The sequence below is a fragment of the Saccopteryx bilineata genome, chromosome 5 (assembly GCF_036850765.1).
Source record: "Saccopteryx bilineata isolate mSacBil1 chromosome 5, mSacBil1_pri_phased_curated, whole genome shotgun sequence".
In the NCBI taxonomy this organism is placed as follows: domain Eukaryota; kingdom Metazoa; phylum Chordata; class Mammalia; order Chiroptera; family Emballonuridae; genus Saccopteryx; species Saccopteryx bilineata.
The window spans coordinates 1,675,499-2,246,371 of record NC_089494.1 but is presented as its reverse complement, the minus strand read 5'-3'; the positions used below and the strand labels follow the sequence as shown (position 1 = coordinate 2,246,371).

At 57.3% G+C, this 570,873-nt stretch overlaps 2 protein-coding genes across 11 annotated transcripts; one reads left to right on the top strand and one right to left on the bottom strand.

Moving 5' to 3' along the window:
• The first annotated feature begins 141,271 nt into the window (after positions 1-141,271).
• TWIST2 (twist family bHLH transcription factor 2) lies at positions 141,272-188,249 on the top strand. The gene is made up of 2 exons (XM_066280802.1): positions 141,272-141,889; positions 187,996-188,249. The coding sequence occupies exon 1, from the start codon at positions 141,372-141,374 to the stop codon at positions 141,852-141,854; it is 483 nt and encodes a 160-aa protein (XP_066136899.1). The 5' UTR covers positions 141,272-141,371; the 3' UTR covers positions 141,855-141,889; positions 187,996-188,249.
• A 97,719-nt stretch (positions 188,250-285,968) lies between these two features.
• Positions 285,969-562,667, bottom strand: HDAC4 (histone deacetylase 4). 10 transcript variants are annotated; one of them, XM_066233661.1, is made up of 27 exons: positions 562,370-562,656; positions 521,719-521,896; positions 413,341-413,412; positions 386,105-386,349; positions 368,211-368,361; positions 360,522-360,642; positions 355,037-355,158; positions 343,216-343,347; positions 341,555-341,667; positions 338,233-338,349; positions 337,951-338,149; positions 335,061-335,299; positions 330,936-331,193; positions 328,139-328,325; positions 326,447-326,580; positions 323,385-323,505; positions 318,397-318,443; positions 315,282-315,389; positions 313,360-313,415; positions 311,501-311,588; positions 309,621-309,740; positions 308,750-308,847; positions 302,216-302,334; positions 300,574-300,707; positions 291,981-292,065; positions 290,995-291,136; positions 285,969-290,593 (listed from the first exon to the last, which is right to left on the bottom strand). In XM_066233661.1, the coding sequence occupies exons 2-27, from the start codon at positions 521,738-521,740 to the stop codon at positions 290,554-290,556; spliced, it is 3,270 nt and encodes a 1,089-aa protein (XP_066089758.1). In that variant the 5' UTR covers positions 521,741-521,896; positions 562,370-562,656; the 3' UTR covers positions 285,969-290,553. The 10 variants fall into 10 exon arrangements, with proteins under 10 accessions (XP_066089758.1, XP_066089765.1, XP_066089762.1 ...); XM_066233668.1 differs by lacking the exons at positions 521,719-521,896; positions 562,370-562,656 and adding an exon at positions 562,663-562,667; XM_066233665.1 differs by lacking the exon at positions 562,370-562,656 and having other exon boundaries at positions 323,400-323,505; positions 521,719-521,909.
• Between the last annotated feature and the right edge of the window lie 8,206 nt (positions 562,668-570,873).

The following is a 570,873-nucleotide window of genomic DNA, read 5'->3' as shown; positions in this document are numbered from 1 at the left end:
ACGGGAGAGGGACAAGGGCGTCACTTGCCAGGCGGCTTAAGCGAGAAAAATGACATTTCCGTCTCTGCAGGCAGGCTGGGTACCCCCGACTCCCTTTCTCAAGAAAGTTCGAATTTATGAGCAATTCGAGACCGTGTCTGAACTACCCGGTTTTCCTTGCCCAAGACCTTTGGCAAATCTCCCTTTCAGGGTCATCTTTTCTCTGCTTGACCTCCCTGGAAAACAAGGGACGTGTCCTGCTTTCTGGGAAGTTCGAATGAGATCGTCGGATGTCACTGAGAACAGAAACAAAGCCTCTTTCCATCCTCAGAGTATCTGCCCCCAACAGCTCCCGACACCCTGGGTGGGTTCTGAGCACGAACGCCCCCCCCCCAACGCCGTGGTTCTCGTCAGCGCTGAGCTTCCCAGTCCCCCTTTACCTCGAGTCTGATGTTGGTGGGAAGACGCATCTCCGCCACCATCTAGAACTCAGTCGAAAGGCAAGAGGTCTTGAGGGGATCGGACTCCCCGCGCCGGACGCCTTTGAAGACGCGGGAAAGGGGAGCCCGGGGCGTCAACGTCTCAGGAGAAGGGGGCAAAGCGCGAGGAAGAGAGCTCACCTGGCGACGCTCTCTTCCTTCTTCCCGTGGGCGCCCAGGGAATGTGACTCTCGTGACAAAGTGGCAGGGACCGTGCCCGTCTGTGCAAATTGAGGCGGAGACGTGAGCGAAAATGTTTTGAACGGGGAAGCCGAAGAGAATGGCTTTGGGCAGCGTGACTTTGGCAGAAGAGTCTGCCAGCCCGGGTTGTGCTGTCCGCGGTGTGTCCCATGTGCGGTGACTCCTGGGGAGTAAAGTCAGCAGGGTCTGGGCTGACCGCCCCGAGCCGCGGACTGCCAGTCCAGGACGTGGAGCAGAATGCCGTTGGTTCCTGACTGGGCGGGCTCACTTTGGTGCTAATGACTGATTGGCTTAGGGTTCGGAACGGGAGCTGGGAAGGCACAGGGCTGACTCCCGGGGACCAGCTCCATCAGGCGGCCTTGCAGATGCCACCACCCCAACAAAGACACCGTGGAGATGGACGTTTCCGGAGAGCCAGGAAGCCCACCTCGCTCTTTTTTTTTTTTTTTGACAGAGACAGAGAGAGGGACAGATTGGGACAGACAGACAGAAAGGGAGAGAGATGAGAGGCATCAATTCTTCATTGCGGCACCTTAGTTGTTCATTGATTGTTTTCTCATATGTGCCTTGACTGGGCGGGGGGGGGGCTTCAGCAGAGTGAGTGACCTCTTGCTCAAGCCAGCAACTTTGGGCTTCAAGTCAGCAACCTTTGGGCTCAAGCCAGCGACCATGGGGTCCTGTCTATGATCCCACCCTTAAGCGAGTGACCCCGTGCTCAAGCCAAATGAGTCCGCACTCAAGCCAGTGACCTCAAGGTTTCAAACCTGGGTCCTGTTGTGTCCCAGGCCGATGCTCTGTCCACTGCACCACCGCCTGGTCAGGCCCACCTCACTCTTCACAGTCATCTTGGTTCTGGATCCAGGATCCATGATAAAAGTAAACAATTTCATCAACACGCCCACCAGTTGCATTCTCAGAAAACAAAGACACGTAGAACATCTCAGAAAATTCGTTGATTCGCCTCCCGTCCTCCTCCTTCCGTCCACGGGCACCACCCCCAGAGCCAGTCGTGAAGCAGCAAGCAAACAAACGCCATGTTGACACATCAACCAGCAGGAGACGGCTTTGGGGGGACTTTCAAACAAAACGTATTCAGATGTGTTTAAATTATGCTTTGGTGAAGACATTCAGAATTTCCATGACTGTAGCAACCATGATTGCTGTTTGTTTCTAAGGGCAACACACATGTTTCAAAGCTTTCTGTCTGGCTCTGTTTGTTTTCCTTCAAAGCGAGGCTTTGCAAGACAAACAGGGTTTATCCTTCAGAGATGTGGGGTTTAAAAACCTGCGAATGAAGTGCCAACTTCTCTCTCTCTCTCTCTCTCTCTCTCTCTCTCACACACACACACACACACACACACACGAATATATTTTCTTTCTGATTCTGTGATCATTCCTATCACAACGGAAAGGGTGCGTGAGACTGTTTGGCTTCCGGTGAGCTGACAGATCTTAAACAACGTCGTGATCGAGGGAATGGCGGTCTGGGGCACGCTCGGTACTTGAATTAAGAGAACTTCTAGTTCTGACTCCAGGGTCAACTGTTAACTAGCTGTCGACGTCAGGAACATCATTTTCTTCATTTGTAAAATGCTTAAAAAAAAATCACACCTGTCCCACGGGGTTATTGCTCTTTGAGATCCAATTCTGCAACTTACTGTGTCTTCCAACCGTGGCCACACCACGTCCAGGATCCTACAGTACCCTAAACTCTCTTTGAATCAGAAAGCAAAGAAGAAGGAGGAAGCCGGAGGAGGGTCCTTCTCCCTGCCCCCGGGAGGGCCGATGGCCAGTTCCATGTGCTCAGGCCCCCAAAGGGTGCCAACCGACAGCTGGGTTTCCAGTGTGACCTTTCCACAGGAATGCTTCCTACATGGGTGTGTATTCCTCCATCGCAGGTGCGCCCTACCTGGTGGTCTCTCTGGGAGGGTAGCAGGCGTGGATGACCATCACCCCCAGACCCAGCATTTCACGAGGGGCTGCCAGAGGGTCATGTCCTTACTCCGTGATTCCGTTCCGCTCTTACCCGGAGTATCTCCGTAAAGGGAAACTGCCCCTCAGTGACTTTAAGGAGTTTTCATAGGAAAAGCAAGATTAGTGTTCCATTCTTAACCCTTCTTTTTAGTTTAAAAAGCAATGTGTTGACTGACTAGCATCCCCCAGGGCTGAGTAAGGAGTTTTTAAAAAAAGTATGATTGTTGCCTGACCGGGCGGTGGCGCAGTGGATGGAGCGTCGAACTGGAATGCCGAGGACCCAGGTTTGAGGCCCCGAGGTCTCCAGCTTGAGTGCGGGCTCATCTGGTTTGAGCAAAAGCTCACCAGCTTGGACCCAAGGTTGCTGGCTCAAGCAAGGGGTCACTAGGTCTGTTGAAGGCCCGCGGTCAAGGCACATATGAGAAAGCAATCAATGAACAACTAAGGTGTCGCAACGAAAAACTGATGATTGATGCTTCTCATCTCTCTCCATTCCTGTCTGTCTGTCCCTATCTATCCCTCTCTCTGACTCTCTCTGTCTCTGAAAAAAAAAAGAAAAGGTGTGATTGTTAATGCATAGGTGTCAGTCTTCTCGGTGGGTCCAACTCACTGACCCTCTCCCTTATTGTCGCCCCACTGTCTAACCTTTGGAGGGTGGGGGTCTCTCCTGACCCCTTTAGACCCCACCCCACTGGTCTTCGACAGCTCCCTGCTTCTAGTTAGCAGAAGCTGTTCCAGGCTCATCCTACACATATAATTTTCTCCAGACCTAGAATCAGTCATTTTTCAAGTGGCCGTGGTCTGTTTGAGTGGAAACGGTATTTAGAGGTCCGTGTGCCCATGGAGTGCTCAGTGCTGTGGGGTGGTCTTTGTGTTTAGGGATTTTCAGCAGACAGCTACTCATTTTTTACGTTATTATTTCTTTGGAAGGTAAAACGTATCACGAGTTTATTTTGTTACTTCCAATTTAAATTCAGGGAGACTTCAGCGTGGCTTCCACAGAGGGAGCTCAGGTGGTTGTTTAGTAACATTCTTTTTAGGACCTTGGCCTTGATGGACACAAAGGAGATTGGTGAATAGTTTGCTCCTTGCTTTGATGTGACCTTGATCAGGCTTGGGAGGTAAGGTTACACTTGTTTAATGAAAAGACTTTGGTAGTTTTCTTTACTTTGTAGAATCTAGAATTATTTGTGTGGCAGTGGGGGGGGGGGTGATCTAGTCTTAAAAGGTTTGGTGGAACTCCCCTGTAAAACCATCTGGGCCTGTGCTTTCTGAGGGAGGAACACTGAACTTCTGTTTGTTCTACAATAACTGGCTTGGTTATGCTTCTGGCTCTACTGTGGTCAGTTTTGTTATATTGTCTTTTTTTTCTTTTTCTTTTTAAAATATTTTATTTATTGATTTTTAGAGAGAGAGAGGAGAGAGAGAGAGAGAGAGAGAGAGAGAGAGAAGGGGGAGGAGCAGGAAGCATCAACTCCCATATGTGCCTTGACCAAGCAAGCCCAAGGTTTCGAACCGGCAACCTCAGTGTTCCCGGTCGACACTTTATCCCACTGCGCCACCACAGGTCAGGCCTTGTCTTTTTTTTCCTAACAAAGTTCCTGATTTCAGCTAGGTTTTCCAATATATTTGCATGAACTTGCACATCGGTGCTCTGTTTCTCTTATATTTTTGCTCAATTAACATGGCTAGTGGTTTGGGTTTAGAAGGAGAGACAGCCTCTCTGTGGAAGCCTCTGTCCGAGCCCCCTGGCCAAGCCCTCCAATGCCACGTGGGGCTCGAGCCATCAGCTCCTGGTCCTGGTGGGTCTGTGTCCCGCTGAACCCGCTCGGGGGCAGGGTGGCCGGCAGGGTGCGCTGGCACCGCCACGAGGAGGGCGAGGGCCTGCAGGAGGGTGGGGATCCGTGCACAGTCCGCCTGCCTCTCAGGAGCAGGTTTCGTTCAAAGCATGAAGGACGGTGACACTGGGATCTGGGAGGACCTCGTGGGGACAGTGATGACATGTACGCGCTCACGGAGCCTTTCCAGGACATCGAAACGTTACAGAGAGCCTCAAAGGAAGACAGCGGGGCCAGTTGGGACGACCCGTTTCCTGTAGCTGGGCAGATCAGCTCCCGGGTCCTCTCAGAAGAGGCCTCCCTTCTGTGCGGGTGTCCGAAAGGAGTCCATGCGGTGGGCCAGCACTCCCTGCAGACGCAGCTCGGGGCCAGGGGCGCTGGGCAGGGCGCCTGGTCCCGTGGACTTGCATTGGACCAGGGGGGCGGGTCAGTACTTTCTCGGGCCCTCCCACCTGGCGGCCCCGCCCTCACCAGACCAGGAGGCCCGGTAGGAGTAGCCCTCTCACTGTTGCTCTGGCTCCGCGGTTGGAGCCCTGTTCGGTTTGGTCATCCTGCCATCCGGGGCCAGAGAGACTTAGTCACTCACCCGGTGGGGCTGGCCCTGTCTGCGGCCCTTTGGTGACAGTGGACTATGCACGGGCCTCTCTGGATGGGAGCGTGGCAGGTGGCACCACGGGCTTGGAGAGGTGGACACAGGCCCTACGAGGAGAGCCCTTCTTCACAGGCCGACAGGTGAAGGGTGCCTGGGTCCGAGCCGGGTCTCGAAAGGCCTAGGAACATCGGGGTGCCCCCACCCCGATTCTGCAGAGGGCTGCTACTTTCAGTGGGAAGTTCCTCTGACCAAGTTCACAGTCTCGGCTTTGGGACAAACATGCACATTCCTGTCAAGGGAAACAAGGTTTTATTTCTTTCTGAAATAGTTGTAGAAGAACAACATAGAGGCTTATTCCAGACTGCACTTCCCTTTCGATCTGGTTTGCTTCAGAACACACACACACACGCGCACACACACACACACACGCGCGCGCGCACACACACGCACTCACGCGCACACACACGTACACATGAGTCATGCGTTAAGCTTTCTGAAAGTCAAAGACGAGAAAATAAAACAGATGCCGCGGAGGAGAGGGGAAACGGACATTGCTTTAATCAGAGCTGCGAAGACAGAGGGAGAACAGAGAAACGCAAGGATTTAAGAGACAGAAATCTCAGTGGCAGGCCGTCCCGAGACCTTCCCGACCCTCTGCTCCCCGCCAGACGCGCGTCTTCGGCGTGAAGGGCGGGGCATCGGTAACCTCCGCACGGGGCTGCAAACACACGAGGGTCCGGACCGAGGGGCGGGGTCCGAACAGACGGAGCCCCAGAAGCACTTCTGAGAGCACGTGCATGTGAAGAGGGCTGGGAGGCTGTTCATCAAGATGCAAAATGATGTCTCTCGGTCGTGAAACAGATCATTTACATTTTCTTTATTTCCATTATATTGACGTCGCACTTATTTATATTACAGAATAGATCGACCACACACTGCTTGATTCGCCAGACACACTGTCATTATGAAAAGTAAACTAAGACTAGTTCATTGGCCTCAAGGGACCAAGGGGCATTGCAGACAGCCTGCCCCCCGGGTCACCCCACAGCTTCAGAGCAGAGCTGGGAAGCGGACCCCCCGGGGCCTGGAAGGGGCCAGTTGGAGGCTCTGAATGCTGAGTGGGACAGCATGCATCCTTGATACACCCCTCCCCCCTCCCCCAAACTGACGGGCCTTTGCAAGCCGGAGAGGAGAGAATTTTGAAATGATTCCACAGTTTGTGAACATGAAATGTGCGTAACACAGCCCTAACCGTTTTCAAAGTGAGCAGTCAGAGGCAGGAAGAACAGTCACCGTGTTGCCCGGCCTCCGCCTTCGCAACACCTGGAAATGTTACAGACCGTTCCCCTCCCCAGCTGAGCAAAACCCACTGTGCATTCAGAGCTGTCTCCCCTCTCCCCTCCCACACCACCCATCTGCACTCAGGGCATTCGATTTTATGTCTGTCTTTTTCGTTTTCGTTTTTTATGGAAAAAAATGTTACTTTCCTTTTGTAAAGTAACTTTGAAAAGTAATCGTGACTGCTGTAGAGGTTACTGTTCCACTGTCGTTCGAGAGTGAGATGGGATTGCTGGGTAACCTGTCCCTGTGTGCGCCCCCCACCTCCTTGGCTGGATTTCTGGCTGTCGGAGCCCAGAGCCCAGCCCCCACCTTCCAGGGGAAGCACAGCCGGAGGCTGGAGACCTCCCCCTTCCCAGCGGTCCAGTGGGGACTGGTGTCCAGTGTTCAGCACTGCAGTGAGTCCCAGTGTCCCAGGGCAGTGTGCTCCCGTTTCAGACTGTGGTGTGCGACGGACCGGGGACACTGACGACTTGGCAGCCCCCAGGACTCTGTCGTGTCCCCCCCGCGGGGCCCCAGCATGGACTATTTCGTGTCAGACTGGCTCCAAGGGAACGGTCACGTTTGACAGGTTTCTGAACCAACTCAGGGGCTTCAAAGGTGAAATTTCCTGACCGGCTTCAACTTCCGCTTCAAACACAAGCATCTTCAATGATTTAAAAATAATGGGACCTTATAAAGTTTTGCAACTGCCTTTGGGAGGAAGGAAAGGTGTCACAACCTCCTCCCGGCAGGTGAGGGAGAGGAGAGGAGGGGAGGGAGGCAGGGGTGAAGGTGATGGAAGAGGAAGGGGCAGGTGGAGGAGGTGTGACTGGCGGCCATGTGCAGCCTCCGGGGCTCCCGGGTGGCGGGTCACTTGTCTGTGTGGCCATGGCTGCCTTACACCGCCCCATCGCTTGAGCAGGGTGAGGACCGTCTTAGCTCTGTTTCAGGGATAAGAACCGAGGTTTAGGGCGGTTCCATGGCCCCTCCCACAACCTCCAAGGCAGTCTGCTTAGCAACGGCGAACCTGCTTGCCCATGCCCGGACTCCCACCCGCTGATCCTTCCAGGAGAACTTGACGGACAATTTCAGAATGCTTTCTGGAACCAAAACCTGAACACATTGTGTATTGTGTCCTCCTGTCCCCCAAATTCTCTCCCCTCTCAGGACCACCTCCTTGGCCAGGAAGGAGTTGCTGCTGAGGGCAGGACGTGTGGGTAGGCCGGTTCTTTCCATTGTCTGACGGACGATGAGACGGATGTCAAAAAGGGAGGGAAGACAACGCTGGACGATGACAACAGACTCCCTGTCTCCTCACTCTCCACTCTTCCTCTCTTCTGTAACGGGGGCAGACTCTGTGTGGCATTCCCTTGCTGGGGTGGCAGGAGCAACAGGACACCCAGCGGCGACCACGCCAGCAAGCCGCAGACCCTGGGACGGACCAGGCGCTCAGTGGTGCTGAAGCAGCAGTTTATTACCCTTCACTCCAGCCCAGCAACCAGCCGGAGCAGAGCAGGTGGCACTGGTCCCCGTGCCCTCAAAAACAGGGACCTCCGAGGACTGTGCACGTTGGCACCCAACCTGAGCACAGGGCCCACACCAGGGTGGGTGCACACCACACATGTAAGTTGAATGGATTTGAAAATGTCAGGGACACACAAGAGTTAATAGGGACAGATCTAGAGGCACACAAGAGCCAATGGTACAGACCCAGAGACACGTGAGAGCCAATGGGGACAGACCCAGAGACACGCAAGAGCCAATGGGGACAGATCTAGAGGCACACAAAAGCCAATGGGACAGACCCAGAGACACACAAGAGCCAATGGGGATAAATCTAGAGGCACACAAGAGCCAATGGGGACAGATCTAGAGGCATGCAAGAACCAACGGGGACACACCCAGAGACATGCAAGAGCCAATGGGGACAGACCTAGAGGCACAAAAAGCCAATGGAGACAGACCTAGAAGCATACAAAAGCCAATGGGACAGACCCAGAGACACACAAGAGCCAATGGGGACAGACCTAGAGGCACAAAAAAGCCAATGGGGACAGACCTAGAAGCACACAAAAGCCAATGGGACAGACCCAGAGACACACAAGAGCCAATGGGACAGACCCAGAGACACACAAGAGCCAATGGGGTCAGACTTTCCATAAAACTCATGGACAAAGAATTGAAAGGAGAGAAATGTTCTGGTGGGCTGACAAGGGGCAGGAAGAGCGTCTGCATTCATCTTTAGAACAGGTCTGGCCTGTCCCAGGGTGTCTGGGTGAGGTCCTGGCCGGCAGTGCGGGTGTGGGGAGGTGGTCACTCGTTTCCAGCTCAGAAAGGCCCTAGTCTGTGTTCGGGGTGCCAGTGCTTCACAATTAATGACCATTAGGTGGCATGCATAAAAAATTAAGGCCCCGGAGAAGCCCGTGTTTCTGGGTGTCATCGATTCAATACTTTGCTACGGAAGGGCATTTTATTACACATGGTTACTGTAATCTGGTAACCAGCATGGACTCAGGCAACGGAGTCAACATTAAAGTCTTCTGTTGATGAATCGGTTTTATTTTTAGCTGAAAAGTTGGCCGAGTAGGAGGCCACATGGAGGAGATTAGGGTTTAACAGGAATATCTCATCAGCCCGGAGCAGAAAGTGATTATGAATGCTGATAGGAATCCTGAGTGTGCCTTGGAGACGCGGGGCTTCCCCTGGAAGCGCTTGTGTCAGGGAGCGCGGCTCTTTGATCTCCATAATTTGGAAGAAACAAATGTGTCCTTCCATCCCCAGCCTTCGGCCAGCTCAACTCAGCCCGCGGGAGCCTCCTGAGAGCTTGCCACACCTCCTCGCCCTCCTCTCTCCGCTGCCTCGGAAATCCCCACTTTCTGGATTCCGTGTCATGCAGAATTCTTCCCACTGTGACCACAGAGCCTCCCATCCATGAGCCAAAGCCCCTTCCTGGGGAGAAGGGGGGCCCAGGCCCAGCTCGGTGGGCTGTAGGATCCCCGGGGCTCTCACCCCAGCCATCCCCCTCTGCGTGGCCCTGCTGCTAAACCACTTTTGTGGTCACACAAAAGACTCAATGTTTTAGGTCTCTTTCGATTAGCCCTTGACGGGGAGGTCCTGGAGCCGCCTCCATCCATCAGCCCACACGGCAGGGCAGGCCGGGCACTGAACAAACACCCCAGGCAGCCCCGGTCACGTGTCGGGTGCCCCGGAGACCTGTGCCGTGCAGCAGCCCTGTCCTCAGGGGGCAGTCGGGTCAACAGGACGACAGTTCATGCTTCTGATGCCGCCGGGAGACCCAGGACAAGTGAGCAGCACCCGCCAAGGCTTGGTCTGTCTCGGCTGAGTTGGTTTGGGCTCAGGCAAGGAGTGTGGCATCCCACAAGTGACAAGGGCAGAGTCTGAGCAGCACAACTTGATGTATGTGTCCCTGTGAAATGATTTCCACAGTCAGCTTAGTTCACACATCCCTCACCTCACATAGTCACTACTTTCTGTGTGTGTGTGGTGAGAATGCTTGAGATCTACTCTCTTAGCAAATGTCAAGCGTACAATGCAATGTTACTAACTATAGTCATCAGATGAACATTCGGTTCCCAGAACTTTGTTATCTTTTATTTTATTTTTTTGTATTTTTGTATTTTTCTGAAGTTAGAAGCGGGGAGGCAGTCAGACAGACTCCTACATGCGCCCGACCGGGATCCACCCGGCATGTCCACCAGGGGGCGATGCTGTGCCCAGCTGGGGCGTCACTCTGTTGCGACCAGAGCCATTCTAGCGCCTGAGGCAGAGGCCATGGAGCCAACCTCAGTGCCCAGACCAACTTTGCTCTAATGGGGCCTTGGCTGCGGGAGGGGAAGAGAGAGACAGAGAGGAAGGAGAGGGGGAGGGGTGGAGAAGCAGATGGGCGCTTCTCCTGTGTGCCCTGGCCGGGAATCGAACCCGGGACTTCCACACACCAGGCTGACCTATCTTTTAACTGAATGCTTGTACCCTTTGACTACCATCGTCCCAATGCCCCCACCCCCAGGCCCTGGTATCCACCATTCTGCTCTCTGTTTCTGTGACTTTGACTTTAAAATGTTTTAGCTTCCACAGAGAAGGGAGACCAGCCGGTACTTGTCTGGCTTACTTCACTTAGCATGGCTTCCAAGCTGATCTGTTTATCACAAACGGCAAGACTCCCTTCTTTCTCGTGGATGTGTAATATTCCATGAAACACACATGCCACTCTCTGTGTGTGGTCTTATCCACCCATTGATCCATCAGGGGACACTTAGGACTTAAGTTGTTTCAGTGAGTTGGCTATTGTGAATAATGCTGCGATGACCATGGGAGTGCAGATGTTTCTTCAAGATCCTTACTTTGTTTCCTTCGGATAACTACCCAGAAGGAGGATTCCTGACGCATCGGGTACCTTTGTTTTCAATACATTGCGGAACCCCCATCCCGTTTTCCGCAGTGGCTGCGCCAGTCTGCATTCCCACCAACAGGGCCCGAGGGTCCCCTTGTCTCCACAGCCTCTCCGGCACTTACCTCTGATCTTTTTTGGTAAAAGTCATCCTAACAAGTATGAGGTGATATCTCACTGTGATTCCGACTTGCGTTTCCTTGACTTGTCACTGACGTTGAACACGTTCTCCTGTGCCCGTTGGCGATTTGCATGTCTTCTTTGGGAAAATGTGTCTTCACATCCCCTGCCCACTTTCTGACTGGCGTATTTATCGCTGAGCTGTATGAGTTTCTTGGACACTTCGGTATGAACTCCTTTTCAGAGCTGTGCTTTGCAAACGTTTGCTCCCACTCTGTGGTTTGCCTTTTCTTTGTGTTGACTGTTTCCGTTGCTGGTCAGAAGCGGCTTCACTATTTTCCTTTTGTTTTCTGCCTTATCCTGTTTTGTTACCGCTGGGACGCCCGCATCATAAAAGGAGATAATTTTCCTTCCTTTTCTAGCTTTTGGAGTGTATTAATTGAAATAAGAGCTTCAGTAATTTCACTTTTTATAGGAAATTGTCCACCATCTGTACGATTTCAAATACATGAATCCAAAATTGTTTATTTTTGTATCTTAATCACTACATATCAGCAACTGTTACTTTTCACGTCTAATATTTATTCCTGCTTTTTTTTCTTGATTAATCAAGAAACAATAACTTTGTCTTTTTTGTCAGTCCTTTGTAAAGGGTCAGCTTTTGATTTTGTGTTTTGTCCTATTGCTTCTTTATTCACTCTTTCCACAATTATACCCTTATTACTTCCTTCTTTTATTTTTCGTTGGTTTCGCATTGATTGATATTATCTAAATTCTTAAACTGAAGTCTTCGCTCATTGTTGAAAATCTCTCATTATCTAAGATGTATATTTACTATTTTTAATTCCCAGGTGTACCCCCTTCATCTCTTTCCACAGATTATTTTTTGTGTCTCACTCTTCTATTCTCATTCATTCTCAGTATTTATAATCTCCATAACCACTCATGCCAGACCCAAGAATTATTTAAAAGTGTTATCCAGTTTCCAAATGCATGAGTACATTTTAGCTGACTTTAACATTTTATTTCTAAACTCATTGTGGCCATCCTGCTGTTAAGTCTTTGAAATTTTTCAAGAACTTCCTTTGTGATCCATTATGTATGTAGTCAATTAAAAAAAAACATTTTCTATGTTTGAAAGGAATGTGTCGTCTGTATTTGCGGGAGCCTGGGAGATTCCCCTCTTCCATCTCAATCTCCTTCTCCATTTCATCTCCTCCTCCAAATCCTTCTTCATCTCCTCCTCTTCCATCTCCACCTCTACCTCTCTCTCATCTATCTATATCCCATTGATCAATTACGGTGTTTCAATATTTTCTATTCTCACTCATTTGAAAGACTGGCTTATCAAGCTTAGAAAGTTAGTAAGGGAGTGCATTTTTTACTCTGATAATGGTTTTGTCAATTTCTTATCATTCTGTCAATTTTTTGCTTCGTGTATTTGAGACTCTCTGAATGTATGTGTGGGTATGGGGAAGATTATAATCTTTAATTATATATAATAATTATTAGTCTTGTCAGAGATTTGGTGCTTTTATCATGAAACACGATCCTTTTCTTCCTTAAAAAATCTACTTTGCCTTAAAAAATCTATAAGGTCTACCGGAAAGTTCTGTTCGTTTCTATCACAACAAGTTTCGACACGTAAGCACATGTTTATTTGGTGCATGTGTGCCTCTCTATTTTTATCACTTAATGTATACATACTGATGTAGCAAATTAACTAAAACAAAGTTTAGAAAAGAGGCCGGCGATGTTCAATAGGAAGAACATAACATCATACTGCATCATGATAATGCCAGGCCACATGCTGCTTTGGGGACTCGTCAAAAAATTGCAGAACTAGGCTGGGAAATTCTGTCCCATCCACCATATTCCCCGGACTTAGCACCCTCCGACTATCACTTGTTTTTGTCCTTACAAAATTTTTTGAAGGGCAAAAAAATTCAAAAATGAAGAAGATATCAAACAAGCACTGGTTTAATTTTTTGCATCAAAAGATAAAACATTTTTCAAAAATGGGATGTACAAATTGCCCTCACGCTGGCAAGAAATCATTAATAATAACGGCAATTATATTATTTAATAAAGTTGATTGACGGCAAGAAAAATTTGTATTTTGTTTTATTCCAAAAACGGACAGAACTTTCTGGTAGACCTTATACTTTGTCCAATATTCATAAAGCCATTCAAGATTTCTTGTGGAGCAATCGTCTGTGTGTCATTCCCTTTCTCTGTCCTTTCAGCCGCTCGGTGTCCGTGCGTTCTGGGGTGTTTCTTCATGGAGTGTATGTCGCTGAATATTGTGTCACTAACATCTGGGACAAACTGCTCACGCTGTAATCAAGCCAGGACTTTATTTTTGTTCTCTGTCTCTGTAAAGAGTGTTTACCGGTGGTCATCTTACACCGTCATGAGCTTTGGCCAGTCCCAGAATCACATCTGACGTTCAGGCTGCCACCAATCTCGGGGGGGGGGCGGGGGGGACACAGATGGCAGCATTTATGAAACTTTCGAGGTGATTCCAGTTTGTGGACACGTTTAGACACCACTGGTTCAGGCACAGAAACTCTCGTTCACTGTTTGTCTAACTATATAGAGAGCGGTGTACTTGAACACGGAATTCTAGGGTGATGACTACTTTAGCCAATAGGGGCTTGACACGTTATTAACTAGAGCAGCGGTTCTCCACCTGTGGGTTGCGACCCCAGTGGGGTCGCCTAAAGCCATCAGAAAATACATAATGCATATCAGGTGTTTACATTCCGAATCATAACTGTAGCAAAATTACAGTTATGAAGTAGCCACCAAAATTATTTTTTGGTTTGGGGTCACCACAACATGAGGAACTGTACTGCAGGGTCACGGCATTAGAAAGGTTGAGAACCACAACTACAGAGTATAGGTCTTTAAGGACAAAAGGAATGAGATAGCAAGCCTGGGGAGTTACTGTCAATCTCCACCAGACCTTTCTAGAAATGGCGGCCACCACGCTCTGGAGCGAGGCTCTAGGGGACGGGCTGCCGTCCCTCGCCGGGGGCTGCTCCGTACCTCACCCCCACTGTGCGGCCCACCCAGAGGACTGCAAGGGTGCAGGCAGAGCCTGCTCGCGCAGAAGGTCCTCCCGCAAGGGGCCAAGTGAAGACAGATGTTCTGTCTTTCTTCAAAACAGTAACACATGAGCATCTGCCTCATTTACGTCATTTTGCATTTCCATTAGCAACACCCTCTGCATGAAACCATAAGTGGGTTGGAGGCCTCTTAGGGTGGGCCCCTTGGCCCTGTTCCAGAGATCAGGGAGGTGGCCTCACTGTAGGGAGAGCGTCCCCCCCACCCACCCACTGGGGAATCAGGACCCTTGGGATGAGTCACTTACCAGCCGTGCGACGTTGACAGGCTCACCCCATCTCTCTCTGTCTCTTCTTTCTCTGTAAAACGAAGAGATGGTATCAGAGCATCCTCTTGGCACGCCTGGATCCGAGAGCGTTGTCTCAGAGAGACCAGACCAGCATTGTCAATTAGCAGGGCAGTGCACTTTGTAAATGATTCTGTCACCACCGTTTCCTCCTCAACTTTGGACACGGATTCAATTTTCTTTCCACAGCCTTTCTTGTAACGAGAGCAGCCTGACTCATGAGTTTAATATGGGTTTATTTGGGATGATTTTTTTTTTTTTTTTGTAGAAGGAAAACAAGTTCAAAGGATCGTTTGATAGGAAATGAAACCAGAAGTTATTTGCATATGCATGGCTCGCATATGGTTGGAAATAAAATTATAAGCTAAAAGGTATGACAAATTTCTCTTCTACCCAGTTGTTTCTTAATTAAAAGAAAAGAGAAAAAAAAAGAGACTTTGAAATAGAAGAGTTTGGGAATCTTCACATTTAGTGGCTGCATTTTTATTTCGTTAGTAACTGTCCTGGACCGTTTTTCATCTGGTCGAGCGACCTAACCAGGAAATAATCAGGAAAGCATTACCGAACATATTGCCAATAAATTAGAACATGGCAACTGAAGACATCTGAGTTTTGTTGGTCCTTGATCTTTTCATGGACCATTAGGAGTAATTTCCACAGGGTCCACGCAGGTGGAGGGAAAAGCCAGGAATGCTGGAAATCTGAGTCCGACCACGAAGCCAGAGTCAAGAATTGGTTATGCTTTCTGCCTGACCTCCCACCGCCTTTCCCAACGAGAGCCAAGTTCAAGTTCACCGCCGCGCGGCGGTCGAGGGAACCACCCTCCTGAGTTCGGGGGTCCTTCTCCCCGCTCATGCGGCTAATGAGGTGGCGTGAGGATCTCTGGAGGATGGGGTGGTGGGCAACATTCTAAGAGAGCCCCCCACCCCGATTCCACCTTGGCACGCACACCCTGTCTAATGTGTAGATATGGGAATAGAATGGATTTCGCTCTTCTTAAATTGTTAAATGGTACAGTTGACTCGAAGGAGAGTGTGGGTCTGACCTGTGCACACAGCCCTTGAAATCCGGGTCTAGAGGTCAGAGGTAGAGGATGTCAGGGAACAGAAGCGTGGAGAGGCATTCCGTGTGAGGGTGACTGCCCAAAGCTGGTGCAGACCACGTGCCCCTTCGAGGGAAAAGCAGCCCCTCGCGGATAGCCGGCAGGGAAGTGGGGACCCCCCTCCTCCAGCCACAAGGAACGGAGTTGTGCCCACAACTGGAACGGGCTTGGAAGTGGATTCTTCTCCAGTCCAGCCCCTAAGTGAGACCATGGCTTGGCCGCCCCCTGGATTTGAGTGTCTGGGACACTGTGATGAGAACCCAGTCACACGGCTCCTGGACGGTTCATCTACAGAACCGTGAGTTAACAGAGGGGGTGCTTCACGGCGGTAGGTTGGTGGTTATGTGTTACGCAGGAATAGACACTCCGAGGGCCACACACAGAGGCCTGACTGAACACAGTGGTGGCATCGGCCATACAAACGCCAGCCCTACAGGGATCCTCAGGGCGGGCAGCTCCCCCACACACCCGTTCCGTCCTGTCTGGCACAGTTTGTGTCCGCTCTGCCTCGGAGAGTGGGAGACAGCCCCAACCTGGAGATCGGGGGACACGGATTCTGCTGCTGTCTGCTGTACGATCCCCCGATGGCCTTGGAGCAAGTCACGTCACTTGGGGATCATCTGTGGAGAAGGCACTGAATCCACGTCACTTGGGATCATCTGTGGAGAAGGCACTGAATCCACGTCACTTGGGATCATCTGTAGAGAAGGCACTGAGTTCACGTCACTTAGAGAAGGCACTGAATTCACGACACTTGGGATCATCTGTAGAGAAGGCACTGAATTCACGACACTTGGGATCATCTGTGGAGAAGGCACTGAATCCACGTCACTTGGGATCATCTGTAGAGAAGGCACTGAGTTCACGTCACTTAGAGAAGGCACTGAATTCACGATACTTGGGATCATCTGTGGAGAAGGCACTGAATCCACGACACTTGGGATCATCTGTGGAGAAGGCACTGAATCCACGTCACTTGGGATCATCTGTGGAGAAGGCACTGAATCCACGTCATTTGGGATCATCTGTAGAGAAGGCACTGAATTCACGTCACTTGGGATCATCTGTGGAGAAGGCACTGAGTTCACGTCACTTGGGATCATCTGTGGAGAAGGCACTGAATCCACGTCACTTGGGATCATCTGTGGAGAAGGCACTGAATCCACGTCACTTGGGATCATCTGTGGAGAAGGCACTGAATCCACGTCATTTGGGATCATCTGTGGAGAAGGCACTGAATCCACGTCACTTGGGATCATCTGTGGAGAAGGCACTGAATCCACGTCACTTGGGATCATCTGTAGAGAAGGCACTGAATTCACGTCACTTGGGATCATCTGTGGAGAAGGCACTGAATCCACGTCACTTAGAGAAGGCACTGAATTCATGACACTTGGGATCATCTGTGGAGAAGGCACTGAATTCACGACACTTAGAGAAGGCACTGAATTCACGACACTTGGGATCATCTGTGGAGAAGGCACTGAATCCACGTCACTTGGGATCATCTGTAGAGAAGGCACTGAATTCACGTCACTTGGGATCATCTGTGGAGAAGGCACTGAATCCACGACACTTGGGATCATCTGTAGAGAAGGCACTGAATCCACGTCACTTGGGATCATCTGTGGAGAAGGCACTGAATCCACGTCACTTGGGATCATCTGTGGAGAAGGCACTGAGTTCACGTCACTTAGAGAAGGCACTGAATTCATGACACTTGGGATCATCTGTAGAGAAGGCACTGAATCCACGTCACTTGGGATCATCTGTAGAGAAGGCACTGAGTTCACGTCACTTAGAGAAGGCACTGAATTCATGACACTTGGGATCATCTGTAGAGAAGGCACTGAATTCACGTCATTTGGGATCATCTGTGGAGAAGGCACTGAATTCACGACACTTGGGATCATCTGTGGAGAAGGCACTGAATCCACGACACTTGGGATCATCTGTAGAGAAGGCACTGAATTCACGACACTTGGGATCATCTGTAGAGAAGGCACTGAATTCACGACACTTGGGATCATCTGTGGAGAAGGCACTGAATCCACGACACTTGGGATCATCTGTGGAGAAGGCACTGAATCCACGTCACTTGGGATCATCTGTGGAGAAGGCACTGAATCCACGTCACTTGGGATCATCTGTAGAGAAGGCACTGAATCCACGTCACTTGGGATCATCTGTGGAGAAGGCACTGAATCCACGTCACTTGGGATCATGTGTAGAGAAGGCACTGAATTCACGTCACTTGGGATCATCTGTAGAGAAGGCACTGAATCCACGTCACTTGGGATCATCTGTGGAGAAGGCACTGAATTCACGTCACTTGGGATCATCTGTGGAGAAGGCACTGAATCCACGTCACTTGGGATCATGTGTAGAGAAGGCACTGAATTCACGTCACTTGGGATCATCTGTAGAGAAGGCACTGAATCCACGTCATTTGGGATCATCTGTGGAGAAGGCACTGAATCCACGTCACTTGGGATCATCTGTGGAGAAGGCACTGAATCCACGTCACTTGGGATCATCTGTAGAGAAGGCACTGAATTCACGACACTTGGGATCATCTGTGGAGAAGGCACTGAATCCACGTCACTTGGGATCATCTGTGGAGAAGGCACTGAGTTCACGTCACTTAGAGAAGGCACTGAATTCATGACACTTGGGATCATCTGTAGAGAAGGCACTGAATCCACGTCACTTGGGATCATCTGTAGAGAAGGCACTGAGTTCACGTCACTTAGAGAAGGCACTGAATTCATGACACTTGGGATCATCTGTAGAGAAGGCACTGAATTCACGTCATTTGGGATCATCTGTGGAGAAGGCACTGAATCCACGTCACTTGGGATCATCTGTGGAGAAGGCACTGAATCCACGACACTTGGGATCATCTGTAGAGAAGGCACTGAATTCACGACACTTGGGATCATCTGTAGAGAAGGCACTGAATTCACGACACTTGGGATCATCTGTGGAGAAGGCACTGAATCCACGACACTTGGGATCATCTGTGGAGAAGGCACTGAATCCACGTCATTTGGGATCATCTGTGGAGAAGGCACTGAATCCACGTCACTTGGGATCATCTGTAGAGAAGGCACTGAATCCACGTCACTTGGGATCATCTGTGGAGAAGGCACTGAATCCACGTCACTTGGGATCATGTGTAGAGAAGGCACTGAATTCACGTCACTTGGGATCATCTGTAGAGAAGGCACTGAATCCACGTCACTTGGGATCATCTGTGGAGAAGGCACTGAATTCACGTCACTTGGGATCATCTGTGGAGAAGGCACTGAATCCACGTCACTTGGGATCATGTGTAGAGAAGGCACTGAATTCACGTCACTTGGGATCATCTGTAGAGAAGGCACTGAATCCACGTCATTTGGGATCATCTGTGGAGAAGGCACTGAATCCACGTCACTTGGGATCATCTGTGGAGAAGGCACTGAATCCACGTCACTTGGGATCATCTGTAGAGAAGGCACTGAATTCACGACACTTGGGATCATCTGTGGAGAAGGCACTGAATCCACGACACTTGGGATCATCTGTGGAGAAGGCACTGAATTCGACACTGTCTGAAGTCTGATGGGTCCACACCCGACGGGCACCTGGGGCCACAGTGTCCTGGCCCCCTCCACCTCTGACCGCCTATTCTCAGCTTGGTCATTCCACGTGTGGTGGCCACGTAGCGAGCACAAGCTGGCTGGCATCCTCGTTGGCATCCTGAGGATGTGCGTGAAGAGCGCGAAGTGAGAGGCAGGGTCCGCGCAGCGTGGGGAGCAGTGTCAGGCTCAGCCATTCCCACCAGGGCTGTTAGTGTCCTCGGCGAGTCCCCAGGGCGCGCTCACCCGTCAGCGGGCGGGGGTCTGCTCTGCACCGGGACCCTCGCTGCTGGCCGTGTGCGGAGCTGACCTCGGCCACCAAAGCTGCCATTATCGCCAGACACAAGGATGGCAATGGCTTCTTCTTCTCTCCCCCCTCCTCCTCCTCCTCCTCCTCCCCCTCCTCCTCCTCCCCTCCTCCTCCTCCTCCTCCCCCTCCTCCTCCTCCTCCCCCTCCTCCTCCTCCTCCCCCTCCTCCTCCTCCTCCCCCTCCTCCTCCTCCCCCTCCTCCTCCTCCTCCCCCTCCTCCTCCTCCTCCTCCTCCCCCTCCTCCTCCTCCTCCTCCTTCCCCTCCCCCTCCTCCTCCTCCTCCTCCTCCCCCTCCTCCTCCTCCTCCTCTTCCTCCTTCTCTTTCCTCCAATCTTCTTATTGTGGTCAAAGAGACACAGAACATAAAGTGTACCATCTGAACTGCTCTACGTGCACCACTCGGGGGCATGACGTCCGTTCCCGCGGTCGGGCAGCCGTCACCAGCGCAGCTCTTTTTCCTCTCACTGCACCAGCTTTCTGCTCCCCTCCCCCTCAGCCGTGGGCGGGCACCCGCCGTCCCACGTCCTGCCCTCCGTGTCTGAGATTCTGAGCGCTCCAGGCCCCGCACGTAAGTGGAACCATCCAGGCTTTGCCTTCGCCGTGTCTGGCTTATTTCACCAAGCGTAACATCTTCAATGTTCGCCCGTGGGGTAGCAGGTGTCGGGGTATCGGGGAGTCCTTCCTTTTAAGGGCCGAATGCTCTCCCGTCGTGTGGGGGGGCCACGCTTTGCTTCTCCACCCGGGTGGCTTCCATGTTTCAGCTCCGTGAATAGTGCTCCAAGGATGCACTCCTCTCCATTCTTATTAAACAATTTTTTTTTTTTTTTTTTTTTTTTTACAAAGTGCTCAAATAGCAGGCACACAGTCCAGAGAAGGATTTCACTCTTTGGGCTCCTGTGTATACATCCTGCTGCTGTGTCTACGCTGCTAAGAGGCCTTCCCAGTGGATGGGGCGAGGGGACATTAAATGTTCAAAAAGGCAAAATACTTCTTAGGTTAAAAAAAATGTCATTTCCAACTCAAATCTAGGACTATGACGTTTTACCAAAGTGTCCTTTCTCCAAAGTTAAAATCCTGGTTCTCCATGACACCGAAACAATCACTAACTTGCCTCATCTTGCTGTCTGCACAGAACTACCTCAGGGTAGCAATACCAGCCGGCAGCGACAGGATTCCTGGAAGTGGCGAGTGTGCGTGTGTGCGTGGATATGCGTGCGTGTGTGCATGCGTGTGTGCACATGTGTGTGCGTGTGTGCGTGGATATGCGTGCGTGTGTGCACATGTGTGTGCGTGTGTGCATGCATGTGTGCACATGTGTGTGCGTGTGTGTGCACATGTGTGTGCGTGTGTGTGTGTGTGCATGCGTGTGTGCGTGTATGTGTGTGTAAGTCATAGTCAAGAGCTGCTTTCTGTCTGATTGATTCGCAACTTGGTACCCAGCCAGGTTTATTGGCTTTATTTTACTTCAGACTTTTCAGAATTGCTTTTTTATTGATTATTTTGTGTGTGTGTGATCGTTATCTACATGGATTCCAAGTCTGACCTAGAAGACAATGTCCTACTCAGAGAAGTCCGTCTTCTAACCCCTGCACTCACTGCCCTGTCCCCTCCATCCCCGTTGGTAATTCTGTAGAAATTTGTGTGTGATCCTCTCATTGAAAAATACTTATATTTCTACCTTGTCCCATATTCTCAATTCACAACAACGTACCATACACGTCTCAGTCACACATCCACCCTGGTTTGTGCGCCGAGCAGTCTGTCCTGACTCAGAGCAGTCCTATGGAGATGGTCTCTGCTCCTTTTTCAGGGCTGTAGGCTACTCCCTCACATAACTATCCCATCTTTAGTCAGCCCAGTCCCCTTTCGATAACCTCCATGCTGTTCCCAGTCGTTTGCTATTTTACAAGGGTCCCAATGGCTAGTTTTGTGCATATATTTTTGTACATTTCTCCCCCCCCCCGTGCATTTCTTGGATATGTTTCTAGAGGTGGAATTGCTGGGTTGAAGGTTAAATGAATACACAATTTTGCTAGTTATCTTGAAATTCCCCTCCCTGGGAGAATGCATATTTCACATTCTCCTCTGCAGTGTCTGAGGGCGGCTCGCTCCTCGCAGCTTTGCCAAAAATATCTCACCAAGCTTTGGAAAACCCAAAGTATTTTTCAAATTCAACAGGCTGACCGTGGCGCTTTGGGAAAAAACCTAGAACGCTGGATCTGATGCACCTGCCGTGTCTGAAGGCGCAGACAGCTCGCCACTCGAACAAGCTCTCTGCCGTAGAAATTAACAAGCCAATTAGAAGGAAGGGGACTTACACCACAGACGTGGCCAGGACGACTTGCAGGTGCAATGTGGTCTCCGCCTCCCTGTTCCTCGCCGCGAGCCGCCCCTGCGAGGACTGTCCTGCTGCATTGCCAGCAGGCGCACCACCTCCTCTCACCGTTCCTCGGCCTCTTCACAGCTTCCCCGGCAGCTGCTGACACCGAGCACCTGGGAGCCTCGTTCCGCCCTGAGCGGGCCCACAATCACCTGGATCCGGGCATTGGGCTTGCACCTTCAGCTCCAGCGGTCCTCCTGTCTGACGACGGAAAGCCACGCTTCCCTGAACTCCCATCCCTCGGCCGCCATTCCCCCCCCCCTGTGCCATTTTGACCGTCACAGTGTCTGGGCGGTGGAGACACTCAGACCCTTGGTGTTCCCACAATCAAGGGCTTCATGTCAGAGCGAGGTGCTGTCTTACCTCTGTCTGCGGGTCCGCCCCTGCTGGATGGCTTTTCACCTTTACCTTACTTTATTTATTTATTTATTATTTTTTTGTATTTTTCTGAAGCTGGAAACGGGGAGAGACAGTCAGACAGACTCCCGCATGCGCCTGACTGGGATCCACCGGCACGCCCACCAGGGGCGATGCTCTGCCCACCAGGGGGCGATGCTCTGCCCCTCCGGGGCATCGCTCTGCCGCGACCAGAGCCACTCTAGTGCCTGGGGCAGAGGCCAAGGAGCCATCCCCAGCGCCCGGGCCATCTTTGCTCCAATGGAGCCTCGGCTGCGGGAGGGGAAGAGAGAGACAGAGAGGAAGGAGGGGGGGGGTGGAGAAGCAAATGGGCGCTTCTCCTATGTGCCCTGGCCGGGAATCGAACCCGGGTCCCCTGCACGCCAGGCCGATGCTCTACCGCTGAGCCAACCGGCCAGGGCCCCTTTACCTTACTTTAACCACCGACCATCCCCACTTGCAACATTGCCATTTGGAAGTCCGCTTACTCCCCCGCCGGGTGGCTCCGATGGTTGGCACGTTGTCCCGATGCGCCAGTGTTGGGGGGCTCCATCCCCAGGTGGGACGCGCGCAGGAAGCCGCCAGTGCCTGCTCGGGTGGGTGCTGTGATGGTCGGTGTCCCCCCCCCCCGAAGATCCACAAAAAGAAAAGAAAAAACCCACCACAGGTATCAAAGAGGACCCCTCTCCCCAAAAGTAGCTCATCAATAATTAAAGCCTGTTTACTTATGTTTTCCTTTTTACTTATTTCCAGAACCAATTTTTTTTTTTTTTTTTTTAGGACTGTGAAACAACTTTGTGTGCGTTGTAAAATGCTAGGAGAATAAAGGAAAGTCTAAAATGATGGAAAGAAATATACAAACGCAAGGTCCGGATGCGGCCGCCACGAACATCTTGGCCTGTTGACTTCTGAGTCTTCTCTGTGCTTTTAAAGATAATGGAGATCGAGTGTGTTTGCACATCCTTACTCTGATTATCTTTAAAATTATTTTTCTTTATTTATTCATTTTAGAGGAGAGAGAGAGAGAGATTGAGAGAGAGAGAAGGGGGGAGGAGCAGGAAGCTTCAACTCCCATATGTGCCTTGACCAGGCAAGCCCAAGGTTTCGAACCAGCAACCTCAGCATTCCAGGTCAACGCTTTATCCACTGTGCACCACAGGTCAGGCAATTACTCTGATTTTTTTGTGTGCCTATTGCTTTTTCTTCAGAGAACACACGGTTTGCCATTGGCAATGCTGTCTTTTGGAATGTCTTAATTTATCACTTATTTTTTGTTTTCTTTCTCTCTCTCTTCTCCATTTATTTATTTTTTTAGCAAGAGAGACAGACAGACAAGAAAGGAGAGAGATGGGAAGCATCAATTCTTCATTGCGGCACCTTAGTTGTTCACCTATTGCTTTCTCCTATGTGCCTTGACCGGGAGGGGGGGCTCCAGCCAAACCAGTGACCTTTGGCTCAAGACAGTGACCTTGGACTTCAAGCCAGCGACCTTCGGGTTCAAGCCAGTGACCATGGGGTCATGTCTATGATCCCACGCTCAAGCCGATGACCTTGGGGTTTTGACCTGGGTCCTCCCTCAGCATCTGTCCACTGCACCACCGCCTGGTCAGGCATCTCTTCTATTTTTTAATTGGAAACATTATGTCCCTTTCATAGCTGTTTTAGTTAAATACATAGGTGATTTATATTTATTATTTTTATTCAAAATGAATTTTCAGCTATTAGTTTTTCTTACCTCCAAAGTAAGAGAGTATCAAACTCAGAAAACACAGTGGGACAAGCCCATGAAAATCCCACTCAGTGAGAAAAGACTGTCAGTGGCTCTCAGAAGGGCTTTATGTTTACACCCTCCCCCCCCCCCCCCCCCCCCCGGCCCCAAAGCTTCATTACTCCTGACTTGCCCTCACGCATCTCCATCTCCGCGTGAACAGGTGCCGGGCTGCCACTTGTTTCAATGGCTGCACGCTGGCTCATCCTTCAGATGAAGGCGGCGGCTCATTTAATCACACCCAGGTTTCGAGGTGGTTACCTTGTTTCTATTCTAACTGACGAGTTGTTTCTATTCCAAGAGTTCGCTGGTTCTCCGAAGGCACTGTTTTGTCACAGATACCCTTTAAGATTGTTTCTGGAGAAGAGGAGTATCAAATTTCCGGCAGTAACGTTCGTAGGCAAAGGGCCTGCCTGTGTTTGGAGCTGGGCCCGCACACGCGCCTGTGGACAGTTTTCAGTTCCGACGAGTGAGATGAAGCTTCCCCTTTATCTCTCCTTCCAGGATTCGAGGTCCAGGTGCCAGAGGACAGGGGTCGGCGTTTCTTCCCCTACAATCTAACCACCCGAATGCTGCCTTTCTCAGGTGGCGTTCCCCAAAATAGCAGACCCTGAGGTGAGAATGCGGGGACAAGTCACTTACCGCGGAGGCCATTCCAGAAAGCATTTGTAGGTGGACGCGTAACGAGGCGTGCAAAGGCAGCTAACAGACGGAGTGTGGGGTGTCGGTGACCCCTGCGGGAGCTGGGCCCCCCCACATCGCTGGGACCTCTGGCCTCCTGGAGGACGTGTCTCCGCGCTGGTCCAGCCAGGCGGTCCGGGAGCCGGGCTGTTCACCTGCCGACTCTTGTCCTCGCTGATGGAGGGCTGTTCCCAGGGGCCCCCAGCTCCCTGGTGTCCACGCCGGCCTCTCCCCCACGGGAAGGCCTGAGACCTGCCGATGGAGGCTGGGGCGGGGCGTGGGGGTGGGCGCAGCTACAGAAAGGCGACCACCTCAAGCACCAAAGCTCACGAACCATCCCTGACTCACCGTTGTCCAGGTCGCACGGAAAACACCTGCACAGTGGGAGAATTCAGGGTGGGCTTTGCCATGGTGGCGTGTGTGTGTGTGTGTGTGTGTGTGGCGGGGGGTGTGAGGGTGGGGAGCAGCTGTCAGAAAAGCCTTTCCTCCACTGAGCCCACACATCACCCCCTGAAACTCCTGTATCGTTCCAGTGGTGCCTCCTGAAAAAAAGAAATGGAACAAAAAACATTCTGCAGAGGAGTTTGGGCAATTTCCCAGAAAGCCCGGGGGCTGCTCTCTCTCACGCACACAGGACACAGTGTGTCCGCCGCCTGGGACTGTCATCCGCCTCGTTCCCCCTGATGACAGAGCTGCCACAGGGGCCAACGGTGGGGTGCGGAGGGGGACCGTCGGCGCCTCAGCAGTGTGGGCAGAGGAAGGTCAGCTTACCCAGCAAGCACCTGGGCTGTGAGGTCAGCTGCTCCGGGGACTTGGGAGGAAATATCCCACCGGGTGACAAGGTCACGAGTCCGAGAAATGCCTCGTCTCATTTTCAGACTCTTAGAGCTCACAAATGCTTCCCTCCTAGGAGCAAACAATGTCATTTTTCGTTCTGGAAGACTGTAGACCGGCCAATTCCGGGATCCTTTTACTCTCTTGCCCCATGAGGACAGGGTACGTGCATCTAACTTCTCTTAGCAGAAGGTGGAGTCCCGTGACGAACTCTGACTGTGGCCCTTCTCCTGTCTCGCTCCGCAGGCAAGCCCCTGATAGAAACGGGTGGGGGGGTGGTGGTGGTGGCTGGGGCTCACTGCCACCCCGGAGCCACAGCCCCCAGCCCCGGCCAGTGACCCCGTAGGCAAACCCCTGATGGAAACAGATGAGGGGTGGTGGCTGGGGCTCACTGCCACCCCGGAGCCACAGCCCCCAGCCCCCAGCCCCAGCCAGTGACCCCGTAGGCAAACCCCCGATGGAAACAGATGAAGGGTGGTGGCTGGGGCTCACTGCCACCCCGGAACCACAGCCCCCAGCCCCAGCCCCAGCCCCAGCCCCAGCCCCCGGCCCCCAGCCCCCAGCCTCGGCCAGTGACCCTGCCGAGGAAGGGACTGATCCTTTGCGTGGACTGGCTTTTCTTCAACTATTCGGGCGGGGCACTGCAATCCCATACTCTCAGACAGGCCGAGTGATAGATGAGGTCATAAACTAAGGTCTCCTGTCATCGCTCCACAAAAGTGAAGCAGGATTAATTGCAGAGAGTCCCTGGGCTGGGAGCGGGCCTCGAGGTCAGGGGCAGAGTGCCAGGGCCTTCCCTTGCGTCAGACCCACTGCGGGTGCCAGCAGCTCTCTCGTTTCTGCCGCGTCGCCGGCTCCGGCCCCAGGTCAGCAGGGTGACCTGTGCCCGTGGGGCAGGGAGCCCACTCCCGACCCAGAGTCAGAGCCTGGCTGTGCGGACCCGCGGACGAGAGGCCCTAACCCACAGAGACGACCCCCTGCTCCCTGCCGCTGTGCCTGGAGTCCCCAGCCCCTGGGGCACGCGCTCCCCCATTCCTCCCCCACCAACCCGCGTTCCCTCGCCCCACGGCTGGACGCTGCCATTCTGGCTGGCTGCCCTGGGGCCTCAGGAGGCCGCCCGTGACCTTGGCTGCTGGTTCCGAGGTAGCCGAGACACAGAGGGGGCTCTCCAGCCCGGAAGGATGCATGCAGGTCTCGGCCAAGAAGGAAGGACAAGGGGCTCACGCGGTGGCCTGGGGCCGTCCCTGCAGCTGTTACTTGTCCGTCAAGATGGAACGCGGCCTGGCCCCTCCTCCACAATGAAACAAGGTGACGGGGTGGCGGGTTGGGGGGGGGGCGCACGGGGCCACGTCGTCCCGGGACTCACTGAACAGCCGTAGAGGCTGCACCTTCCTCTCGTGACCAACGTCCGCCCGCGGCGCTGGCATTGTGGGGACAGGGGTTGACACGAAGACGGAGGTTTCAGGAGGCCAAGAAGGAAAGGGGCTCTGCAGCAACCGGGCTGGCCCGGCTCGGAAATCTTTCTCATCGACGTCCAAAGCGGACAAAACATCAGTGACCTGAAGTTATATTCAAGAGCAGAGAGATGCTTCTGTGGAAGTTAACCTCCAGTCTCCAAGCGTATATGAGCGTAAGTTTCTGCAAACTTTGTTTTGACATTTCATCAGGCCAGGGCTGGTTTGAAAACCAAGGCAGCCCGCGGCATTTACGGCAGTGCCCTTGCCGGGGAGGGCTGGTGGGGGTTCTGAGAGAGGACGAGGCCCTCGTCTTGGGGTCCTGACTTCCCTTTGGGGCTTGGCCGTGACGTCGTCTGTGGTCAGAGGTGGTCCCCGGAGCCTACCCAGCTCCTGATTTCCTCACTGGCCCAGTAAGGTCAGTGATGGTTCTCACCCACCCCGACAACACACCTGGGCACAGGCACCACCCTCGAGTCCCTGGGCAGGTGGATTCCCAGGTGGGGCTTCTTTCAACACCTTTCCAAATGGTGGGCGTGGCCATGCTCTCCTCCCTTCAGACACCGAAGTCTTTCCGCAACATCGTCAGATTTATTCATTATCTGTTGTTTTTTTTTCTTATGTTGAAAGAATAGGAATTTCATTAACCCATAAAAACTGGATGACAATGCCCAGTGCCACATAATATTGGGGACAGGTGTTTCATCTTAATGCATGCATAAGCATAGTGCATTTTCCAGCAGTGTGGGGGCCAGACACTGCTCAGAGCCCTCGCCACGTGGCAGGTCCCCTCCTCACCCCCCACCCCACCCCACCCCCCGCACTCACTGACAGCTGGGCTTGCTGTCACAGAGCCCTGAGACTTCAAGGCCATTGGCAGCCTGGGCTCACCTCAACTCCCACCTTGATGCTGGTCACCAAGCGTGGTGTTCCATGAGGTCACAGGTCCCATCTCCTCCTCTCTGCTGACCCTTCTCCCTGCTCTGGTGTCCCGATGAAGGCTTTCCGTTAAGACCCAGCCACCTTCCTGGCTTCTGCCAAAGGGACAGGATGTGGGACAAGACAGACATCAGACTCAAGCCCTGGCTCCACCCTTCACTGCCTTTGTGAACCTGAACGAGCCACCTGCCTGTCCCCGAGCAGCGGGGACACAGACTATGTACGGAGATACATCGTTCCATTGTCACAGGTGAGGAACAGATTAAATAACCTAGGCAGACAGCTCCGCACCGCTGGGCACATGGCTGATACCCGGTGGGTGGGAAGAACAGCCGCGAGACCACTGGTGGACCACGGTGCAGCTGTTAAAGATGCAGTGAAGGGACCCCACCGAATTTAAGAAAACATCGGGAGGATGCTTTATTACCATTTTTTTAAATAAGCACACTTTATTGTTCACAGACTGCTTGAAAATCCGTCATTAAATTTCTCCCTTATAACCGCCCTCTGGGGCAGATAAGGCAGAAATGCAGGACTCAGAAGGCCCAGGTCACAGAGTAATAGGGCAGGGGGGGGGTGCATGCCTCCCGTCCTGCCTGCCTTCCTCCCCGGCACCCCCAGATCCCTCTGGAAGATGCTCCCACCTCAAGGCTCCATCCATCCACCTCCTGCATGTCCCCCTCCCCAGATACGTGAGGAGAAGTGATTCTCTAAGCCGCGGCCCCCTTGAGCTACACATTACAGCGTAAGGAGGGAAATGGATCAAGCGTTCGTATGATTTGGGGGCGGGAAAGGGCTAGCGCTGAACCAATAAAAGAAATGATGATGAAGCGAAATATTTAAGATGGCAAAATACTTCACGTGTGAGTTCTGGACAACACCTGCCGAGTGCCGGCCCCACTCTGCGTGGGAGTTACGTGTGGGCGAGTCTGCTGGGACTCCTGGCGACTCGGGGAATGAGTGACGTCCACAGGGTCCTGTCCTCACAGCCCTGCCCCGTTCCCGTAGGGGGGCGACCAGCTCCTCTGTGGTTGAGCGACTGGGGTCCAAGCACAGGAGGACAGTGGGGACGGCCCCGAGGTTCCCTTTGTTCTGCAGACTGCGGGCCACACGGAAGCCGCGGGAAGGTCACCTGAGGCATGCTGGCCTCAGAGAGCAGGCGCGGCACCGCCCGCCCGACCTCTGCTCTCGGAGAAGGCGCAGCCGGATGAGATGGACACTGTCGACCCAGGAATGAGGCTGACGACAAAGTCACCATCCAGAGGACGAGGAAACAGAAGCTACAATCCAAGAGACATTTTTTCCCCTCATTAGTTGAAGGTGGTCTAACTTATTGAAATATGATTAAGACAGATGGCTGATCGCAAGACAAAAATCTAGGAATCCATGATTTTCTAGACGTTCTGTGAATAGGCAAAACAAATATATATATATAAATTTTCCTGGGATGTTTTCATGTCCATGATGGATATTATGGATATTAAATATTGTCTACCTTTTATTTTTTATTTTTGGAAAAGAGACCTAAGTCAATGGTGTGTCTTCAAATCCGAGGTGTCTTTGAGGGAGTGGAATGTAGCTCCATTTTAAATACACATTTCATTGGCAAGAGTAACAGAGCGGTCAAGGGCAGAGCACTCACATGGAGACAGGTGGGAGGAAGGTGGTGACGGCCTCTTCAGAGTGGGACCGGCGAGACCGTCCTTGTCCCTAAAGACTGAACGTTGGGAGACACCGTTGCTCCCAGGGATGGCACTTTGCAGCCTGTGGATGAAACTCCAATTAAAATCCTCCAAAGTCGACTTACGGGGACAAAATTAAGTTGTTGAGGTCAGTCAGAAAAAAAAAAATGTGCAAGAATGACCAAGAACGCCTTGGAAATAACGGTGGGAAGTGACCCAGAGTGCCGAACACCGGGACACCGATACCTGAAACAGTCATGATGAAAACCGTGCAACCCTAATACTAACAGCGTCATGGCAGCAAACAGGACAGTTCAGGAACAACCCTACGTGCGCCAGGATGTCTCATATGAAATGGCGAATCAAAGTCAGCACAGAAAAGACGGGTCGTACAAAAAATGTTACCAGCATAGGTGGTTACAGTTTCCGGAAAAAGAAAGGGGGGGTTCGGGGTTGGATCCTTAGTGCACAATGAAATAAATTCCAGATGGTTAGAGAGATAAACATAGCTCAACTGAAATGGTAAAAGGGTTGAGGGAATAGGGGCGAATATTTTTACACTCTGGGGGGGGGGAGTGAAAAGGTGTTTCTGAGCATAAAACTGAAGGTAGAGAGCAGAACAGAAGCATCACATGACTATCGGAAACCGTGGAACTTCCGTATGTGTGTGTGTGTGTGTGTGTGGGGGAGACAAATGAGCCGCTGACGTCACTGCCCCGGGAGACAAAGAGGTTCTGGCTTTGATTTCTAGTCACACGGCCCTTGTCCCCCCCACTCCCCCTGACCCCCAACCTCCGGCCCAGCTCTGTCATCGGCCCCTACGTAGTCACAGCTGACAGCAGCCTGGCGAGGTGGGCTGGGATGGTCCTCGTTTCACAGACGGGCAGACTGAGGCATGAAGAATTGTTAGTGACGTGCTGAAGAATGTGTGTAAATAAGGTGACCAATCGTCCTCCTGTAGGGAGGACAGTCCTTCTTTTGTAAGCTCCGTCCTTCCTCGAAAAGTGTCCTTCTGCACGTCCTCCTTTTTGATACTGGGAGACTCATCCGTCAATGTCCGTATTCGATCGGTGCAGAGTGGATCCATTATATGTGATGTGACATATTGGTATCTAAATGAGCACTTTTTCTTACAATGATTATTAAAAGTTAATAGGCATGGAAGCATAATGACAATATAAAATATGTTTTTATCATGCATTTATCATATTCTAGTGTATTGTTGCAATGAATAAAATGTTTCTTTTATTTACAATATTGTTTTCTTCCATTTATTTTTGCCCTCCTTTTCATTGTATAAAAGTTGGTTACTGCCTCACCTGTGGTGGCGCAGTGGATAAAGCGTCGACCTGGAAATGCTGAGGTCGCCGGTTCGAAACCCTGGGCTTGCCTGGTCAAGGCACATATGGGAGTTGATGCTTCCAGCTCCTCCCCCCTTCTCTCTTTCTCTGTCTCTCTCCTCTCTAAAATGAATAAATAAAATAAAATAAAAAAAAAAAAAAAAAAAAAAAAAAAGTTGGTTACCTTAGTATGAATCAATTTTTATTTTATTTATTTTTTAAAATTATTTTTATTTATTTATTTATTCATTTTAGAGAAGAGAGATGAAGAGAGACATAGAGAGAGAGAGAAGGAGGGAGCAGCAGGAAGCATCAACTCCCGTATGTGCCTTGACCAGGCAAGCCCAGGGTTTTGAACCGGCGACCTCAGTGTTCCAGGTCGATGCTTGATCCACTGTGCCACCACAGGTCAGGCAGTATGAATCAATTTTTAAATGACAAACGTTATTTACAGAGATATCCGCCATGCACAGCAGAGGACGGGGAATGACAGATCAATTGGAGGGAGAATGAGTCCCGTTTCGGGGCAAAGACTGGACATGGAGACAGCAACCGAACACGGCTCAGCGGCATCGGGTTGATGGCTAAGAAGCGGTCAGGCATTGGTGAGGGGCAGGGCCGAGGCTGCCCTTGCCCTTGCCCGGGACCCTCGCAAAGAGAAGGGATGGCATGTGGGCAGAGTGGTCCGGCAGCCTCGGTCACAGTCGGACGGGTTGCTTAACCTCCTGGGCTCCGTGTCCTCGTCTCTGAAGTGGGGACGCAGGGGCACAGTCCAGGTGCCTGTCGTGGAAGCCCAGGACCCCACGTTCCAGCTCAAGCGTGCCAACCCTGGGCCCTCAGTGCCCCCATCTCTGGCTCATCTCAGAAGCCCAGGGGTCAGCAGGAGACGGGTGTCACAATTTCTTACACGTCAGTAGGCATGAAGTCCAGCCGACTGGGGATGGCAAAATGGAACAAACCACCAGTGTCTACAGAGTGTCTTCCTCTGCTCTGTGGGGGTTTGAGGGACTCTCTCAGCTCCTTAATGGAGACGAAGAGGAAGGAGGGGGATGAGGGAGGGAGGAGGGAGGTGGAGGGAGGGAGGAGGGGGATGGGGGAGGGAGGTGAAGGGAGGGACAGGGGGATGGAGGGAGGGAGGAGGGGGTGGAGGGAGGGAGGAGGGGTAGAAGGGGGAGGAAGGGGATGAGGAAGGGAGGTGAAGGGAGGAAGGAGGGGGAGGGATGGAGGGAGGGAGGTGGAGGGAGGGAGGAGGGGGAGGGAGGGAGGGAGGAGGGGGGTGGAGGGAGGGAGAAGGGGGTGGAGGGAGGGAGGAGAGGGGTGGAGGGAGGGAGGAGGGGGATGGGAGGAGGGAGGAGCAGGAAGGAGGGACGTATCCGAGCAGGGGCTCCAGGGCTCTGACTGCTGTGGGGCTCAGGTGGACGTGGGCTGAGCAGCACTGTGTCAGGGTGGGAACGGGCTTTTCGGGCATTTCTGTCAGCGCGGGCCTGGCCAGTACGATGGGACCCGGCCAGGAGGGCCAGGCAGGCCGGATGCCCAGCCGGGAGGGAGCAGGGCCAGCAGCCCTGACTGCTTCCTTCTGTCTCCCCGCCAGCCACCACTTCCCTGCCTCTGGCTTTTCCTTCCGCTGCGTGTTCTCAAGTCCGAGGAGCCGAGAGAAGAGCACACTTCCTGGGGGCTGGTTTTCATTTCCTGGGTCCACGCTGCCAGCTCGGCCCCCAACGCAGCTGGCCCCGGCCTGACTGCTGGCCGCTGGGCGCACGAGCCCAGGGTCCTCCCAGGCCGGCTCTGCCCTCTGGGTTAGGGCGGTGGTTCGCACCACCATGACTCTACTTGTCTCCCCAGGGACTAAGCCTGGGACCCTGCAGACAGAGGCTGGGACAGGGGCTCCCTGAACTCCTGAGGAGCCCTACGGCCTGAGTGCGGACAAGAGGGCAGAGGAGAGTCAATACAGAGACACATTATTTTTGTGGAAGCTGGTGCTTGACCCCACGGAGACCCTGGAGGGAGTGCCCACCCCTCCTGGGACAGGGTAGCCGTCTGGCATCAGCTGTCCACCCCACTTCCGGTCTGTGCACACAAGCTTCAGGCCGGGGGACGCTGGCAGACAGTGTGGGGCTGGCCAGCACCCCACCGTAGGAACTGCCCAGTGCAGCCGTGGCTGGAGGGCAGCTGGGCCCAAGCAGTCTGGACGTGTCACACTGGAGATGCCCCTTCCTGAAGAGCATGTCCGAGGACACCTCCCTCCTCCAGGCCGTCCAAGTCTTTTCTGCTAACTGACCTCGGCTATTTCTGCAGCGGGTCCTGACAGAGCCGTGAAGGGCTGGGGTGGGGGCGGGGGCCCGGGGGACGCACTAGCAGCTTTTGTTCGAGAGGTTTCACAGATTCGGTGGGTGCGCAGTGGATTGTGGCTGCCCAGAGGTGGTTATGAAATGAGTTGCATTAATAGAAGAATAGTCTCCACAATAGTGGAGGATATCATCCCAGCCCATCGGGTCCCCGTCAGACCCTTGCCAGAGGACCGAGTTCCTTCTCAACACGTGCTTTTGGAGGTGCTGGACGTGACCCCCCTTTTCTCTTGCTGTTCCTGAGGGATTTGGCCCTGAGAGATTCAGGCTGCAGGAGACCCCGAACCCCTGGGCGGAACCCTGGCTGGAACCTGGCTGCCTTCCTTGTTACTGAGAAACGTGATGTGAACCGTCTTCCAGGTGCCCTCACCTTTCTCCCTGAGGCTGACCCCCTGCCTGTGGCACCGGTCCTTCAGGGGGGCTGCAAGACCCTCAACAGCATGACACCCCCAACCCGAAGATAAAAGGCTGAGCCTGCAGGAGCCCACCGGCCTCGGAGGGGCAAGCCTTCCTGAGCTCGCTCTGCCAGAATTTCTGGTCTCCCCCAGTCCGGGGACAGCCAGCCTTCCTGTCTCCATCCGTCTAGATTTGAGATGAGGACGTCGGAGGTCTCGAGGTGACCCGCGCCCCCGGACTCATCCTGCAGCCTCCGGCCACTGGTTTGCCACCGTCTTGTTTCCCCAGCCCACCCTCCCCTGTGACCTTGAGCCCACCCTCCCCTGTGACCTTGAGCCCACCCTCCCACCCTCCCCTGTGACCTTGAGCACACCCTCCCACCCTCCCCTGTGACCTTGAGCACACCCTCCCGTGACCTTGAGCCCACCCTCCCCTGTGACCTTGAGCCCACCCCCCCTGTGACCTTGAGCCCACCCTCCCCTGTGACCTTGAGCCCACCCCCCTGTGACCTTGAGCCCACCCTCCCCTGTGACCTTGAGCCCACCCCCTGTGACCTTGAGCCCACCCTCCCCTGTGACCTTGAGCCCACCCTCCCACCCTCCCCTGTGACCTTGAGCACACCCTCCCACCCTCCCCTGTGACCTTGAGCCCATCCTCCCCTGTGACCTTGAGCACACCCTCCCCTGTGACCTTGAGCACACCCTCCCCTGTGACCTTGAGCCCACCCTCCCCTGTGACCTTAGCACACCCTCCCCTGTGACCTTGAGCCCACCCTCCCCTGTGACCTTGAGGCCAAGGGTGGAGACGTTAAAGGGAAGAAGCCCACAGGGAGGGCCCCGGGGTGGCGTGACCTCGACCCCCAGATGTGGCCACGGCATGAGGGACTCTCAGATCTGTGAGCTTCTGTCACTCAGGGGGTGGAAGCAGGAGGGAAGGAGGGGCCTTGGGCAGAGCTCGGGAGGCCCCTTCCCGGGGACGCGGGGGTGACTCCTGACACTCCGGGAGGTTCTAGTGGGGGTGGCATGGACACCAGAGTGTGGCGGGGGCTCTGGGGTGAGGGTGGGTGGCCGGCTCCATGGCCCTTTAGAAAAAAGTGGCTGCGAGTCTGCGAATAAAATTTCTTCTTGCAATTTCACCCAGACGCACGTTGGAATAGTCAGCCCAGCCTCTGAGCTCTGGGTCAGCTCAGGAGACCAGCGCCCCCAAACCCAGGTCCCGGCCCATAAAAACGAGACCGTGGGCAACATGGACCTTTCTCAGCCTCAGGGACGTGCCCTCCTGGAGGGCTTCCTGGGCGTCCGACATTTGGCCTGCACACGGGACGGTCAGGCCCAAGTGGAAACACGTGAGGAAGCGTGGGGGCCTCGGGCTGACTGCGGGTGGGGAAGTCAGGGTAGCTCCTGGAGCTGGAGTCGGTCATGTGCCTTTACCAGAGGGGGCTGATGGCCACCTGCCCGGGGTCCCAGCACCACCTGCCCGGGGTCCCAGGACACCAGCCCGAGGTCCCAGCGCCATCTGCCCGGGGTCCCAGCGCCACCTGCCCGGGGTCCCAGGACACCAGCCCGAGGTCCCAGTGCCACCTGCCCGGGATCCCAGTGCCACCTGCCCGGGGTCCTAGCGCCACCTGCCCGAGGTCCCAGTGACACCTGCCCGGGGTCCCAGTGCCTCCTGCCCGGGGTCCCAGCGCCACCTGCCCGGGATCCCAGCGCCACCTGCCCGGGGTCCCAGCGCCACCTGCCCGGGGTCCCAGCGCCAACTGCCCGGGGTCCCAGCGCCAACTGCCCGGGGTCCCAGCGCCTCCTGCCCGGGGTCCCAGCGACACCTGCCCGGGGTCTCAGCGCCACCTGCCCGGGGTCCCAGCGCCACCTGCCTAGCGCCACCTGCCCGGGGTCCCAGCGCCACCTGCCCGGGGTCCCAGCGCCTCCCTAAGATCTACTACGTCCAGACAGAAGACAGGGTCATCAGACAAGAGGGGAGATATTAAAAATGAACCTTTTTTCTTTTTAAGCAAGAGAGAGAGAGAGACAGATAGGGATAGACAGGAAGGGAGAGAGATGAGAAGCATCAATTCTTCATTGTGGCTCCTTAGTTGTTCATTGGTTGCTTTCTCATATGTGCCTTGATGGGGGGGGTTACATCAGAGCGAGTGACCCCTTGTTCAAACCAGCGACCTTTAGGCTCAAGCCAGTGACGATGGGGTCATGTCTACGAGCCCACGCTCAAGCCGGCCACCTCGGGGTTTCGAACCTGGGTCTTCTGAGTCCCAGGCTGATGCTCTCTCTGTCCATCGCACCACCGCCAGGTCAGGCTGAACTTCATTTTTAATTTTTAGAACAGTTAGATTTACAGGCAATTCATAGAGATACTTACTGCAGAGTTCCTGCGCGCCCTGCATCAAGGGCCGATTCCAGTCCCCTTCCCGTCCCCACTGAGTCCTGGCGGGCTCTCCCAGCAGGAGTCGCCTGTCCGGGTGGTCCCGGCGCTAGCCTGCTGGTGTTGGGGCTTTTCTGAGTGGTCACTTTTGAGGCCGCTGTGGTAACATTTCAGACATCACTTCCTCATCAGCACCTGTGAGGGGGCATGTGTGGCCCCCGGCCTGGATGGCACTGCGGTCCCCACGCTGAGGGCTGCCATGTGCTCACGCGGGCACCCTCAGGGGACCAAGGGGCACTCCCCACACCCAGGTGGCCGCATTGGCAGTTGCAAGGAGCTGGCCCTCCGGGGGCTGTGCGGGGCCAAGGACAGGGGGGACGTTCCCAGGGGCGCCCTCTGGTCCCGGGGGTGCCCTCTGGTCCTGGGGGCCCTCTGGTCCCTGCTGTGCACCTGCCTCAGGGCCCTCGGCCGTGGGCGGCTGCCTGTCCCTGTTGTGCAGCCGCTGAGTGTGGGCTCCTTGTGCAGAGAAGGCTCCATCAGGACAGGATGTGACATGCACCTGGGCGGCCCGTGTTCACTGACAGTGAATTTGCCCCATGGGGTCTCCCCTGCTTTGGAAGGGGCCCTCTCTGAAGGCTGAATAACACCCCCTGACCCCCCAAGATGTCTCCATCCTTATCCCTGGAACCTGGGAACGTTGCATTATGTGGAAAACGGGACTTTGCAGGTGTGATTAAGGATCTCGAGGTGGGGGGCTGTTCGGGGTCCTCCGTGGTGGGTCTCCATGTCCTCACGGGGCCTCGTGAGGTCACGGGAGAAGGTCTGAGGAGGAGAAGCTGCGTGGTGATGGGCACAGGGGAGAAAAGGTAACGTGACGTGGGCCCGTGAGCTCCTGGAAGAGGAGGGACCGGCCCTGCCCACAAGGCTCAGCTCAGTTTCTGACTTGCAGAACCGGGAGCGGAAGGACTTGAGTTCTTTTAGGCCCTTTTTAAAAGTTTGTGCAGCAGCAAGAAACTGATCCAGGCCCCACAGAGGTAAGATGAACTTACACTTTTTTAAAAAAAGAATTATGAACTACGTCCCACAAACAGAAGGACGCTTCCTAGGGCTCACATGGAATGTCGCGTGAGGCAGGCCCCGTCCGCTGGCAATCTTGCCAACCACTTGTGAGGTGGGTGGTGCCGTCCCCACTTTATGGATGAGGAAACTGAGGTACAGAGCGGTGGCGTGTCCCTCCCGAGGTCTCAGAACTTGTTCCAGCTCCTCCCCATCCGTGCTAAGGCGGAGAACCTCCCCGCTGCTGGAGGGCGTGTCCCTCCTAGGTGTGACCTGTCCTTCCAGGTGTGACCTGTCCCTCCCAGGGTGACCTGTCCCTCCCAGGGTGATCTGTCCCTCCCAGGCGTGACCTGTCCCTCCCAGGAGTGATCTGTCCCTCCCAGGGTGATCTGTCCCTCCCAGGAGTGATCTGTCCCTCCCAGGGTGATCTATCCCTCCCAGGTGTGACCTGTCTCTCACAGGCATGACCTTTCCCTCCCAGGTGTGACCTGTCCCTCCCAGGGTGATCTGTCCCTCCCAGGTGTGACCTGTCCCTCCCAGGAGTGACCTGTCTTCCCAGGTGTGACCTGTCTTCCCAGGTGTGACCTGTCCCTCCAGAACGAGGTTTCCACCAGTTTGCTTCTGAGGGCACACTTCCCTGGGAGAGGGCCACAGAGGGACTCAGAGGACAGGAGGGAGCACAGGGCGGACAGAGTGCTGCACAGGGAGTTCCTTGGAAGGTCTCACGTAGAGGAAGGTCGCTAATGTTACACTACCCGGTGTCAGCGTCCTCACAGGTTAAAGTGGACTCCACGTTTTGTGTGGGGGGGGGAGACACGCGAGGGGAGGGGACCGGTTGAGGACCAGCAGGCGGGGACGTGCAGTGTGGTCACAAGGCTGGTACTCTACGGCGGGCGGCGTTGGGGGTGTCGGCTTGGGATGCTTGGCCAGGTGTCCTTGTCTGTGCCTTCCTGCTGCTGCACTACTGGGCACCCCGCAGACATACGTCCCGCAGACACCGGGCGTCCCCGCAGACACTGGGCACCCCGCAGACACTGGACACCCCGCAGACACTGGGCACCCTGCAGACACTGGACACCCCGCAGACACCGGATGTCCCCGCAGACACCGGACACCCTGCAGACACCGGGCACCCCGCAGACACCGGGCACCCTGCAGACACCGGGCACCCCGCAGACACGTGTCCCAGCAGACACCGGGCACCCCGCAGACACGTGTCCCAGCAGACACCGGGCGTCCCCGCAGATACCGGGCGTCCCACAGACACGTGTCCCCGCAGACACTGGCACCCACGAGGAACAATGGACACTAGCAGGACGCCGTATTACCAGGCACACCAGGCGCAGGCGGATGAGCTCAACACTGCTAGCAGCTCCCGCGCAGTTCTCGGGGTGTGGGCGGGGCCGGCGCCCAGGTTCTTTCTGGGGCCCCCACCTCGCTCCCATTTCCTCCACTCGCTCTGCCCCCACCATGGGGGATAGGCCAGCAAAACAACCAAGGCACCCAGGAGAATTACTTGAAAAATACTGAGGGAGGACCCTCCAAACGCCCCAGGTCTCACTGCGGCAGTTTTGCAGCTTGTGGTCTGTGTCTGATCAGGGTGGGGGCTCAAGGGCACTCTCTCCGGAGCCTCCGCCCCCCCACGCCCTCCCCTCCGCTCCGGAGCCCCCGCCCCCCCCACGCCCTCCCCTCTGCTCCGGAGCCTCCGCCCCCCCCCCCACGCCCTCCCCTCCGCTCCGGAGCCTCTGCCCCCCCCACGCCCTCCCCTCCGCTCAGAAGCCCCCGCCCCCCCCCACGCCCTCCCCTCTGCTCCGGAGCCTCCGCCCCCCCCCACGCCCTCCCTTCTGCTCCGGAGCCTCCGCCCCCCCCACGCCCTCCCCTCCGCTCCGGAGCCTCCGCCCCCCCCACGCCCTCCCCCACGCCCTCCCCTCCGCTCCGGAGCCTCCGCCCCCCCACGCCCTCCCCTCCGCTCCGGAGCAGGCACGGAAGTCAGTTCCATGGAGCCGTCAGGACCACCGACAGATGTGTTTGAGGAACATGAGGTGGGGGCAGGAAAGCAGAAACATCAGCCTTTAAAGATAATCCCTGTTCTCATGGCTGCTGCTTTATTTGTTGTGTTTCCAGCATTTATCTGGGGGCACTTCACAGCGAAACAATCCCATGTCTTCCTTCATTCCGAGAGAGCATGGGCCAAGGTCCCCCCGCTCTTCTTGTGGTCAGAGGGGATTTCTTCCGAAAGCTACAGCTCTCCCCATAGCTCCCTACCTCCCCTGAGGACAGAGGACATGTCTTCTTGCTCAAAAGCTGTGTTTGATACAAGTCCATGTACCTGGAGTGAGGTCACCCCTGCTGGCCTGGCCATAGCACCCCCACCCTCATCGCCACGTCCCTGTTCTGAGAGCTGAGGACCCGAGTCCTTCAGTGCCCTGCACACGGCACACACAGCACAAGACACACAGCACGATGCACACGGCACACTTCATGATGCACACGGTGCACTGCACACAGCACACTGCATGATGCACATGACACACTGCATGTTGCACACGGCACACTGCACACAGTGTAGGCTCCGCCCAAAGCCTCCAGGCCCCTGTGCCCTTGCGTGCTCCTTTCTGAGTTGCATTTGTCAAGAGGTTTTTGGACTTTATTCTACATCCTAATCCTCTCTCCCTTCTCTTCCTCCATCCCCATCGCTCCAGATGGTGAATTTTGCAAGGTCTTAGCCACTGGCCGTCTTCCCCAACCACAGGTTCCAGGGCAGGGGCGCGATCTGGATGCTGAGGACCTGCCCTCACCCCCTTGCCCCAGGCTCCCTATTTCTGAGCCTGGCTGGCCTTCCCTCCCCTGCACCCCCACCGACACCGTCACGGCCGTTGGCTCGTGGCTGGTTTTGGCTGGATAAGGTAGCCTGGCTGAGAAACACAAACGCCTGAGTACATGGGGTCACACGCTTGCTGGGGTCGACCAGTCATACCCCATGCCCAGGACCTCAAACGTCCAGAAGCCTCCACGCACGGCAGTGAGGGCTTGACCCGAAGGGGCCCACATGGGTTAGGGTCCGTGTGGGGAGCCCAAAGCTGGGGTGCCTCTGCAGCTGACCAGCAGGGCTGATCTGGGGGTCTCTGCCCTTGTGCCCTTGCAGGGGCTGGGGATACATCTGAGACCCTCGTCCACGTCTGGCACGAAAGCAGCCCTTCCCCCTTTCACACGCATGCACTAGTGACCACGGCGTTTCTATGGGAAACAGCCGTGACGGTGTCGGTGGGGGTGCAGGGGAGGGAAGTCCGGCCAGGCTCAGAAATAGGGAGCCTGGGGCAATGGGGTGAGGGCTGGTCCTCAGCTGGCCCCTGGCTCAGAAACGCACCTCCGGGGAGAACGCCCTTTGGACACACATCACACTTTCTCCATCGCTGTTGGAACCTGCAGAGGACACGTCTTGGCCCCGTTTGGCCATGAATCCTCCAGTGACCGGGCTCTCCGGAGCTGCCACGCATGTCCTGCTGACGTGGCCCAGCCTGCTGGCAGAGACGCTTGCTGTACTAAGATTGACTTCAAGGGAAAAAACAAAACCCTTGAAGCCTCCTAAGCTGACCTGTGTGGAAACCACCGTGGAGCACCCTGTGGCTTTATTTCCTCTCTGATTGTCACCCCTCGAGAACAAGAACAGCCCGGCCCTGCCGGGCACACGGGGGTCGGGCCTCTGTCATTTTGGAGGCGAAACATTTGGGATTTTGTGAGTGGTGCAAGGGACAACAAAAATATAACCGAGAAGGAAATCTCTTTTCTACCCCCAACAAACACGGTCTCTCAAACTTGACAGATGATTCCAAAAGCTGGAAAAATAAAAATTACTTAACTCTCATAATAGATGCATTTGGAATAAACTGGAAGACTGAATCCAAACCTTTCTGCTCTGCGGGCCAAAGAGAAACATCTGTTCCGCGGTCTTGTTCCGAAATGCCGCGAGGCAGAGTGGGCGGCCCCTGGCAGTCCCGGAGACACGCACCCGGCTCCGACCAGAGCCATACAGGATGGAAACCGGAGGGTTTCTGAGGGTTGCTTCCCCAAGTGCTCCTTGGGCAGGAATAGGATCTCGCTGTTTATGGTCACGTTGGGTAGGAGAGCCCAGCAAGCACCTCAATTTGTTGTTCTAGAAACACCCATGAAGATGAAAGGGAGCGGCAGGGGTCTCCGGGCACCGCCACGAGGCGCGCGGGGGTCACCACGGCTACGTTTTGTACCTCCTTCTCCTTGCAGGAGGCCCGGCCCCTTCCCGGTGGGGTTGTGACGTCCCCTTGTCCAGTGACTTGGAAGGAGCCAGGCGGAAATACCTCACGGCTTTGCTACTGATAGTTCCGATTTAAATTCCGGGGCACGGGGTTCTTACTGCATCTTACTGATCTCCCTCTGTGAGTCCTCGTCCCCTCCAATCCGGTGCCTCAGTTTTACCTCGCCACCTGCGCCCACAGCCCCTGTCAGCCGCACCAACGCCGGTGGCGGCACCTGAGGGCTAAAAGGACCTTCAGGGTCTGCAGTTCTCTTTGTCCTCAGGGTCGATCCAAGGACAGCAGATTGTTCCGTGTGTTCCCAAGCCCACTTGGTGTCTTTCAGGAGAACTTTTAAGTTTCGCTCTGATGAGTTTTGAACGTCTTTGGTTACATTTTGCTAAGTTCTTTCTCTCTCTTTTCAGCATTACTGTCCTCTTCCCTTGCATTGCATACTCTGTCTCCCGTTTGTAAGATGTAGATTACTTCTGCTGGATACAGTGATGAATTCTTGGATTGTTTGTATCCGTTTTATCGTTTTTGCTCTTCAGCCTTTGGGGGAGACTCTGATCATCTACCAACAGAGGTAGTTTGTGACTTCTTTTCTGATTTGCCACGGTGGCGCTGGTCGTTTTTGCCTGGTTCTAGGGAAAAGGCGTCAGTCTTTATCCAGGAAGCAGGTTACAGGATTTGGGAGCTGACATTACCTTACTTCATTGGCGAGTTACAATATTATATTTTATATAAATAAATTAAATTAAAATTTTTTTCCTTTGGGGTGTGTGTGTTGTGTGTGTGTATGTGTGTGTGTTGTGTGTATGTGTGTGTGTGTCTGGAACAATTTAAATAGCCCGAGAATGGTCTGGCCTTGGTAAGTTCTGAGCCCCTGCAGGACCATCCAGGTGGGCCCGGGGTATTGGGGATTCGTTAGTGCTTTGATGACGGTCTATACCAGGGGTCCCTAAACTATGGTAGGTGGGCTGCATGCGGCCTCCTGAGGCCATTTATCTGCCCCCCCCCCCCTGCACTTCCGGAAGGGGCACCTCTTTCATTGGTGGTCAGTGCGGCATCGCTCACGTACAGTACTACTTCTGTTTTGTTTTTTTACTTTAAAATAAGATATGTGCAGTGTGCATAGGGATTTGTTCATAGTTTTTTTTATAGTCTGGCCCTCCAACGGTCTGAGGGACAGTGAATTGGCCCCCTGTGGAAAAAGTTTGGGGACCCTTGGTCTATACTTTACCTATCGAAAGGTCTCTTTAAACTTTTTATCTCTACAGGGGTTAATTTTGATAAATCACTTTTTTTTTTTTCTAGGAAGCTATCATGACTTTCAAGTTTTAAAATTTATGATAGTTTCATGTTTTTAACGATCCTTTTATTTTAATGGAGATTTCAACCTTGTTTCTTATTTTGTGTTTGTGTTTTCTCCCCTTTTCATTAGTAATTTAATTTGTGGTTTTTCTTTTTTCTTTCTTTCTTTTTTTTCAAATAACTGGCATTTTAATTTGTTTATGAGTTTGATTTTTTATTTTGCCAACTAAGTAATTTCAGCTTTTATCTTTATTATTTCCTTCTTTCTCTTTAGTTTTGGTTACTTTCTTTTTCGGTTGACTGGGTAAAATATTTAATCTATTTTTATTGTTTTTATTTTTTAGTAATTTAAGCATTAATTAATTAGCTTTCTTCTGATTGATGCTTTAATTTTACCCTATTGATTCTCCTGTGGGTTTTTTTTCATTATCTCTATTTTTAAAAGAAACTCTCCAATTTAAGTTTGTGTTTTAGCCTTTGACCCTAGAGTTTTTAATTGACAGGCATTTCTAATGGTCTAGTAGAAGGACCTATGTGTTACCAATTTTGAGTATTGTTTCAATATGATCAGAAAATAATGTTAGTATTAATTCTATTTATTTTTTGGGGGGGATTTACTGAACTTTGCTTTGTGGCCTGAAACAGTTCTTTATTTATTTATTTTGTGACAGAGACAGAGAGAGGGACCGATAGGGACAGACAGACAGGAAGGGAGAGAGATGAGAAAGCATCAGTTCTTTGTTGCGGCACCTTAGTTGTTCATTGATTGCTTTCTCATATGTGCCTGGACCAGGGACTCCAGCTGAGCCAGTGACCCCTTGCTCAAGCCAGCGACCTTGGGCTCAAGCTGGTGACCCAGGTGAGCCTGCGCTCAAGCTGGCGACCTCGGAGTTTCGAACACGGGTCCTACGGGTCCCAGTCCGACGCTCCATCCACTGCACCACCGCCTGATCAGGCCTGAAATAGTTAGTTTTCAAGAATGTTCTCACCTTCCATGCTTGCTCTACTATTGAGATCGGGGGTGTATGCCTGCTTCGTGGAGCCCACCGTCCAGGCTTTCTAGATCCATCTGGACCTGCTGTCCACTTGACCCGTCTTAGCTGAGACCAGCGTGCTCATGCCTCCAGCTATTGGCCTGTTTCCATCTCCTTCCTTCTCCCCGCCTTTGCTGCAGGGATCCCGTATGTGTTACACCCCTTGGAATGTAAGTATCAACGTTTTATCTTCACTCTACATTGTAGCCTTCAGCACTATCCACAGGGGTTCTTGTCTCCACACTTCTGGCCGGGATTCTACCTGGTCAGGAGCACAGCCCCTGCTTCCCTTTGGGGTCCCTGTCCTCTCTTCTCTCTCGCTTTTCCAAATCCCTGTCCTTTGGCTAAGACGCCCCTTATGTACAGCAGAGAACGGGCCTCGGCTTTCTGAATTAGTCTAATATATATATATATATATATAGTTTATAGTTTCCTTCTAATTAGTGAGCTTTGACCTTTTCACTTACTGCTCTGACCAAACTGTCAGCTACCCAACGTGGTCCTTTTATGTCCTGTGTATTTACCACATAAGATACGTTGTTTCCTTGAGCTATTTTACCATGATGTCGGTTTTATTGTTCACTTTTCCTGTTTGTTGTTCATGTGGCTATTAGGAAGGTTTGGGTTTTTCATATAATTTTTATAGACACTTTTAGTGTTAAGTGTTTATAGACTATTTGTATCTATACATACCTCTTCAGGTACTATCCGTATCCCCCTTCTTCATTTGCTTAGCCTGGTTCGCTATTTGGTTTGTCAGTCTTGATTCTCCTATCTTTTGACCCCATACCTCACCATTTATTACCTATAAATCAACGAGTGGTCTTATTCTATTTGTCTTCTTATCCTCTCAATCTTTTCTGCCATGTGAAAGCATTTAATTTTTTCATACTATTTTTTTTTTAACTCATATCTCCACTGGTTTTTGTTGTTGATGGTCTTAACTCCATCGGGTCTTTGTAAGTGTGGAAATGGAAATGATAGACTTTTGTTTTTACAGACTGAAGATGTCTTTGAAGACATTACACCCTTTGGGCTGTTTCTAGACTTCCCACAATAGTCCTGTGCAGTTCAGCACACCCTGTCCTCACTGAGTTCTGGCGTGATCTCTCTCTTTGTCCCCTCTGGGAACCCGGTTACACCTCAGATCTTGTTACCAAGGGCTACAAGTTTTTCTCTTCATTCTTCCTTTGTCTCTGCATTTCAGTGGGGATAATTTCTTTTGCTCTTACGCTCTCTAATTCTCTCTTCTTCTGTGTCTCTTCTATTAAACTCACCCATTGTGTCCTTGTTTTGATTACAGTTTATCATAATTTCCAGCTTTAAACATTTCAGGTTATTTGTAAAAAAAAAGAAGAAAGAAAGAAAGAAAGAAAGAAAGAAAGAAAGAAAGAAAGAAAATCCATCATGTCTTTTATTCACTTAAACATATCAGGGATATTTATTTTAAAGTTTGTGCCTGATCGCTCCGTGATCTGATGATCAGAATCCCCTGTGGGTCTGTTTCTTTTGTTTGTTGTTTCCCTTGGTTTTGATCTTTTTTTTTTCCTCTTTTTCCTCTTGTCCTTTCATAAGCCTGGTTATAATTTTTACTGAGTGACAGATACGATGTTTTAAAAAAACTGTAGAGATGATGGAAGGATGGGATCACATCATTGCTTCTCCAGAGGGGATCAACATTTATTTCTGAAAGATGGCTAGAGATAGAATGAATCCCAGACGACTTTAATCCCAGCTCGGAACTGGGACTTTAGAGGCTACTGGGTGCTGTCCTTGGAAGGATGATCTATTTTTGGCTCCCTCGTCATCTGTGATCTCCAGATATCCCGAGAACCCTCTCCTCCAAGGACTCCAGTTTGTTCTCTCATCTCCGTGACTTCAAAGCGCGGCTTGGCCCTCTCACCCTTCTGTTCTGAAATGGATACAGAGCTGGATGCAGAGCGCCTGGGCAAACCGGGCTCTCTTCAGTTTCTGCCTCCTCCCGGGTCTTGGCCTCGCAATGTTGCTTCGCTTCGTGGGCTGTGTGATGTCTTCCAACAGCCTGCGTTTTTCTGGTCCAGCCCCTGCATTTTATTTCTGTTTCCTTCGGCTGAAGTGTTGGCGGGAATGACCTCTTCTATCCTTCCTGGAAGCTGGACCTTCTCTGGATCACGTTCATCCTCCTCGGCCTTCTCCACAGTGTTCTGCAGTCAGCGTGGGTTTATTTTATAACGACAGACACGACGGTATTAAAAACAACAAATAGATGTAGGGGAGCGTCACGTGGGACGGTGGACGAGCATCTTTGATCACCGTGCTGTGCGTTTCATTGCAGCAGTGAAGGCGTTGATGGGCGGGAGGGTTCTAGTCTTCATCTCCCCTCCCCCCCCTCCTGTTCGCTTTGCGGGAAGAAAACAGAAGGACCGGGAGACTGAAATCATTGAAGGAATGGACGCTTGGCTCTTCTGCAAGCCAGATGTGTCTGTACTGCAGCTCTGAACGAGACCAAGGACCAAATGACTTTCTGAGAGATCAGCCCAGTGTTTGTAAACAGGAAAGTTACAACACGGACAGTGGAGTCACCTGAATTTTTTTTTTAAAGTAAATATAGCCAGCACTTCTTTTCATGTATCTTGAGCTTTCAACTCCTTTTTTTTTTTATTTGACTTACTTTCTTCTCCTTAGCTTCTTGGATCGGCTGAAAAGCCCATATAAGTTTACAACGTTAATAGCGTATAATGTTGTGATATTTTGCGACTCGAAGCCAAGTTAAACATATGGTCGCTTTAATGTTATTCTGTTGAAGACCTTTTTTTTTTGGAATGTCTTTTATTCACTTTTTAAGGCAGATCTAATTATAGACGGATTTCTCACTTGCATGTGAAGCACATGATTTGGTTTTGTCTGCATGAGAAAGAAGGGGCCTCCCCTCCCCCATGTGAGCAGGGTAGATCTTCGGTGGTTCTGGGATTTAAAAAAAAATACATTAAGTATTGTTTCAGTGATGTTAGTCGTAGAACTTCCAAACATCTTACTTATAACACATTTCTGGTATGATAGCAGTTCATCCGCATCGCCGAATGTGTACAATGAAGCTGACAATCTGATTGTCATGTTTATCAGCTGTTTGTTTTTAAGGGAGGCCGAGTTGCTTGTAGGATGTCCACACTTAGCCTCTGTCCCCGTGGGTCCCTGGGGACCTCTGTGACACCACCAAGCAATCCTTCGTTCCAGTGCCGAGTCCTCTGGAGGCCAGGAAGCTTGAATAAGCCTGCTCCTTGCAGCCCAGAGAGAAGAACAGGGTCATACGGGAGGGACAGCGCGGAAGCGGTGAGCCCAGGGTTCACAGAACGCTCTGTGCGGGTAGTTGGGCGCCCTGCGCTCTCTCTGCGGCAGCAGCTGTACTGTAGGGCTGTTTCGGGAGAGCAGTGAGGTAACACATGATAGTCAGCTTAGCTCATTGTCGGACTCTAACGGATCTCTGTGTCAGGTGTTGTGACTTCCCCCCCTGTGACGGAGGAGCAGGGACGCACACCTATTCTTTTTCTAAGTTCATTTCCTTCTGCATGTCCTCCCCCCTCCCCCTGTGGCTCTCCCCTCCCCCTCTTCCCTTCCTGTCTGCTATAACCATCTCTGTCCCACACTGGCCGGGCCTGGAAGGTGAGGAGGCTGAGGTGTCCCCGGTGTTCCCGGAGGAGAGCCTCGTGGGGAGAATGACACTGTGAGCTGCGTCCAGTGCAGGGCGAGAGTAACCGGGGAGGGGACTTTGGGGGCGGTGAGAGCGTGGCTCCTGGCGGGTTGGAGATGCCGCTGGCTGGCAAGGCTGGGTGCAGAGACGGCAGGGCTCCAACCAGAACAAGCGGCATGTGCGGGAGGCCCGTTGTGCCTCAGGGGGGAGGACACAGTTCTTTCTAGTTATGCTTAGGGGTCAATGCAGTTAGACTCATGAAGGTCATGGGTCTTTTTTTAGGGGGGGGGGAGAGTGTCCTTAAGAACTTAATTTTATTCCCAAACAATTTTTAAAAACCTGACGAAATTTTTTTTGGGGGGGAGGAGTTTCTATGTCTTCCAAACCTATCAGAGCTGACCATTTAAAAGCAAACCCAGTGGTCTGACTTTTAATGTTCTCCGATTGTGGAAGGGATTCTTGACCTTGCAGGGTTGGTATGATTTAAGCTCCCAGATTCCTACCGGCAATACGCACATGCAACATTGTTCCCAGCAATACGCACATGCAACATTGTTCCCAGCAATACGCACATGCAACATTGTTCCCAGCAATACGCACATGCAACATTGTTCCCAGTACCCTCCACATTTTCTGAGAGTTGCTACTCCTAAGCCAGTACCTACTGACGAATTGACACATTGCTACATTTGTTGCAGTGGGTCGGTTATTTCCTGAGGCTCCAAGGCTCTGCAGTTTGGGGAACAGGGGAAGGACCGAGTCTCCGGTTGCCAAGTCTCTGCAGTTCTAACCGGCAAGCTCTGTGGCTTAGGCTCAGTCATGCTAAAAAAAAAACAACTGAGTAAAACTACACAAAGCTAAAGTTACCGAACTTTAGCTAACTGTGGGAGAAATTGAACTTTCTGAGTGAGCCATTTTTTTCCCTTTCTACTTGTCATAAAGAAATGAGGCATCTTTTGTTTGAAGTTTGCCTGGGCTGCTGGCCCTGTCCCCTCTGGGAGTCCGTGTGTGGCTGAGGACAGGCAGGCAGAGGTGGGGGCTGGGGGCGGGAGAGGGTCACAGCAGGGAGGGGAGGAGAGAGGAACAGAGGCTGCCCCAGGGGGACCGCTCAGCCTCACCCTCACGCCCCCTGACCAGGCCGGCATCACCCTGGTGACTGCAGCGCGAGGCGGAGATCCCAACTTCCTGCCTCTCCCAACATTTGGAATCTCAGTCCTTTTGGGAAGAGATCGTCTTCGAGGCCACAGGAGATGTCCATGGCGGGAATCTTTCACGTGGTTTGCAGGAGGCTGTGGTTTAGGGAAAAAACCCTGAAGAAGGCGTCTGGGTTCCGGTTTGAAAAGTTAGGGGGCATTGGGCAAGCTCTCCCTGGTGATTGGACTTTGGTTTTCTCAACAAGGGCGAGAGGCCTGAGCCAGAGGGAAGCCACCGCAGCCCGAGGACAGTCTGAGGGACCAGACGCCAATTCCTGAGAGCTGGCGTCTGCGGCCACCTTACAAATTCTTCTAAGTGACAAACGAAGGGGAATACATCCAGGTTACCAAATCATGTGCCCCTGTCCCCCCCCTCCCAAATAAGACAGAAATTAGGTCTGAGAAGACCGGGGAACCCTGGGGGTCTCTAGAGATCGCTGCAGGCGAAGCCCATCTCAGGGCTGGGCGAGACTGAGCTGCTCATCGCCACGTGGGGCAGTCTTCCCTCTGCGGTGGTGCCTTGTCGCGGGCCAGGGGACAGGAAACAGTGAGCGTGAATGCAGACCGACGGCCCTGTCCCCACTGTGGGCTCCAAGCAACGGTGACCAAAGAGAAGGCGAGAGTCACCACCTGCTCGTGCACATTTCTGCCTTCCTCCACTTCCCCCTGCAGGGGACAGGACTCAGCCCAGAGGCGGATTTAACGGTGGGCGCGCACCCTGGGTCCCAACTTCTGAATGGCCCTGCAAAACCCCATCTTTAAACTTTTTTCCTAATGACAAGGGACCTAATATTTTCTTCTGTGCCCAAGGCCCCCACCGACCTTAATCTGCTCCTGCCTCTGCCGGGTGTTGTACAGGATGAAGAGCCCTCCTCAGTGGTGTCTCCCAGCTCATAGGGCAGTGGGCCCCTCCCAGAGGCAACAGGCTGAGCAGCAGGGGGCACATGGCCAGCGAGCAAGTGTAGGATCCCATCTTCTGCCTCTGTACCAACCATCCAAACCCCACATGATGCACCGGACTTTGTAGCACACTCAGAGTCAGGAACCCCCCCCCCCCAGCTGTGAGTGTCTTAAAGTCGCAGAAATACCTCTCACACACCGGAACCTACCAGGCCTGCGCACCGCAGCCTCCGTGCGGGAGAGCCACGGTGAGCCAGCCCTCGGGAAGGCAAAGCTTCTGCTGGCGCTCCGCCCGCCCTCGTTCCTGAGGACCACGCCACACTTCTCTGGACTACCAGACGATAAACGGATCAAGAGCCCCCAAATGGAAGGGCTAGTCCAGCACTGGAGGTGGGCACTGGTCGTTAAGAACTAGAGATGAACAGGAAAGAAAAAAAGGAAATGTAATTAGAAAATTGAATGACCGACATTCAAAACTCGACTTATAGACTGTCACATCCATGGCCGAAAAGAGAAACATCATCATATGACCATGATCCCTAGGTGCAGAAAAAACATCCTACAACAACGTTCGCCACCATTCCCGATAAAAACGCTCCGTAAAAGAGAACTATGTAGAAAGGAATTTCCTCAAGAAGAAACAGTGTATCCACAACAGTCCTACAGCTGATGTCATACTTACAGGCTAGAAATAAGAAGTTTTCCCACTAAGACCGGGAACACTTCTTTCAACATTGTGGTTGAAGCCCGAGTTAATGCGGTGAGACAGGGGAACTAAAGGCACACAGAGCGGGAAGGAAGGGATACAAGTGTCTGCAGACTGACGAGCTCACGAGTCCTGCAACTGCGTGGTTGCAACAGGGTTGCAGGGTGAAAATTGATACACATATAAAAGTCTGCAGCTTTCCCTGCACATGGGCAATGAACAGGTGGAATTTCAAATTAAAAACACAATATCATTTACATTAATTAGCACACTCCCTTCCCCACAAGGAAGTATACTTAGTTGCAAATCTGACAAGGTATCTATACAAGGAAAACTACAAAACTCTGATGGAGGAATTCAAAGTCTTATGGCACCAGCTGAGGACCCCCGATACATTGTTGAATAGGAGTTGAAAGAGGGGGTACCCTTGTCTTGTTCGTGTAGTCTTTGGGGGTAAAGTATGCAGCTTCTTACCCATTAACTCTTATCTAAGCTGTTGGATTTTTGTTGATGTCCTTTGTCAAACGGAGGAACTTCTCTTATAATTCTAGTTTCTAAAAGCTTTTTTTTCCTTTTTCTTTTTTTAATCATAAACGGATGGGTGTTGGTTGTTTTTAAGTGTTTTCTGCATCAGTTGGGTAAGACAGGTTCCTTCTTCCACACGTGTTGAGGTGGTGTGCTCATGAACTGACTTTGAGCGGTGAACCAGTTGGCAGCCACGGAGGAAGTCCAGGGTGGTGTGGTGCGCAGTTCTCTTTCAGCACCTGGAATTTGATTGGCTGCTAGTGTTTTGTGAGGATGTTAGCATCTGAGTAGAGGAGATATTGGTCTGTTGTGTTTCTTTCTTGTGTGTGTGTGTGTTTTTATCTGCTTGTGACATCGGGGAAATGTTGGCCTCACAGTGAGAATTAGAAAGCGTCCCCCTCTGCATCTGTCTCTGAAAGAGTGTGAAGAGAACTGGCAATGTGTTTTCCTTAAATGTTTGATAGAATTCACTGGTGAACCCTATTCTGGGTCTGTTGCTGTTGTTTTGGAAGATTATTGTTTATTGACTCATTTTATTTACTTATTTTTTAAGTTTTAAAATTTTCTTTTCTTTTTTTTTCCAATGAGGGGAGGGGAGATAGAGAGACAGACTCCTGCATGTCCCCAAGTGGGTTGGTTCATTTTTTTTTTTATTAGTTATAGGTCTAATTCATATTATCTACTGATTCTTGTGTGAGCTTGGAGGTTGTGTCTTTCAATGATATATGTGGGCACAGGGTTATTCATGATCTTCCTTTATCATTCTTTTAATGTATGTGAGGTCTGTAGACATGAACTCCTGCATTCATTTCTATTAGTAAGTTGTGACTTTTCTCTCTCTCTCCCTCCCTCTTTCTCTCTCTCCCTCTCCTCCTTCTCTCCCTCTCTTCCTCTCTCTCTCCCTCTCTCCCCCTCTCTCTCCCACCCTCTCTCTCTCCCTCCCTCTTTCTCTCTTCCTCTTTCTCTCCCTCCTTGCCCCCTCTCTCCCTCTCCCTCTCTCTCTATCTCTCTCTCCCTCTCTCTATCTCTCTCTCCCTCTCTCTATCTCTCTCCCTCTCCTCCCTCTCTCCCTTTCTCTCTTTCTCCTTCTACCTCCCTCTCTCTCTCCCTCTCCCACCTCCCTCTCCTTCTCTCTCTTTCTCCCTCTCCCTCTCCCTCTCTCTCACCTTCTCTCCCTCCCTCTCTCTTTCTCTTCCTCTCTCCCTCTCTCTCTCCCTCTCCCTCTCTCCCTCCCTCTCTCTCTCCCTCTCTTCCTCTCTCTCTCCCTCTTCCTCTCTCCCTCTCTCTCTCCCTCCCTCCCTCTCTCTCTCCCTCTCTCTCTTCCTCCTTCCCCCCTCTCTCTCCCTCCCTCTCTCTCTCCCTCTCCCTCTCTCCCTCCCTCTCTCACTCCCTCTCCTTCTCCCTCTCTCTCCCTCTCTTTCTCTCCTTCTCTCCCTCTCCCTCTTTCTCCCTCCCTCCCTCTCTCTCTCTCTCCCTCTCCCTCTCTCCCTCTCTCTCTCCCTCCCTCTCTCTCCCTCCCTCCTTCTCCCTCTCCCTCTCTCTCTCCCTCTCTTCCTCTCTCTCTCCCTCTTCCTCTCTCCCTCCCTCTCTCACTCCCTCTCTCTCTCCCTCCCTCCTTCTCTCTCTCTCTCTCTCTCTCTTTTCCTTTTTCCTTTAGTGAGCCTGGCTGCAGTCTTGCAGGTTTATTGGTCCTCTCAAAGAACCAGATTCTGGATTTGTCTGAGTTTTCTCCATTGATTTCCCATTTTCAGTTTCTTTAGTTTCCGCTCTAATTCTTAAAATGTCTTTTCTTCCCGATTGCCTTTGGCTTTAGGCTTAAAGACCAGACTCTTTCTGTGATTGTGGATCTCGGACGTCCTCAAGGGGTTCCTTCTTTCCTCGTTGATTTTCATTCTTGTCTTAAAGAACGTGACCTGAGGGCCGCAGTGTAGACAGCCGGCAGGAGTTGTCCTGACATAGCAGCTGGGCGCAGAGTCACAAGGTGATGGGATGTGGGGGGAGCACTTCCCCGGCCGGCCCGGTGGGCCTCTGCCCTGTTATCATTGGAGTTGAAAGTCCGAAGCCCAGCTGACCGCTGTGCGAGCCTCCAGAATACCCCCTCTGTCTGACGGTGTTTCCACAGGGTCCTTCCGTCACAGCGGGACCTCTCAGGGCGCAGACCCCGCTGGACTAAACACCCTATGGCATGTTCTCACCTCACCGCCATCCAGAGGGGAGCAGGGGAGCCTGGGTCAGAGCCACAGGGCCCACCCCTGCCCCGCCCCCTGCAGCTCAGACAGCTTCCTGTGTCACTTGGCAGTCAGGGGTGGCTGCACCGCAGACCCCTTGCTTTGCCATCCCTGCTGGAGGTCCCTGAAGGTGTCTGTTTCTTGGAGATCGCGGGGTGACTTGGAGGACAGCTCAGGACCATGAAAGGAGTCACTGTTCAAAACCTAATTAAGCGGCACTGCCATTTCCCCTCGGCAGACCTGTCTTTTCTAAATGCACAAGGTCGCCTGGCTTGCTGCGGGGAGCTCCCAGAACAAGTCGGGGTGTCAGGGGGTGTGCCCTGCGGGGGAAGCCACCTGTGCAGTCTCAGCCCATCCTGGGGGGGGCCCTCGGAGTGGGAGAAGGGCTGGGCCTTTCTGCTTTACCCCACCAGGGCTCATGGCACCCCGGACAGAGGGCACACGGGAGCACAGACAGTGGCAGCCGAGTCTCGTATCTGCGAATTCTTAATTTCTGTTCACACTAATTCCAAGAGTGTGCGTGGGAAGGCCTTGTGTCGAGGGAAAGGGCAGGGGGCTTTCTAGAAGCAGGCTGAGGGTCTGCTTTGTGTGCAGACAGGACAGCTGGGGGCCCCACCTCCCCTGGGTGGACTGCACCAGCCCAAGCGGAGAAGGAAGTGACACGGGACGGTGGACCCCAGGGGTGGCCGTAGATGTGCGGTTTCTACGGCATCTCACAACAGGTAGCATGAGTCAGAGTCACCCTAGGACATTCCTTTCCCTCCTAGATTTCTGTCTTCCCCGAACCGACCAAGTTTGCCATCAGTCACCTGTCCTTGAAATAAAGATCAAGGACGCTTCACACCCAAAGGCGACGATGTGTTGTGTGATTTCGTGTGGACGGCGTGCTGCAGCCCAGGAGGGGACATTTTGGGTGACAGAACTCTCCTGTCTTGAAGATGGTGGTGGGTACATGACTCGTGCCCCTGCCAAGACACACAGGGCTGTGTGCCGCAGAGCGACGTCTACTGCATGTTGTATTAGAATAGTTAGAGTGTGTTTGTGAAAGAAGAGCCTGGTGTGGTGTCAGAGGCCAGGACGATGTGGCTCTGGGTGCGGGCGGAGTCCGGGGGCAGACACGGGGGTCCTGCCGACGCCGTTGGGAATGCGGCCTGTGCTCACTGTGTGAAAATCCAGAAAGGGGCCCTCTACTTAGCGTGCGTTTTTGCACCGATGTTATCATTTAATAAAACATCACTGAGAGAGCACAGAAGAATCGTGTGATGTCTCAGAGTGTGTGAGCACTGCCCGGGACCCCCTCCACCTCCCGTCGACCCCGTGGCCATCGTTACCGCCTCCTGTGCATCTGAGATGCTGGAGGGGGTGGGGGGAGTCCGCGGTCACGCAGTGGGTTCCAGGGGGACCTGAGCTGAGGCCCGGTCTCTCCACGTCCAGCTCGGGGCTGTGTCTCACCCCACACTGGGGGAGGCGTCCCTGACGTGTCAACAGAGCAAGGGACTTTCCTGAGCTGGGGTGGGGGAGAGCAGGCCGGTGGCCATCACCTCCGTGCAGGCAAGCCCAGAGGAGGGGGACTGGGAGGGCGCTGAGCCCCGGGCGACCGAATCCTCCCCGCGAGCCCCACAGACTCAGGTGAAATCCCTCCGGCGGGTCCATCCCCAGCCTCTAGCCGATGCTTTGCGCTGACTCAGTGCTCAGAAACTACTCGCTGAGCGGAATGAACTGACGGGTCTGTGGAGCATCCCAGACCCCTAGAGGCCCCCATGCCCCGTCCCTGGTAAATAGAGGTCTCCGCCGAGGCCCGGCGAGGGCCAGGGGGAGACGCCCCTCCCACCCCTGACCTGCTCCATGTACTTTTCTTTCGCTGCTGCCTCTCCGAGGGGCTCTGGGACGAGAGTCCTGCTAACCAGAGGGGCCTGCGTCCTCGGCGGCTGGAGGTTCGGGCATCGTAAGACCTTTGCTCATGCAGATCTGAGCACCCGGATGCCGGATGCTGGGTAGCGAGGAGGCCGGAGGGGAGAAGTTCCAGAGAAGTGTGACCACAGCTCTGGACTCCACGCAGAACGAAAGAGAGGCTGGTGGGGTCTGAACTCACCGGAGAAGAAGGAGCCACGGAGACGTGAAGAGCCATGTAGTGGCGGTGTGTCTGTGGGGTTCACACGGACCCCCCTGGCGTCCTGAGCTGTGGGTTCCCACAGACCCCCCCACCCCGGGGAGGCTGGGGCTCACCTGGCTGGCTGCGCAACCAAGCCAGACTCCGAATACCCCGCAGGCCGCGGAGCAAAGCGACACTAGCCAGCCTTACAATTTCAGCAGCAGCCTGGGTCCCGCCAGCTGACAGAAGCCGGCGGCCACGTTCAGGCAGAAACGATAGGGAAGGAGGTGGGAGTCCCCACCTAACCGAGGAGAGCACCGGACTCTGCAGGGCCAGCCCGTCGGCCGGGAGCAGAGCCAGGCCAGAACCAGGCCTCCGATTGGGGTTTGCACCGCCGGACGGACACCCGCTCCCCAGACCAGCGCGATGCAAAACCGCGGGCCCAGCACTGGGCACAGGTGGCGCAGGGCACCTTCCTGCACGGCAACCCTCCTAAACCCCAGTGCCTTTGCACTCTCTCAACCCTCCTAAACCCCAGTGCCTTTGCACTCTCTCAACCCTCCTAAACCCCAGTGCCTTTGCACTCTCTCAACCCTCCTAAACCCCAGTGCCTTTGCACTCTCTCAACCCTCCTAAACCCCAGTGCCTTTGCACTCTCTCAACCCTCCTAAACCCCAGTGCCTTTGCACTCTCTCAACCCTCCTAAACCCCAGTGCCTTTGCACTCTCTCAACCCTCCTAAACCCCAGTGCCTTTGCACTCTCTCAACCCTCCTAAACCCCAGTGCCTTTGCACTCTCTCAACCCTCCTAAACCCCAGTGCCTTTGCACTCTCTCAACCCTCCTAAACCCCAGTGCCTTTGCACTCTCTCAACCCTCCTAAACCCCAGTGCCTTTGCACTCTCTCAACCCTCCTAAACCCCAGTGCCTTTGCACTCTCTCAACCCTCCTAAACCCCAGTGCCTTTGCACTCTCTCAACCCTCCTAAACCCCAGTGCCTTTGCACTCTCTCAACCCTCCTAAACCCCAGTGCCTTTGCATCCTCTCTCGCCGACCTGAGGGCCGAGGGCTCAGCTCTTACCTGGGAGGAACGGCTGCATTTGCAGTCAGGTGAAGACTGGGGCTTGAGTCACCTCACGGCTCAACGTGGCCGGAACCTCCCTGTGAGGTGCTCACGCAGGCTGTCCGCTGGGTGCTTCCTGGAGCTGACATGTGACCTTGCCATGTGACGTGGACCTCGGCAGCACGGTGGCTGTGTCCCAAGAGGAAATGCTGCCCAGACCGAGCGTTCTAGACCGCAGGAGGCAGGAGGGGCCGGGCAGCGAGGAGCCCCACCAGGCACCCCGTCTGCTGCACCCCGTGGTTAAAGCATCCCCGGAGGAGGCCCCGGTTCCGGGTGAGAGGAGCTGCCTCCTGACTCCTGACTGGGAGAGAGACCAGGTCAACGGCCTGAGAGCCCGGGGGACGGGGGACGCTGTTGTGGCCATCTTTAGGAAAATGGAGTCTGCCACGCTGGTTGTGGTGAACCAGCCCCGTCCAGCTGTTGGCCTGGGCCGGACTCCGAAGCCCCACCCACTGCCCCAAAGGGGTCAACCCAGGCCCACGTGCCCAGCCAGGCTGGTCGCCCTTGTGGTGCCGTGGACGGGCCTCGATCTGGGCCCAGGAGACCGGCTGGCAGTTGGCCACTTGCCCAACTCACTCTCGGGGCCTCAGCGTCTTGTCTGAGAGTGGGGACAGGACCCCGTGGAGAGCCTGGGGGCACTGAACGAGTCCGCCCCACCCGGAGGGCTACTTGCTGGTGCAGACCCAGCCCCCAGCTCTGAACGGCTGTCGAGGTGGCTTCCCAGCCACCGTCTTGCACGGGGACTGAAGGAGGCATGGAGCCTCTGACCAGAAGACCCCCTGGGTACATCCTGCGTCTGCTGCGGGAAGCGGAGGTGGGGGGAGAAGGGAGAGAAGGTGGGGGCCCCCGGGGAGCCGCTCCATCCCGGCTGCGCGGCTAATGTGCAAAGCAGAGAGCGCGGGCGCCCCCGGAGCGCGAGGTGTTAACGATTTCCTCGACCGCCGCGGGGGAGGCAGGGGGCTGAGGCCTGGGCCTCGCAGATAAATGGCTTGCGTGGTGTTAAGTCCTGTATTTAACAGACTGATTAATGGGCCGGAGGAGGGTGGCTCTGCTAATGAAATGTGCAGGTGGCTGTGGTTCAGGTGGGGGGGGGGACGGGGGTGTCCTAACGGCAACAATGGGCTCCGAGAAGCGGAAGAACGAGCAGGCGGGAAAAGCGCCCCCCCCCCCCCCCCCCCCCGGCCCGAGGAGGCCATTTGTGTTGCAGATCTGTTCGTTCTGGAGTGAAGACGTGGGTGAGCGTCCACACCGCGCCTTGCTTCCAGGGAGAGGGGACTGTCAGCCGGTACGGCGAGCTTGGGTCCCAGACGCCTGGAAGGTCACTGGCCGTCAAACTCAAAGCAGAAAACGCTGGGGAAAACTGCCTTTTGATTAGAAGTGCTTTTTCCAGATATGAACGGGAACTTCAGAGCACAGCGCAAGCCCGCACGTGGGGAGCGGGGGACCCCGTCTTCCAATCGGTGCAGTTTCCGGAGGCCCCTGATTACGGAGCCCCACGCAGGGCAGGCGTCCCCCTTCCCCGCAGCAGAGGGCTCACGTCTCACCCAGTGCTCCCCAAGCCGGTGTGTTCCCAGGGCTGTGACCTCAGGGCCCCTCCGAGCCACCGCTGCCCACACAGCCCATCAGCGGCCAAGGCCCCCGCCACTCCCCCGCCCTGGTCACGCTTGTCCCCTTTCCTCTTCTGCCACCACCTGCCACAGCTCTGGTCTCTGTCCCCAGCAAGGAAACGGCCCCCTTGGGCTCCCCGCCTCCCAAAGCTCCTCCAAGCGCACCGCTGCTCTCCACGCCTGTCTGATGGCACCCTGTGGTTCCCTGGCCACCAGCCTGTGAGCCCCGCCGGCTGGCATTGTCTCCCCCCCCCCCGGGCCCCCCTGTGTAGACTCTGAGCTCACTCGAACTCCCCTGCTTCTCACCCTGCGGTCCCCCATTCCCTCCACCATAGGGGCTGTGCACCCCGATGCCTTCTCCAAGGACAAGGACCGGGTCCGTCAGGGTCCCACCCACGCCCCTCCTCCCCGAACGCAGGTCTGACCCTCACAGCCGCAATCTGGGCTAAGCCTCGGCTAGGCGGGGGACACGGAATGCCGTCAGAGACCCTCGGTCGCTGCCCCTGTGAGCGAGGGTGGGGACGGGAGGCCGAAACCCCCCGGCTTGTCTGCTCGGACCCCACAGACGCCATCCAGGGTGTCCGGCTCCGCGGTGGTCTTCCCGAGCGATGAGGGCGGCGTGCCTGAGCGCCCCAGGACGTTCTGAAGGACCCGGGGCAGTGCCGGCGAGGGGGGCATCCCGATCCTGTCCTCACACTCATTCACGATGACGCAGGGACGCAGGCAGACCTCGGAGGTCCTGCAGGGTCGGTTCCAGCCCGCCGTACTGAAGTGAGCGTGATCTTTGTTTTGCTGGTGGACGGTCTTGCCTTCAGCTGGTTAAAAAAACAACGTCCACAAGGTGCAACGAAGAGACGGAGAATAAAGCGAGGTGTGCTGCGTGGTCTGGGGCGGGGCAGGACCGGTTCCGTCCTCGTTGACAGATGGTCCGACTGGGTCACAGGCATTGGTGGTGGCCTGTGCAGGCCGCACAGCTGGCACTCGATGGGGACCCTGTGGCTGGGCACCAAGATCCACGCTGGTAACCACCATGCTGGCGTCGAGGGGGCTGGACTGAGGGGGTCTGGGCTCTGCCTGTGTGTGGCCGGTCAGAGGGAGAGCGCTTACACCGTGCCCCTCACCCTCCATGCCCGCCCGCCTGGCATTCCCATCTCCCTCCTAAGTTACCCTCAGGCCCAAACAGGTCCTAACTGGTCCTGACTGGTTGCAAGTCCAGTCTGGCCCCTCCCACTCCAACCTGTGCCCTGCGCTCTGGTCTGACGATTCTTCTAAATACAGGACGGAGTCCCTCCAGCCTTCCCCACCCCGGCCCTTCCCCGTACCCTCACCAATGACCATGGTCCGGAGGCTCTGCGGACCCCTCCCACGGCCCCTGGCCTGGCCCTGCTCCAGCCAGGCTGACCCTGCTCCAGCCAGGCTGACCCCTCGCGTCCTCCCAAGTGATGCCCACATGCTGACCCACATGCTGAGCGACCCCCTCTGGCCTCTGGAGGCAGCTCTTCGTCCCTCAGACCCCAGGATGGTGACCACTTCCTCTGGGACCTGCCCTCATCCTCAGAGACAGGCTGGAGGGGTCTCTGCTCGTCCCCCCGCAGGGCCTGGGACTTCCCGGCCACAGCACACACCCATCAAGTGTCCCCCACCTGACTGTGAGCTCCCAAGGGCAGCAGCTGATGTCTCTGGAGAAGTCTGCTCAGGCCCCGCCCACTTCCAGTGAGGGGGCCCACGGCCCACGGATCCTTCGGGCTCCCGCCTGTCAGCGCGAGGCATGGCCTGTCCAGACAATGAGGGTCCTCGCTGACCCCAAGGGGCAGGGAGCTGAACCCGAAGGTGGCGAACACAGTGAGTGCCAGGGACATGACGAACACCCGGAGATCCACACGTCACCCTCCTTGATGTCTGCAGAGCATTATGATGTTGCACTGCCCCCCGACACCAAGAGCTCCCCAAAGCTGTGTTCTGAGCGGTTGTGGGGGGATTGACTCTACTAGGGTCTGCTTCATCTTCAGTGGGTGCCTCTGAGCCCCAGGAGGTCAGGGGAAACGGTATCTCAGGGTGCCTCAGGGTCTCCACCTGCAGACTGGGGGTGGGGGGCGGGTTCGGGTTCTGGCCCCGCAGGTGGTCTGAGGGTCACCGACACTGAGCATGCGGGTGCAGCAGCCCCCTGGGAGCAGCTGAGGCCACGGCCAGACGGCTGCGGGCAGGAGCCCTGACTGTGCCTCGGGAGGTCTGCAGCTGGGTGACGCTGTCCTGAGTTCTCGTGTGGTGCCCTGTGTGATCATGTCCTGGTCCCGTTTGTGACCCCTGCAAGCGTGCATCCCCCTCTTATATCGACACCTTAATTGTCTTTTGGTCCAGTCTACTAGAACGATTTTGCAAAGGTGGCCACGGCCGTAGGACCGAGAAGTGACATCCCCGCATCCCGCCTGCTGTCCCCCTGGAGCGGAGAGCTGGCCCCGCTGAGCGGACGGGCCCCAAGCGCACTCCCAGACACCCGCCAGGCCGCCGCTCTGGCTCACAGGCGGACATCTGCCACACCCCGTAAAGCAGCAGCGGTTGCAGTCACCCGGACGTCACTCCGTAAATCTGCGTGACAACTCGGTGAGTGGGGAGGGGCCGGCAGGTTTACGAGGTGCCGTCTCGGTGACGGATGGGGCCAGGGCCGTGCAGGAGGGGGGAGGAGGAGGGCGAGAGTACAGACAGGGAACAAACATGCGTGCGAGCGCACACACATGCACACACATGCAGGCACACAAGTATACACATCCAAACACATACACACACATGCAGGCACATGCACACACACAAGTATACACATCAAACACACACACACACACACACACAGGATTCCAGGCCTTGCTAGATTATACCAGGGCCACTGACTACATTTCCTTTGATAATTTACTCCATGGCCCGTGTCCACCCCAGGCTAGAATATAAAATCACAAGGTGGGAAAAACATAACTGGAAATCCAGATATTGACCTTGCGTGCATTAGATGTCCACAGTACAGGGTTTTCTCCATTTTGCAATTTTACTTTAGACATTTGGTCACTGAATTGATGCATTTAGTAAAAGGTGAAAGATTTATGCGATTTGAAGAGAAACCAGAGTATAAATTGATGCATTTAGAAAAAGTTTATTACGGCCCTGGCAGGTTGGCTCAGCGATAGAGTGTCGGCCAGGTGTGTGGATGTCCTGGGTTTGATTCCTGGTCAGGGCCCCCAGGAGAAGCGCCCATCTGCTTCTCCACCCCTCCCTCTCCCCTCCCCCTTCTCTCCCTCTCTCTCTTCCCCTCCTGCAGCCATGACTTGATTGGTTCCAGCACATCGGCCCCAGGTGCTGAGGACAGTTCCACGGAGCCTCCACTTCAGGCACTAAAAATAGCTCGGTTGTGAGCATGGCCTCAGAGGGGGGTCGCTGGATGGAACCCGATCGGGTCACATGTGAGACTCTGTCTCTCTGCCTCCCCTCTTCTCACGTAGGAAAGAAGAAAGAAACAAACCAAAGAAAGAAAACACTTATCACAGGTTGTTTGTAATAGGAAGGCAGAGGACATGGCAGGAAGCAGCTGTTCGGAGCCCCTGCCACGTGCCAGAGGCCCCCACTCCACACGGTCTGCCTCCGGTCTCACTGAAGCGTCACGGCTTCTCTTTGACGGGAGCACTGCTTTCCACTTGGTCCAGCGAAGGAAATGAGGTTGAATACGGCGTCCAAACTGATACAACAGGACAGTGCCCAGGCTGGGAGCCAAACCACGCTCGCGATGCCAGCATCGGGCTCGGTCTGATACCCCCTACGGCACGAACCACACGCTTGCTGAGCAGACGGGAGCCGGGGCGCCGTGATCAGGGTCCATGGAGGGTGTGCCCCGGGAACGGAACGACACGTCTCTGAGCAGCCCTTCCCGCGACAGCCTGTGGCTCTGCTTGGGGGTGCTGTCCGTGCACAGCCTCGGTGGGCATCCCCCCACTGCTGGAGCTCAGAGCCCGGAACCCAGGGAGCCTGCAGCTCAGGGCCCGGAACCCGGGGAGCCTGCAGCTCAGGGCCCGGAACCCGGGGAGCCTGCAGCTCGGGAGCACAGAACCCAGGGAGCCTGCAGCTCAGGGCCCGGAACCCGGGGAGCCTGCAGCTCAGGGCCCGGAACCCAGGGAGCCTGCAGCTCAGAGCCCGGAACCCAGGGAGCCTGCAGCTCAGAGCCCGGAACCCAGGGAGCCTGCAGCTCGGGAGCCCTCTCGAGCCCCGAGGCTGCACATCCTGGCTGCTCCTCAGAAGTGTGTCCATCAAAGATTGACGCGACGAGGGCCCAAGTGAGGGATGTGAAAAATTTTCCAACTTTATGGTTTAACAGGTGGGCGCATGCCTGTCAAATTCAAGGTCGTGTAGAAATGCACTGATGTGTGGGGCGAAGGACCCTCGCTCTGGCCTTCACCGCGGGTGAGACCGGTGGGCTCGGTGGCACCCGGGGGCCCTGCAGGGAGCGGCCGGTGTCTGACAGCCTGGCATCCGGGTGAGAGGCAGCAGCGCCCCGTCAGGAGGGCAGGTGCTGGCAGAGCAAGGGAGGCGGCGGGAGCCACGGGCTGGAGGTGGGAGGGGCCGGGAGGAGGCTTCGCCGCCCATCGGGTGCTGAGGCCCTGGCAGCAGAGACGGAGGGAGAGCGGGGGACAGGCAGGCGAGGAGACAGGCTCGGTACGACTGTGGCGCCAGTGTACGAGGGGGGTTCTAGGTCGGTGGGGGCGGTCAGCGAGCGGGGCCATCGTTCTTGGAGAGGGGGAGACACGAGGAAGGAGCGCGGCCGCAGAAAGAGAGAAGGAGAGGTGCTTAGACCGGAAAACAGCCCATGGCGCCTCTGCCGACCTAGGAGACGGTGCCCGGAGCCTCTGCCGACCTAGGAGACGGAGCCCCGGAGCCTCTGCCGACCTAGGAGACGGAGCCCCGGAGCCTCTGCCGACCTAGGAGACGGAGCCACGGAGCCTCTGCCGACCTAGGAGACGGTGCCCGGAGCCTCTGCCGACCTAGGAGACGGAGCCACGGAGCCTCTGCCGACCTAGGAGACGGAGCCCCGGAGCCTCTGCCGACCTAGGAGACGGAGCCCCGGAGCCTCTGCCGACCTAGGAGACGGAGCCCCGGAGCCTCTGCCGACCTAGGAGACGGAGCCCCGGAGCCTCTGCCGACCTAGGAGACGGTGCCTGGAGCCTCTGCCGACCTAGGAGACGGAGCCCCGGAGCCTCTGCCGACCTAGGAGACGGAGCCAGAGAGCCTCTGCCGACCTAGGAGACGGAGCCCCGGAGCCTCTGCCGACCTAGGAGATGGAGCCACAGCACCTCTGCCGATCTAGAAAGATGGAGCCATGGAGCCTCTGCCATCTAGGAAGATGGAGCCACGGAGCCTCTGCCGATCTAGGAAGATGGAGCCATGGAGCCGAGGGGCTTCTCTTCCCCCCATGTCTGGAGAAATCACCACTATGGGACGCCCCCAAACACTGGGTAACGCGTCACAACGGCAGCCTTTACATCCTGGTGAGGTTAGTGAGGAGGAGAGAAATCTGTCCGGAGAAGGGAGCCAGCCACTGGAAGGTCCTTTTCTGTGGGTACCTGCCCACCCCTGGTGGCTCACAGCCGGGATCTAACAAGCCACTTGTTCAGGGACAGAGCTTGGACGTGGGGGCTGCCCCAGAACAGGACCGGCTCTTTCAGTGAAGCAGGTTGTCCTGTTTGTCCCCCAAGCAGCCCACCTTAGGGGTTCTGGCTTCTCAATTCCACCAGAGGAACCCGTGAGAAACGGTCCACGGTGCGCACGGACCGTGGAGGAGCGATGCACTTGCACCTGGAGGACCAGAGGAACCCGTGAGAAACGGTCCACGGTGCGCACGGACCGTGGAGGAGCGATGCGCTTGCACCTGGAGGACCAGAGGAACCCGTGAGAAACAGTCCACGGTGCGCACGGACCGTGGAGGAGCGATGCGCTTGCACCTGGAGGACCAGAGGAACCCGTGAGAAACGGTCCACGGTGCGCACGGACCGTGGAGGAGCGATGCGCTTGCACCTGGAGGACCAGAGGAACCCGTGAGAAACGGTCCACGGTGCGCACGGACCGTGGAGGAGCGATGCACTTGCACCTGGAGGACCAGAGGAACCCGTGAGAAACGGTCCACGGTGCGCACGGACAGGTGGGTGAGCAGAACCGGGGAACTTAGGGCCACACCGTCTGCAGAGAGGATCTCGGCAAAGTAACATCAGCCAGTCGTTAAATTCGTGCTACAAACAGTGATTTTAATGGTTTTTATTTTATCTATTCTTTTTTTTTTTCTTTTAAAGAAAAGAGAGAGAGGGACAGACAGGGACAGACAGGAAGAGAGAGATGAGAAGCATCTATTCTTCGTTGCGGCACCTTAGCTGTTCACTGATTGCTTTCTCATATGTGCCTTAACCAGGGGGGCTACAGCAGACCGAGTGACCCCTTGCTCAAGCCAGTGACCTTGGGCTTCAAGCCAACAACCTTTGGGCTCAAACAAGCGACTCTGGGGTCGTGTCTATGATCCCACACTCAAGCCAGCAACCTCAGGGTTTCGAACCTGGGTCCTCTGTGTCCCAGGCCAATGCTCTATCCACTGTGCCACCGCCTGGTCAGGCTATCTGTTCTTATGATGCATATTTCTTTTCATTTTTTGCTCTATAGGAGCTATCATAAAAGACAAATTCTTTGGTTTATATTTATGATATTCAAATGACATAAAAATAATATAAGATAATATTGGCTATCCATACACATTTTTTTTTTTTTACAGAGAGAGGGATAGACAGGGACAGACAGACAGGAACAAAGAGAGATGAGAAGCATCAACCATTAGTTTTTCGTTGCGACACCTTAGTTGTTTATTGATTGATTTCTCATATGTGCCTGACCGTGGGGCTACAGCCGACTGAGTAACCCCTTGCTCGAGCCAGCAACCTTGGGTCCAAGCTGGTGAGCTTTGCTCAAACCAGATGAGCCCGTGCTCAAGCTGGCGACCTCAGGGTCTCGAACCTGGGTCCTCCGCATCCCAGTCCAATGCTCTATTCACTGTGCCACCACCTGGTTAGGCCTCATTTTTTTCTCTTAAATCTGTTTTTTTCAAGTTTGAGAAATCCTGGTTATTTTATCATTCTTTAACAAAAAATAATTTCATCTCTATACCATAACGCTAACGCACCATAGTATTTTGCTTTTTCCTTACAGATATATCTTTTTGTTTCCGCATTTAAAACTCTGCTTTTCATTATCAAAGAAGCTGGGCTGTTCTCTCCTCAGACCCGCGCTGTGAAGTAAGGAACATGACATTCCATTAAATTAGGCTTCGTAAAATGTTGCGGCAGCACCGTTTTTTAAGGGGATGATGAAAAATATGAAAACATCAATGGCTTTTTATTTTATTTTATCAGAGACAGTTCCTTCACCTCCAGAAAGAAAGGACTGGAATTAATTTGTGGAGCCCTGAAAAAGAGCAAAGGGGGAAGATGGAACGGGCCAAGTCCTTTTTTTAAAGAGTAAAACAAAGACACTTACAGGCGAATTTTTCTCATAGTTCCCATGCAGACGGAAGTCACCCTAGTGGGCCCACCCCATACTTTCCAACCTGGACAAGCCACACAGTGTGTCAGGTGAGTGGTAACTCGGGCTGGGGGCATTTAAAAACCATCTCATCCCCCCTCTCCCCCCGATCGAGCAGTTTTTACCGAGAAGTTGCTCCAGCTTTTCGAAAGGGGATTGTGTCCCTTTGAAATCCCCTCGCAGAAGAAATCCCACCTCTGCTTTCTATGATGCGATGGCATTGACTCTTCCATGTGGGTAGAAGGAAACCTATCTTGTTCCTTTACACAACAGGAAAGGGAAATGTCACCCTCACCGGTGCTTTCTCTTTTGCGGGGGGATCCGAGTGCATTCATACACTCGGGGCGCGGTCGTGCTTTGGGGGAGATGTGTGGGCTCCGATTAATATGAGCCCCTGAAGAAATAGGTTCAGAGTCTTCCGTCCGGTGTGTTCCAAACTGCCCACCCTCTTTCCGGGTTATCTTGATCCTCAGGGACAGAGGCCAGGGCTGCTGGGGTAGTTCTGTGTGGAATTATCTGGAAGGAGACACCGTGTAGCCAGGGGAGCTGCCACGGTCGAAGTCTCCGCCGGGGGACCCTGGCTGTTCCCGTCCAGCGAGTCCTGACGGCTGTGGTGGGCAGGAGGGGGACCTACCGAGGAAGCATCATTCTGTTCTGGCTTTTTGGGCTGAAAAGTTCTTACTGAGTCGATCCCGACGTCCCCGAGTGGTGGCTGAAGCCATCAGCGTGCGCTCTTGATTACTGTGACAAACGAAGCAAGAGCTTTTTGAATCAGAAACCTGGTTTTGGGTGGAAATCTCGGAGAGTGGCTGCACAGGGTAGCGGATGACCTCGTGTCACCCTCGGGTCGCTGTTCTACGCAGTGACGGTCTCGCGTCTGAGTGCGCGGCTTTCTGTGTATTTCAAGTTCCCAATCACGTGCGGCGCTGCTGTTACAGTTTCTAGAAATCCTTGTAGCGAACGTCCAAAGTGCCAAGCTAAGCCATCAGCGATGCAGTCTCTCATCAAGTACGTCGCTTATGATAGAAACAGGCGAACACGCGTCGTGACTTATTTTTCGAGAAATTCTGTCGGTATTATTTTAACAAGGAGTGTTGACGCGTGAGGCCCGTTATCCGAATCGCCCAGGGATGGGATTTCTGCAGTGGACTGAGCTTGACGGATGAAGGTCTTACTGTTGATCAGCTGAGCTGCGGAAAGTTATCGGGCAATGGCTTTCATTTACTCCGTGATCACAGTCCCGCTGAACAACTAGATTTTGGTATCGTTTCTGCCAGCCCTCCCTAGCAGAGAGCTCTGTGAAATGTCACAGTCCCACGCCAGAGCAGGGACAAGCCTGCCTCTGAATTCATCTCCATCTGATCTCTCTTCTCTTTTGTATTATTCAGCGGACAGTGGGGAGTGTCTGACTGACCAGCTTTACTCTCCTGTGCTGACCAGCAGGAGCCAAGCAATCTGCAGGCAAATCAGCAACATAGTCAGGTTTGTTGTTATTATATTATTATTAATTACAGATTTGATCAAATTTTTGAGAGAGTCTATGAAAAAATATAATTTTGAGAATAGAAGAGTACAATACCGGAAATAAATATTCCTCTGTATGGGTTGAACGGCAGACCAGAGTTGGCAGAATAAAGGTGGGTGAGTTTGAAGATGGACAAAGATTCGATCTGAAGAGTAAAGATAAAAAAAATAGAAAGGGGTGATCAGAGTCCAGGGGCCTGTGGGGTGTGACAAACCTGTGGGTGTCTTGTTCCGACGCACCCTGTCATCCTTTGGTGGCACGCCATGTTAAGTGACACTGTTCTCTCCCTCCTACCTGTCCACGAGCTCCGTCGAGGGGCCGGATACAGTTTCCTCTTGCACCCCCAACACCACACACAACACAGCTGCAGTCAACACTCAGCAAACGCACAGCCCGGGGATGGGTGGGTATCGTTTGCGGAATAACTGGGAAGCGTGAAGCAACCCACGTTTTCCAAAGCAGGAAGATGGTAAAGCACGTGCATCTGTATGATGGGGTAGATGGCACACGCTGAAAATGTTATTTTGAAAAATATTTAATGGCATGACAAAAGTCTCCTGAAAGGGTATTAAATGGCAACAGAAGGATATCTAATTTTTTTTAAATTTATTTTTCTGAAGCTGGAAACAGGGAGAGATAGTCAGACAGACTCCCGCACGCACCCGACCGGGATCCACCTGGCACGCCCACCAGGGGCGACGCTCTGCCCACCAGGGGGCGACGCTCTGCCCCTCCGGGGCATTGCTCTGCCGCGACCAGAGCCACTCTAGCGCCTGGGACAGAGGCCAAGGAGCCATCCCCAGCGCCTGGGCCATCTTTGCTCCAATGGAACCTCGCTGCGGGAGGGGAAGAGAGAGACAGAGAGGAAGGAGAGGGGGAGGGGTGGAGAAACAGATGGGCGCTTCTCCTGTGTGCCCTGGCCGGGAATCGAACCCGGGACTTCTGCACGCCAGGCCGACGCTCTACCACTGAGCCAACTGGCCAGGGCCTAAGATATCTAATTTTATATATAGTCACAATCTTGCTTTTTCTTACAGATTATATCATTCTATCCACTGATTCATTCAACAGACTTGTCATTGCTGAACATCTCGTTTGAGGTGCTGGCTGCCTGTTACGTGTGTGTATCTGGGTGTGTATGTCGGTGTGTGTGTGTGTGTGTGTGTGTGTGTGTCTGTGTGTATGAAACAGACTGTGTCCTCTGGGACTTTGTGTTCAAGACAGGGTAAACAGAAAACCCGAAAAATAAGTTGCATATGTAATTAGGTGACAGATACTCTCGGTAAAGACAAGACAGAGGAGGAATGTACGCAGTCCCCAGGGGAATGTCTGAATAGGGCTGCCAGGAGACTCATGCAAACACTGAACAAAGACTTGAAGGAGGTGAGAGACCAAGCCATATGGATTTCCAAAAGGTGGAACATTCCAGAAGGAATAGGAAGCTGACGGCTCTGAGGCAACAAAAGACAGGTGTGTTGAGGACCCACAAGGAGGCCCGCGTGGCCGCAGCAAAGAGATAGGGGCGGCAGGGGACCGGAGATGAAGTCAGAGAGGGCCCGAGGGTCCAGCTCAGGTGGGACCCTGCAGCTCAGCGCAGAGACTGTGCTTTTCACTCAGGTAAGATGGTTTTGAACAGAGAAGGGATACGATCTGACTTAAGTTTGCAAAGGATCGTTCTGGCTGCTGTGTTGAGAAAAGACCAAGACTGGAGAGAGAGAGAGAGAGTGTGTGTGTGTGTGTGTGTGTGTGTGCACGAGTGTGTGCACAAGTGTGCACACCTGCCACGTGAGACGAGGCCCATGGGGGAACTCAGCTTCAGGAGGAAGCGGCGTCTTCATCTCCTCAGTGAGTGTGGGAGCTCCGAGGGTTGTTCCGGAAGGGAACCGAGCACACCCGTGGCGAACGGTATAACAGTACCCACCAGAGGAGGCCCAGAGCGTCTGAAGTGTCACTGAAGGGTAGCTATCCTGATAGTCTGTGAAACATGAATTATTATTATTTTTTTAGTAATTTTCCTGAGATTGAGACTAGGTAATAGGGGAGAGGGTAGATGGGTTCACAGTGACCCTATTTTAGGATCCAAGCCACCCTCACATATACGGGACATGGTTCAGAGAACTGGTCAGACTCCTGACATGGTCCACTCCACATCACAGCGTTTCCTGTGGTTCCACACCAGGCAGTGTGTGGTTAAGACGTGAGAGTCCCCCAGTCTTTCAAATAGTGGGCGCTGGATACATCGTTATTCAGAACTGTAACCTTGTTGCCAGGGGGAACAGAATAAGGAAACATCTAACTGCCCTTCACATGGCTTTTCTAATCAGCTTGTTAGTTGCACATTTTCTCTTAGTGTAAACAAAATGTATCTGTTAGCATGCTGTGGCATTAAGAATGTAAAATTATGTGGGGTTTTTTTTTATTTCTCTTGCTCCACCTTAAACACTTGAACTTGTGAATAACTTCACAGCGTTCTTCTTGTGAATGTTAGCAGGAAATTAAACCTGATGACCAGGTTACAGGTTGATTAAAGCTCAGTCCACCCACCCTGTCCTCTGCCTTTCGTTGGTGACCAACACTGGTAGCACGAGGACCAGTGTGCCCTGAGTACAGGTGAGCGCCTCTGTGTAACCAGAACCCCTAGTGCTGAACAGCCCCAGACGAGGTAAGCATGTGTGCCTGTTGGTTTCACGGTGGTTTTGCCAGACACTAACTTGCTGATGCCACCTATGGTGACAGAGTCTCCCCAGGTAGATAGACATGTGGTTCACAGTCAGGAGAGCGGTCTCAGAGTCATTCCAGTAACACATTGTGGATGATCCACCTACAGCTTTGAACAAGAGCTCTCCCTTGACCTGAGTTTCTGGGGCCAGATTCACACCCCATACAGTGGCTGTACCAGGGGGACAGCTTTTCCTTAGACAGCCCGTCTGGCGTGGACCCTGGGCCTGCATCTGCCCACCTACCCTGAAAGTCGAGTTGCTTCCAGATCTGGGTGTCCAGGTCTTGCTGTTAGAGAGTTAGTGCTGAAGAGGACAGCTCCCCAGGGCCCTGAGCAGGACGACCGCCAAACCCTTGAGAAGTGTGGCACCTTCCAAGGTACAGAGGCAGCTGCCAAGGTCAGGGAGAGGCAGCCACAGCTCAGGGTCAGTTCTGCCTTCCATGACCCGGGGTGCCACGTTCCCGCCTTTCCTGTGAAGAACGGCCCTCTAAAGCCAACACTCTCTACCCGGCGACTGCCTGCTCTGCCTTAGTGACACCCACAGCTGGGGCTCCTGTCCCCGATCACCCCTGGATGGGGATGGGGATGCCACCTGGCGATTGAGCAGTGGGTGCACCGGCGTCTCAGGAGTGAGTGTGGTCCTGAAGCCGGTTGACAAGTGTCAGCCACACCTGTGAACAGAGGCGCTGCTGTGCGGAGACCTAACGATCAGACCAACCCTGGACAGGACACGCTTTTAGTGGCCTCTCAAAATAGTATGGGGGGAGGGGCTACCAGCAAATTGTATTGAATAAAAGTTCACATCAATGTGCTCTATACAGTACTAGAAAACCACTATAAGTCATTAATTTGAGGGCTGGGAAAAATATCCAGCATTTATCTTTGCTTTTTTATGGACCTCATTAATTTAGATATGTCAGCCTTTACAATTAAAACACAAAGTTGACGGGATATATACATATATATATATATATATATATCCCGTCAACTTTGTGTTTTAATACACACACACACACACATGATTTATCTATCTATATGTCTATATCTAATCTATGTATATTTATATATCTATATATCTATATCTATCTATATCTATATCTATATCTATATATATATCTCAGCGTAGAGAGTCTTGAGGACTGTATTCTTCAAATTTCCATCAGTTTAAATGGTGCCAAAATCTTTTAATATGAATTACATTCATCTGCCAAGAAGGTGTCAGAGCGGGTGCTGGCCACTCTGAGCTGAGTAACAGATAAAAATTCTCATTATAGGAGACATTATCTGGTGGTTATTCATTTGAAACACCATCTACGGAGCCACACAAAGTCATAACTCATTCATTAGATGACTTTGATTTAAAAGGGGGAAAAAAGAGAGGAAGCAAAGTCTGGGAAAGTTCAGGCCTCTCTTCAAGGAGTTGAGGTGAGAGCTACAACTCCTTCAGGAAAAGCAACATTGTACATGAACTCACAGGCTACTTGGGTTTGCCCGCAGGAGTTTTGTGATACTTTGTTTCATGTTCAAGGTCCCAGGGGCCCATACCTAGTGTTTGGTGCAAAGTTTCCAGCACCACAAACAGCGGCAGGAGCTGGTATCTCTCCAGCTGGACGTCAGTGGACGATTGTCTATGGCCGGTTCACATGGAGTTGCAATTCACACATGGACTTCTCGGGCTGGTGCTTTTCAGAGAAGTGCCCGACTGACCTGGACACGTCGGAACGAGCCACTTCTGGTTGCCGTTTAACTGAACTCCTATTCCGTCTCCCTTCCAAATCCCTTCGCTGTGCAGACCTGAGGGCTGCCTGTCTGTCCTGGATGAACTGGGATGAAAGGGACGGATAAAACAAGCTTGTGTGGCCAAGTGGCCACTGTCAGACTTGTCCGGCCGTTCCTGCGGCTTCCCCAGTGACGTCACCACAGCTCCCAGCCCAGCCCTTCTCCACCGGCAGGTGTCCAGACAGCCCGGAATCTCCATGTGTCCACGATAAGACCCTCCCTCCCCAGGCTCCACACACTAGTTCGTGGCAGGAATGAGGAGGGGGCCAGAGCTCTTTGAGCCCCTAGCCAGGCCCACCCACCATTGCTTCCCAGCATTGACCACCTCCATTGGCCCTGAGGCCACCAGGAGGAGCCCCAGGATGCTCTGCTCCCCTGTTTCCTCAGCTCCGGAGGAGCCCAGGATCCCAGGCCTCCTGGAGCCCCCACCCCCAATTCCCCACCGCTCTATGGAGAGCGAGACATGGAGCCCAGCACGCCCTGTCCCCTCGCCTGGCGTCATTTGCTACTAGCACTTAATCACCATTGACATGTGGTTGTCTGTTGACCCTCCTCGAATGTGAGCTCCATTAGGGCCAGGAATGGAGCTCCCTGCTGGGCCACGTTCCTCCCTGCTGTTTCCCGGTTCTCAGATCAGTGCCTGGCACGAGCTGGTGGTCTCAGCTTCACGATGAATGGACCAATGAGGCTCACTTTCCACCTGTCACCTGGCCTCCTGTTTCCTGAGAAAATAGAAACATCCAGATGAGAATGACCACGCCCCCCCACCGTGACACCGTGACCACCGCTCCCTCCACCCTGACTTCTCTCCTTCTGTGTCAAAAACCACCGCGTTTATCTGCTATGCCGGCTTCTTTGCTATTCTAAGGTTTCCGGGTGCACTGTGGTGTCATCTGGGGTGTGCGAGCCCACGGCAGGGGATGTCTGGGCCTGCTGGCTCGGCCGGTAGCATCACCGCATCTGCATCACTGTGACCCATGGCTCAGCGCCACCGGGCTCAGCGACGTGAAGACTTTGTAAGGCATTAAACTCAGTGGTGGGATTCAAATAATCCAATAACTGGTTCTCTGCTCTAATGACTGTTTTAAGTATTAAAAAAAATATATACCAAATGTAGTTTATTATTTCACGCATTTAATATTTAAATAAGAATAAAAGAGGTACACAAGACTAGATTATGTTATAAGAAAGTTTTAAAATTTTAATGAAAAAATATTAAATAATACCTGAAAAAAAAACAAAACAAAACAATAAAACTGTTTTATTAAGGTATTTCCACATTGCTTCTCGATGGGCGTCCTCACTTGCAATGTTTTTCACCTGTGGACGGAATGAACGTGACTATGGGTGCTGGGAACACGCTGTTGTGCAGATGAACGTTAACAGAGAATAGGAATGTCAGTGTGTGATGTCCACGTGGGGCGGCTGCCCAGGCGCCCACCTCAGAGAGAACCGTGAGGACAAGCGCCATTGTAATCACCGGTTCACCGGACTCAACAAAGAATTAGGTATCGGTTCTGCCGTACCGGGGCGAACCGGCTGAATTCTACCACTGATTAAACTACTAAGAAAAGAGAGTTTATACCAACTCATGGAGTTACCACAGGTACCAGCTGGACACTCCTCATTCCTTTTCGCAGGTTTTGATTTCTAGATGGTGCCATTTTTCTTCTACCTGAAAACCTCAGAAACTTTAAAAAAAAATGTCGAGTTAAAACTAGTCAGAAAAAAAAAAATTGTAAGTCAACATGCACGCTATGCTCATAAATAATTGTTGTGCGCCGGACTGCTAATATTTATAAAAACTAGTCTGTTAGCAATGAAACCAAACAGAGCAGTACAAGGACGTCGCACTTTTAATTAAAACGTCCATATGTACACCATACTCTCAGCGCTCCCCAATAAGAAAACGTCCAATTAAAAATAAGCTAAAGACCGTAACAGACACCTCACCAAAGAAGATCCGCACGTACGCATAGGACAGGGTGCTCCGCATCCCGTGTCACCAGGGAAACGCACATTAAAACGACAATGAGGTACCATTCCTTCACACACCTGTTAGAACGGCCTGCACCCAGAACTCCGGCATCACCGCAGGCCGGGGAGGGAGGGAGCCCCCCAGTCAGGGGAGGGTAGGAGCCCCCAGTCTCTGCTGGTGGGAGGGCAGCGGTGCTGCCCCCGTGGATGGCAGCGTGACGGCTCCTAGTCAACACACTCTCCCCTTACAATCCAGCAAGTGTGCTCCTTGGTGCTTACCCACAGGAGATGAAAACTCACATCCCCAGAGACACATGCTCACAGAGGTTTACAGATGTTTCATTGATAATCACCGAAGTTTGGAAGCAATCAAGACGTCCCTCAGTGGGTGACGGATAAATAAACGGGCACATTCTGACAGGGGGTTATTATTTGGCGCTAAAACGAAATGAGCTCGGCAGCCAGGGAAGGGGACACGAGGCACCTTGCATGAGAATGTGAAAAGGTTCTACATTGTAGCTATGATTCCCGCTACGGGACATTCTGGAAAAGGAAGGATTGTGGAGACGGCGGGCGAGAAGATGAGTTTTCCAGGTATGGGGGCGGGGTGGAGGGATGGGTAAGCAGAGCACAGAGGACCTAAATTTAGGGCAGTGAAAATACTCCATGCGATACCATGGTGATGGATGCCGTTACATATTGGACCCAACCCCAGCAGGTACAACACGCACGGGAGCCCTCACGTGACCTGTGGACCTTGGGGATGACGTGTCCAGGTGGGTTCACCATGGGCGAACACGCCTCATTTCAGTGAGGGTGATGGGGTTGGGGGGAGTGTCGGCGAGGGCAGGGGGTGTATACGAGCACTTTCTGTGCTGTCCTGTCAGTATCGCTGACAGCCTCAAACTGCTCTAAAAAAATAACAAATAAAAAGAAGACTTTTTTTTATATTTTTCTTAAGTTGGAAACGGGGAGGCAGTCAGACAGACTCCCATATGAGCCCAACTGGGATTCACCCAGCACGCCCACCAGGGGGCGATGCTCTGCCCCTCCGGGGCGTCGCTCTGTCGCGACCAGAGCCATTCTAGCGCCTGAGGCAGAGGCCACAGAGCCATCCCCAGCGCCCGGGCCATCTTTTGCTCCAATGGAGCCTTGGCTACTGGAGGGGAAGAGAGAGACAGAGAGGAAGGAGAGGGGGAAGGGTGGAGAAGCAGATGGGCGCTTCTCCTGTGTGCCCTGGCCGGGAATTGAACCCGGGACTTCCACATGCTGGGCTGATGCTCTATCGCTGAGACAACCGGCCAGGGCCAAAAAAGACTTTAAGTCAGAAATAGCTCATATAAATTGCCTAGTAACCATTGTCTAACATCAGGATGGTACAATTAAAGTGTCGATCAAGAATTACAGTGAGGATAACACGGAGCCGCCGCCGTGGAAGACAGCACAGAGCTTCTGAAACAATGAGACACAGAATTCATGAGGCCCAGCAATGCCACTTCCGGGTGTAAAGCAGGACAAAGTGACACCGGGGGCTGGGGAATGGATGTGTGCCACCCACGTGCGCAGCAGGATTACTGACCGACAGGGGCCGCCCAAGGGCCGTCGACGGAGGCGTAGATGAGCAAAGCGCAGCACAGACGTACGACGGGAGGTCCCGGACCGGAACAGGTGGCTGCTGTGACCCGTGCCACCGCAGGGGTGAGCTCGGAGGACATCGTGCTGAGTGAAGTAGCCTGTCACAGAACGACACACACTCCATGCCCCTACTTAGGTGAGGTCCCGAGTGTGGTCAAACCTCGGGACAGAAAGGAGGAGAAGTGTGGGGGCCGGGGCTGGGGTGGGGTGGGGGTGGGGGGTGGAGACTGAGTGTTTAATGAGGACAGAGTTCCCATCTCGGGAAAATGACAAAGTTCTGGGGAGGACGGTGGTGATGGTTGCACAGCAACGTGAGGACGTCATACTGCTCAACTGTGTGCTTCAAAGTGGTTAAGAAAGTAAGTAAATTGTGTTCTGTATGTTTAACCATAATTAACACTGGAAGAAAAACCCCACATAACTCAAAATTTATAAAAAAAGAAAGGAAAGAAAGCAATGATTTTCTGTTCCGTTCCTGAAGTTCATGGGCAAGGTGCCCCGCCCTGCCCGCCCGGCTTGTCCCCCTGGGCCCCGAGCCCAGGGCCGTCCGCCCAGCCAGGGCTGGTGCCCCGCTCCGGCACGGGTGGTGCGTGTGCCCTGCAGGCCACTGGCATCGAGAAGGCGGAGCTGGGGTCCCCGCCCAGACAGAGGCTTGTGGCGGGAACGCTTCCTGTTGGCTTTGACCTGTGTTCCCCTCCCTTGCAGTCTCAGGTGTGCCCGTTAGTGAAGGAAAGGCGTCCTGAGTCAGAAGCACCATTTCTTTTTGGCACATTAGTTTTGTTTTGTTTTGTAATAGGAAAGCTGAAGCCCTTCACTTTTCCTTGTGTGATGTCGTGTTGGAGCATTGTAAAGCCGGTAGCCACGGCCACCATCACAGCTGCCTGGCCCGAGCAGGTTTGCATTGGATTCAGACAGACGGTAATGAAACAATGGAGCCAAGAACTGGTGGGCCATTACCTTTAATACTAGCTCATACCTGGTGGGTGAGAAATACACACAGTGGGAAAAAACTTCTCTTTCCATTCAGCACTCCCAAAGCCACTGACTTATCCGAGTTTCCTAGAATCAATGTTTCTACCTCACCAGCCTTATTCACCTCTGTTCCTCATCTCCTTCTCTCTGCACAAACTCTGCACAAACTGGCTTCTCCTTCAGCACTCCACCATCTTGGCTGCCTCTCCTCTGCAACGCTGATGACAGGATCTGAGAGAGAGAGCCCCCTGCTCCATCTGCCTTATCTTATAGTGTAGAAATTAAAGCCTTTAAGCCAATATATAAACAAGGAAGTCTCTGATACAAAGTCACTCATCTGAGGCATAAATGGGATTCCTCATAAGAGTGCACCACCCCTCTCATGAAACAGTCAAGGGTGTGGGGAAAAGCTTAGTGTTGAGAAGACCTTAGTATTAAAAGGGTGGGAAAGGCTTAGTTTTAAAACTAAGCCTTAGGCTATAAGGACCCTGCCTGCTTACAGCCTGTCCCCACACCCAATGCAAACTATAAGCGAGCAAACATATACATCATATTTACAGACTTATCTGACCCACAGACAGAAAAGAGCCCAAGCCCACGTGGGGTTGTGGACACAGGGTCAGGAACCATGCTGGTCCCGGGGAGAAACGCCCAGACGTCTCAGTTCGTTCAGGCTCCGTCTGAGTCCACAGCGAGAAGGTGCTGCCAGGGAAAAGCTCACGGTGCCAGCAGAGGTGCGAGGTCCGACGGAAGGAATGACAGGTGCAGTGCTCTGTGTCCTTACTGGGAAGGGTCGTGGGCCCACAGGGAAGTCAGGGGACGTGGAGCAGGGGAGAGATGGGAGCCACGAGGGGTGTGGTGCTGGGAAGCAGGGCGTGGGGGCGGGGGCGCACAGACACATGGCTCTCGGGACAACTATTTTTGATTATAAACAGAGGACGACAGAGGGACGCACCGAGTGACCATGAAGAAGAGCCTTCTCCCCTTCAGAATGGGCCACGTGCCACGCAAGGGGCCTTCCCCACCACGGACGCGTTCCGAGGGAAACTGGGACCATCCGTGGGGTCCTGTCTCAGGGTGAGTCCACAGCCCAGAGGCCCTGGCTCACAGTGGCCGAAGCAAAGACCCTGGACACTCTTGCTGCCCAGAAGGACCTCCAGTCCAGTGGCAGAATGTATTGTAGACCTGCACTGAGCAGACTGGAAGGGGGAGGGGGGGAGGTGATGGCAGTGGGCTGGGGGGGCTTCGGGCACAGGGGAGGGGGGGAGGTGATGGCAGCGGGCTGGGGGGGCTTCGGGCACAGGGGAGGGGTGGGGGGAGGTGATGGCAGCGGGCTGGGGGGGCTTCGGGCACAGGGGAGGGGGCGGGGGGAGGTGATGGCAGCGGGCTGGGGGGGCTTCGGGCACAGGGGAGGGGAGGGGGGAGGTGATGGCAGCGGGCTGGGGGGGCTTCAGGCACAGGGAAGGGGGAGGGGGGAGGTGATGGCAGCGGGCTGGGGGGGCTTCGGGCACAGGGGAGGGGGGGAGGTGATGGCAGCGGGCTGGGGGGGCTTCGGGCACAGGGGAGGGGGGGAGGTGATGGCAGCGGGCTGGGGGGGCTTCGGGCACAGGGGAGGGGAGGGGGGGAGGTGATGGCAGCGGGCTGGGGGGGCTTCGGGCACAGGGGAGGGGGGGAGGTGATGGCAGCGGGCTGGGGGGGGCTTCGGGCACAGGGGAGGGGCGGGGGGAGGTGATGGCAGCGGGCTGGGGGGGCTTCGGGCACAGGGGAGGGGCGGGGGGAGGTGATGGCAGCGGGCTGGGGGGGCTTCGGGCACAGGGGAGGGGAGGGGGAGAGGTGATGGCAGCGGGTTGGGGGGCTTCGGGCACAGGGGAGGGGGAGGGGGGAGGTGATGGCAGCGGGCTGGGGGGGCTTCGGGCACAGGGGAGGGGAGGGGGGAGGTGATGGCAGCGGGCTGGGGGTCTTCGGGCACAGGGGAGGGGAGGGGGGGAGGTGATGGCAGTGGGCTGGGGGGGCTTCGGGCACAGGGGAGGGGGCGGGGGGAGGTGATGGCAGCGGGCTGGGGGGGCTTCGGGCACAGGGGAGGGGGGGAGGTGATGGCAGCGGGCTGGGGGGGCTTCAGGCACAGGGGAGGGGGTAGGGGGGAAGTGATGGCAGCGGGCTGGGGGGGCTTCGGGCACAGGGGAGGGGGGAGGTGATGGCAGCGGGCTGGGAGGGCTTCGGGCACAGGGGAGGGGGCGGGGGGAGGTGATGGCAGCGGGCTGGGGGGGCTTCGGGCACAGGGGAGGGGGTGGGGGGAGGTGATGGCAGCGGGCTGGGGGGGCTTTGGGCACAGGGGAGGGGGCGGGGGGGAGGTGATGGCAGCGGGCTGGGAGGGCTTCGGGCACAGGGGAGGGGGGGAGGTGATGGCAGCGGGCTGGGGGGGCTTCGGGCACAGGGGAGGGGGGGAGGTGATGGCAGCGGGCTGGGGGGGCTTTGGGCACAGGGGAGGGGGGGAGGTGATGGCAGCGGGCTGGGGGTCTTCAGGCACAGGGGAGGGGGTGGGGGGGAAGTGATGGCAGCGGGCTGGGGGGGCTTCGAGCACAGGGGAGGGGGGAGGGGATGGCAGTGGGCTGGGGGGTCTTCGGGCACAGGGGAGGGGCGAGGGGAGGTGATGGCAGCGGGCTGGGGGTCTTCGGGCACAGGGGAGGGGCGGGGGGAGGTGATGGCAGCGGGCTGGGGGTCTTCGGGCACAGGGGAGGGGGCGGGGGGAGGTGATGGCAGCGGGCTGGGGGTCTTCGGGCACAGGGGAGGGGGCGGGGGGGAGGTGATGGCAGCGGGCTGGGGGTCTTCGGGCACAGGGGAGGGGGTGGGGGGAGGTGATGGCAGCGGGCTGGGGGGCTTCGGGCACAGGGGAGGGGGTGGGGGGAGGTGATGGCAGCGGGCTGGGGGGCTTCGGGCACAGGGGAGGGGGCGGGGGGGAAGTGATGGCAGCGGGCTGGGGGGCTTTGGGCACAGGGGAGGGCAGGGGGGTGATGGCAGCGGGCTGAGGGGGGCTTCAGGCACAGGGGAGGGGGGGAGGTGATGGCAGTGGGCTGGGGGGGCTTGGGTGGATGGTCTGAGCTGGGGATAGAGACGGGGTGAAAGGGTGGGCTCCCCTGTAGGGCAGAGACCGGGCAGCCTGGGGGGAAGAGGAAACTGGGCTTTGGGGGTTTCGGTTGGGTCCGGACCACGCTGAGTCTGGATGAGAAAGCTCACAAGGCCACACACTTCCCCAGAAGGAAGCCGCCTCTTCACGGGGTCCTGCAGGAGCGGGTTTGAGACTGTCCTGTGACCGTGCAGCAGACGGCACTGGCCGTCAGAACACGGGGAAGGGGTGGAGGGCGTCATGGTGGCCCCATCAGACCGGCGTGGTGACATTGGGCTGACACAGTGGCCCAGGTGCGGCCAGCTTCCAGAGAGCAGAGATGGCAGGTGGCGAGGCTGACCTGGGCAGCTCAGGCGATGGAACCTCCCTCTCTGGGTTCGCCCCGTCCGTCAGACTGTGGCCCTGCTGGCCCCTCTGTTGCCCGGGGGAGGCGTGGCTGGGCCCCAGCGCTGAGGCTCCCAGTCCTCCAGGGCTCCGTCCTCGTGGGCTGGGGTGGCCACGGGGAACAGCTATCTCCCAGACCCGGCCCTCCCCCTCCCCCTCCCCCTCCTCCTCCTCCTTCCCCTCCTCCTCCTCCTCCTCCTCCTCCTCTTCCTCCTCCTTCTTCTTCTTTTCTGAAGCTGGAAATGGGGAGGCAGTCAGACAGACTCCCACATGCGCCCGACCGGGATCCACCCGGCATGCCGACCAGGGGACGATGCTCTGCCCCTCTGGGGCGTCACTCTGTTGCAACCAGAGCCATTCTAGCACCTGAGACAGAGGCCACAGAGCCGTCCTCAGTGCCCGGGCCAACTTTGCTCCAATGGAGCCTTGGCTGCGGGAGGGGAAGAGAGAGATAAAGAGAAAGGAGAGAGGGAACAGTGGAGAAGCAGATAGATGCCTCTCCTGTGTGCCCTGGCCAGGAATCGAGCCTGGGACTTCCACACGCCTGGCCGACGCTCTACCACTGAGCCAACCGGCCAGAACCTGCCTTAAGGTGTACTTCTGTCACTGATCTCTTTAAGGAAAGGATGGAGAGGGAGGCTTTCCCAGGCTTTCAAACTAGACCCCTTTGCCACAAGCCCCCGACCCCCTTCTGAGAGAGAGAGAGACAGCGCAGACCATGTGATCCGACCTCACACCTCCCCTTGGTGCCGGAAGGCGCAGAGCTGGCTGTCACCTGTGTGCCGTGTCCTTCCACACCCGCCATGCCTGCCCCTCCCTCGGGGACCCAGAGCCCCTGATCACTTTATTAGCGCTCATTATGGGAGCAAGTGGAATTAGACCTTTGGCCTTTAACTCCGCCCACCCCGGCTTTCACGCCCAATTCTAGTTTCAGCCCTGGAAACTGCTAAACGCTGCCAACAGGGAGTGCCGGGCCCGGGCCCCGGTACAATTATAAATGCTTCATAAAACCATACAGATACTTTCGGAAGAAGTCACCGCCCGTGCAGGGAGAGCCAGGGGAGCCCTCTGTCAGAGGATCCCACGGGATGGAGCCCCACTCTGAGCTCTGGTCCCCGGACGTGGCCGCCCGGCAGGACGCGGCATGTGGCCCCTACCCTCTGTGTCCTGGATGCTCCCCGACACCTGGGCGGGCTCAGACCCCAGGAGGAAGGGCTGTCACCACACAGAGGAAGACTGTCAGAAGTCACCCCACGTGAAGGTCCCTCACAGCAGCTGGGGGCTACGAGACGCGTGTCCGGTGGGAAATCACGGTCACGATTCTCCTGTTCCACTCATTTCTGAGAAGGCCACTTCCCGGCTGTGCCCGGTGGCTCCCGACTGCAGCACAACAACATCAGTGTCAGCGGCAGAGGCAGCCACCAGCCAGCCAGTCCCGAAGAGGCCGTCCCGGGAGCCGGGTCAGTCCAGGTCCCGAGCAGCACAGCGCCAGCCGTCGGTGTGGGGGCCTCGCCCTTTCTCTGGCCTCGCACGGGCTCGGTGCGTCTTCACAGCTGCGGTCCCGTGTCCGGGCGGGCGGGGGAGGGTGAGGTGGGCGGGGTGGGGGGTGAGGAGGGCGGGGGTGGGGGTGAGGTGGGCGGGCTACTTTCTCTCGGGGAAACTTGTTTCTCTTACAGCAACTCTCTGCAGAAGAGAGAAGGGGAAGATGCAGGAAGCCCCCCAGGTGGGAGATGGCGGGGATCTCCGCTCTGAACCCACCTCGGCCTCAGCGCGGCACAACCCGGTTAATGGGAAACACGCCTGGTGTTTCCGGCTAATTTGGTTTCCTGCCAAGACAAATTAGCCCGTCGCTGCCACTTCCCCGGGGCCGCAGGCTGACCCTTTGGTCTTCGAGAAGCTGTGAGCCCAGACCGGCCATTAGGGTCGTGGCACCCGGGGAAGGCTGGTCCCGCCACAGGGGCCACGCAGGGCGGGTCTCCTTTGATGATTAATTGGGCTCTTTGCTAAGTGAGTGGGAGGGAGAGAGGGGGTTCCTCCTTTTCAGCACCAGGCCTCTTGGCCCAGACTGGGCGCTCCCTCTGAAGCGCTCGGCCAGGAGGGCCCCAGAGAGAAGGGCGTCCTGCATTCGCACAACCCCGGGGGCCGGGGGGAGGCGTTCCATAGAAGACACTGTGGAGTGGAACGGGCCCTTGCTCTTCTCACCTGAGCTGAAGCCCCTCCCGCACCTTAGAGACTTAGAGACGGGTCCAGAACCCCGCCCTACCCTGCCCGGGGCCCCACCCTGCCCGGGGCCCCAACCGCCCAAACTCTCATGCACAGGACAGAGAGCAGAGGGAGGCCCATGTGCTCTGCTCCCTCAGGCAAGTCCTACGTTCCCATCAGGGGGTGCTCGAGAACGCCACCCCACCTGGCTCTGTCTGCCTGGCCGTGTGGTCCCTCCGGGGAGTCTGAGGACCCCTCACAGAACCACGTTCTGATTTCATGTTTAGTCCCAACCAACTCAGAGCCTCGTTCGCTTACAAACACAGACTGGGCACCTGCCCCCTGCGACTTCGGGGTGACAGAGCCAGTCCAATGGGTCTGAGAGTTAGGAGGCTGAGAATCGGTCCTGCCGTCTTCCATGGACTGGACGACCCCTGCCCGATGACCACGGGCCTTTCTGCGAAGGAACACCTGGAACTGAAGATGTCAGCTCAGGCTTCAGAGACAGACGGGCAGACGCCCCTGGCCTTGACCACCAGCCCAGCCCAGGCAGCTGTATGCCCGGCCCCAGCCCCGAGAGTCAGTCACACCTTTCAACATGTAGACCCAACTGCCAGCCGAGAGCTGTGAGGATAAACCCACCTGACTTCGAATTCCAGCCGCAGAGCCTGGAGGCCATCACCCACGGGGGACAGGAATCCAGGAGCGGAAACGCACCAGGTGTGCAGCCGGGGGTGTGGGGACGGTGAGACCCGCCGATGGTGCCAGCCGTGTGCTTCTCTCTGTGCCGGCCGGGAGGAGACAGATAGCAGGTGGTCAGCTCGGACCCGTCCGGCAGAACGGCCCGGCCATTGGCGCAGACAAGGTCGTGGTCCGAGCGCAAGTTCGGGACGGAACAGGGGACCGGAGGCATCGCCAGCCTGGGTCTGAGATGAACAGTCGCACCGAGGCAGGAGGAACATTTTATAATGATCAGCTATTCACCCCTTTGATTTTAGGGACTCGATTTTCCTGACTTGTATTGAGATCCTGCAGGTGTTGTTCTCCCAGAGTGAACGGTTTCCAAAGCCTGTTCCTTCACCACGCCCCGGGCAGTGCCCGCTCCTGTCTAGTGGCACATCCCTTCTGAGGTGCCACAGCCACGAAACCACAAAGCCTGATGGCTCTCCTCTGTGTCAGTCCTCTGGGGTCTCAAGGTGGAGGGCTGGTGGGCGCGCTGCCCGCCCCTCCGAAAATGCCGGTGCCCATTCACGTGTGGCCGCTCCAGGGTCTGACTCGTGTCAGCTGCTGTTCCCTTTCCAGACAGAGTGAGTGACACACCACACTCCCTACCCCACCGCTCAGGGTCCTGCCTGTCCAGCTGCTCCGGGGGGTGGCTGAGTTCATTTCTTCCGGGGCAGAGGAGTGTCCCCTTTCACCCCAGCTGTACTTGTGGCTGGGGGAGAATTCCCAGGTGATAATAACAGATTGTCTGTGTCTTTCAAGGAACCGGTCCATTTCACCTAAGCCATTGACTAGATGGGCATAAAGTTGTCCCTAACATTTCTTTATTTTTTACTATCTTTATTCAACAATTTTTTATGTATTGTTTGATTTGAGAGAGAGAGAGAAACATTGCTTTGTTGTTCTACTTATTTATGCATTCATTGATTGATGCTTTTTTATTGAGAGAGAGAGAGAGAGAGAGACAAATAGGGAGAGAGATGAGAAACATCAACTCACAGTTGTGGCACCTTAGTTGTTCATTGATTGCTTCTCAGATGTGCCTTGACCAGGGGCACTTCAGCTGAGCCCAGTGACTCCTTGCTCAAGCCAGGACCTTGGGCTCAAGCCAGCGACCATGGGGTCATGTCTATGATCCCACGCTCCAACCAGCAGCCCCACGCTCAAGCCAGTGACCTTGGGGTTTCAAAACTGGGTCCTCAGCATCCCAGATCGATGCTCTATTTTCTGTGCCACCTCCTGGTCAGGCTCATTGGTTGATGCTTGTATGATGATTATGTTCTCTTGATAAACGGACCCTTTTATCACAACGAAACAACCTTCTTCATCCTGGTGATATTCTTTGCTTTGAAAGTTACTGTGTCAGAAATTAACACGGCCACCTTAGCCTTACCTAAACTAGCACCAGCATCGCCTGGAATTTCTTTTTCTTTTTCATCCTTTACCTTTGACTTCTTTGAGTCTTGATATCTGAAGGAGGTTTTGCAAACAGCAGAGAATTCGGGTGTTGCTTTTTATCCAAAATGGCAACACTTGCCTTTTGATTGAGGTGTCTGGACCATTTGCGCTTAATGTGATTACTGATACGGTTCAGGTTAAGTCGATCATTTCGCTATTTTGCTGTTTGTCCCATTTGTCCTTTATTTCCCCATTTTCCTCTTTCTTTGGATTAACTGAATGGCTTGTATGATTCCATTTGACCCCCTGAGAAGGCTTATTAGCTACAATGGGGTTTACATTCTACATCTTTAAGCTGTCACCGTTTACCTTCAAATTGACACCAAGTATCAAACTTTATAGGTCGTGTGTATCAACCAACAGCCACACCCCCTCATTTCTCCACCCCAGGACTGATGCCAGTAGAGCCTCCTTTGACCTTGAACATATGTATAAACTCCAGAATACGTGGTTTTGGGTTTTGTTTTTTGTGGGTTTTTTGGGGGGTTTGTTTTATGCTCAAAGAGTGACTTTTATTTTGATGAGCTTTTTAGAATAAAACTATATTACTATATTTACTCCCGTAGTTACTGCTCTGGCCATTTCATTCCTTGGTATCGATTCTTCTTTCTTTCCGGTGTCGTTTTCCTGTCTGAAGGACTTCCTGGACAGTTTCTGACAGTGTGGGTCTGCGGTGGTCAGTTCACCCGGCTTCTGTGTTTGCCTTTGGTCTTGAAGGTGCTGCACTGGGAATAGGATTTTAGGGTGACTGTGTTCTCCCCTCCCCCGTGTGTGTAGCTCAGGCTGCTCCGCCGTCTTCCCACCTGTGTCGCCTCTGCCGGCAGCTCTGCTCTCTCTGTATCTTTGTCCCTCGGAAGGTAAAATGCCACTGTCCTACGGCCACTGTTAAGAAATTCCTCTCCATCGCTGGCTTCTCTCGGTTGGCCTGTAATGGGACTTGGTGGAGCTTTCTTCATATCCTTCCTGAGGGTTAAGGTTGGCTGAGCCTTGCGGGTCTCTTAGTTCATAGTTGTTGTTTTTTTTTTGCATCAAAATTTCGGAAGGTTTTGGCAGTTATTTGCATTTTCTTCAACTGTTTACATGCGGTCCATGTCTCTCCCGAAGGAACTTCTTGGACGTTGGGAATGCCGTTGTGAGGACCGTTTTAACTTCTTTGTCTGTCCGTCCTCACATTTGTGTCTGTTCTGGGGTTATTTAGGCTTATCAATTTTTCTCACTATAGGCCGTATTCATCTGTTACTTCACCTGACCGGGTTTTTTTGGATGGGATGTCAGCCATTGTAAACTTCTTGTTGGCCTCAGGGTGTTTGGTAATCCTGTAAATATCCTTGAGCTTGTTCTGGGATGCAGTGAGTTTCTTGAAAACAGTCTGGTTCTCTGGGTTTTGCTCTTGGCGGGAGGAGAGCCTCGGTAAAGCTTGCCACGTGTCCCTTGCTCCTGAGGGAGGTGCCGGGGTCCTGCCCCACGCCCCGGTGGCTCTCCGGGCGGGGCAGCTGGAACGGGGGCTGTGCCCAGACGTGCGTGCGTGCGTGCGTGCCAGGCCCAGTCCCTCTCACCCGTTCGTGGGAGTCTTCTGGCCTCGGGCAGGTTCCCCACTCGGGCCTGCTGCTCAGAAGCCGGCCAGTGCTTCCGACCGAGCCTCTCCAGACCTCGGGCATTCCCCTCTGGGACTCGGCCCTGCCATGTGTCATTGCTCGGATCTCCCCAGACTCTCAGCTTCCCACTCAGGGAGACTGCGGGCCATGCCCCGGCCCTGACCTGTATGGTGGCCTGAAACCTCAACACAGGCCAGTGGGTGGTTGTGGGACTCGCCTCATTTCCCGCCACCCCCCCCACCGGGGTCACTGTCCCGCATTTCTGGGTTTGGCCTGGGTTTTGTTCCAGGCGGAAGGAAGGGGCACGGTCTCCAGCTGTACCTCAGCTCCCTCTGTCCCCACTGGCCTCTCCCTCTGCAGCACCCGGCCCTCAGAGGGCGCCGAATGCATGTTGAAAACACGCGTGCTTGGGCCGATGGGTTCAACCAGGAGGTCACAAGGCCAGAGAAAGGCATGTGCCACCAGCTCCCAGAGTGCAGCCATGGCCGTGCACGCTTACTGGTAAACGACTCTTGTTTCTTCTCAACGCTACTTGATGTTGAACTTGTTCTTATAACACCCTTCAGACTTCGCAACTCTGTCCTGCCTACTGGAGGCCTTTAATGAATGTTCGCCTTAGGGATCCGTGAGCAGGAGACACCACGCCCGTGTACAAGCAGATCTGGGCCGAGCTACGGAGGTAACCGGTCTCTGTGTGAGCCCAGCCACTCTCTGCCCCACCCCTGGGCCGACAGTCCCCGCCCACAGGGGAGCCAGGATGAAGCGTGATTGGAAAGATGCAGCCATTCACCAGGACAGTGGCTTTCCCGTGTGGTGTCTGGGTCTTTGTAAGGTGTCCCCGTCATGATTGGCTGGGAAGAGGGAAGGACAGAAAGACATTAAGGCGTGCAGCCTCGCCTACGCTGAGATTTATTCACAGGAGAATTGATGATGTAAGTCACTGGGGGACAGAGGTGTGTCCTCACACGAGTGAAGCCTAGGACAGTGCCTGGGGGGGGGGAAGCAGTGCCTGGGGGGGGGGGAGCAGGTGCTAACAGCATCATCCTAACAGTCCTCTCTCCCTCGCTGTGATGCAGCTTTTCCGAAGGGACTTTGTCACTTCTGTGACGTTCTTGTATGCAGATGTGGCCGGAGGCTACAGGACCAGGCTGAGAGCAGGGGCCGTAAAGCTGTTTGCCTCTGAGGGCAGGTGTTGGCTTCGAAGGAGGGATCATGACCTATCAGCAGGACACAGGATGCATTCCCGAGCAGACAGTGACTGTGTCACTCAGTGTGGGGACTCACACAAATCAGCCCTCTGGCTGGACCAAAGCAGGGCTGTGAAGACAGGAGTGGACGGCTTGAAGAAAGAATTTTTTCCCCTTCCTTCTTTCCTTCTTTCCTTTCCTTCTTTCCTTTCCTTCTTTCCTTCCTTCCTTCCTTCCTTCCTTCCTTCCTTCCTTCCTTCCTTCTTCCCTCCCTCCCTCCCTCCCTCCCCTCCTTCTTTCCTTCCTTTCTTTTTTCTTTTTGGTGAACAATGAGGAAAGATGCTAAGGACCCACCACACTCCACCCTAACCTTGGCACGAGGTGATGCCCTCGAACTTAGACACCATCCAGCAGAAAGGTGAGAAAACCCCAAATTCCAGAGATTAACTTGCTGTCATTCTAGCGGACTGGGAGTTCAAAAAAAAAAAAAATCAACACAAAGTTGTTGTTATAAAAAACAAAAGAAACAAAACAAGACGATGTGTTGCACACTTGAGTTGATAAACAGAGATCCAGGCTCTAATAATAGCAAAGGCCACTGTTTATAAGAGCTGGACGTCCAGGGTCTTAATTCATCCCCTTACCTGAAGGGAAGTTAGATGAGGGAGCTTTTCAATGTTTCCCTCTTGCAGACTAATTTCACCTGCTCCCCATCTGGTAACAGAATCTGTCACCAGCACAGCACCGGGGTGCCAGCAAGCTCCTGGCTGTCCTCGGGGTGCCAGGCGGCCCTGGGCATGTGGCTACCCAGCCTGCCCCAACCCGTCCCAGTTTCTGAAGTCCGTCACCCCAGAGAAGCCAGGCTGCATGACATTTGTTTTCTAAACCCTGGGAGCTTCCTCACCTAGATTCCTTGGCCATGCCATCAATACCCGGCCCTAAACCATTTCATAGCTGGTTTTATTGTTAAATGGATTCTGTTTGGTGGTTACCAGCGGCTCTATTTTTGACTCTGCTCAGTTTTTCTGTGGACTTTGCATGTGTTCCCAGTGCCTTGGAGAGGCTGCGGGAGGCACTGAGCCCCCTCCCAAGGGACCCCAACTGGCAGGCGACAGGAAGGAACCGGCTCCGGCCACCACGTGGGGACAGTCCGCTGCTCGCACTGCCCTCTTGTGGCCAGACAGCGATGCGACACTTCAAGGCCGAGTCCAAGGAGACGTCTAGGTCCACTGTCTCCATCAGGAAGGGCTTCGCGGACCTTCTGTTTTCCGCGATGTGCGCGCACGCAGCCGTGAGCACGTGAGAAGTCACCTAGGGGTGGTTCCTCTCCGTCATAAGGAAATAGCGGGAACATCGGCTATTTTTTTATGTATTTATTTTTTAAAAAATTTTGGTCATTTTGGCTGTGTCCGAAATCACAGGATGTCCAAGCTGGGAAGAATGTCTGAGATGACCTTGTTTCAATTCGCCTTTTGTTTAAAAAATTCGGGAGATTAAAGCCCAGAGACAGAGTGGCTTACCTGAGATCACCCAGCGAACGGCGGGCAGTCTCGGGAGCAGCGTCCTAGGTACACGGCTCCGCCCAGCGCTGGGGTGGCTCCAGCCATCGGACACACAGCAGGAGATGGGAGGGCAGGGTGTCCAGTGACGAGGGTCACGCAGGGAGCCCTGAGAACTAGGCTTGGGAGCTGCGTTGGCTCTGAGTGGTCCCCTGGGCAGGTGGGTCGCTCCTCCTGTCTGTGTCCAGCCTTCTTCCTGACCTGGGACCCGCTCCTGCCCCATTCTTAAGTGTACAGTCTGTCCAGTGGCATCCGTGCATTCACACTGTCGTGGAGCCATCAGTGCCGTCACCCTCAGAACCTTTTCATCTTCCCAAGCAGGAGCTCTGTCCTCACCGAACACTGTCCCCCCCCTTCCCCAGCCCCGGGCACCCACCCTTCCACCCGTGACTTCGACTCCCAGGGACCCCTCCTGGAAGTAGCATCAATCAGGCAGCATTTGTCCTTTTGGGGGGCTGGTTATTTTCCCTCAATATCACGTCCTGGGGGTTCATCCACCTCGGAACCTGAGTCCGGGCCCCTCTCTTTTTAAAGCTGAGTCACATGTCACTGCGTGGCTGGACCACACTTTGCCCCTCCATCCCCCACGATGGACACGTGGGCTGTTGCCACAGCCCATGTGATTGCACTGGAGCCTGGCAGGAGGAGCCCGTCACACGGTGGTGAAGTCACAGAGAGGGAGGTGTGCCCTCCCCTACCCTCCCAGGGGGGGGGGGGCGGCAGGAGTCCAGGAGGCCCTCGCTGGCGGTCACAGGCCTCTCAGGCGGCCGGGATTCCTCCCTTCTGCCCGGAGCGCTCCTCCTGGGCAGCCTTGGCCGCTGCCGCGGTCAGATGCTTCTTTGAAGTTGGGAATTGGATGCAGAAGAAGCCAGAGCTGAAAAGAAATGTCCTTTCAGTTGACCTGAAAACACAGCGCACTGGCTGGCTTGCCGGGAAGGTAGTTAGTTCTCAGACGAGCAATTTCCAAATGCATCGGAGAGAAAAGGGTCGTTGCGGGGTGCGGGCAGTGCCGGCTCTGCTCCTGTGCAGCTCCATGCAGAGTCAGGGCTGGGGGGAGTGTGGCCGACCCTCAGGGTGTCCCCCTGCAGCCCGGCCTGTCCACTGTCCACCACGCTGCAGCTCCTTCCAGGCTATGCCGGCTCTGCTCCTGTGCAGCTCCATGCAGAGTCAGGGCTGGGGGGAGTGTGGTTGACCCTCAGGGTGTCCCCCTGCAGCCCAGCCTGTCCCCCTGCAGCCCAGCCTGTCCCCCTGCAGTCCAGCCTGTCCCCCTGCAGCCCAGCCTGTCCACTGTCCACGACGCTGCAGTTCCTTCCAGCAAGACCCGGTGCTGACGGGGCGTTCTCCGCCATCTCTGCTCGCCCCCGCGCCTGAACGTGACTGAGGAGGAAGGGACTTGTACAGGCCTGTCACACTGGTGTCCCCACGCCGCCTGTGTCCTTAGAGTCTCCCCTGGTCCCGCCAGGACTGTTTCCTGCACCCTCCCGCACACCCTCCGGGCCGCTGCCCCGGTCACGGCCGCCACCACGTCACGTCGCCCTGGGTCACCCTGGTCGCAGCTCCTTCACGACGTCCCTGCTCTCAGCCAGCCTCCTTTTTAAATCCCGCAGCAGGAGCTGCGCTTTCCCATGAAGACAGGCTGACGATTTCCTTCCGGGGCATTAGAGCTCGAAGGGCCATTGGTCAGTGCCGCCTTTTTTCATGGGGGGTGAGGGAGGGCGGGGTCGGAGGGTTTAATGAACACCCCGATCCAAACAGGAGCAAGAAGCCCGGGAAGGTGGGCACGGCCGGAAGGCTGGTGCTGAGAGAATGGGGGGGGGGGCGCCCGGACAGGAGCCGGGAGCAGGAGGACCGCCCCCCTCAGCCCCCGGCAGGAGCTGGGACCCTTGGCCCTCCCACCCCGTCCTGGGGGCAGTTCCAGGTCCCCGGGGTCCGCCAGGACAATCATTAGGGGGTGACGCAGAGTTCGCTCAAGCTCCTCGGAGAGCAAGCAAGTGCACTGAGAGAAAGTGACTGAAAGTCAAGAAAAACCCTCCAGGACGCCCTGGGAAGCTCTGGTCCTCTCCCTTTGAAAACGAAAGTGCCCTCACGAGAGATTTCCACTGGCATCTCGGGGCGTCCCGCGGTCACTCAGCAGCCTTCTGAGGAAGAAGCTCCTTCCACGACTTAAAGGTTTTGAAGCTGATGGAAGCCGCAGCCCTCGGTTAAACTGTGATTTAATTTTTAAGAACGAACTTCCCCGATGTTTCTACCTAAGGGATATTCCGCTTCACGCGTTTAAAACTGAACATGTGTTCCTGTAGCGGCTCCTTGATCTCTAATCAATTTAATACACACCATTTTGTAGCTAACGGATTTTTTTTTAAATTACTTTTTAATCTTCACTTCTATAAGCTCTTAGGAAATTGCAGGTTGTTCAGTGAAGGCTTAGATGAATTTCTTCTGTCTGACAGGTAAGAAGGTGCCCAGGCCTTACCAAACGGTTTCGCACTGAATTAAAAGAAAATCAAAACTGAGTTCACCTTACTCAGGGAGAGACTGAAGTCGCGCAGCTTTCTCTGCCGCTGTTGCTGCAGAGGGTTGACTCTTCTAGACTCTTGAATGCAACGATTAAAACAAAGCAAAACCTCTGAGAAGATCATGGGCACATCTGATGTCAGCCTAGGTGTCATTTGATTTTCATCATCTTGCTTTATCGAAAAAAAAAGTGTCTGGCTTTATTGAAGACTCTCTTGACACTTTGTATTTGGGTAGGTGGATGGCTCGTTCTGAGTGTGACTTCCTGCAAGGGGCTTCCTCCACGTAGGACCAGGGGACGGCTCTGATATTTTCGATGACAATGTCTACACGAAGCTTCTGGTGTGTTTTTTTCTTTCTTTTTCTTTTTTTTTTCTTTTTCCCCTGAATTTGTCTAGATAAAAGAGAAAGACAAAAATATTTTCCATCTGTAACTTTTTTTTTTAAAGTCGTAAGACATGTTACAAACCTGCATTACATTAGCAGTGGAAATAGTACTTACTGTCTGTCTCCAAAACCTTTCTGGGACTGAGAACTATTTCTTTAATCCAGAGTACGCATGATTCTTATACTATACTTCTGTCTGGGTCTGCACGTCAGGACCGAAACGTCCTTGCAGAGTGGGACGTTTTCTTAAAACACCTGCCTGCAGGGTTGAAAAAAAGAATAAGTGTATCGATCCCATCAACATATACAATAAAGGTTTTATTAAAAAAAAAATCCGGTTTGAGCCCTGGCCGGTTGGCTCAGCGGTAGAGCGTCGGCCTAGCGTGCGGAGGACCCGGGTTCGATTCCCGGCCAGGGCACACAGGAGAAGCGCCCATTTGCTTCTCCACCCCTCCGCCGCGCCTTCCTCTCTGTCTCTCTCTTCCCCTCCTGCAGCCAAGGCTCCATTGGAGCAAAGATGGCCCGGGCGCTGGGGATGGCTCTGTGGCCTCTGCCTCAGGCGCTAGAGTGGCTCTGGTCGCAACATGGCGACGCCCAGGATGGGCAGAGCATCGCCCCCTGGTGGGCAGAGCGTCGCCCCATGGTGGGCGTGCCGGGTGGATCCCGGTCGGGCGCATGTGGGAGTCTGTCTGGCTGTCTCTCCCTGTTTCCAGCTTCAGAAAAATGCAAAAAAAAAAAAAAAAAAAAAAACCAGTTTGGGATTATTGGTTCTTTACCGAGCCTTGTCTTGGATACTTCCCAGATATACTTCATCTTATCCTGAGAAAACAATCTAACAGAAGGGGAAAGTTTACTAAAGCTCCTTTGACGTACTCTTCCAATGGGCACACACTGTTTGGGGGTAAAAAGCAAATTCAATCACATGCAGCCTCAACTCCGCACTGCAGGAGTCCTAGGTGTTTGGAGGTGAAACCAACTGGCCCTCGGTCCAGGCACGAGAGACGAGAGAGCTCCGGCCGTGTGCCTGTTCCCACCACGGCAATTCTCCCCCCGAGCTGTCTCTCCGCGGCAGGCGGGCTCTGCGGTTCTCCATTTTATCACGCTAGTGGCTCCAGCAGATCTGTGGCAGGGGACACGTTTGCAGCCCCCCCCCCCAACGCACATCTAAAACCCTGCCGCGCTGCGGAGAGGAAACAGGTCTGTGTACTGTGTTCTGGATTCATTACCAGAGCGCACCGCCCAAGCTCAGGCCCGGGCGGCTCCCGCTTGTAAAACCCTGCAGGTGTGTCTGTCCGGTGTCGTTCCGTCTGGCGGCAGAAACCAGAGCCCAGTTGCCCAGGTTCTCAGCAGCGTTTCCTTCCTTCCCTTTCATCAGCTCCGAACGCCTGGCTGCTCAATGTCACGGCCAGCCCACTGACACACAGTGAAGGACGGACCCCTGAAGTCATAATCAAAACAAACAAACAAACAAAAAATCAACAGCACCAAAAACTCTGCTTAGCAACCAACATAAAATCCATTATTATCCAATACAGAGGGATCTTGTTTTATTGTTGCAAAACATCAGTTCTATTCCCGACCCCCCAGTTTTTTAATTTTGATGGCAGAAATTCTTTTTCCGACAGAGCAATTTCTCTGTGCAGAGAAACATTGTATCTTTTGTTTATTTTCACACACACACACACACCCATCTGAGCCAGGATAGGAAACAAATTTTGCACTACAGAGAGCAATTAGCTCTATCTCAGGAAATGGTTGAGAACACTGTTGACTTCCGGAAGACAATATGCCTTCAAAAATGATGAACCAGGAGGTCATAAAGATGATTTAGAGGTGATTTTCTCCTAGCCAAGCACCCTAATTTCCTTGAAATCTAGTTATTTTCTTCTGGGAGGATTGAAGGGCGCTCTAACATCCTCCATGGTCTGTAAAAGTCAGTGTTGGGGGCTTCACGACTGAATGACTGGGCCGCCGCTCTGCAATGCCTGCTGGTGCTAAAAGGTTAGCATGCCAAGGCACAGAACGGGCACCCAGCTCCCGCCGCACCGGCCTGGGCATTGACGACGGTCCTGGACTCCTTCAGGCTCCTGCATGCAACTCCGAGCTTGATTTCTTACAGCGGGTCAGGGAGAGAGGAGCTCCCCGCGTGTTTATTGATACAGAATGTTCGAGACTGACAGACAGGACTTTGCGTATGATCAAGCGACTTTCTGTGCAAATCTCGTGGAATGTGGCATTCCAGACTTTAAAGGGAAAAAGGGAAATCGTCATGGCAACAGCACAGAGGGCTGGAGACGGGGAAGGGGGGGTCCCCTTGGGAGCTCAAGGGCCAGCAGAATTTAAAGCATTTGCAACTTAAAAAAAAAAAGAAAGAAAAAAAAAAAAAAAGAAGAAAAGAAGAAGAGAACTCCACGACGCTGCCAGCTCTGTCTAAAGAGAGGAAAAACCGTTAGAGGATTCTTCAGAAAGATCCAAATAAACACAGCACAAGCCCGCCCTGCTTGACAGGCGCTGGAAGGGACAGTCCACAGGGACAGTCCCTGGCCTTTCCCACTAACGGGAGACGTGGCTGCCCCAGGTCCGAAGGGGCAAGTGGTCTCAGCTGGGGGCTGTTATCCCCCCCTTCCCACCCCCACTCTGCTCCCGACCACCCAGGGGGCTTCCTCTCTCCTGGCTGGAAAACGAGGCATCTCTGAAGATGGACAGGAGGCCCCGTCGGGCAGGGAGACCCGACCAGAGAGGTGCTGCCACCCGGCTGAGCACAGGGCGCAGAGACAGGCAGGGCCCGGCCACCCGCAGCCAGCGTCCATGCGTCTGTGACTCCCAGCCCCGTGGCGGGTCTGTGTCTGTAGGGACAGCTTCTATGAGCCCAGGAACCTCTTAGGATGGCAAATACTGAGCACACATGAGTGGAGGATAAAAGTGAGTGTAAACAAACGTGATTTGTGGTTGCCGTGTCTGCAAGGGGGGGGAGATTTATAAGTGGGGCTCATTCAAATACATCAGAACCGGAAGCCTACACTGCCCGTTCTAAGGGAAGACCGGGAGGACCACGGACGTGCAGAGCAGGGTCCAGCAGCAGCGGGTTAGCTGAGTGAGCGCGGCTGGAGGCAGAGGGCAGCCCTGGCCCCCGGCAGGAGTCCGCTCTCCGGCCAGGGGCCTCCATAGGGCTCCCAGGTGCAGGCTGAGGGGGTGGACCACTGTTCCAGGCTGGCAGGGTCCCCCATCTCTCCTGCTGGCTGGGTTCAGCCGCCTGGACACCAGCCACACGGTGGACCCTCTGGGTGAGGAAGTCACAGGGGCTTGTCTGATGTCTGCAGGGGACGCGTGCAGCCTGCTTCTCAGTGCGCGTGTGCGTGCGCACACGGCAGCAGCGCCCCAGACGTACCCACCTCCCGTGACTTCGCCACGCCTCTGCAGGGCACCCGCACCGGCCATGGAACACAAAACACGCCAGCCGGGACGGTGCGTGGGGGGCTCAGGGGGGCGGCCATCCCGGGAAGCCCCCGTCCTCGCTCCGTTCCGGCTCTCCCGCCTCGCTGGTGACCGCGGGTGACTTGTGTCTGCCTCCAGAGTCTTTGTTCTCTCGTCTGCATAATGGATCTGAAAGCACCTTTGCCAGGACTGGAGACAGCCACCAAGGAGAGTAAGGGCGGGCACAACGTGGGCGGGAGAGGGTTTCAGTAAATGACCTCATCCTCCCCGATGGTGCAAGTGCCCCACCTTGTCACGGACGTGTGTAGGAGAGTATGGAACAGTGCCGGGAGCTCACCAGTGATTCCTCCAGAGTCCGTGACACGCCCAGAGCGACCCATAACCTCCCTTCCTTCCCTCTCTCCCTCTGCCATCGGACGCATGGTACATGGTTCTTACGGTGATAAACTCCGTGTCACAAATGCACTCACCACTCCCTCGCCACCTTTTTTTTAATTAAAAAAATTGTGTGTGTGTGTGTGTGTGACAGAGACAGAGAGAGAAACAGATAGGGACAGACAGACAGGAAGGGAGAGAGATGAGAAGCATCAATTCTTCGTTGTGGCACCTTAGTCTCCTTAGTTGTTTATTGATTGCTTTCTCATATGTGCCTTGACCAGGGGGCTACAGTAGAGTGAGTGATCCCTTGCTCAAGCCAGCGACCTTGGGTTTCAAGCCAGCGACCTTTTGGGCTCAAGCCAGGTGAGCCTTGGGGGTCTCGAACCTGGGTCCTCCGCATCCCAGTCCAACGCTCCATCCACTGCACCACCGCCTGGTCAGGCTCCCTCCCCACTTTCAAGAGCACCATTTGGTGGCATTAAGCACATTCTCATTGTTCTGCAACCATCCCCGCCAGCCACTTCCGGAACTTTCTCGTCTTCCCAAATAAAGTCTGTCCCCAGGAAACAGTTGGTCCGCATCCTCCCCTCTCCCCAGCCCCTGGCAGCCACCATTCTAATTTCCCTCTCTATGAATTTGGCGACTCTAGGAACCTCAAAGAAAAGGAATCACACACTGTTTGTCCTTTGGGGACCTCTTCTAATTAGCATCCTGTTCTCAAGGTTCATCTATGTTGTTGCAGATGTGGAAATGTCCTTCTTCACAAAGGCTGAATAGCACCCCACTCTCTGGGTGGGCCACACTGTATTTATCCATTCACCTGTTGATGGACATTTGGGTTGTTTCAACCTCTTGGCTGTAGTGACTAATGTTGCCATGAGCATAGGTGTACACGTATCTGTTTAAATCCCTGTTTTAATTTTTTTGTTGCTGTTATAGATCCCTAAGTGGAGTTTCTGGATCACCTAAGAATTCTCATTTCTTTAGGAACTGCCACATTGTTTCCCACGGTGGCTGCACATTCCCACCAGCAACTCACCACGGTTTTAACTTATGCACTTTCTTGCCAACACTTGTATGAAGTTTTCTTTTCTTTCATTCGTTCTTTTTTTTTTAACGTACATATAACAGCCACCCGAATGGCTGTGAGGTGGCATCTCACAGTATCTCCTTGTGGTTTTGATTTGCATTTCCGTAGTCTCAGTGATGTCGGGCACCCTTTTGTGGACTTATTAGACAATGATCGATCTTCTTTGAAGAAACGTCTATTTAAGTCCTTTGTCACTTTTAAATTGGATTTGTGGTTGTTATGGTGGTTTGACTCACACGGATTTACAAGGGGTTTGTCTCACCTTATACACAGGGAACCTCTTTCCTTAAACATGAGTGAACATCTACATTTCTGCCTCCCTACCGCGCCCTCACCCTTGAAGGAGGTGGTCATGCAGTGGTGAAACACACAAGCCCTGGCTCAGACCCCACTATTCCCCTTACCCAGGGGTCCCCAAACTACGGCCCCCGCCGCACTTCCGGAAGGGGCACCTCTTTCATTGGTGGTCAGTGAGAGGAGCATAGTTCCCATTGAAATACCGGTCAGTTTGTTGCTTTAAATTTACTTGTTCTTTATTTTAAATATTGTATTTGTTCCTGTTTTGTTTTTTTACTTTAAAATAAGATATGTGCAGTGTGCATAGCGATTTGTTCATAGTTTTTTTTTTTTATAGTCTGGCCCTTCAACGGTCTGAGGGACAGTGAACTGGCCCCCTAGGTAAAAAGTTTGGGGACCCCTGCCTTTACCTGTCCATCAGTTTTCTCACCTGTAGTCACGCTTACCACAAACGTGGTAATAATAAAAGAGTCGATCTGTGTGAAATACGCAGAACCCCACTTGGGACACGAGAAAGGCCTCGGCAGAGTTAGCTGTGTTGTTGTTTGTTTGTTAGCTTTTTTTAAAAAAAATCTCCTCATTCCGTGCAGTTAAAGGACTGCAGAATTTCGGGGGGGAGGGGCGCTCCTGGGTGTGCTGACGGAGGAGAGCCTCTGACACCCACCCCACTAGCTGACAGGCGCTGACGGTGACCTGTGCCCCGCACTGCCTGCCGTCCTATTAACTCAGCATATCCTCACAGACACCCCATAGGAGGTCAACACGGTCGTTCCCATCTGGGGCTGGGAAAAGAGAAACCTTCAGAAGATCCAGTCACTTTACCCAAAGTCGCCGAGCTGCGGGACACAGCCAGCAAGGGGGCGCAGAGCCGCCGGATGTCAGAGCCACGTTCTCGGCTGGCCCTCCCGGGGAGGGTCTTGGTCCTGACCTGCGACGTCACGGCGTGCTTGCCAGAGCTTCTGTCCTGCTTGTGGTGGCGGTCACACGCAACTGTGTCCACTGGTCAAGAGTCACACGGATGAACTTTACTGAAGGCGAACCATGCCTTTATAAAAATGGGGACAACTCGTTGCACAACGTCCCTGAGTTTGCACGAACATTTTTGTTTGTTTGTTTTAGTTTGAGGGCATTTTATAGGGATATTTAATTCGCTGCTCCCTTGTTAAGGGACCCTCACCTTGCAGGCATGGTGACATCAGTCTGCTCAGCAACAGTGCCCGTCCTGGAAGCCAGGAGCCTGGCGGAGTCTCCATGTGATGGTGACACCGATTCCAGGCTGGGCGGTCCTGGGTCACCAGAGCCACCTCTGCAGGCCTGACTGCAGAGAGTGGTCACCTGTAGGCTCCTGCCTGGCTTAATGCTCTGCACCTTCCCTGAACCCTAAGGCCTGGGTCTCTTCTAGCTTTCAACACCATGGGCGTTGAGAATCAAGAGCGAAGGGCCTGACTCCGGCTCAGTGTAAACAAACTGAGCCTGAGGTGTCTGCTGCCGCCCTTGGTCTGCAAGCGTCTGTCCTTGCACCTGGGCAGAGAAGACTCACACCTGAGACCACGCGTGAGTGTAGGTGGAAAGAGGCCAAAGCAGGGCGGCAAAGAGCCCTCCCGGTGCCCGGCTTTCCTGAGAGAGGGCTCCCTGGGACACGCAGACCACCCACTCTGCCTGTGCAGCGGGCAGATCCCGGTCCCTCCCCCGGCCGTCACCGCGGCCCGCCACGCCCCAGCCTGCGCCTGCTCCTCGCTGGGCAGCTTCTGCCCTCGCTCCCAGCCTCCGATGCTCCGGTCAGCCCCAGGCTCACTCCTGCCAGCCCCGCCCCCTTACTCTCACTGCCCCCCCCCACCCCTCATCCCCATCCCCCACCCCCGCCCCCACCCCCGCCCCCACCCCCGCCCCCACGCCAGAACCTCTCCAACCGAGCCTACACCCCACCTGCTCCGCTGTTCTGGAAAGGGGCTCGCTGCTCAACCTGGGTGGGCGTGTCAAGGACGTGGGACCCTGAGCGCACACTGGCAGGGGAGAGACAGGACTCGGGTGGCTTCTGCAGGCAGTTCTGTTGAATGTGTCGCTGGCATTAAACACGTGCAGACGCACGCATGCACGTGCGCGCACACGCACATTCTCTCTGCCGTCCCCACACTCCCAGCAAATCCAATGTCGGTGCGACGGCGGGAACCGTAGGGGTCTCTTTATATGTTTTTACCATTTTAAAACTAAATCTCATTTTCGCATGAACCAATGGCTAAGTCTCTCGGCTCCAAAGAAAAGGAAAAAAAAAAAAAAGCGAGGAGTCTGGAGAGGTGACGGAAGTGTTTCGTGTCCTGGTTGCACGGGTGGGTTCCGCAGCGACGCGCCCACATCGCGGCGAGAAAGGCGGGATTTCCGGCCGGCAAACCACGCCTCGGTGAACAACAGAAAAGAAAATGATGGTTATAAAGCGAGGAAGTCACAGCACTCGACAGACATTCAGGCTGTGCGACACCAACAGCCCAGAGCGGAGTTGTTTTATTTATTTTTCCCATTTAACTGACTCAACGGTTATTCTGAAACTTGGAAAAGAACCAGCATTTAACTCTAGGCATCGGCCAGACCGTGGGGGGCGCTCTCTGCTGGCTTGTTGTCCTTCAGCCCCCTCCCCTCCCCTTCTAGGAGCCACCCGCTGGGGGTATCTCATCCTCCAGGACAACCGGTGGTCTAAGAGACTGATCCTCAGGGCAGGTCACCCTCAGGGCCATGGGGAGGGGAAGAGACCCAGCAGAGCCGGTCAGGGTGCGTCCCAGAGGCAGGAGGGACAGAGACCCAGCAGAGCCGGTCAGGGTGCGTCCCAGAGGCAGGAGGGACAGAGACCCAGCAGAGCCGGTCAGGGTGCGTCCCAGAGGCAGGAGGGGACAGAGACCCAGCAGAGCCGGTCAGGGTGCGTCCCAGAGGCAGGAGGAGAAGAGACCCAGCAGAGCCGGTCAGGGTGCGTCCCAGAGGCGGAGGGACAGAGACCCAGCAGAGCTGGTCAGGGTGCGTCCCAGAGGCAGGAGGAGAAGAGACCCAGCAGAGCTGGTCAGGGTGCGTCCCAGAGGCAGGAGGAGAAGAGACCCAGCAGAGCCGGTCAGGGTGCGTCCCAGAGGCGGAGGGACAGAGACCCAGCAGAGCTGGTCAGGGTGCGTCCCAGAGGCAGGAGGAGAAGAGACCCAGCAGAGCTGGTCAGGGTGCGTCCCAGAGGCGGAGGGACAGAGACCCAGCAGAGCTGGTCAGGGTGCGTCCCAGAGGCAGGAGGAGAAGAGACCCAGCAGAGCCGGTCAGGGTGCGTCCCAGAGGCAGGAGGAGAAGAGACCCAGCAGAGCCGGTCAGGGTGCGTCCCAGAGGCAGGAGGAGAAGAGACCCAGCAGAGCTGGTCAGGGTGCGTCCCAGAGGCAGGAGGAGAAGAGACCCAGCAGAGCTGGTCAGGGTGCGTCCCAGAGGCGGAGGGACAGAGACCCAGCAGAGCCGGTCAGGGTGCGTCCCAGAGGCAGGAGGAGAAGAGACCCAGCAGAGCCGGTCAGGGTGCGTCCCAGAGGCAGGAGGAGAAGAGACCCAGCAGAGCTGGTCAGGGTGCGTCCCAGAGGCAGGAGGAGAAGAGACCCAGCAGAGCCGGTCAGGGTGCGTCCCAGAGGCAGGAGGAGAAGAGACCCAGCAGAGCCGGTCAGGGTGCGTCCCAGAGGCAGGAGGGACAGAGACCCAGCAGAGCCGGTCAGGGTGCGTCCCAGAGGCAGGAGGGACAGAGACCCAGCAGAGCTGGTCAGGGTGCGTCCCAGAGGCAGGAGGAGAAGAGACCCAGCAGAGCCGGTCAGGGTGCGTCCCAGAGGCAGGAGGGGACAGAGACCCAGCAGAGCCGGTCAGGGTGCGTCCCAGAGGCAGGAGGGGACAGAGACCCAGCAGAGCCGGTCAGGGTGCGTCCCAGAGGCAGGAGGGACAGGTCTACGAGGAAAGGGCCGGCGGCAGTGGCCTTACCCTCTGCAAGAAGACGAGATGCCCTAGGAGGAGATGGAGCTCCTGGACCGGGTGCAGTGGTCCCAGCAGCGTCCCGCTCTGGGCCTGCCCAGTTCCCACTCAGGACCTCAGATCGGGGCCAGAACGTAGCTCTGCTCCATGGTGTCTGCCCTCGGGGGTTGTGCCGTCCCCTGACCCTCTCTGGAGCAGGAGGTCCTAAGTCACCAGCCCGTCCTCTCTGTTAGGAAAACCACAGACTTTGTCAAGTGTTCTTTCCAACTTGGCCTTAAAAACAACAACAACAACAATGACAAAAACATGCCATACACTTCCGCATGCACTTTAATTCAGCCATTTCCTCCTAAAACACAACCCTAAGGCACTGATTGTGAACACGTGCTAATATTCATTTGTTTAGAGTGACAGATTGGAAATACCCTGAGTGCCGAGGAGGAACGCCACGGCGCCCCGCACCAAGATGGCGCCGCAGCCGTGGGCACGGTGCCGGAGGAGAGCCCGTGGATCAAAGGGGTGGCAGTGTGGGTGGAGTTCGCTGAGCTGCGTCAGAGCGGCGAGCTTACCTTCCTGCCGCGCGGAAGCCACAGGTCAGGGAGAGGAAGGGGAGGGTGTGCTCAGGGATGTTGACGATGAACTCATGGCCAGTGAGGTCTGAAGGAGCCTTTAAAAAAATATATATATATACACATACACAGTTCCTGTATTTCGCACCGTGAACGTGTGTTACTTCTGTATTAAACAGAAGCAAGAAATTTGTCATTGAGAAAGTGAGTAAAAAATAAGAGTAATCGTTCTCTTTTCTGAAGATCTTACCATACAGAGAGAGACATCAGGCCCAACAGGGCAGAGTCTGGTCTGAGAGTGGACCGAGGCCAGGGAAGCCCCCCGCTGGGCAGCCTGGGATGGAGGTGATTGAGGCCCTGGGGTGCTCCCAGGAGACAGGGTTCTCGAGGTGACACTGTAGCTTTTGGGTCCCACTTAGAGAAGAGGGACCTGCATCGGAGGGATGGGCAGGTGTACAGACCTGATTACTGTCTGTCACCACTAAGGCCACCCAACGCGTGCCCGCCGTCTTTGCCACGTCCCGGGGTACAGCTCGGCAGCTGCACTCTGTAGTGCTCAGTGTCTGAGTCTCTGCTCCCCTACCTCCTGCCACCATGCCCTGTTAAAGTGAACCCTAAGTGTTTTCATTCTTGTTGATGCAGTAATGATGCAACCGTTCTCTTCACATCCTTTCTCGGACGGCTTGTTGTTAGCGACAAACAGACACCTGGTCTCCGCACGTTGACTGTACTCTGGAACTGAGGAATTAACCCCTTGTGTGTGTGTGTGCGTGTGTGTGTGTGCGTGTGTGTGTGTGCGTGTGTGTGTGCGCGTGTGTGTGTGGAATCTCCACGGAGAAGATGGCGGGCACGGGCAGGTGGGCATCAGCAGAGGGACACAGTCCAGCGGCGAGGGCGCTCAGGGAAGCCCGTGGAGGAAGTGCTGAGACTTAAAAGATACCTCAGCTTTGTGCTGTCTTCTGGACACCATGTGTGAGGTCGCCTCAGCCTGGCACTGTTCCCCGTGGGTCGTGGGTGCCCCGCGGGTCTGAGCGCCCGCAGGCGCTGTGCAGGGACAAAGGAATTAGGAGGAATGTCTGCAGCTCTGATGCTGGAGCAGCTGGACAGAGGGACAAGCGTGATCGGAGCAGCTTTCTCTCGGAAGAGAGCCGGTGGTGACCAGGAGGCTGGGAAGTTGTAGCGTCCCCCCTGCCGCTCTGTCCCTCCCCTCTCCCTGGTCTGCACCTGACACAGGGCAGCGGGGCCTCCGGAGGGGGTGCTGGGCATCGGACAGCGGCGGCGGTGAGCGTGGTGAGTGGGGTGAGCACGGTGAGGGCGCGGGGAGCACCACCCTAACGCTGCAGGTTCCGCAGTCCACGCGGGAGGGGGGAAGACTGACGTCACCTGCAGAGAATACAGTGTGCAGCGAAGAAGACAAACTTTTGAAACATCGTTTCGAAATGCAGATAAAAATAAGAAAATTCAGCCTGACCTGTGGTGGCGCAGTGGATAAAGTGTCGACCTGGAAATGCTGAGGTCGCCGGTTCGAAACCCTGGGTTTGCCTGATCAAGGCACATATGGGAGTTGATGCTTCCTGCTCCTCCCCCTTCTCTCTCTCTCTCTCTCTCTGTCTCTCTCTGTCTCTCTCTCTCCTCTCTCTCCCTCTCTGTCTCTCTCTCTCTCCTCTCTAAAAATGAATAAATAAAAAAAAGAAAAGAAAATTCGGATGGAGAAAATGGCAGACAAAGAAGACAGAGAGGGAAGACGCAACCTCTGAAGGGGAAACAGGAACCAGAAGGCAAACCAGTTACGATGGCGATCTCTCCTGGGTGACTTGGAACGGCTGAGCCAGGAGCACTCATCAGCTTGTTACCCAGGTGTTCACTCAGGCTACGAACATTTCAGGGAGGGGAGGGGAGGGGAGGGGAGGGGAGTTAGAAATAAAGAAAGGACACATAAAAATAAACAACAGAAGAATGCCATGAAGTTGAGAATCGATTATACCATGTTTCTACATAGAAAGATTAAATGTCATAAACCTATCAATTTCTCCTAAAGTAATTCAACGTCAAATGCCTACCAGATTTGTTTAACTTCACAAAATGTAGGAGTGTCTGGAAGAAGTCATGTGGAAAATATGGCTGACCTGTGGTGGCGCAGTGGATAAAGCGTCGACCTGGGATGCTGAGGTCGCCAGTTCAAAACCCTACACTTGCCTGGTCAAGGCACATATGGGAGTTGATACTTCCTGCTCCTCCCTCCCTCCCTTCTCCCTCTCTCTCTCTCTCTCTCTCTCTCTCTCTCTCCCTCTAAAATAAATAATTAAAAATTTAAAAAATTGAAGAAGAAAGGAAAGAATAGGAGGAAGAGAGAGGGGAGAGATGTTGTCTAACCAGATCTCACAGCAACTTTCAACCCACATGAACTGAGTGGATTCCTGGTCACTAGAAAGGACCCAGCTGTCATGAGATTTGTCTGTACTGTCTCCAAACACATGGAACTGCTGATGTCAGTGTAAAATAATGAGCCAAAACATCAAGCAGGAACGATGATCTCCAGTTCCCCGGAAGTATCAATAAGAAGGAAAATGTGAGCCCAGCAGGGAGCGAGCATCGGGCTGCAGGCTCCACAGGGGTGTGAGCGGGCTGCGGCCGTCCCAGCGGCCCCGGCTCCAGTGACCGTGCACAGCGGGACTCCGCAATGATTCTTCTCGTTGGGCTCCAGGGACAGGATGCCAGGAAGCCCTCCTCCACCCTACGTGCATAGGGAGCAGACACACCTCTGTGTCCCGGCCCCGACTCACGGTCCGGAGGAAGATTTCCCTTGGTGAGCTATGAAATGAGAAGAAAGCTCGCCCAGGCTGTGGGCAGGTGTGAGGCCGGTTCACAGGTCCCGTCCCGGGGTGTGGAAGCAAGTGCCCTGCTGAAAACCCAGCTCACACGCCCCTCCCCTAACCCCCCCCCCCTGGGGATTCACTCTCCTCTCCGCGAGCACAGGGTTAACTGGGGCAGATCGCAGCACCTGCGCCCCCAAACGGGAGAGCTCACAGTCAGAGAACTAGAGTTAATAGGATCATCTGAATGAAACGCTGAACCAAAAAATGCTTCAAAGACTCAAGGAGCCAGAGGAAGGGAAAGCATCTGTAAACCGAGGTCAGACCATGATGAAACAACAATAAATTTGGAAAAAACATAATCAAGGAGAAACCCTGGGTTAGGGAATTTTTATTATTTTTTTAAAGCTCCCAGAGTAGACCTGATACGGTCGAAGACAGAAACAGTCAACTGGAGACGGGTCTGGAAACTCAGTGGCACGCAGCAGAGAGAGAGGAAGAAGCAGGAACACCCGTGAGACATAAGAGACGGAACAAAGTTAGACGCTCGCACGGGCATCTAACGGGAGTGCTAGGAAGAGCACAGTGAGGCTTCGGAACGGGCCAGGCTGGTAGAGATCACGCCTGAGACCTTCGCAGGACTGAAGGAAGACGGGAAGGACTGCTGTGATTTAAAAATAACCTCAAGGACTAGGTGAGACGAATAAAAGCAAGTTTACGTGAAGACGGCCTGACCAGGTGGTGGCACAGTGGACAGAGCATTGGCCTGGGATGCTGGGGAACCAGGTTCAAAACCCTGAGGTCTCCAGCTTGAGCTCAGGATTGCTGGCTTCAGTGTGGGATCATGGACATGACCCTGTGGTCACTGACTTGAGCCCAAAGGTCTCTGGCTTGGAGCCCAAGGTCGCTGGCTTGAGCCGAGGTCGCTGGCTTGAGCCAAGCCAAGCTTACTGGCTTGAACAAGGGGTCACTGGACTCCCCCAGGTCAAAGCATGTATGAGAAGTAATCATTGAACAACTAAAGTGACACAACTGTGAGTTGATGCTTCTCATCTCTCTCCATTCCTGTCTGCCTCTCTCTCTTGCTAACAAACAAACAAACCAAACCAAAACAAACCAAAACAAAACGAATTCACATGAAGACAGGACACAGGCACTTGCCAAAAGAAAGAGGGGAAAAAAAAATCTCAAACCATCCAGGGATAAAAATATAGACAGGTAATGAAGAAATCACAGTGAGATGGGTGTCAGAACACACGACAGAGTGTCCACCAGCGTCACATGGTCCACACTGACCTAAGACAGACAGACCGATGGAACAGAATAAGCAAAGTCCCTGGAGAAGAGAGGCGAGTCTTTGACCAAGACTGGGAGAACTGGCCCATACATGGTGTCAGCTATTTAGATAAACACACGCTCTGTCTTCCTCCTACAGCCCTCCATCATTAAGACGAAAGGGTTAATTTTAAAAAATACCAATAGCACAAAATGTGGTATGAGTTAATTTAAAAATGTGTTTAACATTGCCGACGGTGAAAAAATGCAGATCCAAGCAATGAGTTATTATAAGCAGAGATTTTTTTTTCTTTTAATGCGAATGTTTAGTGCTGGAGGAGGAGGGGGGAGGTGGGTAGCCTCTCCTATTGGGGCAGGAGGAGGACACAAAGAGATGGGACCCTGGTGGGGAAGTGACTTGGAAAAAACGTAGTAAACACGGTCGAATGCCCACTGTCTTTGACCCCCATGATGACATCCTGAAACAGTCAAAGATGGAGACAGTGATTTGTGTTTGAAAATATGCCTCACCACTCCATCTGTAATCATGAAACCGGCAAACAACCAGGACGTCCCTCAGTGGAGACAACGTCTTCCAACAAGCGATGAAAGAAAAGTAAGCGATGAAATATTACGCAGCCAGTATAAACTATTTCCCCCCCCCCCCACGGGCCTCTACTCACAATGTCCACAGGAGCACATTCAGTGCAACAACACAGGTTAGGGTCCTGTGTGTGTGTGTGTGTGTGTGTGTGTGAAAAAAAAACGACAACCCACCACGGGGTCTTCCAAGAGCGGACGCTGCTGGCCATTGCCAGGGCTCACCTCTGAGCCGTGGATTTTTGGAAGACGCCCACTCTGCACGTCACAGTTTTCCTACACTTTCCAAGTGTTCTCTCTGACGTGTGGCTGCTTTATCAGCGGAACAGAATAGTGGAGTTTAGAAACTTTCAGAACCCCTGTTGGAGAGAGAGTCCCCGGTCTCCAGGTTACACTGGGTCTTCACGACCATAGTCACCCAGGTCCTGTGTCACTGGGAGTCTCAGATTTTTTGGGGGTGTGTGTATGTGGCTGGAGTGGGGAGAGGGAATGCTATGTGGAGCATGTGTGAGTGTGGCTTTGGGGACAAGCTTTGTTCTGAGACCAGCTGTTTGGTGAGAAGCTTCTAGAATCGTAACTGCCTTCTCCCTTTGTCTCTGCTCTGAGCTCTGCCGCCTGTCACCTTCTCCCCTTTCCTCAGAGGGCTCAGTCTCCACTCAGAGCCTCTCCACCATCACACGGAGGCTGCCAGGGGGGATGACCAATTAGCACAAAGTAAATATTCCTTCATCGGGAAAATGGATGGATGGGGGCCGCCAGCGCTCCGCGGGCGAGGGCAGCGCGCTCTCGTGCGCGCATGGGCACCAGGCTTCCTGCGCCCTGGCCCAGCGCAGCCAGAGATGATGACAGAGACAAGACAAAGTTCCCGCAGCCTCCTGGGCCGGGGCCCACAAGGCAATTAGTCCTCAGCATTTATTTATGGAGCTCCCTTTGCCTGCGTGGCTCCCATTTCCGCCTGCAGATAAAAAGCAGAGATAATCAGCCCGGCTGGCCCGGGATGCGGCGGCCTGACAGCAGCCAGCCGCATGCGCGCCCAGCGAACGATCACCGGGTGCCAGGCGGGTGGAGATGCGTCCTCTCTCTGCGCCTTCCTCCCCAGGCGCTGCAGGGCCTTAAGGAGCTGCCACCGCAGAGGGGGGCACGTGGGAAAGGAGAATCAAGCAGGAGGGTCGTGCTTGGCTGCTGAGAGCCCATGGTCACCACCACTCTGCTCTCTCCTGCCCCCCCTCCCCCGCCTTGAAGGCCTCCCGGGTCTCCACCGCACTGGGTCCTCCAGCCATGCTCCTGGCTTTGGTGTCTCCAAGATCATCAATGACTAATGACCAGATATACGCCCCTCCTCCTGCGGCACCCTCTCTCCAGCACACGTGGGTCTCTTCGCCAGAGTTCCTGAGACTGGGGGGGTGGGGGGTGGGGCTTTTCCCTGCACAGGCTGCCAGGTCATGTTTGGGGACCACGGGGGGGGGGGGGGACTCAGAAAACCTGATCTGCTCTCACAAAATGTCCTCACCTGTCTTTGGACCTGCCGTTATTAGCATTAGGGTAAATTTATTTTATTTTTTTTTTTAAAGGAAAATGCGCAGCTTAAAAACCAGTGGGGTAGCAGCCGGTGAGCCAAACAACTGTAAAATTAAACGATTTTTCAAGAAATTGAAAGAGAACGGACTACTTGTCCCCTTTGTTCCCCCGTTCCAGAAATAACTGCTGCCTCTTCAAACCCGAAATTAAAATACCAGAGAGAGAGAGAGAGAGAGAGAGAAATCGATGGCCCAATAGGTTTTAAGAGCGAACGTTAACTCTGTTATTTTAAGAATTTAGTGTTGGTTTATTTTTTTCTCCTGCTCCAAACAATCTCCGTGTCAGCTTCCTGGAGAAGTTTTTCAGGTCCCCCCCCCCCCTCGTACCCATCGCATTGCCTTCGTCAATTAGCGCGTGTTTGGAGGAAGCGGGATGATTAGTTAATTCAGACACACTCTATCCATCAGTGCCACGGCGAGGACGTTTCCCATTGATGGAAACGTGCCTCGTGGGACCGGGAGAAGCGGCCGCGGTTCTCCCGGCGTGGGATCAGATCCAATAGCTTGAGAAAATAAATACGGTAATTCTCCTGCAAAAACTTAAAAGCTGGTTCGTGTTAGCTTTGTTGCATTTAAAAAATAATAATAACATAAAATAATAAAATGAAAAAGGGACTTCAACGTACAGTCAGTATCCCAGCTGGGTAAAACAGGAAGAGAAATCTGAAGGTCCGGAAGAAGGCGTGAGAGTGGCAGGCCAGGAAAGATTTCATCTCCGTATCCAGGGGAAACCAGTCCCCTCGTTCAGGGGACGGCGATGGATAACCTTAGTGATGGGGTGTGCGTCGTCACTCACAAGACCAATACGCCAGACATGGAGGGGACACCCTTTTTCTTTACTTTTGCCGCATTTGCCTTCCATCGTGCGCACGGACGGCTAGGTCACATTCTGCGTCTTGGAGCAGTGGTAACCATTCCGTGGTGGTGATCGCTCCGGGCAGAGCCTTCCCTGCTGAAGGAATAAGAAGAATCGGCCACTGGAACACTTGCTGCTAATGTTTTGTAGAGAAGAGTCATTCCCCGCTGAAAGCATCCGGCTTGGGGGGGCGGGGGCTCTACCTTTGAGCATCTGCAAGCAGTCCTGGGAGGGTAGGTGTGTGAGTGGGTGTGGCCTCCCTACTCCCCGCCCACCAAGTGGCTTTGATTCTGCTGACCTGTAGAACCAAGAGGTCGGGGACCCTGGCTCTCCTGGGGTGCCCAGGTAGGGTGGGGACCCTGGGCTCTCCTGGGGTGCCCAGGTAGGGTCCCAGGAGCTGCGTGGAGGCAGAGGGGGCTGCTGGCATCAGGAGGACGGATGTCTTAACCTGCTTGTGGCTGCAGCCACACTGGAGCCCAGAGCTCTCCTCTGAGCCCGGGACAGAAAGGCAACCGGGAGGTGTCAACTTGGACAGATGATTACAAGACGTTTGTTCTGGAGCTCACACATTGGTGGCATATAAGACACTTCTATTCTGCTCACCCGCCCCAAAATAAGTTTCTAAGCCCAGCCCGCTTGTACCAATGAGAGAGCAGTGCTCGGGAGGTGATAAAGGTGACACCCACCTCTGGGTGGGTGGCAGTGCCACCTCAATCTCATGGCCAAGGCACGAAGTTGACCCCCAATCAGAAGTCAAGGGATCAAGCCAATAAGGGTCAGTGCTGCAGCTGGTCTGCCTTTATTTGAACCCCACACCACCCCAAGCTTTAAGATTTACATGCACGCTCCGGGGTTCATTGATACCAATAGATTTTAGGGGGTGCGACCCAGCTGCTGCTAGAGATGCTGCTTTGGGGGGGCATGCCTGGGCTCCTCCGTCCTCTCTCTACACACTCCAGCCACTGAAGGGGGCAGACAAGGTGGGGAGACTCCCCGTGGCACTCAGAGCAGGGCAGGGACCAGCTCAGAGAGAGAAAATGACCGGCAACCCTTCACCCCCACTCCTTGTTACTTCTTCCCTGGTGGGACTTAGCCACCTTCTTTTCCACAGCACCCCTCAACACTATGCCCCTGGTGGTGGGGGGGGAAACAGTCCTCGCTAACACAACGGTACCCAATCCGGGCACTTTGCTCAGCTAAAGTCAGCTACTTGGGAAAGCAACGCAGCAATTGTTTTGGGGGTAGAAGGGCGTGCTAAGTAATGGTTTTAAATAGAAGAGAAGATGGTTTGTATGCCAGCCCCTCTCCTCTGTGGTGCCCCCTTCCAGACCTGCCACCCCCCACACAGCCGCAGAAGTCGTCACGATCCTGACTCTTAGTAACACCGGTCGCCGTTGCTCTAGACTCGCTTCTGCGCTCTCTGTAAAAATGACGTCACGCAGCATGTGTTCTTCCGCATTTATTTTGTTTGGGGTTTCCTCAGCTTCTTGAATACGTGGCTTTAGGTGGGGTTTTTTTTTTGCCAAAGTTGGGGGATTTTTCCACAATTATTTCTTTGAATATGTTTCCAGGCCCCCTCCCTTTCTTCTCGTCTCCCGGGAGGGGGAGGGCGTGAGTGTCAGACCTGTCATGGCTGTCCCGCGGGGGGACCCACCTGCCTCTCCTTTCCAGCCTCTTTCCTCTCTGTTGTTCAGGTTGGTGGCTCCTACGGCCCCCTGCCCCGTTCACGGGCTCCCTCCTCTGCCTTCTCGGTGGTGCTGCTGTGGCCGCCCACTGAGTTTTCCTTGAGTGTTTCGGGGACTATAGTTTTCAAGCATCAGTTGACTTGGATCATATCTTTGTCTTAAATAGATGTCCTTGGATGTTTAACAGGTCTATTTCCCAGCATGCCTTTCTATCTCACTTTAAGAACCTCCCCCCCCGTGGTGGAAACGCTTTTAGGGATCACTGTGCACTTTTACTTTTTATATTTTGTAATTTTTATTTATTGATTTTAACTAGGGTGTGTGTGTGTGGGGAGAGAGAGAGAGAGAGAGAGAGAGAGAGAGAGAGGAACATCGATCTGTTCCGGTATGTGCCCCTGACCTGGGATCGAACCAGCAACCTCTGTGCTTTGGGATGATGCTCTAACCAACTGAGCCATCTGGCCAGGGCCGCTGCACTTTTACATGTACACAATCCAACCCCCCAAAATACTGTAAATTCAGAATGGGCTTGTCCGCTCTGCAGAGTTGAGGCCTCGTATCCAGCACTCGCCTGCGCTGTGGCTTCCACACAGGAGCCCTCAGAGCTTTGGCTAAGACACACAGATCTTTCTGCTGCAGAGCTTGGGGGGCTGCGTGGTGACTAGACAAGGCAGGAGGCCTTCTTTGCGCCTTCTGTTAGGGGTGGTCCTAACTTAAAGTTTCTAAACGTGGAGCTTGGAGTCCCCGGGAATACCTTTGGGGGCCTGGGTGCTTGGCTCTCCGCTGACAAGCAGCTCTGTGTAAAGAGACTCATTTCTTTGGCTGCGAGACCCCCTTTCATTCAAGGCAGTGGACTTGAGATAGAAGTGGCAGGTTGAGTCGAATGCAGGCTTTCGACTTCTGGCTCAAACAACTACATTTGAAATGCTAGCGTTCCGCTGACTTTTTGCTGTGTAGTTTTAAAGGGTCTATGGGTTATTTGTGCCTCAAAACAACCTACAAGGCTCATCCACTCTGGACAGGAATCCAGACCCAACTTCTGTGGCCCTAACCCTGACAAACCCACCCTCTGCTACCTGGGCAGTGGAGGCCACAGGCCCACCTGGTCTGGGTGGTGGATGTGGCCTTGGCTGAACCCCACTGAGGGGTGGACATCCATGCTGGTCCTTCCCCTCAGGCCAGCAGGACGGGGGGGATCGCACTGTCCTCCCTCCTCTCTGCGGGCACAGAGCCCTGGACCTGCCCGGAGTGAAGAGAGGTGGCTGTCTGTACCCCCTCTACGCCCCAGCCTCCCCCTGTCCCCCTCGGTGGGTCTCAGGAGCTGGAAGGTGCCCCACCATGCGCTCTGCCTGGTTTCTCTGCGCTCTCTGTGGAAGGCCTGTATTAAGTTCCCCGAAGCTGCTGCAACTCAGTCTCAAACTTGATGGCGTCAAACAACAGAGCTGTATTCTCTTGTCATTCCACGGGTCAGAAGTCCAAAGTCCAGGGGCCCAGTGGGGCCAGGCCCCCTCGGAAGGCTCTGTGGGAGCCTCCTCCTGCCTCCTCCTGGCTGTGGCCACGTCCCTGCAGCCTCCTCCTGGCTGTGGCCACATCCCTGCAGCCTCCTCCTGGCTGTGGCCACGTCCCTGCAGCCTCCTCCTGGCTGTGGCCCCGTCCCTGCAGCCTCGGTCCCCATCGTCACGGGTCTTCCCTTTTCTGTGCTGTCTCTCCTCTTCTGTTTCCTGTAGGGACTCTTCTCACTGGATTTGGGGCCCGGCTGACTCACCCAGGGTTATCTCATCGCGGGAGCCTTCACTTAATTACGTCTGCAATGTCCTCTTTTATTTGAAATAAGGTCACGTTCCCAGGTTCCAGTGTTTGGGACGTGGATCTATCTTTTTGGGAGGTCACCCTTCACCCCACTACCATGAGGCCCAGCGGTTCGGAAGGGCCAGCTGTGTTCCGAGTCTGTCTCTGGAGCCCCAATGTCCGTTCTCCATCAGCTCCTCGGAGGACTCTCGGTCTTCTCTGGCACATTCCGCGTTCCGTTCACAGTGTGGCTCGTTCCAGGCCAATTGCCGGGACTGCGCCGGCGCCCACAGGGTCCCTGGCACTTCCAACAGCACCTCCATCGGAGGAGGAAGTGTCCACCGTCTCCTACGGCTGATGTGATACGAGCCAATGGTAAAAATGTTGTTTGGGGTGTATTTTTTTTTTAATTTAAAAGAAGTCATCTGGAAATCAGAACAAGAGAGCCCCCCAGTCAGCTCTGCCACATCTGGGAGCCGGCGAGGCACGAAGCAGCCGCCTGGCTCTGGTCCTCATTTCAAAGGACGCTCTCCCAGCCCCGCGCAGGGTCCTCGTGAGTAAACGGCCGCTCGCTTCGCTCGGGGCTCGAGCTCCCCGCTGGAAAGCAGGGTAACATTTTCCACAGCCGTATCTTAGCACACGTTGGAGGGATTCACAAAACCCCCTATGTGCAAATCAGTTTCAGACCCACGGGTCTGCGAGTCGACGGGGCTGTTGTTTTATTGGCTAATTAAAACCATGTCCCTCCGACGTCGGCTGGCCTCCCTGATTTGCATAACAAAGAGGAGCAGAGATAGAGCTGCATCTGCTGGGTCTTCTCAAATATTTCTGAGCGCGGGGGTGCAGGGAACACGCCAGACCGCGCGAGCGTGGTGCCCAGACCCTGAGGAAGCCACGGACGGGCGTGCGGACGGGCAGATGGTTGAAAACGAGCGAGCACACACGTGTGGCCATTTCTGCCCTACAAAAAAAGTGGACCTGGGTCCACTCCTCTTCCCCTCTGACCGGACTGAATCCGCGTTCTCTGGCTCTACGTTCGTTTCTTTTTTTTTTTTAATATACCTTCTTCTTTCCCTCCATCCTCAACTTTAATTTCATACTCAAAAAAAAAAAAAAAATGTTGATTCCATTAGCATGCCCAAGGATCAAAAAGAAAAAGGAAACACATGGATGGACAGCGGACTCCCATTGAGTTAAAACGACACGAAACCTTAAATACTCGCGTTCTTGCCGAAGACAATGTTTAAAAGTTTTTCGTTTTAAACCCTGCGGCCTGTGATTCCAGATTGCCCAAAACGCCCATAAATGCACTTTTTTTTTTGCACTTTTTTTTCTTTAATTCACTTTTCATTTCAGCCATGGGGCATCCTAGACAGCAATGACCTTTCCGATCCTCTTCTCATGTCTTGAGCACGGCCGTGTCCGTCTGAATACAGAAAGAAAATACCCCAGATGGGAGAGCCAGCGCTGTTCTTCTGTTCTGACGGACACCTCTGCTGTGGTTTTGGTCCCAGGGACCACCTTGCTGGAGCCGAGAGACTCTGCTAAACAGCCCCAGACAGAGGGCTCCCGCTGCTAACATGTCGGGGTTGAAAGCGTGAGTAAGAGACATCCAAGTGGAGACCACTCCCTGGAGAGGCAGCCGTAGCCATTGGACGGGGTAGACCAGTTCTCCGGGCCCTTCAGCTGCAGGGGAATAGCCATTGGACGGGGTAGACCAGTTCTCCGGGCCCCTCAGCTGCAGGGAAGTAGCCATTGGACGGGGTAGACCAGTTCTCCGGGCCCTTCAGCTGCAGGGGAGTAGCCATTGGACGGGGTAGACCAGTTCTCCGGGCCCTTCAGCTGCAGGGGAATAGCCATTGGACAGGGTAGACCAGTTCTCTGGGCCCTTCAGCTGCAGGGGAATAGCCATTGGACGGGGTAGACCAGTTCTCCGGGCCCCTCAGCTGCAGGGGAGTAGCCATTGGACGGGGTAGACCAGTTCTCCGGGCCCTTCAGCTGCAGGGGAGTAGCCATTGGACGGGGTAGACCAGTTCTCCGGGCCCTTCAGCTGCAGGGGAGTAGCCATTGGACGGGGTAGACCAGTTCTCCGGGCCCTTCAGCTGCAGGGGAGTAGCCATTGGACAGGGTAGACCAGTTCTCCGGGCCCTTCAGCTGCAGGGGAGTAGCCATTGGATGGGGTAGACCAGTTCTCCAGGCCCTTCAGCTGCCGGGGAATAGGGGGGAATGGGGAATGTGGGGGAGATGAGGTGGGTGGCAGGGAGTGTGCTGATCTGCGGTGCCCAGAAGACCCTCTCCCTTCTTCCGGTGGCAGGAAGAAGCCACACCTCTCCTGCGCTCCTGCTGGCAATGTGGGTGAGATTGACCCCCCAGCTTGGTGTGTCTATGGTCTCACCCTCGGTTGCAATACACCTGGTGCATCTCACGTATCCATCCGTGAGTGTTTCAGCATGCCAGCCGCGTAGCTGCAGGTCCCACGGAAGCCTCCAGAGTGCTGGTGACAGCAGTCATCACGCCGCGTCATTTACAAGTCCCATGCCAGCTACTGTGCTGGGTTCTTTACCTATAGCTTCGCATAAAGCCCTGGCAACCCTCTGCAGGGTGGGATGATGAAGAGAATGACGGAGACGAGGATGAGGGAAAGGAGGGTGACGTCCCCATTTTAAAGGTGAGGAAACTGAGGCCTCCGGCCACTGGGTGGCTTGCGTTAGAGAGTCGGTGGGGACCAGGCTGTGGGCCGAGCCTCCCGCCTCTTTCCTCTGTGGCTCCTCAGCCGTCTCTCCCTTCCGCTGGGGGCTCCCGGTCTCCCGGAGGGAAACAGACCTTCCCCTGCCCCAGGCCCTCACAGCACCTTCCTGGCCATCAACTCGGTTCCCAGCACGTCCCAGTCTAAAGCCCTCCGTCCATCACCACCAAAAGCAATTCGTTCTTATAATTTTTAAGCTATCGAGCCCGAAAGCCTGAGGAAGGCGCCCCATGCCCCCCACCCAGTCGGACTTTTCCCCACATCTTGGCCCTTCCTCAGCTTCCAACACCAACCCTCCTGTCCGGGGAGATTATTCTACTCAGCGCCCCCAGGACAACCTCCTCCTCCCTGGGGTCGTGTGCATGGTCTCCTAGGAGACGCCACAGCCTGTGCCCAGTCCTGGAGGACTTTCCCGCGCCCCCTCCTCCTGCTCACACGCTGTCCACCCTGGGGGGGGGCAGTCCACACCCGCCCTGATCTTCCGGAACATGATTCACCCTCCTCGCTGCCGGGCGTTCATTCCAGGTGTCTGTTTCTCTCCATGGAGCCTGAGCGCTCGCTGAGGCCGGGGCGCATCCCCTCCTTCTGTCTCCCCATAGACATGTTGTTCTGTCTGGTCACCCCTCTGTCACCATTCTGCCCCCAGGGGCCTCAGCAAGGCAGCCGTGTCCCTCTCCTCGTTGGTGTCCTCCCTGAAGTGTACCCTGGTTTCTAGGACTTCTATCTCTCTTTCTCTCTATCCCAGGAACTCTGGACTGCCCGTGTTTCCAGAACCTTCTGTGTTCTCAGGAGGACAAATTCTCTGTCCTGAGCAGGACAGATGGGGGCCCATGCCGACGGGTGTCTGAGCCTCCACCCTTCATATCTTTCCAGTGTGGGGGGTCTTTTTTATTATTGATTTAAGAGAAAGAGAGAGAGAGAGAGAGAAAGGAAGAAAGAGAGAGACATCGATTTGTTGTTCCACTTATTTATGCGTTCATTGGTTGATGCTTGTGTGTGCCCTGACCGGGGATTGAACCCACAATGTGGGTGTCAATCGGGATGACATTCTAACCAACTGAGCTACCCGGCCAGGGCTGAGCAGGAGGCCTTATGCACTCTGTACCCTGGGCACTGGTCACCCTGTCTAGTTCCAGTCCTGGCTCTGCCTCCTCCTCTCGACGGGCCTGGCACACTGCTACCTCGTTCTCACCTGTGCCGTGGACAGAGCTCAGCCCTCCCTTGAGGGGGGTGGTGAGAATGAAGAGAGTCGGTGTCCAGGGAGCTGGAGCTTCAGGGGATGGACGAGCCGTGGGCGCTGGCCTTGGAACTACTGTTCCTTTTCCTCTTGGAGGGGCATGGTCTCCCGTGGGTCACAGCACGGCCTGGGCGGGAGTTCTGAGGGAGCTGCAGGCCAAGTCAGCGCACTTTCCCCTTCTCTGGGGCTCCCATGGGGTGCCCTGCCTCCCCCCCCCCCCCCCCAGCGAGGGGCAGTTGAGTGCTGACTCTGTGACTGCTGCACGAAGCTGGCTGCCCGCGCCCCCTCCTGCGCCCTGGCAGCCCCGGATCCCCCGTCCATTGAGGCCGCGGACTCCTGGCCCATCTCTCCAGCTCCGGCTTCAGCCTCCGTGTCTGGACCGCCATGGCGCCCAACCGCACGCCGGCTTCCCCTCCAAAGAGCTGAGCCAGACAGCTCCCTGCCTGCTCTGGGCACCAGGGCTGGAGATGGACGTCTGAGGTGGGCGGAGCAAGAGCCTGTGTCTGAGAGTGGCGCCTTTCTCGGGATTTCAAGAACAAGATGCAAGACTTCAGATAAACCTCGTCGGTGAAGTCAGCCAACCACCACGAAGTAGGAGGGTCTGAGCGAGCTCGGGGTACATAAGTGACAGCCGGTGGCGTGGAGCAGCGACCCACGGGGGAAGGGCTCCGAGGACGGTGGGGTCAGCAACGCAGGGGGCGGCGGGCGGGGGCGGGGCTAATCCCGGTCGGCCTGGTCGGTCCTGGCTGTCGTCTGCCTGTTCCCACTCATCCAGTTCCGTTTCCTGCAGAGACCTTCCGGACTCTCTTCTCTCACACACGTTCTGTTGAAACGTTTATTTCAGGAATCACGTGTGGGTACCGCTCTTTTAGTCTTTATTTTCCTAAGGGTTCACGTTTCAGTCTCTGTTCCTCTTTCAGATCCCCCTGCCCCTGTCTCACAGAGGAGAACGTCTCGCTCTGAAGGCACAAGCGACTTGTCAGGACGTTCTGTCCCCGCGGCGAGTCCCGTCTCTCCTGGGTGGCGCGCTCTGGCGTTCACCCCCGAGGTGGGGTTTCACGCCCTCTCTTCTCCTCCGCCCCGTGTCTCGATCTTCCCTGTAAAAAGGTTACGTTTAAAACCCGGGTCTTGGTTTTTGTGTTCCATACGTAACGGCAGTTAGGAGGAAAGTTTTAGTTGCTCTGTAACTGACTTATTTTCACCCAGTATGTACTTAATCTAGGCTTACGCGGTAAACTGAATTGGGTTGTTCTTGGGACTGGGTATTGATGGGACCGACGCGGGATTAATTATGCCGAATACCATTCATGCCGTCGTGTGGTTCTGTGCATAGGAGGAGTCCCCACCAGCATGGTCCTGCTCCCAGCTGCTCCCGACACACAGATGACGCACTCTCTCCCTCGGTCAGACCTGCTGGGGGCATTGGCGCTTCCCAGCTCGGACGTGCTGTGTGGCGGTGGACACGCCGTCCTGCGCAGCAGGGAGTCCGCCACGTGCCTGCCATGAGAACTCTGCTCTAACCAGTAAACCACCCTCCGAGGACAAACTGTGGCCCAGAGGGAGAAGCACAGGACAGGAGCTCTGTTGAGGAGACGGGGCAGGTGGTTTGTAACCCCAGGGTGCAAACGTTGGCTGAGTCAAAAGCTCAAGCTTTTTGGCGTATACTTTTTTTTCCACTCACAATTGTGGAAGAAGCTTGGTAGTTGGGAGACCTGGGCTGAACCTGATGTCTGCTCTTTACTGGCTACGTGAGCTTGGAGGAAGTAACTTCATCTCCCCAGGCTTCTCGATGAGAGGATCTAGACCAGGTACCCCAAACTACGGCCCACGGGCCGCAGGCGGCCCCCTGAGGCAGTTTATCCAGCCCCCCGCTGCACTTCCGGAAGGGGCACCTCTTTCACTGGTGGTCAGTGAGAGGGGCGCTGTATGTGGCGCCCTCCAATGGTCTGAGGGACAGTGAACTGGCCCTCTGTGTAAAACGTTTGGGGACCCCGATCTAGACCAGCCCGTCGGTTCATCACCCTGAGCGGTGACTTGGTCTGAGAGAAGGACGCTGGGCAGCGTGTCCACCCCGGCCGCCCAGGACTCTTGTATTCCCAGGAATCCAGTCTGTCTAAGAGGCAACCTGTTAGTAACCCGAACTCCCACAAAAAAAGGGGGCTTATCCCGGACGTGGACGAGGACGGCAAGGAGTGACGGCTTACTCCCGACCCCCCCCCCTCCTCCAGGGTCTACCGGCCTCACCGGGTCCTCCCAGCAGACTTCGAGGAGAACGGCTGTTCTGAGCGTCTTTATTTGCCCCAGATGGAAAGAACGGTCTCATCAGACCCATGGCTGCGGTCTCACTGCAGGTTCGGCAGGAGGAACACCCCGGCCTCTTGGTAACGACGCCCCGGGAACACACACGTGGTCAGACAGCCCGTGGAAGCTGGCGGAACAACCAGTGCCATTTCATTCCGCGTGAGCACGCTCTGTTCCGTGTCGCAGACTTCTACAGAAGGACCCTCACGGGACTCCATTTCGATTCAGAAAGGGGTTAATGAGCCTCTCCAGAGGGCGAGCGCATGGCTGCACGTTGTCTGAGTGTGGACATGTGGATAGATGTCTATGTATAGATGAGGTTTTTCCCTTCAGGGAGCCGACCACCTTGTTGCAGAGACAAACCAACCTCGTGCTTGGTCATCGAGAGTGGTCTTGTCAATCCTAATAATCCCCGTGGCCAACCCCCGCCATTTCTGTCCAGGGTCCTTTCCCGGAGTTCACGCCGTGCCTGGCACATGGGACTCAGTTGATACACGTCAGTCAGCATTCCGCCAGACTCCGCCCCTCTTGTGTGTGTCCCCGAAAGCGGCCAGTCCTGACTTGGCCAGTGCCTGAAAGACCTCCAGTCTCCTCCGGGCCCTGGGAGGGACTGGACAAGCAGCTCCAAAGCTGGGCCTGACTCAGCGCTCGTCTCAGACCTGTGTGACCGCCGTGGACGTGGAACTCCTTACCAGGGGACAGCCTGAGGATACTCCCAAGCCAACCTGGGCGGCTCAGAGAGAGAGCGGGCCATGCGCTGGGAGGCAGGAGGACCCCGGAGGAGGGGCACTGGCTTCCTAAGGGCCGGCACCGTGTGACGTCCGCGGTGAAGCAGCAGGGAGACCTGTCATCGCTGTGCGCCAGGGACTCTGGGTGAGGCTGGCCTCGTGCGCCAGGGACTCTGGGTGAGGCTGGTCTCGTGCGCCAGGGACTCTGGGTGAGGTTGGTCTCGTGCCCAGCTGGTCTCCATGATTATTCGCATTGGAGTGTCCATGTCTCCTGAGGTTAGCAAGGTTTACCGCTCCCTATTCCTTAATTTTACACGCTGGAAACAGCAACACCGGGTGTCAAAGCCAGAGCGATACAAAGCGATGTTTACACGAACTGTAAACTGGTCACATTTCTCTGTGGCCAAAGATGGCCCAGTTTCCTTCTGTCCCCGGGTCCCGAAGTGTCTTGTGACTGTTTCCCAGTTTATTTCACTCACGGTGCTGGGAGGATGCCACGTTTGGGAGGCGGGCTCTACAGAAGACAGGTCAGCATCCGTGGAAGGATGAGGAGTGGATTTCTTTGCAGCTCTCATGCCCAGCGGGACCCCTGCCCACACCGTGCAAGGGGGCTCTCGTGGGCCAGCTCAACCACATCTTTCTGGGGGTGGGCTTGAGAGTGGAAGTATCATGATTGATCCCAACGAGGTTTGACCACAGTTTGTCAAAACCATCATCATAGTTGGGCAGAGTCAGGTACGGAGCCCTGGGCAAGGTGACCCTTATGGGAAAATTCAGCAGATACAGCCCTTAAGCAAATCCAATGGCCTCTAAGGACAGGGGGCTCCACAGATCAGACTGTGGCCGGGAAAGCAAGCAGCATGCACGGGGCTATGAACTCTGAGCCACTCGGCCTCAGCATGGTGGACTCACCCTGGGCAACCGGTCCAGCAGGCAGCTCTGTCGGTCCCCCATCCCCGCTGTAGTGAATGACCACACGTGCAGAGGCTTAGGACACACGTGTGTGTCATCTTACACCCCCCATCCCCGTTGTAGTGAATGACCACACGTGCAGAGGCTTAGGACACACGTGTGTGTCATCTTACACCCCCCATCCCCGCTGTAGTGAATGACCACACGTGCAGAGGCTTAGAACACACGTGTGTGTCATCTTACACCCCCCATCCCCGCTGTAGTGAATGACTACACGTGCAGAGGCTTAGAACAGCACACGTGTGTGTCATCTTACACTCCCACCCCCGCTGTAGTGAATGACCACACGTGCAGAGGCTTAGAACAGCACATGTGTGTGTCATCTTACACCCCCATCCCCGCTGTAGTGAATGACCACACGTGCAGAGGCTTAGAACAGCACACGTGTGTGTCATCTTACACCCCCATCCCCGCTGTAGTGAATGACCACATGTGCAGAGGCTTAGGACACACGTGTGTGTCATCTTACACCCCCATCCCCGCTGTAGTGAATGACCACACGTGCAGATGCTTAGGACACACGTGTGTGTCATCTTACACCCCCCCACCCCTGCTGTAGTGAATGACCACACGTGCAGAGGCTTAGGACACACGTGTGTGTCATCTTACACCCCCATCCCCGCTGTAGTGAATGACCACACGTGCAGAGGCTTAGGACACACGTGTGTGTCATCTTACACCCCCCCACCCCCGCTGTAGTGAATGACCACACGTGCAGAGGCTTAGGACACACGTGTGTGTCATCTTACACCCCCATCCCCGCTGTAGTGAATGACCACACGTGCAGAGGCTTAGAACAGCACACGTGTGTGTCATCTTACACCCCCCCATCCCCGCTGTAGTGAATGACCACACGTGCAGAGGCTTAGGACACACGTGTGTGTCATCTTACACCCCCCCACCCCCGCTGTAGTGAATGACCACACGTGCAGAGGCTTAGAACAGCACACGTGTGTGTCATCTTACACCCCCCCATCCCCGCTGTAGTGAATGACCACACGTGCAGAGGCTTAGGACACACGTGTGTGTCATCTTACACCCCCCCACCCCCGCTGTAGTGAATGACCACACGTGCAGAGGCTTAGAACAGCACATGTGTGTGTCATCTTACACCCCCCATCCCCGCTGTAGTGAATGACCACACGTGCAGAGGCTTAGGACAACACACGTGTGTGTCATCTTGCACTCCTGGAAGGAAGAAGCGTGACGGGGGTCTCCCGGGACTAAACACCAAGGTGTCAGCAGGGCCGTGCCCCTGCTGGAGGCTTCCGGGGGCCGCCCGCATTCCTCGGCTTGGGGCCACCTCACAGCACCGACCTCGGCTTCTGTTGCCTCATCTCCCTCTGTTGCGACAGACTCTCTGCTTCCCGGGTCGACGGAGCCCAGCGATTCCGCTGGACGCACCCTTAGGATCCTGGCTGCTCTCCCCATCAGAACACCCTTAACGTCACCACATCTGCAAGCTTCTGTGTGCCAGAGGAGGTCATGGCAGGTTCTGGGAGTTAGGATCTGGGCATCTTGGGGGGGCACTCCTCTGCTTCTGTGGAAGCAGTGTTCTCCGTGGGGGACAAGGTCACCCCTTCTGGGAGGGGAACCAGGAGAAACGGAGTTCCGTGCTCGTCATGGGCTGGCTCTGGGACCGCTGGTGGGAAGGGAGGGGGCCGTGAAAGGGACAGCCGAGAGCACTTGAGGCGGGGTGTGCGCGCATCTCAGACCCCGACACAGGGCTTCCCTCTTTGCTCTTAATTTTCCTGAATCACTGTGACAGCGTATTGGGGTGCGTACCACCGTCATCCCAAACTTACTGAAAAGAAAGACCAAGTCAGTCAGAGAAAGGCTGAGTTCCTCGCTCCACAGCCCAAGTCTGGGCACAGCTGCCAGGGGGGAGGTCCGGGTACCAGTCGAGGTTCGAGAGCCCCTCTTTCTCTCTTGTGTTGAGTTTTATATTTCAAGTCCAAGAAAGCAGGGACCTCAGCTAAGGCGGCAGGGAAGGAGATGGGGTGAAAGGGACACACAGCCTCCTCTTACCCGACCACCCAGCACCCGAGCCCCTGGGGGTTTACCCGAGGAGCTGGGGACTCAGGCTCACGCCACCCAGCACACGAGCCCCGTGGGGTTTACCCGAGGAGCTGGGGACTCAGGCTCACGCCACCCAGCACACGAGCCCCGTGGGGTTTACCCGAGGAGCTGGGGACTCAGGCTCACGCCACCCAGCACACGAGCCCCGTGGGGTTTACCCGAGGAGCTGGGGACTCAGGCTCACGCCACCCAGCACACGAGCCCCGTGGGGTTTACCCGAGGAGCTGGGGACTCAGGCTCACGCAGAGACCTGCCCACACCACGTGTCCAGCAGCTCTATTCAAAAATCGGCAGCGCCCGAGACGTCCCTCTGCAGGTGATGGATCAACACACTGGGGTTCATCCACACGACAGAATATCATTCAGTGTTAAACAGAAATGAGCTCTCGAGCCAGGCAGTGCCGGGAAGGACACTTTACCGCCTGTTGCCCAGGGAAAGAAATCCACCTGATAGGAATACATACTGTGTCCTTCCAACTTACGGCGTTCTGGGAAGAGCAGAATGATGGAGACAAGAAAAACCAGTGGTGTCCAAGGGTGTGTGTGTGTGTGGGGTGAACAGGCAGAGGACACAGGATGGTCCCGGCGGGGACATGGCTCTGTGCGATGTCATAATGATGGATGACGTCATCATGTCTTATCCGTCAAGACCCACAGGACGCACGGCAGCAGGAGGGAAACGGCAGCAAAGTGCGACTCCGGGTGGCGACCGTGTCACAAGGTGGGTTCATCCGTCGTAACGAACGCGGCACCCTGATCCGGGAATGTGGGTGGTGGGAAGCTACGTGTGGCGCAGACGGGGGTAAGGGAACCTCTGTCCCCTCCTCTCAAACTGCTGTAAGAAAAGCCCCACAAAGCCTTAAAACTAGAAGAATCGCAAAGACGCCTTTTCCACAGAAAGGAGGCGTTTTCCATTCTCACAGAAAGGGTTGGGACCCCGCGACGCTGGAACAGGGGCGCTTCGCCCCGGAGGCGGAGACCTTCAGCCCCGGACTCGCGAGGCCCACCACTCCCTGCCGGTTCCTCCCGGTTTAAATCAATCTGGCATTCCCTGTCTCGCGTGCTTGTCAGACCCGGCCTCCGCACAGGGCCGCGCTCCATGATGTAAGCCCCAGACAATGCGAGCCTGCGAGGGATGATTAATGTGCCGTGTGTCAGCGGGGAGATCAAAGGTGGCGTGCGTGCTCTCACACGCGGGCCGCCTTCCCCGCAGGGAGCAGGAGGGGGAGACAGCAGAGCCGCGGAATAGATGGAGGAGCAGGCAGGGGGAAATTTACCCGGTGTGAACGACGCCCGTGATCGGAGAGATGAGGAACTCTGGGATGCGGGGAAGAGAGAAGGAGCAGGACCAGCGTGAGCCGCCCAGGGGCCAGCACCGGCCACTGCTCGCCCGTCCCCTGGAGGCAGCGGAGATGTCCAGTGTCTCCTGGGTCCGGACAGAGAGCTCCGACTCGGAAGGCGCCCTTCAGCGTCTTTGCACTTGACCCTGAACAGGACGGACTCAGGACAGATCCCCAAACGAGTGGGCCAGCTGCTGCTCCTGCCGCAGACTGGCTGGGAATGCTCTGGCCTCTGGTTTCTCTGTGGCAGTGCTGACCTGCCCAGGCCTGGGTCGAGGTGAAGCCCCAGGCTATGAGCCAGTACCAGGGTGGGGGTGGGGGTACCTGGAGATGGGGTCAGCCTAGTGGGAGACATCTCCCAGGCTGCTGTCGGCAGCAGAATCATGGCCAAGGACAGCGAGGCTCAGTGCCCAGGGACCTGAGTGGTCATTGCTCAGGGGGAGGGCGGGACCAAGCCAGTGGCCAGGGGTCAGGAGGACTCAGGAGCTGTTCAGGGGGTGAGACGCCCCATGCCTCGGGAAGCTGTGGCTGTGCGGGGGTGGGACACCTGTTCATTGTCCAAAAATGACACTTCTGAGAGTGAAGTGGGGTGCTGTCACCCTCACAGTGGGCTGCGAGTCACTCTCCGTGAGAGTTGCTAGCCCGCAAGGATGCTGTGAGGAAAGGGAGGAGCAGGGCATCACCGAGAGACCTGTGGATGTGCCTCCCTGTCCCGCGGCACAGGCCGGGTAGACACGACTCCCCACGTGGGTCCTGAGTCGTGGGCATGCTGCGCGGAGAGGGCGTGCATGGCGGTTCTGGGCTTTGCACGGGGCAGAGTTCACACTTGGAAAACCCCGGTCACCCCCACCTTTTAGCCTTTACAAATGAGTTCCCCCCCTATCCCTTGAAAGTCGAGCCTCAGAGCTTTGGTCATGAGCGAGCTACAGGCAATCCAAAAGCTTCTGCTTGACCGCAGACAGCCAGGGATGGATAAGGTGACCACGTCTCACCTCCTCATGTGCCTGGGACCGGGACCAGCAGGGGGACTGGCTGCAATGGGACGTCAGTGAGAAGGCTTTCCGGAGGCAGTCCGCGGAGTTCCGTCCCTGCTCAGGCTGGAGCGAGCCGCACGAGCACAGCGCTTCTACCGGAACCGTGAGAAGAAGCAGGCGTCTCTACCAGGTCATGGCTTTTCTGAAGTCCCGTAGAAAGCCAAAGTCACAAGGCAACAGATAGACTGAATTCTGAAGGTGACAGCCCCCTGGGACACATGGATCATGTCATGTTGGGTAGAACACAAGAAGAGGTAGCTGCCATCAAGTCGGGCAAAAGAGGAACAGCTGAAATCTAATGATTTCTCAAGTGCTGACTGGGGGTGTATGGGGCTGAACCCCCTGAAAGCTATGGCCCTGTCCTGATCCCTGGAACCTGTCACCTTCCTTGCAGAAAGGGTCTTCGCAGGTGTCATTAAGCATCTTAAGATGAGGGGACCCTAACTCCAATGGCAGATTTTCTTATGAGAGACACACGGAGGGGGAGAGAGAGACAGAGGCTAAGGTGACGTGAAGACAGAGACAGAGAGTGGAGCAATGCAGTTACAGGTCAAGGACATCAGCCACGGTGAGAGGCTGAAGGGACAGGGAGTAAAATGTCCCCCGGGGCCCCCTCGAGGCTGAAGGGACAGGGAGCGAAGTCTCCCCCGGGGCCCCCGAGGGGGTGTGGCCCTGCCGGCACCATGGCTCTGAACTTCCACCCTTGAGAACCCTGACAGAAGACATCTCTGTTGCCTTAGACCACCTCACCCCTCACCCCATAGAGCTGATGCAGATCTGCAGTCGTAACACCAGCGGGCACATCTCCGCGGAGATGCAGATTCTGAAACGTGCTTGGAAGCACAAAAGGTCTAGATCAGTGTTTCCCAACCTTTTTTGTGCCACGCCCCACCTTAACCTTTCTAAAATTTTTATGTCCCCCCCTATGTAACATACATAATTTTTAACATTAAAAAATTGATTTGTTCACTTAATAAACATAAATGATAGGTTCTAGGAAGAAATCACTATGAAATTGTTAACAAAACACAGTAAGTAAAATTTCAAAACATATAATGAAAAACATAAATTTAAATTCCAAATAATTTTAATACAGATTTTTCTATATTAATTTATTATTTTAATTTAGTGTGATTCCTTGCGCTTGATGCTCGCTGCGCAGAGATTTTATATTAGGTTCCAATTTGGTTAGCTTTAGTCTCAAGTCTCCATGTTGTGTTATATCCAGCCGATTTCTTTTTTTACCAGTAAATCATTTACAGCACCAAATCCACATTCAGCTAAAAATGAAGATGGAAACGGTAGCAATAGTTTTCTTGCATATTTGGTTGAATTTGGGTATTTGATTTCTATTTCCTCAGAAAGCCATGCCATCGCTCCTTTGATATTAAATAAAGCTTTAACTGACTCATCATTTTGCAATTCTGCGAGTTCTTCTTGATACTGCATATTTGATATATCAGACAAATCCACTAACATTGGCTGCATCATCCATGTTGGGAAATCAATTTGTTTTAAATCAGGAAATCTTTCTTTTAAATCAGCCGATAGAATATTCAAATGATTGACAATAACAAGTAAAGCAGTATCAGTTACTTCCCATTTTTGGAGCCAATGAAACTGTTTAAAGTTTTTGTTGTTAATATGTTTCTGACATAACTCAATATTGGTAATGAAACCAAATATCTTTGCTTTTGCATCGACAAGAGTTTTATTTGTTCCTTGAAGTTGCTTATTTAATATATTTAGTTTTTCAAAGATATCGGCTAAATAACTCACAAATGCTTTACCATCTATTGTTAACAGATACTTCATTTCAGGTTTGTCGCTTAAAAAATCACTAAGAGTATCAAACAGTTCCATAAATCTTTTCAAACAGTTTTCTTTAGATAGCCATCTTACTTCAGTGTGAAGTAAAAGTCTCACATGGTCTTCATTTGTTGTTCTTCACAAAATAGCTTGAAAAGACGCTCACATTTGGCACTAGCTTTAATAGCATTAACACACTTTATTACTGTATGTAATACTCCATTCAGAACAGGTGAGATGTTTTTAGCTACCAAGTTTTCCCTATGAATAACACAATGCACAAGAATCATTTCTGGATTCGCATCTTTCATAAATTTTATGCAGCCATTTTTCTTGCCCATCATATTGGGAGCACCATCTGCAGCACAAGATGTTATATTTTTCATTGGTATATCATTGACATCTAAGTAGTTTTTTAGCTTATTATATATATCTTTGGAGGTAGTGGTGCTTTCTAATCTTTTACAGAACAACATTTCTTCAGCAAAATGTCCTTTATCAATATATCTTACGTAAGTTATCAATACTGCCTCACTGTCTCTCAAAGTTGATTCATCCATTTGCAAGGAGAATTTTCTTGTTTTTAGCTTTTCAGTAAGTTGTTTTTCAATATCCTCACTCATTTCGTCTATTCTTCTGCTAACAGTATTGTCACTGAGTGGCATAGCTTTGACATCTTTGTCATCTTTTTCAAGAACCGTTTTAAGAAATGCTGATATTGACAGTCTTATTAAATTCTCTCCTATAGTGTGATTTTCTCCAGTTTTAGTGATGAATAAAGAAATTTGATAACTAGCCTCAAGAACACGATTATTAGTTGAAGTATGAGCAGTAAATAGAGACTTTAATGTTGTTCTTTTTTCAAAATTTTTCTTTAAAGTTTTAAAGTAACTCAAATCTGAATTAATATGAGCACTATGTTTCGCCTTCAAATGCGCCTAAAGACGACCTCATTTCATTGATTCATTGGTCAAGCATTGCTGGCATAAAAGACAAAAAGGAATCCACTCATCGTGAACAGCGGGTATGAACCCAAATTTTAAATATTCCTCCGAATATTGACGAGTTTTTTTCTTGCTTGCACCACTCATTTTACTATGGGCTATAAGAAATAAAAATAAGATCAATTAAAAACTAATATTAAAATATGTGTTAAAATATATTCAATGTGACATAGAGTAAACGTATACTAAAAATTCGTATTTATTTAAATGTATATAACACATTTACTACACTACCACTGCAAATCAAAAGGTATCTATATTTTTTCCACTTGACAAAATTTTCTGGAAAGTTATGCTTCTAAAATTAAAATTGTCGTGCATGCACTATATAGCCTCAATAATATTTATAAAATATTAGTGCTTTCTAGCCCCGATGCAAGAAGTACTTAATAAAGAGTTTAATATTGATAAAAATAAAATCAAATACTTACCAATTATATCTATACAATATATATATGTATATTTATTAAATCAACGAGCTTTTACAACAGTTTTGACTGACACTTATTTCAAATTAATACCAACTGAATGATGTGAAACACTACAGAAGTTGTGATGGGCCAATTAGGTGAGAATAACTGCGTTGTTTAGCGAGTTTTTAAAACATCGGGGTTCCACGCGGCAGACGGCACGCTCCGCGGTGAACCCAGGACGAAGTTTACTTGACGACGCCAATCACCCAGTTGATATTTTGGTCTTGTCAAATGAAATTATACTTAATAATTATTTACTGCAATTATTTAAGAATTGCATTTTTTGTTAAATTTGGCACCGATATCTAGCATTGCATTTAAATGGCCCGGGGCGAAAGAGTTAAAGTCGTGTCGAGTCCATTTTCAAATTGCCCCCCTTAACTATCGAATTGCCCCCCTGTGGGGCATGGGCCCCACGTTGGGAAACACTGGTCTAGATAGAGTAACCAGAACAATTCTGAAAGAGAAGAGCAACGTTGGGGGCTCCTGCCACCTTTTTTCAAGACTTACTGTGAAACTACAGCAATCAAGACAGCATGTGATTAATGCAAAGGCAGACATACAGACTAATGGAACATAGCGGGTGGTCCAGAGACAGTCTCGTACAATTTTGGTCAATTGATTTTTGACAAATTTGCAAGGAAAATTGAACTGGGGGAAAATATTCTTTCCAGTAGTTGGTGCTGAAATGACTGGACATCAATATGCAACAGAAACGAACCTCAGGCCCTGGCCGGTTGCCTCAGCAGTAGAGCGTCGGGCCCGGCATGTGAAAGTCCCAGGTTCGATTCCCGGTCAGAGCACATAGGAGAAGTAACCATCTGCTTCTCCACCCTCCTCCCTTCTCTCCTTTCTCTCTATCTCTCTCTTCCTATCCTGCAGTCATGACTTGATTGGAGCAAGTTGGCCCGGGTGCTGAGGATGGCTTTACGGCCTCTGCCTCAGGAGCTAGAATGGCTCCGGTTGCAACAGAGCAACGCCCCAGATGGGCAGAGCATTGCACCCTGGTGGGCGTGCTGGGTGGATCCTGGTCAGGGCGCATGTGGGAGTCTGTGTCTGCCTCCCCGCTTCTCACTGAATAAAAAAAAAGGATTGAGAAATGAAGCTCAACTATTACTTCATACAATGTACAAACAGTAACATAAATGTGTCACACACCTGAATACAGGAACTAAAACAACAAAAGTTCTAGAGGAATGTAAAGGTGAAGACCGTCAGACATTGAACTGGGCAAAGACTTCTCAGGGAGGGTATGAAAAGGGGTTGTGTCCGTCTTTTGACCACTGTGAATAACGTCACTGTGAACGTTTCTGTTTGATGACCCATTTTCCAATTCTTTTGGGTAGATTCCTCGGAGTGGAATTGCTGGGTCATGGGGTCGCTGTACGTTTAGCCTGTCATTCAGAGTAGCTGTGCCCTTGTACACTCCCACCACCCCCCGTGGGGGAGTGCCAGTGTCTCCACATCCTTGCCAACGCTTGTGACTTTCTGCTGCTGTTGTTGTCTGTTAAAAAAATCATAGCTATCTGCAGTTGAATTTTTATACATAGTTGGTGGGAATGCAAAAGGCTGTTTCTTCTAAAGTTACACCTATTCTCATACAGGACTCAGGGACTTCACTCCTTGGGCACTTACCTGAGAGAGAAGAAACCACATCTAAGCAATGACCTGAGTGCAGCTTTATTCATAATCTCCCCAAACTGAAAATAACCCCAATGTCCATCTGTAGATGGATAGATGGATGAATGGATAGATGGATAATGGATGGATGGATGGATAAATGGATGATGGATGGATGGATGGATGGATGATGGATGGATGATGGATGGATGATGGATGGATGGATGATGGATGGATGGATGGATGGATGATGGATGGATGGATGGATGATGGATGGATGGATGGATGGATGATGGATGGATGGATGGATGGATGGATGATGGATGGATGGATGGATGATGGATGGATGATGGATGGATGGATGGATGGATGGATGGATGATGGATGGATGGATGGATGATGGATGGATGGATGGATGGATGATGGATGGATGGATGGATGATGGATGGATGATGGATGGATGGATGGATGATGGATGGATGGATGATGGATGGATGGATGGATGGATGGATGGATGATGGATGAATTGTGGCGTCTCCACACCATGGAACTCTTGGCAATAAACAATAGACACCTGCAACAATGTGGGCGGGGCTTCAGAACATGACATGTGAAAAGCTCGACCCCAATGGCTCTGTCCTGTGTGACTCGATTTGTCAGACTTCCTGGGTAAAGCAAACCAGGAACATAAATGACATCAGCAATGGCTGGTGGCCGGGGAAGGGGAAGTGAGGGATTGCAGAGGGCACCAGAAACACGGTGCAGCGTTGGACACATCCTTGATCACAGAAGTAGTTTCACATTTGTGAAAAGGCATCAAAATTTAATCTCCAGACAGGTACCTATCAGACCTTTAAAAAATGGGCTGAGGCCCTGGCCGGTTGGCTCAGCAGTAGAGTGTAGGCCCAGTGTGTAGAGATCCTGGGTTTGATTCCCGGCCAGGGCACACAGGAGAAGCACCCACCTGCTTCTCCTCCCCTCCCTCTCCTTCCTCTCTGTCTTTCTCTTCCCCTCCCGCAGCCAGGGCTCCACTGGAACAAAGTTGGCTTGGGCGCTGAGAACAGCTCCGTGGTCTCTGCCTCAGGCGCTAGAGTGGCTCTAATTGCAACAGAGCAACACCCCAGATGGGCAGAGCATCGCCCCCTGGTGGGCGTGCTGGGGGGGTGTCCAGGTCGGGCACATGCGGGAGTCTCTGACTGCCTCCCCGCTTCTCACTTCAGAAAAATGCAATAAATAAATAAATAAAAATTAAAAAATTAAAAATGGGCTGATTAAAGAAAATGAGAAGGAGACGCAGTTTTCCATTGCGTGCTCAGATCCACTTTCCTGTAGGACAGGGACATGCACAGCTGCTGGCTGAGGACCCGGTGTCTCAAGACGGACAAAGAGGGAGTGAGGGGGGCGCCATCGTGTGGGGACGGGGCCAGGTCCCCACGGACGTCTGTGGCGGTTCTCTGGTTTTTCCTTGATGTTTTCTGTTCCTTCACCTCCTCCGTCTCCTCCTCCTCCCCATTCTTCACCGCGTTGACCATGTTCCTAAATTTGGGCGTAAAGACAATAGAGTGACTGGAAGATGGCCGCCATGCGTGCTGTCACTGATGACATTCCAGAACAGGACTCGGGAAGTTTTCCTAGGAGAAAACACCACGTCCCCGTGTTTCCTGCGCCGATAATTTAAAGAGTTGAAAACCCACGCACCGTGTTCTTCCTTCCCAGTGACACAGCGCGACGCCACCCAGGTGCCAGTGAACGAGGGGCAGGCTGCCTCGCCCCCGACTCGCCGCCACAGACTTCGGAACGGACGCAGGGGGTGGGCATGGGCACCTGGCGGGCAGCTTGAAGACGTCACATGATTCACACGCCCAGTGTCCCCTGCGGGACCCGGGGTTAATCAGGTGACCATTTCATCCTTGGATACGGGTGTTCATGAACTTTTCCTCAGGGAGGAAAAAAGATCCGTCGGAAAAATAAGAAATAATGAAGCTCGTTTTACTTTATTTCAGGGCTCCACCAGTGTCTCCGCGGGAGGCAGGGGGCCCTGTGGAGGAGGAGGAAGGGGAGCCTTTGGGGAGGGGGGACAGAAGAGGGAAGACAGAAGCAGAGGGAGGGGCCGGGGAACCCCTATTGGACTTCCAGTTGGAGGACGCCCAGCGCCTCCATGTTCACTGGTGAGGAGGGGGAGCTGGAGGAGGGGAGGGGTCCCTGGGTTGTTATTTTTTTCATCTTCTCTGTTAAGTGAAATAATGAAAAACCTTTCTAAAAAAATGTGTAGCCCGGAGAAGTTACAGCTTGCCCCCTATCCTTGCGTAAATGCCCAACGCTCAGAGATGTTGTCTTCTTTAAACAAAGACATCCAATGCTCCCCGTCCTGGCCTCTTGGGAGAGCCGGGCAGCCCCGCTCCCCGCTGCTCCGGTGACCCCCATAAAAGAGAAGCTTGCCACACACCCAGAAGCATTCCCCGGCAGACTTCTCCGAGGTACCCTCATACTCCAGATATCATCAGAGTTTTAATACATGAGTTTAATTCCAAGTTTGCTCCTTCAAACACTTTGGCTTAAACCTGTATGTTTATTTAAATAAGTGTTCAAGACTTTTTTTTTTTGTATTTTTCTGAAGTTGGAAACGGGGAGGCAGTCAGACAGACTCCCGCATGCGCCTGACCAGGATCCACCCGGCACGCCCACCAGGGGGCGATGCTCTGCCCACCAGGGGGCGATGTTCTGCCGCAATCGGAGCCATTCTAGCGCCTGAGGCAGAGGCCACAGAGCCATCCTCAGTGCCCGGGCCATCTTTGCTCCAGTGGAGCCTTGGCTGCGGGAGGGGAAGAGAGAGACAGAGAGGAAGGAGGGGGGGTGGAGAAGCAGATGGGCGCTTCTCCTGTGTGCCCTGGCCGGGAATCGAACCTGGGACTCCCGCACACCAGGCCGACACTCTACCACTGAGCTAACCAGCCAGGGCCTCAAGACTTTTTAAGTCACATTTTCAACTCACGGATTGAGAGTTTTTCCTAAAGCACATGCTCAAACACGCAGAGGGAACCCTTTTAATTTAAGATCGGCTAAAACTCAAAAGCATCCCTTAGGAGAGAGACCATCATCTCTAATGATAAAGTATCGGGGGGCGATAAATTCATGTGACCCTTCGGGAAAGTTTATGACCAGGCCACAACGGCACAGGGGACTTTACAAGGGGTCTGGGCATTGGATAGTCACCGAGGGCTGCCCTGCACATTATTTAGACCAGGCGTCCTCAAACTACGGCCCACAGGCCGCAATGCGGCCCCCTGAGGCCATTTATCCAGCCCCCACTGCACTTCTGGAAGGGGCACCTCTTTCATTGGTGGTCAGTGAAAGGACCACTATATTTGGCAGCCTTCCAATGGTCTGAGGGACAGTGAACTGGCCCCCTGTGTAAAAAGTTTGGAGATCCCTGATTTAGACAGATGAAACAAAGTCACACTCCTCAAGTCTTGACTGGACACCCCCCTACCCTCCACCCTTATTTCTAAAACACAGCAAAGCAATTTCAGTGCTGGAAATAGAACCCAGACATTGTCACGTTGAGGGAATTCTGGGGACCGTCCGCCCCGACCTGTTGTCCCGCACAGGGGAAACTGAGTCGCAGAGAGGACGGTCCCCGACCCGTTGTCCCCACAGGGGAAACTGAGTCCGCAGAGAGGATGGTCCCCGACCTGTTGTCCCGCACAGGGGAAACTGAGTCGCAGAGAGGACGGTCCCCGACCCGTTGTCCCGCACAGGGGAAACTGAGTCGCAGAGAGGACGGTCCCCGACCCGTTGTCCCGCACAGGGGAAACTGAGTCGCAGAGAGGACGGTCCCCGACCCATTGTCCCCACAGGGGAGACTGAGTCGCAGAGAGGACGGAGCAAGGTGTCATCTCCCGGTCAGTGGCCCCCACCACCCGGTCCTGTTTCCGCTTCTCTGCAAAGCTTGGTGCAGTGGCTGAGTTGCATTGATTCTTTTTTTTTTTCTTAACATGATAAAGCAGCATTTCAATTATATGTCTCTAACTAGTTAGTACTATATCTAAAAGCAGAAACGTAATATACACAAGAGGAGAGATGGGTGGACGTAACCTCCCCAGTTAAACCCAAGCCTAACCCCAGGGTTTCACAATCACGCGATGAGAAGTCAAGTCCTGCAGCTTCTCTCTCTCAAATCCCCCTCCACGACTTCCACTCGGTCCCTGCACCACTACCCAGCACTGCCCTCCCCGGTCCCTGGTCCCTGGTCCTCCTCGCTCTGATTCCTAGGTTCCCTGGTTCCCTGTCCAGCGGGCGGGTCTTTGAGACACTTCCTGAGACACCTCCTGTCTGTCATCTTCCAACTTTTCTCAACAGCAAAGTCGGTCGGTCACCGTGTCCTCCGTCAGCACCCTCCTGCTGCCTCCAGAAGGAAGCCCAAACTTGGTGCCTCGTCCTGCAAGAGCCCGACACCGGCCTTCCACCGTGCTGCCTCTGCACCCCGCAGCAGACACGCCTTCTTCACCAGACCGACATCTCTTCCAGGGGAAGCTGCCCACCCTCGGGGCCCCAGCCTGCTTTTGCGTTCCCACCCATCATGGGAAGCTACCGTCCATCACGGCTGGTTGATCGAGGGCCCCAAGCCCCAGATGGTGGGAGTGCAGCCTCTTAGCGTCCTGTGCTCAATTCTCTGCTGACCCGGCGTGATAGGAGGCCCCTTGCAGCCAGAGAGCGAGGGGGGCTCACACGTGGAAATGCAGTGACGAGGATGGGTAGGGAGGACACAGGAAGCCCCTGGACCCACCGGAGCTGAGGTCAGCCTGCGCTTGAGCTTCGCACGGAGCGAGCCAGCACGCTCCTTTTCTGTTCAGCAGAGTCGGTTTACAGCCAGGTCCCCCTGCCACCGAGAGCGTGCTGTTCTCTAAGCACCTGGGCTCCCAGGCCACGGGAACGACCACAGAAGGGACACTACTGATGCCCTTTCCATCCCTGTGGGTCTGGACACATTCCCATGTCCTCGTCGGAACGCTCCCCCTCCCTCCTCTGCTAGACCCTGGGGGGAGGTCTTCCCAGTGCCCCACACGGGTCTTCCTGCTGCCCTCCACGCCTTGGTCTGCCCCTCTGCCTGGGCTCCTAGCCCGCCTCGGCCCCCGCATGCTGCACGGGAAGCATCCGCGTGCTGCGCTTCTCAGCATCCACTTGACACGCAGCCGGCGATGATTGGTAAAAAGGTGCTGTGTTCATGAACGAGTCTCCCTCTCCGGTTCATTTCTCTCCCCCGTGTACGATGAAAGGCACGCTCTTCTCACGCTGGAAGGAGACGTCCACCCCGCGTCCTGTTATCTCTCCAGCAGCTGAGGCAGCAGGATCTGCTGGTCCCTGCAGAGCGGGCGGAGGCTGGGGTGGGCCGGAGAGGGCAGGAGACGGGCGGGACAGAGGTGAGGGTCACACACAAACCGGGCAGGCGGGCAGAACTATCTGAGCAAACGTCTGTGGAAATTATAGGACATCATGAAAGCGAGGTTTCCATTTAGGTAGTCAGGACGGGCGTTTTTTAAATTCATTCCTTGCCTTTCTCGCAAAGACGTGGTGGTGGTGGAGAGGGGAGCAGAGAAGCCTTCCCAGCTCGTGAATGATTGTGAAGCTACACCGGATGCAGCCGGCGAACAGCCCCGGACGGGACACAGCGAGGCCTTCCCAGCAGGACCCGGGCGTGGGCCTGTGGGGAGCCCGGGCCCATCCCCAGCGCGCATGAGAGCGGCTCTCAGGGGGCTAGAAAGGGGAGGGGCAGCCACCGCTCCCACAGACTGGGGTTTCCCAAGTCCCCTCGTGGGGTTTCCACTTGTGGCCCCAGCTCACGGCCGGCCACCAAGGTCTCCCACCTGGAGGGGTCAGGTCAGGAACGAGCCACTGCCCACCAGAGCTGTTCCGACAGAGGCGGTCACAGGGCATCCTGGTCCCCCGGTCCCCCTGGAGCCCCGCAGGGTCAGGAGAGAGAAGACCAAGCCACCTCCAGGGCCCGTGAGGTGTTTCAGCACCGGCCTGTTAGCTGCTGCTTCTTTTTTTAAAGGATGTTGTATTTTTTTTTTAATTTTTTGTTTATTTACTTATTCATTTTAGAGAGGAGATAGAGAAGGGGGAAGGAGCAGGAAGCATCAACTCCCATATGTGCCTTGACCAGGCAAGCCCAGGGTTTTGAACCGGCGACCTCAGCATTCCAGGTCGACGCGTTATCCACTGCACCACCACAGCACTTTCAAGAAACTTCCAGGGATGGCTGGGACACTGTTTCCTTCTGTGCTGCCCTGACATCCCTGTAGAACTGGGCCTGAAGGAACAGAAAAAGCGTCAACTCAGAGCTCAGGAGGAATGGGAGTCGACCGCAGACATACCGGGGAACGCGGCGTTGACGCTGAGGAGTGGTGACCGGCTTGTGGGACACAGCAGCTGGAGAGCACAGGACAGGGCTGGGGGGGCACCGGGAAGAGAGCCGGCTCTGTCCCCTCTGCGGAAGCACCCCCACCCCCCAGTCAATGTCGGCAGCAGTCCCTTCTCCGGCATTCTCCCGTCCCGCCCCAAGGGGCCAGGGGCCAAGCCCTCCCCCAACCAAGAAAGGAGCGAAGTGACTCTGGAGAGGGTTCAGAGGGGAGGCAGGGGTGGGTGTGGGGGGCCGGCAGCTCCGAGAGAAAGTGCCCAGGCTCTTCCCTGCCTTGGTGCCCAGGACCCTGGAACCCAGGCTGATCCCAGGACAGGAGGTGGAAGACTTCCTCTCTGGAGGGAGGAGCCGGCCACAGAGAAAGCAGAACCAATGCCCATGACGGAGTCGCCCCCTCTCCAGCTCTGACGGGGCGGCAGAGTGGGGAGCATCTTCTCCTCTCAATCGATGGGGTTGGTCGGGAAGGCCCCACGTCCCGGGGGCACCCCTGGGGCCTCTCATAAGCTTCCACACGGCGTGTCAGTGGGACAAGGGCGGCCGGCCACCGTCGCACTTTGACACAAAGGCTGCCAGTGTTGTGCGTCCAGGTGTGCACTCCGTCCTGCGGTTGGTGGCAGCCTGCAAACCACAGTGAGAGAGAGTGAAGGCTATCCTGCTGGAGAAGCGGGGGGGGGGGGGTTCCGAGACACCCCAGCTGACAGCCTTCTGACCACGGGCACCAGGGGGACCCCAGGCAGGATGTCACCACCTTGCTGATCCCATCCCAACCTGCTGGCCTACGCAGCGGTGAGCAGATGAAACGGGGGTTTGTGAAGTGGCAACAGAATCTGAGGCCCCGGCCGGTTGGCTCAGAGGATAGAGCTTCAGCCCCGGCATGTGAACGTTCTGAGTTCGATCCCCGGTCAGGGCACACGGGAGAAGTGACCATCTGCTCCTCTCCTCCTCCTTCTCTCCCATCTCTCTCTCTTCCCCTCTCACAGCCAGTGGCTCCACTGGTTTGAGTGTCGGCCCCGGGTGCTGAAGAAGGCTCGGTTGATTCAAGTATCGGCCCCAGATGGGAGTTGCCTGCTGGATCCCGGTCGGGGCGCATGCGGGAGTCTGTCTCACTATCTCCCCTCCTCTCACTTAAAAAAAAAAAAAAAAAAAAGAATCAGACAGACTTGAAGGGTGTGAGGAAGTTGCCCACCAGGTTATCCAGGAGGCAGAAAGTTCCAGGGAGGCTCTGGCAGGGGCTGCACCCTGTGTGGGGAGGAGCTGCTGGGAGGCCAGAGGCTCAGAGCCGGGGACAAGAGGCCAGACCTGGAAGGGGTTCTCATCACCAGATCGGGCGGGTCTTACAGATGCTGGTCAAGGCGGCCTTTCACACACGGACAGGTGAGCCCGTTCGGAGGAGGGCTCAGATACGACGGCGTCCTCATGACACCGTTTCACCTGTGCAAAGGGTGCGCACCCTGGGTCCCCTGGAGATGTCTGCCGGAGCCGGAGGTGAGGCGATGGGGCGGGAATCCTTCACCAGGGCCACCGGGGCTGTGCCTCCTGCTTTGTGGTCCAAGCGACCTGGTTGAGCTTGCAAAGCAGTGACGGGGCCACGCCCCCTTTCAGCCTCCACCGTTGGTCAGCTGGAGGCGTCCGTCTGTCCTGGAGCGAACACTCTCTCAGCAAGTCTCACGTCACTCTGGGGTATAGTTTGGTAAGGAGGGCTGGTCACGTGCTTGGTTCTTTACTTCCATTGACCGGTTTTCAGAATCCTAAGTCAGTTTCCTATTACTGGCTAAAGGTGACCAACAGTGCTTTATTTGCTGGACACGACGACGAACTGGTGGGATTTTACTGTCACCGACAGGTTCCACCCACTGCAGCTGTTCTTACCCCGATGCTCGTCTCCTGCCATCTCTGGCCTGTGGAGGCATCTTCAGGCTCATCCCTGAGTCTTTCTGACGGGACCCCCGGAGTCACCAACAGCTTTCTGGACTTCCTGCAGAATAAACAAACTGCTCCGGGCTTATGTTGTGTCTGTTTGTCCCAGACCGTAAGGCGGCCGTGTCTTCAAGGAGGAACCGCAATTGATCTGGACAACGCGGTGGTGTCACTGGGTGGCAGAACGTTTCTAGTCTTTTCAGTGGCCAGGGCCAGGAAATACATTGTTTCAGAGAGAACATATCATGAGTTCACACTTGATCTTTCAGACAAATTCAGAACGCCTAGGTCTCACCTAACTTCCTTCACTTTATGTATGTATCTCTTTTCTTTCAGGCTGGGAATCTTACTTGCTTTAACTGACAGTGTCAGAGTAACAAGAGCAACATTGTTACTAAAATGGGAATACATTTAATACAGTCTAAGCCATTTTTTGCTTTCTTTTTTTTTGTTTTTCCTTTAGACTATGTCCCACTAGGGATGTATAGTCAAATTATAGTGTGTGTGTGTGTGTGTGTGTGTGTGTGGTTTATTTTATTTAGGGCCCTGGCCTGTTGACTCAGAAGTAGAGCATCAGCCTGGCGTGTGGAAGTCCCAGGTTTGATTCCTGGTCGGGGCACACAGGAGAAATGACCATCTGCTTCTTCACCCCTTCCCCTTCCTATTCTCTCTCTCTCTCTCTCTCTCCCTCCCCCTCTCTTCTCCTCCCACAGCCATGGCTCGAATGGTTCAAGCAAGCTGGTCCCAGGTGCTGAGGATGGCTTCATGTCCTCTGCCTCAGGCACTAAAAATAACTGAGTTGCCAAGCAACGGAGCAGAGGCCTCAGATGGGCATAGCATCACCCCCATAGGGGGTTTGCCAGGTGGATCCACATATGGGAGTCTGTCTGTCTGCCAACCTGCCTCTTACTTAATAAAAAAAAATTATTTAGAAAATAAAATTTATGGGGTGACATTGACCAACAAGAGGACATAAGTCCCAGGTAAACCTCTTGATAGCATTTGAACTGTTGATTGCGTTGTGCGCCCATCCCCAAAGTCAGGTCATTTTCCGTCCCTGTATTTTCGTCTCTCTTTATGTAGTGTTTTAAAATTCTCTAAAATTATTCCTGTCTGCAAGGTTAAGCAACCAAAATGATACAAAATCAGTTGTATTTGTTTGATATTTGTGTGTGGGGGGGAGAGATTTCTATTTTGTTCATTTTGATTTAGTTTTTTATAGTTAATGGAAAACATTTCTATGACTCCAAATTCAAACCTCTATGTTCTCTACAGAGGAGCCAGGCTTCTGTCGTGGCCCCTACACCCTGCTCTCTCCCACCCCGTTTGTGTCACAGCTGAGCCCCCCACTGTTGTTTTACATTGAGATTTGGCATATATTTCAGCAGAAGAAGAATCATAATACGAGTCTGTCGCAAGCACAACTCTGATGAGATCTTAAAAGCGTTTATAAATGCGTGCGAAAGGTCGACTTGAGTTGCGTATCACAGGCGAGATCGTTAGCGATGTCCAGAAAACGGAGTGGGGGGGGCGCGGGGAGAGCCCTGGTCATCACCGTCCAGAGGGTGGGCGTCTCAGTCAGGGTTCCGCTGTGAAGAACAGGACCCGCGGTGGCTGGCCCAAGCAGGAAACAACTCATGAGAGGCCATGACAGAATTGCGCATTCACAGGCTCCGGGCAGAGAGTAGCTTTCGGACTGACTTCCAGACTGCGCTGTAGAACGCCGCCTGGCCTGGGGGGGGGGGGGACCCAGGGGCTGCTCCCGGCCCCCTGCCTGTGCCGCTCCTGCTGCGCCCCAGTCAGAACCCAGTGTTCACACCCTTCCTCCAGGACCCCACGGCCCCTTTCCTTCCACACCCACGACTGGGCATCTCACAGACCAGGGTGGCCAGTGTCCTGAGAAGGTCATTTCCAGCTCTCCCTCCCCTGTAGCTCAGGAGGCAACAGCAGAGGACAGGATGGGAATGAGGGTGATTGCACACCCACCTGCCAGACACACGGGGCGGAAGGAGTGTTGTAACATTGTCATACCTGCAGTGGCAGAACCATTGTAGTAATAAAAGCTTGTCATGCCTTCTCGGGCCTTTTTTTTTTTCCCCCAAGGGGGAAATTTTAAAAGGGGACTTAAAAAAGAGAACCTTGCTTATATGTGATGTGTGCCTTGGACATCAGGTGTCAGCCCTAAGTGTCCCTGCACTACACTGGTGTGATTGCTACACTTTAGGCGGGTGATGCGCTCTTAGATCTGACTTCCAGAAAGTGCTCTGATGTTCATCACCAACCAGTAGGAGAGACAGACGCAGTGGAGTGGAGCAGGCAGGCAGGCAGCGGCCACCTCTCCTCCCCGAATGCGGAATGCGTCCTGGTGGGTGGGGGAGGGACCTCACCAGGCTCATGGAAGCCGGGCCGGCAACCAGGGTCTGGGTCCTCCGACTCCCAGACTCAGTGGACACACGGAATGAGTAAAGGAGCTCCGAATCCCTGCGCCTGCTCCGAGCGCAGCAGCCTGGGAAAGGCGGTACAGAGAAGAAGGCGCAGGCCCATCCGGGTGCGCAAAGCCCAGGCCGGGCTGCGTCCCAGCGCGGGCAGGACCACAGGGGAGAAAACTCCTCTCGCCTTCTTTTTGTTTCTGAAATTTTCAATTTGGAATTTCAAATAAACGGATAGCCAGCCGACAGCGCTTCTGCTGCTCTGGATAAGCCGGGGCCTTTCCGGAGTGGGGGCAGGGGGTGGTCAGGCGAGGTGGGGCTGGGCACGGGGCTCCAGAGGCACCTCCAGCCGTCGGATGGTGAAGCGCGCGGGTCAGGGAGAAACTAGAAACAATGAGCTCTGTTGCGGAGCCACCTTGGTGTGAGGACCTGCTCTTCCCCGCCGACTGTGGGGGAAACGTCCCCTCGAGCGGCCCGGGGCTCGCGCAGGCCGCCCTTGAGCTTTCTAACGCGGCGGTCCTGCACTTGGGCCCGAGGAGCAGCCTAGGCCGAGCGCTCCGCCGCCCCGAGTTCAACTTCAATACAAGGGCCCGGGCCGCCCTTGATCACGCGGCTTGCCTGACAGCCCCGCGCAGGCCCGGGCCTAATTGAGCCCGGGTCACCTGGGAATAGGTTCAAAGGCATCGAAGCCGTAAACCACCTCCAGGCCCAGAGCCAGAGCGGCCTGGCGAACAAAGAGCCCCCCCCCCCCCCCCCCCGAACCACTTCAAACAGGCCCGCGCTCGGCATCCAGGTGGCGCGAGGCCGGGGTCCACGGCGTCGCCGGCGGAGGCCGGGCCCTGAGCTCCCGCCGCCCCGCGCCTGCCTGCCTGCCTGCGGCCGCCCGCGGGCGCCCAACGCAGGGGTGGCCGCGCAGTTGCCCAGAACGCTCTCGATCCGGTGCCGACTGGAGGAGACGCCGAGCCGGAGCGCAGCGGCCGGGGCCCTGCTGCACCGGCCTAGCGGCGCCCCTGCCCCGCACCCCGGGCAGGACCACGCGGGCGGGCGACGCGGGCACCGCCGCTCCCTGCAGAGGTCCGCTGTGCCGCTCAAGTTCTAAGACACTTAGGAGGAGGGTCCGAGAAGGGGTCAGAGCCACGGCTTCCCAACAAGCTGGGGTGAAAACAGCCCCACCCACACGGCCTGGGCAGAGCCAGCGGCGACTCCGGGAGTCCTTGCGGTGCGTACGTGGGGAGCGGCGTCTACGATGGCTCCCGGGTGTCCCCATGCCCGCCGTCTCGGCGCCGGGACCCCTGCCCGCGCGGGTCCCCAACCCCAGGTGGAGCCCGAGCCACGGTGTGTACTCGCCGCACGCCCATGGGCCCCGGTGACCCCGGGGGTTCCCCGCCGTGTCCTCACCTCCTGGGAGCGCATCGAGGGTAAGACTCGCCACCGGCACCCCTCGCGCCCCGCGGGAAGTCCCGCAGCCCGGCGGGGCCCGAACTCCACGTTAAGGAGCAGACAAAGCCAGGTCGGCTGAGCCCAGGGCGCGGGGCAGCCGGAGAGCAGCCAGAGCCCGCGGTGGAGGCGCTGGCGACCCGCGGGGGTCGGGCCTCAGCGGTGCCCGCCGCGGTCGGGGCCGAAGGGGGAGGCAAAACTGAAAGCGCCGCGCCGGGGGGCGGGGGCGGCGGGCGAAGGCCCCGGAGCTTGTCCGGCCCCCGGCCGCGGCGGCCAATCAGCGCGCCGCCCTCGCTCCTGACAACTATTTAGCAACCCAGCCCGGCTAGAGTTTCCAAAAAAGTTAGAATAACTTCCTCTCCCGGAGACCTCGGTTTTGCACTAACCGGCCTTGAAATCAGAGCCCTCTGGAGCAACCCCGAGAGCGTGTGCTCGGCCACCGCGGGCTCGGCCAGCGGCGCGCGCTCGGCGCCCGGCGCCCCCAGCCCCACGCGCGCCGGGCGGGCGCCATGGAGGAGGGCTCCAGCTCGCCCGTGTCCCCCGTGGACAGCCTGGGCACCAGCGAGGAGGAGCTCGAGCGGCAGCCCAAGCGCTTCGGCCGGAAGCGGCGCTACAGCAAGAAGTCCAGCGAAGATGGCAGCCCGACCCCGGGCAAGCGCGGCAAAAAGGGCAGCCCGAGCGCGCAGTCCTTCGAGGAGCTGCAGAGCCAGCGCATCCTCGCCAACGTGCGCGAGCGCCAGCGCACCCAGTCGCTCAACGAGGCCTTCGCCGCGCTGCGCAAGATCATCCCCACGCTGCCCTCCGACAAGCTCAGCAAGATCCAGACGCTGAAGCTGGCCGCCAGGTACATAGACTTCCTCTACCAGGTCCTGCAGAGCGACGAGATGGACAATAAGATGACCAGCTGCAGCTACGTGGCCCACGAGCGCCTCAGCTACGCCTTCTCCGTGTGGCGCATGGAAGGCGCGTGGTCCATGTCCGCCTCCCACTAGCGCCGCGCCACACACGTCCGGACCGGCGCGCCAGGGTAGGTGCTGCGCGCGCGATGGGCTCCCTCCCCCTTGGGGTGGTGGGGGCGGGTGGTCCGGTCCAGGCGTCCCTCCTGCGGAGACCCGCCTGGCCGCGGCGGCGTAGTGGGGGAGCATCTTCTCCTCGCAATCGATGGGGTTGGTCGGGAAGGCCCCACGTCCCGGGGGCACCCCTGGGGCCGGCCTTTCACAAGCTTCCACACGGTGTGTCAGTGGGACAAGGGCGGACTGACGACCCGTCGCGTTTTCCATTCTTATGTCGTGTGGGGGTCTGTGGGTGACTTTTGGGGGAGTGAGCACCAGAGGAATCGCCTGGGGCAGGCCAGGGGCAGAGAGATGGGGCCAGGGCCAGCTGCCTTTTGCGTCCCTCGTAGTAGTGGCGGCCCTGGAAGCTGCCCGAGTTGGGTCGTGCCGGGTGGTGGCTTTGCCCTCTCCTCCGGGAACGAACACCCCGTTCCGCCCGCGCGCCTGCAGGTTCGGTGGGCGCCAGGGTACGCACCGGCGGCGCCCAGGTTTGCCTGGAGAGGGTGGGAGGACACTGTCCGGTGCTGGCGGCTCCGTGGCCAACGCAACCCGGGACCCGGGGTGGCCCCTCGCCAGGAGCTCAGGGGACGAGGCCTAGGCTGATGCGCGCAGACCGCAGCGCGGGGGCTGGGGCAGGCACCACTGCTGGGAACCCCCGCTGCCCGCAGGCAGGTGGAGCGGACCCCGGCGCTAGCAGCCTGTCGTGTCAGCCTGGAACCTGGACAGTCTTGGCGGGGGGCGGGGGGAGCTCTGCGGGCATCGCGGTTCAGCGTCCAGCTCCGCTGGGAAGCGCCAGGGGTCCAGGCTGGGAAACAGGTTGGGGGGAATGGGAGCCGGTACTGGTCGGGTCCCGCGGGTGCAGGCAAAGGGGACAGAGCTGCTGAGAACCCTGGGAGTTGGGTTTCCTCTAGAAGAGTGTCCAGGGCGTCCCGCACCCGCTCCTTCTCATCAGACACCTTGGAGGTCCCTTCAGACTAACGCCAACCGGGGAGGCGCCATCCTTCCCAGAAGGCTGCGTGGGGCTAGTGGCTCCCGCGGGAAATTTCTGGAAGGGTGCACGATTTTTATTTTTATTTTTGGAGGGTGAGGGGATATGAAAAAAAAAATACTTCCTACACAGGATGTTTAGTTTCTTCCTCACCTTGCAATGTTTTCCTATAAAAGTCTCTACTTCGCACAGAAGGAATTTAGATCACTGAGGAGAGAGCAGCCCCCCACTCTCCCAAACAGACCTAGTTCTTTCCCTCTTTTTAAATGTGGTCTATAATATCTGCGAATGTTTTTGTTGTGCCTACAAAAAGCTGACCTCGCACAGCTGGGTTTTATTTATTTATTTTCGGTGCCACGGAAAATTATCCTGATGAAACAGCCCTGTAAAGGAATGATCGGCTTATAGGTCATTAACAAAGAGTTTTAGCAGAGGATAACTTATGGGAATCTTCTCCTATCTTTGTCAAAAGCAGATGGAAAGTGTCTCAATCACATATTTCTCCAGGAAAGAGGGTTTGGATTGGCTGGGTTCTGAAATGCTGCAGTAGAATAATACATTAATTCTGGGTTTTGCTGCCCAAATTATGAGCTTCCATTAGTCAATCGCATGTACCCTTTAGACATCCATAGTTTACAGCACATCTGAAGTAAGAACAAACAGATGAGGAATGTCATCTTTTAAAAATATACACATGTAGCTCTGTTGAAGGAAAATGCCAACAGAAGGATCGTTAAGATTTTCCTCGAGAAAATGGTTGAAAACACACACCAGGAGCTATATACCTTCATGCAGACTTTAGGGTTAAAGTTACCATTCATTACCAAGTAATCATATTCTTAAAACTGAGAGAAGCAGACATCGATCACAGTGGGAGATTATATACAAATAAAAGGCAGTACTTGTAATAAATAAATGGTAAGTGTTAAGAGTTTGTTTGGGAGGGAATCCTTAAAAAGTAACAAATAACACATTCAGCTAGAGAACAAATGATCTCTAGGGGGATCCATGTATTTTTATTTTTTAGGAAATTGAATCTAATTGACTGGTTCCAATAAACAGGTTTCTTTAAGGAGATAGATAGATACCCACCCTGCCCAGTAGGAGAAGGAAATACTGATGTTCTTGGTGTTTAGAATGATCTCAGCACACCCAGTGTTGACTTACAAGCATATTAGGCAAACACTTTCCATTCTTTGTGCTTTTAAAACTGTTAGTCTCGATGAGTAGAAATGCACTCTGCGTTGGGTTTGAGTTCCTGAAAATGTTGCTGAATGGCATTTGTTATTTATTTGTAACGTTTGAAAGAAACCTTCGCTACATGTAGCTCACCAGAGAATGTCTAGACCTTTCAGGGCGTGGTATGTGATTTTAATGTTTAGTTATGTGTTTTCACACACACATAAACACACACACACACAGAACTATATCTAGATGAGTGACAGCAATGACAAAAAGTCTAAGTCATCCCTTTGATACAAGGAGAAACACAGGAGCTTGTATGGCTGCTTATTGACATTTATCCTGACTGTATTTGGGGGCGGAGGTGCTGGTATATAAAACCGCAGACAATAAATCAGGTGTCTTTGGACAGTCAGCTGGGTTCAGCTGATGGAAAACTCTCAAAAAGGAGTTTTCAGTAGGTTCATGTTTGAACTGAAAATGCCTCAGTTTCAGGATCAGGGTCAGAGGCACCTGGTGTGGGGGGTGAGGGGGGAGGTCGACGATTACTTATTGGACACTTCCCCTTTCCTTCTGCTTTGTGATAGAAGAAAACATCTTCTCGAATGTCTGCAAAGCAGGCACAGATTTCCAGTGGGCTACCATATTCAACCAACGAACTTGTTTTGTTTTTTTTCCCTGAGAACTTGTATTAACTTTGGAGAACAGAGGACGACCCTCTCAGTATTTAATAAGTGTAAGCCTTGGCCTTCCTCCTGAAAATTCACTTCTTGGAGGTGCTGGCTAACTGTTTTAATCGGAATGCTAGCCGGTCTCAAAAGAAAATGAATTCCCCCTTGGAGAACGGAAATGCAGAATTTTAGCAGAGCTTTCGATTGGTCAGAAGAAACAGAATGCAAGACAGAGGGAGCTCCCTGAATTCTAAGCCGTGTTCTGTCATAAAAAGCCCCGTCGGTAAGATCCGATGGAAGGATGCCGGGAGCTGACCTCCGTTCTGTGGATATTGTTCCCTTAAATATCAGCAGAGAGTCTGGTGATCCATCATCAGGCCAGAGGCTGCAGGGGTGGGACTTTGAGAGTGGCTGTTTGAGGTCAATTAAAATATATAGTCCTGCACTGAGCTTTACTGAAAACTGCACTATTTTCAGACACGTCTTGAGAGACTGAAAAAACCTAGTTTTCGCCATCCTCGCTGCACTGTATTGTGGACAGATGGCACAGATGCCCGCTTCCGTCTGCCTGGCAGAAAGATCATGAAGTAAACTTCTTTGTGAGCAGAGCATTATAATTCATAGCTTTAGTTTAAATTTGGGTTGTTTTTTCTTTTTTTAAAAAAAAACACCCCGAAATATTTTAATAAGCCGATTTTAAAGGCTGAACTTTTATGACAAGTTTTTAAGCTTCATATATATATATATATATATATATATATATATATTAATCTATCCTCACTGGTGTCTTTAAAGCCCCCCGTGCTCGCACGCTGGAATGTCTGTTTATATTTGCGTCTTTTCATGGGAGAGGATAAATGCTCTGCAGGAGGCAAACCAAAGACAAAGCTTTCCACCGGCAGAGAGTTCACGGAGGAGGCAATAAAACTCCAAGACGAGGTGCGCGTGTTACTGTAGCCAAGAAACAGAGAAGCCATAAAGAAGAAATAGCGTGTCCGAGAGACAGACATGGATGAGTTCAAAGTAACACCGAGTTGAGACACTGGAAACAGAAACTGCCTAGAAAGATACCCCATGTGGCCACCTGAGTCCACGCACGTGATGGAATGGTATGGAGTGGAACACAGGCACACACACACGCACGCACACACACGCGCACACGCACACGCGCAGTGTATGTAGAGCAGGAGAAACTGGAACACACGGTCTGGAGATGGGGTCCACACCACTCTCCTGGCTGTGATGTCGTAGGGTAGTGGTGTAGGGGGTCCCCCCTGGGAGAAACTGAGTGATGAATATCACAGGCCCTCTCTGTATTATTCCTTATAACTCTTTGTAACCATTACCCCAAAATGTAAAGTTTAAAGAAAGAGTTCTTCCACAAGAATTTAAATTATGTTTCTGTCTTCAAGTGAGCAAATTATACGAGGAAGTATTATTATGCCATATCTCAGAATAATAAACTAAAAAAATACACTTTGAGCAAAAATCCATTTTCCCCCCTTGATGTCAGTTGTAGTATTCTTGTTCTTCTTTTTCAGAATACAAGGAATCTCAACCTGTTTCCAATATGTAATTAACCAGAGGTGGTTCTTTATAATTCCTAAAGAATAGACCTCCAGAAATCTGGGGGAAATACCAACTAATGCACTTATTCTTATACTAATAGAGAAAATATTCTTTCCAAGAAAATTTAGGAAATATTTATCTGAAACTGGGACTTTTGTTGTCAACCTAATCTGTGTTGACTTACATCACACACACACACACACACACACTCACACACATGCAGGGATACACTCTTCTAAAGGCAATAATTTATAAAAATTATTTACTAAGCAGTGTAGACTCTAAAGGTTGAGTATTTAGACTCAATTTTAGAGCCATACACAAAGGGAGCAGGGTGTGTGTGTGTGAGAGAGAGAGAGAGAGAGAGAAAGAGAGAGAGAGAGAGATCAAACCCTTAACTCAGTTGTGATTATTTTAAATTAATATTTGTTTGTCCTAAGAACATATTTTGTATTTGGTTGAGTAGTCAACCTTTGAAAGCAAGTGAGTTACATCAAGTGTGCCTTAACTTCATGTTAGTTTTGGAAGGAGACACAGTGACCTGTGATTGAAGAATGATGTTCCTTCTTCACGCTGATGTAAACCTGGGCACCGTGGGGATTTTTTTTTCCCTTCGGTGATTACTAATGGTTACAAGGAGACTTGAAGCAGACACTGGAAAAGCCAGCATGTAACTTCATCCTGACACGAGAGACATTTGCAGTGGTGAGTTGAAAATAGAGTCATTCTGAATCAAAACAGCGTTTTACATGCTCCGAATACCTATATTATTGTGTCCGCAGCTTGGCGGGGTAGAGTGCTGTGGTCCTGCGGTCATGGGTAAGGAAGCGTCCGGTGGAGAAAGTCGGAGTGTCCACTGTCTGTCGGGGCTCTGAGTGACCGCCCAGTTTCCCCTTGTTATATCCCTGCCTCTGTCACTTGACCAGGGGACAAGTTCAAGGGCCAGCGTCTCCTGTGTGTCTCCTGTCACACTGTCATTTTACTTCTCAGATCCTGAGAGCAATGCCTTTAGCCTCCGGTCGGTCCTTCCTTCCTTCCTTCCTTTGGGTCAGAATTTCTCCATCGATTAAATGAAAGGCCAGGCTTGAACCTGAAGCACTTTCAGTTTTCATATTCAGTGATTCTGAAAAAAAAAAATCCTCTTTCTTCTTAGCTCCCATTCAGCCTTAAAAAAAAACAAAATAGCCACCAGCATCTTTTTTTTTGGGGGGGGGGAGGGGGCGGAAAATGGTAAATTCACTTGTGTCGCCCTGGCATTGGGTTTGTCTTTCTGGCCGTGGGACGGCGGCTTCCCATTTGTTTTTCTGGCTGTGCAGGGTCTGGTGTGGTAACTGACAACTGACGGGAAAGATTTGGGCAAAAACCCTTGGTGTTTATATTAACCCTTTGATGGTGGCTGACCAGGAGACCCAGCCGCCTGCTGTGAGGTTTGTGGTGTGGTCACAGAGTCTTTGCAGAGCCCTCTGGGCAGAGGGCAGAGAGCAGGCATAGGGGACATCGGAGGGCTGGCTCTCAGCGTTGTGTGTGTGTGGGGGGGGGGACAGGGGGGGTAGGGAAGCGGAGAGGAGGAGGGAGCCTATATCTGACTTCCCCCGAGGAGAACAGATGCCCGGAACTTTCGCCGTTCATGCTGTCGCTCTGTGCTGTGCATATAAAAACGCCACTCTAGCCTTTCCGTGAAGGTCTCTCTGAGCGGTGTCCCCCTTCTTAAGCGATGATCTGAGAGATTTCTGCCTGCCTCCGAGGCCCAGGGGGGCTCCGGGAGGGAGACAGCTTGTAAAAGAGGCACATTCCCGGAAAGAAAGGAGGAAAGCACAGGCACGGCTCGGCTGGCCACCGCGGCCTGACCGGACTGCCCGCTCGCCTGCCTGCGGCCCTGGCCCGTTTCTTTGTGTGCTCTGCTTTGAGCCTCCCCTAAGCCACCGTGCTAGCGGGCAGGACCCTCTTTCCCTCCCGAGACCGGGAAGTAAATGTTGAGTTACTACGCCCTCCTCCTCGTCACCTCAGTGTTTCACGTAGCTTTGGTCTGCCGGGGTGCAGAGGGGTCAGACTTTCTGGTCCTGGGGGTGGGGGTGGGGTGCGAAGGTTCCTGTTACCTCGTCCTCCACGCCCCTAACTTTGACTTGGAGGAAGAAGGTAGCCAGGCAGGCCCGCCTTGCATGGTTCGCGAGGTCAGTACACGGTGTTGGGTCACTTCCAGAAAGCGTGTGCGGGTTTAAAATCCTTTCTTAACGAGATGCCCTTGGTAACGCACAGTAAAGGAATGTATGGGACCTTCAGGAAGTGCCTCAGCGACTGCAAATTGGGCAGGAGCGGAGACGTGGAGAGGCGTTCTTGATTTCCTCAAGCTGAGCATCATGCAATCGGGGTTTCCACTAGAGATGAATGCCTCCCAGACTGCACTGCCTACGCTGGGCTCCTGAGGGCCCTTTGGAATGCCCCCAGCCACCTGACTCTCCCCTTTTGTGCTACCTGGGTGGAGGAGGGACCCTCAGAGAGGAAGGTCTGATGCTTCGTGCCCCCTTTTTATTTTTCTGTCGGGCGAACATTTCACCTCCAGCCACACCCCTGCGCCCAGCGCCCAGCGCCCAGCACGCTCCTGCCTTTATTCTCCTCGCTGAGATCTCATTGTTGTTGTTGTTCACTGAGGTCCACGGGGGTTTTGCGTTCCAGTGAACAACAGAGGAGGAACAGATGGAGGGACCCTCACGGCACCAGGGGAGCAGACACGCCGCCAGGGTCCCCTGAGCCCAGCGTTCCTGGGAATTTGGGGATGGCTCTGGAAGAGACATGGTCCCTACCTCTGTGCTTGGTGACTCATGCCCCTTCGTTGCCCACATCACTGTTTTCTAAGAAAATCGTTCCACTGATACTAGACCAGAAGTGCCCCCATTGGGTACCTGTGCCCTAGGAAACCTGGAGTGCTGTGCTGGGTGTGTTTCTTTTATTATTATTGATTTCTCTTGTGCACAATGACCTGCTCGGATCACCCCAACACCACGCATGGCTCCAGGGGTGTCCAGGGCTGAGGCGGATTCTCCCCACCACACACACACACACACACTCACACACACTCACACACTCACACACACACACACACACTCACACACACTCACACACTCACACACACATACACACACACTCACACACTCACACTCACACACATACACACACTCACACACACATACACATACACACACTCACACTCACACACACATACACACACATACACACACACTCACACACATACACATACACACACTCACACACACACATACACACACATACACACACTCACACACACATACACACACACACTCACACACTCACACTCACACATACACACACACTCACACTCACACACACTCACACTCACACACACTCTCACACACAGACACAAACACACATACACACACTCACACACTTACACTCACACACATACACACACACTCACACACACATACACATACACACACTCACACACACACACACATACACACACATACACACACACTCACACACATACACATACACACACACACACACACTCACACACACACACACAGCACTTATCTCGAGGTCCCTCCGGCGTCATTGTGTAACAAAGGGTCGTATAATGAGGCCTTTTAAGAACAATATTCACCGAAGTCTGTTTTGCTGGATGTGAAATTTAGTGCCAATTCCAAAACTCTCCTTTTAGACTATTTTATTTTTGAAGGTGGAGATTTGCTTTCTGTGAAGTAATAAGCGGAAGGCAGGGACGACGAGTGTCGACTGGCTCGTTCCGGCTGCCGCTCTGCCCTCTGCCCGTCTTCTCTGCTCTTCAGAAGTGAACCACTCCGTCTAATTTTGTGGTCAAACAATTGAATCTCCCATGGGTGCCTTCAGTGACTCCGAATAGTAACCTATCATTTACAGTTTATAAAATAAAGAAGGTAATTTTCTCAGGAAGGACGAAGTTAAAAAACAAACAAACAAACACAAACACAAAGATTTGGGCGGGAACAAGGACGCGTGGAGAATTTCCCAAGGAATGGCGCAGTTGAGAGGACCGGGGACCGTGTGTGGGCTGTTTCTCGCTCTGCTGCTTGTCACAGAGACCACCCTACACCCTCCCTTGGGTCCCTTAGAAACCTGGGACAGACAGGTGCGTCAGGACAAGTGCCCTGTGTCCCTTTCCAGAAAAGTGACACTTCCTAAAAATTCCAATAGGGCCACCGCAGCCCTGCCACAATAAGGAGGAGGTCACAGGGACCCACAGTGCTTTTGCCTCTCATCTGTCACCCTGCAAGGGGCATCAGAGAGGCCCCAGAGGTGGCCCCTGCCGGGGCGGGGCAGGGGAGGGGGGAGCCTGCCAGCCACCAGGCACTTCAGGGTCACGGAAGGCAGAGGTCCCTGAGCGCAGGGCGGGCAGGGGGTGGCGGGGACTCTAGGAGAGGGGTGCTTGGCTAGCCGGGGCTGCCCAGTACCCCTGAGTGATTTGGAGGGACCCCCCCGGGTGGCGGAGGGAGGGAACCAGAGAGGAGACCCTGCCGGCTAGCCCCCCCCCCGCCGCCCTCTCGCTGCTGGGACCACCTCCGCGTGGACGGCCTTGGAGCTGCTCACCGGTCAGCCCTTAGGTCACACCACCGGACGTCTGAGCCCGAGCCCGGCCCGGCCCCGCGTGTGCCAAGGTTAATGACAGGAAGTGATAGCTCAGCATTTATTTCCTCCTCCTGGATTTCGGAGCCTCGGTTATTACCCTCCAGTCAAATTCCTCTTTCAAAGCTTTTGGCTCGCGTCAAGACGGCCGACTTGCAGGGGAAGATCACGCCGTCCACCCCGCGGCCCGCAGGGGGTGCGGACGTGCCTGGCTTGGCTGCTGAGAGGGGCCAGACTGCGGGGTCCGGCTTGGGAAGAAGCATCCTTCTGCCTGAGCGGTGACCCAGGGTGGCTTCTACTGGTGACAGACCAGCTTCGGCCGGCTCGTCCCTGAGAAGCGCGTCCACGCGGGGGGGACTGTGGACTGGGCTCTGCCCTTAGAGAGTCGGCTTGTGTTGTACACTTTTTTCCAAAGGGACAGCGGCCCTCGTTGAATGCTAATTCTGCAATGTCACTGTTTTTCCCAGCCAGAGAGAGGGGAGAGAGGGAGTGAGGAGCGACACTGGGTGTGGGCGGCGTGGGCACGGGGGCCCTCAGGCACCACGGCGCTGGGCCCCCCTCCGCGTGCAAGCGCCACTCATGGGTTCTGAGCGCTTTCAGAGGTCGTGACGACGTGTGGCCAGTGTGACTCTCCGCCATGGGGTTTTGCAACTTATTAAAGTCAGTGTTTCCAGAACACACCATATGTTATTCTTGTTTTCTACTAATAAGCATCTCTGACCGGGCATTTTCTATTTTGGGGTGATTTTAATTACGACAGAAACCGAAGGCTGCCGCCTCCGTCGGAGCACGCCGGGTGCCACACTCCGTCTGCCGGGCAGACCCCGCCGTCTCCTGTCGAGGCCCAGGGCATCCGTTCTGCAGAATAAGATCTCCCTGAACTTGGCCACGGCGCGGAGAACGCTTTCCGGCTCTCAGCCCCGTGAGTCTGTGTGGCCTAACGAGGCACGTCGAAGCCGCTCTGGGCCTCGGTTTCCCCGACTGACCTAGGAAACGACGTGTGACTTTCGGACAGCCTCCCCCCAGCTAGAAAGATTCTCGGGGCCTGTAGGCCCCAGCCATTCCCTCCCAGGTACGAACACCTCAAAACGGAAACCAGGTGCTCCCCACACCTGGGCCCTGGCGTTAGGGCACCGTTTTGGCACCGCTGCCCGAAGGGAGGACGGTCCGACCGCCTATCGGCGGCAGGATGGGTACGTAAGCCGTGGTTTCGCCCCAGGGGGGGCCTGGAAACCCACTAGGAACCTTGAAACCGTCGTGACAAGTTGAAGAAGCCAGACGCACAAGACCCAAGTGTTTGTGTGTTTCTGTTTAAATGGAAGATCCGGAACAGGCAAACTGTGAACTGGTGGTTGCCAGGGACTGGCGGGGGTGGCAGGGCGAGGGGGCACGATGGATGGGGCACGATTGCTCAACCGGCGTGGGGTTTCTGTCTGGGGCCACGGGAAGGTTCTGGGACTTAGATAGGGGTGGTGTTTGCACAACAGTGTGACTTAATTCCATGGACTTGCATACTTTGAAATGGTTAAAATGATAAATTTTATGTGATGGGTGTACTACCACCAAAGAAAATACACAAAAAGAAAAAAAAGAAAAAGTCCCCGTGACTCAGCGGCGGCCCCTCTGGTAACCGTAGGCGGGTTGTCGGCCTTCAACTTTCCTCCACTTCCCAGCCACGCTCTCCAGTGTTCCGCCCGGCTCAGCTTATCAGACCGTCCTCCTCTGTCCAGTGGTGTCTGAGGAAAAGCATGTTCCTTTCGAAACCTATTTCCTAACGCGCCCGTTGGGAAGAGGCGTGGTTCCCCAGGCCCCTCTGATAACACGCTTCCGCTGCTCCGGCGGATGCCAAGGGCCGGGCCGCGCTGATGGTGCCCGGAGCCCCTCGGGGGGGGGACTGAGTTCTCACAGTTCGGGGGGCGGTGCCGGGCACCGGGGAAGGGATGGCCCCGAAGTTCTGCGTTTTCTGTACCCGTGGCGGGGGGGTGGCCCGTGAGCATCCTCGTGACCCATCGCTCCCGGCCGTGGGCTCCCCAAAGCTGGGCCATTTTTGGCCGGTCCCCAGGCGCAGAGAGAGACTCTCTCGGAGGGCTAATGCCGCTACTGGGGATGGTTCCTGAGAAGCGGGGCTCTGGCTCTGGGCCGCTCTTCTGAGCACATCACCCTCCTGCCCCCCAGTTCTGAGCACATCACCCCCCTGTCCCCCAGTTCTGAGTACATCACCCCCTGCCCCCCAGTTCTGAGCACATCACCCTCTGCCCCCCAGTTCTGAGCATATCACCCCCCTGCCCCCCAGTTCTGAGTACATCACCCCCTGCCCCCCAGTTCTGAGCACATCACCCCCTGCCCCCCAGTCCCCGCTGTTCTAAGGCCTGCGAACAGCACAAAGCACGGTGACCGTGCGTGTGGGGGCTGCCCCCACAGAAAGGGACGCAGGGAGGAGGGGACACACAGAACAATCATTCAGGGCCATGGGGGGGGTTCTCTCCTTTACTCATCACCCCCCCCCACTTCCTGAGTCACCTGCGTCCCGGGACCTGCCCACAGGGAGGCCGGAGATGCCCGACCAGTGTTTCTGAGGCCAAGATTCAGCCCTTTCTTTGTAAAGCCCCATCGCCCTCCTGGTGTTGTGTGGTCAGCACTGGGGGACCCTTACAGAGACCCAGAGAGCATGCTGGGCTCACGGGATCCAGATGGAAGGGCCCAGCAGAACTCAGCACAGATCCCACAGACACGGACCCGGGAGAGCCAGTGGCCGAGAGCAGAAGGAGACGCTAAGGCCTGGGCCTCCGTCCCCGGCAGACAGACCCTCCAGGGAGGAGGGGTGGGGACAGACTCCCGGGAGCTGCTGCAAGGGCTCCCGATGGAGGCAGAGGATAGGACTCTGGGTGCTGCTGCTCCCATGGCCGGAACCTAGGTCACCCCACAAGCCAGACACAGCTTGGTGCCCCTTCATTATTGGTGCTGGTCCCCCTGCAGCCTGGATCCATTAGCTGTGCCCAGCACAGTGCTTTACCCGGGGACACTGCTGTCCTCTCCGGCCCCTCTGCTTCTTAGTAACTGAGCTGGGGCTTGTCCACATCCACATCTACATCCACAGCCCTGTGCCCGGGACCCTGCAGCCAGCATGCCACACGCAACCCGGTACAGAGAAGGGGAGCTCCATCCTTCAACTGCCCAACTGGCCTTCAGAAATGCCATCGAGGTGACGTTGAAGGTGACATGCTGGAGTGCACAGTGTGTGCCCCTCCCACTTACCCCCCCTGCCTGTCCTTCTCACGGTCCCTGAAGCGGGTTGGGCGTGGCATCGCCGTGGTCACCCACTCAACCTCTCCCTTAAAATATTTGCCGCCCAAACCAATGGGGGCAGGTTTCCTGGTGAATGCTGGGGGGGGGGGGAGGGCAGCCTCTGGGTTTTGTCCCAGGGGGGTCCCGTGACCTTGTGCGGTAGGAATCCAATCAAGGAATCCAAGAGTGTGCAGCCCCACCGAGGATGGAACGTAGATGGAGGCCCAGGTCACTGCCCCACGGAACCCGGTGAACAGTCAGGGAACTGCTGTGACATTCACTATGGTTCCTGCACAACTTCTGGTTCCTCCTCTTTCAAAGCATTGCAAGCACAAGTCAAAAAAATATACATAGAGAGATATACAATTCTCACTACAGTAAAAATTTAAACTTTGAAATGCCAAAAAAAAGCCTGATAATCAACATTTTAAACGAACCAGAAAGCAAGTGTTTTCAACTTGTTTTATAATGCATCAATACTGTGACTAGACAGAGAGCCCTTAAACATTTCAAAAGAAAAAGAGACAGTTCCACCGTAGAAAATAAGGGGAAAATATGAACTAACAACAGAAGAAGAAACTCAGTTGGCCAGTGAGTATTTGTAAGAAGTGTTGAATGTCAGCAACAACCAGGAGGTGGAAAGCGAACCAGGGTGGTATTCTTTTTTTATTCAACTGGAAAAAAGTGTCGCGATGGCCCCAGGACGGAGGAGGGTGTGAGGAACCAGGCCCTCTCGTCCCTGCCTGGGAGATTCTGAGAAGTGAGAGAAGATTTAACGAGAGGGGAGAGAGCCCTTGGAGTGAGCGATTCCGGTTTTCGGGAACGGTCTTGGGTGGAGAGCGGCAGACGTGCCCTGCGGTAGAGACAGGCACATCGGCTTTGCTGAACATCACTGGAACGCTGGCAAGGCCCCCAGGAAGTGGCTCGCATCAAGCGCGGTTGATGGCAGACACTGGAACACGAGGCAGCCAGCCGATCTGCTTGTGTCATCAACAAGCATCTAACACCGCGAAGGGGAAGGTGACGGATCTGGCAGGTCACGTGGTCCCGGGCGGAAAATTCGAAGTGTGTCCTCCCACGAGTGTGCTTTGTGTCCGAGAGGCGGGAGGGGAGTGTGTGGACCAGCGATTCTCCACCTTGTCCACCTCACGGCACCCGTGAGCTAGTTACTGAAATTCTGCAGCACACCAAGAACAAAAAAAGAAAATGTATTTTTTGCTGGTCCGACAAAAAACATAAAAATAAAAGGTAAAATGTTGATTCGTTCACACCGGACAGTTATTGTTGTGTTGGTTGCTGTCCCGTGTTGTAGCTGACCACCTCAGGGAAGAGAGGTCAGTGCCCCTGACTACAACGTCAGGGATTGCGTGGTTTCACGATTCTCAAGACACACCTGCTTGAAGATCGCTGATCTACAACACTTTGCCAACGAAGGACTTCCCTCCCCTTCTTACTGGTCTCGTGGCTTTCCTTTCTTTTCCAGATTTCCTGCAAGACTTTTGCAACGTGAGAAGACAAACCATTCTTTCTTTTTCTTTTTAGAGAGAGAGAGAGAGAGAGAGAGAGAGAGGAAGGGAGAGAGAGAGGTGAGAAGCATCAATTCATAGTTGCGACACCTTAGTTGTTCATTGATTGCTTTCTCCTATGTGCCTTGACTGGGGGGCTCCAGCAGAGCGAGTGACCCCTTGCTCAAGCCAGCGACCTTGGGCCTAAGCCAGCGACCTTTGGGTTCAAGCCAGCAACCAGAGGTTAATGTCAACGGTGCCATGCTCAAGCCAGCAATGCCACGCTCAAGCTGGCAACCTCGGGGTTTCAAACCAGGGACCTCAGCGTCCCAGGTCAACACTCTATCCCCCGCATCACCACCGGTCAGGCAACAAACCAGTGCTTTCTGAAGATGGAGTAGGGGGCACATCCCAGCCATCGCTTCCTCTGCTCTCTGGCTCCCTCCCACCCCTCCAGTCCCTCCCAGCCCCCAGTCCCTCTGCAGTAAAGTGATGAGCCGCGACCCCCACTCCAGAGAAATGCTTTCAGGGGAAACTGACCTCAGCGTTCGTTCCAACTTTGGTTCCTAAAGAAGTCGTATAAGAAAGTGGCCGCACAAGGTACAACCTGTGTCTTCCGCCCTCGACATTGCAGACCTGTTCATTATTTGAATACAGTGCCTCGGATGTTAGGCTGTTTCGATGCGTTCTTCCAGAATGTGTCACCGCAGCCCGCCTGGTCCCCGAGGGGCTCACGGGCTGGCCTCTGTGCACGGCGCTCAGTCACAGGACTTAGCTCATGCGCTCCCCGCCCTCCGGCCCCAGCACCCTTGTTTGTCTTTTTCCCCTGTTCTTTTCGATGTGTTCAAGGGGGGGGGGGTGTTCTTCAGGGTAACCCTCTTCTGATTGTTGGAAGCACAGTGAACTCACTAACTCTGCCACTCACCCACCCGGGGCAGGGGGGGCCGGGAAGACCCCACCTCCCAGCCTTCAGAAGTGTTTGTGTTCACCAGTCACTGAGGACAAATTAAAATCCCTCCTTCCTGGCTCCCGGCCTCCCAGGATTAACGGCGAGAGCTCAGGACTGCAGGAGAAGGTGGAGATGCCAGCAGCAGTGTCCAGCTCCCGTCCCCACAACCACGGCCAAGCCCTCCAGAACCCGGACCCCTCCTACGACGTCGGAACCACACTGGCACCCCCCTGGGCGCCCACCACGCCGTGTCCCCAGGCCGGGCCCGGGCTCTGAGTCTCACACGCCCTTTCCGATTCTCAGGAGTGTCATTCATGCCCAGCCTGTCCCCTTCCACGGCCTAGGCTGTCCTCGCAGTGTATGCTGGCTGGTCCTGGGGCCTGGCTGGCCAGCCGATGACCAAGTCCTCTTCAGAACAATGGCTGAGATATTTGTGAGGCTCCCTCAGCGCCGGTGAAGGGTTCCCAGGAGGGGGGCCCGGGGCCCGCACACCCCCTCCCCCCAGGCTGCGTCCCTTTCCTCTGTCCTTTCCCTGCGTGGCGGCGAGCACCCTGAGCGGCGAGCGGCGCGGTCATCCTCAGCCCCGGGCGCGGCTGCCCGCCGCTGTAGAGACACGGAAACCAAGAGGTTAAGGCCGGGCTGGCCCCCGCGTGGGCCTCCTGCATGAATCAGCGCGGGGAGCGCGGTGACTCAGAGCCGTGGCGTTTTGTCTTCTGGCTGCAAAGAGGCTGAGCCGGGCGGCTTTGATGGGAACGCCAGGACTCCTGGGCGGAGGCGGCTCCCGGCTCCTGAGGGGTCAGCTGAGGCGCAGGTGGCTGGGATCAGCCAGGACCGAGACTAGGTGGGCCAGGGCAGAGGGGCCGGTGCCCACAGTGGGCACAGCTGGGCTGAGAAGATTGGGTCCACGCTGACCCCCGGGCCCACCTGCCTGGGCCTTCACAGGCGTGTGAGGAGCACCGTCCCATGTCCTGCAGGCCACCCCCAGACAGATGTACCTGTGTGGTGCCTCCCCACAAGTTGTCACCTTTCTCTGAGCTCCTGTGCTCTCAGGAAGGGGGTCCCTGGGGTCTCCCCACCTCGAGACACTCTGCAAGGCCCAGAGTGTGCGGTGTGCGGCCGGACTGGCCCTCAGGGTCTGGGGAAGGGTGAAGGATCCCAACAGGCCCGCGGGGGAAGCCGGGGTGAGACCAGCCTGGCGGTGGCTCAGTGGGCTGCACCCCCCCCCCCCCCCCGCCAGGCCTGGCTGCAAGTGCTGTGAGGTGTCTCCTCCTTCCCCGTCAGACTGAAGGGCAGAGCAAGCGGCACAGTCACCCCGGCCGGGGACACACGAAGGGCAAAGCTGAGAGGAGACACTGACCACTGACGGCCGAGTCTGGACAGAGGGCCCCGCGAGGCTGCTCTTACGCCCATTTCCCAGGTGGGGAAACTGAGGGGCTGAGGCAGCTCGGGGAAGGGGGTCTCGTGAGCGGGCGCAGAGCCAGGGATTGGACCCAGGCTGTCTGTGCCTTGGGCGGATGGTGACAACGGGATTGCCCTCTCTGTCACGTGTGGCCGGCTCCTGCTCCCGGGATGTGTTGTCACACTGCGGAGCTCTGTTTCAGACGTGATGGTGATCTCCCTGGGCCCAGGGCCTTTCCCTGGAGAGAGTGCGAGAGTTGGGCCTGGGTCCTGGCTGGGCACCTGGGCATCTCCTACGCCCCCTGCCCGTGGCCTGCAGGGGGCCCAGCCAGGTCACCGCCAGGCGGAGGCTGGCCCTGCTGCCCCCTCTGTCCCACGGGCCTGTGCTTTTCTGTGTTGTTGGGATTCAGCGAGGCCGGCCGGCCACAGGCCACCCGGATACAAGGACTCTAGGTCTAGAAATGTCCTGGCATCTCTTGGCTCTGGTGGTCTGCCCACACCCCCGCAGATCAAGCCTTTGGATTTCGAGGGCTCCGGGGACAAGAGGCCCGTGGCGTGTGTAGTGTTCAGAGTCTGCTGGTTCGGAGCTTGTCTTCCTGCTGTGGAATCAGCAGCACATTCCTCGTCACCTTAGAGGGCCCCTCGCTACCTTCTAAATGTGTGCTGCAAATAATAAACGGAGCGAACGATCTCGCTCAGCAAGGGACCCGCCCCCGCCCGCACAGCGCCGCGCCCAGTGTGCGAGCGGACGGGATTCCCGGAAACGGAGCACCGCCCATCACCGCGCAGCGCCCCGTGGGGACAGAGGGGCCCCTTTCACTTGGGAACTGCAGCCCCCTTCTCTTGAGGCCATTCCTCTTTTAAAATTTTATTATTTTTTTAAATTCAGACTTCACTTTTTAGAGGAGGGTCAGGTCCGCAGCGGAGCTGAGGGGGCGGTGCAGAGATTCCCCGAGCGCTGCCCGCGCCCACGGCCCCGCCCACTATCCGTGCGCCCCGCCGAGGGAGGGGTCATCGTTCCAGCCCACGGACCCCACGAGCACGTCATCCTCCCCACGTGGGCCGTGTTGACATTGGGGTTCATTCGTGGCGTGTCGTCCTCTCTGTGGGTTGGGCACAGACTCGGTGACGTGTTTCCACCACGAGGTGCCCGATTTTCCTTTTTCCACGACGTCCTGTCGCTGGAGCCTTTTCAGATAGGCTTTCTCCGCTGAGCGACGTGGATTCAAGGTTCCGCCCTGTTTTGTTTTGTTTCGACGGCTTGCGAGCTCGTTTTCTTTTCTGGGCTGCGTACTATTCCACCGTGTGGCTGGACCACAGCTTGTTTACTCATCGCCTCCTGAGGGGCATCTCGGTTGCTTCTAAGTGTGGGGCAGTTAAGCATGCTGCTGCTGCTCTGAACACCTGTGCGCAGGTGTTTGGACCCGAGAGCCCCCCTCCTGTGGGTCAGCACCCACCCAGGGCTGTGTTTGCTGGATCGTGTGGTGAGGGCTGGGCTGCTGTCGTAGGAAGTCGGGGTGCTGTCTCCCCAGGTGTCCACACCCCCTCCCCCACGGTGCGCGAGACTCCTGTCCTCACCCTGGCACTGCCCCAGGTCCCTCTGTGCCTGCTCTTCCGGCCGAGCCACGGCCCTGATGCGTCTCCCCTACGCCCAGGGGCAGGGAGTGGGCCGTCCCTTTCACACTGTGCCCAGCAGGCAGCAGGGGTCGGCACAGAGCAGGTGCCCCATGAACACGGGGCGGGGGACGAGCAAATCCAATCCAAGCACTTCTCTCCCTCAGACGCCCGCGTCCCGTGCTCTGAGCCCTCTGCTGCTGTGTCTGCTAGCGCCCCACCCACCCCTTCCTCCCCCACCCACCCCTTCCTCCCCCACCCACCCCTTCCTAGGCAGGGTAGGGGCCTGTGCAGAGGTGGGTTAAGGTCAGTTGAGGCCCCGGGCGCAGAAGAAAATATTGGGCCCCTTAAAAAAGAGAGAGAGAGAGACAGGAAAAATAAAAATACATGTGAACCATATTTTTAAATCAATAAAAAATATCATGTACTATTAATGGTTAAAATCGCACATAGGAAACCAAACTTGGTGTCATTAGAAAAAAAGTGTCAAGCTGAGGTTTTGAGGGGCCCTGCCCTTCAGAAGTCGGGGCCCAGAGCGCCCACCGTGAAATCTGCCTCCGGGGCCTGTGGCATTTTGGTGACCCCTTCCTTGCGGCGGGCCTGGCGCTGTCGCTGTGTCCACGTCTTGGTCAAGTGCTCATCGTGTGGCCAGCCCACAGCCAGGCACGGGGTCTGTGCATAGGAAACGTTTGGATGATGCAGAGCCCCTCAAATGCAGGAGGACCCTGCTTCCCTAAGGACACACAGAACACAGGCTGCGTCTGTGACACAGAACTCACTCTCCTTGTGACAGGAGGGAGTACCTGTGATGTGTAAGTCCCCAGCTGCCTGCTGGGGGGACACTCCTGGCCACTTGGGGACCCTGCGTTTGCTGAGAACAGAGTCAGCTTATCTCTGGGGCCTTTTATGTTCTAGAAACCTGTGGCAGTGTGCAGAGGGGGGTGCAGTGAACGTGGAGGGAACAGCACCCCCGAACAGCTCTCTGCAGGAGAGAGAAGAAGACAGACAATGGCCACCGTACCTCCTAACCCGGGGGCAGGACCGTGCCTGATGGCCCGCCTGCCAGGACTGACCGGTGGTGGAGGGGGTGCGGACACAGTCCTGGGGGTGCCAGGTCACCCGGAGGAGGGAAGGCACCCGCCTGGCCGTTTGGGCTGTTTCCCGCAGGATGAGGCTGGAATGCCTGCGAAGCCCGCTCAAAAGTGCGCAGCGTGGCTTTGTGTGCACAGATCGGGGAAGCGTGTCGGGGGCGGCGAGGACTGCTCGGCAGGAGGAGGTCCCGGGGATCACTGGCTCCGGCCACCACGGCCACTCCTGTGCAGGTGGCTTCCTGCTGAGAAAGGACGTCTGGGCTCCCCCAGGGGACAAAGCAAACGCACACAAGGGGGGCGGCGGCGGACCCCAGAGGTCCGCGTCAGAGAGCACGGCGAGCAGAGCGCGGAGACCTGCTGGACGGGAGGAAGCGTCCGTAGCCGTGGGGCCGGGATGCGGCGAATACTCATCCTGGAGACGGGACCTCTGCGCTTCACAACGACAAAGGAAGTAGTCCGATTCAAAAACGGACAAAGGACTTGTCTAGACATCTCTCCTAAGATGATCCATCCGCAGACGGCCACACAGGCGAGAGAAGGTACTGAACACCGCTCACCGTAAGAACAGCGCAAATCAAAACCACCATGAGACGCCACCTCACACTTATTAAAACAAACAAACAAACAACCTCCCCCCCCCTGCAGTGTTGGAGGACCCGGGGAAGCTGGAGCCCCGGGCACTGCTGGTGGGAGTGGACGTGGAGTGGCCACAGCAGCGGGAAACAGCATGGCGGTCCCTCCACAGTTAAAGGGACAGTTAGCAAGCGAGCTAGCAGACCCACTTCTGGGCACAGACCAACAGGAGTCGTGAACAGAGTCTGTCAAGGACTTCTGGTGCGCCGTGTCCATAGCGGCATCGTTGACAACAGCCAAAAAGGGGGACACAGCCTCACCGGTCACCGAGGGTTGAACGGATCCATCCAATGTGGTCCATCCGCCCAAGGAATGGCGTTCCGCCTTCAGAAAGGAAGGACATTCGGACGCAGGCTACAACACGGACGAGCCCTGGGGACCTCGTGCGGAGTGACAGAAAGCCCGTCACAAGAGGACACACACTGCACGGTCCTGCGTGCGCGGGGTGGGGGTGGGGGACTAGAGAAGTCAGACCCAGGGAGACTGCGGTGGGGGTCGTTTCATGGCTACAAATGTCCGGTTGGGCAAGAAGAAAGGAGGTCAGCGCAGAGCAGTGTGGACGCTCACCCCACGGAACTGTGCTCCGCGGTAAACGAGTGCTGTGTGTTTCTTACGATGATTAGAAAGACTTTCAGGGGGCGTTCTGGAACCCCCTGACCTGGCTGGAAGAGGAACTACGTTTGCGCAGGGGGTCCCCAACCTGGGTCCTGTCAGCCCCCGGGCCTCCACAAGCTGGTGGTATCGCGTCCCCTTGAGGGTCCCTGGCCGGGGTCCTGGGCCAGTTCTGACAGTTCAGCGCTGACTTTTGGGTCCTAGGACTCAGAGGCTGGACAAGCCAATGGCCATTTTGGGGCGCTCATTTGACCGTGACCTCAAGAGGGCGGGAGTTCTGGCTGCCAGTCCGTCCGTTCCTACGGGACAGGGACCCGAGCTGTAGGGCCAGGACTCCAGCCGGGCCACCCTGGGGGGCCTGGCGGACCAGAGGCGTGGCCTTGCCCGCACAGGGCTCCCAACACCCGCTGACTGGAAGTGATGCTCACATGTTTCGGATGGAAGGCTGAGGCCAAGCGCTTGCCGAAATTGGAGCCTGTGAGTGTCTTCGTGCTTCTCCGTACTTAGATTTAGTAACTTTCTGGCCAGCCCTCAGGAGGGAAGGGTGAGACTCATTCCTGCCTGAAAACTGGGTTAAATGTCTATTAATGTGATACAGATAAGTGTCTTCAAAGGTCGTTCAGACAAAGGGCTTCGGGACTGTGCGTTTCGTTTGTGGAGCTGAATTGTGAAGCAGCGCACATCGGGGACAGGGGTTGGCCTAGCAGAACAGCAGGGTGCCTGGCCCCTGTGGCACCTGGGCGGCTTGCTGGGCAGACGGCCGGCGGTTTCCGCTCTGCAGATGGATGGTGTGGAGGCCCCGGACCTAGGCCCGCAACCCACGCTTTGCAGGGGTGAGGGGGTGAGTTCAGAGACACGGGTGTTCTGTCCGCTCTGGAAACCTGGGCTTGTCCTCCACCTGGTTGGCCACCTGTCTTCATCCTCAGACTCTTCCAGGGAACAGGGGTCCCGTGACCCCTGGTTCAGCACAGGCCGGAGACTCCCTCCAAACCTGCAGGTGTTTCTTCAAGGGGAAGTAGCGATTCGCCGGCATTCTGCATCGAGCTGACACGCAGTCCACCTCTTGGAGAAGTTAGGGACTCGTCTGGGAGACTCGGGGCCCGAGGCCGCATGGTGATGGGTGGGGGCCATCCTCCCAAATCAGGAGGTCCTGGGGCCAGTGACCCAGGGGGTTAGCAGCGTCTATTTTTTTTTTTCCGGGGAAAACATAGCAACTTGGGGAATACAACAGCCCAGACTCTTTCATTAAAATCTGTGTGTGATTAAGTCCAGAGAACGGAAACCTAATTTGCTGGAAAACCTCGACTTCCCTGCTGCGGTCATCCTAACGGCCCCCGCGGGACCCCTGCAGCCTCGTCCTGTCGGGGCTTAGGGTGTCCGACTGAGTCATCCGACGGTCTTCTTCGGCGAAAGAGTCGAAAATGTCAGGATGCAGGCCGAAGAGCTTCTCCGAGGAAGGGCGGAGCCTTCGCAGTGGTGTGTGCGGTGGGTGGACCGTGACCCCAGGGCTTCCGCCCTGCGGGGCTCCCGTCCTCACCAATCCCACCCAGGCCCAGGTCCAACAGCCAGGGCTATTTCTCTAAGGACCAACCTCGGCCCTCCTGTCCTGTCCTGAAGAAGCCACAGAGCCTCTCTCCCCAACGAGGTCAAGGTGAGCATCTTCTAAACGCACCCAGGCAGGAGTGCTGCCTGCCCTGGGCCCCCCCCCCCCATGACACCAGGAGCGAGTGAGCCCGCAGGAGTGGGACTCTCTCTCTCTCTCTCTCTCTCTCTCTTCCCTGCACACAGCGGACCCCTCCCTGTAGAGCACCCGTCCTCCCTGGTGGACAGCTCTGTCTAGAATCCCCAAAGGAGCAGAAATAAAAGAAGGACGGCAGCGTGGACCCAGAAGACTCACAAAACGAGGCAGAAGGTGTGGAAGGCATCGTGGGCTCTTTCCATCTCTTAAATGCTTGGACACCCTGGTCACGCCCTGGCTGGGAGCGGAGAGGCCACCTGGAGGCCGTCACTGTCTCGAGCTGCAGTGGACCAAGCTCTGTCGGTGCTCTGGGGTGGGACATGGTGAACACTTGGTCCCTCGCGGAGCCTTGATGACAGACGAGAGGGAAGGACCGGAGGCAGGTCTTAGCCAAGGATGGGAAGGCCACTTCTAAGATGCCCCGACAGCGTTACCCACTGCGACAGACCCCTTTCTAGTCCTCCAGTGGCCTCCTCCGTGTGTGGGAGGGGGAGTGTGTGTGGGGGAACTAATTTATCCAAAGAGCAAAGAAGAGAAAAATGAAGCCTCTGATCCGGCCCAGCACGCTAACGAGGCTGCGTCCCTGCCGCGCGCGTGCACGCGTCCTCTCCGCGTGCTTGGCACCCCTCTGTCGGGACACCCGCTGCGCACGCGCCCTCTCCGCGTGCTTGGCACCCCTCTGTCGGGACACCGGGCACCGCGCAGCACCTTGCAGCAGGGAGGGGCTGGCTCGCTGTGAGCTGGACACTCGCGGACACGGGAGAGCCAGGACAACGCCGTGAACTTCAGCTCCCCGACCAGGGTCACGGGAAGGCCGTAAACCGGGCCAGACACATTCCCCCGGCGTTAGTCACCCGGTCCAGACTCAGGGGGCTGCGAGGCGGCGGGAGGGGGCAGGTCACAGGTCTCCGAGGCTTTCTCCCCTGTCCCCAAAGTCCACCATATAAAGAAAGAGATGGGAAGGTGACCTCGCGGAGCCTTGGCAGGGACCCCGGGCACCTCACAGCTCCGTCCTGAGTGAGTGTTTACTTCAGAGAATTCTGATGCAACAGAGAAAAATAAGTAAAAGACCAGGGGACCAGTGTCTTGTGGGGCTTCCCCATCTGGCAGGGCTGGAGGGGGGCTCCAGGGGCAGGGGTGAAGCCCGAGAGCCGCAGGCCGGCCGGGGTGAACTTCCTCGCCCACCTGCCGCCTGTGGGCACGGGGGGGGCTGGCAGCTTGCCCCTGCCCCTGCCCCTGGGTGGGTGCAGGAGGCTGACCAGTGGCCGCTCAGGGGGCGCAGCTGAGCCCTTGCCCAATGGAAACCAAGCCAGGTACCCAGGCGACCTCTGCCGTGGGACCTGGGGGCTCTCGGTGGCTCGTAACTTTCCTTACTCGTCAGGATTTCGCAATCGGGAAGAGCAAAGCCTAGGAAAAAGTGACTTTCACGACCAGCCTCCGGGGGAGACGTCAGGCCACGTGCATCTCAGTCCGGTGACTCCCTTCTTCTTCCCAGGGCCCTTGGGGCAGCAGTCAGGCAGCCCTGCTGTGCCAGCTCCCTGCGGGGACTAAGGAAAAGCCCTCCCCCTCTCCCTTTGGGGACGGTCCCCAACACAAGGAAACTAGTTCACGGAAGGAAAAAAAAAAAAAGAAAAAACCTCTCAAAAGACTTGTCGTAATGACAAAACCAAACCTGTTGGAGTTAAAAAACAAACAAACAGACCCATTTCCTCAGGAACTTAGATCAAATTCTGGGGAAAGCATAAGGAAAATAAATTCAGCGATGTTTCCAAAGCTCAGAAGGCACATGCCAAGGAGGTTTCCGCCAGGGACTACCAGAGGAGCTGAGCGCTCAGGTGCCTTTGCCGGGGCTCAGACACACTCTGGTGACCTGTCAAAACCGTCAAAGTTATTCACAGTCGTCTGACCAGGCGGTGGCGCAGTGGATAGAGCGTCAGACTGGGATGCTGAGGACCCAGGTTCGAGACCCCCGAGGTCGCCAGCTTGAGCACAGGCTCATCTGGTTTGAGCAAAAAAGCTCACCAGCTTGAACCCAAGGTTGCTGGCTCGAGCAAGGTGTTACTCAAGGCACATATGAGAAAGCATCCAATGAACAACTAAGGCAGGGGTCCCCAAACTTTTTACACAGGGGGCCAGCTCACTGTCCCTCAGACCGTTGGAGGGCCGGACTATAAAAAAAAACTATGAACAAATCGCTATGCACACTGCACATATCTTATTTTAAAGTAAAAAAACAAAAGGGGAACAAATACAATATTTAAAATAAAGAACAAGTAAATTTAAATCAACAAACTGACCAGTATTTCAGTGGGAACTATGCTCCTCTCACTGACCACCAATGAAAGAGGTGCCCCTTACGGAAGTGCGGCGGGGGCCAGATAAATGGCCTCAGGGGGCCGCATGCGGCCCACGGGCCGTAGTTTGGGGACCCCTGAACTAAGGTGTCGCAACGAAAAACTGATGATTGATGCTTCTCATCTCTCTCTGTTCCTGTCTGTCTGTCCCTATCTGTCCCTCTCTCTGACACTCTCTCTCTGTCTCTATAAAAAAATTATTATTCACAGTCTTCTCCTGAATTATCACAACTCAGCTCAGCCACCGTCAACACACACACCATAAACAGGAGCGTCTCAGTAGATGCTGACAAGACCGTTGGGAACATGTAACATATTTCTGATCTGAGAATCTCTTTTATTTTTAATTTTTATTTTTTTGTACTTAAATCTGCAAACGCTGCCACAAGGATTCTTTGACACCTTGCTAGAAAGTATGTGTTTCAAAAGCTCCAGTCATCTGCATGGAGGTCCCGAGCTGTCCCCACCAGCACAGTGTGCTGTGACACTGCCTTGAGCTGTTTAAATGATTCTATAAAATAAGAGAAAGAAATCAGGAAGGGACTCAAGAAAGCAGAAAAAGATAAAAGCAAGGTGACGTGAAGAGGATACAGTCGCCTGCCGGGAACCTTGCCCCCCGACCCGGTCACCAAAATAAAAAAAAAAAGAAATTGATTCAAAACTGTCGGAACTAATAAGACCATTTAGAAAGGAGGTCAATAGCTAAGTCGAGGTCATTTTTTCAAAACACCCCCCTACACGCTAGTAATAACCAATTAGATCATACAATGAAGAGGAGAGATACCAGTGGGCAAAAACAGAAACAGATCGTAGCCACTTAATGAGAAAGGTCCTCGAAGGACTTCGAGAAGGAACGTCTCTTAACGGAGCGGAACCTGCAGACTCTTATTTTGAAGGGGGAGCTCCACGTCCTGTGGGCGAGGCTGCTTTGGAAACACGTAGTATTAATTGTGCGCGTGCCATTTCTCCCTCAGAGCAATCCATGGAGTTAATATAACTTTTAATTCAACAAAATCATGGTCAGGGGCCCACGGAAGACGGAAACAGCCGGCGAATCAGAGAAAAATGGCGTCAGGGAGGGTCGGGGAGGAGGGCGGGGGTAGCCAGACGCGGGTCTCAGAGCTCCAGGACTCGGGTCGCCGGGGCAGGTAGGGGGCTGGGGAAAAGTGGAATGGACTTAGAGCCCTAGAGGGCTGGAACAGCGGGCAGTGTGCCCCACTCGGACGCAGGCCAAGGGGACAGTTCCCGCGATGGAGAAACTATTCAGAGAATCGTTCCGGAACAGCTGAGGTCGGGCAGGTCTACGCCCCAGAGACTGTGAGGACCGAGATCTCCGAGTCACCAAGGCCCGAGCTGTGGCGGTGCCGTCCTGCCTGGCTGCTCCGGCCCTTGTCCACCAAACAGCAGTCCCATAGCCCACGCATGGGTCTCGGCCATCAGTGGGGCTCACGCAGGATGTCCGCTCCACACCTGGCCGCATCCCTTCCTCGGGACCCGCCGGCCACACCTGTAGACAGCCCACACTTGCCTTTCAGAATTACGGTCACACTCCCCCCCACCCCCCCGCCCCGATGGTCTAATCTAGAGTTGAGCGGTGGTTAGGCTACAATCTAACTCCAGAGCGTTGTGGAGAAAACGGAGTGGGGCTTCAGAGCTGGCTCAGCCGAGGGGGCCTCGTCGTAGCCCCCTCGGTCCGGCGGCCTGCTGGGGTCTCGGCCATTGTCAGAGATCGGCCTGAGGGGACGCGGGCGCCCGTGTCTCGGGCACTGGCACAGTGCAGGTGGCAGCGTCGGCTTGATCTGGTGTCCAGGTGAGGTCTCAGTGCCCGGGTGATGTGGAGTCCGTTCCTTCGGGAGAACGCACACCTTTCTCCGTGACAGGCTGAATGGTGCCCATGTCTGCGGCCGGCTGGCGCTGTGGGCAGGGGTAGAGGCGGGGATGGGCGTGGGGTGACCCGTCTCCGTGCTCAGCCAGAAACTCAGCTCTTCTCTCCTACAGCCACTGACCCCCTTGAGGACCTGACTTGCCTTTTTAACGTTTTGTTTACATGCTGATGTTGTCCTGGCCGGATGGCTCATTGGGTTAGCGCAGTGGTGGTCAACCTGGTCCCTACCGCCTCCTAGTGGTGGTCAACCTGGTCCCTACCGCCCCCTGGTGGTCGTCACCCTGGTCCCTACCGCCTCCTAGTGGTGGTCAACCTGGTCCCTACCGCCCCCTAGTGGTCGTCACCCTGGTCCCTACCGCCCCCTGGTGGTCGTCACCCTGGTCCCTACCGCCCCCTGGTGGTGGTCAACCTGGTCCCTACCGCCCCCTGGTGGTCGTCAACCTGGTCCCTACCGCCCCCTGGTGGTCGTCACCCTGGTCCCTACCGCCCCCTGGTGGTCGTCACCCTGGTCCCTACCGCCCCCTGGTGGTCGTCAACCTGGTCCCTACCGCCCCCTGGTGGTGGTCAGCCTGGTCCCTACCGCCCCCTAGTGGGCGCTCCGGCTTTCATGGTGGGCGGTAGCGGAGCAACCAAAGTATAAATAAAAAGATAGATTTCACTATAATAAGTTGTTTTATAAAGATTTATTCTGCCAAATAGCAAAAATCCAACATAAAGTACTTGGTAAGTGATTATTATTATATGCTTTAACTTGCTGTAACTCTGCTTTATAAATTTTATAAAGTTACTTCCCTACTTTATAAATCACCATTACTGTGGAACTGGTGGGCGGTTAGATAATGTTACTACTACCAGAGATACAAAAGCGGGCGGTAGGTATAAAAAGGTTGACCACCCCTGGGTTAGAGCGTCGTCCCGGAATACAGAGGTTGCTGGTTCGATCCTCGGTCAGGGCACATATGGGAACAGGTCAATGTTTCTGTCTCTCTTTCTTCCTTCCTCTCTCGTTAATATAATAAAAAACAAGCAAACAAACAAAGAGGTTTAAAAAAATAAATGCTGATGTCGGAGGTTCTGGTAAGAGTTTCCTACGAAACATGCCGAGTGAGAGTAGGTAATGGCCTGGAAGGGCTGAGACACCAGGTGATGAGAAGTGAGGATGTATTCAATAATTAAAACAGAATTCTCGTTGCAGAACATGAAGTTGCAACGTGTGCTCCATGCAGAGGAGGACCCGGCAGGCTCAGCAGGAGGGGCTTCGTCCTGGCCGGACCCACGTCCCTTCCAGCCCTCCTGCTGAGCCTGCCTGCCCCCGACCCGGAGCCCGGCCCCCTGGAGAGCGTGATGTTTCTGCCTCCTGATGGAACCAGCCGTCCGGGCTCGCTTGGACAGAGTGGGGGTGGAGGACAGAGCCTCAGAACTGGGATGCGGGTTTGTAAGGTGACTGTCTCTGCAGATGCCCAGAGCTGTCCGGCTTTATTCCTGTCCTCCAAGCCTGATGACCCACAGGGCCCCTCTCCCTCGAGAGCGAGCATCTCACTGTAGAGGCCGCGTCGTGTGGTCGTCCTGGGCAGCACGTGCAGGCACGCACACACACACGAGTACACACGTGCACCCCGGCCTTTCTCCAAGGCTCTGCTCTCTTGGGGAGGGTGGGGGAAGGGGTGCATTAGAAGTACTCCTGGGGTTTCCCTGTCCCTGCCCTGCTTACCCATCCCCACCCAACAAGCCCAGCTAGGGCAGCCGGTGCTGAGAACCATTCCCCGTGAGGCTGTTGTGCTGTTCCCCGAACCCGGGGCTGGGCATCAAGCCGTGGGCGTTGAGCAGGACCCACTCGCTGTCCTGGGTGTAAACATCACAGTCTTGCCGGCCTCGGCCCGCTCAGGCAGCGTCTGTGGGAAGCACACTGGACACAGAGAGGGGACGCAGGGCAGGAGGGCTTCCTGGAGCAGGCGGCGTCACCCGACCCCGCTCTGGAGGTGAGAGAGTGTCCCCCCAGAGGAAGGAGCAGTGGTCATCTTCCTTGCAGCTCTCGTTTGTGGAGGGCCTGCTAACAGCCAGGAGGCCTCTGTCTGGGAGATGAAGGGGGGGGACCCAGGGCCCCGGGGGGGGGGGGAGGAGTGAAGTCCCCAGGTAGGGTGTCTGCCCTGTGGGCAGAGAGGAACCTTGGACAGAGCCCTGGGGCCACCAGCATGTGAAGACGTAGGAAGAAAGGCGGTCATCAGTGTTGTTATTAATGTCATTATTATTGATGTCATTAGTGTTAATGTCATTATTATTGACCAAATGAGCAGGGGGCGCCCTAGTCAGGACTGGTGGGCCCGATGGTACCCCTCTCTCCTGCAAGTGCTGGCTGAGTGTGTTCATGGCACCTAATGGGGGGGTCATGGAGAACCGAGTGAGAGCCCCTTCCTGTAGGGCCCCTCCCAGCCCCTGCTCGCTTATGCACTCCTCTTTCATGCATGTCCTCAGCTGACCAGGCACGGAGACCGCGTCCCCAGCAGCGGGGAGAGTCCCTGGAAGGCTCCTGCTGGGCCAGGGTCTCTGCCCCCCCCCGGGCTGGGCCAGGACCACCTTTCCTGGTGCTGAGTTCTCACCCCCCCATCTTGGCTCAGTTCTTCCAAGTCCCGAGCTCAGCCCAGTTGGCCCACTCGGGCCAGTTCCAGGAAATCTGCATCTGTGCAGGGTCACGTGAGGGCGTGCTTCCTGGGGGCCTCTCAGCTCAGCTGGGAGCACAGGGCATTCTGGGAGCGGGCAGAAGAGGTGCCCACCCGCCACCTTCCCATCCGCGCGGGCCACGGACCTCACAGCAACTCCATGCGTGGGGGATTGGCCTCTACCTCCCTCTCCCTCTCTCTCTCTCTCTCTCACACACACACTCACACACACACAGACTCACACTCATATACACTCACCACACACACTCATACACTCACCACACTCACCACACACATACACACTCACACTCATACACTCACCACATATTCACACACATTCACACAAACACACTCATATACACTCACACTCATTACACATACACACAGACACATTTATATACACTCACCACACATTCACACATATACACAGTCTCACACTCATATACACTCACCACACACTAACACTCATACACTCACCACAGTTCACACACATTCATACTACACACTCATATACACTCACATACACTCATTACACACACACTCATATACACTCACCACACACATACAGTCACACACACATTCACACGCACACACTCATATACACTCACCACACACTCACATACACACACAAACTCACAGTCTTGCTCGGGGAACACACACCAAGTCAGGATCTGGGTCCAGGCCCTCGGCTCCGAGTCCTGGCTCACGCACCAAGCCTCAGCATGCCCCTTTCCATCCCAGCAGCTGCCCAGGCCCTGCCCCCGGGCTCCCCAGCCCTGTCTTGATGAGCCCCCCAGTTCGATGGTCCCCTGAGACTGACCCGGGCCTGGCTCCGGCCCTCCTGCCTCCGTGGCCTTCCCCGAGGGCCGTGGACCAAGATGGCAGCGGGTGGGTGGGCGCTCCGGGCTCCGTCCGCATCCGTGCCGCGGTCCGAGCGCACACGCAGCCGCCATGTGTCCTTCCCCGGCCCGGGTGCCCGCCCTGCCAAGCCACCGGTGCTCGAGGACCATGTGTGAATCTAATTTGGGCGCCGTTGACTCATGTTATTATAATTTCGGAGCGGCTCTGCCCAGACCCTGATGGGTCTTCTGAGACGGGAGCCACCAGCGCTCCGCTCGGCTTCCTTGCTGCCCGGCCGTGGAGTTAATGATCTGTGAAAACACTTAAATTCATGAGGAAAACTCCTTGAAAGGAGCAAATTAGTTTGTAACTCACACGTTCGTTTGGTCCCGTGGAGAGGGGAGCTGGCCGGGAATGTGTGTGCTCTGAGCCTCGGGGAGGCGGGACTCAGTCTTAGGGGTTCTCCGAGACCAAAGCTGCTTTTCACAAAACAGAAGGACACGTTCTGAGGAGCCCCGCCGACACCTGGGGGCGCCCTGGCCGCTCCGAGCAGCCGCTGAGGGACAGGTGGACTCGGTCCAGGGAGACTCAGCCCAGGTGTGCGCTCAGGCTGGGCAGGGCTCAGGTGGGAGCCAGGCTTCCCTGGTGACAGATGTCCGAACCCTGCTGGGCGTGGAGATGGCACCTGATGTCTCTGCCTCACGTTCGACTGGCCAGGAGCACTGGGCGGCTCGGTCTGTGTGGCCCAAGCAGCAGAGCCCAAGACGGTGTGAGCAGAGTGTCTGCCGGTGCCAGTGGTCATCCCATCCTGAGACCTGGAACCCCGAGGCTGTGCAGACAGGGCTGGACGACCCAGGGTCCGTGTGGCCCTGAGGGACTTGGGCAGGAGGGTCTTCAGGCGGCACGGATGGCGCTTCCACCACCCCCCCTCCCAGCCGCTGTTTTCCTGCAGAGGCTCCTGCGTTTCGGGACCTCTTTTTCCCGCCTGGTAGCTCCTGTGGTGCGGGAGACGCCTGCCCTGCCCGGCAGCACCGCGGGGGCGAGGGTCCTGTCCTCTTACAAGGATGGGGCTGCAGACAGACTCTCTTCTCTGACGTCGCCTCTCGTGGAGCCTGGGGCACGGGAGCACGGATTGGGGGGGGGGCGGCAGCAGAGCCTCGCCACAGCCGAGACCAGTGCCTTCACCGTGTTCCTCGTTTTAAATCTCTGTGCTGATCTAAAATCCACTCGTGCTCACTTCTGCAGCTGCTGGTCTCCGAGGAGCTGGGCCGGCTGACTTGACGTTAAATAGGAAAAATAAGGAGAGAAAAACGGCAAGCGGGGGGGGGGGGAAGGGACAGGGACGTCGGGAAGGCACGGACACGGAGGTGGCCAGCCTGTCCTCCGCCCCCACGCGCCTTCAGTTCCAGCGGAGGGAAGAGGAGGGAGGGTTTTGAAGACAGCTCAGGGAATGCATCCAGCACGTGGCAGTCTGGCCGGGGAGGAGCTCTGAGCCCACGGAGGGACGAGCGGGACCCCAGCTCCCGGGCGTCAGAGAGACCGGGGTGGACAGGGCGGCCCTGTGCCTGGTGGGGAGGGAGGCGGCCACGAGGGTGATGTCTGACTGTGTCCCAGCTGTAAGGCCTACAGGACAGTCCTTTCTGCTTCTGCAGTGCAAGGTTTCAGGAACTGACGGCCGAGAGAAGTCACACCGGTCCTTCCCACGGAGGCATTACACGAGCCCGCCCTCCCCTGGGGTTGGTCTGGGTCCCTTCCGCCTCCTCCTTCCCTCCAGAACTCTCTCCGTCCAGTCAGCCCCCCCACCCCCACGAGGGACTGTGAGCCATTGTGGTGCTGAGCCTCCTGGGGGAGGGGGTGGCAGGAGCTCACCTTTCACCAGGTACGGGAGGAGCTTTGTTAGGTGCCAGCTGTGCCCCCCCACCCCCAACGGAACGTGTGAGCGCGTGCTCCAGCATGAGATTCTAAAGAGCCATGAGACCCTCCCTGCAGGGTCCTGGGGACCCCTGAGCCAGGCCCCCCACAGCTACCTGGGAGAAGTGAGGTCCAGTTTGAGGACGAGAGCTCACCAAGATCACTCAGCTAGCAGGCGGGCTTAGCCTGGTCTGAGGGAACCTCCCACCACAAACAGCCCTGCAGCCGAGGGCAGGTTCTCAGCCTGGAGTCCCTGAAACTCGGTGGTGACAGCTGTCTCCCCGCCCTTGCCCAGCCACGCTGTAGGAGTCCAGATGGAAACCCCGGGCGATGGTGCAAACAGGGAGCAGGCTCGCACACTCCAGCAGGCGGGGCTGGGGGCAGGTAGAGCGAGCAGCGTCCTGGTCCCTGCCCGCCTGGGCGCTGAGCCGGGCATCACGGTTCAGGCCAATTGGGGCATGACCTTTGTTAGAGATAAAGGCTGAGATGGAGGGTCCTGGGCTCAAGCAGGTTTGCCCCAGTGCTGGCAGAGCTGGACCACGATGGGCCTCCCCACAGGGTCCCCTTGGACGGCGGCCTGGAAACACCTGCAGTTGGCATCTGCCCCTCGAGGAAGGTGCCAGGGCCCGTGCCCAGCACACTGCTTCCTCTTCCTAAGTTCACCAGCACAGGCCGGGCCAGCGCCCCTGGGTGGCCCGGTTCTGCGTCAGAGCAGGGACAAGAGCGTCATCCACCGGGCTTCCTGCCGTGGAGGAAGACGTCGCCCTGCAGATGCACGTGAGGACGTGTCACCTGAGAAGCTCAGAGCTCTGGGGTCCGTTGGGCCCATCAGAACCTTCCTCAGTTTCTGGGGTCTCTCCGCTCTCCACTTCCTCCAAACGGTGGACCTGGCAGGGACGTGTGTGTGCCCCGGCAGGACGCCCACGTCCCTGGTCTGCAGAGGGTGCAGATCTGGGCTGTCGTGTCCCCTCCTCTGGGCCGTGAGCCCCTCTGTTCCCCCCCCCCCAGTGCCCCGTGTGCTTGCCAAGGTCCGTTTTACTCAGTTCGGGTGAAGAGAGAGAAAAGAGAAAGCCGGCTTCTTTGGGTCTGTTGTGCACATCTGACCGAGGGCGAAGCACAGCTGGTAGACGTGATTTATGATCCAGCCACTGGGGCTTCTCTGGTGTCCCTAACATCCGCTCATCAGCCTGCGGCCCAGCAGGAGACCCGTAGATCCGGCCACTGTCTCTTCCCTGCCCTGGGTCTGGTGGGCAGGTGCCCGCGGAGCAGGTGAGATTCTGTTAGCTGGTTCCGAGGGTGGTGGTGAGAGTCCACCGTCAGGGTCTCCAGGAACCCTGCAACCCACGTCCGCAGGGCCGCGCCCAGGAGGCCCAGGGCCTGTCGCAGGGTCGTTCAGGGGGGTTCCCGAGAGGGAGCCAAAGGCGGCCTCCACCTTTCCAACGCGTGTTTGTGCGCCGAGCGGACGATCCAGGAGCGCTAACCATCCTCCCGCGAAGGCGTCAACTGTGCCGTGAACTTGACTCTAGACCCCGACAGAACAGCCCCCCTGTTTCCACTGCCTGCCGGGGGACCCGCCTCTGGGGCCAGAGTCTGGGGCCAGCTGCCGGCGGAAGGAGTTAACCCGTGCTCCCCCGTAAATCTCCAAGGTCACGGAGCGACTCGGTGTTAATGAGGCTTTCGGCTCGGCAGTTAGAATACCTGGCGCTCGAGCTGGGCCCGGGTGGGGGGGGGGGAAGTCGATCCTTTCCGCGTCCGCCGGCTCACCGCCCGTTTTCATTTACGGTTCCCCAGGCCCTCGTACAAGTCGGGGGGAGAATTCCAGGTCCCTCCGAGAACATGCCACGGGGTTGTCGGTGCTTTGAAAAGAAGCACACAGGGTAGATGGTAACCGGTCGTCCCCCCTGGGTCCACCTTGCTCCCGAGCCGGGGAACACGTGCTTCCGGGCTGTTCTCTGAGCCCGGGTGTTGGCACCCCGGCCGCCACCTTGGTGTGATACCCCTCGGTCCACAGGGGGCTCCGGGTGAGGCCGGTCGGAGGGAAGGCCGGACGGGTGTGGCCTTGGGGGGTCCTGTGTTGTCACCGAGAGACCTGTCCTCAGCCGATTGTCAGCAGCACGGAAGCTTCCCTGTGAGGGAGGGTTCAGGGGGTCCTCCCAGGACCACTGTGTCCTAAGTGAGTGAGTGCTGCAGCCACCACCCGGCCGGGACTCTGCCGGCCTCGAGCCCCCAGTGACTGTGGAGCGGAGCCCCCGCCCACCGGAACGTGCGCAGAGTGAAAGCGGAGGGAGCGCTTGCTGTGCTCGGGCGCCGAGCGGTGGGGCGTGTGTGTGGCTGCACCAACCTCGCCCGTCCCGACTGGAACAGGGAGGGAGAGGACGGAGTGACCGTGGCTCTGGCGCGGGTCACCCCGGGGTCTTCGACAGGCTCGCCGCGCTCTGTGGAACGGGCATTGGCTTAGGGAAGTCGTCTCACGCGAGTCAGTCACTCCAGACCCGTGTGCGAGGAGCTCAGTGTCACTGAAGTTTCTCGTGACCTGTGAGACTTTCCCGGGGTGTGACCGTGGCTTCATCTGCTGGTGGCCCGAGTGGCTCGCTGTGCACCAAGACGTCCTCGGAGTGACCTCGTCGAGGGCGAGACGTCCCCGTGAGCGTTGTTGAATTCTTAGCTCTGGTTCGAGGGGGCTTCGCTGGTTTTCAGAGTCCGCCCCCCCTTCGGTCTTCATGGAAACTTCCTTCTCTGCTGACGTTGCCGACAAGGTCGTGTTTTATTTTAAAGTGCATTTTGGCCTGAATTCTCTGAGACTGCGCAGAACATCCACGTCACGGCTGTTGACTGACGGAGCTTGAGGAAGGGAAGTTGGGAAAGGAAGGTGGGTCTCTGCGTCCAGGTGGAGAGTCGATGGCGGGACTCCCTGTGGACACGGGGGTTGACGCCACGGTCCGTATCCACGGAGTCTGTCTCAGCAGAAGAGGCCACTACGGGGTGAACAGCGATTCGGCGCGTTGAACACGGGCAGGGAAGGGTAGGGGGCTCCCCTTTGCGCAGCAGCAGCCCCTGGTTTCTGAGAAGCGCTGCAGCTGACGTGCGGAGACTCTGGCTGCTCGGCCGCTTTGATCTCGGCTCCGAGGTCCCGTTCCGAATCGCTGGCTCTTTGCTCTGCTCTCCTTCCCGTGGAAGGTCGCAGTTCCTGGTCCCAAACACAGGATCAGTGTCGCAACCAATGAAAAAGTACCCGGGGATATTTGGGGAAACACACCACGGTGCGTGATGCTCGTGCACCCGCGGTCCCCACAAGACTGTCCCGCCGGCCGATTCCACCAGAGGGAGAGACCGGAGCCCTCTGACACGTGGGCGGTCAGCCCTCTGACGCGTGGGCGGTCAGCCCTCTGACGCGTGGGCGGTCAGCCCTCTGACGCGTGGGCGGTCAGCCCTCTGACACGTGGGCGGTCAGCACCACTCTCTTAACAAGAGGCTCCCACGCCCGCCCTGGGCACACCCACCCAGCAGGTTCCGGGGCTCAGGCTTTTTTTTTCCCAGCTGCTGCTGGTCCTCGGACACTCCTGTGGTTTTTTAATTTTTCTATTGGAGTAAGCTATAATTTGTAAATGTGGGGTGTCAGACCAGGCACACTGAATTAAAAAAAAAAAAAACAAGCAGAAATGAACATCGTCTGTATCTCTTGGCTGAGGGAGCCGGTGGGCACGAGAGGGTTACTCTCTAAACTCTCCAATCGAGGTCACTGCCGGGGAAGCTCCCAGGGGACATCTGCTGCCCGAGGGGACCTGTCCTCGGACACAGCCCCTCACTCAGTCCAGTGGGGTTCTGGCCACGCCAGGACAGCGGCGTCCCTCTCAGGAGCAGCAGAGCGCACTCCCACACAGGGAAGGTGGCCCTCCCCCCCCCCAGGAGGGCCAGGCTGCAGGTGCCTCCTGGCTCAGGGTCTGTCTGCCGCCTCCGCTGACCCCGCAGACGCTCTGAGTTCAGTGCAGACAAAGGAAGCGTCCCACGTGCTCACGCTGGCGTTTCATGGAATCGGAAGTTCCGATCTGAAAAAGAAAGCGTTGGGAGTTTCAGGTTTTTTGTTGGAAAGGGTCCGAAGGACGTTCGTTTTGGGAGAAGCTTTCGGAAGACGTTTTCCGGAGGCAGCACCAGCCTGCCGAGTTCCGGTCAGCCGGGTCACGCCGACCGTGTCCGAGGGCTGGGGCTCCCGGGAGGTCCCCTTGGCCTACAGGGTCTGCCTGTTAACCCCACAGGGATGTGCTCCCACTGCAAGGTCCTGCCTGGTGACCGGCGGGGGCGTCCGGATGACGCTCTTCTCTCAGACACGCCCCGGGGCTCGCTGGCGTAGCTGTGGGACCCGCGGCCTCTTCGCCATGCGGGTCTGGGTGTCGGCCTTGACCTCCGTTTCTGTGTCTGCTGCCCCTGAGCCTCGTGGGCTCCCAGCTTTGAGGTCAGCTGCAGGATGAACCGGAAGGTGAGAGGCGCAGTCTGTCAAAGGGCGTTTTCCTGGCTGATTGACAGGACTGCCTCCCCCTGCCCGCCAGCGGGGAGGTCCAGAGATAAGAAAAGATGGAAGTTCAAAGGTCAGGGTCATCTTGCGGGCTGATGGCTCCTCGCTCTGGGAGGGGCTGGGGGCTGCATGCTTTACAGGTGGACTTGGCCAGCCGTTAGGGAAAAAAAAGAGTGTCTGATACAACAGATAGAGGTGTGATTATTTCTGTGAACCAGGTTGAACTGGAGAAGGAAGGCTCCTACGTCCTGAGGTTGAGCTTGGGGACGGATGCTGTCGCTGTGCCGAGCGGGTCCTCAGGGCTGAGTCGTGACAGGAGCAGCGGCACCTGCTCTGTCATCCTTCATGGGAAACAGTCTCAGAGACGTCCTTCCGGACTTTGCAGACGCTGGACCCCCTGTAAGAGCTGGGGCCACCTGTGGACAGCGGAGGGGGGGACCTGGGGTTAATTCCCATTTCTCTGTCCCCCCCCCCCGCTGTTGGCCCCAGCAGGTGGCCGCCTCTCCGGGGGGCTCAGTGTCTATGTGGAATGTGTGGGAAGGGAGGATGCCTCCTTCAGGGGGTTCTTGATGGCCTCCAGTGAGGTCCGAGTAAAATGCAGGGGGCGCCTGACCAGGTGGTGGCGCAGTGGATAGAGCGTTGGACTGAGATGCGGAGGACCCAGGTTTGAGACCCCGAGGTCGCCAGCTTGAGCACGGGCTCATCTGGTTTGAGCAAAGCTCACCAGCTTGGACCCAAGGTCGCTGGCTCAAGCAAGGGCTTACTCGGCCTGCTGAAGGCCCACGGTCAAGGCACATATGAGAAAGCAATCAATGAACAACTAAGGTGTCAAAACGAAAAACTGATGATTGATGCTTTTCATCTCTCTCCGTTCCTGTCTGTCCCTGTGTATCCCTCTCTCTGACTTTCTCTGTCTCTGTAAAAAATAAATAAAATAAAATAAAATAAAATAAAATGCAGGGGGCGTGGCCAATGGGGGTGGAGGCATCGGCCACCATCCCTCTGGTGCCTGGCACGCCCGCTGTCTCTGTGCCTGTGCAAAGACTGTTCCTAAGGAGCCCAGGCCACGCTGGACTGGACCTGCCTTCCCGAGGTGGCCTGGTGGCTCCTCATTGCCAAGTTCGGGTCGGGGCTGTCCCCGCTGAGGGTGGTCCTCCCTCCAGCAGGGGCACCGCCAGCCCCCCCCCCCCCATGCCCCTTACAGAGAGTTCACGTGCAGCCTCCCCAGCACACTCTCCCTCTGAGTCCCCAGTTCTGTGACAGACGGAGCGAGAGGAAGAGCCGTCAGCCGTCAGGGCTCACGTCAGCCTCCCTCATAAGCTGTGCCTGAAGCCCCCGTCCCTCTTCTGGGGCCCTTGCTGTCTATCTTGCTGAGTGAATTTAACCTCAGGGTGTCCCTAAAACACTTCAGCCTGGCCGCACCTGCATAGGTCTTTTTTATTTTAATTTTTTTTTTAAGTGAGAGGAAGGGAGGCAGAGACAGAGTCCCACATATGCCCTGACTAGGATCCACCCGGCAAGCCCACTAGGGGGCGATGCTTTGCCCATCTGGGGCATTGCTCTGTTGCTCAGCAACTGAGCTCTTTTTAGTGCCTGAGGCGGAGGCCGTGGAGCCATCCTCAGTGCCCGGGGCCAACTTGCTCCAATTTATCCATGACTGCAAGTGGGGAGGGAAAGAGAGAGAGAGAGAGAGAGAGAGAGAGAGAGAAGCAAGAGGAGGAGGGGTGGAGAAGCAGATGGGCGCTTCTCCTGTGTGCCCTGACCAGTAATCGAACCCAAGACATCCGCACTCCAGGCTGACACTCTGCCATGGAACTGATTGGCCGGGGCCAACACTGGTCTTATTATGTCCCCTAAGCACCTGCTCTCCTGTCCCTTTTCAGTTCCTGGGGTATTGACCCCTCTGTTGTCCCGGCCGGACCCCTTGGTCACTTCTGGCTGATCTTCCAGCACTGCCATTGTCTTCCTAAGGTCCTCTGCCCCCTTCCCCTGGACCACGGCAGGGTCCTGCCCTCCTAGCCCCCCATTAGCCCTCCCCCCCCCAGCAAGCTCTGAAGAGCAGATCGGCTCAGACCAGAGCCCCTCCCTCCTCTCACGGCCTCTGCTGCCTTGTGGGATCTCCCCGGTTTCTGACCCCTCCCCAGAGATGCGGCTGCCTCTTCCCCCCAGTCCTCACCATCCTCCGCCCTCCTCGCCTCTGCCCCAGCACCAGCCCCAGCCCCTGAGTCTGTGGAGAGCTCCCTCCAACCCCCGGGCACATAGTTGTCACCCCCTCTGGGCTTCTGTGATGTGCCTTTTTACACTTTTATGACGACGTGACATTTGTCTGTAATCCTTGACGTTGACGATATGTATTTATACTTTATAGTGAAAGGGTTGTAGCCATGATGTACTCTCTTCTTTTACTGTCTTTGCTTTATGTTCAGTTTATGGGGTGACATCGGTTAATAGGATCACGTCAGCGTCACGTGTGCATGTCTACGACACACGGCTGTCTGGTGCACGGTGTGCCCACCACCCAAAGCCAGACCGTCCTCCGTCCCCAGAGAGTTGGCCCCCTTGACCCCTCACTGCCTCCCCCCCCCATACTTAGGACGGGGACGGGGTCGTTCTGGGCACAGCATGGTGGCACCGAGCGCAGCCCCTGACTCAGCCGACCTCTGCTAGCATCCTCCCGAGCGGACGCTGCTGCTCCCAGGAACATCCTGTCTCTGGGTTCTCGTTTAGCAGCCGTGTGAAGACACCTGTTAGGTTCCCCCCCCCCCCCCGCTGTCACAGGACTCATGTGACAGGGACCGTGGGGGCAAAGTCAGTCGTTGGAGAGGAGGTGTTTCCGACCCAGGGAGAGCTGACCCGTCTTCTGGGTCAGTGACCTGCACCGGCCGGCCGGCCGGCCGAGGGACTTGGGGGACGTCACCGCCGACCCCCCCTCTGAAAGGACGTCGCGGGGTGGATGGTCTCTGAGGCACTTCCTGTGCCACCGGCCGCAGCGGACCCTGCGGGGAGACTGTTTATTATCCACCTTCTCCCACCGGCGAGCCTTATTTGGAAGCTGAGTCTGAGGACATCTGGAGAAGTCGTAACTCACCGGTCTCAGCAGTTCCAGAGTGTGTGTGTGGGGGGGTGGCCCATGTCCCGGGAAGAGGCTGTGCCCCTGTTATCTGCTCACTTAGGACGCCTGGCCTCACTATCTTAATTTAACACCGTGTGCAGCGTCCCCTGACTCATGGAGAAGTAATGGGAACGCCTCCCTCGGAGGAAGGCTGGACAGGGTCAGTCCTGAGCTGGACGGGGTCAGTCCTGAGCTGGACGGGGTCAGCCCTGAGCTGGACGGAATCAGTCCTGGCGGAAACACGGAGCTTCCTGCCGCAGCCCCCCACCCCAGGGATTGAGCGTCTAGCCTGGGCGCCTCGGGATGGGGTCGGGTCTGCAGGGCAGGTCTCTTCAAGGCGGTGACCTTGGGAGGCACCAAGGAGGAGACCTCTGGTCACCGGGGAGACAAGCCTGTCCCCCCCCCCCGAAGCCTGTCCTCCCCCCGGGCTGTTTTCAGCTGACTTCTCCTTGGCAGACCGGCCATTCGAGACGCAGTCAGCCTGAATCACCGACGCTGAGTTCAAGGAGAGAGAGGAGAGCGTGGCTTCCAAGTGGGCGTGGTGTTCTCTCTCCCGCGGAGGGCAAGACCGAGAGGCCGCTGCAAGCCACCAGGGAGCTGTTGAGAAGCAGCCTTGGCATCGTAAACACGGTCACTCCCAGCAGGAGCCCTTCTTCTCACGCACGGCAGGGGCCCGGGGTCACAGCCTCAGCTGTGGAGCTAGGAGAGAGGGACAGGCTGTCCTTGCCTGCCACCACCCTGCCCACTGACCCCGGGCCCCTAGACCCTGAGTGCAGGGCCCCCTGCAGGTGTGTCCGCGAGCGTGGGGCTGGCTGGTCTTAGAAGCAGCGAGGGTCCAGAGAGCACTGGTCACAGACGGACACGGCTCCTCCGGAGCACATGGCGGCCACCGGTCCTGGAAATCCACGTGGTCACCTCGCTGTGCAGGACAGGCAGAGCCTGGGCGTTTCTCTGCAGGGTTAGCAGGAGCTCGTCAACCCGCTGGGGGTTCTGGGAGCTTTGTGGGTGCGATGAGGGGAGCCCAGGAGAGCTAGACCCTCCAGAGGGCAGCGGGCCAGGCCCACCCCACAGGGAAGCGCCCGGGTCTGAGCTCTGACCCACTTTGCAGAGCACCGTGGGCAACACTGCGGACAGTTCCCTGAGCTGCGATGCTCACTGGCCTGAGACTTCCACGGCCGTGGCCTCTGTCTGACCCTTTGGAAAAGGGCACAGGGGCCCACAAAGAGAGACCAGAGTGGCCTGCCTGTACTGGCCACTGTTTGGTTCCGGGGCCACTCACAGGTTTAGGGACACCCCAGAGGACAGACGGACCTGGGACAAAGCGACCAGGGCACAGCTGTCCAGGGGCACCTTGTAAAAATGAAATAACCTTACAAGTCCAGTTGCTCCTTGACTCACGTTTCCCCGGGAGAGAACAGACTGTCTTTGTCCACCCCTCCTCAGCCCGCCCCTACCCTTAGACTTCTTTGAAAATCAAGTTGTCCTTAACAGAGTCTGACCTAGTGAGGGACAGCTCTGGTCCCCTCCTGCATTCTCAGTGTCAGACAAAGATTCTTACAGTCACTGGGAGGTCTGCTCTGTCGTTTGTCCTTGTGGTTTCTCTACCCTGCTCCCCCCTTCCCCCGCCTGGGCTCCGTACCTGGCTCAGGTACGGAGGTTGGCAGGGAGGGGAGCTTGCCTCACGTGACGATGTCCCACAGAGGGCTCCGTGTGCGGCCGTCACCGCACCCGGCACCCAGCGCCATGGCTGGACCTCCGTCTCTTCCATCTGCCTGGTGAGTGTGCACCTGCCCGCTGAGGGACGGTCCTGTGTGCAGCCCTGTTCCCCGGCAGGCTTGGACCTGGCTGCCGGCATATCCAGCCCGAGTGGTGGCTTCCCAGTCTCCCCTCTGGAAGGTAAACCCTCGTTTCCTCCCGTCTCTGGACAAGGCCTTGGTCACAGGGACAGCGGCTAGGCAAGGTGGCTCCGGGGGCAGTGAGGTTTGTGCCGGCCACCCAGAGGGAAGAAAACCCACTGAGTGGAGTGGGTGACCTCTTCTCGGATTCCCCGGGGCCTGTCCCTGGCACCACGACCGCCTGCCCACGCTGGTAGTGATCACCAAGGTTTGGCAAGACCAGCTGTGTCCCCTGCGTGTGTGTCCCCCTGCTCCCTGCCTGAGTCTGGCCCCGGGGGACCGGGCCCTGCGTGCCTGTGGCTCTCAGGCAGAAACGAGTCCATCCCCCAGCAGGGAGCAGCCTCAGGGTGTCCCAGCCTGGTCTCCAAGCCACAGTGTCCCTCCGAGAGGTTTCAGCCTCAGCTTTTCACGGGGCTGAGTGGCACAGGCCGGGCCCGAGCACCCAGCTTTCAGCTCGTCTTAGGCGAGCCGGGCCCTTGCAGCGTGCGGGGTTGACTCGGCGAGGCCCGCGCTCTGCACTCTTCTGGAGCCCCGTGTGAAGCCGGTGAGGCTGGCCAGTGCCCTCCCCGCTCGGTGACAGCCCACGGGTGTCCACCTCACCTCTTCGTTGTAGTCCTGCCTTGAACAGGGCATATGCTGAGCACCCACTGTGTGCCAGGCCCTGCGCTAGGCCCTGGGCACCAGCGAGGGAAGAAACAGCAACATGCCCTCTGGGGGCTCCATTCCCCCGGGGACCCGCGGGCTGACGAGCCAGGCGTTAGTGCGACCCACACGGTGCTGACACAGGAGGTCCTAAGACGGCTCCCAGGGGGTGTTTCTGCGGGTGGAGAACGGAGGGTCCTCCCGAGAGTGGCAGTGCTGGGACTCGGCGCGGGGCCAGCGCCAGGCCCTCCTCCCGGTATCTGTCCCACCAGGACCCACAGAGACCACACACAGACGGCACCCTGCCCCTCCGCGTGCCCAGGGCGGCACTCACGGCCCCTGGTGTACCCGACCTCCCTGTGTCTACTGTGAGCGTGACCGCAGTGAACCCAGCTCGGTGGCCTGGACTCGATCTTTTAAAGAAAGCATAGCGCGGTCTGACTTAGGCTCTTTGCTCCGAGAGTCACCGGTGGCAACGTACTGCCTTTTGGCTCTTACGCCATTTGGACGGTGTTTTACGGAAGAGGGGTGAACCGGCGGGAGGGGAGGGGGTTGGGGGGGACGTCGGCGCCTTCCTCTCAATTGTGCTCAGACCCTAAAATGGCTCTAAAGACGAAGTTTTTAAAAATAAATAACAAATAAAGATAAAATAGAATGGGAAGTGTTTCCTCATCTGAAAACCCCAGAATACAGTCGTAGGTGGTACAGTAGGAACGATCCACTCTAGGACATGCTCGCGAACGCTCTTAGCAACGATCTGGTCTCTTCCTCCTGCTGAGGGGGGCGGGGGGGGGACACGGATCTTTGATGGTTTCTGAGGATGGCGTCCCTGACACAGTCAGGTGTCCTGTTCTTTCTGGAGCAAGTGATAGGCTGGAGGGTACGTTGGACACACAGTGAGAGTTCCTTCCAGCCCGCAAGCCGCAGACCCGCCCGCTGCCCGTTCCTGGAGCCGCCCTCCCGGCTCACACTGCGGCTTTGTGCAGGGGGAGCTCGGGGTGCCCGGGGACCCTCACCTGTGCCGCCACTTGACCTTTGGACTCTGAGGCTCTTCCTTTGGCCCTTGTTTCCCTTGGCGTCCTGGTGTGTGTGTGCGTGTGCACGTGTGTGTGCACACGCTCTCTCTGTCTGAGCAGGGGAGACGTCTCATCTGCTCCCATCTCCCTCCGCCCTTCTTCCCACCCTGCTTGACAGTCCAACAAAGTCCAAGGTATTGTGTCCCTTCCCTTTCTGGTTGCATGGTCTCACCTGCACTTTTCTTAAATAAGTTGTCACTGTTTACCCCGTGTTCTAGTTGTGCACTGACATGTTTCTTCTCCATTGCGAGATTCCTCTGACTTGTGTCCGAGCTTTTTAAACAGTTAGTGGCATTTCTAGCACACAAGGCACATGATTGATGCTTAGTCCATGTTGGAAAGATGGGTTGATGGATGGTTAGTCGATTGGATAAATGGATGGATGGATGGATGGGATGATGGATGGATGATAAATGGATGATGATGATGATGATGGATGGATGATGGATGGATGGATGATGGATGGATGATGGGTGGATGGATGGATGGATGGATGGATGGATGGATGAGTGGATGGATGGATGATGGATGATTGGTGGATGATGGATGGATGATTGGTGGATGATGGATGGATGATGGATGGATGGATGATGGATGGATGGATGATGGATGGATGATGGGTGGATGGATGGATGGATGGATGGGTGATGGATGGATGATTATGATGATGGATGAATGATGGATGGATGGATGGATGGATGGATGGATGGATGAGTGGATGGATGGATGATGGATGGATGGATGGGTGATGGATGGATGAATGGATGATGGATGGATGGATGAGTGGATGGATGGATGATGGATGGATGGATGATGGATGGATGGATGAGTGGATGGATGGATGATGGATGATGGATGGATGATGATGATGATGATGGATGGATGATGGATGGATGGATGATGGATGGATGATGGGTGGATGAATGGATGAATGGGTAATGGATGGATGATTATGATGATGGATGAATGATGGATGGATGGATGATGAATGGATGGATGATAGATGGATGGATGAATGGATGATGGATGAATGATGGATAGATAGGTGGATGAATAGGTGGATAGATGGATGCTGGCTGGCTGGCTGGATGATGAGCGGATGGATGATGGATGGATGATAGATGGATGAATGAGTGTATGGATGGATAGGTGAGTGGATGGATGGATGGTGGATGAGTGGATGGATGGATGAGTGGATGGATGGATGATGGATGAATGGATGTATAGATAGGTGGATGTAGGGATGGATAGATGGATGCTGGCTGGCTAGATGGATGATGGGTGGATGGATGGATGGATGGTCGATGTAAAGGGTAGAAAAGAGGATTAGGAAATGGATGGAAAGCTGGGTGGCTTGTTGGACCAGTAGATGGGCAAATGGGAGCATAGATGGAAAGCCCCATGTTAAACCCTTTCCCAGTAAGCCCACCCCTGCCTCAGCTTATGGAGAATTGTTACTGATGTTTCATTCTCTGTGTTAGGTCCTAGCGATGCAGAGTTGAAGAAGACCCAATGGTCTGATGTGGGGGAGGGTCCAGGCTCCGGCTCCATCCAGGGCACCTCCCCCCCAGCTGTGAGGCTGACGTGGAGACTCACACACACATGGTTTCAAGTGGCTCTCATGTGCGGGGGCAGCCTGGACCCCAGATGGTTCACATTTGTTGCTGAGAGTGCCGTCCATGTCAGCAGACATGGCCGGGGTCAGGGTGACATCGAGGGGGTCAGGCCCGGGGCTCTTGGTCAAGAAGACTAATGAACCTGCCCGTGCCCCTGCCCGGGCGCCGCGCCCGCGAGGACGTGGAGCAGACCGGGAACCCCCCACTGCTCGGGGCCGGCCGTCATTTCCGGCTTTCTGTGGGTGAGCCCGCGTTTCCCTTGGCGGCTGGGGCAGCTCATTCATCAGAAACCACGGCGATGCCCCTCCCACCAAGGAAGGCTTCCATTTAGCCTCTCCAGCCCCCTATTAATTATCTAATTACAACCACATTCTCCAAGAGAGCAGCCTTGACTCTCTGCCCAGGGCCACTAAAAAGGGCTTCGTGTTTGGAGTGCCCTGAACTGGAAAGAAGGCAGCGTGTGTGTGAGTGTGTGTGTGAGTGTGTGTGTGAGTGTGTGTGCGCGTGTGTGTGCGTGTGTGTGTGTGCGTGCGTGTGTGTGTGTCCATGCACACGCGTTTTAGGGGAAGTGTGTTGGAGCTTCTTCAGATCTTGGTCTTAGTGCAGCAAAGGTTCTAGCGTTCTCTGAGGAGCGGAGCATCTGTGTGCAGCTTGGGGTCCCGTGGGAGGAGGCGCGTCCTGCCTGCTGCCATCTGCTGAGCACTGTTGGGGTCACACGCTCACACCGACACACTCACACTGACATACACTCACACAGACACACAGGCACGGATACACTCACCCTGACACATGCACTGCTGAGGAAGGAGGTCGCCCATCCCTGTATCCAAAATCCTGCCGCGTTTCCAGGCCTTTGCACATCTGGCTCCAGGACTTGGGGGCCCCTCCTTGACTTCTTCCTCTTCCCTCCACCCCCTCAGCAGGGAGACCAATGTCCTCACTCTCCCTCCCTGCCCAAGCCCCCGCCCCAGCCGCTGCTGCAGACCTGCCCTGTCTGTCTCAGCACTTAGTCGGTCTGCAGCCAGTCCCCACCACATGCACCTCTGGGGTGAAGGCATGTCCTCGTGGTTTGGGTCACCCCCGTGCCAGTGTGGCCCCATGCAGAGTGTCTCAAGGGATTCCCTGTGAACGGCCTTCCTCCTTTGGGGTCTGATGGTTGCGTGGTGGTTACGTGTGTCCCCGGGCACGGGAGTGAGGGCTGCGGCACCAACACCTCCGAGGGCATAGGCCCCGAGGACTCCCGGTCCAGGCCTGCAGGGTCCCTAATAAGCTCAGTTCTCCTAGGAGGGATGGTGCCACACAGCAGGGCTGGATGCAAGCTGGCTGGACTTGGCAGTCAGCTTGCTGTCCCCAAAGCGAGCCACAGGCTGTGGGTGACAGCCATCTCATTTCTCGGGGTCCTGACCTCCTGCCTCTCTTACTACACCCTTCAACTCCTGGCTCTGGGGGCCTGCAGAGCCCGCAGGGGAGAAACCTTTGGTGGGTGCAGGAGGCGGAAAATGGTGCTGGCCCGGGCTCCTGGGTGCAGGGAGCCCAGCTTGCCAATGCCTGGTGACCCTGACCAGAAGTCACCTGCCCAGTTTCTGCTGGGAAGATGGAGAGGAGGCCCCTGTCCTGTCCAGTCTGGACCCCTTGACGGGAGGCCAGGAACCCAGGGATGCCGATGGAGGCAGCAGTGTCTCATGCCCCCTCCCCCTTATATTCCAGACTCTCCCGTGGGGACCGAGGTGCACAAAGAGTGAGGCTGCCTCCACGTCGGTGACTCCCGAAACCTGGACGACCTCATGGAAGCCTCTCCGTCTTCTCTCCAGCGAGACCCAGGACGAGGGGACAGCGGCGGCCTCGGACGAAGACCCAGCTCAGCCTCCTCCTCCCCCAGGGACAGTCCCTGCAGAGGAAGCGGCACTCACGGTCCTTCTTGCCTGTGACATCTTCATTGTCATCTCGGCCTCTGTTTGGATTTTCTTTCTGGGTTTCATTTGTTGTTGTGGGGGGGGGGCGGGGACGGGGTGTATTTTTTTCTGAAAAACCGCTTGATTCAGGAACACATTTATGAGGATTTGGATCTTGGATTTGTTATTTCCCCTCTAAGTGCCTTTTTTTTAATGTATATTTTTTTAATAAATCAGATGCATTCCTGTACCTTCTGCGTAAACTGGACCAAGGCTCTCAGAAAAAGAACCTCCCCCCGCCCCGCCCCCTCTCGCCCCGCCCCTGCCCTTCTCGCCACGCCCCCTGTCTGCCCCGCCCCTCTCACGCTCTCTCGCCCCCGCCCCTTCCCATCTCCCCTGCTCACCCCACCCCTCCCTCTAGCCCCGCCCTCCCTCCCTCTCGCCCCGCCCCTGCCCCGCCCACCCTCCCCTAGCTCCGCCCTCTCGCCCTCCCACCCTCCCTCTCGCCCAGCCCCTCTCGCCCCGCACCCCGCATGGTTGTCTCACGTAAGCCTGGAGCCCTCCTCGCTCTCTGCTCCTCCTCTTTCTCCACGATTCGCTCTGCTAACCCTTTTTTATACCCCCGTTTCAGTGTATATGTGGCTTATTTGTTTTATTTATTACTGAGATGTTTGTACCGAGCTCGCTGGCTGCAGCGGGCCGTGTGCGCCGGCCGCCTCCCAGGAGCAATAAAGACGCCGAGCAGCCCCCGTCGTCCGTCTGTTCTCTACTGGGCCCCGCAGCTCGGACGCGACCCGCGAATTTCGGAACCGAAAGGGCTGTGGTTTCACTTCAAAGGGGACAAGAAAGGAGGTGGGGCTGTGGGTGTCCCCGTGCGCAGGGAGAGCTTCCCGGACACTTTCGTCTCTGTCGTGGCCAAGAGTGCTGGCCGACCCCGGCCGTGGCGAGCAGGGAAGGTTGGCCTCGGGCCCTCCCATGTGCCCACCTTCTCAGCCACCCGAGTGTCCCTGCTGTCCAGGGTCAGCGCCAGCTGGGGCCAGGTCCACAACGCCTCCCCTCCTGCCTACGCCTCGGCGGGATCGTGACTCCGGCTGTGACATCCACACCACTCCTTCCCACTTCTCCGGATGGGTCCCTGTCTGTTTTGAATATGTCCAGCCCCTTGTTCCGTGTGCATCCACCTGTAGCCAGCTGGCCCGCCCCGGCGCCTGCACACGCCCAGCGCTGTGAGGGTGAGGGGGGCACTTGTAAGTGCAGGTGTATCCAGGAGGGAGCCCCAGCCCAGAAACCCAGCAGGGCCACTGTCCCGCCAAGGGTCAAGGAAAAGCCCATGGCCGGGGTCTGGGGAAGGTGGTCTGGGGGAGGTGCAGACACATCGCCATGGGGAGTGGGAGTCCCTCATTCCACCTGCTGGCCTCGTGACTGTCTGTGGGTACCAGTGGGGTTGTGGTTGGTCCCCAGGGGGAGGGCTTCCAGCCGGGGGACTGCATGTCACCAGGTCACCGCCCTGAGCCACCAGAAACACGTATCTTGGGGAGCATCTCATTCCAGGGTCTGTTGGATAGAACCATGTGAGGACTAGAGGTCACGCAGACCCCACTCAGCTCCCAGAGGGGATACCGGACGGGGTGTCTCTGGCAGGACCGTGGTGGCTGTGACCCCTGTCCTTCCTGTTTCTACCCTTCCCCCTGACCCACGGAAAGGGAGGAGCTCCAGGAACACCAGCTGACCACAGCCCCTATCTCCTGGCTGCTCCTCAGAGTGACCTCGATGGGACACCGCTCCCTGGGGCTGGTGCCTCCCGGAGGGTTGCTCTGCGCCTGTCTGGGCCCAGTCCCTGTGGCATGAGCCTGGTCCCCACCGCACACAGCAAGCAGACACGCGGGGCACACACGTGCAATGCATGCTCACGCACACACCTTGGGGGACTGAGCCGGGCAGCGGTGGTCCAGGCAGTGAGGGGTCTGGCCCTGCCCTGTGCCGTCCCACAGGGTCCTGTCGAGACCTCTGTCTGCCGGGCTTCGAAGCAACATCAATACCAAATGGTTTCACATAAAGCTGACCGTCGCGGCGGCCGTACAGCACTTGTTTCTTGCCTTCCACATTGTAGAATTCATGCTCTTCCCCTCCCAGAGCTGAAGCCATCCCATCTGCAGTGGCCGGTCACTGCGGGTGACCCGGCTGTGAGCCGCCCACACCTAAGCCCAAGGCAGGCGGCTTGGCCAACCATGACCACAGCAGGGGACAAGGGATGAGGGGGACCCCACGTGGGAGTCAGGGGTGGAGTTCAATGGGGCCTCCGTCAAGGGACCTCCGAGGCTAGAGTTCACAGAGAGAACTGAGGTCCTCCTGGGGCCTGGGACCCCGATGCTTTGCCCGCAGGTCCGTTCCCCACCGGATGCTAGCACGCTCCCGGGAAGCCTCGCTCCCTTCGGGGCCCGGCGCTCCCAGGGAAAACCGCCGTGTTTAGCCGTGTGTTCGGTATCAGCTCCCTGCGTGGGTCACCGTGGCTTCCTTCCTGCTGTGCATCCCCCTCCCTCTACCGAGGCGGCTGTTTTCTTACTAGACATTAAAACCGCGCTCCAGGACGTGTACACAGAAAGAAGTCGGAATACATAGGTCATTGGGAGCATTTTCCAGAAGGCCCAACCATTTTCCATCTGGACCTCTGGACAAGGAAGGCGACAAGGTCAAGGTGACCATTCCAGAAGGTGAGCTGACCACACAGTGTAGAAGAGGCACTGTGACGAGGCGTGAGACACAGGAGAGAGGGACGAGGGTGGGGGACGCGGGGAGTGGAGGCGCCTGTGGAGAAGAGGGGAGAATGGCGGGGAGGGGGTGTTGAGGCTGAGAGGAAAGGGACAGAGTGTGGAGGGGGCCGAGGCCCTCGGTGTCTGGGGAGGAGCCGTGTTTGGATGTGGGCATACGTGAAGAACACAGCTCCCTCCATCAGCTTCTCAGAGTCCAGGGAAGAGCCGGAGTGCTTGGCCCTGGGCAGCTTCGTTATTTAGAGGAAGCCCCCGTGGTAGCGCCTGACCTGTGGTGGCACAGTGGATAAAGCATCGACCTGGAAATGCTGAGGTTGCCGGTTCGAAACCCTGGGCTTGCCTGGTCAAGGCACATATGGGAGTTGATGCTTCCAGCTCCTCCCCCCCTTCTCTCTCTCTGTCTCTCCCTCTCCTCTCTAAAAAAAAAATGAATAAATAAATTTTAAAAACTATAGAAAAGTATCAGGTAGCTCTGTACGTGCTGGCATATAGAGGAAGCCCCCATGGTACAGGGGTTTCCTGGAGACGAGGGCAGGGGCCTAGCTGGAGGCACACAGGGGACAGGGCCATGTCTACCCTGCGACTCCAGGGCGGCACAGAGGGGAAGCACAGGCCAGGCTGGGCCCAGAGAAGTGTTCTTGGGGAGCCCTCACCCCCCAAAAAAAAACCCCAGCCAAATGGGGAGACAAACAAGGTGTAAATGGCATTCAAAAGCAAAGAGACAAAGGTGTTAACAGTAATAACAAAGGTACAAACACAATAATCAAATAATATCTCTGTCCTGGGTTGATCTCTGCTCCCACCTTTCTCGACCTTGGTCTCCTTGTCTACCTACAATACCGAGACGAACAGCACCTTCCATCAGGATGGGGTGGGGGCCATGCGTGGACCACACCCAACACGGTTCCTGGCACCCAGTGAGGGTCCAGACGGGGCTGGTCACTCCCCCCCCCACATCAGTTTCTCCTGTAAAACTGGAAAGAGACACTCAAGTTCAAAATGGGTTGAATTGTGTCCCTTCCCCATCAAATTCTATGTTGGTGCCCCCACCCCACCCAGGACCTGAGAAAGTGACTTTATTTGGAGGGAGGGTCTTCACAGAAGTGATCGAGTTAAAGGAAGGCGTCAGGGCGGATTGTCACCCAATATGACAGGTGTCCTCGTAGGAAGAGACTAGGACATGGACACAGACTGCGGGATGGCCCGGGGGGGACGCAGGGAGCAGACGCTTGTGAACAGTTCTTGGGGACAGACCACCTGGGACAGTCTCTCCCCCATCGGCCTCAGAACGACCCTGCTCACACTCACAACCCTGACTGACCCCGGCTTCCCCTGTCCAGACCTGGGAGGCGATACATTTCTGCCCTTGAAGCTGCCCATGGGCTTGCTTTGTTGAGAATATAAAATCAGAGAGAGAAATGAGACCAGAAATGCGAGGAGCCCAGGGGTCAGCCCTACTCCCCCAAGACTGCAAATGCTCGGAGGACATAGAAAGCCATGAGTTCCGACCAGTCAGCCCGCGGCCCGGCTTTCTGGGTTGGAGAGAAGGCAGTGACCCACTGACGGTGCAGAGGAGGAGGACACAGATCAGACGATGACGTCCACGATGAGTGTCACAGATGACTGCATGGGGGTATTGTCTCCCGGTCCTCCTGAGGGTGCTGACCATAGAGTGGACGTGCCCAGGACGGCAGCACAGGCAGACAGCCCACCCCTCTGCCACCACCTGGCAGTGGGAGCGAAGGGGGGCCTCGCCCCCTCACTCTGAGCACGTCCACCTGCGGACAGCCATCCTCCACGGAGACCCGCGCAGAGAAAACAGGGCACTGGGCTGATGACGGCCCAGAGGGAGGCTCTCTTTCCCATCCACTTCAGCTGTCAGGAGCAAAATGACCAGCAAGAAACAACACAGACATAGGCAGGCATCCTCCTCAAGTGAGCTTCGGGTAAAACTGCGCTCGCGGGCGGCCAGCCGGCACCGCCCCTCCCCCACCACCAGCCCAGTCCCACCCCTGTAGGCTTCCCTACTTCACGAACCTTCTGGAAGGTTCCCTGTGGATCAGGAGTTCCCTCCTGGGGCGGCGAGTGTAATGAGCTGCCTGATCTTTCCCTGCTGTGTGTTCAGAGTCGCCAGGAAAGACTTCTGGCCTGAGTGGCTCCCGGCCCCGTCGGGTCAATTTAAATGTACTAAACTCAATGTCAAGGTTTGCTTTAAGAAGGAAAGCGTTCCGTTGCAGGGGCCACGGAAACTCAGTGCTCCCCACGGTGCCACACTCAGCACAAGCCAAAGTCACCACAGGCCTTGGCCACCAGACCCGAAACCTCTGCGGGGACTTTCACCCTCAAGACGGCCCGGCCGGAGGGAGACAGAGCGGGTGCCTGTCCTCGGTTGGTCACAAGATCAAAGGCACTCAGAGATTAATTTGCGGAAATCCACAAACCCCCCAATCAGAGGAGGGGGGAGGAGGTACAGGTTCCAGATGTCCCTGTGCCCCGTGTGGCCCTCTCTCCTCGTCTCGCTCGTCCCTGTGCGTGGACCCCGTGTGGGGAGGTGGTTTTCTCTGCGGCCCCTGCAGGCACGCGCCGGCCCCTTCGGGGTTTTGCCGGCTGGGAAGTGAGCCGTCGGCACCACGAGCCTTCTCCGGACGGCGTGCTGGAGGTCGCTTCCCGTCTTGAAGTCTGGTTCTTCCAATAAAAGCTTTCGAGGCTAAGAGGTCCCCGGAGCTAAGTCATGGCAGAGAGATGGCACGGTGTCCAGGACGGGCTGGGCTGGGTGCCCGTCCGAGGGTTTGGCTGCAGCTTCCGTCCTGACAGGGGGAAGAGAAAACACGGGGGCACCAGCCCCACCTCCACAGGTTGCTCTCACACGGCTCCCAGGCCTCGCTGTCCCCCACAGCCCCGCCTGAGCGCAGACTGGGGAGGCTCCACTCAGAGACACGCGGCGGGGCCCAGCTGGGGGTGGACCGGAACCGGCTCGGTAGCTCCTCGCTGGGCTCCTGGCGGCCGGGCAGAGCGCTGGTGTCCGGCCTCGGCCTGCGTTCTCCCCGCCCCCCCCCCCCCCCGCTGCTTTGACCAGGTGTTCAGGTCCTTGCCCGGCAACTCCGTGCAGCCCTGAGACCCGCTGGGGAGGACGCAGGGAGGCAGCAGGTGCGTGAGAGCCAGCGGAGCCCCGAGTCCCTCGGGAGAGGCGGCAGGGAGTCCCACGGGGCCTGTCACACGGGGATCCCCGATCTTTGCTGACCCGGGGGAGACAGAGACGTCTCTGTGCTCCCACCAGGCCCGACGGCCAAGGCCAAGGGTCACACTCCCGTGTCCGAGAGCCCCAGGGAATCAGAGCCCTGTTGTTCCAGGGCGGAGACTCAGACTGACCCAGCGCTGGTCACAGAGGCAACCATGGGGACAGCCGCTCCGGACGGCCCCGCGTGGGTCCGCCCCCTCCCGTGAGTGCTGCACACCGAGCCACAGGCCGTCGGGCCTGCTGGACGCGGGGCCTTCGGTCCTCACTGCACTGGCCAAGGCTGTCCACACTGTCCCTGCTGTGACACGGGGCCTTCGGTCCTCACTGCACTGGCCGAGGCTGTCCACACTGTCCCTGCTGGAACACGGGGCCTTCGGTCCTCACTGCACTGGCCGAGGCTGTCCACACTGTCCCTGCTGGAACACGGGGCCTTCGGTCCTCACTGCACTGGCCGAGGCTGTCCACGCTGTCCCTGCTGGAACGCGGGGCCTTCGGTCCTCACTGCACTGGCCGAGGCTGTCCACACTGTCCCTGCTGTGACATGAGGCCTTCGGTCCTCACTGCACTGGCCGAGGCTGTCCACACTGTCCCTGCTGGAACGCGGGGCCTTCGGTCCTCACTGCACTGGCCGGGGCTGTCCACACTGTCCCTGCTGGAACGCGGGGCCTTCGGTCCTCACTGCACTGGCCGAGGCTGTCCACACTGTCCCTGCTGTGACATGAGGCCTTCAGTCCTCACTGCACTGGCCGAGGCTGTCCACACTGTCCCTGCTGGAACACGGGGCCTTCGGTCCTCACTGCACTGGCCGAGGCTGTCCACGCTGTCCCTGCTGGAACGCGGGGCCTTCGGTCCTCACTGCACTGGCCGAGGCTGTCCACGCTGTCCCTGCTGGAACACGGGGCCTTCGGTCCTCACTGCACTGGCCGAGGCTGTCCACACTGTCCCTGCTGTGACATGAGGCCTTCGGTCCTCACTGCACTGGCCGAGGCTGTCCACACTGTCCCTGCTGTGACATGAGGCCTTCGGTCCTCACTGCACTGGCCGAGGCTGTCCACACTGTCCCTGCTGTGACATGAGGCCTTCGGTCCTCACTGCACTGGCCGAGGCTGTCCACACTGTCCCTGCTGGAACACGGGGCCTTCGGTCCTCACTGCACTGGCCGAGGCTGTCCACGCTGTCCCTGCTGGAACGCGGGGCCTTCGGTCCTCACTGCACTGGCCGAGGCTGTCCACGCTGTCCCTGCTGGAACGCGGGGCCTTCGGTCCTCACTGCACTGGCCGAGGCTGTCCACGCTGTCCCTGCTGGAACGCGAGGCCTTCGGTCCTCACTGCACTGGCCGAGGCTGTCCACACTGTCCCTGCTGGAACACGGGGCCTTCGGTCCTCACTGCACTGGCCGAGGCTGTCCACGCTGTCCCTGCTGGAACGCGGGGCCTTCGGTCCTCACTGCACTGGCCGGGGCTGTCCACACTGTCCCTGCTGTGACATGAGGCCTTCGGTCCTCACTGCACTGGCCGAGGCTGTCCACACTGTCCCTGCTGTGACATGAGGCCTTCGGTCCTCACTGCACTGGCCGAGGCTGTCCACGCTGTCCCTGCTGGAACGCGGGGCCTTTGGTCCTCACTGCACTGGCCGAGGCTGTCCACGCTGTCCCTGCTGGAACACGGGGCCTTCGGTCCTCACTGCACTGGCCGGGGCTGTCCACACTGTCCCTGCTGGAACACGGGGCCTTCGGTCCTCACTGCACTGGCCGAGGCTGTCCACGCTGTCCCTGCTGGAACGCGGGGCCTTCGGTCCTCACTGCACTGGCCGAGGCTGTCCACACTGTCCCTGCTGTGACATGAGGCCTTCGGTCCTCACTGCACTGGCCGGGGCTGTCCACGCTGTCCTTGCATGGGTCAGCCGTCTCCCTGGAGCATGCAGGGCCATCGCTGTGGGACTTCCTGTGGGGACTCGGCTTCCTCTGCTGCAAAGTGGGGGTGAACCTGTTCCACTTTGTTCGTGGACTCGTGACAATAAACAAGAGAATCTAAAAGCCCTTCGCACAGAGCCCTGTGACGGGGTTACTTGTCAATGCTGAGCACGCAGGACTCGACCCGCCTGACTCCCGGAAAGGTGTCGTCCAGCCTCTAGGTGACCCCCCCCCCTGGACTAACGTGTGACAGCTCTGGTCACAGTGCTGGGTGACTGGTGCGTTTGGGTGGCTGCTGAGTTTTCAGCCCGGTGACTGAGTTAAGGGCATAAGGACGGACCAAGCAGGAGGGAGAGAACCCGGCCCGGCCCCCTGACACAGCCCATCCCCACCCACGCGGGGAAGAGATCTGTGGGAAGTGCTTCTCCGACACACTCCCGCTCCAGAGCATTCTTACTTTCTGTTTCAACGACGAAGCGTGCTTTCAGCAGAAGCCAGTGTCCCAGGGCCCCACACGGGTACCAGTGACCTGTCTTCTGGGGAGAGGCAGGGCCAGCAGAGACAGCCAGACACCCTGCCCTGCCCTCTCTCTCTCTGCCTCCCCGACACCCACTCCTTCCTGGGACCCCTCCCCACATCCAGGAACCCCAAGCAGCCCCACAGAACCCCACCAAAATAGAGATTAGATCGTTCGCTAAAATTTGCCATGCTTGCAGAATTTCCTCAGGGAGAAAAAAAGAAACTTGCCCCCCTCTTTTTTTTTTTTTTTTGCTATATTGACATCATAATACCCCCACATCGAAATAGGACCTAGCAAGCCTGGTATAAGGTTCTGGGGACCCAGGTGAGCGGGGGGGGGGTCACTGAGAAGACCTGTGTGCCCTCCTGTTCCCAACTGTTGGAAGAAGAAAGAACAGAGTCAGTTTCCTGATCTGAGAAAACGCAGCACAGCACGCCCGCCATCCCCGCCAATAGCCTGTCTTCTTCACTTCCCTGCCCACGAGGAGGGGCTGGTGGCACCTGAGTCTGACCTGCGGAGCCCTCGGGGGGCGTGACCGGACCACACATGAGCAAGTCGCCTCTCGAGAGAGCCGTGAAGGGCAGCCCAGCTGTTTGCTGCCATTCCTGGGGGGCCGGGGTGACGCTTCCTGGCGCCCAGAGATGGCGAGAAACCTCAGGTGAGCGTTGGGAGCTCAGCCTGCCCCCGGTACCTGGACTTGAACGCCCTGAGTAAGGGCCGGGCTCTGACAGGTGAAATACACACTCCTCAGGGTGGAGGCCCCAAAACTTGTGCTCGAGGTTCTCCTGATCACAGGAGGTGACACCCCCACGGTCACAGCCCGTCGCTCCGCAGGGCGGGGACAGCAGGGTCCCCGACAATGTGGGCACCACGTGCCAAATCCTCGATCATGCGTCTGTCTGGAAACGCACAACTCCACGCGTGCAGATCGGAGGAAAGCTCTCAGCCCCCCAGCGACGTGGGGCGGGGGGGGGGGATCAGATACGTCCTCGGGGCACAGCGAGTGTGTGTCCCCGTGTGTGACATGTGTGTGTGTGTTTTCTTTAACAGACTTCCCACCAAACAGTATGTTACTATTGTACCTCGTCAGCCTTCGTTCTGTGAACTTTTTGCTTCTCTCATTCAGTTCAGATGTTGAAAGCACCTCCTTCGGGTGCCAAGATGAACAAAACCTGGCTCTTTACGATGCTGGGAATCAACTCAACAATTCACAAGATTTTTTTTTAAAATAATTTTTTTAAGAAGTCAAAGCTAATCAAATGGGAAAACATTGCGCATTCTGCCCGTTGATGGTTCCGCTGACCCAGCAGACCCAGTTCCTCCCACTGCCCGTAGGGGAGGGGGTGGGGCGGGGTGGAAGAATGAATAAAGACCAAACACGAGAGCTCCCTGCCTTCCTTTTTATATCCTGTGCGCTGAGCGTGCCTCCTGCCCACGGCCCTCCTGTGTCCACAGCTGTCTCTGCACAGCTGCCCGTTCCTCCCACCTAAGTGGCCGAGGGCCCGTGGCCTGGGTGGCCTGGGTCTGAGAGCTGCCCTGGGCCAGGCAGCGTCCTCTAGGGAGCTGGGAAGGTTGAAACCGATCTCACCGGGCGGGAGATGAAGCCAGAGGGATCCCCCCACCCCGCACAGCTGAGGCACTGCAGGGAGGGGGCGCGGTGACCTGGGGGCCCCGACAGGCAGAGAGAGTCAGAGCAGAATGTGGAGGACGCAGCGTGGGCCGGCCAGCCAGCCGACCAGCCAAGGAGTCCCGCACAGGAGGCGGACACGACCGCACAAGACCAGCCGTGTTTACAGTTTACAGCAATGAACTTGTAGACCAAACTTAGAAGGGCGAGACCATCTATAATTACCCCTCCCCCCCCCAAAATCAAATTTTGGAGTGTACATCAAACAAAACACGCACAGGACTTGTGTGTTGAACACGGTACGATGCTTCTGGTGAACGGAATCAAGGGATGTCTGTCTACACACCGTGGCGCGGGGGCAGGGATGCACTCAGAGAGGGGCATCCTCGGATGACTGTCCCTCAGACCGCTGGAGGGCCGGACTATAAAACACAAACTATGAACAAATCCCTATGCACACTGCACATATCTTATTTTAAAGTCAAAAACAAAACGGGAACAAATACAATTATTTAAAATAAAGATCAAGTAAATCTAAATCAACAAACTGACCAGTATCTCAATGGGAACTATGGGCTTGCTTTTGGCTGATGAGATGGTCAATGTGCTCCTCTCACTGACCACCAATGAAAGAGGTGCCCCTTCTGGAAGTGTGACGGGGGCCGGATAAATGGCCTCAGGGGGCCGCATGCGTTACAAATGAGAGTGTCTTTGACAAAGCGTCAGTTCTGCTTGGTTTTCAGAGCATCTGCCGTGTCTTACTGTTTCTTAAAGATAACCAGCCTCAAATAACCATCCTGCTTCTTTGCCCCTCATCAAGACACTGAGTATGTACCATGTTCATGGGTTGGAAGACTTAGTGTAGTAAGGATGCCAATTCTCCAAAAATTGTGACACAGTTTACGTACAATTACTATCAAAACCCCAGCAAGGTTTTGTGTGTAGATATAGACAAAATTCTTCCAAAATTCAGATGGGAAGGCAAAGTGACCCATAGCTAAAAACAATCTGCAAAAGAATAAAGTAGAGCCTGACCAGGCAGTGGCACAGTGGATAGAGCAGGGGTCAGGAAACTTTTTTGGCTGAGAGAGCCATGAACGCCACATATTTTAAAATGTAATTCTGTGAGAGCTATACAATGACCCATGTATGTTACGCATTATCCAATAAAAATTTGGTGTTGTCCCGGAGGACAGCTGTGATTGGCTCCAGCCACCCACAACCATGAACATGAGCGGTAGGCAATGAATGGATTGTAATACATGAGAATGTTTTATATTTTTAATGTTATTATTTTTTTTTTATTAAAGATTTGTCTGCAAGCCAGATGCAGCCATCAAAAGGGCCACATCTGGCTCGAGAGCCATAGGTTCCCGACCCCTGAGATAGAGCATAGGACTGGGATGCAGAGGACCCAGGTTCGAAGCCCTGAGGTCACTGGCTTGGGCACGGGCTCACTAGCTTGAGCATAGGGTCACTGGCTTGAGCGTGGGATCATAGACATGACCCCATGGTCGCTGGCTTGAGCCCAAGGTTGCTAGCTTGAGCCCAAGGTCGCTGGCTTGAGCAAGGGGTCACTCACTCTGCTGTAGCCCCCCTGTCAAGGCACATATGAGAAAGCAACCAATGAACAATTAAGGTGCTGCAACTATGAGTTGATGCTTCTCAACTCTCTCCCTTCCTGCCTGTCTGTCCCTCTCTCTGTCCCTCTCTCTGTCTCTCTCTCTGTCTTTGTCACAAGAAAAAAAAAAGAATGATGCAGAAGAAAACCATCCCACCCAACTTCAAAACTTGGGTTGCTGCCGTAATCAGGGTTGTGTGACATTGGCCAAGGGCAGACACAGATCAACGGAGCAGAAATCGACCCGCAAATAGGTCCAACTGATCTCAGATAAAAGAGCACGAGCGATTTAACGGAGGAAAGACGGGCTTTCGGTTCGGATGGCGCTGGAGTGATTGGACCTCAAAGGGCACAAAGTGAATCTCAGCTTCAGTGTCTCTGCTGATAAACAGCAACTCAGAATGGGTCACAGGCTCACATGGAAAACCTAGAACTGTGAACTTTCAGAAGAGAGAGAGAGAGAGAGAGCTCTTCCGATCCAGGGCTTGGCAAAGAGTTTTTGGCCTTGATACCAAAACACACAATCAATGAAAGGAAAATTTGACCTGCATCAGAATTTAATAACTTTTTCTGTGAAAAACTAAGAGGATTAAAAAACAAATTACATCCTAGGGAAAAAAAATGTATGCAAATTGTATATTTGCAGTGCTGGAATTCAAATAATTCAACAACCGGTTCTCTACCCCTAATGACTGTTTTACGTATATAAAAACTGATACACCAAAAAGTAGTTTATTATTTCATGCATTTAATAATTAAATAAGAACAGTAAAAGAGGTACACAAAACTAGATTATGGTATAAGAAAGAGTTTTAAAATATTAATGAAAAAGTATTAAATAATACATGACAAAAAACAATAAAACTGTTATTGAAGGTATTTCCATATAGCTTCCTGATTGACGTCCTCACTTGGAATTTTTTCACCTGTGGACGAAATGACCATGACTACGGGCGCTTAGACTACGCTGTTGCGCAGATGAACGTTAAAAAACATAAGGAATGTTAATTTGTGATGTCCGCACTGGGTGGCTGCCCAGGTGCCCACCTGAGAGAGAACCCTGATGACAAGTGACATTTTAACAACTGGTTCACCAAACTCAACACAAAATCAGGCATCGGTTCTGCTGCACCGGCTGAGTCCCACCCCCGCATTTATGACAAAGGATAGTACCTAGAATATATTAAGCAAAACAAAACAAAGCAAGACAAAAACAAATAAGAAAAATCCTCTCAGAACTGAACTGCGAAAGCATCAAGCAATTCGATTAGAAAGCGGGCAAAACATGACAGACATTTCCTTAAGGAGGACGCACGGGTCCCAAAGAAGCACATGAGAAATGCTCAACATCACAAGCCCCTAGAGAAATGCAGAGACTAAACCCCAAACGCGGCACAACGGCACAGCTGCCAAACAGCTAAAACAAGGATTTCTGAGGACACTAAACCCTGGTGAAGATGCGGAGACAGAACGGCTCCTCCTCACGTCGCTGGTGGCGGGAGTGCCGACAGCACAGCCCCTCCAGAACACAGTTTGGAGGTTTCTGAAAATACAAAACGTGCAACTACTCTGTGATTGATCCAGGGAAGTCCACGCCCGGGCTTGTCCCCAGAAAAATGGGAACACGGGTGAATACACAGAGCCCCGTACACGGACGTAGGTAGCGGCTTCCTGTGGGACAGCCCCCGTGGAAACAGCCCGGAGGGCCACACGCACCCCGGGCCACACGCACCCCGCGGGACACGGCTCAGCGGTGGTGGAAGGAGTGAGCTGTGGAGGCTCCCGGCCGCCCGGACGGCTCTCCTAAGACCTTCTGGGAACACAAACAGCCAATCCCACGGATTACGTGCCGTGTCATTTGCCACAGATTCTGGTAAATGACAAGCCTCGGGAGATGGGGGACAGAATAGGAACGTGCAAGTGACTCAGAAGAGGAGGAGGCAGTGGGGAGGTGAGAGGGGCAGTGTAGGGACAACAGCCGGACCCTCACGGTGACGGGACGAAACACGTGCGTTCCGACTGTTCCTGGCTGTGAGGTTGTACTGCAGTTTTGCAAAATGTTACCTTTGGTGGAAGCTCAAAATGTTACCTTCAGTGGAAACTCAAAATGTTACCTTCAGTGCAAACTAAGTAAAAGGCACATGGGATCATTCTATCGCTACAGTATTTCTAGTTAAGGTTCACTGATTTATTCATTGTATAATTGAGATCCAGTGACATGCACACATACTGCCTTTGATCCACTAGGTGAGTTTTAAGCAAATGCTTACATTGGGTAAACACACCCGGCCAGGATTTAGATACTGAAAATTTCTTCCTTCTCTCTCGTAGTCAAATGATGCCCCCCTCCCCGAAAAGAGACGATGATTGCTGGGACATTACAAAATCGGGGTTGCCTTCCTGCCCTCAAACTCGACAGAAGTGGAACCCCGTGGCCCGTACCCCCTCCCGCCTGGCTTCCCTCACACGCGTGTTTCTGAGATTCTTCTTGTGTCACGTGTGTCTGTTTCTTACAACTGCAGGTGAACCCGTGATTCTCTCAAAACGAAAGTGTGCATAGAGCAGACGTGTGAAGAGGCTGCTCTCCCGGGCGCAGAAGGTGCCCCTGCCTGGTGAGCGACAGTGGGCAGGGCAGGGACCGACACGGACGAGCTTGCGTCCCTTGTGTGTGATCCGAGCTGCAGCTTTACAAGGGTTTGTCCTCTGCTGGTCGCTGACTGACTCCGGGGCCCCCTTCCTAAGAGAGAGATGGAAGGCCTTGACATCTAAAAACCCTCCAGATGCACGTATTTCTATGTGGAAAGCACAGTTTAGGAAACGGTGCCTGTTGACGTCCCAGCAGGGTCTGTGATTGTGATGTCACTGCAGGGTCTGTGTCAGGGTCTGTGATTGTGACGTCCCAGCAGGGTCTGTGATTGTGATGTCACTGCAGGGTCTGTGATTGTGACATCACCGCAGGGTCTGTGTCAGGGTCTGTGATTGTGACGTCCCAGCAGGGTCTGTGATTGTGATGTCACTGCAGGGTCTGTGATTGTGATGTCACCACAGGGTCTGTGTCAGGGTCTTTCATCGTGACGTCCCAACAGGGTCTGTGATAGTGATGTCACTGCAGGGTCTGTGATTGTGACGTCACCTCAGGGTCTGTGTCAGGGTCTGTGATTGTGACGTCCCAGCAGGGTCTGTGATTGTGATGTCACCACAGGGTCTGTGTCAGGGTCTTTGATTGTGACGTCCCAGCAGGGTCTGCGGTTGTGACGTCACAGCAGGATCTGTGATTGTGATGTCACCACAGGGTCTGTGTCAGGGTCTTTGATTATGACATCACAGCAGGGTCTATGATTGTGATGTCACAGCAGGGTCTGTCAGGGTCTGTGGTTGTGATCACACACACACACACACACACACACACACACACACACACCCGCTGTTAGCCACCTTTCAGTCGTTCACAGGTTTGGAGGAGCACAGACTTCTGTCTGAAGAGCAAGCTGTGTCTTGGTGGACTCCAGCTGTCTCCTGTGCACCACGGGTGAGGACAGAGAGCCTCATGTGAGCAATCCGTTCACATCACCCACACGGAGGGCCGTGAGCCCTGTGCACACCAGCGAGCTACACCCTTGAGCGCAGCTGGAACGTCCGTGTGGGAGTGTGCTTCATAACACAGCGTGACCCACCCGCCCAGCTCTGGACGGGGCCAGTGCATGTGTGCGCCCTCGAAGGAGCCCAGGCTGCGGGTCCTCAGCGGCCCAGCCTGGTGGCCGTCAGCTCTGCAGCCGCGCTGTCCAGGCGTGGCTGGACCTGAAGCCACTGGGACAGAAAACCCACGTTCGGGTGTCCTCGTCTGATACACACGCCATCCCCGAGTCGGGCTGCTGGCGGTCTCTGCCCTCTCCACGTTTCCCCACCTCATCTCGGGAGCGAAGGACTCTCCTCCACCACCCAAGCTTTCAAACGAACGTCCCGTCAGCCAGCACGGCCTCATGTGGTCGGCCCTGCTGGATGAGGAGATGTCCGGCCCCCGGTGGCGGCTGAGTGGGGGGCCTGGCGGCTCCCTCGGCCCCGGCTTCCTCTGTCTTCCTGGGAATCTAAACCCCAGGGTGTCCGGCGGGTCCATCCATCTCCCACGGCATGACCCCACCAGAAAGCGTGCCTGCCAGATGTCCCTGCCGGTATTTCCTGGGAACACACACCCAGAGCTGTGCACGTGAGTGCACATGCACGCACGCTCACACGCTCTCTCTCTCTCTCTCTCACACACACACACACACACACACACACACGCACACACACACGCTCCCCCATTAATCACAGCCTGTCCGCATTATCTCCCTGACCTCGGCCGGAGCTGCCTCCATCGGGGCGATTCCCATCGCACGAGGACCACAGATGCCTTCCGAGGGCTGGGAGGCCCTTGCACAGCTGGGCGCTTTCCAGCATGAGTCACTGTCCGCCTCTTCTCCTTAACGAGCGCTCGGGGAGTTGCTGGTGTAGCTCTGGTGAGGTCCAGAGACATTCCTCAGAGTGCACCCTCCTCTTGCAACGCGGGACCACCATCTGGCCTGGTCCCCCAGCCCTGGCACAGGGGCCGCTCGAGTCTCCCTTCCTCTTTGCTCTCTTCTTTTCTTTCTTTAATTAGTTTGCCATTTTCCATGCTCAACGCTTGTCGGCCTCTCTCCCTCGATCCAGCCCTTTCCTCTTCGGTCTTTTGTTCTGGGAGCATTTTTTTTGTGTGTGTGTGTGTGTGTGTTTCTTTTTTTCATTGTTTTCCCAACCAGTGCAATTTCTCAATCCACTGCATACCATTCGTCTCAATAAAACGGTTCTCACGGAACAGGGGCCCTGGAGGACCTGGGCACACGCCTCTCCTGGCTCAGCCCCTGCCGCTGCCCCTGGACCTCTGACCCACAACCTGGAGCGGCCAGCTCAGAGTGGAGCTCATTGTCTACGGGCAGCAGCCGCCCAGGAAAAAACCCTGTGTCCACCATGACCAACCTTTGTCCACCATGACCAGCCCTTGTCCACTGTGACCAGCCCAGGGAGCTGGGTGCAGCCTACAAGTCAGACTTGCGTTTTCTTCCAAGTCAGACCTCTGTCTCTCCTAACAATTCAGGGAGTGAAACAATTGGCCCTAAACAACCAGGACTTGATTAGAAACTAACTTTCTCTAATAGTCTGTCCTCCTTTCCAACTTAGGACCAACCAGAGACAGCCAAACATGCACCCCAACCTGTCACATGGGACGCCCGTCGTCCGGCAAGCACCCCAGCTCCTCTAGCCCCCCGGCTCCATCAGACCACCCGAGCTCCCTCTGTCCACATGAAGCCCCCTCCTCCACCTTCCTTGAGTCTCTGCCCAGCACAGTGACAGTGGCCCAGCCCTTGAGCCTCTGCCCAGCACAGCGACAGTGGCCCAGCCCTTGAGTCTCTGCCCAGCACAGTGACAGTGGCCCAGCCCTTGAGCCTCTGCCCAGCACAGCGACAGTGGCCCAGCCCTTGAGTCTCTGCCCAGCACAGTGACAGTGGCCCAGCCCTTGAGCCTCTGCCCAGCACAGCGACAGTGGCCCAGCCCCTGAGTCTCTGCCCAGCACAGTGACAGTGGCCCAGCCCCTGAGTCTCTGCCCAGCACAGTGACAGTGGCCCAGCCCTTGAGTCTCTGCCCAGCACAGTGACAGTGGTCCAGCCCTTGAGTCTCTGCCCAGCACAGGGACAGTGGCCCAGCCCTTGAGTATCTGCCCAGCACAGTGACAGTGGCCCAGCCCTTGAGTCTCTGCCCAGCACAGCGACAGTGGTCGAGCCCTTGAGTCTCTGCCCAGCACAGGGACAGTGGTCGAGCCCTTGAGTCTCTGCCCAGCACAGGGACAGTGGTCGAGCCCTTGAGTCTCTGCCCAGCACAGTGACAGTGGTCGAGCCCTTGAGTCTCTGCCCAGCACAGTGACAGTGGCCCAGCCCTTGAGTCTCTGCCCAGCACAGGGACAGTGGCCCAGCCCTTGAGTCTCTGCCCAGAACAGGGACAGTGGCCCAGCCCCTGAGTCTCTGCCCAGCACAGTGACAGTGGCCCAGCCCTTGAGTCTCTGCCCAGAACAGTGACAGTGGCCCAGCCCTTGAGCCTCTGCCCAGCACAGTGACAGTGGTCCAGCCCTTGAGTCTCTGCCCAGCACTTGAGTCTCTGCCCAGCACAGTGACAGTGGCCCAGCCCTTGAGCCTCTGCCCAGCACAGCGACAGTGGCCCAGCCCTTGAGTCTCTGCCCAGCACAGTGACAGTGGCCCAGCCCTTGAGCCTCTGCCCAGCACAGCGACAGTGGCCCAGCCCTTGAGTCTCTGCCCAGCACAGTGACAGTGGCCCAGCCCCTGAGTCTCTGCCCAGCACAGTGACAGTGGCCCAGCCCTTGAGTCTCTGCCCAGCACAGTGACAGTGGTCCAGCCCTTGAGTCTCTGCCCAGCACAGGGACAGTGGCCCAGCCCTTGAGTCTCTGCCCAGCACAGTGACAGTGGCCCAGCCCTTGAGTCTCTGCCCAGCACAGCGACAGTGGTCGAGCCCTTGAGTCTCTGCCCAGCACAGGGACAGTGGTCCAGCCCTTGAGTCTCTGCCCAGCACAGGGACAGTGGTCCAGCCCTTGAGTCTCTGCCCAGCACAGTGACAGTGGTCGAGCCCTTGAGTCTCTGCCCAGCACAGTGACAGTGGCCCAGCCCTTGAGTCTCTGCCCAGCACAGTGACAGTGGCCCAGCCCTTGAGTCTCTGCCCAGCACAGTGACAGTGGCCCAGCCCCTGAGTCTCTGCCCAGCACAGTGACAGTGGCCCAGCCCTTGAGTCTCTGCCCAGCACAGTGACAGTGGTCCAGCCCTTGAGTCTCTGCCCAGCACAGGGACAGTGGCCCAGCCCTTGAGTATCTGCCCAGCACAGTGACAGTGGCCCAGCCCTTGAGTCTCTGCCCAGCACAGCGACAGTGGTCGAGCCCTTGAGTCTCTGCCCAGCACAGGGACAGTGGTCGAGCCCTTGAGTCTCTGCCCAGCACAGGGACAGTGGTCGAGCCCTTGAGTCTCTGCCCAGCACAGTGACAGTGGTCGAGCCCTTGAGTCTCTGCCCAGCACAGTGACAGTGGCCCAGCCCTTGAGTCTCTGCCCAGCACAGGGACAGTGGCCCAGCCCTTGAGTCTCTGCCCAGAACAGGGACAGTGGCCCAGCCCCTGAGTCTCTGCCCAGCACAGTGACAGTGGCCCAGCCCTTGAGTCTCTGCCCAGAACAGTGACAGTGGCCCAGCCCTTGAGCCTCTGCCCAGCACAGTGACAGTGGTCCAGCCCTTGAGTCTCTGCCCAGCACTTGAGTCTCTGCCCAGCACAGTGACAGTGGCCCAGCCCTTGAGCCTCTGCCCAGCACAGTGACAGTGGCCCAGCCCCTGAGTCTCTGCCCAGCACAGTGACATTGGCCCAGCCCTTGAGTCTCTGCCCAGCACAGTGACAGTGGCCGAGCCCTTGAGACTCTGCCCAGCACAGCGACAGTGGCCCAGCCCTTGAGTCTCTGCCCAGCACAGCGACAGTGGCCCAGCCCTTGAGTCTCTGCCCAGCACAGCGACAGTGGCCCAGCCCTTGAGACTCTGCCCAGCACAGTGACAGTGGCCCAGCCCTTGAGTCTCTGCCCAGCACAGCGACAGTGGCCCAGCCCTTGAGTCTCTGCCCAGCACAGTGACAGTGGCCCAGCCCTTGAGTCTCTGCCCAGCACAGCGACAGTGGTCGAGCCCTTGAGTCTCTGCCCAGCACAGTGACAGTGGTCCAGCCCTTGAGTCTCTGACCAGCACAGCGACAGTGGCCCAGCCCTTGAGTCTCTGCCCAGCACAGCGACAGTGGCCCAGCCCTTGAGTCTCTGCCCAGCACAGCGACAGTGGCCCAGCCCTTGAGTCTCTGCCCAGCACAGTGACAGTGGTCCAGCCCTTGAGTCTCTGACCAGCACAGTGACAGTGGTCCAGCCCTTGAGTCTCTGCCCAGCACTTGAGTCTCTGCCCAGCACAGTGACAGTGGCCCAGCCCTTGAGTCTCTGCCCAGCACAGTGACAGTGGTCCAGCCCTTGAGTCTCTGCCCAGCACAGGGACAGTGGCCCAGCCCTTGAGTCTCTGCCCAGCACAGTGACATTGGCCCAGCCCTTGAGTCTCTGCCCAGCACAGCGACAGTGGCCCAGCCCTTGAGTCTCTGCCCAGCACAGGGACAGTGGCCCAGCCCTTGAGTCTCTGCCCAGCACAGTGACATTGGCCCAGCCCTTGAGTCTCTGCCCAGCACAGCGACAGTGGCCCAGCCCTTGAGTCTCTGCCCAGCACAGTGACAGTGGTCCAGCCCTTGAGTCTCTGCCCAGCACAGTGACAGTGGTCCAGCCCTTGAGTCTCTGACCAGCACAGTGACAGTGGTCCAGCCCTTGAGTCTCTGCCCAGCACTTGAGTCTCTGCCCAGCACAGTGACAGTGGCCCAGCCCTTGAGTCTCTGCCCAGCACAGCAACAGTGGCCGAGCCCTTGCTCCAGCAGCTCTGAGTGAACAACCTCTGTCTTCTCGTCCGGCGACCTTTGTCCGTTTGCAAACACTTCACACCCGAATAAGTCTCGTTTCTTCAGACATACATGGCATGCCAGGCACCCCTCGGGGACACGGGGCTCTCAACGGTTCATGGTGTCCATCAGGAGCCTGAGCCCCTTCCAGGAGCCACTCTGCGTCTCAGGCTGGACTGCTCTTATGGACGGTGGGTCCCTGTAACTCAGCCCCTCGTGTTTTTGGAAGGTCACCTGTGACTTTCTAGGAGACCTTCCTTGGTGGCTTGAGGCCAGGAAAGTGGGGACTCAGGCCCCCTGGGCATCCCGTGGCCCCTGTGACCCCTGCTCCCCGTCTCCTTTCTCAGCTGGGCCCCTCCCACGCCCTGAGTGCCGTCACACCCTGCTCTCACCGTGATGTCCACCTTCGAGTCCCTCTAGTCCCCCTTCTGGGATGGCCTCCTGCCTTTGGCACCTGGCCACTTTCTACCCCTTCCGAGACATGGTGCCCACCCCCCACCCAAGCAGGAAGCCTGTCTGAGCTCTGGGGCTCCATGCCCGTGTGTGCCCACAGCCACTGCAACCTTCTGCGTGTGGGCACGGACCCCATGTTGAAGCCCTTCTCCCCATGAGGGCGAGCTCTCCCAGGCTGGGGTCACACCGTGCTGCCCACGCCTGAGTCCTCGGCCCCAGCAGTGCCCAAGCTCAGCTGGCATCCACACCCCGGGTGGCACTGGCTCGCCAGCCCGGTGAGACCTCGCAGCTCTTACACAGAAGTGTCCGCATGCAGCCTCCTGTGCACAAATGTAACTCCGGTGTCCTGCGGCCAGTGGAGGACGGAGCGGGGAGGATGTTAGAAGGAAAAACAGGCAGACTGACAGTGACCCCGGTAGCCCCAGGGGCCTGCCCGGAGTCCCCAAGGACCTGCCCCTGGCTGTGGAGTCTCTTTCAGAACACAGACTCCACTTGATCTTGAATTTCTACCCGAAATGGCCCTAACTGACATCAAGGGCTGGTTCTTGGAAGGGTCACCATGGCCAGCTGTCTCGAGAAGGATTCCCGCGGCCAGCCCCCTCCCGTGTGTACGCCGGATTGGTGGGAGTGAGCGTGGAGGACGGACACCGCGGGTCACTGGGACCGTGGAAGGGTGACAGTGATCACTTAGCGACAGCAGACTGAAATCGTGGGCACCCAGCTGTTTGGTCGCCTGAGGAACGGACGAGAGCTGCTCGCTGGGGAGTCGCATTCACGATGGGGACGGCTGGGAAAACCAGCTCTGGAAGGAGAGAGCTCGTCCTGGACGCTGCGGAGGCAGTTACACGAGAACGGGGACACGGACACTTACGTGGGAAGTGCTCCGGCCGCCGCCCAGCCCAGCCCAGCCCAGCCCAGCTCAGCAAGGTGCCTCCCTAGGAGGACCAGGTGAGCCTGCGCCCTCTGACGGACATCCTCTGAGGGAAGCCCAGGTCCCCAGGGCTCGTAGCCACTCATGCTGGGGGGTGGTGGTGTCTGCGGGAACTCAGCCTGGCTCTGTCACCGGGAGGCCGGGGGGTGTGGAGGCCCTCGGGCACAGGCACGGGAGCGCTGACTGTGGGCACTGTCAGCAAAAGCACCGCAGGTCCCAGCCAGGGGGAAGGAGGAGAGCGCCCTTGGAGGGGCCAGGGCAGAAGGGCACCACTGTGGCAGACAGACCCAGCAGCACCCGGACCAGGCAGGAAGCCTTGTGACCAGGCGGTCCTCCCCACAGCCCGGCTGCTGCCAGCGCGGAGTGCAGGGTCTCCTGCCGAGTGAGGCGAGTGTGGGAACCTGGTGTTTCGCTGACGAGACTCCGCTGAGACCCGGGCTGCTCTCCCCCGGCCACGTCTGGGTGACAGGTGCATAGCCTTTCCTCCAAAATACAGTCAACGTAGAGGGTGCTGCGTTTATCGGAGAGCCTGTGGTCGTTACTCGGTAAGGAGGAACCATGCCTTCCAGTTCTCCGCTCTCAAAGCTTCAGGCGTTTCCCCCATGGGGCTGGAGAAGGAAACGTTAATCCATCAGCCGGTCTCTGCTCCCTGATCGATCCATCCATCCAATATCTATCCCGAGCCTCGAATCCTGTTCGGGTTTCTTCAAGATGTGACGGGCGTCTCAGAGAGTCTTCGGAGACAAGCACTGCGCTATAAAAAGTGATGTGTCCCTTGAAGGGATGGATCGATCAGACCACCAGCCCATACAAGGCTCGGTAGGTTTCTGGCCTTTTTAAAAAAAATAAATTATTATTATTATTCTAGAGAAGTGGTTCCCAACCAGGGGCCATTCATTGTTTCCCGGGGACATTTGGCAACACCTGGACACATCTGTGGCTATCACATCTGGTGGTGGGGGTGGGGGTGTGACCAGTAGCAGAAGCCGGTGTGTGGGGGGACTGCCGGCCCCCCACCCCTGCAGCGCACAGGACGGGTGGGACGGGTAACCACAGAGGCTGTTCCGGCTCAGAGTCCAGGGGTGCGGAGGCTGAGACTCCCTGCTCCCCAGCTCGAGGTCAATCTCTGACCGCCCTCTAATCTGTTCTGTGTCGATGAGCCCTGGGCTTTTAGGGGCTGATTTCACCTTTTTCTATTTCGGCTCTTAACACAATCTGCGGCATTTCTGCTGATGGGGTCTCGGCCCATTTTTATGATTTCTCCCTCCGGTGTCCTTAGGCTTTCTCCTGAGGACTTGATGTGGCCATTCTCCCTTCCTTCCTTCCTTCCTTCCTTCCTTCCTTCCTTCCTTCCTTCCTTCCTTCCTTCCTTCCTTCCTTCCTCCCTTCTTTCCTTCCTTTCTTTCTTTCCTCCTTCCCTCCCTCCCTCCCACCCTCCCTTCCTTCTCTCTCTCTCTCTCTTTCTTTCTTCCTTCCTTCCTTCCTCCCTCCCTCCCCTCCCTTCTTCCCTCCCTCCCTTTCTTTCTTTCTTTCTTTCTTTCTTTCTTTCTTTCTTTCCTTCTTTCTTCCTCCCTCCCTCCCTCCCTCCTTTCTTTCTCTCTCTCTTTCTTTCTTTCCTTCTTTCTTCCTCCCTCCCTCCCTCCCTCTCTCCCTTCTTTCTCTCTCTCTCTTTCTTTCTTTCTTTCTTCCTCCCTCCTTCCCTCCCTTCCTCCCTCCCTCCTTCCCTCCTTTCTTCCCTCCCTCCTTCCCTCCCTCCTTCCTTCCCTCCCTTTCTTCCTTTCTTTCTTTCTTTCTTTCTTTCTTTCTTTCTTTCTTTCTTCCTTTTTTCTTTCTTTCAGGGAGTATTTCAAACCCTGAGCTTCCGCCTTCCCCCTCCAACATGCCACTGTGGCCACACCTCCCTCGATTCTTGTGTGTAATTTTTTCATCATCATCCGACTAAAGAACTGTTTTACTACACTCCTCATTTCCTGCCGGTCCACTTGTCACCAGGGAAGTGTCTTTCACCACCCGGCGGCCCTGGGCGCCTGGTTTACATTTTGGTTCCTGGGGTCTGTTTTGTGGCTCTGCGGCTGGTGTGGGGGAGGCCCACCTCCCCTGGACACGAAGCTTGGGAACTCACCCAGCGCCCGGTGTCTTTTTCCCTAAAAGTCTATTTATTCGCCTCCAGCAGTGATCCTGCTTTTTATATCTGAGGAGACTGGAGTGGGACGGGGACAGCGGGCTCCGGACCCTCTCTGGTCCCCACACGGGGGGCGACCTCACCAAGGCACCCACTGTGCCCGAGTCACGTCCATCATGCCACACACACACACCCCACCAAGGCACCCCCTGTGCCCGAGTCACATCCATCATGCCACACACACACCCCACCAAGGCACCCCCTGTGCCCGAGTCACGTCCATCATGCCACACACACACCTCACCAAGGCACCCCCTGTGCCCGAGTCACGTCCATCATGCCACACACACACCTCACCAAGGCACCCCCTGTGCCCGAGTCACGTCCACCATGCCACACACACACCTCACCAAGGCACCCACTGTGCCCGAGTCACATCCATCATGCCACACACACACCCCACCAAGGCACCCCCTGTGCCCGAGTCACGTCCATCATGCCACACACACACACCCCACCAAGGCACCCCCTGTGCCCGAGTCACGTCCATCATGCCACACCCACCCACCCCGGGACACACCGGCGGGCTAGACCTAGGTCATCCTGCCATTGTCACCTGGGTCAGGCGCCTGACCACAGCAGAGGACTGGAGCCCCGCGATGTATAGGGACAGTCGAGTCAGGGCATAGGAGAGCGAGGACGCTCTGTAGCCCCTGTTTAATGTTTCTGATGACTGGCTGGTCCACTCTTTCCGGCCTGGTGGGGACACAGCGGCCTGTGCCTTCTGAGACAACAGGGCCCACCTTTCACCTCCCCACCTGCTCACTGGAGCAGTAAGTCAAGTCAAGTCACAGTGTCCCTCTCCTGGGGCCGTGGAACTGGCTCGCATGTCCACAGGGGCCGGGAGGGCCTAAGGCAGCAGGAGGGTGGGGTGGTCAAGTCCACGCGGTCGTGCATTGGCGGAAGCACTCAGGAGGTGGAGAGACCTGGTCCACCGGTGTGCTGTGAGGAGGAGAGAGGCCCTGCTGACCGGTGGCAGTGGATCAAAAGGTTCAAAGGAGCCCGTGGCCGGCGAGGCACCAGGGTGCTGCATATGAACCAGGCGCCCAGGGGCTGGCCTCTCTCAGGGGAGGAGCTGGACAGACCTCTGACCTGAGGCGAGGACAGGGCCCCCTCCAGGCCAGGGCTGCCCCGGAAGACCCTCCCGGTGACTCAGCACCGATCACCCAGTGGCAACATCCTGGGGCACTTGACCCAACGTCCCTCACTCTGCCGTGGCCCTGTCCCTCCTGCCGTCCCGTTTGCAGGAAACCGGCTTCCTTCTGAGTCTGTGTGGCTACTCAGCGCTCCTGGAGAAACCTCAGACTTCAGGAGCATTGTCTGCGGCTGTGACGGGGTGATCTGCCTGGTGACCTCGGTGCGTCACCCCCCTCGGGACGCTGCAGGGCAGGGCTGTGTCCGCAGGTCCGTGGGGGATCGGCCAGCTTGCCATGGGGGCTGCGGTGATCTGGACGCAGGTGGTGCTGACCAGACAGAGGCCTTTCCCTCCAGGGACGCCCTCTGCAGGATGGGGAGCCCAGAGCCGGCCCCCAGCCCGCGCGGTGCCTGTGCAGGGCTGCGCCCCCGCTCCCCGCCCTCCACGCCAGCCTGACTCACTGTTTTCCTCCCCCCCCAGGTCAGCCCCGCAGCCGCTGAACTCCTGGCGGCCACGTCCCCCTCCGTCCTTTTCCTGTCGTAAAAGACATTCCTGTTCAGTACAAACTTTGTTTCTTTGTTCCAGCTGATGGTTCAAAAGAACACAATAAAAAAAGAAAAAGTACCTTCCTTTAAAAAAAAAAAATCAAGCCCAGAATCAGCACTAAGTCCCCCCCAGGGAGCGGGCTCTGAGCTCTTTCTAGAACATCATCTCCCTCTTGGGGCGCACAGACGACCCCTCCTCCGGGGGGCACTCCAGCTTAGAAACCCTGGCAGCGTGGTTTTCTGTGACTGGGTCCCCGGAGCCCCCCAAGGACCCTGGCCCGGCCTCGGGTCTGCAGTGGGGGTTGGGCTGCTCCAGGCTTCCACGGAGGGGGGGTGCTGAGTTCTGGGGTATTGGGGAGCATTGTCTGGCATGCTGCTGTCAGGTGGACCTGAGGAAATGGCCCCCAGGTTGCAGGTGCCACCTGAGGTCCCTGCAGCCAGTGCCCAAGGCCAAAGTTTCAGAGTCTGCCCCCCCCCACACACACACACTCTCGTCCTGCCTCCCCTTGGCCTTGAACCCGTCTGCCCGAATCACAGGGGAGGCCCTCCCCTTGGGCATTTTAGCCTTCGTGCCCTGAGGCACCCAGATGAGCGGCTGCGGGCCCCTCTGACTCACGTCCCCTGAGTGGTCTTGAAGCAGCTGGGGTCCCAGGAAGCAAGCTGGCCCATCCCATGGGCAGGCCTGCTGACCTTGGAGACAGGAAGCCACAGAGCACATACACAGGTTTCTCCACAGAGGAGCTCCCCACTCAGGACAAGCTCATTATACCTCTCCAACCCTCCAGTTTTTTCTTTTTAATCTGGGACACAGGGTAAAGCCCAGGTTTAACCTGGTGGGGGACCTTTCCTCCACTTCCCATTAAAAAAGGGACGAAAATTCACAAAATCCGGCCGCACAGGAAACTGTGTAGATGGTGTGGAGTCGGTAAGGGTGGAACTCGTGGCTTGTATCCAGTGTCCAATTGTCCCTGCCCCGTTGCTAAGAAAACTGTCCTTCCTTCCAAGGGATGATCTTGGGCTCTTGAAAATCAAGTGACCATATCGGCTTGAGTCTTCTCCTGGGTTCTCTTGCCTGTCCCGTGTGGGTGCGTGTGGCGTATCCTCACGCCGGTGTCACCGTCTGGGTCTTGGTTGAAATCAGGTGGTGGAGGCCCTCTAACTTTGTTCTTTCTACTTCTTTTTCCAAAAAAAATTAATAATTTTTTTTCTTTGCTATTGTAGGTCCTTTGTACTGTTTCTGTAAGTATAAAATCAGCCTTGTGATTGCTACCTGCCCCCCCCCCACACCCACACACACCAAAAAGCTGTTACAATGTTATTGAGATTGTATTAAATTGTAGCCAGTTCAACGTCTGAACAGTATTGGATCTTCTGATTACTGAACATGGTATATATAACCTTCCATTAAGATACATCTTCTTTCATTTCTATATATTTTGTGCTTTTTTGGTCTTGCGCATTTTTGTGAAATTTCACTTCACAGAATTTCATATTTTTATGCTGGTGTAAATATCATTTTTTTTAAAAAAAAATTTTTCCATTTCCATTTGATTCTTGTTCGTGTCTAGAAATACGACCGATGTGTGAGAACATCGACCGGCTGCTCTGTGACCTTGACAAACTCACCTAGGAGTTTCGGTGGCTTTTCAGAAACCTTTCAGGGTTTTCTATCGAGACCACCTTGTCACCTCTGCCTTTCGATGGCTTCTCTTCTTTTCTAATCTGTGTGGTTTCACTGTTCTTTTGTTACCTGATTGCCCTTAGTGTACATGGGAACCTTGTCTCCGCCTTGTCCCCGATCACAGGAGCGAGCATGTCATTTTCTTACCATACGTCGTGTCAGCCGTAGAGGTTTAGTGGACGTGATCTACAGCGTAGAAGAGTTCCTTGCTATTCCTCGTTCATTCTCTGGGATTTTTATTTATTGTCATAAACAGGCACTGGGTTTTTCCCAAATGCTGCCTCGGAGTCCTCTGAGCTGTGACGTCTCTCTGTCCGGTCACCCTCCGGGGACCAGCTGCCCTCCACCCCTCTCACAGCCTTCTCCCCACCCAGACTTGGCCGGAATGGTCTTTGTGATGTGGGGCAATTGTTTGACCTGTCAAAGCTGGACACGGGAAAAGGCCCGGATTTCCCAGTGGGCAGGCACCTGCCAAGGGACAAAGCTTCAAAACAGACTTGTCCCAACCAAAGACCCCAGCCCGGGGCCTGGTGGCCGAGGGCGGAGCTGGCACGGGCAGGGAAGAGATGCCGCCTTGGAGAAGGGAGCCCGGCTCCAACCCGAGACTAAGAGCCTGCACTCGAGGGAGGACAGAGCCTCCAGGCGGGAGGGACCCGTCTGGGACGTGCCTGAGCTCCCAGGAGCTGTTTTCCTTCGTCGCCATCACAGCCGGGTGCTCGTCCCTCCAGGGTGGGACGGTGTCCAGGCCCCTCCGCCAGGGTAGCCTGCTTCCACAGCTGACGGGAACCAGCAAGCCCTCGGGCGCTGAGCGTCTCCCAGACGGACACAGACCCTGTGACGGGCGGACGGAGATGGGCGTGCTCAGTCCCCACGACGACGACGGTGGCGGGAATCACGGCTTTTGTCTGCGTCCTGACCTTGCCTCTCTTGTCCCTCGATGCCACTATGAACATTAGATACTAAAAATAGCTCTGTTTGAGCAAAAGCATCTAGAATATGCCCTGAGCTGGTAAAAAACAGAAACAAGAGCCCAGCTGTGAGCCGCTGCTGGAGTGTGGACGAGACATGCTAATTCTTGCACATGGAACTGGGGTACCTACCTCCAGGGTGAGCAGGCCGCTGAGGCACATTTGTGGCAGGTCACGTCACCGACCCTCGCTGGCAGGCAGACCTCCTGATTCGCTTTGTCCAGCGGGGTGTGTACGAAGACCTGAACTACACCCAACAGGCTCCCACGAGCCCTCCTGACCCGCGTCTTCAGTCCAGAGCATGGAATGTCTCTGACAGAGGTCCCTTCAGCCTGAGTCCCCAGCTATGGAGACACAGAGCAGGGACCTGCCACTTGGAATGAGAACAAAGAAATGGGAGCACGGTGGCCCCGGGCACACTGTGTGTGTTTGTTACGGGGCCTAACCTGGCAAAAGCTGACTGTTACAATAGTGGGAATGCCCACGGATAAACATTTCCTATGCCTTTTTTTTTTAGATGGGGTGTTTATGACTTAAAGAGATAGTTAAAACAGTGTTCACGCCAAATGATTCAATATTTATTCTGACTTCGGTTCATCTACCTTATCCATTTTAGAAAATAGTTAAAACTTTTTATCTCATGTTAAAAAGAAAAGAAAAAATATCCAGCTGGTAGGCAACATATATCCTTCCTTTATTAAATGTCTAAAAAAAAAAAAAGTAGAATCTATAATAAATTGCTACCTTTGTGCTTAAAAATTATCTCTGTTTATAATATTTTTATCATTTTGATCATTAGGAACTAATATTAATGGCAATGTTATTTTAACCCAGAAGAAAATGTTTTAACATTTAGCGCTTCAGAGTCATTAGAAATAAATTTTAAAGTGTCAATCTATGTATTATCGTGTTGATAGAAATAACAGGGAACAAAACAATAGGGTGATCTGCCAGAGGCGCTCGTGCGTGGAAATACGTTATATTAAGATAAACGCTGGAGAGGCAGTGGATGGAATTAGAAGTGAAGGGAGAAAAAGGAAACATGCAGAATATCCGATAGGGAGAGCAAGGATGTGTTTCCCAGGTTGATGTTGGTAGGCTGCGTTCTAATAAGATCGTTCTATCCTATGGATACACTTAAAAGTGTGAGAGGCAACAGTGTTGCTTTTGAATCTATTCTTCCAATGTCCTGGCAATGAAAGGCTTTGCAATTTTTGAACAGGATTGAAGTTTCCAGATGTAAACTTCAGATGTCTGAGAAGCGCCTAGTTATTTTTCCCAGTTCTGTGGGAGAAAAGTTTGAGGACCCCCCACGCACACCCAAAGGTTGCCCGACTACGGCAGAAGGGAAGGACTCGGAGGCCACCTTTCACCCCGGGAGCCACAGTGGGCTCCTCGAACGTGGTCCGGAACCCTCGGAGGTGGAGTCACGTGCTGAGAGGTGGAGTCACGTGCTGAGAGGTGGAGTCACGTGCTGAGAGGTGGAGGGGGCACCCGGCAGAGCCCTCAGCATCCCTGCGACAGCCCCACCCCAGGTCTTCTCCTCTTTCCCATCCTCTCCTGGCGGCGGCTCTGACGGTATCGGCTCCAGGTTTAAAGCCCGTTTCCCTGGCCCTCCCGATGGAGAGGCACTCCGCAGCCTGGACAACAGCTCCTTCCCGCTGTCTCTGCTTGTCCTCTTGTCCCTAAAGCCTGTCCCCACTACCGCGCTTGCTGACGAGAGCACAGGCGTCAGCCCTGGCTGTGGAGGGAAGTCAAGACACACAGCCCCGAGCAGGAGGCCTGGGCTGATGGGGACACAGGGGCAGTGCGGGCTGAGAAGCAGGCTTGGGCCGCTGGGTGGAGGGCCGGAGAGTGAATGCTCTCCAGGGCTGCCGTCTCCAGAGCTACGCGGGCGCCCTGGCCCGCCTCGCGGCAGCCCGCCTGCGTGGCCCTGAGGGTCCCATGAGGTCTGGCGTCCTCACTCCCACACATCCTAAAACAGAACCCCCTGGTATGTGCTGGATGGGGAGTGGGCCCTTCTCAGAGCCGTTACCAGAGGTCTTCTCTCTTTCCTCCCAAACCCACTGGGACCTAAACTCAAACAGCAGGAAACCCTATAGTCAATTTGGAGAAAAACTTGATGTCCAGCACGGGGTCTTCAGTGAGGGCTGCGCCCCACGCCCCTCAGCTCTGCTCACGTCCCAGGGGCTCCCTGGAGAGTTCGGAGATGCCCTCCCCAGCGGTTTTGCCCATTTCTAATGATTTTTCTTCTGGGCTTTTTCTGTACATTGTGAACAGATTCTTTCTCTTTTTCTTTTTTTTACTTCTTTGACTAAATGACATGAACTAGGCGGATTTCCTCATATAAAGTCATCCTGAGTTTTTGTCGTAGAGCCTTCCTGCTAAGGACGTAATATTTGTGTAACACAGGAAGGGCTTGGTTTGCAAGGATTTTATTTCATAGTCTTGGACCTGTCTTCAGAGGCAACACCGTCCCCCCCCCCCCCCACTATTCTTTTCCATGTTTAGAATTAAGGTCACATAAACTTGTAAAGTATATCGGGACATGTTTAATCTTCTGTGTTTTCGATCATTGCGTGTAACGTGGGAATTTCGTGTCCCATTTTTGTTGAAAATCACCCGTCCCCAAAGCATCTAAACTTGGCACCTTTTTTGGGGGAGACGACAGGTTGCCGTGTTTTGCAGTTGCTAAGTTTTTGGTTTATTTAGATGTTTCCTGTTTCTGAAACCAGTGCTGTAATTTGTGTATTCTTTTCAAACTGTCTATTGCATTAAGATGTTAATGATTTCTGCATACAATTACCCACCGTTTTTTTATCCTACCTTGCTGTTTTCTCCATTCCTGGTTTTGTTTACCTTGTTTTATTTTATTTTTTTTCTCTCTTTTTAAAAGTAGGACCAACCAGGGATGGGTCAGTTGTATTGACCTTGGTTTAAACACACACGCGCGCGCGCGCGCACACACACACACACACACTCACCTCTTGAATTTTATCAATCAATATCTACTTTTTTTCTATTTAAAATTTCTATATTTTTTTCTTTTCCTTTTCCTGTGTTGCCTATGTGTGAATTTTTTTTTTCCTGGTTAGCTCAATGTTTGGTGTCTTTATACCATGTCTTGTTTATCTCATGTGCAAAGTATTTAACTTCACGCGCCCAGGAGTGAGTTGGAGGGGGCAGGGTCCTGACTGGCTCGTTTATACAGCACACCCAAGCGATTGTGTGCGGCGCACGCACTTCCTGAGTCTTTACTCAGCCTGGGGAGGAGCCCTCTCTTGGTCTCAAGAGAGAATCCATCATTTCTTCACCCGGATGCCCAGAGTGATGTCCACGGGACCATGAGAATGCTTCTCCCATGCCTGTCCTTCCCCGCTAAACTCAAAAACTCTAGCTGCGCATTCCGGTCATTACTGAACCTTAAACCCTGAACACGGTGCCTGGCGTATCTGCAGCACCAGCCGTGCCGGCCTCCGCGAGGGGCCTGCCGGGCGGGGTGCTCAGACCCCTGCAGCCTCTCTCACTTCATCTCGAGAGCTGCCCGAGACGTCAGCAGTCTCGTGGCCCCTTGTACAGATGAGCAGAACGAGGCTCCGAGCGGGTGAGCGAGAGGTGGACAGTTGGGGTTCAGACCCCGGTGGAGGGGTCGCGCTTGCTTACCCTCCGCCCGCTGCGATGTGTGTGGGATCGGGAAACAGGTGTGCAGGCGGCGGTCCCTTGCTTGGCGCGGGGTGCTCGAAGGAGAAGATGCTGTTTCGTCATTCTGCTCGCATAACGGACTCTCCCCCCCGTGACACGGAAAGGACACAGTCACCCGCGTTGTCCAAACGGCTGGACGGAAGAGGATACAAGTCCGGGTCTGTCTTCTCCTCGTCCCAGGTTCAAATACGACCTTTGAAAGTTCTTGCCCAGTGCTGCTTTGCCGCCTGTAACCTTCCCAGCAGTCTCCTTTCATGTTTCCTCTTCTTCTTCTTTGTATTTTTCTGAACTGAGAAGCCGGGAGGCAGAGAGACAGACTCCCGCATGCACCTGACCAGGATCCACCCGGCACGCCCACCAGGGAGTGATGCTCTGCCCATCTGGGGCATTGCTCTGTTGCATCCAGAGCCACTCTAGCGCCTGAGACAGAGGTCACGGAGCCATCCCCAGCGCCCGGGCCATCTTTGCTCCAATGGAACCTTGGCTGCGGGAGGGGAAGAGAGAGACAGAGAGGAAGGAGAGGGGGAGGGGTGGAGAAGCAGATGGGCGCTTCTCCTATGTGCCCTGGCCGGGAATCGAACCCGGGACTTCTACACACCGGGCTGACACTCTACCACTGAGCCATCTGGCTTCATGTTTCCTTTTCTTGCCATTAGGAAGCAGCTCTGCGCTTCCCCACACGCCACACGCCACACGCCACGTGCCAGAGTTGCTGCGGTGTCCACGTGTGAACCCCGGTACGCGTGAACGTGACCATGTTGGCAGAAAGGGTCTTCGTGGATGTGATTAAGTCCGGCATCGTGAGGTGAGATGCTGCCGGGTTAGCCGATGGGTCCTCTCCCCAAGGACGAGCGTCTGTGTAAGGAGAGAAGGAACAGAGGAGAGACCAGGGAGGAGGACGCGTGGAGATGAGGCGGAGACGGACCCGTTGTCTGTGAGGACCGACCGGAGAAAGAGCCGCCGCTGGACGGAGGAAAGGCAGCACTCCACCCCAGAGGCCTCCGCAGAGGTCACGGTCCTGCCCACGCTGATCCGACCCTCGGCCTCCGGAGCTGTGAGAAGATAAATACCTGTTGTTGTAAGCCACCCGGTTTGCTGTAATTTGTTACGGCAGCTCCAGAAGAGGGACACACAGGCCACGCCTCCATCTCTTGCCCAGTCACACTGACCACCTTCCTGCACCGTGTGGGGCCGGCCCCCGGCCCCGGGGTGGGCTGCTGCCCAGGCGTCCCTGCCCCCGACAGCTCTCACCAGCCTGCCCGTCTCCGCTCACGTCACCTTCCCGCTGCGGCCGGCCAGGTCGCCCTGCCCCACGCCCCCCTGGCCCTGGCCACCTTGAAACACACCCCATAGCTGACCGATGCTCCTTGTGTATCAGCGCCCGTGCCCACCCCCGGACCCCCGGACCCGGCCGAGTGTAAACTCCACCGGGCCGGGCATTGGGGTCTGTTTTAGCTTCTCCACGGACGTGTCCCGGCACCTGCGACCGAGGCTAGTCCTCAGTCGGTGCTCCGTCAATGCGGCTGAATGCTAAGTTCAAGGGCAAGGAGCAGGGTCCGTGGGCGCTGCCAGGGGGAGAGGCAGGGCTGCCCAGCGGTCAGGGTGGGTGGTGGGACAGGTCTCTCGGGCTCTCTGAGAGGAGTCGTCGCCCATCCCACCGCAGCGGAGGACAGGGACCCAGCCCACGGAGACCCCTGGAACCACAGACGCGGCTCAGGGTCCTGCAGGCAGGGAGGCAAGGCCGCCCACTCTCACGCCCCCTCCTCCGCGTGGACCGGTTTCGGGTACTAAGTGAGCCAGCAGACAGGAGGCAGGCGGTATTTTCTCAGTAAACACCGAGCCGGGCTGGGAGCGGCGTCTGTGCCAGCTGACCTGCCCGTGCAAGGCCCCGAGGGCGTCTTAGGGCCGGAATGAGGTGTTGTGACTGCTGGTGCTGCTGTGGGGGCGGGGTCTGGTGTAGGGGGCGGGGTCTGGCGTGGGGGGGCGGGGTCTGGCCCACGGGCTCCTCTCTGCGCCCACTACTCCGTTCAGTGCCGGAGCTGGCTCAGGACCCCTGCAAGGCGACTGCACTCACGCGGGGCGACCCCGAGGCACTCCGGACGGCGTTTTCTCATCCAGGGTGTCTGCCGTTAAAGCCAAGAGCGTCCCGGGAAGGGGAAGGCAGGGGACGCCTTGCGGTCCCCAGCTGCGCTCCTCTGAGCCAAGCTCTGTGCTCAGGGACCTGAGGGTAACCTGACCCTCCCCTTGGGGACCCAGGGAGGGGACCACCCCCCCCCCGACATAAAATACTGAGACAGAGGAACTTCTCGGTAAGTGGCCGTCCAGGGTGTGGTCCCACACCCCTGTGGTGACCACGACGGGCCCGCTTCTGCCAAGGGGGCTGCTCTTGGAGGCTCTAACCCCCAATCGGCCGCCAGCGACCCCCACTTGTCTCAGCCTCCGGGGTCTTCTGGGGCTGCCGCAGGGGAGGGCATAACCTCACCAGTGTCATCTGGGTCCTGAGTCCTGGGACTGGCAGGGGGTTGCCACGGGTCCTCGGTGACCAGGGTGATCTGGAAACCTGGCTCTTTGTTTAATTACGGGTTCCGGTGGCCACCCAGGATGCTGCCAGCCTCTGTCCGGAGGGTGCGGACCTGGAGCTGCGACTGCCGTGGGCAGACGGTTAGAAAGTGCCCCCAGGTCGGCGTGGCACCCGGCGTCCCCTGTTTAGACGGTGATTATGGCTGAACCCCTTGTTCTCACCTACACCCGGGGGAGTCGGCTCCTCGGACGCGGCCCACGTGGGTCTGCTGCACCGGGTTAGGGGAGCGTTGCTTCTCCACAACCGGGTTCTCTCGTTGACCGTCCCTGGTCTGTGGCCGCTGCCCCTCCCCCCCGCCTTGGCCTCTGCGTCTCCTCTGCCCCCCCCCCCCCCCGCACACTCAGAGCCACCCTCCTCTGTGGACTTCCTCACGACGGGCAGCGTCTTCTTGCATCCACACCTGTGTCGCTCACGTGTTGGTGTGGCCGCGGTTGGCGTGCTGAGCTGTGTGACGTTCACGGGAAGACGTTTGGTTCTCTGAGAACCTTGTCCGTGTCTCCCGACCCCGCAGGGAAGCTGAAACGGTGAGAGGGCCCCGCCCTTTGCAACCAGAGACGGCTGGACACTCACCGACCCTTGGACACGCCGAGCGGACTTACTCTTCCCACACACACACACACACGCACACACACACATGCACACATGCAGAGCCCGGGGAGTGTTTTTCTAAACCCTCTGACCCACCTTCTCCCATCACGTAGCCGTCCACACGGGAATGGCTCCGGGGAGAGCTCTGCCAACACAAACACAGCTTCTCACGGCACCGCTCTGCGCACGGCACTCGGCCAGGCCCGCCCACCCTTCCACTGCCGCCGCCCGCCACAGCCCAGGCAGGTTCAAGACCGGCCGGCTCAGGCGACACCTCCTCCGTGAGGCCCCTCTGGGTTCTCCCGGGCAGACGACTTCCTCGAGCCTGTGTTCCCCCACTTCTTCAGGGTCGAGCCATCTCCACACATATCTGGTGAACTTTATCTCTTTGGTGGAGCAGGTATAGAACGTGATAGCTTAGGGGGCAGGGAAAACACTGGAGAATGACCCAGGCCATGAAACCCTATCGCTGTCCCCTCCTGGAGAGAAGGTTCCAGAGCACAGTGAGTGGTCAAGGCAAGGTCCAGACCCCCACTGCAGAGGCAAACAAAAACATGCCGCTGAGCGTTAGGGGTCCGAGGAGGTCGTGGAGAGAGCCACGCCCGGCAGCCTCCTCAACCCTCTTCTGGATAATGAAGAGGCTGTGGGTCCCAGCAGCAGACACTCCCCTCCCCGTCTGAGCTCCGGCCGGCCGGCATCCCCTGTGGGGAAATGGCTATTAGAAGCTTTCAGTACTGCACACGAAGTCATGACCTCGGGGTGAGCATGACCCTGAGGACAGGCAGGTGGACACGGGACAGCTCCTCTCCCCGCCGAGGGCCTTGGGGAAGCTCCCGGCTCCGTGAAAGCCTCGTGCAGACGAGGAAGTCTCCTCGTGTGAGAGGGGTGTAGTCTCTCTGTTTCGTTCCCCGGGTGGGTGCTTGGGAGACGAGGTGAGATCATGACGGAGGGGATGCGTTGGAGCTGGGGAAGGGCGTACAAACACGGGGTTCCTCGCTTGTCCCCGCAGACCCGAGAGAGAAGGGCGGAGCTTCGAGGTCCTAGCGGCCCCTCCTTCCAGGTGTTTGCACATTCACGGGGACGGTGAAGACCCCGTCCAGCCCCGCCAACCTACAGCAGCAGTGGCCACACCCCTGCGTGGCATGGTCAGTCCTTTGCACAACGTGGCCGAGCCCTGCGTCCAGCCTGGGCTGCCCGGAGGAGCACAAGCTCGCAGATCCCGCAGGAGCGTGGCCCCATGGTCTGGGGAGGCCTTTGTCTCACCAGCGTCTGGCATCCAGACGAGCCGTCATCCACACCACCGTGAACGCAGGACATCTGACCCCCTCATTCCTTTTCCAAATAGTCCTGACGGCTCCCTGGATGAAAACGCAGTGGCACTGAAGTGACAATTTATGTGACAAGACTTTCCAGGAAAGAGCAGGGGCCGTGAGGGTTTGTTTAAAAGAGAACTCGTCAAGTGGGGGGCCTGCCCAGTCACCTCTGCTGACCCGGCCCTAACGAGGGGGAGGACAGAGCTGTGACAGGTCACAGCGGGAAGCCCAGCGGCTCAGGTTACCCCAGAGCAGAGGGGAGAGCCTCTCCAGGCACCTGACCACTAGGTGTTCCCGGTGGAGCCATCGGACCCGGCTCCCTCGCTGCCCCTGCCCCCCACTCCTCGGACCTCGCCTCCCAGACCTGCCCCTCACAAGGCATGTCCTCCTGGGGCGTGTCCTGCCCAGAGGGCCCCTGCCTGGCCGGGGCGGGCTGACCAGGACCAGGGGTGTTCCTGGTGGGTTGGTGCCGCCTCCACCTTGTTACCGAGAGCTTCGCGGGAGCGGTCAGGGTGCTCCCGAAGTCCGTGACCTTCCCGGAGGAGACCGAGAAGCACGCCCCGCCCGTCTGTCCTGCGTTTGGACCCAGCACACGGTGTGGCCGCGCCGACCGCTGCTGGGGACACGGGGACGCTCAGCCTGGACGGAAGCGTGCTGGCGGGATTGGCGCTTTGCCCCTGCGGGAGCCGCAACTTCTCCAGTCAAGTTAACCCTGGCCGCTGAGCTGCCTGCAGTGACATGGAGGGTCGGGAAAGCAGTGCGCAGGATCCGAGGGCCCCGAGCATGGTGGCGTGGGATGTGGACACCCTGGCAGGAGGGTCCCTGTCCCTGGGACCTCACCTGTGATGGGGGGGGCAGCAGCACCTTCCCGCGAGGGGATCACGAGCATCAAATGTGATGATATCAGAGGGCTCTGAAGGGGTGACCGACACCCGGCCCACAGACCCTGGCTCCCACGCTACACCGCAATACAGCGGTCAGGTTCCAGAACCCCCCGCCCCCCATAGGCGAAAATCCGCGTCGCAGTGACCCTATATGTATTTTATTATTTGTATATGTGTTAAAGCTTTATAAACCCTACCCACACTCTTACAAACCTTCCCCACACCGTTATTAACCTCTCCCACACTTATTTTGCTTATTTTACCGCAAAAATAGTTAAAATAATAAATATCTATATACCGCAAAATCACGCGATATAAATCCACAATACAAAATTAGATGTATACAATTTAAAAATTCGCGATACAGTGAGACCGGGAAAAGTGAACCGCAATGTGGTGAGGGACGACTGTTTATTTTATTATTATTATTGTTATTATTATTATTATTAATACCTTCAAGCCATGGTCGGTCACTGTCATATCCTGAGGTGCAGGGCGATGACACCCCACTCTGTGCTGACACCCCTCAACTGCGTGCTGACCTTCACCTCGCAGTGACCTCCCACCTGCACAGGGACTATTCCTAAATCTCAAGGCCAATGGCAAGTCCTTCCCGCTGACCCCAACCTGAGGGTCCACAGACCCTTCCAGTGCAAATGCACTGAGGTGGAATCGTCCTCTTCCCGCAGACCTGATCTGCGTCCGTGCCCGAGAGGAGCAGGTGGGACCAGGGAGCAGGTACCCCTGGGCGGGGTGCACAGGCAGAGGTCCCACCTGGTCAGGGGCTGGCCAGCGTCCACGCGGGTCTGCCGCCGGGGAGAGGGACCTGATAGACTGTCGCCCAGGAAGGGGCTGGCGGGCAGGGGGGTCTGGGTGGAGGGCGAGTGCTGGGTCTCCAGCCCCACCGCTCTGCAGCCTGGGGCTCGGCTGGGCTCTCGCCCGGCGTGCACGGGGCTGAGCTAGGTGCCAGGTGCCTGGGGTCCTTGCTGCTCTTCCCTACTGGCTAGCCCTTAGCCACCTTTCCACACTGGGCATAGCAGCCCCTGCCATGTGGGGGGCCAGCCCCACCCTTGACCCCATCCATACACAGGTCACTGGCCTGAGGAGACCCCAGGCAGAGGTGTGGCTTCGGGGGAAGGGCTCCCCACATCCTCCTGTCCAGCAAGGAGGACACTCACCACCTGTTGCCTGTTCTGGACTCTCCCGTGCCACCTGGTGGCTGCCACTGGCAACTGCAACAGGCCTTGCTCTTGGTCCAAGGGGCTGACCATCTGGCCACTTTCGTGTCCATAAGGCCAGCCCGGGGGCTTCCCTGATCCCCCTGGGGTGGGCAGTTTTGCCAACCCTCACCAGCTGCCAGCAGAGGCTGGAGTCCTCTTCTGTGACTAGGGCTGAGCCCCGGGTTTGGTTGGGGGACAAGGGACGTCTCTTGTTCTTGATGCAAACACTGTCCTTCTCTCTTTCCAGAAAGCAGCCTGCTCCTGTTCAGCCCTCGGGTGCCCTGTGCCACTCAGAGTCCTCCCCATGAACCAAGGGGAGGCCATTCCTGGGGCTCCTTGAGTGCCCCCGCCCAGTGCACGTCCTGAGCTGACCCCTCCAGACAACTGCCCCTGCCCAGTGCACATCCTGAGCTGACCCCTTGAGTGCCCCTGCCCAGTGCACGTCCTGAGCTGACCCCTTGAGTGCCCCTGCCCAGCGCACGTCCTGAGCTGACCCCTTGAGTGCCCCTGCCCAGCGCACGTCCTGAGCTGACCCCTTGAGTGCCCCTGCCCAGCGCACGTCCTGAGCTGACCCCTTGAGTGCCCCTGCCCAGCGCACATCCTGAGCTGACCCCTTGAGTGCCCCTGCCCAGTGCACGTCCTGAGCTGACCCCTTGAGTGCCCCTGCCCAGTGCACGTCCTGAGCTGACCCCTTGAGTGCCCCTGCCCAGCGCACGTCCTGAGCTGACCCCTTGAGTGCCCCTGCCCAGTGCACGTCCTGAGCTGACCCCTCCAGACAACTGCCCCCGGCCCCAGAGCCAGACAGCACTCAAGCTGCTGGGAGGGTTCAGAGAGACAGAGTGATGGTCACCCCAACTCTATTTAAGAGCTTTAGTCTCAGCCAGCTGCCCTGATGCCACCACACCGTCCTGCGAGGCCCATTGAGTCCCGGCAAACAGAACCCCCGACCCGAGTCCCCCCAGCCGCCGGCCTTCTGCGGCCTTTGCCGCATGACCATGTGTTTCAGGGACTTGCGGGCTGTGCCTTGCACACCCCTCGGGGCCCCGGGGCCTGGCACAGCCCCTGGATACAAGTGAGTCACCACGTCCAGCCCCCCCCCCCCCCAGCCTCCTCTCCCCAGACCTCCTCCCCAGGCCTCCTCCCCGGCAGCAGATGTCCCTGGCCCCTTAGCAGGGGCTGGGGCAGGCTCCAGGGGGTCCCAGCAGGTGCACACGGCCTTCCCACACAGCCAGAGGCCGATGGGGAGATGCCCACCTCCTGCGTAGAGGCCAGGGCCTCTATGGCGATGACCTATACTCACCCATAGCTGGCTGTCCCCTGTCCCCACAGGCCAGACCAGAATGCCCAAGCCCCTAGAATGGGCTCCCTCCCCAAGGTCATGGGGCTTGTGTGAGACTGTCACCTGACTCATGGCTTCATGGCTTCCAGCGACACCCCCCATCTCTGACCGTAAATTCGGCAGAGGAGCATGCAGTCCCAGGCCGAGGGCTTCCAGAGCCTTCCACAGCTCCCTCCCCGCCCCCCGCTGTGCGGTGTCGGGGAGCTGCGTGCAGGGACCCCCCCCCCCACGCCAACTGGGGGTTGATGAGCACTCGACACTGTCCTGGCATCGAGGTGAATGGCACCTCTCCGGGTCTGCCTGCTCTTACCAGGGGCTGGCCCCTCCCCGACAGGCTGGGTCCAGGGTCAGGACTCATACCTGGGCACCACAGACCTGGGGACATGCCCCATGGCGCACCCCGCTGGGCGTGGAGCAGAGAGGCCCCGTGGCCTCTGACAGCAGGACCCGGGAACACCTGCTAGAGGACCCCCCTGGCCGCTTGGCGGGTTTTCACTATTTCACTCCTGGGAAGAGAGGGCAGGACCTTGATTCCACCCCTGACGGAAAATGTCCACAGCCCACTCAGCCCAGCAGCCGTTAAGTTCCTCGGATCCATGTTTGTTGCTCTTTAATTAAAAATTTTTAAAAAGAGAGATTTTATGTCCTGTTACTCCAGAGACACCTGGCCTGGTGTGTGTTGGTGTAGATCTATGTTAGCACCTGGCCGTGTGTGTGTGTGTGTGTGTGTGTGTGTGTGGACCAGGTGGCACAGGAAGGCTCTGACAAGTCCTGTAGCTACTATATCTGATTTTTGTTCAATCCTGTATGCTGCCAATATACAGCATACAGTCCTGTGTGACTGCAGAACCATCTCCACAGAACACCTATCAGCGTCCCACTAAACTAGAGACTCATGGAAGTGGGTGACCCGGCCGTCCCAGGACTCTGCTGGGCTTTGCAGTGAACATTCTGGGCCTCCAGGAAACCCAGGCCCAGGCAAGCCGGGTACTTGTGCCTGCTTTGGGGAAACCGCTCTGACGAATTATTTCCAAAGCACATTCCACTTAATTCTTCCTTCCCGCTTTCGGATACTGTTGGTCAGATAAGTTTGTAAATATGATGTATATGTTTGCTCGCTTATAGTTTGTATTGGGTGTGGGGGGCAGGCTGTAAGCAGGCAGGGTCGTTATAGCCTAAGGCTTAGTTTTAAGACTAAGATTTCCCCCACACTCTTGACTGTTGCATGATGTGGGGTGGTGCAGTCTCATGAGGAATCCCATCATGCCTCAGATAAGTAACTTTGTATCAGAGACTTCCTTGTTTGTATATTGGATTAGAGGTTTTGATTTCTACACTATAAAGTGGGGGCAGAATAGGAGCTTGCTCTCTCTCAGTTCCTGAGATTAGCATTAGAGGAGAGAGCAGAGAAAGGCCACGTGGAGGAGAGGAGAAGCAGCCAAGATGGTGGATCGCATAGGGAGAAGCCAGTTAGTGCAGAGTTTGTGCAGAGAGAAGGAGATGGGGAACAGAGGTGAATAAGGCTGGTGAGGTAGAAACCTTTGATTCTAGGAAACTTGGATAAGTCAGTAGCTTTGTGAGCACTGAATGAGAGGGTTTTGGAGCCCAGTGTGTGTTTTTACTTGCCCACCAGGTGCAAGCTAGGATTAAAAGTAATGGCCCGCCAGTTCTTGGCTCCGTTGTTTCTTTAACGACTGTCCGAATCCAATGCGAACCTGCATGGGCCAGGCGGCTGTGATGGTGGCCGTGGCTACTGGCTTTATATTTGGCGTAGTCTGTGGCAGGATTCGATACAGATGAGTATGGAGCCACCACCTTTGAGCGGTGGAGTAGAGGACTGGCTGCTGTCCTTTTGGGGGCCGTAGGCTGGCTGACTTTTACAGCCATGCGTGAGGAAACCAAGAGCTCTGTAGAAGAGGCTGCCCAGGACCTGCAAACCGAGCAGTGGAAGGAGCTGGAGCAAACGTGGGAGAAACAGATGCTGACCCTGGAGCTGGAGGAAGTGCTGGAGAAGGAGGCTGACCAGGTTCGCGAGATTCGCCTGGAAATGGAGCAGCCACTGGAGAAGGAATCACAGGTTCGTGAGCTGCAGATCGCCCTGGACTTAGTGTAGAGCCAGCAGTGGCAGGAGGCCGGGGCTGAGGCTGGGGCTGGGGCTGCAAGGCCTGTGGAGCAGAAGGCGGCAGCGGCCCAGGGCTCAAGCCCGGCAGTGGGAGCTGGTGTTTTCAGTTCCTCTTTGGAGGATGAGGAGAATCCGTCTGGAGTTGCAATCCACAGTCTCCAGAAGGTGAGAGCCCAGCAGCAAGGAGTACCTGCTACACCCCTGGTAGGTCTGCGATTTTGGGACATAGGGGTGAATGCCATCATGCTCTCTGGAGCAGAGATGGAAACGCTGACTGCCATTGCCACGTGCTCCTTTTTGGGACAGTAAGACCTGCCAGGACGGCAGGAATGAGGGGAGTGGTTGAGGCCCCATGTGCGTGGACTTATTCCTGGACTATGACCGAGTGGGCACTGGCTCCTTTGTTGGATGGTGTAAAGCCAGGAGCCAAGGCCAGGGCCACTATCAGAGGAGCCCAGCCCATGCAGGTTCACATTGGATTCGGACAGTCGGCAAAGAAACAGCGGAGCCAAAAACTGGTGGGCCATCGTCTTTAATTCTAGCTTTGCACCCGGCGGGCAAGTAAAAATACACACTGGGCTCCAAAACCCAGTCACATTCAGTGCTCACAAAGCTACTGACTTATCCGAGTTTCCTAGAATCAAAGGTTTCTAGCTCACCAGACTTATTCACCTCTGTTCCCCATCTCCTTTCCTTATCCCAGATACAAACTCTACACAAACTGGCATCTCACTCAGCACTCCGCCATCTTGGCTGCTTCTCCTGGCCTCCTCCACGTGGCCTTACTCTGCTCTCCTCTGCTCTCTCTTCTAATCTCAGGAACCAAGAGCCAACTCTCGTTCCGCCCTCATTCTATATTGTAGCTTCACAACCTCCAATCCAATATACAAAGTAGGGAAGTCCCTAATACAAAATCACTTCTATGAGGCATGATAGGATTGTACCACCTCACGCCAAAAAGGGTGGGACAGGCTTAATCCCAAAACCAAGCCTCAGGCTACAACAATTCTCAACACACATTAATATCACCTGGGCAATGGCCTCTTTAACAAAGTGAGCATAATACATTTTATCTGCCCAACAGATGGACTTACGGATTTTGGACAATGTGAAATACCCTGATGGGGGTGGGGGGTGGCTTTGCTGGAAGCACTCCCCTGCCCCGGGAAGCTTTTGCCATGGCTAGAAAGAAGGCCGAGGACATTTTACACTTTTGGCAAAGTGCTCAGAGACTGGTGAAGTGTACCTTGTAATTGTTGAAATTGTATGATTTGTCATGTTGTTGTAATTTGTGTAATGTGCTTAATTTCCTTGTGCAGGAATACCTGTTCTTCAGATTGTAAGCGAGCTAAAGGGGTGGAATGTTGGTCAAATAAGTTTGTAAATATGATGTATATATTGGCTTTACAGACACCTAAAAGAAAGACAAACAAGCAAACAAGCAAAAAAAAAAAAAAAACAAGCAAAAAAAAAGCTAGAGAAGAAATCCAGGCTGGGAGCTGCTGAACTGTGGGGGCCAGAGGCCTCCAACTCAGGCAGAGGGGGCGGAGGGGGGCAGGGGTGGGGTGGGGAGGGGGCGCTTCATTACTGTCAGGAAGGGAGTGCCCCCCAGGGGAGACACGGGCATCCGTCACAGGGCTCCGTGACCCTGTCTGTCCGGACATTGAAAGATTCCTGGATCTCAAAAGGGCCAAATAATTCATGAGGCTTATATTTCATGGGAGACTTTACAGTTATTTACTGGAAAAACATCTTGTCTACCAGGAGGGAAAAGACAGGGCCTTTCTTCTCCTCCTCCTCCTCCTCCTCCTCCTCCTCCTCTTCCTCTTGGCAGGGAGCTACATTCCATCCTCAGCCCAGGTCCCCGGGTCCCTCCTCCGGGGCTGACAGGCAGCGATCTGGCCCCCAGGTCACACCACAAAGGAACCACCCCGGGCTCCCGCAGCCCCTGTCCCCGCGGTCCCTGGCCTGCGCCACCTCCAGCACACACAGGCCACAGGGAAATCATTCCTTCTCTCAGACGTGTTGACCTATTTTTTTTTAAACTTCAATTTATTGCACTCACAGCATAACAATAAAACGAAGAAGAAAAATCTCGTTGGAGCACGCCCACCATTCTTCTCCACCCTAACAAATTGCCTTCATTCTTTCCCTCCCCTGCTGGCTGGCAGACACGCACAGATATACTTGTCCCAGAGTTATAACCGGGGCGCAGAGGAGCTTGGGCTGTGCTTTTTTTTTTTTTTTTTTTTTTTTAATGAACACACCCTAAAAAAAAAAAAAGTGGTCCGTGCTTCCATGCGGTTTGTGGAATTATTTCGGAGAATGGGGGCGTGCCATTCTAGGGAGAAAAGGCAGAGTTAATTCACCTACCTGTTCCCGTCCCTAATACAGACGTGGGGATGGATTCTAGCTCTCTTCACTTCAGGACCAAAGGCTGTGAGGAGCATCTGTGCACAGGGCGCAGCCTCTTCCGCGCTCTGAGTCGCTCGCAGCCATCGGTCTCTGACGGTGAAATTCGGATCCGCTGTCCTAGGGGGCCTCCCAGGTTCCTCGGACCACTCTGAGGACAGAAGGACCCTGCTGAGAACCGCGCCTGGGCACAAGGAAGCACAGCACTGAATGTTTCCGTGGTTAATTTATAAACACAGACCGACTACCTAAACCGCGTGCAAAATGAAGACTAACGAACGGCTGGGTGGTTTCCGGGGGAACGCCAGGGAAAGGATGTCTGAAAACTGTCTAAATATAATGAGCAACTCTTGTAAAGTACCGCACCCCAGATTCTGAAAGGCACCGTACCCCACTTCAGCGGGTTTGCTCAGAGACACCCAGTCCAGATGAATTTTGAAGAGTTTTATTGAAGGAGGAGATTTGTTAAATATGCCGGCCGCATATGGCTGACACGGGGCACAGCAGACCCAAATCCTGCATGCCGAGTATATTTCAGGGGCTGGTTATATACCCTTTGACCACATACAGGTTGGGGGGCATGACACAATCATTAACAAGATTATAACATCTGTCCAGGGGATTTACAAAGAACGTTAAAACTTTCAAGGTAATACAATCAAAGACATTGACAAATCCTTTCAGTATCTCTCTCTCCTCCTGTGCCTAGAGGTACACGTTAATCTCAGATTCCAGGAAGGGAGGGAGAGCTAAAATCAGTGTAGGGTGGTACGTTAATTTTGTCTCTTATTGAAGGAGAAAGGGATTTCCTCAGATAACCTTAATCCTTTCAGAGAACTTAAAACCAAATGACCCTACTTGTCCTTGTAAGTCAGGACACTTCTATATTCTTTTCCCTCCATTTTCCAAAGAAAGGACAGGAAAGCCTGGCCTTTTCCTCCTAAAATATTAATATTAATTGTAAAGCCAGTATCCAGGGCCACCATCACAGCCGCCTGGCCCATGCAGGTTCGCATAGGATTCGGACAGTCGGTAAAGAAACAACGGAGCCAAAAACTGGTGGATCATCATCTTTAATCCTAGCTTGCACCCGGTGGGCAAGTAAAAACACACACTGGGCTCCAAAACCCACTCACATTCAGTGCTCACAAAGCTACTGACTTATCCGAGTTTCCTAGAATCAAAGGTTTCTAGCTCACCAGACTTATTCACCTCTGTTCCCCATCTCCTTCCTTCTCCAGCGTCAAACTGCACAAACTGGCCTTTCACTCAATACTCCGCCATCTTGGCTGCTTCTCCTGGCCACATGGCCTCTTTCTGCTCTCTTCTCTCTGCTCTCTCCTCTAATGATAATCTCAGGAACCAAGAGGGCAAGCTCTCATTCTGCCCCCACTTTATAGTGTAGATTCCAAACCTTTAATCCAATATACAAAATAGGGAAGTCTCTAATACAAAGGCACTTCTCTGAGGCATGATAGGATTGTACCACCCCACATCAAAAAGGGTGGGAAAGGCTTAGTCCTAAAACCAAGCCCCAGGCTACAAGGATTCTGCCTGCCTTTAGCCCACAGAGACACACATTAATATCACCTGGGCGATGACCTCCTCGTAGGCAGCACCATCTTTAACAAAGTGAGCATATGTTGGGCAGATAAAATGTATTATGCTCACTTTGTTAAAGATAACAGGAGGAGGCTGTCACCCAGGTGATATTAATGTGTGTTTGGGTGGGCTAAAGGCAGGCAGAATCCTTTAGCCTGGGGCTTGGTTTTGGGATTAAGCCTTTCCTACCCTTTTTGATGTAGGGCGGTACAATCCTATCATGCCTCAGAGGCTGACTTTGTATTAGAGACTTCCTTGTTTTGTATATTGGATTAAGGGTTTGGATTTCTACACTATAAAATGGGGACGAAATGAGAGTTTGGGCTCTTGGTTCCTGAGGTTAGCATGAGAGAGCAGAGAGAATAGAGCCAGCAGCGGGAGGAGGCCCCGTGGAGGAGGCCAGGAGAAGCAGCCAAGATGGCGGAGTGCTGAGTGAGATGCCAGTTTGTGTAGAGTTTGTATCTGGGATAAGGAAGGAGATGGGGAACAGAGGTGAATAAATCTGGTGAGCTAGAGACCTTTGATTCTAGGAAACTCGGATAAGTCAGTAGCTTTGTGAGCACTGAATGTGACTGGGTTTTGGAGCCCAGTGTGTATTTTTACTTGCCCGCTGGGTGCAAAGCTAGAATTAAAGACTATGGCCCACCAGTTTTTGGCTCCGCTGTTTCTTTGCCGACTGTCCAAATCCAATGCGAACCTGCATGGGCCAGGCTGCTGTGATAGTGGCCCTGGCCGTGGCTTCTGGCTTTACAGCATAATACATTTTATCCGCCCAACACCTAGAATCAAAGGTTTCTAGCTCACCAGACTTATTCACCTCTGTTCCCCATCTCCTTCCTTCTCCCTGCACAAACTCTGCACAAACTGGCTTCTCACTCAGCACTCCGCCATCTTGGCTGCTTCTCCTGGCCTCCTCCACATGGCCCCTCTCTGCTCTCCTCTCTGCTCTCTGTTCTAATGTTAATCTCAGGAACCAAGAGGGGGCAAGCTCCCGTTCTGCCCCATTTTATAGTGTAGAAATTCAAACCTTTAATCCAATATACAAAATAGGGAAGTCTTTAATACAAAGTCACTTATCAGAGACATGAGGGGAATTGTACCACCCCACATCAAAAAGGGTAGGAAAGGCTTAGTCCTCAAACCAAGCCCCAGGCTACAAGGATCCTGCCTGCCCATGGGCCGCCCCCAACACACATTAACATCACCTTTTTTTCAGAATGCTGGAGATGAATCAAAGACTTACAGTAACCTAGGGAGGTTTTCTTTTTTTTAAATGGCTGAGTGTCAGGAACCACAGTGAGCTCTGTGGCATGTTCCTGTCTCCCTGTCAACGTCCCCCTGTCCCCAGCTCTGGGGCAGCCTTGAAAGCCAGCGGTCCCGCCATCTCCGGACGCCTGCAGCCCAGCCGCGGCCACCGCGGGTGACAGAACGGAGCTGGAGACCCCCCCAAAGCACCATGTCAGGCAGACGGTTATCACTCAGCCCGATCGTTCCGGTTCCCGGGAGGATGGCAGGTGTGTGTCATGGCTGCCGCCTGAGGTGGCACTAACCATTACGGTGAACGACAAAATGACCAAAAACATCAAAAGAAAAGGTACAGAAAAGGACGCCCAGAGGGGGGCTTGGGGAAACTGCGTGGTCCTGGGAATCCGGAAGGCCACGTGCGGGGCAGGGTGGCAGGTGCACACTCAAGGTCACGCGTGTGCCCAGGAGGGACGTGACAAGGCCCGGGGCCTCTCCACTGGCTCAGTTGAGGTTCTTTGCAAGCAGGAAGTGAAGGCTTACATCCGCTTGCCTGGTGGTTGAAGAATCGCCCCCAACACAGAGACACAGCCCCCCCTTCCCCTCAGCCAGCAAAGCCTGTGCCACCTACTGATTCCAGGAAGTTAACACAATCTCTGTCGAACAGTGAACTGCCCACTAAACCAACAGCACAGGCAGGAGGGGTCACACAGGACAGAGAGTACAGGGTCAGCTCAGAGTGGTCACTGAACAGCTGACAGCAGCAGCCACAACACACCTGAAGAGGAGGAGAATCTGATTTCTAGAGTTGCCACATGATGTTATTTAAAATGCTCAGTTTCCAACAACAACAACAACAAAAAGGTAGGAAACGAGCAAAGAAACAAGGAGGATGACCCACACAGGGGACTAAGAGCAGTCGGTAGAAATTGTCCCCGGGGGCGCCTACAGGTTAGACTTACTAGACAGAGAATTGAAGCCAGCTATTTTAAATGTGTCCAGAGAACCAAGGAAAAATACATTTGTCTCAACAAACGTAGAAGACCGATCAAGAGATAGAAATTATTTAAAAAGAAGAAAAACCGTATAGAAATTTTATAGTTGAAAATAGCAACTAGAATAAAATTTCACTGGAGGAACTCAACAGCACATTTAGTCTATAGTGTGTCCGTGAAGTCATGGTGCACTTCTGACTGGTCACAGGGAAAGCAACAAAAGATGACAGAAATGTGAAATCTGCACCAAATAAAAGGAAAACCCTCCCAGTTTCTGTAGGATGATGTGGCAGCATGTGCACATGTGCAGATGATGACGTAACACTGTGTATACAGTGGAGCAGCCCACGGCCATGCCAGTCGAGATGTGGACGGTACAGAGGAAAGTTCAGTGTGTTCTGTGGCTCGCTAAGTTCAAATCCATGACCAAAGTGCAACGTGAATATCGACGTGTTTATAACGAAGCGCTACCCCATAGGAATAACATTACTCGGTGGGATAAGCAGTTGAAGGAAACCAGCAGTTTGGTGGAGAAACCCTGTTCTGGTAGGCCATCAGTCAGTGACGAGTCTGTAGAGGCTATACGGGATACATACCTAAGGAGCCCTAAAAAATCTGTGCGTGAGCCCACATCAAACTGCACTGAATAGGTATGAAACTGGGAGAGTTTTCCTTTTATTTGGTGCAGATTTTGCATTTCTATCATCTTTTGTTGTTTTCCTGTGACCAGTCAAAAGTGCACCATGACTTTGTGGACACACTGTACATATAATACACACACACACACACACACACACACTCCCAGAGAGGTACTGCTGGGATGCTAGGTGAGCATTTGTTCAATTTTAAGAGACAGCCCCCCCACTCCCCAAAACTGATGCATCAGCGCTCAATGCCAACCGCAGTCTGAGGGCTGCCAGTGCCCCACCCCTGGGCTTTGCTGGGTCCTTCCTGTCCCTGTCGTTTTAGCTATTCTGATGCGTGTGAAGAGACGTCACATCGTGGTTGCACCAGCCTGTCCCCATGACTAGGGCTTCTCGTCCCGTGAATCACCTCTCAGGCGTGCTGCCTGCCCAAGTCTGTGGCTGGCTTCTCTTTGGGAATGTTTGCCTTTTCTTGTTGATGTACAGAGCGTCTATAGGTTCTGGATATGAATTCTTCGTGGGATATACACAGGGGTGGGATTCAGCTGGTTTGCACCAGTTGGGCAGAATCGATACTTCATTCTTCATTGAGTTCATTGAGCTGGTTGTTAAAGTGGCAGTTGTCATCAGGGCTCTCTCTAAGGTGGGCACACCTGGGCAGCCATCCAATGTGGAAGTCACAAATTTACTACATTCCTTATATAAAAACTAAAAATAAATAAATAAATAAATCAGCTTGAAGATAAGTCAATGAAGTTTTTTCAGTCTGAGAAACAGAAAGAAAAAAAATGCAGAAACAAGAACAGAGCTGAGAGGGTTACATTATGTAAATGTTGAGGTATTGTCAATGTTTACATAGTGTTCACAGAACCTGATCCCCCCCCCACCCCAAGGGGACAGGAAGAGAAAGGAGCCGACAGAACATGTGAAAACATAACAGGCAAAACTGCTAAACTTGATAAAAGCCCTTAATCTACACATTTTATGAAGCTTAATCAACTCTAAGCAGATTAAACTAAGTGATATCCACCTATTAAAATTAAGTTTACAGTTATCTGAACTAGATTGCAACATCTAAAGATGTGAACTGTAATCCTCGGGACAAGTAATGAAGAGGTCTCAAGAATTGTATAAGAAACGACAAAGGAATTAAAAGGGTACACTGGGAAATACCTCTCTCATACCTGAAAGAAAGCAGAAATAGAGAAACAAACAAACAAAATATATATATATAAAAGGTTGCTAAAACAATTGAATGGGGGAAAGGATAGTTATTTCAACAAATGACATTGGGACAATTGGATAGCCACATGTGAAGAATACAGTGTACCCCTACCTCACACCATATACAAAAAGTTAACTAAAAATTATTAACCTAAAATGATAAAGCATTTAGAAGAAACTATAGGTGTAAATCTTTATGACTTGTGGATCAGGCAATGGTTTCTTCAACGGGACACCAAAATCACACACAACCAAAGGAAACAATGGATCAATTGGACTTCATCAAAATTTAACATGTTTGTGATTTAAAGCACACCATTAAGAACGTTTTCTCCCACAGAATGGGAGAAAAACACTAGCACATGATGTATCTGATAAGGGGCTGGTGTCTAGGATATATAAGGAATTCTTACAACTCAACAATAAAAAGACAAATAACCCAACTAAAAATGGTTAAAGGCTCTGAATAGACATTTCTCCAAAGAAGAGACAGAAATGGCCAAGAAGCCCCCCCCCAAAAAAAATATTTAACTTCATGAGGGATCAGGACATGCATACAAAATCACAATAAGATACCACATACCCAAGACAGACTAAAACATACATGTACATATAAAAACTTGTGCAGATGTATTCATAGCATGCACAGAAAATATTCATAGCAGCATTACTCCGAATAGCCAAGCAGTGAAAACAGTGCAATCCGCCACGAGCTGAAGAATGAATAAACAAAACGTGGTCTATGCATCCAAGAGAATATCATTCGGCCATGAAAAGAGAAGTGCTTATGCACGCTACAACACGGATGACCTTTGATCACTATATGCTATACATGCTACAACATGGATGACCTTTGAACACAATATGCTATACACACTACAACACGGATGACCTTTGAACACGATATGCTAGGCAAAATAAGCCAGGCACAAAAGGGCCACCCGTTGTGATCCATTTACATGAAATATCTACACTAGGGAAACCCCACAGAGACTGAAGTTAGGGGAGTGGTTACCAGGGGGGGAGGGGAGGACAGGGGTGACTGCTAATATATGTGAGGTTCTTTCCGGAGTGATGAACAGGAATCAGATGGTCGCGATGGCTGCACAGCTTTGCGAACGTACTAAAACCCACAGCCTTGTACACTTTAATCGGCGAAACAGTATGGACAGTGTGATCTCTCTCACACTGGTAAGAAAATGCACATGGGCATTGTACCTGTCTTCAAAAGATCTGGAAGGACGTATAGTAAACTATAAACAGTGGCGATTTCTAGGTGATGGGAATATAATGTTTCTACTTACCTTTGTTTGTTTTCTAACTTTCTAGAATGAGCATGCAGTGCTTTCGTAAACAAAATAAAATAAAATGATTACTTCTAATTTAAAACAAGTGTTACTGACATATATAAAAATATATATTAATATACATTAATTACAAAGATAATTCCTCTGTAATCAGGAAACAGAGCACTGTCAGCCCAGGAAGCTTCGCTGGTCACACCCTCCTCCTGCCCACCCACCCGTGAGGGTGGCCGCGGTCCTAAGGTCTGCAGTGGCCGCCCCTTGCTGTTCTGTTTCTTCCCCAGACGTGCAGCTGAACCCGGCTGGAGCCGCCTGTGCTCTCTGGCTGAGCTGCCTCCTGAGCTCATGCCGGTGAGTTCCTCCACTTTGTTGTGGGTACACGATATAGCTCCTTAACTTTTTTGGTTGAATAAATATGTCACAACTGACCGATCCTTTGTACACAGAAGGGCATCTGGGGTGACGAGAAGGAGTGTGCCTGGAAGGTTCTGGAATCCTTCTAGTTCCCGGGACACGAGAATCTCTAGGGATTACGGGGCGTGACCCACCAGTTCATAAGGAAGTGTGTCTTCAACCTCGCTAGAAAACGTCACCCTTGGGGGGGGGCAATGTGGACTTTCTCAGCTGTGTCCCAGTTCCTATTGGGCCGCACCCTGGGGACATTCGGCATTGTCACGTTTTTGTTTTTGTTTTTGCTGGCCTGGAGGTATCTCACCGTGGTTTAGTCGGCATTTCTCCAACCCCCGATGGGGTGGATGGAGCACACTGTCAGGAGTGTACTGGCCTGTGGGTGAGGAATTCACAGAGAGCTCGGCAGGGGAGGGTTCCGTTTGGGTTGTGTGTCTGTTAGGTCCAGCACTCTCTGGGTCTGAGGACCAGTGGGAGGCTGAGGGCTGGAGCCCCAGAAGGTCTGTTCCCTTCACGTGGGTGGGTTTCTCCACATGGGCTGGCTCTGGTTACTTCTCAGGGTGGCGGCTGGGGTTCAGGGGCGAGCGTGCGGAGAGCAACAGGGGGCAGCCAGCGGGAAGCCGTGGGGCTTTCCTGACCAGCCTCGGCAGCCACCAAGAGGCCCCTCTGCCCGGACTGCTGGCCAGGGTGTTTCCACCAAGGTCCACCCCGGTCCGAGGGGAGAGAACGCAGACGCAGTGCCAAGGCCACACTGAGGGAAGAGTCTGTGGACGGGGCTGCAGCCAGTGCAAAAAAAACCGAAGTCCACCATGGCCATCATGTCCCCAGATGCACATCCAATCGTCCCAGGCCTGGTGACACGAAGTCCATCCTTCACCCAGTGATCTGAAATACCAAGGACCTCTAGATGGGATGTGCTGTTCTGAGATGTTACGTTCTGTTCCGTTGTTCTAATTGTCCCTCTCTAGGCCAATATCGCACAACTAATTATTATAACATTATCATACGGATGGGTGTTTCCCAGGTCAAGTGCCCACTATGTGGTTGATTTTCAAAAATGTCTTCACACTTCTTGACTCTTTATTTTTATATTCATTTTGGTGTCAAATCCCACCAGAAAAAGAAAGAAAGCCTAATTGTGAACTTTTCAGTTGGGATTGCACAAAATCTACATTCCTAACCTCTGTGGGAAGAATCTCCATCTTTACATATTAAGTATTTCATATTCTTGTGCATTTTGTTTAACCTTATTACTAGGGATGTCACTTTTAAACGCTATTTTTAAATTACATGCTTTTCTATTTCTGTTTCTCTTTGTTTCCGGTGTGTAGAAATGTAATTGTTTCTGGCCTATTGATTTTAGATCCTTATTAATTCCCATAAATTCACCTTAGATTCTCTTTTGTGCTTCTTAGGCACCAACACACGATTGTAACATCCGCAACTCATGACCGTCTTGTCCCTTGCGCTTTCACTCCTTCTGTGTATTTTTCTTCAGTTCCTGGCTGGGTCACTCACACCTCCAATGACCATCTTGTCCCTTGCGCTTTCACTCCTTCTGCGTATTTTTCTTCTGTTCCTGGCTGGGTCGCTCACACCTCCAATGACCATCTTGTCCCTTGCGCTTTCACTCCTTCTGTGTATTTTTCTTCAGTTCCTGGCTGGGTCACTCACACCTCCAATGACCATCTTGTCCCTTGCGCTTTCACTCCTTCTGCGTATTTTTCTTCTGTTCCTGGCTGGGTCACTCACACCTCCAGGACGAGGCGGACCGGCAGGTGGGGGCAGGGAGCCCGCTTGCCTCCTTTCCGGGACGTTCAGGAGGAGGCTTCCACTTCTCACTACTAAGGACGAGGTTTAGCTGCATGCCACCTGCTGTCACGTGAGAGGAAGGTTCCTTCTCTATCCCTAGCTGGCGAAGAATTTTAAAGGGAGGTTGGGCGTTACCACAACCGTTTCCAAGTCGACTGTGTGGTGGTTTGTCTCTTTGATCTGTGAACTCGTCTTCTGTGTGAAAGCAACAAAGTTGCCTCCTTGAGAGACGCCTACCGGGGTGTCCTCACGGCAGCAGAGCCACTCTCGGCGAAACTGCCCAGGTCTCGGTGTCCCTGCGGAGTCCCAGGTCTTTGCCACGACGCCCCCTGCCCACCTGAGACGCTGGCCGAGAGACATCCTCCAGGGTGCTCCAGAGAGACACAGCCAACAGCATGCGTGCGTGTGTGTACCTATACGTAAGAGATTGACCTTAAGGAATTGGCTCATGCAATTATGGAGGCCGGCAAGTCCCAGGTTCTGTGGGGTAAGTTAGCAGGGCGGCAGTCCAGAGGGTCTATGGTTTAAGTTCCAGTTTGAATGCTGGGCTGTTCAAGTCCTGAGCAAAGCAGATATTTCAGGTTCTGTCCAAAGGCTCGGAAAAAAAAAAAAATGATGTTCCAGGTTAAAGACTGTCAGGCAACAGTAATTCCCTCTTCCTTGAGGGACAGTTACACTTTCTTTTCTGTTCAGGCCTTCAATTGATTGGGTGAGGCCCACCCATATTAGGGAGGGAGGGCCTTATGCTTCTCACCCAAGAATTCTCACAGAAACACCCAGAATAATATTTGATCAAATATCAGGGCACCCGGTGGCCCTGTCAAGTTAACACGTAGATTTAAACATCATGTTCAGGGCAGCCATGTCTCCTGCAATTTCTTGTTTGACTTGTCGGCTCTGCTCTTAGGTTAGGCAGACAATGCTGCCACTTGTGGCCAATTCATGCCCCTGTGTCCTCAGGGCACTTCCTCCTATGGAAGTAAGTAAAGATGACTGAAATGAGAAGATGAAGGCTGTTCACTCAGAAATGCGGCTGCAAGGGGTCAGCACTGTCACTGTGTTGGGCAGAGACTCAAGGCAGTTATGGGAGGAGGCTTCATGGTGGACAGAGGGAGGCTCAGGTGCTCTGAGGGGAGCCAGGGACCTGGGAAAGCTGGGGGGAGGGGTGCTAGCAGAGGTGGGGCATCCCATGTGGCTTGTTGGGGTGCATGTTTAGCTTTCTCTGGTTGTTCCTAAATTGAAAGTGAGGACAGATTATTAGGGATAATCAGTTATTAATCAAGTTTCAGTTGTTTAGGGGCCAATTGTTACAGTGTTATTTGTTCACATCTTGGATTGTTACTAGAGACAGAGGTCTGACTTTGCACAATAACACAAGTTTGACTTGTAGACAGTGACCAGCTTCCTGGGCTGGTAACTGCTGTCAAGGGGTTGTTTCCTGGGCTGATTATCATAGAGAAAGTATTGTATCCTGGTATTGTATCCTGGGCTGGTTACTGTAGACAAGGGGTGGGGTTACTGGGCTGGCTGCTGCATGCTGTGGGTGGGAGTTCTATTTTTATCTATGGTCTAGCCATTGTTTCTTTGTATTTCAGTCTCTCCTCAGCAAGTAACAAAAAAGAAGAAGAAGAAGAAGAAGAAGAAGAAGAGCACTCGGCCTCCAAGCAGGTTTATCTGTTTTTAGCCATAAAATTAAGTTAAGATCAGGCATCTGACTCAGAGATGGGGAAGATAATTACTTAAGGATCCAGATTTGTTTAAATGTTTTTCACGTGGCTTCCCAGGGAGGGGCTGAGTGATTTGAAGAGTGGAACTTTGTTTAGGAAAAAAATATTTTAGATATTGTAATAGATTGAAGTTTGAGGAAGCCGAAACACCCAAGGTCGCCCAGGGGACAGAAGTAAACGTTAACGCGGGACATCTACGTCCTGACGGGAACATTCAGTTTTATGGAAATAATTAATAATAATAATAATAATAATAATAATAATAATAAAAGCCGCTTTTCCTAAGAACAAAGGTACAGGAACCATAGAGATTGTACGATTCAGGTAAATGAGCATGCATTTGACCAGCATCTTTAAAAATACATATTTTTGATTTGTGCAAACAGCTTTCCTCTTCTGCTCCTTTATATACACCACACACAGCCTTTTTCTAGGAATTCAGATTGGACCCATTCCTGTGAACTTTTATCTCACTTTCCTGGAGTTTATCAGCCCGAAGAAGCCCCCTCCGGGCCTCCTCCATAGCCCCTCCTGAGCAGTAATCAGGGGTAAACTTAATTAGAGAGTGGGGCACCCAGCAGAAGTTGCAGGGAGGGCTCTTTATCCCCCCCCACGGTAAATAAACACCCCCCAGAGGGCCCTTCCCTGTCATTACGTCCCCTCCGTGTGGCCGCTGTCTGGAGGACTCGCACACAGCGGAGGTGAAGAGGTTGCACATACATCGAGCTGACGTCAGATTTGGAACGATCCGTGTTGACGAGGCCAAGTTCCTGAGTCCACAGCCTCACAAGCCAGCTTATCCTCCGAGCAGAGAGAAGCGAAGTCAGGGTCCGGCCTGGGCCTTCCCCAGATCCAGTCATCATCTGGTAACGACAGGCATCCAGTCCAGGCAGGCGGCCTGGAGAGAAAACCCACAGACACGCGCTTTCCGTCCAGAGCTGAGCAGGCAGGAGGGGGACCAGCAGGCACGAGGCCCCCATGGACCGGGACCCCAGGACTTAACTACAGAGCGGTGGCCCGTCCTGGGGGCCGCACTCAAAGCCCACGTGGTCCTTGCTGGGGGATGGGGGGGTCTTTCTCTACCTCGATGGAGGTGAGGGCCTGTCCATCTCCAGCAAGAGAGGCCCGAGTCCCACCCCTCCACCAGCCACGCCACAGCAGGGGACACTGCAGCCGTGTTCCTAAGGGGTCACCAGGGGCTGGCCTGGGGCTGGGCTCCAAAAACTGGGGTTTCACCGAGTGGGACAGTGTGTTTCCTGGAAAACGTGAACTTCCTCATTTAACCCTCTCCTGTCTCACCTCCAACAAAGGTTAGAACCCATGACCCCACCTGCCTCACCATTTGGAAGAAGGCCCCACAGCAAGACTCTCAGGGGGCGTGGCCACATAGAGGGCGTGGCTTGGTCGGGCAGAGGGCGTGGCCTGCAGTGGGAGGGGCCGCAGCTTGGGGAGAGGTCCCTGGAGGCCCCTGCAAGAGCTCTTTTGGACTCTGGGCCGGCCGCCAGTGGGATAGGTTCCATGCTTGTCCCTTTGGGTCAGAAGCAGCACGCTTCTGTTGCCTTCCGCCCCACGCCCTGCAACTCCTCTCTGTTCCCCCCAGCCCTGGGCTCAGGGGAGGGGAGGCGTGGAGCTGAGCTCTTCACGGGGCAGCGTCCTCTGCAGGCGTCGTGCTCCAGGTGCGCCTGGGCAGTCACCTGTGTCAGGACCAGCAGGAGGAAGGCAGGCCAGTTTATGGGGCATCAGAGACCCACCCCCTTGGACTTCAGAGCCAGCACCCAGAGCCACGGTGGGAAGCCATGCTGGTCCCCCCAAGGACACCACCCCTCACCTGCCTGGTTTCTGGCGTGGAGGTCAGAGGGCAGGCAGGGGCCCCAGGCAGCCGGCCTTCCGGGTGCTTGGTGACACCCGTGACCCGGTGAGACAGACATGTCTGCTCCGTAAATCCGAGAATTGCAGCAAGATCGATGAACAAGTCCTATCCCTCCACCAACAGGGTCCCCACCTGCCGGGCACCCCTGAGGGATGGGAGAGGCGGGCATCGTGGAAACAAAGTTTAAAAACAGAAGAAACAAGGTGAGGCTGACTTCTTAGCCCAGCGAGTGCAGACAGGGTCCAAACAAAGAACAGAAAAACCCCAAACAAAACAAGATTTTGCCGCTGGAGGAAGCAGCCTCCTGGATGTGCCCGGCAAGAGGCTAATTAGAGACTTCAGCTGGAGTTTTGCAAATGAATTATTTACACTGCTTCGGAGGGAGATGATTCTAATCACAACCTTCACCATTCCAAAATTAAGCTCATTATGCTCCTCTAGAAATTTGCCGAGGTCTGTCATCAAGCAAAACGCAAGGAGCGGGGCGAACGGCCTCTCTGGGGTGGCACCCTGGGCAGCCCTGGGCGCTCGCCGGGCTCATGGTGTCAGCCAGCGCAGACCGCTGTCCCCGCCGGGAGGCGGTGTTAAAGAAGGAAGGTGTTGACGTGTCCTCTGTTCCTCTCGTCTGGGACTTACGGACACTGTCCGCTCCGTTCGGACTCGAAGGGGTCGAGGTTCAGTGAAGAAATCGGGCACCTCCTCCCACCGCAGGAAACATCCAGACTTCAACACAGTCAAGTGACACAGAATCACAGACGGTGCCCAGAAGCCCCGGGCGATCTGCACGACTCTCCTGGCAGGAGCGGCAGACGTCTGGTGGGAGGTTCAGGGTCTGTCTGTTCAGGGGGTGCATCTGCAGTCATCACGTCCAAGGGGCGGAGGGAGCGGGCTCATCCCGGGCGCCGCCCCAGGGTGCAGAGAGGGTCCACTTGGCCCTCCTGGCAATGGCAGTGAGACCCCTCGCCCTGCACCCCGGGTCCCCCTGGTCACACCCTGTCCTGTCTGCTCACTGGCCCCTCCCCCGGGCCCACCTGCGGATGGGGCGGGTCTCTGGATGCCAGCCACGGACCCTGACTCCGCCCAGTGCCTTCAGAGCTCGAGAACCCACCACGGCTCAGAGGCCACAGCGGGAGACACCCAGGCAGAGGCCAGGTGGTTTCCTGTAATGGGTCCTCCTTAGGGCACACGCCTGCCCGGGCCCCCCGGTCTCCAGGCGGCCCAGTCAGGTGCCAGGTCATGCGGGGGGTTCTCCCGGGAGAAGCAGCACAGAGACGGTGAAGGGAACTGCCCCCAGCCAGCTGCCCTGGGGGCCATGGCTCCTTTCTTTGCCTGCCTTAATAACCCCTGGGGGGCAGCATGTTAGGCTTGCTCACGGGTCTACCGCTGCTGGCACTCTGCTTGATTAGAGCGTGAGCACCTGGCAGAGGCGTGGGCATGGCCTGTATAAGGCTGCGGGTGCTTGCACTCAAGAGAGATGAGAGGTGGGGGACTGTGGGTGGTGGCTTGCCTGCCTGCCACTGGAAGGGGCAACTTTGCTGTTTGTGTGCCTGGCAGGCGGGTCCCCTTCCCCTGCCTGTGTGCACATCCCCCGTTGTGAGACTATTAAACAGAATGGCCCACCCCTCTCCAGTTCCGCAGTTTTTCTACTGTCTGCCCGAATCCAGTGTGGACCTGCCTGGCCTCGGCCACCGGCATTACACACCCCCTCCACCAGCAGTCTTCCCACCGGGGGTCCCTGTCAGTCCACTGTCCAGTGGCCTCGCATCGCCTGGTCTCCCCAACTCCGCGTGTCCAGCAAAGGGTCCCGGGCTAACCTCCTGGGGACCTGCCATTTCTCTGTCTTCTCCCAAAGCACACAGTGTGGACACTCTGAGTTTTGGGATCACGTTTATCTGGCCCTTGTCACTCGTTCCCCCTCTCATCCTTGAACTGTCCCCACTGACCTGAGAGGGAAGGACACCTTGCCAAGGACACCTCCTCCCCCTGACCTTCCTCCGTCCACGTCTTTGAACTGACCTTCCTGAACGTCAACGCTGCCACCTCTCTGCAACTGTGTCCCCGGGGGTGGCTTCCGTCTCCGTGTTAGAGGTCACCCTCCTGCTCCTGCCCAGAAGCCACGGCAGGCAATGGAGGTGACGGTGGGCAGAGTGTGAGGACCGCCCGGCCGCCCGGAGGACGCGGGTAAAGGATGCCCGGGAAAGAGTGGGAAAGGAAGCGGTCTGTGTGCATTGTCTCGGCTGAAATTGGGAGAAAGCGTGACAGCTGTGAAGCGAGGGAGCCCTGGTCCGAATGTGTGTGTCCCCCTAAAACTCACAAGTTGAAGTCCTAGTGCCCAATACCACGGTGTCAGGAGACGAGGCCGTTTGGGAGGCGCTGAAGCCAGGAGGGTGAGCCCCTCACTGATGGGCCCAGGCCCCTTCCTCCCCGTGAGGAGGCGCTAGCTGTGAACCAGGAAGGGGTCCTCCCCGGAACCGGACGGAGCCGGCATCTTGGACATCCCGGGCTCCAGAAAGGTAAGCAACAAAACCCCGCTGTTGATAATAACGCCGTCACAGCCCAGAGAGCCTGGGAGACAGAGGTTTCCATGTCCAGTGCCTCTCATGCTGGTGACAGTGCTGTTGTACAAAAATAAACACGCATCTCGCTCCCGCGCCTCTGGTGGGCCTGGTTCCCTCGCACCGACTCCACACAGCATGGCCTGGGCCTACTTATTCCTCTGGGTTTGTTTGGGGGGTTGGTTTATTTATTTATTTTTTAAATACAAACCTCAGGCTGGTCAGAGGGTGACCCAGGAGACCGCCGCGGCTGGGAGAGTGGAGCTGGCGGGGACGGCGTCCCCTCTGCAGGAAGCGGGTGGGACCTCCGCCGTGAGCTGACCTCAGCAGCCCGGCCCCCTCCTCACCCGTCCACTCTCTGCGTCGAACGGCGGGCGGCACGTGTTGGTAGAAATCTGTCTTTACACATGAGCTGCCCACCTCTCTCACCTGTTAGAGGGAAGCAAACCACATCGTGTCCCTTTCTCCAGGGACTCCCGCCTCCAACATGAACACACGCTGGGCTGAGACACACCCGCGAGAGGACCTCAGAGCTCGAGTGACGGGGAGACAGCGGGGGTGGGGGGAACCCTCCCGGGAGCTCTCTGCGTGCTGCTCCCTGAGAAACACACAGGCACGCGGGCACGCTGGGCGGTGGGCACGCTGGGCGGTGGGCATGCTGGGCGGTGGACACACTGGGCAGTGGGCACGCTGGGCGGTGGGCATGCTGGGCGGCGGGCACGCTGGGCGATGGGCACGTCGGGGAGGTGGGCACACTGGGTGGTGGGCAAACTGGGCAGTGGGCACGCTGGGCGGTGGGCACATCGGGGTGGTGGGCACACTGGGCGGTGGGCAAACTGGGTGGTGGGCACGCTGGGCGGTGGGCACAGTGGGCAGTGGGCACGCTGGGCGGTGGGCACGCTGGGCGGTGGGCATATCGGGGAGGTGGGCACGCTGGGTGGCGGGCACGTCGGGGAGGTGGGCACGCTGGGTGGTGGGCACACTGGGCGGTGGGCATGCTGGGCGGTGGGCATGTCGGGGAGGTGGGCACACTGGGCGGTGGGCACGCTGGGCGGCGGGCACAGGGCATGTGGTATTCCCTGCCGGGACGTAAGCTTGACTGTTGTCGTAATACGTTTTTCTCTTTCCTGTTTTGTGTGGCTTTTCCTGCCTTCCAGGGGGAACCGTGTCAGGCTGGTCAGATGTCCCTTGCTGCTGCTGTCCCCAGCACTGTCCACCCCCTTCCAGCCTGCTCCCTGATCCCCACCAGGGCCCAGCAATCCAGCCGCCTGGCCTGCACGCACTGGTCAGCTGTCACGGGAAGCACCGGCCGCAGGCCCTGCCTTGTGAGAGAGGGTTCCGGGGACCGTCCCCAGCTGGCTAGGACTCCAGCTGGGCGAGCTGTCCTAGCTCTTCTCTCTTCTTCACGGCGGGAGGGAGGGAGGGAGGGACAGAAAAGAGGAGTGGAATCAGCTGAGGTCTCAGTGGCCCAGAGAAAAATCCATGTCGCTCCCCTTAGAACTGCGGGGGTGGGGGCGGGGGGGAAGGGGTGGGAGGGGGGAGGCTGTCCAGCCAGGACGAAAGGCCCAGATGTAATTAAAGGCAACAAGTAATTACAGAAACGTTGGAAAGATCAATGGAAAACCAAGGGGAAACATTTGCAACATAGATCACAGACAACAGAACTCTCCCTGATGATGAAGCTTTCTTAAATATCAAAATAATAATAATAAACAAATAAGAAAAGATTCACATTTCTGATAGGACAACGGGCCAAGACAGGAACAGATCATTCAAAATATAACAAATGGCTGTGAGTCACAGGAAAAGAGGTTCAGCTTCACTCCCGCTCGTTAAACAAGTGATAATTAAAACGAGAGTAGTTACCATTTCTCTTCTCTCAGACTTGGGGGGAAAAGAAAGACGGATGATGCTCACAGTCGCCGAGGATGAGGACACACACTCACACACACACACTCACACACACACATTCACACACACTCACACACACACACTCACACACACTCACACACACACCGCTGGTGGGAGTGCAAAATGGGGCAGCCCGCGAAAGGGGGAACTGGGCAAATGCCTAATAAAGTGGTGCGTGTGTCTAAACTTACGTTTGACTCAGTTGTCTCCTTTCCAGGAATTTACCCCAAACAGGTACCTTCAACAGGACACACAAGTACAGTGTGTCCATAAAGTCATGGTGCACTTTTGGTCAGTCACAGGAAAGCAACAAAAGACAATAGAAATGTGAAATCTGCACCAAATAAAAGGAAAACCCTCCCAGTTTCTGTAGGATGATGTGGCAGCATGTGCACATGTGCAGATGATGACGTAACACTGTGTATACAGTGGAGCAGCCCACGGCCATGCCAGTCAAGATGTGGACGGTACAGAGGAAAGTTCAGTGTGTTCTGTGGCTCGCTAAGTTCAAATCCATGACCAAAGTGCAACATGAATATCGACGTGTTTATAATGAAGCGCTACCCCATAGGAATAACATTACTCGGTGGGATAAGCAGTTGAAGGAAACCGGCAATTTGGTGGAGAAACCCCGTTCTGGTAGGCCATCAGTCAGTGACGAGTCTGTAGAGGCTATACGGGATACATACCTAAGGAGCCCTAAAAAATCTGTGCGTGAGCCCACATCGAACTGCACTGAATAGGTACGAAACTGGGAGAGTTTTCCTTTTATTTGGTGCAGATTTCACATTTCTATCATCTTTTGTTGCTTTCCTGTGACCAGTCAAAAGTGCACCATGACTTTACGGACACCCTGTATATTCCAGGGAAGGCTATGCAACATTCGCAGGGTGTGATTTTCTCTGTCGTTACAAATTATTGGAAACAGGGGGAACGCCCACGCCCACACAGGGGGAAATGGGAGGAGTGGAGGGGGCGGGGCGGGGAGAGGGCACCACCCAGCACGGCGCAGCCAATAGCAGAAGTAAGTGTCGGGATGTGTCAGGAGAAAAAGGAGAGAAAAAAAAAAAAAAGCCTTCTGCAGAGAGGCGCGTAGGGTGCTAATTTTGTGGAAGTCGGAAAGGGTATCGACACTAATTTTTGCAGAGAGAAACTGAGGCAAACCAGAAACGAACGAAGTTAGTCTCCTCCGGGGCGGCCGTTTGGGGCGGGATGAGGGGATGCCGTGGGTGGGATCGGGAGTGATTGACACTTTCCTGAGTAGGGGTCCACCCTCACCCTTCAGTGTCATTTTTGACTTCTGACATCGAGTCATTATTTTTGCATATTCCAAAAAAAACTTAAGGCAACGAAGCAGGAAGGAAATCTAAAGTCGGATACAGACAGACAGATGAACCCAGCGGTACGTCACATGGCTGATGTGACTGTGGCGACTGTATCTCCCAGAGACGGCTGTGCCCGCCCCTCTGCGTCCCACGGACTCGCCCGCAGCGAGCGAGTGGGGCGCCCGGAGGGACGCACCCGTGTGGAGAGGCGGGTCTGTTTCTCCAGCCCCTGGACTCAGGGGGTTCCTGTGACAACTTGCAGGAGGAGAGGAGACGAGGGCAGGGCCGACGCGGGGACAGCTCCAGGAAAGCACCCTGGCTGGCCTGGCAGCCTCAACCCCGAGCCTCCATACACGAAGGGCGGGCTGGCCTGGCAGCCTCGGACCCCGAGCCTCCATACACGAAGTCTGGGCTGGCCTGGCAGCCTCGAACCCCGAGCCTCCATACACGAAGGGCGGGCTGGCCTGGCAGCCTCGGACCCCAAGCCTCCATACACGAAGTCTGGGCTGGCCTGGCAGCCTCGAACCCCGAGCCTCCATACACGCAGTCCAGGCTGCACTGCGGGGGAGGCAGCCACAGCATGGGCAGGAGGCCTCAGACCAGGAGCGACAGCCCCACCTTGGACATCCCCCCCCCCCCGGGGAGGGGCGGGGTGGAACCTCCTAGCCCCCGCAGCCCGAGCCTGGCTGGCAGAAGCGATATCGTGCCAATTCCAGGGGCAGCTGAGAACTAGCCTGGCCGCTTCCACTTTCTCCCTCCTCCGAGGGCACTGAGTGGCCGTGTGAGCACCTCGGGCCCCCTCTGCCGGGGAGGGCGAGGCCGGCAGGACGCGCCTGTGGGCTCCCCAAAGTCACTGACGCCACCATGGGAAGCCCTCACTTGCCCTGAGCCTACTGTCCCCAGCTCTGCGGACCCCGGTCCCCTCTGCCCCACGTCCCCGTCGGTCCCTTGGGAGGCTCTGTGCTGGCTCCTTGTTGGCCGTCTGCAGACCCCGCGTGCAAGTTGGTTCCTCACTCGCCCTGGGCCCTCTGCTTCTGCGTGTTTCATCACAGTTCAGGGGGGCCCTGGGCTGAGAATGGGGTTGGGGTGGAAATATACTATAACCTGGCACAGGGCTGCCCCTCAGCTCCTGCTGGCTGTTTTGTTAGATGTGTACCAGCCTCTTGGCACACAGGAAGGGATTCACGTGCCTTTGCCAGGCTTGAAGCATTTCGTAAACTGAGTCATTCAACAGCCCAGCCTCCTGTGACCAGGCAGGACGCCGGACGGAAGGCCAGCTCAGTGCATGTGTGCAGGCGGGCCACAGGGTTCAGCCCCTCCTGCGTGCAGGGGACCCAGCCGGGCGCCCTTCTGCAGTTCTCCCAGGACTGGACTCGGCGATGGACCGGGGAGGCAGCAGCCAGAGAGAGAGAGAGACAGAGAGAGAGAGAGAGAGAGAGAGAGAGGGAAAGGGAACGAACACGTGACCCGCCCGAGCAGGGAGGCTGTGAACTTGGCAGTCCCAAGGCTCAGCCTCTGGACCCAAGGCCAGTTGGATGTTGGCTTGTGCGTGACGAGGTCTGCAAGCCCGTGGGGAGGGTATTCAGACTCCGAGGGGAACATGCAGCTTGGGGAGAACTCGACTCCTCACCAGACACCTGGGTGAAGCTGGCAGAGCGGACGACGGTCAAGTCCTCCAGCCCCAGGCCCGGGCTCCTCCTGCCGCAACACCCCGGCTTCCAGGAACCCCGCTGAGCATCCGAAATACAACCGGGCGGCGCGGAATCACCATCCAAGTCCCGAGAGGCGGCCCCGACCCTGGGGTGATCCCAGTGGGTTTTCAACCGTTGGTCCGTAGACCGATGCCAGACACCAGAAATTCTGTGCCGGTCCCCGAGAGTTAATACCCGATGTTGGGTGAAGATTATCGAGTCTGATCACGGGCTCTATCATCTCCAGCATCGGGGCGGTGAACTCTCCCGTGGACCGGAGCGGGCCGTTGAAATACACTGAGTTTTCCCGACAAATGTGTGTGTTTAGATGCCCAGGTGCATCTTGGGGAGAAGGAGGTTTTCTCTCTATCTCTCCGTCTCCCCCACTTCCTGCTCACTGCTTTCCACCCTTCCTCTTCCCTCTCGCTCCAGAACCCCACCCCACCCCCACCTCGCACTCATTGCCATCCTGTCTGCCTGGCGGTTTCCCATGTTCCCACCCAGCCTCCCAGGCACCCGCCTTGAACAGGGTCATCTCCGGGGCCTCAAGCCCTCATCCCACCGTGGGACCGGGTCTGTCTCCGATGCTGTCACTGGACAGGTGGCGCTCAACCCAGCTCCTCGGCAGGACGCTGTCTCCCCCACCTGCCGGGGTCCTCACCTCTGCAGAAGCTGAAGGTCCAGGAGCACCAAACTGGGACCATCTTTCTGCTTCCTCTTTGGGGGGGGGGGGGCTGAGCGGGCATCTGAACTGGGAGCCGCCCTCTGTCCTCTTCGCCCCCCGCCCCCAGTTAGAGCTCGCTCAGTCCCTGTCACCACCTCTGTCAGTCCCCCCGCTTACAGCACACACAGCTTCGTGCCTTTGTTTCTGTCTCTGAGAGGCTTGTCTCATTTTGTAGTGTGGCTGTGACTTTTTATTTTCTTATTGAGAAGCGGGGAGGCAGAGAGACAAACTCTGGTATGCACCCCGACTGGGATCCACCCAGCAAGCCCCCTACCAGGCGATGCTCTGCCCATCTGGGGCCATTGCTCCGTTGCTCCGTTGCTCAGCAACCGAGCTAGTTTAGTGCCTGAGGCGGAGGCCATGGAGCCGTCCTCAGCGCCCGGGCCAACCCTGCTCCAATGGAGCCTTGGCTGTGGGAGGAGAAGAGAGAGAGAGAGAGGAAGGAGGGGGGGAGGGGGGGAGAAGCAGATGGGCGCCTCTGCTGTGTGCCCTGGCCAGGAATCGAACCCTGGACTTCCACATGCCGGGTCGATACTCTACTGCTGAGCCAACCAGCCAGGACCATGGCTGTGACTTTTAAAAATAAGTGTTTTTATCTACAGTTGCTATGCACCTGCAGAAGAGGCCTCAATGCTCCAATTCACAAGGCCACATTGTCCAGAATTCCCAAAGGTTCATATTTCTTCCTTTCTTTTTTTTTTCTTTCTGAAATCAGCTTAAACCTAGCTTTGAACCCCACCCTATGGGGCTGGCAGATAATGCACCCCCTTCCTTCCTAGAGTCTCTAAATCTAAGGCTTCCAAGGCACCCAGCAGAGCCGGAAGGGCCTCAAGCCCCTCACGGAGCTGTTCCTGCTGCCGCACTTGGCACTTGGGAATCCTCACCAGAGAAAAGAGGCACGGAGCCCCGGGCTCGGCCTCCCTGGGGGGACAGCGTGGCCCCCTGCACTCCCTCCCTCCCTGGACTCTGCCTCTGGGCTCCGCTCAGGTCCGGGACCCTCCGGGACCCTCCGATCTCTCTCCTCGTCCTGTGATGGTCTCCGGGAACCAGTCTCTCTCACTCCCACTTGCCCCGGGGCTTAGGGTTTTATAAAATGGATTTAAGTTTTTACAAAAGACAGAAAGAGCCTTTGGCTCCAGCTGGAGTTGGCTTTCTGCCCGGGAAGCAAAGTCCCCGAGGTGAAAACCTGACGAAGAGCCGGTGGTCGGCCTGAAGCTGAAGGAAGGAGAGAAAGACTGGAAGCGAGGTGAAGAGTCCTGCTCCTCCTGCCCCCTCACGTGTCCCCGCGCGGGGCCTGGGGGAGCCTGCGAGGGAAGGACGGCCTACGCTCCGGGGACTGGCAGTTCTGGGCTGAAGGTGACTGTCCCTCGGTCCAGACACTCGGGAATGTGGGCCTTCAGGGTGGGGGCCACGGCCCACCCAACTGAGCGGGGACCTTCCGTGGCTACTCACACGCAGGACTGTGAGTTACCAACAAAGTGACAAAATGGAGAGTTATTATTCCTGTTACTCTATTGCATTCTCTCTAGTGAGTTGGGGGAGTGTGTTTATACGGTTTAGAATGCTTGTCCTCAAAAGAGTATTTTTTTAAATAGAAGTTTATCTTTTCAAAAGGTAAGCTTCAATGACCTGCAGAAGTCACGAAAACCCCGTATCTTGCAGCAATTCTGGGTCCGGTCTCAGAGCGCGGCATACAGCGCCCTCCTCAGGAGCACCTGGGGTCACCCCGAAGACTCTCGCCCCTGCCCTACCCCATTGCAGCCCTCCGTCAGGTACGGAGGTGTCGTGGGGGGAGTAATGTCGCCTCCAAGGACATCAGAATGTGACCTTGGGTCGAACAAGGGCCGTTGCAGGTGTGATCAAGGTAAGGGTGTCAAGGTGAAATCGCTCTGATCTCAGGAAGGCCCTGAACCCATGGATGAGGGACCTCGGAAGGGTGCAGGGCGGGAGAGGTGCAGACGTGGAGGAAAACACTGTGTGAGGAGCAGCAATGCCAAGGCCTGCCCGCCCATGACCACTGCTAGCGAGGGGAGACGCCCTGAATGTCCCCCACCCCCCGGAGCCTCCAAGAGGAACCAGCCAGCCCTGCCGACTCCAGGGTCCTGGACTTCCAGCCTCCGGCGCTGCGGAGGCATCAAGTTCTGTTGTTCTAAGCTACCCGGCCTCTGGCCTGTGGTCATCTGTTTTGGCCGCCGCAGGAAACTACTGCAGGAAGTTAAACCGCCCTCGTCTTAAAGGTTCCTTACAAGCCCACTGTCTGCACCTGGGAAGCGGGGTCGTGTGCGAGGAGCCCCTTGGAAGAACCTGCACGGGTGTTCCTGCCGCTGTGGGCTCCACGTCCTCTGAGCCCGAGCCGGCCAGGAGGGGAGGCTGCCCCCTCTCAGCCGCTGTGCCAGGGGCCCGGAGCTGCGGCCGGTGACGCTCACAGGAGACACGGCCGTGGACTCAGCCAGGAGGGGAGATGTAAAGGGTCAGGGTTAGTGACCTCACATCTACAGGTGAAGGCTTCTCGTTTGGAAAGCGATGGATCGTGCTTTCGGGAGTTCCAAAGGGAGCTCTCAGGTGGGGGCAGGTTTCAGTTCAATGCACTGAGATCTCCTCTGGGGAGAGGGCTGTGGCCCCCGTGGGCCGGCCTGCAGCCGTCCGCTGTGGGACCGGCCACACAGGAAGCCGAGGTCCCTCTGCCAGCCTGGGGAGGGGTCTCTGCCAGCGTGGGGAGGGGTCTCCGCCAGGTGGGGGGGGGGTCTCCGCCAGCGTGGGGAGGGGTCTCCGCCAGCGTGGGGGGAGGGGTCTCTGCCAGGTGGGGAGGGGTCTCTGCCAGCGTGGGGAGGGGTCTCTGCCAGGTGGGGAGGGGTCTCTGCCAGGTGGGGAGGGGTCTCCGCCAGCGTGGGGAGGGATCTCTGCCAGCGTGGGGAGGGGTCTCTGCCAGCGTGGGGAGGGGTCTCTGCCAGCGTGGGGAGGGGTCTCCGCCAGCGTGGGGAGGGGTCTCTGCCAGCGTGGGGAGGGGTCTCCGCCAGGTGGGGCCTTGGCCCAGATGACCCTGAGGCCTGTAGATCTGAGCTTCTGGAAGCTTCGTATTTCCTGGGGTACCGGACCTCCTCCATGTTAATTCAGTCGCAGGAAACCGGAAGCCTCCTGCGGGCCGGGCCCTGGATCCCGCCTTTCTGCAAAGTGACCTTGTCCACCAGGGGACAGCAATGCCGGGCCAGTGACGGGGTGTCCCCCAGTCATGGGCTAGAGCATGAGGGTGAGTTTGTCTGTAACTAGGGAGGGTCTGTCTGGGGACCAGGGGCCCTCATCCCTGTTTATCAAAAATAATTCAGAGGGGTGGCGTTTCCACCACCACCCAGAGCATCTGTTTGCTGATCGAGTGATGGAGGGGCCCCTGTGGTCAGGATAGAAAGTCCTTCCCGACCGGATGTGTTAGCGGCCGGCCCTGTTGATGTACCGGGAACCCGGACTTCAGTGGGTGGTCAAGGCCCGTCGGAAACCATTCCACGCGGACAAGAGCCCTCGACAAGCCCCGTGGAGGCGCGTCCCTGTCCCCTCCCCCATCGGCACGGCTTCAGACATTTGCGCCAACTGTATACACTGGAGCCGCGCTGAGGGGACAGAAGGACATGAAAGCGGAGACTGTGGGGGAGAGAGAAGACGCCTCTGCTCCCGGGGGGCTGCCCGGCCACCACGCACAGGGAGGCCGGCGACCACAGGTAGCAGGGCACCCCTCCCCCCGCGGGAATCGCGGGAGGCTAGACCAGGAAGGGCCCCGGGGGACAAGGTGCTTCTCCACGCTCGGCCCACTGGGCAGGTGTAAAGTGACAGGTCATGCTTATCCCTCAGTGGCTCACGTGTCTCCCTTTCTGAACCCACCGCTGTCAGGGCCGGACAACACGCGGGGTGAGCACGTGGTCTCTGGACTCAGCCCCCTCCCACCGTGGGGCCCTGAGCACACCTCACCCGTGTCCCCGGGGTTGACGAGCCTCCCCGAGCCGTGTGGGTGCAGGCGAGGAAACGCAGGGGAGACCCTCGGATCACTGCCCCCCTCCCCCACCCGGCGAGGTGGAGCTCAGCCCCCAGGTCGAATGTTGCCAGCTTTTATTGGACTTTTGTTACTCTCTGAAGCCCAACCGTGGATGGCGCATGGTACCTTCGGTCTGTCCTAGACGCTACAGAGAGTTCATTCTAGTTTTTAGCGTGCCAGCTTTTCTCCGTGCATGCTTTATCCGTTTTTATTGAGATATAATTGACATACATACGCTTGCTGGTTTTAATTTCGTTACATAGGAGAGATTTGTTTTCATATAATCTGATATAGCAACATTTCTCTTCAGGGAAAAACAGAGAAAAAAGACTTTTGCCGCTCAAATGTCTTATGCACGTTCACATATATTTTCATCTGGTTGCTTGAGACTTGGAGACCATTTGTTGACTAAGAGTCACCATTTTTCACTAGTCTATGAAGTTCGGAATCCAGGCATGGCAGGATCTGATTCCGGACTCTGTCAGGCATTGGGGAGACACCTGCTCACCGTGCAGTGGCACCTCCTGGCCTCGTCGCTACAGTTCAACAGACAGCTCTCAGGTTTCTTTTCTCCAGGTGTCCTAACCTTTTTAAAAATTTTTTCTTATTGAGATAGAAATAGCGAGAGAGACAGGGACAGATAGATAGGAAGGGGAGAGATGAGAAGCAGCAGTTCTTCATTGTGGCACCTTAGTTGTTCATTGATTGCTTTCTCATATGCATCTTGACGGGGGGAAGGAGGGGGGCTCCAGCAGACCGAGTGACCCCTTGCTCAAGCCAGAGACCTTGGCTTCAAGCCAGCGACCTCGGGCTCAAGGCAGCGACCATGGGGTCCTGTCTATGATCCCACGCTCAAGCCAGCGACTCCACGCTTAAGCTGGTGAGCCTGTGCTTAAGCTGGTGACCTTGGGGTTTCGAACCTGGGTCCTCAACATCCCAGTCTGACACTCTATCCACTGCGCCACTGCCTGGTCAGACTCCAGATATCCTAACTTTAAAAAAAGTTGTGTCTTCTCGGGTGCTGAGGATTATTTAGAAGTATTTCTCCAGGTTCCCTCTAAACAAGCAAAGATTTCTACAGGACACTTACTGAAATTTAATTATAAAATAAGAAAACATATAAAATAAGAAAATTTGGAGGATTTTCACGCCTTTACAATAAAGAGTTTTCACATCTAAGAATGTGGTGTTTCTCCACTTAATAAATTTTTCTTTTATATCCTTAATAAAACTTCTGGAGTTTCATTCTAAAAATGATGTCATTCTAATAGAATGAATTCCTATTTTAAAAAAGTATTTGTGGCTGCTGTTGCCAGTATAGTTTTTTCATGTTTATTATAAAATGTTTTTTCTGGTGTAAGAAAACAAATGATTTCCATGAATTTAATATGTAACACTAAATTGTCTCATTGGTTACAATAAATTTTAGATAATTTTTTTTTAATTTCCTGTGGACAAAGAAATCATCATCAGGTGGTGATTAGTTTTTCTTTTATTCTTTCATTGTTAATATTGCTTTCATGTTTTTATCTTACTGAGCTGGCCAAGATTCCAGGACATGTATCCATGAATCAGTGTGGGCATTCGTGTCCCATTCCTGACTTTAATAGAAACATTCAATAATTTCCACACATTCAGTAAGATGTTGTTTGTTAGCATGATATACAGTTTCTTATTCATAGTAAGGAAGAATTCAGCCCTGGCCAGCTGGCTCAGTGGATAGAGTGTCAGCCTGGTGTATGGAAATCCCGGGTTCAATCCCCGGTCACGGCACACATGAGAAGTGACCATCTGCTTTTCCTCCCCTCCCTCTCCCATTCTCTCTCTCTTCCCCTCCCACTGCCAGTGGCTCAACTGGTTCAAGCTTCGGCCCCGGGTGCTAAGGATAGCTCGGTTGTTCCAAGCGCATTAGCCTTAGATGCTAAAAATAGCTCAGTTGATTCAAGCATTGGCCCCAGAGGAGGGAGGCTTCCAGGTAGATCTTGGTCAGGGCACATGCTCTGTTTCTCTATCTCCCTGCCTCTCACTTAAAAAAGAAAGAAAGAAAGGAAGAAAGAAAGAAAGGAAGAAAGAAAGAATTCATGTTAACTAGACTTAGTATGGATGGTGATCATTTTACCATATATACACAAATACTGAATCATTCTATTGTAAAAAGAAAAAGGAAAAAAAAAGGAATCCATCTACTTCTAGCTTCCTAAGAGCTTTCACATCAATAACTGCGTCTATTCAGGATGCTGCCCCCTACAACGCCCAGAACATACGACTAATCATTTCTTAGATGGGAGCTTACTTTCTTAGACGGAGTGTTCAGGTGTAAACCCTGAGATACTTTTGTATCTCCCTGTATCGTTCACTCTGACAAGGCAACAATATCGCGTGAGGAAAAGGGGTTTGGGCGGAGCCTCTTCTCTCTAAGAGCGGCAGACGCCTCACCGCGGTTTTCATGGGATTTCACAGGCAAGACTGGATTCCAATCCCTTGGCCTTTATTTTTTTTTTAGATAATACTCCTTCTGACAGAAAATTTGTTGGATAGTCTTTCTTTAAGGAGAAACTAGGAGATTGTAACTTTTTATTCAACCGCATGTAGGTTAAGTTTGCACGCAATAAAATGGGACCCGTTTTCACCTGTCCATGAGTTCGGACAGACGTATATGTCCCTGCCAGCCATTAAAATTCCATCGCGATCCCAGTCGGGCCCCCGCCCCTGACAATGATGGTGGATTGTTGCTTCTGGAAATTTCGTGATCAGCGGGAACAAGACAGCATGCGTGCGGACTTGGTGACTTGTACGCAATGTCTTTCCTCGTCAGTGGAAGCCCCGGGGGGTCCCCAGACTTTCCTCAACTCTGGGAGCTCTCTTCGAAGATGCAATTATGGCCTTTTCCCCACCTGTTACATTTTCCTACCTCCGGAGCTGCTAATTATCCTCATACTGGATTCTCCTGATTTATCTCTCAAGTCTCTCCTGTTTTCCTTCATTGCATCATCTCTCTCGCTATCTTAGTATTATTATTATTATTTTGCTTTTGTTTATTGAGCTCTCTCCTGTTCTCTTCTCCCCAGGTCACTAGGCAGCTCTGCACCACGATCACTCTCTTCTTCAACCAATCTGCTGGACAGCTGAATGCGGAAGGTCTTGTCTCGAAGCTTCCGGAATTCTCTTTAGTGTTGGGAGTGGCGTGCCCTCGTGTGCCCTCCTACAGCGCTCTGTTTCAAGGGTCACGGTGTTGGATGGTTCACGCTGACTTTCCTCCTCACACTTCCTTTTGTAAAATACAAGTCATTTATATTCTCCTAGCACACTTTTCCTAGATGACCAGCGGTGGTCAGCTGTCTGCTATTTGCACATTTTTGGAGACACACACAAGGGTCTGCCTTTCAAGGCAAAACTGAGGTTTTAATAAAAGGATGAGGACATAGCTTCTTCTTTCTATTATTATTTTTAATTTTTTCTTTGTTTAAAGGAAACAATTCTATGGAGATAGCATTTAGAACACTAGTGTTTGGAAAATTTCCCACTGTTATGTAATCTTGTGGCTCGAGACCGTATTTGTCATCTACAAAAATTCTCCTATCTGGACACTAAAACCTGAAGGGCAGACTTTCCTAACCTGTTTGAAGATCTTTCGAAGGAAGGAATCCAGTGAGTTTTAAATGCATTTGTTTAAAAAAGAAATTCAAAAATGAAAGTCCTCCCAATTCTTTTCCAAGAGGAAATGACAACATCGGGGAAGGTAAACACTGATGAGACAAAATTTTAACAAAACCTTTGCCTATTTGGCGGCTGGGGTTGATCATCAAAGGCATGATCGGCCCTGGACGGTTAGCTCCGTGGATAGAGCGTCGGCTCTGGGCCCTGAGCTCTGAGGATAGCTTGGTTGGTTCGAGTGTCTCGGCCTCAGGTGCTAAAAATAGCTTGGCTGATTCAAGCATCGGCCCCAGGTGGGGGTTGACGGGTGGATCTTGTTTAGGGAGCATGTGGGAGTCTATGTCCTCTCCTCTCACTTTAAAAATAAATAAGTCAAAGTCATGATTTACTAAGTACAGCCAATTAATGCATCTTCACTTGGGGCCACATGACTTGTAAACACTTAAAATGATGTTAAAAAGATACCTTTGAATCACTATGTGACAAACTGAGCCAGGCAAGTCAGGGCTCTCGGGGACCCTCAGGAGCACACAGCCCTGTTCCTAGAGATAGTTCCTTATGACAAATGTCCCCTTTTTCTAATCATTCCGTGGTTATTGTCTCCTGACCAGACTGAGCACTCATACAGGCCCAGACAGGGAAAGCCCAGGACAGGTAGAGGACACGCACAGGTCAAAGTCAACCACAGTGTGTGACAAGGGAGTCAGCGGAGGCTTCGAGGGTGAGGTGGCCATGGGCTGGGCCTGGGCTGTGGCTCTTTGAGTGACCAGGTGAGGCCCGAGTGGACGATGGGTTCCCTGTGGGCAGGGGAACTGCTGCAAGCCAGGGGGACAACTGAAGCCGGAAAGGGTGCACCGTGGTGATAGTGACTCAGGCTCGGGATCCAGGGCCAGGACTTCCTGGGGGCACCCATGTTTCTGACCAGCAGGTGACCCAATGCAGACCTGAGCCACCTCCTGGGCCAAAGTTTCCTCAGCCTTTAAACCAGGATCGTGATGGGTGTGTGTATGTGTGTGTGTGTGCGCCTGAGCCAGGCCAGGGGCAGGAGCTCACAGAGTCCCTGTTCCTCGTCAAGACGGCCTGGGGACACCTGGCCACAGAGCCTGAGCCTGATCTCACAGGCCACCCTCAGCCAAGGAAAAGAGGGTGACCACTCAGCCACACCTGGGGAGACCACCCCGGACAGGGGCCACCGGGGAGCAGTCAGGGGCCAGGCCAGAGTTCTGCGTGATGCACCAGGCCACCTGCATTTTCTGGGTGACCAGGCAGCTCAGCGGCTCCTGGGCTCTGGAGGGACCCCGACCGACTCCCCACTTCGGCGCGGGAGCTGCTCATCCAGGCCAACGGGGTGTGTTCACCGCAAATCGCTCCCCTTGGGCTGTGCAGCGTCGCCTCCGGGACGTGGATGATTCGCGGAGGAGACAACACCCTGCCCCCGACGGAGGAGCTGGCCCCGAGCATGGGACTTCCGCGAGAAAACGGAACACAACTCTTCCGCTAAAGCTAGGGGCGGAGGAGGGGCGTGTGTGGGACCTCACGGCTGCGTCATTTTAATCCTCAAGCACAAACATTGATTTGCTTGTTTTTAAAGTCCCGTTAAAAAATAATAATAGCGCCCTGGCCGGTTGGCTCAGCGGTAGAGCGTCGGCCTAGCGTGCGGAGGACCCGGGTTCGATTCCCGGCCAGGGCACACAGGAGAAGCGCCCATTTGCTTCTCCAACCCTCCACCGCACTTTCCTCTCTGTCTCTCTCTTCCCCTCCCGCAGCCAAGGCTCCATTGGAGCAAAGATGGCCCGGGCGCTGGGGATGGCTCCTTGGCCTCTGCCTCAGGCGCTGGAGTGGCTCTGGTCGCAATATGGCGACGCCCAGGATGGGCAGAGCATCGCCCCCTGGTGGGCAGAGCGTCGCCCCATGGTGGGCGTGCCGGGTGGATCCCGGTCGGGCGAATGCGGGAGTCTGTCTGACTGTCTCTCCCTGTTTCCAGCTTCAGAAAAATGAAAAAAATAATAATAATAATAATAGCAATAATGGGGCACGTACAGGGATGTAAACCTTTCCCGAAAAGTCTAAAATGAACGGGGAGGCCCTGGCCTGTTGGCTCAGTGGTAGAGCGTCGGCCTGGCGTGCAGGGGTCCTGGGTTCGATTCCCGGCCGGAGCACACAGGAGAAGTGTCCATCTGCTTCTCCCCCCCTCCCCCCCTCCTTCCTCTCTCTCTTCCCCTCCCGCAGCCAAGGCTCCATTGGAGCAAAGTTGGCCCGGGCGCTGAGGATGGCTCCTTGGCCTCTGCCCCAGGCGCTAGAGTGGCTCTGGTTGCGACAGAGCATCGCCCCCTGGTGGGCAGAGCGTCGCCCCTGGTGGGCGTGCCGAGTGGATCCCGGTTGGGCGCATACGGGAGTCTGTCTGACTGTCTCTCCCCATTTCCAGCTTCAGAAAAATACCAAAATAATAATAATAATAATAATAATAGTCAAAACAAAACAAAAAAAAAATTAATAATAGTAATAACGAGGCATGTACAGGGATGTAAACCTTTCCCGAAAAGTCTAAAATGAACGGGGATCTGGACAGAGCTTTGCAGCGTGAACGGGGTGGCTCCGCTGCTCATTATGGCGTCTCAGCAAAGGGGCGCATGCGGTCCCTCAACCGGTCGCACGTGTTTACGGGAACCAAACAGAAAGCCTCCGGAGTCCGTTCACGTGAACCTGGAGGGCCCCACGGCCACAGCCGACACGTATCGGGGAGTTGGGACCCCCTGGAAGGAAAGGTCACCCGTGAGCCGGGGCTAAGGGGCGAGGGGCGGCCTGTGCCCTGTCCGGGCAGCACCTGGGGGCGTCTGTGCAGCCCTGGCCCCTCCTGACAGGAAGGCAAACCTCGGGCAAGGCGCACCCTGGCAGGGAGCCGGTCTCAGCAGGGAGGTGGGAGCGGCCCTCCCCCTAGCTCCCACGGGTGCTGTGGCTCCTGGGCAGGCGGGAAGCCCCTCCTCCCCGGCATGGAGCACCAGCCCACTTACTTGCAAGTTGGCAGGATTTTGAAAACTCACGTAAAGCCTGACCAGGCATTGGCACAGTGGATAGAGCATTGACCTGGAACGCGGAGGATCCAGGTTCAAAACCCTGAGGTCGCTGGCTCGAGCGCGGGGTGGCAGGCTTGAGCGTGGACTCATAGACATGACCCCATGATCGCAGGCTTGAGCCCAAAGATCGCTGACTTGAGCAAGGGGTCACTGGAGGCCCCCACCCCCGCCCCGGTCAAGGCACATATGAAAAACAATCAATAAAGTTGATGCTTCTCATCTCTTTTCCTCTCTCTCTCTCTCTCTCTCTTTCTCTGTGTTTCTTCTCTCTCTCTCTCTCTCTCTTTAAAAAACAAACAAAAAACTCACAGGGTCTTTGCACCAGCCCCCACAGTGAGAGCCACCCCAGGGGCCCAGCGCACCGCACCACGCCTGCCCCCACACGTGGTCTCCGGGACCAGCAGCTGCTTCTACCCTCTCCAGGGAGGACACTTGGCCCTGGTCTTGATTGTTGCTTTTTGCAAGGATGTCAGAAATCTGGTGAGAGGTCCCAGCAGCCCCTGGGCCCGGCCTCTGCCTACGCCCGCATTCTGTCACACATGGGCTCTGTCTGCAGCGGGCGGGCACCTTCCGGAACCAACGCCCCAGCAGAGGCGGAGCCAGCCCGCCTATACTTGAACCCGAGGTCTGGCCACTGGAGGCATCCTGCCCCCCAAGTCCCCCCCCGCCCCCTCGTCCCACCTACTCACCATAGTGCAAGATTCCAGCCCAATCAGATCGCTGCCCCTTATCTCTGCAGAGCTGAGCTGAGATCTGTCCAGCTGTGAGGTAATCACTTGGCCTGCCGCCTCCAAGTTTGATGCTCCCCAGTGCGGACCTTGTAAACCAGGGGTAGTCGACCTTTTTATACCTACCGCCCACTTCTGTATCTCTGTTAGTTGTAACATTTTCTAAACGCCCACTGGTTCCACAGTCATGGTGATTTATAAAGTAGGGAAGTAACTTTACTTTATAAAATTTATAAAGCAGAGTTACAGCAAATTAAAGCACATAATAATAATTACTTACCAAGTACTTTATGTCAGATTTTTGCTAAGTTTGGCAAAATAAATCTTTATAAAACAACTTACTATAGTTAAATCTATCTTTTTATTTATACTTTGGTTGCTCCACTACCGCCCACCATGGAAGCTGGAACGCCCACTAGTGGGCGGTAGGGACCAGGTTGACCACCACTAGGGGGCGGCAGGGACCAGGTTGACGACCACTGGTGGGCGGTAGGGATCAGGGTGACAACCACTAGGGGGCGGCAGGGACCAGGTTGACCACCACTAGGGGGCGGTAGGGACCAGGTTGACCACCACTAGGGGGCGGTAGGGACCAGGTTGACCACCACTAGGGGGCGGTAGGGACCAGGTTGACCACCACTAGTGGGCGGCAGGGACCAGGTTGACCACCACTAGGGGGCGGCAGGGACCAGGTTGACCACCACTAGGGGGCGGTAGGGACCAGGTTGACCACCACTGCAGTGTAAACACTCGGGGAAGGTCTTGGTAAATCTGTAGAGAAGTCCCTTTGCTGGGGGACTCCCCTTCCCCTCGACAGGCCAGCTGCAACCCCCAGGAGCAAAGGGTGTGGCGGTGGAGGCCCTGCAGAGGCCCTGGGCAGGACCCGTGGGGCCGTCACCTGTCACCCTCCGGACAGACCCCGAGCACTCCAGAAGGCGGTGGGTCTCAGGGCCTCCGGCGGCTCCTGTCCGCCCTGTGGACACTGCACCACAGACACTGAGCTGGGACGGGCGCTGAGTCGGCACTTTACGTACCTGGTCGCCATGATTTCCACCACCCTCTGAGCGGGGGAGAAACACAAGCTTCCTCCAGGGTGAGCAGATCACTTGGATGGGAAAGGCCAGCACCTAGACAAGCCCAGACCTGTATCTGCCCCCACACCTCGGGGGGCGGGCGTCCGGGCACCTCAGGGTGCATCTCCAAGTCCCTTGCGGCTTGCCACAGGCCCTCCCCTCACACCTCGGGGGGCGGGCGTCCGGGCACCTCAGGGTGCATCTCCAAGTCCCTTGCGGCTTGCCACAGGCCCTCCCCGCTCCCAGTGGCCCCTGTCCACACTGCAGAGGAAGAAAGGCTGACCCAGGCCCTGCCCTTCTCTGTCCTCGGCCAGTTTCTGCTCCAGGCGGGGGCGGGGGTGAGCCAGGTGGGGGAGGGGACAATGGGACGGCCTCTGTTCCTGGGCACGGAGCTGTTCTCCTGAGGGGGGGCACCTGAACCCCTCCCTGTGGACGCCACCTCCAAAGGCCCGGAGGGGTGGGGAGCCATAGGTGGAGATGAGGGAAATCTCGCTCTGTCCAGGGGAGCTGAGAGGCCTTGGGGGGGCTTTGGGAAAACGTGCTTCTCTGCGGAGGATGTCACACCTGTGCACACACACACAGTCACAGGCGTGCACACACACACAGTCACAGACATGCACACAGGCACACACAGTCACAGGCATGCACACAGGCACACACACAGTCACAGGTGTGCACACACACATGCAGTCACAGGCATGCACACAGGCATTCACACAGTCACTGTCACAGGCGTGCACACAGGCACATAGTCACAGGCATGTACACAGGCACTCAGATACAGTCACATGTGTGCACACAGGCACACACACGCAGTCACAGGTATGAACACATAGTCACAGGTGTGTACACACACACATGCAGTCCAGGCATGCACACAGGCATTCACACATGCAGTCACAGGCATGTACACAGGTATTCACAGTCACATGTGTGCACACAGGCACTCACAGGCGTGCACCATGCACACACAACCACACGCACACACACGTGTGCACACATGCCCACTCTTCAGCGTTGTTCCCAGAAAGCACGCCCTCTCAGGTCAGAGCCCCACGCCCGCCTGCCCTCCCACCTTCCTGCCTCCTTCCCACGCTGATTTATGGCTCCCAGGACGGTCCCTGCAGAGCATGAAGAAGCCCAGACTCCCGGCTTCCCTCGTGGATTTCACTTCCTTGCCAGGAAAGTTCAAGGTTGGGTCAGATGCCTCCCCTTTCCTCTCTGATCGGAGTTTTCCCAGCCCCCTGCTCAGTCGGGTCTGGGGTGTCCCTTTGGGAAAGGCAGGCCCTCCGAGGAGAGGGTCACAGCGCTGATGGCGGGCGATGGCCACTCCGCGTCCATCAGCCACGCCCCTCAGCGTCCCCTGCGGCAGTCCCATCCCCGCGTGCACGCCTCACCTGGGCAGGCGCTAGTGTGAGGGGGGCAGGAGAGGGGTGAAGGTCTGTCAGTGAGTCAATCAGCAAACACTTCTGAAGTTTCTTCTGTGTCAGCCCAGAGCTGGACCCTGGGCATAAAGATGGACAGACCAGTGTGGCCCTGACCGTGTGGGGCCTGGGGCCTCCGCCAGGGACCACACATGCCCACCCCGGCCTGTCTTCCTCATGGGGCGGCCGCCCTGGGCACTGCTCTTTCCACGCCTGGTGGCCCCGTGGACCAGAACAGTCCTGAAGGCTCCCTGTCCCCCCTTCATCGCTACCTGGGGACCCTGCTCCACTCCAGCACCCAGGAGGCCATTGCCAACAGGAAACGCTGTCCGAAGAAAGTACCCAGAGGTCAAACCCGAGAGCCAGCCGGTGACAGTGACGGATATGGTCACCCTTGGGGATGGTCACCCCTGGGGGCAGGCCTCTTAATTTCTGCACGCGAACATCCTCAAACACTGTGTAGGGGTCGGGTGCTGGCCCTGCCTCCCTCCATTTTAACACTGGTGGTTGTTTTTTAATTAACATTTTTTTAAATAAAAAGAGGATCTGTGCTTAAGAAGCACGATTAATGAGCAGCGATGACAGCACTCAGACAGGCTTCTCGAGCGCCCTGCAGAGGTCAGCTCTGGTGAGGCCACTCTGGGGAGGCCACTCTGAAGTCACCAGCCGTCCTTTCAGCCCCCCCTCCCCGCCCCCAGCTGCATCATTCCTTATGACCTGAGCCTTTGCTGGGGTCTAACCTGCGTCTGCTGTCGCTGTCTGTTAGAGGCCAGGAGTCCGTGAGCACCCCTGGGAGAGAGTGTCGGTCCTGCCTGTGCCTCTCTCCTCGTGTGTTGTCCGGGTGCCGTGTGGCCGAGCCCCTTGTCCCCTTTCCTGCGGGGTGTGGGGGTCTCTCATTCCAGCCAGGAGGCCGGACCCCCTTCAGAGGCGGGAGGGCCGCTCTCTGTGGGAACTAGGACGAAGGGCTCAGAACCCAGGCTCCTCCGTGAGCACCCCCGGGAGGAGACGTGCCCCCCCAAAAGCAGAGACGGGGCACCCTTTCCATCTGGTAGCTGAGTCCTCCGGTCTCCCTGCCCATCCCCCCCAGATCCACGGAAGGACGCGACAGAGTGTCATCGAAATAAGAATCAGCCCATGAGGGGGCGGGAAAACCGTCTCCATCCCGGGTCGTGAGAAACGGAACGAGAACAGAGGGACCAGCTCGGAGAACCCAGCCAACGGGACCGTCCGCCCGGGAGGCGGGGTGGGGGGGCTGGAACAGCTTCTCCGAGACCCAGAGGAGCCGTTCCCAGGAGGGAAAGCCAAGATCGGGGGTGCAGGCCGGCCGGGCCAGCCGCACGGGGCGGTGTCGGACCGCAGGAACCGGCCGGGCCAGCAGCACGGGGCGGTGTCGGACCGCAGGAACCGGCGTGTGGTGCTGAGGGAGGCAGGTGGGGCTGGGACGGGTGGTCTGTGCCCCCCCAGAGGGCCTGATGCCGGGAGTGGGGGCACGGAGCCAGGCCCGAGGGCCTCCAGACGGAGCTGCCACCCAGCAGCCCTCTCCTCTGCCTCGGTCCGTCCGGGGGACTCAATCTAGGGAGACGCCCTCTTTCTGCCTCAATCTGGGAAACCCCTGCCCTTCTGCCTTAATCAGGGGGCTCTGTCTTCCTTCCCCCCACTTCCCACCCTTGTCTAGCTTTGCATTTCCCCCTGCTGCTGGCAGCTGTGTTTTACAAGGTGGGGAAGCCCCCCTCCCCCAACAACTCGTGATACAAAGAAGCGCAGGAAACAATGGGGCTGTGAGGACACGTGGGTGTCGGGGAGCCAGCTTGGCTCACTCCCCGGGCCCAGTGACTCACGCACAGCAGCCGAGGACCACCCGGCATCCGGCACGGAGGTGACAGTTCCCACCTCCCGTGGGGTGGGGCTGGCGTGGAGGGCTGGGCTCGGGCGGAGGGCTCTTCCCTCTGACCCTCAGTGTGCAGGGACTGTCCCCAGGTGTGGGGCTCATTGCTGCTGTCCCTCTGTCCTCTCTCTGACATCCTGTCTCACAGTTCAAGTCTGCCTTCGTTCAGACTTTGCCTGAAGCAGAGAGACGGGAAGTCAACCCCGCCAAGTCAGTCTCAGAGGGGTGCCCGGTGGCCAGCCGGGAGAGGCCAGCCACTCAGTGGAGAGTCAGCACCACGTCCGTATCCAGCCATGCGCAGGGTCAGCAGAGTGACCACAGCTCCCGGCCAGCAGGGCACTGCGGGCAGTGGGAGCCAGCCCATCTCCTGCAAGTCCCGAGCGCCATGACCCAGAGCCCGAGGCCACCTCCCCAGCGTCTGCCCGACGGTGGACGAAGCTCAGACGCTGCTGACGATACGTCCGTCATCTCCGACTTTGGCCGTGACATGTCGGGAGCGTGTCACGAGGGCATCCATCCGTGTGGACCAGACGTTGTCCGGCACGGGTCTGCGGCTCAGTTTGAGAAGCATGTTTGAGATACGTTAGCCAGTAACAAAGTCAACCCCAGCGAGAGTCTCGAGCTGCCCGCTCTCGACAGGGTGCCGGCCACCTCGAGGGAGCGCAGTGGGCGAGGGGCCGGCTCCGTCCCCATCCCTCCTCGCTGGCTGGTGTGGCGTCGCGGACACGTCCCCCGGCATGGACTAGGTCACAGTTAGGGGATGTCCCTGCTCTTCGAATTTTCAACCATTGTTTGTAAAGACAAATTAGATACTTGGACACAAGAAATAGTTCTTACACTTCAAAGACAAAGACACATCAACGGATCTCAGTGCTCGGTGAGCCCCAGGACCGTGTGCTCGCTGCTGAGGGCGTTTCTGCTCCGCCTGTGCGCTGAGGTGGGGACCAGGGGCTCTCCTTCCGGGAAGTGGGACCCGCCCTGGGTGCCGTCCTCACCTCTTCCCCCCAATCTGTTCACGCCGTCGGGCTGCGCCTGGGACACTGGGCAGTTTGGATGAGGTGTTTGAGCCGGGACTGGGCAGAACGCGGTTGGAGCCGTGCACCGTGCAGGGTACCCAGAGGGCGGGCTCCGGTCTGGGGGTGGTGCTGACACACTGCTGACCGGGCTGCCAGCCGGGATGAGGGTGTGAAGGGGGGACACAGAGGGAAGAGATTTACTTCCAGAAACATCTGGGACCGCTCCCTGCTCGCGGGACCCTGTGCTGTGACCCTGTGGGCACAGAGCACTGCGGAATGCCATCCTCTCCTCAGAGGGGTCTTGTGTCCAAGGTCAGTCGTGTCCCTCCTTCCCTGGTCCCTTATCTCAAATCCAACCCCTCAGAGCAGCACGCCGGGACCCCCGGTCCTCCCGGAGGGTTCCGGTGCCCTCTCGGCGCTGACTGCGGGGACGCTCCGGGCTCCCCCGCCGTGCCCTCGGCCGCAGCCCAGGAAGGGTCACCTGCTGCCTGCAGCGGACTCTGTTCTGACTCTGGGTGTCACCCACATGTCCTCTTCTTCCCCCCTGAGCCCTGGTGTCAGTCAGAGTGCTGTGCTCGGGCAGAGTCTGGGCGGGGGTGGGGGGTGTGCGGCTTCCCCGGTGCCCGGTGGACTCAGGGGCCAGGACACTCAGACCCGGTCAACGTCACTCAGACAGACAAAATCCCGTGAGTCGTCCTGCAAGTCCTGCCGAGTGGCGACACCGGCTGCAGAGAGGGGCGGTGGCCGGTGCTCCCACCGGCGGCAGCTGTGGGCCCCATGGGGGGCCAGACCCCTGACCGCTGCTGGCTGGGCAGCGCTCGCGCCCTCCGCAGGACAGTCCAGACTGTCTTCCCTCAACCCCAACCCCCGCCAGTGCTGCGGGGCAGGGAGACGGCCGGAGACCGGGGTGCGGCCCTGACACAGGTCTTGGGTGTGGACTCCGGAGCGCCAAGTCCGGTGGGGGCAGCACGCGGCCCGGCCAGCACTGGTCAGGTGGTTCAGTGGGAGCTCCGTTCATCACCCTTCTCAGTCCCCGGGCCTGTGCTCTGCTAACCTGCTTGCTGATTAAAGGAAAACAAAGAAACATGATGAGGCTGCAGAGATCTGGGCTCTCAGGCCGAGAGGCCGGGAGTCCCCTGGGCCCATCGCTTCTCTCTGCTGGGTCTCGTGCGTGTTTTTTCTTAAGTCCTGCAGCGCTTCCCTCTCGTGCTCGCCCACAGCCGGGCTGGTCTCTGCACTGCAGTGCGGAGTCCGGGGGTCACCCCACCCCTTTCTGTGCACTGAGGGGCCTGGGGTGCTGCAGTGAGCCTGGACTCGGGGCACCCTTTGTCACCACTGTGACCCGTCTGTTCCCACAGAGTCCACCAGGCCGGGCCGAAACACACCCGACGTCACGGGAAGGGTGCTCAGACGCTGCCCGCCCCTGGCAATTACTGGAGTGTGGTGACCCCAATGTGTCTGGACCACCAGGTGGTGTCTCACGTTTACCTGGTGGCCAGCAGAGAGGCCGCTGCCCAGGTCTGGCCACACAGGCTAAACACCTTCCATCTCCAGGCTCTGTGCACCCACCAGACCTTCGTGTGAACGCAGACGCCTGGCCCTGGCCCGCCGGTCCTGCCCAGGGACGGGGCTGCAGCCTGGGCCGCTTCTGGGTCCCAGGGTCGGAGAGCAGCACCGGTTGCTTCGGGCTCAGTTGTACCTTTCAGAGTGTTGACTTCTCTGCTTGGTGTCTGGGAGTCGGTTTCCCCGGCCCCCTCTCCGAGGCTGTGCCGAGGCCTGTGTGTGTGGTGGCTCTCCTACGGCCGGGGTCTGTGGGTGAGGCGGGGTCTGTGCTCTGTGGCTGTGGACGCCCTGTGCCCGGGGCTGGAAGGGCGCAGGGAGGGAGCGAGGAGGAACGCATCCTTCACGTTGGCAGCACGGACGGCACACTGAGGGAAGAAAACCCGTCTGTCCACGTTGCTGCTCATAAAATCTTCACAGTGACGTTTCTGACCCACAGGCCCCCTCGCCCCAGACAGTAGAGCCCGTTTCACCCGAGTGCGTGGGGCCATTTCCCTGAGACACGTAGTGATCTCTTCCCCTCAGTGCTACACCGTGAGTCAGGTGAGGGCAGACGGCGTCCTGGGGAACCTGCTGAACAGAGGCTTCACCCCCATAGCCGCCATCGCGGCCTGAGCCCTGGTCCCACGGCAGGGCCTCGCTCCAGACAGGAACGCACACAGTCGGCTGTGAAAGGCATCCCGGAAACCCGCCCTGCTCTTTCCAGAATCACGTCCTCCGGTTCTGAAGGGCTTCCTGGCTCCCCCCACCGGTCTTGCTCAGTGTCCCTGACAGCAGCACCCAGAGTCCCTGACAGCACCCAGAGCCCCCGACAGCAGCACCCGGAGTCCCTGACAGCAGCACCCAGAGCCCCTGACAGCACCCAGAGCCCCTGACAGACAGCAGCACCCAGAGTCCCCGACAGCAGCACCCAGAGTCCCTGACAGCAGCACCCGGAGTCCCTGACAGCAGCACCCAGAGTCCTGACAGCAGCACCCAGAGCCCCCGACAGCAGCACCCAGAGTCCCCGACAGCAGCACCCAGAGTCCCCGACAGCAGCACCCGGAGTCCTGACAGCAGCACCCGGAGTCCTGACAGCAGCACCCGGAGTCCCCGACAGCAGCACCCAGAGTCCCCGACAGCAGCACCCAGAGTCCCCGACAGCAGCACCCAGAGTCCCCGACAGCAGCACCCGGAGTCCCTGACAGCAGCACCCAGAGCCCCTGACAGCAGCACCCAGAGCCCCTGACAGCGGCACCCAGAGCCGGCTGCCCCGACCTGCCCGGGGGAAGAAGGCTCTCAGGGCCCGAGGGCCTACCCAGGGGGTCTCCCAGGCGGGACCCTCTCTGCCCACGCTCCAGGCCCGGGGGCACACTCCCAGCAGCGGGCCCTTGCCTGGGGCCACCCTGGGGCAGGACCGAGGTCCTCCTTGCTGACCCTCCGGCCGACGAGAGACCGGGAGGGGGGTCTGTTCAGCAGCCCACTCAGACCACCTGCCAGTCCCACGCCCCCCCCACCTGACAGCTGACTCTCCACCCAGCGGGGTCCTCGGTTCCCGGCTCCGGGGGCGGGCGGGGGAGGGGTGGCGGTCAGCCTCCTGCGCGTCTGCGCTTCGTCGAGGGGAGGCACAGGGCCACCATCTCCATCTGTTTTCTTTTTCAGATAAAATCTATTTTAGGACAGAAGTATGCGCTCCCCTCAACCAGGCAGCCGCCCCGGGCGCTTGGACACAGCCTCCTCCGTGGGTGGCCACTGCAGCTGCGGTCAGTGCGTCCCTCTGCAGGGGTGGCCCCGGGCAGGGGTCAGGCCTCGGGACACTTCCCGCGCTGGCGAGCCCAGGGGAAGCTCGTACACGAGTGTGCATGAGCCGCAGGTGGCCGGCCGCCGCCCAGGACCCCCACCCGTTGCCCCCAGCTCAGGGACCCCTCGGCCCACGGGTCCCCGGAGGGGGTCTGCCCAGGGACAACGTGCGGACCCTGGGACTCCAGGCCCCACTCTGGCCGGTGCAGACTGGGCCGGGGTCTCCACTGAGTCAGGGACGGGTTGAACTGAAATAATGTGTCTTCAGGGCCTCTCGACAAGACATGGGCTCCGTGGGCCCCTCAGCCTGAGGTCTGGTCCGGGGTCCTCAGGGAGAGACGGGGTCAAAGCCACGTGGAACCTCAGACACCTTTGTCCCCAGCCGAGCCGGTCGCATGTGGGGGGGACCACCCGCGGGCCGGGCCAGGGCGCCCCTTCAGTGTCCACAAGGGAAGTCCTCCCTGTTAGTACCCTCCTGTCCCCATCGCCACGGCCTCTGAGTGTCCCCACGCCACCAGCTCTACCCAGAGGGGCCTGCGTTGGCCACGCTGCGTCTGACGACATCGGGCTCCAGGAGCTGAGCAGCTCAAAGCTCCCGTTACCTCGACGCTGGCGATGGAAGAGCAGACGCACAGCTAACTACCGTGACCAACCCCTCTGTCAGCCCTGAGGACACACACAGCTCCCCGTCTGTGTGACAGTGCTGGGGGGGGTCTGCGGGGGGGCGTTGGCCACCAGGAGCCACGTGGTGCTGGGAGCAGGGGGGGCGGGAACCCCGATGCCCCGAGGGCCTCAGGCCATGTGCCCCACCAGCCAGCCTCGCCTGTTCTTCCCGGGGTGCAGAGCAGCTGGTCAGGAGCCTGAGGGGGGGGGGGGCTTGAATCCCACTCAAGGGGGAGTGTTTTTGAAATAACCGGCAGGAGGTTTAGGAAATGAGGAAAACAATAAAAAATGAAATAACAACAGGTTTTGACAACAAATTAGAAGAAGGAAGAACCTGCGAGCTTCCCAGGACAGAGGAGAGCCACCCATGGGGACGGCCCCCCTGCGAGAGACCCTCAGGGCGGGCGGGCCGGGGGGCGCACCCTGGGGGCCGGGGCTGAGGAGGGTCCTGTCGGATGCCGTGGCCAGAGGCGTGTTCACCCCGCCCCCACACACGCCTCAGCTCATGTCAGCACCTGGTGGGGCGCAAGTGTCTGGTGGAGTCTGGCATTTCCCGATTCCTGGACTCGTGCACCTACACAGCTGCTCACCGCACAGCTCCCCCTCCACCACGCCGGGCAGGGGGGCCGGCACAGCGCGTCCCTGACGGTGGCCCTCAGCGCCCTGGAAGGCCCCACATGCTCGGGGTGGGGCTGCCAGCCAGCCAGGCCACCAGGCCCTCCTCCCTGTCACCCGGGAGAGTTTTTATGTCTTCGGATGACACAATCAGAACCACATGTTTCACCAGACGGGAAGGGCCAAGGCGCACCCCGCTCGGGACGGCTGCTGTGGTCTGTCGGGTGGGCCCGCGCCAGCCGCACCGCCGTGACCCCGGGCAGCCCGCTGGCAGCCAGGTGCAGAGAGGCGCTTGGGCTGGCTCAGGGTCGCGGGCTGGGACCCTGGCGGACACCGCCCCCCTCCACCTGCAGGCTTCCCGGGGCCTTGGACGCTGCTCCTCTCTCTGTTCTTGTCTCGTCTGCCCAGTGGCCCCCGGAAGCCTGCCAGCTCCCAGCCGGCCTCACGGTCCCTCAGCCCGGCCTTCCCACGGCCACGTTCCCGGCCCAGCTCGTCACTGTGAGCCGGGCTGTGGGGTCACGGGGTCAGGATGCTGGCCGGCACCTCAGCAGGTGCCCTCAGGACGTGGTCCAGGAGGGATGGCCCAGTGCACAGAACCTGCAGCCACGGTCCCTTTGCTTCTTACCAGCCACCTCCGGCCACGGCCGCTGCTGTTGGCCCACGGAGCCCCTCGCAGTTGTTGGCAGCTGGCCACACCCCTGCTTCCCAAAGAGGAGTGGACGCCTCACGGCGGAGGACTAACCGCAGTGCCCATGAGCACCGGTGCTGCCCGCCTGGGGCAGCTCCGCCTCCCAGCCCCTCGGCACCGTGAGCGCCCCGGTCACCTCGCTGTCCAGCCGGGCTGCCACTAGCCACACGCGGCCATGGAGCACTGTGGGGCGGCCAGTGTGACCAAGGAACTGACCTTCTCATCCATTCCATTTGAATTGTTCTGGGTTTAATTGAAATGGTCCCGTGTCGGTGGCAGCTGTGTGTGTACCAGCCGCCCTGGAGGACCCGCAGGAAATGTCACGAAAAGGTCAAACACGGAGTTTTAACTGTGATCAGCTGGCAAGACGCAAGGGATGTTACCAGAGAACGTCAGTTGTGTCCCAGGCGGCCAGTGTGGTACCACTGTGTCCACCCTGGCCGGTGTGACCCCACACCAAGAAGAAACACACCCGAGTGCTGGGGACATGTGGCCCAGACGGGCAACAACGTGATCCAGCCAGTGATTTAAGAACCAGACATCAAAACAGCCCTAAGAAAGCCCAGAGCTCCCGGGTCTCCGAAATATAAACACCACCGTTAAGCCTCGAGGCTGAGGGGGCGTCTGGTCGTGCCCTGGATGGGATGCAGGTGACCTCTTCCCGGAGGCCACAGAGAACTGAGAGCTGAGCACTGTCACCTCCTCCCCCTGGCCACACTGTCCCCAGAGGTCAACGGTGCACACTGCAGGGCTGGGGCCCGGGGTGCAAGGGGTAGAGGCACCATGTTGTGCAGAGAGGCATTTATTTAACGGCTGAACTCGGCGATGTCTGCTGGACGTCATTTCCCCCCAAGCAAAATGGCCGCACCCACAGTCTCCACCACCATCCCCACTTCCGGGGGGGGGGGACCCTGGCTCAGAGCTGGAGATCGAGACCAGCGGCCACACCCAGGGCTCAGGAGGCTGTGCCAGCTGCCAGCATCTGGTTACTGGAGCTGCACGGTGAGTCTCCCTTGCGAAGTGAAGACGGTGACAGGGACACCGCCTGCAGGGTCGCAGTGGGACTGGATGGGCCGGGGGCGTTTGAGCAGTGCCCGGAGGCGTCTGTGACTGGGACCAGCTGTCTTTGAACGGTCAGAAGGTGTCCACCCCGGGGCAGCGCAGGGCTGATGACAACAGCACAGGAACGGCGTCCTCACAGGAGGGGGGAGTGGACATGTCACCCTCAGCAGCCTGGCACTGAGTGTCCCCAGCTTCCTGGTGAGGCACAGCAGTGGCCGGGTCCCTCCAGCGTGGCCTCCGAGGTGGGAGCGTGACGTCCTGCTTGGAACCGGGAGCCTGAGTCCCCGCCGCCACCCTGAGCACCTCCTTCTGTGCGTGGACTTCTACCTCCTTAAAAAGCACCTGGGAGGGTCCTGTCCCACCCTGACCTCCGGTGAACTCAGAGGTGACACGGGAGCCCGCGTCCCCACCGTGAAACGCAAGGTGGGGTCTGCTGATTAACCCGTTCAGGAGCTCACACAGCGTCCACTAGGAAAACCGACAGTGGTTTTGTTCCGGTGTTGCCCTGGAGTTTTCTTTTGTAACAGCTTATTTATTGAGGTGTAAGTTATACACCATAGAATGTATCCACCGTAACGGTACAATTTGGTGAAGTCTTTTTTTTTTTTCCTTTTTAGAAATGTATAGAGTTCTGCGACCTTCAGCACAATCTGTTTTCAAACGCTTGGTTTTCAAACACTTTTCAAACATTCCCGTCGGCCTGCGGGGCCTCCGTCCGGGCCCCCACGCCTCCGCCTTCCCTGAGCGAGTGAGCGTGGGGCCCCGTGCAGTCACACACTGTGTGGCCTCTTGCACTTGACTTCGTTAGTGAGGGACGATGTCCTCGACCGTCAGTCACCCCGGCTGGAGACGCTGCCAGCGCCTTCTCCTTTCTGACGCTGGGCCCCATTTTGTTCCTGCAAGTCACCAGTTCCTGGGCCTCTGGGGCCGTGTTCAGTCTCTGGGGCGCACGCCACGTTGAGCGTTCTCGTACGAGCCCCTGCGTGGACACAGGGTCCCGTTTCTCCGGGGTGTTGTAATCGTCTGCGCGGCTGCTGTAATAAATACCATCGACGTGGCGGCAGGTGGGGGGTGGGCTTAGAAACAGCTTTCGGGTCTCACATCTCTGCAGGCCGGGAAGTTCCAGGTCAAGGCGCCAGGTGATCAGGGCGTGGTGAGGGTCGTCTTCCTGGTTCGTAGATGGCCGTCGCCTTGCTGTGTCCTCCCACGGCAGAGGGGACAGGGGGCTCTGCGGGGTCCCCTGTATCGGGGCTCCACCTCACGTCATCCCCGTGGGAGGGACAACACACGCACTGTGGGGGACAGGATCGTTCGGACCTCGGGGGGCGGGGGCGCAGCTAGGAGGGGGGCTGCTGAACCGTGCTGGACGCCTGCCGAACCGCCCGCCCGACACGTTTTCCGAGGCAGATTTACCAGATTTACCTCCGGACCCTCCCAGCGGCAGCGGAGCAGGAAGACGAGGGCTTCTCCACACCCTGGTCCTCCCCGCCGGCGGTCTCTGTGACGACCGCCGTCCTCGTGGGCGGGAACTCCTAACTTGGTGTCACCTCGTGACTGATGACACGGAGCGTCCTCTCGCGGACCAGTCATCTGCACAGCCTCCTTGGGGACATGGCGGTGTGCGCCCTCCCCCCAGTTTAAATCGAGTTGTTTGTCTTCTCTTGAACTTGTAAGAGTGCGTTATTGACCCCGGACACCAGGTCCTGGCAGACGTGTCCCCGGGGGCTACCCCCCCCCCCCCAGTGTGTGGCTTCTCTTTTCATTTTCTTAACGATGTCTAAATGACACGCAAAGCTTTTAATCTTGATGAAGTCTGATGTATCGACTTTTTTTTTTCCTTTTGTGGATCATGCTGTTTCGGTCACATCTAAGAACACTCCGCCTACGCCAGGTGCTCCCAAATTTTCTCCTGTGTTTTCTCGCAGGGGTTTGAAACCAGCTCTATAATCCACTCGAGTTAATGTCGGCGAATGGCAGGCGGCGAGGGTCGGGATTCCTCTTCCTGCCTCTGGAGAGCCGATTGCCCAGAACCATTTGTCGGAAGGACTCTTTTTTTTTTTATCCTCTGAGGATTTTTCTTGGCATCCGAGTTGGAAACCAGGTGACCACGCATGTCAGCAGTTACTTGTAAACTTCAGGTTTTATTCCGTCGACCACCGCGTCCACCCTGCGCCGACAACCACAGCCTCTACAGCGTGAGAACAAGTTTTAGAGTCTGGTAGCATCAACGCTCCCATTTTGTCCTTTTTCAAAAAGATTGTTTTAGATGTTGTGAGTTCTCTGCCTTGTCAAGAAAAATCTTATGGTCGGTTTGCCGATTTCTAACCACCCTTCCCTCCAAAACACCTGCTGCGGTTCTTACAGGGTCTTAAGGACGAGCGGGAGATGGCCCCGGGGGTCGCCCAGCCCGGCCTCAGGACACACCGCCCCCACCCTCCGGTTCCTCTCGCCTCCAACCCACGACGATCGATCCACGTTGCCCTTCCTTTGCTGGGCTTCTTCCTAAATGCTCTTACTTTTTTTTTTTTTTCCGATGCAATTGTGAATAGAGTGGTTTTCTCCATTCCATTCCCTGATGGTCTGTCGCTGGTTTACAGACAGACAAATGGCTTTGTAGGCTGATCTGGTATCAAGGACCCTGGATGAACTCACCCATTAGCTTGAGTAGCTTTTGTGAAGTGGTTTTTTGGGGCAAATTATAAGCATTCTTGGCCGTAAATCAGGACATTTAACAATTAATATTTATTTATCTTTTTTTTTTTTTTTTAAGTGAGAGGAAGGGAGACAGGCAGACTCCCCCACGCGCCCCGGCCGGGATCCACTCGGCCATCCCCATCTGGGGCCAGCGCTCAAACCAACCGAGCCACTGGAGGGGGAGGGGAGGAAAAGCAGATGGCCTCTGCACCCGGACTGGGGATAGAACCCAGGACGTCCACACGCCAGGCCAACGCTCTTATCTCCTGAGCCGACCGGCCTGTTTTTACTGAAAAAACAAATATGAATGAAATGAATGAAATGAGAGAATGAATGAAAACAAGTAGATAGAAAAACATTGACTCAAATACACCGAACACAAAGTAGCACATACACACTGATGGGAATCCCTCAAAACACAGGTGTGGCAGGTGCACAGAGCATGCTGGGGGGTGGGGTGGGGGTGAGAGGCACCCCAAAGCCTCAGAGGCTGCACGGAGCTGGTGCAACAACCTTAAAAACACCAGGAACCCTGACGGCAGAGCAGCCACTGTCCGACGAGGCACGCTGGCGGCGTCCAGAGGCCGCGGGGGAAGCTCGGGGGACTTCTAAGAGGCCGACCGGATGCCCCTATGGTTTTGAAGTGTGTGGAAACAAAACCCGGCCTAAGGAAGGAGGCCTGTTGCAGATGTGTGGCTGGTTTGCTCCTCAAGACGTTTGCCACGTGTTGGAAGCCGGGGAGGACGGAGGGACAGACTGAATTCCACCCGCACCCCAGGTCCTCCCGGGACTCTCCACCGTTCACCTCCCCACGCGGGTGCAGACAGACAGGACCTGCAGGTGGAGCAAGCACATGACAAGTGCCCCCGACTGTTGCCACCTGCCGACACGCAGCCCATGTGGGTCTCCCCAACTCCGCGAAGGCTGACTGACCCCCCACTATTTGGGGGGTCCCCGTGATCCAAAGTTCTACGGTTCTGCTGCTTAGAGTCCGGGACTCCCAAATAAGCCTCGTGAAGAAAAACCTCGAACATTTTTTTTATAAAGTCTTCTAACTTGAACGCCGCTGAGAATGAGGTGCATACACCTGAATGGTGACGCCTCCGGGAGCCCCTCGGTGTGGCCGGCAGCTTTGGGACCGGAGCGGGGGGTGGGGGGGCGGGGAGGAGGGGATGGCTCTGCTCCTGGGGACCAAGGGGGCGAAACTCAAAGGTCCTCACCCCCTGGGCGTCCCAGGTTATTCCATAAGCACCTACTAGTCGAGCCCACTGTCAGTTTTAGCCGAGCCAAATACCTGGCCTTGCACCACAGCCCCTGAATTATTACCGACCCCGTAGATCACAGCTCTCGTGACGATCGTCAAGCCGGAACACTGGAAATGCAGGGTTCCGACCGAGGGAAGGCCGATGCCGGGGTGTGCGAGGAGGACCAGGCCGTCCTGGGGACGGGGTGCGCGAGGAGGACCAGGCCGTCTTAGGGACCAGGCAGCTGCCGGGTGCCCACGGCCCAGCTCTCACTCTGTGCTGACCTCACTGGGCTCCCCACCAGGTACAAGGTCTGATCCCTTGGGATTGCTTTCCCCGGGGGTAGCGGGGAATATAGTTTGAGACCCCCGACATGTGCAAATGTCACCACTGCCACCTCCGTCGTCTCTCCAGGGTCAGGGCGGCGGGTGGGGGCCGAGTGTGAGTGGCGGGCATCTGAATGCCGCTGCAGTTCTGGGGAGCACCACCAGGTGGCACCGGGACCGCACTGGCTCCGCTCCCCCACCAGCCCTGGCATGTCACCCCCCACTGTCCCCAAACACCACACCTGCCTCCTCCCCCCCCCCCCCCCCGTGCCCTCTGGCAGACGAAGTCCGTCCCCAAACCTCAGAAAGCCCCTGGAGCCCGCCTGCCTAGCCTCTGCAGCTGCCGCCCTCTTCCCCCGGTGAGGGGGTCACTGGGCCCCTCCAGCAGGTGGAGAAGCCCAGAGAACAGCCCCACACTGGCTCCCGCCGTGACTTTGTGAATCCATCACATGAATGGTGTGTCAACGTGTCCCTGACACTTGGTCAGAAGGACCGGACCTAGTCGATCACACAAAATCAACTGCACCGGAGTCCATGGCATTAACCTCCACTTTGCGGCAGGCTAACCAGCAGCTTTGCTCCCCAAACCAGCATTGAGAGGGGGATAGGCTCGAGCCGGAGGTGAGCAGAGCCCAGCCCAGAGGGGGTGGCTGTGGCTTCCATGGGCGGCGGATGCTGGGTCTCAGTCACCCAAACAGGGACCCTGCCAGGGCACGATCCACTGACCCCCTGACAAGTGGCCTGAAAAGTTTCAGACAGAAGATGGCAAAGCACCATTCCTCAAAACAGCCTGCACCCCAAGTTTCTGTAGACCAGCGGTTCTCAACCTGTGGGTCATGACCCCGGCAGGGGTCGAACGACCAAAACACAGGGGTCGCCTAAAGCCATCGGAAATTCCGGGGTCGTGACCCACAGGTTGAGAATCGCTGCTGTAGACCCTCAAACAGCTCTGCCAAGGGGCATGTGGCCCTGTTTTGGGGTCCCTGGCTTCCCCTGGTGGGATGAACCCTCCGGGCTGGCCGTGAGCCACCCTTGGTGAAACGTGCAGCCCCAGGTCCCGCCTCTGCCTGACGCCTGGGCTGCAGGAGAGAGGGTTTTCCCGCGGGAGCTGGAAGCTGGAGCAGGGACCCCAGCCTCGAGGAAGGGGTCTGGGACTGCGGCTGCACCCCCACCTGGCTGCCAGCCGCTCCTGCCATCCTGTTCTCGCTCCTCCCTGATCACGTCACCCCCTCCTCAACGGGACGGCGTCTGGGGGCCGGGGAGCTGAGCCCCTCGGTCCTGCAGGGGTGGCGGGCGGCACAGTGTCCACGGTGCCTGGCCCCTGGGAACCGCTTTTAGCGTGTCCCACCGTGGTAAGCATCTCACCGACCGTGACACAGACGTGGCGGGATGACACCAGCGCTGACAGAAGCCACACCAGCGAGGGTCCCGCTGCCTCGGCTTAGGCGGCCCCCAGCGCGGTGCTAAGGGGGGTCAGGCTGCACGTGCCCCCACACCTGGGGCCGGGAGGCTGAGCGCCCTCCCACACGGGCTTTGTCAGGCAGCTGTCCCTTGCCGCTGCGCCCAGGACTGTGGGGCGGGACTCTCTGCTGGGTCTGGGGGCCGGAGAAGAAACCGTGCTGGGTGATACGTACCCAGCCTTTCACATCTACCTTCGCCACAGCTGTGATGCGTTCCTTGCGGAAACCGGCTCTGTGGACAGAGGCTGGGGCGGGTGCAGAGGGAGGCCTGCACCAGCGTGAATACGAAGTCTTCTTGGAAACCAACACGCCCCTCTGTCGAAAGGGGCGATCGCTCTCTGCCGGCTGTACCGGGACTCGGAGGAGGCTCCTCCGATGCACCTTCGAAGTTACGGCTTTTGTTTTTAGATCTGTCTGCCTGGCATGTGACGCCTTCCCACAACTTGTCCTCCAGCGGGCTGCCAGTGACGGTCACCCTAACCCCGCTGCTGCCCACGTGCCGAGTACTTGGGCACCAACCAGTTCCCAACAGCTAAATGTTTGCAGGTGTTTCCAACTCTGCATTAAACGCTGCTGAAATGAGCACCTCGGCACAGACATTTTCTGCCATGAGGTTTATGTCCTTGGGATGGATTCCCGGAAGTGAAGTGACCAGATCGGGGCACAGACATGTTTAAGGTTCTAAACAGTCTCATGTCTGTTTCAGGGTGTGGCTGCCCCACCCGCAGGGGCCACAGACCTCGCTGGCATGGACAGAGCGAGTCATTCAAATATACAGGGGCCCCAACTGCTGTTTCTCTCTCAGGGAGCTGTTAGAGTACTCACAAGGGATACGCGATTTCTGGTTGTTTACAGAACGAATGTATCATCTTCTGTGACTTGTCTGTTTTGTGATCTTTAAAAGAAGTTGTGTGAGCTTTGTGTGGACGGTAAGAGTGGACCCACGGGCCGTGGCTCCTCGGGTCATCAGACGCCAAGTGTTACTATTTTCCTCTCAAGCCACTCACCAGTGACCTTTAGCAATGTTTTACTTCTATTCTTTAATATTTGAAAGAGAAAGAATCTAAACCAGAAAGGATATTTGGAGCTTATAATAAAGGAGGAGCACCCAGGTGTATTGTGAAACTGCTTCCCAACACCAATGACCAAACAGGTAAATGGGCCAAGACTGAACCTTAGAACCACTCAGCCGATTTACTGCGGGCCTCTTGGGTTTAAAACTCTGGTGTGGGGGGCGAGCCTCACGGTCTCAGAGCCTGTATTCCAGGTGTGACAGGCCAGCAGGACGAGCCCCGTCATGGCAGTGACAGTCCTGGGGACCAGGCGCAGGGGCGTTTCAGCCCTCACGCTGACACCAGAGGGTAACAGGGCAGGAGGAGGCGCAGAGGGTGTGGGGCCAGGAACTGGAGACCAAATGGACTGTGAACCTGGACGCTCACAGGATTTGCTGAGGAACCAAAGTAAACACACCCAGGAGAAGGTGGTTAATCTCAGCAGTGGTGAGATGGGGAGGGGAGGGGAGGGGAGGGGAGGGAGGGCAAGGAGGGGGGGAGGGAGGGTAGAGAGGGAAGGGAGGAGAGAGGAGGAGAGGGGAGGGGAGGAGAGTGGGGAAGAGAGAGGAGAGAAGAGAGGAGGGGAAGAGAGAGGAGAGAAGAGAGGAGGGGAGGAGAGAGGAGGGGAGGAGAGAGGACCAAGGGGAGGGGAGGAGAGAGAAGAGAGAGGAGGAGAGAGGAAGGGAGGGGAGGAGAGAGGAGGGGAAGAGAGAGGAGGGGAAGAGAGAGAAGAGGAGAGAGGAGGAGAGGAGAGGGGAGGGGAGGGGAAAGATAGGAGGAGAGAGGAGGAGAGGAGGGGAGAGGAGGAGAGAGGAGGAGAGGAGAGAAGAGGGGAGGAGAGAGGACCAAGGGGAGGGGAGGAGAGAGAAGAGAGAGGAGGAGAGAGCAGGGGAGGGGAGGAGAGAGGAGGAGAGGAGAGGGGAGGGGAGGGGAAAGATAGGAGGAGAGAGAGGAGGAGAGGAGAGGGGAGGGGAGGGGAAAGATAGGAGGAGAGGGGAGGAGAGAGGAGGGGAGGGGGAGGGGGGAGAGAGGAGGGGAGGAGAGGAGAGAGGAGGGGAGGAGAGAGGAGGGGAGATGAGGGGAGGGAAAGGAGGGAGGGAGATGGGAGGGCAGGGAGGGGCGGGGAGGCGAGGCGTCAGTATGTGTGGGGGCGGAGCGTGCTAATATACTTTGGAGGTACAACCTTGAGAAGACGTTATTTATAGGACCACGTACCATAAACATACACATGAGAAACTCCAAGATTTACTTTCATAGATAAAGTTATGCGGCACAGTGCAAAAATGTGAACAAGAATTCCACACACACATCAGGGCAGTTTGCTCCTGGGGGGCAGGGCGGGGGCAGAGCGGCATCTGTTGGGTTTTTGTTACTAAAACCCGTTGGAGGCAAGGTTTCCACGGTGGACACACAGCCTGTCCTTTTCTCTCGGCGTGGCGGTGTATTTTCTAAGGGAACCGGGTACCAGTGCTTTGTAGCGTAACTTAAAAAGTCACTTTCAGGCAAAATGACCCAAAAGATGCATCATAAAAATCTCTGTTCTCATAAAACCGAAGAGAAGCCCTCAGGAACCTCCCGGCCAGGAGCTGGAAATAAACCAGCCCGTTTCAGGAGTGAGAACTCTTAGAAGATGCTCTTGTTTTGAGTCACCTGATAAATGTCCTTAAAAGCGTCCGCCGTGAGCTGGAGACCGGGGCACCTTGTCCCCTCTCACCTGCCCCATCCTGTCAGTCAGGAGACCAGGCACCAGCCCCCGCCTGACACCCGAGTTCCCGCCCCCGGGCTTGCGGCTGGGCAGGGCCCCTGTCTGATGGTCAGCTGGGTGGCTGCGCTCCACACACCTCACCGGGCAGACAAGTGGGGCAGGACGTGAACTCGGAGGGGGTCACGTGCAGGATGTCCAGCCAGCACCTGGGGGTGGCAGCGAGGAGCGGCTGGGAAGCGTGCAGACAGCACCTTGGACAGCCCCGTGGAGCCGGGCTGGAGCTCTGGGAGCCAGCCGGTGGCTGGCCTTGATTTGTCCCTCATCCCAGTGACCAGCCCCCCCCCCCGCCTGGAAGCCCAGAGAGGATGGTGCAGCGGTTAGGGCAGGTGGTTGTGGAGAAGCACTGGGAGTGTGCAGATGCCCTGAGGGGGAGGGGGTGGGGAGAGCCTGTGCCCGGCTGTGGGGAGATGGCCTTTCGGTTCTGAGGTTATTTCCAGACCACGTCACCCAACTTGAAAAGTACTTTGGGAGAGAAAACAGTGCAAGGACTTAAACGATCGGACATTTAAAATGAGGACAGTGTTGTGGGACCTCCTTGTCCTGCAGGCAAAGGGTGACAGTGTCACCACTGGTCTGAGTCCCAGGGGCCACCCCCACAGGTTCAGGGTGCCTCACCCCAGCCCAGGGTGCAGGCGGGCCCGCCACGCAGGCCCCCCATCCACGAGAGCCAGCGAGGGCAGGCGCACACAGCAGACACCAGAGGTCAGAGCAGAGAACGCTGTCTTTATTGACACCACGAGAGTAACAAGGAGGAGGCACAAAATGCTGGACTCGGTGCAGGGGGGTGGGGCCGGCCGTCAGAGGACTCCCTCGGCCGAGGCAGACCCGACCGGCGAGACAGAAATGAGGAGTCCAAGAAAGAAACCCCCAGCCCCACCGAGCAAACACGAAGGCCCCACAGGGAGGTCCAGACAATCGGACAACTGATTAAATTACAGAAGAGACAGGCAGCGGCTACCAGTGGGGACCCTCCCCACCCCACCCCCACCCGCCGGGGCGGAAACCAGCGTCAGGTAGGGTGTGCTGTCGTCCAAGCTTGGTTTTCACCACGCTGCCTGTAAGGAGCTCGGGTGGACAGGGCCAACCCCCCTCTGATGTCTGTGTTCTGCGTGTGTGTGTCATTCGCATAAATTGGGAAGGAAAGCCTCCACCATCTGGAGCACACATCAAGAAAAAATAAAAACAAGCAGAAACTGTCACTTCCTTTTCTTTCCATAGGAGACGTTTAATCATGTCAGAGACAAAGTGAGCCGAGCAAGGCACGGGCTCTGTCACAGGAAGAAATGGTTTCCTTCAGAGGCAAAGCAGAATCTGAAGCCACAGCACACGCACAGCCCACGACGGCTTAAAGGGAAGTCCTAGCGACACGCCGTCGGGAAAGGAGTTAAGAGAGTCGTCGCGGCTGTGCAGAAAGGGGCCCTTTGGGGCCCCCAGTTCTCCATCTGAAAAAACAAAACCAAGCAGCCGGCAGGGGCCGTGAGGGTGGCCCTGGCCTCGCCCGGCCGGCCGACAGACCAGAGCAAGAAGATGAAGGAAACAAAACGAGAAACAGAACGAAAGTCCTCCAAACCAAATGAAGAGACAAGCAGTTCACACGTGAATTCCGTGTCGTTCCCCTAAAACACTGTTTCCACATAAATACAATAAACTCTATTATTGGTATGTCATGTGTTAAACTTTTTTTTCTTCTTACTGTGACAAATGTTTAAAGTAGTCCTTTTTATTTTCCTTAACAATAAAAAGTACATCTTCTTAAGAATAAGTTCAATAAGACGCAAATCTTCCCTTCTCCCGCCCTTTAAGGGTGTTTTGCGTTATAGAAAAAGAAAAAAAAAGAAAAAGAAAATCTCCATCTCTTGAATCAGCAAATGTCGGGAGAGAGGAACACAAAGGCATTTTCTTCTCCCCCGTGCTGCCGAGTTCGGCGTGCAAATCTGTGTACAATATAAAGACATGCCGGCCCGTACAGTCATGCAACCTCTGGCTGTAGGAAACTTAAAAAAATATATTCATATATATTTATATATATATTTATATATGTATCAATGCCCATAAAACACGTGGGCCCAAAAAGTCTACAAAAAGAATGGAATGAGCACGTGGCTGTGACCAAGAGGGAAGGAATGTTCTGATGGAGAATCGCAGACAGCCCAGCCCCTCCGCGGGTCAGACCCATACAAAACGGCAATTCCTCTGGAAACAGGCTTTTAAAAGAAAGAAAGAAAAACCAAAACACGCGGACAAACTGGCCCTTTGGAAGCCGGCTCGGCCCCGGACGGCTGCCTGCTGGTGGGGGGGCTCAGATGGGCCGTGGTGGGAACTGGGGGGGCCGGCGGACGCGTGGGCCCCGCAGTCACAGGGTCTCCCGTGAAGAGGATAAAGTGCTCGCTGGCCTGGCCGCCCCGCTTGGCCGTGCCCCAAGGCCTTTACAAAGGAAGAAAAGGGCTAAGGCCCAAGGGCCAGAGGGAGGTGTGAAGAGCGCTCCCCAACGCGGGGTCGCCCTGGATGCATGGCCGCTAGGAGGGGCCGCGTCTTCACAGAAAAGAAAGGCCGCACAGCGACGCTGCCCGCACGCCCGTGAAGCTGGAGTGAGCTAGCCCACCGGCCACACAGGCACCTCGCAGGGTGTCCCGTGGGAGGGGGAGGGACCCCCAGGGAGGACTGGCCACCGGGAGGTCCTTGCTGTCCTGTCATCTGTAAAACGTCAGATGACACATTCCTTCCTAGCAGCCGGGACGGGCAGGGTGGCAGGGGCTCTCGGAGGGCCGTGTGGAGAAGGGGCCAGAGGCTGGAGAGCCACCCGGGGGCCCTGCCACCGCTCGTGCCACACCGGGGACGGGAGGCGTGGCGCCCCCAACAGCTCCCCGGCCAGTGGGCCTCAGAGCAGAGTGGCCAGTAGGGAAGGGAAAGTCAAACACACCCCAAGTCCCTCCTGTCCTCTCCTCGAGCCCCTGTCCCAGACCTGACCACTGTGACCAGCAGCACCAATGACCAAGACCGTCTAAGAATTCAGATTCGCTGCTCAGTCAGCGCCCAGCATGTTAGCGGCTCTCAGAAGCTGCCCTGTCTGCATCACAAACGCAGGAGGCCGGCTCAGGACCCTCCCGCGGGCGCACTGTCTGAGCTGCTGCCTCCCACAAGCCTGAACTCACTACACACTTTGGAATGAAATCGGTGGCTTCAAATGCTGAAAAACAAGTTACCAGGTAAAAGTGACGTCCGGTTCCTGTCCAAGAGTAAAAGCGCAAAGCCTGGCTGTCCCGTTGGGGACCTGCTGTCCCCGCCGGCTCGCCCAGCCGCAAGGGCCCCGGCCGCGTGGCCGCAGTGGGGACGCCCAGAATGGCGCTGGGCCATGCATTGCTGACATGCGTAAAAGGTCTTTGGAAAGCTGAAGCTAAAACCCCAGCCTGACGACGTGGTCAGACCAGTTTAAACACGAGTTCTGTGAACACCGACGGCCCGTGGTGTCTGCGGCCAGCCACCCAGCTCAGGGTCACGAGCGGTCCCCGCCGCGCCTGCTGCAGAGAGGAGATGCACCAGCCCTGTGGCCCTCTGACGCACAGCAGACACGGGCCCCGGGACAGCCCGGGCCCACCACGCTCGTCCTGAAAATAAACTCCGATGGCAACGGTTCTGGTTGTCATAGAAAACTGCTCACTGTACATACAAACGAGAAGGAAAACAATAAAAAACACCTTTGGAAGTTTAAAAAAAATGTACAAGCGAGAATTTAGAAAAAAGAAAAAGGTTTAGACATTGTCACCATTCAGAAAACTGCTAAATGGTGAGAAAAAGGAAAATGTGAAATTCACAAAACAATGCTTATTCAGGATCTTTTTTTGTGAAAAATTCATATAAAAATCAACAGCAAATTTATATCCTTTGCTATAAAACTCATTAGGTACATATGTGTGCGGAGGCGCGGAGCGGGGTGGGGGGTCTTCTCTTTAGAAAACATTTTGAAATAAAACCCAAACTTGCGGTAGTTGCCAGTGGCAAATGTGTTGGCGATCTGAAATCGATCTAATCTGGACTCCAAAAAAATAGGTGAGTTTCAAACGAGATCCCTTTCCGTAAGCATCCTGACGTCTAATTCACAAGTCACCCCTCGCCAGGGACCTTCGCCATGTGCATTTATTATATATATATATATATATATTTTTATATATATATACTTTCTCTATAAATGCATTATAAATATTTTACCAAGATTTCAAAAGAGTCAAGTTTCTTAGCTTGGAATACATTGGAATATATATTATACATATATATATTTATTTATACCTAAAATTTAAGCAATACTTCATGCTAACTTGCTTTTAATAAAAAGCATTCCGATCCTAACACTGAGAGTGTGCCTAGGACATGCTTCACACCAAACGTAGATGCTCAATTGTTATATGATGTATGAGAAAAGAACACTTTGGATTCATTTAAAATTTGTGGGACTTCAAAACCCCCAACAGTATCTGCCACTTTTTGGGAACTACCTCCATCTTCCTCACACGGTGATAAAGCGAACGAGGGTGGCAGGGTCGCCGCCGTCAAGGCGCCCGAGCTCGCCGGCCCGGCCCGCGTGGGCTGGCTCCTGCCCGCGGGCACGCCGCAGCCCCAGCCCAGGACGCTGTCCCGCCAATTCCTGCTGTTTATATTTTTCTTAAGGCATTGTTCCTCAGACTTCAGAAAACCCAGCCACAAAAATCCACCAGAGCAATAAAAAAAAGGCACAAACTCGCATCTTCCAATGGCTTTGAGACGACAAAGCCGGCTCCCGCAGGCTCCCGTTCGGTTTCTGTCGTTTCCCCTAAAATGCTCGTCCACTCCGTCCCCCACCCGGCCGCAGACCCCACCGCACCCCGCTCTGGGTCAGAGGCCGGCCAGAGCCATAGAAAACATTATCTTTAAAAAAGTAAGCTACAAGATGAGTGGTTTACACGGAGACTGGAATCGTGGGTATTAATCATCAACGTTAAGCACCAGTTTTAATCAAGTCTGTTTTGTGTTATTAGATCTTTGATTTTCGTTTCCGCGTGTCAGCTGAGTCGGGCATCTCTGCCGTCAGCTCCCCAGGCTTCCTCCCTCGTGGCCGCTGAGCGGGGCCGTGGGTGAGCCTGTGCGTCCCGGCATCTGTCCTGGGCTCCATGGGAGGCCGCCCTGCCCCGTGAGGCCGGGGTCTGGGCCCCTGGTGCCCGCGGACTCAGAGATCGCCTGGCAGGATGCAGAGAAACGGCAACTTTTCTTGGCGGAGCTTCAAGACAGACAGACAGACAGAGTCGCGGCTGCGGAGGCTACAGGGGCGGCTCCTCCTCCATGGGCTCCTCATCGGGCCTGGGGCGGGGCCAGGGGGTGGACAAGGCAGCGCAGCAGAGGAGAGAAGGGTGGACGGCGGTCAGCGGCAGCGCCGTGGGGTGTTCCCTGCCCGTCACTGACCACGGCTGCCTCGCCCATGGCCCTGCCCACCTCCTGCCTCCACGTCCTGGTCAGACATTGCGGGGCCACCGGTCAGAAGCGACCACTCCCCACATGCCCAGGGCTCTTCCACACTGGACAGACGTGCCATGCTGGCCGAGCTCTGCAGTCAGGCGGGGACATCCCTTTGCCCGCCCCCCCCGGGACCCGAGGGCCTCCACGGAGAAGCCTTGGGCTGCAGATCCAGGACAAAGGCACCCACTGCCTCCCAACAGTCCCCACCCTGCAGGACCGGCGGCCAGGGTGGAGCAGGGGCTCACCTCTTCTCGGCGGGTTTTACGCCCACGGACAGGGAGGCCATGGCAGTGACGGTCTCGGCTTCTTCGCTGTCACACTTCTGGGCCTCGACCAGGGAGTAGGCCGCCGTGCAGGGGAGGCGCTGCAGGGCGCGCCAATATTGGCCTGGGCGGGACACGTCGGTCACCAACTTCATGGGGCAGGGCCCGCAGGCCACTCAGCCTGCTCCCTAGGCGTGGGGGTCCCACCTAGACCCTCCAAGATAATGGGGCATCCTCACAGGGCCTCAGAGTGAGGGGCCCATGCCGGGGGCTGGGCACTGCCCAGAGCTGGCCTCTCAGTGGTCCCTGGTACACAGGGGCTCTCATCAGGGAAGGGGGACAACTCTGAGGCCAGGAACCCAACAGGGGTCCCACGCAGGGAACACAGGCGGGACCCCCAGTTTCTACCCACCTCGATGGAAAGTCTCCCCGATTTGGGTCATGCTAAGGACCCAGGACAAAATGACCTTGTGACAAAAACAGGGCATTGCCAGCTCACCAAAACAGGTATGCTGGCACAAGTCACCTGACACTGTGTCATCTCCCCTGGTCCCCAGGACCAGCCACTCAAAGGGCAGTGCTAGGGATAGGGACCTGGCTCCTGCACTGAGGCTACAGGTGGGTGGGGTTCTCTGGCCAGGTGAAGAGGAGGGATGTCAGGACACAGTTAACAGCTGGGCCCCCCCCACCCCCGCTAGCTGGGGACGGGGGCTCCTGTGAGCAGAGCTGACAACACCTTCCAGTGGGCTGTGGGGGAGGGGAGCTGAGGGGTCAGTGAGTGCCCAGTAGCAGGTCTTGTCTGACTGAAAGAAAGGCCGGTCACGCAGGCCGGGGCGCAGCTGGCAGCGACAGGAGGAGGAGCCGGGGGTTGGGGACGGGGACAGGGGACGGGGTGAGGCTAGGGGGCGGGCAGTCCGGCACGGGCCACGGGAGGGTCTCCCTGCAGGAGGCCTGGCCCGAGGACTTACTGTGGATTTCAATGACCTTCTCCATGGACCGGACGGCGTTGGCGTTGGGCCTCGCCTGCAACACCTTCTCTGGGAGCGGGTCGAGCTGCAAAACATGGAACACACGGGGAGCGTGAGCACGCTGCGTGTCCCCTGCACGCTGAGGTGGGCGGCTCACGGCAGCACCGTCCTGGGGTGCAGTCACCAACAGAGGAAAAAACAACTTTAAAAGTCACGTGCGGCTCTGGGGTTAGACTGTCACAGAAGCAGGCATGCTCCTCAGGGCACCTCCCCTGGGAGGCTCAGGTGTGCCTGTGGCCCCCACGCAAGAAGGACGCAGACGGTCCAGGTGGGGCTGCTGCAGACAGCGTCAGGGCAGGGCAGGGCGGTAACTGCTACTTTTTGGAAATACCAATCCCATATTCCTGGTGCTCTAAATAAGAAGGCTGGAATCACCTGGCCACGGTTTCCTTCTAGTGACGAGGAGGGTGAAGGGAGGAAGGAGGGAGCAGGTGAGTGAGCCCAGAGCGGCTGTGGGGGACGGAGCGCACACTGGCAGTGGCACAGGACACCACAGCAGCTGCACGAATCAGGAAAGCACAACTACTACGACATTTTCATCACTGGACGGGCCCAGACCTGGGAGACCTGCCAGGCTCAGTGGAAGCAGAAGCCCCCCACCTGGGAGGTCAGGTGCACACAGACCGATGAGGATGCGTTATTCATCCTCCACCTTCAATCTGGGTAGAGACTAAGAACAAAGCCGCCCAGACCGGGTCCTGACCTGGTCCTGACCACCGCAAGCGCGGACCCGCATTGCAGCGGCCAGGCTCCTGACCCGCACAGCCCGTCCACCCTCTCGGGGGCACGCAGCCCCTGGCCGGGCTGTCAGTCGGTGCTGCCACTCAGCCTCAGGAACTGTGACTTGCGACCACAGGGTGCAGAAGTGAGTCGGCTGAAGCTGGGCAAGGGGCAGCAATCAATGTCGCCAATACCCCTGCCCCTCCAGTGAGAGAACACAACGTCCTGGGGACGTGCTGTTGCAGGGAGAGCACAGGATGCACCTGGGCACCCCCTGGGCAGAGCATGAGAGCTCAAAGACGGACACGGCACGTCGGGGACACACGGCCCAGCCAGAAACAAAACACAGATGCAGTCCTGAACTAGGGCACCAAGCCTGAAGTAACACCACAGCACAGGGGCACAAATGAGCGAGTGAAGAAACAAATGGGGAGAGTGGACTGAGACACGAGGAGGGAGAGGAGGAAGAAGAGGAGGAGGAGAGAGAGAGGGAGGAGGAGAAAGGAGGAGAGGGAGGAGGAGAGGGAGGAGGAGAGGAGGAAGAGGAGAAAGAGGAAGAAGGGGGAGGAAGGAGAGGAGGAGGGAGGAGAAGGGAACAGCACAGTTGCGCGGCGGTCAGTGATGTCCACCCTGTGAGGTTGAGAGAAGGAAGTGGGGCACTCGTCATGACAAGACCCGGAGCATGTGGGGCTGCCCCCCCCACGTCTGACAAGTGAGTCGTGTTTTGTAAGCCATATGTCAGGATGTCCACTTAACCCACGACCCTGTGGCCAGCGCAGTCCGGGCCGTGACCGCACGGGGAGGCGCGGTGCTGACTGTGTCATGGGCACATGCCAATGTTTTCCAGGATCATGACTGGGAAACTGAGCGTGGCTGTCTCTGTCCACTCAGGAGTGAGGACAACTGGAATCGAGGAGCCTTAGCCGTGCAGAGAGCAGGCAAGAGAGGAGGAAAGAGCCACAGAAAGGGGAAAACAGCACGGGAACAGAGGACACTCCCACCGCGAGTCCTGACCGGGCTTGCTCACAGCACGCCCCGGGGTGCTGGCCGGCAGAGACAGGGAAGGCCACGTCGCTACACAGGACGCCATGCGGGGGAAGGAGCGAGGGGCAGCTGACTGCCACGCCCCAGAGCCCTGTGGAGAGGAGGTGGCACGCCACCCTCAGGGTTGGGCACAAATGACTTAGTGCCACAGAGGAGGTCACTGTGACGACAAAATGTCAGCTCATGACAAGGACACAAAGATTTAAATTCGTATATGTTTCGTAAAGTTGCTTTAAGATGTATGAGGTAAACCTGCACCTAAAAGGAGACACAGGTGAACACACCACCATTGTGGGAAAATCTGACACATCCTCTTAGACGCACAGACGGAAGTCAGCAGAGAAACGGACACGCGGGCAGCAGGTGGCAAGGCCACTGCATGGACGTCACCAGAACCTCGCGAGTCAGACACCCCAAATGGGAAGTCTGTGCGGACCGCCCAGCACCAGCCACACTCACCGCTCCACCAAGACCAGTGCCGACGCTGCCTGTTCTTCCACAGCCGACTTGTTAGGAATGGCTGACCAGGAGACCATGAGCCCGTGGCTCATACCAACCGTCAGAGGAAGCAGCGCAACAGAAACAGGAAATGCCAAGAACTAAGAAATACGGAAACGCTCCAGGCCCGTGTGAGCTGCAGTCGTAACTGTGCCGACACGTGTGGCAGTCAGTGCACGCATGCACGCGAGAAGTACGAGAACAGAGCAGCCCCGGAGAGGGGCGGAGACACAGGAAAGAGACAGAAATACATTTTAAGGAAAAAATAAAAAGATAGTGCAGCAGGAAGCTGTTCCCTGAAGCGACTGACGACACTGCCTGGTGCGGCAGGAACCTGGAACCAGGGAGGCAGCACAGGCCAAGGGCCAAGTGCAGGGAGACAGGGCAGGAGAGGACACTGCCTCTGAGCAGAGCTCTGGGCCCGGGCCGATGGGACAGACGACGTGAGCGGCGCGGCGTTCCTGAACTAGCTCAGGAAGGCACAGACGAACCACTTACAACCTTCCCCCAGAGGGGATCTGTGGCCCAGGACAGCTGCCCAGTCCGGGAGCAGAGACAGAGAGGGGCTCCTCCTGTCCACCCACCATGTACGCATCAGTCTGCCCATCTGTCCACCGGCCCTTCCTCAGGGCAGCAGGCAGAAACGGTCCTCACAGGGGAGCCCACGTGCCCAGACGTGAGGAGACGTACAGCCTCAGGACGACGAGGAGGTGCCCGCACTGGCCCCACAGGGCTGCTGCCCGTCCGTCCCACAGGCAGAGGTCAGACGTGGGGATGCCACCACTGCCGGGCCTCGGGACAAACACAGACGTCACCTGCGAAGGTGAGCAAGGACATTTCCTGGGAGCCACAACTCCCTCTGGTGGCGTTTGCTCAGAAGCACTGTTGTCCACTGTCCTGGGACTGTGGTCACTGCACCCACTACCCTGAACAAGCCCGCATCCTTGGCCAGAGCAGGGACAAGAGAGTGGGCCTTCAGCAGGGGGATGAGCAGTGACCTGAGGCTGCAGGTCCTGCCCCAAGGCTGACGAGGAGCAGGGTCTCAGGCCCCCTGCTGGACAGGAAGCGCCCGCGGGAAACAAGCCTTTGAGGTTTGGGGTCATCTTTCAGCACGGCCCAGGTATCCTGAGCATTAGGTCCAAACTCCACTTTGGAGAAAAAAGGCTTGCTTTAAAAAAGTAACTCATTCCACAAGCCACAGGCCACTCGGAAGCAGAGGGCGTGTCGGAGCGTGTGTGCACGGGAGCAGTCAGTTGGGGCCTCTCCTACACGGACCTGGCTTCCACTGCCCCGTGCCGGGCGGCCCACGGCCCATCTCCCTGGCACGACCCGCACACAGGGTGGCTGGGCTCCAGGGTCCCACGTCATCCTCCTCCCAATACCCTCGGCAGCGGCCACATCTCGGCACTGTGGCCACGCCCCCGCCCACCCCCTCGCCCGCTCCTGGCACGGCGCCCACTGTGGCCACGCCCCCGCCCACCCCCTCGCCCGCTCCCGGCACGGCACCCACTGTGGCCACGCCCCTGCCCACCCCCTTGCCCGCTCCCGGCACGGCACCCACTGTGGCCACGCCCCCGCCCACCCCCTCGCCCGCTCCCGGCACGGCGCCCTGAAGCGGCCGCGTGGCATGGAGGCTCGCCATCCCTGTTCCAGCCCTGGTGGAGGCGTCTGGGACGGTGGTCTCACGTGCTCCTTTTACGTAAGGCGTGAGCCAGAAGGCCCCGCCCTGCGCACACACTCGCCACGTGTGAAGCTGGGTAGGAGGAAGGGGGGATGGGAGAGGTGTAGCAGGAACGGCCATGGACGTGGGTGTGGCCCCCTGGCTTCTCCGGAGACCGTCTCGCTGGGCAGCGAGGACAGTCGGAGGTGACCATGGCACGCTTCAGCATGTCCAGGACGCGGCATGAAGGACAGAGGGGCACAGACCCAGCCAGCACCACCCACAGACGCCCTAGTGCTGCTGCTGGTCTCACTGCAGACTCCCCAGTGCTGCTGCTGGTCTCACTGCAGACTCCCCAGTGCTGCTGCTGGTCTCACTGCAGACTCCCCAGTGCTGCTGCTGGTCTCATTGCAGACTCCCCAGTGCTGCTGCTGGTCTCACCGCAGACTCCCCAGTGCTGCTGCTGGTCTCACCGCAGACTCCCTAGTGCTGCTGCTGGTCTCACCGCAGACGCCCTAGTGCTGCTGCTGGTCTCACTGCAGACTCCCCAGTGCTGCTGCTGGTCTCACCGCAGACGCCCTAGTGCTGCTGCTGGTCTCACTGCAGACTCCCCAGTGCTGCTGCTGGTCTCACTGCAGACGCCCTAGTGCTGCTGCTGGTCTCACTGAGTGATGAAAGAAGACAAAGGGCGCCAAGGGGCCCTGGCCGGTTGGCTCAGCGGTAGAGCGTCGACCTGGCGTGCGGGGGACCGGGGTTCGATTCCCGGCCAGGGCACATAGGAGAAGCGCCCATTTGCTTCTCCACCCCTCCGCCGCGCTTTCCTCTCTGTCTCTCTCTTCCCCTCCCGCAGCCAAGGCTCCATTGGAGCAAAGATGGCCCGGGTGCTGGGGATGGCTCCTTGGCCTCTGCCCCAGGCGCTAGAGTGGCTCTGGTTGCGGCAGAGCAATGCCCCGGAGAGGCAGAGCATCGCCCCCTGGTGGGCAGAGCGTAGGCCCTGGTGGGCGTGCCGGGTGGATCCCGGTCGGGTGCATGCGGGAGCCTGACTGTCTCTCCCCGTTTCCAGCTACAGAAAAATACAAAAAAAAAAAAAAAAAAAAAAAAAAAAAAAAAAGGCGTCAAGGACCTGGGTTTTCAGGGTGAGGCCGCCAAGCAGAGGTGGGACAAGAAGTCGGTGACAGACACTGCTGGCCAGTACCCACGGCCTTTCCCAGGCACCTCCCAGAGCCCGTTCCTCCCTCGGACAGATACTGGCCACTCCTCTAGTAACCTACGGAGAAGGGGCCGGAAGCAGGGACTCACGTCTAACTACTGACCACTGCTAAGGGCATTTCATCCTTCTACCAACCAACACTTACTGAGCAGCCACTGAGGGCCACCGTCACGTAACTTGGCTTACGTCAGTGACAAAACAAACACATCTGGCCTCAGAGTGTCATGCTCTGGGGGCGGGGGGGGGGGGGCGCACAGCTACACCAGTAAGTAGACCAAAGAGAGCACGAGCAGCTGCTGTCTGAACGAAGACGGGGAAGAGGGGCCGGGACCCTGGTGGCCGGGCAGCGTGGGCAGTGGGAAGAGCACAGTGACGGCCCCAGGGCGTGGTGCTGTGGCCAGGCGGGCAGCGGGGTGGCTCTGTCTGTTTTCAGGAAGTGGCTGAGAAGACTGACAGGGGACTGCCCACTCGGCAGTGGTCTGCAGGGCCAGGGGAGCCGTGCGGGGCCCCCAGGTGGACAGAGATGACGTCCTGCTCTAGCTCTGAGCTGCTCTTTGCTGAGCCGGCTGTCTGGTGATGAAATGACTCTCACCATCTACAGTTGTCAGCCTCCCAGTCCCGCTGTGACGACCGTCACCAGAACGAGGTGGTGGCCTGTGTACGGGAAAGGCTCCTCCACCTCTGAAGGACAGGCAAGGGGCCACCTTCCAAGTGGCATCAGCAAGGACCCCGCAAACTGGATGGAGGCAAGAGGCACTCACTGCCCTGAACCAGACACACACGCACAGCAACCCTGAGGCCACCGGGGCTGCACGCAGCAGACTATAGGCACTGCTGGTGAGAGGTAAGCCGGGGAGAGCGAGCGTGTGGGCGTGGCTGTGTGAGTGTGCAGCAGGGGTGTGTGGTGTCAGCGAGGGGGAGGGGGAAGGGAGGGGGAAGGCCGGGGAGCAGACACGGCTCCCAGGCTGAGTGGGTTCAGGGTCCGTGTGTCTCACAGGACTGTTCGAGTCACCTCAGCTCTGTCTCGGCCACACCTGCACACAGTACACAACACAACCAAGCTGCCAACTTCCCAGTGAAACCTCTGCTCCCAACCCCACAGCTGCATCCCCCGTCACCCGTGAACTCTGCGAGCCTTGGCACCGGGCGGGATGAAATGGTGGCCTCGAACCCTGAAGCGCACGTGACAAAGTAGAAACTGGCCCAAACCAAAGGCTGGTTCTGGGGTGACGTGTGGGTGCAAGAAGTGACGGTTGCTGCCCAGGAGCCCCTGCTCCGCTCAGCGCCCCGCTGGACGCCCTGCGCCTGTCTGCACCACGCCCACCACACGCCTCAGGGGTCTCTGTCAGCCGTCACCAACAGGGGCAAACAGAGCGACGCAGACCGCGGTCACCGTGCCACCCCGTATCGTGGGCCCTGCTCCCGCCTCTCCCCCCGAAGCCGCTCCACCAGGTAGCCATGCTGGCCACAGCTGGCCGCCCACTGTGCACGCCACGTCGTCCAACACGCCGTACATCAACCCTCATCAAAGGCCATGGGGCAGAGGAGTGGGGCTCCGTCCAACTTTCTTGCATTAAAAAGATTTTTAAGAGACCTTGATAAAACCAGCGTTTCCTGCTTTTTGATGTGTGTGAGTCAGGAACGTTCTCCTGTTGGAAGAGCAAGCATGTCAGGAAGCAGGGACAGGCCTTACTTGAAAGCTTCATTCTCTGTTATTTTTAAATAACTTGAGTCAAAAAGCTTTAGGATGGTTAAATACATAAATCAGTTCCCTTTTAATCTAGCAAAAAAGGAAAAAACTTTTATGTGAAGAGAAAATAGGTGAAATGTGGACACTAACAAAGTAAACTAGTATTTTATTTGGGAATGTTCGAGCATAACGCTAACCAGCTGACCAGATGTGAGAGACCACTAGGATCTCGGACCTCTTGTGACCTGGGGCTTAAAATGAACACCACCCATGACGAGCAAGACTGAGAAGACAAAGGTGTCCAGTGGGTGCCTGCACCCCCGTCTGGGCAGCAGTCCAACAGACAGTGGGGAGGGTGGGCTGGGCTGGAGCGTCACGGTGCGCGGTTCATCGGCACCCAGGAAACCAGGGCCCCGACTCTCCCGGCACCCCGAGCTCTGACATCCACACTGCGGCCCGAGAAAACATGCACTGGGTGTCACCCACACTGCAGGGCGAACAGAGCCATGGTTTCCTCTCCGGGTGCCCCCTCCTGGGACACCTGGTCCGGCTCTCGACCCTGGCCATTTCACAGGAAGAACATTCACAACTTCCTGCAACCCAACTCACATCAGGTCACTGTCCCCACCCCGGGCCTGGCAGGGCACCGGCCACACAGCTTGTCTTCCTGCCCATGGCCCACCTTCCGTCATCTCAGGCCGGGAGGACGCACTGGGAGGGCTCGAGGACAGAGGCGCTGTCCCCAAAGCACGCCCCCCCGTAACTGCGTCTCCCCACAGCACGCCCCCCCCCGTAACTGCGCCGTCCTCACAGCGCGCCCTCCGTAGCCGCGTCTTCCCACGGCGCGCCCTCCGGAACTGCGCTGTCCCCACGGCGCGCCCTCCATAACTGCGTCTCCCCACGGCGCGCCCTCCGTAACTGCGTCTCCCCACGGCGCGCCCTCCGAAACTGCGTCTCCCCACGGCGCGCCCTCCGTAACTGCGCCGTCCTCACAGCACGCCCTCTGTAACTGCGTCTCCCCACGGCGTGCCCTCCGTAACTGCGCTATCCCCACAGCACGGAGGACGCAGTCAGGTTCCGCGTGGGCCTGGAGCTGCTGCTTGGAGCCCTCAGCCATGCGCCTTGCGGGCTTGTGGCTGGCTGCTGCCAGCTGGGGTCCAGGGGGGCAGCCACAGGACAGGGTGGGCCAGGCCCCCGCCGACGGCTTCTGTAAGGGGCCCCCACAGGGTCCAACGCTGCTTGGGATGCAGCCCCAGAGCAGTGAACGCAGTGGTGTGCCAAGGCTGATGCGGGCCTTACCAGGGGCCTCGCACTTGCACTCTTGGTCGCGACCAGCGGAGGACAGGTGCCGAGGGCGGCCCCCTGACCGTGTCCTGCGGCCTCAGTGGGGACACCGCGCAGAGCCCTCGCCCGGCCCCCACAATCTGCACAGTGAAGGCGCTCCAGAAACCGGCCTGAGGATTTCTGGGGACGACGGGCTGCGAAGGAGGAGATGGAGAGCAGTGCCCCCAGCTGACCCACACGGGAGGCGGACACCTTCCACACACAAGGCCGAGCACTAGAAGAGGACGTGTTCCTGACCACCCTCTGCTCCCTGCTCCTGGCCACCACCTAGCAGTTGTGCCAGGCGTGCCAACCTGCCAGGGGGCTGGGGCAGCAGACACCGAGCGGGCCGCGCCCTGCAGCCCACGCAGGCCCCCGGCGCTCCTACCTCGTTCCCCAGCAGAGCAGAAACACAGGCTTCGGAGGCGTCGCAGATGGCCGTGAGGTCGTGGCCCCCCTCCAGGGCCAGGATGACCCGGCCGCCAGCCAAGCCCATCAGCTGCTTCGTCAGGTACCCGAAACCTGCAACAGAGCGAGAGGCGAGTGGGGGCGGGGCAGCGCGGGCGTGCTGGCCGCAGATCAAAGCGCCGTGGACCACATGACATCACGTTACAGACCCAGGGGGCTGGCACAGTACGGCTCGTAATGGAAGCCAGGTTCCATCGCAGTAAATTCATCGGAGAATTTTGGTTTGGGATGCCGTTTGATCTGAGCGAGAGTAGGAATTATGGTCTCAGCACTTTGATTTTATACTGCTGCAAATCATCTCTGGGGGATGGGGAGGGGCTGCGGAGGGGCCCTTGCTCCTGGCACATGGGGACTGGGGCCAGGAGGCAGGAGTGCCCGGAACAGGGCAGCCAGTAAGGCACGGCCATGTCCATCCCCGAGGCCAGGGGTGCTGGCCAGCGGCACGCAGACGTGAATGCCACGTGTGCCCTGCAGGGTGCCGAGAGCCACGTCTAGAGCATCTGGCTTTCATCAGTGACCGCGGCCCTCTCGCACCGCGTCACCCCTCCACGGGCAGAAATGCCTGACATTTACTAAAGAGTTGGCGAGGGCCTGGCCACATTGGTCAGCAGCCCCGTCGCCAGCTGGCCATCAGTGGATAGGACCCTGCAGCCGTGTGCACTGTGAGGCTGTAACTGCCCAAAGCCCTTTGTCTCTGATAAGAACAGGGACATAGGTCTCCAGGCCACTGTGAGGACAATGGAACGAAGCTCGGCCCAGGCCGGGCACCAAAGGGTTCTGGGCATGCTGCACTCTCTAGCCTCTGCCTGGTCACTGCCTTGACCACTAAGCACGTGCCTGGGTTCAGGCAGATCTGGGAGGCCCTGTGCTGGAGCACAGCCATGCCGGGCTGCCCTGCTCTCTCCTCTCTGGTGGCCTACACTCTCCTCACGGGGGTGGGGGGCAAGTCAAGGGTTCTCCTTGACCATCTGCACTCCTGGAGTCGGCATATGGAGTCCCCATGGAACTCCAACAAAGTCCCAGGGCCCTTGAGTGTGGTGACACCCACAGTGCTCGGCAGCCGTAGCCGGCAGGGGCTCCGGCCTGGAGGCTCTGGCAGGAGATGCTGCTGACGGGAGCAGACGTAGCTCCTCCCCTGTCATAGGGGCAGGGCCGGAAGCAGCCACAGGTTCTCAGACGCGCCCGTCATCTGGGCCCCTTCTGCCCGAGAGCTTACCCTGCCCTCGGCTACTTCCCCTTCAGAGGCTCTGGAGCTGCTCTGCCCCTCGATGTGGGCGACATCAGGGAACAGCATGGACAGGCAGGATCAGCCCCGAGCACCCCCATCGGCATGAGCAGGGTGCACGACCTCATGCCAGCGTACCCTCGGGGTGGAGTGCCCAAGCCTCCTGGTCTACACAGTCCTGCTGCCCGCTCTGCCTGCTGGGGTTGTCAGCACGGTCACGTCTTTAGAGGGATGTAAAAAAGCATCCTTCTACTGTCACCAAAGGGGGACTCAAGACCCAGAGCACAGCTGACACAGGCACCGCGGGGTGCAGGCTGCTTCTGCAAACCCGACTTACATTTGGCGGAGAGGTTGTAGCCTCCCAGAGGCGTGGGGTGGCCTTCCACGGCGTCGAAGCCTGAAGACACCAGCACCACATCCGGGGCAAACTCGCTGGCGATCGGCATGACCACCATCCTGCAGAGGGCAGAGAGGGAGACAGCGGTCAGCTGGGGGCAGGGGACCCCATGGGAGCTGAGACTGAAGTGTGGACAGATCCACAGCCCCAGTGCAAACACGGAGTGTCCGCTCCGGCACAGGAGGTCTGGGGAGGTGTCTGCGGCCCTTGGCCCTAGCTGCACTGGCGGCACCGGCCTGGGGAAGTGGAGCCCGCTGCCAGGGCTGCTACGGGTCCGCCCCCAGGGTGCGGCAGCTCTGCCCGGATTCAGGGCCAGCACAGTCACACCCCCAGTACCAGGGACTGGACCACGTGTGGCTGGCGCAGGGGAGCCCTCGTGCAGCCCTGACCCTGAGGGAGCCCTTTCGTACACGCGAGGGCCATACCAGTGAAGGACTGCACACATTGCCTTCACCCGTGTGGCACTGGGCTGGTTAGAGGAAGTCTACACTCAGACCTCGAGAGGAAACACTGACAGTCACACTTAAGAGAAGTGACGGTTCAATTATAAACACCCACTGAGAGGTTTGGGGTTAAGTTCTATCAAGGAAACAGGAAAACAGCCTGCCTGAGAAGGGAGACAACTGGTGTTAACCGCCACCTGGAAGCCAGGGCGTGACACATCGGCGTGTCCTGCGAACACATGCTCTGCATTCTGACCGACGGACACGACGACTGGCAGCTCAGCAGTGGCAGCTGCCACTGGACGTGATCACCATGGGCTCTCAGTGTCCCTCCTCCCTCTGTGGGCGAGGTGGGCACGGTCCCAGGTGACGGCAGAGGAAGATGGCACGCGATGACCCCCATGCGCTGGGTGCCTCTGTGGGACTCAGTACCCAGCCTGCCGGAGAACCCAGGAGGTGCGACTCCACCATCTGCTTCCCGGAGCCGCCGGCCAAGCCCCTGCTGCCTGACTGGCTGCTTGGTGTCCCCGCAGCGTCCTGGCAGCCCCACGTGAACAGCGGCCACCACACACATCTGGTCACAGGGCACACACACAGAATCTCCGACCCCACGTGGAATCTGAACGTGACGCGGACGGCCCTGACCTCGGTGGTGCAGAGTGGTCGCGATCAGCAGACACCATACTCCGGAGTGTGAACCTGGATCCCTCCTGGGCTAGCGAGGCGTAGCCGGCCCTCTCTCGGGACACTGGGCAGCGAGACCCCTTTTCCCAGCGGTGGCTAACGAGGTGTCTGAGCATGTGGGAGGCGGGAGGGCTGGGCAGTGATGACGGGAAGGTGGAGGGGTGACAGACGTGTTTCTGACTTACAACGTTTTTATCTTATAACACGTCTGTCATTCCAAGGCGGACGGGCACCTGTAATCGATTCAACACTTGTTTCCAACTTCTGGAAAGGACGGACCATTCCACTGGCCCCGCACCAAGGCCCACAGCCTGGGAGGCCAGCAGGCCGTGGTGCCGTCCCCCGGGGCAGAGCGGAGTCTCTGCTGCGCCCTGCTCCCAGGTGCCCAGGAGTGGCACCCACACTCACTGGCCGCGAGCGCCTCCTTTTATGCAGTACTGGAAGCCCAGCAGCCAGGGCTGCCTGCTCCCCTCAGTCTGTCTCAGCATCTGCTCCTGGTACGCCTGCGGGGGCCCGTGCACCGGGCCACCCGGCCCACAAGCAGCAGCCACCCGGCTGACAGCTCGTCCTGCAGGATGTGGCCACCCTGGACACCTGCCAGCACGGCCTCCACTGCACAGACTGACCCGACCCGGCTGCTGCACGCTGGGCATGCTGCTGTGTGGAGGGCCAGAGGGGCCGCCGCTGGGCATGCTGCTGTGTGGAGGGCCAGAGGGGCTGCACGCTGGGCATGCTGCTGTGTGGAGGGCCAGAGGGGCTGCACGCTGGGCATGCTGCTGTGTGGAGGGCCAGAGGGGCTGCACGCTGGGCATGCTGCTGTGTGGAGGGCCAGAGGGGCTGCCGCTGGGCATGCTGCTGTGTGGAGGGCCAGAGGGGCTGCACGCTGGGCATGCTGCTGTGTGGAGGGCCAGAGGGGCCGCCGCTGGCTTTGGGGCCTGGACCGCACCTGGCCTGGTGGCCGGGCCTGAGCTCTGGGCAGCGGTGGCTTCGGTGCTTTGGGTCCATCTTTTGAGAGTGCCAACAAAGCCACTGCCTGCACCAGTCACTGGGCCAGTGGCCGGAGCAGCAGGCCACCAAACATCTGGACTCTGCCGAGAGTCAGAATCAGAACAAAAATGACGGGAAACCAACTGCTCTGGCCTGGCTGCCCGACGATGCCACCCACACCCACCCTGCTCCCCAGCCCACTGGCTGCCCGACGATGCCACCCACACCCACCCTGCTCCCCCAGCCCACTGGCTGACCGACGATGCCACCCACGCCCACCCTGCTCCCCCAGCCCACTGGCTGACCGACGATGCCACCCACGCCCACCCTGCTCCCCCAGCCCACTGGCTGCCCGACGATGCCACCCACGCCCACCCTGCTCCCCCAGCCCACTGGCTGCCCGACGATGCCACCCACGCCCACCCTGCTCCCCCAGCCCACTGGCTGCCCGACGATGCCACCCACGCCCACCCTGCTCCCCCAGCCCACTGGCTGCCCGACGATGCCACCCACGCCCACCCTGCTCCCCCAGCCCACTGGCTGCCCGACGATGCCACCCACGCCCACCCTGCTCCCCCAGCCCACTGGCTGCCCGACGATGCCACCCACGCCCACCCTGCTCCCCCAGCCCACAGGCACTGGAGCAGGGAGGGTGCGTGACAGCTGGGACTCGGCAAGACCGAGGCAGCCTGAGCCCCCTCAGCACTGACCAGGCCCAGCTGCCCTGCACCTGCAGACCCTCCCTCGCGCCCTGGGACTGGGCCCCTTGTGCTCCCAGAGGTCGCCCCAGTGAGGGGCACGCCCTCCTCTGCCCTCAGCCTTCCTGGGCCCCTGTGCCTCCTGACTCCACCCCTTGCTCAGCCTCACTGCCAACGGGGTGGCCGCCAGGCTCTGCAGGCTTCTCTGTACCCCACCAGTCTCCACCACAGGAAGCCTCAGGCCCATAGTGTCCTCCATCCTGGTCCCGCAGCCCCACGGCCACTGTCCTTGGCCTCAGTATCTCTGTGTCGTCTGCTGGGTTCCTGCCTCACTCTGGGCACGGCCAGCTTCCCCACTGGGCACCATGCTGAGCCTGCCTCCCCCCAGCTCTGGTCCCTCCCCCAGGCCCCAAGAAGAGCAGTCCGCTTGCTGTCTTGTCCCCAACGCCCACTCACTCCTGGGCGTGTCCTAACCTCTCCTCACTGTCCTCTGTGGGTCGCCGTGTCCCCCGACTGCCACAGCAGAGGGACACTTCCCAGCTCTTTCCTGATAACCTGCTGAAACATCAACACCCAGCTGAACCCTCTCCAGCCCAACCCAAACCTGCTCCTCTGGGCTCTCTCCTGGTCGCCGCCCTCCTGCACCAGCACTCAGACCCTGCTGGGTAAGCCTCCCTGGGTTCCACCTCGGTCACCAGGACCTCCTATGCCCTGCACTGGGCAGGTTATCATGCTTCTCTGGGCGGGCACACACAGGACCTCGTGTAGTCCACCCACCCCGGAACAAACTGTCACCAAACTCCCACGAAACAGCACCAAACATAGAGAAACACTGCCTCATGCACCTGCTCAGAGCCTGACACACTGACGGTCAGGGTCACAGCCACGCTTCCTGGGGTGGCCCCCACCCACACGGCTCCTGCGGGGTGCCCTGCCGCCACACCTGTGCCACGAACGCCTGCAGGATGGGGCCTGGGCATGGGTGCACATGCCCCTCAGAGGCCACACCGCCTGTGGTGGCCGTGGTCCGTGTCTGAGCCATTGAGCGGGCAGGCCCTGCATGGACCACCTGTTCTACCCCTACTGCTGGTCAGGGCAGCACGAGGAAGGCTGGTGGACACGAGACTGCTCAGCCCTGAGCTTCCAGCCCCTAACCCCCCACAGAACGTCCTCAGGTGAGACCACACAGGGAAGACGGGGAGGCCCCCAGAGGCATGCTGGAGACACAGGAACGCGGGGTGTCCCGGACACCACCATTACCAGGAAGCAAGACGTGCCCTCACGGGTTTAACAGAAGCCAGAGCGCTTCCACCCGCACGTCGCACCTGGACGGCTAGGGAAAGTGATGTGAACCTGCCCGGTCCCTTGATTTAAGGCTCCTCCCCATTCCCTGGGTCGATGGAGTGTCCACTTGGTGCGGCGCAGAGCCCCGACACCTCTGACACACTTTATGTCACACTAAAACCAAACCATGATTTCAAAGCACGAACAGCCCACGCTCACTTCGCTGCAGAGCGGGGACTGCTGAGCCCCAGACAGGTAGCGAGGGGTTAAGGAAAGGGCACCATTATCTCCTGAAGCCCAGGCCTCAGCCTCCTCCACAGACTTCAAAGCCCGGCCCGCTGGTTTGAATTAAGCCCCCTTTTCTGCTACAAGCCTCCAGCCCCAGGAGAAAGCGCCCGCCGTTCCTGGGTTTCATTAGGGGCAATTTTCTTATCTCTTCTTCATCTTAGGCTTGATCTCCTGAAACGCAACGTGGCAGGCAGGGCCTCGCAACAGGGCGCTCCTCTAAGCGCACACAGCTTGCCGGCCCCCGGGGAGCAGCCCAGGAGAGAGGAGAAAAGGGGTCCTGACCTTCCTCTCCTCTGATCAATGCCCAGGGAACCATAAATTGCCAACTTCAAAGTGCTATTTTACATTTAAATCAATAAAAAAAAAAACCCTGAAACAATTTTCCTTTTCAAAGAAGCCACTTCAGCCCACGTGATACGGCGCTGGCACGGACACGCTCGGTGGGGGGGCGGAACAGCCTTGGCGCAGTTTGGGGCGGGGGCTCGCAGAGGCGGGCAGGTGGGCCTGGGGCACAGCTTCCAGGCCCCTTGGCTACCCCCACCCCGCCTGCCACCACTGAGGCACCAGAGGAGGCACGTGGCACGCTCAGCCCAGGGTCTGAGGGCCGAGGGCGGGGACATGTGCCACGAGGGCCCATCCAGCCGAGCCTGGCCAGGAAAACAGTCTGAGAGAGACCACCACCCACCCGACCACGTCCAACCCGAGTGTCAATACACCTCCGCCCTCTCCGCCTGCACACTGTGCCCCTTGTGCCCTGGGCAGCACCAGCATCCACTTGGGCACTGTTCACGCCTCTCACGGTGGCATGGGCTAGTTACTTCCAAAGGCGCCTCCTCAGGGGGTCGGCTCTCGGGCAGGAGGTGACAGGCATGCCTGACACCTGGGGGGGGGGGAGGCCACACGGGGTCCCGTTTCCTGAAACTAGAATTTACACACACAAGCACGTCTTTAAGATGTATCTGGTCATGGCCGCCTTCTCTCTTAAATTACGCAGGGCAATTATCAAAACCCCACTCAATCCGATGGAACGAGAAACATCAAAATGAACTGATGAGACCAGAGGAAAGGGTTCTGGTGACAATCGGGGCAGGGGCAGGCCTTCCAAGGGGAGAGCGGCTCCCGTTTTCCCAGACCAGTCCCAAAGTTAGAGCAGCTGACCGGCAGCTTCTCCATCGCCAGGCGCGGACAAGCATGCGCGCGGACAAGCACGCTGACGAGGGGCCTAGGGCTCGTTCCAAGGCGGGCAGATGCTGTGAGGGTCACAAGACCCAGGCAGGTCTCACCAGAGCACAAGGTGGCCTCCCCAGCAAAACTCACAGACATGTCCTCCGTGTACCTCAGGTTCCGTGAGGAGGGCGGAGAGGATTCCTGGGAATGCCACAGGCTCTAAGTCCTGGGGTTTTCTAGTCAAGGCCGAATGGTCAGACTCCACCCCTGAATAAAACTCCCCTCCCCACCGAGGCCCCTGCCCGCCCCAGCAGCTTTCTGCCAGGATGGTAGGCACGGCCATTTCTGCCAACACGGAGCCACGGGCACCGCAGCACACACAGGGGTCCCTCAGGCCCCCAGACAGGAGCGCACGCCACCTGGGACACAAGCGGACGCGGATGGTGAGAGTTCGCCGCAGCTCCGCCCCAGGGCCCAGGTAACGAAACGGAGTGGGTGCCTGGGGAGGCCCTCCTGGCCACTGACGCAGGAGGATTTACTTGTGTCTCCTGGTGGAGGTCTGCTGGACAGAGCTGGGACTGCAGCCTGTGCGGTGTGAGCCCCACTGCTAGCACAGCACCTGTCGACACCTTTCACTGAGCCACACAGACCCGAAGTGCATGCCTGTGTTCTATTTCACGCACAGATGGAAACACGCACACAGAGGTCAGGACACAGCCTCGTGGCCCTAGAACGCTGGCCCTCCAAATGCAGTGACACAAACATCCATTTCCGCCCAGGGGACACTGGAGGGTCCCCCCCCAAGATGGGTCTGGGATGCTCATAAGAAAAGATGAGGGTCAAAGCCAGAAAGAGCTGGGGACATGGGGGCACGGTTCTGAGAAGTTCCAAAATGCCCATGGACAGTAAGCTGGGACACTTACCTGAAGGCTGCCAAGTACTCCACGTCTCCCATGGGGGGGTCAAGGCCACCGGTGAAAGCCATGTTGACGTTGAAGCCCACGCCTGGCCCTGTGCCCACCTGTGTGAAGAAGAGGAACACGTCACAGACCCTTGACTGACCAGCCCGGTGGCCCTGCAGCAGAGCTGTGGGCTGTGCTCCTCACTAGCCTGTCACTGCTCCCCACAACCCCTGACATGTTGACTTTGATATCGGTGTGTTTCCACAGAATTTGGGGTTCCTGTCCCATCCACCTAACCTGTGGGAGTGGTGGGGGCCACTGTGCTGTGTTCCTGGGAGGCTCTGTGGCTGTGCCGGTTAGACAGGCCAGCAGAGGGCCACCAGAACACGTCTGACTTCATCTGGGAAAGAAGGTCGGAGGAGGACGACCGTTTCTGTGGGTGGGGATCCCGCTGTTGGGGCCTCAGCCCAGAGTGAGGGCAGCTAGTGGGCTCAGCGTGTCATGCAGGCTCCAAGCTGTTGTCCCCAGGCCCCACCGTGTGGCAGCACAGGGGTGCCACACAGGCACCCGCCTGAGGGCCTGGCCGGAGAGGGGCCTGCACAAGCAGCTGTCTCTGGAGAAAGGAGGGTGCCCACGCTCCCCACTCAGGAATACCTCCGCTGCCTGGACTGGGGCCGGGAACGGTCTCGTGTTCACAGACACATCGGACAAAATCGGGCCACTGTGGCCCACAGGACGGGTTGAGGTGACGTCTGCCCGATGTCACTTTCTGGGGTCTCCGTGAACGCTCAGCTTGCTTCTGCGCAGCTGTCCCCGTGCCCCCTCTCAGCTCTGAGTGCCCCACCTCGACCTCCTCCAGAAGCTCCGCTCGCCAGCGGGAGGCCCCGGTTACCTCGTCAGGCGCCCCACTGCCCGGGAAGAAGTTGCCATCGTCGTAGCGATGCAGAGAGATGTAGAGGACGCTGGGGTCGCTGTAGAAGGCCTGCTGGGTCCCGTTGCCATGGTGCACGTCCTGTGAGCAGGGGGCACGTTTCCCAGGCTCAGTCCCCCAGCACCGCCACTAACCACACAGGGACGCACACTCCCTGCCGCACCCCGGGCACAGCCAGGGTCCCAGGGGCTAGAAGGAAGAGGCGGGCTGGGTCCTGGTCTCGGGTCCTGGTCCCTGGCACTGGGGCAGACTTGGTGACAACAAAGTCTGGCATTTCAGCCCTGCCTGGAGGCCACGGTTCTCCAGACATTGTGATCAATTTCTTTCTGGGCTGTGCCTGTGAAGTGTCGCCCACCCTCTGACTAGGGTGCTCGTTTTCGAGCATGTGTGAAATGTCAACCCTGTGCCTGAGGCTGGGGCACGCAGACCAGCCCACGGGGCGGGGAGGCAGGAGCACCAGTCCTAAGCTCCCAGACTAAACCGACAAGACATTTCTCCTAACGCATCACAACGCTGGGGCTGCGGGGCTTCCTCAGGTCAGGAGAGGGAGGGCCACGGGGAGGGGCTGCCCCCCAGTGCGCACAGGCCCCTGCTCGCATGCCAGCCAGTGGTCAGGACCCCAGGGCGCTGCCGGCTCTTTCACTTCTTTACGGCTGTTACCTGTGCACATGGGAGAGCGGCTGTGGGACCCGCCCCCGGTGATGGGCAGCGGCGCCCTGTGGCACGTGACAGCACACGCCTCAGCAAGGTCCCCTGAAGGTTCCACACAGGCCACCAGGTACTGATGATGACCTGTCTGCACGGCACCTGTCCCTGCACCGAGCTGTGACAAGCCACGTGGGACCCCCTGCATGGCACCTGTCCCTGCGCCGAGCTGTGACAAGCCACGTGGGACCCCCTGCATGGCACCTGTCCCTGCGCCGAGCTGTGACAAGCCACGTGGGACCCCCTGCATGGCACCTGTCCCTGCGCCGAGCTGTGACAAGCCACGTGGGACCCCCTGCATGGCACCTGTCCCTGCGCCGAGCTGTGACAAGCCACGGGGGACCCCCTGCACAGCACCTGTCGCCTTCCCAGAACCTGTAGTTCTTCCCTCAGGAGCAACTGAGGGGCTTGGGGAAACAGGTGCCGGGGACACTGGAGCTGGGGACGCCTGGGGGTCATGGGCGCTCCTCAAGTCACGTGCCTGAGCCACCCAGGGGCCCTTGGAGCTCCATGACCAGTGCCCACACCTGGGAGCTGGCTGGGTATACGGGTCATGTCTTCGGTTTTACTTTTCTGAACCGAGAAGGACAAGCGATACTCCCACCTGGTACACCTGGGTCTCTTCTCATTAGAATGTTAGTCACAAATACAAAGAGAACACCCCTCACTCCCTCTTTCTGTACAAATAAATAATAAAATGAAGCCTTTAACATCCCCGTCTAGTGAGGCTCTGAGCCTCCCTGCGGCCCAGCTGTCACCCTTGGTGAGGGGCTCGCCCGGGGCGGTGGGCCTGAGAGGCGCATCTCCTGCAGGGTGGGGGGATGGCAGCACAAACGGGGTTTCCGCGCAGAGGCGGCAAGGGCTTCCTCATGAGTGAGGCTGAGCAAGGCTACACACGGTCCAGGGGAGAGGGCGGCCACGCTCTCGGACGGAGGCACGTGTCTGGGCCCTGTTTCCTCCACACCTGCTTCCCTCAACCATGGGCACCTCTCCAGACGTTTCGAGAACCTGACTGCTGGCAGGGGAGGGCTTGTATTTCTGCACCCTGAGCTAGTTTCCAGAATCAAGGACCCAGGTCTAAATGTCTCCTGCGGGGAGGATGGTCCCCTCCCTCCAGCAGGCAGGCGGCCCCTCACCCAGTCCACGATGAGCGTCTTGTTCACGTTCAGCCTCTGCTGGAGAAGCTTGGCTGCGATGGCCACAGAATTGAAGTAGCAGAACCCCCTGCGGGTGAGAATCAGGAGGAAACACGAATTTGGACACTTTCTACACAACTTGCAACCGAACAGAGTCTGGTGAACACAGTTTCTAACCCAGCAGTGGAAAGGCAGGGACACTAGGACAGACAGACCCTGCATGCGGAGGGCGGAGCTCCCCACCGGAAATCCCTTCCACTTGGGGCCCATGTCTCCCCCTGCTGGCCTCTCAGGGACACGGAAGTGACTTGGGTCAGCCGCCCACGCTCCCAGACACACGAGTCACTTGTCCCGTCACCCAGGGAGCAAAAAGAAGTGGAAGTAACTGTCAACACGACACTGCTCCGTCCACATCTGCCTTCCTGCACCCCAGAGCAAGGGCTGGTGGCTCTGCTTCCAGAACCCAGGCGCATCGGGGAGCCTGCCCACTCAGGACATGCGACCACAGCCTGGTGCACAGAACAGCGTCCCTGAACACACTCCGTGCAGCCCTCCGTGCCCCGAGTCACTCCAGGGCAGTGAGACAAGGCTGAGCCTGGGGATGGAGTGTGTGCTCTGGGCCACGAGGAAACCAGCGATTGCTGCAGTCCACCCCAAGTCCACCCTCGGTAGTGACGAGCACACCCTCCTTCCTGCAGAGACGATTCCTTACGAAACTGGTCTGACCCTAACTGGGCATAAGATGACAGGGACTCCTCTGGGCATCACGGACAGCTGGGGTCCCACTCTGGTCCAGCGGCGCGTGAGAACAAGGGCATTGTCCCACTGCACCTCCTGGCTCCACCCAACAGTGCCATCCACACACCCCTTGCTCTGCCAGGTGACAAACCACCACTTATTCTTCAGGGGAGCCCCAACTCCTGACCTGACTCAGCAACCCCAGTGCCCCGTCTACCTCCTAGCCCGGGAGCCGTGTTTACTGGGGTGGCTTCCTAGGCCCCATGAGATGCCGCCCCCCCCCCCCCCCCCCCCCCCCCCCCCCCCCCCCCCCCCCCCCCCCCCCCCCGCAGCAAGACATTCTGCACAACACCTGCATCCAAGAGTCAGCCCTGTGGCCTGGCCCCAGGTGAGCAGGCCCTGTCACCAAGAGTCAGTCCTGTGGCCTGGCCCCAGGTGAGCAGGCCCTGTCACTGGCTCTCCACGTACATGGCGATGGACCATCCACACACCACACACACGACTGTGGCCAGTGCCCCAGGTGAGATGGAGCCACGGGAGTCGGAACCTGGACAGCCCAGAGAGCAGGCCATGGGGCAGGACCCTGCTCGTCAGCCTTCTCATGACTGTGGTGAGCCAGCTACTGAAAGGCCATGCTCGAAATCATGCTGGTGCTCAGTGACTGTCACGGCCACACGAGGCGTCGGGGAGTGTGCGCATCCTCCCCAACTTGTCTTTTTACGAGAAACAACGCCCAGAAGCCTTGTCTCAGCTGCCTGTGGGGATTCCCTCCCTTCGCTCCTTCCCAGTCCATCTCTTCATCCTAACCCACTAGGGGTTGACCTCTGACCCGAGCTGCACAGTGGATTACTCTGTGCTGGACGGGGACCCCTGGGCACTCGAGAGGTGCAGAGGACATTCCACAGCACAGGAAGGCTGGCGAGCGGCACCAACAGCCCTTTAAGGAGTCAAGACGCCAGCCCTCCCCCGCCGCAGCGCCCTCCCTCGCCGCAGCGCCCTCCCTCGCCGCAGCACCCTCCCCGCTGCAGCGCCCTCCCCCCTCTCCACCGCAGCGCCCTCCCCGGTGCAGCGCCCTCCCCCGCCACAGCGCCCTCCCCGGTGCAGAGCCCGCATCTACTCACATGGGTGTGCTCTCCTCCGCGTGATGTCCTGGAGGGCGGACCACGGCGAAGCCATTCTGCACAGGGCACCACGGGGGAGACAGGGACAAGAGGTTGGTCTCATGCCAGTGAGATGGTCACAGACACACGAGGACGGGGGGTGCAGGGCAGCCCAGGGCACAGACGTAGCACACAATGCAGGGCTGGTCCTAAGAACAGCTAAGTGGCTGAGTCCCTTCTCCGAGTCTATACAATCCTGGTCACCAAGAGACGTGTCCCTGACTCGACCAGGGCTGGCACTGCCCTGTGTGGGGGTCTGGGAGGGCCCTGACTAGGGCCATCTCCTCAGGAAGCAGCTGGGTGGGGCCGTGGGGGTCAGTGGTGTGGGAGGGACTCAGCCGCGGGCAGATGTCACGCCCAGGCTGGCCTCTCTTAGGTCTGCCACGACTGCAGCTCAGTTCACAGGGCAGTGGGCCCCGCGGAGAGCAAAGAGCTCATCAGCACCAGGAAGACCCGTCAGGCGGGAGGGGCTGAACAAGCCCTCGCCTTCATCAGGGGTCACGCACGTCCAAGGTGCTCTGTAGCTGCTGCACAAAGCACAGGCAACGTGTGAAATGCACATGCTGCACAAAGTCCTCACTCCATCTCGGTCTCACTGGCAACAGGAAGCTGTGTGGTGGCGGTCTACACCAGCCCCAGGGGCCAGCTGACCGCCCGTGCCGGGGCTGTGGGCAGCGGTGTGCGGCCTCCACAGAGACCAGCGCGAGGAGGCCGGGTGAGGGACCCCTCATGGGGTAACCTCCCCCACAGACCTGTCCCACTGTGCCAGGCGCCGGGGGCAAGGTGGGGGGTGGTGCTGGCAGAGCCACAGCGGGACCCGGGCAGCGGCTGGAGAAGCACCAGCACACAGCGGGGTTTCCACCACACGCGTGTGGGTAAAGCGGAGCGTGTCCTGAATAAGCAGTAGAACACTGACTTCAACTCCCGTCAGACACGTGCCCTCAGAGCCACGTGGAGTAGCTCTGCTACGGTTAGACACCTGGCTCCGCCCACAGGACCACGCCCTCCTGGAGAGCACTGCCAGGACCCCTCCCCACTCACACCTCAGTGACGAGAGCCTGGAGCCTCGGGAGACAGAGCCTGCAGCGGCCACTGGCAGTGCTGAGCTGAGCCTCTGGGGAAACCAGACAGCTGGGCACCCTGTGTGACCATGGAGCATGTCGCCCTCCTGATGAAGGGTGCCAACTGGGATAAACCAGGCCCAGTGTCACCCAAGGAGCCCACACAGTTCCCAGTGCCAGCGTGACACATGGTACGTGCGCAGATCAGGACCTACTGGGCATGTGAGCCGGGTTGGTGGGTCGTGTGGGAAGCGAGTCAAGGGTCATGGAGCTGCCACTAGATTTAAGACACTCCCACCTGCTGGATTCTGTGCTGCGTCAGAGAATATCCACAATGACCTCAAACGGCCAGTGGAACACCCCTCCCGCCCCGCCCGTGTCTGCGGAGGCCGCCTTTCTCCGAAGCAGCGCCTGCCGGGACCAGGCGGGAGCCGGCCCTGCTGACCGACTGAGCCAGACACGCTATTTTCCAATTCATAGATGTTTTTAACGTTCCTCAGTCTCAAACTCAGGCGTGGCCCATGCTGATGGCGTAACTCATCTACACAAATGTTCTTGGGGGCTGTACTTTTAAGATTATAAAGCGCTCCGAGGACCCACACCTTTGAGGACAGCTGCTCATGTGCTTTCACAAACGTGGAAAAAAATCCCTTCTATTCGAAAGTGGCTGACAGAACGGGGTCCCCTCTTCACGCCTGGGTGGGAGCCGTCCTCACTGCTGGTCTTGCTGGGCCTGCTAGGTGGAGCCGCAGTGGTGGCCCCCCCAGCCACCTCCCAGCAGGTCTCCCTCCAAGAGCCCGTGTCCGCCGTGTCCTCACTGACCTTCAGCTCCCCCGTGGCCACCTTGAAGACCAGCTCCACCACACAGCCCACGGCCAGGCGGGCCGCCCCCGACGAGTGCACCTCATTCCATATGGTGTCACTGTCAACCTGTGGAAGCAACGCCCGCAGTGAGACCTCGGGGGCTCTGCCTCTGAAGCCCCCGCACCAGAGCCCGTGACCCCTTCACTGGTCACAGCACAGACCTGGCTTCCCTCTAAAAACATGCTGAACGTCACCAAGAGAAGCGAATGCAACAGAAACGAGGCGCCTGGGTCCCTCCCCTTTCGGAAGCCTGGCTCTCTCTCGGCTGCTACAACAGATTGTCAAGGTCACCTGGTCAGCTTTGCTTTTTTTATACTCTAACTAAAGTTGAGTTATTCTAACAATTAGCAAAATGAAAACATTAGAGGTCTCTCCAGATTACGACCTCATGTTGTGCCGAATTAACTAGAAGCACCAAAAACGTAGTAAGTTCCACAGAAACGAGGGTCTCCGGAGCACCCCGGGGGACCGCGTGCCACACTCTGCCGGTGTGTATTCCACTTTAAGTGGCACGTGTGGCACAGAGAGATCATGTGATTTGCATATGCGGCTTAGCCACTGAGGCTGAGATTGTTCAACTCGCGTGGGACAGAAAAGGGACAGAGACTTTGGCCACCAAAGTCTACGAAGAACATCTCCTGTGAGAGCCGGGGGGGGGGGTGGTGGAAGAGCCAGAATGGAGGGTGTGGCCTCCGGCCAAGGTCCAGGGCACAGAGCCCTGTCGGCAGGGGCCTCCGCCACGTGTACCACAAGCCCTGCCTGGGAATGGGGCGGGCAGCCCGAAGCCCGCTGAGCTGCTGTGCGGGGACACGGCTGTTCACCTTAACAGTGTCTGGGCTGTCTGAGCGCCCTCGGGCCAACTCGGCCTGAGCCCTGCACGCTCTGTGGCTGCGGAGAGTGAGGCCGCCAAACCCCTCCTGCCCTAGCCAGCAGGTGGGGCCGGTGCACAGGCCCCGCCCCCCGACCAAGACAAGACCATCCCAGGGGGCAGGCGGACTTCTTCCAGCGACGCTGTGAAGCTCCGTCTTCAAAGCCAGATGATTTAAAATGCATCTATGAGGTTTGAGCCCTGGCCTGAGGAGTGTCACTCCACAAAGGTCACACTTTGCGATGACCACACCTCTGTGCTCTTTAAATAGTTTCCGAGTGTCCCAGGAACACTGTGCTCCGCCTGCTCTCCACAGCTTTGGTATCCAGCTCCTGAAGCCCAGCTTCTGTCCTAGGTGACACCGCTCTGCCGCTAATGGACGGGCCGCCCAGACACTGACCGCCACGTGCGCTGAGTCTCCCCGCTCTGCTCGCCTCCTGCCCAGAGCCGGGGACAAGCCCCAGCCCCACTGTGGGGTCCCAGCTGCTACTGTCTGCAGGGAACCCGAGACCTTCCACCACTTCCTGGCCCGTCCCCAGGGACCAGCCCTGTGTTCCAGGAGCCTGGGGCTCTGCAGAGGGAGCGCAGCGCGGACGGGCGGCCCTGCTCAGGGTGAGGGGCAGCGTGGTGACTAACTCAGAGCAGGACCCACTGCTTACTTTCCTACAGTGAGACAAGAGCGGGCGGAGGAGACTTCCCACAGAGACGGGGTGGACAGACGAGTGGCCGTCCTGGGTCACCATGGCCCTCTCGGAGCAGAGCGTGGGCCCAGCACTCCGCACCAGGGCGCCCGAGGCCAGCCAGGCAGACACTTACTAGGCCCTCGCTGGGACCTGTGATAACCAGGTGGTGGTTTGAAAAGACAAACGCATGTACCTGTTCACTATCGTTAAGGAAGTGAGCTTCAGCCCTGGATGTTAAAGCATCGCAGGACCAGAAGAGCCTCTCCTTCCCGCTCCCTCCCCCAGCTGACATTTCCACCCTCACTGGGGCTCCCTGGGTCCGCTGTGCTGCCCAGGACCGGGCTGGCCCCTGGTGCCCGGAGGAGACGCGGAGGCCCTGGCCGGCTGCAGCCGCATGCGGCACCTCGGCCAGGGCAGGAGGGCGGGGCAGAGGCTCTGCCCGCCCAGGACGGGTGGGCCACGGCAGGGACAGAGGAGGGGATGCCCTCTCGGCTCATCCCTGACAGGCGTGCCCCCACGATGTGGGTGCTGGTCTGCCTGCAGTCAGGCCTGGACTCACAGCGGGAGGGGCGCCTGGCCCAAGGCCCCCTTAGCTTTTCTTGGTAAACTGCACGTCCTGGCCGCTGGCAGTGGGGCTGTGGGAATCCAGACCTTTTCAAGTCGGGCCAAAACCTTGCCCTGAATTAAGAGCTTGCAGCCTACTTACAATTTAGAGTAAAGCCACTCCAGAAGGCTCCGCGGCTGCCGATCCCCTTTCTGACGGGGTAATTTTCAAAGCAGCGATTTTTGTAAAGACTCAGGAAGAAAACAATTTTGTTTCATTTCCATAACAGAATCCAGACCTGGGCCCCCTGCAGTCTGTAATTACACTCGGGCTGCTGTGCGGGTCCATGGCTCTGCTGTCCACAGACGCTCATGGCCACAGACGCTCATGGCCAGGAGGCCCAGCCTCACCTCCACCCACAGCTCTGCTCTCACCCAGCCGGGTGGGGGCTGGAGCCCCTTTCGTACTGCTGAGGGCTCTGGCCAGAGCGACCCGACCCTCCCAATGCCGTCCTGCGCGTTCAGTGAGCCAATCCCCCCAAGTGAACAACTGACCGGATCTGTCAAAAGCACTGTCACTGTTGGAAGAGCTCTGGGAACGTCAGGTGGCCCCTAAGGCTTCCACAGGGAGAGAGCTCCAGGGGCCTGGGGCAGAGGTCAGGACCCATACACCACTCAAGTGAGGCCTTCGCCACCGGAGTCAGACGACCAGTCACACACCCAGCCCCGTTTCCTAAGGCGGGCCGTGGGTGCCAGGCGACCTCCCCAAGGAGGGTGCCTTCCCCAAGGAGGCAGCCATCAAACTCACAGGCTCGCGGGCCTTTGAAGCCCCTGTGTGAGCGGCGGGGCAGCCCCGCGCCTGTTCATGGAAAACACCTGGTAGCCATTGTCTGCCACAGAGAGCAAGGCAGCGGTTTCTAGGACCCCTGGGCCCCTGAGAACAAACAAGATGTTATTTACACATTAAAGAGATACTTACCCCAACACCACCACAGGGCAGCCTGACGAACAGGGACGTGAGGGAGCCTGCGGGCAGACGGAGAGCCTGGGTCAGGGGCCAGGCCAGGGGCGCGGGCTGCACCAGCACAGCGGGCAGACACGCTGCAGCTCCCGCAGGACGCTCCACAGCTGGTTTCACAGGTGCAGCTGTGTCCCTGTGCGGCCTGCTGTGGGGGCAGGACTGGCGGGCAGTGGTCCTGGGCTGCAGGACCCTCCTCACAGGGCAGGGCAGCACCAAGGGGTGGCTTTGCTTGCAACACAAGTTCCCGTACCTTGCATGGAACAGACCCACGCTTCCTGCAGGCTGACCCGAGCAAACCTCGCTATGGTCTGATCCGGCCTGTCTCCACAGGGAGCCTCCTGCTGGCCCCACGCTGGTCTGAGTCCCAGGGACAGACCCGGCCCGGCTCCACAGTGAGCCTCCTGCTGGCCCCACGCTGGTCTGAGTCCTAGGGACAGACCCGGCCTGGCTCCACAGTGAGCCTCCTGCTGGCCCCACGCTGGTCTGAGTCCCAGGGACAGACCCGGCCTGGCTCCACAGTGAGCCTCCTGCTGGCCCTACACTGGTCTGAGTCCCAGGGACAGACCCGGCCTGGCCCCATGGTGAACCTCCCGCAGGCCCCACACTGGTCTGAGTCCCAGGGACAGACCCGGCCTGGCCCCACAGTGAGCAGTCCCGTGGGCCCCACACTGGTCTGAGTCCCAGGGACAGACCTGACCTGGCCCCACGGTGAGCTTCCTGCTGGCCCCGCGCTGGTCTGAGTCCCGGGGCCCTAGGAGCCCCCCAGCTGTGAACAAAGGTAAGGAGCTAGAATACAAGGAGCCCTGCAGACACGAGGGATCTTTCCAGAATGTGCAGATCCTCCCTCCGACAAACATTTGAAGTTCGCTTGGATGATGAGTGATGAGGAGCAAGCCTCCCCAACCCTTTCCAGGCCCCCGCCACCAGAAGACCACCCCCTCAACCTCCAGCACACCTAGAGGGAGACTGACCAGCCCTCAGGTGTCCACTGCAGCCCTGCCCAGCCGAGCTGTGTCCTGCACAGCAGCTGCACAGGTCTTGTGTAGGAGCTCAGAAATTTTGGATTCAATTTTGGTATTTCAGTAAGAAAAGCGGCACAGCAGAGTTTAAACACCTAATTAGGGTTAATATCTGAGACAATCACCACTGTTGTCTGAAATACCTAAACTAACGGCAACAAAGTGTCCTAACGAGGACACCACAGAAACTTAAGAGTAAATCCCAAGAGGTGCGGGGAAACCCCATCGGTGTCCTCACAGCCGTGTGGGCAGATTTTAGGACGCAAGGTTTAGCAAAAAAGCAGCAAAGTATGACACCCTGACGCAAATCACATGCACACCTGACACTGCCGTGTCTGCAGTCACCACCTGCGGCTGGGGACCACCTCCCGGTGGCATGGAGCTGGGGTTCCTGGGTCATCAGGGGACCCACCGGCCCCTCCCCCACAAGAACACTCCGGGACTGGGCACTGCCCGCCACGGCGACCTTCCAGACGTGGTCTCCTTGCTCACTTCCTCCCACTGAGACCACTCACTCTCTCCCCACTGTCCATCCCGAAGGCTCCTTTCTCCAGCGCCCTGCCTGGCCCCGGGCCAGACGCCTCTTCCTCTGGGCCCTGGCAGGTGCTGTCTTATTCCTGGACACGTCCCGCCCCTCTGGCCACCACAGCTCTGGCCTGCAGACCCTCCACAGCAGTGTGTCCATCTGTAGCCCTGGTCCCCCACCTTGGCTCAGACTTCCCTGCCCCGGGGCTGAGGGCCTGGGCGCCCTGAGCACCCCCACAGCTCAGAGACATATCTGCCTTTCTGGGGGTGAGTTGAGGCACCATTCACACGGAAGGGTTCCATGATGTGCGTACACACCTGACTTCGCCAATACCCTGTGCCTGAGGGACGGAGCACGCCCCACCCCCTCCAGGGGACCCAGAACCTCTCTCCTGCTCCCGGGCAACTGTCCCCACATTCTTCCTATGGTTCTGCCTCCGAAGTGTGTCCTAAACCACAACAGCTGAGCTCTGCAAACCTGAGTTACGCAGCAAGAACAGAGCAGAGGACAGGAGTGCCTCTGAGGTGATGGCTCCAGCAGAGGGAGTCCCTGGTCACACCCTGACGTCAGCGTGCCCAGCGGGTGCTGGAGAACAAGGCTCAGGGTGCAGAGCACCTGGCAGGGCTGGGGACAGGGCTGGGCTGGGCGAGCAAGCGGCTCTGGATATCCTTCTAAGCCCACAATGACCACGTCCACTCTGGGGCAGGGAGACCTGGGTGGTGGAGCGAGCCCAGCAGCAGGTCTGGTGAAGCAGGAGCTGGACGCCAGGAGAGGAATCAGAGGGGATCCCGGGCTGGCCCTGGGCGTCCCAGTCCACTGGCACCGACTGATTGGGGGAGCCAGCCTGGCGGGCAGGCTCTCAGCCACACTGCCCCAGCAGTGCCGACACCTCCACCAGGCGCACGGGCCCCCTGGACCTGCCTGCTGGCTGCGGGGACGGGGCTCTGTGACAGCTGCACCTGGAATGTCTGTCCCTCCGAGTCCCACAAGGGAACCCTTACGCCCAACGCGATGGTGTCACGAGGACGGAGGCCTCACGAGTGGGATTAGTGCCCTTATAAGAGGCCCCATGGAGGTCCCACCCTCCCTCTACAGAGAACACAGCGAGAAGACAGCCACCATGAACTAGCAGAAGCCCTGGGCTGGGACGCCCAGCCTCCGGACTGGGGGCGGAAAGTCCTGCTGGTGGTGGGCCTGCCTGCTGTTCTGTGAGGGCAGCCAGAACCAGCAGATGAGGATGGACCCTGCCTGTGCCCAGGGAGCCGGCCAGAACCAGCAGACGAGGATGGACCCTGCCTGTGCCCAGGGAGCCAGCCAGAACCAGCAGACGAGGACGGACCCTGCCTGTGCCCAGGGAGCCAGAACCAGAACCAGCAGACGAGGACGAACCCTGCCTGTGCCCAGGGAGCCAGAACCAGAACCAGCAGACGAGGACGGACCCTGCCTGTGCCCAGGGAGCCGCCTGACTCTCCGTTCGGGGGGTCCTGTCCCCGCAGCCTTGAGAGAAGACGTGTGAAGGGGACACGTCTGAGCCGCCTGCCTCACCCGGCGCTGACCAGCAGCCTGGCCGGACACACACGGCCAGCTGGAGTCCCGTGGCTCCGCAAGGCCTTGGCTACCGGCCGACGTGGTGCTGATTCCCGGACCGACGCTCTCGGAACCTCAGCAGCCTGCCTGTCCCCCCGCCCTCCCATCTGGGTTCTCCGAGGCCACCACAGGCGTGCGGGTTCTGTGGCCAGAGATTCGTCCTGCCTTCTGGGACCTGCTTGATGGCCCCAGGGGCTCTCTCCACACCCCTCTGCTCGGCTCTCTCCCAGGGCCTGCTCTTCGGGCCCTCGTCCCAGGACAGGCCTGCCGCCCTACTCCAGCTTGTCCCAGCTCTCCGCACTCCCTCTCTGCCTTCTCTGAGTGGACACAGTGCGTCCTCCAGCCCGAGGGTCCCCCTCTCTGAGGTGGGCCCAATGTTTCCCTCCCCGGGCGCTCTCTGCCCGCCTCTCCACTGGCACCTGTCCACGCAGCCCGAGCAGCCCCTGCTCCAGGGTGCCCACGGCAGTGCTGGCTCCCCTGCCGTGCCCTCCACTGCACGCCTCTCCACTGGCACCTGTCCACACAGCCCGAGCAGCCCCTGCTCCAGGGTGCCCACGGCAGTGCTGGCTCCCCGGCCGTGCCCTCCACTGGCACCTGTCCACGCGGCCCGAGCAGCCCCTGCTCCAGGCTGCTCACGGCAGTGCTGGCTCCCCGGCCGTGCCCTCCACTGGAACCTGTCCACGCAGCCCGAGCAGCCCCTGCTCCAGGGTGCTCACGGCAGAGCTGGCTCCCCTGCCGTGCTCTCCATTGCCCGCCTCTCCACTGGCACCTGTCCACGCGGCCCGAGCAGCCCCTGCTCCAGGCTGCTCACGGCAGTGCTGGCTCCCCGGCCGTGCCCTCCACTGGAACCTGTCCACGCAGCCCGAGCAGCCCCTGCTCCAGGGTGCTCACGGCAGTGCTGGCCCCCCGCCATGCCCTCCACTGCCCTCCACCTGCCTCTGAGCTGCTGTCCCGGGCTGTCTCTGTGCAGAGCGCCTTCCCAGACAAGACTGTTCTCTGTCCTCGCTAGCGAATAAGAGCAAGGACCTAGAGGGCCCTGGAAGCTCCAGCACACAGTGGGCTTATGACCCGAGAGCCCCACTGTTGAGGACCTTGGGGGGCTATTTGTCAGGGTGCCCCCGGGGTCAGTGTCCTTTGGGCTGGCTGCTCAGTCCCTGAGAGGGACCTTCGGTATCTGCTGTAAAGGTCAACATGCTGAAAGCCCAGCAGGGAGGGCTGGGGCCCCTGACCTGCTGTGTGACGGCTGTGCAGCCCAGGGGCCCTAGGCTCTCTGTCCTGGGCTGTGGGCTGTGGGCGTACCGCCTCTCAGACGGCTGCCCAGGCCTCGTCAGAGCCCCCGCCCGGCCCCTGGGGCCAGGCCCCCGCAGCTGCCGTCCTGGGCTGCCCAGTCTGGTTTCCCCAGCGCTGGCTCAGAACCTCCTTTCTGACACCCGCTGTCCACACACTCTGCAGTGTGGACACTGTCTGGCTGCTGGCTCCTCACGGCCCCCCTGCTCTGCCTCCAGAGGTCTGGACACGGACCCCGTCCGTCGGGAGCCTCAGCACCGGCTGGGCGTCCAGCCCCGAAGACGTGCTCCCAGGCGCATGGACGACCGAGGAACTGACGCGGCCCGGCTGCTGGGGTGGCGGCTCCTCCTCCAGCGCCGACTCAGTGCCTCCCTGCCTGGCGGCCCCGCAGCACCTGCCAGGCAGCACTCACTGTCTGGCCAGGGCCTCAGCGGCCGGCTGTCCTCCCATGACCGGGTCGAGCCGCCGTGAACGAGCACGGGCTGGACACACCCTCGGGCAGTAAAAGAAGGAAGGCCTCGGAATACCTAGACGTTTCTTACTGTCCAGTTTCTGCCGGTTGAGGGGGTTTGTGCCGTAGAGCAGGGTGTGTGCCTCCGAGTGCACCGTCTGCAGCTCCTCCAGGGTGGCCTTCCGTCCGCGGATGCACTGCGGGGACACAACGCGAGGCCACCCTCGTCTCCGTGCGCACAGGTGAGGGAACCTGGACTGCACGTGCGCAGGAGCGGGAAGCACTTGGTTATTGCAGGGCGGGAAGCAAATGTGACCCAGCACAGTGTTTATAAAACATTTTAGAACATTTCAGAGGGTTTACACTTCAATTGTAACTTTGAAAACGTTTAAAGGGTCACCTGGCCCCTAGTGCTCTGACCTCCCCTGTCCCGCAGGTGCCGTGGCTCCGTCACGACCTGTCCCACTGCCAGGCTCTGCAGAGGGGCCTGCCGAGGGCAGCGCCCACAGGAGGAATGCTGGGGAGAGGCCCCCGTCCTGCGAGCCCACAGAAGCCTCACACATCAGTCTTAGGTCTTCGTCTGCCCGTCTGTCTGTATTTTGAGTTAGTTTAGAAATTGTTCAAATCAAGACTCTAGGACCGCTTTCAGATTTCCCCATAAATTAACATATATATTACTATTCCTTAACTGAGCAACATTTACTCAACCTTTTAGCAAAAAGGGGGTTCAACGTTCTAGAGCAGAGTGGCTTTCTGAAGGTCAGAGGGACAGGAGGAGGCCCTGGTGGTGGTGCCCAGGGGACTCTGAGCAGCAGGCCAGCAGCTGCTCTCACCCCAGAGCCTCGGGGTCTGGAGCTGCTCTAGACAGGGCGCCCCGAGATCCTGCAGAGGCGGGGAGAGCAGAGGGCGCCTGCGAGCTGCCCGTCTCTGAAGCCAGGCCCCAGCGTGGAGGGCACGAGCTCCCAGGAGCGTCCTCCCACGCACGTCCCCCAGCACTCGCTGGGCCCGCCTGACATGGCACTCGAGGGGGAGCCAGCCCCAGAGGAGCCCACACCGTCCCCGGGAGCTGGAGGCCCCACAGGAGCCCACGGCCGTCCCCGGGAGCTGGAGGCCCCACAGGAGCCCACGCCGTCCCCGGGAGCTGGAGGCCCCACAGGAGCCCACGCCGTCCCCGGGAGCTGGAGGCCCCACAGGAGCCCACGCCATCCCCGGGAGCTGGAGGCCCCGACTAGGGGACCTGGGAGTGTCTTTAACCTCTCCTACGGGGGCCGACTCCTATACTCGTGTCCAGTGCTGGGCCCTGTGATCTGCCGCCCAGGGAGCCAGCGGGAGGCAGAGGTGAGGGGTAATGACAGGGACCTGGCAGTCCCTTGGACTGAGTGACCACGTATCACCCTGAGCCAGGAGGCAGCCTGAGGCGAACGTCTCACCCACCAAGGGTGCATCCACGTGGGTCCCTAATGCGTGCTGTATAGGGGCCACAGGTGTCAGCCCAGTCTCCTCCCAACCATCCTGCCGACTGGGGTCTGAGCCCATGACCCACAGGCCCGTCACCCTTGGAACCAGAGTCCTATAGGTCTGGGGGCCCCTGCAGCCAACAGCCAGGACAGGTCAGTGTCCCCCATGGTGCCAAAGAAGGTGGGGGAGACGGGTCTTTATCTCCATGTTTTCACATCTCACCCCACCTTGCAAAATTGCTTTTCTGCTGAGAAACTACCACAGAGACTTCTGGCCTCAAGGACCCTCCTGGGGACAAGATGGGGGTAGGAAGCTGGTCACGGGACTTGAAGACGCCCCAGCAGCCCTGAGCAGGAGGAGCAGGGCAGGTTACAGCCACATCTGCTGTGCGGTGCTGCCCCCCAGTGGTGAGCTCCGGCTGGTTGGACGCCGGTGCCACGCTCCACTCCTCACCGGCAGGGGTCACCGTCCTCCCCAGAGGGCTCTCCAGGACAGGCCCCTTGCCCTCCAAGAACCATGTGTCACAAAAGCTCTGGTAAGGACGGGAGACTTGAGCCCCTGAATAGTCAGATAGCTTCTGGAGGAGCAGGTGGACCTGTGCAGGGAAGTGGGGGGACCCGGATGGGGACTCAAGCAGGGTTCTGGATGGGCTGGCTCTCCACGACGTCCCTGCCCCGGCTGTGACACACGGCGCCAGCTCTCAGAGTCACTGCAGAGCCGTGTGGCCCTTAGTGTTGCGGGGACTCCCAATGTGTGTGGGGGAACGCAGCAGGTCCCACTGAATGGGTGCTGCCAGTGCCCTCCACAAAGGACGCCAAGGGGTCCCGAGTTGGGGGCCTTCCTCGTGCACACTGGCAGGGCCTCCTGAGAGCTCACCACCCCCAGAGGACAGTGCTGCAGGGCAGGGCAGGGGCTGGCTCCTGCTGGAAGTGCTCTTCCCCCGTAAGGACACAAACTTCCTTCAATCAGCACAGGGCCGTCCTGTCCTCACGGCCCGGGGCCCACTGCCGCCACCCGAGGGCTGGAATCCCGCTGAAGGCGAGGAGGTGGGGACCCCTGTGACTGAGAGCAGCCTGGCCTCCATCCCTTATCCTCAGCAGTGAGGACCAAGGACCAGCAGAACCCGCTCCCTGCACTCAGAGGGCGGGGAGTGCTGTGCTCGTGAACCCAATGCTGACCAGGCTAGAACCTGCTCCGCACACTACCCGCTGCCCTGTGCGAACTGGATTTGGAGGGGTACCCCAAACATGACACTCTCCGCATCCTGGGAGAAGCTTCCAGAATATTCGAGAGAGAGAACACTGAAGGAAAGGCCCCAGGCTCCCTCCCCTGTGGACCTCCCCTCCTGCCTGCAGCCGAGCCTGAAGGTGTGCACCTGTGCTGCCTGCTGGGCAGCTCCGCCTGGACTGGCTCCTCCAGGAAGGACCAGAAGGAAGAGGGCAGCCATGGGGTCCAGCAAGAGTGTGCTGGGAGCAGCGTGCCAGCGGGTGTGGGACAGAGGGGCCCTCGTCCAGGGAGGAGCACAGCCCCAGGCACCTTCCAGTCCCCAGGGACTGGACACGCTCACTGCCAGTCCCCATCGTGGAAATGGGCACAGGCGCCTGCACTGCCCGGCACCGCCCTGCACTGGGCCCGGTCCCTGCGGGCGGTGGCCCTCCCCAAGCCCGGGGCCCCGCGCACCTCGCATTTGCCTCGGAGGCCGGTCTCCTGCAGCCGGGACCAGATGCTCTGGATCCTGCCGGCGTGCTCGGGGTGGCTGTTGCTGTTCCCGCAGGCGCACTGGTGCTTCAGCATCAGCGTGTCGTAGACCAGGCCTGCAGCGGGCACACTCGCGGTCAGAGCAGCGGGGGGCCCTGCCACAGGCCCAGCAGCCTGGAGGGCACACACTGCCACTCCCCGGAGGGGACAGAGGCTCGCAGCGCAGCCTGCCCTGCAGGACAGTCCCCAGGAGAGCCGGTTTCCCGGAACCCTCAGCTGCAGCTCAGAGAAACGAGCGCCGAGGCCGGGCTGAGCAGGTGGCCTGGGCGGCGGCTTTGGCGCACACCAGCCCAGCGGTCGAGCCAACAGCACTGGCAGGGGCAGCGCCCAGATTGGCCTGCGGGGTGGGAGCAGGCAAAGGAGACAAGAGGGAGGCCCACGCTGAGGGCTCAGCTCTGGGACTGCATGCCGGTGGCATTCGTGTTGCAGAGGACCACGGTGACATCCAGAAATAAGATTCTGGTCCCCAAATCCAGTGTGCCCGCCAGAGACCACCCTCTGGAGCAGCAGTCTGAGTGGACTGAGGAGGGTCTGAGGCTTCCGGGGTTTAGTGGGGAGACAGGCCGGGTCTCTGCTCTGAGCTGTGCTAGGGGCTCACCCGGCCAGTGGCCAGGGCTTCGTCCTGTCAGGAAGGGCCAGCTGCTGACTATGTGCGCCTGTGTCCTCTCTGGTTCCCTTTCTGAGAAGCAACAATTTAATTTCTGAATTAAATTTTCCTCTGAGTGTGAACAATACCCTTCTAAGAGCAAAGAAAACTAAGTTTTATTTACCCACAACTTTGAAAGAAAAATAACATTTTACAAGAACAATTTGAAGGATGGAACCATTCTGTATTTACATAATTTTTTCTCAACCACAGAAAGAAATGTTGGGTGTAAACTGTCCAGAGGGATCCTGCCTGCCCTCCCATCCCAGGCTGGGGGTGGCCGGGGCAGCTGCACACTCATGAGCCTGGTGGACTCCTGGCTCGACCACCCGCACTCCTGACTTGTGGTGTGGAGCCTGGTAGGCAGAGACCAAGACTCCTGGGAGCAGGTATGTCCCAGCTGTGGCGTGGCGTGGAGGTGGAAGGGGGCAGCGCAGGGCAGCACAGATAGAATCACGACCACTGGCAACAAGAAGGACCACCCAGGGTAAAAGGCAAGGGCCAGGGGCTGGCTGAGCCACGTCACACGCTGTGTGCCTGCAGCGTGCAGATGACACCAAGCAGCTACCTGGGCCTCGGGGTCAAGGCCCTGAGTGTACGCTCAGTTCAAGGAGGGAGCAGACCAGGAAGGGCAGGTCCACTACCCCCGCCACTGGCCGGAGGGGCAGCCACCAGCCCGCAGGGGCACACTAGCCCGGGGACAGACTGTTCTCTGCAAGCCGCTGATTGGGAAGGGAAAGGGGGCTTCTGTGCCCAAGAGACCCCGCAGATCCAGACGGGAGGGTGGGGGAAGGGAGCCGCAGAGAGCCACCTGTCTCGTCCCCTCCACCCGGCGTAGCTGGTGGGTCAGGTGCAAGGTCGCCCGGACCCCCAGCCTGGAAGGGGCCTGCAGCCCCAGTGTACCTCCCGGGGTTTGTCAGAAGCCTGTGGCCCATCCCCGCCCGCGCCCAGGGCCCCGCCCACGTTACCTGTGGTAAACCGCGGTTTGCTCGGGGGCTCCTGCACAGACATGGGGAAGGTGGCGGAGGCCGGGGAGGACTGGGCCCGGGACAGAGGCCGGTGGCCACCGAAGGACACGGGGAGGCCGGCAGCCTCCATGGAGGCCTGGTAGCTCCTCAGCTGGTGGATGCGCTGCTGCTCCAGCAGGAGGGCCTGCTGTGGGAGACAGGGGGCTGCTGCTTCAAGGGGCCCCGTCCTCGCGGGGAAGCGGGTCCTCTCCTCACACGTGGCCCGCCCTGCACTCGCCCTCCTCGCAGGGAAGCGGGTCCTCTCCTCACACGCGGCCCGCCCTGCACTCGCCCTCCTCGCAGGGAAGCGGGTCCTCTCCTCACACGCGGCCCGCCCTGCACTCGCCCTCCTCGCAGGGAAGCGGGTCCTCTCCTCACACGCGGCCCGCCCTGCACTCGCCCTCCTCGCAGGGGGTGGGTCCTCTCCTCACATGCGGCCCGCCCTGCACTCGCCCTCCCCGCCCGGGCTCTCACCCACGCTGTGCCCGGGGACTGGGGACAGCCAGCAGGTGCCCCGGCAGCCCTCCTGGTCGAGTCCGGCGCTGTCTCGGTTCTGACCCAGAGTAGTGGGTTTGCATGCCGGAAACCTGAGCAGAAAGCCTGGCTTCCTACCGCAGAGAACTGCAGACACCACTGTACACACCTGCCCTCCCCCCCCAGCCCTCAGGGCCCCACGCCCGCCCCCAGGACAGGACGGTGCTGACGGCCGGGCCCTGCCCCTGGCCCGACGCGCTGGGAGGGTGTGCACCACCTCTAGGAGGGGCAGCTGCGGACAGTCCCAGGACTCTGTGAGCCACCTTTCAGCAACGTAACCAGAGGAGGAAGGGGTGAGCGAAACAGACACTTCCATGGGAAGCTGTTCTCACTGAAACCGTGTTTCCAAGTGAAGAGTGGCCCCGGAGAGGCCAGACACCCTACCAGGCCCCACGGCCCAGCGGACGGCAGCTCTGGGAGGGCAGGGACAGGGAAATCGCTCCAGTCCCTCCTGCAAGTCCACCGGGTTAACCTGCCGCCCCGTCCCCTCAGCGCGGCGAGCCAGATGCACGCGGGGGACTTGGGAGGGGCCGGTGGCAGAGGGGCTCAGAGCCAGGGTCACACAGCCAGGCCCCAAGGCAGACCGACCACAGCGGGACGCTCTAGACAGGCCAAGGTGCACACTCCAGGGGAGGCAGAGTCCAGCCAGAGGAGCAAGGGGACGGGGACTCTGCGGCTAGCCCAGCCCTGCCGAGGAACTGCTGACCCCCAGGGCTGCCGGGAGGAAGGAAGGAATGGCTGCACGTCCTACTTCACAGGCCAAGCTGCTGGAGCCGAGGACACTGAGTCACGCCTTAGTTTTCATGAACAAATCGTGTCGTCTTGGAAGGTCTGCCTTCCCAGCCCCCACAGGAGAGGAGGCGCACAGCAGGCCAAGGGGCAGAGAGCCCAGAGACGCTGGGGGCCTCGGCAGGAGGCTCCCCCGACCCCTCACCTACACCCAGCCGGCCCCCTTCCTCATACACAGCCGCACAAGCTCTCAGACACGCTGCCTCTGCTCACACCGCAAACTGCTCCTTCCCCTGGAGAAAACCTCTGCTAATTATCTCCAAAGAACATGGAACGTGTGTTCCCAACAACCATCCCAGACCTGGAGTATAAAGCTACTCTTCCTGCCCAAATGCTGGTGGCTTCTTCTCCTGAAGGACACTGGCCCTGCCAACTTGCCCAAGTGCTTCCCAGCCTCACGTCCGCACGCCAACACCACCGAGTTCCGGTGAGTCAGACCTCGCCCCTGTCACCCCAGGCCCCTCCACCACCGGGACGAAGCCCATGGGGCTGGGAGCCAGGCCGCCTCTGGCTGAAACCTCTGTTCTCAGAGCACCTGTCCCACCGCACTCTGCAGAGCAGGGGTCAGTGCCCCTGGTGCTGAGGACGTGGCCCCCGAGAAGACCCCACACCTGAGCAGCGCACAGCAGCTGCTGTGAGGCCCAGACCACCAGACACCCAGGAAGGCTGGGGGTGGCGGAGTCTTTCCAGGTGCTGTGGGGGAGGCAGGAGCGCGGCGGGCACACACCTGGGCCGTCCGAGCCAAGCGGTGCCCGGCAGGGTGGCCAACACGACACCAAGTGAGAAGGGAGGTGGCCAGGGGCCCGCAGCCCGGACACGATCAGACCCCACTCTGTGGAGCACTGGCCCGTCCTGCTCCCAGGGAGCGAGCATCCTCTAGGGTGGCAGCTGGGCCTGTGACAGGAGGTTCCAGCTCACTGGCCGGCCGACCCAGTGCTGTGCTGACCGGGCAGCTCGACTTCTCACTGTGAGTTAGCAACTCGCTCACCGGTTTGCCCATCAGTCCCCCACAGTGCTGTCACTGCCCAGGAGCCTTGCTGGCTCTGTGTGCCCAGGGGACACTGCTTTTCAGGATCTGCAAGGCTGGTCACTGCTGCCTCCTCGGCCTCCACAGGTCCTGCCCACTTCTTTGACCAGTGAGAACCCCCCCCCCCCCAGTGACTGCACTGCCCGCCCCCACTGGGCTCACACTCAGCAGAGCCCGCAGTCTGGACAGAAAGTCCCCGGGGCTGGGAAGCAGCTGGGGACACCCCACAGTGGACAATAGCCGGCACGCTGCGACAGCTCAGGGAGAGAGCCGGGGAGCCTCGGGCACTGCGCCCACAGCACCAGGAGTCGGGGACGACCGGGCAGCGGGCGTGGGAGGAAGAGGCCCCCATCTCCACCACCCCCGGGCATGGGGCCCCTGTCTGGGGCGGGCCGGCCTCCTGCCCACCTGTCTGAAGAGCAGCTCCTGCTCCGTGGGCTGGCGCTGGCCTGGCTCCGCCTCCCGCGGGGGCTCCGGCTCCTCGTCTTCGCTTTCCAGGGGCTCCTGCTTCACCTGCACGGCGGGCAGCTCCTGGGCCTCCTTCTGCCCCAGGAGCCGGTCCAGGCCGGGCTCCTCCAGCAGGGCCTGGTGCTCACGGAGCTCCTCCTCCGTCTCCTCGGGGTGGCTCTCGGGCTGCCGGGCCGGCTCACTGGGCTTGGGGAGCATCTGCGGAGGCGAGGGGTGAAGTCAGCGCAACCCAGGGCGACCCAGGTCACTGCACGGGAAATGCCCGTCACCAGGCCTGCGGCTCGGAAACAAAGGGATGAAGAACTCGGTGGGGAGAGGTGTGACCACACCCTGAGCCCAGGCCAGCAGGCACTGGCCAGTCACGTGGCCCCGCCTGGGTGCTGGGCTGTCCGCGGTGCTGAGATGGACCGCCGAGGCCGCAGCGGGGGAAGGACACAGACCTGCACCTGTGCTGAGCAGGGGAGCGGCAGTGACAGTCGGTGGTGAGTCAGCCCAGCTCTGCGCCTGGGTGCCGAGGGGAGAGGCCACGCCCCAGCCCTCCTCCAGGACCCCCACGCGGGGGGACAGTGCGCCCTCCCTGCCCTCAGCCCAGGGACTCGTCATCGTCTGAGAAGTCCCTTCCATGTCCTTCCTGACGGGACAAGGCCCCACCCTGAGAGGGCACGGGGTCGGATGCCCACATCTGCTCCTCCTTGGCTTCTGTGCTAGTGGACCAGGCCCGGGACGCCTGAGAGCTCAGTGCCCTGGCACGGGACTCGGAGGGCTCCAGTGCCATGAGCTCTGTGCCGATGCTGCAGGTCGAGTGGGCGACCAGTGCGGGACCTACTCTCCCCCTGCAGCTTCCCTCTCCAGGGGCCGAGGTCGAGGTCCTGCCCCTGCCCCTGCCCTGTGCCCACAGGACTGGCAGGCAGGCAGCAGGGGCTGCAGCCCTGGCAGGCGGTTGGGTGCATGGCGGCGCTGGGCTGTCAGCAGGAAGGAGGGGGAGCCGGGAGCCGGTGAGGGCCCAGCAGCCACCCTGCCGGAAAAGGAGCGCGGACAGGGAGCACAGAGCAACTCGCTCGTGTGGACGTCTAGTGCTCCCCCTGCTGCCACCGCAGCTTCCTCGGGACAGGAGGGCATCCCAGCTGAGCCCCCTGGCCCCTCGTGGGGAGCTGGGACGCTGGGGCTTCCACCAGGGCCTGCTTCTGGCAGAGGGCACCGCAGGCCTGGAATGTGCAGATCCCACTGTCCCGAGCAGCTCTGGGCAGGACACCTGAGCTGCGGCCGGCTCGCTGGGGCTCGCCTCGTATGCCCAGACAGAGAGAGGCTCCTGAACACGGCCTCAGGACACAGGGCGCCTGGGAGGGGTGTCAGCAGGGGCCTCACATCAGCAGCCTCCCTGCGGTGCGGGCACTGTCAGGGGCCTCGGCTCTGTGGTGACAGTGACGCGGGTGCCTGTGCAGCCAGCCTCAGTGGGCCGGGCCTGTCCCTCCCCACCACCACACGAAGCTCTGCTTCCCAGCGGCCACAGGCGAAAGTGCTGGTGGAAACACTGGACAAACGAGCCAGCTCTGTCTCCTTGTGGCCTCTGACCCTCAAGAGTCGCCGTTCACCTTATGCAGAAACAACACGTTTTTCTGGAACCCAGACTCGAGCTCAGGGCAGACAATGGTCGTAGGGGCCTGGCTGTGCTCACAATTAGACCACACGTGTAACTGAGTCCTAGCTCTCGTGTTCAGAGCCGGGGAGGTCAGGGGGGAGGAAACGCGTCCAACCCCCAGGTCTCCAGGACCCGGCCTCGCACGGCGTTCAGGAACCGCAGACGGAGCTGTGGTCACAGCGAAGCCGGCGTCAGCGGTCCAGGTGCCTCTGTCATCTCTTCTAACAGACACTGCTCACCTCAGGCAGACGGACCGCACCCGTGGCCGGGACCAGACGCTCCCCGTCACACTGCACGGGCTCGGAGCTCACAGCCCCACACCCTCTGACGGCAAGTGTTCTCCAGAAAGCCCCTCACCCACCGAGCCTTTACTAAAGGTGACGGCACGCAGGCTCTGGTCACCTGCTCAAGCGTGAGGCTGACACCGCGGAGGGGGTGGGGACTGCCCGGTGGACACAGCGGTGCCGGGCCACCTTTCCTCCCCGCAGGCCATCGGCTGGGGCTGCTGCATTGCTGTGGTCCTTAGGGGAGCAGCAGTGGCCCGTCCGGCCGCTGGGCGTGCAGCAACGGGAAAGGACCAACCTCCCTCCAAGGGTGACGCTGATGGAGCAGCGCCCGCTAAGGCTGAGTGTCAGCGTATCTCCAGCAGCAGAGGGTGCAGGGCCGCCCCTGGGAGCCCTGCCAGGACCTGGGCTCTGGGGCCCTCGGGTAACGAACTAGCACAGGAACAGCTGCTCCGAGACAAAGGGTAGAGGCTTCGGGGCCAGGTGACACCTGCACAAGCTCGGCTCCCGGAGTGCCTGGGAGGACGGGTGGGAACCTCGCAATCACTTGTCACTCCCACTGCCCGTCATGTACCAGAACCAGAGAGGTGACCCAGCTTCCCGATCGCTCTGCTCAGGAACACAGCAGCTGTGAGCAGGTGTTTCCCACCTCAGAGCGCCCAGCCCGGCCCTCAGACAGCGACTTGACAGAAGCAAGAGCTGAGCTGGCGTCAGGGGACGTCTGGGGGCAGCAACACGGGAGCACACGGACACGCAGAGCCCACCCCCCGCGGTGAGAAGTCCCTGTCCTGTGCCATCCGGCGGTGCTCAGGGCTCTGTGCTGTCCGGCTGGGAGTGCGGGTCAGGCGCCCCTCCACAAGCTCCATCCCGTGTGGAGGGGAGCACGTGAGCCCTGTCCCCTCAGCCCTTCACGCCCAGGGAGGCAGGCAGAGGACTGATGGCTGGGGCCCCCCGGAAAAGGAGGGGCAATGGGATGAGGGGCAATGGGACGACCTCTCCCAGGAAGAGACACTGAACATTCAGCCTGCTCATCTCTGAATCTGCCAGTGCCCCCACTCTGTCCACAAGCCACCACAACTGCCTTCTGCCACCCCTTCCTCCTCCTTCCTAACAGCCCCACTGAGCTGCGGCCCCACAGACAGAGCGCGCGGCCCGGCTGTGCCCCTCACCAGCCGTCCAGACGACGACCGGGGGGCAGGCATCGCCGCCCTGACTCACATCTCCATCGTTCCAAGAAGGAGCAGCACCCCACGGGCAGTCGTCCCCACCCTGCCTGACTCCTGGTGACCGTCGTCCTGCCTGCCTGTCCCGGGCACATCGTCCACATGGAACGGCACCCACGCAGGCTTTCCCGCCGGCCTCTTTCCCTCAGTCCCAGGCTTCCAGGACGCGTCCTGGCTGCAGCGAGTGTTGGGGCTGAGGGATGCTCCACGGCCCAGTGGCGCCTGCTCCGCCTGACGGTCACTGGGCTGTGCACGCTGTTGCTGTGCGAGTCCCTGTGGGGACTTCCTGGGGCGCAGGCCTGGCGTGGAGCTGCACCGCGTCTGACCCCTGAGGAAACGCTGAGGCTCATGCCGTTCCCTAACGTTAAGATGCCCTACTTCAACACTGGCACCGGACAGGGGGAGCCGGCATCACTGCTCTCCTGCTTGACTCACGAGCGGAGCAACATGCCCTCCCTACCACGCCCTGCTGACCGCGCCCGCTGCGCCCCGGGGGCCCCGCAGGTGCACCAGCTTCTGGGGCCTGGCCTGGGCGTGAGCACCCGCATGGCGTGACTCCAGTGGGCACGCATGGCGCAGTGTCAAGTCACTTGGAAATGTGCTTTTGGGGACTCCAAACCAATGTAAAGTTGGGGACTTTGTGTTGCAAGTTTGCTTAAAAAAAAAAACAAATATGCTGAAGGGACTCAAGAAAAAGTGCCGACCAAGAGAGCTCACCCACATGATGCTGACGAGGGACGCAGGGCACAGCCCGTGCCAGCTGCCCCCCTCGCGGGGACGGGGCGCTCTGAGTGCCCGCTGCACACAAGCCCCCAGGCCTGCCGTGCGGGGGCAGGCTGAGCCCACTGCGTCCCCGCCAGCCCCGGGCCGCCAGGCAGCAGAGGAGCGCCCGGCGGTCTGGGCGCGGGCGCAGACCCACCTTGCTCATGTGCAGCTGCTGCTGCTGGAACTGCTGCTTGTGCTTCTCCAGGAACTGCTGGTGCTGCTGCTGCACGACCAGGTGCTGCAAGGCCTGCGCGCTCTGGGGCAGCGGGGCCGACTGCGTGCGCCCCAGCGGGCGGTGCTGCCGCAGCTTGTGGATGGAGGGGGAGACCCGGTCTGCGCCAACCAGAGACTGCGCGTGCAGGGGCAGCGCGCCCAGGCCTGAAAGATACCAGTCTGAAGATAACATGAAGGAAAACAGCAGAGGGGAAGAGGGAGGAGAGAGGAGAGAGGGCTGTTGAGTGACTGCTGGAGACTCTGAGAGCTGCAACCTCCAGCCCAGGTGACTCCTCCCGGGAGCCCGCCCGGTGAGACCAGGAGCCCCGGGCTGCCCCGTGGGAGCTGCTGACACCCAAGCTTGGTTTGACAGGCCGCAGAGCAGCTCATGTGCCGACAGGGGCCCCAGGCCAGCACGACCGCCCTGCTAGGGCCCAGGCCCTTGCGAGCTTTCGATCTGCACAGCGCTATGGCGACGCTGCGGGGCCTCCAGGTGCCCAGAGGACACAGGCAGCTCTTTCCTCGAGGCCACAGAGACTGAGCGTGAGGTCAACAGTCCTCGGGTCAAGCTGTTCAAGCGTCTCTTGTTAAAGCACTGATTACATGCACAGAGAGGACAGTCACACAAACTCTCTTTCCACATATCCTGGGGAGCCGCTGGCTGCACAGGAGGAACCTGCCCCGCCCTGCCCCGCCCTGCCCTGGGCTGAGGGCTGACCTCTGAGGCTGCGCTGACTGGGGGTGGTTTTGCTTTATCTGCATTTGGACCTCAGTTTAAACTGAACCTCTTCCTGAACCTGGGAAGCTGAACAGTTTCCTTCTGCAGGCTTCTCACCCATCTGGTTTCTCCTGCAAACCACTGCTCCAGGGCTCTGCGGGCACGAGGGTCTGACAAACCCCTTTCCCTGCTGCCTGGGCAAGGCCCCTGGCAGTGAGGTAAATAAACACTAAGTGCTCTGACCACGAGAAAGCAACAATAAACCGAGCACACCTGCTCTCAGCGGCCCTGCGAATGACCAGATGGTGACAACGACCCCCCGGCCCCTGCACCTGCTCCTCTGGCCTTCCTGCCCCGTTCACCCGCCGAGCTCCAGCTCAGGTCTCAGCCGCGATGCCACTCCTCCGCGGAGCCTCCCTGCACCTCGCCTGCCCCAGCACCCAGCCTCCGGCCAACGCCCAACTGCTGTCGGACACACTGACCTCGACACCCTACTCTCGGGCTGCGTGAGCACTGTGCCCGCCTGGCAGCCGGGCCACGCGGAACCCACGTTCTGTGTGCCACTGCAGAGACAGCACAGGGCTCTGCACACACGCCCTCCTCCCGGAACCAGCCCTGACCCCCCACACTGCCGGCCGGCTGCTCAGACCCAGCCCAGGAGTGTCAGGGCTCCATTCTGTCCACGGGTAAGGACACTGTGCGTGGAGCGCCTCACTGGGGCAGCTGGGAATCAAAAGCATATGAGCCACACAGAGGCTGGGCACCACGGGGCCTGCGGTGAAGGGGACGTGGTGTCCAAGACCCTGCACCTCGCCTGCCCTCTGATCCGACCAGCCAGTAAGCCAGTCGTCCCAGAGGGACCTGTTTGCAGAGCACCTGTGAATAGAGCCAGTCTAGCCTGGTTACTCTGTCCGTCTGTCCACCAAGGGTACCAGCAAGGAGGTGGGTAAGGAGACCTGCAGTGACCCTTCCTCAGAGACTGACTCAACAGGCTCGACCCCAGAGGTGCTGCCGGGTCCCCGGCTCCGCAGTGCAGACTGTGGGGTGCTGGCAGGGCGGGGCCGGGGACCCAGGAGGGAGGGGCGGGGGACAGATGAGCACCCGCAGAAGCCGACACAGAAGGAGCTGCAGCAGAGTGGGCAGCGCACACAGACGCAGAGGATGGGGGGGGTCGGCTCTGGAAAAAGGGTGGTGGCCCCAGAACCACCCTCAGGGGCTGGTTGTCGAGGAGAAAACGGACCCCTGGTGAGCTGCACGTGGGGGAGGGCCAGGAGCCTGGAGAACAGCCGTGTCCACGCGGAGCACCGCCCTGAGTTCGCTGCTCCGCACCAGCCCCACGTGAATACTCGCTAGGTCCTGCCTGACGGAGTCTGTTTCTAACTTTCAGCATCAACGCTGACGGCCACCCACAGCCGGTGCTCCTGCACTGACCAGCACTGTGCTGGACAACGGGGTGTTCCCAGGACCGGGAGGGCACCCTCGTGGCAGGCCGAGGCAGGGCGGAGAGGCGGGAAAGCCGCTACGGGTGTTGTCCAGCTGGGCCGGGGGTCCTGGAAGGGTGCGTCCCCGAGCCCAGGGCGGCCAATGCGCTAAGGAACCAAGTGCTCGAGGGACACACACAGCAGACAGGAGAGGGACACGCACAGCAGACAGGAGAGGGACACGCACAGCAGACAGGAGAGGGACACGCACAGCAGACAGGAAACTACAGCAAACCCCAGACAGACTCGCCCCTCGGGGCCGCCACCCCCCAGGGAAGTCGAGGTCAGGACCAGGTGTAGGGACGCCGCTCTGGGTTGTCGCTGACTCTTCCCCTGAACAGACGCCGCTGAGGCCGGCGCCCTGGTGTGGGAGGCTGCCCACGGCCTGGCACCCTTCAGTGACACCACACACCAGCGAGGCCACACGAGTTCCGCCATACATGCCCGTTTCCTCCTAACACAGCCCCTCTAGACGGGCCCGCCTCTACACTGCTGGAAACGCTGCCTCCGAGCCACGTGCTCAGCCACCTCAGACAGAGAGGCACACCGTGGAGCCCCGCCCCCATCAAACAAGGACAGGCCACGCGGCTGCCCCGGGCTGCTCTGTGCGTGGGCTGGCCCGGTGCGCTCACCTGTGACGAGCGGCGTCTGCGCGGGCGGCTGCTCCAGCAGGACCATGTGCTGCAGCAGAGGGTTGTGGGCGGCCCCGCCGTCCCGCTCCAGGGGCGCCGTGCTCAGGTAGGGCGTGAGGTGGGTGCCGGGGAAGAGGGAGAGCCGCTGCTGCAGGGCCGGGAGCGCCAGCCTCTCGGCATCCTGCTGGCCCGCTGCCCCCTGGGGAGGGACAACCGGCGACGTCCAGGCTGTGTGCCCAACATGGCCGCCCACGCCACACGGACCCCTGGAGACCTACTTACAGCGGAAGGGCCGGTGGCAGGGAGGCCCAGCGTGATGTTGGGCAAGGATGGCGACGTGTAGAGGGGGAGTGGAGCCACAGAGCCTTCTCGAGTCACCAGTCTGTGCGCCAAGCTGGTCTGCGGACAGAACACAGGAGCCTGCTCTGGTCACATGTGGACAGTTACAGCAAGGGAAGGGACCACAGAGAACACTTCCGGGCACACCGCGCCAAGTGTTGAGACAGCGTAGTACAGAGACCCACTGATAGGCACATAGGTGAGTGTAACATTATAAAGCAGGTGATAAGCACTGAATCCTGGATTCATGATCCATCAAAGTCTAGTTTTAATTCAAACAGCTTATTCATGGTCTAACTACAGGAAGAAAATCTAGGATAATGTATCTTAAAATATCTTCCTAAAGTTGAAAATATTTTTCCAAACATAACATCAGAGGCAGAAACCAGAGGGAAACATGAAAAAAAGCAAAGTGGTGCCAATATTAGCAAAGCGCAGGATGGACAAAGGTTAATGTATAAAGAGCTTGCAAGTCAAACAAGTTATAGCTGGAAGCTTGTGTACATGTGGGGACACTGGGAGGTCGGGAAAGCTGTGGCCACCTGGACCCCCGTTTACACGTGTTAGATTAGAACAGGTTACGGAGTCCTGCACTTCCTAAAAGCAGACGAGCTTCTTAAGGGACGGCAGGAGTGAAGGGCAGACAGAAGGGGGTGTGGCAGCACTTCCCGGGGGCTGAAGTTCCCAGACATCTACATCTTTCTGCTTCTAGAATAAACATTCTTTGATGTAAAAGACTTTTATTCACCAGCACACTCCTGGCTCAGCAGGCATGGAGAACATGGTCAGCAACGACAAGGGGACATGCCTTGAGGCTGACCGGCGTCTGCGGGGGTGGAGGGCTGAGGAACCCTCCCCCCAGGGGACGAGGCGCTCAAGGATAGAACCACGTCACCCCCAGGGGAGCCTCTGGGCTGAAATCTGTCACACGTCACTGCGGACAGGGGGCCGCGTCTCAGGCCCGTGTGTGGACAGCCTGCTGGCCGATGCCCGCATGTCCATGGGGGCAGGGCCTGGAACCACGCCCTGCACACTTTGTTCTCATGCTCAAGGCGGACAGGACAGATGGGGAGGCTGCCCTCACCGGGAGCGACCGCCGTCTGCGCTGCCCGCTCACTCAGGTGGCGACTGGCTTTGCGTGACGCACGGTCAGCCGTGCGAACGTGTTTCCTGGACCAGACAATTCTGACCCAAGTAAAAGCAATACCAACAAGTCCCATCTGAGGGGACACGATGAGACGCCGGAAACCCAGCCGCTCCGCCTGCGGCTCTCCGGACACGGCGGGCAGACCCGCGGGCCCGACTCCCCCGGACACGGCGGGCAGACTCACGTGCCTGACTCACCTGCAGATGTGAAGCCACCTCTGAGAATCACTTGGTAGATCAACCTGCCTCATTTTTGGTGTCAGTGTCTCTATCAGCTTCCTGGTTCACAAAGTCCAGGGCCGGACAGTGCCTGTGGCAACACCCTCATCACAGGCACACCTGGGCTTTGCCCGAGGAGGAGCCACCGTCAGTGGCTCGGGGAGCCCTGGCCACCCATGTGTAGGGAACCGAGTGCGGTGAGGCTGCACCCCACACGTCCTGGGCATCCGTGCCGCCCTCCTGCACCAAAGCCCACACGGCCTCTCAACTGGGAAGCACAGGGCACTAAGGGCACTGTCCATCCTAAGAGAGGACACTGTGTACCATCAACCATCACACTTCCCAGGATTACCCTGATTACAATGAGCCCAGAGGCAGAAGAGGGGCTGACCCTTACACTCCGTGAACTCTCTTACACCTGCTAGTAACTGGCAATAGCTTAATTTACATTAACAAGTGACTTGGAGAAATGAACAAGTGATTCCAGCTGGACCCATGCAGTGCCACCCGAAGACGGCACCCCTAAAACACGAAGCTGTGGGTACACACCTGCCTGCCTTACTAACAACCGGATCCAGAGCCACTGCCACCACACAGGACAAGCACTGACATCACACCCCAGAAGCAACTTCTAGGCTAAACTCAGCCCTTTCAGGCTGATCTGACCTATGACCTCAGCATGCCCAGGAGGACTGTCAGTCAGGACTTCCAAAAACCTAAGGGAGCACTTCAGCGGGTGAGCCGGGAAGAAGAGGCCGTAGAGAAACAGCTGCATGGCGGGGAAGGATGCAGCTGCATGGCGGGGAAGGATGCAGGGAGAAGAGAGGTGAAGTGAACTGAGTAGCGATCTTAGTTTCCACAAGTCTGCTCGTCCCTAGTGTCCAGAGAGCTGTCAGCCTTCGGAAGGGTGGGATTCACCCCAGCTCAAGGAGGAACACCAACAGCTCCACTGAGTGGAGGCAGGAGAGCCGCTCCCTGGGGAGGGCCGTCTGGGCGGGGCAGAGGGCACCCTGGCTCAGCCCGGCAGGCTGCCTGCTCCAGGATGGACCCTCTGGCTCGCTCCCAGCCAGCAAGGGAGCTGGGCGCAAGCGGGCCCTCGGCCGGCCCGGTCCTGAGCTGCCCAGGGCTGGAGCGGGGAGGGCTCCAAACACTGGGGACACACAGAGGGAGAGGAACTCAGAGAGAAGGTCCGGGACCTACTGCCAGCAAGTCGAGTGACTCGGGTTGAGTCAAGGGCCCCACAGGACCTGCACCAGCCCGGGAGCCCCTGAAGGAAGAGGCCACTGCCTCCTCTCCTTTCCTGAGGCACCCCCTCCACTCACCCCTGCTTCTAGTGTTCCCTCTACGTGACCCTGAGACCTCTCTGTACCCACGTCCCCCTCGGCCCACAGCACTCGGGGCCTGGCAGGCAGACGCTGACGCCTGCGGTCTGGGGTCTGGGGCTCCTGCGATGCTCGACACCTAGCCACCTGACAGCATGACGTGGTGCTCCTTGGCAGGAACACAGGGCTTGCTGGGCAACGTTGTAACTGGCGTGGTTCTCAACACATCACAGATACTTCAGTCCTCCCTCGGCAAGGACCCCGGAGCCCTGCGGCACGGGGCTGAACTGCCACCGCCCTCGGCACACGCTCTGTCTGGTGGGGGGACCGAGCACACTCGGAGAGCAGAGGCCAGAGCAGGTGCAGGGCTGTCCCTGTGACCCTGCCATGTTGAAGGGAGGCAGAGGGACAGGTGGACAGTCAAGTCCACACAGCCCTGTGTAGGGGGCCTTGCTTCTCTGTGTCCCTGACCACGACCCGGAAGGTCACGACTGAAGGGCAACCATGAGCCCTAGTCACCTTAGCAAATCAGCTCTCTGAACTGCTCTGGGCCGGGGTCACAGACAGGGGACACTGACCTCGGCCGGGATGCTGGGGACAGCCGGTGCGATCCCATTCTCCGTGCTGAGGCTCCCGGAGCTGTTGTTGGGCGAGCTGGGCGCAGAGCCCGGGGCGCTGCTGCAGGCTGAGTCTGCGGGTAGAGAGGGGTGTCAGGGCACTGAGGCAGTGCTGCGAGGACTCTGCGTGCCGGGCCACGGGGAGAGGACATGGCCACGTCCCAGGCAGCACCGGGCAGCCCGCTCCCAGGTTTCAGCTTGGACGACATTCGGTTCCAGGGATGCCACAGCTGACGCTGCCGAGCTGTGCACGTTGTCAACTTCGTCCTCTTTTGAATTAAAAGAATCTTGAACAACAGCAAGACGAACCCCTGGACACACACTAGTGCTCTAACAACAGAAGGCCAGCAGACACAGGAGCCCAGTGACGCAGAGCAGGGAAAGGCCGTGTGGTCGCCAGGGAAGCTGCCCACCGTCACTGCCCTTGGGCCCAGCTCTCCTCTGGGCCTCCTCAGTGTCCGTCAGGTGCCGGGCAGCGGCTCTGCTCTCGCAGGGACGGCCCGTCTCCTGAGTTAGATCGGAAGCACCCGGGCGGTGAGGACCTGCATCACTGTGCTCAGCCGGGTCCTGACGCACTGCGTCACCAAAAAGTCACAGCTGACAACATGGGCTAGCTCCACTGCTCACAAAGAAGCCTGGCTTAATTCCATCCAGGGCTCGCCTGTCCCTTAGAGCCCTCGGGCAAGGTCTGTGCAGAGGAAACCAGGCTGTGTCACGGGCAGACATGTAATTTAACACATAGGATACCCCCCACAGGTGAGATCTAGAGGGCTTCAGACGACACTTCTTCATCTACTCACACGAGGCCTCTCTACCTTAGAATGACCAGAGGATCCTACGCTGAAGAAGAAAGACCACGATAAAAAGGGGGTCCTCAGCCTTGTCTACACTCGTCCACACACAGAGGCAGCTGAGGAGCAGCAGGGGCAGCGGGGAGGGTGCTGGGCCCGAGCAGGAGCTGTGGCCGGTGCCTGGGGGAGGACCAGGGCCGCAGGCCCCCTCCCGGAGCCCTGGTCTCCACAGCAAGCACCGTGCTCGGGGCAAGTGCTTCCTCCCCTCCTGTTTCCAGGGCACCTCTGCGCAGCCGTGTCCCGTGATGTCAGGAGCACAGACGTGCGCCCTCAGTGCACAGTGCACCCCCAGGAAGTGGGGAGCCCTGGGGCCGGGTGCACCTCAAGCTGGGGTCCACTCCTGGAAGGGGTGAGCCCTCCAGAAGGCTCTGCCCGGTCAGCGTCTTCTGCACGTCTGCCACCAGGGGGCCACGAGCAACGTGCTGAGAGTGGGGACCTGAGCTCCAGCTTCTCCTCTGCCCACCTGCTGGCCTCCCGCCAGGGGTCGTGAGTGCTCTAGTGGCTCAGACACTGCCAGGCCACACACACGTGCCTCCCACTAATGAGGCAGGATCAGTTAATTCCCCACCTTCAGAGCAACCTCCACCTGGACTGCTGTGGCCCTCTCCTGTGTCCACCCACTGCTCCCCGTGCCCGGTGACCGCGCTGGAGCAGACTGGCTGCACAGGGCCGGTGGCTCTCGGAACCTGCAGCGATGGCACCTGGGGACAAGCGTGTGGGCCGAGGGGCCACGCAGGCTGGGCGGACGGTGGGGCCTCAACACTAACGTACCTGTGACGTCCAAAGGACGCTTTTTCAGAGCAGTGGCCACAGGCCCGTCTTTCCTGCGCAGCAGGGGGCTGCTCCGTCTCTCAGCCACTTTCTGCTTCAGCCGGGACCGTAGCTTCAGATTGGGCTCCGAAGCTGCAGGGAGAGGAGACACCGTCACAGCCGGGGTCGGGCTGCCTCGTGGGGTTTGAAAACTGGCACGAGTAGGTGTCTGCCGAACACCCAAGCATTCCAGGGCGGAGGGAAGATACTGCCCAAAGCCTGTGGGCAGAGTATTTCCAATCTCAAACGGCACAAAACACATCTGATGCCCTTGGCTACACATTTTCTGAAGGTTACTGATACGTGTTGGTGGCGTCATCAGAGGTGATGCTGTCACGCTCTTCGCCAGCAGACAGGACATCACTGTGACTTCACACCACACACCTCCCTGTCGTCTCCCGCGCACCTCGACCTGGACAACCTGCCACTCAAGCTCCGCGGCCTCTGCGAATGGCAGCACGAGGGCACGAACGCCAGCCCCACCAAGCTGAGGGTCACCAGGCCAGGTCTCAGACCCGAGTGCAGGCAGGCAGCTGCCCACGCAGCACGGGGGCTTCAGCTTGATTTCTGTCCACAGCTCTGCCTGTGGGGACAGAGCCATCTGCACACCTACGACAGCCCACGTCGTTCCTGAGTTCCCTGCACAAGAGCCCGGGCCACCCCCGAGTCTGGGCAGCTGGGCACCCTCCACTGAGACTCGGGGCACGGGTGCCTGCAGCTCCATGGGCCGTCCCCGCGGCCACCGGGACGTGGGGAGACCCCGTGGCGGGACTGCAGCTGTGAGGTCTCACTGCTCTACTTTCCAGCTCCTGCTGCTGCCTGTGGACTCGCAGATCAGCCTGTTTATGCCCCTTTCCACTGTTCCGTTTGTTCTCAAAACCAGCAACCCTGATGTTCTCACTTTTTCTGGAATAGGAAGTGCACCGCTGTCCGGGGCAGCGAGCATCACGGCCGACACCCGAGTCAGGACGGGGAGTGGCCACGGCTGCCGTGCACAGTGTGAGCTGTGGCACCTGAGTGGGGAGCGGTGAGGAGGAGGAGCAGGACTCGGAGGGAAGTTTCCGGAGGACGCAGCTGTGCTCGGGGTGGGCAGCCTGCCCGCGGCTCCCCGTGCGCCGGTGCAGGAGAGAAGCCCTGCCACCTTGTGGGGTTCGGCACAGCCAGTGCCCATGCTTTGGCAGCACTGCCATGACAAAGGGCAGGACAGAACAGCCCTCCCGGGCGACAGCCGACTGTGGAGCTGCTGGCGAGGACGCCCGCTCTGGTCACTTCTGTTGGACACTGAGCTCCTTACCACCCACTGCTGACGAGTAAAGAAACCGGAGAGAGGAAACAGCAGCTCCTCTCCCACCACGAGGCCTCGGCTGAGACACCCGCCTGACCCGGGACAGGCTGGAGTGGGCGTGGCTCCGGAGAGTCCACAGCAGAGCGGGCCCGTGGGACGGGGCCAGCCCGAGCCGGGGGGAGGGGCCTCTCCCCTGCCTGCTGCCCAGTGAGATGCGGAAGAACCGCAGCTCAGGGTCTCACTGGGAACTTGTCACACAGGGAGCGGCTCATGTCTGTCAGGCTGAAGGTCGGAGCACTGGGCAGCGCGCAAGCTGCCGTCTCAGGGCAGGCCCCATTGGACTCGGCCACACTTGCCGTCCCTAGAAGTGTCTTTGAGAAAGCACACAGAGTCCCCGTGACCTCCTGAACACTCTCGTGCCCACTTTTTAAGAGCACTGTTGCCTCATTTTAAAGATGGGTGCTCACACTGAGCGGGCACCTGCCTAGGATACTGGATGGCGCGGGCCGGCCCCTGCAGAGCTTGTCCTCGCCAGCCAGGCAGCTGCAGCGGGCCTGTCACGTCGCCACCGTGGCCATCGGCGAACCTGCCTGGGAACCGCTGCAAACGCAGGCCATGGAAGGGGTGCAGCGCAGGACACTCTCCAGGCTCGAAGCCGAGGGCTGGGCCGGGTCTGCCATGAAACGGGCAGTCAGGAGCTCGGGCTCCCCCGCACAGCCTCCCCTGCGACAGTTCCCAACACGGTGAAGGAGAGGGACTCTGCCCGGAGCCCAGCCTGGGGTTTGCTTCACACACAAATGAGGAACACAGTCCCGCCTGCGCCAGCTGGCTGGTGTCCTGCTGGGGACAGAACACTGTGTCTGAGTAGCCGGCAGGTTCCAAACAGGGCACGGCCTTCCATGCTGAGGTCCCGGGGTCACCAACAAAGTGGGACAGGGCTGAGGTGGGATGACAATGGCCGTCTCTGTGGGTTTGGGCTTGTGTCAGCCATCGGAACTCATGTAAGAGTCGTTATAAAAACACTCACAGCAGCTAAGATCTTCGGAAATAAAGTGACCAAGACGTTACTGAAGAAACTCCCTCGATCCCAACAATGCGACGGAGCTCCGCCTGCATCACGCGATGTGAACTAAGCGCCGTGCGGGACACACTTGCAGGCTGGGCTGCCCGCTGTCCTGGGGTCTTGCGAGGAGCATCCTGGCCGGGCACCAGCATACTGACACTTCTCGGACATCAGTCAGGGCTGGACTTGATGAGGCTCAGAACTCCAGGGTCAGGGCAGCTGCTGAGGAACCGCCCAGAAGACCGGGGGGTGGGCACCACCTAACCTGCCCTGTACCCTTGATGAGAAAATGATCTCTCCGCACTCCAGTGGGAGATGGAGGACGCCCCGCTGTCAGTCACCAGGACGGGGGTGGAGCCTCCACAGGACATGAGGGGCACCCGCTGTCAGTCACCAAGACGTGGGTGGAGCCTCCACAGGACATGAGGGGCACCCGCTGTCAGTCACCAGGACGTGGGTGGAGCCTCCACAGGACGTGGGTAGTGTTGCCGAGCTGACTCCCGAGCTGATTCCAGAGACGGGGGCTCAGGCGGGGAAGCCTGATGACCCTGGCGACCAGCAGAACAAGGTCCATTTGCTGGCCAGACCTCCGACTGTTGTACGCCAGCGTTTCCGTCCATGCAGTCCTCCCTAGCTGTGTCCAGCAGTGTCCCAGGCTTCTGGCTGACTTGCGACGCCCAGGGAAGGGCTGGGGTGCCGAGTCCAGCGGGGATGGTCGCTGGCCGGGAAGAGAGCAAGGGCGTCCCGATGGCTCGGACACACGGGAGCACAGCCGTCAGAGGGGCGCTGGGGCGAGGGCTCCTCTGTTCCAGCGGGCGTGAGGGGCTGGGACGACCAGGCGGCTGGTGCAGGCAGGCGGCCCGACGCCCTGAGCACCCAGTGCTCACAGCACTGAAGGAGCTTCTCTCGTGAGACGAGACAGGACGGGTGGCCGTGTCACCCAGAGGCCACCAGAGCCTAGGCGGCGACAGCAGCGACAGTGATGACATCGTGGAACGTGCCCACTCGGACAGCGTGGACGTGCCCCTTACAGACGGACTGAGGACAGAGCGTGCAGGGTCCACAGACACTGAAGGGGACGTCAGGGACGACCCGAGTTTACGTCCCCATCACAGGTGCAAAGGTGACCCTTTCCTTCCTTCAAGCACTCTAGCTAACACTGAATTCTGTGAGCTTCACCAACCAGCTCTGGTAGAGACAAAGGTAGATTCAGAACAAGCCATGTCCTGCGCTTGAAAGGGGACACTTCTAAGATGACACAGGACACCTCCCCACACTCGAGTCCCTTACGTGGTTTAAGCACTTCCTCTGAAGCCTTTACATTGTTGAGATCATCAGTGTGCTCCTCCTGGTGCCTGCTAACAACTGAGGGTGCCATCACCTCTTGACCAAGGTCCCGGGGCCACAAACACCCGCAGTGCAGGAGGCAGGGCCGCGCCCAGGTTTCCCTCCCAGCCCAGGCTCACTGCGGACTCCAGCTGGGTGGCCTGGGCTTAGTTAGTTACAGCTCCTGAGGGAGCGTGGAGGGTGACCCTGCCAAACACCACTCTCCGTCCAGCTGCCAAACACCACTCTCTGTCCAGCTGCCAAACACCACTCTCTGTCCAGCTGACAAACACCGCTCTCCGTCCAGCTGACAAACACTGCTCTCCGTCCAGCTGACAAACACCACTCTCCGTCCAGCTGACAAGCACCGCTCTCCGTCCAGCTGACAAACACCGCTCTCTGTCCAGCTGACAAACACCGCTCTCTGTCCAGCTGACAGGCACCACTCTCCGTCCAGCTGACAAACACCGCTCTCTGTCCAGCTGACAGGCAGGCACCGCTCTCCGTCCAGCTCACAAACACCACTCTCCGTCCAGCTGACAGGCACCGCTCTCTGTCCAGCTGACAGGCACCGCTCTCCGTCCAGCTCACAAACACCACTCTCTGTCCAGCTGACAGGCACCGCTCTCCGTCCAGCTCACAAACACCACTCTCTGTCCAGCTGACAGGCATCGCTCTCTGTCCAGCTGACAGGCACCGCTCTCCGTCCAGCTCACAAGCACCACTCTCTGTCCAGCTGACAGGCATCGCTCTCTGTCCAGCTGACAAGCACCGCTCTCTGTCCAGCTGACAAACACCGCTCTCTGTCCAGCTGACAGGCACCGCTCTCCGTCCAGCTCACAAACACCGCTCTCCGTCCAGCTGACAGGCACCGCTCTCCGTCCAGCTGACAAGCACCGCTCTCTGTCCAGCTGACAGGCACCGCTCTCCGTCCAGCTCACAAACACCCCTCTCCGTCCAGCTGACAGGCACCGCTCTCCGTCCAGCTCACAAACACCCCTCTCTGTCCAGCTGACAGGCACCGCTCTCCGTCCAGCTCACAAACACCCCTCTCCGTCCAGCTGACAGGCACCGCTCTCCGTCCAGCTCACAAACACCCCTCTCTGTCCAGCTGACAGGCACCGCTCTCCGTCCAGCTCACAAACACCACTCTCTGTCCAGCTGACAGGCATCGCTCTCTGTCCAGCTGACAGGCACCGCTCTCTGTCCAGCTGACAAGCACCGCTCTCTGTCCAGCTGACAGGCATCGCTCTCTGTCCAGCTGACAAGCACCGCTCTCTGTCCAGCTGACAGGCACCGCTCTCCGTCCAGCTCACAAACACCGCTCTCCGTCCAGCTGACAGGCACCGCTCTCCGTCCAGCTGACAGGCACCGCTCTCCGTCCAGCTGACAGGCACCGCTCTCCGTCCAGCTCACAAACACCCCTCTCTGTCCAGCTGACAGGCATCGCTCTCTGTCCAGCTGACAAACACCACTCTCTGTCCAGCTGACAGGCATCGCTCTCTGTCCAGCTCACAAACACCACTCTCTGTCCAGCTGACAGGCACCGCTCTCTGTCCAGCTGACAAGCACCGCTCTCTGTCCAGCTGACAGGCACCGCTCTCTGTCCAGCTGACAGGCACCGCTCTCCGTCCAGCTGACAGGCACCGCTCTCCGTCCAGCTGACAGGCACCGCTCTCCGTCCAGCTGACAGGCACCGCTCTCCGTCCAGCTGACAAACACCGCTCTCCGTCCAGCTGACAGGCACCGCTCTCCGTCCAGCTGACAAACACCGCTCTCCGTCCAGCTGACAGGCACCGCTCTCCGTCCAGCTGACAAACACCGCTCTCCGTCCAGCTGACAAACACCGCTCTCCGTCCAGCTGACAGGCACCGCTCTCCGTCCAGCTGACAAACACCGCTCTCCGTCCAGCTGACAGGCACCGCTCTCCGTCCAGCTGACAAGCACCGCTCTCTGTCCAGCTGACAGGCACCGCTCTCCGTCCAGCTCACAAACACCCCTCTCTGTCCAGCTGACAAACACCGCTCTCCGTCCAGCTCACAAACACCCCTCTCTGTCCAGCTGACAGGCATCGCTCTCTGTCCAGCTGACAAACACCGCTCTCTGTCCAGCTGACAAGCACCGCTCTCTGTCCAGCTGACAGGCATCGCTCTCTGTCCAGCTGACAAGCACCGCTCTCTGTCCAGCTCACAAACACCCCTCTCTGTCCAGCTGACAGGCATCGCTCTCCGTCCAGCTCACAAACACCCCTCTCTGTCCAGCTGACAGGCATCGCTCTCTGTCCAGCTGACAGGCATCGCTCTCCGTCCAGCTCACAAACACCCCTCTCTGTCCAGCTGACAGGCATCGCTCTCTGTCCAGCTGACAAGCACCGCTCTCTGTCCAGCTGACAGGCATCGCTCTCTGTCCAGCTGACAAGCACCGCTCTCTGTCCAGCTGACAGGCACCGCTCTCCGTCCAGCTCACAAACACCCCTCTCCGTCCAGCTGACAGGCACCGCTCTCCGTCCAGCTGACAGGCATCGCTCTCTGTCCAGCTGACAGGCACCGCTCTCCGTCCAGCTCACAAACACCGCTCTCCGTCCAGCTCACAAACACCGCTCTCCGTCCAGCTGACAGGCACCGCTCTCCGTCCAGCTGACAAACACCGCTCTCCGTCCAGCTGACAGGCACCGCTCTCTGTCCAGCTGACAGGCACCGCTCTCCGTCCAGCTCACAAACACCCCTCTCCGTCCAGCTGACAGGCACCGCTCTCCGTCCAGCTGACAAGCACCGCTCTCTGTCCAGCTGACAGGCACCGCTCTCTGTCCAGCTGACAGGCATCGCTCTCTGTCCAGCTCACAAACACCGCTCTCCGTCCAGCTGACAGGCACCGCTCTCCGTCCAGCTGACAAACACCGCTCTCCGTCCAGCTGACAGGCACCGCTCTCCGTCCAGCTGACAAGCACCGCTCTCTGTCCAGCTGACAGGCACCGCTCTCCGTCCAGCTCACAAACACCCCTCTCTGTCCAGCTGACAGGCACCGCTCTCCGTCCAGCTCACAAACACCCCTCTCTGTCCAGCTGACAGGCATCGCTCTCTGTCCAGCTGACAGGCATCGCTCTCTGTCCAGCTGACAAGCACCGCTCTCTGTCCAGCTGACAGGCATCGCTCTCTGTCCAGCTGACAAGCACCGCTCTCTGTCCAGCTGACAAACACCCCTCTCTGTCCAGCTGACAGGCATCGCTCTCCGTCCAGCTCACAAACACCCCTCTCTGTCCAGCTGACAGGCATCGCTCTCTGTCCAGCTGACAGGCAACGCTCTCAGTCCAGCTCACAAACACCCCTCTCTGTCCAGCTGACAGGCATCGCTCTCTGTCCAGCTGACAAGCACCGCTCTCTGTCCAGCTGACAGGCATCGCTCTCTGTCCAGCTGACAAGCACCGCTCTCTGTCCAGCTGACAGGCACCGCTCTCTGTCCAGCTGACAGGCACCGCTCTCCGTCCAGCTCACAAACACCCCTCTCCGTCCAGCTGACAGGCACCGCTCTCCGTCCAGCTGACAAGCACCGCTCTCTGTCCAGCTGACAGGCACCGCTCTCCGTCCAGCTCACAAACACCCCTCTCTGTCCAGCTGACAGGCACCGCTCTCCGTCCAGCTGACAAGCACCGCTCTCTGTCCAGCTGACAGGCACCGCTCTCCGTCCAGCTCACAAACACCCCTCTCTGTCCAGCTGACAGGCACCGCTCTCCGTCCAGCTCACAAACACCACTCTCTGTCCAGCTGACAGGCATCGCTCTCTGTCCAGCTGACAGGCATCGCTCTCTGTCCAGCTGACAAGCACCGCTCTCTGTCCAGCTGACAGGCATCGCTCTCTGTCCAGCTGACAAGCACCGCTCTCTGTCCAGCTGACAGGCACCGCTCTCCGTCCAGCTCACAAACACCGCTCTCCGTCCAGCTGACAGGCACCGCTCTCCGTCCAGCTGACAGGCACCGCTCTCCGTCCAGCTGACAGGCACCGCTCTCCGTCCAGCTCACAAACACCCCTCTCTGTCCAGCTGACAGGCATCGCTCTCTGTCCAGCTCACAAACACCACTCTCTGTCCAGCTGACAGGCATCGCTCTCTGTCCAGCTGACAGGCATCGCTCTCTGTCCAGCTGACACGCACCGCTCTCTGTCCAGCTGACAGGCATCGCTCTCTGTCCAGCTGACAAGCACCGCTCTCTGTCCAGCTGACAGGCACCGCTCTCCGTCCAGCTCACAAACACCGCTCTCCGTCCAGCTGACAGGCACCGCTCTCCGTCCAGCTGACAGGCACCGCTCTCCGTCCAGCTGACAGGCACCGCTCTCCGTCCAGCTCACAAACACCCCTCTCTGTCCAGCTGACAGGCATCGCTCTCTGTCCAGCTCACAAACACCACTCTCTGTCCAGCTGACAGGCACCGCTCTCTGTCCAGCTCACAAACACCACTCTCTGTCCAGCTGACAGGCACCGCTCTCCGTCCAGCTCACAAACACCCCTCTCTGTCCAGCTGACAGGCACCGCTCTCTGTCCAGCTGACAGGCACCGCTCTCTGTCCAGCTGACAAGCACCGCTCTCTGTCCAGCTGACAGGCACCGCTCTCCGTCCAGCTGACAGGCACCGCTCTCCGTCCAGCTGACAGGCACCGCTCTCCGTCCAGCTGACAGGCACCGCTCTCCGTCCAGCTGACAGGCACCGCTCTCCGTCCAGCTGACAGGCACCGCTCTCCGTCCAGCTGACAAACACCGCTCTCCGTCCAGCTGACAGGCACCGCTCTCCGTCCAGCTGACAAACACCGCTCTCCGTCCAGCTGACAGGCACCGCTCTCCGTCCAGCTGACAAACACCGCTCTCCGTCCAGCTGACAAACACCGCTCTCCGTCCAGCTGACAGGCACCGCTCTCCGTCCAGCTGACAAACACCGCTCTCTGTCCAGCTGACAGGCATCGCTCTCTGTCCAGCTCACAAACACCGCTCTCCGTCCAGCTGACAGGCACCGCTCTCCGTCCAGCTGACAGGCACCGCTCTCCGTCCAGCTGACAAGCACCGCTCTCCGTCCAGCTGACAGGCACCGCTCTCCGTCCAGCTGACAGGCACCGCTCTCCGTCCAGCTGACAGGCACCGCTCTCCGTCCAGCTGACAAGCACCGCTCTCTGTCCAGCTGACAGGCACCGCTCTCCGTCCAGCTCACAAACACCCCTCTCTGTCCAGCTGACAGGCACCGCTCTCCGTCCAGCTCACAAACACCCCTCTCTGTCCAGCTGACAGGCATCGCTCTCTGTCCAGCTGACAGGCATCGCTCTCTGTCCAGCTGACAAGCACCGCTCTCTGTCCAGCTGACAGGCAACGCTCTCTGTCCAGCTGACAAGCACCGCTCTCTGTCCAGCTGACAGGCACCGCTCTCCGTCCAGCTCACAAACACCGCTCTCTGTCCAGCTGACAGGCACCGCTCTCCGTCCAGCTGACAGGCACCGCTCTCCGTCCAGCTCACAAACACCCCTCTCTGTCCAGCTGACAGGCATCGCTCTCTGTCCAGCTGACAAACACCACTCTCTGTCCAGCTGACAAGCATCGCTCTCTGTCCAGCTGACAAGCACCGCTCTCTGTCCAGCTGACAGGCACCGCTCTCTGTCCAGCTGACAGGCACCGCTCTCCGTCCAGCTCACAAACACCCCTCTCTGTCCAGCTGACAGGCACCGCTCTCTGTCCAGCTGACAAGCACCGCTCTCCGTCCAGCTGACAGGCACCGCTCTCCGTCCAGCTCACAAACACCCCTCTCTGTCCAGCTGACAGGCATCGCTCTCCGTCCAGCTCACAAACACCCCTCTCTGTCCAGCTGACAGGCATCGCTCTCTGTCCAGCTGACAGGCATCGCTCTCCGTCCAGCTCACAAACACCCCTCTCTGTCCAGCTGACAGGCATCGCTCTCTGTCCAGCTGACAAGCACCGCTCTCTGTCCAGCTGACAGGCATCGCTCTCTGTCCAGCTGACAAGCACCGCTCTCTGTCCAGCTGACAGGCACCGCTCTCTGTCCAGCTGACAGGCACCGCTCTCCGTCCAGCTCACAAACACCCCTCTCCGTCCAGCTGACAGGCACCGCTCTCCGTCCAGCTGACAAGCACCGCTCTCCGTCCAGCTGACAGGCACCGCTCTCCGTCCAGCTCACAAACACCCCTCTCCGTCCAGCTGACAGGCACCGCTCTCCGTCCAGCTGACAGGCACCGCTCTCCGTCCAGCTGACAGGCACCGCTCTCCGTCCAGCTGACAGGCACCGCTCTCCGTCCAGCTGACAGGCACCGCTCTCCGTCCAGCTGACAGGCACCGCTCTCCGTCCAGCTGACAAACACCGCTCTCCGTCCAGCTGACAGGCACCGCTCTCCGTCCAGCTGACAAACACCGCTCTCCGTCCAGCTGACAAGCACCGCTCTCCGTCCAGCTGACAAGCACCGCTCTCCGTCCAGCTGACAAACACCGCTCTCCGTCCAGCTGACAAGCACCGCTCTCCGTCCAGCTGACAAACACCGCTCTCCGTCCAGCTGACAGGCACCGCTCTCCGTCCAGCTGACAAGCACCGCTCTCCGTCCAGCTGACAAGCACCGCTCTCCGTCCAGCTGACAAACACCGCTCTCCGTCCAGCTGACAGGCACCGCTCTCCGTCCAGCTGACAGGCACCGCTCTCCGTCCAGCTGACAAACACCGCTCTCCGTCCAGCTGACAAGCACCGCTCTCTGTCCAGCTGACAAACACCGCTCTCTGTCCAGCTGCCAAACACCGCTCTCCGTCCAGCTGACAGGCATCGCTCTCCGTCCAGCTGACAGGCATCGCTCTCCGTCCAGCTGACAGGCATCGCTCTCCGTCCAGCTGACAGGCACCGCTCTCCGTCCAGCTGACAGGCATCGCTCTCTGTCCAGCTGACAAGCACTGCTCTCTGTCCAGCTGACAAGCACTGCTCTCTGTCCAGCTGACGGCTGGCCGCAGTGCAGACCCCAGATCCTTCTCAGCAGACACAGCGAGAACCACACCCTCAGAGCGGAGAGGGCGGAAGCCACACACCGCCTGCAGCGGCCAAGGGCTCGCACACTTGGCAGGACCCCAGCTCCAACTGGGGAGGCTTTGCCACCCCCTCCAACATCTAGTTGGGGCTCTGGGTCAGCAGCAGGGACGTGGCCCCCGCCCTCACAGCCCCAGGCTGCACGGCCATCGCCTCCCTGAAGCGCCAGCCCTAGGTCCTGCTCTCCCCGGAGCTGACCCCCTCTCTTGGCCCCACGTCCCTGTCTCGGGCAGTGGCCGGGGAGCCCCAACCCCCAGTGCCTCCTTGCGGGGATAGACGAGCCAGCGTGTGACTGCTTTAGAGCATTTCTATCCTGAATCAACCAAAAACCCCTGCGTTACACAGCTCTGCTCAGGAGGACATCACTGGGCGGGGCCCCGCACCACCCACCAACCCTGCGGCCCCTGCAGCCCTTGTGCCCCTGGCTCTCGGGGACAAGCTCTGCTTACTCCCCTGCCCCAGCCCTGCCCCTCCTCGCCCCCAGTGCCCTGCCACGGCCACTCTTTCTCTTAAACCCCACTGCCTGCTTCAACCATGAACGTGGACAAAGTCAAGTGGCCCAGGCACCCTGTCACCCTGTAAGCATCCTGGTGTGTGTCAGACGTGCTGCACAGTCCCCGAGATGACCCCAAGATGACCCTGTGATGTCCCTGCAGGACATGGAGTGCCCTTCTCCTTCTGCGTCCCTGCACCCGAGCCCCCACTGCCAGGCCCTTCCAGAGCTGGCACAGAGGGCCAGTGATGGAAGACAGACCCTGAGCTGCTATGCCCACGCACCAGGGAACACTCTGGGCTGGGACAAAGCACAGCCACCACCGAGAGATGGGAGATCGGTGTGCGTACAGAAGAGCTGCTGGGGGCAGGGCACACTCACCAGGGTCACTGCTTCTGGCGAGTCACACGGGACTGCTAAGGGTACCATCTAGAACGACGCTCATCAAAAAGCAGGGACACAGGGTAAGCAGGGACTTCCCGGGAGTGCACGGCGGACTCGGGGCTATGGCAACGGCAGGCGCGGGCCCCACCCTCCCTCACGTCACAGACCTGGGACACCGACCTGTCTTTCTGAGAGGGAAGTCGTCTTTGGCGTCGTACATGCCCAGGACCGGGTGGTGGTAGGAGGCCGACACCCCACTCTGGGGCGGGGAGCTCTGGTCCAAGGAGCTGTGCTGCGTTTTCCTGGGGACGACACACACACACACATCAGTGAGTGCCTCAGAACAGCCGTGCCAAAGCCCGAGCCGCTGTCCCCGTAAGTGGCCCCACTTTGACACATCAGCCCTGCACAGTGGGGGCCTCCTGTGCAGATGGGTCCCCGCTCTGGTCGGGACCTAACAGCAGTGGTTTTCAACCGCAGGTCCACGGAGGAGTAAACCACCCTGATGTCGTACGCAGATTACAGTCTACGATCACTGGGCCTGTAACCTTCCAACACAGGGGTGGTTAACTTTCATGGACCAGCACGAGAGTTCTGGCGAACTTGCGGTTAAAAACACCGACGTAAAGGAAAACCAAAGCCAAGGCTGCCCGAGGGGCAGACCTGAGACCACAGACCACTGCCCCGCCCAGCCTGTGCTGGACCCTACTGACCGCCGCTGTGGGGCGGCTCCTGCCCACCTCTGTGCGCGGAGGTGAAGGCTAAAGGAATAAAGGGTAGCGCTGGGGGTGGCTGTGAGCTGGGGGCTCTGGGTCCCTGAGGGCAGGTGCCACGTGGTACTTCCACTGGAACAAAATCACCCCAATGACATGCTCCCTCGCAGGTAGACGCGCGGCCACCCAGAGGCCAGGGGAGGGCGCTGGCGGCCCTCAGGATGACCACTGGCCAGCTCCGGCCTGGGGGCCCTCAGGATGACCACTGGCCAGCTCCGGCCTGGAGGCCCTCAGGATGACCACTGGCCAGCTCCGGCCTGGCGGCCCTCAGGATGACCACTGGCCAGCTCCGGCCTGGGGGCCCTCAGGATGACCACTGGCCAGCTCCGGCCTGGCGGCCCTCAGGATGACCACTGGCCAGCTCCGGCCTGGGGGGCCGCCAGCTGAGTCTTGTGGAAGCACCAGCGAGATAACAAACTCTGTGACGCTCAAACTGTGTAATTTGCTTAATGGCTGGAAAGAAACTTGCCAGCTCGCAGTCCTTACCTGGAGCGTGTTAGAGCGCTCATCTGAATACGCAGTGCTCCCTATCATGCACCTGGCGTTCTGTGAACTAAGAACACGAGCTCCTAAATGCTTACAGGTGGATGGCTGAGAATGTTTGAGAGCAAACCAGGACAGAGGAGGTGCTGCTCCCGGAGACCAGGTCACGGCCCGCCCGGCATGGCACGGCCCGCAGGCCGGACGCTTGGCCCCAGCACCACCAGGCTGCGCCCACCACAGCAGGGACACAGCTCTGTCCGGATGCTCTCCTGTTTGCAGGGACCCCCTGTGGCCAGGGCTGGAAGCCCAGGCTGGGACAGGGGCACCCCTGGGCAGGTTGCACCCTTGTCATGGGTCACCCTCCCTCAGGCAGGAAGCCCTCCTGTCAGCCTGCAGTTGTGCCGAGACCCCGCAGGCCTCAGCCCGAGACTCACAGTCTCACTCGAGGTCTGTGAGTGACGCCCACACGTCACAGCTGCAGTGTCCTACATAAACATGGCCTTGGACAGGCTCAAACCTCTTGTCAGTGCCAAGTTATAAGAATTCATTTTTCCCACAAGAAACATGAAAAGACCTGTGTTTATTATGTGACCTGGAGTATTACTTAACAGAATGCTCCCATCAATAATGGCTGACGACACATGAACGCCGTGTGCTGATGCTGCAGCCTGAAGCTGGAGGAGCCGTGCTCACCGGACACCTACCCAGCGGTTCTCTCTGATCACCAGCACTGCCAGCGGGGCGGCCGCGGAGGCTGTGGGGGGGGGGGGCGGGCGGGACGGGGCCGGGCTCTTCCTGTCACTGCGTGGACCAACGTGACACCTGGAGGGGCAGTGAGGCCTAAGGGGCAGCTGGGACAGGAGGCGCGGGGGGGACTCTGCTGTCACTGGCCCGGCGCTCTGGGCAGCTGTCCTGCAGGATTCTGGGCGCTGGTACTGGCCTGGCCCAGCTGGCCTCATCCAGGGACTCCAGGCTCCGCCCCCACAGCCCGCCTTCCAGGAGGAGGAAGAGCAGAGGCGCCTCTAAAGGCCCGAGGAAAGGGCCTCTGGTGTCTGCTCTCGGTGGCCCTGCCCCGTCACGCCACACCCAGGGACACGCACCTAGAGGCGTGAGCACGAGTCCCACCTCTGTGGCACATGCTCCCCAACACCCAGAGGTCCGGACTCACAGTCCCCCCTCCTGCCCACTGACACCGTCACGCACCTCCACCCCCACGTGGACACGCCCTGAGGCCAGCTCCCCGGCTCCTTCAGCTCCCGGGAGGAAGACGCCTGGGCAGGAGCCACCGCCCGGGACCCTGACAGACTGGAAGGGAGACTTCACGAGGACAACCGTCCCTGACGAAGGTGAAAACACAAACTGTACTGCTGTCCTAAATGTCAATGACAGCGACTCAGGATAAAGCTGAACACAAACTCAGCCACCTAGGCTATCAACAGCTGACCTTTCCCAGGACGGCTGCAGGAATGATTAAATAACAAAACTCAGAATTCATACCCACGAGCCTGACAAAAATATAGTGATGACCTGTGCAGTTACACATTATCTGGTGGCCACACTGAGAGGAATGACATGTGACACTACCTTGTGTGTTCTCTTCTAGCCTGATGTATCCAAAATATCATCCTTTTAGCATAAAACCAGCGTAAATGTTACAGCACCACACGGCACACTCAGGGGAAGGCCTGGCCGGGTGTCTGGGGCCACAGCACCTGTCTGCAGCCACATCTCCACACTGAGGAGCCGCGTCCGCGTGTGGGGTCACGGCAGACAGCGCGGGCTACACAATGAGTTCAGAGCTGGATGTCCTGACACACAGACACACCGCGGGTCACCACGCCCATGAGGACACAGTGTCAGGTACACAGGAAGTCCCCTCTGCCCGGGGCGCCCCTAAGCCTGGCTGTGCCGACTCTGGACCTGTGCACGGTGTGGCAGTGGACCCTGTGACCAGGTGTCGGCAGAGCCCGCGCCCGGCTGAGCCACAGCTCGTGACACACTGGGTACAAGTGCCGAGACAGACGCCTGGTGCGGCCCCCCATCTGTGGCCTGCTCCCCCTCAATGCTACCTGTCAAAGAGCAACCTCTCTGACTCGGATCAAGTCCAGCTGCCCGTTTCCAGTGCACAGTTGACGACTCTGGGCCCCAGGACGATCTGCTCACCTCTCCCCCACGGCTGTGAGAAGTTCCCCCTGTGTCTTCCTCCAGAAGTGTGACTGGTTTAGCTCCCAGGATCAGGTGTACGGCATCCGCACTAGCCCTGTGTGCTGCAACACCAGGGTCAAGGTCTGGCTCTTTCCCTGCAAGCCCCGTTCTCTGATGTTTTTCCCGTCAGACAGCCAGGGACAGCGTGGGTCGCTGTGGTGTCTGTCTAGGGCAGGGGTCCCCAAACTACGGCCCGCGGGCCGCATGCGGCCCCCCGAGGCCATTTATCTGGCTCCCACTGCACTTCTGGAAGGGGCACCTCTTTCATTGGTGGTCAGTGAGAGGAACATAGTTCCCATTGAAATACTGGTCAGTTTGTTGATTTAAATTTACTTGTTCTTTATTTTAAATATTGTATTTGTTCCCGTTTTTTTTTATTTTAAAATAAGATATGTGCAGTGTACATAGGGATTTGTTCATAATTTTTTTTATAATCTGGCCCTCCAACGGTCTGAGGGACAGTGAACTGGCCCCCTGTGTAAAAAGTATGGGGACCCCTGGTCTAGGGTGACAGAAGCAGGCAGCTGCCTAGTTCAACCCAAACAACGGGGAGGGGCAGCCGCCTGCCCCAGGCTAGCCCGCCCCCCCTAAGCCCCTCGGGTCAAGCAGCTCCGACCGGGTCAGGGGCCACTGCAGGGCCGCCATGCTCACCAGGGAGAACCCTGCTAGTCCTCCTGGTGCCCCACAGCCCCTGCACTCAGGTGGAAAGCCCTGAAGTCCTCTCCTCCCCTCCCCAGCGCCCAACATCACCGCACCTGTGGAACACCACCCTTCCTCAGGGCCCCGCTCTGCCTGCAGCCACCCTCCCCTGCAGCCTCCAGGACTACAGAGGACACGTCTGCCCAGCCCATGGGCTGCACGCTCCTGTACTCACAAGCCCATCATCACAGCCTCTGCTCCTGCCCGGCTGGCCTCTCAGCCCCACGGTCACCCTAACCCTCCTCTAGGCCACTGTGGCCCCACTCAATACCCTGATGTCTTCCCCACACCTGCCCCCTTGGCTCGCCTCCCTTGGACTGCTCCTCTTCTGAAGGGTCTTCGGGGATCCCACCGCTGGTCTCAGCTTCTAGCCCCCCCCCCCCCCCACTGTCTCAGCCTTCCTCCCGCTTCTGCCCTCACAGGTCTGGGGTCCAGGCTCCACACTGTGCTGGGCCCTGAGCCGCCCATCCCGGCTTCTCTTCCTGCTGCCCTGAGCTCAGCCCGTGGACACCATCGCAGCCACTCCCCAGTGCTACCCTCACTGCACGGCCTGGCCACTCCCCCTGGGACTAGAGGGTGACCGTGGCTGGGCTGGTGACACCACAGGTGGGGTCTCTGACGGTGCCTCAGCCCCAGCCGGCTGTGGGCTCGGCTCCACGGCGCCTCCGCGTGGACCCCACGCCTCCCTCCTGTGTGACCGTGCAGGTGGCAGAGCCGCATCAGCTCCACCAGCCGGCCGTGCAGGAGCACAGCGTGTGTCCCAGTGACCGCAGTGACTGCTGGGGGGGGCAGAGGGTCCCCTTTCATGCCTTTTGACTGCAATCTGGTGACATGTCACCCATGGGAGTAATCGAGGCCCCTCAGGGGGATCTGGTGTTTAGTACTTTGGGGTTGAGGACAGCTACCCTTCCCCCAATGAAATGACCACATTTTCATTTATAAAAACCATCCAACGGGTTTCTCCCAGAAATGAGATTCCTCTGGAAAGCAGAATACTGAACCTAACAGGCACATCTGGGCAGCGAGCGCTCTTGGTCAGAGTTTAGACGCAGCTTGCCACGCCCTTCCAGACCCCACCTGCGTGTCCACAGCCAGCTGCCCTGAACCGCGCTGGGCGGAGCAACCCCCGCACACGGCATCGGCATCGCCAGCAGCGAGGGAGACCGACTCTCCGCACAAACGGTTCTGACGTCGTCTCACAGCGCAGGGAGGGGACGCAGTCCAGGAATAAGAGACGCACAGGCCTACAGACCTCCCTGAGAACCAACGGGACGGGAAGAAGTCAGAAGGGGCACGGCAAAGGCCAGAGCTGCAGAGCGGCTCCTTCTGTGACCTGCCAACACTCACGGCAGGCGCCAGCCCTGGACTGGCACTTGGGTGGCTTCAAGCCAGGCCCACAGCCCTCTGGGTGCCGCCGCGTGCCTTCAGCACCAGACCGTGTCGCCCACCGTGCGGTACTTGCCCAGGAGCATCCCGGCCCCCCACCCCGCCCCCGGGGCACTCACCCGTACCAGTAGCGAGGGTCGCTGGAGAAGCAGTGGTTCAGGTTGCGGTGTGCCAGCGCCTTCTTCTTATTGAGGACAAACTCCTGCAGCTTCATCTTCACTTCCGTGCTGGCCACGGCGCCTGGGGGGAGCACAGGAGGGTGACGGCTGTGACCAGGGCTGGCCAGGGCGCCCGGGGGGAGCACAGGAGGGTGACGGCTGTGACCAGAGGCTCTGCCTGGGGGTGACAGCTGTGCTGGAGGTGGGAGGAGGGGCTCGGGCAGTGGGCTCCAACTCAGGACACCAAAGAAGCTTCTCGAAGGAGAGGCAGGGGTACGGTTCTCTAAGGGGTCTTCTTCCCATCAAAGGTTTTACGTAACTGTGTTCTGCCTAAAATGCAGATGTGATTGGCATGAAGACCACTGCCCCCCACAAGAAGCCCACTGCTGCGGGGAGTGGGAACGCTCTCTCGTGAAAGGACGCCCTGCACTGACCACCGGCAGCAGGGTGGTCTCTCATTGGAGCAGCGAGGCAGACCCCGGGGAGGCTCTGTGCACACCGACACGCCCCTCACGACACGGCAGCAGGGTGGTCTCTCATTGGAGCAGCGAGGCAGACCCCGGGGAGGCTCTGTGCACACCGACACGCCCCTCACGACACGGCAGCAGGGAGGAAGGCTGTGCCCGGGCCAGTCTGCTGCCGTGCTCCCACCTGCAAGGTGGGGGGGGCCCTTTCCCATTGCACCTGAGGACGGCACTCCTCTTCCTGCCCCGTGGCGAGGGAGGCAGAGAGCATGTCCCCCACGGGCGGAAGCCGGGGTAGTGCGCTGCACGGCTCTCTGTGCTGCTGGGCACTTCCAGCCCTCCTCCACCCCTGAGCACGTCCAGGGGCCACGGCGCCTGCAGATGCCCCTCCTCTCGTGAGGGTCCTTTCAGCATCCCAGTCTTGTAGGTGACTCACAGGTAGCACAGAAATTAAAGTCCGACTGAACCCCCCAGCCCCACAGACCCATGAGCGTCTAACTGTCCTTAGGAGCTGCAATCACTCCTCGGTATCTGTGTACACCCTGTCACTCAGGGATGGCCTCAATGTCACTGTGTAGATTCAAACAGCAGTTTCAGTGAAGAGAAAACACTCATGAGCGCAACACAGATCACAAAACCATGTTCCAGCTGTGAGCTGTTCTTATTCTTCTCCTTTTGTTGTTGCTGCAAACCTCGCAGCACAGAAGTGTTACGAGGAAACAGCATCGTCCACGTGTGAGATTATTGCTTAGGAGGGACAGCAAAGTGACAGCATCTAACAAAATTAAATTATAGCCCTTGCAGCATGGTGCTAACTAGCTTTGCAAACACCTCTAAACACTGACCATCTTGTGACTTCCTGCAGGCTACTCACCAAGGACAGGTCCCCTGCACCTTGATCCGTCCTCAGAACTACCACGGACGGACCCCGTGTCCACACCTGTCAGGACCCAGGAGTAACACTTTCTCTCTCAACACCTGGCATCTTTCAATTCCAGTGGCAGAGCAGGAAAGTGACCAAACTAAACCTTGATGATGATGAGAAGGAAGACGATGACAATGACGCCAAGCTAGATGGCCGGTCTGAGCGTGTGACCTCGGGGTCACTCCCAACCTGCTGCCCAGGAGTGGGTGAGGGAAAGCAGGACACGCAGGACGAGCAGTGTCCACTGCAGAACAAGAATGTGCCTTTTATTTTCTAGCAAATGAAAGTTTCATGTCAGCCAGCCTAGCCTCAGAAAACACCCACTCTCGGGCTCCCCCTTCCCCTTGTGGGAGGAGGGCGTTTCTCACCAGTAAGCACCCTGGGAACAGAGAGGACCCCCCAGACCCACCCCTTAGGAAGTCTCTGCCTCCCAGCGCAGCAGCGGTACCCGAGCTCACATCAGGGCTCCTAAACTCTGAGAAGGGCCAAGAATAAACACCCAGTCCCCACAGACAGGGCACGCAATCAACCCGTGACGGGAAGGGCAGGAACGCGGAGCCAGGGAACACAACCTGCCCAGAGGAGACACTGGCCCATTGATGCTACCTGTGGAGCACCCGCAGGGCCGGGACACCAAGAGGCCTTGTTCCCCGAGCTGCTGAGGACCCTCGCCAGAGGAGGGGTGTCTGCAGGGACTGAGGGGCCCCCTGGGCAGCTGCGGGCACCATGGCCCCTTGATTTGCGTAAAGGTAAGAGAGGCCGCACCAGAGTGCACTTCTCAGACCTCTGCCAGACCCAGCTCTTATGAAATCAGAGGAAGACAAACCCAACCTCCCCAAACCAGGCTTTTTCATCTTTAAAATGATCTGGCCTGACCAGGCGGTGGCGCAGTGGACAGAGCGTCAAACTGGGACGTGGAAGACCCAGGTTCGAGACCCCGGGGCCACCAGCTTGAGCACGGTCTCATCTGGTTTGAGCAAAAAAGCTCACCAGCTTGGACCCAAGGTTGCTGGCTCAAGCAAGGGGTTACTCGGTCTGCTGTAGCTCCATGGTCAAGGCACATATGAGAAAGTAATCACTGAACAACCAAGGTGTCACAATGAAGAATTGATGCTTCTCATCTCTCTCTCTTCCTGTGTCTGTCCCTATCTGTTCCTTTATCTGACTCTCTCTGTCTCTGCCACCAAAAAAATATCTATATATATCTATATATATATCTATATCTATCTAATCTATCTATATCTATATTTATATACCTATATATATATCTATATCTATCTATATCTATATATATCTATACTTATATATCTATATATCTATATCTAATCTACCTATATCTATATATTTATCTATATTTATCTATCTATATCTATATCTATCTATATATATCTATTTACCTATCTATCTATATCTATCTATCTATCTATCTATATCTATATATATCCATATCTATCTAATCTATCTATATATCTATATCTGGAAGGCTCCTCCCCACTTAGATGACCTACACAAACATCCCAGTTCCTCCCTGACGTGTGGGACCAAGTCCACTTCACAGGAGGAGGCCAATGGCACTACCTGCCTGGCCCCTCCAGCCACCGTCAGCTGGGGGCTGAGTGACCGGTCCCTTCTCCCAGGGTCCGGGGGGCATGACTAGAGTGCACTCCTCACACCTCTGCCAGACCCAGCCGGCGGCACGCACAATAATGCCGACCCAGGCGTGCGGCTCCGGAGTGAGGGGAAGCCTCGTTACCTCTCTGCACTTCCGGAGGACTGAGCTCAAAAGAGCTGCTGCCGGTTCTGACCCTCACGCTACTAGTTACGTACCGGTTTCTCAACAGATTGCTGCAAACCAAAGTTCTGAAATCCATAGAGCCTCTCTATAATGAATATCAGATGTCTCTGATTCCTACTTTTTAAAATTATTCATATTGAATATCTTTTATTAACTTGGCAAGACTTACAGAGACCTTACTATGTGTCACCACCGATCCCGTCAACGCAAAAGGAACAAAGTCCTTTATACAAAAGGGATGGGAGGGTATTCTAAATAAAAGGCAGGGAAGTAAGAGCTAAGCAGGAAAGGGAAACAGGAAGAACAGTAACCATGTGGGGGCCGGGCAGATGGGCAGGAGGGCCTGGCCAGGTGGGGGCCGGGCAGATGGGCGGGAGGGCCTGGCCAGGTGGGGGCCCGGCAGATGGACGGGGAGGCGCTGGCCAGGTGGGGGCCAGGCAGGTGGGAGGGGAGGGCCTGGCCAAGTGGGGGCCCGGCAGGTGGGCGGGGAGGCGCTGGCCAGGTGGGGGCCGGCAGATGGGTGGGGAGGCGCTGGCCAGGTGGGGGCCGGGCAGGTGGGCGGGGAGGCGCTGGCCAGGTGGGGGCCGGGCAGGTGGGCGGGGAGGTGCTGGCCAGGTGGGGGCCCGGCAGGTGGGCGGGGAGGCGCTGGCCAGGTGGGGGCCGGGCAGGTGGGCAGGGAGGGCCTGGCCAGGTGGGGGCCCGGCAGATGGGCGGGGAGGCGCTGGTGGGGAGGCGCTGGCCAGGTGGGGGCCGGGCAGGTGGGCAGGAGGTGCTGGCCAGGTGGGCCCGAGGGGAGAGTCTGCAGCATGTGCTTGTGGACGCAGTGAATTACATAGACGTCTTACCCTTAGCTGACTCTGCCCGAGACTGACCCCTCCTGCCTGTGCCCATGTCCCTGAGGAAGGGACAGGAACAAAGAATCACTCGTAGGATCAGGAGTTCAATTTTTTAACTCCAGCCTTTTGAGCCATTTTTAAATCAAAGCGAATGGCTTTCCGTGGTGATGGCCCCTCAGTCCCCCCAGGCTGTCCGGTGAGGAGAGTCCTCCCGTTCACACCACACTGCTCCCAGAGCAGACGCTTGCCTCTAAATTGATGTGAAACAAGTGTGTCTCAGCTTCTTAGAGGCAGAAAGTCCAAAACTTAAATGACCAAAAATTGGGTATCTTAGCTGAAATACTAAAACTCGCACAAACTCTGAGACTCACTGTTCCATCAAATGAATGGCATTAGTGGGTACTGGAGATAAATACACTGCAGAATTATTGAGAAGTACTATAAATGTTTACAAGTGTAGTAAAACTTTGAATATTCAAAATGAAATCCATGTAAAAAACCCAAGAGTCTAAATAGCAGCTGCGTCCTGCAGCTCCCAGTGCATGAGCCGGCGCCTCCCCGCCCACCCAGCCGAGGGATGCCCTGTGGCTGCAGCTGACACTGGACCACACTCAGGGCGGCAGAGCCAACCCGAGCATGCCAAGTACCCACACCGCACACAGTTATAATTATTAGGACCTGGCCACCCAGATCCACACGCCGGAAACCACCAGGGCTGCCGCTGTGACGAGCTTGGGGAGGGCAGGGAACATTCCAGAGCTCCAGCAGGCTCGCAGGGCTGCGCACGGACTCCACAGCCGGTTTCTGACGTGCGAGTGGAACTAAGGTCTTTTCTGAAGTCAAGCCTTTCCATGTTTTGTGAGGCGTCGAGTATTATTTGTACTGAAAAATTCTGGTCAAGTAGGAGGAGCTCATGTGGACTGAGCTGTGTCCACATGATCTGGAAAACTGGTTTGTTGAGCAGTGTGGCACAGACCAAACAGCTGGTACTCAAGTAAAACTTCTACCTTTGGATAAACAGCAACGATTTCCTTACCCCAGAGGAAAATGCATAAACAGGGCCCTGACCCCCGGGAAAGCACGGGGGACTCCCACAGGGCCACACGCCAGCAGCCTCGCACACATGCACACACGCACACACGCCTGGGCTCTGGGCTGCACACAGGCGTCCTGCCCACAACAAGGACCCTAGCAGGACTGGGCTGCTGTCCACAAGACGGCTCTCTGAGGGGGGAAGGCAGCACCATGTGACGGGCCACGTGTGAGGACCACGGAGCCGCCAGGACACTCAGACCCCTCACACAGAGCAGGAGGGCTCGCTTCAACCCCTTCTCACCGGGCCACAGCTTTAGAAATGGTAATGGCAGGGCTGCACCCCACTCCAGTGCTCACATAGGGACACGGGCCCCACCTGCTGCACTGTGGGCTCAGCAGCCCCTTGCAGGAGCCTGGTCTGTATTCAAATAGCGGTGCACACAGCCAAGCAGTCTGCAGTGCAGCCTCTGACACGCGGCCTCTGTCCCACTCTCCAGATCTCAGCCGCCACCTCGCCTCACCTGGGAGCTGGAACTGATGGCCCAGTCAGGTGTAGCCCTTACTTGGTCAAGTGTTGGTACAAAAACTAGATCTCACGGGGAGTGTGAACTCCCTCGACATGCTTTCCACACTGAAACTCCATCAGAGCTGAAGAAAATACTATTTTAAGAGTAAACCACTGTATTAACAAGTGACTTTAAAAAGCCCTTAATTTCATGTATAAAAGCAATGACTAAGGACTTACAAATAGAAAAATAAACAAAAAATAAAGAGAATACAATAGCTAAATTCTTTAGGAAAAAAACAGTGCCCTTTTTGAAGAGAAAGCATCTACCAAATGCACCGAACAACATGGGTGCAGGTCAGACTGTATCCTGACTCCGCAGTGGTGGTGAGAGCAGAGAGCTGGCTGCACACAGCTGCACATGTGCACTGACACGGCCGGAGTCTGACACAAAAGGAGCCACTCCACATCGAAAACAGGGACAGCTCATGGGACAACCGGGCACACTTCACACCAAGGACGGCCTCTGGCCCACTGCACAGCAAAACGTGCCGAGTCTCCCTGGTAACCAGAGAAACTGCCCCACAGCTGGTGGCAGCGAAAACTGGCTCAGTGACCCGGGTCACCATCTAGATTCCTGGATGAAAGCTGAACATAGTCGCCCTAAGGTTCGGCAATGCCACGTCACAGGGGCCCGCGTGCGCCCAGAGCCACGTCCAGGATGCGCACGGCAGCGGTGCGCACGGCCTCAGTCAGGAAACTGCCTGAGCACCTGTGACACCCTGGGCGTGCATGTGGGCCCTCGTGCAGGGACAACCAGCGGGATGGCCACACGCAGTGACGGGTGGAAGAGGAAACACGGGCCAGACAGCGAGCCGCCGTCGGGGAGGGAGAAGCGGCTCTGGGCTGGCAGGTGTCGGGCAGTCGTCCGGGAAGGAGAACAGGGTGGCGGCTGTCCCGGCCCCAGGTGCGTACTCGGGATGGTCACACAGGCTGCGGCCTTGGGGACAGCTCCCGGAGTGTCCTACACACTAAGGAGCAGGGGCTTTCCAGCACACACCAATGAAAAACATCTTTACACAACTTCAAACAACAGACTTTATGAGAAGCTTTAGGACCTGACACGCTGTTGTGCACATGGACACGGACACTTAGTGAGAGCTGGTCACACCTGCACAGACAGCTCACCAGTGTCAGAGGCTGAAGCTGCACCCCGGGGCTGTGCAGGTTCTGCATCTCAGTGGGCACGCCAAGCTTCCTACTTGTGCTCACAAGCAGTGGGCTGAAGGAGAATGCCCCGACTGCCAGTGCCCATGCCCGACGCAGGATGGCGATGTGCTCCTGACCCCTTCAGGGTGACGGGGGACAGTCAGGGGCAGCTGAGCACGGGGTGGGGCGAGGCTGCCCGGGACCGTGGACACGCACGTGCTCTGCTGAGGAGGCCCTGCTGTGCCGCTGGACAAGCTGTCAGACAGAGTGGCACACCCCATGGGGGAGGGCTCCCTCCCCACGACCATGCATGGTGTCCACGCCGCTGCAAGCCCAGGGCACGCTGTCAGCAGAGGGCTGTGGCCTCATCCCTGAGACTCAGGGGGTTTCCCAAAAGGGGACCGCACACAGGGTCCCAAGCCAGGGTCAGGTCAGGGCGTTTCTCGGGGCGCTGGGCACACTGGTCCTCAGACGTGTGAGCGCAGCCCTGTGACGGGCGGAGATCAGGGCTGGCCCGGGTCTCCCCAACTCCAGGTGCCCTCCCAGTAATGCCCGGGCTCAGGGCGCTCACAGCGCTCTCCGAGGAGAAGAACTTAGAAACACTTAGGGCCGCGTGCACAGGCACGCACACTCCGCGCCTGGCTCGCTTCCTGGCTTCAACATTTCCCAGTCTGTGCGGAGTCTGCCGACAGTGTGTAAAACGTAAGTCACACCCACAGTGTGCCGAACGCTCCTGTGGCCCCCAAAGAGGACAAGTCCCACTGTCAAGGCCGATGCTGAGTGTGACAGGACGCAGTACGTGGAGGGGCCCTGCAGTGACTGCACAGTGGCCGGGCGGCGGGGACGGGAGCGCGGGGACGGGGTGCCGGGCGCGTACTCACTCTCTTTGCCCTTCTCCTTGTGCTTGAGCTGCTGCAGCTTCTGCTCCCGGTGCTGCTTCTCCAGCTCCTGCTCCTGCCGGTGCCGCTCCAGCTTCCGCTGGTGCTCCAGCAGCTCCTGCTGGTGCTTCATGGCCAGCAGCTCCTGCTGGTGCTACAGGGAGAGGAGGAGACACAGGTCAGCCCCGGGACTGGACAGGGGACAGCACGACAGGCAGCGGAGGGCCCACGCGTCTGCCGCCCCCAGCCAGCATCTCCGAGAACTCCAGCGGCCTCTGCTGAGTGCACCTGCGCACCAGGCTGACAGCGGCCCAGACGTCTCCGACCCTTTAAACGTTGAAGGTGAAAATAAAAGTGACTGAATTCCTAGAAGAAAACACACAGGAAGACGTATGCCATCCTGCAAGTGGGGGATGCCTTTTAGAGGGTGGCACAGGAGAGGGTGACACAGGCCCTCCCCTAAGGTGTGACCAGCCCACTGCTGGGACGTGCCAGGAGACATGGGGCACACACACCTTCAGAGCCTTGGAGGACTGCACACAGCGGTCACCCAGGTGCCCAGGCTCGGCACACACCGCTTTCCCAAGCCGAGCACAAAATGCGCATGCGCACTGGGCACCACCGCGGTGAGAAAGGGCGAGCTCCAGCCCGGAGACGGCAGCACAGCAGTGAGCACGCCCAGCATGGGCGGGCGGGCATAGCAGTCGGCAGGCAGAGCTTCTATCACTGTGACGTTCAGGACAGGAAACACGTCATGACTGCTGACAAACACCAGAGCTGTCACCAGGGCTGAGGCCGAGGAGGCAGGTGGGCCGTCCCACGGGGGAGCTGCTGCAGGAGGCAGCCCTCACAGAGGTGCCCACAACGGCACAGCTTGGGGAGAGCGTGACACCCACACGGCCAGTTATGTGCAACTTACATCACGCTTTCACAGTTATCCAACTGATGATGTAAAAATTTCAACAAACTCCACAAAATTAAAATGCAAAAGATAAAAGAACTTCTCAATGTTCATGAAGCACAGGGAAACCACACATACAAACAGCGGCTGTAGATCAATAAGAACAGGACAAGTAGCCACTGAAAAGGGAGCAACAAAGAACCACATTCAGGGAAGTGGTTAGAAATACGTGGGAGGCCACCTCCAGCCTCACCAGGGACCCCACTTCAGTCTCAGTTACCGTCTGAGAGGCGGGCAGAATGGCCGCCACGCTGACCAGGCCGTGTGGTGAGAGCTCCACCAGCCACACCAGAGAGTGGGCCTCCTCAGACCCCCGCTGTCTCTCTCTCTCTCGTCCATCTCAGTCCCTCTGTCCACCCCCCCGCCAACGTCACCCAGGCACCTGGCTACACAGATGCCAATGAAAAAACAGTAACAAAAGACCCCGTGACTCTCATGGGTTTTTTTTTTTTTTTTTTTTTCCATTTTTCTGAAGCTGGAAACAGGGAGAGACAGTCAGACAGACTCCCGCATGCGCCCGACCGGGATCCACCCGGCACGCCCACCAGGGGCGACGCTCTGCCCACCAGGGGGCGATGCTCTGCCCATCCTGGGCGTCGCCATATTGCGACCAGAGCCACTCTAGCGCCTGAGGCAGAGGCCACAGAGCCATCCCCAGCGCCCGGGCCATCTTTGCTCCAATGGAGCCTTGGCTGCGGGAGGGGAAGAGAGAGACAGAGAGGAAAGCGCGGCGGAGGGGTGGAGAAGCAAATGGGCGCTTCTCCTGTGTGCCCTGGCCGGGAATCGAACCTGGGTCCTCCGCACGCTAGGCCGACGCTCTACCGCTGAGCCAACCGGCCAGGGCTAAATTTTTTAAATTTTTTTATTTATTCATTTTAGAGAGGAGAGAGAGAGAGACAGAGAGAGAAAGGAGAGAGAGACAGGGGGGAGGAGCTGGAAGCATCAACTCCCATATGTGCCTTGACCAGGCAAGCCCAGGGTTTCGAACTGGTGACCTCAGCATTTCCAGGTTGACACTTTATCCACTGCGCCACCACAGGTCAGGCTCTCATGGGGTTTAACGCTGAACTTACTTTCGAGCCAACGCTGAGCTCACAATCAAAGCTTAGCCCCTGGAGTTCAGCTCCTTTGACTCTGACCTTGGAACTGAACACACGAACGAATGTTCCAGTGGAAACAACGCCAAATGTTCATTTTAAACGTAAACCAAAATAAACCCCACTGTATAGGACAGACCCTGGGGACAGGTCCATGCGCAGTCCCAGCTGAGGACAGCGACCCTCTGGCCTCCAGCAGCTGGCACCTGAGCTGCTCAGAGCCTGCCCCGTCCTGACCACGATGACCGGTGGCCCACAGCGGCAGCCACAGTCAGGGTCCCTTACACGTGCTGACACGGCACACACCAGCAGGTGTGCTTACAGCGCTGCTCACGCCAGTCTTCCCGGGCCTGGCTCTGCAGAGTCACTGATGCTGAGGCCATGGCCACGTCACAGGCCATGTGCCCTGGAGCCCGAGGTGCCCCGCCCACTGGCAGCACGGCAGCAGGAGTGCAGGCACCCGGATTCCAGCACAAGGGAGTCCCCAGGACCACGTGGCTGGAGCCTGTGGATGTCTAGAGGGCACATACACACGAGGACCCCACGGGGCGTGGGCCCCAGGAATCAGCAGTGCGCCCCTTCTGAAAGGCAAGGGTGTCTTTCTGGTTTCAAAACTACTACGACTCATGGTCACAAGTGTGAAAATGAGAACGACATAGAAGATCACCCGCTGTCCACGTCACGGAACACAGGAGTCTGATGCCCAGTGATTCCTGCAGCCCCGTCACACGACTAAACCCTGGCTCAAATAAAAGCAACCCACTAGCCAGCCAGCCGACTAGGAGCACCGTCCACTCCCGTGTGGTAACCAGCCCCAACAGAACTAGTCTTAGGTTGGACTATTAACCATGAATGGTCCAACATGTTTTGTGCCAGCCGGCCCTGAGACCGTGCTAGTCACTGGAAGTGACGTGCCACAGAAGAGTCTGGGGGCCCGTGTCAGGTGTGTGGTGGACATGACGGGCCCAGCACCCAGCTCCCGGCCCGCCCCCAGGACAAGGCTGCCCAGAGCAAGCCGCACCCTGCTCAGCAGGCCCTGACCACAGGCGGTGGGGACCACCACGCTCTTTGTTTCTCCTGCCCGAGGGGCAAGGCTGGCGAGACACCAAACCTAAACACACGAGAGCCAGGGCCCAGGCCGCACATCCGGATGGGCTGGAGTCCAGGGGCTGTCACCGGCAGGGCCCATGTGGCCACGGCAATCTGAGCGAGAGGCAGGAACAGGTCCCGTCTTCCATTCCCAGCAACGCACACAGACGTTTCCCATGGGGGAGGGAGAGCAAGGGGGGAGGGCGTGCGCGAGGGGGCCGGCCTGCACACTGTCCTCTTCTGTGCCCTGCCCAGGAGGGGCTTGTGGCCCAAGACCTGTCACGCCCCACCCGGCCACCGCACCAGCAGACAGAGGCTAAGAGCTGTCCCTGCCGCCTCCTCCGGGGTGACTCTTGGGAAGGTGAAACTGGACGTAAACAGACTGAAGAGAGCACGGGACCTCCACAGCCTGGTGTGGTCAGTGCAGAAGAGAGGGACACGGCTGGGCTGTGACTCCTGGAGCCGCCTGGGGCTGTGTGTGCCGAGCACAGCCACCGGTGGGCTGCCTCGTCCCCACTAGGGCCACTCAGGGGCCACTCAGGAGCTGCTCCTACGCTGAGCCCTCACCTGTCAGAACACAGCTGGGATGGACAGAGGGCACTGCTGAGGGTGGGGCTGGCTGCTCACCTCCAGGAGCGTGCACCATCTGGCCATGGTTTCTACGGGCCATTTGGGACCAAAACATTGTTCCCGACGGGGTCCTCAAAAGCTGAGGTCTTCCCATGCTCGTCTCGCTGGACGTGCTGGCCCAACCCACAGGACACCGTCTCGGCATGCTCAGCAGCACTCTTCCCTCTTCCCCACGGGGTCACCACAGGGCTACACCCCAGGCCTGTCACATCCCCGCCCCAAACAAGACAAAAAGGGTGGGGTTCTGTCAGCCTTCAGAGTGACAGGCTACGCAAGGAAGGTCTGCAGCAGGGACACCGAGCCCGGCAGGGCCCTCCTGGGCTGGGGCACAGACTGCGGTGAGGAGGGCAGCAGAGGAAGGAGGGGGTCTGGAGAGGAGGGGACATGGGGGACAGCCAGGTGCAAGCCCGGCCCACTTGAGGCTCCCGGCTTCGGTACCTGTCCCCCGGCATAACCCTGCCTTCTCCCTCAGGGCTGGGCTCCCGCAGCTACACCCCACGAAGACCAGCAGCTTCTTGGAAACCTGGCTCCTTCCGTCCCACCACCTGGCACACTGGCGCGGGGCCCTGGCCGTGTGTGGCTGGGCTGAGCCGTTGTCTTCTGCAGACCTCAGCTTCCCGGGCACAACAGGTGTGAGGGAGCCCCGAGAAAAGACAGCAGCCAGTGTGGAGGCTCAAGGGGGGACCGCGCACCTCGCAGGAGCCGTCCCTCTGGGAACACAGAGTGCTCCTGCCCCGCAAACCCCGGGCGCCGTGGCTGGGAGGCACAGTGAGTGCCGAGTAGCACACCTGACGCAGCAGGACTCTCCCGGGCACAGCCCAGGAAGAGCCGCGCGCAGCACCGCAGAGTGACCGTCAGTGCCCCTCAGGGTGGGCGGGCTGAGCAAGGCCATCCACCTGCCCCTAAACGAGTAACTAGAAACCAGGTGCGGGGTGGACGAGCAGAACCTCCACAGCGCACTGGTCAGGCACTGCCCGACTCGAGGGTGACGCAGGACCCTGGCGTGCGCAGCCACGAGCTTCCCCGGGACCAGGCCCAGAGGGACCCCGTGTACCGCCCTGGCTCGCTGATGTTGCCTCAGGTGACCTGGGAGCCAGGGCTCAGGAAACAGCTGGTCTTCAGCCACCTGGTGCAGGCGATCAAGACAGTAACCGTCCCAGCCAGCCTCCCAGAGCCATAAAACCAGGTTTCTTTTCCAGTTTCTTCCTGTCCCTGCAAGGAAGTCACACCCTCAACTAAACAGCTCCTAACGTCCTGTCTTGTCCCAGGAACAGCACAAATCACCCTCATAGACGGGTAGCAGAAGTCCCTCCTTACTCAGCAAAAAGCATGTCAAGTTCAAACAAGGCAGGAACGACGGAGATCGGGCGTCCCCGGGGAGACTTGCAGGAAGGAAGGGGCCACAGCCCCTCAGGCACTGTGCCCAGCCCGAGTGTATGTACCACTAAACCACACTGAGCACAGCTATTCCGTACAAGTATCCTACGATGCTACTCACACGAGGCCCACAGAGCAGTCCATGTACAGAGACAATGTGGAATGCTGGACTCAGGCCTGGGGGGTGGGCACTATTTGGTGGGTACAGGTCTCCGTGTGAGAGATGAAGAAATGCTGGTGATGGCTGCAGGACACTGTGGACGCACTGAGGACACAACGCAGGCTTAGACGGCCGGCTGGAGAGTGTGCTGTGTGTGTTCACCACACTGAAGGGTCTGGGGCGTCGTGAAAACGACCAGCCACTCCACCCCAAGGAACTGAAAACAGCTGCTCCAACAAAACTCGTGTGAGTGTCCACAGCACTTTCACAACTGCCAGTAGGTGGGGACAACCCGGCCGTCTGCCCACAGGTGAGTGGACAGACACACTGAGGCACATTCACACAATGGATACCGCTCAGACGTAAGGAGAAACAACACTACAACGTGAGGGAACCCTGGACACGTGCTGGTGACTGGAGCCCGGCCCAGAAGCCCCACGCTGCGTGACCACACCTACATCAAGTGTCCAGAGTGGGCACATTCACAGAGGGAGGGCAGAGGGGTGCTGCCAGGGGTTGGGGAGGGGCATGGGCAGAGAAAATGCTTCACGGGCACAGGACTTCTTTGTGGGGTGCTGAAAATGTTTTATAACTAAGCCGTGGAGAGATGGACATCGTAAATAAACTAAGTGTTACTGAACTGTACACTTTAAGATAGACGATGACTTTCATGTCATCTACCTTCCCGACACAGCGAGGAAGGGAACACTAGCGGCGTGCTGTAAGGAAGTGACGAGAGCAGAGCCGCTTCTCGTGGGAACCCCAAGTGTCTGCGGACTGTCGGGACAGTGACTCTGCCACCTGTGCTGCTCCCAGGGGCCGCCCAGCACCAGGTGCTGGGCAAGGGAACAGAGACCGAGAAGGGCTGAGTGACCCGGGGCAGAGCCCAGGTTCCCACGCCTGCATTGCCCTGCCTCACGGGCACTGGACACAGCAACCTCCGTTGGCACAGGAAACGGGAAAACTCTTATCAGGAAAATGACCAGCGTCCTGAAAAGCACGAGAAAATATAAAATAGCTCAAAAGACGATTACGCTCAACACAGACCTAAGACCCCCCGGTGAACCAGCTCGGCTCGGAGAGGCGGGCCCATCTGCACACAGGATCCAGGAAAGCCCTTGGGCCCAGGGACTAGCCCACAGGAGCAGTGCAGGACACTTCTGGGGCGGCCCTACGAGCCCTGTGTGTGTGGGGGGAGACAGGTGCCAGCTTTCCCAGAGCCCCAGCAGGGTCAGGGACGGGCCTCCAGGAGGCACCGCGGCCCTCAGGCCCCAGGGTGGTAAGTCATCCACACCAGGGTCATGGGAGGAGTGGGTCCCACCCGTGGGCAGTCAAGGGGGTGATCACAAGTAACTTTCCAAGCCCTCGATATGTTCAGGAAGGTCTAGTCAATGTAGCTATTGAAGAAAGGACACAGTTAGTTACCTGCAGAAGGTATGCCTGCTGAACACAAAATAACCAACCGCAAGTTTATTAAAATGAACCGAGTAATTCTCTAAGTTTGTAGAAAAATTTATAAAATGCCCAGGAACGATTTAAACTTAAAATCCATAAGCATTATGTGAAATATAAAATAAAGCTTTCCGTAAGGATAGAAGCCTCAAATCATCAGACTGTAACACCACGTTCCTAGGTTAGAAATTTAACATTAGGAAGTTATTAGCAGACCTTGTATTAATTTATAAACTTTCTGCAACCTCCATAAATCTCCAGAACAACTCGGAGGACTTGACGGGGATGATTCTGAGGTTCAGCTGGAAGAGTGAACGGGCAGACAGGCCCCGGTGGAAGTGAGAGACGGAAGCAACATGTGGGGAAGGGAGGAGGATCACAGCGCAGGCGTCCTGCTGGAGCTGGTGTGTGAGCACCGGGGGCCTAGACAGACACGCACTGACACGGGGGCTCATGCGCAGGAGGACTGAGACAGACACGCACTGACACGGGGCTCATGCGCAGGAGGACTGAGACAGACACGCACTGACACGGGGGCTCATGCGCAGGAGGACTGAGACAGACACGCACTGACACGGAGGCTCACGGCACCGGGGGCCTAGACAGACACGCACTGACACGGGGGCTCATGCGCAGGAGGACTGAGACAGACACGCGCTGACACGGGGGCTCACGGCACCGGGGGCCTAGACAGACACGCACTGACACGGGGGCTCACGCGCAGGAGGGCTGAGACAGACACGCACTGACACGGGGGCTCACGCGCAGGAGGACTGAGACAGACACGCACTGACACGGAGGCTCACGGCACCGGGGGCCTAGACAGACACGCACTGACACGGGGGCTCACGCGCAGGAGGACTGAGACAGACACGCACTGACACGGAGGCTCACGGCACCGGGGGTCTAGACAGACACGCACTGACACGGGGGCTCACGCGCAGGAGGACTCAGACAGACACGCACTGACACGGGGGCTCACGGCACAGGAGGGCTGAGACAGACACGCACTGACACGGGGGCTCACGCGCAGGAGGACTGAGACAGACACGCACTGACACGGAGGCTCACGGCACAGGAGGGCTGAGACAGACACGCACTGACACGGAGGCTCACGGCACCGGGGGCCTAGACAGACACGCACTGACACGGAAGCTCACGCGCAGGAGGACTGAGACAGACACGCACTGACACGGAAGCTCACGGCACCGGGGGCCTAGACAGACACGCGGGGGCTCACGGTACAGGAGGGCTGAGACAGACACGCACTGACACGGGGGCTCACGCGCAGGAGGACTCAGACAGACACGCACTGACATGGAGGCTCACGGCACCGGGGACCTAGACAGACACGCACTGACACGGAAGCTCACGCGCAGGAGGACTCAGACAGACACGCACTGACACGGGGGCTCACGGCACCGGGGGCCTAGACAGACACGCACTGACACGGGGGCTCACGGCATAGGAGGGCTGAGACAGACACGCACTGACACGGGGGCTCACGGCGCAGGAGGACTGAGACAGACACGCACTGACACGGGGGCTCACGGCACAGGAGCGCTGAGACAGACACGCACTGACACGGAGGCTCACGGCACAGGAGGGCTGAGACAGACACGCACTGACACGGGGGCTCACGGCACAGGAGCGCTGAGACAGACACGCACTGACACGGGGGCTCACGGCACAGGAGGGCTGAGACAGACACGCACTGACACGGAGGCTCAGGAGCAGGAGGGCTGAGACAGACACGCACTCACACGGAGGCTCACACGCAGGAGGGCTGAGATAGACACGCACTGACACGGGGGCTCACGGCGCAGGAGGGCTGAGACAGACACGCACTGACACGGGGGCTCACGGCACAGGAGCGCTGAGACAGACACGCACTGACACGGGGGCTCACGGCACAGGAGCGCTGAGACAGACACGCACTGACACGGAGGCTCAGGCGCAGGAGGGCTGAGACAGACACGCACTCACACGGAGGCTCACACGCAGGAGGGCTGAGATAGACACGCACTGACACGGAGGCTCACGGCACAGGAGGGCTGAGACAGACACGCACTCACACGGAGGCTCACACGCAGGAGGGCTGAGACAGACACGCACTGACACGGAGGCTCACGGCACAGGAGGGCTGAGACAGACACGCACTGACACGGGGGCTCACGGCACAGGAGCGCTGAGACAGACACGCACTGACACGGGGGCTCACGGCACAGGAGGGCTGAGACAGACACGCACTGACACGGAGGCTCACGGCACAGGAGAGCTGAGATAGACACGCACTGACACGGAGGCTCACGGCACAGGAGAGCTGAGATAGACACGCACTGACACGGAGGCTCACGGCACAGGAGGGCTGAGACAGACACGCACTCACACGGAGGCTCACACGCAGGAGGGCTGAGATAGACACGCACTGACACGGAGGCTCACGGCACAGGAGGGCTGAGACAGACACGCACTCACACGGAGGCTCACACGCAGGAGGACTGAGATAGACACGCACTGACACGGAGGCTCACGGCACAGGAGGGCTGAGACAGACACGCACTGACACGGGGGCTCACGGCACCGGGGGCCTAGACAGACACGCACTGACACGGGGGCTCACGGCACAGGAGGGCTGAGATAGACACGCACTCACACGGAGGCCTAAGTGCCCTTCTAACTGCTCAGGAGAAACAGTCACCTGTGAATGAGGAAGGACAAGTAGATACTCTCAATTACGGGCAAAATTAACAGGCTATACTGAGATAATGCCCTTAATTTATAAAGGGCACCCCTACACCAGTAAGAAAAAGACCAGTCCTATAACAAAGTAACAGTCAAGAAAATGCTAATCAGTAGAAAAGTGTGGAAAGTAAATAACAGGGATGAGTGCCCATAATGAAGGAAATAGACACCATGACAGAACAGAGACAGGCGGAACAAGCCAGCAAGGCCGCGGCCCGTGGGGTGGAGCGGTCACTGCAGGGCGGCGGCAGGCTCTGTGGGCGGAAGGGCAGGCTGGGGCACAACAGCTCGCGGGCCTCCTGCAGGACGACTCAGCAAGTCGCCTGTCGTGCCTACTACTGCTTTGCTGTTTTGTTTACAGAGTAAGCGAGGGGTGTGTGAGGGACGTACACACGCACTCAGGGCTCGTGCAGGTTCTGGAGAGAAACACGAGCCACAGAAGCTGCAGAAAAGTCCCTGTGTGGGGTTGGCAATGCCATTTCCACTCTGTCTAGACACAGGCACACAATTCATGCACAAGGAAGCTATAAGCACGGCAAACTGAAGGTAATCTTTATGTTCAATGATTCAATTATTAGTGGTTGTTGTAATTACAGTTCCCTGCAAGACTACAAGAAAACCATTACAATCGTATTTCTGGCCCTGGCCAGTTAGCTCAGTGTGTTAGAGCGTCGCCCTGAATGTCAAGGTTGTGGGTTCGGTTCCTGGTCAGGGCGCACACAAGAATTAGCTGGTGAAGGCAATAAAGAGGCAGAACAGCAAATTAACATCTCTCTCCCTCTCCCTCCCACTCGCTCTGAACTCAGGAAAGATACAAAGCATATTCTTGAAGTATGTGTAATGGCTTAGGGAAATGCTAGCCACACAGTAAATAAAAACACATCAGAGTATGACTGCAGTTCTGTAACACAGAGACACACACAATTGACATACCGTCACAGGACAACCTTCCCAGCTCATGGCACCGCAGTGATGTTTCCTTCTTTGGAAGTTCTAATTATTCAAATAAACATTAACAGCTTTTGCAGTCAGAAGAGATTTGTGTGTGTGTGTGCGCGCGCATGCGAAGAGAGAGAGGAGAGAGAGGGAAAGAGGCAGAGAGGAAGGAGAGAGATGAGAAGCATCATCTTGTAGTTGCAGCACTTTAGTTGTTCACTGACTGCTTTCTTATATGTGCTGCCTTGACCTGAAGGCTCCAGTCGAGTCGGTGACCCCTTGCTCAAGCCAGTGACCTTGGGCTTCAAGCCAGCGACCTTGGGCTTCAAGCCAGCAACCTTTGGGCTCTAGCCAGCAACCTTGGAATTATGTCAACGATCCCATAACTCAAGCCAGTGACCCTGAACTGAGGCTGGTGAGCCTGCGCTCAAGCCAGTGACCTCAGGGCTTCAAACTTGGGTCCCAGAAAAACGCTCTATGCACTATGCCAGCATTGGTCAGGCAGAGATTACAATAAAAACTTCCTGGTGAATGTGGCACGGCCTGGGATGCTAATGCAGGCACACGGCTGGCTGTGCCCACACACAGCGCTGGAGAGGCCAGGGGTCCTGGGCCCCTCTGCTCCACGGGTGCTCGGGCCAAGTCTGCCTCGCGGGCTGCAGTGGATCCACCACTGGGGAGGCACGGGAGGAAGGCCTGTGGGGCTGGCTTTGTAAGAGAACAGCTAGAGAGGAGGCAGATGCCTGGACAAACACGGCCGACTGGCCACAGGTGTGACCGCTGCTCTCCAGAACCACCAGCAGGGTCAGAAAGAGGACTCTTTAAGAGATACAAGTCCACAGGACAGACTGTAGGATGGGCTGGGCTACGGGCACATCTTTAGGATTTCACAAGCTGCGGGCCAGTGAGTGGAAGAGCCCCAGCAGAGAGGCCGTGTCCCGCGCCCACTGCCAGGGGACCAGGACGGCAGCACCCCGGCTGCATCCAGACGTCAGTCCCACCCGCAGCCAGCTAAACATGCTCACCTGGGCATCTGACACACTCCGACACAAAAACACGGTATGTGCAAACACGGAGATGTGTACCCACAGAGACATCACTGCTTGGGGGCAGAGGGACCAGGCCAGCACCCTGAGCCCAGAGCTGGAGGGTGGCCCAGGCGACAACCTGGCTTGTCCTGGGGCATCCAATGTCCTCCTCCTCTCTTTACAGGGTGTCCAGCTCCTGCCTACCAGTGCTGTCCTGGTCCCCCGTCCCCTCTGAACTAGAGTGGGGACCCCTCCTGGGTGCACTTCTGGCCGTTTGCTGTATGAACCCCATCCCCATTCCCTTGGGGACATTCCCACAGGAATTTGGACTTTGGCTACGAGACTTGCTTTGGCTGGCAGGGCAACAACATCCTACACTGAAAACACACTTGCTCTCCTGGTGAGTTAGCCTGGAACTCTGAAACCAGTAAGTAATCCCCTAACCTGAGCCTGCCAGCCACCAGCCCAGAGGAAGGCCATTCCAGGTCACCCAGTTGCCACCAGCCCCAGAGAAAGCCCAAACCCGAAGAACAGCTCAAACAAAACAGCCACCGTGATAAGTGCTATGTTTGGGGTCATTTGTTATGCATCAGAGGTAACTGAGATGCCCCTGTAACCCAAGCCTGGCAGTCCTGTAAGCACTGGTCCCACCGCCCGAGCCTGGCAGTCCTGTAAGCACTGGTCCCACCGCCCGAGCCTGGCAGTCCTGTAAGCACTGGTCCCACCGCCCGAGCCTGGCAGTCCTGTAAGCACTGGTCCCACTGCCCGAGCCAGGCAGTCCTGTAAGCACTGGTCCCACCGCCCGAGCCTGGCAGTCCTGTAAGCACTGGTCCCACCGCCCGAGCCTGGCAGTCCTGTAAGCACTGGTCCCACTGCCCGAGCCAGGCAGTCCTGTAAGCACTGGTCACACCGCCCGAGCGGACAAGAACCCGTGCGTCTCCGGGGCTGGAGCCGTTTTCCCCTCTGCGTGGAACACACACATAAGTTACTGATCCCAACCTGAAGATGTAACAAGTTCCAATCTCGGATACTGGAGTCACAGGCACATGATCGGGTCACTGTACTCAGACGAGGCCTCCACGCTGACAGTCGTGACTGCACCAGCAGGGTCCCCACTGTGAGGAGAGCCCTGCGGCCCTGCAGACTCTGTGTGCGGCTGCGGTGCACCGAGAAAGAGGGACGCAGCCCGGGGCTCCCCAGGGAAACCGCAGCGCTGCACCAGGAGGCCGCGCGGCCCCATGCGCTGCGTGCGAGCGACGTGCACAGATGCTGACACAGGAAAGGGACCCTGGGAAGGGCTTCACGCGGGAGGGGCTCTTAAGTATACGCGGCCCCCCCCCCCCCGAGAAGTGGCCACGTGTGCATGTGAATGTGGGGTGGGATGGGTGAGACAGGCCTTCCTTCCGGGGCGCAATCACTGCCCGGGGTCCTGACTGCAGGAAGAAAGCCGGCCTTCTAAGAGGGACGCACGCTGGACTCCGGACAAGACTGGCCGGGGCCTCGGGAGGGAGGAGGGGCAGCTTCCTTTAGTTAACCCCACACCACTTCTTGATTTGAAACACTGGAAACATGAATAAAATAAAAAGAATTAAAAATACAGCCCCAAAGCAGCAAATCTGGTTAACAGCCTTCCCCACCTGAGCCCCCCAGTGGACGGAGTGAGCAGCGTCTGGGCACAGAACCCCCGCCCCAGACTCTCCCCCCAGTGGACGGAGTGAGCAGCGTCTGGGCACAGAACCCCCGCCCCAGACTCTCCCCCCAGTGGACGGAGTGAGCAGCGTCTGGGCACAGAACCCCCGCCCCAGACTCTCCCCCCAGTGGACGGAGTGAGCAGCGTCTGGGCACAGAACCCCCGCCCCAGACTCTCCCCCCAGTGGACGGAGTGAGCAGCGTCTGGGCACAGAACCCCCGCCCCAGACTCTCAGCCCCCACACCCTGGCCCAGCGGCAGTGCTGAGCTCACCCTGGGAGCAGAGGAGGAAGGTGCCGCTTGAACCAGCCTGACCAGCAAAGAAACAGTCAAGGTCATGCGCCCTGCTGAGCACAGAAACCGGATTAGAGATCTCTGTATCCCAAGTTAACAATTTAAGTTACATTTGAAAAATAATTCCCTTATTTACAAATTCCTGTTCACATTCACTGATGATTTAATGACACTGATTAGATTTTGTGCTCAAGAAATCTGTCTGGCAACCACGACTGCCAAATGTCACCAACAGCAGAGTCGCTTAAGACGAGTTTCAATCAGCAAAACCAGAGCACCTGCTGTAATGACACAGCGATGACGGCTAAATGGCTTTCGTGGTCTCCATGTCAAGTGCAAACACAAGTTATTAAAACGCAGGGAACAGGTGGCCGAGCTGCTTCCTGAGCTGTGAGAACCAGGCCTGCGTTCTCCTGCTGACCAGGCATGGGGGGGACACCCGACAGCCAGGTCAGCCGCCCCTGCCGTCTGTCTGCACAGCGGGGCCCACACTCCTGAGGGCCGGCCTGGACAGAAGCAGGTTCAGGACGCGCTGGGGTGGAGGCAGAGGACTCGGGTGCTGTGAGGGCAGTGCCACCCCGAGGGCCGGCCTGGACAGAAGCAGGTTCAGGACGCGCTGGGGTGGAGGCGGAGGACTCGGGTGCTGTGAGGGCAGTGCCACCCCGAGGGCCGGCCTGGACAGAAGCAGGTTCAGGACCCGCTGGGGTGGAGGCGGAGGACTCGGGTGCTGTGAGGGCAGTGCCACCCTGAGGGCCGGCCTGGACAGAAGCAGGTTCAGGACCCGCTGGGGTGGAGGCGGAGGACTCGGGTGCTGTGAGGGCAGTGCCACCCCGAGGGCCGGCCTGGACAGAAGCAGGTTCAGGACGCGCTGGGGTGGAGGCGGAGGACTCGGGTGCTGTGAGGGCAGTGCCACCCCGAGGGCCAGCATGGACAGAAGCAGGTTCAGGACCCGCTGAGGTGGAGGCAGAGGACTCGGGTGCTGTGAGGGCAGTGCCACCCCGAGGGCCGGCCTGGACAGAAGCAGGTTCAGGACCCGCTGGGGTGGAGGCAGAGGACTCGGGTGCTGTGAGGGCAGTGCCACCCCGAAGGCCGGCATGGACAGAAGAAGCAGGTTCAGGACCCGCTGGGGTGGAGGCGGAGGACTCGGGTGCTGTGAGGGCAGTGCCACCCCGAGGGCCGGCATGGACAGAAGAAGCAGGTTCAGGACCCGCTGGGGTGGAGGCGGAGGACTCGGGTACTGTGAGGGCAGTGCCACCCCGAAGGCCGGCATGGACAGAAGAAGCAGGTTCAGGACCCGCTGGGGTGGAGGCGGAGGACTCGGGTGTGGGCAGCCCCCTGCTGTGAGGGCAGTGCCACCCCAAAGGCCGGCATGGACAGAAGAAGCAGGTTCAGGACCCGCTGGGGTGGAGGCGGAGGACTCGGGTGTGGGCAGCCCCCTGCTGTGAGGGCAGTGCCACCCCGAGGGGTCTTCACGTTTCCTGCTGCCCTGATGACCTCACAAACATGGAGTTTGCCGATTTCTCAACATCTCCATTTTCTTCAACAAGCTACAAGTTCACCGGACTCATCCAGGAGACAGGACATCGTGCCCTGGGGCTGCAAGGTCAGGACACGGGTCCCGTGTGCCACGGGTGAGCGGCGGGCGAGGTCGGGGGGAGGCACACTGGCAACACGAGGGAGACGCAGCTACTGAGTTCTGGGCGGGTCTGCCCGCGCGTGTCCAAGCAGGGACGCACAACGCTCTGGCCCGAGCGGAAGGACAGTGAAGGGCTGCTGGTCAAGAGGCGCCCGGGAGCCGGGTGACCTGGACGCATGCGGAGGACGGTGGGGTCCTGCAGGACTGCGAGGGGGACAGGGACACGGGACGGACGCAGACGTCCGACGGACTGCGTGGAGGAGCGCCTCCTGCTCCCGCGGGGCGGCCACGCTCCGGTCCTCACAGCACCTGCCAGTCGCAGAGATGGAGGCTGCTGCTTCAAAGACAAAATGGGACGGGCACCTGGGGGCTCCCGTCGTCCTCAACGGCCTGCAAACCGAGGCCCAGAGTGGGCTGCAGGCATCGCGACCCACGGCGTCCAGCTGGCAGGCAGCCCAGACACGTCAGTCAAGGACAGACCTTCTTCCCAGGCAGCCCAGACACGTCAGTCAAGGACAGACCTTCTTCCCAGGCAGCCCAGACACGTCAGTCAAGGACAGACCTTCTTCCCAAAACCCAGTCCTCTCACACTCACGGGCAAACGTGCCACCGCCCAGGCCGACTCCTGTCCCCGCGCCCACCGCACAGAGCAGCACAGGGAGCAGTCTTCCCGCCAGCAGGCCCAGCTCTCGTGAGGCCCCAGGCCCCCCTCTTGGCCCAACAGCCAGGAAGAGCGGGTGCAGGAGCAGGTGCTCCCAGCGTCAGGGCAGCACAGGGCACTGCTCTCTGAGACAAGAGCACTTGTTGAAGAATAAGCCACGGGGATGCATGGATGTCAAGCTGCATGGAGACCAGGGACACCCTTGTCACACAGGATCACTACGGTGCTCTAACATCCAGGCAAAGCAGTGAGGCCTGGCCTTCCAGCGGTGCGGCAAAGCGTCTCACTTTGTCCAATGCTGACCACAGGTGGCCGGCGAGCCGGGGTGAAAAGTGGTGGTGGTGGCCACCTCAAACAATGTCACCAACAATGTGGATTGTGAAGACCGGGTCCTCCAGCACAGTGGCCTGCCACACCCTGGTCTCACCAGGCCTGAGGACAGACCTCCTGGACCCACACACGTGCACTCGGTTCTCCTGGGCCTGCCCGAGAGGAACTCAGAGCTGCCCCCTGGCCCGGTCTCAGGGACACACAGAACACGGAGGCAGCCACTGAGTCAAGCGGTGCCGTGGGGCCTGACCCAGCCATTCCACGCGGAAGTCTCCTGACAGGCCTGACCCCACAGGCCCCGGCACACTGACCGCCCTTCCCTGGTCCTCCCACACGAATGCTAAACATGTACCCGCCACGTGGGCGCAGGTTGATGCCCGAGCAAGCCGAGGCTGGGCCGAGTGACATCCACGTGGACGTCTTCGAGGGCGGGGTAGCTCTCCAATGGGCATCTCAGAAGCACCGGACAGCACAAGGGTGTGGGCTGTCCGGTACGGCAGCCACTGCCCACGTGGCCACAAAGCGCATGGAGGGCAGCCAGCCCCAGTGGAGGTGCTCCCTGCGTGTCCAGCCCGCCACGATTTACAGCACTCAGCACGCACAAGCTGTTTACACGAATTACATGGTGAAGCAATGTTTTAGAAATGTGAGGTGAAAAGTAATTTCATCTTCTGGTAGCCAAGCTGCCAGTGGCCCCCAAGGGTCCTGCCTCCTGGCATGCGCCCCTGCCAGGTGGGACTAGGCAGGAGGGAGCGTGGTGCTTCCAAGGTCAGGCCACAGAGGACAGTGAGGCTCCCACCGCAGTCCCCACACCACCCCCCGGGGAAGCTGCATGTGGTGAGGGCCCGAGGCCTCTGCCCACAGCCTCAGGAGTGAGCCTAGACCTGGATCTGACGGCCCCAGCCCCCAGCTTGACTGCAGCCTCATCCAAGACCCTGAGTCCCAATCACTCGCTAAGTGGACCCCAGGCCCCTGATCCACAAAAACTATGAGATGAGACACACTTGCTGTTTTAAACTGCTAATTTTGGGGTCATTTGTTATATAACAAAAAATAACTTATACAACCTGGGTTGGGCTTTTTTTTCCATTTGTTTCAAGGTGGCTACTATAAAATGCAGAATACCTCTGTAATTGTAACGTGCCCTGCATGTTTCCCCTGGGCTGTGCTGCTCTCCACGGTTCTAAACACAGAGACAGCTGATCAGGACTGTGCAGGTCACGATGGTCTGTCAGCTGGTGACGTGACTTCACTACCTGTCACTACCTGTCACTAACACGTCTCTCCTATTTAATTGTAAAACCTGATATCCAATTAGGTATTTGTAGAGAGTTAAGTAGCTCTCCAAAAGATCTGTGCTAGCTTTTCTTATTCTACTTAACTGTAAGAAATTGTTCAAGTCTCTTCCCAGTTACAAAAGATCAGCAGGAAAAATGAGAAAAGGCAGAGAAGTCCCAAGAAGAAATAAAAGTGACATGTAAACATACCAACCAGGAACCGGTCAGATGGTCAGTGCTGATGCCCCTGCTGGCCATTGGCTGTTTCTGGACGTGCACGTGAAGGAGGATCAGATGGGAACACGCTCCCTGCCTCCGGCCCACCCCACGCTGACCCCACGCTGACCCCACACCTGCCACCATACCTGTCACCACCCCACCCGCCACAGTTTTCTCAGCCAGCACCCTGCTGCTGGGGACGCAGGCCCACAGCGAGCGACGTCCCTGCCAGGAGTCCGAGCGGTGCAGCCAGGTGCCGGGCCCACGCTCAGCAGCAAGGAGGCGGTGCGGGCGCACACGCGGGCGGAGGGCTCACCTTGATGTGCTCGTGCAGCTGGGCCTCGTGCTGCCGTGACAGCTGCTCGTGCTGCCGCTGGAACTCGGCGATGAGGATCTGCCGCTGCAGCTGCTGCTTCTGCTTCAGCGCCAGGAGCTCCTGCTGCAGCTGCTGCTCCCGGAGGGTGGGCTCCGTCACCGGCAGCGGGAACTGGTGGTCCAGGCGCAGGTCCATGGGCACCGCCGGGGGCACCACCTGCAAAGGCAGTGCAGAGGCCACGTCCACTGCGGAGAGAGCACAGCACAGAGCGTGATCACTGCGGGCCGCGGAGTCCCCCGCCCCGACCCCTGGGGAGCAGCAAGGCCCCGACCCCTGGCGAGCAGCAAGGGGCCCTGCCCGCGGAGTCCGCCACCCCCACCCCTGGCGAGCAGCAAGGCCCTGCCCGCGGAGTCCCCCGCCCCCGCCCCGACCCCTGGTGAGCAGCAAGGCCCCGACCCCTGGCGAGCAGCAAGGCTCTGCCCTCGGAGTCCCCCGCCCGACCCCTGGCGAGCAGCAAGGGGCCCTGCCCGCGGAGTCCGCCACCCCCACCCCTGGCGAGCAGCAAGGCCCTGCCCGCGGAGTCCCCCGCCCCGACCCCTGGCGAGCAGCAAGGCCCTGCCCGCGGAGTCCCCCGCCCCCACCCCTGGCAAGCAGCAAGGCCCTGCCCGCGGAGTCCCCCGCCCCCACCCCTGGCGAGCAGCAAGGCCCTGCCCGCTGAAGGACAGACAGTCTACGTTTCGGATGCTTCTCCCCCACTCCTGCCCAACAGGCTCACGAAGCAGGATGTGGTGGCCTGAGGGGTCCACTCCTCAAGTGCAAAAGTCACAGCCGTTAGGAATGGTCAGACCAGACACAGGACCACAGGCTCCCCTGCCCCTCTGCACCCCTGCCCAGGGCCTGCTTGCCCACTGGACCCTACGCAGTCCCAGCACCGTGCCCGACAGCCCGGCTCAAGGTGGCCAAGGAAAGGGGGGAGGAGGCTCCGGACGAGCTGAACGGCACTGCCTGCCTTTACCCCCCTTCTTTCCAGAAAGCCACTGAAGAGTGTGTACCCAGACCACAGAACAGCGTGTGCCAGAGTGGTCCAGACAGACGCTCAGGACGAGGTCCCGTTGCCATGGTGAAGCGAGCGCCCTCTCGGCAACATGTTGGCTGGCTGCGGCCCACCACGCCTCCCAGCTGGCCGGCACAGGCGCACGCATGAGCCGGGGGCCTCTTCCCGGCCAACACTCTGGCTGAGGACAGCACAAGTGACTGGGAGTAGGAACAGTGGCCGAATCAATCTTAATGCTTAAAAATCAATACCAATTAAAGCAAGAGAAGAAACACGGAAGAATGTTCGGTTTCTGTTCCGGGTGTCCCAGAACGACCCGAGAGGCGCTGCTGCCGCAGGGGTGCGTGCTGTGGGAATGAACGGACGCACGCTCCCACGGGCCCAGACCGCCCACGGCAGGGCTCAGACACACCACTCCAGGCACTGTCCACAGAGCCCCTGGGCTAAGGTGGCCCAGCACAGAGGCCCACCACTGCCCTGACCCTTCCAGAAAACTCCCCCACTATCCGCTCTGGGCCCATGTCTTCATCAACGGACAGCCCCAGAGTCAGGGCAGGACACAAGGCCCTTGCCCCGAAAGGGGTGCAGGACAGAGATGGGGGTCCTAACTCAACAGACAGAGACGGGGTCAAACTCAACAGACGGGGCCTCCCTCACCTCAAGGCCGTCTCTGCCTGGACTGCCAGCACAGGTATTGTCACGCCTATGACCTGGCCCCAGAGAGCAGGGCTGGGGGTGCCTGGGACCTCAGCCCCACACCCCAGGGCCCTCTGGTGGAGACCTGACAGCTCTCGAGGGGTTCAGGGCTCCCAACCCCACACCCACAGACTCTGCGAGAAGAGCTCCTCAACGGAGGCACCCTGAGGACAGAGCATCCCCGCGGTCACTGCCCAGGTGACACCTGCACTCTGAAACCTGCTGTCCTCACAACCACGGCCAGGCTGCAGCGCACAGCTCATGGAGGCAGGGCCGACGCTGCTGGACAGAGGGCCCCTGAGATTCAGGGCCCGCCGGTCCCTGCCCATCCCTTGCCGGCAGCAGCTCTCACGCCGGGCAGGCTGGGCCTGGGCCAGTGGAAATGGGGAAGAGAAGGAACCACCCACAGGGCAACCATATAATTCTCCATATCCGATCACTTTAAGAAACTACCCAATCTCCTCTCTTTCAAGCACTAAGAAGCAAGATCAACCCCAGAGAGATGCAGGCCAGGACGCGCCGACTCCTGCCCACCCCCCACACAAGCTCGTAGACTGAATTATTACTCCCTCTTCTTCTTCTCACCCCTTTTATTATGAGGATGTAACGAACTGGGCAAACAACGTCAGTTTCACAGGAAGTCAGTATCTTCCCCACACACTGTGCTTTCTCTGAAGGGGTAAGTTACGGGTGAGCGTGGCCGGAGGGGAAGAGAGCTCAGTGAGCCAACTTCGAGAAGAAACTAGACGTCAGGAAGGGACGTGAGCTCCCACTCACGAGGGGCCAGTGCCGAGCACCCCAGACCCAGGCCCACCGCTGCGACCCGACTGTCCTGCACTGAGCTGTCCGCCTGCCTGGTCCCCTCGCTGACCACGAGTGACACCCGACGCCCAGGCTTGCCTGCCTTTTCTGGGTCACACGGTCATCGTTGTACGGAGGGCGCCAAGTCTGTGCTCGGAAGTGAGTGGCCGACAGCACCCCTCTCACACGTGGCTGGCTGGCTTGATGGGTCTCACACCTGGCGTGAGTGGGCTCTCCTGGCTTTCGTAAATAACAGCAGAGAAGCCATACGGTCCCTGTGCCTGCAGGCTGTCAACAGCGTCACCTCAGTGGCGCCTCTTGCAGGAGAGGTCACGTGTGACCTCCGTGTAGGAAACATGCCCAGGTGACCTAAGACCCTGTGCTGCAGCACGGCCGCTGCTGGGACGTGAGCTGAGGACCTTGGCTGCCTCCTCGAGCTCAGCCTCCCTGTTTCCAACTTTCCAGTGACCAAGGCAGAAAGACCATCAGAAACGTCCAGTAGGAACATCTTTCAAAACTGAGCATCAAACAACTTTGAAGGGATTCTTTCTTTTAACCTCAAACATGTGCTGCGTGCAGGCCCACCCTGAGACAACCCAGCGGGGAAGGCCAGCACGGGCTGCGTCTGCCTCAGACAGAGGGACAGTGCACGTGAGGGCCAGGGGTCCAGGTGAGCGTGCGTGTGCGGGCGCACATGTGCGTGCCTATGTATGCTGCGTGTGTGTACCCGTGTGTCTGAGTATGTGTCTGTGTCTGCATGTATGTCTGTGTCTGTACATGTCTGTGTGTGTATGTGTCTCTCTGTGTGTCTGTGCATGTACGTGTCTCTGTGTGTCTCTCTCTGTCTGTATCTTTGTGTATATGTTTATGTCCGCGTCTACGTGTCTGGGTATCTGTGTGTGTGTGTCAGTGTATACACGTGTATGTCTCTGTGTGTGTATCTGTGTGTGTCAGTGTATACATGTGTATGTCTCTGTGTGTATCTCTGTGTGTCAGTGTATACACATGTGTATGTCTGTGTGTGTATCTCTGTGTGTCAGTGTATACACATGTGTATGTCTCTGTGTATCTCTGTGTGTGTGTCAGTGTATACACATGTGTATGTCTGTGTGTGTATCTCTGTGTGTCAGTGTATACACAGAGACACATGTGTGTGTCTCTGTGTGTATCTCTGTGTGTGTCAGTGTATACACATGTGTATGTCTGTGTGTATCTCTGTGTGTGTGTCAGTGTATACATGTGTATGTCTCTGTGTGTATCTGTGTGTCAGTGTATACACATGTGTATGTCTGTGTGTATCTCTGTGTGTCAGTGTATACACATGTGTATGTCTCTGTGTATCTCTGTGTGTGTGTCAGTGTATACACATGTGTATGTCTGTGTGTGCATCTCTGTGTGTCAGTGTATACACAGAGACACATGTGTGTGTCTCTGTGTGTATCTCTGTGTGTGTCAGTGTATACACATGTGTATGTCTCTGTGTGTATCTCTGTGTGTCAGTGTATACATATGTGTATGTCTGTGTGTATCTCTGTGTGTGTGTCAGTGTATACACATGTGTATGTCTCTGTGTATCTCTGTGTGTGTCAGTGTATACACATGTGTATGTCTGTGTATCTGTGTGTGTGTGTCAGTGTATACACATGTGTATGTCTCTGTGTATCTCTGTGTGTGTGTCAGTGTATACATGTGTATGTCTCTGTGTGTGTGTCAGTGTATACATGTGTATGTCTCTGTGTGTGTGTCAGTGTATACACATGTGTATGTCTCTGTGTGTGTATCTCTGTGTGTGTCAGTGTATACATATGTGTATATCTGTGTGTGTATCTCTGTGTGTCAGTGTATACACATGTGTATGTCTCTGTGTGTGTATCTCTGTGTGTGTGTCAGTGTATACACATGTGTATGTCTCTGTGTGTGTATCTCTGTGTGTGTGTCAGTGTATACATGTGTATGTCTCTGTGTGTGTGTCAGTGTATACACATGTGTATATCTGTGTGTGTATCTCTGTGTGTGTCAGTGTATACACATGTGTATGTCTGTGTGTGTATCTCTGTGTGTCAGTGTATACACATGTGTATGTCTGTGTGTATCTGTGTGTGTGTCAGTGTATACATGTGTATGTCTCTGTGTGTGTCAGTGTATACACATGTGTATGTCTGTGTGTGTATCTCTGTGTGTGTCAGTGTATACATATGTGTATGTCTGTGTGTATCTCTCTGTGTGTGTCAGTGTATACACATGTGTATGTCTGTGTGTGTATCTGTGTGTCAGTGTATACACATGTGTATGTCTGTGTGTATCTCTGTGTGTGTGTCAGTGTATACATATGTGTATGTCTCTGTGTATCTCTGTGTGTCAGTGTATACATGTGTATGTCTGTGTGTATCTGTGTGTGTCAGTGTATACACATGTGTATGTCTGTGTGTGTATCTGTGTGTCAGTGTATACACATGTGTATGTCTGTGTGTATCTCTGTGTGTGTGTCAGTGTATACACATGTGTATGTCTCTGTGTATCTCTGTGTGTGTCAGTGTATACACATGTGTATGTCTCTGTGTATCTCTGTGTGTGTGTCAGTGTAACACATGTGTATGTCTCTGTGTGTGTATCTCTGTGTGTCAGTGTATACACATGTGTATGTCTCTGTGTGTATCTCTGTGTGTGGGGGAGGAGGAGCTCAGCTGCCCTGCCTGGTGGACCCCGCGGGCTGTGAGGGAACCCAGGCCTCAGGCGGAGGGGCTGGTGGCCGGGAGGATGCTGAGGGCTGGGCAGCAGCTCAGGCGGCCCCTTCTCAGGAATGAGGGGAGGATGAGAGCGGGGTCCATGCTCCTGACTCAGACTTTCCTCAGAGTCCCCGGGCACGGACACCCAGGGTATCTCCTGAGGACCCTCCCCCGGCCGCTCCTGCCAGCCCCCCCCCCCCCAGACACCGGGAGCTGCAGGCCCAGGTGCGGGTCAGGCCACAGTGCGAGGCCTGCAGATGCCCCGCCACCCAGAGTGAACAGAGGGCTGCAGAGGGCTGGACCTGAGCAGAGTGGCATACGTCCTCCATCTCTGCTGTCAGAAAGAGATGAAGTCCTGCCTCGGTTTCCCTTCCTGCGGCGTCAGAGAAGGTGTCGCGCTTCCGCTGCACGAAGTGGAAGGCAGAGCAGGAACAGCTGCCCGTCCCCTATGCAGACACGCCAACCAGCTCCTGCCACCTCCCCTCTGCCCACAGTGCTCCCCTCACGGTCCGATGGCTGGGGAGGCCCACACAGGGCTCGAGAACGCTGCCGGCTCACCCCAGGGTGCCCACAGTGTGGCGCCAGGTGGGGGAGAGGCTGACGCTGTCCCCAGCCCTGCCCTGCACACCAGCTGCAGAGAGAAGTCACAGTCCCCATTCATTCCAGTGTGGCGGGTGCGTCAAACATGACTTGTACTAATTTGGTAACAAAAACTATCTGAAATGCCATGAGTTCCCAGCAGAAGCTGCTGTGCCTTTGACCCAATGCACCCTGAAGAAAACAATAAAACCTTCTCTACTTAAAAAATGCAGCATCAAAACAAAAAGGCCTGTATTCTCATGAATATTTCATGGTGGAGAAGAAAATTGCTTTTATAGGTCGTGCCTTGAGAAACATATTAATACAATCGGGCTCGTGACGTCAGCAGGAGCACAAAGAGCACATTCAGAGCCCCACGGAGACGCAGCCTGTGCTGTGCACTGCGAGCCTCAGCCTCAGAGAGGAAAGATCCGCGGGCCGCTGCTTCCTCCTCCTGCCGCTTTTGTTTGCAGTCAATGACTGTTGAAAAGAACACTGTCATCTCCACTCCACGCCATCAGAGACGCACTACACAGAGCACCACTATTCCTTAGAAAACACCACCAGAGTTCAGGGTCTCCCCGAGTCAAGAATGACTCATTCAAATCCAGGGAAATAATAGCTACTTCAAACATGTAACCATGGCTTCCTCTTACTCTGACATTCTGCCTGTGTGTGTGTGGGGGGGGGGGCCTGGACGTGGGGAGAGATGAGGAGGAGGAAAAGGAGGGCAGGCGAGTTAGGACCAAGGAACTGCTTGGACGCCCCTCCTGTGCTCTGAACACAGCACAGGTTTGTAAACATAATTCTAACCTCCCCATCGAGTTCAGGGCACCGAGCAGGGTATCCCTGTCTGCACACGCACACGCAACGCACATGCACACCAAGAGCGTGGGCCCATACACAGGAGGGATGAGGGGAGCCCTGTGTGCCCGCACTCGACATGCCTTTCTTCCGGTCACAGGCCCCCTGTGCTGTCCCCACACTCTCCTCAGTGACGGCAGCACGCTAGGCACAGTGGGCTGACAGGGTGATGCCCGGTCCTGGGGAAAGAGAAGACGTCTCAAGTCCAGCCTGCCTGCAGTTCTGGACAGTGGACAAGAGGGCCTCTGGGCCGAGGTCATGTCGCCAGGAAACCAAGGGCCACCCTCACTGGCACCTTGCAAGGCCGTCACGTGGGCCAGAACTGCCCTGTAGACCCTCTTCCATGTCCACAACGGCCCACCTCCTGCTCCCAGGTATGAGCCGTGCCGTCTTGTGGAGGGACACGTGTCCTTAGGGGATGGAGCTATGGGGTGCAGACATGGTCCTGACAGGTCAGCTGCTAACCAGGGTTGGGACGGGCTCCCCAGCCTCTGTCCACAGGTCCAAGACCACAGAGCACAGGCAGCCTTGGGGGCCAGCCCTGCCTCCACACACCTGCCCGAAACCCACGCGCTCGGCCCCGCCGAGTGGCCCAGGACCTGGGGCTGCTGGCCAGACCTCCCCGTCCCCCAGGGCAGTCCACTTTCCCCAGCCCACTCCTCGCTCTCGGTTCCCTCTCACCCTGTGGGCACCCAGGCTCCGCTGGTGTCTTGCAGAGGCAGCAGGAGAGGCCGCAGGTCTGCTAGTGTGCCCTTTCTCTCTGCGTGCTGCCCCGGGACTCGGGCCCGGAACCGCCTCCTCCGGACGGGCTGCGAGGCCCCGCCGGCTCCCTGCTCCTGCTGCCACTCCGTGGGCCGCGCTCTCCTGGGCCCTCTGGGTGGGACCTGACTTCCCTCTGGGCGAGGATCTTCTCCTTGTCCCCAGTGCTCTGAAATCTTAAAGCGACGTGCTTGGGGACGGTCCTCTGGCACCCGTCATGGGACATTCAGCTGGCCTGCTTATTAACATAGCAGCTGGTGTCCCCCTTCGCAGGAACCTCCTCGAATACAGGCTGACCCCCTTCCCCGCTTCCTCCTCCTGAAGGCCCTCCGGTCTGAGTGGTAACCTCTGGGAAGGACCCTCTCATTTTCATTCTCGCCCGTTTCCTCTTCTCTCTCGTCAGCACAGCTTTCTATACATGAGGTTTGTACACATAATCCTAGCCTTCCACCGAGTTCTGGGTAAGTTTTGCTGTTATGTTTCCACCTGGCAGGTCACATGCCGCAGCCAGAGCACCAGGGCCCTGCACGCCCTTCCTCGTGCCACCCGTCCTCGTGCCACGGATGCCGTGTTCTCTCTGCTCCAAGGACAGTCAGGGGAACCTCCCTGCTTTCTTTTCTCTGCAAGCTTCTCTCCTCCTCGCTCCGGCTAGAGCCCTGGGCAGGTGTCGGCCCCCCCAGGACGTGTCCCTGAGTCACAGTGGGGGCACGAACTCCCGTGGAAACCATGGATTCTCACACAAGCCTCGGCGGTGGGTGAGTGAGCTGGTGCTGGTCAGGACACCGAGGCTTGGGGCCGGCAGGGTTACCACTTGGAGAGGCGGCTCTCAGCTCCGCCAGGCGCAAGGGCTGAGCCTCCAGGGCACCGAGCAGGGCACTGACTCAGCGCTGCTCCCAGGACAGCCACCTGCTTCCACAGGGCCGGCTCCTCCACGCCGCCTGTCCCCAGGCGGGGGCCGCTGGGCTGTGTTCTCCAGAGGAAGGACCTTCAGCTGGCCACCAGCTGCTAGGGGTCCACTGCGTCTGCGTCCTCACTGCCCTCCTCCGGGCCCCGCCGCCTGTCTGGAGGGACGTGGCTGTTCTCCGAGGCAGGGACGCAGCCCAAACCGGGGCTGCACGGCCATGGCTGCTGCTGTCTTCTGGGCGCACACACCGAGGTAGCTTGGGCATCTTGCTTTCCAACTTCCGAGCTGCGGCAGACGTGGTTTCTCCTGCTGATCTCACCTTTGTGAGTTTATGACCTTTCTCTAGAATATGTATTATTTTTTATAGAAAATTTCAAAAATGCACACTGGCAGAGAGAATGCCATCGTCAGCTGCAAGGTTCCCTCGCCCGAGCCCGGGGCTGTGGCTTCCCCGTTCCCGCCCGCAGTGACGTCTGTCTTCACTCTGAAGGCACCCCATTCCTCTCGCTCACCCCGCACCCTCCGGGTTACGGCTGGAGGCACGGGTCACCTGTGCGTGGACGCCGTGCGTCTTTGTTTCGCTGCTGCACCCAAGGAGCACACGGGGGCTCCCTGCCCTGATGCTTCCGACAAATGGCCAGTGGGACCCAGAGGCCAGGGGCGGGCTCCCCCTGGACTCCAGCAAGACCACCCCAGAGACTCCGCGGCCAGCACGGTGCTCCTGTGATGTCAGCAGCTCACAGTGCGCCTGCCGCACGACTACCTCTGGGCCGCCAGCAGCCCCGTCCCCTCACGCCGGTCAGCCAGACCGCCCTGCAGCGAGCAGGACCCAGCCCCACCGTGCTGTGGAGACGGACACTGAGAAAAGCGTGCTTGAGTCTCTTGCTCGTTCATCGAGCCCCGCGTGGCCCCAGAGGCCATCGAAGAGAACCGTCATTCCAGGGGGACAGGGCACCAGGGCACTGCCCCGATGCACAGGTCCTCCCTGGAGTGCTGGGGGCCTCAGGAGAGGCCAGCAGAGCCGTGGGCCACGTGCCGCCTGGCGGGGGCTCCGGAGAGCACAGCTTATTAAAAACATCCGTCAAAGAGCTGAACAGTCATACCAGGTTTTATTCAAAATACTGATTTACATGCAATCTCACTTTCCCCAATGGTGACCTTAACTGAATTACAATCACTCTGTTCAGCACAGTGTGTGCACACACGAGCACGGAGGGGGGAAGGGTTGAGGTCTGCACTGCTTTCCAGTGTGAAGACTCAGCGATATTCTGTGGGGGATTTGTTGTAAATAACTTCAGTGTCCCCGCGTGGCCCATCTGTAAATGAACACACACGTCCTTATTTACATGATCTGTGCAATGCCAAAGAAATAGGCTTATGTCAACTCTTCACCATCTACACTGTACGTGAAACGTGGAACCGAATGGCCCCGGCACCCAAGCGGCAGCTCTGCTCTGTGTGTTCAGTCGAGATCAGAAAGAAAAGGCGTAACGACAGCTGAGCAGAGGCGCAGGCGTGGGGGCCCGGGAAGGAGGGAGGTCCGCCGTTTCCACCAGCTGCTGCCCCACACCAGGGCGTCAGGACTAGATTCCACGTCATCTGCAAGCCCCAGGAGCAAGCTAACCTGAACCCTGTTGGGGGTAACCCTCCTGAGCTAAGGTCACTTCACACAGGTCCCCCCAAATCCCACCCCAACTCAATACAAAGCAGGAGGTGCCCACCTGCCCAGCCTCCTGCTCAACACACTTGTTGAACTCAGAGCAGCACAGGTGACAGGCCCCTTGGAATCAGCCGACACACAACCAAACTGGAAGTCTCCATTTCAGGTGATAGAAATAGGACCCAGAAACACTCTAGACTCAGAGAGCATCAAGGGTTCCTGACCTGGCAGTGGCACAGTAGACAGAGCACTGGCCTGGGACGCAGAGGACCCAGGTTCGAAACCCCAAGTGTTGCTTGAGTATAGCTACCCCGTGGTCACCGTTTTGAAGCCCAAGGCTGCTGGCTTGAGCAAGGGGTCACTGGCTCAGCTGGAGCCCCCAGTCCAGGCACGTATGAGAAGCACTTAGTGAACTAAGGTGCCACAACTACGAGCTGATGCTGCTCATGTCTCTCTCACTAAAATAAAAGGCAGCAAGGGAAGGTGGGCACTGCCTCTGACGCAGAGGGAGAAAGAGGCCTGGCTCCTCCTGGTGGAGGGGGGCTGGGCTGAGCCCCCGGGGAGGGGATGAAAGCTCTTCCCAGCCCAGGAGGGTGAGGGCAGAGAACTCTGGAGCAGACTCCCAGCCATCAGACACTGCCACAGGAGTCACGAGATGCCCCTGCTCTGCTCCCTCCGACCCAGTCCTCCGCTACTTGAGGAGCCCACAATCCGCTGCAGGGTCTCCCCTGGCCCACAGCAGGGGCCAGAGCCGCCTTCTGACCGTGGGCCTCCTGCTGAGGCCCCTGCAGAGGCAATGCTTGCAGACAGACATCTGAGATTTTTCCAGAACTGGTGTTAAACACAAATCTCAGACAGAATGAGCCAAGCAGGAGGAAACAAGAGATAAATCAAGACAATTTCCACATGGCCCTGCGGACACCAAAGAAAGTGCTCAGCAGGTCCTTAAAGATAAGTGTGGTCGCCCGCCCCCCCGAGGGACAGCGGTGACAGCCAGGAAACCGTGAGCCGCTCTGAGACCAAAGGGCAAACACTGGTCCAGCGAGAAGTGCATGTGCTCAGGGAAACGGCTCCGAGAATGATGCAGAACTCACCTAGGTGGGAGACACACGCCCGATCAAAAGCCCCTGCCAGCCTTCAGTGAGGGAAGGAAAGGGCCAGCAGAGAGTGGACAGGACCGTGTGACAGCAGCGCCCAGGGGAGGGTCAGCTCAGGACCACGGGGCGCGGGGGCAGGGGCACGCAGGGCGGGGTGGGGAGTTCGCGGCTCTCGGACACTGTAGGGCTGCAGAAGTTACAACAGAACACTGACTTGAGACAGTTTCAGTTCATACAGTAACATCACATACTTGACAGAGAAACAGAATCAGTGTAACTTCTGACAGGATGGGGGTGGGGTAAGAACCGCCAAAAAGAACTTCATGGGGAGAAAAGAAACCTGCTCCTCACTCCCTCCCACGCAGGTCCCTCCCCAGGGACGTGCACACGGCAGCCCTGGGGTCTGCTCACAGCTGCAGACCTGACCACCACTCCACCCCTGGGGTCTGCTCACAGCTGCAGACCTGACCACCACTCCACCGGAAGTCCAGGCGGCAAGATCCCTCTGAGAGGGCAGGACAGTGACGCCACCCAGCAGAACTCGGAGCCCGGTAACACTGCAGGGTGAGCCCCCAGCACCGTCCAAGATGCCCTGCAAGGGTCAAAACACATGCAAAACAAACACAAAGGCAGGGGAGAGAAGCTTCAGGGGAACTGGGGACACTGAGACACACTCGTCACCACGTATGACAGTTAATTGGACGGAGCCGAACAATAAACTGTATTTTTTAAAGACCACAAGGGTCATCTAAACACTGGGTGACTATCTGATAAAGTCAGAGCATTGTTTATTTTGTATAAATATGAATGTGCAATGAACTTGTGCTTAAAACAGAAATGCCTGTGTTTCAGAGACGGCACTGGTGCACTGTGGGGTCTGACTCTGGATGGCTGTGGGCGGAGGCAGGGGGCGAGGAGGGGAATGCCCACACCTGACACACTCCTGCGCATGTGCAAGAACAGCCACTGGAGCGGGGCTTGTGGGAAGCTGCCCACACGGCCACCAGACCCCCAGACCACTATGGGGTAGTCGGAGTATGCAACTGCTCGGTAGTGGAAATGAGCAGCAGCTACCCGAGGATGTGTGGGGATCTCAGAGAGGACATCAGTAAAGTAACACTTGGAAAAGCTCAAAAATGTCAAGCTAAACATGATACTGTCTGAAGAACAATGCATATATGGCAAAGCAAGTTCTTCTGTTTTTGTTTCTTTAAGTCAAAGACAAAACCAAAACTGAACACGGCATTCATGTTAACTAACTGTGAGGAGCTGACTGGACACCCGGGAGCCCCGGGCTGGGGGCCCCGGGGGAGACGCGCCCCCCAACCCGCCCGGGGCGTCTCACCCCACTCTCCTCCCAGTGGGGCTCGTTTGGGGTCGTGAGGTCCCCTGATGACAGGACAGAAGGACAGTACAAAATTCTACCGCAGTTTTAGAACAGAGACGGCATGTCCAGCAAGAGCAGCATGGACGTGGACACGGAGGCCAGTGGAATGTGGCCCCAGAAGGGGTCCCACAGAGGCCGGCCCTGCCCGCGGTGCCCTGGGAGGGGAACAAGAAAAGGTGGCGCTCCCCTCACCAGCCTGGACGGCAAGTGTCCGCTGCACGGAGCCCATCACAGAGCCTTCGACACTCCACAGACGCCGAAGGCCGCTTACGGGGAGACAGGTCGCCACTGCCGGGAGACCATCGGCCTGTGCCCTGAGGCGCGGGAGGCGGCAGGCCCTCAGCTACCTCCTGCGCGTCAGAGGCACGGCGGTGGTTGCGCGGTGAAACCACTACTGCGAACACGACAAACCTCTTCATCGCAAAGAGCCACTGAAGTCCCATTTTAAACTGACCTATTCAAAATTAATTTCAATGAAAATTTCTGACAGAAGGAAATACATTGTTCCCTCGTCTTACCTTTTCAATGGCAGACAGATCTGGTGTCTGCACTACAGAACGCTCTAAGCAGCGAAAGTCCCAGACGGCCGAGAAGGCGGAGCAGCGCGGCCTTCGCTGCTGCACCTCTCCCAGAGCGCTCACGTCCCCTCTGGGTGAGGGCACTACAACCAGGGGACAACAGGAGGTTCACGGGAGGGTTCCTGAGGAGGAGGGGTCAGAGGCTGAGTGTTATCTACAGATAAAAGAAACTTCACTTTCAATGACATCTGCATTTGAAGTGGCCATTTTCAACCTACTCTGCTTAACTAGCCACCTGGGGGACGACACATCCTGGGGCTTTACCTGAAGAAGGACAGTGGTCTCCCCCCAATTATTCAGCAGCTAAGGCTGCAAGGACACTCTTAAGCCACCTGACACATTCCTCAAAACCCAACATCTAAAAATATCTGAGGACCTGCCTAGCTGCTCACGCCTCTTCTTTAACAAGCAAACAGAAGGCAGGGTCAGCACACATCTGAGGCCGAACATGCCATAAACCATTATTCCACTGAGTGTGCGGCCACGTGAAGTCAAGTTTCCTTTAGAAATGGAAAATGTCACAAACACTCTAGAAAGTGGTCGATGATAACGTGCGGAAGACCGTTTGTCATGAAGTGTTTGATTTTGAAGCCCAGTACCAGGTGCTCTCAGGAAGAACTGGATAGAGGTGGTGGTGAGCGGGGACACCGTCAATGTCTATGTATTACTAGGGACCCACTCAGGTGTCCACGCCAATTCTCAAACTGCATGGACAGGTCCACACGCCCATGCCGTCTGCTGGGCAGAGGGGTGCACTCCCCCCTGGCACTTACGGGGCGGCTTGTTGCACACCCACGCCGTCTGCTGGGCAGAGGGTGCACTCCCCCTGGCACTTACAGGGCGGCTTGTTGCACGCCCACGCCGTCTGCTGGGCAGAGGGTGCACTCCCCCTGGCACTTACGGGGCGGCTTGTTGGAGGAACACGATGGATGGGACTTGCTCCACTGCCTTTGAAAACTCCACTCTAAGGGCAGTAAGAAAGAAGAAATCTTTCCCCAAACCAATCACCATGGAGACAACAGCCACAGAATTCTGGCAGCTGGTAAGAGGCCAGCAGAGCCCAGAACGGGTGCTGGCATGCCAGCGGTGAGGGGTGAGCACGCCTGTGCCCTCAGGAGGAGCTGGGAGGGTGTTCCCCGGGAACAGGAGCCCCGAGAGGAAAGGGCAACAGTTCCCAGCCCCTGGGCACCCCAGGAAACAACCGGACCCTGCCCGTCGAGTGGCCGGGAGGCAACCAGTCAGCCTGCCCCAACCAGACCCCTGAGACGCACTCAGACCCTGGCCCGACACTCAGGAAAGCCTCCAATGTGGACCAGGCAGGCGAGTCCTGTCTGCTCTGACCCCTGAACACGCAAGGCTGTGGGTGTTGTTCTAAGGATCCCCCAGAGCCTGGAAGGTGCGTTCTGGAGCAGGGCGGGGCCACAATGCTGCAGGAGCGAGGGCACGAGTGTTCAATGGCTTTTTAGTAAATTTACCAAGTTGCACCAAGAATTCGTTTGGGAACATTTCAACCACTCAAATGTGATTAGTCCTTGTGCATTTACTTTAAGGGACAGTGAGTGGCATTTGCTAACTAGCTGAATGTGCAGGAGAGAAAGGACACTGGAGGAAAGGGGGCGCCACCGAGTCCAGGGGAGGCCGTGCAAGGAGCTGGTTTGCGGGGAGCCATCACGAGCCTGGTTTGGGGTACATCAAGTCCGAGATGCCTAGTTCCCAGGTGGGAACCCTGGCAAGCAGTGGGCTCTTGGACCAGGAATTCAGGACAGGGGTCCAGGCTGGAGCTGACATGTGAATCACAGTGGCATCAAGATGGTCTCCAAGCTGGGACATGTTGGGAGGGGACCACTGAGATCCCCAAGGGATGAGTCACAAGAAGGAGAAGCCATTCCAAGAAGAGCCCTGGGGAGTCCACAGCAGAGACGTAGGACAGATGAGGAAACCCCGCTGAGGGGCCCGAGGCCCAGTGCCCAGGGCAGTGGGCAGGCAGCAGGAACCTGTGGTCCTGGGACAAGGTGCCAGAAGAAGAGGGGGTCTGCTGGGTCGGCGCTGGGGAGAGGCCACATAGGGCCGGACGCAGGGCAGTGAGGAGTTGGTGTGGGGGAGCAGGGAGAGCTGGCCGGCTGGCTGGGTGGCAGATCCTGCAAGCTACCAGAAGGGCAGCGCCCACCGTCAAACCACCCCAGTTCGTCTCACCTGAACACCAGTGCAGACCCCCCAAATCTGGAGGGGTACGGGCTCAAGGTGGGTGCAGCTGAAGGGGCAGAGAGATGAGCATCGAGCTGGACCCCCCTTTCTTCTGCGGACCAACACCACTGAGGGCAGCAGTGCTGGAGACAGTCCACAAAGACGCCAGAACCGACACCGGAATGGGACAGGGGTGCCGACGGTGCGGCTGGGGCAGCACTGGTGAGGGCTGTCACAGAGGCGGCCACAGCGCCCTGGCCCTGCCCAGCAGCCCAGCGGAGTCTGCAAGCCCCGGTTCCTCAGAAATGATGGGCAGTAAGCGGGAGAGGCACGGCCTGTCTGGAAGGCAATGTGGGATGTGCCCACATTCTTAGGCAAAATTTTACTGTCCCTAACTAAATACTGATACCTTTGACGCAACTCATATAAGCTAGGGTTTGTCCACATCATAAATTCATTTTTAAAGTTTATTTTAATACATTAAACCATAATGTTTAGAAAGCCACATACACAAACTCTTCAATATATAGATGTACGTTTACGCTTACATTTTAGAGTTTATACTTTTTAGTTAGGATCGCGTTAGGCATAGTTTCACTCCTAGTAATCACTGTGAACACTTTACACACCACTGGATATAAAAATACCCATGTATGTTCATATATATATATATACATATATGCATACACGCGTAATATTATACTGAAAGTTCCATTCAACAACAAAAATGGGCTGTTCCCATTCATCTTCCTAGAGAGAAAAAGTTCTAAGTTCCCCAAAGGCTTCGGCTCTAAGCCTGTTGGTCGTCCTGCCCGTAGGACACCCAGCACTGGGAGGAGGACACCGTCAGGACACAGCGCCGGTCGAGCACTTGTATCTGCTCATCTCGGGCGCCTGGAGAGCGGTGGCCGAGACCACAGGAACCACAGCCTCCGGACAGCGGGCACTCCACGTGCTGGACGTCTGGGGCGTGAGCGCGCGCAGTCTCCGAGCCACAGCCCCTTACGAAACGCGGTCTCCGTGGGGTAAGTCAGCCTCTGTCCAGCCCACCCATGCTGTGCACTCCCCCGCCTGTCAGTCACCCACCGCAGTGCTTGCTCAAGCCCCTTCGTCCACTGCACAGCGGCCCCAGAGCGCAGGGGCAGTGATGCTGGCCACCCAGACGTGCCAGAGAGAAGCCACGAACTACTTCCTTTCAGTGAAAAGTAAGGGTGCTCCACTTTTGTTCTCCTTCATTAGTAATCGCTGTTCATCTCTTACCGTGCCTCACACAGATCAAAATCTATGACGGGCACATAGGTGAAGAAAGAACACGGATCAGCGGCTTGGCGCCGTCAGAAGGGCAGGGGCGTGGCGGAGACGGCAGGAGGAAGGCGGGCAGGGCCCGGCCTGCAGCACCGACAGGACAGTCCTCTCACGGTGGACTCTCGGCCACACACGAGAGCAGAGAGGACACTGTGAGCTCCCGCGTGTCCGCTTCAGGGGCTACCAACGTTCTGCCCTTTTGTTTCATCTGCGTATGTTTTCAGAAAGTCCTATTAAATGACAAGCTGAAATTATAAAGTCACACAGACGTTTAAGAAGCCAGGTTCTCAACAGATCACTTTAATTTTTTTTTTTTTAAATCAGAGTAATTAGCTGTATACACGATGCAGAAAGCGTTACTCAAAAACCTGCTCCAAATCCAACTGAAGAGAAAACAGTTGGGCAGCATGACGCGGGCCTGCACGGCTGCCTGCCGGGAGGGAGCAGGACGCCCCCGCACGCATCAGCACGCGACGCCCCCCGCACGCATCAGCACGCGACGCCCCCCGCACGGCATCAGCACGCGACGCCCCCGCACGCATCAGCACGCGACGCCCCCCCCGCACGCATCAGCACGCGACGCCCCCGCACGCATCAGCACGCGACGCCCCCCGCACGCATCAGCACGCGACGCCCCCCCCCCCGCACGCATCAGCACGCGACGCCCCCGCACGCATCAGCACACGCGCGTCTGCCTTGAGCTGCCCGGCTCCCAGGACAGCCCCGAGGTCACTGCCACGGCGCCCGCACTTCCGAGGGAGCCAGGTTGCCTGCCCCCAGGACCGAGGGTCGGAACGGGAAGGAGGAGAGCAGGACCATCCTTGAAGCTCTGCAGACTCCCTTCCCGTGCTCCTAACTTCTTCCGCATCTCTCAAGAAGAAACGCAGGTTTGGAAATACCTGCAAGCTCAACTTGAGCAAGAGCCGTGAAAACATCCTGGCATGGACCCTGGCCGGTTGGCTCAGTGGTAGAGCGTCGGCCTGGCGTGCAGGAGTCCTGGGTTTGATTCCCGGCCAGGGCACACAGGAGAAGCGCCCATCTGCTTCTCCACCCCTCCCCCTCTCCTTCCTCTCTCTCTCTTCCCCTCCCGCAGCCAAGGCTCCATTGGAGCAAAGATGGCCCTGGGCACTGAGGATGGCTCTGTGGCCTCCACCTCAGGCGCTAGAATGGCCCTGGTTGCAACAGGGTGATGCCCCAGATGGGCAGAGCATCGCCTCCTGGTGGGCGTGCCAGGTGGATCCCGGTCAGGCACATGCAGGAGTCTGTCTGACTGCCTCCCCATTTCCAACTTCAGAAAAATACCAAAAACAAAACAAAACAAAACAAAAAAAAACCATCCTGGCATGCAGCAAGGAACTTGGCTTTTAAAGATGTGCACAAATGTACTTCTGGGAAACTATAAATAGAACTAAAAATGGTGGAACCTGAGTTAAGTTCTCACATGTGAAGTCAGCTACTGAAGGTGAACCCGACTTCCAGAAGGAAGTGACAGCAATTCCGGAGATTTGCTACAGTTACTTCACAGACAGGGTGTGGACAAGAACACTCATGTTATACAATCTATACAATCGCAATGCAAAGGCATAATAGAAACAGTAACAAGAAACCTCATGTTTCACTACTGAGCACTTAGTAACAAGAGTCTGCTTGTGTTACCAACTTCAGTCCTCCCAGCCCCGTGCACGGTCCCAGCGGTGACCCGATATCACCGATGGGCAAACCCAGGCTGGGGCGCTGTCAGCAGCTCACTAGGCACACAGCCAGGATAGGTTGCCCCTGGATGCAAACCCGTTCACACCCACTGAAACACCTCCCGCCCTGCGGTCCTGCCTCTTCTCCCTGTCCACACCTGGGCCTCAGCTGTGCTCACACCTGTCAGTTCCTCTCCGAAAGCTGCTCTCACTGCCCTAGACCAAATGCATAAAAATACATTATCTAAAATTAAAAATAGTTCCAGTGGTCTGGGAAGGCCACAAATCCCTGTGAAATCGTCCTTGCCATTTCAGTGACACGAGGTCAAGCTTACATAATACAAAGAATACATTTCAGAATTTCCTTCTTAGCAACCTCCAAACTGTTTGGTTATGTATTTTACCTAACAGCTGGGTTGCAGTAAGAACCAACATTACTTCATACGTAGTAACAGTAGTAACAGTTAAAATATTTAAAAATAGAAGGTGCTTCTTCCACTCGATGGAGAGAGATGAGGGCTGTGTTTCTCGGCAGGAGCTGGCTTCTTCCCACACGGAGCAGGGCGGGGTGGGGTGGGGTGGGGTGGGGTGGGGTGAGGCGGGGCGGGGTCGCCCTCCTGGCCAGCACTGAGCACTCCACCTGGGCTTTCTGGAACCAGCTCACCGCACCATGTCTCCAATGTCCAAGAAGGAACGCAGGCTCTATTCATGGGCTTGGTGGGTAACTCAGGAGAGGGCGGGTGCGGGAACATCCAACAAGCAGTTGGAAATGTGGGACTTTAGTGGGGGGGGGGGGGGAGTAGGGTGAGACTCAGGGCCTAGAGGAAGCCCCTGGGACACTGTTCAGAATCCAGCCCCTTCATGTGTGTAAGCTTGGTCAGTGATGTGGCCTCTCAGCCTTGGGTGCCGACATGCAGCCCCATCGGGAAGAATGAAGACTCTGGGGAACAGGGTGCTAGAGCGTGGTGGGTGGTCAGCACCTGGACTGACCCGCTGCTGTCCTTACCACCATCCCCACCACAGTTACCAGCGGCCCGGGCTGTGATGCTGAGCTCTCCCACCTAAGGTGGGGGGCTCCTTCTACACCGGGACCCACACACTTAACACAAACACAGGTCGTGAGGGAGGTCACTGAGGAATAGTGACGAGCTACAAAGCAGGGCTACTGGTAGAAGATGGGTTAGTAACACCAAGCATGCGATGTCCACCTCACAGACGCTGCGCAGAGGTCTGTTCCCGCGGATGGGTCACTCCACTCGGACGCTCCAGGAGCCCCCACTCACTAAAGGCAAAGCCTCGGTGCTGCTGATGGCCTGCACGCCCCTCGGTGACCAGCTGGAGCCTAAAGCTATGCTTCTGCAGTCACGCAGCCACACCCTCTCCTCCCTGCCTCCTGGCAGCTCCGCCTGGGCACGACACCCAGACCTGCAGCCCTTCCCCACTAGTTCCTGCCACCTCCCCGCCCTGGCCTCCCCCAGCTTGGTGTACAATCTGCCTCTCTCCACTCCTAACCCCAGCCCGGCCTCCTGGCCACAAGCTGACCCGTGTCTCCTCGCTGCCCTCTCCCCTGGAATAACACAAGCTCCACAAATGCAGGGGCGCTGCCTTCTTAAGAATGTGTGCCAAGGCAGTGATGGGCATGGAGAGGCCCCCTGCCACGAACGACCAGGGCTCGAGGCTCCACGGGAGGCTCTGTGACCCTGCAGGGGCCCGTGCCCCAGGCCCAGCTGCCATCAGTGCCCGCTCCGCAGCGCTCGCCAGCCTCTCACATGGCGTCTGCACGACTCCCACCACGGGGTCTGGTCGATGAGCACACTTGGGACCCAGCAGAACTCTTCTCAAGCACACAGGGACAGTCCTAGAACAAGGCCACCGAGCGAGCTCAGCAGAATTCACAGGCTTGGGAATTCCCAACCACAACACGTCAAGTGCAAGTCAACAACGAAATGATCACCTGAGAAAATCCCCAACTTCATATGCTGAATACTTGGAAATATCTCACTTTTTAAAAACTGAGCCATAACACAAATTTTAGAGACTACAAAACAGACCCTATAAATTAGAACTGAAACCCTACAAATGATCAAAAGCAGCTGCATTTGTACAGAGAGGTGCATAAACCTTCCCTGCCTACACATAAAAAATAAAAACAAAAAACAGCAGCCTAAAGATTCATGCTAGCAAGTGTTCCACCTCAGAACTGAGAACAAGAACGCCTGAGTTACCTCCACAGAAGAGCAGGATAGAAACAAGGACAGGAACGGATGAAATACAAAATCCCTGTACAACAGCGTCAACTGCTGGAGCTGGTTCTCTGAGAGAACAGAACGGACAAAGCTAGCCAGCCTGGCAGAGGCTTCCTGTCCCCACCCCGGAGCCACGCGCCCCACACCTGGAGGGGGGGCTGAAGACACGGCTGCATGGCCCCCAGGCCCCCACCTAACAGCCCCTCCCTGGGGCTGGCCTCACACAGGGTGCTCAGTGGGCATTTGTGGGGCCAGGGAAGGCCAGCCCTTTCCCCTCGGGCTCCTTCCCACCTGTTCTGCCACCCACCGTCCCCCCACCACCAAGGACACTGTGAGAGGGCTGCTGACCACCGAGGAAACATGAGGACCACCAGATGGCAGGTGTGGCTGTGACTGAAAGGTTACATCGCAGTGTGACCACAGAAAACAAAAACCACCCCAAACAGACTATTACAAGGGATCTGTGACAAGAGCTGGTGTCCCTCCCTACCCCTGGCTGGGTGCAGTTAGCCCCGCTCTGGGGTCCACGTCAGGCACACCACTGCCCTGTGCACAGAGCACGCTGGGGAGGGGAGGAGGAGGAGAGAACACACTGCTCCCACACGGCGGTCACGACAAGGCCTCAGCACATCCCTGGACACCTTTCTGTCCATTGGGGGCGGAAGGAACATGCAAGCAAAACAAAATTCTGATCTGAAAAAACACCCTTCCTTCTGCCTAATAACTGCGTACAACTTTCAGATGTCCCACAAGAACATAAAAGGGTCTTCATGCCAGACCTCAGGGTCACCACCCCTGTGGACACACTTGTCCTGTGGAGGGAGAAACGGCCAGCTGCCCAGCTCACCACCCCGGGCACACGTGCCCAGGGGGCCAGCTTCAGGCACAACAGAGACATGTCGTCAGGCCATGGATGTCCCACTGTGCTGCAACCAGGATATGCTCCTGATGGCTCTGCCCTTCCCCTGAGTCACTCAGCAGTGAGGCTTTATAACTCAGAGGGTCTGGAGCAAGACCACAAAACTTAGTGGGGTAACAGCTTGTGCTGAACACAAGTGACCTGAACAATCTGATACCTACCGGAGAGGGAAGGCCCTGCTCTCCTCCCTCACTCTGGGGACAGAGAGCCCGCCCAGTGTCACTAGGCAGAGTGGCCTGGGCTTGGTGGCGGTGGTGGGCTTGGCCCTGTGGGGGCCCAGGAGGCACAGGTAAGGCAGCCTGAAACCACCATGTATCCCCACAACCCAAGACCCCACCGAAACAGTTAGTGGATTATTTTAAAAGTCACCAAGATGAATGGAGACAAACATTGAGAACCAAGTCCTCCCAGACAGGGCACAGGTGAGAAGCTGGCACCTGCTCTGTCCGATGGAAGGACTGATTCACACCCCGTGGTGGGCAAGGCCGGGTCTGGGAGCCTCTGTCCCCTTGGGAAGGCCAGGGGACTGGCCACAGCGTTCTACGGGAACCCTCCCTGGCTTCATCAGTCACACCTTGTCCACAGGGCCATAGCCAGGCAGTAGGTCACACTGTCACCAGAGGGCAAAAGTCATTCACTTCACAGCTGTACCGGGGTCACCGGTCTCAGATGAGGGCGGGGCTGTGGATTAGAGCTGGTAGGCACGCAGCAATGGCACTCACCCCACCAACCACGGTCACTCTGGCCCCTCCACTGGCACACCCACAAGGAAAGGGCCAGCAGGGGTCATGTCCAGGTGGTGCGCCTGACACCCTGTCCTCGGGCAGCAGTCGCAGGTTCTGCCTGCAGACCCATCAGCACTCATTATAAAGTCGTCCAGGGGCCGACGAGGAAAGCAGGGTGCCCTGCTGCACCAGGCACAGTGGCTGGCACGGGGTGGGCCCCCGGAGGACCCCAGAAACAGGGCTGGAGAACTTGATGCAGCCATGACTCCTGCAGTGTGTCCCAGTCACCCGATGCCACTGCCAGGCCCAACAGCTACCTGACGCCAGAGAGGCAGCCGGGACCAGAGGACTGGCCCCCTGCTCAAAGCCACACACCAGCTGAAGCAGGCGGCCCATGCCCCAGGTCAGCTGGCTCTCTCGCCTGCCGCAGCTCAGCAAGGCCGGGCCCTGGTCCTTCTCTCACAGCCCAACGCGGGGCACAGGATTGGGGGGCAGGCATGGAGCGCTGCCAATGGAGCGAGGGCATTGCGGGGCATGAAGACGGCCCAGGCTTGTGCCTCAGGAGAGACGGGCATGCACCGGGGTGTCCCGGGCGCACCTGCCCACAGGAGCTCCAGCAGGCAGGGCTGCACAAGGGCACATGCCATGCACAGGCCTTGACAGGGCAAAGCTTTGACAAATGTTGAGTGGCAACAAACCTTCAGCCACAAGGGGAAACCGGGACCTGAGGTTCCTCAGCACCACACTCAGTGAGCGTGGTGGCAGCTACGCCACCGTCAGGGCCGTGCCCCCTGGTCAGACCCCTTCCTGGCCTTATGCTCACCTGCTCCCCAAAATGACTGAGGCACCCCCAAACAAGCCGTGAGTGCGCTCGCCCTGCACATGCACGCCTCCACAGACGGAGCTGGGGCCCCGGCCGGGCTCCGCAATCATGGGCCCTGCGGCTGGGAAGCTGCCTCCCGTCCCGGCTGTCCACAGAGGCCCCTGATGAACGTGGTGATCGTGGTCAACTCGGTGGAGGGGAGAGGGAAATCCTCAATGTCTGTTTAAGTAAATCAAACAGTGTGAACGCTTCTCCAGTTCTTCACACAGCTAGGTTTTGCTTCAGTATCTTTAGGTTCCATGTTTCATTTCTGCTCTAGAAGGTGAAACAAGCCAGCAAACAGGAAAAGCCCTGCAGACAACCTATTATGTGGAGTGCACGCCTGTGCCGTCTGCAGATGGGCACCACGTGTCCGCCACGCTGCACACCCACTGCGTGCCCGCGCCTCCCACCCAGCACGCCAGAACGGAGCTCCTTACAGAGTGACAGTGACTCTGGCCAGGAGATGACAGCCTGGCACGAGAACGAGCAAACCAGAGCAGCTCTCTCCCTGCTGCCACCCCTGCCTGGTGCTTCCACTGGAGCCACCCTCAAAGCCACCAAATTGGTCACCGACCCTCTGCTGTGGCCACCCAGAAACCCAGCTGTGCTCCGACGGAGTGTCCGTGAGGGCAGGAAGGCCTAGCTGTCCCCGATCCTGTGTACTGAGGGAACGGCACTTCCAGGGCCCAGGACGGGAGGCTTTCGAAGCTCCCCTGAGGTCACAGATCTCTTATCTCCTTCTGTTCACAGGCACGTCAGCAAACCAAACAACAACAGAATCTGCCTGGGAGCCAGCAGAGGCTCGGGGCCAGCTAACCACAAGTAGTTCCTGTTCAAACATTCAAGAGGAGTGTCAGGAAACTCAGTAACCCCTTTCACAGAGGGGTGCTCAAACACCCTGTAAGATCTAAGACTTAGGAATCCATCGCGAAAGCCAAACCTCACTGCTTCTTTTATTAGTTTGGATAAGTTCTCCAGTGTTTCTGTAGTATTCTCAAGATTCCAGAAGTTTCTTTAAAAAATTGCATCTTTGTTGCAGAGCCTGGAAAGAACCCTTACTACCTCGGAGGGAACACGTGTCAACCGGAGCACCTGTGGAGGGCAGGGACCAGCAAGGCGCACCTGAGCCACCCGCACGAGACGCCCTTCCCTGGTACAGCTCTCCCAGGACCAGTTGCTCTGGCCCCTTCCGTGCAGAGTGTCGGGCCACTTCTGAGGCTCCTTTCCCAGCAGCGGAGCCGGGTCCTCGCCCGCGTCTGGGTGCCTGTTCCCTGGGAGAGGGACAGACCTCGGAGGAGCACGTTCCTCCTGGCAGAGTGGCCACGATGCACCAGGGCAGCGATGATGGACACCCACCAGCGTGCCCCCTCGTTCAGCAAGAGCCGTGCGCCTCCCACCATCCCGCCGCCCCCAAGCTCCCCCACCATGCCCTCGGCAGCCTGGCGGTCTCCTGGGGCCCCTCCCTCCGTCAGCCTGCTCAGTGTCCTCACTGCCCGGAGCTCGGTGAGCTGGAGTGCCTCTCCTTCTGGAAGCAACACCCGCACCATCAGCACAAGGTCTCTTTTCTACAATAAACACGGTTTTATGAATAGGAGGAGAAGTCTATTACTTCAAGAAAATCTACAACGATTCGGAAATGATTGACTTAACTGTTTTCAAGTCCCCTATAATCCCAGCATATGGCACAGGTGGTATGTGATCCTGAACATGTCACCTCTGCTAAGTGGCCATCTGTCACCTTCTCCTCTGGCTTCAAACCCCAGCATCTCTCTCCACCGAACCCTGAGCTGATGACCTGGCTTCCACAGGACACCCACCCCACCACCGTGTCTGTGCCCGCGTCCCCTCCTGGGAAGAAAGGTAATGACCTCTGGGACCCGCCTACGATGCCCACTCACTTCTTCAAACCCAGGAAATGCGATGCTAACCTAAAATAAGAGTCATCGGTTTCCTGCTGTTACTCAGTGCTAGGCACATGACTGCAGGTTTTCCCTTTCGTCACAGAACTCTCCTGTAAGTAAAAATTCTAAAACAAGGAAAAAGAACAACAGGAAAAGAAGGTGTCTGTGTATGAAAAGTGAGGAGGGAAGGTGCAGAGTGGGAGTCTCCGCCTCCGCCCACACTGACAACCCGGTCGGCCCCTGCGGAAGCCAGGGGCCCCACACCAGTGCTGCAGGCAGGTGGCTCCCCAGGCCAGGAAGTTTACCTGAAGCCCACCGCCCTGACTCAGCTGGACACAAACCAGGCTTGTTAAGAGATCTCAAATCCCTTGCTCCACCCCAGGCCAGGGCAGGCACCAGGACACTGGCTCAGAGCACAGGCGTGCACAGGAGCCCAGGTCTGCACAGGGAACAGAGAGCGCGTCAGCACTGCTAGGGGAGCAGCAGGCGCCAGGACACTGGCTCAGAGCACAGGCGTGCATAGGAGCCCAGGTCCGAGCACAGGGAACAGAGAGCGCATCAGCACTGCTAGGGGAGCAGCAGGCACCAGGACACTGGCTCAGAGCACAGGCGTGCACAGGAGCCCAGGTCCGCACAGGGAACAGAGAGCGCATCAGCACTGCTAGGGGAGCAGCAGGCGCCAGGACACTGGCTCAGAGCACAGGCGTGCATAGGAGCCCAGGTCCGAGCACAGGGAACAGAGAGCGCATCAGCACTGCTAGGGGAGCAGCAGGCACCAGGACACTGGCTCAGAGCACAGGCGTGCACAGGAGCCCAGGGAACAGAGAGCGCATCAGCACTGCTAGGGGAGCAGCAGGCGCCAGGACACTGGCTCAGAGCACAGGCGTGCACAGGAGCCCAGGTCCGAGCACAGGGAACAGAGAGCGGGTCAGCACTGCTAGGGGAGCAGCAGGCGCCAGGACACTGGCTCAGAGCACAGGCGTGCACAGGAGCCCAGGTCCGAGCACAGGGAACAGAGAGCGCATCAGCACTGCTAGGGGAGCAGCTCCATCCACCCCTTGAAAGCACCTCCCCCGCCCACTGGTCCTGGGGGAGCCGCAACCCGCCTGACAAGTGGGGGTGTGAAGAGAGGCACCATCCCTGCGGGGCCTGAGTGCAGGGCCGGGGGCGGGGCGCAGAGCTGGGGGGGACAGGCTAGTGGTCATCCCGGCAGACCCCAGAATCTGTGCACAGAAGAAACCTCTCTAACACTCGCACCCTGGCTCCCAGCTTCCCTTCTTTCTCAAGGGGCTGAGGCAGGCAAGCCGATGGAGGAGTGGCTGCTGGGGGCCCGGGCAGAGGAGGGTCGGTCCCACACAGGGACTGCGAAGAGCAGCCACAGGAAGCCGGGGTCCAGGAGGAGCCGCAGAGCAAAACCACAGAGACAGCGGCCTCCGGACCCGGTGAGGGCCAATGGCCCGTGGAGAACAGTGCCCACTCAGAGCTGACACCCTGGAGGACAGCCTACCACACAGGGAGGTGGTTTGCAGAAAGGGAAAGAAAAAGGTTTCCATAGCCGTACAGATTTGGAAAACTTTGCTTAAAGCACGATACTTAGAAATATCCTATCTGGAATGAGAGTTTCATAATCAGAGTGGATGCTTTTTTTGTTATAGAAACAATGTCATGGACTCAGCTCACAATAAAAAGCCTGGGCCAGGGACAAAGGGGCCCCCGCCCACGGTCCTGGGGCCACCCCGGTGTGAAAGTTCTGGCCCCAGCTCCAGCTCAGAACACAGCCTTGGCCCTCCCACAGAAGGGACCGGCGTGTCTGCCCGAGCAGCACCAAGCTGGTGTCCATCTCACTCAGGTGGGAGAGGCCACCCCGCTGGCTACCCACCCCCCTCTCTCCATGTTCCCCCAGTAACGCGGAGCCTCGAGACAGCCTTCCGGGGAGCCGAGCCCTGGGCGGGCGTGCCGACTTACCAGTGCTGGGCATGTGGCTCACACGGGCAGGGGTGAGCTGAGCCCTGGGCGGGCGTGCCGACTTACCAGTGCTGGGCATGTGGCTCACACGGGCGGGGGTGAGCTGAGCCCTGGGCGGGCGTGCCGACTTACCAGTGCTGGGCATGTGGCTCACACGGGCAGGGGTGAGCTGAGCCCTGGGCGGGCGTGCCGACTTACCAGTGCTGGGCATGTGGCTCACACGGGCAGGGGTGAGCTGAGCCCTGGGCGGGCGTGCCGACTTACCAGTGCTGGGCATGTGGTTCACACGGGCAGGGGTGAGCTGAGCCCTGGGCCGGCGTGCTGACTTACCAGTGCTGGGCATGTGGCTCACACAGGCAGGGGTCAGCAGCTCCACGGGCTGGTCTCGGCCGGAGAGTCCGTCTGCAGGACAGAGAAAGTGTTTGGCTTCAGGAACAGCTCAAGTTTCAGTGAGAACTCCACACTCAGAACTGTCGGGGGCAGCTCCTCACACACAACGGAAACGCAAGTGTCCTTCTCACTTGAGAAGACAGATCTGACCCTGTCACAGGCTGTCCTCACTTGCTGAATCAGAAAATGAAGACCCTCCATCGAGCACCTGAAACAGACCCCACGTGAAGTCCCCCAGGTGCAAACTCAAATTTCTGGCTAAATAGCTGGCTGTTTGGTTAGTAGCCTCACTGTACCTGCGCTCACCAGAAGTCAGCTTTTCTGCAGGGACCACAAGCAGAAAATCACTAAGAACAGAAAAGCGGCTCACGCTTGCCAGGCACTGACAACCGACCTGTGCGGGGCGGACAGACCCCAGGACGCCGCTCCCATCAGCTGTGGGCGTGCCCGCGGGGAAGTCCAGGGGAGGAAGGGAGACACCGCTGCTCTCAGGAGCTCACCTGGGCAGGAGCTCACACTGAGGAGCCGTCCCCTGCGACACCCCTCGCACACTGTCCAGGCTGACGACCAAGCTGGGCTGGCAGCCCCTCCGCCACCCAGGCCCAGGCAGACTGCCCGAGACGGACCGTCAGCACTTTCTCAGGCAGAAAAGAAAGCAACTCTGGCTACACTTCCAGGAATCGCGCTTCTTTAGCTGCCTACTGGCAAGTGTGCCGCGCGGCCCACAGTGAGAGGCACCTCCACTGACGTAGGAGAAACGGGAGCGGCACATAGCACCATCGGCTCCTTAGGCGGACTTTCAAATCATGACGAAAACAAGTAACTTTTGGTCTGATCCTGTAAAGCCTTGCTTCTTACCCAAAACGGATAACGCTCGTGGAGCCTTCAAGTTTTGTGTTACACACCACCCCTGCGTGTCTTTGGAGATGTTCAAGATCCAAGGACAGAAAGTGACCCAGGAAGGTCTAAGGGTGCTCAGGAAAAGTGAGGGTCCCTGAGGAAGGAGACGGAGGGGAGGGAAGGTGGGCGAGGCCCCCGGGGCCTCCATCGCGGCCTCTGTGCCCACGCCAACCCCGCTGCTCCCCCAGAGAGAGGCAGGCGGCTCTGAGGGTGCCCGGCAGGATGGCAGCTCCTGGCCACTCAGAAGACCAGGCACGGAACGTGCCGTCCCTCCCACGGCCAGCCCCTCCCCACTTCGGCCACTTGAAGGTATAAGAATAGTTACAAGAGAATGGCAGCTCTGGGGGTTAAGACAGTCTGTGTTCCCCAAGTCAGGAGAAGGACGAAGGCCACTGTTTTGACCCTGAAAGCAAACGCCAGGCCCAAACAAGTACTCCAACTACTGACCCCGAGGGCCTCTCCCCAGGAGTACGGCCACTGGAAACGGTCTGGGCACTGACCTGTACACCCAGGGCCACACGCACCTTCACTGCCATTCAGAGGCCTCGAGACAGTGGCGGGAAGCATGTCTCAAACCTTTCTTCTGAAAACCCGTAAGTGAAACTGATTTCATTTATAAATGAAATGATTCATATTCCAAACTGAAAACTTCAGGAAATAGTACATTCTGCCTTCTAACCCTACTGTAAACACTTTCAGAAACACAAACAGCAAGTCTGACACCCCTCCAGCTGCAGCTCCCGGATTGGGGGGGGGGGGGGCTGGAGCCAGGGGCTGGGAAACTGTCCTGCTCAGGGCTCTGCAGCTGGGCGCTGACGGGGCGCTGACGGGCGCTGAGTGGGCGCTGAGTGGGCGCGGGCTGCTCTTCCGTCTCCACCCGCGAATGTGCGTCCCTGAACATCCACCCGAGTCCCCTCCTCGTGAAACCTTGGCTTCCATCTGGGTGGAGCTCTAGAACCAGCAGACGCCAGCCAATGTCCCCACTTCACAGATGAGGACACCCCAGCCTCCAGGTGGTCCATGGCTGCAGGGGCAGCATCTGGGCTCACGTGCAGACCTTTCTCACCTTGGGGCTGAGCTGCTGGTCTACCCCAACTCCTGAAGGTCTAGACTCTCCAAAGCCACAGGAACAAATGACGCCTAGTACCACGTTCCTCTGTGCACGCTAGAGCAGGAACACGCAGTGAATCAATCGGGTACGAGTTAGAGACACGCGGCATCAGTGTATTCAAAAGCTTCACCACAGGTTTCACCATCTGTGGACGGCTCGGCGGAGTCTCGGCTCACCCGCAGCAGTTCTGGGCACTGGCCTCGGGTACATCACACTGAGTCGCCAGGAAGAAACTAATGTGCATGGACTAGCTGGCAGCAAAGAAAACTTGGCCATTTCATTAGCATGACAGCTTCCACACGTCAACCAGGAGCCGCACACGCCACACCCAGGTCATGGAGAGGCATGCTGCCTGTGCTCAGTACACAGGCTGGGCCTTGGGGACATCGGACATCCTGGCCATTCAAGCCCAGGCCCTGACTTCTCACGTCCTTGTGGACTGAGGTCAGACTGGGATCTGAGGGAAAGGTGTTCTGAGCCGGCACCAAGTCACCATACACCGGGCGCTCCAGGGAGGAGGCGACCTGCACGCAGCAAGGGGTCCACGCACACACGCGCACACAGGCACTGAAGTCCCCGGCACCTGCAGACGTGCGGAAGTAGCAGAGCAGCCTGTGACGCTGGAAGCAGCACATTCAGTACCTCCCAAGTCACTACTCACTCCCTCACCCACCAGGACAGAACACAGCGGCTCCACTGCTTCGTTACTAAAAGGAGGGAGACAGAAGTAGAAACATAGGTGTTTTCCAAGAAGGCAGTTGACGGACTGGTAGCAGGCAGGCTCCAGAGCTGAGAAGTGCCCGTGTTGGGAGGCCTCTGACTGAGCAAACGCAAACAGCAGCAGGGTCGCGTCACCGACAGCCCAGACACTGGGACCCAAGGCCCAGGGAGAGGCACTCAGCTACGCACTCCCACCTCCAATACTGGCCCAGTTCTGCTACTATCTCATCAGGAGCCCAGACTGAGAGTCCTGAGTACAAGACCCAGACATACGGGTGAGCCCTGACATGATGCGGCAGAGAGCCCGGCTCAGGGCCACGAAGAACACGGAGGCTTGGAGGCCCTCTTCTAGCTGCTGGAGGTTCAAATCCAACTACGCTAGAACACGTACCCACTCCGCATGATGCCTGCAGTGGGCCCCACGTGTGACGACATGCCAAACACACGCCACTGCAAAGAGACAGGAAAGCCAGCCTCTTCGACGAAGAGAAGCAGCACTGTCACTCTGCACACGGGGGCAGAGCCGGCCCCGCGGCTGACCAAGGGCCCTACAGACCCAGTTCCACATCTCAGTTCCCATAAAAGCATTTCAGTGTGTGCAGCTGAGACCAAATGCTGGGACAAAGCAAAGAGACATTTAGGGGACAGGGGCTTCAGGGGCAAAGGACAGTTCAGAACCCAGATCCAAGCACATCACCAGTATGTGACCTGGCAGCCACATGCAGAGAGCAGGCTCCACCAGGAAGGAATGGCGAGCAGTGGGCACACAGCCACCCAGATGTGTGCCGGTGCCCATGACAACACGGGCCCACTAGCCCACACAGGCTCACACCTAAGTGCTGGCTGCTCAGCACATCACGTTCCAGAGTAAGCAGAGATGAGCATCAGGCATACTTTTCCGATCTGAGTCCTCTGCTGAAAACTGAGGCTGCCAAGGAAGCCGCAGTAAGAACCTAACAACAGGGAGAGGTGATCAAAGCCCTACCTCCTCTGGGACCCCAGGGTTCCCCTGCACGGTCTCCCCCACCCCACCCCCGACCCCCTGCCTCCCCCGAGCACCCGACGTGGAAACCCACTGCACGGGGCTGGTCTTCAGGTCCCCACATCACAGTGTGAGCTGGAAAAGGGAGGGGGAACAGGAGCCCCCCCCCCACAGGAGCTGAAAGCACCGTGTCCTCCAAGTCCATTCGGTGTGACCCGCCAGCCACGGACATGCGTGAACACAGTCACATGTGCAGCAGAACCACCCAGCAAAGCAGCAGCACGCTGCTCACGGTTACAGAGAAGCAGCCGCCTGCTGTATGTAACTCAGCATCGCCGACGGACGGCCCAGCGGCTTCCGAGGCCCCCTTGTGTGGGGACACCAGGGGGTCGGAACCTTGTCCTCAGCTCCCTGGTCTGCTCCTCCTCTCACACACGGGGTCATGTGGCCAGCACCCCAGAACCGGTTCTGTCTCGTCTATACCAGTCACAGGCCTGAACTGGACCTGGGCAAACGCCTCCTCACCTGCACCTGTAGCGTGCACCTGTAGCGCGCACCTGTACCGTGCACCTGTACCGTGCACCTGTAGCGCGCACCTGTAGCGCTGCACCTGAACCGTGCACCTGTAGCGCGCACCTGTAGTGTGCACCTGTAGCGCTGCACCTGAACCGTGCACCTGTAGCGCGCACCTGTAGTGTGCACCTGTAGCGCTGCACCTGAACCGTGCACCTGTAGCGCGCACCTGTAGTGTGCACCTGTAGCGCTGCACCTGAACCGTGCACCTGTAGCGCGCACCTGTAGTGTGCACCTGTAGTGCTGCGCCTGAACCGTGCACCTGTAGCGTGCACCTGTAGCGCTGCGCCTGAACCGTGCACCTGTAGCGCGCACCTGTAGCGTGCACCTGTAGCGCTGTGCCTGAACCGTGCACCTGTAGCGCGCACCTGTACCGTGCACCTGTACCGTGTACCTGTAGCGCGCACCTGTAGCGCACACCTGTAGCGTGCACCTGTAGCACTGCAGCCACAGCCCAGCCGCACCCCAGGAACCCGCTCCCATCTGGATCAGGGGGAGGATGAAGAACAGGGCAGGAGCAGACAGACACCGGGAAAACGAAAGGAGGGGTGGGAGATGAGGCACATCCCAGTTACGACTCATGCCCTTCTTCACTTTTCAGGTCCAGGTTTCCAACATTTCCAGAAAACAGAGTTCCCAGGGTCTTCTGTGGAACCCACCAGGGCAGCCAGGCCCTGGGAGGCTGCAGACCCCCTCCCCCGCCGCACCGTGGACACCTGCCCAGCTGTTCTCCTCCACCTGCTCCCGCTGTGAGGAGCTTCTAGGACACGGGCACAAGCCGCACTGGGAGCCACCCCAGAAAATCTGTGGCCCAGCGTCTCGGCTCCTGCTTGGACCTCTGCTGCTCCTGCGTGTCTGTGACCAGCACAAGGCTCTGGAGGGTTCCGTGGCACCGGCCCCTGGACACGGCTGGGCATTCTGCCCACAAGGCGGCCTCAAGACAGCAAGAGGGGCCTGAGCCGCGACGAAGCTCTTTCTACCCCTTCGGACCCGAGTCCACACGTCCTGGAGGGCCTGGCGGTCTGAGGCCCGTACAGCCAGGGGCTGATGCGGAACAAGAGACCGGGTCTCCTTAGAAACAGCGCTGAGAGAAGTCAGAATTCCTGCGGTAGGGAGCCCTGTGGTGCTGTGTGTGTTGTTAAGCTCGATGCAGGGAACAAGTTTTCACCCAGGAGGTTACCCTTTATAAAAAGGTCAAAGACTCACCAGGGTCTCTGGTCTGGGGCAAGACGGCTGTGACGCACTGAGCAGACGTGCAGGCCAGCCTCCGGGCCCGGCACACCACGGGTGTCGGTGGGCGGCTGCCGGCAGAGCTCACCTCCGGAGCCTCTGCACATACTGTGTAGATCGGGGGCCACAGGCCTCCCCACAATGTTGGTGTGAAGCCGCTGTTTCCTGGCACCCAACCTGAGTGACCTGGGACCAATTTCACTAGAAATTTCACCCCGTTCAGCTGAGTTATGAAAGGGAGTTAAGTGCATGGAAGTATCCCAGCTCAGAGATGGAAAGGACTCATCAGGTCACCAAAATACTCAACCCCTAGGCCTCTGGCCTGGCATGAACACCCTGGAGGGGCAAAACTCCTGCCCCAAGCAGGACCTGGCCCCCCAGGCCTCCCTCCAGTTCCCCTGAACGGCACCAGCCCCAGGGTGTCCCCACCCTGCTCTCTCACAGCCGGCGTCCAGCAGGGGCCACCCCCCCACCAGCTCCGGCCACCAAACAGGCATGCCCTCCAAGAGTTCCACTAAAGCTTCGAGCTTCCCAGTCCGTTCAATGTTTCTTCCCCTCACCATGCACGTTACTGAAAAATACTCAAGTTCTATAATAATGACACGTCTGCCCATTAACAGGAGTTAAACTTGAACGAGGTAAGCGTTCTGAGTTCCAACAGTCTCTCTGTGTTTGTTAGAGAAAACGAAAACTGAATGCTCTTTTCTAAGCTGTTTTCCCTTCAGGATGGTGGGCAGACACTTGAACGTCACAGCTGACCTGTGACGTACACTTAACCCTCCCTGGAAATCAGAACTGGCTCCAGCTACCAGTTACAGGGCGCGTGCCATGCCGTCAGGAAGGTGTGGGAGGGACTGGAGAGGCCACGAGCAGCGAGTGTGGAACGAAGGGCGCCCAGGACAGATGGCCGCTCCTGCACAGGGTGCAGAGAATGAGCCGCTAGGTTAACAATCCCAGACCTGTCCGCCGATCCCCAGCTCTGCATCCTGATCTGAACCATCAGAAGACGTTTTTAGAGACACCCCATAGGAAAACAATCCCAGACCTGTCCGCCGGTCCCCAGCTCTGCATCCTGATCTGAACCACCAGAAGACGTTTTTAGAGACACCCCATAGGAAAACAATCCCAGACCTGTCCATCGGTCCCCAGCTCTGCATCCTGATCTGAACCATCAGAAGACGTTTTTAGAGACACCCCATAGGAAAACAATCCCAGACCTGTCCGCCGGTCCCCAGCTCTGCATCCTGATCTGAACCATCAGAAGACGTTTTTAGAGACACCCCATAGGAAAGCTGCCCAGAGCTCGGGTATACGATGCTATCCAGGAATCGGTCTTCATCTGTGGAGGGTGACGATGGGCCGTGTCTGTTAAACACACAGCACTTACATGAACAGGCTGCAGCCTCTGGGATTTGTTCTAAATTCTTAGGTGAATAAAGGGGGGGGGGGTGCACAGGGCAAGAGCCCACGGCCAGCGAGGACAGGCTCCAGCCAGGGGCTTGGGGCTGAGGACAGGGCTGTGTTCTCCGGGGTCTCCGGGGCAAAGATCAGCAGGCAATGGGAGGAAGGCATCTCCACGGGCAGAGCCACCTGTACACAGGTAGGTGTCCATGGATGTGACAACACCGTCTCACTTTTCATTTAAAAATGCAGTCTGCACACGCACCCATCAGAACAGCCCTGTGGTCCGTCACCTTTGGAGCTCCCCGTTCCCGAATATCCCGTCTGCTCTGAATGAGGAATTCTGCACAGTTGTGCTGGAATGTTTTTTTCCTCAAGAAATTCCTCTTCTTCTATATTAAATACTAAATATGACCCAGCAATCCCTCTTCTGGGAATCCACCCCAAAAACTGGAAAACACTATTTGTATATGTGCATATATATGTGTATATGTGTGTGTGTGTATGTATGCATCTATATATACAATACACAGATAAGTTCATGGCAGCACTATTCACAGTGGCCAAGACATGAAGACAGCCAGAGAGTCCTTCCACAGATGACCAGCTCAGAGTTCTGAAGGCAGAAAATGAGCAGAGGAGTCACTGTATCAACCCCTCTCCTTTTTCTCGTACATGCTACAAATTCTTCACAATAAGCTTTTCAGGAGATGGTGAGACACAGCCAGCCCCACTTCCTATGCACAGCACTGTCCTCCCCTCACCCGCCAGACCACAGCCTGACCAGTCTCCTCCCTGTGCTCCTGACCTTCCTCCGGCCACTTCCAGCCTCGATCTCTGCGAGCCTGCAAACCTGCCGGCAAGCCTTCGTGTCAATACACAGGAGTGGGCATCTGCACTGTGACACGAGCCGGTAACAGAGCACGGCTGACGTCAAGACAAACTGCCCGGGCAGGCCTGCTGGGAACATGGCGTTGGTGTGGTGCTGTAGCAGACTCCCCAGGTCACCCACCGTGCTTGTCACACCCAGCAAGGCTTCCTGCTGCACACCTATGGCTCGGTAGGGAGGACAGGGCCAAGTGTCCAAAGTGCCCCAGCGGAGCACCGGGCAGCAGGCAGAACGGTTGGAGGCCAGGGAAGAGGGGTCATGGTCAGCACTGCGCAGAGGGAGACCAGAGTGGGAGGCGGGGAGCACACAGCACAGCTCCAGCGGCCGGGGGGACAGGAGCAGGAGCGCTGAGGGCACAGAGAGGCCGACCTGTCCCCACGGCTTGGCTGCACACAGCTGGACAACAGAGCGAGCAGAGCCGGCAGCATGGTGGGTGGGCACTCTGGCGCCCAGGCAGTGTGCCCTGGAAGGGCTGACAGCGGCTCTGTCCTGTCTGCTGGGAGGCGATTCTGTCCTGTCCGTCCTCCCTAAGTGAGACAACAGAGACGGACAGCTCTGAGCTGGGCCCTGCCGAGCTGCCCAGCCCAGATTAGCCGTTAATAAGAGCTTTAGACAAATCGGGGGGAAAATGTCTCAGCCGCCTTTGAAAACAGAGCTATCCTTGCCCCTGAGAGGTCCTCCATCTGCCCTGTGGGGACAGATTTGGGTGAGTCATTTCAAAACTATTTCGGAGTGCCAGGGCCGTGGGAGGGAACAGTGACCTCGCATTGTAAACTGCAGATTTCTGAGTCTGTACCAGAAGTGACAGGCGACAGAAGTCACACCACAGCGCCACGAAAGAGCACCCTGAGTCTGCTGGGATCTCATGGACTCGTTCAGAACTGTCCTCTGCACAGGCTCCCTGGACGGAGCAGCAGACACCGAAAGCCAGCTCCGGTAGCTATCTGGAAACAGCCCCTTTCCTGCAGGGCCCCGGTTCACCACAGGTCTGTGAAAACCCAAAGGAGAACCTTTCCGAGTGCCGACCCCCTTTTCTGCCGGGGTCCTGTTCTCCGACTGACCCACCCTCCCTGCCCAGCACTGCCGTGAGCACTTCCCACCGGAATTCCTGCCTCCAGGGCAGAGGGGACCTCTGTGGGGAGGAGGCGGATCCTGAAGGCAGCATGGCCCAGGGAGCCCAGGGGGTCCATCCACAGTGAGCTTCACCGGTAATCACGTTACTTACACTCAGACCTAGTTTCACGTGCTCAGTGGCGACGCAGAAATGCTACAAAGAGCGGGGCACAGAGAAGCCCCTCCCCTGCCCTGCACCCCACAGATGACGCCCTCCAGGCCAAGGCACCTGATGAGGCGAAGAGCATCTCCTGGAGATGTGAGGCGAAGAGCGTCTCCTGGAAATGTGAGGCAGCAGCTCACACACCTGATGGACGAGCCACCCTCCCTGAACACCTTCTGCACTGCTGAGCGTGAGAAATGAGCTCAAAGGTGTTTGTAGTTAGGTGACAGCCAAAAAATAGCTACGCGTTAATCAGCTGTTCAAGAGACGAGTCCCTAACTCGGAACAGTCAGGCAGGGAACAGCCGACTGGAGCAAGTCCGCAAAGGCAGGTTAACTACATGGTGGACGGCATTCCAGCGCTGCCCCCGCCCGGCTGGCCCGGACCCACTCCTCCCCCAGCCACATGGGCCCCGGGGCATTGTGTCCCTCTTCCTTTAATGCAACACCTCAGGAGTGAGCGAGCACCCAACACGCTCAGGGGATGCCCAACCACACCAGCCCGGAGCAGCGCCCACAGGGCACTCAGCCTGAGGCCTCACCTGGAGAAGCCCGCTGACTGCCCGCTGTTGCCACGGCCCCAGGCACCTGGAGTCCAGAGCCTCCTTCGGCCCTGCAGGGCTGCGCCTGCTCCAAGTCACAGAAGCTGTTCAGTGTCCTCAACAAGAGCTCGGGCCAGATCCAGCCAGAATGAAACAGCAACAATGTTCACTCTGCAAATCAGACACCTCAGCTAGCTGGTACTGGGCACTGACCACAGGTCAGGCACTAAGTTTCATTCCAACTAGCTTGCTTGACCTCCCCAGGGAAATAAACAGTGACTGTCCCCACTGTAAAATGAAGAAAGTGAGCAAGAGACACAGTGCAGGTCATTGCGATCAAGGGCGGGCCAGCTCCGCGTGCTCACTCTCCACACTGCCCGCTCGCCTACAGGGTCCATTTCACATCCTTCGTCCAACAAACTTGGCTGAAGTGGCTACTGAGTGACTCCCTTAATTCCAGGGGCAGTGCCAGGCACCCAGCCGCTCTCACTGCTAAGGAGAGGGGCACACACACATGCAGCCATGTGCCAGGCACCCAGCCGCTCTCACTGCTAAGGAGAGGGGCACACACACATGCAGCCGTGTGCCAGGCACCCAGCCTCTCTCACTGCTAAGGAGAGGGGCACACACACATGCAGCCGTGTGCCAGGCACCCAGCTCTCACCACTGAGCAGAGGGGCACACACACATGCAGCCGTGTGCCAGGCACCTGGCCTCTCACCACTGAGCAGAGGGGCACACACACATGCAGCCGTGTGCCAGGCACCTGGCCTCTCACCGCTGAGCAGAGGGGCACACACATATGCAGCCATGGTGACAGGCACTCGGTCTCTCACTCCTGAGGAAAAGGGCACACAAGCCACTGTGTGGCATTGTGCTGAGAGCAGAAATCATGGGAATTGGTCCCTCAGACAGAGAGGTCGAGGGTCCTGCAGGGTGGTGACATCTGATCAAACGCAGCATGCACGGAGGAGTCATGGGAATCAGCGGGTCTGTGAACTGGTGTGCCAGGAATGTCGTGCCCGTCCACAAAAGCGTGAACCATCCTGAAGTTGTATGGAGATTACAGACCAAATGACCGGAGTCGAACTCACATGTGCTCAAGGTGACTTCTGCCTCAGCAGTCCCCAGGTGTAAAGGGCTGGACACACTGACATAAACCAGCCCCGGAAGAGGATCCCAGAGGGGACAGCAGCGAAGGCCTGAAGAGGACCAGTGTGGCAGATCCAAGGGCAGGTGCAGGGTGTGAGGGCCAGGGCAGGCTGCCAGTCAAGGCCAGGCGGAGACCTATGTCCCGACCTCTGCTGTCAAGGCTCATTTCCGCTGCCACGGAGAGTCTGAGCCAGGGCCGGGGACAGAGAGAGAGAGTGGACGCAGGGAGCCAGGGCGGGGGAACAGAGAGAGAGTGGAAGCAGGGAGCCAGGATGGGGGAACAGAGAGAAAGAGTGGACGCAGGGAGCCAGGGCGGGGGAACAGAGAGAGAGAGAGTGGACGCAGGAGCCAGGGCCGGGAACAGAGAGAGAGAGTGGACGCAGGGAGCCAGGGCAGGGGAACAGAGAGAGAGTGGACACAGGGAGTTAGGGCGGGCAGAGAGAGTGGACGCAGGGAGCCAGGACGGGGGAACAGAGAGAAAGAGTGGACGCAGGGAGCCAGGGCGGGGGAACAGAGAGAGAGAGAGTGGACGCAGGGAGCCAGGGCGGGGGAAGAGAGAGAGAGTGTGGACGCAGGGAGCCAGGGCGGGGGAACAGAGAGAGAGAGAGTGGACGCAGGGAGCCAGGGCGGGGGAACAGAGAGAGAGAGTGGACGCAGGGAGCCAGGGCGGGGGAACAGAGAGAGAGAGTGGACGCAGGGAGCCAGGGTGGGCAGAGAGAGAGTGGACGCAGGAGCCAGGGCCGGGGACAGAGAGAGAGAGTGGACGCAGGGAGCCAGGGCGGGGGAACAGAGAGAGAGAGTGGACGCAGGGAGCCAGGGCGGGGGAACAGAGAGAGAGAGTGGACGCAGGGAGCCAGGGCGGGGGAACAGAGAGAGAGTGGACGCAGGGAGCCAGGGCGGGCAGAGAGAGAGAGTGGACGCAGGGAGCCAGGGCAGGGGAACAGAGAGAGAGAGTGGACGCAGGGAGCCAGGGCGGGGGGACAGAGAGAGAGAGAGAGAGTGGACGCAGGGAGCCAGGGCGGGGGAACAGAGAGAGAGAGTGGACGCAGGGAGCCAGGGCGGGGGAACAGAGAGAGAGAGTGGACGCAGGAGCCAGGGCCGGGAACAGAGAGAGAGAGTGAACGCAGGGAGCCAGGGCGGGGGAACAGAGAGAGAGTGGACGCAGGGAGCCAGGGCGGGGGAACAGAGAGAGAGAGTGGACGCAGGGAGCCAGGGCGGGGGAACAGAGAGAGAGAGAGAGTGGACGCAGGGAGCCAGGGCGGGGGAACAGAGAGAGAGAGTGGACGCAGGGAGCCAGGGCGGGGGAACAGAGAGAGAGAGTGGACGCAGGGAGCCAGGGCGGGGAGACAGAGAGAGAGTGGACGCAGGGAGCCAGGGCAGGGGGACAGAGAGAGAGAGTGGACGCAGGGAGCCAGGGCGGGGGAACAGAGAGAGAGAGAGTGGACGCAGGGAGCCAGGGCGGGGGAACAGAGAGAGAGAGTGGACACAGGGAGCCAGGGCGGGGGAACAGAGAGAGAGAGAGTGGACGCAGGGAGCCAGGGCGGGCAGAGAGAGAGAGTGGACGCAGGTAGAGTTGGAGGCTGTCCCTGAAGTTCGGGGCGAGGATGAGGACGGGTGAGGATGCTCACCACGGCCTGGGAGACGAGGCCCAACGTGGGGTCCAGGAAGGCAGACCCATTGGTACTTCCGGGTACAGGACAGGTGCGTGATGCAAGACAGCTCCTTACACGGTGTGAGGACCAAGAAGGGACTGGTGGGTGGGTGGCAGGCTGGCTGGGCAGAGACTGGAAATCCAGAAGGCAAGTCTCACCAGCCCTGTTAATTCTGAAAGACCTGTGTCATCCCAAAGAGCAAACAGAACTTCAAAATCTCCCCTCATCATTACTTTAGGATTGTCTCAGAAAAAAAAAAAAATCACCAAAATTTTCAAGACTTGTCAATGGTTCAAAATTCAAGTTCGCAGGCCCACCAGTTCACAGCTCCACTCGCTGTGCCACCCACGGGGACCGCCGCCGCCCTCCACCATGCCTAACAGCACGGGTCTCTGCTGCCCCAGCTCCCGCCCTCCAGACCCTCGGCCCCCTGGCCGGGACCCCGCCTTCGGGGTGTGCACTACTCTCTGTAGCTGAGCTGCCGAGACTCAGGCGGGAGCTGGGCACCGAATGGTACACATTCCGCCGAGACACTGCCAGGAAGCCACGCACGAGGCACCCGCACGCAGTGAGCGTCTCGCCCGTGTGGCCGGTGCTCTGCTCTGGTCTCGCCTCGCGTCCCCAGGCAGACTCCATCCCTCCCTGACACACTGCACAAGGGGAAGCTCAGTGATCCAGGATGGAGCCTCGTCTGCAGCAGCACCCGCCACATCGAAGTTACTACGCTTCCTGTTATGATGCACAGACGGCCTCTGGTTCAAGGAAACACCTGATTTAATTTCACGTTTCTGACAAACACTGTCAGGAGCCACGTGTGTCCCAGACATGGCATCGTTCTGTGAACCCGGTGACAGCGGCAGAAACCGCCCAGAAGGGCCACGGACAAGATGTTGCAAGTATTGTAACAGCACGTCATCCTCAGCACCCGGTCCACCAACCCCGAGATGTACCCAGAGACCCTGGGCCCCCGAACGGGAACCAGCGGGGAGACCATGAGTCGCAGACTGTGCCCGTGTGCCTGGTGACATGTCTACGTGCCCAAACGCCGCCTGCCCTCCCCATCGTCACACAGGGCAGCTCTGTGCATCGGCTCCACGCCCCATCTGCTGCTTGGGGCTGTCACGGGCTCCAGGCTCCCCCAACAGCTCCTCCGGGGGCAGAAGCAGCAGGCCCAGAACCAGAGCACAGCTCCGTGAGCGCAGAAGCACCCAGAAGCCCAATGCTCACCCGCCAGCAGCGACATGTGACACCGTGTTCTCCTGCCATCGCCACCTTTCCCAGGGGAAGTGGATTTCAAGGGGTTTGGTCCTTAAAGGGCAGAGAAAGGAGCTCCCCCCACCCCCTAGAAGCTGCCATGCTCCCCTCACCTGCCCACGACGCGGACAGGAAGGGTCGTTTCTGGTGGTCTGACAGGAACTGTCACGTCCCAGCAGGGCCTGCTGCCAGAGGTCACAGCACAGGGAGGACAGGAAAGGGTGTCTCGTGAATCACACGAGGGTCCCAGGTGCCAGGTCTGGGTCTTAGAAAGGGCTTCCTCTGCCCACGCTTGCATCATGTACCCCCAGTTTCACCAACAGCCCCACCTCAACAGACACACGAAGCCAGCAAGTCCAAAAAGGGTGCCTCCCAGAGCCCTGGTCCTCCCAGAGCCCGGAGTCACTCAGAGTCCAGCAGAAAGGAGCGGCTTCTGTGTCGGAGGCTTTAAACCACTTCCAGGTGTGTCTCCTTTCGTCTGTGCAACACCTAATAATGCACACATGCATCCTTTTAACAATCATATCTCATAAAATTTTTCAAACAGTTTATTTGAAGACGACAAGGGACATACAAGTAACCCCACGCCCGTGCCACAGCTGCTCACACAGACCTGTGGGGAGACGCCGGGCTCCCTGGCACACCGGGTGCGACCACTCTGTGAGCTGCTCCACACACACGTCCCCCTGGAGCCTCGTACGGGGGACTCGCCAGAGGCAGGTGTGCAGAGCCCTACATGTGTGTTCAAGGTCCCCTCACAGCAAGCTCTTCATTCCCGAACTCCACAGCACACCCTCCCTCCACCAGAGCCGGCTCTCCCGGTCCTCCTCCGAGAAGCCAGCACACAACCTGCAGAAATCCCTCCAACGTTTCTGCTGCGCGCCCTGGGATACACTCCATCACAGCCTCCCCCAGATCAAGGCTGACTACACCTCATCATTATTCCTTTTGTAACGATTTTTATACAACACTAACTGCAGTTTCTAAAAATAGGTGATTGCACTGTGTCATGCTCTATTTTAATCTTCTAAAAATAGAGCTCTGACAGGAGCAGAGATTGCTATTAGGTGTCAGAGACAGGATGTGGATTTGTCCTTTTTCCTCTTTTCATCCTGCGGCTCCCACACGGCACCTGAGGAGTCCTGGACACCGGTGGCTGCTGGCCCTGAGGTCCGGCAGCACAGGCAGAGCCGGGGCCACTCCTGGCTGACGCTGACCTCACACAAACGACCTGGCCAGTCTGGGCTTCAGTGTCCATATCTGTGAAGCGGGTGACACGACCCCTTCCCCTCCCGGGATCGGGTGGCTTAGGTCGGGCTACTGTGCGAGCCCCTGCCTGACACCTGGTCCACGGACCTACCCACAACAGATGACCATGTGACACAGAAACCCAGCATGGGAGGGGTCCCGACTCCCACTTCCATCAGCAGGTGGATACTTCCAGGTTTTAGCAACAATTAAACAGGAAAACCAAAAGGCACAAGGATGAGCCAAGCGACAGTGTCCGTGCCCCACGGAGCCCTTACTCGATGGGCAGACAGGCCTGGGCATGCCACCTGCCTCCATCTCCTCCAAAGGGCAGGTGTGGTGCGGCCCGTGCCAAGCTGGAAGGTGGCAGACTGTTGCCAAATAGCCAGGATGGCACTTTAAAACACCTTTCCAAATTCTGAAAGCTTCACCATTCTAAGAACAGAGATTCCCAAGTTTTTAGGTGTTTCTCCTTATCGGGTTCTGTGTCGGGGGAGTCCTCCGGAATGAAGCAGAGGCAGTGATGGGGCCACTGCCCCCACCAGCCACATCACATGTGCACTCTCGCTCCAGACTGTTCTCACGAGCCCTGCACCGGGCAGTGCCCCGTGCTGGGGTTTCCTGATGAAGAGCCCACTGGCCCAAACAGCCAGGGCCTCCACCTGGCTAAGCCCCCAACGCCCACACCTCCCAGCAAGCAGCCTGTGGGCCTGGCATTGCATGGCGCAGAGCGGGAGCCTGAGCACACTCCCTTCCCAAGTCCACCGGCCTTACAGACGCCTGAAGTGACGTCTTCAGCTCCCCATACCATTTCATAATTACTGTGATACTCATTTTGTAGGATTCAACATTGAACTCCGATGACATTCAAACATATCCCACTGTGTGTTTGTGACAATGAGCAGAAAAACTAAACAAAGGAAATTTGTAGAAATTACACTAAAACAAAACAAAAAAGCAGTCTTTCTTGATCTGTAACCAAGCCCACCTTGTACCCAACTGTTCTAGCAGGAAAGAACCTGTGATCAAAACGAGCCCCTTAGGTGAGCACTCGGTTAGGACTGATCTATGTTAAATACCCAAGACAGACAGGAGGGCCTCAGGGACAGAGCAAGAGGAACTAGGGACAGGAGTGGTCGAGTCTGCACTGCTTGGCTGACACGCTGTATTCACAGGGACACCTGCAGCAGACACCACTTCACACCCGGAGAGACACAGCCTCCTCGCGCCCACAGCACAGAGCAGAACATCCAGTTTATCACAACTCGAGGTGCCTGAACCTGGCCACACCTAGTGCGTGAGGACCCCCCCTCCCACAGGGACAGAGACAGGGTGGGCATCCAGGCGAGGACAGAGCACACCAGTCACCAGGAGGGAACAGGAGGCGCTCTGAGCAAGGGCACCGAGACCCCGAGCCCAGAGCTGGCCTCAGGGGTGAGTTGCAGACGTGCCCATGAGCCTGTCCTGACTCAGAGCTGCAATGAGGCCCCTGCGTAAGCAAGAACTCTGGGAGAGCTGTGGGGTCCGGGGAAATGGGGCTGAACAACGCCACAACTCCACCCCGCAGGCAGGGAGCAGAGCTTGCTGGGAAGTCTCCTAGGATGTCCCCCCAACGCAGGGCCTCCAGTCAAACTTCTTCAGCAGCTCTGGAATGCTTAGAAATCAAGGTAAATCCTAGTCCTGAGCTTAAGAAATCCTGGAGCCCCAAGAAAGGCAAAAGAAATGGCTTTCATGGGAAAAAGTTACAATCCAGACACATGAAATGCCAAAGAAGAATGGGGGGATGGGGAGGAAGAAGGAGGGAGGGGAGACGACGTCTTGCTGAAGCGTGTGTGATGAAAGAGGGAAAGTACAAATGACACAGAGAAGCCACCCACCATGCCAGAATCAGCATCACACTGCAGACATGACTTCAAAATATCTGCAAATATTACAGCAACATGAAAAAGACTAAACCATGCGTGTTTTTAAAAAGTAAACACGTTAAATAAAGGGGAAAATATAATTAAAAGACAGGAACCCTGGAAAAAGAGGACTAGAAGTCGTTGTAAGACTCTGCTAGGATTGAGAACAGCAGACCAGCTCTAGCTAATAACAGAAACAATGAGCTGGAGAACAGATCTAGAGAACTGGAATGCAGCCCAGAAGGAGAAAAACAGGAGAGAAGCATGGGTAATGGAGTCAAACACGGACCTACTGTGACTTCCTGAAGTGCAGAACAGATGTGCCGAAACGTCCTGGTCAGAGCAATAGTCAAGAGCACACTTCAGACTCCAGACTGCAGGCGGGAGTCCTCAGAATGACAGGCGTGCTGACTCCCAAGCGGGATGAGCACAGACCACACTGGACACCCTGCAACACCACGTCCGAGTACCCACCGGACACAGGACGGAAGCACCAAGACAGAGAAGACAAGTTACTGAGAAACAGTACTGGGCTGAGAGCTAACTTTTCAACAGCAACAGAAGAAGCCAGAAGACGATAAAGCAGCTTCAACCTGCTGAGTGAAATACATGTGGCCTGTGATTCTATCCCCAGCTAAACCATCACTCAAGAAAAAGGGCTCTTTCAGGACAGTTCCCTACAGGTACTCAGAACAGTCAGCGCCTGAAACGCCTTTGGAGGCTGCCCTACAGCACAGCCTCTAACGAAACACAGCGTGGCGAACCCTGGGGACAGAATGGTCTCCCTTTGCACCCAGAGGGCGGGAAGCACCGACACTGGCCTGTGAGGGTGTCCAGGCTGGCTCTGCGGAGTCCCGCTGGGGGGCCCAAGTCCTCCAGCACAGTGGTTTCCCACTGCCGGGCCATGGACTGGTGTCACTACACCCAGAGCCTCGTGCTGATCTGTGAAGTGTCTACAATTGCTGGGTCTATGACCTGAACACAGCCGTGGGTGGTGGCTACCTCTCCCGGGACTGGAGGGAAGTTTCCGGACACCAGTAGTTGAAATGCCCGTCAGCAGGGCCTGTGGCGGATCCGTGTGTGCTGCGTGTCCGTGACGGGACCACGTGCGCCTGCTTCCCTTACCGAGGAGCAGAAAACCACTGTGCAAGTGTGGAAGGTGGAGAGTCAGAAAGCTTCCTGAGTAGTAAAAACAGAAGGCAAATAAAGAAAAAAAGGGAAAAGAGACCTGTTTTGACAAAAACTGAGAATGCTGACCACTCAGAAAGCACTGCTGAAGTAACTAAAGGATTATTTTAGAAGGAAGAAAATCATATCCAAAGTGAAATGGGCCAGAAGGAGGGGAGGGGCCCTTGTAAACGTGAGCAAACACGGATGGCCCCAAGGTTCACCCAGTCCCTGAGACCACGCGCCCTAGTGCAGCGCTGTTTCCTCAAACTCCGGCGTGGCAAGTCACTGTCTACAACGCCTCCCGGCTTCCTCTGAAGAGCAATGTAAACAACTAGGTTCCCTCTTCTCTTGGGCAGCCAAGAGACTCAGAGCCAAACTGCAGTTACTTCTGAATAATTATGCAGGATTTACAACGTGCATTTCTGGGTCCACTTCTCTTCGGTAAACTATTCTTTTTCCTTTACTGTGACTTCTTTATCTTGACTCACATCACCCTCGTTAATGAAGCAAGAATTAAGAGCAGACGCCCTGGGCATCACACTGCACAGGGATCCAAGCACTCACCCCACTGCTGTTTCCTTTACAAAGAGGACACAGTCTGAGGAACACTGAACTCGGCCCAGTTTGAGTAACTCTTTACAAAATTCTTAGCAGAAACAGAGTCTTATTGAATCCTACTTTCATATACAAAATGCCACCAAGAATACGCCTGACAGCGATCAGAGCTGGGGAGCCCTTCACAGAAATCTGCCACCTCTGTGCAAAAGCACCATCTCTGAGAAACAGTCAGTGCAGGACTGCTCACCCTCCGCCACACTCAGAGATTAGTGCAGAGGAGCCAGCTCTTGGGAAAGGACAGGCGGCTTTACGCAGGTACTTCTGCAAAGGTTCTCCACTAATGCAAATGCTGTGTGTCTTTTATTTGGATGCAAACAGCAGCTGTTTTGCACAGCCCGTACCACCACTTGGTAGTTTGTGTGGAACAGCTCAGCTCAGTGCGTTCCAGCTGCTTCTCGAGTTGGAAACACCTCCCAGAGAGCCAGCGCACAAAAGAAGTTCCCCGAAGGGAGGAAGAGCGTGTGCTGGGTTCCCGGGGCTGCTGCTTCGCTCCTAAGGCAGAGAAACGAATCCAAGAATGGATTCCGAACTCACTTCCGGAGCGGTCTGGCTTCGTGTGTGGGATTTTCTTTTAAATAGCTTTGACTAAGAAGAAAATGAAGACTGCTCTTTATATATTCCTCTGCTGAACAAATACTCTCAGAAAGGCAACACTGAGCGGCACCAATCCGCCACACAAGTGCCAATGCAGACTGGGCTGGACCCTCTGACCGCTTGGGGGGGGGCTGGGCTGGACCCTCTGACCGCTTGGGGGGGGCTGGGCTGGACCCTCTGACCGCTTGGGGGGGGCTGGGCTGGATCTTCTGACCGCTTGGGGGGGGCTGGGCTGGACCCTCTGACCGCTTGGGGGGGGCTGGGCTGGACCCTCTGACCGCTTGGGGGGGGGCTGGGCTGGATCCTCTGACCAAGAGTACCAGCAAAGCAGTCTGACCCTGCTTTCGTAAGAAATGCAGACATGTTAGCATCTCCGTGGCGTGAGCTATGAAGTCAGGGGAGCTGGGGTCCCTCAGATATCCCTCAGAAGGAACTTGCCACAGAAACTCCAAAACACGAACTGAACAGGAATTTTTTGGGTAAATAACAGACTAAGCCCATAACAACACCCTTTAATAATGAATTTAGTTACTGACTTCATTTTGTATTGCCTACTTTCCCAGCTGCACTGCTAATCACCCTGTGCTGTCCTCCCATCCTCTATGTCACAGTGGAAGGGATTCCGTTTCTAAAAATATATGCTCTGACGTCGACATTTGATGGATAAATCTGACTTCTTCAAAAATACAAGTGCAGGATAAAGGTAAACGAGGTCCTTGGACCGAGTCTCACAACAGAAGCAAAAGCCAAAGCCACACAGAGGAGTGCTGATGTCAGGCTTCCCCTTCGGGGGATAAAAAGTGAACAGCGAAATAAGCTCAAAGGAAGTAACAACAATAAAGAGCAAAAATTACTAAAATAAAAAAGATATAAACAGGAGTAACAAAATCAGGAACTGGTTCTGTAAAGACTAATAAAATGGAAGGAACAGGACTGACTGTCACAACTGAAAAGAGGGCTGGCTGCTCCTGGGCTTCACAGAGAAGGGACGGGCGCCAGGGGAAGGGGGCTCTGACACCGGAGGTCTGCGTGTGCCTGAGACGCTCCGGAAGCCTCTGGCTCCACAACGGGCCCCACGCGAACCGGGCCTGAGACTGAGGACTTGCCCTGCAGACTGCCCAGCGCCTGTCACGGTGCTGCCTTCAGTGCCTCACATCTGCATGCAGAAACTCGGCATTTCTTCCATCTCCGAGCCCAGACATCACAGTGTTCCACAGACGCAGGCCACTGACCAGGCGTCCTGGTGCCCAGCTCACTGCCCACCCCTCGGAGGACAGGCCAGGGTGCACCCACATCGAAGAGGCACTGCTGGGCTGGGGTGCATCTGGACACGGCCCTGTCGGAGGACAGGGACCAGGGAAGGCAGGAAGACCAATGCATGCAGCTCATGAGGGCATGTTCTAGAAGGGCACAGGAGAGGAACACATCAACCACATCTGAAAGGATTCGTCAGAGACAGAGGGGCAGAGAGAGGGGGTGACGCTGCCTGTTCCGTGCTGAGGAGGGAAAGGGCCCGCCGGAGCTGGCCGGGGGCCCTCAGTGATCCACCAGCATGGTGGCCAGGGGACCAAAGCAGCTGGGTCAAGGGAAGACGGGAGGGGACACAACCCAAGGACGGAGGAGAGGCTCACTTCCCAACTCGACTAGGGTGGCTCTCAGGGATCAGCCAGAGGTTAAATGAGGCTTAGGTTTGGATTTCAGCATGCCCGCTTCCAAGGCAATTTACAATCTACGTTCAGGAGTGTGTGGAAGAGTGTGGGCAGGAAGCAGGCGGCGGGCCGGTCAGGCAATGTCTGTTAAGACTGTGCTCACCCACGGCTCCTTGGCGAGGTCACGGGGCCTACGCCTGGTTCATCTTGGAAGGAGAAATGGGGTCGCCCATGGCACAGACAGGAGAGCAGCCGGGTAAATTCTAATCCAGTCGGTCAACAAAGGACTTTCCGGCAGCACTGTTTCCACACCTGCCCCGCCCGCAGAACAGGAAGCAGGAGCCCGGCGGCTGGAAGGGCTGGAAGGACTGGAAGGACATGTGGGCCTTTCTCAGGGAGCCCAGTGCTCTGTGGGCACCTCTGTCCTCGCCCGTCCCTCAGAGAAGAGGGCACAGCGGCCAGGGCTGGCAGGCTCAGTCTGTAAGAGGGACGCGCTCCGCTAAGGGCCCCAGGGTGCTCATCCTGCATGGGGACGGTGGGACTGTCACCCTCAGAGCACCTCCCACTTCGTCCCTACTTGTCCTAACAATGGTAGGGACACCTCCATGCTGTTTGTGGCACGGCTGCCTCAGAACTTTCCAGGTTCGGAGAACACCCAAGTCGGACTTCCCTCTCCCACCACACAACAGACCAGAGGGCTGGGCAGGGACAACAGGGCAGCAGCCGAGGGCCCACTAACACCAAGAACTGAAGTGACTCTGCAGCCTGGCCACCTCCCTCACTGCTGAGGCCCCTGCCCCAAAGCTGGCGGCACCCGAGGGAGGGACACCACTGCCCCCGTTAGCTTCTGCACCAGGCCCAGCCCCAGCGCAGCCACCGAATTCCCAGGGGACAAGTGGCCCTTCCCACACAGGTGTGCGCTGACCCCAGGGACACCACTGCCCCCGTTAACTTCTGCACCAGGCCCAGCCCCAGCGCAGCCACCAAATTCCCAGGGGACAAGTGGCCCTTCCCACACAGGTGTGCGCTGACCCCAGGGTCAAGCATATCTCTCAGAGAAAATCACAGTTTCTAACAACCTTCCAGGCTTTCGTAAACACAGCCTCTGGAAGCCTTCCTTTTCACACCTGTGATTTCTCAGTAAACATAACAGACCTCTTTTTATCAGGAAATCATTCTGAGACAGTCGCTGGGTGTGGTTTAAAAAAATTCACTCCTCCAAAGAAGCCAGGGGCTTACCTTCAGAAACATGCCCTAAAAAAAAGGGAAAACCTCACTGCCAGCCCACCGGGCACCAGCCTTCAATGCCCTGAAGCCCACCGCCCAGCTCTCCCAGGTGCCCCGGGCAGCCCCCGTGCAAGAAGGAAGGCCAACCAGGCAGCCACCGCCTCTGGGCCTGTCCCAATTTGGACTAAATGTCCCACTCACCCTGGCCTCGGTGGGGACGCCCAGACTTCAAAAACTGACCAAATCTGAAGGGCATTTAGTGCCCCAGAGCCTCTGCCAGGGGCACCACATCACAGCCTGGCTACCTTGCAGGGGTCCACAGTCAGCAGAAACGTCACCCACTCCCAGGACACCGTGCAGGCAGCAAACACCTGCAGCCGTTTGTGGAAGTGCTCCCTACACTGCAGCTATCAGAGTCCTACACCCAGGAAGCCGGCCACCACTGGAGCAGCAGTCCACAGCCCAGGAGCACTCCCTCGGGGGGAGCACTCCCTCAGGGTGGGGGGCACTTCCAGGGGGGAGCACTCCCTCAGGGTGGGGAGCACTCCCTCAGGGTGGGGGGCACTTCCAGGGGGGAGCACTCCCTCAGGGTGGGGGGCACTTCCAGGGGGGAGCACTCCCTCAGGGTGGGGGGCACTTCCAGGGGGGAGCACTCCCTCAGGGTGGGGAGCACTCCCTCAGGGTGGGGGCATTTCCGGGGGGAGCACTCCCTCGGGAGGAGCTCCAGGAGTGTGCAGGCAGCCACGCACGCCCTCGCACGGGAAGGCCTGCACACAGCAGCCCTGCACCCCATGTGCTCACATCGGGGTGATGGGGAAGAAGCCAGCCGCAGCCTCCCCAGGACCTCCGCTCCCTAGAGTAGGACCAGAGCCCACTGGAGGTTCAACGTTAGGTCTACCTCTCTCACTGTTCAAGCTTCTAGATTTTTAGATAATTCTAAACACGGAGTCTTCCAAGTGCCACCTCATCTAAGACGAAAGGCACTCTGTGCATATATCAGAATTTGCTCTTATCTAAATTAAATCTAAGCTTTACCAAAATAACCAGAAAACATTTGTCCGACGGTCATGTTTTAATTTGTCTAATTCTTCACTTACTCCCTCTGCCGAGCGCCTCCTTACCAGGCGGGAATGCGTGCTGGAAGAGGCAGAGAAATCTCAGCAAGCCCCACAGTGCGGCGGCCCAGACTGGGACAGTGAGCGGGGCAGGCCAGGCTGCTGACGGCCCACTCCGGGCCTGAGCCTCTCCCAGGACGGGCAAAGGGCCGGCCTGCAGAGAGCGGCTGGCTCCGCACCTCAAAAAGAGAAAGCGGCCCTCAGTGAGCGGTTGGGTCAGTGGTAGAGCGTCAGCCTGGCGTGCAGGAGTCCCAGGTTCGATTCCCGGCCAGGGCACACAGGAGAGGCGCCCATCTGCTTCTCCACCCCTCCCCCTCTCCTTCCTCTCTGTCTCTCTCTTCCCCTCCCGCAGCCAGGGCTCCACTGGAGCGGGGTTTGCCCGGGCGCTGAGGACGGCTCCATGGCCTATGCCTTGGGCACTGGAATGGCTCTGGTTGCAACAGAGCGACGCCCCAAGATGGGCAGAGCATTGCCCCCTGGTGGGCGTGCCGGGTGGATCCCGGTCAGGCGCATGCGGGAGTCTGTCGGACTGCCTCCCCGTTTCCAGCTTCGGAAAAATACAAAAAAAAAAAAAAAAAAAGAGAGAGAGAGAGAGAAAGCAAGCCAAGAGATCGCAGAGATTGGAGGGTTTAGAATTTCTCAGGGTGAAGTGTGATTTTGAAAAGACACTACGTAAATAAGCCACATGTCAGGGAGATATTCATCACGACAGTGAACAAATTTCTCTCCAAGTTCTGACTTATCGTTAACAAGGAATCAGAAGACTTGATCGGCTCTGACTTCTCCCAAGCATCTCAGCGCTGCCTGGGAAGACGGGGCCCCACCCCCTTGGTTAAGAGGCACCCACAGGCCACAGGAAGATGTCTGTGTGTGGGGGGGAGGGGGAGGCCCCAGGAGGTGATGGGGGAGCCAGCCTACCGCCCATTCTCCCGTCCCAGATGTGAGGGCCCCCCCGAACGAACGAGATTTCCCCGGAAACTGCAGACCAGGCTGTAAGCACAAACTCCTTTACGCTTTTTCAGCCACCATTAACAAGACAGAATCAACAGAGAAGGAAGAAAATGACAGGTCCTGGGAGGAAACAAGCCTCGGCTTTTCTGCAGAGACGCTCCCAGGGACCCCGGGACCCCAGCAGGCTCGGGGCCACGGGGCTGGTTGGTGGGCTGTTATCAGAGAGCACCCACTGCCCAGGGCTCAAGCAGAGACCTAAGGCACCCCAGCCCTCGTAAGCCCCCCGAGTGAAAGGGACAAAGCAGCAGCTGGAGAGTAGGCTGAGCCCAGCTGCTGTGAAGGGAGCACAGGCCATCACCTGCGTGCTGGGCTGCAGCAACTGTATTCTCAGCCACCGTGGAAATTTCCACGTCAGCACTCAAGTTACTAACAGAGGAACCGACCAAGCACCCATCATCACGCGCACAGACACGCACACATACATGGGCACATGTGGGTAACAAACACAACAGGGGTGTGCAGGCCCAAGCAAGACTCGGGCCACCTCCCAGCCTCTCGGCTCAGTGCCCGTGCCTGCTGAGCGCGCCCTCCTTCCGCTCGGGGTCCTGGGCTCAGCCAGCAGGGACGCCCCTCCGGCCCGCTCAGGAGAGCCCACAGAGGCTCCCACTGGCCGTCCACCGGGACCAATGCCCTCGCAGGCTCCGCCAGCCCCCCGTGTTCAGCAGCCGAGTCCCTGCACTGAGCAGACGCTGCAAATCTTACACGCCAGCTACAAACAGGGAAGGACACACAGTGCGCACGTAACACAGGGCAGCTACAGGGCCAGTGAACCGGGGGCTGCGTCCCGCTGCCCTACTGGGGTCCCCACTGGGGCCTGCCGAGCCTCCCAGGCACACGCTCCTACCGCCCTACTGGGGTCCCCACTGGGACCTGCCAAGCCTCCCAGGCACACGCTCCTACCGCCCTACTGGGGTCCCCGCTGGGACCTGCCGAGGCCTCCCAGGCACACGCTCCTACCGCCCTACTGGGGTCCCCACTGGGACCTGCCGAGGCCTCCCGGGCACACGCTCCTACCACCCTACTGGGGTCCCCACTGGGACCTGCCGAGCCTCCCAGGCAGGCACACGCTCCTACCGCCCTACTGGGGTCCCCGCTGGGGCCTGTCGAGCCTCCCAGGCACACGCTCCTACCGCCCTACTGGGGTCCCCACTGGGGCCTGCTGAGCCTCCCAGGCACACGCTCCTACCACCTACTGGGGTCCCCGCTGGGGCCTGCCGAGCCTCCCAGGCACACGCTCCTACCGCCCTACTGGGGTCCCCGCTGGGGCCTGCCGAGCCTCCCAGGCACACGCTCCTACTGCCCTACTGGGGTCCCCACTGGGGCCTGCCGAGCCTCCCAGGCACAGGCTCCTACCGCCCTACTAGGGTCCCCGCTGGGACCTGCCGAGCCTCCCGGGCACACGCTCCTACCGCCCTACTGGGGTCCCCACTGGGGCCTGCCGAGCCTCCCGGGCACACGCTCTTACCGCCCTACTGGGGTCCCCGCTGGGACCTGCCGAGTCCTCCCAGGCAGGCACAGGCTCCTACCGCCCTACTGGGGTCCCCGCTGGGGCCTGCCGAGCCTCCCGGGCACACGCTCCTACCGCCCTACTGGGGTCCCTGCTGGGGCCTGCCGAGCCTCCCAGGCACACACTCCTACCGCCCTACTGGGGTCCCCGCTGGGACCTGCCGAGCCTCCCAGGCACACGCTCCTACCGCCCTACTGGGGTCCCCACTGGGACCTGCTGAGGCCTCCCGGGGACACGCTCCTACCGCCTACTGGGGTCCCCGCTGGGACCTGCCGAGTCCTCCCAGGCAGGCACAGGCTCCTACCGCCCTACTGGGGTCCCCGCTGGGGCCTGCCGAGCCTCCCGGGCACACGCTCCTACCGCCCTACTGGGGTCCCCGCTGGGGCCTGCCGAGTCCTCCCAGGCACACGCTCCTACCGCCCTACTGGGGTCCCCGCTGGGGCCTGCCGAGCCTCCCGGGCACATGCTCCTACCGCCCTACTGGGGTCCCCGCTGGGGCCTGCCGAGCCTCCCAGGCACACGCTCCTCAGACAAGCACGCCTGGCCTCTACCTGTCGATGATGTCCTTACGTGACAGAGCCGGGCGACTCCCAGGTAAAGAGTCAGCTCCTTACAGGTGGCCCCAAGGTCACAGAGGCCCCCAGCCTTTCTGAAGCCCGGACACCGCAGGGCAGTGGACGCACGGGGAGGCTGGCCCTGGAGGCAGAGCCGCGGGCTGAGCAGGAGCCGCCGCGTGAACACGCAATGACAGCAGACATGCTCGTGCCCGCGCCGATGGAGGCTCGACGGGGACGGAGGCTCGACGGGGACGGAGGCTCGACGGGGACGGAGGCTCGACGGGGACGGAGGCTCGACGGGGACGGAGAGGCGAGTGCTGGCAGACGGAAGGGGCACACTCAGGGGACACTCCTTCGCTGTCCCGTGTATTCCACCGGAAGGGGAGAAGAACGAGCTGACGACGTGCACACGTCAGGACTTACTGCAGCAGAACAGAGCGAGGGCAGGGACAAAAAGAGGAGACTTTAAATGAGGACTGAGAGTGTGACACTGTCGGGGCTGAGAGACCAAACACTCACACCCTAGCAGGGCTGTGGCAATGATATGTTTATGTCCCCTGCTCCTGAAATACGATCACCAACATTTTTATAATTTAGTGTGAAACAGAGGGAACCGTCTGTGTTTATAAATCACTAAACCAGCCACGCTTAATGGCAAGGAGAAGACAGCCCCGCTGGGGTCCCCACTGGGTGGCGTGAATGTTACCTGTGAGCAACACCTGGAGGCTTAGGTGGCTCTTACTTCAGAGCAGGACACTTACAGGGACCTTGGACAAAGCAAACAGTCAACTATCTCCTGGGGGCTGGGGCTGGTGGCAAGAAAACCACAAAGTGACCCTTCCTCACTGGGAAACGTGACTATCTGGACTGGTACGAAATAGACCCTGATTAGTAAGATGGCTCAAGAAAAGTTTGTAAATCAAAGGACTGGGTTTGTCTGGCAAGTTGTACCTGAAGGAAACAGAGAGTCTAAATTAAAAACTATTGTACTACAAGGTTGGTGTTTAGTATGTCTTGTCTCTAAATGCCCTAAGATAGTAGCTGCAAACAGTAGCTGCCTAAAGTTTCCAAATTTCACAAGCTGCATTGTAAGTTTCAATGTTGCCAGTTTTCAAACTGCCAGAATGCTCACCTGGACAGTGCAAAACCGCCTCCTGGTTCTGGGTGACTGCTCAGGAGAAACCCTCACAACTGCCAGCCTCCCTGCGGCTTCTATCCCAGCACAGAGAATCCTCCTGACTGCAGACAGGCTCTGTGGTCACCGCCCGTACAGACAGACACAAAGCCTAGGTGGCCGAGACTGGTGACAGCGGGTGACTGGGGGGCCAGGTCTGCACCCTGTAGGCAAGTTGCAGAGTCCCTGCCCTGGCTTCCCTCCCAGAACGCACGTCTCCACACACAGAGCTCTGACACCTGTGTTTCCCCACAGTGCACCTGTGCACAGGGAAAGGTAGCTGTATGTTACATGGAGCATTCTGAATGATGGGAATGATTGTTGGGGGGGGGGGGTGTCTCCAATGCTGGGATATTCGGTGACACCAGCAATACCAATCTCAATGAAAATTCACAACAAAATGCCAAATTCCAACAAACTGGCCACAATAACAATGAAAATCACAGGTTAGAAATCAGCAAAGAAACTTGGTTCTCGCTGTGAAACCTTCCATTTATCTTGGCCATTTTCCCATGGACGTTCAATTAAAACAACTGTGGGAGCCCTGGCCAGAAAGCTCAGTTGATTAGCATGTCGTCCCAAGATGCCAAGGTTGTGGGTTCAATCTCTAGGCAGGGCACATACAGAATCAATCAATGAATGCATAAATAAGTGGAACAACAAATCAATGTTTCTCTCTCCCCCTTTCTCTCTCTAAAATCAATTTTAAAAGAAGAGGAAGAAGAACCACCACCGTGGGGAAGGGGGCTGCCAAGAATGCTACAGAACCAGGCAGGGAAACAGCCCCCTGCTGACACCCCAGAAGCCTTTCCGCACTTATTCACGCTCTGACACAAGTCAAAGCCAGGCCCTCGCCCTTGGAGGAGAGCTTCACTGTCCTTTTCAATCCAAATCGATTTCAATAAACATCTCCGATGACACCAAAAACACAAGCAACAAAATAAAAAGAGAATGACTGATCTTCCTCAAAATGAAAATATTTTGTGCTTCCAAGGTCACCATCCAGAAAAGACGGTCCACAGAACAGGACAAAATACTTGCCAATCACAGACCTAATAAGTGAGTTGTATCTAGAACACAGAAAAAACCCTTACAACGCAATAAAAAGGCAAATAACCCAATTAAAAAATGTCAGGAAAAGATTTAAATAGACATCTCTCCACAAATATATATGCATAAATGGCCAACAAGCCCATAAATGACTTATTGTGGTGATCACTTCGTAAGTTATGTAAACATCGAATCACTATGTTGTACATCTGAAACTAACAGGATACTGTATGTCAATTATAATTAAAGTAAATTGTTTTGAAATTGTAAGCAAAGAGAGGAGGTGGGAGGTCATTTATGGACCTCGCCTGATACTTGAACCACCGGGGAAGAAAGTGAAGCAATTCTGAGACAACTGGCATTTTTTTAAGTGCCTCTATTTCACAGTTTTAAAGTAACAACGTTTTTACATTTTATGGTATCACAGTTTTATGTTTAAAAAAGTCTTAACCTATTGAACGTGTATGTATGACAACAGAAGTCGCCTCCACACGCCCGGTGAGGGAGACAGGCCCAGGACGGCCCTGGTTGGGTGTGGCTGAAGCTAAAGATGGCCGCCCAGTCTTTCATGATTGTCTTCTTTCACTGTTGTAAAATGTTTAATATTTTCCATAACAAAAAATGGAAAGCTACCTCATGACAGAGCTACACTTGGACGCCAGGATTACTGTCCTGTTACAGGGCTGCTGTTCTAGTGTTTACGGGCCCTTTGCAAGTCGTGCGCAGTTCTGGAAGGCCACACGCTAAGTCCACTCAGAGAGACACTTGAGACCCTGTCTGCACTTAAAGTGTCCCTGACTCCCTGGAACAGCCGCACCTATGCACGTTTCTAGCCCCTGCCAAAGTGGGTAAGAGCTAGGGTAGATTCCATGTGCCGTGCCCTGGAGTTCTGCCTCATTTCAAGGGCACCGGTACCAGGTTCACTGCCAGAAGATGACCCTGGGAAGGCTGGGGCACGGCCATGTCCTCAAAGGTGCAACCATAGCTGTGATTAGCCAGGTAACTAGACCATCAGCTACAGCTTCAGCTACAATAATAACGAAGTGACCTTTACAGTAAAAATGAATACTTCACTTGCCTACTTCAGACAAAGCAAACACGACAGCGGTGACACCATGGGAACTGTAGGACTTCCTTGGGGGTTTGGGGCAGGGCTGCCCCCAGGACCACACGGAGGGCACGCCTAGATCCAGGAGAGGCCTCTAGTCCCCTACAGTCTCCCCAGGTGTCCCCTTGGGCCTGCCTCCCCCCCCCCCATTCCGACTAGTCCACGGGGTGGGGGGGAGCAGTGACATCCCTTTCCAATTAGGCTTTCTTACAAGGACTCTTTTCAAAGAGCTGTCTCCTGGAACAGTTCTGTGGAAGGGCAGAGGCGGCCCGGTGCCTGCACTGCAAACACTCCCGTGGCTGTGCCCAGCATTCACCCGAGACGGCAGGAGGCCGGGGAGGGGGTGGGGGAGAGAGAGAGAGGAAGAGAGAGAGAGAGAGAAAGGAAGAGAGAGAAGGAGAGAGAGAGAGGAAGAGAGAGAAAAAGGGAGATGGAGATGGAGAGAGGGAGAGAGAGAGAGAGAGAGAGAGAGAGAGAGAGAGAAGAGAGAGAAAGAGAGAGAGAGGGAGGAGAGACGGCCATAATTACCGCGGTGGCTTCGGGCGGGGACGAGCAGGGCCCGCGGAGGCCAGGCCGGATGCCACCGGGGCCCGCAGCCCAGACCGCTGGGCCGAGCGGGCCCGGCCCTGCGCGGCCAGCCCTGGCCGCTGTCCCCCGCGCTGGACGCCAGGCTGCTGGCCAGGCCTCGCCCGCGGCCGTGCTCTTCACATGCGGTCTGATTGACGCAGATCAGGAGGCAGGCGAATGACTCATGGCCGTCCGGGCCTGGGGCTCGCCCGGCGGCGGCGGGGCTCAGGCTCGCGGGGTCGCCAGGGAACGTGCCCTCGTCCGGGGGGCGCCGCGGGCCCGAACCTCCGCGGGTGTGCATGCTGGCGGCCTCCGAAGATGCGACGGCGGAAAGGGGCGACTGCGTGGCTTGAGGGGACGCTGGACACTGACGCCAACCGCGCGGCCCCAAGACACTTCGGACACCGACACCGCCCGCGCGGCCCCAGGACACGCCGGACACTGATGCCTCCCGCGCGGCCCGAGGACACACTGGACACTGACGCCGAGCGCAGGCAGCAGGCACTAAAGACCAGGACCAAGGGGCGGGGCGGAAGTGGCCGCCCCCATGCGCCTGCGCAGCCGGAGCGCGCGCGCCAGCGTGCGTGCACGCGCCTGCGCACACTGGAGACGCTGGGGCGGGGCGCCCTGGAGCGCCAGCTCCAACCTCGGGCCACAGTCCCACGGCCCAGACCTCTGGTGCCAAGCACACCCAGGATGGCGAGGAGAGCCAGGATCCTGGCCTGCCAAGAGCTCACAGGAGGTGACATGACACGGGGCCCCTGAAGTCCACCCCCCACAGGGCAAAGAAGACACAGCCCTCATTACTTGCCTCAGTTAGAAAAGCGTCCCAGAGGAGGGGATGCTTTGGAGAAGGAGCAGGAACCTTCCAGGTGATCGGGGTGGGGGTATCCTTCTAGACAGATGGAACAGCATGTGCGAGGCGCAGCAGGCTCAGAGAGGCGAGGTGCAGGGAAGGTGGTCCGAGGTCCGGGGCAGTGGTGAAGTTGGAGGGCCACAAGCAGTTAGGAGGGAGTATGGAAGCATTCCTCGGCCACGAAGAACCATGCAAGGGCTTGGCTGGGGAAGCCACCCAACCTGATGCTGGGAAGATCAGAGACTGGAGAGGGCAGACCAGTCAGGAGTGGCTTCCCCTGTGGACAGCCACTGCAGTTTCTTTCCTGCTCTGTCTCACTAAGCCTTCCTGAAAGCACAGGGTGAAGGCCCAAGGCTGGGAGGAAAGTCCACAGGCAAGAAGGGCCTTCTTCCAAGCCAAGTGCAGGCCCAGTGGGCATGCGGGCCATACCCCAAGAGGCAGGCGCAGGCTAAGTGAAAAGAGGACATTGACGGTCACCACATTATTGACATTAACAGCACAGGGGCGATCCACCTCTGATCCCACCACAAGTCCACACAGGCCATGCCAGGTCACACTGTAGGCATCACTGGGTCCACTGAGACAGAGGAACAGCTGTGCACACAGCCAGATGACCTAAGGCCCTGGCCCAGTCACCTCTGCACGGAGAGGCATCCCTGTGGACCCTACAGCACTTTGCCCATGGGCAGAAAGCACTGCTGCTTTTCCCAGCAATTCCACCCCGGGCAGGGACAGTCCCCAGGAGCGCTGGCCTGAAGGAACCCCAGCACACAGGTTCTCAGGTCTGGAGGACACAAAGAAGACAACTCTCTGCCCAACAGGACAACCTCCACACCAAGTTCTACCAGCCAAGGCCACCTGGAGACTGGGTTTTCTGAGAAATGAATTTGTGCTCATCGCCAACTTCAGACCATATGTCATCAAACCCTCCACACAAATGGAAAAGAGAAAAAACACACCAGCAACAGAGCAGCAAGCCAAGGGGCAAGGACGGCTGGTTCCCTTAGCTCGGAGTGAGCCCTCTAGGCCAGCCTGCCAGAGCAGTGCCTCCCCAGCCAGGACTCCTTCAAGGCTGGCTACCACAAGCATTTACAGTGCTTTTTAAAATACCTGACAGCCTATTTTGCAAAGAAAAATTTTCAGTATGGAGACACGTCTCCTACAATGCATCAAAGTAACTTGCGGAGGATTTTGCCTTGCTTTAGCTTACCTCCTAAGCAGCTTCTCGACCCTCCCTCTAAAACCACCTCCCTGCCCGTAACAGTAGGCAGTACTCTTCCTTTTCACAGGGGAGAGAAAGACAGGCAGGAGCAACTGCAGAGGTCTGGAAACTGGAGAAGGGCCGGGCAGGTGTGTGGCCACACATCCCTGGGCAAGGAAAGGAGCCAGGAGGTGACCGCTCAACAGCAGTGGCCCATAGGCCCTGCGCCCACCGCCAGACCTCAGAGTGCTGACCTCAGAGCACTTTCAAATTCAAGAGTAATAATAACCTTTACTTGCAAATACAAAGCCATGACTTGCAGTCTCTGGGAGACTTGCCTCCGGGAGGGAGAGCCTGAGATTGGTGCCTGCAGAGGAGACTCTGCTTTTATGTGCTAACAGTGACCAAATTAATGAGTTATTAAATGAAGCGATGAACACATTGTCTACCTGGCACTGAGCTACAAGCTTAAACTCAATCCCTTAAGCCTTAGGATAAATGCACAAGGTAGGGCTTGTCACACCCATCTGACAGGGGAGGAAGAAGGAGGCACAAAGAAACTGAGTGACGTTCCCACAATCGAACACCAAAGCTGGACACAGACCAGCCATGCCAACACCAAAGTCAGTCTCCTTCACTGTCCCAGCAGAAACCAGAGTCCCGGCTCCCAGCAGAGCATGGACAGAGGGCGATGTCTCACCAGAAGGGTGGGTGTGACAGGCAAAGTGAGGGGTAAACTTGTAAAAAGCAGACACAGTAGCTGCAGATCTCCAGGGAAATACCCAGAGTGCCTCCTGCCAGTAGGTGACCAGTGGGATCCTGAGTCAGCCCTCCAGCCAGGCTGCAGGGGAGAAGTCAGAAGAAGGCTACTCAATGCAAATGATTCCACACTCTACCCAGAAGGACAGGGTGGCAGCAAAGCTGGGCTGCATAATTAGAGGTTTTCCTTCTGGGAAAAAGAACAAATGTGAATCCCTCTGGCTCTAGCCATTTACAAAGGTTTTCAAAGCCAGAATTGCAGCCTTCCAGAAGTTTCCTTCCCCCAGCTCCAGAATGTCTACTATGGTCCATGGACAATGTGCAGCCCACCTCAGGAATGACTAATACGACCCTTGGGCCTCTCTCCAAAGCACAGCTGTTTACACAAACCTGGGAGGTCCAGGCTTGTTGGTTGGTGCATGTGGATAAAAGTTCCTCCTGTCACTGGAGAGCCACACTGGCTCTGTTTTGTCAACCATAGAAAACACAATGGCCCAAAAACGAAACAGAACACACCATCTGGAAATTCATACTGTACATGCTCTCGTTTGTAATTATGCCAACAGTGCACCAGATGAGGATGAAGTAAAAAGCCTGTGGCCTCACCTGAGCGAGTGGCCACAGCACATTCACACCTGAACACATCTGCACAAAACTGTGGTTGTGAAGATGAAAGTCAGCAGTCAGAACAGGCCAACTCTGACAACGTCACATGCGGGAGCCACAGACAAGACGAACACCCCACCTGTTGCCAAAGGGAAGGGGAAAGACCATCTTAAGTTGTTGTAACATGACCCTTCAAGAATGAGGGCGAGACAGGGACATTCTCAGGTATACAACACCAGCTTTTATCACCAGCAGATCTTCTGAGAGGACTCCTGAGGGACAGGCATCGGAGGAGAGGAGGAGGTCAAAGAGGAGGTCTGCGGTGCAGCAGAGACCTCAGGGCAGCTGCCCTGGGACGCAGGACTGAAGGTCCCGAGTAAGACGGTCCTGGGGACTGGGTGCTGGAGGACAGCTGGGTGTTTGTGAACATCTGACGTTAGGGTCATTCGCTGAGGCAGCTAATTAGATGTTAACAAGAGAAAAGGGAACAAAACTGGCTAAGTCCAAGTCTGATTAGATCTGGAAGCTACAGCCTCAAACACCCCTGGGAACAGCCCTATCCCTGCCAAGGGGATTAACATCCCTCCCCCCCCAAGGACCAGCTCTCCAAACCCCCTAGGAAACACTGGTCCACTTGCCTGGACCATGGGGGTTGGAACAAACAGTGGAGGGGAAATCCCTTTGCTGGGCGCATGCAGTAGGAACCCAGATGGCACAAGGTGAGGCGGAACTTTGGAGCGTGTGCAGTAGGAGCCAGAATGGTTACACAAAGGGGCGGGGTCTAGCCTGGGAAAATCTGGGGAAAGGAGTGGATTGGGTAAGACATAAAATGCCAAGAGATCCAGAAAAGGGATTGGTCAGGCCCCGTGTGAGCCCTCGAAGGCTTAGGAGAGACTGGTTAGTGTGAAGAAAGCCCGCTCTCTCCCAAGCAAGGTGCTGTACTCAAAGCTGAACAAAGGCCCCATTGGTTTGTGTGCGTCCTCTTTCCTTAGCAACTGTGAGCTGTAAGTGTGGCTCTCAGCACAGGCCTGGGCCAGCAGCACCGCTGTCGAAGGACCGTACCGCCACTGGCAACAGGATGGCACACTTGTCCAACTCATGGACCAACAGTGATACATTATTGTGCGCTCAAGTCCATACTCTATTCAGGTGTCCCGAGTCTTCCTGGTCCATTCCAGAGCCCCACCGAGGATCCCACAGCACGGGCAGTGGTCACATCTCCTTGGCTCCTCCGGGCTGCACTTGGCAGGTATTTTGTGCAATGTCCTTCAATTGGGATTTGTCTGATGTTTTTCTCATGACTAGACTGGGGCTGTACTTTTTTAGAAAGAAAACTCCAGAGGTGAAGTGTCCTTCTCCTTACGTCATTCATACCCAAGGTATACACTTATCAACCTGACTTTCAAAATCCAGAATGAAAATATAAGTACTGGGTAAGCACCTGTTGGAGACACCTGACCCTGGACTTCAGAGAAATGTGTAGATCATCACAGGAGAAAAGTTGAGAACCACTGAGCTGCAGTTCAACCTCAGAAGTTAGAAAAGGACAACTGACAACACCCACAGAAAGTAGAAGAGTGGATATTTAAATACAAAACAAACTAACAAGTGAGAGAAATCAATAAAGCCAAAAGTAACATAGTATCAGTCCAAAGAAGGCTCTATAACATTTGAAGTGAAAAAAAAAGGGTGCATAACTTCAAATCCAGTAGAGATTTAAAAATAAAATAACCATGAACAACTCACAGCTATAAAAATAAAGGTTTAGATGAAGTGAACAAATTCATAAAAAGTTATCTTAAATCAATACTACCAGATTTAGAAACTTGGGACACTAGTGCCTATTAAAGATATTAACCAGGCCCTGGCCGGTTGGCTCAGTGGTAGAGCATCAGCCCAGCATGTGGAAGTCCCGGATTCAATTCCCGGTCAGGGCACACAGGAGAAGCATCCATCTGCTTCTCCACCCTTCCCCCTCTCCTTCCTCCCTATTTCTCTCTTCCCTTCCTGCAGCCAAGGCTTCATTGGAGCAAAGTTGGCCCAGGCGCTGAGGATGGCTCCATGGCCTCCGCCTCAGATACTAGAATGGCTCCGTCTACAACAGAGCAACGCCCCAGATGGGCAGAGCATCACCCCTGGTGGGCATGCCGGGTGGATCCCAGTCGGGCGCATGCGGGAATCTGTCTCTCTCTCTGCCTCCCTGCTTCTCACTTCAGAAAAAATACAAAAAAGAGAGAGAGATTAACCAGTAGTTATGAATCAATCCACTAAGTTATGAACCCCAAATCACTTTAGAAATGAATTATTTTAGACTTTCCAAGAATAGATCATTCTAATGTTCTACAAACTCTTACAGAGAATAAAAAAGCTTAACATTAAACAAAGGAAAATTACAGGACTATACAACTCGAGAGAGAAAAACATAAATAAAAAAACAAGTACACCAAACCTAATCTAGCCATGTATAAAAAATACAGTATCCATCACAAGCAAGGTGGCCCTGTCGCCAGGCGTCAGGAGGTGCTGGACAGGAGCCAATCTGTAAGTGTAAGTCAGCACAACAGGACTTGTCAAGGAGACGCAGCACATGCCAGCAGGACATGCACCCCCTACGGAAGTGCAGTCCCCATGAGCTTAACCTGAAAGGGGACCCCACAAGAACCACCCCTCTTCACTGGGAAAGGTCAGAAGCCTTCCCTTTACAGCAAAGATGACAGAAGGAACCCCAGGTCCCTGCTGCTGTTCAGAGCTGGACGGGGATCCTTTGCCAGCGCAGTAAGACAGGAAAATAAATACAGGAGTTAGGAGAAAGATGCAAAACCGTCATGTCTATGCTTAGTGCTCTTTGTCTCAGAACTTCTGAAGATCAAAAGGAAAACTTCTAGAAACAGAAAATTTTAGGATAGTGATTAGATGTAAAGATAAAATACACACACACACACAAATAAGTATTTCCATAGACTAGGTACAAAAAACAATTAAAAAAAAATTATTGGCCCTGGCCGGTTGGCTCAGTGGTAGAGCGTCGGCCTGGCATGTGGCTGTCCCAATTTTGATTCCCGATCAGGGTACACAGGAGAAACGTTCATCTGCTTCTCCACCCCTCCCCCTCCTCTCCTCTCCCTTTCCCTCTCCCTCCTCCCCTCCTGCAGCCATGGCCTGACTGGTTCAAGCGCACTGGCCCTTGGACACTCGGGACGGCTCTGTGAAGACTCCACTTCAGGTGCTGAACGTGGCTCAGCTGCAAGCATGGCCCCAAATGGGGGTCCCAAGTGGATCCCAGTGGGGGCGCATGTTGGAGTCTGTCTCTCTCTTTCCCCCCTCCTCTCACTTTGAAAAGAAAAAAATAATTTAAAAATATGTATCTAAAACAAGGGGGAGAAACCCCTAGAATCTACCAAAGAATATATCCAGTAGGGTCTCTGCAAGGCCTTCATGGAGAAAACTGACCATGTCCTGAGAGACACACACGGAACCACCCGGAGGGCCAGAGCTTCAGGGCACCAGCCCGTCCACCCACACACTCATGTCGCTCTTACTTCTCTGGCAGCGTCACATCAGGAGCTCTGGCCACTCACAGAGGGAGCGGGACGGGGAGGGGGCAGAGTCACAGTGCAGGACAGGCCCATGTGCCCTGAGCGCCCCAGAGGGGCCAGAAACCGACCTCAACAGCAGGACGCTGAGCTGGCCCCACAGCCGTCCCGGGAGAGGGTGCCAAGTGCCAGGGGTGTGCTGACCGGAAGGGGGAATTGGTGAAACGGACCCCACCCTGGCTGCATACACAAAAATCAAAGACTCCAGCAGGAGAGACAGAACTTGACAAGCTACAGGAGAGCACACACTTCCCCTGTGACCTGGAGGCATGGAAGCTTTGTCTGTCTTCTTGAAGAAGGACTGACTACAGAAGGGCCGCCTGGCTCTCGTCTTGGGCAAGTTGTAGTTTCAGAGGAACAGTTTCCGCATCTTACCCTTCCTTTTTGTTATACTGTGTACGTGTTCCCGCGTTTCCACACAAAGTAAGCTGCCTCAAATGTTTTGGGTAACACAGTTTTCCTTCTTCACTTGCTAACCCAGGGGTCCCCAAACTACGGCCCCCTGAAGTCATTTATCCAACCCCTGCCGCACTTCCGAAAGGGGCACCTCTTCATTGGTGGTCAGTGAGAGGAGCACAGGATGTGGATTCCTGTGCTCCTGGAGTTCTGTATGTGGCGGTGCCGCAAAGCACGGTGTCGCTCACGTACAGTACTACTTACGGTGACGCAGGACGCACGCGTCACGGCTCTGGAAGCGCGTCATATCACTTGTTCCGGCTAGCAGTGACAAATATGGAACCGGACATTGACCATCTCATTAGCCAAAAGCAGGCCCATAATTTCCATTGAAATACTGGTAAATTTGTTGATTTAAATTTACTTGTTCTTTATTTTAAATATTGTATTTGTTCTCGTTTTGTTTTTTTACTTTAAGATATGTGCAGTGTGCATAGGAATTTGTCCAGTTTTTTTTATAGTCTGGCCCTCCAACGGTCTGAGGGACAGTGAACTGGCCCCCTGTGTAAAAAGTTTGGGGACCCCTGTGCTAAGCCTTTACTCAGCTCCCGCCATGGGCCCAGCACTGCACCAGAGAAAGTAACAAGTGGGCAACCCCACAAAGCAGGTCCTGAGTGCACCCACTGAGCGTGGGCCGACAGGAGCTGACGTGACCTCCAAGGCTGCCCAGCCTCAAGCAGAGCAGGCCCAGGGCTCCAACTCCTAGAAGGCCCCTCCAGCCTACTCCGCCCCTGCTCTGAACAGGTGCGCACACCTGCACAGTTCCTGCTACGTGATCATTCGCAGGATCACTCCCAGACCCGTCCTGGGGGGGTCACCACTGCCCGTTCTAACAGAGCTCACAGTCTTGACCTGCCACTACCGCTCAGTAACGTGCGTGCGAGACTAAAACAGAGAGGGCTCCACCCACTACAGAGAATGGGCCAGTTCCTATCACAGCGCCCCAAATATATAAAAGCGAGACAAATTCGGACCCCAAAACTTGGCCTAATCAACAGAAAGTCTCTAAATTTAAAATCTCAAACGTATCAACAATTTTTACTAAATTTAATTCATTATGACTTCTCCAAATGCAAGCCCCCAACTTCCATACTATCACACTTGACTCGTCGTGGTTTTTGTTCTGAATTCATTCCTTGACTACAGCAAGGCCAGACTACAGGGACACACGGCAGCAATGAGCGGCTCCTTCACACACTGCTGAAGGCCGCGTCTCTGTGTGAAGGGTGGTGGGTGGAGCACCTGGGGGTGCTGGGAGACCGGCTGTGCAGGGCGCGCCCCAGAGCCAGCCGCAGCCGGGGCAGTGCACACTCGACCGTGCCGTGTCCACGTCACTGCACGGGAGGCGAGGGGGCAGGCTGTACAACATCCAGCAATTACCCGTCACACAGGGGCGGGGGCTGAGATCGGCCCTTTAAGTTCCCCGCAGCCGTGACTGACGGCAGAGTAAGAGTAGCTGCGCCAGGCAGCAAGACGACGGGGGAAACGCGCACCTGGGAGGCCCCTGCCTGCATCTGGTGGTGCACGCAGGACAGAGGACCCACACTTCCTGAGCGCCTTCTCACAGAAGCCACGCTCCCAGCAGAACCCTAACAGAACCGTCCCCGGGGCCCTGACAACAGCCTTCTATCGTGACGCCCGTGGCCTCTGCCGGGCTGTGCCGAGAACCTGAAACCGTGGTGAGGAAAGCAGGGTTCAGGTCATCACTGGCCTGCCTGCTGGAGCCGGCGCCGCTGGCCTGGGCCAAGTGCAGGGCTGGGGGCCGTGCGCGCTGGCCAGCACGCGGCCGCAACAGCTGTCACGCCGAGAGGCCGGCTGAAAATAGCCGGCGTTGACGCTGCACCGAGAGCAGGCGTGCAGCCCTGTCGGGGGGCGTCCCAGGCTGGGGCCGGGGGCACGCGGCAAGGGTACTTCAGGAGAACGGCATGGAGGCTGTGGAGCAGGAGGTGGCTCGGGAAGTGACCGGATGCCATCCGCTCCTTTCAGAACGAAGGGCAGAGGGTGGCAGTGAGGCAGCGTAGGCCTCGTGCCAGCCTGCTGCCCAGACCTCATCACTGAAAACAGCTTTACAGGACAACCTACAATTAACACGGGAACAATGATCGTTCTAACTTAGGGTAATTCCTACTTTGCAGTGTCGGCTGGCAGGTGAGGGGCGCGCTGGAAACATCACGTGGTGCTGTTTCCTTCTTCCAATTCCACACGTTTCAGTGCCACACCGAGTATTTAAAAAGCCCAGCGGCACCTTCCAGAACAGGCCTAACCTCCTGACTGTCAGCTCCTCGCTCAAGCAGGGGCCTTCTCCCGAGTGGCAAGCTGCACATGCCAGGACACGGCCCAGCCCGGCCTGCTGTGCTCTGTGCCACCGGGCAGGACAGAGCTCGGGACAAGCCCAGCCCTGGGGCGGTGGGGCCTGGACACGGGGTGATCTGACGGGGTGCTGCCCGCACAGCCTGCAGTCTGGGGGCACCCACCGCTGCAGACGGACGTGAGAACCTCGGACAGCTGGCAGCGGCCTTCTCCAGGACACCTGTGAGGCCACGGGGGCAGGCTGGCCTGGCCGTGGTAAACAGAGCGGTCTGGCTGCTCTCTGCGGGGGAGGGACACGGACCCTTCAGCAGGGCTTGTTTGTTCCAGCTGTGACGCAAAGGCCTCGGAGCCTGTGCCACGAGAATGTCCACTGCGTGTCGACACCCATGGCCCCGGGGCTGAGCCAGGGACTCTGCCCGCCACCGCTTGGCAGCGTCTGAAACACACACACCGCCCTTGCTCACCCTTACTTGAAATGCGCACCTTCACCTCCAGAACAGCAAACAACAGTATCCCTTCTGGACGTGAGAGCCAGAACAACGGGTCAGCCAAAGCATGTGGGCAGTTCCCCCCACGGGGACTTCCAGGAGGTGTGGAGGCGGGTGGGAGAGGGGACAGGGAGGATACTGGTCCTTTCTTCCCTTCCTCTGGACCAGGGGTGGGACGGAGACAAGCTCCCAGGAGACAAGGAGGCTGTGTTCATGTGGGTTTGGGGTGGACAGACCCCTTTCAAAGCCAGCCCACGAGCAAGCCCCACGCAGGGCCTCCAGTTACCAGACAATAAATAGGGAGCCTGATTAAATACTGCTTTTTCCTAAAGAGGGGCTGCACACCCCTCTAGACATGAAGCAGGACCACCTGGGCAGCCCGCCTGCCCTGACCGCTGCCGGCCCCTCTGACCTTCCTGTCCACCCGTCCACGCCCTGCACAAGGACACTGCCTGCGTCACCCCCGACACAGAGGTGTCTGTCCCAACACGTCTCGGTGGGTGGCATGCACACCCTGAAGACAGGAACACTGGCCCCACCCTTCCTCAAAAGCCTTTTGTGGGAAACAAAACACGTGCGTGCTGAGCGCCCGGAGGCCCTCGTGCTGACGGCAACAGGGAGCTTTTAATCATCTGCTTGCAGTCAAGGAAAGAAAAAATGTACCGGAAGACATTTCTAGAAAGAACTGAGCCGTCCATATCCCCCCCCCCCATATACTCTGTGGTGTCTCACAAGGCCAGGTGGGCTGGGTCACCTTCCCGGGCTCTGTCACCCAGGGGGCTGAGACGGGGACCCCACTAACTGCAGCTGAGCAAGGCCCTGTGGCTGGAGAGGTGGGTGCATCGTGGAGGGACCTGTCCTTGCTTCCAGGGACAACAGCAACCCATTGGTCACACCTGCGTCTGGAAAGGTGCTTCTGGGAGCCACAGGACAGGAGGGTGGGGACACTGGAGCCTCAGCAGGGTCAGAAGGAAGCACAGGCATTCAGGGATTTTTAAGAGAAGGGACGAGGGCTTTGGGGAAGCGGAAGTGTTGAGGGTGAAGGGAAAGAAGAGCCCAGGTGGGCAGGGCTGTCTCTCCTGGGAGCAGGACAGAGGTGGGGACACAGAGCAATGTTCATGGGTGACTCAAGAGTCCATCCTGGGCGAGGCTCAGGAGAGACAGCAGAGCAGCGGCCAGCCCAGCCTGCCCAGGGCCGGCCGGAGCACAGACAGGAGGGGAAAGCCGGAGAATGGGCTGGAGCCCTGCTCGGCCCAGCTTCTCAGCACCCCCTCAGGGACACCGCAGGGTCCTGGGAGGACTGGTGAGCCTCAGAACGAGCCAGGGGGTCAGGAACGCTCGCTCCTGCTCTTACTCCAGGGATGGGAGTCATCGACAATGAACCTCAAAGACTTTGCCTGCCTGGCCTGGAGCACCTGTCAGCTGAAGTCTGGGACAAGACCCACCCGGGGACCCTCGTGCTGCTGACAAGTCCCAAGGGTTTGTGACATGGAAATGTACAACAAAAGGCGTAAAATGCAAAATAGCCAAATCACACAGAAACCAACGAGACACAGCAAGAACACAGTGGGTGGAAGGAAGCACGGTGACAGTCAGCGCACTGACCGCTGCGACAGGGTCAGGAGACGGAACACTCTCCCCATCTCCGATGTTCCTGCGCTTTTCAACATCTGCCCCAATGAACAGCTCCCCGTATGGTCAGAGACAAGGACACAGACCGCTGTCCCTCTCTGAGTCGGTGTGCCCTTCCCCTCCTGGGCCTCTGACGTGCTCTGTCCTGGGGCCTCCACGGCCCCCAAGCAGCTGCACTCGTTTCTGAGAACGTTCTCACCTGCACTGGAGCAGCGACGAGCTTCCGCGTGCACGGACTGGGCACAGCTGCCCGGTCTCACGGCACCTTCTACGGCACCAGCAGCCCCTCAGGGACCAGGCAACAGGGGCTCAAGGGCTTTGGGGGAGCTTCCCTGCTCTGTCTCAAACACCCACTGCGTGTGCGTCCGCCAGAGCCCCACCACCGACCTCTCCCTTAAGTGACAGCCAGCCAGGCCGTGAGCATGTGTACAAACTGACCCTAATCTTCACTCGAGAGAGACCGAGTCGGCCGTGTTACAGATGAGGCGCAGTGTCTCGGGGACCGCCCAACGCTTCCCGGGAGGAGAGGACGAAGCCCAAGCCGACTGACCACAGGAGCCACGCCCCTGAGCACCCCGCTGTCCAGTTAGAAAGCACTCGCTCAGAGCGTATCCGTGTCACAACCCCCCCCATACACACACACACACACACACACACACACACACAGCAGCCTTGGCCACACGTGTGCCGGGGGCAGGGACGCGGCTGCTGTCCCGGGGAAGCCTTCGTGGTCAGCCCAGGACAAGGTCCCTGTGGACAGCCCGCAGACGGGTCCCAGCCACCCCAGAGCACCCCGCCCAGCTCCTTGCTGTTTCCTGGTTGCACCAGCCATTGTCTCTTGGACAGGCAGAAGGCCAGCTGAGCGCTGACACTTAGATTCTAAAGGCCATGACATTTCCCGTGGCCTCAGCTATCCTGCAGGGTTTCTTGGGATCAGGGTCACAACGCTGGCTGGCATTTAAGAGAACGCCTGTTGTTTTCTTAGTACTTACTACTTATCTGATCATTTCTGGCTCCTTTTCCTTGAACAATAAACCTGGGCAGCGCTTCCCAGTCTGCCCAGGGACAGCCCACGGGGTGCTTGTCAGACACCCAGACAGTGGAGGGGCTTGCCCGGGGCCGGGGTGGGGCTCAGGACCCGCCTGACCTGCGCTGGGAGATTCTGGGGAGCAGATAAATTTAGAAAGCATGAGATTAATGGTTAACCTCACTCACCAGGCTGCCTAAATCAGATGATCTTGAAACTATTTGTTCTAATTTCCCTTGACATTCAATAATTGATTACTCCTGCCAAAGAAATGAAGCCGTGATCTAGACGGCTTCCCAAAGACCTTCCCTGGGCACGGGGAACGAGTGACAAATTTTTTGTTTCTTATTTTAAAAGAGGACTTGGCTTTCCACTGCCTACTGTGAGAGCTGGCTGCACCCCCACCCCAACCCACCCTGGGCCTGCCGGGGGCAGGAACGCGATGACCAACCAGAGAAGCCCGGCCCCTTGCCCACAAAATGGGGCGAGGACATCATTACTATGCCAACGCAGAGACCTGCTCAGGTGACACTTCAGAGAGGAAGCCCGCGCGTCCCAGAACCCTGGGCAGCAGAGCCTCCTGCAAGATGGGGCTCAGCTCGGGCCACGCGGAGGCGCCTCCGGAGCACACGGACGCAGTCCACCGCGGCATCCGCCCCTGACCACTCCAGCCTGCCTGTGGGAGCCGTGTGAGGGAGGAGGAGCTGCTCTTGTCTGCTTCCTAGTGGGAACCCTCAATAAGGCCCAGGGCAGTGAGGCCAGGGGCACACCTGAAGACCAAGCTTTGAAGAAGTGCAGACACAAGCAGGGCTGGGGGGCAGCCCGCACCCAGCACTCTGCACGCCACCAGCCTGTAGCAGGGTCACTGTCACAGAGGGCCCCCTGAAACAGTGGAGATTCCAGTCCCTGGAAAAAGCCACCCTCTTTCCAGTACCCACGGGGCCCCTGGGGGTCAGCCCATAGGTCACTCTCAGCTCAGGAGCAGGAGGTCAGGCGGCAGAGGGCACCGTGATAGGGAGCCAGGCCTCGTCCAGGGTCCTGCCCAGAAGGCTCGCACTTGGACATCTTAGAGGTGGGAGCAAAGCTCTTCCTAGGTTTTAGTTACACACACTCCCCACCCCTTAAAAATGAAAACCCAGACATCCCTGGAGGAATCCTCTGAACACGGAGTCACTAGTCACTGTGGCTCAAGTCTGAGGTCAGGACAGCGCCTTCCCTGCCCAAGCCCACGGGACACAGGCTGGGCCGGGCCTGCTCAGGCCGTGGCACCTCAGGGCACCACAGCACAAGAGGGCCTTAGACGGTTTATCCCTCCAGAAATTCAGAGAGCACGGTGACCCAAGGAGTGACGGCTGATTTTCAAACAGTGTTTGTACCAAGACAACAGGCGGGTTCCACCACTGCCCCACGCAGGCAGGGTCGCGGCAGCTGCGCGCTGTGCCTGTGCGCCAGGCCATTCTGAGTGCGGCGAGAAGGGGCGAGGGAAGACGGGGTGCAGGAAGAGACCAGAGAGGCTCCTGGCGCTGTGGGTCTGTAAGTTTGCCGAGACCATAACAGGTGAAAGCACACTCGCTATATTCACTCACACACACACACCATCACCATCACCATCACCATCATCTTCATCGTCATCATCATCATCATCAATGGTCTAAAACAAGGAGCGCCAGACTGCGTAACTCCTGACCACCACCACCATCATCATCATCATCATCATCATCGTCGTCAATGATCTAAAACAAGGAGCGCCAGACTGCGTAACTCCTGACCACCACCACCACCATCATCATCATCATCATCATCGTCAATGATCTAACACAAGGAGCGCCAGACTGCGTAACTCCTGACCACCACCACCATCATCATCATCATCATCGTCGTCAATGATCTAACACAAGGAGCGCCAGACTGCGTAACTCCTGACCAAACGCCTGGGGGAACGCCAGCTTGGGCTCAGCAGGAGCGTCTGCACATTCTGGAATACACAGGCCTGAGACCCACTGGACAAGCAGTGGCTCCAGAGACCTGCAGACCACCTGGGCATCACAGGGGATGCAAGAAGAAGCTTCCAGAACCTGACTCAGTCGGGACCCAGAACACTGCAGCCTTTGCATCTCGAGGAGACACTCGGGGCACCCGCAATCCGAGTGACCACACTGAACACAGTCCAGGGCCCTCGCTGCCCCGTCCCCTTGTCACCGTTGTCTCCAGGGCTCAGGTCTCCTTGTGCTGAGTGCATCACGGGAGAGTCCTCACATCACCCTCGGAGGCCTCTGGCCCCCATCCCTCCCGCTTCGTTCTAACTGTCTCTTCGGAATCCTAACTCCAGGACAGCACAGGGATGGCCTAGGTGACCAGGAACGTGCCACGCTCCCCAGGCCCCCGAGCCCACTTACCCAGACCCAACAGGCTGACATCGCACTCCACCTGAGGGGCTGGAAGAGGCATTTCCCTAACAACACAGGACATTAGCAGTAGTCATCTCATTACTAAGAACCCCCCAGACACTTAACCGGGTCAGACTATGAATGACATTATTTCCTCAAAACTGTGCTGTTAGGAAACGCCCCCTTCTTTGTCATACCGGTATTTAAAAAGTGGGATTTGAGTGGAAGCCTGCCACCGTGAACGGTCTCCAAAAGTTGAAACACCAGTGATCAAAACTTTTTCTTTTTAAAGACTACCACTGATGTGAGCACACAGTCTCGTCCACTCAGACGCTCTGAGCCCCTCAAGCAGCAGAGACAGAAGAAGTGAGCACACCACCACACCGCGCTCTGAGGGCTCAGTTTACCGGCCATGACCTCCTGGCCCCGAGTCGCTGTCCACAAACAGTGAACACGGCAGCAGGAGAGGATTCCCCAAGTGAGAGCCTCAGGGCTGGAATCACGGAGACCCGTCTACACTGCTGGACTCGGCAGGCTCTGAACCCAGTGAAGCCCGCCTGCACATCCACCTGCGTGTGCCTCCCGCTTCCCCACCCTGCTCCGCCCGCCTGCTCCGCCCGCCTGCTCCCGGGCGTGTCACACAAGAAGGACATGCCAGACAAGCCACAGCAGTGACGCTCGGACAAGAGCTTGCGGGACCCGGTGGTGGACAGGGTGGACGGGCAAGGTGGAGCAAATAGAGAGTTCCCGAACTCCATCAGAGCCAGCCCATTGGTCACGCCACGGAGTGCATGCTCCCAGTGACAGATGAGCCTGCCTGGGGCAGCTAGTGTCCCTGTGGGTTGTCGCACCCTCTCCTACAACCATGTTCTGCTGCGTCCCGGCCGCTCACTGTTTAAGGATTCTCCCTCTCACCATCCCTGCTCTCTCTCCACCTGGGACTCAGAGGGGACCAAGCCGTCTGTTCTCAAACAGCTGCATGAAGAGCAGGCTGCCCTCGATGGCCCCTCAGAGCTGTGCTGTCGGCAGCCACCGGCCTCATGTGGCTTCTAATGCTGATCGAAATGAAATACAACGTGAAGTGCAGCTCCTCGGTCACACTGGCCGCATCTGAAGTGCCCACAGCCAGCAGCATGGACACACAGCAGAGCCAGGGCCGGGGAGCCCCTCGAGGCCTCGTGACAAAGCAGCCGTGTCCCAGTGCCCTCCTCTCCCCCAGGGGCGTGGGAGACACCGCTGTCCCACTGAGCAGAGCGGGTTTTCCTGCAGAAGCAGAAAAGAGCACAACCCCGGCCCTCAGGGAACTGGGAGCTGCGGACACCCCACGTCCCTCCCCGACAGACTGTCCCCGGCTGCCCACAACCACACATCGCTGACGGGGCGGGGGAGGGAGAGGAAAGGCTGGGGCCCATTACACTCATCCACCCCCCCCCCCAGAACCTGTCTGTCCCAGAGGGCTGCAGGAGTCAACGGGGCAGGGGATAAGGGCCCTGCTCCGCTCCCTCCTCTCTGGGACCGGGGACCTGGGAAGGCAAGTTCTGTCCCCTCCGCGTGCCCCGAGCGAGGAAGCCTGGTCCTCGGGTCTGCTCTTCCTTTCTGCCCCTCAGCCCCGAGGGAGAACTAGACCTTCCCACACGAGCCCCTCGGGCAAAGATGTCAGCGCCCCTCACAGGGATGGCCAGTCCCCCACCCGCTTGACCGGCCAGGGGAGGCACCACTGGGGAATGGCCGCCTCCTCTCCCCACGTCCTCGCTCTGAAGTCCGCCTCCCCTTCTGCCACCATCAGAACAACAGGCGTGCTGGTGCATGTCACGTCACCGTCCACAGGTCTCACTGGTGGACTCCTCCGCCCGTCTGGCCCAGCAGTGACCGTCTGTCTGCTCTTAGAGTGGCCGCGGGTCTCGGTGACAAGAGAGGCTCTGCACTGTCTGTGTGCCCGCACCCGCCTCACGTCCTGTGTCTACGGGACACGAGAGAGAACGGTGCGGCCAGCTCGACACGGCCACAGCTCTGGGTGCAGGCGGTGGCCTGGCCACGGCAGGGTCTCCCTCGGGAGCTGGGTCACCGCTGTGTCGGCGAGACTGCGCCAAAAGCAGACACCGCCCGGCCTTGTCTTCTTAAAACGGCAAGTAAACAGGCAGGCCCCGCATGCGTCCGTGGCGAGCACATCTGCCTGCGGGGTCAGGAGGAGCTGCCGCCCAGCCAGGGAGCAGGGTCCACTGCACTCGGTCCGTGACGGCGCCGTGGACAGACAGCTCCCTGAGAGGACAGAAGGCTCCGGAACACCTCGGCCTAGTGTGCAGGGCAGGGGAAGCTGAACTCCGGCCGGTCTCACTCTGAAAAACGGAGGACTCCGTAATGCTGGTGGCCGAGGCCGGGCGGGTCCGCACTGGACTCAGGCAGACGGGCCAGAAAGGTTGGTCCATTCCCGTTTCATAGTCTGTCAACGGCAGACGAGCACACAGGCAGGAAAAACCGCTTCTCAGGCAAACAACAAGACTGGCCTGTACAGTGGTGGGCAGGCAATCTGCCGCCCTGACCGCAAGCACCTGTAACCCTACACAGACTAGCCACACGTGCTGCCCCGGGCTCACGCACTAATCAAACAGAGAGCGTGCAGCTGGTACACCAGCCAGCAAGCCTAACACAGCTGTTTTCCCACAGACTATTCCCCTTGGAGAAGTTTTCCCCAAAGGGGTGGCCTGAGGGGCAGGTGGTGGCCAAAGCCCAGGCACCGACATCAGCCAGGGGAACCACCACTGAGGAGCTTAGGGACCTCTGGATGGTTCTGCTGCGGTCAGGGCAAGGTCCCCGTGCCAGCACATTCACCTGCCACTCAGGTCTGACGTCCGGCCTGCGCCGGGCTGGCCGCACTGGGGAGCAGGACGGAGGCCCCTTCACAGAAGCTGGGTTCTCACAGGCTCGCTCTCCTGGACAGAACCACAGACACGTAGCTGATGGGGACAGCAGAGACATGCCCCCCTCGGAGGGACTCTGGAGTGGCTCCCACCACGTTCTCCCAACCTCCAGCCAGCAGGCCCGTCTCGAGCTACCCAGTGGATGAACCGAGTGACTCAGACACCTGGCGCGGAGGGCCTGGCCCAGCCCTCTCCAGGCCCCTGGGGACCAAAACCACCCCCCCCCCCCCGAGAGCGGCTGCCCTGCTCCTTGGACGCGTGCGGAAGGGGCGCCAATCAGTGAAGTCACCTTAGATCATCCACTGTCCAGAAAGGAAGTCGCCTCACTCTGCCCCCAAATCCTGGGGCGGTCGGGCTCACGGCCATCAGAGGGCCCTTGCTGAGCCTCGGACGTGAAAACCAGCATCGCCCAGCGGGAGAGAGAAGGTGCATCCCGAGTCAGGGAGGGACAGAGGGGCTGCAGCCTCCCTGTCCTAAGAGCCACCTGGACACCGGGCAAGGAGCTGGACCGGGGCTGCCCCCTGGCCACGGCCTGTGCCCCGGCGTCTCCAGCTCAGTGACGAGCCCGAGCTAGGACGGAACCTAACCTAGAACAAGAGTGTCTGGTTCTTATGCGCCCGTTGCTGCCACTCTCCTGCCCGGTTAAACCCACTCCCTCCTCGTCAGACCTGCCGTCTGTCTGCTGTGCATGCGGTGGCGTCTGCATCCTCTTCTCACCCTTTCCAAACAGAGCCCCCGGGGGTGAGCCCAGCGTAGCCAGCGGGCCCGGCCCCACACCTGGACGGGTGACCGTGAGCCCACACCGCCGCCTCGCCCGGCCCCACACCTGGACGGGTGACCGTGCGTCCACACCGCCGCCTCGCCCGGCCCCACACCTGGCCGGGTGACCGTGAGCCCACACCGCTGCCTCGCCCGGCCCCACACCTGGCCGGGTGACCGTGAGCCCACACCGATGCCTCGCTCCCTCGTAACCCTCCTGTCAGCAAACGTCTTCAGCTCGTTTTGAAACTCACAATCGGGACCAGCCTGCCGAGTTGCTCATCACATGAGAAGTCAGGTCAGCCCTGAACCCTCCTGTTACCTGTAAAAGCAGCTCACCTGTAGACCACGTCCTGCAGCAACTAGGTCCTCAGTCCTCATTCTCAACAAGGAGCGAGGCGCCTCGGCTGAGTATTGTGCACGGGCGGCAGGCCCCGAGTTTCTGCCAGAGACCCGAAACCCACTCGACCCCCAAGTTCCCTCCCCCTGGGGTCCCTGTCCATGTTCAGCGGTCCCTGTCCATGTTCAGCACGGAGGTCCCAGCCCTGGCCCCCATGGAGACCTACTAAGGACCATGTGTCTGGGTCCAACGGCCTCCTGCACCCCCCGGGCCCCTCGCACCCCAGGACGCTCCCAGCGGGGCAGCACGGGAGCCGACCGCCCTCCTGTAGTGCCGGTGGCCGAGGCCAGGCGGGTCCACCTCGGGTCTGGGCAGACGGGGAGACACTGTGGGGCTGGAACGTGTAGGGCCTTGCCCGTTTGTTTGACAGAGTCTCGCGATGGCGGTGAGCACACAGGCAGGAAACCGCTTCTCCGGCAAACCAACAGCAAAAATGGCCCCTCCCAGTGGTGGGCAGGCAATCCGCAACCCGCCCTGAGTCAGACCACCCATAGCCTTACACAAACTATGCACAGATGGCACCGCCACATGCTCACACAGTAACACGCAGAGCACAAGCCAGCAAGCCTGACACAGCTGTTTCCCGAACACTTCCCGTGGGTGACAGCTGACCTCAGGTGAGTCGCTGGCCTTCCGGGCTCCGTCGCCTCAGTGAGACAGGGCTCAGCACAGCAGGTGCGCGTAGCAAGGCCCAGGATGACGTGGACTCCGCTAGGAGTCAAGGCCCAGCACCTGGTGAGACCCGGTGGCACCTGCTGTGAGGACTGAGTGGGCTGAGCCCAGGAGCACTGGGTGCCCCTGAGCACAAGACATCGCCCGGTGAAGCGTGGGGCTGCTCCCCTCGTTTGGAATGTGAAGGAGATTAGCTGCCAGGCCCACTTAATTCTCAGGGTTCCATGAGGCTCAGCTGGGGTAACAGAGCAGCCATGAGAAAGTGCTACACGCTCAGCATATGACATAAAGCGTTAAATCCACTTAAGGTTCTTGCTCCTTCAAAACACATGTTGTCTGTTTTAAAAGGGGATCTGGGCCAGGAAAACGTGTCACCCAGACAATGGCATTGGTTCCCTTTGCAGGTTCCGAACCATGGAGTGATGGGACCTGTGAGAGGCCCCCGAGCCAGGAGCCCACCTACTGGGCTGCCCCTGTGCCCAGGGACACACGGTCTCCAGCCTGTGTCACAAGTTAGCGGCACAGGACAGCTGTCTCAAGCAGGACAGAGCTCCGCGTGTGACTGTTTCAAGTTACCCCGAAACCACGTGAACATGGAGCCAGGGCGTTCGGGGTGGCCCCCATACCCAGATGAGAGCACACAGAGAGGGCCACACAGTCCGGGCGTGGGGCGTCCTCACTGCCCAGCAGCCTCCCGCGGGCCTCCTCTGAGCAGAGCCGTGGGGTGTCAGCACGCCCAGGGCTGCACGGGCACAGGCCGACAGCCCAGGGAGTTTCTTCAACCTCAGCACAGACGACGGCCGTCTGACGAGCGTGACTCCAGCACAGGGGTCGGTGTTCTGCGTGTCTGCTCACTTCAAGGACACTAACTGAGGGGCCAGCTGACAGGCACGCTGGCCATGGGCAGTTTCTCAAAGTGGTGCAGGGGTATCGGTAGCAGAGGTCGAGTCTGCCGGGCAAACCTCCCTCCTGGGGGTGGTGGGCACTTCATAGTTCCTCCTGCCCACAGAGCTGTCGGAGCCCGGCCCAGTCGGGCACTGCAGGTCTGTCCCTCTGCTGGGGAGCCCGGGCCTCCCTGAAGGCCAGGCCATGGGCGCCTCTGTGAACACGCGTGGAGATCCCCCCGCCCCCGGGAGGAGCTGGTGGGGGCGGCCGGCCTCGGCCCCTTCCTGTGGATGCAGCGCTGCCAGGCCTGGGAAGGGGCAGGGGGCTGCCTCGTTTCTTTTCTTTTTTGTATGTTTGTATATGTAACACTATTTCTGCATGAACCACTTTCAAAAGAGAATGCCAAAGTGAGTTCTAGAAGGATCCCGATTTGCCGGCTGGTAAGTAAGAACTCTGGTTTCCAATCATGTTCAAGTCAAGTGCGTCTGTGCAGCGCCATCTCATGCAGCCACTGAATTCCAGCCGTGCCTATAACGAACGGACCAACGAAACCCGAATTTCAACCTCAAACGCAGTTATACACACAAGCATCGCTGAAATCGCGTAGATGAATCTTCAGCAAACACTTTTCTGAGGGCCAGTTCCCAAACCCGTGTGGGGACATGGCCGTCACTGCCCTCACGAGCCATGACTGACGGACCTTCAGCAGAGCCAGGCGGGCGGCAGACAGAACTATGGGGTCGCCCGTATTTCAGATGGACGGCGCGCAGGCTCTGGTCAGCTCAGGGCTGCAGCTGACACACTCCTCGGTGCTCTGCCACTGGAGACTGCCCAGCCTAGCAGGTGAGAACCACCACGTCTAAACCATCACTGGGGGTTTCAGCTCTCAGGGAACGCTGCCGACCGCAGTCAGCCGTGGTTCACAGGGACCCAGCTCTTCCGCAGAAAGAATATATCCCCGATTCTTTTCTGAATACATCCCCGATTCCCGCCCGTTTTCCTATCCTTTCTCGTCTCTCGATGTGCTCAGAAAGTGGAACAGTTCAGCTCCTGTAGTGATTCCTGGGCACACTGGTTGGACGTGAGCCACTGTCCCGAGTCCACAGGTCAGACTGCAACCTGGACACAAACTTCCCACTGTACATGAGGACCTCAGAGGCTACCACGCCAGGCCCTGCTCTTTGTTTAAAACAAGCCATAGGACAATGCTCGACCTCAGGGTCCCCATGTGTGGCCAACAGCAGGACGGAAGCTCGGTCCCAGCCCAGCCACGAGGAAGCAGGGGGAAGAACAAGGCAGGAAGGACCCCAGCCCACCAGACACCTCATCTCCCACCCGCCCCGTGCCTGAGGAGGACTCATCAGTGGGAGAACCTTCTGGGAGGGCTTCCGAGTACACAGGCCTGTCACAAGCCTGTGTGACACAGGGCCATAGGCAGGGAGGGGCACTGTCCATCCACCTCAAGTTCACCTTCTGGCCTTAAACACCCAGGACCCCCACAGGTGTCGGGATGACCCCTTCAGGCCCTGCCCCTGCACGCTCCACTTTCTTTGGGCCTCAAGTGCCTGGAAGGGTCTGGAAACCTGGCCCGAGGGAGAAGGGCCCTGGGCACCCAGCCCAGGTCCTAGAGTGGGCTCCATGCCCCAAGGGCCATCCTTGCCGGGCAGGGGGACGTGCCCAGGACTCTCAGGGAAATGAGGGCTGTTTATAGAAACTCAGAGGGGCCATATTTAGAAACAAAACACCACAGAGGTGACAGCAGCCTCCCAGGGGTGACCAGGGCCTCTGCTGGGACCGGGGCAGGAGGGGCCTTGAGGACCAGAAGTGCTGGGAGCCCAGGGTTCAGAGGTCAGGCCCTCCGCACGGTTTCAGCGGCGCCCCCTCTGGAAACACACAGGCCCAGCCTCGTAGCCCCTCATGGCTCCGTCCTGACCCCACACAGGCCGTTCTGGGTGTCACAGGGCAGCGCTGCTCAGGAGGGACTGGGGTCCTCTGACTCAGGTGGTTTTCTGACACAGCACGTGGCCTGCCCACACCACTGGTGGGTGTTTTCAAGTTCTCCTTTACAAGAAGGGAACGGAACGAGGGCACGAGCCTTTCAGTTCTCCTCCCAAGACCCCCGCCAGCCACTGTCGCCACGTTCCTGAGCCCCACACTCCGTCAACACCAGGTTCCTGCCCCTCACGCCTATGTCCACAAGCAAACTGAGCCGACAGCCCCAGCGGCAATCGGTGAAGGCTCTTCGTCCACCCAAAGCAACCGGCCACGCAACCAAGAGCTGGGTGACGCCAAAGACGGCCCTCTCCTGTGCCCGCCTGGGCAGCAGCCCCGTGGCAGGTGTCCTGGGCAAGGCTCCCCTCTGGGCCTCAGTTTCCTCATTTGCAAAATGCGGGTCATGAAGGCACCTATCTTTATAGTGTGTTTTTGAAGTTCACGGAAGAAACTTCACAAATGCGTCAAGCATGGGCCTCGCCCCCAGCAAGCACTCCGTGAACAGGGTCTCTCACTAGAGGCGAACGTGGGGCGGGAGGGGTGGGGTCCGCACTCAGGACTCGGAGCCCCCACCCTGCTGTGCCTCACGGGGCAGGTTCCTGGGGACACAGACGACAGGGGAACCTGAGTGGTATTTAGCAAGGGTTTTCCTAACAAGAACTCCACACTTCCATGAGACTGTAGAGCCCCCAGGAGGGAGGCACCCGCCAAGGTCTGATTCCAGAGGGTCTTCTTGGTCAAGGAGGAACCTGCAGACCCTCTGGAGGCTCAGCGAGCAACAGAAACCAGCAGAAACAGAGGCAATGCGGTGTGTGGGCAAGAGAGCAGCACTCGACCTCCGACCCCACGCCGTGGCTCCCGGGGGGGGCGGCGCTGCCCTTCTGCTCTGGTGCGTCCATCTGTCACGTTTGAGAAGACCAAGACCGTGCTCATGTGCGTCCAACCAGAGTGTGGCTGAGGCGCCCCGGTGGCCGGGAGGGACTGTGGACACCCAGAGCAGCCGAGCGCCGCCCCAGGAGCCGCGGGTGCTGCCAGCGACCTGTCCCCACGCACACATGGACGTGGCCCGTGGTCGCTCTCTGCCACGAGACCAGGCCCCTCGCCACCGAAACACGGGTCTCCCTCCCTCTTAACCTCGAGGCCGCGAGCACTCAGAGGCCGGGACGGCAGCATGGAGCCACCGCTGACCCCTCGCTGAGCTGAAAGGCTGCCGTGGGTTCCTGGCAGCAGGGCACCAGGTCCCAGAATGCCAGTTAGTGACAGAGCACGGGACTCTAAGAAGCGTTACTCACACACAACTGCCCTGGACCTTCAGCCCGGCTGCAGTGGGCTCCCCGGGCCGGCGCCGTCCTCTGGGGCACGGAGCCTGCGGCGGCAGAGAGAAGCCGCGGCGTGCCTTCCCGGCTCTCCGAGGAAGCGCTCCACCCCCGGCATCTGGTTTCTATTTCGTGCCCTGTTGTCACATTACATAACAAGCAGATGACACTGGATCGCCAGGCTCGTCTCAGGACTCCCCGTGAGCGCCCAGAACGCTCACCCAGCCAGTCAGTGTGGAAGCCACGCCATCCAGCTCGAAGTCAGCACGCATGGCTCACGCCCTCGGCAGCAAGAAGACACCGCCTGCTCTATGCCTTCGATTAAAATAGTAGCGTTCTGGATTTCTTCCTCTGGCATCACGTTCAAATGTGAGAGAGGAGGAGGGATGTGGCTACAGCTCGTCTTCCCGGGTCTGGAAAGAGGCCCAGCCTCCAGCACGTGCAGACAGGTGGCCACACATGGGGTGAGGGACAGATCAGAGGACAAAGGCCCAGAGCCCCCGCCACCACAGGGGCATGTGGGACCGACCCACGGAGAAGGGTGTCATGGTCCCCGGGGGACCACACTGCAGCAGGTATACTGGGAGCTCTGGGCCCGACCTGGGCTCCCTGGGGGGCCGGGGGGCAGTCAGCAGGAGCACAGACCGAGGGCACCCAGAACCGCGATGGGAGCTTGGCAGTGAGGAGCCCCCCCCCCCGAGAATGCGCTCCTGAAGCCACCCTCCCGGCTGCCTGCCACCCACGGCCCCCCCCCCGGGCCTGGAGCAGTGTGGCCGAGGCAGCCCACAGCCGGTGTCAGGCATGAGGGGCCAGGGACCTGGACACTGTCCACTCACCTGAATGGCCCATCAGCCTGAGCAAGAAGAATCGGCTCCACGGCGGAGGTGGGCACCTGACAGCCCAGCCCCGGGGGCTTCGTGCTGGGCAGAAGCCGAACCACTAACCACAGTCTCAGCCGCCGAGCGGCCTGTGCAATGAGTTGGCTGCAGTTGAACCTTCTGCCCAAGGGGACGTGAGGATTCAAAATGTTTTCTTGTTAACACGCTGACGTGGCAGCCCGACATGATGGGCGAAGTCATGAGCACCGGTCTGTCCCTCCCAGCCTGGTCCAGGCTCCGAGGAGGCCAGGGTCTGAGAGTCACTCTCCTGGCCGCACCAGGAGCTGCGGTGATCACTGGGGAGAGCTGCCTCAAGGGTGACAGGAGAGGACGCGGACAGAGGTCCCCAAGCAGAGCAGATGAGGGGAGCAGAGAGCCAGGGGCTCCGAGGCAGAGCTCCGTCAGGACCCTCCGCGGCGACAAACAGCCCAGCCCGCGGCGAGGGGCTGCTGGGAAACGTCACGTGAAGGCGCTGCCCTCCCAGGCTGGGTCCCTGTGACAGCTGGGCTGTCCTTTCTCCCGTGCTCGCCGGGTGTGGCGGGGGCTGCGGGAACAGCCAAGGAGAGTCACAAGGAGCCCAGCAGAAGAGGCCAGGCTGCGGTCACCGACGCAAAGCGGGGACCCCATCCTGTGACCGGACACCTGGATCGCGGCTGCCTCCCTGCCCGTTAGCCACATCCAAGGCCACAGCCCCGAGTGTGACCTGCCTGGGTCCACGTGGGCCACAGGCTAAGAAACGCTCTTCAGCCCCCAGCGGGCACTGACAGCTGTCTGGGCAGGTGGGGCCCCGCGACCTCATGCAGCATTCCTCAAGTACGACCGGTCACTGAGCGTCACTTGCTCCTACAGCTTTCTGTCTGGGCCATCAGGGCAAATGGAGACTTCTGTTGAGACAATGTAAACAGAGCCTCTGGCCCTCGTGAGCAGGGTCCCTGTGGAGCTGTGCGGGCCTGGAGGGCACGGAGCCCTGTGTGAGCGTCAGGGGCGACCACAACCTGTGCCTACCCCCGCAGGTGAGATGGAGCAGCCTGCCTACACCTGCCCCAGCGGGCCCGCCAGGCCTCCACTGTGTCCCGTCTCCTGAGGGGTCCCCCCACTGACCTGGACATCACAGGTCCAGACATGCTGGCTAGGGCACAGCTACCCCTGCCCTCCCTGCCCACCCCCCCACAGCAGGGTCAGATTCCCATCAGACTCAGTACAGGCCTGAGCTCTGGTGACCGGAATGGGGGGCAGAGCTGTACCCCGTCAGCGAGGGGACTGTCTGTGAACGGGGGCAGCTCCCAGACTCTGAGAGCCCCACATCTCTGCAGAAAGGCGGGTCCCAGCTGCGAGCCTCGGGGACCAGCACCCCCAAACTTTCCAGGTCTGTGGCTGTGGTCTGCCTGCCCGTCGGCCGCTCTCCCTCCTGCGCACTGAAACGGGGGTGGAGCAGCTCCTGGGCTCACACGTCCCAGCTCAGCCACCACAGGCCAAGGGGCCTCTCCCCCAGCTCCAGTGGAAGAGCCCACGCTGTGAGCCGGGCCAGGGCACTCTCTCCTTGGTGGTGGGGGGCTTCTCCTTCAAACACAGAGAGAGAAGAAACCAGTGCCCACGGCAGGCCCTCTGTGCCTGAGGCCCTTAGCACCAGACAAGAGCTGCTGCCTGAGTCCACAGGCCGGGTCCCCAGGGAAAGGGTGACCATGGCACCACAGGTGTCTGACTGGTGGCCGCATCACTACACTGCCACTCTCCAGGAAGCGGAGACAGGGCTGGGCCGCCAGGCAGGCCTTGGGCTCAGGGCACTGGGGCCGTCACCAGTGTCCCCATTGCGCTGCCTCAGCCACAGGGAAAGAGCGACTCCCGACCGGGTCACTTCACAAGCCAGCCCCATGCCCCTCTCTGCCACAGGTGCCAACGGCGCTGACCTGCGCTGACTCATCACCCCGGCCTGACGTGCGGCCTGGCTCATGCTTCTCTGCCACTCCAGCCAGTGCCAGTCCATGTCACAAAGAAGGGACTCAGAGTGGGCGACCCCTCGGTGCGTGACACCACCTGCTCCCCCAGCCGCCCCCCCCCCACAGTGTGACAGCACCTGGTCCCCCAGCCGCCCCCCCCACAGTGTGACAGCACCTGGTCCCCCAGCCACCCCCCCCTCAGTGTGACAGCACCTGGTCCCCCAGCCGCCCCTTCCACAGCGTGACAGCACCTGGTCCCCCAGACGCCCCCCCCACAGTGTGACAGCACCTGGTCCCCCAGCCGCCCCCCCCCACAGTGTGACAGCACCTGGTCCCCCAGCCGCCCCCCCCCACAGTGTGACACCACCTGGTCCCCCAGCCGCCCCTTCCACAGCGTGACAGCACCTGGCCCCCCAGCCGCCCCTTCCACAGCGTGACAGCACCTGGTCCCCCAGCCGCCCCCCCCACAGTATGACAGCACCTGGTCCCCCAGCCGCCCCTTCCACAGCGTGACAGCACCTGCTCCCCCAGCTGCCCCCCCCCACAGTGTGACAGCACCTGGTCCCCCAGCCGCCCCTTCCACAGCGTGACAGCACCTGGTCCCCCAGCCGCCCCCCCCACAGTGTGACACCACCTGCTCCCCCAGCCGCCCCTTCCACAGCGTGACAGCACCTGGTCCCCCAGCCGCCCCCCCCACAGTGTGACACCACCTGGTCCCCCAGCCGCCCCCCCCACAGCGTGACAGCACCTGCTCCCCCAGACGCCCCCCCCCACAGTGTGACAGCACCTGGTCCCCCAGACGCCCCCCCCCACAGCGTGACAGCACCTGGTCCCCCAGCCGCCCCCCCCACAGTGTGACAGCACCTGGTCCCCCAGCCGCCCCTTCCACAGCGTGACAGCACCTGGTCCCCCAGCCGCCCCCCCCACAGTGTGACACCACCTGCTCCCCCAGCCGCCCCTTCCACAGCGTGACAGCACCTGGTCCCCCAGCCGCCCCCCCCACAGTGTGACACCACCTGGTCCCCCAGACGCCCCCCCCACAGCGTGACAGCACCTGCTCCCCCAGACGCCCCCCCCCCACAGTGTGACAGCACCTGGTCCCCCAGACGCCCCCCCCACAGCGTGACAGCACCTGGTCCCCCAGACGCCCCCCCCACAGCATGACAGCACCTGGTCCCCCAGACGCCCCCCCCCACAGCATGACAGCACCTGGTCCCCCAGCCGCCCCCCCCACCCCCCGCACACCGCTGGGCGCCCAGCCACCTTCGCGGCCTGCCGGTAAACATGATGGCGTCAACGGCACGCTGCACCGTGTCGCAACGTCTGGCACCCGCCGTGCAGCACAGCCCGCAGACAGCCAGCCTGGACCCTGTCTCGGGCAGCGCGTCCCGGCCGTGCCCGCAGGGGGATGAAGTGTTCTGAGCCGCGGCAGCTGTCCTGGTCACAGACTCAGACACGAGCTCTTCCTCCGGGCATCCTGGGAATGTGCAGCCGAGTGCTGCCAGCGAGTTGAGACTCACAGGCTCAGGAAGCAAAGTGACACTCCTCCTGGGCCTCGCAGGAGGGGTCTCTGTGGTCACCTCGCAGGACAGTGGGGTGGGGGGCACAGGCTGGCCCTCCAAAACCCCCGGGGACTCAGTCTCCTACAGAACTCCATCTTTCTGTTTCACATCAAAATTAGGAAGCACATTTTAACTGCATTTTTGCACACGGTGCGGAGACTTGCCAGCAGCCCCACAGGTGGGAACCACAGCCCTTCCCCGGTGAGGCCGCGGGGACAGGGGCCGGGTCAGCCTTCTCCCCGTCCCGGTGGCTCTGGGCCTCCCCTGGGAGTACAGAGCTCAGAAAGGGTCACTTCACACGTCCCCAGAGCCAAGATCATGTGGTTCCTTCAAGCACTAAAGTAACGTTGGTGGTAGGCGGGGACCCTGTTCAATAAATCAGTTTTTTAAAAATTCTTCCCTGATTGAGGGGGGAGGGGTGGGGAAGGAGGGAGGGAGAGGAGGCGGCATCAGCTCTCGTTCTGTTCGCTGTTCTGTTTAGCTGTGCGCTCCTTCGCTTCCTGCACGTGCCCTGACCAGGAATCAAGCCGCAACCTTGGCGCACCAGGCCAATGCTGTGTCCACAGAGACACCCAGCCAGGACCTAAAGTCAATAAAATTCTTAACAAAAATAACAAAGTCACAAATTCACAGCCTGATGTTCCCAGTTAGACTTGAAGGATCTCAGCAGTGACGTAGCTGTCACTAACAACAGGCACCAGAAGCCACTGCTGGCCTCATGCTCTGCCTCCTTCAGGGAGAGCACGCAGGGGCCCCACCCTGGGCACAGCTGCACACCAGGCCCAGCAGGCTAGCCCCTGGGGACACTCAGCAGGGCTCAAGCAATAGGTCCTCAGTGCCACAGTCACAACTCTGCGCTGGGCTCCAAGTAGGTCTGCCACACGGCAAGGGGACCCCCCCGCCCTCCCCAACAGGCCAGGAGGCAAACACACAGCCCGCCTCTCCTGCCCTGCGCCCTCTGGGGAACGCCAATGCACCTTCTTCTCCATGGCGGTCACTGGGGGACGAAGGGCCACATGAGCACACAGGTGCCCCTGCGCTGTCTGCCCTTCCCCTTCACGGTCTGAGAGAAGGCAGAACCCCTGCAGAGCCAGCGCGTGAACCCCTGCAGTGACAGCGCGTGAACCCTGCAGTGACAGCGCGTGAACCCCGGCAGAGCCAGCGCGTGAACCCTGCAGTGACAGTGCGTGAACCCTGCAGTGACAGCACGCAAACCCCGCAGTGACAGTGCGTGAACCCCTGCAGAGCCAGCGCGCGAGCCCCTGCAGTGACAGCGCGTGAACCCTGCAGTGACAGTGCGTGAACCCTGCAGTGACAGCACGCAAACCCCGCAGTGACAGTGCGTGAACCCTGCAGTGACAGTGCGTGAACCCCTGCAGTGACAGCACGCGAACCCCGCAGTGACAGCGCGCGAGCCCCTGCAGTGACAGCGCGTGAACCCCGGCAGAGCCAGCGCGTGAACCCTGCAGTGACAGTGCGTGAACCCTGCAGTGACAGTGCGTGAACCCCTGCAGTGACAGCACGCAAACCCCGCAGTGACAGCACGCAAACCCCGCAGTGACAGCGCGCGAGCCCCTGCAGTGACAGCGCGCGAACCCCGCAGTGACAGTGCGTGAGCCCCTGCAGTGACAGCGCGTGAACCCCTGCAGTGACAGCGTCTGTCCCTCCTCCCACAGCAGACGCTCAGCTGGGGCACGGTTCTGTTGAGAACAGTGGACACTGGGCTGCTGTCGGGGAGCCTGCCTTGTTCCTCCTGCGTCCAGCTACGCTGACACCTCCCCCTCACCTCTGCAAACATGGGCTGCACATGGGACCAGGACCGTGGGGCTGCTGACTGGTCCCAGGGACACACACAGTCAATTCTTCTGTGATGGCCTTCAAGGCACTGACCCTCGGGCCCATGCAGCAGCACAGACAAAAGGAAGGGCTTCGCACTCTGTCCCCACAGACACAGCTGGCAACATGGAGACGGCTTTGGGGAAGGCAGGGCCCCTGGGCCAAGGCCAGGGCCTGGCACGAGCAGGTGACCGTGGGGAGCAGGGTCCCCTGGGCTTCTCTGCAGAATGCAGCTAGGCACCCCCCCAGCTGTCCGTGAGGACAGGTGCCGATGGCCAGTGCTCAGCCCGTGCTCCTCGCGCTGGCTGGGGCTGAGGACACTCCCGGGCGGCTAGCCTGGCATGCAGGTGTGCTCCTCGCGCTGGCTGGGGCTGAGGACACTCCCGGGCGGCTCGCCTGGCATGCAGGTGTGCTGAGCAGCAGAAGCCGCGTCCGCTTGGATTCCTGTCACGATTTTAGATACACTCTTATTGGAAAGTAACGAAAGAAATGGACAAAACCAGCTGATGTGAGCGTCCATGTCGAGGCCAGTGACTAATTCCAGCAGCCTAAGAATAAGGGACTCAGAGCAGAGCCCAACAGAGGACATAGGCCAGAGTGTCCCAGGCGGGGCGCACACGGTGGTCACACCAGAACGTTCTCCTCTGTGAAGGTAGAGATAGGAACAAACCAGTAGAGCTGCCCTGGTCACCATGGCCCAGCTTCGTGTTGTAGTGTGACTGTTAAAACAGCTCTGACACCCAGTTTGGACTCTGCATAAGCTATCAAGATACCAGTGACAGACACTACTCAGAGCTCTCCCCGTACCCGGATCCTCCGTGCAGTCTGCTCCCTGGGAAGAGAAGTGCCCTCAGCAGGAAGCCCACTGACAGTGCTGGGCAGTGAGGGTGAGAAAGGCCGGGTCCAGGGCGTGGCAGGCCACGTGAGGCCTCCCTGTGCTGCGGAGCTGACAGAGCCTCTCCAGGGCAGAAAGTCACGGGAGGGCGGGGCGGAGAAGTCAGGACCTGTCCTGAGGCTGTCCTGGGGCCCCTGCCTTGGCCACAGCTGGATGCGTCACTGTCACAGGCCCCTGGCCAGGAGACCAGGCTGGGGCCAGGCAAAGGACAGGGCCTGAGGCTCCCTGGGGTGGGGCAAACGGTGCTGCAGGAGGGACATCAGGCAGGGTTTGACCCCAGCTGCAAGGGGGCAGGGGGCAGGGGGCAGGTGAGGAAAGAAGACTCCACCAGCAGTCACCTGGACGGGGTCGGGAGACTTGACAAACATGGGGGACATGTGTCCTGAAGCACCTCCAGGCAGACACCAGGCCTTGCTCAGCAGCACCAGGCAGAAACACACACATCTGCCTGCAAAAGCCTGCTCTCAACCTCAAAGAATGTCCGTAAAACGTCATCAGGCGTCAAGTCACAATCGGAAATCACAAAGCAGACGACACCGGGAGGGGGGTCCAGCCAGGACAGACCTCAGCTAAAGGAAATCTGATCCGACCCACAACATGTCCCAACAACAGGCTTGCAGAACAGACCCGGTCACGCCAGGGTCACGGGGGAGCAGGCCACTGCCTAGCACCATGACTCGGCCACCGCTCGACCCTGCGTCCTCGCACTCGCTGCGCTTCCGGTCATCTGCCGGAGCGCAGCGGGACAGCCAGACCCTTCCCCCAGGAACGAGCAAGGAGCCCTGAGTCTGTGTGCCGGCTGTTATCACTGGCTTCAAAAATGGTCAGGCACAGTTGAAAATGATCCAAATAAAACCTGTACAAATAAAAATGGTCGTAATTGAAATGTTAAGAAAGTGGATGAGTTAATAGATTAGGCAGAGCTGAGGAGAGACTTGGTACAGGCGAACGGCACCCAGGAAACTCAATGCCACACGGGTCAACAAGGCGGGGAAGAGTGAGGCCGGCGGGGGGCGGGGCAGCGGCTGGGAGGAGGACACACGGTCACCTGCGTGAGACCACGGACACACCCAGAGAAGCCATGAGCCCACCCAGAGGGCCCACGGGGAGCAGGGCCGGCTCACGGGCAGGAAGAGGGCCCAGGACCCCCCAGGAGAGACCCCAGGCACACGGAGCCCACCCAGAGGGCCCACAGGGAGCAGGGCCGGCTCACGGGCAGGAAGAGGGCCCAGGACCCCCCAGGAGAGACCCCAGGCACACGGAGCCCGCCCAGAGGGCCCACGGGGAGCAGGGCCGGCTCACCAGCGGGAAGAGGGCCCAGGACCCCCCAGGAGAGACCCCAGGCACACGGAGCCCGCCCAGAGGGCCCACGGGGAGCAGGGCCGGCTCACCAGCGGGAAGAGGGCCCAGGACCCCCCAGGAGAGACCCCAGGCACACGGAGCCCGCCCAGAGGGCCCACGGGGAGCAGGGCCGGCTCACCAGCGGGAAGAGGGCCCAGGACCCCCCAGGAGAGACCCCAGGCACACGGAGCCCGCCCAGAGGGCCCACGGGGAGCAGGGCCAGCTCACGTGCAAGAAGAGGGCCCAGGACCCCCCAGGAGAGACCCAGGCACACGGAGCCCGCCCAGAGGGCCCACGGGGAGCAGGGCCGGCTCACCAGCGGGAAGAGGGCCCAGGACCCCCCAGGAGAGACCCCAGGCACACGGAGCCCGCCCAGAGGGCCCACGGGGAGCAGGGCCAGCTCACGTGCAAGAAGAGGGCCCAGGACCCCCAGGAGAGACCCCAGGCACACGGAGCCCGCCCAGAGGGCCCACGGGGAGCAGGGCCGGCTAACGTGCAGGAAGAGGGCCCAGGACCCCGGGGCAGACCCCAGGCACGCGGAGCTCAGGGCGCGACTCCGCCGGGCGAGGAGGGCTGCGTCAGGGTGGCGTTGGGACGATGGAGAGCCACCTGGGCAAAGACCAGGTGAGACCCAAGCCTCACACACACAGGCGCAGGCTCTGCCCGCCAGGACCCAACTGCAAGGAGAGCGCACGGCGCCGGAGGGAAACGCGGCCTGAGACCCAAACCCAGATGCAGCCGAGGAGAGAGCAGACGGTCTCGAGTCTGAACGAGGGCGGGCCAGGCGCTCGGGTGGCAAAAGAAACACCGTAACGAAATCACAGTTGACACACTGGGAGAAATGGCGTGCAGTGGATCTCACAGGAAAGAACCCATATCCCTTATGTATAAAGACTCATTGATTATGGAAACAAAGACCAAAATCCTTGCAGAGAAACAGGCCCGTGAACAAGATAGAGATTCCATCTCCTCTCCAGCAGACTGGCACCCCCTCTGCTCTCCAGACCCGGGCAGTCATGCACACGTCGCTGGTGGGAACGCAAACTGGTACAAGCTTGACACGGGAAAATCTGGCAGAATCGAACACAATTCTGTATCTGCGCATCCTCTGATAGACACCAGCTCTGTAAACGAAGTCTGGAGATACAGGCCAGACACCAGGAGAGGGCGTGAGCACAGCGTGTCCAGGGCGCTGGTGTGAGGGCCGCGCTGTCCCCGGCCCTGATGTCAGGATGCAGGACGGGGCCGAGGGGAGTCGGGACCTGTGTGGAGGGCGGGCGTGGTCGCAGGCCAGGCTCTGAGTGGAGAGGACAAATGCAGAGGCTTCCTGCAGGACGCTCCTGCCGTGCAAGGAAGGGGTGAGCGATGCATGCGTCTGCCCAGCTGTCCAGAGGCGGCTCGGGAGGCCAAGGGCGGGGCTGGGTGGACACGGGCGAGCAGGGAGAGCCATGCGGGGTGGGGACGCCACCTCTCTGTGCCTGCTTCTCATACAGCTTGGGCTTTAGGAACCGCAATCATGACTCCCACACTCAAAAAATAAAAATAAATAAAATTTAAACATATGAGGAGGGGGAAAAAATTCAAAAATGAAACACAAACAGAAACAAATGAACCAACCCACATTTTAAATGGGTAACAACCACACCGGGTGGGGTGGGGTAGAAGCTGCTCAAACGGGCTTTAGGCCACGGTGTTTGGACTCTATTTAAACAACACTCCCGACACAGACGCTGAGCTCTGGGTAGTGGGTTTCCTTTCCATGAGGCGTAGGTTACTTTCCGTCAAGCACTCTGGGATTGGGCAAGTGATGTTTGTGAAGCCAGGCACTGAGCACCCCGTGGGAGGACAGGAACAGGCCACGAGGAGCAGCAGCTGACAGACGGACCTGCAGACACGGGGCTGTAACGGAGGCATCGGGGTGGCTCGTGGACGTGCCCACGCAGGGACACAGGGAGATGGCGGGGGTGTTGCGTGCTGTGTGAAGTGCGTGCACGGACATCCTTGTCCTCACGCGGCCTGCTGGAGGGCTGGAAGCCACAAGCAGCAGCACACGGAACTTGTTCTCTGGGGAAAGGAGCCCGGCTTCCTGAGAGAGGCAGCAGAGCCGGGGGGAGACCAGACCGTCTTGCAGCAGCAAGTAAAGGGGGCGCAGGAGAGTCAGGGGCCTGCCCAAGGAGCCAGCGTGAAGGGGCAATGTGGGCACCAGACAGGTGATAACAGAGGGTTACAGCTCAGGGATCAGAATAAGAATTCAAGAGTCTAACTAATATAAACAGAAAGGGAGAAGAGAAAGTTCTACGCAGCAGAAAGCCCAGAACCGGACCAGAGAGAGTGACAGCCCAGACCTGCCCGTCAGTATCACCACCCAGGAGCAGACTCGGGCAGGCAGCACCGGCGGGGACCCTGGGTCAGTGCTGCAGGTCACGAGAGGCTGGGCAGTACCCCCTTCACCGAGTGGCCAGAGTCAGCATCTCCAGAAATGGGCCAGTGGATGTGCGGCCCGTACACGATATGCTGAGACCACGTCCCTTTGGGCCCCGCCTGAGGGGCATCACTTGAATCTAATCATAAGAAACACCAGAAAATCCCAAACGTAGGTGTCTGACATTTTAGAAAGCGCCTGCCTGTACACGTTATGTTTCTCCCGTGAGACAGAAAGACTGTCAGCTGCTCCAGAGTGAAGGGGGGGGGGGGCACGCAGTGCCAGAAATTGTGCTCTGAGGACAGCCGGCCAGGCACGGACAAGCCCTGTGACTGGACAACAGCCCAGCCTCACAGGAGCCTCCTGGTTCAGACCGCTGTCCGGCGTGGCTTCTGGGTGACACCTACTGGATCAGCCGCAGGAAGGGCATCATCCTGACCCCTGGCCTCCAGTGGTTTTTATACAAAACTATCAGTATGAAAAATGTATCAAGTAATTCTCTGTACTATTCTTGCAGCTTTTCTGTGAGTCTGAAAATACAGCTGAATTAAAAGGAAAAACAGAAATACTTAAGGGCTAAAATTTCCCCAGAATTTTTGCAAGACACTAATGACCAGGTTCAGGAAGTCCAAAAACATATCCTTAGCAGGCCTGACCTGTGATGGCACAGTGGATAAAGCGTCAACCTGGAACACTGAGGTTGCCGGTTCGAATCCCTGGGCTTGCCTGGTCAAGGCACATATGGGAGTTGATGCTTCCTGCTCCTCCCCCTTCTCTCTCTCTCTCTCTCTCTCTCTCTCTCCTCTCTTTCTAGAAATGAATAAATAAAATCTAAAAAAAAAAAAGATTTTAAAAAAATATCCTTAGTGCCTAAGGCAAACCCCAAAAGCACGTGGATGCGGGCCGGATGCACAGCGATGTAACTCTCTGCACAGGGACAGAGGAATTTAATATTTTCACAGGGAAGAGCAACTGTTCACCCAAAACCACCCGCCCATCACAGCAGCCAACCGTGCAGGTTAAAGAGGCCGTTTCAGACCACAACAATCAGAGAACTGACTACCTCAGTGCTTCTCAAACACTTCTAAAGACTGTTACTTTCAGCAGAAAAAAAAAAAAAAACATTTTAAGAATGGTGTGCAAATAAAATGCAGGTAGACAGAAAGCACATGTCTGTAGCAGCAATTAACAATAAAAGAATAAATGTAACATTAAAATTGAGACACTGTACTCATTGACAGAGACCAGAGTGAAAAGAGGAGACACGTCTTTAAAAAGCTACTTATATATCTAACCAGCTTTGTATGCAGCTGCTGTAAGCAAACACACATGCATGTATCCTATGCAGACAAGGGAACATGCTTGCACACACACTGATATATCAAGTCTTCAGATCAGTCTGAAAATGACACGAACACCCAATCAGAACAAGTACCGCATGTGAAAAGACACCACAGGCCAAAACAAGACACTCGAGTTCACTGGCAATCTAGAGGTCGTTTCACTAGAGCGCCCGCGACCCGTGAGGCGTCTGACAACCTGAGGCACGGGTGGGGGCTGGGGACCGGGGCGGATGGTGCGGCCAGAGACGGCACGCACAGAGAGCGAGGCCTCGCCTGCCTGTGAGCGGGGACCCCTCCCCCAGCGAGGGGCCGTGCATGTGTACCAGGAGACGCACGAGAAAATGTTCACAGCGCCACATCTGAACAGAGGCCACAAACCATCTACAGGAAAGTGAGTAAGCTGTGAAAATTCAAAGAATGGATTACTAACCAATCAAATCAGTCAATTTACAGCTATATACACAAGCATGGATCGTTCTCCAAAATAGTTTCGTTTTCAAAATATCTAAAAACATACAACATGATTCCATCTACATTAAGTTCAAACACACGTAAAACTAAAACCACATCACTGAGGAACATGTACATGGCATTTCTGTTAAAGCCAAGGATGATAAGCAAGCACTCAGCAGTCCTGACGTGGCCGCTGTCATGCTGTCATGGGAGGGGACTGGGCACACGGTGTGGGCTCCATGTGATGTCACAGGGTCTATATCGTCTTCAGCAGGCAAAGTACTTCATAACGAAATTTAAGACAGTGAGTGGAGTGAGCTAAGTAAGTGACCCATCTCACAGCTACGTCTGAGGGCGCCACGGAGAGAGGGCACGGGCCGCAAAGCCACCTGCTCCCTGCGGACGCGGGCACGCGGCCTGCGAGGCTCTCATTAGGCAGAACCCTGCCGTCTTATGTAATCAAAACTATCTACTTGGTCTTGAACGTCAGTTAATTATTGGCACATACAAAACAGACTGATTGCGGTGGGTTTCTCAGAAGCTATGAGTTTGCTGAGGCTGCGGGGACATCACAGCTCCCTTGGTTTTCCACGTCCTGCAAGCCTGTGGACCTCTGGACGGCACGGAGGGCACGGCTGGTGCCCACCTGTGGGGGAGGCTGGCTCTCGCTTTCAAGTAGTGCTTAGCCGACTTATAAAAGCTATGGTTTCCTTCTGGTGCGGGGATGTTTTTAATTAATTATGAAAATCGGAGTCCTTATTTATCTAATCTCCTTTAAACACCCTCCTCCCCTGTTTACACGAATTCTGCGGCTTCCCGTGAGCAGCAGCATTCCGGCAGGCTAGCCCTCGGCGGTGGGTAGCCACGTCATGTGCTCTCACGGGCTTGCTCAATACTCTCTTGTGGGTGACGTCTCTGCTCGTAATGTGTGTTTTATTGCTGTCTCTAACAGCATTCTAGAATTAAGGCACTTTAAACCTCATAAATTCACAAGACACTTTTCTGGGTTTCAGCAGCACCTTCAGGAGGCTGACCTCGCATGAACCCTGAGGGGAAACCCTGAGTGACCCCTAAGCAGTGCTGCTAGGACATCGGTGGGTCCCGCACCAGCACGCCCCAAGTGCACGGAACTCCTGGTCACACCAGTTCACACGTCTTCGCTGCAGAGCGGGAGGCGCCCTTCCGTGTGACACTGTCCCTGCGAACGCCCTTCTCCCTGGGTTCTTCCCATCTCGGGGGGGAGCCTTCGGGTGAGGCTGCCCCTCCGTGCCTCTCCTCCAGGTCACTGTCTCTGCAGTTCCTTCAGAAGCCCCGACTTCTGCACCTCGCGATCGGGGGACCCCCGCCGCCTCGCTACACTGAGACTGGTGCCCCTCCTCTGAGTGACACCTGGCCAAGGCTGGTGTCCCCACAAGCCTGCGACGCCCTTTCATTTGAGCACCTGCAGTGCAGGGAAGCTGTTCTTCATTTCTAAGAACGTGAATTCTCATTTACAGGCCCCCCAAAAAGTTTATTTATTGAGAATATTTCTGCCTCAACTAATCCACTGAGTGGATTTTCCTCTTTGCCCTTAGATTTCTCCTGGCTTTTCCTGTCTGTCTTCTTTATCCCATCACTGTGAACACCGTCATGGCTGACCCTCAGTGTGACTCCACTGACCGACAGTGTGGGTTTGGAAGCAGCATCTGAGACTCACACCACCCCACCGCCTTCCCTGAACTCGGCCTTTCTGCAAAATGGAAACATTTTAAATGAGAACAAAAATTCCGGCAAATTCATTCTTCATCGCCTGACCTGTGGTGGCACAGTGGACAGAGCGTCAACCTAGAACGCTGAGGTTGCTGGTTCGAAACCCGGTCACGGCATATGCAACAAGCAATCAATGAACAGCTAAAGAGAAGCAGCTATGAGTTGATACATCTCACTCCCCACCCGCCCCCTCTGTAAAATCAATAAAAATAATCTTTAAAACAAATCATTCTTCATCACCTAGACTGCATCTACATAATAAGCCATGATAATTTATAATTAAATGTAACATAAACACAATGCAGACATAAAACCATCAATCGTAAACAGCTAAGGGCCCTCTTCAGCGATGTCCGTGGGTCTCTGTCACCCCGGGTGAACCAGGAGAAGCCCTCAGCGCCTGGCTAGCATATCGCCCCACGGGTCCACACGCACCCCGATGAGACTGCACCCCCAGGGCCGGCACATGACACTGCCCGGCCTCCTTGGGCCAGTGGTCCGACAGCGCAGACGCAGGGCGTCCAAGTGCCTCTCACAGACACAGGCGCGTGGACACAGAGGCTTCAAGCAGCAGCTCTCACAGTTCTTAGGCTCAGCGCCCCTCTACCCCCTTGAAATATTCAGGGCCCCAAAGAGCTTTCATTTATGTGGATATTACTACCAATATTTACATCAGAAGTTAAAACTGAGACTTTTTAAACTATTCATTTAACTCACTTGGAGGTAATAATGAACATCACTGAATGTTAACATAAATCACCCATTTTTATGAAAAAGTCCATGAGTTTTACCACGCAGAGTCCATGGGCAGGCAGCACTGTCTGCAGACCTCTGCTGTCCAGCTTGGTGGCGTCAGGGACAGTCACTATCACGTCTGTTCTGTGCTCCATGTGTTGTGACAAATTAGGCAGAAGTGAAGCCCTCCACCTCACAGAGACGTGGCTGGCACGGCCTCCGCGGGCACCTGCAGGCAATCTCACCCGACTCCAGTGACAGCTCGGCCGGGAGCCACCGCGCTGACTGCAGTGTGCCCCCTGAGCCACCTCCATGCACCCAGCCGCCACTCAGGTGCCCTCCAGGGAAGAGGCTTGCCAGAACCTCACCCGAGGGTCCTAACCTGAGGAGTCCTGACCTGAGGGTCCTAACCCGAGAGTCCTAACCTGAGGAGTCCTAACCAGAGAGATCCTAACACAGGGAACCTAACCCGGTCCTAACCCTAGGGTCCTAACCCGAGGGTCCTAACAAGGAACCTAACAAGGTCCTAACCCTAGGGTTTTAACCCGAGGGTCCTAACCAGAGAGGTCCTAACACAAGGAACCTAACCTGGTCCTAACCCGAGGGTCTTAACCCAAGGGTCCTAACCCAAGGTACTGAGATGGAGTGGACAGACGGCCTCACTGAGTCGTCCTGAGGCTGACACGGGTCGTAGACAATGTGTCATGGGTGCAAATGCTCCAGAACTCTCATTTTCATGCGAAAGCTGGGACGTCACCCTGTCAACACACACAGTCACTTGTTTTCCTTTAGGTGACAGCCTCGCCTCATTCATAAGAAAGTGTCCGGCAAGGATTCAAGTCTAAACAACACGATCCATCTGTGAGTCATTCTTTCAAATAACAGTGCTGTCCCCTGAAGCACATGGCCAGTTCAGCTGGACCTCAGTCACAGTAGCTGTTCCTGGAGACAGTCGCCACATGTCACCAAGCAGCAGAGTTCCACATGCATGCCCCACATGTCACACACATCATTAAAGAAATGTGACCGCCTGACCAGTGGTGGTGCAGTGGACAGAGCATCAGCCTGGGACGCTGGGGACCCAGGTGGAACCCTGAGGTGGTCGGCTTCAGCGCAGCTCATCTGACTTAAGCACAGTATCGCCGTCCCAGAGTCACTCACTGAAGTCCCCGACATATTCCGAGCTCCGTGGGGGGAACCCCTGAGCACCTCGGTCTGCAGCAGGAGCAGCAATCCTACTTAAGGAAAACAGCAGGTGGCAGGGAGGCACCCCGGCCTCTCTCTGCTCTCCACGAAAGGTGACCCCACCTGCCTAACTCGCGTCCTCTCGGGAACCAGGGCCTGAGCCTCCCCACCGTGATCCCCATGACCACTGCTGTCCACGCCAAGCCCCTGCCAGGGACAGGGACGCCTCTTTCCCCCACAGGCTGACCGCGCTGTTCCCCTCAGGGCCACCTTCTGGGCACCTGTCACTGCGCCAGGCTCTCCTCCCCCCCAGGGACTCCCCCATGCTCAGCAGCACCAGAGACCCCTGCAGTCACACAGGGTGCTAAGTTAGAGGCAGCAAAATGCGTTACAATGAAAGACAACTGCCTGCATAATTCTGTGGGCAAGTGACTTCCTTTCTCAGTGCCTGGGTTTTCTTGTCTGTAAAATGGGGACATCGCGGGGACAATAACCTGCCCCGGCTTGTTAGAAGAATTAATCTGCAGATATGTAGGAAGCACGGAGGACTTGAGGTCAGCTGTTTTCATTATTAGATAATTATCACCTCATCTGCTGCCGGACTCCCCACTAGCTCTGCATGCCCCTGGGTGTGGGGGGCGTCTCTGGGTGGTCACCAGTAGACCCCAGGGCTCAGAACAGCCGGCACACAGGAGATGCTCAGCTAACGTCTCTAGACTGAATGAGTGAGGTGGGTGGGAGGGCAGCACTCCAGAATCTCCATCCTGCCAGGGTCTGCCTGGGCCCCAACCCACAGCCCCGCCCAGGGCTGGACTCCTGTGGCCCAGGCCTCTCTGACCTGCAGTGAAGGAGTCCACAGAGAGTTGCTGCTAGACAGAGCCCAGTGCCATTGCTGGTGTGTGTGTGTGGGGGAGGGCGCTGGGGCCCACAGGCCACACAGACAGACCTCTCAGGGGGCAGCCTGGTAACCAGCAGTACCCCCACAGCCCAGGAAACGCTCTTTCTAGGGCTTCACCCTGTATATGGAACAATAATAATAAACACAGCCGACCACACATACGCAAGTGTGTTCCTAAGACGGTCCCGCCCGTGTTACTCACTACGGAGCAAAGCTGCACTCCCAGCCACACAGAGTCTGCAAGAGCTGCAGCTCCAGACGGCTGTCGACACACCCCGCACGCCCCGCGGTGCACACGGTGCAGACACACACGGTGCAGACGGTACACACGGTGCAGACACACACGGTGCAGACACACACGGTGCAGACACACACCCCGCACGCCCCGCGGTGCACACGGTGCAGACACACACGGTGCAGACACACACGGTGCAGACACACACGGTGCAGACACACACCCCGCACGCCCCGCGGTGCACACGGTGCAGACACACACGGTGCAGACACACACGGTGCAGACACACACGGTGCAGACACACACCCCGCACGCCCCGCGGTGCGCACGGTGCAGACACACACGGTGCAGACACACACGGTGCAGACACACACCCCGCACGCCCCGCGGTGCGCACGGTGCAGACACACACGGTGCAGACACACACGGTGCAGACACACACGGTGCAGACACACACCCCGCACGCCCCGCGGTGCACACGGTGCAGACACACACGGTGCAGACACACACGGTGCACACGGTGCAGACACACACGGTGCAGACACACACGGTGCACACGGTGCACACGGTGCACACGGTGCAGACACACACGGTGCAGACACACACGGTGCAGACACACACGGTGCAGACACACACGGTGCGCGTCCTGTTCAAGACCCTCTGCACAACGGGACCTGCGGTTCTTCCCAGGAGCGGGTCCCTCTCCACCCACGCGGTCTCCTGGCAGGACAAGGTGTTCTCCGGTCTTCTTCTGTCCTTTGGCATTGTCTGAATTTAAGTGGAGATGAGACATCTGAACTTTCAACACTGGGAGGGAACTGTTTCCCCACCGATGAAGTAAACTGCTCTCAGGAAGACAAACCCAGCACCGTACGTCTGGCTGACCCTGGGGCCCAGTTCTGTGGCAGCGCCATGGTGGGGCAGAGCTCTGTTCCCCCCACCCCCACCCCGCACAACACAGCATGGGGGAGGGGCAGGGAGGAAGCCCATGTCCCCCCTCCCCCCCAGCCCCCCACACACTCCGGCCGGACCTGAGGACAGGGGAAGACCAGAGGCTCGTGTGGTGCCCGGGGCAGGAGGAGCTCGGGACCACAGGTGACCCGATCCTGGGGACTGTGCAGGGAAGAAATGTCCGTGTCCCGAGCAGGTACAGGAACGCCATAAAACACTTTCTCTTTATTAAAAAAGAACATGCATTGTTCTTAAATTATTTCAACTTACAAAAAATGGAAAATTTCAGGAAGAACTATGTTCTCTGCAGCTCCCTGGAACACCGCTACAACAGTGTCTGAATAGGGGGACACAGGCACGGAGTGGGGTGTTTATTAAGCACCCACAAAGCTGACGTGACTGGTTCAGTGCGAAGGAGCAACACAGCTGACAGTGTGAGACCCAGCAGCGGCTCACGGCAAACACACGGCAAGACGAGTGAGCTGTGTGTCCACAGGATATTTCAGACACTCCCGAAGTCCTGACCCAAACTGTGCCTTTGCAGAGGTAAACATCGAGCCACAGTTAGCTGAAAGACACAGCCCGAGGACTCCCACGAGAGAACCAATTCCACCAAACGTCACAGTATGAGCGTCCCCGGTCACCCGGGGAAAACGCCACGGCACACCCCCCGAGACAGACGGCGGCTACAGGATGAAAATTAGAAGCAAGAGAACAGCAGCAATTTGGGTCTTTCAGTTGTTTCAATTAAATATCACACAAGGACTATAGCCCTGGCCAGATAGCTCAGTTGGTTAGAGCACCGTCTCAAAGCACAGAGGCTGCTGGCTAGATCTCCGGTCAGGGCACATACAGGAGCAGATCCATGTTCCTCTCTGTCTCTGTCTCTCTCCCCTTTCCTTTCTGGCTAAAATCAGTAAGTTTAAAAATATATAAACACGAGTACTACAATGCTCAAACTAATTTAAATAAAGTAAGTCAGTCCTACACTAAACAGACGAAGTTCTCTCTGGCAGGCGCAGGGCAAGGACAAGGGGTCCGTGAGGGCACACGGCACGTCCCCGCTCACAGCCCACCGGCCACCTGGCTGCAGCTCCGGCTGCCTGTGCAGACCCTGACCAGGACTCCGTGCAGGCGGGGAGAGGGAGTGGCTGAACAGTCCCGTGCACATGGAGCAGTGGCCAACGGGTGGCAGCAGTGACCCTGCCTTCCGTAGAACACCGTGTGGGCTGTCCTCAAACTCGCCAACCCCAGAGAGGTGGGAGAGGCGAAGGGGGCGGGGACACAGCCACGAACCGGAGCCAGAGGAGGAGAGACCTGTACGGTGGCTGCGACATCCTAGTCTAAGATGACAAGGTCTGTACCAGCCTGGCCTGGCGCTCACAATGCTTCCAGAGAAGAACTTGAAGGGCAAGCCAGGTCCTCTTCAGCAAACGGCACTGGGACAGCCGGGCCCACAGGCTGGCTGGGCCCTTGCTCCCACCCTGTGCAGAAATGAACTCAGGATGAAGCACTGTCCTAAGCAGAACTGAGCCCAGACTCTGCGCAGCACACCAAGCAAAACCTGCCAGACCCTGGATTAGGCAGTGGGTCCTCAGAAACGACACCGAAAGAGCAAGCAACAAACAATACATAAATGACGTCATCTAGTTTAAAAGTGTTGTGCAGCAAAGGCCACTACCGAGAGCAAAAAGGCAATTTACAGAATGGGAGGAAATATTTACAAAGCATGTAGTCAGAATGTACGGAGAACTACAACTCAACAACAAAAAACAATGCAATAAAAACGCTGGCTATGAATAGACATTTCCTCATAAGGGACGTGCAGTGGCCAAGCAGCACGTGGAGAGACGCTCAGTGTGTCAGTCATTAGACACGAGAGTACAAAGCACAATCAGATAGTACTTCCTGTTACTAGCTTGGCTATTTCTTTTCTTAAGTAAATAAAAGGAAAATAAGAGCTGGTCAGGATGCTGAGAAACGAGAACCCTCCCGCCCGGCTGGTCAGATGGCAACATGGTGCAGCTGCTGGGGAAATGGCTTCGCGGCTTTTCAAAAGTGAAACAGACAGCTTCCATGTGACCAGCAATTCTGCGCCCAGGTAGACGCACAAAAGGTGCGAGCGCAGTGACTCAGGCACTGACACACCCACACCCAGAGCAGCCGGAAAGAGGAGATCCGGCTGAATGAACGAATACACAGTGTGGCACACCCACACAACGGAGTACTACTCAGCCTCAAAAAGGAAGGGAATTATGACACGTTACACCACGGATGACATTCTGTACTAAGGCAGTTATGACACGTTACAACACGGATGACATTCTGTACTAAGGCAGTTATGACACGTTACAACGCGGATGACATTCTGTACTAAGGCAGTTATGACACGTTACAACACGGATGACATTCTGTACTAAGGCAGTTATGACACGTTACAACGCGGATGACATTCTGTACTAAGGCAGTTATGACACGTTACAACACGGATGACATTCTGTACTAAGGCAGTTATGACACGTTACAACACGGATGACATTCTGTACTAAGGCAGTTATGACACGTTACAACGCGGATGACATTCTGTACTAAGGCAGTTATGACACGTTACAACACGGATGACATTCTGTACTAAGGGCAGTTATGGCATGTTACAACACGGATGACATTCTGTACTAAGGCAGTTATGACACGTTACAACGCGGATGACATTCTGTACTAAGGCAGTTATGACACGTTACAACGCGGATGACATTCTGTACTAAGGCAGTTATGACACGTTACAACGCGGATGACATTCTGTACTAAGGCAGTTATGACACGTTACAACACGGATGACATTCTGTACTAAGGGCAGTTATGGCACGTTACAACACGGATGACATTCTGTACTAAGGCAGTTATGACACGTTACAACACGGATGACATTCTGTACTAAGGCAGTTATGACACGTTACAACGCGGATGACATTCTGTACTAAGGCAGTTATGACACGTTACAACACGGATGACATTCTGTACTAAGGGCAGTTATGGCACGTTACAACACGGATGACATTCTGTACTAAGGCAGTTATGACACGTTACAACGCGGATGACGTTCTGTACTAAGGCAGTTATGACACGTTACAACACGGATGGCGTTCTGTACTAAGGCAGTTATGACACGTTACAACACGGATGACATTCTGTACTAAGGGCAGTTATGACACGTTACAACACGGATGACATTCTGTACTAAGGCAGTTATGACACGTTACAACACGGATGACATTCTGTACTAAGGCAGTTATGACACGTTACAACACGGATGACATTCTGTACTAAGGCAGTTATGACACGTTACAACACGGATGGCGTTCTGTACTAAGGCAGTTATGACACGTTACAACACGGATGACATTCTGTACTAAGGGCAGTTATGGCACGTTACAACACGGATGACATTCTGTACTAAGGCAGTTATGACACGTTACAACACGGATGACATTCTGTACTAAGGCAGTTATGACACGTTACAACACGGATGGCGTTCTGTACTAAGGCAGTTATGACACGTTACAACACGGATGGCGTTCTGTACTAAGGCAGTTATGACACGTTACAACACGGATGACATTCTGTACTAAGGGCAGTTATGGCATGTTACAACACGGATGACATTCTGTACTAAGGCAGTTATGACACGTTACAACACGGATGACATTCTGTACTAAGGCAGTTATGACACGTTACAACACGGATGACATTCTGTACTAAGGCAGTTATGACACGTTACAACACGGATGACATTCTGTACTAAGGCAGTTATGACACGTTACAACACGGATGACATTCTGTACTAAGGCAGTTATGACACGTTACAACACGGATGGCGTTCTGTACTAAGGCAGTTATGACACGTTACAACACGGATGGCGTTCTGTACTAAGGCAGTTATGACACGTTACAACACGGATGACATTCTGTACTAAGGGCAGTTATGACACGTTACAACACGGATGACATTCTGTACTAAGGGCAGTTATGACACGTTACAACACGGATGGCGTTCTGTACTAAGGCAGTTATGACACGTTACAACGCGGATGACATTCTGTACTAAGGCAGTTATGACACGTTACAACGCGGATGACATTCTGTACTAAGGCAGTTATGACACGTTACAACACGGATGACATTCTGTACTAAGGCAGTTATGATCTGACTGCAGTCATCTGAGGTCCGGGAGCAGACGGACGCCCAGACAAGCCGGCAGGCGCGCAGGGGCTGAGACCAGGGAGGCGTGGGGACTGGGTGGTTCTGTCTGGGGTGCTGAACAAGTCCTGGACACTGAAAGATGGTCAAAATGGTAAGTTTAGGTTATTTATATTTCACCACAATAATAAAAAGACACACAGAGAGCAAAGAAATGGATCTTCACGTTGGGAAATAGAAATAATGCCCAGGTGTCCAGAACAGAGACTGCTGTACTGAGAGAAACCTTCCAGACAGAACAAGTGAAGAACGCACGCGGCTGGGAAGAGCAGTAGACACGGTTTGCAGTTCGGACGCACAAGGTTTACCAGGGAGCCGGGACCTCTCCACCGAGCACCCCACAGTCTGCAGCTCCCCACTCTCCAGCCCCAGGCAACCACATCCACAGCACCTGAGTCCCCAACGGCACCGTGGGCAGGTGAGCAGCTGCCACGCCCACTCTGACCACACAGGAGACACTCCCAGGCGCTCTCCTAAACCCCAGACTCCACCTGCTCACGCCTGGGGGTCCGCAGCACGAGGTACTAAGGAGAGGGGGACCACATCACTCACCCAGGGCTCCCTGCAACCTGCACCTGTTTCTGGAAACACTGCACTTGGACATAACAATTAACGAACGGCCTTCCTGAACAACTGTTGCAGAATCTGACACACAGAGCCCCCAGGAAGCAGCGGAGCTGGGCTCAGACGGCCAGTCCTGCCCCGCCCTGCCCTGCCCTGCCCTGCCCGCACACGGCTGAGCCTCCATGTCCCCGCTGAACTGAAGCTGCACTCACCCCCATTAAATGGGCTGAAGGCATAAGTGAGGTGGTCTCAGGCCTCACAAGCACGGTGTCCTTGCCGAGGGGCTGGGGGCACCACAGAGAGGTGGCACGTCCACCGCCCTACGTGTCTAGAGGACACACAGGGCTCCTGGCGCCTGCGCTGCCCCGTTCTGTGGAGCCCCAGGGCTGGGACCCGGCTCTGCTCCGCTGGACCAGGGCGCTCTCTCCCAGTCTCACACTGACCCAGAGTTACAGACGGGCCGCGCCTGGTCTGTGAATCACAGGTCCTCCTGTGAGTCCTGGTCCTCGCCACAGCTCCTGTGCACCGGCGGAAACGGAAGACCCTGAGACCAGACCGTCGGCTCAGCTCACAGGCCGGTCATGGCCTTGGCCTTGCGGCTGCTGTTCTACCTACGGGGTCGTCCCTGGGGAGCCGTGCCTGGTTCACAGGATGGGGTTTGACACCCTGTGCCTGCAGGTACCCAGAAACTGAAGGAGGACTACAGAACCACTGGCCAAGTTCAAGGGCATGGCCAAATCCCACCCAGTTCACAAACCTCCACGCACCCCTGGGCATCTGCAGCCCACATCCAGCGGGCCCTCTGCCCCAGACACCTCTGCTCTGCCTCCTTACTGCTCCTCCTGCATGCCCGCCGTCATGCCAGGAGCCGGGGCCGGGCAGGTCCACACTGGACTTGGCAGACAGCAGAGGAGCTGCGGAGCTGGACAGCGCTTGGCCATTCCCGTGGCTGAGATCCCTGAGCGGTGGGTGAGCACACAGGCAGAGGACCACCCTTCTCATGGGAGCAGCTGAGATCCCTGCAGTGGTGGGTGAGCACACAGGCAGCGGACAACCCTTCTCATGGGAGCAGGTGAGATCCCTGAGCGGTGGGTGAGCACACAGGCAGAGGACAACCCTTCTCATGGGAGCAGCTGAGATCCCTGCAGTGGTGGGTGAGCACACAGGCAGCGGACAACCCTTCTCATGGGAGCAGGTGTGAGATCCCTGCAGTGGTGGGTGAGCACACAGGCAGCGGACAACCCTTCTCATGGGAGCAGCTGAGATCCCTGCAGTGGTGGGTGAGCACACAGGCAGCGGACAACCCTTCTCATGGGAGCAGGTGAGATCCCTGCAGTGGTGGGTGAGCACACAGGCAGCGGACAACCCTTCTCATGGGAGCAGCTGAGATCCCTGCAGTGGTGGGTGAGCACACAGGCAGCGGACCTGAGCGGTGGGTGAGCACACAGGCAGCGGACAACCCTTCTCATGGGAGCAGCTGAGATCCCTGCAGTGGTGGGTGAGCACACAGGCAGAGGACCACCCTTCTCATGGGAGCAGCTGAGATCCCTGCAGTGGTGGGTGAGCACACAGGCAGAGGACAACCCTTCTCATGGGAGCAGCTGAGATCCCTGCAGTGGTGGGTGAGCACACAGGCAGAGGACCACCCTTCTCATGGGAGCAGCTGAGATCCCTGCAGTGGTGGGTGAGCACACAGGCAGCGGACCACCCTTCTCATGGGAGCAGCTGAGATCCCTGCAGTGGTGGGTGAGCACACAGGCAGAGGACAACCCTTCTCATGGGAGCAGCTGAGATCCCTGCAGTGGTGGGTGAGCACACAGGCAGAGGACCACCCTTCTCATGGGAGCAGCTGAGATCCCTGCAGTGGTGGGTGAGCACACAGGCAGCGGACAACCCTTCTCATGGGAGCAGCTGAGATCCCTGCAGTGGTGGGTGAGCACACAGGCAGAGGACAACCCTTCTCATGGGAGCAGCTGAGATCCCTGCAGTGGTGGGTGAGCACACAGGCAGCGGACAACCCTTCTCATGGGAGCAGCTGAGATCCCTGCAGTGGTGGGTGAGCACACAGGCAGAGGACAACCCCTTCTCATGGGAGCAGGTGTGAGATCCCTGCAGTGGTGGGTGAGCACACAGGCAGAGGACAACCCTTCTCATGGGAGCAGCTGAGATCCCTGCAGTGGTGGGTGAGCACACAGGCAGCGGACAACCCTTCTCATGGGAGCAGGTGAGATCCCTGCAGTGGTGGGTGAGCACACAGGCAGCGGACAACCCTTCTCATGGGAGCAGGTGAGATCCCTGAGCGGTGGGTGAGCACACAGGCAGCGGACAACCCTTCTCATGGGAGCAGGTGTGAGATCCCTGCAGTGGTGGGTGAGCACACAGGCAGCGGACAACCCTTCTCATGGGAGCAGCTGAGATCCCTGCAGTGGTGGGTGAGCACACAGGCAGAGGACAACCCTTCTCATGGGAGCAGCTGAGATCCCTGCAGTGGTGGGTGAGCACACAGGCAGAGGACCACCCTTCTCATGGGAGCAGCTGAGATCCCTGCAGTGGTGGGTGAGCACACAGGCAGAGGACCACCCCTTCTCATGGGAGCAGCTGAGATCCCTGCAGTGGTGGGTGAGCACACAGGCAGAGGACCACCCCTTCTCATGGGAGCAGCTGAGATCCCTGCAGTGGTGGGTGAGCACACAGGCAGAGGACCACCCCTTCTCATGGGAGCAGCTGAGATCCCTGCAGTGGTGGGTGAGCACACAGGCAGAGGACAAGCCCTTCTCATGGGAGCAGCTGAGATCCCTGCAGTGGTGGGTGAGCACACAGGCAGAGGACAACCCCTTCTCATGGAAGGTGTGAGATCCCTGCAGTGATGGGTGAGCACACAGGCAGAGGATAACCCCTTCTCATGGGAGCAGCTGAGATCCCTGCAGTGGTGGGTGAGCACACAGGCAGCGGACAACCCTTCTCATGGGAGCAGGTGTGAGATCCCTGCAGTGGTGGGTGAGCACACAGGCAGCGGACAACCCTTCTCATGGGAGCAGGTGTGAGATCCCTGCAGTGGTGGGTGAGCACACAGGCAGAGGACAACCCTTCTCATGGGAGCAGCTGAGATCCCTGCAGTGGTGGGTGAGCACACAGGCAGAGGACAAGCCCTTCTCATGGGAGCAGCTGAGATCCCTGCAGTGGTGGGTGAGCACACAGGCAGAGGACAACCCCTTCTCATGGAAGGTGTGAGATCCCTGCAGTGGTGGGTGAGCACACAGGCAGAGGACAACCCCTTCTCATGGAAGGTGTGAGATCCCTGCAGTGATGGGTGAGCACACAGGCAGAGGACAACCCTTCTCATGGGAGCAGGTGTGAGATCCCTGCAGTGGTGGGTGAGCACACAGGCAGAGGACAACCCTTCTCATGGGAGCAGGTGTGAGATCCCTGCAGTGGTGGGTGAGCACACAGGCAGAGGACAACCCTTCTCATGGGAGCAGCTGAGATCCCTGCAGTGGTGGGTGAGCACACAGGCAGAGGACAACCCTTCTCATGGGAGCAGCTGAGATCCCTGCAGTGGTGGGTGAGCACACAGGCAGAGGACAAGCCCTTCTCATGGGAGCAGCTGAGATCCCTGCAGTGGTGGGTGAGCACACAGGCAGAGGACAACCCCTTCTCATGGAAGGTGTGAGATCCCTGCAGTGATGGGTGAGCACACAGGCAGAGGACAACCCTTCTCATGGGAGCAGGTGTGAGATCCCTGCAGTGGTGGGTGAGCACACAGGCAGCGGACAACCCTTCTCATGGGAGCAGCTGAGATCCCTGCAGTGGTGGGTGAGCACACAGGCAGAGGACAACCCTTCTCATGGGAGCAGGTGTGAGATCCCTGCAGTGGTGGGTGAGCACACAGGCAGAGGACCACCCCTTCTCATGGAAGGTGTGAGATCCCTGCAGTGGTGGGTGAGCACACAGGCAGAGGACAACCCCTTCTCATGGGAGCAGGTGTGAGATCCCTGCAGTGGTGGGTGAGCACACAGGCAGAGGACAACCCTTCTCATGGGAGCAGCTGAGATCCCTGCAGTGGTGGGTGAGCACACAGGCAGAGGACAACCCTTCTCATGGGAGCAGCTGAGATCCCTGCAGTGGTGGGTGAGCACACAGGCAGCGGACAACCCTTCTCATGGGAGCAGCTGAGATCCCTGTAGTGGTGGGTGAGCACACAGGCAGAGGACCACCCTTCTCATGGGAGCAGCTGAGATCCCTGCAGTGGTGGGTGAGCACACAGGCAGAGGACAAGCCCTTCTCATGGAAGGTGTGAGATCCCTGCAGTGGTGGGTGAGCACACAGGCAGAGGACCACCCTTCTCATGGGAGCAGGTGTGAGATCCCTGCAGTGGTGGGTGAGCACACAGGCAGAGGACAACCCTTCTCATGGGAGCAGGTGAGTGGTCAGGAAAACAGCCCCTCGCAGGGTGGGCAAGCCCCCACAGCCTTCCATAGGCTATACACACGGCTCTGCCATGTGCTCACACACTCATCATGCAGTGTGCAAGCAGGCAAGCCTAACACCCATTTTCCCAACAGCCACCCTCAGGGGCCCATCCACCAGGGCCTGCACGACACATCTGCACCCACCAGTTCCTGCCCAGAGCTGTCATCGCACACATCCATCTCAAATGTAACCTCCTTGCCTGACCAGGCAGTGGCGCACTGGATAGAACGTCGACCTGGGGTGCTGAGGACCCAAGTTTGAAGCCCTGAGGTTGCCTGCCTGAGCGCAGGAGCATAGACATGACCTCACAGTCACTGGTTTGAGCCCAAAGGTCACTGGCCTGAGCAAGGGGTCACTTGTTTGGTCAAGGCACATATGAAAAAGTAATCAATGAACAACCAAGGTGCTGCAACTACCAGTTGATGCGTCTCACCTCTCTCCCTTCCTGTCTCTCTCTGTCTCACTAAAAATAAAAATAAGTAAAACGTAACCTCCTGAAGACACCCTGGGAGCCACAGCTTCTGCACCGTCCACCTTGGCAGGGCTCAATGACTGTCTGCCGACGGCTTGGGTGGCCCATGGAGAACTGGAGGCTCAGGCCGCCTCTCCCAGGAGCCCACACACTGCAGAGAGCAGAGTCCATTTCTAGCCTCTTCTGATGAGACACACAGAGCCACAGACAGCCCCTCAGAGGGAAGGATTCCACAGAAACAGAACGCACCGGCCCGGGGACTCTGAAGACCCCAGTGCTGATGACAAAGCTCTGAGCGAGGATGACGAAGGCGCAGAGGCCTTGGGGTCAGACCGCAGGGTGTGCTGCCCACCCTGGGTCCCCAGGTTCCCAGAGGCTGGGGTCAGGGGCTGACCCTGCCATCCCGTTAGGGAAGACCCGGTGGAAGGAGGCACACATCCCCGTGATGGACGCTTCCTCTCAGCAGGACGAGCGCAGGGGAAGGAACACTTGCCTTTCAGCAAGTAGGTCGTGCGGCCCAGCACCCTTGGGAGGGGCGTGCCACTCGGGCTGGGAGGGAGGGCGCTGTGAACAGAGAGGCGCCAGCCCCTCCCACCCCACGCCCGCCGGAGCCCAGAGCTCAGGCCAGCGCTGGCCGAGGGTCAGGGCGGGGGAGCCGGGCGTGGTGTTTATGTCTCATCCAGACAGCGGAGGGTTGATGACGCCTCACTGACGCAGGAGCCCCCGTGCCGCTCGCCAGGACTGAACCAGGGAGGAGGGTTCTTTTTAAGAAACCACTTGGCGGCCGCCTCCTGGCCTGAAAGGGGGGAGTGTAAGCTGAGCTCTCCTCCCTCCGGCCTGGGCCGCCAACCAGCGGCAGCACACCCAGCGCTCGCAGGCCACCGTCAGACTCAGGCAGAGCTCACCGCAGGGCCTCCAGGCCCCAGAGCCGCTGGCAGTCCTGCTGCATGGCCAGCCCACCCACCTCTAGCCCCGTCCCCCGACAGAGGCTCGGGGCGAGCAGCTGCCCTCCCTGGGCCGGGCGTCTCCGGAGGCCTCATGCTGACGGTCAGAGTGGGCCTGTGCCAGCTGTGCGGACCCAGCAGCAAGGGTGGGCACCCCCGAACTCTGTCACCCGTGGCAAAAATCCCTTTCTCAAGAGTGGGGTTTTAAAGCTCGCAATCACTAATCACCGAAGAGAAGCAGTTCAAGTGGGCGAGTCTGACCCTGGCCTCTCCGTGGTGCAGAGGGCAGAGGGGGGAGTCCGTGTCCTGCAGGGCAGGGGAGCAGCTCCACACACTGTCTGCCCTGCGCCCCCCTCGCACAGGGCTCCCCATTGCTCTGTGCGCTGCCTGGGCCGCAGCAGCAGGGGGGCCACTCAGACCAGGCCAGCCGGCAGTTCTGGGGGCAGCGAGGATCTGCCCGTGTGCAAACGCCCCCCCTCAAACCTGCTTCGAGAAACAATGTCGCAGTCATTCTGCAATCTCAAACACATGGGCACAGGGTCTCTGCGTTTCTCAAACGCGGCAGGAGTCTGACCAGGTCCGCTCAACAGGCCTGCCAGGCACTCTGGGACTCGTTCTGGGCTACAGACGAACGGTCCCTGTGACGATGATGCAGCTGACGTCCTGGGCGCGACCGGCACCGGGCTGCAGGCCGGCCTCTATCCTCAGTGACCCTGCAGGGTGAACCCTCTTATGCCCTCCTTCTTCAGAGAAGGGAGCCAGCCCAGAGGGGGGCCCTGCTCGCAGGGGGAGGAACAGGGGTCTGGCCTGGGTGTTCACTTGCAGAGCCACACGTGAACACAGGGAAGGCATGTGGGGAACAAGGGGGAGAACAGAGGAGGGACCCAAGAGGCCCCACCAAGGGATTTCCGTGGGTCAGAGCCACGCCCCACAGCCAAGCAGCCCAGCTCCTGATCCCGTGCCAATGACCAGCAGCTCACGTCCCGATCCTCATGGCTGGGCAACTGCAGCTACAGAACAGGGGCTCCTCCCACACCGAGAGCTGCTGGACCGCCCTCCTCTGGACCGCCCGGCACACCGCTCCACGGCGCCCCCTCTGCAGGCTGCACAGACAGGAGGTGTCACCTCCACCATCGCCTACTGACGACCCACGAGTGGCTCCTCCGTGTGACTGATGACCAACCCGGGGCCGCACAGTGGGGGCCAGCCTGGGGCCACCGTCAGCACCTCCCAGACTGCAGGCGGGAGCTCAGCCCGAGAGACCCCAGGGAGGAAGAGTCCACAGGGCTCTAACAGGTACCCGAGCCAGGGGGGCGACAGCTGCCAGTGCTTCATCCTGCCTGGCTCCAGAGCCTGAGGAAGGGCCACTGGGGACCTCGGCCAGCTGCCTGGACATGGGCCCCATGCCCATCCTGGGCAACCAGCGCTGCAGGGCGACAGCGAGAAGCATGGCTACGCAGAAGGGTCTGGGCCCCAGCCCTCTGGGAGGCCAGCAGAAGCAGGTGTCATGACCCCTGCAGAGTGGCAAAGGCCATCCTGTGGCGAGTGTTTACAGGTCAGCTGACCTTCGCACTAGGTTTATCTTTACCGAAGAAGGAGATTCCGGAAAAACGAAATAACTTACTGCAATGCTAAGATAGTCTTTGGGTCATAAAGCCTGGCTTCCTTAAAACTAAGTAATCCATAACTCAATTTGCAAATAAAATTGTATTTCTTTTTAAATGATTTAAGTTAGCAATTATATGAATAAAATGCACTTCTAAATGTAATAGGGCAAACACGGTATTTATAACCGATCCATAGAACACAAAATGGTTCAGAACACAGAGAAGTTCACTGTTACTGTGGAGTCATAATAGTTCCCAACCACAGCCTCTCCCACCCCAAACTACCCTCAAAGAAGAGAAGCTGTGTACACCCCAGCCCCAAGTATAAAAACTCCTAGAACTACCCTCAAAGAAGAGAAGCTGTGTACCCCCAGCCCAAGTATAAAAACTCCTAGAACTACCCTCAAAGAAGAGAAGCTGTGTACCCCCAGCCCCAAGTATAAAAACTCCTAGAACTACCCTCAAAGAAGAGAAGCTGTGTACACCCCAGCCCCAAGTATAAAAACTCCTAGAACTACCCTCAAAGAAGAGAAGCTGTGTACACCCCAGCCCCAAGTATAAAAACTCCTAGAACTACCCTCAAAGAAGAGAAGCTGTGTACACCCCAGCCCCAAGTATAAAAACTCCTAGAACTACCCTCAAAGAAGAGAAGCTGTGTACCCCCAGCCCAAGTATAAAAACTCCTAGAACTACCCTCAAAGAAGAGAAGCTGTGTACACCCCAGCCCCAAGTATAAAAACTCCTAGAACTACCCTCAAAGAAGAGAAGCTGTGTACACCCCAGCCCCAAGTATAAAAACTCCTAGAACTACCCTCAAAGAAGAGAAGCTGTGTACCCCCACCCCAAGTATAAAAACTCCCAGGACGTTTACTGCCAACCTGCGGCTTGCTTCTGACCTTTCCGGACTTGGCTGAGGCTTGGACAGGAGGATCATGAAATCTCAGGGTCAGAAGGAACTAAGGTACCATTTAATGTGGCCCCCAGCTCATGCAGGACAAACACGTGGCCACAGGAGGCCCGAGTCGCACTCACGCTCCGCCCCGCCCAGTGGGGAGGCCAAAGCTGCTCTGGTCGTGACATTAATGGCATAAAAAACAACGCCCTACAAATGACTTTTCAAGGTAAATCTGAAATGAATTCTTCATTCATTTGGGGGAAGAAAAAAACAACTTAGTAAAAACCGAGGGGGTGGAGGCAGGCAGGAAGGCGCTGAACAAGTGCGCCTGCATTCAGACTGGGAGGTTTGGCCGTTTACAAGGTGCGACATAAATCACCTCGTAAACTATCTGAATAAAAGTGCTCTAAGAGCAGCTTGAGGCTGCAGGTATAGGCCAGTCCACTTCCAAACACGCCAGCAGGGGTCCCGCGGCCGGGGACCCTGACACAGGAACGGCATGGACCGGGGACTGACCGAAATGACACGTCTCCACCATGACGCTGGGGCCCCAGCATGGGCAGGAACACTCACCTTCCACACCAGCTGTAACAAACCCGCTGACGGCAGCCGGGGTGAAATACAAAATGCTCGGGCAGATGTACGTACCGTGAAGGCTGAGGTCAGAAAGCTAACGAGGCCACCAGCACTCGGGCCAACACACGAGAGAGGCAGGGGCAAGAAAGGGCTCGATGCACAACCAGCACGCGGCTGAGAGACCCAGGGTCCCATTCACGGCACCGCATCTTCTCAGCCCGTGTTTCCCGGGGAAGCGTCTGCTGACATCCAAGCCCCTGCCCGGAAGGAGGCTGAGGAGCTGAGCTGGGGCCCAGGGGACTGACCCAGAGTGCCCCCCATGAGGGGTCGAGTGCACCCCAAGCTCCCAGCAGACAGTGAGACAGGAGGTGGCTGGCCCTCACAGACACTGAAGGCAGACATTTCATTACCATCAGATGGTGGTGATTTCAACAAGAAACTGCAAAATTCTAAACCTGCATGGGCTTAAAATAGCTTCAGATATACAAAAGGAAAAACTGACAGAATAAAGGGAGAAATAATACTAATCCACAACTACACCGAGGTACTGCTAGACGCCATTCTCAGTAACTGACAAAAGAAACTGCAGACAATGAAATCAGAAAGTAGCAGATCTGAACACAATTAACAAACTTCATTTAATGGAGGTACGTAGAATTGACAAATCTTAATGAATATATCCTCTTGAAATATATGTATTTACAAAACTGACCATACAAAAATAAAGCAAAAATGCAAAGAATTTTCAAGAACTGAAATTATATGTGGTAAATTCATGTAGTAAACACAAGAAAACTGACACAAGAAAAACAGAAAATCTGAATAGCCCTACAAAAATTGGGGGTGTGATTTACAAATTTTTCTACAAAGAAAACTCCCAGAGAGACTTCCCAGTGAATTCTTCCACGTATTTAAGAACGAAACAACATCAACCTCATACAAACTCTTCAAACGGGAACCAGAAACGATGGCCCACAGGCCAGTATAACCTGTACAGCCTGCTAAGAAAGACTGGTTTCATTTTTAAATAGCTGTTTTAAAGAATTAAAAAGAAGAAAAAACATATGCAACAGAGGCCCTGTGGGGTCCACGAAGCCAAACATACTTACCATCTGACTTTTTAAAAGACAGAATCTGTCAACCCAAGGAACAGAAGAGGACAGAGTCACCACACGTAAAGGCAGCATTAACGTCAACATCAAAACCTCTTGGGAATATCTCGAGAAGAAAATGGCAGGTCAACCTCACTCATGAATCTACATGAACAAAATCAGGCCAAGTGTAAGACACAAACCCAGCACCACAAGAACAACTGGGGTTACTCGAAGTTGTACGACTGGTTAAACAAACCCCCATCAAGAAAATTCATCATCTGACGCGGACACGGGAGGAAAATTTTACCATTAATAGACACAGGAGAAAAATCTTTTACGTTGAACCAAACGAAAATGACATTTTTATACACTGAGAAAGATCAAATATTTGCACTGTCTTGTGGTTCGACCTAATAGGTTAACACCTACTCACGAGGACAGCTCAGCCACCTGCGGACAGGAGAGAACTGCCCTGATCTGACGGCACCGGGCTGTAGGAGCCTCCGCAGCTCCCTCCAGAGCGTGAGATGCTGAGCAAGTTTCCTCTGACGGACCAACAAGTCTGAAGGTGCTCACTGCCACCTGCTTCACATCTGACTGCAGCCCTGGACAATGGGACAGAGCAAGCTCACTGCCACCTGCTTCACATCTGACTGCAGCCCTGGACAATGGGACAGAGCAAGCTCACTGCCACCTGCTTCACATCTGACTGCAGCCCTGGACAATGGGACAGAGCAAGCTCACTGCCACTTGCTTCACATCTGACTGCAGCCCTGGACAATGGAACAGAGCAAGACGAGAGACATGAAGCTTTGACAACTAGCAAAGAAATACAATAATCATGAGCGACACACATACAAAACCCAGGAGAATCTACAGATAAGCGAGAAAAATAATTAGCAAACTCTGCACGCTATCTAGAGACAAGACGGCTATACAAAAATTAATTACACTTACAAATACAGACACACAAACAAAAAATTAAATTTTAAAATCCAAACAGCATTGAAGAAACTACCAAGAAGTAAATCTATCCAAAGCAATGAAAGACCTCGACACCGTGGGCCACAAAATGTGACGGAAGAAATGAAAGACCTCGACACCGTGGGCCACAAAATGTGTCGGAAGAAATGAAAAACGCAGACAGACACATTCAAATCGGGTTGACTTTATATGCAAATTGATGCACTCCCAATAGAGACCCCAGGGTTCTACTGAAATCAAAACGCTGACTGTAAAACTCATGGAAATGGAGGGGCGGAGAAGAACCCTGACAACCTTTGACATGACCAGGAGTGGGAGGACCCATGCTACCAGGTACCAGGTACAGTGACTAATTACAACACTACACTCGGGTGGGCAGTGTTGGACCTGTGGACAATGGACTGGAGGAAACTCCACAAACAGGTCCGTCCACACAGACCCTTGACTTACGACCAGGGAGGAGCGTGGGGCCGTGGGGAGAGGATGCCGCGTTCTAACAAACACTGTTGGGACGACTGAAGATCCAAATGGGAGAAGACCCTCAAGGACCACACTGTACCATGTTTTCTCAAAATGTCAATTCCAGGGGCACCAGAGCTCTGACCTGCGTGGGAGACCGGGAGGCTCCGAGCAAACGGCCCAAAGCGTCTGCGTGACCTTCCAGGAGGTACGAGAGTGACAGGAATCGGACTATGTTAAAATTAAGAGCATCTGTTCATCAGAGAGCACCGTGAAGAACGTGAAGGGGTGACCCCCGCAGAGGGAGGCACAAAGGAACTAACTAGCCAAGGACTCACCCTTGTTCACACCAACGACTCCTCCAAATCAGGGAGAAAGATAAAGACAGCCCAATGTTTTAAATGAGCCAAGGACCACAACGGGCACTTCACCTAACTGTCCACCCATGTGTGGGAAGACACTCAGCATCTTAGCGATCAGGGAAAGGCAAGGTCAGCCACAGTGGCTAGTGACAGGGAGTGACCACACCCAGCAGGGCGAGGGCGGAGCCCGGGGCCTCAGCCCTCCGAGCAGAGTGCCAGTGGGCACATTCAGCGGGAAACCTGGCTGGCACACAGGCCTCCCCGAGAGAAAGGTGCCGTTGCGCAGATTGAAGACACACACGAGAATGCGGCAGCAGCGGCAGACGTGCTCGAATCACCGAAGACCACCCAAACGTTCTCCACAACCGCACGAAGGGACACACGTCCACACGCTCACCACAAAGCACCCGGGGAACCAGCCGTGGCTGGAAGCAGCACCCCTGGGAGCTCACACAGGCACCCTCCTCCGTGCTGGAAGCCGGACACAAGACCAAGCATCTTCTGAACCAGGTCACAGGAAGTTTAGAAGCAGGAAAAGCAAAGCCAGCATGCTGGAGGCTGGGGGGCGATTCCGGAGGGACACACGGGAGTCCGGGTGCGGGAACACGCCGCCTCCTGGCCTGCGCCGTGAGAACGGCAGGCGGACACGGAGGGCACTGCTCTCCTCCGGACGCCTGTGACGCATCAGAGCGCTCACAGAGGGCCGGGCCACTCACGGTGGCCCTCACAGAGCCGCAGCAGGATGGCCACGCGCCGGTGCTGACCCGACTCTGTGGCACCACCTTCCCCTCCCCCCAGAGAAAGCAGGAGGGAATACTGACAAGCGTCCTTTCCTGCTTCAGCTCAGATTTGATCAAGACTCCATTAAAAATTGAGTGGACAGTAGTGCAGGGTCCGCGTGTGCCCACCACCACTGACCTGCACCGTGTCCCTGGACGTCACAGCTCACGCTCCCGGGGTGCGTCAGTCACAAGGAAGGCGCCAACACTCACTTGCTAACTGAAGTCAACATGTCATTCAGGTCCCCTCGGTCCCCGCCCGTCCTCCTCCATCCAAGACCCCACATGGCGCGGAGTCGACCTGTCCCTTCAGGCTCCTGCGAGCTGAAGCACTTTCTCAGAACGTCCTTGAGTGGCCCCACAGTGCGAGGGGACCTGGTCAGGGGTCGTACGAGACGCTTCTCCTGGAATCTGAAGTCTTTCTCGGGGTCAGGCTGGGGTCTGGGCTGCGGGAAGGAAGGAAGACCACACGGGTCGAGATCCGTTCTCATCCTACGAATGTGAGACTCACCGCCTAGACCCAACGCCCGCCGCGCCCCCTGGTGGCGTGACCGGCTGTCACTCAAACAGCCCCGCTCAGAGCTAGACCCAACGCCGTCGCCGCGCCCCCTGGTGGCGTGACCGGCTGTCACTCAAACAGCCCCGCTCAGAGCTAGACCCAACGCCGTCGCCGCGCCCCCTGGTGGCGTGACCGGCTGTCACTCAAACAGCCCCGCTCAGAGCTAGACCCAACGCCCGCTGCGCCCCCTGGTGGCGTGACCGGCTGTCACTCAAACAGCCCCGCTCAGAGCTAGACCCAAAGCCCGCTGCGCCCCCTGGTGGCGTGACCGGCTGTCACTCAAACAGCCCCAGAGCTAGACCCAACGCCGTCACCGCGCCCCCTGGTGGTGTGACCGGCTGTCACTCAAACAGCCCCGCTCAGAGCTAGACCCAACGCCCGCTGCGCCCCCTGGTGGCGTGACTGGCTGTCACTCAAACAGCCCCAGAGCTAGACCCAACGCCCGCCGCGCCCCCTGGTGGCGTGACCGGCTGTCACTCAAACAGCCCCGCTCAGAGCTAGACCCAACGCCCGCTGCGCCCCCTGGTGGCGTGACCGGCTGTCACTCAAACAGCCCCAGAGCTAGACCCAACGCCCGCTGCGCCCCCTGGTGGCGTGACCGGCTGTCACTCAAACAGTCCCAGAGCTAGACCCAACGCCCGCTGGGGCCCCTGGTGGCGTGACCGGCTGTCACTCAAACAGCCCCAGAGGAGTGCGGCCAGCTGCCAGATGCCCGGGGCTCTCAGTGAACACTCTGCCCGGGTGGGCTGGACGCTGCACTGGCACCAGCGCCAGGCCGTGGGCCCGCGGGCCCGGCCCTGCCTCCCCCACAGGAGCCATCCACAGACAACCCTCTTCTCCAGTGGAAAGAAAGCAGGATGAATGCGAGGGAACAAGATGCGGCCTGAATTTGGCCCACAAAGAAGAATCCAACGCTTCCATCTCAATCACACAGGATGGTGATTAGCAACCGAGTCAGATGGTCGCTGCTGGTCTGACATTTCGTGGCTCCTCCTCCGAGCTCCAGACTCGCGTCCAAGAAGCAGGATGAATTAACAGTACTTCCCAGATCAGCCCAGAGCCAGCTTCTGCTCCCAACATACGGCGACGGAGGGGACAGGAGGCAGCCCCGGTGCCCTGGCTGTGCGTGACAGAGCCTTCCAGGAACAGCGCGAGCCCAGAGCGGGACGGCTGCCCTGGCGGAGGGCTGCAGACGGCCGAGAACAAACAAGCTGCCTGGACCCAGCCCAGGCGGGACAAGCGACAGCCAGGAGAAGAAGGAACATGGGTGTGTGTTCAGACACTGCTATCTCCTCAGGGGGAGAGAAAGAAACGGGAGGGTACCCCTCAGACTGGACATCCCAGGGGCCACGCTTACTGAAAGAACTAGAGATGGTTCTGGGCACAGGCCAGGCATGCAGAAGGGCAGCCCCCGCACACCTACAGCCTTGGAGAGAGGTGCGACCCAGCCCTGCCCACTGGCCAGGTGCCCAGGCTGCTCCCAGGGGAGCAGAGTGAGACTGCAGCTCTCCCTGGGAAGTGGGGGGGTGGCCCACGCCACCGGCCACAGGGGTCTCACCCTGCTCTCCAAGGGAGCTGCTGAGCCCTCCCAAGACACCTCCCTTGCACCCCAAAGCTAGTGCATCCCAGGGACACGCCTGGCCTCCCTCCCTCCCTCCTTCCCTCTGCAGGGCCACGCAGCAGCCTCACCAGTCCCCCTCCACCACGGCCCCCACCAGGCGGTACCTGCAATGCCTTCTGCGTGACACCTTTCCAACCTCTGCAGAGCGCCCTGAGCTCTGCGTGACCCTCTGCCCTCCCCCCACCATGTAAACATGGATTGGCTAACTCACGTGCTAATAAACAACGTCGTGTTGAAGTTCAAAGTTTACTCATGTCTGTTATTTAAATCCAAAACTAAAATTTGATGTTCGAACCTTACGTATCACTATACAAACTATGAGACAGTAACTTCGTAGGACTCCGCTCGGGCAGCCCCCTCAGCCGGCTGCAGGGCCATGGGTTCCCGTGGGCTCTCCCGCACCCGGAGAGGGCTGACCGAGGCTGGGCACTCGGCGGGACTCTGCACTCGGGCAGCCCCCCCAGCCGGCCGCAGGGCCACAGGCTCCCGTGGGCTCTCCCGACCCGGACAGGGCTGACCGAGGCCCGGCACTCAGCAGGACTCCGCACTCCGGCAGCCCCCCCAGCCGGCCGCAGGGCCACGGGCTCCCGTGGGCTCTCCCGACCCGGACAGGGCTGACCGAGGCCCAGCACTCAGCAGGACTCCGCACTCCGGCAGCCCCCCCAGCCGGCCGCAGGGCCACAGGCTCCCGTGGGCTCTCCCAACCCGGACAGGGCTGACCGAGGCTGGGCACTCGGCGGGACTCTGCACTCGGGCAGCCCCCGCAGCCGGCCGCAGGGCCACGGGCCCCCATGGGCTCTCCCGCACCCGGAGAGGGCTGACCGAGGCTGGGCACTCGGCGGGACTCTGCTCGGGCAGCCCCCCCAGCCGGCCGCAGGGCCACGGGCCCCCATGGGCTCTCCCGCACCCGGAGAGGGCTGACCGAGGCTGGGCACTCGGCGGGATTCCGCTCAGGCAGCCCCCCCAGCCGGCCGCAGGGCCACGGGCCCCCATGGGCTCTCCCGCACCCGGAGAGGGCTGACCGAGGCTGGGCACTCGGCGGGATTCCGCTCGGGCAGCCCCCCCAGCCGGCCGCAGGGCCACGGGCCCCCATGGGCTCTCCCGCACCCGGAGAGGGCTGACTGAGGCCCGGCACTCAGCAGGACTCCGCTCGGGCAGCCCCGCCGCAGGGCAAGGCCTGGAGCGGACTGTCCAGCCGTGCGGCGTGGCCCCGGCCTCACAGCCCTTGACCGTCCGGAGCTTGGTTTCAGCTTCCTTCCCATGGATACAGCTCTGTCTCCAGCAAAAACATGCGTGTAGCTCTGACTTGAAAGGTATCCAAAAAAGCTGTGAAGGCACAGGAAACCTGTATTTAACAAAAACTTGTGAAAACTGTGCATTTAGTTTACATAAAACTGAAAATGTGAAATCTGGCTCATAGAAAACAATGGTGAAGATGGTATCTCGTGAGTGACTTTAACCAGTGTCTCTATGGGAACACAGGAACTGATTCAATGAATGCCTGCCCTCCTGCCGAGGTGAAGCTTGGACCCAAACCCCTCCAGGTGAGAATGAGCATGCCCACCCATGCAGGTGCAGCCGGCCAGGCCTGGGTTACACTGGCTGCCCGCCCCCTTTCCTGTAAAAGGATCTGGGTTGTTGTTTTTTTGTTTGGGGTTTGGGTTTTTTTGTATTTTCTGAAGTGAGAAGCGGGGAGGCAGTCAGACCGACTCCTGCATGCGCCCGACCGGGATCCACCAGGCATGCCCACCAGGAGGAGTTGCTCTGTTGCAACCAGAGCCACTCTAGCGCCTGAGGCAGAGGCCACGGAGCCATCCTTAGCGCCTGGGCCAATTTTGCTCCAATGGAGCCTCAGCTGCGTGAAGGGAAGAGAGAGAGAGGAAGGAGGGGGGAGGGGTGGAGAAGCAGATGGGCGCCTCTCCTGTGTGCCCTGGCCAGGAATCGAACCCGGGACTTCCACATGCTGAGCCAATGCTCTACCACTGAGCCAACTGGCCAGGGTCTAAAAGATCTAAGTTTTGATGTAAGCAAAGGGCCACCCCCACATGGAACCCGCACCCACTGTCCCGGGGGGCCTCTGGGGGGGGGAGAAAGGAGATCACTTGTCAGCCACGCTGCTGATTTCCACCAAGCCACACACAGGTGCCCCTGAAGGCAAAACCCAAACACAACGTCCTTCTACAGAGCCAGGAACCCCACTGACACTCCTCCCGCAGAGATGGCAGGGTCACAGAGACACTGACACTCCTCCCGCAGAGATGGCAGGGTCACAGAGACACTGACACTCCTCCCGCAGAGATGGCAGGGTCACACACAGAGACACTGACACTCCTCCCGCAGAGATGGCAGGGTCACACACAGAGACACTGACACTCCTCCCGCAGAGATGGCAGGGTCACACACAGAGACACTGACACTCCTCCCGCAGAGATGGCAGGGTCACACACAGAGACACTGACACTCCTCCCGCAGAGATGGCAGGGTCACACACAGAGACACTGACACTCCTTCCGCAGAGATGGCAGGGTCACAGAGACACTGACACTCCTCCCGCAGAGATGGCAGGGTCACACACAGAGACACTGACACTCCTTCCGCAGAGATGGCAGGGTCACAGAGACACTGACACTCCTCCCGCAGAGATGGCAGGGTCACACACAGAGACACTGACACTCCTTCCGCAGAGATGGCAGGGTCACACACAGAGACACTGACACTCCTCCCGCAGAGATGGCAGGGTCACACACAGAGACACTGACACTCCTTCCGCAGAGATGGCAGGGTCACACACAGAGACACTGACACTCCTCCCGCAGAGATGGCAGGGTCACAGAGACACTGACACTCCTCCCGCAGAGATGGCAGGGTCACAGAGACACTGACACTCCTCCCGCAGAGATGGCAGGGTCACAGAGACACTGACACTCCTCCCGCAGAGATGGCAGGGTCACACACAGAGACACTGACACTCCTCCCGCAGAGATGGCAGGGTCACACACAGAGACACTGACACTCCTCCCGCAGAGATGGCAGGGTCACACACAGAGACACTGACACTCCTTCCGCAGAGATGGCAGGGTCACACACAGAGACACTGACACTCCTTCCGCAGAGATGGCAGGGTCACACACAGAGACACTGACACTCCTCCCGCAGAGATGGCAGGGTCACAGAGACACTGACACTCCTCCCGCAGAGATGGCAGGGTCACACACAGAGACACTGACACTCCTCCCGCAGAGATGGCAGGGTCACACACAGAGACACTGACACTCCTTCCGCAGAGATGGCAGGGTCACACACAGAGACACTGACACTCCTCCCGCAGAGATGGCAGGGTCACAGAGACACTGACACTCCTCCCGCAGAGATGGCAGGGTCACAGAGACACTGACACTCCTCCCGCAGAGATGGCAGGGTCACACACAGAGACACTGACACTCCTCCCGCAGAGATGGCAGGGTCACACACAGAGACACTGACACTCCTCCCGCAGAGATGGCAGGGTCACAGAGACACTGACACTCCTCCCGCAGAGATGGCAGGGTCACACACAGAGACACTGACACTCCTCCCGCAGAGATGGCAGGGTCACACACAGAGACACTGACACTCCTCCCGCAGAGATGGCAGGGTCACAGAGACACTGACACTCCTCCCGCAGAGATGGCAGGGTCACACACAGAGACACTGACACTCCTCCCGCAGAGATGGCAGGGTCACACACAGAGACACTGACACTCCTCCCGCAGAGATGGCAGGGTCACACACAGAGACACTGACACTCCTTCCGCAGAGATGGCAGGGTCACACACAGAGACACTGACACTCCTCCCGCAGAGATGGCAGGGTCACACACAGAGACACTGACACTCCTCCCGCAGAGATGGCAGGGTCACACACAGAGACACTGACACTCCTCCCGCAGAGATGGCAGGGTCACACACAGAGACACTGACACTCCTCCCGCAGAGATGGCAGGGTCACACACAGAGACACTGACACTCCTCCCGCAGAGATGGCAGGGTCACACACAGAGACACTGACACTCCTCCCGCAGAGATGGCAGGGTCACACACAGAGACACTGACACTCCTCCCGCAGAGATGGCAGGGTCACACACAGAGACACTGACACTCCTCCCGCAGAGATGGCAGGGTCACACACAGAGACACTGACACTCCTCCCGCAGAGATGGCAGGGTCACACACAGAGACACTGACACTCCTCCCGCAGAGATGGCAGGGTCACACACAGAGACACTGACACTCCTCCCGCAGAGATGGCAGGGTCACAGAGACATTGACACTCCTCCCGCAGAGATGGCAGGGTCACACACAGAGACACTGACACTCCTCCCGCAGAGATGGCAGGGTCACACACAGAGACACTGACACTCCTCCCGCAGAGATGGCAGGGTCACACACAGAGACACTGACACTCCTCCCGCAGAGATGGCAGGGTCACAGAGACACTGACACTCCTCCCGCAGAGATGGCAGGGTCACAGAGACACTGACACTCCTCCCGCAGAGATGGCAGGGTCACACACAGAGACACTGACACTCCTCCCGCAGAGATGGCAGGGTCACACACAGAGACACTGACACTCCTTCCGCAGAGATGGCAGGGTCACAGAGACACTGACACTCCTCCCGCAGAGATGGCAGGGTCACAGAGACACTGACACTCCTCCCGCAGAGATGGCAGGGTCACAGACAGAGACACTGACACTCCTCCCGCAGAGATGGCAGGGTCACACACAGAGACACTGACACTCCTCCCGCAGAGATGGCAGGGTCACACACAGAGACACTGACACTCCTCCCGCAGAGATGGCAGGGTCACACACAGAGACACTGACACTCCTCCCGCAGAGATGGCAGGGTCACACACAGAGACACTGACACTCCTCCCGCAGAGATGGCAGGGTCACAGAGACACTGACACTCCTTCCGCAGAGATGGCAGGGTCACACACAGAGACACTGACACTCCTCCCGCAGAGATGGCAGGGTCACACACAGAGACACTGACACTCCTCCCGCAGAGATGGCAGGGTCACACACAGAGACACTGACACTCCTTCCGCAGAGATGGCAGGGTCACACACAGAGACACTGACACTCCTCCCGCAGAGATGGCAGGGTCACACACAGAGACACTGACACTCCTCCCGCAGAGATGGCAGGGTCACACACAGAGACACTGACACTCCTCCCGCAGAGATGGCAGGGTCACACACAGAGACACTGACACTCCTCCCGCAGAGATGGCAGGGTCACACACAGAGACACTGACACTCCTCCCGCAGAGATGGCAGGGTCACACACAGAGACACTGACACTCCTCCCGCAGAGATGGCAGGGTCACACACAGAGACACTGACACTCCTCCCGCAGAGATGGCAGGGTCACACACAGAGACACTGACACTCCTCCCGCAGAGATGGCAGGGTCACAGAGACACTGACACTCCTCCCGCAGAGATGGCAGGGTCACAGAGACACTGACACTCCTCCCGCAGAGATGGCAGGGTCACACACAGAGACACTGACACTCCTCCCGCAGAGATGGCAGGGTCACACACAGAGACACTGACACTCCTTCCGCAGAGATGGCAGGGTCACAGAGACACTGACACTCCTCCCGCAGAGATGGCAGGGTCACAGAGACACTGACACTCCTCCCGCAGAGATGGCAGGGTCACACACAGAGACACTGACACTCCTCCCGCAGAGATGGCAGGGTCACACACAGAGACACTGACACTCCTCCCGCAGAGATGGCAGGGTCACACACAGAGACACTGACACTCCTCCCGCAGAGATGGCAGGGTCACACACAGAGACACTGACACTCCTCCCGCAGAGATGGCAGGGTCACACACAGAGACACTGACACTCCTCCCGCAGAGATGGCAGGGTCACACACAGAGACACTGACACTCCTCCCGCAGAGATGGCAGGGTCACAGAGACACTGACACTCCTTCCGCAGAGATGGCAGGGTCACACACAGAGACACTGACACTCCTCCCGCAGAGATGGCAGGGTCACACACAGAGACACTGACACTCCTCCCGCAGAGATGGCAGGGTCACACACAGAGACACTGACACTCCTTCCGCAGAGATGGCAGGGTCACACACAGAGACACTGACACTCCTCCCGCAGAGATGGCAGGGTCACACACAGAGACACTGACACTCCTCCCGCAGAGATGGCAGGGTCACACACAGAGACACTGACACTCCTCCCGCAGAGATGGCAGGGTCACACACAGAGACACTGACACTCCTCCCGCAGAGATGGCAGGGTCACAGAGACATTGACACTCCTCCCGCAGAGATGGCAGGGTCACACACAGAGACACTGACACTCCTCCCGCAGAGATGGCAGGGTCACACACAGAGACACTGACACAGGGCTGCCTCTGCCCAGTGACTCACCCAGCCCTGCCCCTACCCATATCCAGGTGAAGCCCAAATATTTCAGAACTGGAAATTGTTGAGAAACACTGAAACAACATCCTCTCGAGCAATTTAAGCAACTCTGGACAGACCCAAATTGTTCTTTTCTTCTCGTAAGTGGGAATACTGATGTTGGAGCTCAGCCATGGCAGGCTCCACCCATCAGAGCAAGGCCCAGAGTCCCAAAACTGCTGGGAAAGGCATTTAAATATTTAAAACAAAAACAAAAACAAAACACCATCTCCTTAGGAACTCTACTGTTGAGGCCACATCCATGTGAGCCAGTCCACCAAACCCACTCTTCACAGAACCCATGTAACGTCGAAAGGACACCCCCACACACAAAGAAACGTCCCCCCCCCCCCCCCCGGTTCTCACCCATCAAGTCCTATGGCTCCACTCAGCACTCAAGGAAGGCCCAGCCCAGAACCAAGAAAGTCACATCTACATCCAGGCCAGGGCCGCCAGGACAGAGCTTCACCCCGGACAGAGGCGTGGGCCAGGGGGCAGGGTGCCTGGAGATGAACCCGGGCAGCTGGGGAGTGGCCACGAGCGGGCAGACTGGGAAGTGCCCCTGTGCCCCCGAGCTGGGACGGTGGCCGCATTGTCCGGGGCACGTGGCTCCTAGTTCCCAGCAGTCACTTGTCACCTGCCAGGTGCTGCTGCTCCCCCACCTCCAGGACACCCCAGCCCTGCTGGAACCACGACTGTGCCCAGCTGGCCACAGACAGGCTGACCTGTGCCCCTCTCCTGAGAGGACACAGCCCCCCTCCCTCCCACACCACCACAAGAAACTTGTTTAAGGAGCGCTACAACGGGCGGGGTCGCAGAAGGAACCGGGTCAGAGGACGTAAGAGCAGTGATGACTGGACCTCCGATGAGGCTCTCCGCCTCTGGATCCAGCGTCCCCGCCATCTTCTCAACCCCTGCAAACCTTTCCCACCAGCACCTGCCTGGGGAGAAAACCTCGGGCCGGCTTCTTCCCGCTCCGTCCCTGGTCCTCACCACAGGGCTAACGCAGAGGAGGCGGGCAGCGGCCCCGGGCCAGCAAGACCCACGGACAGTGCCTGCACTCTCGCACGGCGGCCCGAGCCTGTGGACCCTGGGCCGGGACAGCGCTGGCCGCTCGCCTCCCAGCACAGAGAACAGCATGCGGTGTGCGTGGTATCGGCCGTGACCCGGCCCCTCGGCCCAGGTCGGATGAGATGGACGTGGCCCAGAAAGGAGGAACCTCCGATCACTGGGGGCGGCAGGTGAGGCCCTCCCCCTGGGCGCACCCTCCCTGCCCCCACGTGGTAGCAGGGGCTCTCGGCGCTCACCCCGGGGCGGTCTCCCTAACTCCAGCAGCACTGCCCAGTCCTCCCGCGGCAACACGTCAGCAAGAGTGCGCTCACAAGGGCAGCCACATTCTACAGAGGGAGTCCTCGGAAAAGTCAGGCTAATTTAACAGGAGCAAACTTAGCTATGAATGCAAATGGGTCAGGACAAGAAGGAGCCTCAGCTCTTACAGCACCAGGTGCCCAAGGGCTCAGAAGAAGCCGCCTACTAGAAACGGGTGGAGGCGAGCATGTGAAGAGCAAGCCTACTAGAAACGGGTGGAGGCGAGCATGTGAAGAGCAAGCCTACTAGAAACGGGTGGAGGTGAGCATGTGAAGAGCAAGCCTACTAGAAACGGGTGGAGGCGAGCATGTGAAGAGCAAGCCATCGGCTAGTCACACAGGCTGCCCCAGGAAAGGCCCCGGAGACCCTGCGTGCCCACAGCTCTCGCACGGGCAGTGAAGGAAGGCGGAGAGCTCACCTGACCCTCAGGAGAACGTCCTGCCTTGTGTGCAGGGAGCCAGTCCCCGTTAGTGACCCCAGACTAACTAATTAATTAACATCAGGAAGCTTCAGCTCACTTTACACCATTCTTTACAAATGCTATTTCAAATAAACAGGAGACTGCTGTTATTCTATTTTAAAAATACGTATCACTTTTAAATAAGCCTCAGGACAACTTTCAAGTATGCAGTATTAGTAAGAGCTAGAAAATGGTTGTGATGTTGAACATCATTTTTCATGTAAAAACCCCCCAAGTCCTAATGTTGCCTTTCCACAAGGAATGTTCCAGTTTCCAGTGCGGATCGGGGCATTCGCGTGGCAGCGGTGAGGACACTGGGCGGTGGAGGAGGGGGGCAACAAGGCTGAGGGTGGCCTGGGCCTGAAGTCCAGCAGGAAGAAGGTGGGGCTGGGATTGGGCTCCTGACCCTGACAGCGGCCGCTGAGCCGCACGCCAATGGTGTTCCCGGGGTTCCCCGCGGGCCCGGCGCCCGCTGCTGGTGCTCCAGCTTGAGGCAGAGCTGACAGGAAAAGCAGAGGGTAAGGTTTCTTCTCCTCCACGCTGCCTGTGACGCCTTCTTGAAGGCCAACGTTCCCACCAGCTCACGGATGGGTGAAGTGCCTGAGCACGAACGCATTTAAAAATGCAAAGTCAGACACAATTCTAAAAAGTTTAGTTATCTGCCTCATTTGATTTTTTTCTAGTCATTAGAATTCCCTAAAAATGTCTTTTTTTTATCGTGTTCTCATGAAACAGGCGAGTGAAAGGCCCTCACGTGGAAGTAAGACGAGGTTTCACCAGATCTCCCGAGCGACCCGGCGTGCCGGTCAGCCTGGAGCCCTTCCACCCGCTCTCGAGGTCTGCCAGGAGGTCAGGCCGAGTCCAGCATTCACTCAGGACACGCCACAGGCGATACGAAGGCCACGACGCTCAGCAGCACAACCACGCTCATCGGCACCACGGGAACACACACCCTGCATCCCAACAGAGGGGGAGTGTGGGGGCCAGGGGACACAAGGCCCACAGCCCCTTCTCCACGCCCACAGGGTCACGGGACCACACCCACTGAGGTGGCAGCAGCCCTCACTGCTCCAGACACCTGTCCCCGGACACCCACCCTCCATCCCCAATTCCCTTCCTGCGCCACACCACGGCCCACCCTCCAGGGCCCTGGGCCAGCCCCCTAACCCCCACCTGGACTCAGCTCAGACGCCCCGCCCCCCGCCCCTCTCTCCACATGAGCCACACTGTGTGTGCCAGGGCTCTGGTGCCTCTGCCTGGCCTGGGAGCTCCATGCCGGCGGCAGATGGACCCTTTAGTGACCAGTGCACCCTGCATCTGCCAGCAGAGGGGCTCATGTCCCTCCAGCACAGGTCAGCCTGTGGCTCAGCACCGGACGGCAGTACATGCTGACTTATGTATCCATGAAGCAGGAGTAACGGTATTTGAGCTCTGTGCACGGGAATCATGCAGAACAAATGAGGCCACTGCCAAGCACGGCTCGGAGCAGAGCCTCTGCTCGCTCCCGCCTGAAGCGGGCAGCTCGGACATGCAGCGAGCCAGTCACCAATGCGGGTGTCACCACACAAGTTCCAAGCACCTACAGCTAGACAGAACCAGATCTCCAGGCCAGCACTCCGGAGCTGTCGGGAGGTGGCTGCACACCTGCACGCTTGTCCTCATCGACCTGCCCCCCACCCCCACCAGGCTCCACAGTTACAGCTCAGGGGTCCCAGCACCAAGCCCCACGCAATGCTCCTGGTGCTGGCTGTGTGTTTCAATGCGTGCAGGGACTCATTCTTAAATCTCAATGTCGTTAATCATCCAACATTCAGCATCTCAGAACTCGGAAATTTGCATTTCTACAATGGTGGCTTTGAAAAAAGGACATAAATGCAAATGTTCCACAAACTGTATAAGAATTTTCAGAGAATTGCCAAAACAAACCATCAATGCTCCATTGACAGTGCATTTTCGGAGCACTTCATAACGACAGAGGAGTCGTGATTTTTTAAGACAAAACACAATGTGAGGATTAGAAAGAGAAGTCGGCTGAAAAAGAAGTCGTTATGGCTCCATGGCTTCCAGAACAAACCGTGACTGATTAAGCTCCCAGAAGATGATGGCAGGGAGGATGCGGTAGTGACCCTGGGTGTGAGGTGGCCTGGAGGGCACAGGGAGGGGGGGAGGGGAGGGGAGAGAGGGGGAGAGAAAGGAAGGGGAGGGGCTGGCGCATTTCTGAACCCTCCTTAAGGGGAGGGGAGGGCACAGGCAGAAGCACAGAGACTCACAGCACTCACCCAGTCTGCGCAGCGCAGTGGGGGGCCCGGTGTCAGCGACTGACCTCCCCTCCCCATGTCCTCACGCTCACCCTGGGTCCTGCCAGGTGCTCCCCTAGCTCCTCCAGCCACCGTGGATGCTCTGCTGACTGCACGGAAGGGTCTGGAAGTGCATCTCTGCTCCATATTCCGGGCCTATCCTCTGGCCTGAGCCCGCCCCACCCGGCACTCCTGCAGCTGGCCACAGGCTGCCCCAGCCACCTGGCACTCCTGCAGCCGGCCACGTGCTGCCCCGGCCACCCGGCACTCCTGCAGCCGGCCACGTGCTGCCCCAGCCGGCTCCGGGCTCCCCAGGGCTCCAGTCGGTCATCACTTGCAACCTGGGCCTCACTCAGAGTCCAGAACCTACCTGTCGCCAGCAGCTTGGAATCAATGTCTTCTCTGTGTTAAATGTGGGTCCTCAAAATTAATTTTCTCTCTTAAAAGTCCTTAAAACTTTGCAGTATTCCTGAAACATACTCTCATTGCAAAGCACGATTTAAATGACATAAAAATGTTTGTTTCTGAGTTAACTTCTATCTTAAAACATAATAACCTTCGCGTCCAAACTGGTTGCAACCAACAAACTGGAGACCAAGCAAAGGAAGACAGGAGCTCCACACTGAGAAAGGCGGCCCAGCTCAGACCCGCGGAGAACGGAGCCTCCTCCTGGGAGGCCTCCAGGATGGAAACCTGGCAGGGGTCTGAAGAAACAAACCATGTCAACACTCAGCTGACCCATGTTGACACAGACTTTTTAGCTGCTTTTGTACAAATGGGGTATTTCAAACGCAACAGAATATTAAGAAATCAGAGAATGGTCCAAATTAAAACACTTATCTTAAACATACAAGTTTCCCTCAAAATAGTTATGCTGCTTCTGATACTGTACACACCTCTTTCCGAGGTGCACGGGGAGAAAGGACACTGAGTTCCCTGACTCCATCCTGCCCAACCAGCTTCCTACCAAGACTCCGGTCTGCAGGACCACACACAGGCCCTCCAACGCCTGCCTGCTCAGGCCCGGAGACTGACATTGTTTCCCAGGCAGAAAAGGGTCAAAGCAGGTCAGCTGCGGGGTGGGGACGGGGTGGGGCCCGGGCCGTGCTGGAGGGGTGGCCGAGTGACTGTATCTGGTTCTCCTGTAAGCCAGCCAAGTCACCCACATCCTAGAGGCCTGTTCACAGCCTGACGCAGGATGTTGTGGGGGGGAAGGGAGCCTTCACTTGTCCTGCAGGCAGGCCGCACAGGGTTCCCTGTCCCTCCCTCTCCTGCGGGGACGCCCCGTCCAGGCAGGGGCCCTGTGTCCTGCAGCAGCAGCCTGGCCAACTTCAGGACACCCCACCAGGAAAAGGGTTGGAGCACGGAGCTCCGCACGAAGCTCACTATCTCAGAACCTCTCCCCAAGCTGCCTGTGAAGCCAGTTCCTTGAGGGGGACTCGTTCCAGGCCCTGCCCGGCCAGGTCCCTCCGCGGGCAGCTCGCACTGGGACAAACACTGATTCAGGGCAATAAAAGGCCAGCAGTGCGCAGTTCTGCGTCAGAGCCCGGGCCGCTCTGGCCGCGTTCATAAAGAACAGCCATAAACCCGTGCAGGCCTCGCCCGCCAGAGGGAGTCTGGAAGGAAAACAGGACCCAGAAAATCACCCGCTTCAAATAAAAAGGTCCTTCTATCGTCAGGGCAAAGGTGAACCACCTTCGGGCGAGAGAGGGAAGGGGACAGCAGGGGTGGCGTGGCACAGTGAGTGGCTAGGGAGGCTGAAGCAGACGGGACAGGGCTTCTCGGGCTAAAGAAGAGATACCAGAAACCTCCCGTTTAAAATAGCAAACTGAATAAATGACTATTATGTCTGCGCCCCCACCCACTAAAGTTACTAAATACAATTAAAAATATAGGAGGATATATAGCATTGCTAGATAGAGGGAAATAGCAACAACTGACGAAACACTTGGAGGAATTTCCTAGAAAAGAGAAATCTGATGGGGTCAAAGTGACAGGAAGACCAGCACTAGTGACTGGCCCACCACCTGGACTGGACAGCATGGCCCCGCCCACGGCCCCGCCCACGGCCCCGCCCACAGCCCCGCCCAGCCCCTCAGCAGCAGGGCCAGCACTGTTTGGAGCCCCTGGCTGCAGCCAGAGAGCTACTCAGGGAGGACACCTGTACACCAGAGCTGGCAGGAATGCTTAGCGAGCTCAGGCCCCAGGCCACCACCACCGCAGACAGAGAAGGAAGAAGCTCAGGCCTCTGGGGCCGCCCCACCCTCACATGCTGCCTTCAGCCTCCAGCCCACGGGGACAGACAGAGCCTGCAGGGGTCAGCCGATGGCCACCCCCACACTCAGACAGGACAGCAGCAATGGGCAAATTCGCACGTAAAGGCAAGGACCGTCAGGGCAGGAGAAAGCAAACCCAGCTCCCAGCTCCTCACTGAGACGAGCCTCAGAGAGGTTTGGAAGGTTCCGATAAGTAGACGGGGAGATACTGGTCAGCCCAGAGAAACCAAGGGCACAAATGCTTTCAGGAGACACAATAAACTTCTGGGCAAGGAAACAGTCAACAAAGAGAAATACACTGTATTTTATTTCGAGACCTAAGCTAGCAAGAGATAAGGTGACCAAACGTTTCTAGAGCAATTTCAGAGCAAACAATCTTTTTTTTTTTTTTTTTTTTTTTTTTGAGACAGAGCCAGAGAGAGTTAGAGAGAGGGACAGATAGGGACAGACAGACAGGAAGGGAGAGAGATGAGACGCATCAGTTCTTCATGCGGCATCTTAGTTGTTTCTTAATTACTTTTCCATTAATTGCTTTCTCATATGTGCCTTGACTGGAGGGATACAGCAGAATGAGAGACCCCTCGCTCAAGTCAGCGACCCTGTGCTCAAACTGGCAACCTCAGGGTCTCAAACCTGGGTCCTCCGCATCTCAGTCTGACGCTCTATCCACTGCGCCACCACCTGGTCAGGTCAAACTAATCATTTTATTTATTTATTTTTATTTTTTTTACAGGAACAGAGAGTCAGAGAGAGGGATAGATAGGGACAGACAGACAGGAACGGAGAGAGATGAGAAGCATCAATCATCAGTTTTTCACTGCGACACCTTAGTTGTTCACTGATTGCTCTCTCATATGTGCCTTGACCGCAGTCCTTCAGCAGACCGAGTAACCCATTGCTCAAGCCAGCAACCTTGGGTCCAAGCTGGTGAGCTTTTTTTTTGCTCAAGCCAGATGAGCCCACGCTCAAGCTGGCGACCTTGGGGTCTTGAACCTGGGTCCTCAGCATCCCAGTCTGACGCTCTATCCACTGCGTCACTGCCTGGTCAGGCCTAATCACTTTAAACGCACACAGCCACCCTGTCCACTGACCAAGAGATTCTGCTTCTTGGAATTGATCCAACGCAGGCAGCTATTGATAGATACATATGTACAATCTACATGTATAGTGATGGTCTGACGCCAGCTCAAAGCTGCTATACTGGTGCTGGGTACACACAAATACCCATCCACAAGCTACGGAGAGTATGTTACTTACACACATCCAAAGATGCTCAGAGCCCTGGCTGGATGGCTCAGCAGGTCGAGTATCGGCCCAGGGCACTGAGGTCTCGGTTGAACCCCTGCTCAGGGCATGTGTGAGAGGCGACCAACGAGCCCACAACTCAGTGATCAGCTCGCTGAGCGGGACGACGCGTCGGTGCTTGTGGGGCACGCAGCTGAGGCAGGCTTGCTGGCTGGCTCCCGGGTGCCAGCACTTTGCACAATCAGTGCATGAGCACGTGGCAGAGAGCGTGTGCTTGTGGGGCACGCAGCTGAGGCAGGCTTGCTGGCTGGCTCCCGGGTGCCAGCACTTTGCACAATCAGTGCATGAGCACGTGGCAGAGAGCGTGTGCTTGTGGGGCACGCAGCTGAGGCAGGCTTGCTGGCTGGCTCCCGGGTGCCAGCACTTTGCACAATCAGTGCATGAGCACGTGGCAGAGAGCGTGTGCGTCTCTATGGAAAGCTATGGTGCTTGCCCTCAGGGGCGATTCTCCCAGATCGCTCGCACGCCACCGCGAGGGGAGGTTCGCGATTCACTCAGCTGCCACCGCCACCACCAGACCCTGCTGGCCTCGGCCACCAGCGCTGCAGTGCTGCTCTCTCTCTTCTCCTGTCTCTCTCTCCCTCCCTTTCTTCCTCTTTCTCTCTTCCTCTCTTTCAAATAAATGGAAAAAATACAGTAAAGTGGAAGCCCACCGATGGGCTGACTACAGGTGGACTCCTGGCTGAGACACAGGAAGTGGGCGCGGCTCCTCGGTGGAGGAACGACCGCCCCTCTCAGGGTCTGCTTGACACGCTTCCAACCAGACATTTCATTTTTTACACATCAATCAATCATTGCGTGAGCAATTCACATCAATAACGTCTTCACAGCTAACAATCACCGCAGGAGCGTCAGGCAAGCCCATCGGGACAAAGGACGCTGCGTGAGGTTCTGGCAACCCCAGAGGAGAGGCGGACTCCACAGCCACACCAACAGAGACCGGGTGCCTGAAGGACAGCCAGCTCCGCCCAGGTGGCCACAGCCGCTCCTCCCACACAGACAGAGGACGGACCCCAAAGCCAGCGGCACACAGGGGAGCAGGCAGGGCTCCGGGCTTTCCCCAGGGGCGCACTGGGGCTCTGTCTGAAGGCGTGTGCCCATCACACTCCTGCAGCTGACAGCATACAAATGGAGCTCCGACCCCTTTCAGCCCCTTGCTGGCTGTGACCCAGGCAGGACACGTCCTCCCTCGGGCGCTGTGACGACCGAGGCCCGGGAATGCTCAGGGCAGAGCCCCACAGAAGTGGTCCGGCAGCGGGAGGGCCCCCGCGCTGCACCGTGGGCTTCTTCTCAGGCCCAGCCCAGGGCTGTCCCAGACCCCCAACCTCCCGAGACCCCCAGAAACAAAGAGGGTACGGGATTAACTCTCCAAATCACAGACTGACCTTCAAACATCACCCCACTATGTACCATTCTTGTCTCCTGGCACCAAAGACCCACGTCTGCCACTCAAGCCAGTGTGCCAATCACCCTGGACCCGGGCGTCCTGCGGGCTGTATCAGTGTGTGTCCTGAGACGAGGGCAGTCTGCTCTGCCCTGGGCGCTGCCGCAGACCCCCGGGGCCACAGCCAGGAGGAACCGTCTACTGCCCAGCGACCAGCTGCAGCCCTGCACTGCCCGCCGTCCGCTTACCTGGGTGGCTTTGGGAGCTCATCGCTAGCACGTCGGCTCCTCTCTGCGACTCAGCGGCTCAGAACGTCCACGGAAACAGGGCTCCACAGAGCTCCAGGGTCCCGCTGACACATCCAAGTCCGGCAACGGGCGACACCAGGTGGTCCGAGGCAGGGTGTCTACCGACTCAGGGGAGGACCTACGTGGCGAGAGAGAAGACAGGCACATCAGTGGGCAAACCGGAACCCAGGCTGAGTTTTCACTGACCTCACCACTGATGGTCGAGGCCCACCTGGGTGTTTCTGCAGATAGGAAGCACTGGGGGGGGGGGAGACACACACGTGTGACCGCGTGTAAGAGCGACTGCGGACCAGCCTTCCTCAGCCTGGCACCGCCCACGGAGAACGTTACAGGGAATCCCTCCGGCCACACCCACCGCCGTTTTCCTATGGGCACACCCCGCCCAGCCCATATCTCATGTCCCAGGTCCTACCTAGGGGCCCCCTGAGGATGGGAGTGCCCCCTGCATCCAGCTTCCCTCACTGAAATCGTCCTGGTGCTCTAACTACATAGTCACCATTTCCTCTGCTGCCTTCCACTTTCTCATTATAAGTGATGTGCAGTCGTCACAGGAAACATTTAAAAAGTCGCTTGTGACGCCATCACACAGAGGCAGACATCCTGTAATATCCTGACACTCTTTCCCTCGCCTTCCGCCCCGACGGCCAGCCCCTGGCCCCCGCGCCCACTCTGCGCTGACTTCACGCCAGCCCTCCACCTTCACTAACACTCCTGCCCACAGCCAGAGGAAGGTTCTCTGACAGAGCTGCCCCCACACTTCAGGGGGTGGCATGTGACTGGGGCCAGGTCCTCAAACCTGGTGCCCAGGCCCAGACCCACCCACAGGTCAGCCACTGAGCAGAAGAGCCCAGGGACATACCCAGATGCCCACCCCAAGCACGCACTCCGTGCGGTGGCCTCGCAGGAGACGTCTTAAACTTTGTGATGAGCGTGCATCGCTGTTATAATCAGAATAAAGAAATACGGTAATTATGAAAATTCTCCTATTAACCCTACCCTAGCGTAAGGCCCATCAAAGCCCTCTCTGTTACCTCTTCCTTTGCTGATGTGACCAATTCCTGCTCTTGATTCAATTACTCAAGGATATTTTTTCTGATTCCTTTAACAACCAAAGGACCCTCGCCAACACACTGTGGAAGGGATCATTCCCCAAAGGTTGGCTATTTAGGTGGTTTCCAGGTACACATGATCTGTAACTCTGTGGTTAATACCTTCTCGAGTACGGTTCTGTAACTGGTTGTTTCCCTGTGAAACATGGTGCCATATTTATCCCAGGTTCTGAATTTCTTGGTCTTGAGGAAAAGTAGACGGTATGTTTTGTGCACCTTTGCAAGCCTCAGATGACTCTGTTCCCTTCACACAGACGTCACACCTAGGCTGGGTATAAAAGTCTTAGCTCACAGACACAGCACCACCCTCTGCTCTGCAGAAAACTCCATTAGCCAAACAGTGTTTCCTTCCTAGGGAGCCTCTGAAGGCTGGGTTAGGATGGAGCTGCTATTGTTACTGTTACTCTATTCTGTCCAGAATCTGGGAGAATATTTTCTTTTAGTCTTGAAATTCAAAAATGTTCTCAGAAAAGTGCATGGTGAGAGGCTCCTTTCGTTACTTTGTTCCAGACACGGACCTTCCGATACACACAGGCCTTTCTGCCCAGGAAGTGCTCTTGAGTGCCGTCCGGACGACTCCCTGGTGACGGCACTGCAGCTCCTGCGGGGACCCTGCAGGTCTGGCCGCTCACGCTCCGTCACCACGGGCACGTCTGCCGTGAGCTGTCCTGCCTGGGCATCTTCTCCAGCATGTTTCCCACGTCACTGCCATTTCCCACGACGTCGGCCTCACTCCTATGGCTTCTACTACAGACTTTAAAGTGACCGTTTGTTTCTGAATGTCCCTCTACAGCCCACCCACATTCCCGCGTCCCCTCCGCCAGGTCACCCTTCCTGACCTCCCGCTCCTGTTGTGGAGACACAGCTTCCACCAGCCAGTCTCCTGAAACGTGCTTTCTGATTTCCACCGTAAATCGTTTTCAGAGGTCAGCTCGTCTGCACTTCAGGACGGGTCCCCCTCCCCGTGTCCTGGGACACCTTTCTGAGGCCCACGTGGTCGTTCTTCCTGTTTATCCACCCTCACAGAACAACAGCTCTAGCCCAGAGCTGGGCTTTGCTCAAACGCCAGGCACACCTCTCCTGCCCCAGCGGCCGCTGCAGTGCTGGAAAGAGCCTTCTCAGGGCCCGGCTCTGGAGGCTGACTCGCAGTTTGCTTCCACTGAAGGTGAAGCAGAAATCAGGTGTTCTCAGATGTGCAAACACTGAAAATACTCATCACCAGCACATCCAAATGGAAATTCTATCACAGAGCCCCTCAGGCAGGAGGGAAGCAACACCAGACGGAAACACAGCTCCTATAGAGGAGCTAAGAGCCTGGGACCCGGGGCCCACGCAGGTAACACAGCTCCTGCACTGAGAGACTGAGAGGCTAAGAGCCTGGGGCCCGGGGCCCATGCAGGTAACGCAGCTCCTGCACTGAGAGGCTAAGAGCCTGGGGCCCATGCAGGTAACGCAGCTCCTGCACTGAGAGGCTAAGAGCCTGGGGCCCGGGGCCCATGCAGGTAATGCAGCTCCTGCGCTGAGAGGCTGAGAGGCTAAGAGCCTGGGGCCCGGGGCCCATGCAGGTAACGCAGTTCCTGCGCTGAGAGGCTAAGAGCCTGGGGCCCGGGGCCCATGCAGGTGACGCAGCTCCTGCACTGAGAGGCTGAGAGCCTGGGGCCCGGGGCCCACGCAGGTAACGCAGTTCCTGCGCTGAGAGGCTGAGAGGCTGGGGCCCGGGGCCCATGCAGGTAATGCAGCTCCTGCGCTGAGAGGCTGAGAGGCTAAGAGCCTGGGGCCCGGGGCCCATGCAGGTAATGCAGCTCCTGCGCTGAGAGGCTGAGAGGCTAAGAGCCTGGGGCCCGGGGCCCATGCAGGTAACGCAGTTCCTGCGCTGAGAGGCTAAGAGCCTGGGGCCCGGGGCCCATGCAGGTGACGCAGCTCCTGCACTGAGAGGCTGAGAGCCTGGGGCCCGGGGCCCACGCAGGTAACGCAGTTCCTGCGCTGAGAGGCTGAGAGGCTGGGGCCCGGGGCCCATGCAGGTAACGCAGTTCCTGCGCTGAGAGACTAAGAGCCTGGGGCCCGGGGCCCATGCAGGTGACGCAGCTCCTGCACTGAGAGGCTAAGAGCCTGGGGCCTGGGGCCCACGCAGGTAACGCAGCTCCTGCACTGAGAGGCTGAGAGCCTGGGGCCCGGAGCCCATGCAGGTAACGCAGCTCCTGCGCTGAGAGGCTGAGAGGCTGAGAGGCTAAGAGCCTGGGGCCCGGGGCCCATGCAGGTGACGCAGCTCCTGCGCTGAGAGGCTGAGAGGCTAAGAGCCTGGGGCCCGGGGCCCATGCAGGTGACGCAGCTCCTGCGCTGAGAGGCTGAGAGGCGAAGAGCCTGGGGCCCGGGGCCCATGCAGGTAACGCAGTTCCTGCGCTGAGAGGCTGAGAGGCTAAGAGCCTGGGGCCTGGGGCCCATGCAGGTAACGCAGTTCCTGCACTGAGAGGCTAAGAGCCTGGGGCCCGGGGCCCATGCAGGTGACGCAGCTCCTGCACTGAGAAGCTGAGAGGCTAAGAGCCTGGGGCACGGGGCCCATGCAGGTAACGCAGCTCCTGCGCTGAGAGGCTGAGAGGCTAAGAGCCTGGGGCACGGGGCCCATGCAGGTGACGCAGCTCCTGCGCTGAGAGGCTAAGAGCCTGGGGCCCGGGGCCCATGCAGGTAACGCAGCTCCTGCAGAGGGGCTAAGAGCCTGGGGCCCATGCAGGTAACGCAGCTCCTGCACTGAGAGGCTAAGAGCCTGGGGCCCGGGGCCCATGCAGGTAACGCAGCTCCTGCACTGAGAGGCTAAGAGCCTGGGGCCCGGGGCCCATGCAGGTAATGCAGCTCCTGCACTGAGAGGCTAAGAGCCTGGGGCCCGGGGCCCACGCAGGTAACGCAGCTCCTGCACTGAGAGGCTAAGAGCCTGGGGCCCGGGACCCACACAGGTAACGCAGCTCCTGCAGAGGGGCTGAGAGCCTGGGGCCCGGGGCCCACGCAGGTAACGCAGCTCCTGCAGAGGGGCTGAGAGCCTGGGGCCCGGGGCCCACGCAGGTAACGCAGCTCCTGCACTGAGAGGCTAAGAGCCTGGGGCCCGGGGCCCATGTAGGTAACGCAGCTCCTGCACTGAGAGGCTAAGAGCCTGGGGCCCGGGGCCCACGCAGGTAACGCAGCTCCTGCAGAGGGGCTGAGAGCCTGGGGCCCGGGGCCCACGCAGGTAACGCAGCTCCTGCAGAGGGGCTGAGAGCCTGGGGCCGGGGCCCACGGAGATAACGCAGCTCCTGCACTGAGAGGCTAAGAGCCTGGGGCCCGGGGCCCATGTAGGTAACGCAGCTCTTGCACTGAGAGGCTAAGAGCCTGGGGCCCGGGGCCCACGCAGGTGAACAAAAGTCGTCTCTTACACTGAAGTTCTCTAAACGAGAACTGTTTAAAGCAGAAGGGATTATTAGGAAGTTTATACCATGTCTAACAATTATGAAGAACAGTGTTAAGACTTTCAGCTGTAACTGCAGTGGAAGCACGCTGTCCTGTGTCCCCACGCTGCATGTGGAGGGTGGCGTGAGGTCACCAGGCAGCATGCTGTGAGGACCTGGAGACAGAAGCTACTGATCCTACAGCTTCCACTTCAGTTCTCGTTCACATATCAATAAAAAAATAACAGTCAAAAAACTAACCCAGACGAAGGCAGAAAAAGGAGAAAGAACATGAAAAGGGACAAGTAGGAAGCAAATAGAAAGATGGTAGCTTTCGACTCGACTCCATCAATCCCCATGTCAAACAGCGGCTCCCACCCCAGCTAACGGGCAGAGGTGCTGAGCTTGGGGGAAAGGAACAAGACCCACTTTGCCCGAGTTCCCAGAGGAGTCGTGTGAGGCAGGACTGCACACGACTCGGAGGGCATGCCCTGTAGATGGTGAAATAGGTTCCCAGGTTCATGAGCCCAGTCAGGGTGCTGCCTCCAAGGATCCCGTTTTAAGTATGAAGATACAAATACATTAAAAGCAGAAAATGGAAAAGAGATATCATGCAAAGACTAATCAAAAGAAAGCTGTAACAGCTCTACTCACATCAGAAAAAGGACGTGTTAAGGGAAGGATGTCACCAGGGGTAAAGAAAGCCATTTCATGATGCTATGGGAGTCAGTTCATCCAGAGGACAGAACAACGCTACACATTCATGCCCCCCGTGACAGAGCTTCCTATGTGAAGAAAAACATTAATGAAAGTGTAAGGAGAAATGGACAAATCTGCAGTTAGAGTTGGAAATTTCAACACCCTGTTCTTAATCATCATTAAAACAAGTAAACAGAAAATTAGTAAAAACAGAAAAGATTGACAACCCTACTGCCCAATGTAACCAGAAAGACACTTATAGAATAGTCTATAAACAACAGAATGAACATTCTTCACATTCTTTTTAAAAGCACATAGAACATTTACCAAGATAGACAACTTTGGGGCCATAAAGCAAGTCTCAATAAATTTTAAAGGACTCAAGTCGAGCCCCACAAATATGTTCTCTGACTAAACTGAAATTAAGTTAGAAATCAGCACAGAAAGGTATCTGGAAAACTCCAAATACTTGGAAGCGAATACGTTTCCTGAGGCAGAGAAGAGAGTAAAGTACACATTAGAGAGAATGTGAAATGACGACAGGAAGGGAAATGAAGATACCACCTGTCACCACACCGTGTCCTGTCTAGAGGGACACCCATGGGTCACCACACTGTGTCCTGTCTAGAGGGGCACCCATGGGTCACCACACCGTGTCCTGTCTAGAGGGGCACCCATGGGTCACCACACCGTGTCCTGTCTAGAGGGGCACCCATGGGTCACCACACCGTGTCCTGTCTAGAGGGGCACCCGTGGGTCACCACACCGTGTCCTGTCTAGAGGGGCACCCATGGGTCACCACACCGTGTCCTGTCTAGAGGGGCACCCGTGGGTCACCACACCGTGTCCTGTCTAGAGGGGCACCACACCGTGTCCTGTGTAGAGGGGCACCCGTGGGTCACCACACCGTGTCCTGTCTAGAGGGGCACCCGTGGGTCACCACACCGTGTCCTGTCTAGAGGGACACCCATGGCCTGAGAGCCCACATTAGAAAAGAATGTCTGAAAAGTCAATGACTTCAGGTGTTGCCTTAAGAAACTAAAAAGAAAATAAACTCAAAGTAAAAAAAAAAAAAAGAGAGAGAAGAAATCAATGAAATAGAAAAGAAAAAGAATCAACGAAACTAAAAGCAGATTCTTTGAGACAATGAAATTGATAAACCTCTAGCTAAACTGATCAGAAAAAACGAGGAAGGTCCCGGCAGGCTGGCTGAGGGCAGAGCATAGGCCCAGAGTGTGGAAGTCCCAGGTTCAATTCCTGGTCAGGGCACACAGGAGAAGCGCCCATCTGCTTCTCCACCCCTCCCCCTTCTCTATCCCTCTCTCTCTCTCCCCCCCTCCGGCAGCCATGGCTTGATTGGAGCAAGTGGCCCCAGGTGGGGATGGCTCCATGGGCTCTGCCTCAGGCACTAAGACAAGGGCCCCAGATGCACAGAGCATCACCCCCTAGTGGGCTTGCCAGGTGGATCCCGGATAAGATACAAGCGGCCGGAGTCTGTCTGCCTCCCCTCCTCTCACTGAATAAAAAAAAAAAAAAAAAAATGAAGACAATACCAAGAATGAGAGATTAACATAGATCATATGGATATTAAATGGACAAGAACGGATTATAAACAACTTTATGCCAATAAAGTTCACAATAACTTCTGACAATTCAGATGTAATCAACAAATCTGTACAGACCCATAGGACTGTTGACTGTCGCTCAGTTAAGGAGAGAGCCCCCTCACGTCAGTGCCCTAGGTGTCTGCCCAGGGCCGGACTTCAGAGGATCCCACCACCCTTATTTCTTTCTGGAGCTGTCACTCATCTATTTAATCACTCACTTATATCAGTGTGTGTGGCTCACGGACACTCATTTCACCCTGTGTGCTATAATCCAGTACTATCATTATTTATTTTGTTACTGAAGCTTTGGCCATTGGGGGCTCCTTCGGGGCACTGGGGGCTCTTTCTGGACACTGGGGGCTCTTTCTGGACACTGGGGGCTCCTTCGGGACACTGGGGGCTCTTTCTGGACACTGGGGGCTCCTTCAGGACACTGGGGGCTCTTTCTGGACACTGGGGGCTCCTTCGGGACACTGGGGGCTCCTTCGGGACACTGGGGGCTCTTTCTGGACACTGGGGGCTCCTTCGGGACACTGGGGGCTCCTTTGGGGCACAGGGGGCCCCTTTCGGATGGCTCCTGTGTTTTCCTCACGAGCCTCCCTCACCGCTTCTTTTAAAGTCTTTACTTCTGGCCCCACAAGACGTCCCCGTGGCAGCCTTGGAATCCGCCGTGTCTCTCAGGAGCCTGGTCCCTCCCCTTTGGAGCACTGTGCTCAGACACCCAGGTCTGGGTGCTGGCTGCACCCCTCCCTGCCGGTGTCCCCGACATCTGTCCTTCCCAGCAGGCAGGACGCACGCATCTAACATGCACATTTAGAGTCTTGAGTCTACACGGACGCCTCTGGTTCTGCTTTTCATCCTCTTTCCTGCTGTTCACCTATTTCTCCACCAGTGAGAAACCCGTGTTTTTATCACCTCCAATATATTTACTGTTTTGTTCGATTCTAGTCTAGAGCAGTTTCAGATCGGACACACCCACGCAGGAAACACATTCTCCCGCAGGCTGCAGAAGGTCGTCCACACCCTTTGCCTCCGGCCCCCTAGTCCACGGTCCGAACACGGTGTGTCCTGGGTGGTCAGCTCAGCTCTCTCCCTCCGCCCCCCTCAGCGTGGGGGGTGCCTCTGTGATAGAACTCGGGTCCCCTGTAAGTATCTGCATTTCAGTGTGGGGGCCCCACATCCTGGCTGGTTGTAACTTCTTGTTTATTTTCAAGTAGGGGAAGAGTAAAAAATACAAATTTTGTTTAAATGGAAAAAAAATGTAAGTGTTCATGTTGATATTTGAGATTTAAATTTTTAGAGTTTTGATGTAAATTTCTCTTGCTTTATAAAAATAAAAGGCTTTTGTATCATGGGAATTTCCGACACACAAAGCAAACGAATGGTCTGAGCTCCTCACCCAGCTCAGCAGCCCCCAGCCCCTTGCGTGTGCCCCCCGCCTCCCCCCGCCTCTCCCTGCACACGCCATGCAATGCCCCCCGCCTCCCCCCGCCTCTCCCCGCACACGCCCTGCAATGCCCCCCGCCTCTCCCCGCACACGCCCTGCAATGCCCCCCCGCCTCTCCCCGCACATGCCCTGCAATGCCCCCCGCCTCTCCCCGCACATGCCCTGCAATGCCCCCCGCCTCTCCCCGCACATGCCCTGCAATGCCCCCCGCCTCTCCCCGCACATGCCCTGCAATGCCCCCCGCCTCTCCCCGCACATGCCCTGCAATGCCCCCCCCGCCTCTCCCCACCTCTCCCCGCCTCTCCCCGCACGCGCTCTCAGGGAGACCCTGTCACCACACAGGTTCCTCTCACTCCGCGGTGCTCTGCCAGACCAGTGAGAAGTGAACATCTCTGCTACAATGTATTCAGAATCCAGCTCTGCTCTACATAGTGAGGCTTGTCCGAGCACTGTGGCCCCCACTCCACGAGAACAGAAGCCCCTGGCAGGGTCTGGGCAGTCCAAGGAGCCTGAGGCAGCTCTGGACAGGCCAAGTCACAGTGCCAACCGAGCCACGGCCTCCCCGCTCCAGAGGGGCCTCCAAGCCGGCAGGGCCGGGGGAGATGAGCCCTCCGCTCTGCTGTCCACCCTCCGCAGCAGAGCTCCAGGAGGCCCAGAGCTGCTCACCCCTGCTGTCTCTGGTTAGGGCCCTCAGAGCCAGCCTGTGCCCGGCCCCCGAGGGAAAGGCACAGAGAGCCGGGGGCGGGAGAGCCCGGAAGACAGTGGACCTGGATGGACTAAGAGGCCGAGGAGCCAACGCCCGACGCGGACCTCGACGCCCAGCCTGGGAACCCTTCTTTCTAGAAGCAGCTACGGACTCAGGTGCGGGAGGGGGCATGTGAGAACAAAGGGGTACCTGCTGGGGCCACAGTGACAGGCATCCCGGCAAGCACGGGCCTCCCAGGAGGGCCTGGGCGGCTAGGGAAGCCCGGGAGGGTCCTGGCGGAAGCTGTGGGCGGCCCTGTGGAAGCCTGGCCCAGACTCCTGCTCCCACGGCCTCGTCTGCTGGGCTGTGGGTGCCACACCTCTTGGCCAGAGCAGGACACCTTGACTGGCAGCCCTACAAAGTGAATCCAACAGGAATGGGGTCATTCCTCAGAGGAAAACTGAAGTGCTAACCAACGGAGGAGGGGACAGGACTGGACGGACAACTGCCACAGAGAGATGCACGGGACCAGAGACCCCAGCCCCGAGGCCGGAGCTGGGGACACCAGGCGGCCAGCAGTTACACTCGGCCGGACTGGAACAGCAGCTCCCTGTGGACAGCGGCCAGCTCCCCCCACCGGACCCCACAGGTTGAACGGCCCATGCTGGTGCGTCTGGTCAGGACTGCCCCTGGCCGCTCTGCCCGAGTTCCCAGACACCCCAGTGCCCGAGCCAGGAGACAGTGCTGGCCTGGGGGGCTGGGAGCCGACCCCACCTGGCCTGCATCTCCTCAGCGAGCCGAGTCTCTGCCTCTGGAAGAGCCCTGGGCTTGGGCAAAGCAGGAACCTGCAGCTTTCAGTGGCATGCACAGGAGAGGCTCTGCGAGGACACAGGCGGGGGACACGATGTCCCCCAACACGGCACAGAGAGGGGACACAGGCGGGGGACACGACGTCCCCAGCGCGGCACAGAGAGGGGACACAGGCGGGGGACACGACGTCCCCAGCGCGGCACAGAGAGGGGACACAGGCGGGGGACACGACGTCCCCCAGCGCGGCACAGAGAGGGGACACAGGCGGGGGACACGACGTCCCCCAACACGGCACAGAGAGGGGACACAGGCAGGGGACACGAAGTCCCCCAGCGCGGCACAGAGAGGGGACACAGGCAGGGGACACGACGTCCCCAGCGCGGCACAGAGAGGGGACACAGGCGGGGGACACGACGTCCCCCAGCGCGGCACAGAGAGGGGACACAGGTGGGGGACACGACGTCCCCCAGCGCGGCACAGAGAGGGGACACAGGCGGGGGACACGAAGCCCCCCAGCGCGGCACAGAGAGGGGACACAGGCGGGGGACACGACGTCCCCCAGCGCGGCACAGAGAGGGGACACAGGCGGGGGACACGACGTCCCCAGCGCGGCACAGAGAGGGGACACAGGCGGGGGACACGACGTCCCCCAGCGCGGCACAGAGAGGGGACACAGGCGGGGGACACGAAGCCCCCCAGCGCGGCACAGAGAGGGGACACAGGCGGGGAACACGAAGCCCCCCAGCGCGGCACAGAGAGGGGACACAGGCGGGGGACACGAAGCCCCCCAGCACGGCACAGAGAGGGGACACAGGCAGGGGACAGGAAGTCCCCAGCGCGGCACAGAGACACGGCCTAGCAGGAGGCCGTGGGCGTCCCGTGCTCTCCCTCCTGGCACTGGGCCTCATCGCCACGGGCTCGCGCCCCTCTCTTCTCCATGCTGTCTCCCCAGAGGCCGTTCCTGAGCTCCCAGATGCCAGCACCCCCCCCACTCCATCACCCGCTGTTCCCCCCAGAGCCTGATACTGGATCACTGACCGACACTATGCATTTACTGCTTCAACTTTCTCACTGTCAGCCCCTGCCGGCCAGTGACAGCAGCACGCGGTTTCCCTATCGCGTGACACACAGAAGGCCTGTGACAAAGATGTGCTGAGAACCGTGTGGTGTCAGAGACCACCTCGGATGGGGCTGGGGTCAAACGGAAATTGCAGAATCCGCAGCTCGCTGCCTGGGGGGTGGGGGCATTCCAGGAGAGGAGTCAGGGGCCACATCAAACATGGAAGGGACCAGAAATCCAAGAACAAGTGGCCTCAGGGCCCGCAGGGCTGTGGGCAGAGCAGCAGAGTGACAGGTAACAGCCCGGGGACACCTGGCTGAATAAGGAATTTGCATATTTTAATGAAGATGGTGGGAGAGGAGAAAATTAAGAACAAACCATTTTATAGCTGAAAACTAAAATTCCTCACAAAGAAAGAGCTACCACAGTAGCCTTTACCTCACAGTGAAAGTCAAGTGTTCTGTCCTCAGCTGAGAGGCCAGCCTGCTGATAACACTGAGGGCCTGCTCGGCCACGCCCCGCCCCGCCCCCATGTCCATCACAGCCCGCTAGGCCCCTCCCCCGTGTCCATCACAGCCCGCTAGGCAGAGGGTCTCTGGACAGCCCAATGCAAGTCACAGTGTACAATCACACTAGAAATTGAACGTTCAAATAAAATAAAATTCAAGCGTGAGACTGTTCCTCTCATCTTGATGTAACATCTGAGGACACTCTGCTGACAACAGATTATTGCTTTCCTCAGGAAGCACCCAGACAGCACGCCGTCCTGAGATCTCACAAATCTAAGTTTTCAGAAACCTCTTCGAGCAAAGCATTTGAAATCTGTATCTGTACATCTCTAACTAACGTATGAGCTTCTGATAGATATGAAGTAAATGTGGAACAGGGTATGACTTCAAACACAGCTGCTTGTATATGACCGCATTCTTTCCTGGTTTACAACATAAATATAAAGCCCACATTCGGGAGGGTGCGCGGTAGAAAAGAATCTGTAATTCTGATTCATAAGCTCCTTTAAAAAGGGCATGGTCACTCCACTAATTAGGCAGCCTCTCACGCTAAGCATATATTTATATAAAGACATCGCTTTCTTTATTTTCATTTCCATTCCATACAGAACAGAGGAAACCGAATGCGTCACTCCAGCTCCTGCGTGTGCTCATGTTTCCCCACCACGGGTCCTGCGTCCAGGATTACCTATGGCTCTTCCATCCGGCAGCTGCCCTTGGAAATTCTAGTTGACCTAATTTCATGGAATAAACCATAAACCTTCCAAAGAGTAAAAGTCTTATAATTATAAATCCTTAAGAGAACACTCCTTTTAAAATCTTATTCAGTGACCACAAAGAACTGTGGCAGAGAGCAAGGAGGACATGTTTTCTCACTGACCACAATCTTTCACATCCCGTCAGATGGGTCAAGAATGACCACGGCTCGAAGTCCACTGTACACTTCCCTACCACAGCCTCGGCCTGCCAAGCTAGTTGGCAAACAGCGAGCTCTCAGTGAGAGCAAAGAGATGCCACACACCCGACGGCACCCCAACACCGGAGAAGGCGCACCAGTCCTCAGCAAAGGCAACAGAGAGCCTTCCCTGACTCAGGAATGAGGCCGGAATACCCCCCTCACCACTTCCGGTCAGCAGTGTGCTGGAGACGCTAGCCAGGGCCACAGGGCAAGAAAAAGAAATGAAAGGCACAAGGGTTGAAAAAGAAGACCCTGCTTTATTCACAGACAGTGCACTGTGCACACAGAAAACTAAAAACAACCTACCAATAAGTATCCAAATTCCCAAGTGAACTTAACAAACCACTCGGTACAAGGTCAATACACAAAACTCAAGTGTATTTCTGCACGCCAGCAACACACAGAAAACACAATAGATGCTACTAATGACAAATATTGGCAAATATCCAGGGCCAAATTTACCAAAAGGTGTGTAAGAACTGATTCATTAAACTATGAAATATTATAGGGTTAATGCAAAATCTAAATAAATACAGGAAAACATCATGGACATGGTCGAGAAGAGCCAACACGGTCAAGATGTCAATGTTCTCCAAATTAATTGGTAGTCAATGCAATCTCAATCAAATTCCACCAGAACTTCTTTGAAAATTTACAAGTTAATTTAAAATTTTACACGGACGTACAAAGGGTCCCAAACAGCTATCTGGGGGGGGGGGGGGAGGCCTGGAGAACTTACACTACTAAATATCAAGATTTATGAAACACCTATGTAATTTAGACAGTGGTGTGGGATTAGACAAAACAAGGAACAGACTATCCCAGAGTGAGGCCAACACAATGGGATCAGAGCAGACCCTGATGGAAACCAATGAACCGTGACCCACCATCGTGAAAACTATGTGAGATGGGTCAGGCATGTTGAAGGTAAGACAGCAAAGTTGAGCCTGCAGGACACAAAGATCTGCAGGGTAGACAGAGATTCTTAGATAGACTTTTACATCTTATTTAAGGTACTAACCATACAGGGAACAAACAGTATGCTGCACGGCCTCAAATTCAGAACTGTGGTTTATCAGAGAGCAGAGCGGAGTGGAAACACACCAAGAGCAGAAGTGCTCTGTCTGGAACACGTCACGCTAAGGACCAGGATCCCAGGTCTGTAAATAATTCCTATAAATCATCGAGTCTGAAAAAGGCAGGTGACCCAAATAAAAAATGGGCCAAAGATAGGAACAAGTCCTTATACAAAGAAAGGTTCCCAGGGGTCAGCCACCGCAGGAAGAGGCGCTCAGCCTCGGTCCTCACCGGGAGGGGGACGGGAACCACAGGACATGCCGAACGGCTAAAACTTAAGAGCAAAGCAGAGCCCAGTGCTGACAAGGATGTGGAACACCTGGGACTCCCCTACTCTGCCGCGAGCGTGAACGACACAACACTGTGGGGACCCGCTTGGGCAGGAGCCCTGGGGCTGAGCACACACACACCTGTGCCCCAGCAGGGCCACTCCAGGAGCCTCGCCCTGAGCGAGGTCATCAGACAGAAATCTGTATGTATGAAATAATTTTTAATTTACATGTTCTTCCATGAAATAACCTATTTGATTAAATTAATACAAATTTTAAATTTTTTAATCAAAAAGCAAACTTTCGAGGATGACTTTTCTGAGTCGTGTTTGTGCGGTGAGCCTCTCCCCAGGCACTGCTTTGTTTAGTGAGCTCCCTGAGTGAAACTCGACGGAAAGCCTAGCGATCATGCTTCAGGAGAGCGCGACATTGTGACAGGTGGCCACAAGGACAGTGCCACGTTGCGACAGGTGGCCACGAGAAGAGCGCCACGTTGCGACAGGTGGCCACGAGAGCACCACGTTGCGACAGGTGGCCACGAGGACAGTGCCACGTTGCGACAGGTGGCCACGAGGAGAGCGCCACGTTGCGACAGGTGGCCACGAGGAGAGCGCCACGTTGCGACAGGTGGCCACGAGGACAGCGCCACGTTGCGACAGGTGGCCACGAGGACAGCGCCACGTTGCGACAGGGGGCCACGAGGACAGCGCCACGTTGCGACAGGGGGCCACGAGGACAGCGCCACGTTGCGACAGGGGGCCACAAGGACAGCGCCACGTTGCGACAGGGGGCCACGAGGACAGTGCCACGTTGCGACAGGTGGCCACGAGGACAGTGCCACGTTGCGACAGGGGGCCACTAGGAGAGTGCCACGTTGTGACAGGGGGCCACGAGGAGAGCACCACGTTGTGACAGGTGGCCACGAAGACAGTGCCACGTTGTGACAGGTGGCCACGAGGAGAGCGCCACGTTGTGACAGGTGGCCACGCAGCAAAGATTTAGGGCTTATTTCCGCACACCTCGTCGGGACAGATTTATGTTTTAGTTTCCGGATAGATGCTACATGTGAGAGTAATAGAACTCCGTCTCGGTGCGTTCTATCAGGAAGCTCTTCACGGGGCCTCCTGAGACTGGCAGCCCCTCCCAGCGGCCCTGGGAAGGCCCGGCCAGTGGGGGGGGCACGGCACTGGTGCCGTGGCAGGCAACACCAGGCCGCCAGAGCCCTGTGCACAGACGCAGCACGCACGCGCGTGCGCGCACACACACACACACACGCGCACACACGCGCACACACACGCGCACACGCGCGCACACACGCGCGCACACACACGCGCACACACGCGCGCACACACACGCGCACACACGCACACACACACGCGCACACACGCGCACACGATAACAACTGTCTGCAGCAGCAACACAGCGTCAGTTCTCTCCACAGAGGAGAACGGCCTCCCAGCCCCCAGCCCCTCTTCCAGACGGCTACGTCTGTTCACTGATAAACCACTACGTCGTGGTTTTAGCATGTTTAAACTTCTTGATAAAATAAACTCTTTAGATTGAGAATCCAGATGGATGAAGCATCCAGATAAAACAATCCTTATTTCCTTTAGCTGCTAAACAAAATAATTTTAAAGATCCTGGCAGGCAGGGACTTGGAGATTTGACTTGTAAGTGTAAAATTCCGGATTCCTGAACATCAAACAGCCATGAGCCGCCTAAGCCAGCCAAAGGCCAGAGGTATCCTAGGCAGCTAGGTGGCTGCAACCCCCCAAGGACCACAGGACTGAGATCAGAGCCCGACACAGGACACCCCCAGGACAGGTGACAAGCAGCCTCATAACCTTTCGATGGCGCCCACCACAGACCCAAGTCCACAAGTCTTCACCAGCAGTGTGGGCCTGCCGTCACCGGCTGCCCTATGAGAACCAGCTCAGCGGCTGGAGGCTCCATGGGCCAGTGACAGAGGAACCAGTGACAGAGGAACCAGTGACAGAGGAACCCCATGAATGGAGGGCTCACCTCTCCTCCCTCCCAACATATGGAGGCACAGTCTCTGAAACTGCTTGTGGGGGTGCCCTGGGCCTGTCTCCATGAGAACACAAAGACGCCTGTGCCTCCCTCACTCCCACCCTCACAAGGACACGGAGGAGCTTCCCAGAGGGGTGGGATGTGTGAAACACAGCAGGTGACAGGCAGAGGGGCTATGATGTCCTCTGCTGAGCCAGACATTCCAGCGACCAGCTCAAATGTCAACCAGGGCCCTCTTCTGTTCCTGCCTACTCTGTCTTACAAAATTACTCTTCCTGAAAAAGTACCTATGGAATGGATTTAATTTTAAATAAGTAAAATATTTTTTTAATTTCTGTATTCAATTCGAACACAGCAAGTATCACTGGACACCAGCCACTTCAACAGCAGCCCAGAGGGGCTCTAACACTGTTCCTTGGAGGCACAGTGTGACCACGCACGGCAGACAGGAGACAGGGGACAGGGGATGAGAGCCGAGGACCGGCGATGCAGAGATGCACACAGGTCCTCAGGGACTGGGGACCGAGATGCAGCCCTCCCCGCTGCTAGCATCCCGTTGCACACAATTCTGTTCCTGCATTCTCTACAGGGGGTGGGAGCTCTCATCAGGAGTCGACAGAGCAGCTTCTTGAGAGAAGTCAGGATTGACAGCAGACTTGGAAAACTGGAGACTGACTGCGTGCTAGGTCTGAAAACTGACTGCGTGCTAGGTCTGAAATGGACGGGTACCCAGCTGCCCCCCAGTGAGAATCGCGGCCCGAGATGCAGAGCAAGGTGAACAGGCGGGGCCTCTGCCCAAGTTCTGAGTTTCAGCCCCAGGAAATGCATGTCTGGACAAGAGCAAGTCTGTGTGCCCAGAGCTCACAGCACTGGCAGCAGAGGGGCGGTCTGGGGCCACGGGGACAGCAGCGGACATGAGGTCACCGGATGAGGCATTCCCACAGAAACCCCGTTTCCTAGTTGAGTGGTGGGTTCCTTTCAGGAGTTCCTTTAAATTCTTACTGTCTGAACTTCCTTACTGTTGAAATCGTTTATAAGGAACACTGTTGTTATAATGAAAACAACAACCCATTTTGATTTTTTTATAAAGCTGTTACGGACAATCGTGACCGGTGACAACATGCTGCTTTAGGCACAACCACACAGAGCAGACACCCCTGTCTGTAAAACCAGGGGGCGTGGGCACCTGGGCCCGGGCTGCTGACAGGCCCTGTCCCCCTGCGGGCAGCGACGTGCTCTCAGAAGGCAGAGGACTGTGGCCACCCTTTCGTAAGAACAGCACAAGGACTCGAGAAGTGCGGACAATCGGTGCAGAAAAGGGACCCGCTCAGAGGGCACCAGGGAAGCCGCTTCTACAAAGACATCTGTGTCCCTCCACCATGAGCTGCCCACGCCGGGACGAAGAGGCGCTGAACTACTGTGTCCACTTCCTGTCTTTCTCGTGTAGGCGGTGGCCGCACACGTTCACAGGCAGGCCACCCCCCTCCTTCCAAGGAGCCTCTCACCGCCAGGGTCCTCGGAGCAGCGTCCTGATCCTTCCCAAAGGCCACGTGGGGAAACGGATTTGAAAACGTTAAGTGTGACTCAAAGGCACCTAACCATGGACCAGCGACTACTGGGAACAGAGGAAACCACTCTGATGAGAGCATCACGAAGTCCTCAAAATGTCAGAACTAGAAGAGAAACCCCGGCCCCACCACCAGATCTGGCCGGGGGCTTTCCACCCCCAGGCGGGTGAGCACAGGTACAGCATCGCTGAGCACACCTGTAACACTGACGTGGCCCCAGTCAGAGCAAGGCAGGGGCCTAGTTCCTCAGGGCCTGGGGGGAGCAGGGGGCACAGGGAAGGAAGAGACCGCGGCTCAGGGTGAAGGCGGGGGAGGTCGGGGACACGCACGGGCAGGCATGGCAGGGCGGGGGAGGGTGCAGGACCAAGCTGGGCTCAGGGTGAAGGCGGGGGAGGGTCCGGGACACCCACGGGCAGGCATGGCAGGGCGGGGGAGGGTGCAGGACCAAGCTGGGCTCAGGGTGAAGGCGGAGGAGGTCGGGGACACCCACGGGCAGGCATGGCAGGGCGGGGGAGGGTGCAGGACCAAGCTGGGCTCAGGGTGAAGGCGGGGGAGGTCGGGGACACCCACGGGCAGGCATGGCAGGGCGGGGGAGGGTGCAGGACCAAGCTGGGCTCAGGGTGAAGGCGGGGGAGGGTGCAGGACCAAGCTGGAGAGGACATGTGAGCTAGCCCCACAGATCTGGGTGCTGACCCTTCTGGGCAGTCACGGGTGACCACGCCAAGCGTGAGGAGGGCCTGGAGGCCATGTGAACACCTACATGGGACAGCTGGCTGGAGGGAAGACGTGTGAGGCAGAGCAGCCACGCAGGAGGAGGCCAGCGAGGCTGGGGGCTGGGAACCAGGGCCCAGGAGGGCCGCTCCCAGGAGCGACAGGAAGGTGGTGGCTGGTGCTAAGCAGTGGGGAGCAGAGCCCCAGTGACTGCTCCCCAAGGTCCAGCCCCTCCCTGCCACCCACCTGCTTCCTCCAAACAGCCTCTGAATGCCCACTTGGGCCCCGACCACTCACCGCCTGTTGAAATGGCCGGGCCGGGCCGTCTGGAGGCCCTCAGCGAGCCGGACACCATGGCCTGAGGGAGGGCGGAGCTGGAGACTGGCCCCAAACCAGGACCGGCATCCTCCGAGCAAACACCTCCCAGCTCGCCGTGCGGCCACACTTCATACATAGCTACCCGGTGGCCCTGCATGCCATGTGTCCATCTTGCCTCCCACAAATAGGGCAGTCGCTCACCACTGCGTCCACACCAAACACTTCAGTCATCTCAAACACAAGCAAGGAGTGGTCCCGTGGGAGACCAACAGCACGGAGTGGGGAGCAGGGCCTCTCGCCCATGAGCCACCCAGGAGGCCAGAAGGGTCCGGGCATCTGAGGAGCTGCAGGTCCCAGCCCAGGAGTCCCCGTCAGAGAAGGGGGACGTGCGCCTGGCAGCTGCCCCACCTGATGGCAGGTGTCCCTCAGTCGACGCTGGGCCAGGCCTGGGCCCACGTCCACTCACTCTGCCGTCTCCACACCACTCAGCGTGCTCTCAGTGGCCCTACAGTGGGCTGGCAAACTCTGGGCAATGGTATTCCAACCCCTGGCCCCTCAGGAAGACGGGTCTGGACCTTCTAGGCAGTGCTCCGTGCTGTGGCTGCATGCCACGAGGGGCAGAGAGTCACTCTGCTGACCAGCCTGGCCCTAAGCATGTGTCCGCACTGTCAGCTAGTGGCCTTCCGCTGGCCACCACCAGGACCTGCAACCTCCCAGCCAGTGCACACAATGGCCCAGGAGGAGGCGACAAACACTGGTCAGCCACAGACCAGAGACCAGGGGCCCAGACGGGTCCCACTCCCCTGCGTTCCAATCATTTCATTTGCCTTGAACCCTGACACTGCTTAACCCTACTTGCTGTCCATTAAGACAGCCAGAGTGATCACACCCGAGTAATGGTTAAAATACAGCGGGCGGGCTGGGCTGAGGACACGGGAGATGCTGGTCAAAGGCACAGACGTCCAGCTGGGAGCTGGATAAGCTCCGGGCCTCTGGCTGACCTGCAGCAGGGTGATTCTGTTAGAATGCTGGGCTGAACCCTGAAGCGCTGCTAGGTAGAATGTTGGCGGTGTGACCTCACTGGGTTGCGATGATCAACACACCATCCATCACTACACACTTTAAATGGATACAATGAAACCTGCCGATTATACCTCCATAAAGCAAAGCAATGCTATACTGCAGTTAAAATCACTGAAACGAACACTTGTTACAAAGTGTTAGAATGCAAATGGTGTTCCTCTTAATGCAGAGGCATACTTACAAGTGACCTTACTGAAGAGGAGTTAACTGAGTAAGCCCCCCACCCGACAGACACCTTCTCCTCACACCCTGGGCAACTGCCACATGGCCGCTGACCCAACACAGCCTCCCACCCCCCACCCCAGCCTAGGCGGCACCACAGCAGGGCTGAGGACAGTCTTGGTTGTTAGCAGTTCTTCCAAATGTCACCTCTCGCTCTCTCTGGTCTTGTCACTGAAAGCAGTCACCTTGAACACGGCTCCACAAGCCCAGGAAGATGTCACCAGACAGCTCCGCCTTGCCAGCATCTGTCCCTTCAGCACAGGTGGATGCCATCTGCTAATGGCAGCAGCGTGCTCACAGGCCAGGGTCAGGGCACTGTCCCCAGAGGCCAGTCTGGCCCACTCAGGTCGGGCCCAGGAGGTTCTCAGCACATTGGCACTGGGAGCCCCCAGGTGTCTCTCAGGAGCCCAGAAGCACAGCCCAGACCCCTGAACAACGCAGGAGTGTCCTGCTGGCCGCACCGGCCCCGTGGTTCTCCCAGGCTGCACTATTGAGACATCCCCACACCTGTGTCAGCTTCAGTGAGGGTCCTGCCCTCGGCCCGCCTGAGACCCCGTGTGCCCCACCACACCTGCCCACAGCCAGCAGAGCATGGCCCAGCTGCAGCCCACCTGAGACCCCGTGTGCCCCACCACACCTGCCCACAGCCAGCAGAGCATGGTCCTGCCCTCGGCCCTCCTGAGACTCCGTGTGCCCCACCACACCTGCCCACAGCCAGCAGAGCATGGTCCTGCCCTCGGCCCGCCTGAGACCCCGTGTGCCCCACCACACTTGCCCACAGCCAGCAGAGCATGGTCCTGCCCTCGGCCCGCCTGAGACCCCGTGTGCCCCACCATACCTGCCCACAGCCAGCAGAGCATGGCCCTGCCCTCGGCCCACCTGAGACCCCGTGTGCCCCACCACACCTGCCCACAGCCAGCAGAGCATGGCCCTGCCCTCGGCCCACCTGAGACCCCGTGTGCCCCACCACACTTGCCCACAGCCAGCAGAGCATGGCCCTGCCCTCGGCCCACCTGAGACCCCGTGTGCCCCACCACACCTGCCCACAGCCAGCAGAGCATGGCCCAGCCGTGGCCCACGGACAGCAGCCCTGGGGTGAGTGGGCGGGAAGCCCAGTGCTCCCCAGTCTGGCCATCACCTCCGAATGCAGGACAGCTTGCAGCGCGTCCTGGCTGATGCCAGGGCCGAGCAGATGTCCGAGAAGTGGAGAGGCCGCAGACTCTAGGATACTGACTCGGCCCTAGGGCAGCTATTGCTGACGGCCCCGGCAGAGACAACTCCCCACCGTGTCATTAAGCACTGAGCTGGGGCGCTATCTGCAAACAGCAGACTGAGAACCTCACCCGCTCAGTCCTGACTCATCACAGGGTTCAATGGAAATTACAACGCCTGGTTTCTAACACCCCTTGTTTCTCAGAAAGACTGTGAAGGAGGCAGCGTCAGAGGGCAGTGGAGTCCTCAGGAAACTGGTCCCAGGGCACCACCTCTGCGCAGGAGACCCGGTGCCCAGTGTCCACGGCCCTGCCAGCAGCGGGATCACTATGGTGACATGCAGGTCCCACAACACCCAGCCGCCCGGATGGGGCCAGGCCACAGCCCGTGTGCCGCGTAGCCAGCCGAGTCGGCCGTACCAGGCAGGCCCGGGCCCCAGGGCACAGGCAGCGGCTCTGGGCCCTATGTTCCTAGGAGACACGCAGGCAGACACGGAATATCGGGGTGGCACAGGCTGTGAGAAATCTACAGCAGTCAGGAAAGGTCAGAGCGACCTCTGCCCAGGCGATGACCGGGAAGAGCAGGGCAGGGAGGGAGCCCTGGGGACCTGGAAGATGAGGATCCAGTCACACCTCTGACATGCACTGGCCCCCGGGACCCCCAACACTGTCCCCAGGCCCCTCTAACTCGAGAGCTCGTCTGCAGTTCACATACTTCTTGGCCTTGGCGGTCACACAGGGTGGCCTTGGGTCACACTGCGCTTCCAGAAGAAGCGAGCAGAGCTCTGCAACTACCCACTCTGTCCAGGGACCCAGGAAGCATTTCTTTCCCCTCCTCTTTCCAGGGAGAACGGCCCCAGAGCAGCCTAACCACTCAGTGTGCCCGCCTGAGAACCTGGAACACGTGGTAACATACGTAACAGTACATGCTAGGTTATGTAAACCGCTCACAAAAATCAGGGGATATTTTATCACTTCATACTGATTTTGAAACAACCCCTAATTTTTGTGAGCAGTATACTTACTATAAAGTTGATATTAATGTAATCTATAGACATACACATACACGCTATGATATGCATATGTGTCTAGTTGTCTATGTAGACTTCTTTCCTTTAGAGTCAGTTAGGTAGTACTGGTGTTCAGCATGGGGTAGAAAACAGGGTAAATTTGTGTTTCCTAAGAACTACCTAGTTGGTTTTTTCTTTTGCAAGATGAAAAAGTGTAAATATATTTAACACTATTGAACACCTAAAATTAGTTGAGATAATAAACTTTGTAGCCTGGCCAGGCAGTGGCACAGTGGATAGAGCATCGGATGGGGATGCAGAGGACCCAGGTTTGAAACCCCGAGGTCGCCAGCTTGAGCAAGGGGTCACTTGCTCTGCTGTATCCCCATGGTCAAGGCACATATGAGAAAGCAATCAATGAACAACTAAGGTGCTGCCATGAAGAACTGATGCTTCTCATCTCTCTCCCTTCCTGTCTGTCTGTCCCTATCTGTTCCTCTCTCTGTCTCTGTCACAAAAAAATAAATAAAAATTAAAAAACTATGTTAGGAGTTTCTCACTATGATTAAAAATAACAATATATTTTGAAGAGCTAGACACACACACACACACACACACACACACACAGAGACAACCCAATGTGCTGCCAAGCTGTCTATTCCATGACTGTCTCCCTTCCTTGTCCCCAACGTCACAGACACATGCTGAGTGTCATCCCCCACTCAGCCTTGCAACCTCATTCAGAAGACAAGGCCACACACCAGTGCAAACTCCCGGTGTGCGGAAGCCACCAACACGACTCGGGCTCCTGGCTCAGCGGCGTCTCCAGGATGCGACCCAGCAAACACACACCCGTCACCCTAGCTGGAGAGAACGCCAGGAAGTGATCACAGCACCGGCCCCGTCACACACATCAGGGTGGGAAAGTGTGCTTGTGGCCCCCGAGCCGTCACCTGAGCACGTGACCAGCATGCACGGTGACGAAGGAAACACTCGTGGAACAAGGAGCCAGGGCCCGCCCTCCTGCCCGCACCGGCCTTCCTCAAGCGCCACAGCAAAAGGCGCGGCGGGCGGGCGGGCGGGCAGGCGGCAGGAGGCAGCCAAGGACTCCACGCTCCGCTCCACTCCAGCAGACTCTAAAAGTGCAATTTACAATTCCGTCATCTCCTGCCTTCGACTTGTCACTACAGCACAAACATGCCTCACCGCCCCAACGACAGCTCCCTGTGAAACACGCTCCTAAGTTCTGGGGACTCAAACCCACTTTTCAAATTTGGAAGAGAAAGAGCAAGAAGAGAACAAAAGTATATTTTATTCACATGCAAACAAGATAATGAAAGCGGACCTCACTTCTGCACCCCACGCTGGTGTATGACGTGTGTAACTCGTCCCGGAGTGGTTTCAGAATTACTGTCTGGGTTGCACGGTGTGTAGCAGAACCAAACCCAGCTTGGCCCAGCGTGGTGTGGCTTACTGTAATGCCGGGGGAGATGCTGGCACTCTGCACGCAGGGACCAGAGGGCTTCTCAGCCTCCGCACTAATGACAGCAAAATCGCCATGGGGTGAGGACCCCTGAAGGAGCCTCCAGCATGTGTGACTCTCTCCAAAAGGGCCTGTCGTTAAGCCCACAGCCCAATTCCATGTGACACACACTCCCCGGGTTCACAGGCCCCTGAAGCAGCCAGAGTAACTAACGGAAACCAAACACGGCCCCACAGGGCGACAGGCTCTGCTCTCACCCAGAGTCCCCTGGACCTCTTCAGGGCCACCAAGGGAGGCCCAGAATCCCACCAGTACTAGCTGGTGTCCCAGGCTAGGCAGGGTACACACCCACGTAACAGATTAAAATTAGGCACCCTAATTACTAAACTGTCACTGTAAAAGCCGGGAACACCATTTTTAAAAATGAACAGGAGAATTAATGAGTTTCTCGATCTGCTTGCGTTTATGATATGCAGCCTGTCTTTTATTATCAAGGCAGTCATAAAAGAAATGCTATTGCCACACACGCAAATTAAATCATTAGTACTTTTCCCAGTTTCAGTAACTGGTTATTTGTATTGATCATCAATTCTCCCAATTTAGTTCCTTTAATGTGAATGATATTGGAAATGCTTTAATAAAAAACACTGCCAGGCGATACAAGAGAAATAATTCTCACCATCTACCCCCTGATCCCATAACTGCCGGAGGCCCGCAGGGAGGACCCGGCTGGTCACCCAGGAGCTGGCCACACAGCTAGCTCACCCCGGACAGGACTGGGAGGACCCGGCTGGTCACCCAGGAGCTGGCGACACAGCTAGCTCACCCCGGACGGGACTGGGAGGACCCGCTGGTCACCCAGGAGCTGGCGACACAGCTAGCTCACCCCGGACAGGACTAGGAGGACCCGGCTGGTCACCCAGGAGCTGGCGACACAGCTAGCTCACCCCGGACGGGACTGGGAGGACCCGCTGGTCACCCAGGAGCTGGCGACACAGCTAGCTCACCCCGGACAGGACGGCCAGGAGAAGCTGGTCACCCAGGAGCCGGCGACACAGCTAGCTCACCCCGGACGGGACTGGGAGGACCCGCTGGTCACCCAGGAGCCGGCGACACAGCTAGCTCACCCCGGACGGGACTGGGAGGACCCGCTGGTCACCCAGGAGCTGGCGACACAGCTAGCTCACCCGGACAGGACTGGGAGGACCCGCTGGTCACCCAGGAGCTGGCGACACAGCTAGCTCACCCCGGACAGGACTAGGAGGACCCGGCTGGTCACCCAGGAGCTGGCGACACAGCTAGCTCACCCCGGACGGGACTGGGAGGACCCGCTGGTCACCCAGGAGCTGGCGACACAGCTAGCTCACCCGGACAGGACTGGGAGGACCCGCTGGTCACCCAGGAGCTGGCGACACAGCTAGCTCACCCCGGACAGGACTGGGAGGACCCGGCTGGTCACCCAGGAGCTGGCGACACAGCTAGCTCACCCCGGACGGGACTGGGAGGACCCGGCTGGTCACCCAGGAGCTGGCGACACAGCTAGCTCACCCCGGACGGGACTGGGAGGACCCGCTGGTCACCCAGGAGCTGGCGACACAGCTAGCTCACCCCGGACGGGACTGGGTCAGGAGAAGCTGGTCAGCCCCAGGCAGGAGTTTTCTGGACAGCCCATGTTATCTGCTACATAGTACATGCGTGTTATGTGTTTGTTCTAATATGATGGCCTTTTTACAAAACTCCCTCCAGCCAGTCTTCCAGTCCCCAGGAGGACACACCCACCCGCAGCGCAGGTGGAGAGTGCCCTCGCTGCCCGGTGACCAGGAGCTCTCTGGGGAAGGGCACCGCCGCTGAGCAGACCCTGCCATTCATACTGCAGCTCTGAGGTTTGACCATCTGTGAGCAAACTTCCCGGAAAGGAGGGCACAGGCTGGCTGTCGGGAGCCCAGGCTGAGCTTGGAGTCAGACCCCACGGAGTGTGGGCTGGGGTCAGGGGCCAGCGCCCGCACCTCCATACCTGGCACCTCAGAATCACAGAGAAACCCCAAGGGCGCACGGCCCTCAGGGAGGAACAAGGGAAGTTTCCTGCCAGAGCCACCCGTAAAGACGACTGCCTGACAAGTCGATGACAACGTGCTCCTTCCTGCGGTAAGTGCAATAGCATCACCACCACCCGACTCCACAGTGCACACGTCAGGCACAGGCCCTGACGCCCAGCAAAGACGGCCAAGGTGCTAGAAAGATCAGAAGACAGAACATAGAAATAAGAATGCAAAGTGAGACTGAGACCACACCAGCCTGCAGGGCTCCACGGACAGCCCTTCTCCGGGAGAGAAGACGACGAGACTCCCAGGGACCCCTGAATGGGGAGGGTCACTGGGTGTGAACGGCACCATGACCCAGAGCTCCAGCCCAAGGGCACTGTGAGCCCAGGTGCGCAGGGACACAGACGCTCAGCGCCTGCGGGCAGGGGGGTGGCCGTGGGAGCCTCTTCCGGATTCTGTCTCCGTAGCTCGGGCACCTTGGCCTTGCTGCCCAGGCTCCTGTGGTGCGGTCACAAGCCCAGAGCCTCCTGCTGTGGGAGGAAACCTTCTCCAGTGCCTGTGATAAGCACTCGGCTGCAGTGCTTGGTCCGAGGGACCTGAGCCTCAGCGCGCTCGGTCAGAGGCCTCCCGTCCCGGCCCGGCCCCATCGGGGACAGAAGGAACAGAAGCTCGCGCTCTGCACGCTGAGGCAAGCAGCTGGGGGCTGCTCTGAGCACTGGGCAGGGTGCAAGGCCTGAAGGAACCGGGGCTGTGGCTGGGAAAGCCCGCGGTGAGCGCTGGAGGCAGAGTGGGCTAGGAGAACGAGCGCCTCCTGCTCCTGGAGCCTCGACCTTGAGCTGCGACACGCGGTGCACAGCTCAGCGGCAGGGCGGGGCCTCCGGGAGGACGCAGAGCATGCGCAGCAGCCCCGTTTCTGTGGAGTCTGCCCCTGCAGACTGCAGGGTGCCGCGGTGCAGCAGGGCTCCGAGACCCTGACTGTGGCCTCGTCCCCGACTCATTACAAGGCAGGGAGAGGACAGAGTCAGGAGACACGGGTCGGGACCAGGGACTCCAAGGAGGCTGCGATCACATCGCCATCACTATGGAATCGAAAGGTGGCCGTCCAGCCACCAGAACGAGTCTTATCTAAGAGGCTCCTGCTGTGGCCCTGGAAGGCCTTGACTGCCCAGAGCGGAGAGCACAGCAGACGTGGACCTAGCCCTGCAGACCCCGCAGGTGATACCAAAGGACCCAAGCAGGCATCCACGACCATCTGGGCAGGAGCCATGACCGGGACGGGGTCAAGGCTGACCGAGCACCAGTGTAAGGACACTGTAACCAGAGCAGGTCCCCCGCAGCGCACGGTTCAGGGTGACCGTGTAGGTGCAGCCTGATCACATCGACAGAGGTCAAGACCTCAAGCACTGGCCAGAACAGTGAGAACAGGGAGTTAGAGGGCTCATCGCTACGAGGAGGAGTAAAAACTGAAGATGAGAGAGAGGGGTCACCACCACCGCCAGGTTCGTGTCCTGGCCACAGCAGGAACCCAGTAGCTGGGTCCCAGGCGACCTCCTCAAGGTCTTGCCGGCTGCAGTGGAAGAAGGGAGCCCTCCAATGGAAGGGCTTGGAAGAGGAGTGCTGCCCAAGGATGCAGGGCCCCCAGGGGCCCAGGTGAGGGTGTGAGGCTCAGGGGTCTGGGGGGCTCCGCTGACCAATGGGCTGGACCCTCCACAGCAGCTTTTCCCTGGCTCCGCTGGCCAGACCCTGTATGTGCCCCGGAACGTCACCTCACTACAAAACAGAGAACTGGTGCCTTAAGGAGACTGGTCAGCTCACCAGCTTCCACACTCTCAGAAGGAACACGAGTCAGAGTACAAAAGAGGACCACATCCCCGGGGCCTACGGGGGGCTGGTCTCAGCAGTCCCGGCCCCTTTAATGGGTCAGTACACTCCAACTTGCAAAACCACTGTCCTCCTGTCGGAGGAAGCAAACATGTAAGGATTATAAAAACAAAGGATCTACGCCTAGAGAAGAGGAACAGGGTGAGAATTGCACTCCGTGGAGGGAGAATTTCATCACCCCAACCGCCATCAGATGTACCTCGTCCCAGAAACTCCGCTGTTCCTCATTAAACGATGGCACCCAGGCCGGGCAGCTGATTTCAGCCCAAGTGGACCACGAGAGAGAAGCCGGCTTTCATATTTCCCAGGTGTGGCTGCACGTGTGCCTGCTGTGTGTGCACATGCTGCCCCATGTGGGCCTGCACTGTATGACTGTGTGTGTGCACATGCTGCTGCCCCGTGTGCATGCACTGTGTAACTAACTGTGTGTGTGCCTGTCTGCATGTGCTGCCCGTGTGTGCTTGCCCTGTGTAATTGTGTGTGTGCCTGTGTGTGTACGCCTGTGTAACTGTGTGTGTGCCTGTGTGTGTAAATGCTGCCCGTGTGTGCTTGCCCTGTGTAATTGTGTGCATGTGTGTGTACATGCTGCCCTGTGTGTGCACGCCCTGTGTAACTGTGTGTGTGCCTGTGTGTGTACATGCTGCCCCGTGTGTGCACGCCCTGTGTGTGTGCCTGTCTGCATGTGCTGCCCGTGTGTGCTTGCCCTGTGTAATTGTGTGTGTGCCTGTGTGTGTACATGCTGCCCTGTGTGTGCACGCCCTGTGTAACTGTGTGTGTGCCTGTCTGCATGTGCTGCCCGTGTGTGCACGCCCTGTGTAACTGTATGTGTGCCTGTGTGTGTACATGCTGCCCTGTGTGTGCATGCCCTGTGTAACTGTGTGCATGTGTGTGCACATGCTGCCCATGTGGCCACACATTGTGTGACTGTGTCCATGCCTGCTATGGAGGGGGGGGTCGGAGGGGCCCTCCCAGGATTGTGCATCCAGTACGTAACTGGGCTGAAGAGGGAGCAGAGGGCACTGGTAACAAGTGGCCAGGATAAGGCCAGCACCCTGCCCATGAGCACCAGTAACAGCCAGCAGGAGCAGCCCCAGGGGCTGGAGATGGTTAGGAACATCTTCCTGCCCACCCAGGCCAAGAGCCCACCTCGAGCCTTGTCCTGCCACATGGGCTGCTGGTTCTTCACACTATCCAGCTGTGCCCCTGCTCAGCAAGAGCCACAGGGCCAGCCACCACCAACAGCAGCATGAGGCCTAGGAGAGCCTCCTCGCTCCCCTCAGTGAAAGGCCCCTTCCACCCTGAGAAGGACATCCTCGAGGGGGGACGAGGTACAGGTCTGAGGTTCTCTGCTTCCCCCTCCGGTTGGGACACCTGCACACCTGGGCACACGACAGGACGCAGGCCCAGCCCCTCACCACTCCACCTGTCCGACCCAGAAGTGCATCCTAGAACAAGCCCCGCCCCTCCATTATGGGCACAGACAGCTACCTCACGCATGCCCACCTGTGCAGAAGGAAAGGCAGGCAGGGGTTTGGGACCCAGTCCCCCAACACTAGCTTCAACCTCAGTGTCAGCTTCCTCAACAGTCAGCTGGGAATAGGGTCTGCAAGGCACAGGGGTGTTGACGGACTAACAGATGGCACTGAGTAACAGCACAGAGCCTGGCACTGAAGAAACATGGCAGGATGCAGCTGGCAGAGGGTCTGCCCATCCCCTGAGAACCTAAGGAAAGGCAACAACGTTTCTCCATCCTGTGCGGGTCTAGGAGCAGGCCCCAGGCCCCTTCATCTCATGCAGTCCTGACAACACCCGTCCCCAGCAGAAATGTTCACACCCACTTTGCAGGTGGAAAGACTGAGGCACAGGGAAGACAGATAATTGACACTTAACACTGGAGGGTTGTCCACATATCTGATCCCAAAGCACAGCCCTTCCGACGCAGCCCTTGCACAGAGAGGCAGACATGGCTGGTGGAGTGGCCGGAATGGCAGGACTTGCCCTCGCCCTTCTCAGGGTGCCCTCAGCATGTGCTCCCCTCTGTACAGGGCAGAAGCCCTTTTCAGAGCATCCTCAGACAACTGCCTTGGTCCTCTCGGGTTGTCTGGGGATACAGCCCTCAGAGCAGCAGGACTGGTCAGTGGGAAGCACCCATAGACATCGAGAGGTCTAGCCCCCCCCCCCCACCTCCTCGGCCCCACCACCCTAGCCCCTCCCACCTCCCGGCCCCACCTCCCGGCCCCACCACCCTAGCCCCTCCCACCTCCCGGCCCCACCACCCTAGCCCCTCCCACCTCCCGGCCCCACCACCCGAGCCCCTCCCACCTCCCGGCCCCACCACCCGAGCCCCTCCCACCTCCCGCCCCACCACCCGAGCCCCTCCCACCTCCCGCCCCACCACCCGAGCCCCTCCCACCTCCCAGCCCCACCACCCGAGCCCCTCCCACCTCCCGCCCCACCACCCGAGCCCCTCCCACCTCCCGCCCCACCACCCGAGCCCCTCCCACCTCCCGGCCCCACCACCCGAGCCCCTCCCACCTCCCAGCCCCACCACCCGAGCTCCTCCCACCTCCCGCCCCACCACCCGAGCCCCTCCCACCTCCCGGCCCCACCGCCCCTACTCCAAGGGCCTCACCAGCCAGTGGCAGAGGGAGAGAGTGGAGGAATGTCCCTGACCTCAGCCCACCTTGTCAACCTCTGGTTCTAGCCACAGGCCCAACTTGCAGAGTCACACCCAGGAAGGAGACAGGGAGACCAGAGGGCCCTGGCACCCACGGCCACAAAAGTCCTGGTCAAGGCCTCAGTACCCTCTGCAGATGGGGACCCTCCCTCCCTCCCTCAAGGGCTGCTGCGGCCTTTGAGGACAAGAGGTCCATGTGGCAGTCAGCAAGGCGTTGGGCCCAGCGGGCTCACAGGAACGGCTGCGGCGTGCCGCTGGCGCTGCAGAGGGTCCGCGGCTCGTGGGAGGGGGTTGCTGCTGGCTCCCTCCTCAGCATCCACCTCCCCCTGCCTGCCCCACCTCAGGGATAAACACATGAGGGGAGCCAGTGCCCCAACCATCCCCTGGAAGAGACTGACCACTCAGCACATTCTGTACCCCACATTCTGGCCACAGTGACACTGTGGACAGGTGACCTAAGGCAAAACAAGCAGAGTATTCAAGACTTTTGTTGGGACAAAGACTCTCTCTTTCCTGGTGGCATGAACTAGCAGGTGTGCAGCCCTGAGGGCAGCTGGCAGGACCCTCTCAAGTCCAGGACACTGACGCTCCCAACATGCCGTGTCTTGATGACTGAGGGCTGGATCAAGCCACACCTGAGCTCTTCCTTCACCTGAACTTTTTGAGGAAGCAAGTCAGTGCGTTCCCTGCATGGAGCTCTCGGAACCTGCAATGGAGAGATCCCAGCTGATGCAGAAACACCCTCCTGCTCAATGCGGAGCCGCTCACAAAAGTCCTTGCAAGTGTCTTTCCCATAATCCCAGGGGAGGTCACGCTCTGGTCTCCTGCTTCTGCTCTCCTCCATCCACCACCGTCCTGGAACACGGCCACATCGGCCCCCATATGCACACCCCAGGGCCGCCTGTGGAGGGCCCTGTTCTCAGATCACCAGAAGCGTCCAGCCTCTCTGACCACTAAGTCCTTGTGCCTGCAGCCCCCCACCAGAACTCAAGCACCAAGGCCACACGCGTTCCCTCAAGCCACGGCTGCCTTGGGGAGTGGTTTTCCCACGGTGCCACCGGAGGGAGGAGCGCTGTGTCCCTAAGGCTCCCTTGCTGGCGCGTGATAAGGGGCAGTAAAGTAACAAGGGAAGCAAGGGGCAGCCTGTGTCCGGGCCACCGGGCAGTGCGATGGCGGGAAGACCCAGAATGAAGCCTCCATTGCTGTGGTTCATGGGTCACCCTCAGAGCCAAGGACCTCAGCAGCCCTGGCCTAGGGACAAATCACACCATGGCCAAGCCAGGCACAGGGGGACAGCAGCACTGTGGACAGTCCTGGGTGCCGGACACGCACAGCAGCACCCTCGCCGCCCACAGCATTCCCCGTGCCAGGAACAGACCCCACAAGCTGAGAAACAGTCTGCTGGACAGACAACAGCCTCACCCAAAGGGGGTCCTTCGGGGGCTCTCGCCCGCCAGGACAGCAGCAGGCAGACGCGGGCAGAGATGCCCCGAGCCGGCGGAGGGGCTTCCGGCCCCCCACTCTCCCCTGCCTATGGCCGCCTGCCTGACACCTGCCTACAGAAAGGGGCGGAGACGGGCAGGGCCCATTCTGGCTTCCCCACGGCTCCCAAGGAGGCACCAATCTCTCTCATCCTAGACAGGACACTCAACTCACAGAAGCAAGGTGACAGCAGCCAGTCAACAGGGTCACAGCAGGGCAGCTGGGATCTCAACCCAGGTCTGACTCAACAGCCATGCCGTGTCCTCAGCACTCAGAGCCATGGAGAGAAGATGTCTGCAGCCCTGGAAACCCCGCTCGGGCCGACAGGCAAACCGGCACCGCGGGGAACGATGAACAGAGCTTGCACCTCTGCGCTCTGCCTGGCGCCCGCCCACAACAAAACCTCAGCGAGCCCGCCAAGGAGCCACGGGAGAGAAGAGAACAGGCATGAGACAGGAGCAGGCCCACCACACGCCTCTTCCCCTTCAGCTCTGCCCTCAACTTCATTAAAGAATTCTGAAAATAATAGCTTCCCCCAAATGCAGCACACACTTGCCGAACACGACGCATTCTGACGCAGAAGGACATTCTTCTTCAGGGCACAAGTTGGGACACATTTCACACGGTTGTTTGTTAGCGCCTCATCCTGAATGGCTGACTCTCCATCAGCCCAGGGAAGCAGCCAGGAGGTGACCTCAACGCTCCTCCACAGGGCCTCTGGGCCGCTGAGGGCAGAGGAGGCCACTTCACGCTGCCCAGTGAGAAGTGGGCTGCCCAGCCCACACTTGCTCAGGGGCCTTGAGTAGAAGGACAGTTAGGAGGTTGCTGGTGGGCTCAGGCGGTCACAAAACTGGTTAAAGGCAAACACTGCCCTCAAAAAAAGTACTCCCAAGGGAGGAGACTGAGGTCAGCACTGAAGTGCCCCAGTGCCGTGTCCTTCAACATGTCCCTCTGACCTGGAGGCCCCAGCAGGAATTATACCCAGCCCTTAAGCTGGCAAAGAAAGGTTTTCCAAAGAACAGGGACTGAAACAACCTTTTCAGTGCAAAATCTTACATAAATTTTACAGCAGAGAGGGATTTAATCCACAGTAGTGCCTGCGGCCAGTTCCTTATGACTCTTCCAAGGTCCACAAGGGCCAAGGGCCCCACCCAAGTGCTATACTCTTACACTCAGGCCCATGGGGGGGAAGATGGCGGCACCTCCTAGGGTGTCCACAGCCCCCAAGGTGGCTGGGGACCGGGCTCATCAGAACTCTCTAAGCCTTCACTCTGGAGGGCTCAAACACCAGTTCTTGAGGGGACAGCCTCGGGCACCCACCTGGAAGGACCCGTGCCCTCCGCTGACTCGCTCGGTGGCCATCTCACTGCCAGACAACGTGCCAGGGCCCTACCTTCTGCTGTGGAACTGCTGCAAAGGCCCTGGGCGGGGCCACGCAGGGCTCAGAATCAGTTTTTGACTTCAGATGTACAAAGCCAACAGCTGGATTAGAGGCTGCTTCAGGTCCCTTCCAGAATGTTCTCTAGGCTGATCCCATGGAGCTAGGTCTGGACAGCTAGTCCAAGGCGCCTGGACCCAGAACGGGGCTCTTGGTAACACCGGCTGAAGGAAGAAGGGAAAGAAACCACCACCTCCCTGCAGGACATGGCCCTCGCCCCTCGCAGCGTGAGCCACCCAGAGCCCTCCACGAGGGCGGCTGTGCCCCTGGCCACCTGGGGCTTCCTGGGAGGGGCTGTGCACCCCTGCGTCCCGAACCCTGTTCCCTCGGCCAGGTTAGAGGGAGAGGGTCAGGTGCACAGCACCTGGCAGGAGACGGAAGGAGCAGAAGTTCAGACTCTCAATGAACTCAAGCAGAGCGTGCAGGAGCAGCGGGGAAGTCCCCCAGAGACCAGCCAGCCCGGCCGGCGGCCCAGCTCACCCCTCCTCAGCACTCCGGCCCTGGTGCCCTCAGAGCTGGCCACTGTTGGCCACGGCGACTCTCCACCCTGCTGCGGCCCACAGCTCCGGCTCTAACTAGACAGGACCACGCCCGTTCCCAGCCCTGCTTCAGCCTCCAGGGCACGGGGCCCAGACCCTCCACCCCTGCAGCCCCCAGGCCCGGCCCCCCCAGTCCCGCTCGGTGCCCCTGTGCCGTTTCCTCCTCCTCCCGACCCCACCATGCCAGGCTCCTCGCGGGCGGGCAGACGCAGGTCTTCCTGGCCGAGGTGGGCACAGGACTGCAGCGCACCCACCGTGAGAGGCATCCCTGTGCTTACCTCCACCCCCAGTCCCCTCACTTTGGACTTGGGGTTGGCCGCAGGCCGAAGACTTGCAAAATAAGAACAGACCAATCACCAATTCCAGGAAACACTCCACACCGCCAGCACCGCTCCCCACGGGAGCGAGGCCGTGGGTGGGGAAGGTGTGTCACAAACCTCTCTGGAGTCTGAAGAGGACTACGCCGGCAGACAGCGCCGCAGGGCAGGACGAGGGACGGCTCCGCGGGGGGACGCAGGGCCACCACGGCCGAGCACTCCGCTTGGCTGGCCAGCTCCAGCTTCCAGCCCCTAAGAACTGACTTATTGTTTCAAGCACGAACATCAATCCAGCAAAAGCACTTGACTCACAGACGGAATACTTCATAAACGAGTCAACACGCACAGCCTAAAACATTCACACTTTTAAACAGAGCAGGCTCCAAAATGTTTACATATGCGACCACACTGAGGTACCGTATTAAAAATGATGAGTTTAAATAAGAAACGACCAAACACTGTCATTAACTCCCGTGTGAAACAAATGGGGAAACGCCGTTAATAAAAGCAGCGGCTGGCCACCTGGAGTGCTGGCGCGCAGGCCAGGGACAAGCCGTGCGCGCTCGCCTCCACCACGTGCACAAGGGCCCCATTTGCCACTTGACAGCTGTGTGTGCGAGGCCCTCCCTCCTCTCATTCCTCACTGGATCACGGAACCCACTGCACTTGTGTTTACGGCATCAACTCAGAAGCACGTAACGGCCACGCTCAGAACCACGAAGCCCCCAGGCTGGGGCAGGGAGGAGACCAGTGACCCCAGAGCAGAGACAGAGGCGCCGAGGTGCTACGAGCCCGGAGGGCAGCCCTCGACCAGCCCTCGACCAGCCCTCGACCAGGCTGTGCCCCACCGCCTGCCCTGTGCCTCAGCAATGCGCTCACTCCTTCACGGAGAACCTACCGCCAGGCCCTGGGCACAGAGCAGGCGTGAGGCCACAGCCCTTTGATCCCCCAGCACATAGAGAGGTGACAGTGAACCACTAATGTCACAACGAGCTACACAAATTGCATAACTGGTTCCTGTCAGGAAGGAGCAGAAAAGATGGTAGGCTTATGTGTAGCAGGGGACCAAAGGATGAGCATGGACTGAGGGGCTGAGGAAGAGGGAGATGAAGAGAGGCTGTTCCAAGAAATGAAACTGTGTGTGCAAAGGCCCTGCGGCCAAAAGGTCTTGCAGAGAGCAAGGAAGCAAGCAGGGGGGGACTGAAGCTCAGCTGACAGGACAAGTGCTATCAGAAGAGGTTGGTAAACAGAGGTCAGCTTCAGACAGGCCTTCCGGGTCCTAAGAGCAACAGGAAGCCGTGACGGGGTTTGGACAAGAGAATGAAGGGTTCGGACCTGCTTTTGGTTGAAACCACTTAGGGTACCATTTGCAGCACAAACTGTACCAGACACACCCAGACCCAGAAGGCCAGCTCTCTGCTCAGAGAGCTCAGGAGCAAGTCAGACAGACAAACCCCCAAATTCTTCTAATGCTAAACATGTTTATGTTTATCAACTTCCTAAGACTTGGGTTTTCTCCTTCATAATAATGGGATTGAAGAGTATTTTTCCTCAATGGAAATATCAGCTTTATTTTAAAAGCTACTACATGCTTAGAGCAAAAAGCTATAAAATATATTATAAAATATATAAAATGGTATTTTATATATAACAAGCCTGACTGGTGGTGGCACAGTGGACAGAGTGTCAACCTGGGACACTGAGCCCACTGCCTTGAGTGCGGGCTCACCAGCTTGAGCATGGGATCACAGACAACATAACCCCATGATTGCTAGATTGAGCCTAAAGGCCGCTGGCTTGAAGCTCAAGGTCGCTGGTTTGAGCAAGGGGTCACTGGCTCGGCTGGAGCCCTCCACTCCCGTCAAGGCACGTCTGAGAAAGCAATCAGTGAACAGCTAAGGTGCCGCAACTATGATTGATGCTTCTCATCTCTCTCCCTTCCAGTCTGATTCTGTCTCTCTCTCTCTCTCTCTCTCTCTCTCGCAAAAAAGAAGAAATGTGGTCTTAAATTTAAGGGAAAAAATAAAATAAAATGAAATAAGACAAAGTCCTCACAGCTCATCTTCATGAAGCCTCAGAGGACCACCATGATCACCACCATTATCACTTTAAAGACCCAAGTACTTAAAACAAAGGGACCCCCGGGTGCTGCTCAGGACCTAACACCCTGTGCTCTGCCAGCGCCGAGCCTGCGCACAGACGGACACCAACGTGCAGGACCGAGACGCCAGCGTGCACTCAGTAAGCATCGTCTTCATAAATAACGAAGCAAAACATCCTGTCCACATCTGGATGTCCACCCGCTCCTCATATTCCTCCCTAAGAATAAACAAAACAGTAAGTAGGACTGAGGAGGCTGAAGGGGAAGGGCCACTTAAAATCTTCTGGAGAGTAATTAAGTAATTATGATGATTTGTTCTCCACAGAGCAAATATTAATAGCCAACTTATATCGTGTTCACTACGTGCCAAGCCCTATTCTAAGCATTCTATACATGTATATTAACTTACTTCAATTTCTCAAAAATCATGGGAGATAAAGTTTTCACCACCACCAATGGATGTTAACCAAATTTAACCTTTGCTCATAACGCTGGTCATAAAGGGGATCTCCTTTCAGCTGAATTTCATTAGTAAAGCTTAAGTGTTTTTACGTTAACCACTGAGATCTACGTATTTACAGGCTTTGCTCACCTTGCTATGAGATGCTCACCCTGTTCTTATTGGGTGGTAAAAGCTCTTTACATATTGGCAATTAACTTCAGGTAGGCATATTTTCTTGTATGTCTCTTCACCTCACTTATGGACTCCACTGCCCAAGAGAATTTTCTTTAACTCTTACACTGTATTGTTAAACCTGTCGAGGTTTTTTCTTTCTTTTAAGGTTTCTGGCTTGGTATTATAATAAAAATAGATGAAATCAGGTGTGGGTTTTTGGGGTGTTTTTTTTTGAAGTTTTAGGTGCTCGGAGAGCTCTCTTCCAATCAAGTCTTCCAAGGTAATCCTCCCAACAGAGGGCACCCTGCTCAGGCTGAAAGGTGCAAAGCAGCAGGTGTCAGCCACCACTGTCACTGTCCCCAGGCCGCCTCGGGAGACCTCCAAGCACACCATGCAACCCTGGCCGACAGGACCATTGAGGTCCCTCCCAGTTCCCCGGCAAACACACAGAGCGGTGACAGCCTGAGCGCGCCATCTGCGGGGACAGTGCCAGTGCCAGTGCCCAAGCCCGTGAACACGACAGGAACCCACAGAGGAATTCCACACTGTCGTCTTCCCAAACAGGCCCTACAATGAACTTCAACTTCAGGACCATCGCCGGTCTGGAAACAGAGGCACGAGAGAAGGGACCCGCCTCTGGGACACCACACTGCGCGGGGTGACAGAGTGCAGGGTGCCGGATGTTGCATTTTGGCCTCTATCTCTGATCCCTCTCTGCACACTTGGTACAGGGTAGTGGCCACTTCACTGGCTGCGGGGAGAGAAATGGGGTCTACATCGGAATGTGGCACAAACAGGTGCTCATTAAATGTGGGCGGGGTAAGGGTGACAATATCCTCCCAGGAAAGATGCAGACACTACATGTCCCCGCAGTCCTAGGAGAGGTCGCAGTGGAGGCAACCTGTGTAGGACGCTGGACCATCCTTCCAGAAAGTGTGGAGGGAGCATGTCAGAAAAAGGTAAGCAACAGAGAGGCTCCCAAGTGGCTCCAGATGCCACAGCCCACACTGCACCCCAAACAAGCCCCACCCACTCCTTTTCCTCACTTACAGAAGAAGCCGGAGAGAAGAAAAAACCTGACCTTAGGGAGAGAACTCAGGGTTCTGACTTCAGTGACACTCTTCCCCAGAAGAGTCACTCTATAAACGGACACTAGTAAGGTCGGCTAAAACGCAGCATCTCATCTGACCCGAACCAGAAGACACTGTACCTTCCTCTGAGGTCGAGCCCAAAAGCGCTGAGCCCACTGCCAGCCACAGCATATGCTGACCATCTGAGATGGAAACAGAAACCCCTTCCACACTCAGTCCCTGCCCCCCACTCCAGGACCAAGGCAGGAGCTGCCACCAGTGGGCAGGGACCTGCCCTCTGGCTCGAGCAGCAGAGGCTGGGGCCCAGCTTCACGGGCTGCAGAGCCAGGTTGCAAACCCCAAGCTCCACGGAGGCTGGGCGCCCGCTCCCCCGGCTGCATGGTCACCGGTTCTGGTCCAGGGACCGAGAGCCCAGCACGGCCTGTCGCCCGCGGCCTCCCAGCAGCAGCAGCTGTCCCCTCCTCCCTGCGTCTGCCTCACTCCCTACATCAGGTATTAATCTATTACTCATGGCAGCTTCCGAGCCATGAAAGCCCAGCCGTTTTCAATAGAGAACGGTATGGACGAATTCTACAGGAGTGATGAAATGTTTCTTCTGCTCCGGCAATTAAGACGGCACAAAGTCCCCTCTCTCCTCTGGTGCCACCCCCAACATCAAAGGAGGAGAATTCAAAGCCATTCATGCAGCATTGAAACCTCACAATGAAGCTGGAAAATGGAAGTCGATTACTGGGCATAAATATGCAGTAGTTAAAAGGAAAGAGTTCTAACGAAATTAAACGGCAGCCACCCCACAATGTGTGGAAACTTCCAGAACTGGAGTCTTCCTGGTAAACATCAAGAGAGCCATCCTCTCCTAAGGCAGTTTTCCGAAAAGTCAAGAGCAGCAGCAGCAGCTCTGGCTGCACATGGCCAGGGTGCCATGTTCTGAAGCTCCTGCTACAAGAACGGCCCCCCAAACCTCACACAACATGGCATGTGGAGGATTTTATTCTACGCGGCTGTGAAGCTGCTGACCACAGAACATTCTCTCAGGCTCAGGGCTGCTAAGACCACATCTGTCCTTGCTTGTTAGGTCTCCCAGGCCTACAAGCCGTCCACCACAGTCCTCCGCCCCAGGCCCAGGCTTCCCCAGGGGCACCCGTGCTTGCCCACTGCACGCCTGGCGAAAGGAAGAACCCCCTGAGGAGGGCAGCAAGCCGTCTGCCTGCTGCAGAAAGCCCGGCCTCTTTGCTGATGGATCACTGCTCTTTTTAGGAAGGTATTTATTCGATCTTTAAAATAAAAAGCCCCGAACACAGAAGGCTGTAGAAGTCTTACAATGTGTCAGGGTGTGTGTGTTGTTAGAGCAGGAAAACACTCCCCTCCCACACAAGTGTGAGTTCTAGGGAAAGAAGCCAGAGAGAGATCCAAGGGAGTAGACGGATCTGGGAGAGGGAGCCTGCGTCTGATCAAGTCTTAAAAATAGACAGCTGAGCACTGATTTTAGAATTCTCAAGAGCTACCTGAAGAAGAAAAATAAATACATAATAAAATAAAAAACCAACCCTTGTACATTTTCGATATCCAAAACTCCATCCTGATGAAACTTCGAGCAGGGTGGCAATTCTGCCTTTCCAATGATAATAGTGGAATCGTGTTGCCATAGTGACTGCAAAATTCTGCAATAACTTTTGTTGCTCTGTAATTGCTGGAGTGTATATTTGTGTACGAGCAGCTGAGTTTTCCTGATCCAATGCCTCTCCCTCTCCCCAGTCAACCACCACCACCACCTTTCCTGGCTGGGGTGCAACAAACCCGGCGATCCTATGTAGATAGAGCCCCCCATCCCACCCCACCCCACCCCCATCTTTCAATAAACTGCACGGAATTATCAGAAGCAATTAAAACTCCAGGTATCCACGACCGTTTTACAAAAGAAAAAGTGAAACCAGGCCAAGGTGCGAACCCACCAGCTCGCTCGCGCTCTCTCTCTCTCTCTCTCTCTCTCTCACACACACACACACACACTCCACGGCGCTGGGCAGGCGCTGGGTGAAGGCTGTTTACATGTTGACTCCCAGGCCCGCCCCGGCTCCTTAGGTGGTTTGCGGGGAAGACACAGAAAAAAAGCACGAGGGGAACAAGGAAGGAAAGCGAGGGACTGACTGCAGGCCCTCGCCCTCCCCCTCGCCCGCCGAGGACAGCGGGCAGCGCTGCTCGCAGCAAGCAATTAGGTAGGTCTCTCCAGTCATGCAATTAGGATTTAGTTAAGAAAGTCATTAGTTTTAAAAATAACTTAAGTTTAATTTCTGCAACGTTTTATTTGAAGAGGGTGTCACAGCAGGTCAATTTTAAACATGCCATAAAGAAAAGAAAAAAACCCCACAACACTCCTATCAGCTGCTGCTTCAAGTTATTACACATTTCTGATGTGCATTAAATTGAGTACAGGGAGGGGGTTGCCACCCCCGGCTTTTCCAACCGATCCGCACGGTCTCCCGCTGCAACAGTGTCAAATAATTCAGCGTTCAATGTAAATACGAGATCATCTGCTTAGAACCCCGCGGCGTGTTTCTGCAAAACGCCGGCCGCGGCCGGGGACGCGGCGCCCCGTCCTCCCTCCGCGCAGGACCGGCCGCCTCTCGGCCTGCGGGAACCGCGGCGGGCACCACCTCGGGGTCGCGGGCCGGCGCACCCCACGCCGCGAGCCCCGGGGGGGGGGGGGCAGGGATGTTTTTCTGCAAACTCACAGCCCCGAGAAAGTTACATAAACGGAGCCCGCCCGCTGGGCTCGGGGCGCCCCCGGCCCACCTGCCCCGGGGCTCTCGGCCTGGCCGGGCGGCGGAGGCGCCGCGCGACCCCGGAGGCAAGCGGCCCCGGCGGGCGGGCGGCCGTTGCTGTGCTGCGGCCGCAGGGGAAGGTCCGGAGCGGCTGCGGCTCCGGCTCCCGCGCCGGAACCCCGGGCTGGGCGGCGCGCGCGCGGCCTGGGCGCACGGGCCGGGACCGGGCTGGGCCGGGCCGGGGGCGCGGACCCGGCGACACCTGCCGGGCCGGGAGGCGGACGGGCGGGGGGCGTGGAGGCCGGCGGCCTGCGGGCGGGGAGGCGGCGGACAATGGCCCGCGAGCCGGGCCGGGCTGCGCTTACCGCGGCGGCGAGCGGGGAGGTGGCGGCGGCGGCGGCGGCGGCGGGCGCTCCGAGCCGCATCTCCTCTGCCTGCGCCGCCACCACCACCGCCGGCGGCGGGCGGGCGGCGGACGGGCGCTCGGGCGGCGGCGACAGCGGGAACGCGGACGCGGCGCGCCGGGCCCAGGCAGCTGAGGCGGAGGCGGCGCGGGCGGGCGCGCGGGCTCGGGTGCGGGTGGCTGCGGGGACGGTGCTCTGCGGCGGCGGCGGCGGCCCCACAACCTCCCCTCCTCATTCACAAAAAATTGACCCACGTTGAACCATGATGCTGCTCCCCCCTCCGGCACCGAGCCGGGTGCTGATAGGCCAATTCCAACGCCCGTCAGCCGTTCAGGCCCTGCCCTCTCGGCAAAGGCTCTGCAGCCATTGGCTGCAGCAGACTTTCATCACCTCCCCTCCCCGACCCCTCCCTCCTGCCTGGTTTCTAATGAAGAGCTCGTCAATTACGGCTCGGCCCCACCCTCCGCCCGCCCTCCCCGCGCGCCCGGCCGTCTTTCTATTGGTCCACTGGCACCCACGGTACAGCCCCGTCTGCTCCCGTCCCTCGTTCCGCAACAGCCAACCGCCAGGCCAGACGCCCTACGAACGACAGGAATGCTCCACCCCGGCCCGCCTTCCCGCACACGTCCTGAACCCTATTGGCTGCCGGAACTGCCAATCCTAGGGGGCGGGGCGATAAAGGACGCTCCAGGCGTCAGCCGCTGGGCGCGTCGCGGTTGAGAAGGTGCACGGAGCTGGCGCGGGTAGTGACTGTAAACACCGGCGCTGGCCCTGGCTAGCCGCGCTGGGCAGCCCCAAAGATCTGCCCGCGCCTGCCCAGTGGCCAGCAGCGCGTGCCTGCGCGCCTAGCGGGCACCCTGGGACTGGGGCTGAGGCGGGGAGTCTGCAGGGCCTGGCTACGGCCTCCATTTTGGATACTGGCAGCGGTCATGTGTTGCAGCTTGCGCCCGGAGTCGCTGGGGCGGTGCGAAGGGGTAGTGCGCAGGCGCTGCGGGCCCCGCCCTGCCCCGCGGCGGGAAGGCAGCCGGTGGAGCGCGCGGCCTCCGCCGGTGGGCCTTCCCAGCGAGTGCGGAGCCGGCCAAGCGCGCCTGCGCCGGCGGGAGACGTCCGGGCCGCGCTCGGTACCAGCCTCATGGGCGCTGCTGTCGCGCTTCCCGGGTCTGAGCGCCGGCGACGGCGTGCTCTCCCGGTCATCGTAGCGCATCCGTGCTGCTCAGGGGTCTTGACTGGCCTGTGTGTCCCCAGGCTCGGCATGTCACGGCTGCTGTGTCCCGCAGAGGCCCTTCGAGGGCATCGTGGGTCAGCGAGGCACTTGAGTCCGTCCAGGCAGCGGTCTCGGTGGGGTCTCCGATGCCGACCCGCTGGCCATTTCCATTCCAGGGAGGGTGATGCAGCTTTGCAGCCTCGGTGCACCGTGTGTGGTCCAGTGACCACGTGTGCCCAGGCTCGGTGCCGTGGGGCTGCGATTCCCCGCTGCTCTCCTCCAGAAACCCAGTCTGTCTGGACAGCCGGTCCTGCGTGGTCAGACCTACGTGGTCATCGCGCTGGTGGGAGTCCTGGGAGCGAGCCTTGATAGAATGAAAAGGCTAAAACATTGGTATCCAAATTGCAACACTTTATAATTGTTGTGTTTATAAAACGCTTTCTAAAATCAAAAGGCTGAGCGGAGGAATGTATAGGGTAAGTGCCAAGGGCTGTGGACTCGATTTGCTTCCATAAGAACCTCACCCTTCAGGATACTTGGAATCTCTCAGGATGTTTCACAACAAAAAATGGTGACCGCGGTTCAAAGAGGCTGACATCTTAATGACCAAATTTGGTTAAACTGGTTGGCACTTCACTAAAACACTTTTTTAAGTTATTATTATTATTACTATTATTCTTAGAAAGCAGAATCTACGTAGATTATTTTAAAAACTGCATTTGAGGGATTTCCTTTTTTTTTTTCTTCAAGTACCAAAATGTCCTCACTGGTCACGCTCTGGGAACAGGAAGCCAGCGACAGCATTATACTGGACCACACAGGAATATACTATATATACAGGCAGAGCAGAAGGAACAGGAAGGATGTCTATCTCGAAAACTCGGTCGAGAAAGAAGAAAAGTCAATGGAGAAATGACCAGAGGTGACCAGGTTATCTGTAATATACTTCTCATAAAAACTAGGGGATATTTTATAGCTTCATTTCATTTTGAAATACCCCCTGATTTTTGTAAGCAGTATACTACCGCCTGGATTAGGGGCGGGAGAAGAGAGGCCTGAGCTGCTGGAGCACTGACACCCTCAGTTCTCCCTGTTCTGTCGAGGAAAAAAAAAAATAAGACATCAATAAGCCTTCCTCATTCACAATCTAACTTACACTTGAGCTTTCCCAAGTCCTGTGGACCAGATACTTTTCTCAGAAGCGAAAAGCGGCATTTCTGTTTTAATCAACATCAGTCCTTGGTGGTATTATGTTCTTTAGTGTGTTTTGTAATGAGGAGTTTGACTTTCTCACTCTGCAGAACAGAACAGAAAAATCAGAACGCAGGTCAGTTTCCTTATCCGTCTTAGAATACTCTTAGAGGCCGACAGCTGAAACCTGAGGGGGTGTCTGACAGACTGGGTCTGAGGAAAGCTGCCCGAGAGCTGTGATGGCTTATCTCCAGGACCCTTCCTTTCAGAAACGGACAGAGATTAGTTCGCATGTCATTCTTGATCAGTGATTCTTAGAGGGGGCAAAAATAAGGTAACTAGGTAGATTAAAACACAACATTCAAAATGAAAATGCACAGTTTTTACAGCATTTTAAATATCTTGAAATAATAAGCAATGATGAGAGAACCTGGAGCATTCTAAGTAGAAATGCCTACCCTAAGACTACTTCACTTGGGAACAAACGAATGGTGAATCGGAGGATATTGGAAAGATGGAGCTGGAGAAAATTGCCACTAGGGACCTGGCCAATGACGAAAGCAGTCTACTTAACCCAAAGTTTGCATCGTGGTGAAAAGGACCAGTGGCTGAGTAACATTTAGATGATAAACCTTAAGGTACAATGTTATTTCACAAGTTATTAAAATGCACAATGATCAGGAGAAGAGGCACAGTCCAGTGGTATGAACTTTACGAGTACAAAATGAGAGAGACGTGCCTGAAGAACACGCGAAAGAATGCTGGGATAGAATCCTCGGCAGGGCTCATTAGAAGGTAGGATTTCACCCAGCGGGATGAGTAGGCCCATTGCTGTGTGCCAGGTCAGGCCTCCCCTGGAGTCAGGAGAGCCCCTGCAGGAAAGTGAGGCACATGGTAAGGACAGGGCTCTGTGAGTAAAAGGACCCCACTTGACCTTTGTCAGAGGAACGTGGGAGCCTGGACTGCTGTGTCGGTCTCTAGGTCTTGGAAGCGGTATCTGGCTGAAGGAGACTTCACAGCCAGCAGGAAAAGCAAGATACAATAGAGTTCTGCACAGTTAGAAGAAGATCTCTAACCCTGGAGCTGAGTAAGAGGGAAAAGGTTCGATGACAGTCCAACACCAGGTAACATTCATCAGGTAACATTCACCAGGTAACTGGAGCTTCAAAGGAAAGCATTTTGTAGAGTCCCAATCTCAGAGGGTTTTGTTTCAGAAAGAAAATGAATCTGGGTGTTAGAGAAGGAAACAAATCCATCATAAATCAAGACAGCTCCAATGATTTCAAGTTTGTTTTTTCAAATCTAGAATTGTAAGTTCAGCAAGATAGCCAATTAAAAGTGTACAAAAAATAACCCCAGTAACTTTCAGATATACTAACAGTCCGTGATGATACAATGCTCAGATTTATTGATTCTTGGCTATGTGGCAGGCATTGTGCTCACCACTTTCTATACAGTAGAAGAACATGATGGAAAATTCCCAGTCGCATTGACAAAAGGACACCTTCAATTCCTAAATGCAACACTGAATGAATCCTGATAGAATGTCATGGGAATTGACAAAAACTGTGGCAGAGCTCATCTGGAAGAAAACATGCTTGAGAAGCATCCAAAAAGGAGAGTAATGAGGGAGAAACCGTACTCCGAGCAAACAAACACATTATCTGAGCTCCAGGATGAAAACAACATGGTACTGGCTGAGATCGGCAGAAAGTAACAGAAAGTAAAGAAACAGCCCCAAGCAAATGGAAGAACTCCAGCCGATACCTAGAAATAATACCACCACCAATCATAAAGGGAAATGGTTGATCAGTTGGACTGTCTCAGTTAAAACTTTGGCTACCATCACCAAGGGAAATGGATAAATGCCAATTGTGACATATTCATACAAGGGAATATTACTTAGCAATAAAAAAGAATGTTCTCCTGATGCAGAGGAATGAATGTCAAGGACACCATAAAAGAAGTCTAACACGAAAGAGTGTGTACCACGTGACATTCAGGACGCAGCCTAAAGAATCTCTGGGGAGAGAAAGCAGAAGCCTGGTTCTCTTGTAGAGTGAGGGCAGTAGGGCCGATGGGGAAACTGGCATAGGAGAACTCTCCAGGGGATGGAGATCTCACAGGGGTCAAGACTACTAAACCCATTGAAGTCACGCGGTGTGCCTTTCACAGGGAGGTTTTACCTCAAAATAAGCAGGATTGGTTGCCCTCGCCAGTTAGCTTGGTTGATTAAAGCACCACCCCAATATGCTATGTCTGTGGGTTCAATCCCTGGTTGGGGCTCTCGGGACCGTAAAGGAATCAACCAATGAGTGCATGGACGGGTGGAGAAATGAATCGATGTTTCTCTCTCTCTCTCTCTTTCACTTCCCCTCCATTCCTCTCTCTCTCTCTCTCTTTCACTTCCCCTCCATTCCTCCCCCCCCTCTCAAATCTATAGAGAATTTTAAAATTGTATTTATATTTATAAAAATAAAAACGATCGAAGACCTCAGTTTGGGGGAGAACCTCCTGGTGCATCAAAAACACAAGTTTAAAAGACAGAGGACAGGGGAAAGACTTTGCATCCTGTTTTCTAAAGGCTCGATCAGCTTCACAGGGAAGAGAGCTTTCAAAGCTGAGGACGAAATCGTGCATTCCAAAAAAACAAGACAGGCAGAGACATGAACAGTAGACACAAAAGGAGAAATGCCCCATAAACATGACAAAGCACGCCACTCCCTAATAACAAGAGGAGCACAATGCTTTATCTATCTGACAAAAGCAAGTGAGAATAAGCACATTCCACATGAGCCAGGTGAGTGTCAACTGGTTAGAAACTGTTGGACTCAAGGAGGCACACATAAAGCCTGAAAATGTTGCATATTCTTTCATTAGCGATGTCACTTCTGGAACTTTATCCCAGTGAAATAAATATGGACGCGGATAAAGACTTTGCTAAAAGATTTGCAGCAACCATGACTGGAACATGTGTAAATATATGGATGTGGATCTCCAAGTTCCCCAAAAATAGGGGATTTACTCTCATAGGAAGCAACTCCCATTATAGGTGTCAGTGAAAGCTATTAAACATCATTACAACATGGTACAGTTTTCATAAATGGAAACAGACACAGAAACACACAGGCAGACAGACGTTCATCAGGACACTGTAGGGATTTCTTCAGAGTCTGCGGGAGATGGCTGATTCTTGTTTGCTCCGGTTCTTTCCGGCCTTCGAAACCCTCCAGCACTGCTTTTGTATGGATATATATTTTTTAAATTCTCCAGAAGGAGGTGAAGTTCACTAAAAACCCCGTAAGAGCAAGAGAAGCTGAGATACTGTTGTCACTGGGTGGGGGGGGGGGGTGATAGGAAGCTGTGCGTCTCTGGCCAGGAGGAGGTGCCAGTGGTGGTCCCCAGGGCAATGCGGAGGACCAGAGGGAAACCCCAGACAGCCCTGGCATGAGTCTAGGGCACCTCACCTACAAAGGAGGCATTGCCGTGGAGAGGGTGGGAGGGGCCAGGTAATGGCTGGGGAGTTCCTAGAGCAAACGAAGTCTACAAGTCCCAAGGGTGAAAAGCAAAAGGAACCCCACACCTGGACATTCCCTCCTAGCGGTCTTGTGCAATGCCAATGAGAAAAGACACTCTCCCGAGGCATCTCCCAGAAGAAATGACAGATGATTGCCTCCTAAGGGCCACTGGGCTGGCAGGAGTCAAAAGTCACCTTTTACAAAGTGCTAAGAGGAAACACCAGTTAGCCCGAACTGTGTGCCAGCTAAACTTTCATTCCCTGATGAAGGTAAAGTAACGACATTTTCCCAGACCAACACTGAGAGAACTGACCACTTCAAGACCCCCCAGAAGAACCGAGCATGGATATGTGGGGGAAGGAAGTACATTTGGCCAGGTAGTAGACAATGTGGGTGCCTGGCCCAAATCCCAGGGTACCCACTGCTCTGGCCCGCCGACACTTCGGGCTCCCGCCCCAAGGGCAGCCTGGACGTGGGAGATAACGCGTCTGAAGAGCCCTGCACTGGCACCAGGTCCCTCTCCCCGCGGTGGGACACTCGGCAGCGTGCCTGGGCATTTTCCAGAGGTCCTGTCGGGATAAGCCCTAGTTGCCCTAAGCAATGAGCCGCACGCGGAAGAGCCCTGTGTTGGCTGCTTTTCTTCTCTCTCACCTCCCACCTGTGTCCTGGGGTCGCCTCCCAGACAAACAACTTGCACACACACACCTTTGCATTTGCAGTCAGGAGCCCAACGTAAAGACATCATAAGCCACGGCACCACCAGAACTGGTACTAGGAAGCTAGCTGACCTTCTGGATGGGGTCCCGCTGCTGGAGGAACGGGGCGGGGGGGGCAGTGGTCACCCTGGTGTGCCCTGGCGTCCCAGTCACCGAGACTCCTGTGGGCAGGAAGGGAAGGGGCCGGGCGGGAAGACAGAGGGGGCTCTGAGCCACGGGGCACTCCGTTCCGGCGCCAGCACGTGCCCGGTCCTGAGGAAACGGCAGTCGTGAGGACGATGGTGCAGTTGATTTTGTGGTCACTGGTGGGAGCAGAAGCCCGGGAAGAAAACAGCTGGTGCAGCCGGCGGAGGCCCCCGGGCACGGCGCCCAGGCAGTGCAGAGACAGTGCGGAGAGACGCCCTGAGCTTCTGCAGCTAAAGGCACATCGTGCAGAGAGACTCGGGCCGGGCGCTGAGGTCCAGGGTGGCAGAGATAAGCAGAGGCGGACTTCATACCCCGGCTGAAGTCTAGAGCTGGTGGGGAAGGACTGCGACCCTGAGGGCAGGAAGGGGCTGAGAACCGCAAGCTCCGCATTGTCCCGAGACCGCTGGGCCAGCAGAAGTGGCCTCCCCGAAGCCGAGGAGAGCCCACGAAGCCTCAGCTGAGAGGACGCCTCACAAGGGGACCCGTGCCCAGCTCAGGACCCGCCCCACCCTCCCTCCTTGCTTCTAGGACATGGGCCTGGCGCAGGACGGGCGTACTGCTCCTGCTGCAAAGGTCTACAGGAGTCGACTAACGTTCAGGGAGCCACAGGAAGGAGATCTGGAGCCTGCTGACCAGGGAGAGCAGGACAGAAGCTGGACAGGGGAGAGGGGTCCTCCTCAGGGACTCAGGACTGAGCATCTGGAAGGGACACCAGGAGCCAGAGCGGATGCCAGAGTGTCCCCTGGAAACCCGCAGACAATGGCCAACAGTGGCACAGGACACAGTGCCTTGGCTCTGAGAGGCAGGCGCGTGGGAAGGGATTTAAGTGGCCCTGAATCTTGAGGCCATGTCCTAGTTCTTCCTGCTGCAACAGATCTGTCTCACAGTCGACCTGAGAGGTTTTCAGACCCCCCTGGGGGTCATTCCCAGTCCCCAAGTGTGGATGCTGTCAGTTAAGGGCACACGATTTGTTCTGTGGCCTAGTGTGCGGCCATGCTTGTAAACGTTCTACTCGTATATACCTCTGAAAAGAATGTGTTTGCTGACTTGGGAGCACTCTGTGAACAGTGGTCTGAGCTCGGGAGGGACGTCCGTAGCAGGCGGCAGAGCCCTGACTTTGATCCCCTCACCTGTGGGGTCACAGTCATCACGGTGGGAAAGGCCGGGTGGCAGCTCCTCAGCCTGCCCTCTGACCCTTGTCCCCTGGCCTGGCCACAACAGCGAAGCATTTCCTGCAAGAAAACTTTGAGCTGGGAAATTGTAAAATATGTGAGTAATCCAAGCAGGCATGGGATATATAGCAAACAAAGATAGTAAAAAAAAAAAAAAAATCGAGTGACTAGAGACATTGGTGTTTAAGCATTTTAAGATCTTTTTGTGGTCTGGGAAGTAAGTGTTCCTTCTGGTTTTGTTAAGCAAAGTGCTTGTTACAAATTTGAAAGAAAACACTAAAAAAAAAAAAAAGACCTTGAAATTGAATGTACAATTTCGAAAGTGGGGGGGGGGGCAAGAAAAGGAGAAAAGATGGAATGAAACCCAGAGGCCCCGCGGAAGTGGGAGGCGGAGAACACAAGCAGGGAAGGAGCGGTTTCGCAGAAACCCCAGAATAACGCTGGGCACGCATCCAAACGGATCAGTTACCACAATAAA

Bases quoted from the DNA above. Each gene is read 5' to 3' on its own strand.
- TWIST2 (XM_066280802.1), top strand. From the start codon at position 141,372: ATGGAGGAGGGCTCCAGCTCGCCCGTGTCCCCCGTGGACAGCCTGGGC.
- HDAC4 (XM_066233661.1), bottom strand. From the start codon at position 521,740: ATGAGCTCCCAAAGCCACCCAG. The intron at 315,390-318,396 runs GTAAGTATCTCT...TTGCTTCCACAG, and splicing joins TGCCCTGTGGTGGTGTTGGG to GTTGACAGTGACACCATATG. The intron at 308,848-309,620 runs GTAACCGGGGCC...TTCTTCACACAG, and splicing joins GCAGTGGGGCGCCTGACGAG to GTGGGCACAGGGCCAGGCGT.